The 472,026-nt window shown below is 46.2% G+C and overlaps 8 protein-coding genes and 1 pseudogene across 26 annotated transcripts; 2 read left to right on the plus strand and 7 right to left on the minus strand.

Annotated features, from left to right (window-relative positions):
• Positions 1 to 32,666: 32,666 nt before the first annotated feature.
• On the minus strand, positions 32,667 to 43,752 carry LOC149124863 (uncharacterized). Its single transcript, XM_089301997.1, has 4 exons — positions 43,480 to 43,752; positions 41,835 to 41,933; positions 34,675 to 34,712; positions 32,667 to 32,924 (listed from the first exon to the last, which is right to left on the minus strand). Exons 1-4 carry the CDS (start codon positions 43,721 to 43,723, stop codon positions 32,880 to 32,882), a joined length of 426 nt encoding a protein of 141 aa, XP_089158123.1. The 5' UTR covers positions 43,724 to 43,752; the 3' UTR covers positions 32,667 to 32,879.
• A 2,745-nt stretch (positions 43,753 to 46,497) lies between these two features.
• LOC149124864 (uncharacterized) lies at positions 46,498 to 59,024 on the minus strand. 4 transcript variants are annotated; one of them, XM_089301992.1, is made up of 5 exons: positions 58,714 to 58,906; positions 57,016 to 57,168; positions 51,916 to 52,062; positions 48,538 to 48,660; positions 46,499 to 46,992 (listed from the first exon to the last, which is right to left on the minus strand). In XM_089301992.1, exons 1-5 carry the CDS (start codon positions 58,784 to 58,786, stop codon positions 46,775 to 46,777), a joined length of 714 nt encoding a protein of 237 aa, XP_089158118.1. In that variant the 5' UTR covers positions 58,787 to 58,906; the 3' UTR covers positions 46,499 to 46,774. The 4 variants fall into 4 exon arrangements, with proteins under 4 accessions (XP_089158120.1, XP_089158118.1, XP_089158119.1 ...); XM_089301994.1 differs by lacking the exon at positions 51,916 to 52,062 and having other exon boundaries at positions 46,498 to 46,992; positions 58,714 to 58,909; XM_089301993.1 differs by lacking the exons at positions 46,499 to 46,992; positions 48,538 to 48,660 and adding an exon at positions 49,864 to 50,370 and having other exon boundaries at positions 58,714 to 58,913.
• Positions 59,025 to 60,030: 1,006 nt separating this feature from the next.
• On the minus strand, positions 60,031 to 62,449 carry LOC149124865 (uncharacterized). The gene is made up of 2 exons (XM_089301996.1): positions 62,086 to 62,449; positions 60,031 to 60,540 (listed from the first exon to the last, which is right to left on the minus strand). Exons 1-2 carry the CDS (start codon positions 62,333 to 62,335, stop codon positions 60,317 to 60,319), a joined length of 474 nt encoding a protein of 157 aa, XP_089158122.1. The 5' UTR covers positions 62,336 to 62,449; the 3' UTR covers positions 60,031 to 60,316.
• Positions 62,450 to 63,401: 952 nt separating this feature from the next.
• LOC149124866 (uncharacterized) lies at positions 63,402 to 88,937 on the minus strand. 4 transcript variants are annotated; one of them, XM_089301989.1, is made up of 13 exons: positions 88,820 to 88,937; positions 87,168 to 87,278; positions 82,151 to 82,267; positions 78,830 to 78,952; positions 77,178 to 77,288; positions 75,481 to 75,633; positions 73,795 to 73,935; positions 72,132 to 72,248; positions 70,444 to 70,590; positions 68,781 to 68,897; positions 67,093 to 67,239; positions 65,430 to 65,546; positions 63,402 to 63,888 (listed from the first exon to the last, which is right to left on the minus strand). In XM_089301989.1, exons 1-13 carry the CDS (start codon positions 88,890 to 88,892, stop codon positions 63,689 to 63,691), a joined length of 1,674 nt encoding a protein of 557 aa, XP_089158115.1. In that variant the 5' UTR covers positions 88,893 to 88,937; the 3' UTR covers positions 63,402 to 63,688. The 4 variants fall into 4 exon arrangements, with proteins under 4 accessions (XP_089158115.1, XP_089158116.1, XP_089158114.1 ...); XM_089301988.1 differs by lacking the exons at positions 87,168 to 87,278; positions 88,820 to 88,937 and adding an exon at positions 83,813 to 84,095 and having other exon boundaries at positions 63,403 to 63,888; XM_089301990.1 differs by lacking the exons at positions 73,795 to 73,935; positions 87,168 to 87,278; positions 88,820 to 88,937 and adding an exon at positions 83,813 to 84,097.
• Positions 88,938 to 95,199: 6,262 nt separating this feature from the next.
• LOC149124867 (uncharacterized) lies at positions 95,200 to 97,450 on the minus strand. Its single transcript, XM_089303233.1, has 2 exons — positions 97,194 to 97,450; positions 95,200 to 95,648 (listed from the first exon to the last, which is right to left on the minus strand). Exons 1-2 carry the CDS (start codon positions 97,423 to 97,425, stop codon positions 95,431 to 95,433), a joined length of 450 nt encoding a protein of 149 aa, XP_089159359.1. The 5' UTR covers positions 97,426 to 97,450; the 3' UTR covers positions 95,200 to 95,430.
• Positions 97,451 to 101,875: 4,425 nt separating this feature from the next.
• Positions 101,876 to 191,951, minus strand: LOC149124868 (rho GTPase-activating protein 20-like). 12 transcript variants are annotated; one of them, XM_089302074.1, is made up of 22 exons: positions 191,653 to 191,951; positions 189,829 to 190,119; positions 184,294 to 184,464; positions 154,831 to 155,019; positions 153,491 to 153,643; positions 151,556 to 151,750; positions 149,462 to 149,554; positions 147,199 to 147,247; positions 141,311 to 141,475; positions 137,491 to 137,634; positions 134,990 to 135,031; positions 133,714 to 133,798; positions 131,359 to 131,499; positions 127,237 to 127,314; positions 125,029 to 125,095; positions 119,632 to 119,811; positions 115,703 to 115,839; positions 114,315 to 114,476; positions 110,458 to 110,564; positions 109,472 to 109,667; positions 108,981 to 109,131; positions 101,876 to 102,250 (listed from the first exon to the last, which is right to left on the minus strand). In XM_089302074.1, the coding sequence occupies exons 10-22, from the start codon at positions 137,514 to 137,516 to the stop codon at positions 102,102 to 102,104; spliced, it is 1,521 nt and encodes a 506-aa protein (XP_089158200.1). In that variant the 5' UTR covers positions 137,517 to 137,634; positions 141,311 to 141,475; positions 147,199 to 147,247; positions 149,462 to 149,554; positions 151,556 to 151,750; positions 153,491 to 153,643; positions 154,831 to 155,019; positions 184,294 to 184,464; positions 189,829 to 190,119; positions 191,653 to 191,951; the 3' UTR covers positions 101,876 to 102,101. The 12 variants fall into 12 exon arrangements, with proteins under 12 accessions (XP_089158200.1, XP_089158199.1, XP_089158202.1 ...); XM_089302069.1 differs by lacking the exon at positions 189,829 to 190,119 and adding an exon at positions 148,011 to 148,130 and having other exon boundaries at positions 101,877 to 102,250; positions 191,653 to 191,950; XM_089302070.1 differs by lacking the exon at positions 189,829 to 190,119 and adding an exon at positions 148,011 to 148,130 and having other exon boundaries at positions 101,877 to 102,250; positions 154,831 to 154,942; positions 184,396 to 184,464; positions 191,653 to 191,949.
• Positions 191,952 to 192,964: 1,013 nt separating this feature from the next.
• LOC138843599 (protein phosphatase 1 regulatory subunit 14B pseudogene) lies at positions 192,965 to 193,830 on the plus strand (annotated as a pseudogene). The gene has a single exon (XR_016211652.1). The product of XR_016211652.1 is annotated as a protein phosphatase 1 regulatory subunit 14B pseudogene (transcript).
• Positions 193,831 to 201,274: 7,444 nt separating this feature from the next.
• On the plus strand, positions 201,275 to 241,785 carry LOC149124869 (annexin A10-like). The gene is made up of 10 exons (XM_089302081.1): positions 201,275 to 201,522; positions 220,737 to 220,850; positions 222,665 to 222,755; positions 224,079 to 224,158; positions 229,875 to 229,928; positions 230,022 to 230,115; positions 233,318 to 233,413; positions 236,541 to 236,599; positions 239,212 to 239,334; positions 241,463 to 241,785. Exons 1-10 carry the CDS (start codon positions 201,487 to 201,489, stop codon positions 241,529 to 241,531), a joined length of 816 nt encoding a protein of 271 aa, XP_089158207.1. The 5' UTR covers positions 201,275 to 201,486; the 3' UTR covers positions 241,532 to 241,785.
• Positions 241,786 to 243,913: 2,128 nt separating this feature from the next.
• On the minus strand, positions 243,914 to 345,226 carry LOC127486657 (putative ATP-dependent RNA helicase DDX60). The gene is given in 38 exon segments (XM_089303228.1): positions 243,914 to 245,784; positions 245,882 to 245,944; positions 248,618 to 248,769; positions 250,757 to 250,899; positions 254,705 to 254,852; positions 259,501 to 259,622; positions 262,282 to 262,426; positions 262,566 to 262,670; positions 263,241 to 263,441; positions 264,762 to 264,866; positions 267,919 to 268,071; positions 270,706 to 270,850; positions 272,762 to 272,914; positions 275,150 to 275,277; positions 276,542 to 276,667; positions 278,209 to 278,313; positions 278,409 to 278,518; positions 281,870 to 282,009; positions 283,437 to 283,552; positions 290,522 to 290,617; positions 291,499 to 291,618; positions 292,765 to 292,914; positions 294,012 to 294,167; positions 297,711 to 297,935; positions 298,997 to 299,137; positions 301,589 to 301,755; positions 304,584 to 304,699; positions 311,576 to 311,678; positions 313,124 to 313,279; positions 315,620 to 315,761; positions 317,971 to 318,129; positions 319,545 to 319,715; positions 321,603 to 321,719; positions 323,280 to 323,621; positions 323,954 to 324,143; positions 326,759 to 326,828; positions 327,952 to 328,213; positions 344,968 to 345,226. Coding segments are annotated over 38 exon segments (5,349 nt in total). The 5' UTR covers positions 344,971 to 345,226; the 3' UTR covers positions 243,914 to 245,681.
• Between the last annotated feature and the right edge of the window lie 126,800 nt (positions 345,227 to 472,026).

Here is a 472,026-nt window from a genome sequence, read left to right on the forward strand (position 1 = left end):
CCCTCTCTCTCACTCTTAACTCTGCCTGTTAAATAAATAATCTTTTTGAAAATATTAAAGCAGTCAAATAATTGCCACATATTTGTTATATACCAGGTAGTTCCATTTTCAAAAAATTATGAAATAAATGGGGATTAATGGAGAGAGTCAATGATTTGCTGTGCGAACATAAGACAGAGAATTCAGAAACCTAGCAAGGAGCAGAGGTGTGTTGGTGTCATCAACTGATTCTCTAGGGTTAACAAAAAGTTCTGACTTGTGGCATTTAGCAACTTACGTGGCATGAATATGAACAGATGGATGTGGTTTGAAGCTACCAACTGGACACATGGAATTGCCCACAACTATTGCTCTTGATGCTTGTGAGCCCCCTCTGGCATGTCATTGTTAAGTCCCTGCCAAACAATGACTTTCTAGGGCCACCCTAAAAGCCTTTTTATGATTCCACAGGAAGAAGCATGGGGGCTTGAATAGCTGTGCAGTGGCTTATAGTTCCCACAGATACCTTTATCTATTTCTCCAGTAACTGCATCTCACGTGTATGGATGGCAAGCATCCACCCCCACACCCTGTCTCACTTCAGCACCTGCCCTCTGCTACCAGAGAGAGAAAAACAGCTTCCACCGCAGGAAACTGACACTGAGCTGCTTCAGCAAAAGGTTTCACCGTTTCGTTACACACAGTGTTGAAAAGATGCAGACTCAGAGATGAAATTTAGTAAAGTTAATGACTATTTCTACTTTGTAGAGGATATACTTTTGTTTTTTAGCTCTTGTTTATACTCCTGTGGAACTGTGGTCTTTCTACTTTTTACTTGTTCTATATTATGGTTAGTGGTGCATTAAGCCTGTGATTATAAAATGTATTAAAATTATGTTTTTGCAAAAATTAGCAAAAAAGGAAGAAAGGAAGAGGATTGAGGGAGGGAGGAAGGGAGGGAAGCAAATCCCCAGAACCATGACTCCTGTGCCATCAGTGTACCTGTGAAAACAATGTAAAGGGCACCTAATGTCTTAGTATTATGAGGGAAGTAATTTTTACCTGTAGACCCTATTAAAGGATCTATACAACCATTAGGGCCCACAGGCAGCACTCTAAGAACTATTGCCCTAGTCCAAAGTCACAAGTGTTCTTTTTCTGGTTATTGCAAACTGTTCAAATCTTTACTGAGTATATACTAAGTTGATGTTCTGTATATAAAGATCATTGAAAATGAATATTAATGTTTAAAAAAGATGTATTTATGTATTTATTTATTAGACAGACAGAGTTACAGAGAGAGAGAGAGAGAGACATCTTCCATCTGCTGGTTCGCTCCCCCAGGGGCCACAATGGCCGGAGCTGGGCCAATCTGAAACCAGGAGCTTCTTCCAGGTTTCCCATGAAAGTGCAGAGGCCCAAACACTTGGGCCATCTTCTGCTGCTTTCCCAAGTCATAGCAGAGAGCTGGATTGGAAGTGGAGCAGCCAGGTCTCAAACCGGCATCCATATGGGATGCTGGTACTGTAGGAGGCAGCTTTACTGCTATGCCACAGTGCCAGCCCCCAGATGCTCCACTTCTGAACCAGCTCCCTGCTAATGGCCTGAAAAGCAGCGGAAGATGGCCCAAGTATTTGGGCCCATGCACCCACATAGGAAACTTGGAAGAAGTTCTTGGCTCCTGGCTTTGGCCTGGCCCAACACCAAGCATTGTAGCCATCTGGGGAGTTAATCAGTGGATGGAAGTGCGCTCTCTCTCTCTCTCTCTTTTTCTCTTTCTCTCTCTCCCTCCCTCACTCCTTCCCTCTCTCTGTAACTCTGACTCTCAAATAAATAAATATTTTTTAAAATTAAAAAAAGATAATTAAAGCCAGACCTGCATGGCTACCTTAAAATTAGAATTCAGGGCCAGAATTATGGGTCAATGGGTTAAGCTACTGCCTGTGACAACGATGCCCCATGCATGAGTGACCATTCAAATGCCAACTGCTCTCTTTGATCGAGCTCCTTGGTAGTGTGACTGCAAAAGCCACTGGAGGATGACCAAAGTGCTTGGGCCCCTGCCAACTACTTGGGAGACTGGATGGATCTCCTTGCTCCTGGCTTCAGCCTGGTCCAGCTCTTGCCCCTGCAGCCATTTGGGGATTGAAGGAGCAGATGTCTCCCTGTCTCTGTCTCCCTGTCTCTGTCACACTGACTTCCTAATAAGTAAGATAAATCTTTTGATACTTGATGATAATAATCAAGGCTTTCTTACAGTGATAATTTTGTTGTGCCCAAATCTCTCTTTTCTGTAAGAGGACAACAGTAGCAGGTGGTTCCTAAATTCTTCATTCAAAGAGATTTCAGACAATCTATAGTCATGTCCAACAAATAACTGAAATCAGGCACTAGGCAGAGTTAGTCTTAAGCACTGCCTTCCACTACCCTTTGCTCACTCCTTTTATTCTGTCATTTATTCCTGCATCCCAGTAAAAAACATGGAATTCTTACTCAAGCTTGAGTCAAGTCTGTAACTTATTGATTTTCTGGGAAAAAAATTATTATGCTCCCAAGTTCAATGACATAGTAAGTCTCTCATCTCCAGAAAATAATGTGACACTCTTTCTGTTCAAGAAAAATGAGCCAGAAATTAAGTAAAACCAGGAAAGCTTAGTGCTCTTCTTTAGATTATAGCCATTACAGCTTGCATGTGCCTACTGTCAAATGACAACCTGCTGGTGACTGGCACAGTAGCCTAAAATGGAATCGTTGGAAAGTATAACCCTTAGTATTAATTTCTTACTCAGTTCAATCAAAGACACAAATGTTCCAAGACTTCCTGAAATATGCTTATAGATATTCTCCGTTAGTTTTTTTCAGGATAAAACTGGTGCATCTTACATGATTATGTGTATGGACAATTCATAGAAAGTTACGGAGCTCAGGATCGGTTGGTACTGAAAACTGAAAGTTTTGGCTAAATTGCTAAATATTTGGTCTTCAATGCCTCACCTACATTTATAAACAAATATGAGACATTGTTTCCTGCAATATTTCTTTCTAAGCCAGAGTTTATTTAAAACAAAACAAAACAAACAAAAAAAAAAGGGTAACCACTGCAGTGAAGTATGTCTGCACTGATGTGCAAATACGTTTTTTCTTTGTACTCATCTTTGTGAATGTATGAAACCTAACATTTATTATATTGTGCTTGAAAAGAAGACAGATTGAAATGCAGCTTTAGAAAGAAAAGATGGTGCTGAGGCAAGCTCTAATTTCACTGATGTACCGCAACTGCATCAGCAAGAGCATGAGACTAAATGCATTCTCAGCGGAAGTGAGAAACGGCCTGGACACCGCCGGTACTGTGCCGTCGCATTCAGGTGGAAGCAGTCATTGATTCAGACTGCGATTGAGAAAGGAATCCCAGATGGAACCATCCGGAGCCGGAGGCTCCTATCTGAGAGTCGGCAGTCCTGTGTGTAAACCAAGAAATCAGGAGACGGCTGAATGCTGAAAGGAAGCAAGCACCGGAGTCCCAGCTCTCTCAACGTGAGACCATCACGGGAATCTCAGTCCTCTGCAGCAGCTAAGGGACATGGCTATGTAAGGGCTTGCTAGTTAGCTACATCCATCCATGTTTCCTGTTTCTAGGTTTCCTTTGTATGTGTATTACTTAATTTCTGGTTAACCACTCAACTGATGAGTCACATAGTTCACAGGGCCATCCTAGTGCCTTCAAGGAAACTTATATTCACCAAAGCTGTACAATGGAATCACTCGTCCATAGGGTGTCCTGGGCCACTTCCTTAGTCACCTGGATGTGGGCTGCATGATTTTTGGATGTCTTTGGTTTAGCTGTCCTTCCTTCCATTAGCCTTGACCTATCAATAATCAGTACCTTCTCTGGAACTAGGGGAAGGGGAAGGTAAGACCTCAGATTTATTGCAGTCATGGTAGTGATTACTGAAAGATTTTGCAAAGGATACAGAAAATAAGAAATTGCTGCCAAAAGTGAGTGTTGCACATTGCTAATTAATTTTTCATATTATAAGTTATCATTTTCTTTAGAACAATGCTGTAATGGAACTTTGTGTTTCTGAAAACATGCTGTAGGTGTACAATTGAGTAACTGAGTTTTCAATTCTCTATCATTTTAATCAATTTAAATTTAAACTCAACTGATCACCTGTAGCTAAACACCATCACACTGGTCAGCCCAGACCAGCAACATAGCTCCTCAGTTAGTATATCTTGCTGTACAATATAATTTCATTAACTCCAAATCCATGAATTCAGAAATTATGAGCACCTGACATAGATTGAATGACTCTGCCATTGACTTTTGCACTGTGATGAAAATATCAACTAATCTCATTCATAAGGTTAAAAGGATTATAGATCAACAGTTTGACTCTCCTAGTGGCACAAACTAGTTATGAGAACTAGTTTAGAATTATTTAGCCACTAATATATTGAAAATAAATGTGTTAGATGATGAATTATTTTTTAATTGTTTCTTATTTTTAAATTAGTTATGACAAGCAAGTCTAAAGAAAACTTTACTAGGAAACAAGTGCTCACAAGGTGTACCAGACACTGGACTGGTCCTGGAGACTATTTTAAAATGAGTTTTGGACCTGCACCCCACATCAGAGTCCCTGGGTACACTGTCTACTCTGGCTCCAGACTCCAGTTCTGCCCACATAAATAGATTCAGCTTGTGATACAGAGAGGGAGATGAATGTAGCCAGGTTTTGCTCTCTTTGTCCCATCTGATAACCTTCCTTGAAGGGTACACCTGGGTTCGGGGTTGGCACATACTTTTTTTTTTTTTTTTTTGACAGGCAGAGTGGACAGTGAGAGAGAGAGACAGAGAGAAAGGTCTTCCTTTGCCGTTGGTTCACCCTCCAATGGCCACCGCGGCCGGCATGCTGCCGCCGGCGCACCGCGCTGATCCGATGGCAGGAGCCAGGTGCTTCTCCTGGTCTCCCATGGGGTGCAGGGCCCAAGCACTTGAGCCATCCTCCACTGCACTCCCTGGCCACAGCAGAGAGCTGGCCTGGAAGAGGGGCAACCAGGACAGAATCCGACGCCCCGACCAGGACTAGAAAAACATGAGTGTTTTTGAACGGAGGGTCCAATCTTCCTACTGAGGTGTGTGAATGCTGATCTTGCTTCTTAAAAAAAAAAAAAAGTTGTCTGTTGTCTTCCTTTGCTTTGTCCTCAGCCTCATGACCCTGTCATGCAGGAAGTTGTAATTTTCATATGGCATTTTTGCAATGTCCTTATTTTGAGAGCAGAAGTACATCTGCAGTTGTATGTTGCACAACGTGTACATTGACAACATATCAAAAGTGATTCGAGTGCCACACTTTAAGCAAATTCCCACTTGGCAAAATGTAAGGCATTCCTCACTGCATAGAAGCACAGAAGTCCTAGGTCCACGTTGTCACACAGCTGGTTAAGCCACCACCTGTGGTGCAGACATCCCATATGGGCACCTGTTCGAGTCCCTGCTGCTCCACTTCCTATCCAGATCCAAGCTAATGTGCCTCCAACAGTGGAAGATGGTCCAGTTGTTTGGGCCCCTGCATCCACATCTCCTGGGGATTGAACCAGCTAAGGGAGGATCTCTCCCTTTCTCTCTCTAACTCTACCTTTTAAATAACTAAATAAATCTTTTTTTTTTTTTTTTGGACAGGCAGAGTGGACAGTGAGAGAGAGAGAGAGAGAGAAAGGTCCTCCTTTTCCATTGGTTCACCCTCCAATGGCTGCTGTGGCCTGCACGCTGCAGCCGGTGCACTGTGCTGATCTGAAGGCAGGAGCCAGGTGCTTCTCCTGGTCTCCCATGGGGTGCAGGGCCCAAGTACTTGGGCCATCCTCCACTGCACTCCTGGGCCATAGCAGAGAGCTGGACTGGAAGAGGGGCAACCGGGACAGAATCCGGTGCCCCGACCAGGACTAGAACCCAGGGTGCTGGTGCTGCAGGTGGAGGATTAGCCTAGTGAGCCGCGGCGCTGGCCAATAAATCTTTTTAAAAAGGAAAAAAATTGGGGCAGCACTGTTGTTTGGCAGGTGAAGCTGCTGCCTGTAGCACTGGCTTCTCACGTGGGTGTTGGTTCCAGTCCCGGCTGCTCCCTGCTAATGTACCTGGAAAAGCAGCAGAAGATGGTCCCTGTCCATGGGTCTCTGCACCAATGTGGGAGACCTGGAAGAAGCTCCTTGCTCCTAGCTTTGAATCTGCCCAGCTCCAGCTGTTGTGGCTATTTGGGAAGTGGACCAGCAGACGGAAGATCTCTCTTTCTGTCTGTCTCTTTTTCTCTCTCTGTCTTTCAAAATATAAAAAATTTAAAAAAAGTTTTCCTATCCCCTACTGTAAGAGTTTATCTTGCCTGCACTGAACAATTGCCCTACTGTAGGAACTTCAGTTTCTCCAGAATGTTACATTTGTATGCAAATAACTACAACCAATAAAAAGCAACCAATAAAAGAGAATGTGAAACAACTTATTAAATTCTATCAGATTTCTTTAAATGATTTATTTTATTTATTTGAAAGGCAGAGTGACAGAGAAAGAGGAAGAGAGAGATCTTGGTTCACTTGGCACATGATCACATTGGTCAGAGTTGGGTCAGGCTGAAGCCAGGTGCCTGGGACTCTATCCAGGTCTCCCATGGGGGTGCAGGGTCCCTAGTACTTGAACCATTTTCTGCTGTTTTCCTAGACTCATTAGCGGGGAGCTGGATCAGAGGCAGAGCAGACAGGACACAAACAGATGCTGTGCTATTGGGTGCTGCCTGACAGATGGTGGCCTAACTCGCTGCACCACAACACCCACCTGGTATCAGGTTTTGTTTTGTTTTGTTTTTTGTTTTTTGACAGGCAGAGTGGACAGTGAGAGAGAGAGACAGAGAGAAAGGTCTTCCTTTGCCATTGGTTCACCCTCCAATGGCCGCCGCGGCCGGCACGCTGCAGCCGGCACACCATGCTGATCTGATGGCGGGAGCCAGGTGCTTCCTCCTGGTCTCCCATGGGGTGCAGGGCCCAAGCACTTGGGCCATCCCTCACTGCACTCCCGGGCCACAGCAGAGAGCTGGCCTGGAAGAGGGGCAACTAGGATAGAATCCGGCGCCCTGACCGGGACTAGAACCCGGTGTGCCCATGCCACTAGGCGGAGGATTAACCTAGTGAGCTGCGACTCCGGTCTGGTATCAGGTTTTAAAATGACCATTTTGTTTCCTGATTTGCTACCGGTATGGTGATTACTAGTCTCCTGAAACACAGACTTTTTTTTTCGGGTGCTAATTAAAGAAAAAAAAAGATGTATTTATTTGAAAGGCAGAGTTAGAGAAAGAGAGGTAGCCTGATATAAATTATTTCCATTTTTAATGAAGAATGGGATGGGAGAGGGAGTAGGAGGTGGGGTGGGAGTGCGGGTGGGAGCGCAGGTGTGAGGGGAAGAACCACTATGTTCCTAAAGTTGTACCTATGAAATCTGCATTCATTAAATAAAAGCTTTTTAAAAAATGATTGTTAACTCCCAAGCAATAGATTAAAGTAATGTGCATAAATCTCATAACTTCCTCATCTTAAGGTCTCCAAAGAAAGGGGTAATTGGTGTTGATGTTTTATTTCAACATAATATATTTCCTGCCCTCCATAAATTACAAGACCATATAAACTCTTCTGAGAACTAAGGTATGCAAAATACACAAGAATGACTCTATTCAAATGATAAAATCCACCTGGATGGAAACTCTGCCAGTGTTTTCCCACAGTCTTTTTTCTAATCTTTTCTTTGCTATGCAAATACTGTTGCTAGTTTTTTATTTTATTTTATTTTATTTATTTATTTATTTATTCATTTTGACAGGCAGAGTGGACAGTGAGAGACAGAGAGAAAGGTCCTCCTTTTTGCCATTGATTCACCCACCAATGGCCGCCACGCCACAGCCAGCGCACCACGCTGATCTGAAGCCAGGAGCCAGGTGCTTCTCCTGGTCTCCCATGCAGGTGCAGGGCCCAAGTACTTGGGCCATCCTCCACTGCACTCCCGGGCCACAGCAGAGAGCTGGCCTGGAAGAGGGGAACCGGGACAGAATCTGGTGCCCTGACCGGGACTAGAACCCGGGGTGCCGGCACCACAGGTGGAGGATTAGCCTAGTGAGCCGCAGTGCCGGCCCTGTTGCTAGTGTTTAAATCATTACTTATCTATGCTCCAAAATTTAAATCTGTTGGTTACCCTGTTATCTTCTTCTTGGTTATTTTTACTTGTGCAAAGATAATTTTCTTACCTGTACAAAATTAATTTGATTTCTATAACTGACAATCAGACAAATGAATATCAAGGACATTAATGAGAGGGAAAACAAAAAGGCAAATTTCAGAAAATATTTCAGTTTCATAAGATTCTAAATTCTAGATAGTTTGAACTTTGCTGAAAACTCTACTGAAAGCAACCCATCAGAAAATGTGATAGGAAAACAAATTAATGATAAGTTCAAGGCTGGTGCCGCGGCTCACTAGGCTAATCCTCTGCTTTGCAGCGCCAGCACACCAGGTTCTAGTCCCGGTCGGGGCGCCAAATTCTGTCCCAGTTGCCCCTCTTCCAGGCCAGCTTTCTGTTGTGGCCAGGGAGTGCAGTGGAGGATGGCCCAAGTGCTTGGGCCCTGCACCCCATGGGAGACCAGGAGAAGCACCTGGCTCCTGCCATCGGATCAGCGCACGGTGTGCCAGCCGCAGCGCACTGGCCGCGGCGGCCATTGGAGGGTGAACCAACGGCAAAGGAAGATCTTTCTCTCTGTGTCTCTCTCTCACTGTCCACTCTGCCTGTAAAAAAAAATAAAAAATAAAAAAAAATCCAACTGAGCCTTATAATGGCATAAAGATGATAATAATAAAACACTATTTCCTGGGGCCAGCACTGTGGCATAACAGGTAAAGCCACCGCCTGCAGTGCCAGTATCCCATATGGGCACCAGTTCAAGTCCTGGCTGCTTCACTTCCAGTCCAGCTCTCTGCTGTGGCCTGGGAAAGCAGTAGAAGATGGCCCAAGTCCTTGGGCCTCTGCACCCACATGGGAAACCTGGAAGAAACTCCTGGCTCCTGGCTTCAGATTGGCACACCTCCAGCCGTTGCGGCCAATGGGAAGTACAGCAGAAGATGGAAGACACCTATCTCTCTCTCTTTCTCTCTCTCTCTGCCTCTCCTTCTCTTGGTGTGTAACTCTGACATTCAAATAAATAAATAAATCTTTTTTGTTTGGTGTTTGTTTTTTAATGACAGATAGAGTTAGACAGTGAGAGAGAGAGAGAGAGAGAGAGAGAGAGGTCTTCCTGGTTTCCCATGCAGGTGCAGGGCCCAAGCACTTGGGCCATCCTCCTATGCCTTCCCCGACCACAGCAGAGAGCTGGACTGGAAGAGGAGCAACCAGGACAGAATCCGGCGCCCCGACCAGGACTAGAACCTGGGGTGCCGGAGCCGCAGGTGGATGATTAGTCTAATGAGCCACGGAGCTGGCCAACAGTATTTTTTTTTAAGATTTATTTATTTATGGGCCTGCGCCATGGCTCACTTGGTTAATCCTCTGCCTGTGGTGCCAGCATCCCATATGGGCGCTCTTTCTAGTCCCAGGTGCTCCTCTTCCAGTCCAGCTCTCTGCATGGGAGACTAGGAAGAAGCACCTGGCTCCTGGCTTCGGGTCGGCTGAGTTCTGAGTGTAGCAGCCATTTGTGGAGTGAACCTGTAGGACCCCAAAAGCGGTGTCCTCTTGTGACGACCCCAGAAACACAGATTCCGGACCAGACGATGCAATAGAACAGGAGGTAATTTATTTCATTTGTACAAATGGGCCCTCTACTGCTGCAAGCAGCAAGCAAGCGAGAGGAGCCCCGAGCAGCTATCTCACACAGCTTTTAAAGGGCAAAACCACAAAATTAACATATTATAGGCTGGCGTAAGTTCATTGGATAATTTTCAGTAGCGGGCCTTGTATGGCAGTCTAAAAGTGGTAATGTCGGTGGAAAAGTACTAGGTCAAAGGGATACATTAGGGGAGGGGGTCTCTAGGAGAGAGGAATAGGTTGCTACGTGCCTTGCAGCTTTCTTTGTTAACCTTGAGCAAGCGTAGGGAAGGGGCTTATCTACAAGGCAGGTGTTCTGTGTATCTCTGGTTAGTAGCTGACTGCTTTCTCTGTGAACCGGTTTACTCCCCATTTTCCAAGGCCGTCTCTGGAACAGTTTGTCTCAGGAGTCTTATTATTTTATTTTTAAGAGGCTATTTGTATGGTGGCTCACAGCCGCCTCTTTCATTCCCCCATTTTCTCTTTGAACTAATTTTAATCCTAAAATTGTGTGCCGTTAATGAGGGGTTTCAATACGGTCACTGGTGGCCAGGGCTTGATACTGTTGCATGAGGACTAATGCCAATGATCAGCAAGCCAGGCCTTAGCATGTGGGCCCATGGCCAGCCATGGGTTTTTATATATATTTTTTTTTTATTAAATTGAGAATGGCCTCTGTCTTAGGTTGCCCTCAGTCATCTCTGTCCTTACCCGTCATCGGTAACTCTGGCAGCTTGGCCTAGAGCCCTGTCTTAGGTTGGTACAGGATGCTGAGCGTCTTACCCATCTTTGAGTACCATTCCAGCCCAACATTAGGTGAGAGATGAAACATACAGCCAAATATCAATTATTTTGATTACAAAGGAGGCTTGGTACGAAGTTTTAAATGATGAATCTCAGTCCATTCATACTGTAGCGAAGTCAGCATAAAATGCAGAACACACAGAATACATCCCATACAAAGCAGGAAAAGCAGTAGCAGTCCAGCCAACATTAATAACCAATGAATCCATTGAAACCCTTCAAATGAATAGTGGGTTAGTAATAAACATATGTTGCATTTTACTCTTAAGTTTATCAATAACAGACTCTATATATGGCACTGTTAGTAATGTTAAAGCAATATCCCCCAGGTACAGGTTTACAACTTAAATGATCTTTTTAACAGCAAGTAATTGTTAGCTGCATGGCTTAAAAGCACTCCTGAGTGAACTTGATCCAATTCTTTGGCTATATTGGATAGCACAGTAGCAGTAAGATTGATTGCTTTGGTCACCAAACATGTAAGCCTTCATAGTCCACGATTATTTCCAAAAGCCAGTCCAGGAACACTTACTACTGATGCAGCCATGGCAAGGGCAGTGTCCTCTCCTATTAGGATGACGTTGTTATTGTAGTCTTCAGGTAAAGCACGCCACTGACGTACTCTATCTGCTGCTGTAAATACAGATGTTAGCATCAGGGCCACACGGCCCAGGGAGCAATTGCAGAAGTTATCAGAGGCTAATGATGTAAAGGCATGTTGGTTACATAGAAAAACCCATCCCTTAGGAGCCCTTGTCCCATACCAGTACTGGATCAGGTCCATTCCATTGATTGGTGATAGGATCCCTCCATTTCACCACTGCTCTTTTTACAGCTGTTTTTAAGCAGTTAGAATTTAACAGAGACATCAAGAGAACATAATAGATTACTTTAACTCATTGCTTTAACAGAGAATCAGATTTTGATTTTATGTCAAAGAAAATAACCAAAGATTTTTTTTTATAATATTTTGTGACTTTTTTACACCTTCTGTAACTTGCTCAAACCTTTCTCTTTTCTCCCCCCCCCTTTTTTTCATTCCAGTATAAACCAGCCATTAAGATAAACAATTTTTACAAATCATATTTTTTTAAAAGTATCTCTTTTTTTAATTTTTCTTATCAAGAACACGCTTTTATGTTTGTGACCTTTTACATTAAAATGATGGTATCTGGGACTGTAGCAGTCAATGGGAGAGTAACTTTGTTTAATTCCCTGTAATCCACAGTCATTTTTCAGTTTTTATCTGATTTCTTAACATGCCAAATTAGATAATTCTTTTTAGTAATTATGGGAATCATCACTCCAGCACTAAGATAATTTTTTACTGTTTTAGATTTTTTTTTTATATCCATCTGGAATTCTGTATTGTTTACACTGAATAACCTTAGTTGGCCCTGGCAGCAGTACAGGAGCTTGATATAATTTTTTTACCACTACCTAGCAGTTTGACTCCAAAGGGCAGCATTTTTTTTTCCAATTTACATTTATCTTATACTGTTTTTTCCAATTGCTTACACATGCATCAGTATGCAGATAACAAAATCCATTCTCACCTCCCCAAAGCCTATAGTTTATCCCCCTTTTCTACCGGCACTGATAGCAAAACCTCAATAACTTGTGGAGGCTGTGCACTCCGTAACTTGCCATCCCAATTCTCACTCGATTCTGAGCAGAGAGCCCATTCCTTCACCAAAGAGGCGAACTGAAGGTCTTTTCAGCCAGGAACATCACAGGTTACACATGCAACTTCAGTTTTTCTTTTAAAGAAAGGCATTGCTTTGCATACTTGCAGATCCCGCCAACTACGCCAATTTGTGACAGTAAATTACTTTTTAGCTGTCTGCTGTGCAGACTTAGTTACTTTTAATCTGCAAGAAATACGCTGCAAGCCTTGTAGTGCACACTAAAATTATTTACAGGAAAGATGGTAAAGGAGCATAGATTAACAGAATGTTGCAATAAACATGGCTCCATTGCTTTAATGATACTATGGCAAGATGGTCCACTGATCCCTGTAGGGAGGGCCTGAGGCTAGCCCCGCTTCCAGTTTCCTGAACTCTTTTTTAATGAATTACCTTCCTTATCAGTTTTGGAGTGACATTTATTGGCCCAATGCCTTCCCCTTTAGCACTGGAAGCAAATCCCAGGAAGAGCCTTATTTTGATTTTTGACTTCTGGACAATTTTTGTACATGTCCCTGTTGCCCACATTTATAGCACCCTCATTTATCAGGCATAGCCCTCCTTGATGATTTTTGTAATGACATACCAAGCAGAGCGTCAGGTCCTGAATGTCCTGTTATTAATCCATTTTGTTAATTTTTCATTAAAGGGACTGTCACAGAACACCTCAATCACAGTAGCCAATTGATCATGTCCACGTTGTACTTATGTTTTGTAGAATTTACAGTACTGTGGGCATCACTAGGCAATCTTCACACAGCTCCGGAGAAGGATCCATACTGAGGATTAAACATTATTAGTAATCATCACGGGCACATTTAACATTCAGCTTGACTGCGTGTTCCCCCCGAAACGAAACAGCAGCAACAGAGGCTTGCTCCGTCTCCCCCTAAAAGCCCCCAAGGACAAGGGTGGCTCATTGCCAAGATGTTAGGCAAGCAGTGCGTCCCATCTCGGGTCTTGGCCAGAGAGCCGAGACATGAAGCATGCCCACCTGTTTATCAGAAAACATTCCTTTATCCTCCTCCCTGGGAGCTGGCCAGGCTCCCAAGGAGCAGGAGAAGGTCATTCGGCAGCAAAGTTTCTTGGTTACCAGAGCCAAATCTAGGTACAAGCCTCTCCAGCCCAAAAATTTGTCCTTACATTTGGCCCTAGAGTTGCATTGAGAGGTAGACATAATTAACATATTATAAGAATACAATACACATTTTTCATACAAGTATACATCTAGCAATCAAACACAACAATAAAAACAGATGGGGGAGACAGTAAGAGATAAAGGACAACAAAAACAGTGACACACAGAACACAAATCACAAGCCGCGCGGCAACAGACCGAGACAAAACCGAAACTATCAGAAGGGAGCGGCAGTCTAGCCAGGCTCTCCCCTGGAAGAAAGGAAATTCCCTCTTTCCCAGGGGTCTCAGGACACGTCTGAAATCACAAGCCGCGCAGCAACAGACCGAGACAAAACCAAAACCAGAATTTCAGAAGGGAGCGGCCGTTTGGCCAGGCTCTCCCTTTGAAGAAGGGAAACACTCTCTTTCCCTCCTTCCCAGACCACCACTGGAGCGTCCTCCAGGGTTGGACCAGGGGCCTCACGACACGTCTGTCTCCCCTTTGGTCCAGTCAGTACTGAGCCTGTACAGGTGCCCCAGGACGGATTCCACGTCGTCCTGGCAGACAAGGACAAACAGTACAAACCACAGTTACAATAATACACAAGTAAGCAAACTTACCTCCGTCTGGCCGATGGAGTGTGGGAGTCTGGGGTCCCCCAAATCCCGGACGAGCCCCCATATGTAGGACCCCAAAAGCGGTGTCCTCTTGTGACGACCCCAGAAACACAGACTCCGGACCAGACGATGCAATAGAACAGGAGGTAATTTATTTCATTTGTACAAATGGGCCCTCTACTGCTGCAAGCAGCAAGCAAGCGAGAGGAGCCCCGAGCAGCTATCTCACACAGCTTTTAAAGGGCAAAACCACAAAATTAACATATTATAGGCTGGCGTAAGTTCATTGGATAATTTTCAGTAGCGGGCCTTGTATGGCAGTCTAAAAGTGGTAATGTCGGTGGAAAAGTACTAGGTCAAAGGGATACATTAGGGGAGGGGGTCTCTAGGAGAGAGGAATAGGTTGCTACGTGCCTTGCAGCTTTCTTTGTTAACCTTGAGCAAGCGTAGGGAAGGGGCTTATCTACAAGGCAGGTGTTCTGTGTATCTCTGGTTAGTAGCTGACTGCTTTCTCTGTGAACCGGTTTACTCCCCATTTTCCAAGGCCGTCTCTGGAACAGTTTGTCTCAGGAGTCTTATTATTTTATTTTTAAGAGGCTATTTTTATGGTGGCTCACAGCCGCCTCTTTCAAACCAACGGAAAGGAAGACCTCTCTCTCTCTCTCTCTCTCTCTCTCTCTAACTCTGCCTATCAAAAAAAAAATACTGTTTCCTGTTAAAGGCTTTGGTGTCTCATCTCTGTTCATGAATTCTGCTACAGTAAGACACTGAGGGACATTCTCTGTCTCTTTGAGTTTTAGATGTCTCATCTACAGAATTATTTGCCAGTTTTATACATGGAAATAATAAAAAAAATATAGCATGGAGTACATGCTAAGTGCTCCAGAAATAGGAACAATTATTATTTTTACCACAGGATTTCTCCTTATTTTGAAAGGAAACATGTGCTACTAATTATGGTGGTTTGTGTAGTTTTTTCTTTTGTGCCTAATGCTCACATAGCAGAACTATAGCTATGCCTGTTGTGTCTATATTATATGTGCGTGTTGTTTGCAGACACGAGGAGTCCATCTCCAGCTTCAAGCTGGATTTTCTCAAAGGAAAACTTAATTCGATTCACTTCACTTCAATTACCACTTTACCTGGTAAAGGCCAGGTAAAGGGGACAGCTAAGGGACAGTGCCCTAAAGAAACTTTACCCCTGAGAAGCAGTTTGCCAGGGTTTTTACAGCAAAGGTTAGGAAAGAGTCCAGGAGGTAGAAAAAGGCACCAGGAGGGCCCTTCCTGCTGAAGCAATTTCCATCTCCATGGATGCTATCATTACAACTCAGACTCAGCCTGGTTTCTTGCAGCTTTCCTTCTTTGTGGTGGTCTGGCCCACTGTGAGTACAATGTTGCAAAATCGGCTTGCCTGCACACCAGTGAAAAACAACCTCTGCTGACTAAATGTTTCAGGAATTCTGGCTCCTCTATTTGTGCCTCCCTCTTGCCTAAGACAAATTCTTCCTTGGAATATCAACTCTCAGAATGTCTGCATTGGGAAGGCCAGTGTTGTGGTGCAGTGGGTTAAACCACTGCCTGTGATGCCAGCATCCCATTTTGGAACACCTGTTGGAGTCCCAGCTGCTCTGTTTCTGATACAGCTTCTTGCTAATGTGCCTGGGAAAGAAGCAGAGGATGGCCCAAGTACTTTCACTCCTACCACCCATATGGCAGACTCAGATGGAGTTCCTGGCTCCTGGCTCCAGCCTGGCCCAGCACCAGCCATTGTGGCCATCTGAGTGAACCAGCAGATGGAAGATCTCTCTCTCTCTCTAACTGCCTTTCAAATAAATACATCTTTTTTTAAAGTCTGTATTTTGTGCTTAGAAAGAACTCATATACTTTCAGCCACTATAATTTTTTGTTGTTTTATCCTGATTGACCAATTACAACAGCACCACAATGCGGAGCATACATGTGAACATGCACACACATGTGCACACCCTCAGGCATGCACACACAGAAGAAATGGTACCTAAGGTTAGTGCAAATTTTTTTTTCTTTTCACAGGCAGAGTTAGCGAGAGAGAGAGAGAGAGAGAGAGAAAGGTCTTCCTTCCATTGGTTCACCCCCCAAATGGCTGCTATGGCCAGTGCTGCACTGATCCGAAGCCAGGAGCCAGGTGCTTCCTCCTGCTCTCCCATGCTGGTGCAGGGCCCAAGCACTCAGGCCATCCTCCACTGCACTCCCGGCACACAGCAGAGAGCTGGCCTGGAAGAGGAGCAACCGAGACAGAATCCGGCGCCCCAACTGGGACTAGAACCCGGTGTGCCGGCACCACAGGTGGAGGATTAGCCTATTGAGCCACCACGCCAGCCCCTAGCTTTTTTATTAGCTTAGAACAATGGAAGTGTTTACGTGGTACCACCCCCACATCCCAGGTGAGAGGAGGTACTTCCTGGGGAGGGGTCTCCTGATTGACAAGTAGGTGAACATGGCAGCACATAGCAAAGGAGGTGCAGATTCCAGCTCATGAACTTAAAATGATCTCTCTAAGTTGTTCTACATCATAACAGTTTAAGGGAGTCAAAGAGACTAAAACCATATACAAAGAAGTACCTCTCTTTTTGGGGCTCAGGATTCTGGCTAAGAAATTCCACATGGGCCTTATGCCAGTATAAAAGACTATTTCCTGGCCAGCGCCGTAGCTCACTAGGCTAATCCTCCGCTTTGCAGCGCCGGCACACCGGGTCCTAATCCCGGTCGGGGCGCCGGATTCTGGCCTGGTTGCCCCTCTTCCAGGCCAGCTCTCTGCTGTGGCTAGGGAAGGGAGTGCAGTGGAGGATGGCCCAAGTGCTTGGGCCCTGCACCCCATGGGAGACCAGGAGAACTGCCTGGCTCCTGGCGGCGGCCATTGGAGGGTGATCCAACGGCAAAAAGGAAGACCTTTCTCTCTGTCTCTCTCTCTCACTGTCCACTCTGCCTGTCAAAAAAAAAAAAAAAGACTATTTCCTGTTAAAAGTACCTTGTCTTGATACACAAATCTTGCTACAACCTAGGTTCAGGAATATGAGCAGTTAGGAATAGAGATGGCATTTGGATTAAATTTGCACAGTATAGAACTGGGATTCCGCATGATACAGTTTCTGAAAGGAATCGCAAAGATAATGAGACTGATTTTGATAAATAATACGTTGCTATTATGAGCTTCCTATAATTCCTCTCCATATATCTTCTGTCTCCAAAGTTACCTACTCATAATAGCTGCTGAAATCCTCCTTCTCTTCTTTGAATCCCATAGCTCTCTGCATTGTTCTTTCCTGGTTTGGCTTCTGCCCGTTCTCTCCCTTCCCCTCACACGGTATGTAAGTGAGATCTTCTTTTACCCCTGCCCCAAAACCACACATAACATTATAGAACTTGAGCTCCATGAAACTTGAGGTGGGAAAGCGTTATTTTTTTTTTTAAGAAGCTCCCAGTTCCATCCCTCTTCTTGTGACCCATTAGAATGTTTATTTCTTACTTCCTGAATGTTTTTCTCATGATACATTTTATCACAGAGAATTCCTGGGGAATAACATTCTCTACTTTGTTATATTTAAAATTAAAGGAGAAAAAAAATTACATGAGTTTATGTCCCTCTCTACTTCTGATTGCAGCTTCCTGTTATTGCACATCCTTCAGGAGGCATGTAACAGCCCAAGTACTTGGGTCCCTGCTACCCCCATAGAAGACCCAGAGTTGAGTTCTGGTCTTCTGGCATTGGCTTGGACCAGCCCCGGCTGCTGTGGGCATTTGGGAAGTAAACCAGATTTGCTAAATGGGGGTGGGATCTCATAGGAAAAAGTTCTCTCTAAAATAATGTTTTCTGGGAGCCAGATTTGTGGCAGAGAGTGTGAGCTGCTGCTTGTAATACCAGCATCACTATTGGAGTGCTGGTTTGAGTCGCTGGTGCTCACGCTAATGCTCCTGGGAAAGCAGTGGAAGATGGCCTAAGTACTTGGGCCCCTGCCACCCATGTGGGAGACTCAGATGGAGTTCCAGGCTCCTGCTTCTATCTGGCCCAGCCCTGGTCATTGGGGCAGTTTGGGGACTGAACCAGCAAATAGCAGATCTCTCTATCTGTCCCTCCCTCTCTCCCTTTCTAACTCTGTCTTTCAAATATATATATAAAATCCTTTTTTGAAAAAGAAAAAGTGTTTTTCAAAGACATGGTGAATCAACCAGCAAAATAGAGAAAATCAAATTCCATATTTGAGTTTAACACAGAGAAAATGAAAGACCACACAGGAAAGATATTTAAAATTATAATGCCAGAAAAGTTGGATATTCCTTTAAAAACTTTGAGGCCATTGATAAAAATGTTTATAATTACTCAACATATCAAACTAAATGAAATCCAAATATCAAGTAGAATCACTGATTATAGAAAATGTAACTGAAGGAAACTCTGAGAGCATGCTGTGGAACTTCCCTCTCACTGTGGGATGCCTTTTCCAGTAATCCCAGCATAAGTAAATCCATCTTATGCTTCAACATATCTCATGTGTCAAAAAACAATAGACTTGGCCGGCGCCGTGGCTCACTAGGCTAATCCTCCACCTGTGGTCCTGGCATCCCGGGTTCTAGTCCCGGTTGGGGTGCCAGTTCTGTCCCGGTTGCCCCTCTTCCAGTCCAGCTCTCTGCTGTGGCCCGGGAAGGCAGTGGAGGATGGCCCAAGTGCTTGGGCCCTGCACCCACATGGGAGACCAGGAGGAAGCACCTGGCTCCTGGCTTCGGATCAGCGCAGCGCCAGCCATAGCGGCCATTGGAGGGTGAACCAACAGTAAAGGAAGACCTTTCTCTCTGTCTCTCTCTCACACTGTTCACTCTGCCTGTCCAAAAAACAAAAATAGACTTCACCACCACTCCTCAGTAGATAAGATTCCAAAATTTAAAGACATTTATCATTTTCCAGTGGTTTTCTCTTTAATACAAATTCCCCAATTTCTTAACACTTCTCAGATCACAAGCTTATTCTTAAAATATGTTTAAACTTTAAAAAACATGTATTTCAGAGACAGACTAAGAGAGGTGGAGATGGGGGGCAGAAAGAGAAATCTCCCATCTGCTGGTTAACTCCCCAATTGCCCACAGCATCCAGAACTGGGCCAAGCCAGAGCTAGGAGCCCAGAACTCAATCTAGGTTTCCTGTGTAGGTGGCAAGGACCCGACCACCTGAGCCATTCTCTGGCTATATCTTAGAGTATGCTTTAGCACAAGGCTATAATCAGAAGCAGAACCAAAACTTGAACTCAGGCAGTCTGATATGGTACGTACATGTCCTAAGAGGTATCTTAAGTGCTACACCAAATGCCTGCCCCTATTCTATTTTTAACTGATGAATAATACTTGTATGCATTTATGGGGACAATGTGATGTTTTCATATATGTTTACATGTAATCTTACTAAGGCAAGCTAATTAACAAATCTTTCACCTCACAGGCTTGTCATTTTTTGTAGTAAAATTATGTGGACAAAGGTGTATTAATTTTGCTCAAGGTTCTTTTTTTTAAAAAAAAGATTTATTTTATTTATTTGACAGGTAGAGCTACAGAAAGAGGTAGAGACAGAGAGAGAGGTCTTCCATCTGCTGGTTTACTCCCCAGATGGCTGCAATGGCCAGAGCTGCACCGATCCAAAGCCAGGAGCCAAGAGCTTCCTCCGGGTCTCCCACATGGGTGGAGGGGCCCACAGACTTGTGCCATCTTCTACTGCTATCCCAGGCCATAACAGAGAGCTGGATCAGAAGAGGAGCAGCCGGGACTAGAACTGGCACCCATACGGGATGCCAGTGCTTCAGGCCAGGGTGATAACCCCCTGCACCACAGCGCCAGCCCCTGCTCAAGGTTCTTGTCTCACACACAGACAAGCATTCTAAGTGCAGACACATATAAAGTGCACAAAGTGGTAACAAAATGTATTCAAAAGTTGAGAAAATGAATACACATACACACGAGTGTGGATTGCCCCATTTGGAAAAATACTCATCATGAGTGACCAGGGGATTTCCGGAAGGGAAGAGGGGTGGGAAAGGGGAGAGAGAAAAAGCAACTGTGTAGCACCTCTAGATGTGGTCATGGCCAAAGAAGACAGAGAGGGAGATCCTCATATTGGCCCCTTGTATGGCAGCGGGTAAGGAGCGGCACCTCTACAGACATGAAGTCACTTGGGAATGTTGTGATACCTACACAAGTTCCTCATGGAGCTTGATCTTCATAGTGGCCCCCCTTAGGTCCCAGATGAAGCCAGGGCATCCTAAGAAAGGGGCTTTCGGATTGACAAGTAGAAGGATAGAATTACATTTGGAGCCTTACAGCAACTTCCAGCTCTTGTGGGCCTATCTAGCTGCCTCTCTATTCACCCCACCTCAAAACAATTACACTTTACTGTTTTGGCCGGTGCCGTGGCTCAATAGGCTAATCCTCCACCTGTGGCACTGGCACCCCAGGTTCTAGTCCCGGTCGGGGCGCCAGATTCTGGCCCGGTCACTCCTCTTCCAGGCCAGCTCTCTGCTGTGGCCCGGGAGTGCAGTGGAGGATGGCCCAAGTCCTTGGGCCCTGCACCCCATGGGAGACCAGGGGAAGCACCTGGCTCCTGCCTTCGGATCAGCTCAGCGTGCTGGCCGCAGCGGCCACTGGGGGGTGAACCAACAGTAAAGGAAGACCTTCCTCTCTGTCTCTCTCTCACTGTCCACTCTGCCTATCAAAAAAAAAAAATCTACTGTTTTATCAACTTGGATATATACAATACATTGTTCCTTATTAGTCCCTAAGCTTACTCCTCCTAACTGAAACTTTGCACCCCTGACCAACACTTCCTCTCTCCTCCATTCACCTCCTTCCCCCAGCCTTCTGTTCTCTACTCCTATGAGTTTGACACATGTGAGATCATACAATACTTGTCTTCCTGTGTGGCTTACCTCTTTTAACATAATGTCCTGCTGTCCTATTCACATTGCTGCAAATCACAGAAATGCGCTTCCTTTTTAAGGTTGAATCACATTCCATTATCACATGTGATAATGGGCTCTTAGGTTGGTTTCCTGCCTTAACTATTGTGAACAAGGCTGTAATAAACTTGAGAACGCAGGTCTCTCTTTGACAGACTGATTTTAGTTTTTGGATATATACCAGTAGTGGAATTGCTGGGTCATGTGCTAATTTTATTTTTAATTTCTGTGGATTCTCCACACTGTTTTCCATAATGGCTGTGTGAATTTACATTCTCAACCACAGGCATAAGAATTCCCTTTTCTCTGCACTCTTACCAACAGTTGCTATCTTTCATCTTTTTGCTAACTGCCACTAGAACAGGTGTGTGATGCTATCTCATTGTGGTTTTAATTTGCATTTCTCTGGTGATTAGTGGTGGTGCGAATTTTTTCATACATCGGTTGGCCATTTGGATGTCTTGTTTTGATAAATGCCTATTTAGTTCCTTTGCCCATTTCAAGATTGGATTATTTGTTTTCAGGCTATAGAGTTGATTGAGTTCCTTACGTACTTTGGATAGTAACCCTCTATCAGATGTGTAGTTCGCATGTATCTTCTGCAAGCCTGTGGCTTGTCTCTTCACTCTATTAATTGCTTCCTTTGTAGCACAGATGCCCTTTAGTTTAATGCAATCCCATTTGCTTATTGTTGCTTTTGTTGCCATATCCCAAAAAAACCTTTCCCAAATTATTATGGAGCTTTCTCCTTGTGTTCCAGCTGTAGGTCTTACTTCTGTCTTTAACCCCCTTTGTCTGACTTGTGTACATGAAGCACCACAAGGTTTTTTTTTTTGTTTTGTTTTGTTTTGTTTTGTTTTGTTTTTGACAGGCAGAGTGGACAGTGAGAGAGAGAGAGAGAGAGAGAGAAAGCTCTTCCTTTACCGTTGGTTCACCCTCCAATGGCCACCGCGGCTGGTGCACCGCACTGACCCGATGGCAGGAGCCAGGTACTTCTCCTGGTCTCCCATGGGGTGGGTGCAGGGCCCAAGCACTTAGGCCATCCTCCACTGCACTCCCGGGCCACAGCAGAGAGCTGGCCTGGAAGAGGGGCAACTGGGACAGAATCCGGCGCCCTGACCAGGACTAGAATCTGGTGTGCCAGCGCCGCAAGGCAGAGGATTAGCCTAGTGAGCTGCGGCGCCGGCCACCACAAGGTTTTTAAACAGCTTACTTCCTAGCAGGGCTCCAGCTTCTCAGTATCAGTTCAAACTTGTCCTAACTGAAGCAGTATGCTAATTTATTTTTTAGTTTGGGTTTTTTTTTTTTTTTGAGGATCTGTGCTTCACAATTCACAATTTTTAATTTTGAAGTTTCTCAGGTAGTAAAATAAAAAATTAACCAAGTCCTGCTATACAGGACTTTTAGCATACATAGCTTTGTCAGTAAAAATGGTGACTTTCTGGAGCAACTTCTCCTGCTTCCAGCAGATGGCACTGGAGATCACGCACAGTAATTTAATCTACGCGGCCGCTTTCCATCTCCTCAATGTCATAGCATAGCCAGAAAATAGGGGCATTTTTAAGGGGCCAAAAGATAAGAATGCTTATCTGAGGATGGCGTAAGGACCCCTTCCTTCAGCTGTCCTGAGGCCCAAAGGAGCTTGCCAGTTTGCCACGTCTTCCAGAGAATTATCTACACCGTGCCCTGGGAGGGTGCTGCCCCAATCTCGGGCACTTCTGATTCACTTGGAGCCTATTGTAAATGTACATTTTGAAAATATATTTCACAAACATTGGTCCCAACATCTGTGTCAGTGAAAGAGCATCGAGAACGTTTGTGGCAACAAGAACAGTGATTTGAAGAAGATGAAAAAAGCAGAGATTTCAACACAGAAATTTATACTAAATATGCAGTAAAATGAGATACACCACCCAGGGTGAGGTAGCAACAATTCTGAAGGCATAGAGGGAATCATGCTCTTTGTGAAAATGTTTTGGACTGAACTGCTCCCCCTCCCCCTGAAATTCAAATGGAAAAGTCCTAAGTCCCCAAGTAACTCTATTGGAGGAGATAAGGCCTTTGAGGAGCTGATTAAGGACAAACGGAGACAGAAGAGTGAAGACCTGATCCAACAGCATGGACTCCCTTACACAAACGACACCAGAAACCTTGCTGTCTCTTTTGCCCTGCCATATGAGGACTGTCTGCAAGCTCTCACGAGAACCCCAACCATCCTGAAACTCTAACCTTGGGCTTCCAGCCTCTCGAATTGTGGGAAAATCCATTTCTACGGTTTATGCCACCCAGTCTATAGCAGTCCTAGCAGATGAATTTACCATTTTCCTATAGCACATCATAATAGGCAGAAAAGTAACTGACAAAGTGGAAGCACTGTAAAATATGTGACTAGAAGATCAATGTTAATACCAGGCACCCATTAACCCTTAGGACAAGTTCAAGTATATTAAAGGCATATGAAAATACTGTTGCATAAAAAGCCAGGGAAATGGTAGGTACATTTTTTTTTCTTTTTGACAGGCAGAGTTGGACAGTGAGAGAGAGACAGAGAGAAAGGACAGGTCTTCCTTCTGTTGGTTCACCACCCCCCCCCAAATGGCCTCCAGAGCCAGCGCGCTGCGCGGATCCGAAGCCAGGAGCCAGGCACTTCACCCTGGTCTGCCATGCGGGTGCAGGGCTCAAGCACCTGGGCCATCCTCCACTGCCTTCCCAGGCCACAGCAGAGAGCTGGACTGGAAGAGGAGCAACCGGGACAGAATCCGGCGCCCCGACCAGGACTAGAACCCAGGGTGCCGGTGCTGCAGGCGGAGGATTAGCCCAGCGAGCTGCGGCACCAGCTGGGAAGTACATTTTATTTATTTGAGAGGCAGTGTGACAGAGAAAAGGGGGAGGTGACATCTCCCGTCCTCTGGTTCACTCTCCAAATGCCTGTGACAACTGGGGTGGGGCAGGCTGAAATTAGCAGCAAGGAACTCATCTAGGTCTCCTAAAGGTGTCAGGAATCCAAGTACTTACGCTATCACCTGCTGCCTCCCACGGTGCAGATCAACAGGAAATGGAATAAGGAACAGAACCAGGGCTTGAATTTAGGTGTGTGTGTGTGTGTGTGTGTGTTGCTTACTCTCTGTACATAACTGTGCCTTTCAAATAGAAAAATCAATCTTTTTTAAAAAGAGATAATCTAAATTCACTTCTCCCAAATAACCTCAGAAGCCAGAGAAAACACACAAAACCTGAAGAATACAGGAAACATATTTGCTCTTTATGATGTCACTGGTGCTCAGGTGCACAAATATGTATCTGCGTGCTTAAACAACACTGCTGATCACCACTCCTACTCGCCAGTGTATGGAGCTTAGAAGAAGCTCTTATTCATGCTAACAATCCGCTTTTCCGGAATGTGTGGTCCAACACTGTTACCATGATTATATTCATTTTACAAAGTGAAAATATGTTGCTGTGGGTGCTTTATTTTACATTTGGTTTCAAGATGATTTTCCATCTTGATTCCCTCATTTTTTATTATTAAGTATTTTATTATTAAGCATTGAGTATTAAGTATTAAGTATTATATTATTAAGTATTAAGTAGTTTATTATTACGTATTTTACTATTAAGTATTAGGTATTTATTATTAAGTAATCACATACTTGTATTTCACATACAGTATATCAAACAACGTATAATTCACTTTACCAAATGTAAGATTTATTTCTATAAGCAATTCATGCAACATGTTAAAATGAGACACTGTTTAAAAATCAAACCAAATTCACTTTGTTAGATGTATTCATACTGAAGTTTTGACAATAGAAAAATTTCAGCTTATGTCTGTATTTAAATTAAGGAAATTATCTAAGTAAGACATATTTATAATCTGAAATCATGTTTAAAGCACAATGAAAATAAAACAAGAAAAAACAGTCTCACCATGGGAAAAACTGCATGTGACAGCAGCTGCTATCTGTGAGGACACGACCCACCCTGTCAGACGTCTTTCTCACAAAACAGTGTATGTTCTTCATCTCCACAGCAATGGAAAGTGCTCCAATGAATGGGAATGGGGCACAGCCCAGAAACTGTCATGTTTTGTTATTCCTTTTGCTCAGAATTTTGGTGATATAGATTATATTTATTAGGCAAAGTTTCACATCAAAACAATTGCACCTTGAAAGATGAAATAATAAAGACGAATGTGAAAAAGCAGCACAGAGGACCACCTGAGTTTCAAGAAAATCAAACATCGGTTCAGAACTCGAGTTCACTTGTGGCAATCATTTTTATCCCTCACATACCTTTAAAAGTTGTCGCTGATTTGAAGAAAATGGACATGTACCACAGACATAAAAGTGCGTCTGTGTGGACTTGAGCAACAAAATGTTATGAGGCCCAGCGAACCTGAGATTCTGATTTGGACTCAGCTAGAAGTCTCTCTGAGCTACAAGTCTCTGAAAGTTTCTGCCTTCTAATGTGGGAACCAAGAAGTTTAGATACTTAAAGATTCTTCCAATGCCAATTTTCTGGACTAGCATATTCAATATTATTGTTTTTCCAATTTGTGTGCAATGTCAAAAGAGCCAGCTCATTTAAAATTCTTAAATCTAGCATTTGCTAACAAGATCCGGAAACCAATTAGTAAAATCACCTGCAGATGGGCTCTGCTTTTAGCTCATCTAAGGTCATAATTTTAGAGATAAGCTTTGATGTATACAAACTGGTAGTGAATTTTAAAAAGATTCAGCACTCATCTGATTAGCATGGTAATCTCTACAGTTGTCTCCACGGCTACAGCTACCATCAAGCAAATCGTGAACAGCTGGAATGTATCTAAAATATCAAGTCCTTACACAATAAAGCTGCGTGGCTCTGCTTTACTGTGTAATATTTTAATGGACTATTGAGAGATGATATAAGCAGTATCACTGACTTACCTGATTTTCATCTACAGAATAGTAGTGCACATTCCCTCATCAATCAAGATTAGCAAACACACTGTAGTTCACAGGTCTACTTGAGTATGCTTGCTCTCTTTATGTATCATAGCAAGTGTTATTTTTCATTTTTTAAACTTTTATTTAATAACTAAATTTTGAAAGTACAACTTCTGGATTACAGCGGACCCTCCCCTCACAACCTCCCTCCCACCCACAACCACCCCATCTCCCACTCCCTCTCCCATCCCATTCTTCATCAAGATTCATTTTCCATTATCTTTATATACAGGAGATCAACTTGGTATATACTAAGTACAGGTAGGTATGGATGTAAAGGGAGACACTTTCCCCACATCCAAAGATTTTACACTTCCTATTCCTCAAAGGAAAATCATCAAATCAGCATTCTTTATGATCTGCCCACCTGCTAATGCCTAAAAGTCAATTCAACATTGATGGGGCCAGCGCTGTGGTGCAGCGGCTAAAGCCTCCACCTGCAGTGCTGGCATCCCATATGGGTGCTGGTTCACTTCTGATCTGGCTCCGCTTTGGCCTAGGAAAGCAGTAGAAGATGGCCCAAGTCCTTGGTCCCCTGCACCAGCATGGGAGACCCAGAAGAAGCTCCTGGCTTCAGATCGGTGAGGCTCTGGCCATTGCGGCCATCTGGGGAGTGAACCAGAGGATAGAAGATCTCTCTATACCTCTGTCAGTCTCTCTCTCTCTCTCTCTCTGCCTCTGCCTCTCTGTAACTCTGCCTTTCAAATAAATAATAAATCTTTTAAAAAACATACATTGATAATATCAGTAATTAGGACTGGCATTGTGACACATGGATAAAGCTGCCACCTGTGATGCTGGCATCCCATATGGGCACCAGCTTGAGTCCCAGCTGTTCCACTTCCAACCCTGCTCCCTGCTGATGGGCCTATGGAAACCTATGGCACAAGGCATAAAGATGCTCAAAATGGTGGGAGTCAGTAGACACTAAATCATTGTTCTTTTTTTTTTTTTAATTTATTTGACAGGTGGTGTTATAGACAGAGAGAGACAGAGAGAAAGGTCTTCCTTCCATTGGTTCACTCCCCAAATGGCCACTACGGCCGGTGCTATGCCGATCCGAAGCCAGGAGCCAGGTGCTTCCTCCTGGTCTCCCATGCGGGTGCAGGAGCCCAAGCACTTGGGCCACCCTCCACTGCATACACTCCATACACTCTTAGTGACCAGAGAAAAACCATATCCTGGAATCCAGAGCCCAGCACCTTGCATAGAAACTGTCACCTGACAACTCCACAATCAAGCAGCTGTGCTAACTGAAATCACAGTACCCATACAGTTTACTCATAACTCTTTGGCAGCCCCATCACACCCCTCAGGGCAAATCCAAGCCCCTCATCTGTCCCTCTCCAAGACACCCCTACGCCCACCCATGACAGGCTGGCCTCCCGGCAGCCCCAACCTGCCGCCACCGCTGACCGGAGGCCCTCACCTTGTCGGCAGTCTCAGCAGCCTTGGTCAACGTTGCAGGGGCATCCCCATGGAGAAAACAGGGGCTGCTCCCACAGTCCAGGCTCCATTAAAAATTGTGGCAGTATCCTCCCAGTCCTGGGGGTGTGACCACTCTAGGCAAGGTGTTCTCTCTGTTCAGCACACACATGGGGTGCAGATGCCCATCAAGTTGAACCCTGGGGATGACAGGGCAGACCCTGGGATGCGGCCAAGATGTGTGGCCAGCCGGGGTGGGGGGGAGACATGTAGGTACAGGACAGGAGGGAGCGGCCACCATCATGAGGGAAGGGTCAACCAGGGGTGGCAGAGGCGCCCTCTGTTGCTGCTGCAGGTCAAGAAGACAATATTGATCCTGTGGCTCCAGAGAGGGCTGATGGCAGTGGCAGCAGTGGAGGGGTTACCTGAGGACCAAAGCTGGTCACTGCCGGGAAGAGCACTAAAACCTATCGTCCAGGCTATCGTCCAGGTGCCAGCGCTGCAAGGTTTCAGCCATGCTCCACAGACCCTTGGGCTCGGGAGAAGGGGGTGGTGGATTCTGGACTGCAGCCTCAACTGGCATGCACAGCTCTCCCTGCCTCACTGCGCCTCCGCCCTGCTTGCCCAGGTGGCCAGGTCATTGCAATCCTGTTTGGCCAAGATCCAGGTCGCAGAGTGGACCCAAAAGTGTGCTGCCCAGGCCAGAGTGTTGGCCCAACCTGGGGCATGGCACTGCAACTCTGCCCTCTGGTGGTGGGTGCCAGGCATGCAGTGCCCTAATGGGACCTGGGCTCTGTCCCTGCAAGGCTCCTGGCTCCCAACCTCCCCCTGTAAGGCACAGGACTGCCCTGGCTCCGGATGCAAGAGGCAATCCCTATGGTGCCAGTGCAGGGGCCTGGCTTGGCAGCCTCTTGCCCACAGGCAGCACCACTACTGCCCGAGGTCTGGCTACTCCCACGTCTTCACAGGTCCCGCGTCATCCCTCCTGCATCACCAACCCATGCCTTTTTTTCTGTGTTGCACCCTTCAAGATTCAAGAAAGGATTACCAATTTCAGTCTTTGCTAATTTCTTCTTACCATCACTCGGGCTGCAGACAAGTAAAACACAAAACAAAAATTAGAAAAGAGGGTCACTATCTACTACAGATCTTCAGAATACTGGCTCATTTGCCTAGCATGGAAGGAGCTGAAGAAAAATATCCAAGACATTGTCCACTGCTCTGTAAAGACGTTGTTTTTTCACTAACATATCATCCATTCCCCAAATTCTAACACGGTGCTTGTGTGGAGCAGGAAGTGAATGAATGTGCTTGTGTAAATACAAGGGTACTTCAAAAAGCTCATGGAAATGAATTCCTTGGGGCAAATAATTTTGAAATCCATGCACAGTTTTTTTTTTTTTTAAAGCTATATGTTCATGAGTAAACCTTGTATACATGGATTCAGAATTTCGGTGCTGGTAGCATGGGTGTGTTTTCTTTCCGGAATAGCATAATTCATCCCAAGGGCCTTTATTTTGTTGATGGAAATGTTTAATCTTATCACATCACTAAGCATAGACTGCTGATTATACTATCTTTCTCACAGCTACCATAAAGATGATAAACTGAAAAACTCATTGCCTTCTAGTCACTGTAAGTCAGTACAAGAGTTGTGCCCTTTTACAGTTGTTCAGGCCCTAGGATCTTTCTCCAAAATGAAGATGTAAGTTACTTTCCTCAAGTCTCTACTGTGTGAGTGCTGAGAGAAAACTATTAACTGTTTCCCTATAGCAAGAATCGTGCCCATGAGTTGCATTTGACAAATTCCTTGAATCTCAGATTTTCTTTACCTCCTTTTCTGTCCCTTCTTTTGCAACTGGAAGGATTGACTTTAGGGTATTTCTTTCCTGATTCAAAACCTAGATGCATTGTGAAGGCATATATTTTTGTCCCTTTTATCCTGCAATTGTTGATGTCTCAGATTTTTCACACAACCATGCAGTCATCTCTAATGAGAAGAGATCCCATTAGTATCCTTCACTTTAGCATCATGAATGGAAATGCTTCATGTATTTCAGAATTTCAAAATAATGCTGCAATTAATCTAAAACATCATGCATCAAATGGATGTCTTACTGCTACCCTCTGAAATCCCATATGTGCTCTCTTATCTCTCCAACTTTCAAATGTAAAGATATTACCAACACATATGAAATCCTTTTATTCCAAGAACTATGCACATCTTCATTCCCCCATAGATAGCTGTCCCTCAGCATCTGTGGGGAATTGATTCCATGATCCCAAAAGATAACAAAATCCACAGATGCTCCTACCCCAATATCAAGTAGAACTGTATTTGCATATAATTTATGCCACCCTCACATATCCTTTTAAGTGACCTCTACATCTCCTACACTATCTCCTACAAATTAACTGTTCTGTAAGGAATGGAACTTATACTTCAGAGAATAATGATAACGAGAAACTTTGCATCTTATATTCTCTTTCTGGATTTGGCTGAAACCACAGGATATGAAGAGCTGCCTGTACATTTTAGTGGGCATTAAGCAGAATAGAACTACCACAAAACATGATCATTTACCACAGAATTTAAAATTTTCCAGAGAATACTGAAAGCACCAGTGTAATTCCAGGTAGTGGAAAAAATATAGGAGCCAAGGTCTAGTGAGCCCAAGTGTTTATCTGTAATAGGGAATAATCAGATGGAGCTGCAATATAGGAAAACTTTATGAAATTTGTGTGAGAAAAGATCTCCAATCTCCCCCCTGGTATATGGCTATGTAGCAATCAAAGGAAGCTGAGAAATACACAGTTGTCTTCTGGCCCCCGAGTGACCCAGTGAGACCAGAAGAATGACCCAACTGAGCTGGGCCTCCCTCAAAGCCTTAATCATGTACAAATGACTATCGAAGCCAAGAAGTCACAGCGTAATTCTTTAGGTGAACAAAGATAGAAGTGCACAGATCACTGGGTATGTCTTCTATAAACTAAGCAAAGTAATGTGCTCTGCGTGTGAGAACAAGATTTTACATCATTCACTGGATTTACAGATTCACTAATATGGGCCGTCAGTAAAATATGTTTAAAACAATAGAGATTTCCAATGAGAGACCTGAGCCTGGATCAAGGTGCAGCTAGTTTAGAGTAGGCCTCCATCTCGTAACTCGGGCCTGAACCCTAAGCCAAAAGCTCCTGAAAAGAGAATAAACTTCCCCTGCGATAAACTCCCCTAGCAACAGCCAATCAGCAGATAGCAGGGAAATGCCTAAAGTTCCAGGTGTCTTTTCAGGCAGTTAAGGTGCTTGATGACATCCCGAAACCCTGCGGTTTGCCACCTACACCCAAGCGGCTCAGACCCTATACTTTAGCCAATCATTTTAAAAAGCATCAACCCCAAAGCCATCTTACCACCTTTACTAGGTCCATTCCCACCCTTGGATGCACTAATCAATCAGAGAATTTATGGTGACTTAAGAATATTTCAGATGATTTTGCTTACAAAATTGTTGATGGAGCTCAGATGTTCTGAAAATTCCCATTGAGTTCTGGAATGTGATTTGCATATTGAAGGTTTATGGGCATCATTCGAAGGACTGTAGTACCGAATTTTTCCTAAATGACTTCGCATTGATGAAAATAAGATAGGAATTAAAATCGAGAAGACATATATGGAAAGATGCTATGATTCACGTTTTGCTCTGGACACAGTATAATGCCAAATTTTCCTACATAACAAATTAGTGGAGTGTGATCATGGCACTCTACAGTCAGGTAACTGAGCTTACTCTCTTTTAAAAGTGGGTGGGAACTGAGAATCACTTATGTTCTTTATGTCTTCAAGTTATAATATTTCATTATTAATGTATGATTTTCTGAAGATTCTTATAAAAGTAATATATGGTATAATGAACATCATCTTCAGGATATCCAGAATATTTTTTTTTTATTTTTTTTTATTTTTGACAGGCAGAGTGGACAGTGAGAGAGAGAGACAGAGAGAGAAAGGTCTTCCTTTGCCGTTGGTTCACCCTCCAATGGCCGCCGCTGCAGCCGGCGCACCGCACTGATCCGATGGCAGGAGCCAGGAGCCAGGTGCTTTTCCTGGTCTCCCATGGGGTGCAGGGCCCAAGCACCTGGGCCATCCTCCACTGCACTCCCTGGCCATAGCAGAGAGCTGGCCTGGAAGAGGGGCAACCGGGACAGAATCCGGTGCCCTGACCGGGACTAGAACCCGGTGTGCCGGCGCCGCAAGGGGGAGGATTAGCCTATTGAGCCACGGCGCCGGCTCAGGATATCCAGAATATTGAAAATAGTTATTTGTCCAGGAGACATCAACCATTTCATAAATGGTATAAAAACATAAATGTCAAAATAGGAAAAAAATGAATAATTACAAAACAAAAAATAAAAAGATATAAAAAGAACAAAAGCCCCTCAAAATGAAAAATGAGAACATAAAACTCAAAAAACATAGGGACTGGCACTGTGATCCAATGGGTTAACGCCCTGGCCTGAAGTGCCAGCATCCCAAATGGGCACCAGTTCAAGACCTGGCTGCTCCACTTTTGATCCAGCTCTCCACTATGGCCTGGGAAAGCAGTAGAAGATGGCCCAAGTGCTTGGGCCCCTGCACCTGTGTGGGAGACACAGGAAAAGCTCCTGGCTTCAGATCAGCACAGCTCCGGCCATTGCAGCCAATTGGGGAGCGAACCACCAGATGGAAGACCTCTCTCTGCCTCTCCTCTCTCTGTGTAACTCTGACTTTCAAGTAAATAAGTAAATCTTTAAAAAACTCAAAAAAATAGATGGAATTAAAATGTGATTTGGTATGAACACGATTTTAAATCCATTCAAAGGATTTTATGGTATGCATCTTTATCAAATTTTGATGAGATTTCAGAATATGCGCTTTCATGAACTTTCTGTGACTTCATGATGGAAAAAAAAATGTATGAAAATGCTACCATGAAAAAAACTATGTGTGGGTTTAAATTTTTTGTGTCAATATCAGCTCATATTTTCATTCTGTTTTTATATATTTCACTGTATTCTTAAATACTGATTTTATAGTAACTGTTGCATGTCCCCTTGAACAATGGAATTGGAAATTCAAGACTGAAATGGGTTGAGCTGAAATTTTGGAATCAGATCATTCCATATTCCTTTTTGAATAATTTTGTGAAGTGTGAAGTGTACAACATGATTTCCCCCAGTCAGAAAACATGACATGACTCCTTTGAAGTCAGTTGCAAGCCAATTTGTTTATTTCTGGACAGAAAGAAAAATCTGTCAATTTTTTTTCTAAAAACACTCTTAGCTTCATGGTAGAGTGTAGGGAAATTAGTGATGTCCAGCTGTGAATATGCTACCACTAAATGAAATAAAATGATTCATTTTGGAGAGTTGGGCGGCCCCCTACTAGATGTGAGTTTTGCAGCTTGCTTTATATGGTCGATTACTGTTGTTCCAAAGCACCAGATATGATGAGATGGTTCCATTTCTGTTGAAAAAAAAAAGTGAAATAATATTCTCAGATTCTGGAGATATCCCAATTCCTGATTAAAGAACTGCCCTCAAGATTTCCCCTAAGAAATGAGGTAAACATCATTAAACCAAAAGACACACATGGGAAGGAACTGATAATACATGTCTCCAGGTTATGAACCAAACTTCACCCTGTAAAAAAATTGCCTTTTGCCAATAATAACCTAGGTTTGCAGAGTGCTTGCTGGCACTACTGAGGAGAAGTTAAGAGGAAGCCCTGAGAAACCATGCCAATGGAGCTCTTGAGTAACAGCGGACAGAGGACACAGCTGTGCCCTGGAATCCTCTTCCAATGCAGGATTCCGGTCAATCGCCCTACTTGACATGGGGTCAGATTCCAGGAGTGGCATTATTTATTTCACTGAAGATAAAACCTAAGTTTTCTTAGGACATATTCATAAAGTAAACTCAGTATGAGAGAGAGAGTGGCAAAAAAAGTACTTTAAAGCCAAGTGTCACACACTCATAAAGGAGTGTTTTCATGAGGTTTCTGAGACTTCATGCAGACAATTTAAGGAAAATATGTGTTATGAAAAAACCATAGATATTATACTTTCTGAACCCAACAAATCCCCACTCTTCATTTTTAGAAGATTTACCTTTATCTTTGAATACTCTTTGTGTACAAAGCATTGCAATTAACCCCTGATGAAGCAAAAGAATAAGGGCAGGTAAACTGAAAGGACCTGGTAGCTTGGAAAGTGTCCATTCAGTGTGCAACTGCGAACACACATGGAACCACTTGATGCACAATGGTTGTCTTGGTGTAGGTGCCTCTTGGGCAATTTTCTACTCAGGAATTCCATCCATTCTTGGACAGAAATTGAATGTGTCAAGCAAAAACAGAAAACTTGTGCAAGCAGTCCTTCCTGTGAGGTTAAATGAAGTGCATGGGGAAAAAAATCCTAAGCAGTCATGGTAACTGTGCTCTTCTGTAACTCAGAAGTCAGAGGACAGTGCACTGGGTGGGCCCATACCAAGCGCAGGCTTGGCATCATCTCCGGCTGGAGAATTCACTTGGTCATTATAGTGGACACTGGTCTGGTCTGCAGTAGCAGGGTAATTTGTTCTGCTGAAGAAACACCAGGGAGCAGGAAAAATAATGTTAGGTGAGAGCATGATACACTCATGGTGTGGATTTCAGGAGGTTTGAGACAGCTTAGAGATAAGCTTATGAAAAGATACAACTGATGAGCAAATTGATACCTAGAGTAATTGCTTTGTTGGACCAAAACAACTTCCTATTGTACCTTGATTCTTATATTTTAGTTTTTGTCTTTGAATACCAAATTGTCTTGCAGCATTAGAACTACTTTTAATGAAGGCAAAGAAAAAAATGAAACAAACTTGTAGCTTGGAAAATGTGAATTCAGTGTTGTACTGCCAACAAGTGTGAAGAAAACATGAAGACTATGTGGTCTTAGTTTATGGGCCTCATGGGCAATTCTCTACCAAGGAACTTCACCCACCAGGGGAAGAAACTGAAGATATTTCAAGCAAAGTTTAAAAACAAACATTTTGAAACAGTAGTCCTTAGTCTTATGTTAAGTAAAATACAGAGAAAAGAAAAGAAAATCTTAAGGAAAAGAGATCCTAACTCAGCTTTCCAGCCACTTGGAATGCAGAGGACAGAAGACATAGGTGGGCCCATCTAGGCTCAGGCGTGGCATCCTGTGCCATTTCGAGATTTTGGCCATTCACCCTACCTGGTATTGTGTCAACAGCAGCGGTAGCATCAAAGCACCTGTAGAATGACAAACAAAAGTTGTCAAGATATTTCAGACAACAGACCCATCTCAACATCTGATGGCAGCAAAAAAATTTGAAATCCAAGCAAATTGGCTCCTATTGTGGACTTGAATGAGTTTTCTGATACATCATTAAAATCAGTTTCTTAAAGTATGGATAATGAAAAAAAGCTCATAGTTTAATAATTTTAGAACAAAATTCTTGTTTAAATTCATTTTTAGTTTTTTTCCCCTTTTATCCTTGACTATTATTTGTATCTTAACAATCGCAACTACTCTTTCAGAAGACAAAAAGATTATGATAAAAATCAAAGGTCTGGTAACTTGGAAAGTGCCCATTTGGTGTTTCTCTAGGAGTCGAGGATAGAATAGGAGGAATACAAAATGGAGTAGATGAGGTTAAGTGCCCCACGGGAAATTCCCTGGCAAGGAACTCCATGCTTCCTGCACAGGATCTGAAGAGTCCAAGCCAAGTTAGAAAACTTCTACAAACATTTCTGCACAATAGTTCTTAGTGTAAAGTTTAAAGATTTGTACAGAAAGATAAAATCCTGGTGCTTTGGCACAGTAGGTTAACCCTCCACCTGCGGCACCAGCATCTCATATAGGTACCGGTCCTAGTCCCAGTTGCTTCTCTTCTGGTCCAGCCCTCCACCATGGCCTGGGAAAGCAGTAGAAGTTGGCCCAAGTGCTCTAGCCCCTGCACCCATGTGGAAGGCCTGGAAGAAGCTCTTGTCTGCTGGCTTTGGACCGGTGCAGCTCTGGCTAGTGTGGTCATTTGGGGAGTGAACCAACAGATGGAAGACCTTTCTCTGTCTGTCACTGTCTGTAATTCTACCTCTCAAATAAATTTAAAAAATCTTTAAAATAAAGAGAGAAAACCCCAAGGAATCAGGCCAGCTGTCCTCATAAGAAAAAGAGGAGAGAAAACATCAGTAGGCCCACTGCAAGGTTAGGCCTGATATCCTCTCCCAGTGGAAGATTTTTGTCAGTCACCATATTTGACACTGGGTGGGCTTCCCCTGGAGTGTCATTCATTCCGTTGCAGAAAAAAATAAAGCTCTCTTAAAACATTTTCATAAGACAGACTCATCTCAGTACCAGATAGTAATAACAAATTACTTTAAATACCAGCATCCTACACTTACAATGGGGATTTTCATGAGGTTTCTGAGACTTCATGTAGAAAAGCTAAGGAAAATATATGTTCTGGATTCATTTTTAGGTGTCTAATTTTACCTTTGAACACTATTTGTGTAGAAAGCACTGAAATTACCCTGCATTATGGCAAAGGCATAAGGAGATACTGATACTATCTGGTAACACGAAAAGTGTCCATGCAGCGTGCAACTGTGAGGCAACGATAGAATAACAATGCAAAACACTTTTCTTATTTTAGGTGCCTCTTGGGCAGTTCTCTACCCAGGAATTCCATCCATTCTTCATGCACAGAAACTGAGGATGTCAAACAACATTAGAAAACATGCGCAAGCATTCTAGAAAATGTAGTTCATACTGTGAGGTGAAATGAAGTTTATCGGGAAAAAATATCCTAAGGGATCATGTCAACTGTGCTCTCCAGTAACTCAGAAGACAGAGTACAGTAGACACGGGTGGTCCCATAGAAGGTCAGACTTCTCACCTTCTACCACTGGAGGATTTTGGTCAGTGAATATACGTGACACTGTTCTGGTTTGGAGTGGTGGGGGAAATTTCTTATGTTGAAGAAAAACCAGGAGTTATCTTAGTATATTTGAAGACAACATATTCATTTCAACATGGAGCAACAGTAAAAGAAAAAATATACTGAAACATAATACACCCATGATGTGGACTTCATGAGGCTTCTAAGAGGTAAGTTTATGTAAATACAATGAATGAAAACTTGATGCACAGGTTTAACAATCTGGGGGAGCAAAACAAGTCCTCATGCTAACTTCCTTCTTACATTGTTTAATTTTTGCCTTTGAATGCATTGTGTACTGACCGTTACACTACCCCTTGGTAAAGCCAAAGGAAAAGGATGGAAAAAAATGAAAGCAACTGGCAAGTTGGAACATTCCCACTCAGTGTACTCCAGCAAACAAATGATAGAAAAACAAGAAGCAAAACACTAGTCTTAGTTTAGATACCTCAATGACAATTCTCTACTAAAGTACTCCTTCCTGTGAGGAAACTAAGGTTTTCAAGCAAAGTGAGAAAACTCAAAGATATTTTTGAAAAGTAGTCCCTAGTGTTAGGTTAAAGGAAGTGCATAGAAATGAAGAAAAATACTAAGGAATGATGCTAACTCAACTCTCAGTAACTCAGAATGCAGAGGACAGAAGGCTTCAGCTGCCATTGAAAATTTTTTTTACTCTGTCATCATACCTTACACTGATTCGTACTCCAGGGTAGCATTAAATCACCTGTGGAAGGTAAATCAAAAGTTTTCTTAGGATATTTTCAGAACACAATCATTTTATCAACTGACAACAGGAAAACATTATTTGAACCCATAGAAATACATGCTCAAAATGTGGATTTTCATGAGTTTTCTGACACAAGATAAACATAGGTTTATTTTTGTTTATTTATTTATATATTTTTGACAGGCAGAGTGGACAGTGAGAGAGAGGCAGAGAAAGGTCTTCCCTTGCCGTTGGTTCACCCTCCAACGGCTGCTGCGGCCGGCGCACCTCAGTGATCCTATGGCAGGAGCCAGGTACTTCTCCTGGTCTCCCAAGGAGTGCAGGGCCCAAGCACTTGGGCCATCCTCCACTGCACTCCCTTCCCTAGCCGCAGCAGAGAGCTGGCCTGGAAGAGGGGCAACCGGGACAGAATCCGGCACCCTGACCAGGACTAGGACCCGGTGTGCCGGCACTGCAAGGGGGAGGATTAGCCTAGGGAGCCGCGGCGCCGGCCAGACATAGGTTTATAAAGATAGGTACAATGAGAAAGCGGCTCATAGATTTAATAATTCAGCGACAAAAATGCCAATTTCAAATATATCCTTAGATTCCTTATTTTTATCCTTAAATATCGTTTGTGACTTACCAATTGCAAACACCCCTCAATAAAGAAAAAGCCAGGTATAGACAAAAGGAAAGGATACGGTAACTTGGAAAGTGCCCATTCCGTGTTCTGCTGGGAGCCACACAGAGAACAACATGAAACAAAAGCTTTGCCTTAGATTAGAGCCCTCAAGGACAATCTCTGCTGAGCAATTCCATCCTTCCTGGAGAACAACCGAAGAGACCGAGTCAAGTTAGTGGTCACATGAACATTCTGAAAATGGATTCTTTGTGTAAACTTAAAGAAACTGTATGGAAGTAAGAAGAAATCCTAAGGAAATACACCAAAGTGCTTTTCAGTAACTAAGAAGATAAAGTGCAAAAGGAAAGTGTGGTCCCACTCTAGATTCGGACTGAATATTCACACAGTGAAGATCATGGTCAGTCACACACCTTGACACTGATTGGATTTCCATTGTGGTGTTACTTATTCTGTTGATGGAAAGAACTAAGGCTGTCTAATGATGTTTTCAGAAAACAGACCCATATCAATACGCACATGGTGTAAAATAAATTATTTTACATCCCACCATGTTTAATTCATAATGATGATTCTCATGAACTTTATGGTACCCCAAAACAGAAGTAAAGGAAAATGCATGAGAACAAAACAGATAGATAGGAGAGTTGTTAAACAATTCCTATTTTAAATTTCTTCAAGATGTTTTATTTGTATTTGAACAGCAGCTGAGAACAAAGCATCAGATGACCTTAGGCTATAGCAAAGGGGTAAAGATAGACAATCGCCAAGTTTCTGGTAACTTGCAAAGTGCCCATAGAATGTGCAGCTGTTGGCCAGTGAGAGATGATGCGCTTCCACATGACGGTCTTGTACAGGTGTCACATGGGCAAATCTCTATCGAGGAAATACGTCCTTCCGTGGCAGAAACTAAAGGTTTCAGGAACATTAAGAAAACATAGCCAAACATTCTGGGAAAAGCAGCTCTCAGCATTATCTTGAAAGCATGGCAGACATACTGAAGAGGAGTTCTCAGAACTTATGCCACGTGAAATCTTCAGCATCTCATAGATCAGAGGACATAAAACATATGGACCCCTACTGAGCTGAGGCATGGTATCATTTGCCACTGGAAGGCTCTGCTCAGTCACCATGCCTGATTCTGGGTTTGACTCCAGTGAGACTATCATACTTCCTGTGGAAGAAAAAACAAAAGTTGCCTAAGCAGATTTTCAGATGCAGATCCAACTCCATGTCAGAAAGCAGGAACAGAAGTGATCTCCAACCCAAACAACACATTCTCATAATGTGGATGTGCACAAGTTTTCTGAGACATAATAAGGGTAAGTCTACAAAAATCCAAATTAGGAGAAAATGGGGAGATGTTGTCATGTTTTGAGAGAAAAACAACTGGCAAGGTGAAAATCATTCTTAGAGGTTTATGTCCTTGGCAATCATTTGAGTTTAAAGAATTTCCCTTCCACTTGGAGAAAATGAGACAACAGTCATAGATGAAAAGAAAGGATCCAGTAATTCAGAAAGTGCTCTCTCCATGTCCCAGTGGGAGCCACGAAAGAACAATATGATGCACAACCCACTGTCCTAGTACAGGAGCCACATGGATAACTCCATCAGGGATCGGGTCCCTCCTGGACAGCAACTGAAGACTTAAATTCAACATGACAAAGTCATGCAAATATTTAGGCAAGTTTATCCTTCATGGAGGGCTCCAGAAATGTAGATAGGATGCGACAAGCTACTAAGCAACCATGCCGACTCTTCAGTAAAGCAATAGACAGAATACAAATGACACGGTTGACACATGCCAAGCTCAGGCATGCCCTTCTCTTCGCATGGAGGATTTGGACCAGGTATATGTGTGGCAATGGTTAGGATTTCCAAGTTGGTTAGATTGACTCCGCTGCAGATGTACCTAAAAGTGTCTTCGGATAGGTTGAGAAAACACACTCAACCTGCTATTACAAGCAAATCAATGATTTGACATCCCAGCAAATGGCACTCAAAATCAACACTTTCTGGAGGTTTCTGAGACATCATAAACTAAGAATCAACTACATATCAGAAGTACCAAATGCAAAGCTAGAATACTACAAGGAAAAAAGTGTGTGGCACGTGGTGGTATAGAACTTGTGTACCAAGCATTGCAGTGACCATAAACAGCTGCAAAAGCATAAGGAGAGAGAAACTGAACATCTTTGTGATCTTGGGAAGCGCATACTGAGTGTAGAGCCACAGGAAGCAAACTGGCTGTCTCAGTAAATGTGCCCCAGGGGCAGTGTTGTACCTAGGAACTCTATCCTTCCAGGCCAGAACATCAAAGGTTTCCAGCAACCTAAGAAACACAAAGGAAAAATTGAAAAAGCAACCCCTAGTGTTCAGAGAAAGGATCAGCAGAGAATATCAAAGAAACTTGTAAGGCATTCTGGTATTTGAGCACATCAAGTGCTCAAGAGAACAGAGGTTAGAACAGAAGTGTACCCAAAGGGAGACTGGTGCTAGCATCATTGGACACATTTGGAGTTTGATCAGTTATCAGACCATCCTAAATGTCAGATTCCCATGTAATCATCAGGTCTTTCGGTAAGGGAAAGAAAATAAGTCCTCGGTGATTTTTCACATCAGAGAGGAATAAAATCAGTATTTCTGAAACACAGAGATGAACACACTCACAATGGATGTTCCTGACAATTCTGACTCATGTTCCTGTACATGCAAACATACATTATGGGAAATGGCTCATGGATTTCAAACAGCTAGAGTAAAATCATTTCCTGCGCTCCACTCATTCTTAAAGGTTTTCTTTCTGTCCAGGGACATATCTTGATACTCCTAATTGCAAAGACAATTCCAGACAGCCAAAGAATAGAGAAAGATGTAATGAGAGATCTGGTAACATACAAATGGCACAAATGGTGTCTACCTGGGAGACAAGTAAAGTCACAGGTAGTCCAAGAGTGTTTTTTAGTTTGGTACCATCTCAGACAATATCTGAAAAATTTTCTACTATATTTACAAATGTTCGAATGGGGAACACAGGAATGGAACAACATGCAAATATAGGTGCAGGTTGGCTCCACTGCACACTGGAGCATTAGGTTCAGCGAGAAGACTTGACACTTGATTAGAGTTCTGCTATTATTTCATCCATGGAAGGATCCAGGCATACTGAACTGAGTGACTGAGAAGACAGATTTCATTCAGCATTAGTATAGAGTAACAAAAAATAACTTCCTAACTAAAGAGTAAGGAAGAAAAACTAAAAGGCTCTGCGAACATTCAAAAATGCCGAGTCGTTATGCAGCAGTGTTCAGCCAATGATAGGACTCACGAGGACAAAAGGCAGTCATGGAGGACACGACTTGCACACGAGCACTTCTACACTGAAGAAACGCATCCATGTTAAGCAGAAGGATGAAGATTCCAAAACAGGTAGAAAACACAGACATATTTTCAGAAAAGGAGACACTTAGCAATAACATTCCACCACAAAAATGTCACGTCAAAAAGGAACAACAGCAGTAACTCGAAAGCACAAACCACACATGAGCCAAACAGATTGTTCCTAAGTTCAAATGGGGGCGCTACAAGTTTGGGGACAACGATCTGTAAAAAGATTACAGAGACCACAGAACCTACAAAAAACCAGAATGAAACAGAAAATCTTGGATTCACAGAAAGAGGTCACTGAGAAAAATGTCCTGAATCATGGCAAATTACAGGAAACAAAGTACATATTACAGTGCAAAGGCAAAATGGGCACAGAGAGACAGAGAAAACAGTACCATTCAGAGACAAAAAAAAAAAAAAAAAAGGGAAACCTTTAAGGAAGGTGAAGAAAATCGAAGCAAAACAGACTGAAAAAGCAGCGTTAAAGGCAGTTCAAACACTGGAGGAAAAAATGAAAGATCTATGTAAGCAAAAGACAGAGAAATCCTAGGTCACAGGACACCTTCTGGTAACAAGGAAGCACTTTGCAGAAGCTTCCCAGTCCCGGAGGCAATAGGAAAGCCCGTTCTCGCTCAAGGAGCCCCGGCAACCCAGCGGGCTCCCAGGGGCAGAGGACACAAGGCACACGGGGCCCCTACCGTGGTCATGGTCGGGGTCGTGGTCAGCCTCCTCGGTGCTGGGAGTCATGGTTGGGAGCGGCACGTCCGGAACAGGTTCCCGGGTGCCGGGCTCGGCGTCTGCGGAAGAAGAAGAGACATCACGCACTTGGCCTGAGTGAGGGTCTCTGCCGACAACACACCTGCCTCCGCCTAGGAAACCAGGCAGAGCAATGTTCTCCCGGCCCCACACCTCCCGACGCCTCATGTGGGTGGGTGCCTAGGTCAGTGCGGAGACAGCACGGGCGCCTGCCTGCCTAGGCCACAAAGAATCCCGGCCAAGGGAAACTGGTGGCACCGGGGCCAGGGCGAGGGCCCGCAGCAGGGCGCGCCGTCCCCCCCTTGTGCGTTGGGCCGCGCAAGGCCTTGGTGCCACCCCACCCTCCGAGTGGGTTCCCCTCCTTGGCCAGGGCTGGCGGGCTAAGAGCGGCCCTTCCCTTCCACACGGCAAGGCGACGAGGAAGGGGAAGTGAAAGGATCCAGGAACCAGGCAAGGGCCACCTCCGGGTTCCAGGGGCAGCCAAGAAAGAACCTGACGGCACCCAGCCCCCTGTCTCAGGGGAGGGGCCTGGTGGGCACACCTCGAGCAATCCTCTGGGCCCTCCAGGACGGCAACGGAGCACCGTGTCCGGCACGGGCTCAGTCCAGCCAGGCCTCGCTGGACGGCTCCCCGCATGGGGGCGAGAGGGGAGAAAAGCGGACGGAGCAACCGCGCCCTCTCTCATCTGCGCCCACTCAGGGCACGCAGGACAGACGGGCCCGCGTGGCTGGCTCCACACACCAGCCCGGGTCTGGTCTGGGCCACGAGCGCACGACTGGGAACTGGCCCATCCAGGACACTGGGTCAGATTCTCCTGGTGGCCCGCCGCACTACAAGGCAGACAACTCCCCAGCTGCCTGGGGGCACGGCACGGGTCCAGAACACGCTCGTGCCAGCGTCAGAGGGCAGGCACATCGAGGACTTGTCCTCAGGCAGCGGCCACGCCTCCTGGACGCTGTCCCGGGAGCTCGGAGACCAGCCAACGCCAAGAGGAAGGCAAGGACGTCTCAGGAGAGGCAGAGGCACAGAGCACCACCCTCGCGGAGCCCAGCGTGCCCGCGCCTAAGTCCGCTGCGCACACTGGGCCACCAGGGGCAGTGGGGCACTCCACGCCGGGTCCCATGAGGCTTCTGCACTCGCAGCCTCCGTGGCCACGCCAGGCATGCGGGCTGGGAGTGCTGCACCAGACCCCCGGGGTGGGTCATGGCGGGAGCAGACGTGGGGGGCGGGGAAGCCTACGCCCCTCCCGCACGGGTCAGCAGACCACCACGCAGAGAAACGGACAACCTGCGGACAGGCCCAGGCAGCGTGCAGCCAACCAGAGCACCCGGGAGGACACACGGCCCCGTCTCGGAGCGCCTGACTCGCACCGCGGCCCCTCTCTCCCCAGGGAGCACATCCTTCCCGGGCAGAGCCCCGAGGACGTCCCCGCAGCTCCAGAGCACAGGCCAGCGTTTCGGGACAAGGAATCGCATGGCGACACCTTCCCGGTCCCGGAGGCAATAGGAAAGCCCGTTCTCGCTCAAGGAGCCCCGGCAACCCAGCGGGCTCCCAGGGGCAGAGGACACAAGGCACACGGGCCCCTACCGTGGTCGTGCTCGGGGTCGTGGTCGTGGTCGTGGTCGTGGTCAGCCTCCTCGGTGCTGGGAGTCATGGTTGGGAGCGGCACGTCCGGAACAGGTTCCCGGGTGCCGGGCTCGGCGTCTGCGGAAGAAGAAGAGACATCACGCACTTGGCCTGAGTGAGGGTCTCTGCCGACAACACACCTGCCTCCGCCTAGGAAACCAGGCAGAGCAATGTTCTCCCGGCCCCACACCTCCCGACGCCTCATGTGGGTGGGTGCCTAGGTCAGTGCGGAGACAGCACGGGCGCCTGCCTGCCTAGGCCACAAAGAATCCCGGCCAAGGGAAACTGGTGGCACCGGGGCCAGGGCGAGGGCCCGCAGCAGGGCGCGCCGTCCCCCCTTGTGCGTTGGGCCGCGCAAGGCCTTGGTGCCACCCCACCCTCCGAGTGGGTTCCCCTCCTTGGCCAGGGCTGGCGGGCTAAGAGCGGCCCTTCCCTTCCACACGGCAAGGCGACGAGGAAGGGGAAGTGAAAGGATCCAGGAACCAGGCAAGGGCCACCTCCGGGTTCCAGGGGCAGCCAAGAAAGAACCTGACGGCACCCAGCCCCCTGTCTCAGGGGAGGGGCCTGGTGGGCACACCTCGAGCAATCCTCTGGGCCCTCCAGGACGGCAACGGAGCACCGTGTCCGGCACGGGCTCAGTCCAGCCAGGCCTCGCTGGACGGCTCCCCGCATGGGGGCGAGAGGGGAGAAAAGCGGACGGAGCAACCGCGCCCTCTCTCATCTGCGCCCACTCAGGGCACGCAGGACAGACGGGCCCGCGTGGCTGGCTCCACACACCAGCCCGGGTCTGGTCTGGGCCACGAGCGCACGACTGGGAACTGGCCCATCCAGGACACTGGGTCAGATTCTCCTGGTGGCCCGCCGCACTACAAGGCAGACAACTCCCCAGCTGCCTGGGGGCACGGCACGGGTCCAGAACACGCTCGTGCCAGCGTCAGAGGGCAGGCACATCGAGGACTTGTCCTCAGGCAGCGGCCACGCCTCCTGGACGCTGTCCCGGGAGCTCGGAGACCAGCCAACGCCAAGAGGAAGGCAAGGACGTCTCAGGAGAGGCAGAGGCACAGAGCACCACCCTCGCGGAGCCCAGCGTGCCCGCGCCTAAGTCCGCTGCGCACACTGGGCCACCAGGGGCAGTGGGGCACTCCACGCCGGGTCCCATGAGGCTTCTGCACTCGCAGCCTCCGTGGCCACGCCAGGCATGCGGGCTGGGAGTGCTGCACCAGACCCCCGGGGTGGGTCATGGCGGGAGCAGACGTGGGGGGCGGGGAAGCCTACGCCCCTCCCGCACGGGTCAGCAGACCACCACGCAGAGAAACGGACAACCTGCGGACAGGCCCAGGCAGCGTGCAGCCAACCAGAGCACCCGGGAGGACACACGGCCCCGTCTCGGAGCGCCTGACTCGCACCGCGGCCCCTCTCTCCCCAGGGAGCACATCCTTCCCGGGCAGAGCCCCGAGGACGTCCCCGCAGCTCCAGAGCACAGGCCAGCGTTTCGGGACAAGGAATCGCATGGCGACACCTTCCCGGTCCCGGAGGCAATAGGAAAGCCCGTTCTCGCTCAAGGAGCCCCGGCAACCCAGCGGGCTCCCAGGGGCAGAGGACACAAGGCACACGGGCCCCTACCGTGGTCGTGCTCGGGGTCGTGGTCGTGGTCGTGGTCGTGCTCGGGGTCGGGGTCGTGGTCGTGGTCGTGGTCGTGGTCAGCCTCCTCGGTGCTGGGAGTCATGGTTGGGAGCGGCACGTCCGGAACAGGTTCCCGGGTGCCGGGCTCGGCGTCTGCGGAAGAAGAAGAGACATCACGCACTTGGCCTGAGTGAGGGTCTCTGCCGACAACACACCTGCCTCCGCCTAGGAAACCAGGCAGAGCAATGTTCTCCCGGCCCCACACCTCCCGACGCCTCATGTGGGTGGGTGCCTAGGTCAGTGCGGAGACAGCACGGGCGCCTGCCTGCCTAGGCCACAAAGAATCCCGGCCAAGGGAAACTGGTGGCACCGGGGCCAGGGCGAGGGCCCGCAGCAGGGCGCGCCGTCCCCCCTTGTGCGTTGGGCCGCGCAAGGCCTTGGTGCCACCCCACCCTCCGAGTGGGTTCCCCTCCTTGGCCAGGGCTGGCGGGCTAAGAGCGGCCCTTCCCTTCCACACGGCAAGGCGACGAGGAAGGGGAAGTGAAAGGATCCAGGAACCAGGCAAGGGCCACCTCCGGGTTCCAGGGGCAGCCAAGAAAGAACCTGACGGCACCCAGCCCCCTGTCTCAGGGGAGGGGCCTGGTGGGCACACCTCGAGCAATCCTCTGGGCCCTCCAGGACGGCAACGGAGCACCGTGTCCGGCACGGGCTCAGTCCAGCCAGGCCTCGCTGGACGGCTCCCCGCATGGGGGCGAGAGGGGAGAAAAGCGGACGGAGCAACCGCGCCCTCTCTCATCTGCGCCCACTCAGGGCACGCAGGACAGACGGGCCCGCGTGGCTGGCTCCACACACCAGCCCGGGTCTGGTCTGGGCCACGAGCGCACGACTGGGAACTGGCCCATCCAGGACACTGGGTCAGATTCTCCTGGTGGCCCGCCGCACTACAAGGCAGACAACTCCCCAGCTGCCTGGGGGCACGGCACGGGTCCAGAACACGCTCGTGCCAGCGTCAGAGGGCAGGCACATCGAGGACTTGTCCTCAGGCAGCGGCCACGCCTCCTGGACGCTGTCCCGGGAGCTCGGAGACCAGCCAACGCCAAGAGGAAGGCAAGGACGTCTCAGGAGAGGCAGAGGCACAGAGCACCACCCTCGCGGAGCCCAGCGTGCCCGCGCCTAAGTCCGCTGCACACACTGGGCCACCAGGGGCAGTGGGGCACTCCACGCCGGGTCCCATGAGGCTTCTGCACTCGCAGCCTCCGTGGCCACGCCAGGCATGCGGGCTGGGAGTGCTGCACCAGACCCCCGGGGTGGGTCATGGCGGGAGCAGACGTGGGGGGCGGGGAAGCCTACGCCCCTCCCGCACGGGTCAGCAGACCACCACGCAGAGAAACGGACAACCTGCGGACAGGCCCAGGCAGCGTGCAGCCAACCAGAGCACCCGGGAGGACACACGGCCCCGTCTCGGAGCGCCTGACTCGCACCGCGGCCCCTCTCTCCCCAGGGAGCACATCCTTCCCGGGCAGAGCCCCGAGGACGTCCCCGCAGCTCCAGAGCACAGGCCAGCGTTTCGGGACAAGGAATCCCATGGCGACACCTTCCCGGTCCCGGAGGCAATAGGAAAGCCCGTTCTCGCTCAAGGAGCCCCGGCAACCCAGCGGGCTCCCAGGGGCAGAGGACACAAGGCACACGGGCCCCTACCGTGGTCGTGCTCGGGGTCGTGGTCGTGGTCGTGGTCGTGCTCGGGGTCGGGGTCGTGGTCGTGGTCGTGGTCGTGGTCAGCCTCCTCGGTGCTGGGAGTCATGGTTGGGAGCGGCACGTCCGGAACAGGTTCCCGGGTGCCGGGCTCGGCGTCTGCGGAAGAAGAAGAGACATCACGCACTTGGCCTGAGTGAGGGTCTCTGCCGACAACACACCTGCCTCCGCCTAGGAAACCAGGCAGAGCAATGTTCTCCCGGCCCCACACCTCCCGACGCCTCATGTGGGTGGGTGCCTAGGTCAGTGCGGAGACAGCACGGGCGCCTGCCTGCCTAGGCCACAAAGAATCCCGGCCAAGGGAAACTGGTGGCACCGGGGCCAGGGCGAGGGCCCGCAGCAGGGCGCGCCGTCCCCCCTTGTGCGTTGGGCCGCGCAAGGCCTTGGTGCCACCCCACCCTCCGAGTGGGTTCCCCTCCTTGGCCAGGGCTGGCGGGCTAAGAGCGGCCCTTCCCTTCCACACGGCAAGGCGACGAGGAAGGGGAAGTGAAAGGATCCAGGAACCAGGCAAGGGCCACCTCCGGGTTCCAGGGGCAGCCAAGAAAGAACCTGACGGCACCCAGCCCCCTGTCTCAGGGGAGGGGCCTGGTGGGCACACCTCGAGCAATCCTCTGGGCCCTCCAGGACGGCAACGGAGCACCGTGTCCGGCACGGGCTCAGTCCAGCCAGGCCTCGCTGGACGGCTCCCCGCATGGGGGCGAGAGGGGAGAAAAGCGGACGGAGCAACCGCGCCCTCTCTCATCTGCGCCCACTCAGGGCACGCAGGACAGACGGGCCCGCGTGGCTGGCTCCACACACCAGCCCGGGTCTGGTCTGGGCCACGAGCGCACGACTGGGAACTGGCCCATCCAGGACACTGGGTCAGATTCTCCTGGTGGCCCGCCGCACTACAAGGCAGACAACTCCCCAGCTGCCTGGGGGCACGGCACGGGTCCAGAACACGCTCGTGCCAGCGTCAGAGGGCAGGCACATCGAGGACTTGTCCTCAGGCAGCGGCCACGCCTCCTGGACGCTGTCCCGGGAGCTCGGAGACCAGCCAACGCCAAGAGGAAGGCAAGGACGTCTCAGGAGAGGCAGAGGCACAGAGCACCACCCTCGCGGAGCCCAGCGTGCCCGCGCCTAAGTCCGCTGCACACACTGGGCCACCAGGGGCAGTGGGGCACTCCACGCCGGGTCCCATGAGGCTTCTGCACTCGCAGCCTCCGTGGCCACGCCAGGCATGCGGGCTGGGAGTGCTGCACCAGACCCCCGGGGTGGGTCATGGCGGGAGCAGACGTGGGGGGCGGGGAAGCCTACGCCCCTCCCGCACGGGTCAGCAGACCACCACGCAGAGAAACGGACAACCTGCGGACAGGCCCAGGCAGCGTGCAGCCAACCAGAGCACCCGGGAGGACACACGGCCCCGTCTCGGAGCGCCTGACTCGCACCGCGGCCCCTCTCTCCCCAGGGAGCACATCCTTCCCGGGCAGAGCCCCGAGGACGTCCCCGCAGCTCCAGAGCACAGGCCAGCGTTTCGGGACAAGGAATCGCATGGCGACACCTTCCCGGTCCCGGAGGCAATAGGAAAGCCCGTTCTCGCTCAAGGAGCCCCGGCAACCCAGCGGGCTCCCAGGGGCAGAGGACACAAGGCACACGGGCCCCTACCGTGGTCGTGGTCGTGGTCGTGGTCGGGGTCGTGGTCGTGGTCGTGGTCAGCCTCCTCGGTGCTGGGAGTCATGGTTGGGAGCGGCACGTCCGGAACAGGTTCCCGGGTGCCGGGCTCGGCGTCTGCGGAAGAAGAAGAGACATCACGCACTTGGCCTGAGTGAGGGTCTCTGCCGGCAACACACCTGCTTCCACCTAGGAAACCAGGCAGAGCAATGTTCTCCCGGCCCCACACCTCCCGACGCCTCATGTGGATGGGTGCCTAGGTCAGTGCGGAGACAGCACGGGCGCCTGCCTGCCTAGGCCACAAAGAATCCCGGCCAAGGGAAACTGGTGGCACCGGGGCCAGGGCGAGGGCCCGCAGCAGGGCGCGCCGTCCCCCCTTGTGCGTTGGGCCGCGCAAGGCCTTGGTGCCACCCCACCCTCCGAGTGGGTTCCCCTCCTTGGCCAGGGCTGGCGGGCTAAGAGCGGCCCTTCCCTTCCACACGGCAAGGCGACGAGGAAGGGGAAGTGAAAGGATCCAGGAACCAGGCAAGGGCCACCTCCGGGTTCCAGGGGCAGCCAAGAAAGAACCTGACGGCACCCAGCCCCCTGTCTCAGGGGAGGGGCCTGGTGGGCACACCTCGAGCAATCCTCTGGGCCCTCCAGGACGGCAACGGAGCACCGTGTCCGGCACGGGCTCAGTCCAGCCAGGCCTCGCTGGACGGCTCCCCGCATGGGGGCGAGAGGGGAGAAAAGCGGACGGAGCAACCGCGCCCTCTCTCATCTGCGCCCACTCAGGGCACGCAGGACAGACGGGCCCGCGTGGCTGGCTCCACACACCAGCCCGGGTCTGGTCTGGGCCACGAGCGCACGACTGGGAACTGGCCCATCCAGGACACTGGGTCAGATTCTCCTGGTGGCCCGCCGCACTACAAGGCAGACAACTCCCCAGCTGCCTGGGGGCACGGCACGGGTCCAGAACACGCTCGTGCCAGCGTCAGAGGGCAGGCACATCGAGGACTTGTCCTCAGGCAGCGGCCACGCCTCCTGGACGCTGTCCCGGGAGCTCGGAGACCAGCCAACGCCAAGAGGAAGGCAAGGACGTCTCAGGAGAGGCAGAGGCACAGAGCACCACCCTCGCGGAGCCCAGCGTGCCCGCGCCTAAGTCCGCTGCGCACACTGGGCCACCAGGGGCAGTGGGGCACTCCACGCCGGGTCCCATGAGGCTTCTGCACTCGCAGCCTCCGTGGCCACGCCAGGCATGCGGGCTGGGAGTGCTGCACCAGACCCCCGGGGTGGGTCATGGCGGGAGCAGACGTGGGGGGCGGGGAAGCCTACGCCCCTCCCGCACGGGTCAGCAGACCACCACGCAGAGAAACGGACAACCTGCGGACAGGCCCAGGCAGCGTGCAGCCAACCAGAGCACCCGGGAGGACACACGGCCCCGTCTCGGAGCGCCTGACTCGCACCGCGGCCCCTCTCTCCCCAGGGAGCACATCCTTCCCGGGCAGAGCCCCGAGGACGTCCCCGCAGCTCCAGAGCACAGGCCAGCGTTTCGGGACAAGGAATCCCATGGCGACACCTTCCCGGTCCCGGAGGCAATAGGAAAGCCCGTTCTCGCTCAAGGAGCCCCGGCAACCCAGCGGGTTCCCAGGGGCAGAGGACACAAGGCACACGGGCCCCTACCGTGGTCGTGGTCGTGGTCGTGGTCGTGGTCGTGGTCGTGGTCGTGCTCGGGGTCGGGGTCGGGGTCGTGGTCGTGGTCGTGGTCGTGGTCAGCCTCCTCGGTGCTGGGAGTCATGGTTGGGAGCGGCACGTCCGGAACAGGTTCCCGGGTGCCGGGCTCGGCGTCTGCGGAAGAAGAAGAGACATCACGCACTTGGCCTGAGTGAGGGTCTCTGCCGACAACACACCTGCCTCCGCCTAGGAAACCAGGCAGAGCAATGTTCTCCCGGCCCCACACCTCCCGACGCCTCATGTGGGTGGGTGCCTAGGTCAGTGCGGAGACAGCACGGGCGCCTGCCTGCCTAGGCCACAAAGAATCCCGGCCAAGGGAAACTGGTGGCACCGGGGCCAGGGCGAGGGCCCGCAGCAGGGCGCGCCGTCCCCCCTTGTGCGTTGGGCCGCGCAAGGCCTTGGTGCCACCCCACCCTCCGAGTGGGTTCCCCTCCTTGGCCAGGGCTGGCGGGCTAAGAGCGGCCCTTCCCTTCCACACGGCAAGGCGACGAGGAAGGGGAAGTGAAAGGATCCAGGAACCAGGCAAGGGCCACCTCCGGGTTCCAGGGGCAGCCAAGAAAGAACCTGACGGCACCCAGCCCCCTGTCTCAGGGGAGGGGCCTGGTGGGCACACCTCGAGCAATCCTCTGGGCCCTCCAGGACGGCAACGGAGCACCGTGTCCGGCACGGGCTCAGTCCAGCCAGGCCTCGCTGGACGGCTCCCCGCATGGGGGCGAGAGGGGAGAAAAGCGGACGGAGCAACCGCGCCCTCTCTCATCTGCGCCCACTCAGGGCACGCAGGACAGACGGGCCCGCGTGGCTGGCTCCACACACCAGCCCGGGTCTGGTCTGGGCCACGAGCGCACGACTGGGAACTGGCCCATCCAGGACACTGGGTCAGATTCTCCTGGTGGCCCGCCGCACTACAAGGCAGACAACTCCCCAGCTGCCTGGGGGCACGGCACGGGTCCAGAACACGCTCGTGCCAGCGTCAGAGGGCAGGCACATCGAGGACTTGTCCTCAGGCAGCGGCCACGCCTCCTGGACGCTGTCCCGGGAGCTCGGAGACCAGCCAACGCCAAGAGGAAGGCAAGGACGTCTCAGGAGAGGCAGAGGCACAGAGCACCACCCTCGCGGAGCCCAGCGTGCCCGCGCCTAAGTCCGCTGCGCACACTGGGCCACCAGGGGCAGTGGGGCACTCCACGCCGGGTCCCATGAGGCTTCTGCACTCGCAGCCTCCGTGGCCACGCCAGGCATGCGGGCTGGGAGTGCTGCACCAGACCCCCGGGGTGGGTCATGGCGGGAGCAGACGTGGGGGGCGGGGAAGCCTACGCCCCTCCCGCACGGGTCAGCAGACCACCACGCAGAGAAACGGACAACCTGCGGACAGGCCCAGGCAGCGTGCAGCCAACCAGAGCACCCGGGAGGACACACGGCCCCGTCTCGGAGCGCCTGACTCGCACCGCGGCCCCTCTCTCCCCAGGGAGCACATCCTTCCCGGGCAGAGCCCCGAGGACGTCCCCGCAGCTCCAGAGCACAGGCCAGCGTTTCGGGACAAGGAATCGCATGGCGACACCTTCCCGGTCCCGGAGGCAATAGGAAAGCCCGTTCTCGCTCAAGGAGCCCCGGCAACCCAGCGGGCTCCCAGGGGCAGAGGACACAAGGCACACGGGCCCCTACCGTGGTCGTGGTCGTGGTCGTGGTCGGGGTCGTGGTCGTGGTCGGGGTCGGGGTCGTGGTCGTGGTCGTGGTCAGCCTCCTCGGTGCTGGGAGTCATGGTTGGGAGCGGCACGTCCGGAACAGGTTCCCGGGTTTCGGGCTCGGCGTCTGCGGAAGAAGAAGAGACATCACGCACTTGGCCTGAGTGAGGGTCTCTGCCGACAACACACCTGCCTCCGCCTAGGAAACCAGGCAGAGCAATGTTCTCCCGGCCCCACACCTCCCGACGCCTCATGTGGGTGGGTGCCTAGGTCAGTGCGGAGACAGCACGGGCGCCTGCCTGCCTAGGCCACAAAGAATCCCGGCCAAGGGAAACTGGTGGCACCGGGGCCAGGGCGAGGGCCCGCAGCAGGGCGCGCCGTCCCCCCTTGTGCGTTGGGCCGCGCAAGGCCTTGGTGCCACCCCACCCTCCGAGTGGGTTCCCCTCCTTGGCCAGGGCTGGCGGGCTAAGAGCGGCCCTTCCCTTCCACACGGCAAGGCGACGAGGAAGGGGAAGTGAAAGGATCCAGGAACCAGGCAAGGGCCACCTCCGGGTTCCAGGGGCAGCCAAGAAAGAACCTGACGGCACCCAGCCCCCTGTCTCAGGGGAGGGGCCTGGTGGGCACACCTCGAGCAATCCTCTGGGCCCTCCAGGACGGCAACGGAGCACCGTGTCCGGCACGGGCTCAGTCCAGCCAGGCCTCGCTGGACGGCTCCCCGCATGGGGGCGAGAGGGGAGAAAAGCGGACGGAGCAACCGCGCCCTCTCTCATCTGCGCCCACTCAGGGCACGCAGGACAGACGGGCCCGCGTGGCTGGCTCCACACACCAGCCCGGGTCTGGTCTGGGCCACGAGCGCACGACTGGGAACTGGCCCATCCAGGACACTGGGTCAGATTCTCCTGGTGGCCCGCCGCACTACAAGGCAGACAACTCCCCAGCTGCCTGGGGGCACGGCACGGGTCCAGAACACGCTCGTGCCAGCGTCAGAGGGCAGGCACATCGAGGACTTGTCCTCAGGCAGCGGCCACGCCTCCTGGACGCTGTCCCGGGAGCTCGGAGACCAGCCAACGCCAAGAGGAAGGCAAGGACGTCTCAGGAGAGGCAGAGGCACAGAGCACCACCCTCGCGGAGCCCAGCGTGCCCGCGCCTAAGTCCGCTGCGCACACTGGGCCACCAGGGGCAGTGGGGCACTCCACGCCGGGTCCCATGAGGCTTCTGCACTCGCAGCCTCCGTGGCCACGCCAGGCATGCGGGCTGGGAGTGCTGCACCAGACCCCCGGGGTGGGTCATGGCGGGAGCAGACGTGGGGGGCGGGGAAGCCTACGCCCCTCCCGCACGGGTCAGCAGACCACCACGCAGAGAAACGGACAACCTGCGGACAGGCCCAGGCAGCGTGCAGCCAACCAGAGCACCCGGGAGGACACACGGCCCCGTCTCGGAGCGCCTGACTCGCACCGCGGCCCCTCTCTCCCCAGGGAGCACATCCTTCCCGGGCAGAGCCCCGAGGACGTCCCCGCAGCTCCAGAGCACAGGCCAGCGTTTCGGGACAAGGAATCCCATGGCGACACCTTCCCGGTCCCGGAGGCAATAGGAAAGCCCGTTCTCGCTCAAGGAGCCCCGGCAACCCAGCGGGTTCCCAGGGGCAGAGGACACAAGGCACACGGGCCCCTACCGTGGTCGTGGTCGTGGTCGTGGTCGTGGTCGTGGTCGTGGTCGTGCTCGGGGTCGGGGTCGGGGTCGTGGTCGTGGTCGTGGTCGTGGTCAGCCTCCTCGGTGCTGGGAGTCATGGTTGGGAGCGGCACGTCCGGAACAGGTTCCCGGGTGCCGGGCTCGGCGTCTGCGGAAGAAGAAGAGACATCACGCACTTGGCCTGAGTGAGGGTCTCTGCCGACAACACACCTGCCTCCGCCTAGGAAACCAGGCAGAGCAATGTTCTCCCGGCCCCACACCTCCCGACGCCTCATGTGGGTGGGTGCCTAGGTCAGTGCGGAGACAGCACGGGTGCCTGCCTGCCTAGGCCACAAAGAATCCCGGCCAAGGGAAACTGGTGGCACCGGGGCCAGGGCGAGGGCCCGCAGCAGGGCGCGCCGTCCCCCCTTGTGCGTTGGGCCGCGCAAGGCCTTGGTGCCACCCCACCCTCCGAGTGGGTTCCCCTCCTTGGCCAGGGCTGGCGGGCTAAGAGCGGCCCTTCCCTTCCACACGGCAAGGCGACGAGGAAGGGGAAGTGAAAGGATCCAGGAACCAGGCAAGGGCCACCTCCGGGTTCCAGGGGCAGCCAAGAAAGAACCTGACGGCACCCAGCCCCCTGTCTCAGGGGAGGGGCCTGGTGGGCACACCTCGAGCAATCCTCTGGGCCCTCCAGGACGGCAACGGAGCACCGTGTCCGGCACGGGCTCAGTCCAGCCAGGCCTCGCTGGACGGCTCCCCGCATGGGGGCGAGAGGGGAGAAAAGCGGACGGAGCAACCGCGCCCTCTCTCATCTGCGCCCACTCAGGGCACGCAGGACAGACGGGCCCGCGTGGCTGGCTCCACACACCAGCCCGGGTCTGGTCTGGGCCACGAGCGCACGACTGGGAACTGGCCCATCCAGGACACTGGGTCAGATTCTCCTGGTGGCCCGCCGCACTACAAGGCAGACAACTCCCCAGCTGCCTGGGGGCACGGCACGGGTCCAGAACACGCTCGTGCCAGCGTCAGAGGGCAGGCACATCGAGGACTTGTCCTCAGGCAGCGGCCATGCCTCCTGGACGCTGTCCCGGGAGCTCGGAGACCAGCCAACGCCAAGAGGAAGGCAAGGACGTCTCAGGAGAGGCAGAGGCACAGAGCACCACCCTCACGGAGCCCAGCGTGCCCGCGCCTAAGTCCGCTGCGCACACTGGGCCACCAGGGGCAGTGGGGCACTCCACGCCGGGTCCCATGAGGCTTCTGCACTCGCAGCCTCCGTGGCCACGCCAGGCATGCGGGCTGGGAGTGCTGCACCAGACCCCCGGGGTGGGTCATGGCGGGAGCAGACGTGGGGGGCGGGGAAGCCTACGCCCCTCCCGCACGGGTCAGCAGACCACCACGCAGAGAAACGGACAACCTGCGGACAGGCCCAGGCAGCGTGCAGCCAACCAGAGCACCCGGGAGGACACACGGCCCCGTCTCGGAGCGCCTGACTCGCACCGCGGCCCCTCTCTCCCCAGGGAGCACATCCTTCCCGGGCAGAGCCCCGAGGACGTCCCCGCAGCTCCAGAGCACAGGCCAGCGTTTCGGGACAAGGAATCGCATGGCGACACCTTCCCGGTCCCGGAGGCAATAGGAAAGCCCGTTCTCGCTCAAGGAGCCCCGGCAACCCAGCGGGCTCCCAGGGGCAGAGGACACAAGGCACACGGGCCCCTACCGTGGTCGTGCTCGGGGTCGTGGTCGTGGTCGTGCTCGGGGTCGGGGTCGGGGTCGTGGTCGTGGTCGTGGTCGTGGTCAGCCTCCTCGGTGCTGGGAGTCATGGTTGGGAGCGGCACGTCCGGAACAGGTTCCCGGGTGCCGGGCTCGGCGTCTGCGGAAGAAGAAGAGACATCACGCACTTGGCCTGAGTGAGGGTCTCTGCCGACAACACACCTGCCTCCGCCTAGGAAACCAGGCAGAGCAATGTTCTCCCGGCCCCACACCTCCCGACGCCTCATGTGGGTGGGTGCCTAGGTCAGTGCGGAGACAGCACGGGCGCCTGCCTGCCTAGGCCACAAAGAATCCCGGCCAAGGGAAACTGGTGGCACCGGGGCCAGGGCGAGGGCCCGCAGCAGGGCGCGCCGTCCCCCCTTGTGCGTTGGGCCGCGCAAGGCCTTGGTGCCACCCCACCCTCCGAGTGGGTTCCCCTCCTTGGCCAGGGCTGGCGGGCTAAGAGCGGCCCTTCCCTTCCACACGGCAAGGCGACGAGGAAGGGGAAGTGAAAGGATCCAGGAACCAGGCAAGGGCCACCTCCGGGTTCCAGGGGCAGCCAAGAAAGAACCTGACGGCACCCAGCCCCCTGTCTCAGGGGAGGGGCCTGGTGGGCACACCTCGAGCAATCCTCTGGGCCCTCCAGGACGGCAACGGAGCACCGTGTCCGGCACGGGCTCAGTCCAGCCAGGCCTCGCTGGACGGCTCCCCGCATGGGGGCGAGAGGGGAGAAAAGCGGACGGAGCAACCGCGCCCTCTCTCATCTGCGCCCACTCAGGGCACGCAGGACAGACGGGCCCGCGTGGCTGGCTCCACACACCAGCCCGGGTCTGGTCTGGGCCACGAGCGCACGACTGGGAACTGGCCCATCCAGGACACTGGGTCAGATTCTCCTGGTGGCCCGCCGCACTACAAGGCAGACAACTCCCCAGCTGCCTGGGGGCACGGCACGGGTCCAGAACACGCTCGTGCCAGCGTCAGAGGGCAGGCACATCGAGGACTTGTCCTCAGGCAGCGGCCATGCCTCCTGGACGCTGTCCCGGGAGCTCGGAGACCAGCCAACGCCAAGAGGAAGGCAAGGACGTCTCAGGAGAGGCAGAGGCACAGAGCACCACCCTCGCGGAGCCCAGCGTGCCCGCGCCTAAGTCCGCTGCGCACACTGGGCCACCAGGGGCAGTGGGGCACTCCACGCCGGGTCCCATGAGGCTTCTGCACTCGCAGCCTCCGTGGCCACGCCAGGCATGCGGGCTGGGAGTGCTGCACCAGACCCCCGGGGTGGGTCATGGCGGGAGCAGACGTGGGGGGCGGGGAAGCCTACGCCCCTCCCGCACGGGTCAGCAGACCACCACGCAGAGAAACGGACAACCTGCGGACAGGCCCAGGCAGCGTGCAGCCAACCAGAGCACCCGGGAGGACACACGGCCCCGTCTCGGAGCGCCTGACTCGCACCGCGGCCCCTCTCTCCCCAGGGAGCACATCCTTCCCGGGCAGAGCCCCGAGGACGTCCCCGCAGCTCCAGAGCACAGGCCAGCGTTTCGGGACAAGGAATCGCATGGCGACACCTTCCCGGTCCCGGAGGCAATAGGAAAGCCCGTTCTCGCTCAAGGAGCCCCGGCAACCCAGCGGGCTCCCAGGGGCAGAGGACACAAGGCACACGGGCCCCTACCGTGGTCGTGGTCGTGGTCGTGGTCGTGGTCGTGGTCGTGCTCGGGGTCGGGGTCGTGGTCGTGGTCGTGGTCGTGGTCAGCCTCCTCGGTGCTGGGAGTCATGGTTGGGAGCGGCACGTCCGGAACAGGTTCCCGGGTGCCGGGCTCGGCGTCTGCGGAAGAAGAAGAGACATCACGCACTTGGCCTGAGTGAGGGTCTCTGCCGACAACACACCTGCCTCCGCCTAGGAAACCAGGCAGAGCAATGTTCTCCCGGCCCCACACCTCCCGACGCCTCATGTGGGTGGGTGCCTAGGTCAGTGCGGAGACAGCACGGGCGCCTGCCTGCCTAGGCCACAAAGAATCCCGGCCAAGGGAAACTGGTGGCACCGGGGCCAGGGCGAGGGCCCGCAGCAGGGCGCGCCGTCCCCCCTTGTGCGTTGGGCCGCGCAAGGCCTTGGTGCCACCCCACCCTCCGAGTGGGTTCCCCTCCTTGGCCAGGGCTGGCGGGCTAAGAGCGGCCCTTCCCTTCCACACGGCAAGGCGACGAGGAAGGGGAAGTGAAAGGATCCAGGAACCAGGCAAGGGCCACCTCCGGGTTCCAGGGGCAGCCAAGAAAGAACCTGACGGCACCCAGCCCCCTGTCTCAGGGGAGGGGCCTGGTGGGCACACCTCGAGCAATCCTCTGGGCCCTCCAGGACGGCAACGGAGCACCGTGTCCGGCACGGGCTCAGTCCAGCCAGGCCTCGCTGGACGGCTCCCCGCATGGGGGCGAGAGGGGAGAAAAGCGGACGGAGCAACCGCGCCCTCTCTCATCTGCGCCCACTCAGGGCACGCAGGACAGACGGGCCCGCGTGGCTGGCTCCACACACCAGCCCGGGTCTGGTCTGGGCCACGAGCGCACGACTGGGAACTGGCCCATCCAGGACACTGGGTCAGATTCTCCTGGTGGCCCGCCGCACTACAAGGCAGACAACTCCCCAGCTGCCTGGGGGCACGGCACGGGTCCAGAACACGCTCGTGCCAGCGTCAGAGGGCAGGCACATCGAGGACTTGTCCTCAGGCAGCGGCCACGCCTCCTGGACGCTGTCCCGGGAGCTCGGAGACCAGCCAACGCCAAGAGGAAGGCAAGGACGTCTCAGGAGAGGCAGAGGCACAGAGCACCACCCTCGCGGAGCCCAGCGTGCCCGCGCCTAAGTCCGCTGCGCACACTGGGCCACCAGGGGCAGTGGGGCACTCCACGCCGGGTCCCATGAGGCTTCTGCACTCGCAGCCTCCGTGGCCACGCCAGGCATGCGGGCTGGGAGTGCTGCACCAGACCCCCGGGGTGGGTCATGGCGGGAGCAGACGTGGGGGGCGGGGAAGCCTACGCCCCTCCCGCACGGGTCAGCAGACCACCACGCAGAGAAACGGACAACCTGCGGACAGGCCCAGGCAGCGTGCAGCCAACCAGAGCACCCGGGAGGACACACGGCCCCGTCTCGGAGCGCCTGACTCGCACCGCGGCCCCTCTCTCCCCAGGGAGCACATCCTTCCCGGGCAGAGCCCCGAGGACGTCCCCGCAGCTCCAGAGCACAGGCCAGCGTTTCGGGACAAGGAATCCCATGGCGACACCTTCCCGGTCCCGGAGGCAATAGGAAAGCCCGTTCTCGCTCAAGGAGCCCCGGCAACCCAGCGGGCTCCCAGGGGCAGAGGACACAAGGCACACGGGCCCCTACCGTGGTCGTGGTCGTGGTCGTGGTCGGGATCGTGGTCGTGGTCGTGGTCAGCCTCCTCGGTGCTGGGAGTCATGGTTGGGAGCGGCACGTCCGGAACAGGTTCCCGGGTGCCGGGCTCGGCGTCTGCGGAAGAAGAAGAGACATCACGCACTTGGCCCGAGTGAGGGTCTCTGCCGGCAACACACCTGCTTCCGCCTAGGAAACCAGGCAGAGCAATGTTCTCCCGGCCCCACACCTCCCGACGCCTCATGTGGATGGGTGCCTAGGTCAGTGCGGAGACAGCACGGGCGCCTGCCTGCCTAGGCCACAAAGAATCCCGGCCAAGGGAAACTGGTGGCACCGGGGCCAGGGCGAGGGCCCGCAGCAGGGCGCGCCGTCCCCCCTTGTGCGTTGGGCCGCGCAAGGCCTTGGTGCCACCCCACCCTCCGAGTGGGTTCCCCTCCTTGGCCAGGGCTGGCGGGCTAAGAGCGGCCCTTCCCTTCCACACGGCAAGGCGACGAGGAAGGGGAAGTGAAAGGATCCGGGAACCAGGCAAGGGCCACCTCCGGGTTCCAGGGGCAGCCAAGAAAGAACCTGACGGCACCCAGCCCCCTGTCTCAGGGGAGGGGCCTGGTGGGCACACCTCGAGCAATCCTCTGGGCCCTCCAGGACGGCAACGGAGCACCGTGTCCGGCACGGGCTCAGTCCAGCCAGGCCTCGCTGGACGGCTCCCCGCATGGGGGCGAGAGGGGAGAAAAGCGGACGGAGCAACCGCGCCCTCTCTCATCTGCGCCCACTCAGGGCACGCAGGACAGACGGGCCCGCGTGGCTGGCTCCACACACCAGCCCGGGTCTGGTCTGGGCCACGAGCGCACGACTGGGAACTGGCCCATCCAGGACACTGGGTCAGATTCTCCTGGTGGCCCGCCGCACTACAAGGCAGACAACTCCCCAGCTGCCTGGGGGCACGGCACGGGTCCAGAACACGCTCGTGCCAGCGTCAGAGGGCAGGCACATCGAGGACTTGTCCTCAGGCAGCGGCCACGCCTCCTGGACGCTGTCCCGGGAGCTCGGAGACCAGCCAACGCCAAGAGGAAGGCAAGGACGTCTCAGGAGAGGCAGAGGCACAGAGCACCACCCTCGCGGAGCCCAGCGTGCCCGCGCCTAAGTCCGCTGCGCACACTGGGCCACCAGGGGCAGTGGGGCACTCCACGCCGGGTCCCATGAGGCTTCTGCACTCGCAGCCTCCGTGGCCACGCCAGGCATGCGGGCTGGGAGTGCTGCACCAGACCCCCGGGGTGGGTCATGGCGGGAGCAGACGTGGGGGGCGGGGAAGCCTACGCCCCTCCCGCACGGGTCAGCAGACCACCACGCAGAGAAACGGACAACCTGCGGACAGGCCCAGGCAGCGTGCAGCCAACCAGAGCACCCGGGAGGACACACGGCCCCGTCTCGGAGCGCCTGACTCGCACCGCGGCCCCTCTCTCCCCAGGGAGCACATCCTTCCCGGGCAGAGCCCCGAGGACGTCCCCGCAGCTCCAGAGCACAGGCCAGCGTTTCGGGACAAGGAATCGCATGGCGACACCTTCCCGGTCCCGGAGGCAATAGGAAAGCCCGTTCTCGCTCAAGGAGCCCCGGCAACCCAGCGGGCTCCCAGGGGCAGAGGACACAAGGCACACGGGCCCCTACCGTGGTCGTGGTCGTGGTCGTGGTCGTGGTCGTGGTCGTGGTCGTGCTCGGGGTCGGGGTCGTGGTCGTGGTCGTGGTCGTGGTCAGCCTCCTCGGTGCTGGGAGTCATGGTTGGGAGCGGCACGTCCGGAACAGGTTCCCGGGTGCCGGGCTCGGCGTCTGCGGAAGAAGAAGAGACATCACGCACTTGGCCTGAGTGAGGGTCTCTGCCGACAACACACCTGCTTCCACCTAGGAAACCAGGCAGAGCAATGTTCTCCCGGCCCCACACCTCCCGACGCCTCATGTGGATGGGTGCCTAGGTCAGTGCGGAGACAGCACGGGCGCCTGCCTGCCTAGGCCACAAAGAATCCCGGCCAAGGGAAACTGGTGGCACCGGGGCCAGGGCGAGGGCCCGCAGCAGGGCGCGCCGTCCCCCCTTGTGCGTTGGGCCGCGCAAGGCCTTGGTGCCACCCCACCCTCCGAGTGGGTTCCCCTCCTTGGCCAGGGCTGGCGGGCTAAGAGCGGCCCTTCCCTTCCACACGGCAAGGCGACGAGGAAGGGGAAGTGAAAGGATCCAGGAACCAGGCAAGGGCCACCTCCGGGTTCCAGGGGCAGCCAAGAAAGAACCTGACGGCACCCAGCCCCCTGTCTCAGGGGAGGGGCCTGGTGGGCACACCTCGAGCAATCCTCTGGGCCCTCCAGGACGGCAACGGAGCACCGTGTCCGGCACGGGCTCAGTCCAGCCAGGCCTCGCTGGACGGCTCCCCGCATGGGGGCGAGAGGGGAGAAAAGCGGACGGAGCAACCGCGCCCTCTCTCATCTGCGCCCACTCAGGGCACGCAGGACAGACGGGCCCGCGTGGCTGGCTCCACACACCAGCCCGGGTCTGGTCTGGGCCACGAGCGCACGACTGGGAACTGGCCCATCCAGGACACTGGGTCAGATTCTCCTGGTGGCCCGCCGCACTACAAGGCAGACAACTCCCCAGCTGCCTGGGGGCACGGCACGGGTCCAGAACACGCTCGTGCCAGCGTCAGAGGGCAGGCACATCGAGGACTTGTCCTCAGGCAGCGGCCACGCCTCCTGGACGCTGTCCCGGGAGCTCGGAGACCAGCCAACGCCAAGAGGAAGGCAAGGACGTCTCAAGAGAGGCAGAGGCACAGAGCACCACCCTCGCGGAGCCCAGCGTGCCCGCGCCTAAGTCCGCTGCGCACACTGGGCCACCAGGGGCAGTGGGGCACTCCACGCCGGGTCCCATGAGGCTTCTGCACTCGCAGCCTCCGTGGCCACGCCAGGCATGCGGGCTGGGAGTGCTGCACCAGACCCCCGGGGTGGGTCATGGCGGGAGCAGACGTGGGGGGCGGGGAAGCCTACGCCCCTCCCGCACGGGTCAGCAGACCACCACGCAGAGAAACGGACAACCTGCGGACAGGCCCAGGCAGCGTGCAGCCAACCAGAGCACCCGGGAGGACACACGGCCCCGTCTCGGAGCGCCTGACTCGCACCGCGGCCCCTCTCTCCCCAGGGAGCACATCCTTCCCGGGCAGAGCCCCGAGGACGTCCCCGCAGCTCCAGAGCACAGGCCAGCGTTTCGGGACAAGGAATCGCATGGCGACACCTTCCCGGTCCCGGAGGCAATAGGAAAGCCCGTTCTCGCTCAAGGAGCCCCGGCAACCCAGCGGGCTCCCAGGGGCAGAGGACACAAGGCACACGGGCCCCTACCGTGGTCGTGGTCGTGGTCGTGGTCGGGGTCGTGGTCGTGGTCGTGGTCAGCCTCCTCGGTGCTGGGAGTCATGGTTGGGAGCGGCACGTCCGGAACAGGTTCCCGGGTGCCGGGCTCGGCGTCTGCGGAAGAAGAAGAGACATCACGCACTTGGCCTGAGTGAGGGTCTCTGCCGGCAACACACCTGCTTCCACCTAGGAAACCAGGCAGAGCAATGTTCTCCCGGCCCCACACCTCCCGACGCCTCATGTGGATGGGTGCCTAGGTCAGTGCGGAGACAGCACGGGCGCCTGCCTGCCTAGGCCACAAAGAATCCCGGCCAAGGGAAACTGGTGGCACCGGGGCCAGGGCGAGGGCCCGCAGCAGGGCGCGCCGTCCCCCCTTGTGCGTTGGGCCGCGCAAGGCCTTGGTGCCACCCCACCCTCCGAGTGGGTTCCCCTCCTTGGCCAGGGCTGGCGGGCTAAGAGCGGCCCTTCCCTTCCACACGGCAAGGCGACGAGGAAGGGGAAGTGAAAGGATCCAGGAACCAGGCAAGGGCCACCTCCGGGTTCCAGGGGCAGCCAAGAAAGAACCTGACGGCACCCAGCCCCCTGTCTCAGGGGAGGGGCCTGGTGGGCACACCTCGAGCAATCCTCTGGGCCCTCCAGGACGGCAACGGAGCACCGTGTCCGGCACGGGCTCAGTCCAGCCAGGCCTCGCTGGACGGCTCCCCGCATGGGGGCGAGAGGGGAGAAAAGCGGACGGAGCAACCGCGCCCTCTCTCATCTGCGCCCACTCAGGGCACGGAGGACAGACGGGCCCGCGTGGCTGGCTCCACACACCAGCCCGGGTCTGGTCTGGGCCACGAGCGCACGACTGGGAACTGGCCCATCCAGGACACTGGGTCAGATTCTCCTGGTGGCCCGCCGCACTACAAGGCAGACAACTCCCCAGCTGCCTGGGGGCACGGCACGGGTCCAGAACACGCTCGTGCCAGCGTCAGAGGGCAGGCACATCGAGGACTTGTCCTCAGGCAGCGGCCACGCCTCCTGGACGCTGTCCCGGGAGCTCGGAGACCAGCCAACGCCAAGAGGAAGGCAAGGACGTCTCAGGAGAGGCAGAGGCACAGAGCACCACCCTCGCGGAGCCCAGCGTGCCCGCGCCTAAGTCCGCTGCGCACACTGGGCCACCAGGGGCAGTGGGGCACTCCACGCCGGGTCCCATGAGGCTTCTGCACTCGCAGCCTCCGTGGCCACGCCAGGCATGCGGGCTGGGAGTGCTGCACCAGACCCCCGGGGTGGGTCATGGCGGGAGCAGACGTGGGGGGCGGGGAAGCCTACGCCCCTCCCGCACGGGTCAGCAGACCACCACGCAGAGAAACGGACAACCTGCGGACAGGCCCAGGCAGCGTGCAGCCAACCAGAGCACCCGGGAGGACACACGGCCCCGTCTCGGAGCGCCTGACTCGCACCGCGGCCCCTCTCTCCCCAGGGAGCACATCCTTCCCGGGCAGAGCCCCGAGGACGTCCCCGCAGCTCCAGAGCACAGGCCAGCGTTTCGGGACAAGGAATCGCATGGCGACACCTTCCCGGTCCCGGAGGCAATAGGAAAGCCCGTTCTCGCTCAAGGAGCCCCGGCAACCCAGCGGGCTCCCAGGGGCAGAGGACACAAGGCACACGGGCCCCTACCGTGGTCGTGGTCGTGGTCGTGGTCGTGCTCGGGGTCGGGGTCGTGGTCGTGGTCGTGGTCAGCCTCCTCGGTGCTGGGAGTCATGGTTGGGAGCGGCACGTCTGGAACAGGTACCCGGGTGCCGGGCTCGGCGTCTGTGGAAGAAGAGGAGACATCACGCACTTGGCCTGAGTGAGGGTCTCTGCCGACAACACACCTGCCTCCGCCTAGGAAACCAGGTAGAGCAATGTTCTCCCGGCCCCACACCTCCCGACGCCTCATGTGGGTGGGTGCCTAGGTCAGTGCGGAGACAGCACGGGCGCCTGCCTGCCTAGGCCACAAAGAATCCCGGCCAAGGGAAACTGGTGGCACCGGGGCCAGGGCGAGGGCCCGCAGCAGGGCGCGCCGTCCCCCCTTGTGCGTTGGGCCGCGCAAGGCCTTGGTGCCACCCCACCCTCCGAGTGGGTTCCCCTCCTTGGCCAGGGCTGGCGGGCTAAGAGCGGCCCTTCCCTTCCACACGGCAAGGCGACGAGGAAGGGGAAGTGAAAGGATCCAGGAACCAGGCAAGGGCCACCTCCGGGTTCCAGGGGCAGCCAAGAAAGAACCTGACGGCACCCAGCCCCCTGTCTCAGGGGAGGGGCCTGGTGGGCACACCTCGAGCAATCCTCTGGGCCCTCCAGGACGGCAACGGAGCACCGTGTCCGGCACGGGCTCAGTCCAGCCAGGCCTCGCTGGACGGCTCCCCGCATGGGGGCGAGAGGGGAGAAAAGCGGACGGAGCAACCGCGCCCTCTCTCATCTGCGCCCACTCAGGGCACGCAGGACAGACGGGCCCGCGTGGCTGGCTCCACACACCAGCCCGGGTCTGGTCTGGGCCACGAGCGCACGACTGGGAACTGGCCCATCCAGGACACTGGGTCAGATTCTCCTGGTGGCCCGCCGCACTACAAGGCAGACAACTCCCCAGCTGCCTGGGGGCACGGCACGGGTCCAGAACGCGCTCGTGCCAGCGTCAGAGGGCACATCGAGGACTTGTCCTCAGGCAGCGGCCACGCCTCCTGGACGCTGTCCCGGGAGCTCGGAGACCAGCCAACGCCAAGAGGAAGGCAAGGACGTCTCAGGAGAGGCAGAGGCACAGAGCACCACCCTCGCGGAGCCCAGCGTGCCCGCGCCTAAGTCCGCTGCGCACACTGGGCCACCAGGGGCAGTGGGGCACTCCACGCCGGGTCCCATGAGGCTTCTGCACTCGCAGCCTCCGTGGCCACGCCAGGCATGCGGGCTGGGAGTGCTGCACCAGACCCCCGGGGTGGGTCATGGCGGGAGCAGACGTGGGGGGCGGGGAAGCCTACGCCCCTCCCGCACGGGTCAGCAGACCACCACGCAGAGAAACGCACAACCTGCGGACAGGCCCAGGCAGCGTGCAGCCAACCAGAGCACCCGGGAGGACACACGGCCCCGTCTCGGAGCGCCTGACTCGCACCGCGGCCCCTCTCTCCCCAGGGAGCACATCCTTCCCGGGCAGAGCCCCGAGGACGTCCCCGCAGCTCCAGAGCACAGGCCAGCGTTTCGGGACAAGGAATCGCATGGCGACACCTTCCCGGTCCCGGAGGCAATAGGAAAGCCCGTTCTCGCTCAAGGAGCCCCGGCAACCCAGCGGGCTCCCAGGGGCAGAGGACACAAGGCACACGGGCCCCTACCGTGGTCGTGGTCGTGGTCGGGGTCGTGGTCGTGGTCGTGGTCAGCCTCCTCGGTGCTGGGAGTCATGGTTGGGAGCGGCACGTCCGGAACAGGTTCCCGGGTGCCGGGCTCGGCGTCTGCGGAAGAAGAAGAGACATCACGCACTTGGCCTGAGTGAGGGTCTCTGCCGGCAACACACCTGCTTCCACCTAGGAAACCAGGCAGAGCAATGTTCTCCCGGCCCCACACCTCCCGACGCCTCATGTGGATGGGTGCCTAGGTCAGTGCGGAGACAGCACGGGCGCCTGCCTGCCTAGGCCACAAAGAATCCCGGCCAAGGGAAACTGGTGGCACCGGGGCCAGGGCGAGGGCCCGCAGCAGGGCGCGCCGTCCCCCCCTAGTGCGTTGGGCCGCGCAAGGCCTTGGTGCCACCCCACCCTCCGAGTGGGTTCCCCTCCTTGGCCAGGGCTGGCGGGCTAAGAGCGGCCCTTCCCTTCCACACGGCAAGGCGACGAGGAAGGGGAAGTGAAAGGATCCAGGAACCAGGCAAGGGCCACCTCCGGGTTCCAGGGGCAGCCAAGAAAGAACCTGACGGCACCCAGCCCCCTGTCTCAGGGGAGGGGCCTGGTGGGCACACCTCGAGCAATCCTCTGGGCCCTCCAGGACGGCAACGGAGCACCGTGTCCGGCACGGGCTCAGTCCAGCCAGGCCTCGCTGGACGGCTCCCCGCATGGGGGCGAGAGGGGAGAAAAGCGGACGGAGCAACCGCGCCCTCTCTCATCTGCGCCCACTCAGGGCACGCAGGACAGACGGGCCCGCGTGGCTGGCTCCACACACCAGCCCGGGTCTGGTCTGGGCCACGAGCGCACGACTGGGAACTGGCCCATCCAGGACACTGGGTCAGATTCTCCTGGTGGCCCGCCGCACTACAAGGCAGACAACTCCCCAGCTGCCTGGGGGCACGGCACGGGTCCAGAACACGCTCGTGCCAGCGTCAGAGGGCAGGCACATCGAGGACTTGTCCTCAGGCAGCGGCCACGCCTCCTGGACGCTGTCCCGGGAGCTCGGAGACCAGCCAACGCCAAGAGGAAGGCAAGGACGTCTCAGGAGAGGCAGAGGCACAGAGCACCACCCTCGCGGAGCCCAGCGTGCCCGCGCCTAAGTCCGCTGCGCACACTGGGCCACCAGGGGCAGTGGGGCACTCCACGCCGGGTCCCATGAGGCTTCTGCACTCGCAGCCTCCGTGGCCACGCCAGGCATGCGGGCTGGGAGTGCTGCACCAGACCCCCGGGGTGGGTCATGGCGGGAGCAGACGTGGGGGGCGGGGAAGCCTACGCCCCTCCCGCACGGGTCAGCAGACCACCACGCAGAGAAACGGACAACCTGCGGACAGGCCCAGGCAGCGTGCAGCCAACCAGAGCACCCGGGAGGACACACGGCCCCGTCTCGGAGCGCCTGACTCGCACCGCGGCCCCTCTCTCCCCAGGGAGCACATCCTTCCCGGGCAGAGCCCCGAGGACGTCCCCGCAGCTCCAGAGCACAGGCCAGCGTTTCGGGACAAGGAATCGCATGGCGACACCTTCCCGGTCCCGGAGGCAATAGGAAAGCCCGTTCTCGCTCAAGGAGCCCCGGCAACCCAGCGGGCTCCCAGGGGCAGAGGACACAAGGCACACGGGCCCCTACCGTGGTCGAGGTCGTGGTCGTGGTCGTGGTCGTGCTCGGGGTCGTGGTCGTGGTCTTGGTCGTGGTCGTGGTCAGCCTCCTCGGTGCTGGGAGTCATGGTTGGGAGCGGCACGTCCGGAACAGGTACCCGGGTGCCGGGCTCGGCGTCTGTGGAAGAAGAGGAGACATCACGCACTTGGCCTGAGTGAGGGTCTCTGCCGACAACACACCTGCCTCCGCCTAGGAAACCAGGTAGAGCAATGTTCTCCCGGCCCCACACCTCCCGACGCCTCATGTGGGTGGGTGCCTAGGTCAGTGCGGAGACAGCACGGGCGCCTGCCTGCCTAGGCCACAAAGAATCCCGGCCAAGGGAAACTGGTGGCACCGGGGCCAGGGCGAGGGCCCGCAGCAGGGCGCGCCGTCCCCCCTTGTGCGTTGGGCCGCGCAAGGCCTTGGTGCCACCCCACCCTCCGAGTGGGTTCCCCTCCTTGGCCAGGGCTGGCGGGCTAAGAGCGGCCCTTCCCTTCCACACGGCAAGGCGACGAGGAAGGGGAAGTGAAAGGATCCAGGAACCAGGCAAGGGCCACCTCCGGGTTCCAGGGGCAGCCAAGAAAGAACCTGACGGCACCCAGCCCCCTGTCTCAGGGGAGGGGCCTGGTGGGCACACCTCGAGCAATCCTCTGGGCCCTCCAGGACGGCAACGGAGCACCGTGTCCGGCACGGGCTCAGTCCAGCCAGGCCTCGCTGGACGGCTCCCCGCATGGGGGCGAGAGGGGAGAAAAGCGGACGGAGCAACCGCGCCCTCTCTCATCTGCGCCCACTCAGGGCACGCAGGACAGACGGGCCCGCGTGGCTGGCTCCACACACCAGCCCGGGTCTGGTCTGGGCCACGAGCGCACGACTGGGAACTGGCCCATCCAGGACACTGGGTCAGATTCTCCTGGTGGCCCGCCGCACTACAAGGCAGACAACTCCCCAGCTGCCTGGGGGCACGGCACGGGTCCAGAACGCGCTCGTGCCAGCGTCAGAGGGCACATCGAGGACTTGTCCTCAGGCAGCGGCCACGCCTCCTGGACGCTGTCCCGGGAGCTCGGAGACCAGCCAACGCCAAGAGGAAGGCAAGGACGTCTCAGGAGAGGCAGAGGCACAGAGCACCACCCTCGCGGAGCCCAGCGTGCCCGCGCCTAAGTCCGCTGCGCACACTGGGCCACCAGGGGCAGTGGGGCACTCCACGCCGGGTCCCATGAGGCTTCTGCACTCGCAGCCTCCGTGGCCACGCCAGGCATGCGGGCTGGGAGTGCTGCACCAGACCCCCGGGGTGGGTCATGGCGGGAGCAGACGTGGGGGGCGGGGAAGCCTACGCCCCTCCCGCACGGGTCAGCAGACCACCACGCAGAGAAACGCACAACCTGCGGACAGGCCCAGGCAGCGTGCAGCCAACCAGAGCACCCGGGAGGACACACGGCCCCGTCTCGGAGCGCCTGACTCGCACCGCGGCCCCTCTCTCCCCAGGGAGCACATCCTTCCCGGGCAGAGCCCCGAGGACGTCCCCGCAGCTCCAGAGCACAGGCCAGCGTTTCGGGACAAGGAATCGCATGGCGACACCTTCCCGGTCCCGGAGGCAATAGGAAAGCCCGTTCTCGCTCAAGGAGCCCCGGCAACCCAGCGGGCTCCCAGGGGCAGAGGACACAAGGCACACGGGCCCCTACCGTGGTCGTGGTCGTGGTCGGGGTCGTGGTCGTGGTCGTGGTCAGCCTCCTCGGTGCTGGGAGTCATGGTTGGGAGCGGCACGTCCGGAACAGGTTCCCGGGTGCCGGGCTCGGCGTCTGCGGAAGAAGAAGAGACATCACGCACTTGGCCTGAGTGAGGGTCTCTGCCGGCAACACACCTGCTTCCACCTAGGAAACCAGGCAGAGCAATGTTCTCCCGGCCCCACACCTCCCGACGCCTCATGTGGATGGGTGCCTAGGTCAGTGCGGAGACAGCACGGGCGCCTGCCTGCCTAGGCCACAAAGAATCCCGGCCAAGGGAAACTGGTGGCACCGGGGCCAGGGCGAGGGCCCGCAGCAGGGCGCGCCGTCCCCCCCTAGTGCGTTGGGCCGCGCAAGGCCTTGGTGCCACCCCACCCTCCGAGTGGGTTCCCCTCCTTGGCCAGGGCTGGCGGGCTAAGAGCGGCCCTTCCCTTCCACACGGCAAGGCGACGAGGAAGGGGAAGTGAAAGGATCCAGGAACCAGGCAAGGGCCACCTCCGGGTTCCAGGGGCAGCCAAGAAAGAACCTGACGGCACCCAGCCCCCTGTCTCAGGGGAGGGGCCTGGTGGGCACACCTCGAGCAATCCTCTGGGCCCTCCAGGACGGCAACGGAGCACCGTGTCCGGCACGGGCTCAGTCCAGCCAGGCCTCGCTGGACGGCTCCCCGCATGGGGGCGAGAGGGGAGAAAAGCGGACGGAGCAACCGCGCCCTCTCTCATCTGCGCCCACTCAGGGCACGCAGGACAGACGGGCCCGCGTGGCTGGCTCCACACACCAGCCCGGGTCTGGTCTGGGCCACGAGCGCACGACTGGGAACTGGCCCATCCAGGACACTGGGTCAGATTCTCCTGGTGGCCCGCCGCACTACAAGGCAGACAACTCCCCAGCTGCCTGGGGGCACGGCACGGGTCCAGAACACGCTCGTGCCAGCGTCAGAGGGCAGGCACATCGAGGACTTGTCCTCAGGCAGCGGCCACGCCTCCTGGACGCTGTCCCGGGAGCTCGGAGACCAGCCAACGCCAAGAGGAAGGCAAGGACGTCTCAGGAGAGGCAGAGGCACAGAGCACCACCCTCGCGGAGCCCAGCGTGCCCGCGCCTAAGTCCGCTGCGCACACTGGGCCACCAGGGGCAGTGGGGCACTCCACGCCGGGTCCCATGAGGCTTCTGCACTCGCAGCCTCCGTGGCCACGCCAGGCATGCGGGCTGGGAGTGCTGCACCAGACCCCCGGGGTGGGTCATGGCGGGAGCAGACGTGGGGGGCGGGGAAGCCTACGCCCCTCCCGCACGGGTCAGCAGACCACCACGCAGAGAAACGGACAACCTGCGGACAGGCCCAGGCAGCGTGCAGCCAACCAGAGCACCCGGGAGGACACACGGCCCCGTCTCGGAGCGCCTGACTCGCACCGCGGCCCCTCTCTCCCCAGGGAGCACATCCTTCCCGGGCAGAGCCCCGAGGACGTCCCCGCAGCTCCAGAGCACAGGCCAGCGTTTCGGGACAAGGAATCGCATGGCGACACCTTCCCGGTCCCGGAGGCAATAGGAAAGCCCGTTCTCGCTCAAGGAGCCCCGGCAACCCAGCGGGCTCCCAGGGGCAGAGGACACAAGGCACACGGGCCCCTACCGTGGTCGAGGTCGTGGTCGTGGTCGTGGTCGTGCTCGGGGTCGTGGTCGTGGTCGTGGTCGTGGTCGTGGTCAGCCTCCTCGGTGCTGGGAGTCATGGTTGGGAGCGGCACGTCCGGAACAGGTACCCGGGTGCCGGGCTCGGCGTCTGTGGAAGAAGAGGAGACATCACGCACTTGGCCTGAGTGAGGGTCTCTGCCGACAACACACCTGCCTCCGCCTAGGAAACCAGGTAGAGCAATGTTCTCCCGGCCCCACACCTCCCGACGCCTCATGTGGGTGGGTGCCTAGGTCAGTGCGGAGACAGCACGGGCGCCTGCCTGCCTAGGCCACAAAGAATCCCGGCCAAGGGAAACTGGTGGCACCGGGGCCAGGGCGAGGGCCCGCAGCAGGGCGCGCCGTCCCCCCTTGTGCGTTGGGCCGCGCAAGGCCTTGGTGCCACCCCACCCTCCGAGTGGGTTCCCCTCCTTGGCCAGGGCTGGCGGGCTAAGAGCGGCCCTTCCCTTCCACACGGCAAGGCGACGAGGAAGGGGAAGTGAAAGGATCCAGGAACCAGGCAAGGGCCACCTCCGGGTTCCAGGGGCAGCCAAGAAAGAACCTGACGGCACCCAGCCCCCTGTCTCAGGGGAGGGGCCTGGTGGGCACACCTCGAGCAATCCTCTGGGCCCTCCAGGACGGCAACGGAGCACCGTGTCCGGCACGGGCTCAGTCCAGCCAGGCCTCGCTGGACGGCTCCCCGCATGGGGGCGAGAGGGGAGAAAAGCGGACGGAGCAACCGCGCCCTCTCTCATCTGCGCCCACTCAGGGCACGCAGGACAGACGGGCCCGCGTGGCTGGCTCCACACACCAGCCCGGGTCTGGTCTGGGCCACGAGCGCACGACTGGGAACTGGCCCATCCAGGACACTGGGTCAGATTCTCCTGGTGGCCCGCCGCACTACAAGGCAGACAACTCCCCAGCTGCCTGGGGGCACGGCACGGGTCCAGAACGCGCTCGTGCCAGCGTCAGAGGGCACATCGAGGACTTGTCCTCAGGCAGCGGCCACGCCTCCTGGACGCTGTCCCGGGAGCTCGGAGACCAGCCAACGCCAAGAGGAAGGCAAGGACGTCTCAGGAGAGGCAGAGGCACAGAGCACCACCCTCGCGGAGCCCAGCGTGCCCGCGCCTAAGTCCGCTGCGCACACTGGGCCACCAGGGGCAGTGGGGCACTCCACGCCGGGTCCCATGAGGCTTCTGCACTCGCAGCCTCCGTGGCCACGCCAGGCATGCGGGCTGGGAGTGCTGCACCAGACCCCCGGGGTGGGTCATGGCGGGAGCAGACGTGGGGGGCGGGGAAGCCTACGCCCCTCCCGCACGGGTCAGCAGACCACCACGCAGAGAAACGCACAACCTGCGGACAGGCCCAGGCAGCGTGCAGCCAACCAGAGCACCCGGGAGGACACACGGCCCCGTCTCGGAGCGCCTGACTCGCACCGCGGCCCCTCTCTCCCCAGGGAGCACATCCTTCCCGGGCAGAGCCCCGAGGACGTCCCCGCAGCTCCAGAGCACAGGCCAGCGTTTCGGGACAAGGAATCGCATGGCGACACCTTCCCGGTCCCGGAGGCAATAGGAAAGCCCGTTCTCGCTCAAGGAGCCCCGGCAACCCAGCGGGCTCCCAGGGGCAGAGGACACAAGGCACACGGGCCCCTACCGTGGTCGTGGTCGTGGTCGGGGTCGTGGTCGTGGTCGTGGTCAGCCTCCTCGGTGCTGGGAGTCATGGTTGGGAGCGGCACGTCCGGAACAGGTTCCCGGGTGCCGGGCTCGGCGTCTGCGGAAGAAGAAGAGACATCACGCACTTGGCCTGAGTGAGGGTCTCTGCCGGCAACACACCTGCTTCCACCTAGGAAACCAGGCAGAGCAATGTTCTCCCGGCCCCACACCTCCCGACGCCTCATGTGGATGGGTGCCTAGGTCAGTGCGGAGACAGCACGGGCGCCTGCCTGCCTAGGCCACAAAGAATCCCGGCCAAGGGAAACTGGTGGCACCGGGGCCAGGGCGAGGGCCCGCAGCAGGGCGCGCCGTCCCCCCCTAGTGCGTTGGGCCGCGCAAGGCCTTGGTGCCACCCCACCCTCCGAGTGGGTTCCCCTCCTTGGCCAGGGCTGGCGGGCTAAGAGCGGCCCTTCCCTTCCACACGGCAAGGCGACGAGGAAGGGGAAGTGAAAGGATCCAGGAACCAGGCAAGGGCCACCTCCGGGTTCCAGGGGCAGCCAAGAAAGAACCTGACGGCACCCAGCCCCCTGTCTCAGGGGAGGGGCCTGGTGGGCACACCTCGAGCAATCCTCTGGGCCCTCCAGGACGGCAACGGAGCACCGTGTCCGGCACGGGCTCAGTCCAGCCAGGCCTCGCTGGACGGCTCCCCGCATGGGGGCGAGAGGGGAGAAAAGCGGACGGAGCAACCGCGCCCTCTCTCATCTGCGCCCACTCAGGGCACGCAGGACAGACGGGCCCGCGTGGCTGGCTCCACACACCAGCCCGGGTCTGGTCTGGGCCACGAGCGCACGACTGGGAACTGGCCCATCCAGGACACTGGGTCAGATTCTCCTGGTGGCCCGCCGCACTACAAGGCAGACAACTCCCCAGCTGCCTGGGGGCACGGCACGGGTCCAGAACACGCTCGTGCCAGCGTCAGAGGGCAGGCACATCGAGGACTTGTCCTCAGGCAGCGGCCACGCCTCCTGGACGCTGTCCCGGGAGCTCGGAGACCAGCCAACGCCAAGAGGAAGGCAAGGACGTCTCAGGAGAGGCAGAGGCACAGAGCACCACCCTCGCGGAGCCCAGCGTGCCCGCGCCTAAGTCCGCTGCGCACACTGGGCCACCAGGGGCAGTGGGGCACTCCACGCCGGGTCCCATGAGGCTTCTGCACTCGCAGCCTCCGTGGCCACGCCAGGCATGCGGGCTGGGAGTGCTGCACCAGACCCCCGGGGTGGGTCATGGCGGGAGCAGACGTGGGGGGCGGGGAAGCCTACGCCCCTCCCGCACGGGTTAGCAGACCACCACGCAGAGAAACGGACAACCTGCGGACAGGCCCAGGCAGCGTGCAGCCAACCAGAGCACCCGGGAGGACACACGGCCCCGTCTCGGAGCGCCTGACTCGCACCGCGGCCCCTCTCTCCCCAGGGAGCACATCCTTCCCGGGCAGAGCCCCGAGGACGTCCCCGCAGCTCCAGAGCACAGGCCAGCGTTTCGGGACAAGGAATCGCATGGCGACACCTTCCCGGTCCCGGAGGCAATAGGAAAGCCCGTTCTCGCTCAAGGAGCCCCGGCAACCCAGCGGGCTCCCAGGGGCAGAGGACACAAGGCACACGGGCCCCTACCGTGGTCGAGGTCGTGGTCGTGGTCGTGGTCGTGCTCGGGGTCGTGGTCGTGGTCGTGGTCGTGGTCAGCCTCCTCGGTGCTGGGAGTCATGGTTGGGAGCGGCACGTCCGGAACAGGTACCCGGGTGCCGGGCTCGGCGTCTGTGGAAGAAGAGGAGACATCACGCACTTGGCCTGAGTGAGGGTCTCTGCCGACAACACACCTGCCTCCGCCTAGGAAACCAGGTAGAGCAATGTTCTCCCGGCCCCACACCTCCCGACGCCTCATGTGGGTGGGTGCCTAGGTCAGTGCGGAGACAGCACGGGCGCCTGCCTGCCTAGGCCACAAAGAATCCCGGCCAAGGGAAACTGGTGGCACCGGGGCCAGGGCGAGGGCCCGCAGCAGGGCGCGCCGTCCCCCCTTGTGCGTTGGGCCGCGCAAGGCCTTGGTGCCACCCCACCCTCCGAGTGGGTTCCCCTCCTTGGCCAGGGCTGGCGGGCTAAGAGCGGCCCTTCCCTTCCACACGGCAAGGCGACGAGGAAGGGGAAGTGAAAGGATCCAGGAACCAGGCAAGGGCCACCTCCGGGTTCCAGGGGCAGCCAAGAAAGAACCTGACGGCACCCAGCCCCCTGTCTCAGGGGAGGGGCCTGGTGGGCACACCTCGAGCAATCCTCTGGGCCCTCCAGGACGGCAACGGAGCACCGTGTCCGGCACGGGCTCAGTCCAGCCAGGCCTCGCTGGACGGCTCCCCGCATGGGGGCGAGAGGGGAGAAAAGCGGACGGAGCAACCGCGCCCTCTCTCATCTGCGCCCACTCAGGGCACGCAGGACAGACGGGCCCGCGTGGCTGGCTCCACACACCAGCCCGGGTCTGGTCTGGGCCACGAGCGCACGACTGGGAACTGGCCCATCCAGGACACTGGGTCAGATTCTCCTGGTGGCCCGCCGCACTACAAGGCAGACAACTCCCCAGCTGCCTGGGGGCACGGCACGGGTCCAGAACACGCTCGTGCCAGCGTCAGAGGGCAGGCACATCGAGGACTTGTCCTCAGGCAGCGGCCACGCCTCCTGGACGCTGTCCCGGGAGCTCGGAGACCAGCCAACGCCAAGAGGAAGGCAAGGACGTCTCAGGAGAGGCAGAGGCACAGAGCACCACCCTCGCGGAGCCCAGCGTGCCCGCGCCTAAGTCCGCTGCGCACACTGGGCCACCAGGGGCAGTGGGGCACTCCACGCCGGGTCCCATGAGGCTTCTGCACTCGCAGCCTCCGTGGCCACGCCAGGCATGCGGGCTGGGAGTGCTGCACCAGACCCCCGGGGTGGGTCATGGCGGGAGCAGACGTGGGGGGCGGGGAAGCCTACGCCCCTCCCGCACGGGTCAGCAGACCACCACGCAGAGAAACGCACAACCTGCGGACAGGCCCAGGCAGCGTGCAGCCAACCAGAGCACCCGGGAGGACACACGGCCCCGTCTCGGAGCGCCTGACTCGCACCGCGGCCCCTCTCTCCCCAGGGAGCACATCCTTCCCGGGCAGAGCCCCGAGGACGTCCCCGCAGCTCCAGAGCACAGGCCAGCGTTTCGGGACAAGGAATCCCATGGCGACACCTTCCCGGTCCCGGAGGCAATAGGAAAGCCCGTTCTCGCTCAAGGAGCCCCGGCAACCCAGCGGGCTCCCAGGGGCAGAGGACACAAGGCACACGGGCCCCTACCGTGGTCGTGGTCGTGGTCGTGGTCGTGGTCGTAGTCGTGCTCGGGGTCGTGGTCGTGGTCGTGGTCGTGGTCGTGGTCAGCCTCCTCGGTGCTGGGAGTCATGGTTGGGAGCGGCACGTCCGGAACAGGTACCCGGGTGCCGGGCTCGGCGTCTGTGGAAGAAGAGGAGACATCACGCACTTGGCCTGAGTGAGGGTCTCTGCCGACAACACACCTGCCTCCGCCTAGGAAACCAGGTAGAGCAATGTTCTCCCGGCCCCACACCTCCCGACGCCTCATGTGGGTGGGTGCCTAGGTCAGTGCGGAGACAGCACGGGCGCCTGCCTGCCTAGGCCACAAAGAATCCCGGCCAAGGGAAACTGGTGGCACCGGGGCCAGGGCGAGGGCCCGCAGCAGGGCGCGCCGTCCCCCCTTGTGCGTTGGGCCGCGCAAGGCCTTGGTGCCACCCCACCCTCCGAGTGGGTTCCCCTCCTTGGCCAGGGCTGGCGGGCTAAGAGCGGCCCTTCCCTTCCACACGGCAAGGCGACGAGGAAGGGGAAGTGAAAGGATCCAGGAACCAGGCAAGGGCCACCTCCGGGTTCCAGGGGCAGCCAAGAAAGAACCTGACGGCACCCAGCCCCCGTCTCAGGGGAGGGGCCTGGTGGGCACACCTCGAGCAATCCTCTGGGCCCTCCAGGACGGCAACGGAGCACCGTGTCCGGCACGGGCTCAGTCCAGCCAGGCCTCGCTGGACGGCTCCCCGCATGGGGGCGAGAGGGGAGAAAAGCGGACGGAGCAACCGCGCCCTCTCTCATCTGCGCCCACTCAGGGCACGCAGGACAGACGGGCCCGCGTGGCTGGCTCCACACACCAGCCCGGGTCTGGTCTGGGCCACGAGCGCACGACTGGGAACTGGCCCATCCAGGACACTGGGTCAGATTCTCCTGGTGGCCCGCCGCACTACAAGGCAGACAACTCCCCAGCTGCCTGGGGGCACGGCACGGGTCCAGAACACGCTCGTGCCAGCGTCAGAGGGCAGGCACATCGAGGACTTGTCCTCAGGCAGCGGCCACGCCTCCTGGACGCTGTCCCGGGAGCTCGGAGACCAGCCAACGCCAAGAGGAAGGCAAGGACGTCTCAGGAGAGGCAGAGGCACAGAGCACCACCCTCGCGGAGCCCAGCGTGCCCGCGCCTAAGTCCGCTGCGCACACTGGGCCACCAGGGGCAGTGGGGCACTCCACGCCGGGTCCCATGAGGCTTCTGCACTCGCAGCCTCCGTGGCCACGCCAGGCATGCGGGCTGGGAGTGCTGCACCAGACCCCCGGGGTGGGTCATGGCGGGAGCAGACGTGGGGGGCGGGGAAGCCTACGCCCCTCCCGCACGGGTTAGCAGACCACCACGCAGAGAAACGGACAACCTGCGGACAGGCCCAGGCAGCGTGCAGCCAACCAGAGCACCCGGGAGGACACACGGCCCCGTCTCGGAGCGCCTGACTCGCACCGCGGCCCCTCTCTCCCCAGGGAGCACATCCTTCCCGGGCAGAGCCCCGAGGACGTCCCCGCAGCTCCAGAGCACAGGCCAGCGTTTCGGGACAAGGAATCGCATGGCGACACCTTCCCGGTCCCGGAGGCAATAGGAAAGCCCGTTCTCGCTCAAGGAGCCCCGGCAACCCAGCGGGCTCCCAGGGGCAGAGGACACAAGGCACACGGGCCCCTACCGTGGTCATGGTCGTGGTCGGGGTCGTGGTCGTGGTCAGCCTCCTCGGTGCTGGGAGTCATGGTTGGGAGCGGCACGTCCGGAACAGGTTCCCGGGTGCCGGGCTCGGCGTCTGCGGAAGAAGAAGAGACATCACGCACTTGGCCTGAGTGAGGGTCTCTGCCGACAACACACCTGCCTCCGCCTAGGAAACCAGGTAGAGCAATGTTCTCCCGGCCCCACACCTCCCGACGCCTCATGTGGGTGGGTGCCTAGGTCAGTGCGGAGACAGCACGGGCGCCTGCCTGCCTAGGCCACAAAGAATCCCGGCCAAGGGAAACTGTTGGCACCGGGGCCAGGGCGAGGGCCCGCAGCAGGGCGCGCCGTCCCCCCTTGTGCGTTGGGCCGCGCAAGGCCTTGGTGCCACCCCACCCTCCGAGTGGGTTCCCCTCCTTGGCCAGGGCTGGCGGGCTAAGAGCGGCCCTTCCCTTCCACACGGCAAGGCGACGAGGAAGGGGAAGTGAAAGGATCCAGGAACCAGGCAAGGGCCACCTCCGGGTTCCAGGGGCAGCCAAGAAAGAACCTGACGGCACCCAGCCCCCTGTCTCAGGGGAGGGGCCTGGTGGGCACACCTCGAGCAATCCTCTGGGCCCTCCAGGACGGCAACGGAGCACCGTGTCCGGCACGGGCTCAGTCCAGCCAGGCCTCGCTGGACGGCTCCCCGCATGGGGGCGAGAGGGGAGAAAAGCGGACGGAGCAACCGCGCCCTCTCTCATCTGCGCCCACTCAGGGCACGGAGGACAGACGGGCCCGCGTGGCTGGCTCCACACACCAGCCCGGGTCTGGTCTGGGCCACGAGCGCACGACTGGGAACTGGCCCATCCAGGACACTGGGTCAGATTCTCCTGGTGGCCCGCCGCACTACAAGGCAGACAACTCCCCAGCTGCCTGGGGGCACGGCACGGGTCCAGAACACGCTCGTGCCAGCGTCAGAGGGCACATCGAGGACTTGTCCTCAGGCAGCGGCCACGCCTCCTGGACGCTGTCCCGGGAGCTCGGAGACCAGCCAACGCCAAGAGGAAGGCAAGGACGTCTCAGGAGAGGCAGAGGCACAGAGCACCACCCTCGCGGAGCCCAGCGTGCCCGCGCCTAAGTCCGCTGCGCACACTGGGCCACCAGGGGCAGTGGGGCACTCCACGCCGGGTCCCATGAGGCTTCTGCACTCGCAGCCTCCGTGGCCACGCCAGGCATGCGGGCTGGGAGTGCTGCACCAGACCCCCGGGGTGGGTCATGGCGGGAGCAGACGTGGGGGGCGGGGAAGCCTACGCCCCTCCCGCACGGGTCAGCAGACCACCACGCAGAGAAACGCACAACCTGCGGACAGGCCCAGGCAGCGTGCAGCCAACCAGAGCACCCGGGAGGACACACGGCCCCGTCTCGGAGCGCCTGACTCGCACCGCGGCCCCTCTCTCCCCAGGGAGCACATCCTTCCCGGGCAGAGCCCCGAGGACGTCCCCGCAGCTCCAGAGCACAGGCCAGCGTTTCGGGACAAGGAATCGCATGGCGACACCTTCCCGGTCCCGGAGGCAATAGGAAAGCCCGTTCTCGCTCAAGGAGCCCCGGCAACCCAGCGGGCTCCCAGGGGCAGAGGACACAAGGCACACGGGCCCCTACCGTGGTCGTGCTCGGGGTCGGGGTCGTGGTCGTGGTCGTGGTCGTGGTCAGCCTCCTCGGTGCTGGGAGTCATGGTTGGGAGCGGCACGTCCGGAACAGGTTCCCGGGTGCCGGGCTCGGCGTCTGCGGAAGAAGAAGAGACATCACGCACTTGGCCTGAGTGAGGGTCTCTGCCGACAACACACCTGCCTCCGCCTAGGAAACCAGGCAGAGCAATGTTCTCCCGGCCCCACACCTCCCGACGCCTCATGTGGGTGGGTGCCTAGGTCAGTGCGGAGACAGCACGGGCGCCTGCCTGCCTAGGCCACAAAGAATCCCGGCCAAGGGAAACTGGTGGCACCGGGGCCAGGGCGAGGGCCCGCAGCAGGGCGCGCCGTCCCCCCCTTGTGCGTTGGGCCGCGCAAGGCCTTGGTGCCACCCCACCCTCCGAGTGGGTTCCCCTCCTTGGCCAGGGCTGGCGGGCTAAGAGCGGCCCTTCCCTTCCACACGGCAAGGCGACGAGGAAGGGGAAGTGAAAGGATCCAGGAACCAGGCAAGGGCCACCTCCGGGTTCCAGGGGCAGCCAAGAAAGAACCTGACGGCACCCAGCCCCCTGTCTCAGGGGAGGGGCCTGGTGGGCACACCTCGAGCAATCCTCTGGGCCCTCCAGGACGGCAACGGAGCACCGTGTCCGGCACGGGCTCAGTCCAGCCAGGCCTCGCTGGACGGTTCCCCGCATGGGGGCGAGAGGGGTGAAAAGCGGACGGAGCAACCGCGCCCTCTCTCATCTGCGCCCACTCAGGGCACGCAGGACAGGCGGGCCCGCGTGGCTGGCTCCACACACCAGCCCGGGTCTGGTCTGGGCCACGAGCGCACGACTGGGAACTGGCCCATCCAGGACACTGGGTCAGATTCTCCTGGTGGCCCGCCGCACTACAAGGCAGACAACTCCCCAGCTGCCTGGGGGCACGGCACGGGTCCAGAACACGCTCGTGCCAGCGTCAGAGGGCAGGCACATCGAGGACTTGTCCTCAGGCAGCGGCCACGCCTCCTGGACGCTGTCCCGGGAGCTCGGAGACCAGCCAACGCCAAGAGGAAGGCAAGGACGTCTCAGGAGAGGCAGAGGCACAGAGCACCACCCTCGCGGAGCCCAGCGTGCCCGCGCCTAAGTCCGCTGCGCACACTGGGCCACCAGGGGCAGTGGGGCACTCCACGCCGGGTCCCATGAGGCTTCTGCACTCGCAGCCTCCGTGGCCACGCCAGGCATGCGGGCTGGGAGTGCTGCACCAGACCCCCGGGGTGGGTCATGGCGGGAGCAGACGTGGGGGGCGGGGAAGCCTACGCCCCTCCCGCACGGGTTAGCAGACCACCACGCAGAGAAACGGACAACCTGCGGACAGGCCCAGGCAGCGTGCAGCCAACCAGAGCACCCGGGAGGACACACGGCCCCGTCTCGGAGCGCCTGACTCGCACCGCGGCCCCTCTCTCCCCAGGGAGCACATCCTTCCCGGGCAGAGCCCCGAGGACGTCCCCGCAGCTCCAGAGCACAGGCCAGCGTTTCGGGACAAGGAATCCCATGGCGACACCTTCCCGGTCCCGGAGGCAATAGGAAAGCCCGTTCTCGCTCAAGGAGCCCCGGCAACCCAGCGGGCTCCCAGGGGCAGAGGACACAAGGCACACGGGCCCCTACCGTGGTCATGGTCGTGGTCGGGGTCGTGGTCGTGGTCAGCCTCCTCGGTGCTGGGAGTCATGGTTGGGAGCGGCACGTCCGGAACAGGTTCCCGGGTGCCGGGCTCGGCGTCTGCGGAAGAAGAAGAGACATCACGCACTTGGCCTGAGTGAGGGTCTCTGCCGACAACACACCTGCCTCCGCCTAGGAAACCAGGTAGAGCAATGTTCTCCCGGCCCCACACCTCCCGACGCCTCATGTGGGTGGGTGCCTAGGTCAGTGCGGAGACAGCACGGGCGCCTGCCTGCCTAGGCCACAAAGAATCCCGGCCAAGGGAAACTGGTGGCACCGGGGCCAGGGCGAGGGCCCGCAGCAGGGCGCGCCGTCCCCCCTTGTGCGTTGGGCCGCGCAAGGCCTTGGTGCCACCCCACCCTCCGAGTGGGTTCCCCTCCTTGGCCAGGGCTGGCGGGCTAAGAGCGGCCCTTCCCTTCCACACGGCAAGGCGACGAGGAAGGGGAAGTGAAAGGATCCAGGAACCAGGCAAGGGCCACCTCCGGGTTCCAGGGGCAGCCAAGAAAGAACCTGACGGCACCCAGCCCCCTGTCTCAGGGGAGGGGCCTGGTGGGCACACCTCGAGCAATCCTCTGGGCCCTCCAGGACGGCAACGGAGCACCGTGTCCGGCACGGGCTCAGTCCAGCCAGGCCTCGCTGGACGGCTCCCCGCATGGGGGCGAGAGGGGAGAAAAGCGGACGGAGCAACCGCGCCCTCTCTCATCTGCGCCCACTCAGGGCACGGAGGACAGACGGGCCCGCGTGGCTGGCTCCACACACCAGCCCGGGTCTGGTCTGGGCCACGAGCGCACGACTGGGAACTGGCCCATCCAGGACACTGGGTCAGATTCTCCTGGTGGCCCGCCGCACTACAAGGCAGACAACTCCCCAGCTGCCTGGGGGCACGGCACGGGTCCAGAACACGCTCGTGCCAGCGTCAGAGGGCACATCGAGGACTTGTCCTCAGGCAGCGGCCACGCCTCCTGGACGCTGTCCCGGGAGCTCGGAGACCAGCCAACGCCAAGAGGAAGGCAAGGACGTCTCAGGAGAGGCAGAGGCACAGAGCACCACCCTCGCGGAGCCCAGCGTGCCCGCGCCTAAGTCCGCTGCGCACACTGGGCCACCAGGGGCAGTGGGGCACTCCACGCCGGGTCCCATGAGGCTTCTGCACTCGCAGCCTCCGTGGCCACGCCAGGCATGCGGGCTGGGAGTGCTGCACCAGACCCCCGGGGTGGGTCATGGCGGGAGCAGACGTGGGGGGCGGGGAAGCCTACGCCCCTCCCGCACGGGTCAGCAGACCACCACGCAGAGAAACGCACAACCTGCGGACAGGCCCAGGCAGCGTGCAGCCAACCAGAGCACCCGGGAGGACACACGGCCCCGTCTCGGAGCGCCTGACTCGCACCGCGGCCCCTCTCTCCCCAGGGAGCACATCCTTCCCGGGCAGAGCCCCGAGGACGTCCCCGCAGCTCCAGAGCACAGGCCAGCGTTTCGGGACAAGGAATCGCATGGCGACACCTTCCCGGTCCCGGAGGCAATAGGAAAGCCCGTTCTCGCTCAAGGAGCCCCGGCAACCCAGCGGGCTCCCAGGGGCAGAGGACACAAGGCACACGGGCCCCTACCGTGGTCGTGGTCGGGGTCGGGGTCGTGGTCGTGGTCGTGGTCAGCCTCCTCGGTGCTGGGAGTCATGGTTGGGAGCGGCACGTCCGGAACAGGTACCCGGGTGCCGGGCTCGGCGTCTGCGGAAGAAGAAGAGACATCACGCACTTGGCCTGAGTGAGGGTCTCTGCCGACAACACACCTGCCTCCGCCTAGGAAACCAGGCAGAGCAATGTTCTCCCGGCCCCACACCTCCCGACGCCTCATGTGGGTGGGTGCCTAGGTCAGTGCGGAGACAGCACGGGCGCCTGCCTGCCTAGGCCACAAAGAATCCCGGCCAAGGGAAACTGGTGGCACCGGGGCCAGGGCGAGGGCCCGCAGCAGGGCGCGCCGTCCCCCCTTGTGCGTTGGGCCGCGCAAGGCCTTGGTGCCACCCCACCCTCCGAGTGGGTTCCCCTCCTTGGCCAGGGCTGGCGGGCTAAGAGCGGCCCTTCCCTTCCACACGGCAAGGCGACGAGGAAGGGGAAGTGAAAGGATCCAGGAACCAGGCAAGGGCCACCTCCGGGTTCCAGGGGCAGCCAAGAAAGAACCTGACGGCACCCAGCCCCCTGTCTCAGGGGAGGGGCCTGGTGGGCACACCTCGAGCAATCCTCTGGGCCCTCCAGGACGGCAACGGAGCACCGTGTCCGGCACGGGCTCAGTCCAGCCAGGCCTCGCTGGACGGCTCCCCGCATGGGGGCGAGAGGGGAGAAAAGCGGACGGAGCAACCGCGCCCTCTCTCATCTGCGCCCACTCAGGGCACGGAGGACAGACGGGCCCGCGTGGCTGGCTCCACACACCAGCCCGGGTCTGGTCTGGGCCACGAGCGCACGACTGGGAACTGGCCCATCCAGGACACTGGGTCAGATTCTCCTGGTGGCCCGCCGCACTACAAGGCAGACAACTCCCCAGCTGCCTGGGGGCACGGCACGGGTCCAGAACACGCTCGTGCCAGCGTCAGAGGGCAGGCACATCGAGGACTTGTCCTCAGGCAGCGGCCACGCCTCCTGGACGCTGTCCCGGGAGCTCGGAGACCAGCCAACGCCAAGAGGAAGGCAAGGACGTCTCAGGAGAGGCAGAGGCACAGAGCACCACCCTCGCGGAGCCCAGCGTGCCCGCGCCTAAGTCCGCTGCGCACACTGGGCCACCAGGGGCAGTGGGGCACTCCACGCCGGGTCCCATGAGGCTTCTGCACTCGCAGCCTCCGTGGCCACGCCAGGCATGCGGGCTGGGAGTGCTGCACCAGACCCCCGGGGTGGGTCATGGCGGGAGCAGACGTGGGGGGCGGGGAAGCCTACGCCCCTCCCGCACGGGTCAGCAGACCACCACGCAGAGAAACGGACAACCTGCGGACAGGCCCAGGCAGCGTGCAGCCAACCAGAGCACCCGGGAGGACACACGGCCCCGTCTCGGAGCGCCTGACTCGCACCGCGGCCCCTCTCTCCCCAGGGAGCACATCCTTCCCGGGCAGAGCCCCGAGGACGTCCCCGCAGCTCCAGAGCACAGGCCAGCGTTTCGGGACAAGGAATCGCATGGCGACACCTTCCCGGTCCCGGAGGCAATAGGAAAGCCCGTTCTCGCTCAAGGAGCCCCGGCAACCCAGCGGGCTCCCAGGGGCAGAGGACACAAGGCACACGGGCCCCTACCGTGGTCGTGGTCGTGGTCGTGGTCGTGGTCGTGGTCGTGGTCGTGCTCGGGGTCGTGGTCGTGGTCAGCCTCCTCGGTGCTGGGAGTCATGGTTGGGAGCGGCACGTCCGGAACAGGTTCCCGGGTGCCGGGCTCGGCGTCTGCGGAAGAAGAAGAGACATCACGCACTTGGCCTGAGTGAGGGTCTCTGCCGACAACACACCTGCCTCCGCCTAGGAAACCAGGCAGAGCAATGTTCTCCCGGCCCCACACCTCCCGACGCCTCATGTGGGTGGGTGCCTAGGTCAGTGCGGAGACAGCACGGGCGCCTGCCTGCCTAGGCCACAAAGAATCCCGGCCAAGGGAAACTGGTGGCACCGGGGCCAGGGCGAGGGCCCGCAGCAGGGCGCGCCGTCCCCCCTTGTGCGTTGGGCCGCGCAAGGCCTTGGTGCCACCCCACCCTCCGAGTGGGTTCCCCTCCTTGGCCAGGGCTGGCGGGCTAAGAGCGGCCCTTCCCTTCCACACGGCAAGGCGACGAGGAAGGGGAAGTGAAAGGATCCAGGAACCAGGCAAGGGCCACCTCCGGGTTCCAGGGGCAGCCAAGAAAGAACCTGACGGCACCCAGCCCCCTGTCTCAGGGGAGGGGCCTGGTGGGCACACCTCGAGCAATCCTCTGGGCCCTCCAGGACGGCAACGGAGCACCGTGTCCGGCACGGGCTCAGTCCAGCCAGGCCTCGCTGGACGGCTCCCCGCATGGGGGCGAGAGGGGAGAAAAGCGGACGGAGCAACCGCGCCCTCTCTCATCTGCGCCCACTCAGGGCACGCAGGACAGACGGGCCCGCGTGGCTGGCTCCACACACCAGCCCGGGTCTGGTCTGGGCCACGAGCGCACGACTGGGAACTGGCCCATCCAGGACACTGGGTCAGATTCTCCTGGTGGCCCGCCGCACTACAAGGCAGACAACTCCCCAGCTGCCTGGGGGCACGGCACGGGTCCAGAACACGCTCGTGCCAGCGTCAGAGGGCAGGCACATCGAGGACTTGTCCTCAGGCAGCGGCCACGCCTCCTGGACGCTGTCCCGGGAGCTCGGAGACCAGCCAACGCCAAGAGGAAGGCAAGGACGTCTCAGGAGAGGCAGAGGCACAGAGCACCACCCTCGCGGAGCCCAGCGTGCCCGCGCCTAAGTCCGCTGCGCACACTGGGCCACCAGGGGCAGTGGGGCACTCCACGCCGGGTCCCATGAGGCTTCTGCACTCGCAGCCTCCGTGGCCACGCCAGGCATGCGGGCTGGGAGTGCTGCACCAGACCCCCGGGGTGGGTCATGGCGGGAGCAGACGTGGGGGGCGGGGAAGCCTACGCCCCTCCCGCACGGGTCAGCAGACCACCACGCAGAGAAACGGACAACCTGCGGACAGGCCCAGGCAGCGTGCAGCCAACCAGAGCACCCGGGAGGACACACGGCCCCGTCTCGGAGCGCCTGACTCGCACCGCGGCCCCTCTCTCCCCAGGGAGCACATCCTTCCCGGGCAGAGCCCCGAGGACGTCCCCGCAGCTCCAGAGCACAGGCCAGCGTTTCGGGACAAGGAATCGCATGGCGACACCTTCCCGGTCCCGGAGGCAATAGGAAAGCCCGTTCTCGCTCAAGGAGCCCCGGCAACCCAGCGGGCTCCCAGGGGCAGAGGACACAAGGCACACGGGCCCCTACCGTGGTCGTGCTCGGGGTCGGGGTCGTGGTCGTGGTCGTGGTCGTGGTCAGCCTCCTCGGTGCTGGGAGTCATGGTTGGGAGCGGCACGTCCGGAACAGGTTCCCGGGTGCCGGGCTCGGCGTCTGCGGAAGAAGAAGAGACATCACGCACTTGGCCTGAGTGAGGGTCTCTGCCGACAACACACCTGCCTCCGCCTAGGAAACCAGGCAGAGCAATGTTCTCCCGGCCCCACACCTCCCGACGCCTCATGTGGGTGGGTGCCTAGGTCAGTGCGGAGACAGCACGGGCGCCTGCCTGCCTAGGCCACAAAGAATCCCGGCCAAGGGAAACTGGTGGCACCGGGGCCAGGGCGAGGGCCCGCAGCAGGGCGCGCCGTCCCCCCCTTGTGCGTTGGGCCGCGCAAGGCCTTGGTGCCACCCCACCCTCCGAGTGGGTTCCCCTCCTTGGCCAGGGCTGGCGGGCTAAGAGCGGCCCTTCCCTTCCACACGGCAAGGCGACGAGGAAGGGGAAGTGAAAGGATCCAGGAACCAGGCAAGGGCCACCTCCGGGTTCCAGGGGCAGCCAAGAAAGAACCTGACGGCACCCAGCCCCCTGTCTCAGGGGAGGGGCCTGGTGGGCACACCTCGAGCAATCCTCTGGGCCCTCCAGGACGGCAACGGAGCACCGTGTCCGGCACGGGCTCAGTCCAGCCAGGCCTCGCTGGACGGTTCCCCGCATGGGGGCGAGAGGGGTGAAAAGCGGACGGAGCAACCGCGCCCTCTCTCATCTGCGCCCACTCAGGGCACGCAGGACAGGCGGGCCCGCGTGGCTGGCTCCACACACCAGCCCGGGTCTGGTCTGGGCCACGAGCGCACGACTGGGAACTGGCCCATCCAGGACACTGGGTCAGATTCTCCTGGTGGCCCGCCGCACTACAAGGCAGACAACTCCCCAGCTGCCTGGGGGCACGGCACGGGTCCAGAACACGCTCGTGCCAGCGTCAGAGGGCAGGCACATCGAGGACTTGTCCTCAGGCAGCGGCCACGCCTCCTGGACGCTGTCCCGGGAGCTCGGAGACCAGCCAACGCCAAGAGGAAGGCAAGGACGTCTCAGGAGAGGCAGAGGCACAGAGCACCACCCTCGCGGAGCCCAGCGTGCCCGCGCCTAAGTCCGCTGCGCACACTGGGCCACCAGGGGCAGTGGGGCACTCCACGCCGGGTCCCATGAGGCTTCTGCACTCGCAGCCTCCGTGGCCACGCCAGGCATGCGGGCTGGGAGTGCTGCACCAGACCCCCGGGGTGGGTCATGGCGGGAGCAGACGTGGGGGGCGGGGAAGCCTACGCCCCTCCCGCACGGGTTAGCAGACCACCACGCAGAGAAACGGACAACCTGCGGACAGGCCCAGGCAGCGTGCAGCCAACCAGAGCACCCGGGAGGACACACGGCCCCGTCTCGGAGCGCCTGACTCGCACCGCGGCCCCTCTCTCCCCAGGGAGCACATCCTTCCCGGGCAGAGCCCCGAGGACGTCCCCGCAGCTCCAGAGCACAGGCCAGCGTTTCGGGACAAGGAATCCCATGGCGACACCTTCCCGGTCCCGGAGGCAATAGGAAAGCCCGTTCTCGCTCAAGGAGCCCCGGCAACCCAGCGGGCTCCCAGGGGCAGAGGACACAAGGCACACGGGCCCCTACCGTGGTCATGGTCGTGGTCGGGGTCGTGGTCGTGGTCAGCCTCCTCGGTGCTGGGAGTCATGGTTGGGAGCGGCACGTCCGGAACAGGTTCCCGGGTGCCGGGCTCGGCGTCTGCGGAAGAAGAAGAGACATCACGCACTTGGCCTGAGTGAGGGTCTCTGCCGACAACACACCTGCCTCCGCCTAGGAAACCAGGTAGAGCAATGTTCTCCCGGCCCCACACCTCCCGACGCCTCATGTGGGTGGGTGCCTAGGTCAGTGCGGAGACAGCACGGGCGCCTGCCTGCCTAGGCCACAAAGAATCCCGGCCAAGGGAAACTGGTGGCACCGGGGCCAGGGCGAGGGCCCGCAGCAGGGCGCGCCGTCCCCCCTTGTGCGTTGGGCCGCGCAAGGCCTTGGTGCCACCCCACCCTCCGAGTGGGTTCCCCTCCTTGGCCAGGGCTGGCGGGCTAAGAGCGGCCCTTCCCTTCCACACGGCAAGGCGACGAGGAAGGGGAAGTGAAAGGATCCAGGAACCAGGCAAGGGCCACCTCCGGGTTCCAGGGGCAGCCAAGAAAGAACCTGACGGCACCCAGCCCCCTGTCTCAGGGGAGGGGCCTGGTGGGCACACCTCGAGCAATCCTCTGGGCCCTCCAGGACGGCAACGGAGCACCGTGTCCGGCACGGGCTCAGTCCAGCCAGGCCTCGCTGGACGGCTCCCCGCATGGGGGCGAGAGGGGAGAAAAGCGGACGGAGCAACCGCGCCCTCTCTCATCTGCGCCCACTCAGGGCACGGAGGACAGACGGGCCCGCGTGGCTGGCTCCACACACCAGCCCGGGTCTGGTCTGGGCCACGAGCGCACGACTGGGAACTGGCCCATCCAGGACACTGGGTCAGATTCTCCTGGTGGCCCGCCGCACTACAAGGCAGACAACTCCCCAGCTGCCTGGGGGCACGGCACGGGTCCAGAACACGCTCGTGCCAGCGTCAGAGGGCACATCGAGGACTTGTCCTCAGGCAGCGGCCACGCCTCCTGGACGCTGTCCCGGGAGCTCGGAGACCAGCCAACGCCAAGAGGAAGGCAAGGACGTCTCAGGAGAGGCAGAGGCACAGAGCACCACCCTCGCGGAGCCCAGCGTGCCCGCGCCTAAGTCCGCTGCGCACACTGGGCCACCAGGGGCAGTGGGGCACTCCACGCCGGGTCCCATGAGGCTTCTGCACTCGCAGCCTCCGTGGCCACGCCAGGCATGCGGGCTGGGAGTGCTGCACCAGACCCCCGGGGTGGGTCATGGCGGGAGCAGACGTGGGGGGCGGGGAAGCCTACGCCCCTCCCGCACGGGTCAGCAGACCACCACGCAGAGAAACGCACAACCTGCGGACAGGCCCAGGCAGCGTGCAGCCAACCAGAGCACCCGGGAGGACACACGGCCCCGTCTCGGAGCGCCTGACTCGCACCGCGGCCCCTCTCTCCCCAGGGAGCACATCCTTCCCGGGCAGAGCCCCGAGGACGTCCCCGCAGCTCCAGAGCACAGGCCAGCGTTTCGGGACAAGGAATCGCATGGCGACACCTTCCCGGTCCCGGAGGCAATAGGAAAGCCCGTTCTCGCTCAAGGAGCCCCGGCAACCCAGCGGGCTCCCAGGGGCAGAGGACACAAGGCACACGGGCCCCTACCGTGGTCGTGCTCGGGGTCGGGGTCGTGGTCGTGGTCGTGGTCGTGGTCAGCCTCCTCGGTGCTGGGAGTCATGGTTGGGAGCGGCACGTCCGGAACAGGTTCCCGGGTGCCGGGCTCGGCGTCTGCGGAAGAAGAAGAGACATCACGCACTTGGCCTGAGTGAGGGTCTTTGCCGACAACACACCTGCCTCCGCCTAGGAAACCAGGCAGAGCAATGTTCTCCCGGCCCCACACCTCCCGACGCCTCATGTGGGTGGGTGCCTAGGTCAGTGCGGAGACAGCACGGGCGCCTGCCTGCCTAGGCCACAAAGAATCCCGGCCAAGGGAAACTGGTGGCACCGGGGCCAGGGCGAGGGCCCGCAGCAGGGCGCGCCGTCCCCCCCTTGTGCGTTGGGCCGCGCAAGGCCTTGGTGCCACCCCACCCTCCGAGTGGGTTCCCCTCCTTGGCCAGGGCTGGCGGGCTAAGAGCGGCCCTTCCCTTCCACACGGCAAGGCGACGAGGAAGGGGAAGTGAAAGGATCCAGGAACCAGGCAAGGGCCACCTCCGGGTTCCAGGGGCAGCCAAGAAAGAACCTGACGGCACCCAGCCCCCTGTCTCAGGGGAGGGGCCTGGTGGGCACACCTCGAGCAATCCTCTGGGCCCTCCAGGACGGCAACGGAGCACCGTGTCCGGCACGGGCTCAGTCCAGCCAGGCCTCGCTGGACGGTTCCCCGCATGGGGGCGAGAGGGGTGAAAAGCGGACGGAGCAACCGCGCCCTCTCTCATCTGCGCCCACTCAGGGCACGCAGGACAGGCGGGCCCGCGTGGCTGGCTCCACACACCAGCCCGGGTCTGGTCTGGGCCACGAGCGCACGACTGGGAACTGGCCCATCCAGGACACTGGGTCAGATTCTCCTGGTGGCCCGCCGCACTACAAGGCAGACAACTCCCCAGCTGCCTGGGGGCACGGCACGGGTCCAGAACACGCTCGTGCCAGCGTCAGAGGGCAGGCACATCGAGGACTTGTCCTCAGGCAGCGGCCACGCCTCCTGGACGCTGTCCCGGGAGCTCGGAGACCAGCCAACGCCAAGAGGAAGGCAAGGACGTCTCAGGAGAGGCAGAGGCACAGAGCACCACCCTCGCGGAGCCCAGCGTGCCCGCGCCTAAGTCCGCTGCGCACACTGGGCCACCAGGGGCAGTGGGGCACTCCACGCCGGGTCCCATGAGGCTTCTGCACTCGCAGCCTCCGTGGCCACGCCAGGCATGCGGGCTGGGAGTGCTGCACCAGACCCCCGGGGTGGGTCATGGCGGGAGCAGACGTGGGGGGCGGGGAAGCCTACGCCCCTCCCGCACGGGTCAGCAGACCACCACGCAGAGAAACGGACAACCTGCGGACAGGCCCAGGCAGCGTGCAGCCAACCAGAGCACCCGGGAGGACACACGGCCCCGTCTCGGAGCGCCTGACTCGCACCGCGGCCCCTCTCTCCCCAGGGAGCACATCCTTCCCGGGCAGAGCCCCGAGGACGTCCCCGCAGCTCCAGAGCACAGGCCAGCGTTTCGGGACAAGGAATCGCATGGCGACACCTTCCCGGTCCCGGAGGCAATAGGAAAGCCCGTTCTCGCTCAAGGAGCCCCGGCAACCCAGCGGGCTCCCAGGGGCAGAGGACACAAGGCACACGGGCCCCTACCGTGGTCGTGCTCGGGGTCGGGGTCGTGGTCGTGGTCGTGGTCGTGGTCGTGGTCAGCCTCCTCGGTGCTGGGAGTCATGGTTGGGAGCGGCACGTCCGGAACAGGTTCCCGGGTGCCGGGCTCGGCGTCTGCGGAAGAAGAAGAGACATCACGCACTTGGCCTGAGTGAGGGTCTCTGCCGACAACACACCTGCCTCCGCCTAGGAAACCAGGCAGAGCAATGTTCTCCCGGCCCCACACCTCCCGACGCCTCATGTGGGTGGGTGCCTAGGTCAGTGCGGAGACAGCACGGGCGCCTGCCTGCCTAGGCCACAAAGAATCCCGGCCAAGGGAAACTGGTGGCACCGGGGCCAGGGCGAGGGCCCGCAGCAGGGCGCGCCGTCCCCCCTTGTGCGTTGGGCCGCGCAAGGCCTTGGTGCCACCCCACCCTCCGAGTGGGTTCCCCTCCTTGGCCAGGGCTGGCGGGCTAAGAGCGGCCCTTCCCTTCCACACGGCAAGGCGACGAGGAAGGGGAAGTGAAAGGATCCAGGAACCAGGCAAGGGCCACCTCCGGGTTCCAGGGGCAGCCAAGAAAGAACCTGACGGCACCCAGCCCCCTGTCTCAGGGGAGGGGCCTGGTGGGCACACCTCGAGCAATCCTCTGGGCCCTCCAGGACGGCAACGGAGCACCGTGTCCGGCACGGGCTCAGTCCAGCCAGGCCCCGCTGGACGGCTCCCTGCATGGGGGCGAGAGGGGAGAAAAGCGGACGGAGCAACCGCGCCCTCTCTCATCTGCGCCCACTCAGGGCACGGAGGACAGACGGGCCCGCATGGCTGGCTCCACACACCAGCCCGGGTCTGGTCTGGGCCACGAGCGCACGACTGGGAACTGGCCCATCCAGGACACTGGGTCAGATTCTCCTGGTGGCCCGCCGCACTACAAGGCAGACAACTCCCCAGCTGCCTGGGGGCACGGCACGGGTCCAGAACACGCTCGTGCCAGCGTCAGAGGGCACATCGAGGACTTGTCCTCAGGCAGCGGCCACGCCTCCTGGACGCTGTCCCGGGAGCTCGGAGACCAGCCAACGCCAAGAGGAAGGCAAGGACGTCTCAGGAGAGGCAGAGGCACAGAGCACCACCCTCGCGGAGCCCAGCGTGCCCGCGCCTAAGTCCGCTGCGCACACTGGGCCACCAGGGGCAGTGGGGCACTCCACGCCGGGTCCCATGAGGCTTCTGCACTCGCAGCCTCCGTGGCCACGCCAGGCATGCGGGCTGGGAGTGCTGCACCAGACCCCCGGGGTGGGTCATGGCGGGAGCAGACGTGGGGGGCGGGGAAGCCTACGCCCCTCCCGCACGGGTCAGCAGACCACCACGCAGAGAAACGCACAACCTGCGGACAGGCCCAGGCAGCGTGCAGCCAACCAGAGCACCCGGGAGGACACACGGCCCCGTCTCGGAGCGCCTGACTCGCACCGCGGCCCCTCTCTCCCCAGGGAGCACATCCTTCCCGGGCAGAGCCCCGAGGACGTCCCCGCAGCTCCAGAGCACAGGCCAGCGTTTCGGGACAAGGAATCGCATGGCGACACCTTCCCGGTCCCGGAGGCAATAGGAAAGCCCGTTCTCGCTCAAGGAGCCCCGGCAACCCAGCGGGCTCCCAGGGGCAGAGGACACAAGGCACACGGGCCCCTACCGTGGTCGTGCTCGGGGTCGGGGTCGTGGTCGTGGTCGTGGTCGTGGTCAGCCTCCTCGGTGCTGGGAGTCATGGTTGGGAGCGGCACGTCCGGAACAGGTTCCCGGGTGCCGGGCTCGGCGTCTGCGGAAGAAGAAGAGACATCACGCACTTGGCCTGAGTGAGGGTCTCTGCCGACAACACACCTGCCTCCGCCTAGGAAACCAGGCAGAGCAATGTTCTCCCGGCCCCACACCTCCCGACGCCTCATGTGGGTGGGTGCCTAGGTCAGTGCGGAGACAGCACGGGCGCCTGCCTGCCTAGGCCACAAAGAATCCCGGCCAAGGGAAACTGGTGGCACCGGGGCCAGGGCGAGGGCCCGCAGCAGGGCGCGCCGTCCCCCCCTTGTGCGTTGGGCCGCGCAAGGCCTTGGTGCCACCCCACCCTCCGAGTGGGTTCCCCTCCTTGGCCAGGGCTGGCGGGCTAAGAGCGGCCCTTCCCTTCCACACGGCAAGGCGACGAGGAAGGGGAAGTGAAAGGATCCAGGAACCAGGCAAGGGCCACCTCCGGGTTCCAGGGGCAGCCAAGAAAGAACCTGACGGCACCCAGCCCCCTGTCTCAGGGGAGGGGCCTGGTGGGCACACCTCGAGCAATCCTCTGGGCCCTCCAGGACGGCAACGGAGCACCGTGTCCGGCACGGGCTCAGTCCAGCCAGGCCTCGCTGGACGGTTCCCCGCATGGGGGCGAGAGGGGTGAAAAGCGGACGGAGCAACCGCGCCCTCTCTCATCTGCGCCCACTCAGGGCACGCAGGACAGGCGGGCCCGCGTGGCTGGCTCCACACACCAGCCCGGGTCTGGTCTGGGCCACGAGCGCACGACTGGGAACTGGCCCATCCAGGACACTGGGTCAGATTCTCCTGGTGGCCCGCCGCACTACAAGGCAGACAACTCCCCAGCTGCCTGGGGGCACGGCACGGGTCCAGAACACGCTCGTGCCAGCGTCAGAGGGCAGGCACATCGAGGACTTGTCCTCAGGCAGCGGCCACGCCTCCTGGACGCTGTCCCGGGAGCTCGGAGACCAGCCAACGCCAAGAGGAAGGCAAGGACGTCTCAGGAGAGGCAGAGGCACAGAGCACCACCCTCGCGGAGCCCAGCGTGCCCGCGCCTAAGTCCGCTGCGCACACTGGGCCACCAGGGGCAGTGGGGCACTCCACGCCGGGTCCCATGAGGCTTCTGCACTCGCAGCCTCCGTGGCCACGCCAGGCATGCGGGCTGGGAGTGCTGCACCAGACCCCCGGGGTGGGTCATGGCGGGAGCAGACGTGGGGGGCGGGGAAGCCTACGCCCCTCCCGCACGGGTCAGCAGACCACCACGCAGAGAAACGGACAACCTGCGGACAGGCCCAGGCAGCGTGCAGCCAACCAGAGCACCCGGGAGGACACACGGCCCCGTCTCGGAGCGCCTGACTCGCACCGCGGCCCCTCTCTCCCCAGGGAGCACATCCTTCCCGGGCAGAGCCCCGAGGACGTCCCCGCAGCTCCAGAGCACAGGCCAGCGTTTCGGGACAAGGAATCGCATGGCGACACCTTCCCGGTCCCGGAGGCAATAGGAAAGCCCGTTCTCGCTCAAGGAGCCCCGGCAACCCAGCGGGCTCCCAGGGGCAGAGGACACAAGGCACACGGGCCCCTACCGTGGTCGTGGTCGTGGTCGTGGTCGTGGTCGTGGTCGTGGTCGTGGTCAGCCTCCTCGGTGCTGGGAGTCATGGTTGGGAGCGGCACGTCCGGAACAGGTTCCCGGGTGCCGGGCTCGGCGTCTGCGGAAGAAGAAGAGACATCACGCACTTGGCCTGAGTGAGGGTCTCTGCCGACAACACACCTGCCTCCGCCTAGGAAACCAGGCAGAGCAATGTTCTCCCGGCCCCACACCTCCCGACGCCTCATGTGGGTGGGTGCCTAGGTCAGTGCGGAGACAGCACGGGCGCCTGCCTGCCTAGGCCACAAAGAATCCCGGCCAAGGGAAACTGGTGGCACCGGGGCCAGGGCGAGGGCCCGCAGCAGGGCGCGCCGTCCCCCCTTGTGCGTTGGGCCGCGCAAGGCCTTGGTGCCACCCCACCCTCCGAGTGGGTTCCCCTCCTTGGCCAGGGCTGGCGGGCTAAGAGCGGCCCTTCCCTTCCACACGGCAAGGCGACGAGGAAGGGGAAGTGAAAGGATCCAGGAACCAGGCAAGGGCCACCTCCGGGTTCCAGGGGCAGCCAAGAAAGAACCTGACGGCACCCAGCCCCCTGTCTCAGGGGAGGGGCCTGGTGGGCACACCTCGAGCAATCCTCTGGGCCCTCCAGGACGGCAACGGAGCACCGTGTCCGGCACGGGCTCAGTCCAGCCAGGCCCCGCTGGACGGCTCCCCGCATGGGGGCGAGAGGGGAGAAAAGCGGACGGAGCAACCGCGCCCTCTCTCATCTGCGCCCACTCAGGGCACGCAGGACAGACGGGCCCGCGTGGCTGGCTCCACACACCAGCCCGGGTCTGGTCTGGGCCACGAGCGCACGACTGGGAACTGGCCCATCCAGGACACTGGGTCAGATTCTCCTGGTGGCCCGCCGCACTACAAGGCAGACAACTCCCCAGCTGCCTGGGGGCACGGCACGGGTCCAGAACACGCTCGTGCCAGCGTCAGAGGGCAGGCACATCGAGGACTTGTCCTCAGGCAGCGGCCACGCCTCCTGGACGCTGTCCCGGGAGCTCGGAGACCAGCCAACGCCAAGAGGAAGGCAAGGACGTCTCAGGAGAGGCAGAGGCACAGAGCACCACCCTCGCGGAGCCCAGCGTGCCCGCGCCTAAGTCCGCTGCGCACACTGGGCCACCAGGGGCAGTGGGGCACTCCACGCCGGGTCCCATGAGGCTTCTGCACTCGCAGCCTCCGTGGCCACGCCAGGCATGCGGGCTGGGAGTGCTGCACCAGACCCCCGGGGTGGGTCATGGCGGGAGCAGACGTGGGGGGCGGGGAAGCCTACGCCCCTCCCGCACGGGTCAGCAGACCACCACGCAGAGAAACGCACAACCTGCGGACAGGCCCAGGCAGCGTGCAGCCAACCAGAGCACCCGGGAGGACACACGGCCCCGTCTCGGAGCGCCTGACTCGCACCGCGGCCCCTCTCTCCCCAGGGAGCACATCCTTCCCGGGCAGAGCCCCGAGGACGTCCCCGCAGCTCCAGAGCACAGGCCAGCGTTTCGGGACAAGGAATCCCATGGCGACACCTTCCCGGTCCCGGAGGCAATAGGAAAGCCCGTTCTCGCTCAAGGAGCCCCGGCAACCCAGCGGGCTCCCAGGGGCAGAGGACACAAGGCACACGGGCCCCTACCGTGGTCGTGGTCATGGTCGTGGTCGTGGTCGTAGTCGTGCTCGGGGTCGTGGTCGTGGTCGTGGTCGTGGTCGTGGTCAGCCTCCTCGGTGCTGGGAGTCATGGTTGGGAGCGGCACGTCCGGAACAGGTACCCGGGTGCCGGGCTCGGCGTCTGTGGAAGAAGAGGAGACATCACGCACTTGGCCTGAGTGAGGGTCTCTGCCGACAACACACCTGCCTCCGCCTAGGAAACCAGGCAGAGCAATGTTCTCCCGGCCCCACACCTCCCGACGCCTCATGTGGGTGGGTGCCTAGGTCAGTGCGGAGACAGCACGGGCGCCTGCCTGCCTAGGCCACAAAGAATCCCGGCCAAGGGAAACTGGTGGCACCGGGGCCAGGGCGAGGGCCCGCAGCAGGGCGCGCCGTCCCCCCTTGTGCGTTGGGCCGCGCAAGGCCTTGGTGCCACCCCACCCTCCGAGTGGGTTCCCCTCCTTGGCCAGGGCTGGCGGGCTAAGAGCGGCCCTTCCCTTCCACACGGCAAGGCGACGAGGAAGGGGAAGTGAAAGGATCCAGGAACCAGGCAAGGGCCACCTCCGGGTTCCAGGGGCAGCCAAGAAAGAACCTGACGGCACCCAGCCCCCTGTCTCAGGGGAGGGGCCTGGTGGGCACACCTCGAGCAATCCTCTGGGCCCTCCAGGACGGCAACGGAGCACCGTGTCCGGCACGGGCTCAGTCCAGCCAGGCCTCGCTGGACGGCTCCCCGCATGGGGGCGAGAGGGGAGAAAAGCGGACGGAGCAACCGCGCCCTCTCTCATCTGCGCCCACTCAGGGCACGCAGGACAGACGGGCCCGCGTGGCTGGCTCCACACACCAGCCCGGGTCTGGTCTGGGCCACGAGCGCACGACTGGGAACTGGCCCATCCAGGACACTGGGTCAGATTCTCCTGGTGGCCCGCCGCACTACAAGGCAGACAACTCCCCAGCTGCCTGGGGGCACGGCACGGGTCCAGAACACGCTCGTGCCAGCGTCAGAGGGCAGGCACATCGAGGACTTGTCCTCAGGCAGCGGCCACGCCTCCTGGACGCTGTCCCGGGAGCTCGGAGACCAGCCAACGCCAAGAGGAAGGCAAGGACGTCTCAGGAGAGGCAGAGGCACAGAGCACCACCCTCGCGGAGCCCAGCGTGCCCGCGCCTAAGTCCGCTGCGCACACTGGGCCACCAGGGGCAGTGGGGCACTCCACGCCGGGTCCCATGAGGCTTCTGCACTCGCAGCCTCCGTGGCCACGCCAGGCATGCGGGCTGGGAGTGCTGCACCAGACCCCCGGGGTGGGTCATGGCGGGAGCAGACGTGGGGGGCGGGGAAGCCTACGCCCCTCCCGCACGGGTTAGCAGACCACCACGCAGAGAAACGGACAACCTGCGGACAGGCCCAGGCAGCGTGCAGCCAACCAGAGCACCCGGGAGGACACACGGCCCCGTCTCGGAGCGCCTGACTCGCACCGCGGCCCCTCTCTCCCCAGGGAGCACATCCTTCCCGGGCAGAGCCCCGAGGACGTCCCCGCAGCTCCAGAGCACAGGCCAGCGTTTCGGGACAAGGAATCGCATGGCGACACCTTCCCGGTCCCGGAGGCAATAGGAAAGCCCGTTCTCGCTCAAGGAGCCCCGGCAACCCAGCGGGCTCCCAGGGGCAGAGGACACAAGGCACACGGGCCCCTACCGTGGTCGTGGTCGGGGTCGTGGTCGTGGTCAGCCTCCTCGGTGCTGGGAGTCATGGTTGGGAGCGGCACGTCCGGAACAGGTTCCCGGGTGCCGGGCTCGGCGTCTGCGGAAGAAGAAGAGACATCACGCACTTGGCCTGAGTGAGGGTCTCTGCCGACAACACACCTGCCTCCGCCTAGGAAACCAGGCAGAGCAATGTTCTCCCGGCCCCACACCTCCCGACGCCTCATGTGGGTGGGTGCCTAGGTCAGTGCGGAGACAGCACGGGCGCCTGCCTGCCTAGGCCACAAAGAATCCCGGCCAAGGGAAACTGGTGGCACCGGGGCCAGGGCGAGGGCCCGCAGCAGGGCGCGCCGTCCCCCCTTGTGCGTTGGGCCGCGCAAGGCCTTGGTGCCACCCCACCCTCCGAGTGGGTTCCCCTCCTTGGCCAGGGCTGGCGGGCTAAGAGCGGCCCTTCCCTTCCACACGGCAAGGCGACGAGGAAGGGGAAGTGAAAGGATCCAGGAACCAGGCAAGGGCCACCTCCGGGTTCCAGGGGCAGCCAAGAAAGAACCTGACGGCACCCAGCCCCCTGTCTCAGGGGAGGGGCCTGGTGGGCACACCTCGAGCAATCCTCTGGGCCCTCCAGGACGGCAACGGAGCACCGTGTCCGGCACGGGCTCAGTCCAGCCAGGCCTCGCTGGACGGCTCCCCGCATGGGGGCGAGAGGGGAGAAAAGCGGACGGAGCAACCGCGCCCTCTCTCATCTGCGCCCACTCAGGGCACGCAGGACAGACGGGCCCGCGTGGCTGGCTCCACACACCAGCCCGGGTCTGGTCTGGGCCACGAGCGCACGACTGGGAACTGGCCCATCCAGGACACTGGGTCAGATTCTCCTGGTGGCCCGCCGCACTACAAGGCAGACAACTCCCCAGCTGCCTGGGGGCACGGCACGGGTCCAGAACACGCTCGTGCCAGCGTCAGAGGGCACATCGAGGACTTGTCCTCAGGCAGCGGCCACGCCTCCTGGACGCTGTCCCGGGAGCTCGGAGACCAGCCAACGCCAAGAGGAAGGCAAGGACGTCTCAGGAGAGGCAGAGGCACAGAGCACCACCCTCGCGGAGCCCAGCGTGCCCGCGCCTAAGTCCGCTGCGCACACTGGGCCACCAGGGGCAGTGGGGCACTCCACGCCGGGTCCCATGAGGCTTCTGCACTCGCAGCCTCCGTGGCCACGCCAGGCATGCGGGCTGGGAGTGCTGCACCAGACCCCCGGGGTGGGTCATGGCGGGAGCAGACGTGGGGGGCGGGGAAGCCTACGCCCCTCCCGCACGGGTCAGCAGACCACCACGCAGAGAAACGCACAACCTGCGGACAGGCCCAGGCAGCGTGCAGCCAACCAGAGCACCCGGGAGGACACACGGCCCCGTCTCGGAGCGCCTGACTCGCACCGCGGCCCCTCTCTCCCCAGGGAGCACATCCTTCCCGGGCAGAGCCCCGAGGACGTCCCCGCAGCTCCAGAGCACAGGCCAGCGTTTCGGGACAAGGAATCGCATGGCGACACCTTCCCGGTCCCGGAGGCAATAGGAAAGCCCGTTCTCGCTCAAGGAGCCCCGGCAACCCAGCGGGCTCCCAGGGGCAGAGGACACAAGGCACACGGGCCCCTACCGTGGTCGTGCTCGGGGTCGGGGTCGTGGTCGTGGTCGTGGTCGTGGTCAGCCTCCTCGGTGCTGGGAGTCATGGTTGGGAGCGGCACGTCCGGAACAGGTTCCCGGGTGCCGGGCTCGGCGTCTGCGGAAGAAGAAGAGACATCACGCACTTGGCCTGAGTGAGGGTCTCTGCCGACAACACACCTGCCTCCGCCTAGGAAACCAGGCAGAGCAATGTTCTCCCGGCCCCACACCTCCCGACGCCTCATGTGGGTGGGTGCCTAGGTCAGTGCGGAGACAGCACGGGCGCCTGCCTGCCTAGGCCACAAAGAATCCCGGCCAAGGGAAACTGGTGGCACCGGGGCCAGGGCGAGGGCCCGCAGCAGGGCGCACCGTCCCCCCCTTGTGCGTTGGGCCGCGCAAGGCCTTGGTGCCACCCCACCCTCCGAGTGGGTTCCCCTCCTTGGCCAGGGCTGGCGGGCTAAGAGCGGCCCTTCCCTTCCACACGGCAAGGCGACGAGGAAGGGGAAGTGAAAGGATCCAGGAACCAGGCAAGGGCCACCTCCGGGTTCCAGGGGCAGCCAAGAAAGAACCTGACGGCACCCAGCCCCCTGTCTCAGGGGAGGGGCCTGGTGGGCACACCTCGAGCAATCCTCTGGGCCCTCCAGGACGGCAACGGAGCACCGTGTCCGGCACGGGCTCAGTCCAGCCAGGCCTCGCTGGACGGTTCCCCGCATGGGGGCGAGAGGGGTGAAAAGCGGACGGAGCAACCGCGCCCTCTCTCATCTGCGCCCACTCAGGGCACGCAGGACAGGCGGGCCCGCGTGGCTGGCTCCACACACCAGCCCGGGTCTGGTCTGGGCCACGAGCGCACGACTGGGAACTGGCCCATCCAGGACACTGGGTCAGATTCTCCTGGTGGCCCGCCGCACTACAAGGCAGACAACTCCCCAGCTGCCTGGGGGCACGGCACGGGTCCAGAACACGCTCGTGCCAGCGTCAGAGGGCAGGCACATCGAGGACTTGTCCTCAGGCAGCGGCCACGCCTCCTGGACGCTGTCCCGGGAGCTCGGAGACCAGCCAACGCCAAGAGGAAGGCAAGGACGTCTCAGGAGAGGCAGAGGCACAGAGCACCACCCTCGCGGAGCCCAGCGTGCCCGCGCCTAAGTCCGCTGCGCACACTGGGCCACCAGGGGCAGTGGGGCACTCCACGCCGGGTCCCATGAGGCTTCTGCACTCGCAGCCTCCGTGGCCACGCCAGGCATGCGGGCTGGGAGTGCTGCACCAGACCCCCGGGGTGGGTCATGGCGGGAGCAGACGTGGGGGGCGGGGAAGCCTACGCCCCTCCCGCACGGGTCAGCAGACCACCACGCAGAGAAACGGACAACCTGCGGACAGGCCCAGGCAGCGTGCAGCCAACCAGAGCACCCGGGAGGACACACGGCCCCGTCTCGGAGCGCCTGACTCGCACCGCGGCCCCTCTCTCCCCAGGGAGCACATCCTTCCCGGGCAGAGCCCCGAGGACGTCCCCGCAGCTCCAGAGCACAGGCCAGCGTTTCGGGACAAGGAATCCCATGGCGACACCTTCCCGGTCCCGGAGGCAATAGGAAAGCCCGTTCTCGCTCAAGGAGCCCCGGCAACCCAGCGGGCTCCCAGGGGCAGAGGACACAAGGCACACGGGCCCCTACCGTGGTCGTGGTCGTGGTCGTGGTCGTGGTCGTGGTCGTGGTCAGCCTCCTCGGTGCTGGGAGTCATGGTTGGGAGCGGCACGTCCGGAACAGGTTCCCGGGTGCCGGGCTCGGCGTCTGCGGAAGAAGAAGAGACATCACGCACTTGGCCTGAGTGAGGGTCTCTGCCGACAACACACCTGCCTCCGCCTAGGAAACCAGGCAGAGCAATGTTCTCCCGGCCCCACACCTCCCGACGCCTCATGTGGGTGGGTGCCTAGGTCAGTGCGGAGACAGCACGGGCGCCTGCCTGCCTAGGCCACAAAGAATCTCGGCCAAGGGAAACTGGTGGCACCGGGGCCAGGGCGAGGGCCCGCAGCAGGGCGCGCCGTCCCCCCTTGTGCGTTGGGCCGCGCAAGGCCTTGGTGCCACCCCACCCTCCGAGTGGGTTCCCCTCCTTGGCCAGGGCTGGCGGGCTAAGAGCGGCCCTTCCCTTCCACACGGCAAGGCGACGAGGAAGGGGAAGTGAAAGGATCCAGGAACCAGGCAAGGGCCACCTCCGGGTTCCAGGGGCAGCCAAGAAAGAACCTGACGGCACCCAGCCCCCTGTCTCAGGGGAGGGGCCTGGTGGGCACACCTCGAGCAATCCTCTGGGCCCTCCAGGACGGCAACGGAGCACCGTGTCCGGCACGGGCTCAGTCCAGCCAGGCCCCGCTGGACGGCTCCCCGCATGGGGGCGAGAGGGGAGAAAAGCGGACGGAGCAACCGCGCCCTCTCTCATCTGCGCCCACTCAGGGCACGGAGGACAGACGGGCCCGCATGGCTGGCTCCACACACCAGCCCGGGTCTGGTCTGGGCCACGAGCGCACGACTGGGAACTGGCCCATCCAGGACACTGGGTCAGATTCTCCTGGTGGCCCGCCGCACTACAAGGCAGACAACTCCCCAGCTGCCTGGGGGCACGGCACGGGTCCAGAACACGCTCGTGCCAGCGTCAGAGGGCACATCGAGGACTTGTCCTCAGGCAGCGGCCACGCCTCCTGGACGCTGTCCCGGGAGCTCGGAGACCAGCCAACGCCAAGAGGAAGGCAAGGACGTCTCAGGAGAGGCAGAGGCACAGAGCACCACCCTCGCGGAGCCCAGCGTGCCCGCGCCTAAGTCCGCTGCGCACACTGGGCCACCAGGGGCAGTGGGGCACTCCACGCCGGGTCCCATGAGGCTTCTGCACTTGCAGCCTCTGTGGCGACGCCAGGCATGCGGGCTGGGAGTGCTGCACCAGACCCCCGGGGTGGGTCATGGCGGGAGCAGACGTGGGGGGCGGGGAAGCCTACGCCCCTCCCGCACGGGTTAGCAGACCACCACGCAGAGAAACGGACAACCTGCGGACAGGCCCAGGCAGCGTGCAGCCAACCAGAGCACCCGGGAGGACACACGGCCCCGTCTCGGAGCGCCTGACTCGCACCGCGGCCCCTCTCTCCCCAGGGAGCACATCCTTCCCGGGCAGAGCCCCGAGGACGTCCCCGCAGCTCCAGAGCACAGGCCAGCGTTTCGGGACAAGGAATCCCATGGCGACACCTTCCCGGTCCCGGAGGCAATAGGAAAGCCCGTTCTCGCTCAAGGAGCCCCGGCAACCCAGCGGGCTCCCAGGGGCAGAGGACACAAGGCACACGGGCCCCTACCGTGGTCGTGGTCAGCTTCGGTGCTGGGAGTCATGGTTGGGAGCGGCACGTCCGGAACAGGTTCCCGGGTGCCGGGCTCGGCGTCTGCGGAAGAAGAAGAGACATCACGCACTTGGCCTGAGTGAGGGTCTTTGCCGGCAACACACCTGCCTCCGCCTAGGAAACCAGGCTGAGCAATCCTCTGGGCCCTCCAGGATGGCAACTGAGCACCATGTCCGGCACGGGCTCAGTCCAGCCATGGCCCGCTGGACGGTTCTCTTCCCAGGGAAACTAGCGGGATTGGGGGTGGGTTTGGGCCTGTGTCAGGGTCGAGTAGTTGGGTCGCTCATGGTTTGATTTCACCCCTCTCTCCATTTTGTTTGGCCACCTGTACAGTGTCTAAAGGGCTCAAGCCATGTGGAGACCCTCATGCACCAGTGGTGTATGTACGCTCTGGGTGTAATGGGAAGTACAATTTGTAATCTCAGTTAACCTGACTAGCATTCTGGCACTCTTTTCCCAGGAGACACGTCCTTCCTGGGCACATATCCAAGGTTCCTTCACAGCTTGAGAGCAGAGCCACTTATTTCTTGAGAAGGAATCACTTTGCAACAAATCGGAACGTTAAAGAGCATGTGAAGTGAAAGGATGCAGGAACTTGCAAGTGCCACCTTGGTGTTCCAGTGGGAGCAAAGAACCTTATTTCACCCAGACCACAGTCCCCTCTAAGGGGCTACGTGAGTATACCTCTAGGAATTCTCTGGTCCCTGCAGGACACTACTGCCAACCCCAGTTCTCATGAACCATGTTCAGCACATGCTTAGTCATGTCACTCCCTCGTTGACGCTCCCGCCATGTGGGAGAAATTCTTATGCAGCTGCACAATCTCCTCTGTGCTCACTCACAGGGCAGAAGGCAAGCGTGGCCGCACCGCTGTTTGGTCCGGTCTTTTTCCCTAGTGGAGGATTGGGGCCTGTCCCATTCAGGGCACTCTTTGAGGCTCATGTTGGGTTCATGTACTCCATGTCAGACAAATCTCAAAGTGTTCAGGCATGCTTTAAGAACACACTCATTCCAGCAGCAGAGATCAAATCCATGACTTCACGTCAGGCAACAGCCATGCTTCGTGGACACGTTTCCCGGGGTTCTGAGACCAGCCGAAGCAAAAAAAAAAAATGATTGTCATGTTGGGTTTCAAACTCCATAGAAAACAAATATAAATGTCTTAGGCAGGATTGGGGAACCCACTCGTTCCATGTTTCAATTAGTGCATCTCTTTTCAGGCGGTAACACTGTAAGTCACAGATGTAATGAAATTTCTTTTAACTATCATTTGTCTATTTGTTGTGCTAGGGAGCCAACAAAGTACAATATGATGCCCAGTTCACTTTCTTAGTAGGGATCCTGGTGACAGTCTCTGTGAATTAATCTTTTCCCTCCTTCACTGCAACTGAAAACCTCAAGTGCCATTAGCCTTGCCCTCATATAATTGGTAAATTCAGTATTTGGTGGATGGCTCCAAGCATTTAGGGATGAAAGGTGAAAATGCAAAACCACCATGCCATCTCTCTAATTCAGTATCTGTTGTCAGAGAAAAGCAGCATGTCTGGGCATAGAAATGTTTCTTCATTTCTCCTCTTTATGAATTAGTTTTTATTGAAAAGAGTTCATGGTTTAGCCAAATGCAGGGTTAGCACTTGGATTTTTGCTTTGTGTTGGAGTGAAGCTGCTCTAGGAGTCTAGGCTCTCAGCGTTCATCAACGTTCATCAATGGTAACTGTGTCTATGAGTGTTGCAGTGGTATAGTCTGCTGCAGTTCATAAGGATAGAAGTTGGGCTTGAGCTGAATATGGGTTTCTTTATCTGTATATCTTTGGTGCACCGAGAGTTCAATTTCAGTCTTGCCAGAGAGTGTGACAGCCAGGACCTTGTTCTTGGTGCTGAGAGAGACAAAGTTGACCTCCCCCTTGTCCTACTGGCAAGCCTTGATGATTCCAGTGATTATGGAACCAATTCCTGTGACTCTATACAGATGGGCCCTTCCTCAGCTCATTTCTGTGCTAAGAATTGCCCTTCCCCTTTCAGAAAAATAAGAGGATAGGCATAGATGAAATGAAAAGATCCAGTAATTAGGGAAATGGCCAGTATCCCGGTGAGAGCCAAGGAAAATGTGCCACTTTGCTAACCCACTGTCTTGGCATAGAGACAACAAGGGTGACTCACTCTCTAGGCATTTTATCCCTCCTGCACAGCAAAAGACGACTTCAATCCAAGTTAGGAAAGCTGCTCAACCATTTCGGCAAGTTAGTTCTTGAGGAGGTTTCAAGGAATTTTAGGAAAGATGGGATAAAATCCTCAAAAACCCTGACAACTGTTATTTTCAGTAACTCAGAAGACAGAGGACAAATGACATAGGTGGGCTCATTCCATGCTTAGTCTTGGTCTCCTTGCCCAGTGAAGGAAGTGTTTATGCCAGTCACACTCCCAGACACTGGGTCCAATTCTCAGGTAGATTTTATTTAATCCATTGAAGAAAAATCTACAGTTGTCTTGGGATAACTTTGGAAAACAGACCCTATGAGAGGTCAAGGCAACGATTTAACACCCCAGCATCAGGCAATCATCATGGAGATTTCCTTGAGGTTTCTGAGACCTCGTGAAGGAAAGGAGAGGGAAATACATATCATGAGTACAAGATGCAAAGACGGAATTCTTTTGGAGCTAAACAAAAGATTTTCTAAATTCATTGCAGATATATTATTTTTATTTGAGTAGCACTAGTCTACCAAACTTTGGAGTTACGATTTGAGGTAGCAAACGTGTGAGGATACAGAAAATGAAAGTCTCGGCAAATTGAGTGCTGATTTGGTGTACGATTGTGAAGCAGTCATGATTCCAGCAGAAGCAAATGGTTGTCTCAGTGTTTGTGCCTCATCAGCAATTTTCTTTCAAGGGAATCTGCCCTTCCAAGGCAGAAACTGAAGATGTCAAGCTAGTTAGGAAACACACATTCAAACATTTGTGAAAAAGAAGCTCTTAATGTCACATTAAAAGATGGGCAGAGAACATAAAATGAAATCCTAAGTAATTCTGCTAACTGAACACATCCAGTGTTCAGAATGCAGAGGTCAAAAGACAGATGTGGGCCCTGGCCAGCTCGGGCTTGGCATTATTTGCCAGTAGACGATTTTGTTCAGTCACCACATCTTACACTGTGCCACACTCCAAGTGAAGTGTGAACTTTCATGTTGAAGGAAAAACAAAACCTATCATAGTACATTTTCCAACAGCAGACCCTTCTCAACATCAGATAACTGGTAATGAAGTTATTCTGAATCCAAATACGATACAAGCACATGAAAGGAGATACATGCAAACATGCATTATGGGAAAATGCTGTGTGAACTTCCTTTTGCTCAAGAAAAAAAGATTCCTATTCTAAATTCTCTTACATGTTTCCTGTTTGTCCTTGGATATCATTTTGAACTGTAATTTTCCTTCCAGAAAATATAAGCACAAGAAAAATAAAGGCAAACGGCATAGTCAGTGTTCCCGTGGAAGCCAAGTCAAGAAAAATATGAAGTCAAAACCATTGCCTTAGTTTGGTAGTCACACTGGTCATTCTCTAGCAAGAGAGTTATTAATGGAGGAGTTCAATTCCAGTTAGGAAAATTATACATTTTGGCAAGTTGGTTTGTAGCAGGCGTTCAAGGCAGTGCAAGGAAGATTCAAGTACATGCTTAGGAACCACACCAATTGTTCTCTTCAGTAACTCAGAAGACAAGGTTCAGAAGGCACGCACAGGCCAATCTGAAACTCGGGCCTAGCCTTTTTGCCAAGTGGAGGGTTTGGGTCAGTCACATTCTTTGACATTGGATCCGATTCTCATGTTGGTTTTATTGATTCCACTGTGGAAAAATCTAAAGCTGTCTTAGAATATGTTCAGAAAACAGACTCATCTCAGTGTAAGGTACAAGTAAAATCAACTCTGAAATCTCAACTTCATGTACTCATAAAGGGGATTTTCCTGAGGTTTCAGAGACCTCATGAAGAAAAGAAAAAGAAAACGTACTGGGGGCAGCCAAAATAGCTCAGTTGGGAGAGTGTTAGACTGAAGAAAAGGAAAATAGATACGATGAGAACCCACTGCACAAATTGAATCATTTTTTAGAATTGTTACTAATATAAAGAGAACAGATTTCGTGTATTTCACAGCTACAGTTCTAAGAAGAGAATCATAATTCCCCCCTCCCCCTCTCACTCTCTCAACCCCCTCTTTTCTTCCCTACTTTTCCTTTAAGTTTTACAAAGAAAAGCTTTCAGTCCACTCTATAGTCACAGGCTTAATTTATCACTAACCATATATTCAACAAGTAACAAAGTCGGAAGACTACAGTTCCACACAAGTATACACAAGGCCTAAGAAGAGCAATCATATCACAAAGTATCCATTTTATTCCTAAGTATTTTTTGTATTCTACATCACCTGCCACATAGCAGAGAAAATAAATATATTTGTCTTTTAGGGACTGGCTTGTATCATTAGGCTTAATGGTCCCCACTTGTATCCATTTCTATACAAAAGACAGGATTTCATTCTTTTCTTTTTATGGCTGAGGAGTATTCCACAGTGTGTATATACCACATTTTCTTAATTCCATTATCAGTTGATGGATATCTGGGTTGACTCCACATCTTAGTTGTTGTGAATTCAGCTGCAATAAACATGGGGGTACAGATGACACTTCACATGCTGATTTCATTTTCTTTGGGTTCATTCCCAGGAGTGGAATGGATCAGTCATATGGTAGATCTATTTTCAGATTTCTGAGGAATCTCCATACTGTCTTCCATAATGGTTCTACTAGTTTACATTCCCACAAGCAGTGGGTTAGGGTACCTTTTCCCCACATCATCACCAGCATTGATTGCTTTTTGATTTTTGGATGATAGCCATCTAACTGGGCTGAAGTGAAAAATCATTGTGGCTTTGATTTGCATCTCCCTGCAGACTAGTGATCCTGAGCATCTGTTCACCTGTCTATTGGCCATTTCAATATTTTGAGCAGGAAAATTCCTTTCTAAATTCATTTCAGGTGTTTTATTTTTATTTAAATTCCACTTATATACAAAACATGAGAATTACTTTAAGAGGCGCAAAAAGGATAAGGACAGAAATACTGAAAATCTATCTTGAAAATCAATGATTGAATTTTGCAACTGTGAGACAGTTACAGAATAACTGGATTCAAAACGTTTGTCTTAGGGTAGGTGCCTCGTGGGCAATTTTCTACCAAGGAATTCTATCCTTCCAGGAAAGAAACTGAAGATTTCAAGCACATCGATAACAAGGCGCAAACCTTTTATAAACTATCCTTTGGCGTTAGGTGAAAGGAATTTTAGGGACATTTAAAGGAAGCACGCTCTTGGTACTCTTCAGTAACTCAGATTGCGAGGACAGAAGACGCAGGTGGTCCCTTTACAAGCTCAAGCTTGACTTCTTTTTCCTTTGGAAAGTTCTGGCCAGACACCATACCTTTAATGGGTTCAGACTCCGGTGACAGTGTCATCTTTTCCATTGACGAGAAAACAAAAGTAGTGTTAGTCTATTTTCAGTCACTTTTCAGTATCTGATTGCAGGAGAAGAATTTGTTTGGAATGTAAATATCATTTGCTCCCAATGTGGGTTTCTTTAAGTTCTGAGACATCATCAAACTAAGTATATCAAAGTATGTCTCTGAGAAAATGATGCCCAAGTTGAATACTCATTGTGAATCAAGCCAATTCTTGTTTTGAATTGAAAGTTTGAGGTTTAATCCTTGAAATCATTTAAATGAAGAATCTTGTACTTTGGAAAAGTACCCATTAGTTTTCCACAGGGAGCCAAGGATAGAATAACATCATTGACTCATATTGGAGATTGTCTTGCAGTTTCTGAGACATCATGAAGACAAGTTTATGAAAGAACAATTAATGAAAAAATGATTTATAGATGTACTACTTTCTTGAGCAAAACAAATCCCTATCTTTCATTTATTCTAAGGTTTTTATTTTTAACTTTGAGTACTATTTATGTACACAACATACAAAGGTGACACGTTGGTACATGAAGGCACCAAATTTGGAACACTGGCAAGAAGCCTCTATGACATGAGGTCTTTTCTGTTCATCCCTAACACTATTCCCTTTCAAAGGGTTTCAAAGAGCACTGGGACTTGGGATGTGTCAGCTACCACAGAGTACCAAGCCTCGCCGATGCTTCAACAGGAACACACTGATTATATGGGAGAGAGTAATTCAGAAGTGTATGTGGAAATGCATTTCAAAGAATGAACTTGTCTATGCACACACTGTTTCTAGTTGTATCATAAATACCTATAATGAAAAAGTGTGCATTCATCTGAATATGTTTAGCAGCGAAGTCACATACTACTTTAAGTCCACGTTTCCTCAGCACATGAGGCACTCTCATTTGTAAGGGCTACACTTACATTTGGTTAGAAAATGGTTCCATAGACTAGATCAACACACGATCTCTCTGATGCGCACATCATTTGCAAGAGTGGCGTGGTAAGTCAAGTACATCATCTTATCTGTGCTTTGGTCTCAGGACACCATAAAACCTCCTGATCTGTGCTACCCTTGTGAAGACAGAGCAGGTGGAGTCATGGGAGGGGTGGCATTACTCTTGGGGTTAGCCCTGAGCTACAGGACATCACTCAAGCTTCTCCTGTGACACCTGGCAGGCTTGCGGTCTGGTTCTTAGCAAAGGAGTGAAATTCTCCCAGAGAACCTGGCACGCTGGCCCTAAGATCCCACCTCAGGGAACTCTCACCTGGGCTGGCAGCACTCTGCCCCGCAGTGGCGATGACTTGCCGGGTACTCTCTCCAATGTTTCTTTTGGATTTCATACAGCTCTTCTTAGACTTCTGGTCAACTGCAAATATTCTGGGATAACTTGCAATCAGAAACTCCACGAGGGAAAGCTGTGACACAAAAGGATGAACATGGGGTGCTCTTTTCCACTTGGCCTATTTAGGAGTCACAAGTCCTATGTGAACCGTGAACATCACAAAAATGTGAAATTCTGGATTCTAACAAAAATTTGCACTTGACAGTAACACATACGAACCAGTTTTATCTCATAAATGACAGTTACACTTCCAAGAATACTATGTAACTTGTCCAAAAACATTTCTCATTAGAAGACCAACATATTTTGTGGCCTAGTTGAATAGCTAATATTTTGATATCACTCGCTTCGTTGGCAAGAATGCAAATCCTGACTTTCACTTTTCCAACACAAACAAACAGGGTACTCATTACCTTTCTCCTTATTTCATCTTCGAGGGCTGGGCTTCTTGAAGTAGATCGCCAGACACACAGAAGGCTCGGGGTGATGCACAAAGCTAACTTTGATGTAGTCATCTGATTGTATGATGCATTACATGAGATTGCATATAATGATGAAAACAAGTGTCTTATGAGAGCTGTGTTAGTTCTGGGCAGATGGGCTAAAAGCCTAAACACAAAAAAATGCAGTCTTATAACAAGTCATTTTCCTCAGGAATTTGTAGATAAAAAAAAGGAAATACAGTAGTTTTAATGCCATTGACATAATCCAATGAAAATACAGACAAAAGGAGCTGTAAGTCTTAAAAAAAATTCCTATGCTTTTTTTGCTGAAATCACAATGTGTTTTCATTTGGGATAACTTTGTAAATATCTAATTGAACACAGGTATATTAAAAACAGATGTTGTGTTACAGAATGTTCTCAGGTGAGAGCTTACTGAGGAAATTCAACAGCAATTAATTGAAAGCATTGCCCTTCTTTGAAAGGTAATAGTACAAGAATGCTGCCTCAAGACAAGAGTCTAAAGCAGTGATGGAACAAACACATCCCGGGCATGAATACATACAAAAGCGCTTGACTGACTTCAATTCTATAAGCACACACAGAGATCTGCACTTAGTTGCTTCTGACAATATGACGGTCAGACCAGTGGTCAACTGTTCTTGTAGCATGTCTCTGACACCAGCGGACTTCCTCCCCACCGATGTCATACATTCAGAATGTGTACAATATCAACAACTCCATAATAACATTTGGGGAGAAATAAGAACTCAATGACAATGGTAGAGTCTACATGTCTTCTGATTCTGGCTGTGGTGTGTGGGACTACAAGAACCCTCTTCACAATGTGCACTCTTCTAGTGGTTCATGCTCGAGAGCAGAAAATCTTTTTCTCAGACTATGTCGGTTGCCTTCTGAGGCATGTCTGGAATGCAGTACCAATTATATAGAATCACCTCTGGATGTCTCTGGCCTCCTCGTCATTCCCTTTATCAAGAACATCCAGCCACTGATCATAGAGGTCGGTTGAAAAGAGAGTGCCAGGAAAGGCTCGAAGACACTCCTTATAGAGATTAAAAAAGAAGTTATATCAATTTGTTGGCAAATATAGACTTGAGAAATTACAAAGAAAACATTTAATTGCAATATTTCATTTAATCTCCGCTTTTTCTCTAGACGTTCAAACTGCGACCTCCATAGAGTTTGGCCTCTAATTCCCACCATTGTGTACATGCAGAAACGGGTGCTTCCATTTCTTCTGACTTACTCTAGAGGTGTACACAGTCTGAGAAGTTTTGGAAGGGAAGAAAAACCTCATCTTATTGTCTCAATCATCTTTTGGAGGGTAGTTATTATGGCATAGTGGATTAATCTGCTGCCAGGGATGCCATCAACTCTTATCAGAGGGTCACTTCAATTCCTGGCTGCTCTACTTCTGATCCAGCACATTGCTAAAGTGCCCGAGAAAGCAGTGGGTAACTGCCCAAGTACTTGGGGCTCTGCCCTACTTCAGAGACCTGAAACAAGTTTTCGGTTCTGGCTTCAGGTTGGCCCAGCCCAACCTGGGCCACTCAGAAAACATGTGGAAGATTGACATCTCTGTATGAGCATGTGTGTGTGTTTGTGTCATTGTAAGCTTATTTATTTATGTAAAAGATGGAGTTGAAACACACACACACAGAGGGAGAGAGGGAGAGAGGGAGAGAGGAGAGAGAGAAAGAAACAGAGAGACAGTGAGGGAAACAGAGACAGAGAGGAATCTTCCATACACGAATTTACTCTGCAAATGTCCACATTGAATCCGGAAGCCAGGAACTCCACCCAGCTCTGCTATGTGAGTGGCAGGGACCACAGTATTTGGGCCATCTTTGGCTGCCTTCCCATGTCCATTCGTGGTAAGTTCATCCAGAACCAAGCAGCTGGGACTCAAATCAGTGCACATACAGGTTGTCTGTGTTGCAGGTAGTAGGTAAATGCACTGCGCTACATTTCCAGACCCATACGTGTCTCTCTCTTTCACTCTGCCATTCAAATATATAAAACAAATCTATATAGTCTTCTTTGCCTATATTTTAGCAAAATAGTACAAACTGACAAATCTGCTTATGGGTCATCCTAAATCATATTATGCACTGTGGACATGTAAACATACATACTTCACATTTTGATTTCAGACTAATCCTTTTAAGTCTTAGCAGCAAAGGTTCCGAACCAAATGAACTAAATATACACACATGTACTCACAGAAAATAGGAAGTAAGGACTGGACATTTTGACTATGTCTGTTCCCTGGGGCAAAATACTCTCCTAATAGCCTCATTCTACTTTCCTTTTCACTAGCTCATTGATCAACTCTTTACAAATATAACCAGAAGATGGTGGGATTTATATTTCCAGTTCATATCCCCTTGCTAGCTTTCTTTCCACTGGTCTCACTATATGGCCCATGACACTTTTCAATAGCAGTGAGTGTAGGAAATGCCTCTCAGTAAGTGTTGTGTTCATAATCCAGACATTGCTCACTCATTCTAGTAGTTCTTGAGTAGTCATTTATGTCATATCCAGTTTGGACTACTGGGGATAGAACAGTGAAGAAAACGGACAAAATCCAAGCCCTCTTATACCCTGACTATGTCACTGGCGTCCAATACTCTCCCACTGTAGTTACAGCCTTTGACTGTTTCCCAAGGAGTATGTCCAGTATGTGTGGAGCTCTGAATGATGGGGAAGTCTGGGATGGCTCAGGAGCAGCTTTGTCTGCTGGGTACTTACTTCCATGCACGTGGGGTATGTGTCCTCTCTTGGCTTTCCCTGTGCTGCAGGATGACTAGACGGGGCATGTTGTGGAAGTCACACTGTGAGCCAAGGAGATCATGTGAAGACGATTTGCTGTTGCACCTCTGCTTCTAGGGAGCTCAATGGCAAATCCAACTCCATGACTGTATTTATGTTTAGCCTGGACCAACTCTCCAGGTGATTCCCATGGTATTTATCAAAAATCAGACTCCAAAGTCCTCAGAGGGGTAACCACTATATCTTGTTGAAAAATGACATCAACTTCATATACAACAGAAACAACACAAACATGTGACTGTCTAACCTAGTGTATATTTTTATGATCTGAGTGATGCACGTGTGGGCCCGGAAGTCATTACAGAAGTGTAACCATTTAACATGTGGCCAAGCATTGATGGAGGGTAAGGAAAGAGCAAGTGTACTGAGCGTTTCAAAGAATGTAAGGATATTTTTTGTAGTGATTACGGCATTGCCAGATTTTTGTTTCACAGCTGCTGAAATGACCAACAATTCAATTTTCCCTTACAGAAATGTACCTGGATACTTGTGATTTTACCATACAATTTTGAAATACATGTGTATTTTGCATCACCTTGGATTTTAGAATTCTTTGCTCAGGGATGGCACTGTTTCGCAGCAGGTTAACGCCTTGGCCTGAAGTGCCAGAATCCCATATGGTATGGGTGCCGGTTCAAGGCCCGGCTGCTCCTCTTCCGGCCAGGTTCTCTGCTATGGCCTGGGAAAGCAGTGGAAGATGGCCCAAGTCCTTGGGCCCCTGCACCCACGTGGGAGACCCAGAGGAGGCTCCTGGCTCCTGGCTTCAGATCGCTGCAGCTCTGGCCATTGCGGCCAATTGGGGAGTGAACCATCGCATGGAGGACTTCTCTCTCTCTCTCTCTCTGCCTCTCCTCTCTCTGTAATTCTGACTTTCAAATAAATAAAAAAAGAGAATTCTGTGCTCAATGGGCAGAGGCACAGAGAGCGAGACACACATGCACATACACGCACACTGTTCATGAATGAGGAAGAGAGACAGAGAGAGATCCTACATAAATGAATGGCTGCAATATCCAGTTCAGACCCTGGTTGAAGCCAAGAGCATCATCCTTGCCTCTCACATGGGAGGCAAGAACCTCAGTACCTTGGCCATCTTCCACTGCCTTCCCAGATGCATTAACAGGATGCTGGATCAGCAGCACAGCAGCCAGGACTTGAATTGGGGCTCTGATATACGACGCCAGCATTCCAACCCCCAGCATACCCTGCTATGCCAAACACAGGCCCAACATTTTAAAACTTCTAACCTAGCTTTGCCTGCTGCAACACTTTCAAAGTCAGATTCACAAGCTGAGCTTTGTGCTGGGGCTCGTTACTATGTAACTATAACTAGGAGTATTGGCTTAAGTACAATGGAAATGAACATAAGATGCCAACAGTAGTCAAAATGAAGGCAGCTCCAAATAGCAGAGTCCTGACACCACGTGTGAAGCAAAGGCATAAGAGACAGGGGAAAGAATGGCAATGAAAAGAATGGAATTTTCTTGGCATTTGTATGTATTTTTAATTCATTTTAAGAGCAATGTTTGCTTATTGTGGAAAACACCTAGAATGGTTTTCAAAATTTCAAATAAAGTTTCTTTGGGAAACTCTGATGTCATTAGGAAGACACTGTCAAATCTGGCAAATGCAGGAGATTTGTACTGGCCAAAATTCTATATGAATAACCAGGGTTTATTTGGAAGATGCTTGGGCAATTATAACTATGCTAGCATAATTCTACATGGAGCATTCAGATGAGGACAGCAAGCATGGAGTCTGAAGACTGGGAAAGCTATCTAACAAGCAGAGTCTGTCCAATGAAGGGAGTAGCTGCCTACAACCTGGAGTTTCTGATGTGTTTTTCAGTTTCTCAGACGCTTAACTGATTAGGCCTACTGCTCTTCTTGAGATGTCACGAGGAATGAAACCCATCACACAGCTTCCATATTGTGCATAGATGATGCCAGAATCCCCCTACCTTTAACAGTGTTGCTAACACAAGTGGCGATTCATTGCCCCAGTCGCCTCTATCTCCTGTGTTAAATCTTTCCTTTAGGGCTATAAATGACTTTATGTCACCAACTTTTTGAAAAATATTCTCTGTCTTTGGCCCTTTCTGCTTGATAATACGAATCACTTCCTGTGGAAAAGAAAAAGGAAAACTAATTAAAGGACATTTCATATCCACAAGCCCAGAACAAAAGCTAGCCCCCTGTAGAGAAGAGTATGGGAACTGACACAGCAGCAGCTGAAGTGAGGGAAGAAAATTTTGTTCAGTGTCTCTAAATATATGTTCAACCCATCCATCTGATCTGTGTCCACCCACTAAATTGTTTTGAATGCTGGCTTTAACCTAGTTTCCTTTTCAAGGAATGAAACTTGTACACCAAACTTCTCTGCTTCAAGCTTTTAGTGAATCACTCTCTCCTGTTTTACCATGCTGTTCTCATTATTTCCTAGTACTGATGGCCTTTCCCAACTAGGAAAATCTCGTTGCCACACTTGTTGCCAAACTTGTTGACTTTCATGTCCTTCTGCCTCATCTTCATGCCAAGAGGGGAACAGGAGTGTCACAGTCAGGTATCTCCAGGAATCTGTCATCTATTAGGTCCCTTACTTTTCATGAGACCTTGGGCATAGGACATCACCTTACTCATGCTTTCCTTTTATCCATGAATGATGTCACAGTGATGAGGATCCTAGCAACTCCTTCAACTTGTGAATGCTGCAAGGGCTGGGGCACCATCTAGCATGGAACTAACTTGATACATTCCTCCCCACCTCGCAAAAAATGCCCTACATCTAGCATAGTGTATGTAGATGTGCTGGACAATCAATGTGCCAACTCTTAAATGCCCTCCTGGGAAATAACATAGGCCACGTTCTGTGGCTTTCCTCTGACACATTCTCTTATGATAGAAGGATACATAAATGGCAGGTGATCCATCTAATCATCTGAAATACAAACCACGCCCACAGTGAGGGACGTTGAGTTCTAAGTTTGAGTCATCTAGACAAAAAGGAAATGAAGGAACACTTCAAGGAAGAGGCTAAAAGGGGAACATGGGGGGATGTCGACTCCAAGAGATTCAGAAACATTCCTTTTGCTGTGTGTGAGCAGGTGACTGGGTAACATCGCTGAAACCAGCAGAATAAACGGAACGGTTCTTTCTCCTGTTGCCTTTGAAGTAAGACCACGATAACTGAGCTGACTGTTCTTCTTTGAGGTCACATTAAGAAGGCATGTCAGCCAAAGCCAGGGACTGACAAATGATGGCCTCATTTGAAACACTTTTGGATGATGACACCAAGCCCTCAGAACGCTCACTCCTGAGGAGGGCTTCAGAAGATCAAAATGATACCTACCCAGAGTGTGAGGGTCAGGTCCTCAACACCAGACACTCTCAGGAGTGTTGGCACCGAAATAGCAGGAGGGGAGTCCTGGGGCAGGTCATTATGGCTTCTGGTAATGCCCCAGCATGACAGACAGTTTGTGGGAAAGCCTGAGGAGAAAGTGAGACCATTAGCTGTAGAGGATCATTGACAGATTCTGTTTCCACCCTTTCCATTTGACAGGTGACTGTTTCCAGCCTTAGAAAAGACAGAAACTGATCCATTTGTGGTGTACAAGAGCTTACGATCTGAAATTGGCTAGTACCATCCACGTGACGTTCATGAACTTTTCTTCCCAATTTCCTATAAGCTGGCAGTTAGAATCAGGTGTTTAGCCTAATTGTTAAGATGCCCTAGGCTCATATCAGAGCATCTGGACCTGATGTCCATCTTTGGCTCCCAATTCCAGCTTCTTGCAAATGCAGGCCCTCTGAGGCAGTATGCATGGCTAACAAATTTGGGTTCCTACCTCTCACAAGCACAACATGGAATAAGTTCCCAAATTCCAGCTCTAGTCCTGCCTGTCACAAAGGAGACATGATGTAAATACCAGATTCCAGTTCTGTCCCTGGCCCATGGCCACGGCTGACATTTAGGGAGTGAATCAGAGGATAGGAAACTCAACTCAACTCTTCTCTTCTTTTCTCTCTCTCTCTCTCCTTCTCTTGTGCATGTGTGTGATGGTCTCTCAAATCAAACAATCAATTCATCAACCAGAAATGAAATATAAAGACTTGAGGAAGCTGCTCAGGTTCAATTCTGGCAGTGCTACCTACAGTTTTTGCTTTTTATTTTTTTGCATAATGAGACACCTCACATTGAGTTATACACATCCTCTTAAGTTTACCCAGTGGAGTCAGGTGTCAGAACTCATTTGAAAAGCAAAAAAATACAGTTGACATTCAAACTAAGTGGAGTCTCATAATCTACTTCATGCTAAGTCACCTTTCCCTATGAGATTTCCTGTTTGGTAGTCTGAATGCCCAACCACCAGCAACTCACTCCCATCAAAGAGATCTGCACTTCATGACACAAGCTCCCTGATATCACTCAACCAGCCTCTACCTCCCTCACTCTTCAGGGTTACAAAGCTTAACCTGTTCCCCAGGTGATTTGATTTCACCTTCTTCACTTGGTTCCCAAATGAGTGGCAGGATCCCGTGGGGCCTTGTTCCTTGTGCCACCCTGCCAAGCTATACAGCCTATATTTTAGCTACCCATCAAGCTCTGCCAACTGAACGCTGAAGAGGAATTTTCCACAGAAAAGAGGATCACCAAGGAAAACATGAGTTTGGAGTATCTACTGCTCAGCTGTGCACGTTTTCTTAAGAAGGCACCTAAACTTTTCTTCTTAAATGACCGATCTATGCTGAATATCATAAAAGGCACCAGAGGAGTCAAGGTGCAGTGTGATAGACAGATGGGTGAAGTTGCCAAAAACAATCTGTTTTTTTTTTTTTTTTTTTTTTTTTTAAGATTAATTTTGACAGAATTACAGAGAGAGGTAGAGACAGAGAAAGGACTTCCATCCACTGGTTCACTCCCCAGATGGCCACAACGGCTAGAGCTATGCTGACCCGAAGCCAGGAGCCAGGAGCTTTTTCTGGGTCTCCCACATGGGTGCAGGGGCCCAAGGACTTGGGTCATCTTCTTCTGCTTTCCCAGGCCATAGCACAGAGCTGGATCGGAAGAGGAGCAGCCGGGACAAGAACTGGTGCCCATATGGGACAGCTGCGCTTCAGGCCAGGGCTTTAACCCGCTGTGCCACAGCACCGGCCCCCTCCCCAAATATCATTCATCAGCCATCTTCTTGGCATTTCTGGGCCCCTGAATGCATCACCATCAGACAAACAAGGGAGGGCAATCCTCATGGTGCTATATCACTGAGGAAGCCAGGATAGGCTCCAAGATGTGCCACTTCATCAGCCAGTCCAGTTACTCAATTCTTTGGACTTTCCTTTGACTCAACTTGTTTAAGAATGATGCTATCTACACCTCATTGCACTAATATAATGTATTACTCAGCATGGCACACAACTCATCACAACCGTGAAGAGAATTACTTTCTTCTGTAATCATTTACAATCAAATGGTGTAAGGGATCCCACACATCAGTTTCCTCACCCTAAAGTAAACTTTATCTCCATTCTCTTTCTGGTTAGTTAGTACTCTCCAGATAGCATGCAGTCACAAAGTAATCCAACACCAAGCATTCAAAATTCCACCTTTTAAAAGGAGACAAGAAAAAAGCAAATGCCATCTCAAATGCAGGAGGCTGCTCATACATACTACCATATCCAACTCTTTCTTTAAAACAGGCAAGAATACATGGTTTAACTCGTGCGCAACCTGGTACACCTAGGACTCACCTGATTTCATTATTTAAAAATCTATTGGGACATAATCCACTACTTAGTTGTCACACAGCTAAGCAATGAAGCATCATGCTCCATACCTTGATATGAATCTATACATCCAGAACATATGGGAACAGAGAGAGATGAGTGCCATTACAATCTTTCTCAAACAAAAATACTTTCGGTGCTTAGCTGAGGCTTTCATAAGGTACATTATTTACTGAGAGCGCATGCTGCTTCTGTGACCAATGGAAACAGCAGCCATTTTCCATGAGACACGTTGCATAATTCAACAAGCTCACTTCAAAAACACTGAGCCTTTCTGACACTCCTGGCGATACTTCTGGTGGTGGCATTCTCTTGCCCAAATGGGGGTTGTGGATGTTTACAAAGTTCAGATTCACAATCTTGCATAGGAGCAACATTTATAGAATATTGCTATATGCTCAAAATTACAACCAAAAACACATTTATAAGCTATATAAATCACAGAATATCCTCACAAGAAAAGTACGAACACCATTCACAGTGGAAATCATTATATTCTTGCCACAATATTTCCCACCTTACTAAAAACTGTTCTTCAGAGAAAGGTCTCTCAAAAGAATATTGACAAGTAGGGAGAGACTGGAAAGCAAAAAGCTGAAACATCCCTGATCGTAACTGTTCAGTCCATGTCTGGTCTAGATATGCATCTGAAGCCTGGAGGAAGTCAGCATGCCGTGGGCATAATGAAGAGATCAATTCAGGAAGCAACCCCCTAGCCACTTCAGCCCAAGCCAGAAGAGATCCAAATTCAATGCCACAGTTTCTCACCATCCTGGAGATCTTCCATATAAGGTAAGTCTAAGGCATGCAGTACATTGATTACTTCCTGCTCTCACTCCAGGTTCAGGGTTACCCTCTGGAATGCTTAGTCTTCATTTCCAGGCCTTCACACATGATGCTCTTCATTGTAAAGATTTATTTGTAATACAGAATAACACACAGAGAAAGACATCTTTCATCACTGTTTTTTTCTCAAATGGCCACAACAACCAGGGACAGGGCTGGAGATTAGAACTCCACCTGGGTCTCCCACATGCGAGACAAAGGACCCAGGTATTTGGGTCATTTTCTGCTTCCTTCCCAGGCACATTCTGATAAAGCCAGCGAGCTTCATCCGAACTGGGAGAGCCAGGACTCAAGCCAATGCTCTGATGTGGATTGCAGGATGCAGCTTAACCCACTGTACCATGATGCCAGGCCACAAGAAACTTCTCTCTACAGACACATAAGTTTGTGCATGCATTATTTTATGGAGCAAATGCTCAGGGTATCCAGAGGAGACAAAAGTTCTAATGTAGAAGAACCACCACAATCCTCCTGGAAGTGAGATGGGTTCTGACTTTGAACAGTTTCTCTAAGCCTGGTTCTTGGTGAGTACTGGGTCCCTGTACTTATGCACACCTCCTCCCTCATGGAGAACAGCTCTCTGTCATGAATTTTTTTCTCAGGAATGCATGGATGAGCAGAGAGCAGAACCCTGCTGGAAATTAGACTTACCGCACCGGCGCTGCCTTTTAGCCGTGTGCCTGGGCTTCAACACGAACTGGATCCCTCCATCAGACAAGATCTCCAGAACGGGATCCTCCATGCTCAGGGCGGAGGTGGACTTCCCCGGTTCCTGATTATGAAAGGCAGCTCGATGGTAGCTTGCTTGGATAGCATATGGACACTCATGCCCTAGGCAGAGAGAAATCTCAATACACATCAGGCTGATGGTGACAGGTATGATCAAACATGCCTTGTTGTCAGTGTGGGTACAGCACCGGGGACAGCTCAAGTTCTCCTGGGGCTTCTGCAAGGAAGAGAGCTGTGTCTTGGGAGTGAGCATCAGGTGTGCTCTCTCTGGGGAGGCACTGCATAAAGCAGGCACCCAGGCAGAGGACCTTTCCAACGCAAACAGAAGTAGTAGCCCATTGCCTAGCTTAGAAGACCAAGATCCCTCAGTGCACTGCACACTGATGACTTGTTATTTCCGTTGTAAAGTAGAAGGCCTGCTAAAATCTGCCTTGACTCCAACTAGATTTTTAACGTCCTCATATGAGTAAACATGAGTAAACATCAGTGGTCTGCATTTTTTAAATGATTGGGCCATATATGTCATGAGTTGCTGTAACCTAGAATCTCTCTCCCACGATGTTAGATCATGAAAAGAGACTTCATTTCTCTGTCAGTTTTATAGCCTGTGATTCTCAAGAGCTCTGGGGCCATGGTCTGCTGTTACACTTCCCTCCTACTTTGGCCCTCTCGGGAGCCCCTCACAGCTCACTAGCTGAGGGAGTGCTGCAGAGTGTTAGAGACCCAGAGCCATCCTACCAACTGATGTTCACGGAGTACATGTAATGTCATTGCTTTCCTCTCTCATTTTTAAATTGCTGGCAACCCAAGAAATTCTCAAGATCCTCTGCTCCTGGTGGGTATTAGCAATTGGGATGTCCATGAAGACACCTCTGTCCCACATTGGACCACCTGGTTTGGTCCTTGATCATGGATCCTGACTGAAGCTCTCTGCAAATGCAGATCAGACCCTAAGATGCAGAGCTGTTGTCTTGAACACTGATGTTCCTGCCACTCACGTGCAAGACTGGACTGATGACCTGCCTTCTGGCTCCTGGCCCTTGCCCTAGGACACCTCCAATCTTCGTGGACCTTTAAGGATAGAACTAGCAATTTAACATTCTGTGTCTATTTTTGCCTCTCAAAAACTAAACTTCGAACATGTTTTCACGATTCTGTGCTGTCAAAGGGATTTTCTTTTCAACAACAAAGTGAAAGCTCCCTTTATTCAATTTCTGACATATTAGTTAAATTTTCCATTTCATGGGACATTAATACCCTGTTCAGAGCAAGAATTATAGCAACTTGTCTCTTTCATGGTAAAAGAAGCTTCTACAACTGCAATATTAACAAAACCAAACCATCGGCATAACCAGGACAGAAAAAGATGATCAGGAACTGAGAGCATATTAAACACACATCCATAATGACCGCTAGGAGTCACCAACGACAGATACACTCTTAGGATTTCTTGGAGCCAGTCACAGTGCATGCCATTGTTCGGGTCCAAATCATCCTCCAGAAAAAACATTTTACATAAACAAATGCCATCTACTCAATAAATTCATTTACAGTATTTGATTTGCACACTAACTCTACTGCTATCTTTATTTTAATTTTTTTTTATTTTTTGACAGACGGAGTGGACAGTGAGAGAGAGAGAGAGACAGAGAGGAAGGTCTTCCTTTTTGCCATTGGTTCACCCTCCAATGGCCGCCGTGGCCAGCGCGCTGCGGCTGGCGCACCGCACTGATCCGATGGCAGGAGCCAGGTACTTATCCTGGTCTCCCATGGGGTGCGGGGCCCAAGAACTTGGGCCATCCTCCACTGCACTCCCTGGCCACAGCAGAGAGCTGGCCTGGAAGAGGGGCAACCGGGACAGAATCCGGCGCCCTGACCGGGACTAGAACCCGCTGTGCCGGCACCGCAAGGCGGAGGATTAGCCTAGTGAGCCATGGCGCCGGCCTCTATTGCTATCTTGTTACAAAGATGTCAAAATTAAGGAGAAACATCATAAAATCGGTGGTTGGCTTTTGTCCTCAGATGTATTTAGCAATTCCTGAATTTTGAGACTGACAAAGTACATTCAGAAAGAACAGAAACTTTATTTTCAAATTTTGTAAGTGACTTGAAAACATTATAAATTACACATTAGTTCCTTTACATGACTGTTGAAAGAAGAATAGGAAGATTGCCCAGGTAAGTAATACTGTTTGATTTTCATAGAAATCACCAGCATTATATTACAAAGTCTATGACAAATAGTATGCCTCCCTTCCTTTCCAGGGCTTGTTTCTATGAGAGACACTGAAACACATGATGATTCATGAATGGTTTCTTCTTTATATAGGTTAATTCAACAACTATTTTAGGAGAAGTATAATGTTTTTATCAACAACCTCAAGATCAAGTGCTAGAAAATTCAACAAAAAGAATGGCTGAACTGTACATGTTTGTTCATCAAAAAACCTTTTAGGAGTTTGAATGTGATTATCTTAATTTTTAATCATGCTCAAATAACTTCTTGACATAATTTCACAATAAATATATATGTGTTTGCAGATGACATGCATGCATGTATACACACACACACACACACACACACACATTCATAAACACAGGGGAACCAGAAACTCCACTAAAAGACTACTGGAACTCATAAGAGAGCTTGGTAAAGTTGCAGGATATAAAATCAATGCAAAAAAGTAATAGACTTTGTGTACCCAGACAATGCCAAGCCTGACAAAGAACTGGTAAGATCAGTCCCATTCACAATAGCTACAAAAATGTCAACACCTTGAAATAAACTGAACCAAGAAGGTGAAAGATCTCTACAATGAAAATTATTGAGCATTAAAGAAATAGAAAACAGACAAAAATGGAAAAATCTTCCATGTTCATGGATCAGAAGACTTATCATCATAATGTCCATATGAAAGAAAGAAATTTACAGATTCAATGTGATCCAATGAAAATACCAAAGGCATTCTCCTCAGATCTAGAGACTATGATGCTAAAATTCATACAGAAAAACAAGAGAGCCCAACAAGCTCAAACAATACTAAACAACAAAAGCAAAACTGGGAGCATTACAATACTAGATTTAAAAGCATACTACAGGGGCCAGCACTGTGGTGCAGTGGGTTAACACCCTGGCCTAAAGTGCCGGAATCCCATATGGATGCCGGTTCAAGACCCCGCTGCTGCACTTCCAATCCAGCTCTCTGCTATGGCCTGGAGAAGCAGCAGAAGATGGCCCAAGTCCTTGGGCTCCTGCACCCACGTAGGAGACCTGGAAGAAGCTACTGGCTCCTGGCTTTGGATCAGCACAGCGCCGGCCGTTGTGGCCAACTGGGGAGTGAACCATCGGATGGAAGATCTCTCTCTTTCTCTGCCCCTCCTCTCTCTGTGAAACTCTGACTTTCAAATAAGTAAATAAATAAATAAATCTTTTTTTAAAAAAGCATACTACTATAATCAAAACAGCTTGGATCTGACACTAAAATAAATACATAGATCAATGAAACAGAATAGAATCTTCATAAACCAATCCAACATGTACAACCAACTAATCTTTGGACAAATGAGCTAAAATCAATACCTACAGAATGGTCAGTATCTTCAACAAATGGTGCTGGAAAGTTGTATATACATGTGCAGAAGTATGAGGTAAGAACCCTACCTATATACCTATATACCCTATACAAAAGTCCACTCAAAATGGATCAAGAATCTCAATCTATGACATGATACCATCAAACTGCTAGAGAACATTGGAGAACCTCTGCAAGACACTGGCATAGGCAAACACCTCTTGAAAAAGACCCTGGAAGCAAGGAGATCAAAGCAAAAATACACAAATGGGATTACATCAAAGTAAGAAGCTTCTACAAAGGAAACACTCAACAAAGTGAAGAAGCAACCGACAGAATGGAATAAAACACTGGCAAACTATACAACAGATAAAGGATTAAGATCCAGAATCTATAAAGAGCTCAAGAAACTCAACAACAACAAAACAAGCAACCCAGCTACAAAATGCTCAAAGGACTTGAACAGGCATTTTTCAAAAGAGGACATTCACGTGGCCAAGAGACACAAGAAAAATCCTCAGGATCACTAGCTACCAGAGACATGCAAACAAAACCACCATGAGGTTTCACCTTACCTTAATTAAATTGGCTTTCATGCAGAAATCAACAAACAATAAATGTTGGTGAGGACGTAGGAAAAAGGTACCCTAATACACATCTGTGGAAATGTAGATTAATACAGCCATTATGGAACACAGTATGAAGATTCCTCAAAAACAGGAAAATAGACCTATCATGTGACCCAGCCATCCCACACCTGGGAATTTACCAAGGGAAAGGAAATCAGTGCACGAAAGAGTTATCTGTACCCCCATGTTTATTGTCGCTCAATTGCACAATAGCTAGGATATAAAATCAACCCAACTGTCCATCAACCAATGACTGGATAAAGAAAATGTGCTATATACATACTATTCAACCACAAAAAAGAACAACATTCTGTCTTTTGCAAGAAAATGGATGCATCGGAAAACCATTATATTTAGTTAAATAAGCCAGTCCCAAAAAGACAAATATCATATGCTTTCCTTGATCTGTGGTACCAAATAGAGTACAAAAATTTAATGTATATGAGTAAAATTCACATTTTGAGATGTGATTATTGTTTAAAGCCCTTGTCTGTAAATAATAACCTGTTCCTCTACTATTTAGAAGAGTGTTGTTGTTCTTTCTTACTACTGGTAAATTTTTTACTTAGTGGAGGGTTAAGCATATGATTTTAAAGTAAACTGAAAGTATGTTATTATAAAACTTAAAAGAAAGAATAAGAAAGGAAGGAGGAGGGAGAGTGGTATACTTGGACATAGACCTGACAGATTTTGCAAGACTTAAAAATAGAGATTACCTATGAGACTAGAAATGGAAAGGGGAATACAAACCAGTATATGGGCATCAATCAAATGTTTGGAGAGATGAACTTCGACCCCATTTTCATTTCATTACAAAAAAAGAAAAAAAAAAAAGGACTATTCCAAGACAGTTGTGCTATCCACATGGAAAAGCAGAGAATAAAACTTCAGTTTCTTTTCCAACTACAACTTAAATTGCTGTATGAAGATATGTTGTCAGGCACCCAGGGTAGAGTATACACTTGGCAATTCCTTTTATAAATGAGTACTGACTACATGAGGTTGTTTTCTCCCTTGTAAAGATATTTAAGCTTAAGAACAAACAATGCATAGTCTGGAAATTAATAGTTACCATTTTGAAGCAATACATTTCATTTTTTATTTTGCTGGACACTTACCGATGAGCGGGTAAGAGGTCTTTCTCTGGTTTGAATAGACCCACAATTGGTAGTCCATTTCTGAGCCCTTAGAGACAAAAAGAACTAAGTATCACAAGTCTTTGTCAGGGCATACTTCAAGGATGTATTTCTTTTGTTTTTTAGAAAACTTTAATAAATATAAATTTTGAAAGCATTTTCCCCCCATAACCACCCTCCCACTCGCAAACCATCCCATCTCCTACTCCCTCTCCCAACCAACTCTTCAGTAAGATTCATTTTTAATTCTCTTTATATACAGAAGATCAACTTAGTATATACTAAGTAAAGATTTCAACACTTTGTACCCACACAGACATACAAAGCATAAAGTACTGTTTGAAGATAAGTCTTACCATTCATTCACATAGTACAACACATTAAAAACACAGATCCTACATGGGCAGCAAGTGCACAGTGACTCCTATTATTGATTTAACAGTTGACACTCTTATTTATGACGTCAGTAATCACCCGAGGCTCTTGTCATGAGCTGCCAAGGCTATGGAAACCTCTTGGGTTCACAAACTCCGGCCTTATTAGACAAGGCCAGAGTCAAAGTGAAAGTTCTCTCCTCCCTTCAGAGAAAGGTGCCTCCTTCTTTGATGGCCTGTTCTTTCCACTGGGATCTCACTCACAGAGATCTTCCATTTAGGTCATTTTTTTGCCACAGTGTCTTGGCTTTCCATGCCTGAGAAACTCTCATGGGCTTTTTAGCCAGATCAAGGATGTATTTCTTTAGCATTTCTACATTTCCAAACAAGAAAATAATTGGGACCAGTGCCAATGCTATTCGAGTTAACAGGACTGACCGAAATAACTTCGGTCCCTTTCTGAGCCTCCAAGACTACACCCCAGATTCATGCCATATGACTTTTGACAAGGATCACAATGCTATTATCCCAAGTGACCTAAGGAATAAAGAATCATATTTATGCCACTTCACTAGTAAAGGTAAGTCTAATCCTGATCATTCCACTCTCAGCTATCTCCAGTCTCTTTGAAGAATGCTGTGTTTTACTGGATTTAGCTGGCTTTCTATCATCTACACAAGAGACCTGGATTAAGTTCTCAGCTCCAGGCATCAGCTCTACTGCTGCTGTAGGCACTTGTCGAGTGAAACCATAGACATAAACTCTTCTGTCTGTCTATGTCTCTCAAATAAAACAAGTTTTTAAAAAAGACATGTATGTGGTGTGCACACACATTCCCCGAAGAGCAAGCTTTCATTCAACTCTTATCTTGCTCTTTAATAATTTATTAGAGGCACCAGATATATCATTCCCTGAATCAGCATCTAAGGCATACAGCTTTTATGCAGGTGTTCTTCATGTCCAAATTTACAAGGAGTGAGATTTTAGCATGGTGGTTTGAAGATGCCTGAGACTCACGCCACAATAGCTGGGTTCCAATCCAAGTTCTAGGTCCTGATTCCAGCTCCCTGCTAATGTGCATTCTGGGAAGCAGCTATGAATTCTCAAGTAACTGGGTTCCTGCCACCCACGTGGGGTACCTGAATCGTACTCCTGCATCCAGACCTTAGCTTCAGACCACCCTTAGGTGCTGTGGGCATCCAGAGATTGAACCAACAGAGGCGAGCACCCTCTCTATGTATTTCTGTGTCTTCCTCTCTCTGTGTCTGTCTTCATCCCTCTTGCTATCTCTGTCCTCTCCGACCCTCAAAAATTAAAAAAAAAATTCAACTAGACATGTCTATTAGGTTTGTGTACACTGAGATGATAGGTGTGGGATTGGAGAAACCAGAATATACAGAAATAGCAATCCAACAGACAAGGTTATTAGGAAGCATGTAAGATATTTTTGTGTGTATATATATATACATTTATATATATACACACAAAAAAAATAAAATACATGACAATAGCAATCTGAAATTATACTCCAATTTCATTAAATTATGGCTTTCAGTTCACATGAAATTTAAAATCGGAACAGAAGAGCAATACCCATACAAAGACAAATACATCTCCAACGTTTTCCATTCCCACATGTGCACATGGTTCTGGGGACAAAATATATTGCTGCCTACAATTGGTCTCTTTGCCCGGAACTGTATTTTACAAATATACACTGTAAGCATGTGTGCATGTATCTGGATCAAAGGGAAAATATATTCATCTCAAAAACCAAAGTTGTTATTTAACTCAAAGTATCTTTCAGATTACTTACACTTAATCCTAGCACTGGTAGTGCCATATGGATAACGTCACTCACTGTGTCTAAATTGGTAACTGTTATAATTCCAGACTGTAAAAGGGAAAAGAAGAAAAAACTGCTGATACAGGAGAATGTTAAAGTATATGGTTACATAATTATGAAACTCTTGGTTTCAGGGTAAAGTCTGAGTAATGACAAAGCAAAATACATATGAAGCACCAAACCTTAATGATAACTGATTTTTATTACTTTACGTAACACAAAGCCAGAAGAAAGAATTTCAATTAATTAACATGTTTCTAATAGAGGAGTTATGATACTAAAAATATAACTGCTTAGGCCCAAACAGAAAGAACCTCAATTCAGAAAGAGCCTAACACCCAAAGACTATTTCCATCATGCAGGGAATAGTTCAACAAGGAGTCAGTCTCTCTCCTTCTCTTGATGAGTTGTGTTTTTATGTTTAGATTGATTTCTTTGCATACCATATATTCAGTCCTCGTCAAATGAGAGTAAGAACTGGCTCTCACAGGCATTCTTGCTCCATAAACCACTATGTAGGGAATACCTTCTCCTAGTCAGATCACCCTTTTTAGATTTTCATTGTCAAAATGTATTGAGACCATGAACCCAGAATTCAAGGCTGAAAATTCTAGACATCTGAGTTCTTTTTTGAGATACCCATAGAATTTTAAAACTGTACATGAACACTTTCACAGAATTTTTTAAGGAAAAAAACTCTTTTGAAGGATTACTCATCTTTTTCCAATTTATCTGGTTTGTAACATAATGGATTTTCATGGTATATGGAAATCATTAAATTCAAAATAAGCAGTACAAGGGTATGGGCCTTCTTTTCTGGTCCTGTTCTCTCTATGAACACATAGATGGAGCTGCTTATAAGCATGTAACTTAAGCTATTCAATAATTAGAAAATATGGAAATGAGTTTCATTTCTTTTCCATATGAGATGTTACTCCATATATAACGGCCAGGGAAATGTGACCAGATCTCTAAGAGTTTCATATGAAAATTATGCAACAAAAGCAGCTATGTGCTCCAAGACATTAAAACAAATGTGCTGAAAATGAAAAAAAAAAATTAAAAAAAGTAGAGGCTGTCCCAGCACAAAAACAGAAGATATTTCAAAATGGGAACTTTAGCTGTGAAAAATATCTGAAAGAACAATGCAGTGGGTGGACTAAAAAGCACAAGTGAGATGGCAAATTGAAGACAATGAATTTGAAAATACATCAATTGGAAACAGTCAGTCTGAAAAAGGAAGAAAGGTATGATTGAAAAAATTAGAGCTTACTGCCCTAGTCCAGGAGAAGATAGTTTTTAAAAAGTGGAAAGAGTGTAGTCTCAGGGAAGAGTTGGGGAGAAAATGCCAGAGGAAACTCTACCAAAATTAGAGGGACATGGTGGACCTCCTGTGGATGGCACGGATGCCCACAACTTGGGACTCCAATAGCCGAGAGCCTGCCCAGCAACCGAGAGCCTACGCACTGGCATTGGAAAGTGAGGTGAGACCAGACAGTACTAGCAGTAGTCCAAGGCACTGGTGATTAAGCTGCAAAGAGAGCCTAGAGAAAACTTGGCTTGCAGCCCCAACGAGGAAAGTGTACTTTCCAAACTAGAAGAGAAAAAAAGTATGGACACAATTTCTCTTTCCCCAATCACTTTACAATGCCATTCTGTAACAAGCCAATAGAGCAGGTGCCATTTTGGACATATGTAACAGCTGTGCCAGCTCGTGTCCATGCCCAGCAACTAGTTGAGTGGAGACCCCTGACTAGTGGGAAGAACTAACAGGGGGATAGGAGCCTGTGACTTTGTGAGGCTTCTCTACTGGGACTGTGAAAAAAACTGAGGGTGTGAGGCAGGATCCACGGTGAGGCTGGGACTTTGGGCACTCACACTGGGAGACTCCACATGCTCAGGGCTTCCTGGTTACCTGGTGAGAGACATCGCTGGAGAATCTAAACTTACACTGAGGACTGCACAGATCCTTTGTGTGCTCCCTGCGACAGAGTGGATGAATATTATAGCCACTGGGGCTAGCGCTAAGGCACTGGTCTCCATTAAGGAGAGGAGCTCAGCTGAGCAGAAAAAATTTCCCTTCTGATAAAAAACAGAGAGAGAGATTTACTGTGCCAAACCTGGGTGTATCACCTCAGACATGCCCTTAACCCTGGAGAACTGAACAGAGCTCCCTGATCACACCCACTACAAGCTAGATATTCACTTAAAGTAGACATTCCACTTATCTACAGAGCCACAGTACACAGATAAAATCCACTAGACCAAAAAAAAAAAAAAAAAAGAAGAAGAAGAAGAAGAAGAAGAAGGAAGAAACCAACAAGTATCTCCACACATGCCAAACAACAAACCCACCAATTCAAGAAACAAGAATAAGGAACACGACATGACACCCTGAAAAGAGTAAAACCCTTCAACAGTAGATTGTGAATACATTGAGGCAGAAGAAATGTAGGAAATGGAAGTTTAAAAATTGATCGTAAGATTACACAGAAGTTATCGGACATAAATGCACAAACTACTGAAATCTGTACAGGACATGAAATAAAATTTCCTCCATGAAATTGAGACCTTAAAGAGAAATCAAAATGAAATGAAGAATATAATAAAATGAATTAAAAATGCAGTGGGGAGCCTTAACAACATAATCAGTGAAGAAGAAAGAATATGGGCCGGCACCACGGCTCAATAGGATAATCCTCCACCTAGCGGCGCCAGCACACCAGGTTCTAGTCCTGGTCGGGGCACCGGATTCTGTCCCGGTTGCCCCTCTTCCAGGCCAGCTCTCTGCTGTGGCCTGGGAGTGCAGTAGAGGATGGCCCAAGTTCTTGGGCCCTGCACCCCAAGGGAGACCAGGAGAAGCACCTGGCTCCAGCCTTCGGATCGGCGCGGTGCGCTGGCTGCAGCGTGCCGGCCGCAACGGCCATTGGAGGGTGAACCAATGGCAAAGGAAGACCTTTCTCTCTGTCTGTCTCACTGCCCACTCTGCCTGTAGAAAAAAAAAAAAAAAAAAAGAAGAAAGAATATAAGACTTAGGAGACAAAGCACAGGAAAGAATACAGTCAAACCAAACACAAGAAGAGGAAATTAGAAACCTAAAAAACACTGTTGGAAATCTACAAGATACTATAAAGTGACCCAACATACAGGTTCTAGAAGTTCCTGAAGGCATGGAAAGAGAGAAAAGATTAGAAGGCCTTTTGAATGAAATAGTAACGGAAAACTTTCCTAATTTGGAGAAAGAAAGGGACATCCAAGTAAGGAAGCACATGAAACTCCTAATAGACATAACCAGAAAATATCCTCATCATGCCACATTGTAATCAAACTCACCACAGTAAAACAGAAGGAGAAGATTCTAAAATGTGCATGTGAGAAATGTCATGGTACTTTTAGAGGATCTCCAGTTAGACTCACAGCAGACATCTCATCAGAAACCCTACAAGCTAGGAGAGAATGGCCAGATATACTCCAAGGCTTAAAAGAAAAAAAATGTCATCCAACAATATCATACCTGCAAAGATCTCATTTATGAACGAAGGTGAAATAAAGACCTTCCATAACAAACAGAAATTCAAAGAATTTATCACCACCCGTCCAGCCCCACAAAAGATGCTTAAGGATTTGTTGCACACAGAAACATGGTCATCACTACAAAAGAAGGTAAAGGAAGAAAATCCCTCAGTAAAAGTTCAAAGGAAATTCAACGTAAAAAACAGGAATATTTTTGGGAAAATGGCAGGGAAAAGTAGTTACTTATTAATAGTCATCTTCAATCTAAATGCCTTCAAATCCCCCGTTAAAAGACACAGACTGGCTGAATGGATTAACAAACAAAACCCATCTATTTGCTGCCTACAGGAAGGAAAAAATGTTTGCAGTCACTGTGAAATTTCCCCAAATTTGACAAAAATAAAAAGTTACAAATTAGCGGCTGGTGCTGTGGCATAGCGGGTAAGGTCGCTGCCTGTATGCCGGCATCCCATATGGGTGCCAGTTCAAGTCCTGGCTGCTCCACTTCCCATCCAGCTCTCTGCTGTGGCCTGGGAAAGCAGTAGAAGATGGCCCAAGTCCTTGGGCCCCTGTACCCACGTGGGAGACCCGGAGGAAGCTCCTGGCTCCTGGCTTCGGATTGCAGTGCCTCCAGGCGTTGCGGCCATCTGGGGAGTGAACCAGTGGATGGAAGACCTCTCTCTCTCTCCGCGCCTCTCCTTCTCCCTCTGTGTAATTTGACTTTCAAGTAAATAAATAAATCTTTTTTAAAAAGTTACAAATTAAAGGAACTCAGAAAATATCAAACAAAATAGATTCAAAGAAAGCCATGTTTTGGCACATTGTGGTCATATTACTGTAAGTCAGAGAAGGAGCACAGATCCTGAAAGCAGGGACACAAAAATAGGCAAATAAGACAGTCACCATGGATCACTCAAGCTATCAGAAAGCATCGTGACCAGAACACAGTGGAATATCTGCAAGGCGTAGAGAGAGAAATATTAGCTAGGATATTCTTTCCAGGTTCAGCAAAAGTGCCTTTCAAGAGTGAAGCTGAGGGGCTGGCGCTGTGGTGCAGTGGGTGAATGCCCTGGCCTGAAGTACTGGCATCCCATATGGACGCTGGTTCAAGACTTGGCTGCTCCAAGTCCAGTCCAGCTCTCCTCTGTGGCCTGGGAAAGCAGTGGGATGGCCCAAGTCCCTAGGCCCCTGCACCTGTGTGGGAGACCTGGAAAAAGTTCCTGGCTCCTGGCTTCGGATCCGTGCAGCTCTGGCCATTGCAGCCAATTGGGGGGTGAACCATCGGATGTAAGACCTCTCTCTCTCTCTCTCTCTCTGCATTTCCTCTCTCTGTGTAAGTCTGATTTTCAAATAAATAAAATAAATAAATCTTTTTTTTTTTAAAGTGAAGCTGAAATCTACACATTTTTGGATGAAAGCAAATTAGAAAATTGGTTGGCACCAGAACTTTACTACAGGAAATGGCAAGTTTCCGTAAGATAAAATCAAGAGAAAATTAGAGAAAACTCAGATTTTCAAGTGTGAATGAATAGCATTAGGTATGATTATTTTATGAAAACCATACATAAATGAAATTGATTTTGAAAAATTCCAGGATGAGCAACCATTTGCCATAACTAAAACCAAAGCAGCTTGAGACAAGGGTGCTCCTCCCTACAGGAGAACTCCACTTCAACTTCTTCAAGCAATTCCTCTGGTTATGGAAAACAGCTCATAAAAGATGCCTGGCTCTGATTAGCTGCTGGGAAATGGCTGTGCTGGACTAGGCTTTTTCCACTGCGAATACCATGTTTTGTGATCTGAAGCTGCTGTAAAGAAAAAAGTCAAATAGCGTATCAGTGTTATCATGGTCACCGTTATGAAGATCTGCGCTAGTGTGTCATGATTTTAGAAATCAAATGTGATCCAACTGAAGATATTCTTCCCTACAACATACAAAAATGAGGAAGACACACACCGATCTCTCCAAAGGTTCACCCCTCCAAGTTTAATTCAATCCTGACAGACTTTGGTGTGGGACGTAACCAGCTCAATGCAACACCTAACTCAGAGAGTGGATTCTGTTCCACAAAGGGAGCATTACTAGAGCAAACAATCAATTGGAACATGAAATGAACAACAGGTGGCAATAGTATTTATACCAATGTTCCATTTCCAGGTGAGGACTGTATGGTGTTTATCTAAACTATATCTTGATCTTGGGAATACACAGGTATTCGAAGATAAAGGCATGCAGCATATGTAACTGCCTTCAGAAAGAAGCATATCCAGACACACATCAAGAGACAGACAGAGAAAATAAATTATGGAACAAAAATAGGACAAGATGTCATCAAATCAGCACATTTGGATGTGATAGTCCTATCACTCTTTCACACATTTCAGGGTTTTAAAATTCCTTCCAAATAAATAAAAATATTTTAACATGAAATAAATATTGAAAAACTGGGAACAAACAAAAACACTGTTTGAAAGTAGTGACAAATGAACAGAAATATTTAATTCCCAGAATACTGGCTTGGGAAAAACACTTTATGAAAATGTGAAACTCTGTGGATATTTAACACGAAATAGTCTTTCTAAGCATAAGCACTGAGTTATCGTGGATTCCCAATGCTTCATATAACCTAACATTTACTTTTTTATGTACACAAAAAAATTGCATGTGTAGGTGAAGATATATTTCTCCATGTTCCCTTCGGAATACTCTCACTCTCCCATCTCTCTCTGTCACTCCAATCTCACTCTCTCCTCCCTCTTCTTCTCATCCCCTCCTCTCTCCTCTCCTCTGTTCCATTATATTGTTCCTCTTCCCATACTTCTTGATCTCTATCTGTTTCTCTACCTAAAACCTCTATCCCCATTGTCTCTACCTCTCTTTCAGTCAAAGTCAGGAAATTGGAATTTAAAATGTTGAGTCCAAAACACACTTACATAAGGAACGTTGCTAACGGTATCTGACTCTATCTGTAGAACTGTCGTCTGCTTTTGATCTTTCTCTTTCGACTCAGTTATACACCTAATCAAAATCATTAAGAAACAAAAATTAATGAATTAGCTAATGTTTCTCTTCAAATCAATTCATGTGGCAAAATGTTCTATATATTTCTCATCATTGATATGTACCTATATATACACATATACACACACACACACACACACACGAAACTCTTGTTTGAGGTAGCTAATACATATACTGATACAGAGACATACATATGCATTTCTGTGCACAGATATCTATAGCATACTTACAGGATATAAATATTTATATTCATCTATAAATAACTTTTATATTATTTAGATTTAGATTTGTAGAACTTCTCAGCAAGGTCAAAAGATGAGGAGTGGCATCGCTGTGGCATACGAGGTAACATCACCGCCTGTGGCACCGGCAGCCCATATGGGCACCGGTTCCAGGCCCGGCTGCTCCTCTTCCAATCCAGCTCCTGGCTATGGCCTGCGAAAGCAGTAGAAGATGGCCCAAGGCCTGGGCCCCTGTAGCTCCACAGCAGACCAGGAAAAAGCTCCTGGCTCCTAGCTTCAGATCAGCCCAGCTCTAGCCATTGCGGCCACTTGGGGAGTGAACCAGTGGATGGAAGAGCTTACCCTCCACCTTTCCTTCTTTCTGTAACTCTACCTCTCAAACAGATAAATAAATAAATCTTTAAAAAGCCAAAACAAGAACAACAACAAAACCAGATGAGTAGGAAAATAATTCTGGGAAAGACGGCATGGCCTGGAAAATAACAGGGAGTGTCTTGATGTGTGGTTTGGGCAGCAGATCCACCCCTCAACGTTTTCCTATCTGGACCGCCTTCATGGCTTCAAGTGTAGGAAGCAACAGGTGCTTTCAGACTCACTCAGTAGAGCACTGAGTAGATCCACTCAGCTACTGAGTAGCTCAGTACTAGCTACATTTATAGACATTTAATACATATTGGGAATATTGTTAGCTCTGATCCATAGGCTGTATGGAGGGAAAGATGAAAGATACATCTTGAACTTCTTCAACAGTGAATAGAACATTCATGTGAATGAGGGAACATGACTTACAGCACATGTAGAGAAACCAAGGATTGCAAGATCATCTAAGAGTATTTTCAAGTGGGAAGAGCATTTTTAAGTGGGAATCATGTAGGGGCACTGCTTGCAGAGATTTATGCCTCCTATCACAAACGAAAGATTCAAAATCTGTATGCTAGAGAAATACCTGTCCAGCAGACGTTCCCATTTTTCCATAAATGTCTTCGAACTGCAAGCAGAGAAGTCAGAGAAAATAGTAAGCTACATAAAAGACTAATTCCATCTGATTAAGACTACCATTGCAGACAAACACACCAGCAGGCAAGTGTGGGTGACGGGGACTCAGGCGTAAGTAGTGCCCTCTCACACAAGGGCTCTGGGTGGAGTCTGCTCTTGTACAGCAACATTACAGCGATGGGAAAGAGTTCTTCAAGGGAAGGAGAAGCTGACTTGAAATGAAACCCTGGATTGCAACTATGGGATGCTAGCTCAGTGATCACAGGAGTCACTGAACTGACAGGAGTCTCAGTATCCACCATCGAAAGTGGAGGTCATTAAACCTCAGAGTGCTCCTGTAGCTTGAAGTGCTATTCAAATGGAAAAAGCATTATGATCAGATTATGTCACACTGAAGAGACTGGGCATGTGAATGGAATGCTCTGGGCTCACTTTAGGGGGGAAATCCATACCACTGTACTTCACAGAGGCTGCAGAATTGTCAGATGTCAAATAAATACCTAGAAAATTATTTTAGTGCTATGATGTGCTGAAGGATGTCAAAGCACCTAGTGTTTGGTGACTAATGTTTTATATCCTTCCTGCTACATCATTAATGTATTTGAAATCCAAAGTGAAAAAGATCTGCAGTCGCAAACATACATGGGCTTATAATTTACTAGCATTCAAAACAGCTGGGGAGTGATTGACTACATGGAAAATAAAACTGACCATTTATATGACTGGGTCCTGTGCCGGCAGCACCTGTAATACCTTGCTCATGAATATTTTCATTATCCCGAGAGTAAACCCTAATCTCTAGTAAGCAGCCACACGCTATTCTCCACCACCCCCAGATCCTACACCATGTCATAACTATCCATTCATCAGGTCATGAACATGTAATTTGTTGCTAACTTCTGGCTCTAATGAACAACACTGCTAGGAACATTTGTGCCCAAAAGTCAGAGTTAGGAACAAACAGAGTGTATGTATGTTTACACTTTTCTTGGACCTATATTCCACAGTGGAACTGCTCAGTCCTGCTCAGTCGTCCTACATTGAACTCACGGAAGCAACAGGTTTTTCTGCAGGGGCTGCCACATTTCCTATTTCTACCAGCGAGAGCTCACCCACGCGGCATTTCTATGCCTTCTCAGGACATGCTTCCACAGCAAAGTGGACATTTCCTTGGCTTTCCACCTTCATATGGACTTGAACACCACGGGTTACTTATGCCAATTTGCATAAGAGTGATAACAGCCAACAGCAAATGTACTCGGTGCTGGGCATTGTTGTAAATGTGTTGTATGTGTTTACATAGCTTCACAGCCAATATAGCCTATGTCCACCTCGTGCCCACGCTTCTCCCTCATTCAAAAAACTGTCTAGTGGAACTCCTCATCAAAGGCACCACAAATAGGCAGCTTCCTATCACCTGCAAGATTAAGAAGACATTAAGCAATAGAATCTGAGAACCTAGGGAGAAAATTTGTCATGGCAAAGAAGACATGCAGACAGTGGTACAAGCATGGCTTTGTTCTCAGTAATATTTGCAAGCAGTTCCATCACAGAACTGAGTTGATTAACAGTTTGGATATATCTCCATTGTATCAACTTCAATATGACCTGACAGACCTGGAGGGAGTGAGGAGAGGAGGAGAGCAAAAAAGAGCACCAAGCACCTGGGATGAACTGTCTATGTGAAAAACACACAGGACATTGGGTTTGTGCCTGTTCAGAGCAGCAGGCAGAGGTTGCAAGGTACCTGCGTACACAAAAACAGACACACAAGATGTCTAGGAAATGGAGCCCCGTTTCCTTTCCTCATACCAGCCTCAAAGTGGGCCTTGGAAAACTCACCCACATCGCATGAATCAAATCTTTGTTTCAGGTGGCCGTATCACTGAAGACACCAAATAGCAATTCTAGCAACCCAGGATATAATTTAATTTGTATATCAAGTATTATTTCTTTAGGTCATTACTTTGGGAGAATAAAAGGACTTTTTCAAGCTGAATTGATCTACTCTACTAGTTGAAACACACAAAAGCCTAGACCTAGAGGCTGGAGGATATTGGAGAGGGGCCCCAGAGCCTTGCTCTCTCAAATCTATTTTTATTAATCCAAAATACCCACTCCCCAAGTAGCTCATGGAGCCCTTGGAAAACCATTGCTTCAGACCAAAGCAAATCATTCCAACAGTTCCCATTTCATTCTCTCCACACATATTGGCACATAAAAACCTCTTGGGGAAAATATGTGTCATACAAGTGCCATGGCTGGAAGTCAAAGCATGAGGCAGCAGATTATTATAGGGTCAAATTAAAATGCTTACCAATCCCCCCCCCCAAAAAAAAACAAGTTTGGAAGAAAATTTAGGTGCATTTCTCTATCTTTGCTAGAAAAGGCAATAAGGGTTATATCCTTCTATATCAAAGTAAAATTACAAGACTCAGCAGTGATACTTACAAGAACTTGGCCCTATAATTCGCCATGGGCCAGCCAATATTCAGGCACCTGGAGGCACTGGTATCACCTTCCTCAACAATGCATTTGGAAATCCATATTTCATTGACAGGGATGACATATTTGTAGTAAATATTTTTGCTGTACCTAAAAAGATCATCAAGCAAGATGTTTTTTTCTTAAATGTACTGAGAGCACATCCTCTCCTGAGCAAACCCCAATCCTCCATGTTCCATAACCAAGAAAAGCTCACATCCATCTATTCCCTCTCAGTGCACAGCACAGGCAAGAGTCAGGTGGACCTGGACAAAATCATGTGCTCAGTGAAGGCTGGCCCACAAGGGGCCCACACACACAAGATTAACGGCAGCCAGTGGCAACAGGTGGACTGGTCTGTTTCTGAATGCTGACTATGGACTTGAGGCCATACTCTGTATTTTAAAGGTGTTACATCTTAAGAGAATCACTCACTCTCTGGTCATGCACATCTGATTGACTTCAACAGAGTGGCTGAGGGGTTGAACAAAGATTAAATCATGGATGAATTATTTATAAAATTTTCTTCTTCACAGAGATAGACTATACATACATAATCTTGGAATAACCTTAGTTTCAGATATTACAAATACCTTTGAATCTTAATTCTTATACAAATTTTGCATCTTGAAAGCTGGGATGGTGAATGTCTGGTCCCTGGGCTGTACAAAGCCTGTGAAGTCACTGAGGCTGGCACTGCCAAGGCAACTAACTGCAAGCTGGATTCAAAATTCAATAAATCCATAACAGGCTAAATTTTTAAGTTGATGATTTTCTCCAGCCCGTGAAAGGTGCTATAAATATTCAAAATGATCCTGGCGGGGTGGGGGGACCCTCTCGACTCCTTCTCTAAAGACAGCTTCTTTCAAATTTCTTTTTTTTTTTTTTTAAAGGCAGAGTTAGACAGTGAGAGAGAGAAAAAGGTCTTCCTTCCGTTGGTTCATCCCCAAAATGGCTGCTATGGCCGGTGCTCTGCCAATCCGAAGCCAGGAGCAGGTGCTTCTTCCTGGTCTCCCATGCGGGTGCAGGGCCCAAGCACCCGGGCCGTCCTCCACTGCCTTCCCGGGCCACAGCAGAGAGCTGGACTGGAAGAGGAGCAACCAGGACAGAATTGGGTGCCCCAACCGGGACTAGAACCCGGGGTGCCAGCGCCGCCGGCGGAGGATTAGCCAGATGAGCCATGACACCAGCTCAAATTTCCTTCTTAAGATTTGGTTCAGATCATCTGCCCCACAGATTCTGGCTTAAAAAAATACTGTGTCCTACAGACTGCAGCCAAAATAAAAGCACAAAACAAAATGTACCTTAGTCCGAGTGCTCAACGTCTTATCCATAAGGGAAGAAAACACCTCCCATTTTTTTCTGCAGAGAGCACAGGGTGACAATATCGCAGCTTCAGCAGTGATATTGCTCAGTACTGGTTTGGTCCACCCCACTTTCGCCCTCTGGCATGCTGCCTTGTTCATTTACAAATCTAACTCTCAGGTGAGTGGTAGACGTGAAGAGCTCTAAGCCTTAAGGAGGATGTTCAAGGATTTGGCCACAGGGCTCCCTATGATTTAAAGCGATTGAAATGAAATTGTCATAAAATCTGCCATGGGATCCAAAAGAATACAAAGTGTTGAGGCAGCTGGGTGAGAGCCGGTACTATAATAAAGAGATCTAGTTTTAAACATGGGCTCACAGGACCAGCGCTGTGGCACAGTGGGTAAAGCCCTGGCCTGCTGAAGCACCGGAATCCCATATGGACGCCAGTTCTACTTCCGGCTGCTACTCTTCCAATCCAGCTCTCTGCTATGGCCTGAGATAGCAGTAGAAGATGGCCCAAGTCCTTGGGCCCCTGCACCCATGTGGGAGACCTGGAAGAAGCTCCTGGCTCCTGGCTTCAGATCGGCACAACTCTGGCTGTTGCGGCCATCTACGGAGTGAACCAATGGAGGGAAGACCTCTCTCTCTGTCTCTACATCTCTCTCTAACTGACTTTCAAATAAATAAAATAAATCTTAAAAAAAAAAAAATCATGGACCCACGACTACTGTGGTGACCTTGAGGCAGCCACTGGGGCTCTCTTAGCATCAGAGCCTGTTGGAAAACAAGAATACAGACCCATCTCAGATAGTGAAAGCAAGGATTAGGCAAGAGGAGGTACAAGATATCCTGAACACACAGATTGCGCTTAACACACCCCTGATCCAACATACCTCATATGATTGTCACTAAGATGAGACTGCATTTTATAAAACTGGGCCTGAGTCTTGCTTCTCTGCTCTAGGACAGGGCAGAACTGGAAGCCAAGGGGAGGGCAGCACTGGCAACTTTTATTTTTCTTTACTCACTTCCTGGTGAGATTTTGTTTGTGGAACTAGTCTTTGTCTTATATAATATTTCATAAATTATGAAAACACAGGTGGAGCAGATAAGCAGATGTCCAGATCAGTCTATTCCTGCCTACTCCTTCCCTGCACACGTGTATTAAGCAGTTGCCTTATTCCAGGCTGTGTACTGGTTGCATTTGTGTTCAAGGCTGACAGTGGGAGTGACCACTTGTGTCTATCTCCAACCGGCACACCAAATCTGCCTCCTGTACCTTTTGCTTTCACTGTCCCTCCCAAGTTGGGGCCCTTGGTATCAGTGATCTGGGTTATCATCTCCAGGACATAGTCTCCCTCCTATATTGCTGCCAGCTCTCCAATCCATTATCTCCCAGCAGCCACAATGATATACTACAATATTTACCTGATATGGCCATTTCCATAAGGAAACCCCTTCAAAGGAATTTCTCAACCCCTTACTGGGATCTGTCAAGATCCTCTGTGACCAGAACCCTGAGCACTTATTCAGTCTCACCTCTGACCTGGTCAATTACAATGAGCTCCAGAAACATCAGCCTTGCTGAAGCCCTGCTCCCAAAGGGTCAAGCTGCATACACGATGGCCTGCAGTCCCCTCAGCCAGGCAAATCGGGACACCCAGTCTATAGAACAGGTGGCTGCTTCTCACACCAGAGGAATGGTTTCAATGTTGCATCTCACAGAGGCACCCTAGTGGGACTCTTCTCTGACACTCTCCACATGGCACTGTTTATTTCCTACTATCAGATGCACATTATTACAATCTTCAATTGTCTCTTTCTTAGTTTGATCATCTCTAGGCAAGACTCAAGAAAGAAGAATCCTGGGACCAGCACTGTGGCGTAGCAGGTAGAGCCACTGCCTGCAGTGCCAGCATGCCACCAGTTCCAGTCCCGGCTGCTCAACATCCAATACAGCTCTCTGCTATGGCCTGGGAAAGCATTAGAAGATGGCCCAAGTCCTTGGGCGCCTGTACCCATGTGGAAGATCTGGAAGAAGCTCCTGGATCCTGCATCCTGGATCCTGGATCCTGGCTTCCAACTGGTGCAGCTTCGGCATTTGCTGCCATCTGGAGAGTGAACCAGCGGATGGAAGACTGTCTCTGTCTCTCTCTGTGTCTCTTTCTCCCCCGCCCTTCTCTTTCTCTCACTGCCTCTACCTCTCTCTAACTCTTCCTTTAAAATAAATAAATGTTCAAAGAGAGAGAGAGAGAGAGAGAGAGGAACCCTGTCTCTCCCATTCTTGATTCCACTGTCTACAGGGGCACAATACAGAATAAAACTTCCATGACTACTTGTTTAATAAGTGAAGAATGAAATCACTGGCAAAAACAAAGTAAAAACATGCTACTTGCTGAGAAAGAGTGCATGAAAATGAATTTTGTTAGAGACAATATATTTCACGATGATCAGGACAGCATGCAGCATATGCACCTACCGAATGTTCGAGATTTTCAGTACGTCCTTGTACAAAAAAGCCTGATGCTTTGTTTTCTTATTACCCGTTCTTAACTTTATCGGACCGTGCACCAGTAGTCTTCGTTCACGTCCCTTTGAAGCACTTGCATCCTCTGAAGTCCCAGCCTCTTGAAAATCATCGTCCCTGCTCAACAGCAAACACCAAAGAGTAGCTAGTCAATGGTCACAGACTAGTTTGATGCCAGTCATTAGGAGTGACACATGATAAAACTGTCATCTCAATTCCTCAGACAAGGCTCTCCAACTACAGATGCCAATGGGGTTTCAGGTTTTACAGGTCTCAAAGAGCAGGTGGCACTGAGAGAGTTGGACAGGGAACACATCCAAGGGAGAACCTAGGGCAAGTATCGTCTTACAGGCGTGCCAAAGAAGACAGCCGCTCAGACCAAGAGGTGTCAGGTAAGTGGAGAACTGAGAGGATAACAAGAAGGGAGCCATCGCTCCCATCAAACGCTATGGAAGGTAAGGCAGGTGGTTACTGAGGACTCATCATTGGACTTACTAACACGGAGGTCTTGGTAACCATGGACAACTGCTGGTGGAATGATGGAAGGGATGTTTTCCACAAAGTCTGTGGTACACAGAGGGTTCTAAAACAACCCATCCAAAAGCCGCACACCCCAATGATTGCAGCCTATGACTGTGCTATCTGCAAAAAGAGACTGTGAAGACAGAATGAATGTGATGAACCTTCAAATAGGGAGAGTACATTCCCTAGTTTAGGAGGCCTAAACTAACCCCCAAGAGGTCCCCAAATCAGAGATTATCATCTACACTGACTCAGGACATGGCACAGAAGGGGAAGCCAGAAAGAGTTGAAGGGCAAGGGAGAATGAATCTGTCATATGGGCAGGAGCTACACAGAAACATGAGACTAGATGTAGTCAGCCCCCAGGTGACAGCTGGAGGAGGAAGGTACCTCAACTACAAGTAAGGGGATTCAAACAATGTTCTGAATTAGCTCAGAAGCAGATCCTAGCCCAGAGCAATCTCCCAACATGTGGACCAAGCTTAGAGGACCCTATGAAGTGGACCCAGAGAATCCCAAATAAACCTGTGCCCTACAGGTCCGTAACAAGGAATTCCTGTGGTTTTCAATCTCTCCGTTTCTGGTCATTGTTGTACCTCTATTATTTTAACAAAAAGAATGTTGCTTCCTGAGACTAGGTGCCATTGCCATAAGCATCTAAAAATTGGAATGCGGATTTGCAATCAGCAATAAGCGAAGGCTGCAACACGTCTGAGGAGCATGAGAAAGAAAAAGCTGAAATTCTGTGGAATACACAGTTAGCAGAAATGTGCATACGAAAGATTCTGCTGGTGTGCACTTGGCAGTATTGAGGATCAAAAGTCTGTGAGAGCATTTCAGGCATGGAAAGCCAAGACACTGTGGCAAAAACATAGTCTACACGAACGATCTCTGTAGACCCCAGTGGAAAAAAGTGGCAATCAAAGAAGAGTGCACTTATCTCTAAAGGGAAGAGAGAACTTCCACTTTGCTTATGGCCTTGTCCATAGGGGAAAAAACCGCTATAATCCAAAAGTTTTCCTTTTGAAATCTGTATTTATGAAATAAACGTTTTCTATTAAAAAAGGCTTCCATAGCCTAGACAGCTCATTTCAAGAGCCTCGGGTGGTCACTGACGTCATCCATGAGAGTGTTCATTGTTAAATTAACAGCAGAATTGGAATCCCCTGGTACGAGTACTCAAACAATATATTTCACTTTGTGTTTTTATGGGGGTGCAAACTGTTGAAATCTTTACTTAATGTATACTAAACTGATCCTCTGTAAAAAAAAAAAAAAAAAAAAAAAAATTATCAACTCCCAACTTGACTCTCACTGGGATTAAACATGACAATAGGTCTGATCTGATTTCATCATCATTTAAAAAATATCATCTATTATTTTTCACTTTATGTTTCTGTGTGAGAGCAAACTGTTGAAATCCTTACTTAATGTATACTAAGCTGATCTTCTGTATATTAAGATAATCGAAAATGAATCTTGATGTGAATGGAAGGGGAGAGGGAGTGGGAAAGGGGAGGGTAGTGGGTGGGAGGGACGGTATGTGGGGGAAGCCATTGTAATCCATAAATCGTACTTTGGAAATTTATATTCATTAAATAAAAGTTAAAAAAAAAAATTAACAGCAGAAGTCACTGTGCACTGACTCCCCATGCAGGACCTCTGTCCTCAATGAGTTGTATTGAGAGTTAACTGTAAAACCAGTTTTCAAACAGTTTGTGTATGTGCATATGTGTGCGTGTGTGTATGTGTGAAAATTGTTGACATCTTTCCTTAATATAGAGTTGGTCTTCTATGTACAAAGTTAATTGAAAATGAATCTTAATGGAGAATAGAACTGGGAAGGGGAGAGTGAGGGGGATGAGGCATGGGAGTGTGGGTGGGAGGACTGATATAGTGAGAAGAATAACTATACTCCTAAAGTTGCACTTATGAAAATTTGTATCCCTTAATAGATAGATTTTAAGAATAAAAAAAGAAAGTACTGAAGATTATTGAAAATTTCAGAGTCTGACAGTTTCTAACTGGCTGTGTATGAAAGGGAGCATGTATCATAAAAGAGAACATGTAATCTGGAACAATAGTATCAATCTGCCTGGTTTTAGTGCAAGTTAAAGTAAAATATCGAAAGCAATCTTCAACTGTGAAGTTCTCCATACATATCTGCTGCTAATTCATTCTAAGTAAAAGCAACAGGCATGTCTTCTGCCTTTTCAAAGGAAAATTAAATCACATACCCCTGATATTCTAAAGCAGTTTACATCTCTAAAGAGTATTTCCATTCAACTACCACACTGCCCTCTGTAAAGAACACTAAGATGGACACCACAGCTGTCACTCACCAAGCTCTTAAAACATGGTTTCAGAAGAGGGAACACAAGGCAATTTTCAGCCTATCACATGTAAAACAAAATGACACAGCGATTGGTAAAGAAGTCATTGTAACGTGGTCCCCTGTTAGCATGACAATTTACATAATAGGGATACATTGATTCCCACTTAGTAAAATGCTTCCTATCTTATCTAAATTAGTGTTCAAATTGGGAGGCGAGGGGAGAGAAGTGCTAGACAACATGAAATAATGCTGGACACATCCACAAACATTTCTTAACATCACCCAGGCTTAGATATAACTGGTTGAGTTGGGACCATGTACCAATGGGGCTCTGTGGCCATAATAGGTAAAACCAGTTAGACTGAGCAGAACACAAAACTCTTTCATAAACAGGACAGCCTCTTTCGAGATCTTTTCAGAGAAAACTCTTTGCCATGAAGCCAAGGAAGTGTCTCCCCTGACAGTACAAAGCCTGCTCTTTTGAGCTCAGTAGCACTAAACCAAAGAACAAAAGTAGCTTCTCATGAAACCAGCACCAAAGTCAGGAATTACTTCCTCTGTTTTAAGGAAAACAGGACAGAACTCCTCCTGGGGTGACCAGTCTGCTTAAATGATCACAAGTAGTACAGGAAAAGGCTACCTTGCGCTGGGGACTGGCGGATGACTTCCAGAAGCTCTGACAACATTACTTTCCATGTGTTACAACTCTAGACTCTGTCGACACTATTCAACAGAGACCATGAACAAGTCCCTGAAGACTGTGGGTTCCGCAGTAGTCAAGATCACCCATCATTGTGATGTCAAGGTTCTAAGGCTCATGCCATAACTGACAAACTCTCAAACTGATATAGTGGTTTTCTAGATTTTGGCACCATCATTCAATTCTTCAAAATTTAACTGAGATGATGGTTCATTTGCATGCAGTTGTAAGAAACACAGAGAGATTTCAGCAACCTTCCCTCCAGTTTGCCCAAGCGGCAATATATTTCAAAGCTATAGTGCAATATTATTTCTTTGCATATTTTAGTATAATTATATAATTTTTTATACAAAAATAATATGTACAACATTAAAATGAATACATGATTCACCCATTTTCTGTTCTTGTAGCAAAACCCCTTAGGCTAGGTAATGTGTCAAAGAAAGAAGTTTACTTGTCTGACGGTTTTGGAGGTTGAAAAGTCCAAGAGCATGGGGCCCCACTGACTCAGCCTCTTTTCCTGGCTTATAGACAACCATCTTCACACTGTGTCCTTGCATGGCACACAAAGAGAAGGAGGTAAGGGCTTCAACAGGAGAACTGGGTGGGTGGGGGAAGAACTCTGACCATAGCAGTCTATTTTCACTTCTGTCATTGAACACTGACCTTTCGGCCCTACATACCAAATGGAGAGATAGTATCAATGTGATGCTGTGTCAATTATAAGGTTATTTTAACATATCACAAACACAAAATTCTTTTATTCAATTTCCCCCCTTAAGTGTTTAAATGGGTGATCTCTCACATCACACATAAGGGTGTTAATTGTGAAATTAACAACAGGAGTCACTGTGCATTAACTTCCCATGCAGGACCTCTGTCCTCAAATTGTTGGATTATGAGAGTTAATAGTAAAACTTGTTTGCAAAGATTTACTTCATTTTAATGTATTAAGTGGAGGATGTTATCTATGTCTCATAAGCTATAGTAATGTCTAAGTGCTCACAAAGGATGCACTATGCTTGGGTTCTTCAAAGTTGATTTTCTCAAATATATATACATACATACATACATATATAAATTAAACCTCTAAAAAAGTAAATGGTGATGAACTATCTACACAGGAAAGAAGGTTTTGTAGCAACACTGGCAGGAGGGCTGCAACCAAACTAAGTAGTTTTTGAACCCCCCCTCCTTCAGCATTCGCCATGTAGAGGGTGCTGGTAAAAGGAGTTATTCTAGAAGAGTCTCAGTGTCTCCACCTGCACAACAGAGATGATAGTGCACCTCAAAGGATTGCTGCAACTATAAAATGGGATAACAGTATAGAAAATTTAGCAAGCTAACTCACAGAATAATTCTTGCTTAATACCAAGGCTGCTTAGAAAAGACAGGGAGACATTATTTTCCAAAATAGTGAACACTATCATGGATGTTTGTCCATGGCCAAAGAGAAAGGAGGGAGAATATGTCACGCAATCAAATCCACTGAGCAACGACAAAACGTCAAGCTTCTTGCAAGGTAGTTTATATATAGCCTCCCCTTGCCTCAACATCAGCTTCTGGGGTAAAAATTAGTAATTCCATTTGACAGGTGGAGAAACTGAAGCTCAGTGAAGTTGTGTGACTGGGGGCCAGATACCTAACAGTTGGTAAAGTGAGAACTCTCTAAGTCCTAAATCACACAGTGTTTCCATAGCTAAGCAGTGCCCCCCACCCCCAAGACAAGGGGAAAATATCCTTGGTATTATATACATATGCATGTATATATATTTTGCAGAATCATCTTCCTGGCATGTACCCGGGGCCTCAGTATCTTCTGCAGCTGGATTTGGTGAGCCCTCACACCCATTCATCCTTCACCCTCACAGGGCTGCTTCTGGACCCCTCGGCCTCTGTGGGCAGCTTGTTGATAACTCACAGGCAGCCAGTCTGTATTAGTGCCCAGATATGCTTTTAGTTGCCTGTTACCTTAGGCAGCCAGCCACACCTTGGCATCAGACAGGCTGGGAATAGCAGTCAATACCAAGAAAAGGTTATAATCAATGACTCTCCAGATGTCTACTTGTGCTGGCAGTTATGAGCCCTTGGGAGAACCCTTACACTCCCCATATGTTCTGGTCTCCCTCCTGAATCCCTGTAATTATCCTTTCTCATGTTGGTCCTCTGAACACCCTCATCTTTGCCTCCACCAAGGGAAACATCCTCAGTAGCTGATATCAAGCACCTGCTCCAGTGTTCCTTGCTGCCCTCTGCTGGCAAGAATAGGAAGTCATATTTTACCTCTCAGGACCATGGCACAGGGCAGGTACTTCATTGAGATGAGTCAATTCTGGAACACCAAATTGGAAGTGCTGTCACAAAACTAAGTCCATAAAATGAATACTATTTGAGAACATTTTTGAACAAATCAAAACCATTGTAAAATATCTAAGTGCACCCTGAAATGCTGCTTCTAGCTGCATCTGTCCTCTATCTTTTCATTCAAGGCAGAGTTCCAACATCACAGTGGAAAATCAGGCTCCCAATATTAATCATCATTCCCATAGTTTATAGAAATGAGCAAAAGAAATCACAAAATGGAGGATAAAGCGATAAAGCATATCCTACTCAGCCTTCCTAAAGAAACGATTAATGGTGATGATAATATACACATTAAATCAGATCTCCTAGTTCCCATGTCTGTTTCTCAAGTTGATTGAAACAGAGTAGAGGGGGATAGGATAATACGGTAAACACAAATTAAACACACAATTTGGCTACAAAAATGCATAAAGGAATGAGAGAAGAAAATCATGATGGAAGAAATGTAGTGATGCTATGACTATAATACCCTGGGCTCATAAACTACTCAAGGCAACGTCTCACGAAAAAGATTTTCTCACAATACTGCCTATTGAAACAGTGCTGAGGGAGCAGGGTGTTAGTTACTCCATTCCTTATGTCTTCATAGAGTAGACTGGCAATTGGATACACAAATATTGTAACTGCCTGGTCTTCACTTCTCCAACTTGGAATGAGATGTACATAGCATTCTATTCTTCTTGCAGCTAAGCTTGTGTGCTGATGCAGGGGACCCTCTCCTGTCACCTCACCTCTGGGAGGCAAGGGCAGATGGTAAAATAGTAGGGTCTTTGGAATTGGGACTGGAGATAGATTATGGATGTTTGAGTTTTGGCAAACTACTTCATATTTCCGCATCTCAGTTCTTATATCTGTAAAAAGAAGATAATGACTTTCAAAGTGTTGTGATGAAGTGTGAGATAAAGCATGGAATAAGATAATTCAATCCCTGATGCCTGCCTGACCCACAAACAGCACTCCAGAAACCCTGGAAGTATTCTCTCAGTGTCTAGATAGGGTTTCTCTGCCGCTCTGCTGGATGGTTCCCGCTCTGGGGCTCGCTGGGTATCAGAAGAGCTGCTTTATCACAAAGAAATACACACCTACCTCTTGGCTTCCAGCAAGTATATCCATATGCAGACAGTTTTCAAGGGTGTTTGAGATAGTATTCTTGCATGGACTTAGATTAGGGGTTGTCCAGTTTATACTTGCAGGGTTTTGGGTACACAGATAATATTCTAAGACAACACAGATTCAGAACGGGTGTTTGGCTCAGCAGTTAAGATGCCAGCATCTTCTACCACAGTGCCAGTATCAAGTCCCAGATCAACTGCCCATTCCACCTTACTACATATACTCCTTCTAGGAGGCAGGACTGCTGGCTCAAGTGCCTGGATCCCTGCCACCAATGTGGGACACCTGAGCTGAGTTCTTTAAACCTGGCATCAGCCTGATCTACCCCCTCACTACTCCAGGAACTTGAGCAAAGAACCAGCAAATGGAAGAACTCTACTTGTTACCCTCTCTGTCTTTCAAACACAGAACATGAATGACAACTGAAAAAAAAGATTTTGATCTGGTTAAGTCCCTTTGTGGAGACAAGTTGCATAGCAAAGGGCACAAATAAACATAGATGAAAATGTATTTCATACAAATAACTGAAAATACACCATGTTTCTCTTATTTAAAAATAGATCCAATGATAGAGGACAAAAATAGGTAACATGGTAACAAAAGTTGACTTGGGTTATCAGAAGGTCAACTCATTTTCCTACCTAGATGGTTTATTATGATCTTATTGCTGGGTCACAAGGTTTTGGCCAGACTGGAACACAATTGTCAACACTCATAGACACAAGGTAGCTTTTCTATGTACACTTTAAAAACAGGCACCAGCAAATACTGCTGGCTTTCAATGATGCAGAATGGAAGGATCCCTACTGTTCCAATTTTACAAAATATAAATAAAAAATCTGAAAGAGAGAGGAGAGTATCCATTCTACAGTTATTCCAACATAAATGCTTATTATGGTGATAGTGAACAAAATTACTTGAAATACAATTTCAGATATTTCACAGATTATTTACAAGTAATCAAAACAGAATTCCTCAAATTCCTCAAGGACTCTCTGGATCTGATGCTCATTTGAATACTTTTCTGAGTAGATAGAAAATTGAGTTTCACACCAGTCACAGATCTTACCTGATGGATTCTTTAAGCAAAGAAAGATTAAGATAAAGGCTTCTGTCTTCTGTTTCCTTCCATTCTTTAGTCAATCATCTAATAGTGGAACACCTGAGGAAAGTGTAAATAGAAATCACACAATCAGACATGGGTAAATTTTGAAAGCATGTGAAGGGAATCTCCTGTGTCCTGGACACTCAATTGCTCAAAGGATGCAAAAGGTGAAAAGAAAATGGTTCAGAAACACTTTATTGGATGTGCTGTTGGGAAGCCACAGGATGAACTTCCTTGGCTGGGGAATGAAGGGAGGGACCATGGAAATGTCAAACTACAGCACAACTGGGATACCCATCGAGCCCACAGTTCAGCTTCCTCAGTAATGCATGACATTAAATGAAATTACTCAAATAAAGAACCTAGAAACAACAAAGCAGTGTGTTACTCAGTGTGTTAATATTCCTGAATTGAGAAATCCCCCATGTGAACTTCCTACTCGAAAAGCTGAATATCACAGTCTTAGTGAGCTTGAAGAAATTCATCTTAATTTAAACCTGACAGCATTAGTCACACCTGGTTGGGAATTTAGGCGTTACAGCGTAGCATTCTACCACCATTCTGTTCTTTCACATACAAGACATGGGGAAAATATTAAACACTACAATTGAAATGAAATTGCAAATGGAAGCAGAAGGGAAAAATGTCTCTGTGGGAATATGTACCCTATGATGCTAATGGTCTCTGAGCCTATATTTTAAAACAGGGTCGTGATAATGATCAGAAGAAGCTTCACTGCATTCTAATTATAAAGGCAGCTTCCGTTCAGCACGTATGTTTATATAGTGAGAAAATGATTAACAAGACAGGTGTGGAACCCTTGTTCTACTATGAGCCTTTTTATACACTCTAAGCAAAATACTACATTTTTAAAAACCTTCCTGCCCAAGTTTTCAGATCAAAATTCTCCCAGATAATACCTCAAAGAAATGGCAAGCTGTGGTTTAGAAAAATATGGAATTGACATAAATTTGGAGAAATCTCCAACGTGAGATGGTATGGATGAAAACAAATCATGATATTTTTCAAGAGAGCTTAAACTTGAAAGAAATCAACAACTCTCTGAGCTAGGGGAGTCTTCAATAGTGGTGCCCAAGAGTAAATTGTGATCTGTTACAAGGCTGGCAAATGACAACTACTGGGTCAAAAACAGGTCAAATACTTAACGTTACCCATGGTCATTCACTCACACAATATTGTCTCTGACAGTTTCAGGCTACAAGGTAAAGTTTCGGCCTACCCAAGTAAAGTGAAAGATAACAACATGTAAAGATTCTTTTTCTTGTCAGTCCTCCCCCCAAAATAGTTAACGATTTACACTGTACTAGATATTATAATGTCATCCAGAGTTGGTCTAGAGTATGCAGGAATATATGACCAGATGAAATGGAAGTAATATACCATTATACATAAGGAATGTGAGTATCTTTGGAATTTATTATCCACAGGTGAGTGCAACCGATCCTCAAGGACCAGAGAGACAACTGTACTCTCTGGCTTGGCCATGAGACATGGCAAATATGGAAACGTTGGCGAAAGGTAGTGTGAATGATTCTGAGTTAATCTTAAGAGTCCAGGGTAGCCACTAGCCCTCCAATGGCAGAATGAGAACTGTGAAAGAGACCCACTCTAGCTATCTACAAATTTGCATGAGAAACAAAACACTCATTGAGTCAGCCTGGTGTCACAGTGGGTTAAGCCACCATTTGTGATGCCCAAGTCAAAATGGTGGTACAAGTCCCAGCTGCTCTGCTTCCAATCCAGCTCCCTGCAAACGTACCTGTGAGACTGATGGATCATGCCCCAAGCTCTTGGGCTCATTGCTACCCATGTGGGAGACCCGGGGGTAGATCCATGATCCTTTTTTTCAGCCTGGCCCAGACCTAGCTGTTGCAGGCATTTGGAGGAGGGAACAGATTTTTGATATCTCTATCTATCTACCTATCTACCTACCTCTCTTTCTCTATCCCCTCCGTGTGTGCATATATGTGTATATGTATGCATATGTGCATCACTCGGACTTTCAAAAAGTAAACAGACAGAACAAAAAATACTTACTGTTGATATTCTCTGTTTGAATGTAGCAAAATCCAAATTTCATGGGTGAGTATACTCTGCTTAAGCTTTCCCATAGAGGCTGGCTTCTCAGATTGACAACACTAGGAAAAGCATCTCACTCAAAGTTCAGGTGTGGTTTAAGTCTCAACTTCTGATGTTGATGGGCTCAACTGCAACAGGTGTTCATTCCTCTACCTATGATAAGAAAAACTGAGTGATAGCTAATCCAGACCAGCGGCCCACCACACTCTTAGAATGCTGCATTTTCTGTGTAGAGCAATGTGTGGATGTCAGCCGTGACTCCTCAGCTTTTGGTTTAAATGTCTTCTACATAAGGGAAGCCTCCCAGCACAGGAGGTTGAGACAAGTTTGCTTGATGTTGCAGTGGATTAGTCCACCACCACTTGTGATGCCACACTCCATATTGGAATGCTGATTTGAGATCCAGCTGCCCTTCTATCTAGCCCCTTACTAGAGAACCTAGAAAAGCAATGGACTATGGTCCAAGGACTTGGGCCCCTAGCTACTTACGTGGGAAGCCCTGCCGTAGTTCTAGGATCTTGATCTGACTTGGTCCAGTGCTGTCTATTGTAGATATTTGGGTAGTGAACCACTGGTTTTGAGGTATACATATCTCTCTCTCTCTCTCTCTCTCTCTCTCTCCATCCCTCTCTCTCCCTCTGTCCTTAGTCATTCTAAATTTCAACTAAATAAATAAAATAGGACATTGAAAACCCCACAAGAGTGTACAGCAACACATAGATGATATAAAGCTCTAAGAATTTGTGCTAAAGATGCTAGCTGACAGGGAATGAACAAAATGCATGTCAACCTTTAAAAATGTCATTTCACAGAATGCCTAGTGAAACACCTCATGATGTGAAAAGGCATACAGAGCTTTCATTGCCACTTTTCCTGAAATGATCAAGCTCACTAACGTCAATAGCTCCCTTACTTCATAATGATTTTCAGGGTCCACACATTTGCAATGAGAACCCAGAAGCTGCCCTTGCTCTCAGGTTTTCAGCCTTTCCTGTCATTCCTTTTGCTACCTTTCTGAACCCAGTTTCGGCTGTTTTAAAGGTGAATGGCTCAGCTAAAGCAAAACCGGTGCTACAGAAGGAGCTGGAAACAACAGACTGGTTGCCATCTCCGACTACTGAGACCAACATTTCATTCTAGGGCATTACTTTCTGGACTTCACTTCTAGATGCACTACTATAATTAATCATATATGTAGTAATAATAAGATCATTGCTTTGCCAAATATAGACAGGAAAGACTGACATTTAAAGTGTCATGGAGTGTTTTGGGGAAGATCTCATTATTGCCATTGTTTACCAAATTGACATATAATGTTTCAGGCAGTCTCTGCTTTCTAGAAGAATTTTTTAACATATTTCATAAAAAGACTACCAGAATTTTTATCTCCATGTTTTACTAAAACACCATGCCTGCTTTCCTTCTGAATCCACGTTTCAAGTGTTAGAGGTACTGAACAGCCCTAGAGTTCAACTGAATGTTTCAGTCTTAACAGAGCTCACTGAGGCTATTTGGAAACCTAGATGTCTGACTGCTCCTAATCAACGCTACTTCCATTTGTGTATGAGTAATTCCCTTATCAGCAAACTCCATTTGTTGGGTGATCTGTTCTAGCCCCCTGAAATCCCACTAGGTAATTCCAACAACTCTCAGGTTATGGTGTTTCATAAAAGCATTCCTGTAACCATCATTACATATTGATATCTATTTGTTTAGCACTATGAGATGAAGGAATGCAAGAGATTCCCCTCTATTCTTAAAAAGCACACAATTGGATTAGAACCGTAATCTTGGTTAATACCATAATTATTTGGCTATAATTACGGTTAAACCACAATCTTGCATAATTACAAACAGAAAAAGATGCATAATTAAATGAACCAGTTTGCTTACTGCATGATCCTCAGTCACGTATTTTCCTCTTTTCAGATCTCAAGTTCCAGAGAGGCCAGGACCTTGCTGAATTCGTCCTGGCACTTGGCACACAGTATTCTGCACACTCACAGATGCTCAATAAGTCATTTTTGATGAATGGATGTGCATTTGCTTAATAAAGGTGAAGATTAAATGAGTTACATACATGAAGACCTTAGGACAACATCTATTATTAAGACATTAATATAGTAAAATATTGGCCGGCGCTGTGGCTCAAAAGGCTAATCCTCCGCCTGCGGCGCTGGCACACCAGGTTCTAGTCCCAGTCTGGGCGCTGGATTCTGTCCCGGTTGCTCCTCTTCCAGGCCAGCTCTCTGCTGTGGCCCAGGAAGGCAGTGGAGGATGGCCCGGGTGCTTGGGCCCTGCACCCGCATGGGAGACCAGGAGAAGCACCTGGCTCCTGGCTTCGGATCAGCGCAGTGCAGCGGCCGCAGCAGCCACTGGAGGGTGAACCAACAGTAAAGGAAACCCCTTCTCTCTCTCTCTCTCTCTCCCTCTCACTGTCCACTCTGCCTGTTAAAAAAAAAATTGAAAAAATAAAATATAAAAAAAATTATAGTAAAATATTATCAAATGGATAAGATTTAGAATAGAGATTAGAATAGACATTCTAAAATTTATTTTAAAGTGACCTTGGAAAAAATAGGTGATAACAGAAAGAATACACCTTATGACACTATTGATGAAGGCAATGTATTAAGCATGGTGTTTAAATACATAAAGACTAAAGGTGTATAATAGCACTGCAATCCAACATTTGTTAAGCAAAACCCAAATAACATTTTTTATTTCAAAATAATGCATACTTTAAAACTGTTGTTAGGAGAGGAAGGGGGATGTAAATTAACACTTATCTAATCAACTGAAAGTATCTTCGGAGTTATTCAAAGACTCCCGAAGTAACTAAGAGGAATGCTCTGATTTCATAGCAAAGTATGTCTAGAATGATGCTCAACAGTATAATGTTCATAGAAGCATGAGCATTCTCCACCCAGGGTGACTGAGACCTTCAGAAGTTTACACAATATATTGGGAATTGCATACATTTAAATGAAGTATGAGTATCATAACGATACATGTCAATCTAGGAAAGCATCTGCAATCATCCTTTATAGGTAAAAATGTGTCTGAACAATTGATTAAATGGGCCATCTAGTATACCACGCGTATATGAATAGTTAAGTTCAAAATCCAATGCTATAGACTAAAAGCAATTATGTTAAAAGTATCCTACCTAGATAAATAAATGACAGACTCACTAGCCTTTCTAGCCATGATGACTCTCCAGGTGAACTCACCTCAAGCAAAGGAGCTCCTCCATCTCTCTACAGAAATGAACAGGAAATGCAAGAAGCAGCACCTGCTGCAGAGACCCAATTCCCACTTCACGGATGTCAAGTGCCCAGGATGCTGTAAGATAACCACGGACTTTAGCCATGTGCAAATTGTAGTTTTGTGTGTTGGCTGCTCCACTGTCCTCTGCCAGTCTAAAGGAGACAAAGCAATGTTTACAGAAGAAAATTCATATCTCATAAAACATACCTGAGAAACAAATGGTACTTCATATGAATCTAATTCCAAATAATTAGGACTCATGTGGTAATAAAAGGAAATTTAGGAGGAAATTACCAAAGTAGGATAGTCTTATTCCTGCCAAACCGTTCATCATCATAGTCTGATCACACTCAATATCAAAGTGCCATCTTTCAAGGACCCCAACCACTTTTTTTTTTGGACAGGCAGAGTTAAACAGTCAAAGAGACACAGAGAAAGGTCTTCCTTTACTATTGGTTCACCCCCCAAATGGCTGCTACTGCTGGTGCGCTGTGTCGATCCGAAGCCAGGATCAGGTGCTTCCTCCTGGTCTCCCACGTGGGTGCAGGGCCCAAGCACTTGGGCCATCCTCCACTGCCTTCCCGGGCCACAGCAGAGAGCTGGACTGGACTGGCGCCCCAACCAGGACTAGAACCCGGGTGCTGGTGCTGCAGGCAGAGGATTAGATAGTGAGCCATGGCACCAGCCTGACCCCAACCACTTTTAATATATGAGGTGACTCCCACCAGTTCCTGAGCCAAATACTTTGATAACCAATCCATAAAACACAGCAAGATATTCCTTTACATTGTTCAATTATCTCTAATTTTTGAAATCTATAGGGAAAGAAAGTGGTTTGCCATCTGCAGGATCACTCTCCAAATGCCCACAGCAGCTGTGGCTACACTTGGCCAAGTTCAGAAGCCTGGATCTCCAGCCAAGTCTCCTGGGAGGGTGGCAGAGTCCAAGTATTTGAATCAACAATGGATGCCTCTCAGAATGCGCATTAGCAGCAAACTGCATTAGAAGCAGAGGCAGAGGCAGGACTGAACACAGGTACTCTGTGTTCACTCTTCTCATGCCCCACATTCCACCATCAGCACATTTCCACCACTGTTATTTTGTATCTCCTTTCAAAAGCAAGAAAACTTGCCCCATACATGGTCAAGCTCTGGTTTTCACATTCACAGTACTTGGTCTTGGGTTCCAAGATGGCGGAGTAGGGAGGGAGCCTACTGCTCTAGCCCAGGAGAAGATAGCTTTAAAACAAGTGGACAGAGTATAGTCTCAGAGAAGAGTTAGGGAGAAAACAGCAAAGGAAACACTACCAAAATTAAAGGGACATGGTGGACATACATAGATGGTGTGGGTGCCCAGGCTCAGGTCTCCAGCAGCAGAGCCTACACACCAGCATTGGAAAGGGGGGTGGGGGTGAGACCAGACTGCAGCAGCCCAAGCCAGTGGCAAAAATAGCTGCAAGAAGAACCTAGAGGGAACCCAGCTTGGAACCCCATGGGGGATAGTGTACCGGCTAAACTAGAGGAGGGAAATGAAAAAGGACAATCACTTTACAATGGCATCCTGTAACAAGCCGATAGAGCAGGTGTCATTTTGGACATATGTAACAGCTGTGCCAGCTCGTGTCCATGCCCAGCAACTAGTTGAGTGCAGACCCTGACTGGTGGGGAGAACTAACAGGGGGATAGGAGCCTGTGACTATGTGAGGCTTCTCTACTGGGACTGTGAAAAAAACTGAGGGAGTGTGGGAGGGAGCATGGCTGGGACTCTGGGCACTCACACTGGGAGACTCCACACGCTCAGGGCTTCCTGGTTACCTGGAGAGAGACATCGCTGGAGAATCTGAACTTACACTGAGGACTGCACAGATCCTTTGTGTGCTCCTTGGGACAGAGTGGATGAATATTATAGCCACTGGGGCTAGCGCTGAGGTACTGGACTCCATTAAGGAGAGGAGCTCAGCTGAGCAGAAAAACTTTCCCTTCTGATAAAAAAGAGAGAGCGAGATTTATCATGCCCAACCTGGGTGTGTCAACATAGGCATGCCCTTAACCCTGGAGAACTGAACAGAGCTCTCCAGCCACATCCACTACAAGCCTCTATAGAGATTCAAAAGCAGACATTCCACTTATCTACACAGTCACAGTACAAATATAAAACACACCAGAGCAAAAAAGGAAAAAAAAAAAAAAGAACAATGAGTATCTCCACAAATGCCAAACAACAAATGCAGCAATTCAAGAAACAAGAAGGAGGAAGACAACATGAAGTCCCCAAAACAACACAATGCTTCCATGCTAGATTGCGAAGATGATGAGATGGAAGAAATGCAAGAAACGGAGCTCAAAAAATTGATCATAAGATTACACAGAAATAATCAGAAGCAAACGCACAAACTACTGAAATCCATACAGCATATGAAAGGAAATTTCTCCCATGAAATTGAGATCAGAAGGAGAAATCCAAACGAAATGAAGAATTCAACAGAACAAATACAAAAATGCAACTGAGAGTCTTAACAATAGAATTGGTGAAGCAGAAGAAAGACTATAAGACTTAGAAGACAAAGCACAGGAAAGAATACAGTCAAACCAAAGACAAGAAGAGGAAATTAGAAACCTAAAAAACACGGTTGGGAATATACAGGATACTATAAACACACACACACACACAATTTGGGTTCTAGGAGTTCCTGAAGGCATGGAGAGAGAGAAAGGATTAGAAAGCCTTTTTAGGGAAATATTAACAGAAACCTCCCTAGTCTGGAGAGATAAAAAGACATCCAAGTACAGGGAACATACAGGAAATCTAATAGACATGGCCAAAAAATACCCTCACCACAACACACTGTAATCAAACTCACCACAGTAAAACCTAAAGAGAAGATTCTAAAACATGCATGAGAGAAACGCCAGATTACTTTCAGAGAATCTCCAGTTAGACTCACAGCAGACATCTCATCAGAAACCCTACAAGCTAGGAGAGAATGGTGAAACTTAGTCAAAGTCTTAAGAGAAAAAAACTGTCATCCCAGAATATTATACCCTGCAAAAAGATCTCATTTATGAATGAAAATGAAATAAAGACCTTCCCTAACAAAGAGAAATTAAAACAATCTGTTGCCACCTGTCCAGCCCAACAAAAAATGCTTAAGGATGAGTCGCACACAGAAACACTGTCATCACTATGAAAGAAGGTGAAGGAAGGAAATCAATCAGTGAAAGCTCAAAGAAAATTCAAACTAAAAAATGGGAATGTTTTTGGAAAAACGGCAGGAAAAAGTGATTACATATCAATAGTCACCTTGAATATAAATGGCCTCAACTCCCCCATTAAAAGGCACAGACTGGCTGAATGGATTTAAAAAAACATCTATTTGCTGCCTACAAGATTCACATCTCATCAAGAAAGATGCATGCAGACTGAAAGTGTAAGGGTGGAAAAAGATATGCGATGCCAACAGAATCCAAAAGGAGGTAGTGTAGCCATCCTAATATTAGACAAATTAGACTTTAACACAAAAACTGTTGAAAGAGACAAAGGATAGGCTTGGTGCTGTGGCACAGTGGGTTAACACCCTGGTCTGAAGCACCAGCATCCCATATGGACACCGGTTTGAAACCTCGCTGCTCCACTTCCAATCCAGCTCTCTGCTATGGCCTGGGAAAGCAGGAGAAAGGCGGCCCAAGTCCATCAGCGCAGCTCCAGTCATTGTAGCCAATTGGGGAGTGAACCAGCAGATGGAAGACTGACTGACCACTCTCTCCCGATCTCTCTCTCTCTGCCTCTGCCTCTCTCTATGTAACTCTTTCAAATAAATCAATCTTTTTTTTTTCTTTTTTAAAAACTTTTATTTTTAAATATAAATATAAATTCTGAAAGTACAACTTTTGGATTATAGCGGCTTTCCCCCCCATAACCTTCCTCCCATCTCCCACTCCCTCTCCTATCCCATTCTTCATCAAGATTCATTTTCAATTATTTTTATGTACAGAAGGTCAACTTGGTATATACTAAGATTTCAACAGTTTGCACCTACACAGATACACAATGTATAAAGTACTGTTTGAAGATTAGTTTTACCATTAATTTGCATAGTACAACATATTAGGGACAGAGATCCTACATGGGGAGCAAGTGTACAGTGACTCCTGTTGTTGATATAACAATTGACACTCTTATTTATGACACTAGTCTTGTTTATGTGGTCCCTTTGACATTTAATCCTATCTTTTTGATCAATTATGAACTGCAACTGATCACTTTGGCTAGTAAGATGGCATTGGTACATGCCACCTTGATGGGACTGATTTGGAATCCCATGGAACATTTCTAGCTCTACCATTGGGGTAAGTCCGAGAGAACATGTGCCAAACTATACATCTCTTCCCTCTCTTATTCCCACTCTTATATTTAACAGGGATCACTTTTCAGTTAAATTTAAACACCTAAGAATATTTGTGTGTAAATCAAAGAGTTCAACCAATAGTATTAAGTAGAAAAAAAATACTAAAGGGAATAAAACAGTAAGTTTTTCCTTGACAGTCAGGACAAGCACTGATCAAGTCATTGTTTCTCATAGTGTCCATTTCACTTCTACAGATTTCCTTTTAGATGCTAAGTTAGTTGTCACTGATCAGGGAGAACATATGATATTTGTCTCTTTGGGATTGGCTTATTTCACTAAGTATGCTGTTTTCCAGATTCCTCCATTCGGTTTCAAATGACCAAATTTCATTTTTTACTGCTGTATAGTATTCTATAGAGTACATATTCCATATTTCTTTAGCCAGTCTACTGTTGATGGGCATTTAGGATGATTCCATGTTTTAGCTATTGTGAATTGAGCTGCAATAAACACTGAAGTGCAGACAGATCTTTTATCAAATAAATAAATCTTTAAGAGGGGGGGCACTATGTAATGATTAGGGGATCAATTCAACAGGAACATGTAACTACTATAAATATATATGCACCTAATCACAGGGCAACTGGCTATTTAAAAGAAATGTTAAAGGATTTAAAGGGAGACTTAGACTCCAGTGCAATAGTATTGGGGAACTTCACTACTCCACTTTAAGCAATGGACAGATCAACGAGAAAGAACATCAACAGGAGAAGAGCAGATTTAATCGATGCTATACACCAAATGGACCTAACAGAGATCTAGAAAACTTTTCGCCCTACAGTCGCAGAATACACATTCTTATCAGCAGTGCATGAAACTTTCTCTAGGACTGACCACATATGAGGCCATAAAGGAAGTTTTAGCAAATTCCAAAAAAATCAAAATCATACCATGCGTCTTCTAAGACCACAATGGAATGAAGCTGGAAATCAGCAACTCAGGAATCTCTAGAGCATATACAAACATGGAGACTGAACAACATGCTCCTGAATGAACAGTGGGTCAAACAACAAGTCAACAGAGAAATCAAAAAATTTCTGGAAACAAAGGAAGACAACAACATAACATATCAAAACTTATGGGATATAGCAAAGCAGTGTTAAAAACAAAGTTTATAGCAATAGCTGCCGAAATCACAAAACTGGAAAAGCACCAAATAAATGAGCTACGTGCATCTCAAGGATCTGGAAAAAACAACAGTAAACCAAACCCAAAACTAGTAGGAAACAAGAAAAAAATTAGAGGAGAAATCAACAAAATTGAATTAAAAAATATAAAAGATCAGCAAAATGAAGAGCTAATTTCTTAAAAAAAAAAATAAACAAAACTGACACACCATTGCCCAACTAACCAAAAAAAAAAGACCCAATTCAATAAAATTAGAGATGAAAAAGGAAATGGACAACACACACCACAGAAATAAACAAAATCCTCAGAAATGACTACAAAGAGCTGTATACCAACAAACTGGGAAATGTAGAAGAAATTCCTAGACACATATAAGCTACCTAAATTGAGGCATGAAGACATAGGAAACTTAAACAGACTCGTAACCAAGACAGAAGTTGAATCATTAATAAAGGCCCTCCCCACAAAGAAAAGCCCAGGACTGGATGGCTGCACTGCTGAATTCTACCAGACATTTAAAGAAGAATTCACTGCAATTCTTCTGAAGCTATTCAAAACAGTTGAGAGGGAATCCTCCCAAATTCATTCTACAAAACCAGCACCACCTTAATTCCTAAACCTGAAAAAGATGCAACAGAGAAAGAGAATTACAGGCCAATTTCCCTGAAAAACATACATGCAAAAATCCTCAACAACTTCTAGCCAATTGAATCCAACATCAGAAAGATCACTCACCCAGACCAACTGGGATTTATCCCTGGTATGCAGGGATGGCTTAACATTCACAAATCAATCCATGTGATACATCACATTAGAAAAATGCTGACAAAAACCGTATGACTATCTCAATAGATGCAGAGAAAGCATCTGATAAAATACAACAGCCATTCATGACGAAAACTCTAAGCAAATTGGGCAAAACTTGGAAGCATTCCCACTGAGATACAGTACCAGACAGGGATGGCCACTCTCACCACTGCTACTCAATATAGTCCTGGAAGTTTCAGCCAGAGCCTTAAGGCAAGAAAAAGAAATCAAACGGATACCAATTAGAAAAGAGGAAATCAAAATTTCCTAGCTACAGATGACATCATTCTATACGTAGGGGATTCAAAAAAATGCCACCAAGACTCTACTGGAACTTATAGGAGAGTTTGGTAAAGTAGCAGGATATAAATTCAACACACAAAAATCAACAGCCTTTGTATACACAAACAATGCCAGCTGAGAAAGAACTTCTAAGATCGAACCCATTCATAATAGCTACAAAAAGTCAAATACTTTGGAATAAATATAAGCAAGGATGTCACAGATCTCTCCAATGAGAATAACAAAACATTACAGAAAGAAATAGAAGAAGATACCAAAAAATGGAAAAACCATCCATGTTCATGGTTTGGTGGAGGCAATATCATCAAAATGTCCATTCTTCTGAAATCAATTTAAAAATTCAGTGCAATTCTGATCAAAACACCAAAGACAATCTTCTCAGATCTAGAAAAATGATGCTGAAATGCATATGAAGACACAGGAGACCTCGAATAGCTCAAGTCAGCTTATACAACAAAAATAAAGCCAGAGGCAGCACGATACCAGTTTTCCAGACATACTCCAAGGCAGTTATAATCAAAATAGTCTGGTACTGGTACAAAAACAGATGGATAGAACAATGAAACACACAGACTAGACACACCAGAAATCAATCTGCACATCTACAACCAGTTTATATTTGATTAAGGAGCCAAAAAACTGATCCCAGGAGCAAGGACAGTCTCTTCCTGAAATGGTGCTGGAAAAACTCGACTTCCATACACAGAAGTTTGAAGCAAGGCCCCTACCTTATCCCCTTACACAAAAATCCACTCAACATGGATTGGAGACGTAAATCTATGACCCAACACCATCAAATTATTAGAGAACAGTGGAAAAACCCTGCAAGACATTGGCACAAGCAAAGAGTACTTGGAAAATACCCCAGAGGTGCATGCAGTCAAAGCCAAAATTAAACATAAGATTACTTCAAATTGAGAACTTTCTGTATGGCGAAAGAAACAGTCAGGAAAGTGTAGAGGCAACCAAAGGAATGGGAGAAATTATTTGCAAACTATATAACTTAAGAAGGATTAATAACCAGAATCTACAAAGAGGTCAAGAAACTCCATAACAACAAAAAACAACCCAGTTAAGAGATGGGCCAAGGACTTAAACATTTTGCAAAAGAGGAAATCCAAATGGCTAACAGACACATGAAAAAATGTTTAGGATCACTAACCATCAGGGAACTGCAAATCAAAACCACAATGAGGTTTCGCCTCACCCCGGTTAGAATGGCTCACATAAAGAAATCAGCAAACAACAAATGCTGGTGAGGATGTGGGGGAAAAGGTACCCTAATCCACTGTTGGTGGGAATGCAAACTGGTGAAAACCACTATAGAAGACACTTTGGAGAAACCTCAGAAGTCTGAATATATTCCTACCATATGACCCAGCCATCCCACTCCTTGTAAGTTACCAAAGAGAAATGAAATCATCACACAAAAGAGCTATCTGTATCTCCATGTTTATTGCAGCTCAATTCACAATAGCTAAGACATGGAATTAACCTAAATGCCAATCAATGGAAAACTGCATAGAGAAATTAAGGGATATGTACTCTATGGAATACTACATTGCAGTAAAAAAAAAAAATCCCATCATTTGAAACAAAATGGAGGAATCTTGAAAACACCATACTTAGTGAAATAAGCCAGTCCCAAAGGGACAAATATCACTTTCTCCCTGATCTGTGACAACTAACAGGACACCTAAAAGGAAACCTCTAGAAGTGAAATTGACACTAAGAGAAGCAATGACTTGAACAGCCCTTGTCTTGACTGTCGAGAAACAGTTTATGCTTTTATTGTTTTCACTATGCTCTTTTTCTACTTAATGCCACTGGTTGAGCTCTTTACTTAACATAGAATTAATCATAGATGTTTAAATCCATTTGAAAATAGATCCCAGTTTAAAAAAATAAGAAATGGAATAAGAAAGAGAAGAGATGTACAGTTCAGCAAAAAGTTCCCATGGACTTACCCCTGAGGGTAAAGCTAAAAACTTGCCATGGGACACCAAATCACATGAAGCTGGGTGGTACTAATGCCACCTTACTAATCAAAGTGATCATATTAGGTGTGTAACTGATCATATAGATAGGATGAAGTGTCAAAGGAATCACATAAACAAGACCAAGTGTCTGCTAATGACAATAGAGAGAATTAAAAAGGAGAGAATGATCCAACATGGAAAGTAGTCCACACAGCAGACTCACATAATGACAAATGCCCTAAACAGCACTCTGACCTCAGAATCAGCCCTTAAGGCATTTGGATCTGACTGAAAGGCCCATGAGAGCATTTCAGGCATGGAAAACCAAGATACTGTGGCAAAAAAAAAAAAAAAAATGATCACCATGAAGGATGTCTGTGAATGAGGTTCCAGGGTAAAGAAGAGGCCATCAAAGAAGGATGAGCTTTTCTTTGAAGGGAGGAGAGAACTTCCACTTTGCTTATGGCCTTGTCTAAATACTGCCAGAGTTTGTGGACTCAAAATGCCTCCATAGCCTTGGCAGCTCATGTCAAGAGCCTCGGGTGATTACTGATGTCATCAATACGAGTGTCAACTGTTAAATCAACATTACAGGAGTCACTGTGCACTTACTCCCCATGTAGGACCTCTGTCCTTAATGAGTTGTACTATGAGAATTAACTGTAAAACTTGTCTTCAAACAGTACTTTATACTTCGTGTGTGTGCATTAGGGTAAACTGTTGAAATCTTTACTTAATATAGAGTTGGGCTTCTGTATATAAAGATAAGTAAAAGTTAGCATTAATGAAGAATGGCACGGGCAAAGGAGCAGGAGGTGGGATGAGACTGGGGGGTGGGAGGGTGGGTATGGGGGCAAGAACTGCTATATTCCTAAAGATGTACCTATGAAATTTGTATTCATTAAACAAAATCTTTCTTAAAAAACTCACAGTGTTCATACCACACAAAATACTGGATGACGGGTGCATTATGAACACCCTGATGCTAGAGAAGAGCACCGGAGATGGTTATTCATGCAATCACCCCACTAAAAATGTAAAATTCTAACTGTGACAGCTGCTATGAAAGGGGAACTGGGCCTGGCTTTGTGGTGTAGGGAGTTAAGCTGCCACTTGCAGCACTGGCACCCCATATGAGTGCTGGTTCGAGTAGCAGTTGTTCCACTTCTGATCCAGCTCCTTCCTAATGTGCCTTGGAAAGCAGAAAAGAATGGCCCAGGTTTTTTGGCCCCTATGCCCACCATGTGGGAGACCAGGAAGAAACATTACTATGCTCCTAAGTCTGCATATATATTAAATACATGACATTTGTTCACTTAACATTTTCATTAGATTTCATTTAAGGTAAACAAAATTCATGTATTTCACACATACAAATTTAGGAACATAGTGATACCTCCCACCCTACCCTTCTTCCCATCCACTCTCCCACCCATTCTCCTCCTTCCTCTATTATTCCCAAGAACTGTATCTATGAACTATATTGAATCTGTTAAGACTAACTGAAAATAAAATAAAACCCTTAAAATAAAAAAAGGAAAGGTCAGCTGAATCACAAGAAGGATTTCAAAAACAAAAAGGGGACCCAGCTTATAAACAAAAAAACTACAATGGCTGTTCTGTTGTTCAGTGATGATTTGTTTTCCTTCTTTGACGTTCAGTTTCCTAGTTAAACCTAATTTTATTTTCCTGAGGTAAACATACTTTTTTTAATTTCTGGAGCACCTAGTGTGTACATCATGGTACTATACTTTAAATTACTTCCACCTTAAAAAAAAAAACTTAAAAATAATTCTACAGATGAGACATCTGAAATTCAGAGAGATAGAGAATCTCCCCTGAGTCCTATGCTATTTATCATCTCAATGATCTGGGGAGTGTAAATAGAAAGAGAAGTCAGAGAAGAGAAGGACGGGTGCCCGCCCGAAGGATTCCAGAATCCAGGTGCAGAGGGGCAGTCTCCAGCATCCAAGGAAGTCCATTGACAGGCTGAAATTTATATGAGACTGTATTCATTTGACTTAAATTCCCAATTTATGAATTTTTAATGGTTCAGTTTGAAATATATGAACAAACATTTATTGAATGAATACAAAACTAGACCATGCAACTTATTCTTATCCATACAGAAGGAATTTCACATTGTTCTATCTATACAGAAAAGTTTACTGTCATTGGAAGCAGTTTTTTTTTTTTTTTTTGGTGGGGGGGAGATTTATGTAGTTAATTGAGAGAGTTATAGACAAAGAGTGGGAAAGACAGAGAGAAAGGTTTTAAATCCACTGCTTCCCTCCCCAAATGGCCACAACTGCCAAAGGTGGGCCGAATTGAATCCAGGATCCAGGAGCTTCCTCCGGGTCTCCCACATGGGTGCAGGGGCTCAAGCACTTGGGCCATCTTCTACTGCTTTCCCAGGCCATAGCAGAGAGCTCGATTGGAATAGGAGTAGGAAGGACATGCACTGGTACCCATATGGGATGTCAGTGCTGCACGTGGAGGTTTAGCCTACTACACCACGGTGCCAGTCCCTGGAATTAGGTTTTGAATATTTTCTTTAGTATAGTCTGTCACTCTGTGGCCTAGGGAAAATGTTTTGGATTTTCTGGGATTGAAAAAGCATGGGTAGTGATTTCAAGCTTTCTTATTTCAACCACTTTCTAGGCTGTGAGTCTTTGCAAACGTGATGAATGCAACAATGCATCAAAAAGATACCATATACACACACACACACACACGTATGATATATATATACACATATGTATGATATATACATATATACACATATGTATGATATATGCATATATACAAACACACACACAACATGTAATGTGACGAAGTATGTTTTATCACAGGAATGCAAGTGTGGTTCAGCATCTATAAAAAAAAATCAATGAAATCACATCAGCAGAACGAACAACAAAAAATAAATGAACATCTCAACAGATTAAGGGAATGCTCCCGTCAAAATCCCTTAATGATAAAAAAAAATTCTACTAACAAGGTACAGGAGAAATATAGCTCAAAATTATCAAAGCTAAATGATAAACAATAGCCAATATCATACTGAATGGGAAAAAGCTGAAAATATTTCACCAGAGTTTTGGAGCAAGATAAGAACTCCACATAGACCATTCTTAGTCAATACAGTATCTCAAGTACTCACCAGAGTACTCAGGTAAAGTAAAGAAATAAAGGATGAAAATTGGGAAGGAGGAAATCAAAATACCTGTTTTTTCAGAAGACCTGATTTTAGACGGAAAAACTTAAAACACCGCAGTCAAAATATGTTGGAAGTGATAAACCAGTAAGTCACAGGATACCAAATCAATGTTAAAAAAAAAAAAAGTTGCATTCTTACACACCAATAATGATCCTCTGAAAAGGTTAGTTTAAGATCTTTGTAAAAAGTAAGCATGGGAAGAGGAGAGGGAAAAGGAAGGAGGGTGGAGGTGGGATGGAGAGTTGAATGGAAAGTATCACCATCTTCCTGAACCTCTATATATGAAGTATATGAAATTTGTATATTTTAAATAAAAAATAGGAAACAGGAAAAAAGAAACCTAAATTTATAATAGCTACAAAAATTAAATATTTAGTAATAAATACAACCAAATAAGTGAAAGATCACAATAAAATTATAAAGCACTGCTGAAATAAATCGTCAGACACATGAAAATGTGAAGACATCCCCTGTTCATGAATTAGAAGAATTAACATTTAAATCTTCATATTCCCTAGGAAATCTACAGATTCAATGCAAGTCCTATCCAAATACCAATGACATTCTTTAAACCGTCAGAAAAAAAGCTTCTAACATTCATATGGAACCAGAGAAGGCCCAGAGAAGTCAAAGTGATCCTATACACACCTGGGGGCGTAACAATACTTGATTTCACAAAGTTATAGTAACTAAAATAGGATGAAACTGGCATGAAAATAGATACAAAGATCAATGAAAAGAGAAAAAAATATATAAATACAAACATACATACATAACAGCTACCTGATTTTTTGATGAAAATCCCGAAGTCTTTTCAATAAGTGGTGCTGACAATACTAGATAGACATATATAGAAGAATGAAATTAAATGCCTGTCTTTCACAACATATAAAAATCAACTCAGATGGATCAAAGACCCGAAAATACGAAATTGCTGGAATACAACATAGGGAGACACCTCTTAAAAGAGGCAGAGGCAATGACTTTTTGTTTAAAACCCCAGAAGTTCAGGTAGCAAAAGTAAAACTAGATCAAACTCTGAAGCTTCTGTACAGCAAAGAAAACAGTAACAGAGTGAATAAACCACCAATGGAAAGGGATAAAATACTTGCAAACTACTTACTTATCCAACAAAGGATTAATAGCCAGAATATCAGGAACTCAACAAATTCAAAATCAAGCATCCAATACAGTTAAGAAATGGGCACAAGGGGCCTAAAAAGACAATTCTCAAAAGAAAAAAAAAAAGGAAATGACCAACAAATATATGAAAAAAACTATTACGAGCCATCAGAGAAATGAAAATAGGGGCCCACACTGCAGCATTCTAGGCTAAGCCTACGCCCACAGGGCTGGCGTTCCATGTGGGCACTGGTTCATGTCCTGGCTGTTCTTCTGATCCAGCTCTCTGCATATGGCCTTGGAAAGCAGTGGAAGATGGCCAAAGTGCTTGCGTCCCTGCAACCACCTGGGAAGAAGCTCCTGGCTCCTGGTTTTGGATGGGCTCAGCTCTCACCAATGTGGCCATCTGGGGACTGAACCAGTGTATGGAAGACCTTTGTGTGCCTACCTCTCTGTCTGTAACTCTGCCTCTCAAGTAAATCTTTTTTTTTTTTTAAAAAGAAGAAATGCAAATCAAAACCCCAAAAAGATATCACCTCATAACGCTAGAATGCCTATCAAAAAGAAAAAGTAAAAAATTCTAGCAAGGATATGGAGAAAGGAGAACTCTCCTATACTGAGTGTGGGAATCCAAATGAGTACAAGCACTGAGGAAAACACCGTGGAGATCTCTTAAAAACTAAGAATAGCACTGCCATATGACTCGACAATCTCAATACTCTGTATACATCCAAAAGACATGAAATCACTGGATCTAAGAGACACCTGCTCCACCATGATTACTGCAGCACTGTTAACAACGGCCAAATTATGGAATCAACCAACGAATCCATCATCTGATAAAGAGATCAAGAATTTGTTGAGTATCTACCAAATGGAATACTATTCAGCCATTTAAAAATGAAATCCTGTCCTTTGCAGCAAAATGTATGCAACTGGAGGATATCATGTTAAGTGAAAAAGGCCAGACACAGAAAGACAAATAACACGTGCACGGCTTCACATATGCAAGCTAAGAACCTGACTGCATAATGATGAATAAAGGATGGCAGGCACTGCGGCGGATGAAGGGAGTTTCGACGAGGGGCACAATATCAGAGTCGGATCAATGGAATAAGTTCCTATCGTTACACAGCACAGTGAGGAGACTAGCTCACAATAACCTAGTATATGTTACATGAACACACAGAAGAAATTCCAGGCCTTCTGTCATAAAATAGTGACAAAGAAAGGGAAATGCTGATCATCCCATTTTTCAACAGGACACAGTACAGGCATGCACCGAGACATCATCCTGTAGACCCTAGGTATGTGAAATTATTGCTAATGTCAAAATTTTCAGAAAACAGAACCATACCGTGCACCAGCAACACCACCACTGGGTACATGTCCCACAGAAAGGAACTAAGTGTAAGTAGTTCTGTGTATCTATAGCTCCGTGTCTGAAGCACCAGGGAGCAGTTCATACATCTACAGTCCCATGTTTGAAGCACATTTTCAGCCATGAAGGAAAAAGCAAGGAGCATCTGGTGTGCCCATCAACAACGATAATCACTTGCCTCTTGAAACAGCAGACCAATAAAACCCACCTGCCAAACGGCATGTGAGAGTAACCACTTCTCCAAATGCCACCGTGGGAGAAAAAGGAATGATTTAAGTTTTGTCTGCAAAGCAGACATTCCTGGGGGACTTTTCCAACTGGGTTGGATGGAATAGGAAAACCACAATCAGAACTCCAAATTGACAGGCATAAGATGTCCCCAAATCAGATATGCTCGGGAGCAGAAACTCATTCTCATACCACAGTCCCCACTAGGAGGGCAAGGATGCAGATAAAGTAGACTGCATTTCTGTCTCACTAAAAGGGAATAGTATCTTGGCAAACAAAATGAGCAGAGAGTTCATCAGACGAAGTGGTCAGGAGTTTGTTGTATATATGCAAAATGGAATACTATCCAGCCATTTGAAAAGAATGAAGTCCTGTCACTTGAAGCAAGAAGTATGGAACTGGAAGTAAGTGAAAACAATCCAGACACAGAAAGACAAATACTGTACCCACTCCCTCACAAACACAAGCTAAAAACAATCGGGGGCCAGTGCTGTGGCACGGTAGGTTAAGGCTCTGCCTGTGGTGCCAGAATCCCATGTGGGCACCGGTTCTTACCCCTGCTGCTCCTCTTCTGAACCAGCTCTCTGGTTATGGGTTGAGAAAGCAATGGAAGGTGGCCCTAGTGCTTGGGCCCCTACATCCACTTTGGGAGACCCACAAAAAGCTCCTGGCTCCTGGCTTTGAATTTGCTCTGCTGCAGCTGTTGCAGCCATTTGGGTAGTGAAGGAGCAGAAGGAAAACATCTCTCTGTCTCTCCCTCTCTCTGCAGCTCTGCCTTTCAAATAAAAATAAATAAATCTTTAAAATACACCAATCTGAATATATACTAATTAATAAAGGATGTAAGAGGTTGGAGGGAAAATGCAAGGAGTTTGGATGATGGGTACCAAGTCAGAGTAAGATCAAAGAAATAACTTCCTAATGTTACACAGAATAATGGAGAGGATAGCTCACAATAATGGAGTATGTGTTGTATGAACATACAGAAGAAATCCCAAGACTTCAATCATAAGTACTGACAAACAAAGGGAAATACTGATCACCCCATTTTTAATCAGGACACATTACAGACATGTACCAAAATATCATACAGCAGCCCTTAAGTAGGTACAATTATTGTTAACTTCAAAATTAAAAAAAAAATAACCTTCACATGAACTAGAAACTCCATTGCTGTGTATACACCAAATGGACAGGAACTAAGTATTTCAGATACTTTTGGTCCCATGTGTAATGCACCAGGGATGACGTACTTAGACTCTGATGACATTTTCAGCCACGAAGAAAGAAGCAAGGAGAAGTCTGGTGTTGGCTTACATAACAGGAAGCACGTGCCATTTGCTACAGCAGGTCAATAAAATCCACTTGCCAGGTAGCATGTGAATAATCACCACTCCAAGTGCAACCGTGCAACAAAGAGGAATGACAGTTTTGTCTACACAGCAGGTATTCCTTGGGAACTTCCACAACTGACGTGGATACAATAGGAAAGCTACAAGCTGAAATCCAAGTCGACAGGCCTATGATGTCCCAAATAACATAAGCCAGGGAGACTCCACTATGAAAGCAAGGATGCAGATAATACATAGTGCGGTTTTGCTACATTAAAAGGCAGTAGAATTTTGGCAATCAAAATAGCTGAGAGTTGGTCAGTGAGGTTAGGCCCGTAGCACAGATATCAACAGTGTCCCACCAAAGGGGGTACTCCAATGTAAGGGTATGGACTATCCAGTTTGAGGCCACACAAAGGCCACTAGCAATTGGTGATGTCCCAAGAATTGGTGGACATGTGAATTTCAAGATGGCCTTGAGTGAGGGTGGGCTGCTCAAGGACCAGTAGGATGATCACACGTTCTGCCCACTTCCATCTAACTTGAGATTCCCAGTGGCTGGAGGCCAGGACACAGCTCATGATGCTGAGTGAGGTAGTCCAAACTCTCTGTGAGTCAAACAGTAGTGTCACTAAAAGCTCACAGCTAAGTTCAAGTCCTTTACCCATGTGAGCCTCAGAACCACAAACTATCCGCCAAGGTGCAGCCTTGTGGGTGACTGGTGAGATAGGTGGGTCTTAGGGTTCACTAGAGGTGAGGATGTTGGTGTTATCACAAAGTGAAAATGTGCTGGGCTTCCTTGGTTGAAACCGAGTCACTGAGGAGAAGGAGTTATATGGGGATTTGCTGAGGAATTTTTCTGAATTCCTTTTTCAAAACGTACACCAAAAATTTGAGGTTGCAAGCTCTCACCTCCTATGGGACTAGGGTCCACACTGACTGGGACAAGGCGTCAGATGCTGATGTTTGAGGCCCATTTTTCCTCCTCCTCTTGATTATCAGTTGAAACAACGTCCTCAACATAGTGTCACAGGTGGATGCTAGATGACAACTGAAGGCCAGCCAGAGCCTGTTAACACAGACCACGAGCCCTGGGGGACCAGAGGCAGCCCACAGAAGTCTCAGAAAGGTGCAGTGTTGGCCTTCAAGTTAAAAAGTAAATGGCCCCAAATCTCCACCGGACACAATAAAATGCTTGCCACACCAATAATGGCAAAATTCTCAGGGGCAGCCTGGTAATGTCAAGTAAGGCGAATTCAAAGCGAGGCATGACCTTCTTGAGGTCGTGGTAATCTGCAGGATGCCTCCAATCCTATCCTCCAGCTTTGAGAAGGTGCTTGATGAGTGGGTTAATAGATGACTCAGCGTATTTCAGACAATACTTCTACTACGTCAGGGACAGCTATGCCAATTCCCCACTTGTCTTGCCTGAGTGGCTATTTTAGGGTGCTGACAATATAGGGAGGTGTGTGGTAAATGTCCAGGCTCTAGGCAAGCATGCCACATCAGTACAAAAGACTTGGGCTTGATCTAGGTGAAGAACAGAAGTGTTAGGCTGTCCATACCAAGGAACAGAAATGACAGCTGAGCAGTGGGCAGAAGCAACACAAGGACTCATGGGAAGAGGTTGGGTCCTGTCTTAATGATGGCCATGGCAGTCGACCCAAGGGCATGTCCTCTCCATAGTCTGTCAATGAATATTGCTGGGCAGATGCACTCTACTGGGAAAGATCACAATGCCGTAGGAGTTAGTGCCCAATGATCCACAAGGCTCTATAATGTGACCCTGCTACACGGTGGTTGCCATCCATAAAGTTGCCTGGTGATGACAGCTTACCTTCGTGTGCAGAAGAAGCCTACCATTGTTGAATCTCTGGTGGTCTTCTGTCTAGAAGGCATCCGTGGTGTCCAGAGGGTCTGGAGAAACTCATGAGACTTGCCTGAAGTGAGCCAGTAGGCAGCAGTGCAGCCTGCAAAGCCATTGGCTTTGTTGTTGATGCTCAGAATAGGTCCCATCATGTACACAATGGATCAGAGCAAGTCAGAGAGCACCACATTCGATTACATAGCACTGGACTGCAGGGAGATGTTGAAGGAAACTCTGGCTGTGAACACTCTACGTGTCCACCTTGCTATTTCCCAGGATGCGCAGCGTTTGCATAGCTTGATGAACTTCTGAAGTGGACGCCAACAGGGCCAGAAATTTTGCTTGGTCCTGTGGTGGGACCGCTCTTACAAATAACGACGGGAATGCTGACGTTGTGGAACTGCAGGTAAGGCGTCAGCTAACAAAGCTTCCATTTCATATTGTAGTGCTGGGTCATGCCCCAGCTGCTATGCTTCGACTCCAGCTTCCTCCTAAGGTGCAAGGAAAGACAGTGGATCCTGTCTGAAGATCTCAGGCCTCTGCAACCCATGTAGGAGAAGAAGATGGAGTTCCTGCTCCTGGCTTCACCTTGGCTAATCTGTAGCTGACGCAGCCATTTGGAGAGCGAGGTAGTGGATTGGACAATATCCCGATATCTCTCCCTCCATAATGTTTTTTTTTTTTTTCCAAATAAAAAATCATTACAATATAACAATAGCCAAGGAACTGAGACAGAGTTGTTAAGATGCCATTTGGGTTATCAACGCCCCATATCAGAGTGCCTGGATTTCCGTACAATCTTCTTGCAGTCCAGTTTCCTGCTAATGTACACTCTGATGGGTAGCAGGCATTGGGTCAGATACTTAGGTCTCCTCCACCCCCGTGAGAGAAGTGGATGGAGCTCTTGGCTTCCGACTTTGGCCTAGCCCTTCCATAATGTTTGCAGGCTCCGGGGTTGAGGCCAACAGATGGAAACATTTTTCTCTATCTCACACTGCCATTCTAATAAATTAGAATATAAACGCATCAATACATTGTATTTGGCATGGCAATTAAAGACATCATCTTTGGTGCCAGCATCCCATTACAGAGTAATTACAGAGGATCAACACCTGGTCGTGCATTCAAATCCAGGTTCCTGCTTATGTATACCCTGGGAAACAACAGAGGATGGCTCAGATATTTGGGCCCTTGCCACTCAAGTGGAGTGATCCAGCCAATGGGAAATTTGTCTTCTTGTCTTTCAATGAAACAATGAATAACGCTTAAGCAAATGAATAAATAATTCCACTGGGTCCAAGGTACCTTGTATGGGACTGTCCTACGGGCAGCTTTGCCATTCAGGAGTGGGGGCTGCACATAGTCGCTGAAGAATGCCTAACAGCCTCAGTAGCTCTCTTTTTTTCTTAATTGTACGCCATACACGGAAATATAGAGGCTCCTTCTGTAGTGTGGTGTTTAACATGCTCTGGACACCCACTGCAGTAGAAAAAGGGACAGTTTATGGTCACCCTCTGTGCAAACATGACGCCATCTGTTTGTGCTTTCCAGACAAGTCGGACAGGATCTTGATGTAGTTCCGTGAGAGCTGCCAGCTGCCAACTCTGTTGCCCGGTGATTTATAGACTACTTCCTGTCAGGAACACGGCAAGGTTGCCCTTCTCAATGCGTCCCTGTCCAGTCTTTGAGCAGGCTTTGTGTCTCCATCCACAGCAAGGTGTGTACCTCTATGTGGACTTCCTTGGTGTCTGAGATACGGCACTTCACCATCTGAGACAGCTGCAGAGGAGGCAACTACTTTCTTACATGTCCTGGGTGGTGCCTGGCAGCATGTGAGGGGCAGCCGGCAGTCATCTGGTGCATCCAGACTCACCATCTCACAGCACACAAGACTCTGCATCACCCAGGTGCAGGTACAAATGTCTGAAATGATCCCATGAGATCATGTTACTTATATGCTGCGGACAGCAACACTCAGCACACAACCTTGTAAGAAGCCTCACTGTCTCACTGGGAGTCGGGGGGGGCACAGAAAGCAGTGATAAACCAATGGGTGAACCCATGCACTTCATCAGCAATGTCAGTCCACAAGTCTGCCAGGTACTACTCTAATTCCCCCATGGCAAACAACAGAGAAATTTTCCACAGGTAAACTTTTAAGCCTCTATGACATGCTCTTATATTCATAACATGAAATATTCCTCAACACAACTATTAACAATAACTGAATTCAACAACATTGTAGAATACATGATGTTGTGCATGGAAAAATCTAAACACTCCACCAAAAAATGCTTCAAGATGAAAAACCAATTCAGTAAAGTCACAGGTTACATAATCAACATACAAAATACAGTAGCTTCTTTATATTCTAATAACCAACTTGCCAAAAATGAAATTTAAACATTAATCCCATACATAATAGGGACAAAAATAAAACATTTAGGAATAAATGTACCCAAATAAGTAAAAAGATATCTACAATGAAAATTCTAAAACATTGAAGAAATAAATCATCAAGGACTCCCAAAATGGAAAAAAATAGAACTTGCTCATGGATTGCAAGAATTAGTATAATTAAAATACCTATAAAGCAACCTACAAGTTAAATGAAATTCCTATCAAACACCAATGACATTTTTTTTACAGAATGAGAAAATAATCCTAAATTCCATAAGAAATCACAAAATATCAATAACAGCCAAAATGATCCTTAGCAAAATAAAAAAATCAACTTGGACATGTCAGAATACCAGACTTCAAAGCTTACTACAAAGCTATAGCAATCAAAGCAGCATGATCATGGAAAATTAATTAATTAATTAATTAATCCACACAGGGAGAGCCAACTGATTTTTCATGAAAGTGCCCAGACTATACATTGGAAAAAAGTACAATCTATTCAGTAAATGGTGCTGGCAAAACTGGATGCATATATGTAGAACTGAATATTACAGAACCATAAAAAAATTAAAACGCTGTTATTTCTATCAAAATCGTTGCAACTGAAGGACTTCACGCTCAGTGAAATTATCCAGACACAGTAAGACAAATATTAGATGTTCTCCTTTATATATGGGAGCTAAAATTTTCTTTTAAAAAATGAGAAAACAACAAAAAATACAAAAAAGAAAATAATGCCTCTGTGTATCAGTATTGCTGCAAATACAGTTTTGTCACACTTTCTTTTATATCTTTGTCAAACAAATTCTTAAGAATGATATGCTGGCCGGTGCCGTGGCTCAATAGGCTAATCCTCCACCTGAGGCGCCAGCACACCGTGGGTTCTAGTCCCGGTCCGGGCGCCGGATTCTGTCCCGGTTGCCCCTCTTCCAGGCCAGCTCTCTGCTATGGCCCAGGAGTGCAGTGGAGGATGGCCCGGGTGCTTGGGCCCTGCACCCGCATGGGAGACCAGGAGAAGCACCTGGCTCCTGGCTTCGGATCAGGATCAGCGTGATGCACCGGCCACAGCGCGACGGCCGTGGCAGCCACTGGAGGGTGAACCAACAGCAAAAAGAAAGACCTTTCTCTCTCCTCTCTCTCTATCCACTCTGCCTGTCCAAAAAAAAAAAAAAAAAAAAAAGAGAGAGAGAGAAAAGAATGATATGCTACTATTATAATTTTAATAATTCATGATCGTTTTAAAATTTACTGTGTATGAGCGCAGCTGACATTTTTATACAAACCTCTGATTTAATAAATATAAATCTCGTAAGCACACCTTTTGGATTATAGTCATTCTTCCCCCCATACCCTCCCTCCCACCCACAAACCATCCCAACTCCTACTCCCTCTTCCATCCCATTCTTCATTGAGATTCATTTTTAATTATCTTTACATACAGAAGATCAACTCTATACAAAGTAAAGATTTCAACAGACTGCACCCACACAGACACACAAAGTTGAAAGTACTGTTTGAGGACTAGTTTTACCGTTAATTCTCATAGTACAACACCTTAAGGACATAGGTCCTACATGGGGAGCACGTGCACAGCGACACCTGTTGTTGATGTAACAACTGACACTCTTATATTTGACATCAGTGAGCACCCTAGGCTCTTGGTCATGAGCTGCCAAGGCTATGGAAGCCTCTTGAGTCCACAAACTCCAACATGATTTAGACAAGGCCATAATCAAAGTGGAAGTTCTCTCCTTCCTTCAGAGATAGGTACTGACCGCTCTGACAGCCCTTCCTTTCTCCTGGGATCTTACTCCCAGAGATCTTTCATGTGGGTGACTTTTTGCCACAGTGTCTCAGCTTTCCATGCCTGGAATGCTCTCATGGGCTTTTTAGCCAGATCCGAATGCCTTAACGGCTGACTCTGAGCTAGAGTGCTGTTCAGGGTATTTGTCATTCTATGAGTCTGCTGTGTGGCCTGCTTCCCATGTTGGATCATTCTCTCCTTTTTAATTCTATTACTATTAGCAGACACTTGGTCTTATTTATGTGATCCCTTTGACACTTAATGCCATCTTACTAGTTAAAGTGATCAATTCGAGTATACAACTGATCCTAAAGATGGGACTTCGTTTGTTTGATAATTTTTATGGCCCTTGCCTATATTCTTCCTTACTAGCTGAACTCTTTATGAGTGAAATATAAAGCTCTTAGGAGGCAAGTTAAAAAAAATACACTATTTCAAAAATAATAAAAGATTTAAAGAGAATGACAAGCCCTTACTTTCTAAATTTTTGGTTTGTTAAGAATAGTATACAAACTGCAATGTCTCTGTAGGGATTCTCAAAATCCAATAAAATCTCAATTATGAAAAAAAGCTTATCTCGTATTCATTGTATTGCTCTGATGCTATTCAATTTCACATACACGTGAAAACATACTACCATTTTCTTAATTAAAGGAAACAATCTAAAATAAATATTCATCACCAACTTAAAATGCAGCATAATAGCCTTTTGACTGAGCACGTCAAGAAAGAACCATTCAGTCATTTACAGGTTATGTTTTTGTATTGATTAACCTTTTTCAAATACCATAATATTAGTTGTGACATTAATCATTTAAAACCCCTTAACCTTATACACCAAGTAACATGTTGGTATTTTTACTTACATTTTATCCACAAGAGTTGTACATATGTATGGGCTAGTGTGACATTTCAATACTTATATAAAATTTGTACTGATCAAATCTACATTTCTCTTTGGACATTATTTTACGCTTAGAGCCTTGAGCTCGTGTACTTGGTTTGCTAATAAAAGATCTAACAGAGATTACTGTGAGCTACACACAGCCCACTGTGTGACTTTAGGAAATGACTCAATGATCTACTGCCACTAGGATACAGCATCATCCGTAAACCCTTTTTTCCACCTCGTTTTAATATCGCAACTGGTTTCAAAAGCAAAACACAGAGAAACAATAAAGGGGAGAGGGGGAGAGACAAAGAGAGAAAGATACCCACCCGTCTAGCAGTTCATTACCCAAATGCCCACAAGGGCTGATCTGACCCAGGCTGAGCTGGGAGATGGTCTCCAAGGTGGTAGCAAGAATCCCACTACTTAAACCATCACTGCTGCCACTGGTATCCTGAGCATTGTCTTTCCCACTAGGCCAAACATCCATCCTTCAAAAAACTCTGACATAGCCTCATATAGCCCTGGCTTCCAGAGGAGGAGGCCACAGTCCCCTGTCTTGACCCCATCACTGCATGGTCTCCTACTCCCCAATCACCACACATGCCCCCATGTGTGCCTCCCACAACCTCCCTAACTTCAACCAGCCCACTGTCTTCTCTGGCATAAGGGCCACATCATAATACAGCTTCAGATATCTGTATGTGGATACTCAGTTTGGTTCTGCCTGAGATATGGGTACCCGGGTCTGCTGAGTGTACACTTAACAACCCCAGTGTGCAATGAGGCCCATTGTCACCTGGGGACCTAGTACCACAGATAGAACAGAACATCAGAGCACTGAAGCTAGGACGGCGGCACGGGACTCAGACCACGAGCCAGCAGTAAGGGCCAACCTGGCTTCTGCCAGCTTCTGCCAAGCTCCTGCTCAACTCCAGCCACAGCATCTGGTTAAACGGATCCAACGGAAGACACTGGGAACCCTGGCCCACCAGGGCTGCCAAACATGCAGTCACTGGACGTAAGGGCCCACATCTGAGGCAGAAGCAACCTAGCTATCCACATGTACAAAACTGAAACTGTGGCACGGCACTGTCACACCACATATTAAAATCAACTCAAAATGAACTGAGAGTCCACACAGAAGATCTGAACCCTTACAACTTATAAAATAGAAAAATCCTTGACATTAGCCTCAAGAGTGGTTGCTCATGTGTTAACAATTAAGCACATGAGCAAATAAAAGGAAATGAAACTACAACAAACTAGTAAAGCAAGGATCAATGAAATGAAAAGGCAAACCAATGAATAGGAGAGAATGTTAGCAAACCAGATGTGCGATCAAGGGAGTAATACAAGGAATGTGCACCACTAAGAAGCAAAGAATACAATTAAAAAGGGACAAAGGACTGAATCAATGTTTTCCAGCAAAGACATACAATGTACCCAGTGGGTATGTGAAAAAGTTCTGAACATTGCTAACATCAGCAAAATGCAAATCAAGATGACAATGGTTATTATCTCCTATCTGTTAAATGGCTACTGTTAAAAAGCTAAAAGATAACAAGTATTGGGCACAACATAGAGAAAACGAACACACATTATTGGAGGGAAGGTACACTGTACCGTCCATTATGAAAAACAATATGGAAGTTCCTCAAATACAATTTAAAAAGGAACAACCTTTATTGACCATGAATCCAAAAGAAAATCACCATCTCAATGAACTGTCTGCACCCCCACATCACTTCAGCATCATTCACAATTGCACGATATGGAAATAATCCAAATGTTTGCTGATGGACCCATAAGGAAAAATGGGATACACACACAGTGGCATCCTCGCCAAACCTTAAAAAGAAAGGAAATATTACTACTTGTCACAGATGGATCCAAAAGTATGGAACTATAGGACATGACCATGAGGGAAACAAGACACACAGAAATGAGCACTACTACACGATCACACTTCCGTGTGGAATATACAAAGTCCAACTAACACAGTCAGAGAGCAGGATGGTGTCTGTGATGAACTGGGAGCATGAAACTGAAGAGAGGGCAGTCAAACGATACAAACATATGGTGATGGGGCTGGAGCTGGGGTGTAAAAAAAAAGCCTGAGCCTCCACCGGCACTGCCAGCATCGCGTGTAAGCACCAGACCAGGTCCCAAGTGCTCCACTTACCATTCCCCTCCCCGCTAACGTGCCTGGGAAAGCACTAGAAGATGACCCAAGGACGTGGGCCCCAGTGCCAAAGTGGGAGACCTGGGGCAGAGCCCTGCCACTGAGGACATCTGAGGAGGGAAATAATGCATGAGATGAGATATCCCTCATCCTCTCGCTCACCCTGTCTGTCTCTGCCTTACTCTCTTTATCCCTCTCTCCCCTTTTCTCTGTTTCCTGCCTTTCAAAAGAAATGTACAGGGGTCGGCACCGTGGCTCACTAGGTTAATCCTCCACCTGCGACGCCCGGCATCCCATATGGGCACCGGTTCTAGTCCCGGTTGCCCCTCTTCCAGTCCAGCTCTCTGCTGTGGCCAGGGAGTGCAGTGGAGGATGGCCCAAGTGCTTGGGCCCTGTACCCCACGGGAGACCAGGAGAAGTACCTGGCTCCTGCCATTGGATCAGCGCAGCACGCCAGCCGCGGCGGCCATTGGAGGGTGAACCAACGGCAAAAGGAAGACCTTTCTCTCTCTCTCTCTCTCTCTCTCTCTGTCACTGTCACTGTCACTGTCCACTCTGCCTGTCAAAAAAAAAAAAAAAAGCATAGGAGTGTCAATGAGAGGGCAGGTACGGTAGAAGAATTACTGCTACCAATAAATACAGCTGCTAAAGCTGCAATTATTGAATGCATAAAGTATGTATACCTTAAATAAAAGTTGTCTGGGAAAATACATAAAGAAATAAAATTTGAAAAAGTTACAAAACACGGTAAAAGTGATAAATTTGTTAAGTGGCCTCATTGTACTAATCCTTTCATAGTGTACTGTAAGTACCAGGAGAGTCGAACGGTCTGTGTGAAAATGCAATATGCAGATCAGACTCACATCGAAACACAGAGAACGTGCCTTGAATAGATAGAATTTTTGTTTCTCAGTTACACTGTGAAAAGGCTGGAAAAAATAAAGCATTCAAAAATAGGTTCCTATACTTAAAATGCATCATAAAAGTTAAGGAACTTAGGTTAATATTGTGGGGTTTTGGTAGGCTTCATGGGACAGAAATGATGCTAAAACATTCATGATTGGGGCTGGCACTGTGGCATAGCGGGTGAGGCCACCAAATGCAGTGCTGGCATCCTACACGGGCACCAGTTCAAGTCCCAGCTGCTCCACTTCCAATCCAGCTCTCTGCTATGGCCTGGGAAAGCAGTGAAAGACGGCCCAAGTCCTTGGGCCCCTGAACCCACGTGGGAGACCCAGAAGAGGTTCCTGGCTCCTGGCTTCACATTGGCACAGTTCCGGCCCTTGCAGCCAACTGGGGAGTGAACCAGCAGGTGGAAGACCTCTCTCTCTCTCTGCCTCTCCTTCTATCTCTGTGGAAGTCTGACTTTCAAATACATAAATCCTTAAAAAGAACATTCACAACTTGACTAAACTAAATTTCAGGAGATTTATATCTTGAAAATAAAGATTCGGGAATTCCATCAAGAGAATATTTAAGACAATATCCAAGTAACATAATGCATTGTCGCCCCACCCCACCTCCCTCAAACTGAAAACTCAGAAATACAACATGAAAGGAAATGTATCTGAAGGAAACCAGGAAAGTGAAAAGTGAAACGAGAATCCTAAATTACTATGTGCTATTCTCCCACCAATGTGTGCACATTCCTATGTGCATTTAACATAGCTACTATTATAGGCAGGTTGTGAATTAGCCCAATTAAACTATGGAATGGAAAATGCAGGGCCTGCTTCATCAGTAGGCGACCAGTGACACTGCAAGAAAATGTTAACATAATTTAAATGTCTTTAAAGTAGCACTCTGAAAACCACAGATATACCAATTCATTGAAGGATTTCCTGGACTCCATGCCTGTTCTCTCACTACAGAACTCCCAAATATTTGCAACATTGAACTGCAAGTCAGTTTTAGTTTTCCCATTCATAATTACTGAGGTGTACATAACTCACAAACAAAACAAAGGCATTGTGTGAGGTGAAGACTCCATCTAGTCTCCCCCCCCCCCATAGATACGATTCTAGTCAAACACAGGGAAAGCATCTTAAGACGTTTGGCGTAAACCACTTTAATTTTGGAATTTCCCCAGAAAGTTTCTAAATTTTAACTTCCTGTTAGTAGTACACTAGTAGTTGCTAGCCTAGGGAGAGGCTAGGCTTATGGGAGATGATAAAGTTTTATGGTGGTCACAGGAGCAGAGGTTGTGGAAAAGGAATTGAGACACAAAAGCGAAAAGCCAAAGAATCACGTATTCATGTGGCTTCCAGAAGGGTGTGGGGACCAGCCAGCCTTTGAGATGCCTGGTGAACGTTATCAGAGAACATGTGTGGACTGGGAGCATGACAAAACAAGAGAACAGATTTTTCCGGGTTTGTTGTGTGTGAGGGAAAAGAATTATGGAATCAAGGAATCAAGTTTGAAAATAGCCAAAATGAGAAAACCGTGGGCAACATAAACAGGTCTAGCTAATGATGGGAGAAAAAGCCAAGACCCTCCTGAAACACGGTACAGAGATGAGGCTGTCTAGGATGAGAAGACCAGTGAGAACAAACACTTAGACTGAACATGGGGTCATTTCAACATCTGGATTTGAATAATCAGGACTAAGAGGAACACCAAGAGTGGATAATGAGGAAACTGGAACATCCATGATGACTCGCCTCAAGGGGTTGTTACCGATTAGTCCCTGCTCAGCATCTCCTAAAATGAAAACCAAGGAATGATCCTTGGATGTCAACACTAGTGAATGCTAACCAGCAGGAAGGAAGACTCGATTCTCCACATACTATAAGAACCAAACCACAAAACACAATACCTAGGGATTCTGAAATTCTGTGTTGTTTAAACACACGGACTAACAGGGATTTCGTTTCGTCAACCAAAGTTTCACAACCAATGGCATGGCATCCATTGTGGATACTGTGCAGAAACAATACCCCTCTCCTCTCTGACCTAAAAATATCATAATCCAAGTGATTTCTGTCGCTCCCCCTCTTCGTGGAGGAGAAACACAGGACCCTGCACTGTTCTTTCTGTCTGCTCGGCCCTCCCCGGGTTTGCTGCTGGTTCTTCCCGGGTTGGCTACTGTCCCTTCCACCTCCGTGGAAGGGCAGTTCCCCCTGGCCGCATTCCCCACTTCCGCAGGGGAGCAGCACACCGCCGGCCGGTTCTCTCGGGGGCTGCACGGGTTCCCTTAGATGTTCCCCATAGATGTTCCCGGTGCATGCCGTTTCTCTCCTCCTTTATAGTCCTCCTCTGCCAATCCCAACTCGGCTGCCCACACGCCGAGTACGCTGCTCTCCAATCAGGAGCAAGTCCTACAGTTAATTGGCTGAACTGGAGGCAGCTGTGCGGAAGCTGTTTACTTCTCTCCCAGCGCCATATTGTGGGAGAGCAGATGCATAGAATAAGTCTTAATTCCAGTAACTCAGTCCAGTCCGGGCTGCTCCCCACAATTTCAATATTTCAAAATCTAACTTAGAAATAAAAAGAACCAGTATTGAGTTATTCAGAACCTTATAGTTTTATACCTGCAACAAATATACTTAGGGAATAATGCTTCCTTCTCAAACTTTCGGTGCCATCCTCTGATCTACTTGCCTCTGATGATAAACAGAGTCCCCACAGTCCTAGCTAATGTAATAATATGACTGGGATATGTGAAGTTTACATCGTATGTCTCCCCATATAGCCGCATTCGTTAAGACGATCTAACAATATCTTGCTAAAGAACTTTTTCATAAAATTAGGGCAACACTGGATATCACAGAGGCAGAATTAGAATTCAGTGGGGCAATGACATCAATATACAACCATTTTGGGGGGTTTCCCAGTCAATGCTATCACTGCTGTGTTGCAGAACCTTCCATGTAAACTGAGATAAACTAGCTTAGCAAATTAGGAAAAACAGGAGTCAAAGCCTGTGAGCAGGAACTTCCTTTCTGGATGACTAGATCCGTTTTCTCAGCTCCTATCCACCAAGCAGAACTATAAATCCAGAAAATAACACAAGAAACCTGGAAATTAACGCAGTCGCTGGGCATCGTAAGTGCCCACCCGACAGAAGATGACTCACCTGCTGGTTCACCCATCCTGGCATGACAATTCAGCCAGGTAGGCCCATTCCTTCTGGAACCGTATGTGATACCTCCGAGCACATACACATTTTACGATATACAATGTAAAGCCTATTTAGAACATGTGACATGAAATTTATAATATATAATACAAATTGAATATACAGCATTCAATTTATAACATACAATATAATACACAATTTATCCTTCCTTTCCCCTGGCTCCTGAAGGCCCGAGTGTCCCCTGCCTGTGGCCAGGGCCGGCATATGATACGCACAAACATTTCAAGAAGACTCACCAGGCGAGGAGGGACAAACCTGAGGGTCCTGTTGAACCTACTGCCACTCCTCCGACACCAGCAGCCCGGCCCTTCGTGCAGGTGTTGCTCTTGGCTGCTCACCTCCTTGTTCGAAGGCTTGGCGCCAGTGCTCAGCACATGTTCCAACAAAGAACTCCACGACGCTGAATGCTAAGAAGAGAAAAGGGAAACAGCAACACTGAGCACCCTTTTTATAAACTCGGTATTCGACAGCATGCGTCAATTCTGATTGGATTCCCTTCAGGCACCAACCAATCAGAAAACAAAGACCAAGCCCACACAGGCTTGCACACGGGATGTGGCTCCAGGCTTCTCCGGAGCTCCTGCTGTCTGTACCAAGTAGACAGCGAGGCCAGGCTCCAGTGCGGTGGGGCTGCGGGTCAGCTGTTTGCTTCACTTTTGCCATGGAATTTATTCCACCATTCGATTTAAAATTTGACAGTTTTTCTCTTTAGGTACAGTACATACTCCTCTGATTGTCTCCCTAGAGTGTTCAAATAAAGTGAAACTGCTTTTATAGGACTCATGCATTGGGAGTGGTTTTGTTTTTCAACGACTGGATTACAGAAAGAAAACAAGTATGGGATGCTGGCATTACGGGTGGTGGCTTGACCCACTGCACAACACTAGCCCCTACCCACAGGAATTTAGAAGCCCAATGATTTAGAAAAAGACTGTCTCACATGTGGAAGGAATGCAAATGTATAGTTTCGGTAAGTCTGAATGACTTTTATTGCAGAAAACAAGAAAACACAAAGATATTTCAACTAGGTGATGAGGAGTCTGATATACAACAAATGATTCATTTAGCAGTACCGTTACCACTGCGGGATCTTTTCCTCTAACTACTGGTTTAGACACTTGATTTAAATTTGCGGCCAGCCTTGGAAAGCTGGAAATCTTGATGCCAAGCAGAAGCGAGATGAAATTTGAAACAGAGGCATACCAGCTAGAACCACAGCCTAGACCTAATTCTAGTGTTTACCCTTGGCGAGAGTTGGAAATCACAAACTCTGTAAGTAAGAAAACACCATCTCCACCTCCAGATTCCACGTTAAGCACCATGTGCGCTGACCAACAATGCTTTCCTCCCTCCTACTTAATAAAAATATAATAAAAATAAGTCTACGATTGCTGCACTAATTGTAAGATACCTCTGCTTAAAGATACACCATGAAATAAAACATTTCAAGGATTTATAATAACTCTAAGAGGTTTCTAACTCAGAGAAAGTTCCAGGAGGCAAGGGTAGGTCTGTTCTAGTCTCTAGAACAGTGGGCAATCAATCCCCCAGGGCCCCAACTGTTCCCCTCCGAGGTGACTCAAAAACGCGTGCTTGAGCAATTTTGAAAAGTCACAAGTTGAGGGGCTGTGTACTAACAGAACCCTACCAGCCATCCAAATGAAGGGAGAACCATCATGCAGACATTGTGCAGACACCACACCACCTGTGGGTAAGGCCTCCCCAGTGTGCACAGCACTAGCCCTGGAAATGCCAGTCACAGGGCGTAACGATGCCCACGGGGGCTGTGCAGTGTGACGACTCTGCCAGTAATAACATCTCTACCCAACAGCTCTCGAGTAGCTCAGGAGCGTAGCAGTTACATCTTGTAAAAACTAGCAGACGTGACTTTTACACAGGCCAAGAATATCTACTAGCTCACTTCACACAAGTCAGTATGTGTCATTTCTGATGATCACTTTATCAGCAAACTTCAACAAGAATTTCAGGCAAGATTTTAGGTCAGTGAGTACTGTGGGTCTGCAAGATTCTTCTTCTTTCTACTTGAGGCTTTCTTTGAATGGTTAAAGGTTCTTTTTAAAAAAAAAAAAAACATTTTATTTATTTTAAAGGCACAGTTACAGAAAGAGAGGGAGAGAAAGAGAAAGAGAAAGAGAAAGAGAAAGAGAAAGAGAAAGAGAAAGAGAAAGAGAAAGAGAAAGAGAGAGGTCTTCCATACACTAGTTCACTCCCCAGATGGCCACAATGGCCAGGAGCCTCTTCTGGCTTTCCCACGTGGGTGCAGGAGCCCAAGCACTGGGGCTATCTTGTGCTGCTCTCCCAAGTGCATTAGCAGAGAGCTGGATTGGAAGTGGATCTGGGAATCTGAATCAGCGTCCATATGGGACGCTGGTATCATGGGGGGCGGCTTTACCAGCTAAGCCAAAACACTGGCAGCAAAAGTTCTTATCTTCTACTTTAAAGTTTACAAAACCCCTCAGAAATCTAGAAATTTTATGACACAGCTAACAACTCGGAAAGGACAAGAGTTATTAATGGGTGGAGTAGGGCATCTGGTACAGTGCTTAAGGAGAAACAACCGGGGCCTGGTGAGTGGACAGTGCTGTCTGTGACTGTCCACCAACCTACTTTATTTTCAGCTGTGAGTCCTAGAGGTTTGAGAGCACATTTAATAATGTACAAAGCAAAGAGGCAGAAAGAAGGGCAGTCAGGCACAAGAGGGCACTGCTCTAGTCTTTTCCACACTGCAGGTGCGGAGATCTGTTCAACACCTGTGTAAATTTCAACGCGGTCAGCCTTGTGCTAGGGAGAGAGCTGGCCTGCAATGCCATTGCCTACTGCAGAATGCTAGCAAAGACCTAGTGATTCTGAACTAACACAAGTCATCAAAACAGTTCCAGGAATGCTCTGGTATGGATAATCCACGTTGCTCCCTGCAGCATTGCTTTAATGGTGAAATATCAGAATTATCATACAAAATAGCAACCGCTTATGTTGGAATACAATGTAATCTTATACAGTCACAGCCAATGGGTTATACTCAGCAGCCAAGGCCAACCTCACGGGCGCAGCCTACATGGTCACAAAGGAGCCATCACACAGCGCTGGTACTCAGAAGGGCCTTCACTGGGTGTAAACCTCTGCTGGTGGTGACTCAAAATCCTCGGTTTGTAAGCGAGTCCAAAGAACATGAGGCTGAGCCAAGGAGGTATGCGGGAGAAAGGAAAGAGCTTTATGACTTAGTACCTTTAGTGGCACTTTATCCCTGCCTTAGGAACAAGGCGCTCACAAAATTATGCAGCAGGCCCTGTTAGCAGTGGTGATGCAAACCCCTCCCAAGCAGCCAGCCACCCTGTGAAGGAGGGAACGGAAGACTAATCAAGGAATGGCTTCTGGTATAGTGGCTAAGCCACTGCTGGAATCCCCACAGCCCATGTTAGAGTGCCCAGGATCAAGTCCTGGCTGAAGTCCTGATTCCAGCTTCCTGCTAATCCACCCTGGGAGGCAGCAGGTGAAGGCTCAAGTACTTCCATCCCTGCCACTCACATAGGAGACTTGGATTGAGTTCCCAGGCCCTGGCTTCAGATACAGTTCCAGCTGTTGTGGGCACTAGGGAAGGAAACTAAGGGATGAAATATTTCTCTCTTCCTTTGAAATAAAGAAATAAGAAACAAAGACTAATCGCCAGGGACCTTGTGGACCCCTCAAACCCTCTGGTCTTAACCCTACCAGCAAATCTCCTTTCATACCTAAGGGTCCCTCTCAAAAGTCAGTTCCAGTCCCCGGGTGGCAAGATGCCCACCTCAGACTCCTCCGATAGCTCAAAGAAAGATGACCACTGGTGGGAACCAGGACACAGGACCTATATTAACAAATCACAGCATGAGGCCACAGAGTTATTAAGAAGGGTCCTTAGTAACATAGGACAAGTGCCTGTGGTTCTGCTCCATACAAAGACAAGCCCAAAAGAAAAGTACCACTGGTTTTTATGAGCTACACCTCTCTGATACGCCACCTCTAGAACTACTGGAACCTGGGGTTCCAACCCCAGGAGGGACACAGCAGAGCAGGTTTTAAACTGGGGCTTTACTGTTTTTGATATATGGCCTAGGGCAGGTCCCCACCTCCTTTAGCCTCCTATTTCAAAGGGGATCAGCAGTGCCTTCCTCACAGAGCTTTGAAGAGGATTAAACAGTACAATGTGGTATAATTAAGTAAAACTCTTGCTTTCCCTCCTTGTGCTGTTATTTAGAAATGAGACGATGGTACACTAAGAACCCTGACAAGTGAAAGTGCTTCAAGAATGCTGATTCTGTTGCTGTCTCCTTCCTTGGCCCTCGTGCCCTTGTTCTTGAGACCAGACCCTTCATAAACCATCAGTTCCTGTCCCAAGACCCACCAGTGAGTGTATTGTTAGTTCTGCATAGGCTGAATACCAACTGTGTACCAGGGACTACAGGAATGAAAGCAGAGAGAAAAGGCCTGCCCTGGACAAGCTCACAGTCTTCTATGAGATACAGGTATTTAGCAAATACATGCTGATAAAATGGGTTAAGCGCTTTATGAAGATAAGCAGTGTGTTATGCAAGTTCTGGAAACATATCCCTGCCTGGGAGGATGAGAGAAAAGTATCACAGAGAAGGAAGACCCTTGAGTTGGATATTTTGAAACATGGCTACGACTTTCTCAAGCTGAAAACACTGAGGAACATCAAGTAGTGGCTGCCTATCTGCAGAGCAGTGGCAAGTCTGGCATGACAGAAGCAGGGGCTGTGCAGCTTGGAAAAGGAAGCTGTGAACAGACCTGAGAACAAGGCCTTGGAATGCCCCCCTAAGGGATTAGGGCTTTTGAAAGTATGCAAGAGGAGATGAGAAAAGATCAGACAGTCCCCTGTGCTTTCTAGGGAAATGCAGGTGGTATGCAGGCCTGAAGCAGAAAAGCCTGGAAGAAAGAATCCGGAGAGCAATGAGACTTGGCAGCAGGCAGCCTCGGCCTGAGGGCTTGTGTAGGACCTGAGCCACCACTGACATAGATTCGGTGACTACTAGGAGACAGATGCTGGTAAAGAGGGTGCTGCCAAGCTTGCCAACTTGGAAGGCAAGTCAGATGGAGCCGCCAATACAGAGATCAGTGCAATGTGTGGAGCAGGTTTGAATGGAACAGGAAGTCTGCGGTACCTGCAGGACACTCAAGTGTGTGTCTAAGAGGCAATGCAAACGGAGATGTAGATCCCATGGTAGAGGCTGAGGATGGAGACACTGCTTTGGCAGGTAGTCTCATAGAGACGTCGGTTCAAGCCACAGCAGTACGATCACCTCGAGTTGATTCGAGTGCCCCAGGCCAGTGTTCCCGCACACACATTACGGTTCAGAACCACCCAGAGAAGAGAGGCCGGGAGTCAAGGCCGCTTCTCACGGACGCGGCCAAGACTGATTCCGGCCAGGGCCAGGAAACCCCCAAAACGGAACCCGGGCCGTGGGAAAAGTTCTTCCTCTCCCAACCCCCGCCTCCACCCACCCACCGGCACTCCTGTCACACTCGCCCTCCCTCGACGCTGCCCCACACGCCTTCCTTCCCCTTCCTTCCACGCCACCCCACCTTCACGCCACCTTTTCCTTCTCCCCCCTTCCTCTCTCCTCCCGAATCTCCCTTGGCCGCCTCTCTCCTCCTCCTCTCCCCTCCACCCCTCACATGCACACCCCTTGCCCGCTACCTGCACCCCAGGCCCCACCTAGCCCGCGACGACGGGAAGGCCATCGCACCCAACTCACCAAACAAAGAGCGTTTCTGCTCCTCTGGAACAGGAGCCGAGGTCCGAGGGGTAGACTTCCAGACTGCCCAAGAAGAGGACCGCGCCTACACATTTCCAGAAGGGCAAGGTAACTGATGCGGCTGTCCCGGGCTGCAGTGTCTCTGATTCAGGCCTGACCCCGGAGGCACTGGGTCTCACTCAGGCTCCGCCAGCAGCATCGAGGACGGCTCCTCAAGACTTGAACAGGCTTTTGGGCAGGAACAGATGAGGTGCAGACTTCCATCTGAGGATGGCTGAGCAGGAGATGTACCTACGGGTACAATTCCTGGTCACAGCGCAGGGCGCAAATTCACTCCCCACAGGCAGCTGCCATGGCGCCATGGGACACATCTGCATGCTGCTACGTCCAGTGTGGGGCGCCCAAGAGCCGATTCCAGTCCCGCTACTCCAGGTTGGGAACCAGGGAGGCAGCCGCTGATGGCCCAGGTACTTGGATCCTGCCTCCTTCCCTCCTGGGAGTCCTGAATGGAGTCCTTGCCTCCTGGCTTCTGCCTGGCCCAGCGCTGGCCTTTGAAGCCGCCTGGGGAGAGAAGCAGTGCATGGGGCATCGCAAGCACTCTTGCTCTCTCTCAGTGATTGCCCATCTGGTGGTTCGCCCCCCTCCCAGGTGGCTACAAAGGCCAGGGCTGGGCCAGGCTGAAACAGAAGCCAGGGACTTTATCTGGTGCCCCATCCTGAGAACCTGCCACCGGGCCCCTGGCTCCTGAATACTGGCTCCGGATCTGCTCAGCTCCCATCATTGCGCCAATTTGGAGAGGACCTGCAGATGAAAGACTTACTTTCTCTTTCTCTCTCTCTCTCTCTCTCTCTCTCTCTCTGCATATAACTCTGAATTTCAAATAAACAAATAAGAACTTTATATATAAAAAAAAGGGGGGGGGAAGACATAGCTATAAATAAAATACTACATCACGGCCAACTACTAGAGTTTATATCGAACTTGATACTATATGCATCACCTGGCCTATTAACACAGAACTCCTGTGGGAAGGATAGTTAAAACCCGTGATTTGCAAACCCTTCCAAAAAGGAGACAAAGGGGAAAAATCTTCCATCTCATCCCTTCGGACCAACATTTTCCCAACATGCAAAACAAATGCATCATAAAGAAAACGGCACATACGTATCTGTCATGACTGCGCTGTCACATTCCTCAACAAAATATTACCAAACGCGCTCCTGAAGCACAACCAAAGCTTAGCACGCTGGGTGCAACTGAGAGGTACTCCAGGAATGCAAGGATGGCTACCATACACAATCAATATCTCACAGAACAGAATAAACATGGGGAAAGCCCACAAAGTATCCCTATAGACACAGAAAACCTAGTTCACAAAAACTCCCACCACTTTGGCCATATCAAAATAAAAAGGAATCATCAAATCAGGAACAGAAGCTAAACCTCGGCTTGACAATGGCCTCTCACTGAAAACCCACAGAGCGCTAACATCACACCAAATGCCAGTTAACCGGAAACTGTCCTCCTAGACCAGGAAACAGACGAGCGTTTTCGCTCTTATTCCTCCCCATCAGCAGTCTCGGGGGTCTCGAGCAGGGCGGCTGGGCCATCAAAACGCAAACAGACGGGAACGCGGGGCCGCTCCGGGAGGAGACGGAGCCCCCTCTGCTCTGGCACAGCTGCTCGCACACTGGGGAAAGTTCCAGACCGACCGTCCACACAGCAAGACCGCGACTCCACCCGCGCCTTCGGGACCCGAGAGCAACAGGCACGCCAGCCGCGAAGACTCGCAGCGGGAAACCCCAACAGCCCCGCGTCACTCACCGCCAAGGGGGCCCGGTCTGCTGGCGGCACAGAGGCCCGCGAAGGCCGCTGCTTCCACGAGGGGCCGAAGAAGAGAACCGCGCCCGGGAAACGGCGCGGCAGCCTCGGGCCGCAGCCTCTCTGAGCCCGGCCTGACCCCGGGGGCGCTGGGTCTCCCGCAGGCTCCGCCGGCAGCGTCCAGGACGGCTCCCGACGGCTCGCGCGGGCTCTCCGGCAGCAGCGGACGGGACCCGCGAGGACTCCTACCTGAGCGCCGCGGGCCACGAGGGGCCACTTCCGGGGCACAAGGGGCCACTTCCGGGGCACAGCGCCGGGCGCAGGCGCACTCCCCACGGGCGGCCGCCGTGGCGCCACGGGACGCACCTGCGCGCTGCCTGCCGCGTCCAGCGTCCGACGCCCCAGGGCCGCTGGCAGTGCGGCCTCTGCAGCCTGTGACCCAGGGACCACGCCTCCCGGCCTCCTGGGCGCCCTGAATGGAGGTCAAGCCTCCTGGCTTCTGCCTGGCCCGGCGCTGGCCGTTGGAGCCGCTTGGGGAGAGAAGCAGAGCACCGGGCATGGCGAGCCCTCTTGCCTCTTGCTCTCTCTCACGGATCGTCCCTCTGGGGGTTCAACCCCCAGGTGGCTACTAAGGCCGGGGCCAGGCCGGGCTGAAGCAGAAGCCGGGGACTGTATCCGGTGCTCCACTCTGGGTTCAGGGGCCTGAGTCCTTGGGCCGTCTCCCTCTGCTTTCCCAGGCATGGCAGCAGACAGCTGGATCCCACGGGGAAAGGTTCCCAGGAGGGGCCGGCGCTGTGGGGGAGCGGGAAAAGCCACCACCCGCAGCGCCCGCATCCACATGGGCGCCGGTTCGAGTCCCGGCTGCTCCACTTCCAGTGCCGCTCTCTGCCGTGGTCTGGGAAGGCAGCAGAAGAGGGCCCAAATCCCTGGGCCCCCGTACCCATGCAGGACACCCCAGGGAGGCTTTTTTAGACAATTGTATTAGAGTTTTCATTATTGTGTTCAGTTTCGTAATAAAGATTATTTGCTTTTATATCATATATGATTGTTTTCAGTTTGATGGTGTGGTGATGTTTCACTCCACTTTTTAAGACTGTGTTGGTCATATAAACAGCAAGGGTTGACTATGTGTGTACAACTTAATTAAGTTGGATTCAGTGGTGAAGTATGACACTTTTTTTATTACATGAATATGTTACATTTTGAGAAGTTATGATGAAATTCTGTGTGTAGCGGCGGCCGCGGGGGACAAAGGGCGGGCGGATCGGCGGGGAGGGGGCGGGGCGTGCGGCCAGGCCAGGCCCGGGGGCTCCGCATGCTGCAGCTGCCCCCGGGCGCCCCCGCCGCCGCCCGAGCCGCGGAGCCGCGCGGAGCCGAGCCCGCGAGCTAACCCGAGCCAGTGGCCCGGAGCCAGCCGGCGGGCGTCCCAGAGGCGGCGGCGCAGGGAGGGGCCCGGCGCGCGCGCGCACGTGGCCCCGGCCGCCGCCATGGCGGACAGCGGCCCCGCGGGGGGCGCGGCGGTGGCGGCTCCGGCCCCCGGACCGGGCAGCGGCGGCCCAGGGCCCCGCGTCTACTTCCAGAGCCCCCCTGGGGCCGCCGGCGAGGGCCCGGGCGGCGCCAAGGAAAGGTCACCGTGAAGTACGACCGCAAGGAGCTCCGCAAGCGCCTCAACCTGGAGGAGTGGATCCTGGAGCAGCTCACGCGGCTCTACGACTGCCAGGAGGAGGAGATCCCAGAGCTGGAGATCGACGTGGACGAGCTCCTGGACATGGAGAGTGACGAGACCCGGTCGGCCAGGGTCAAGGAGCTGCTGGTCGACTGTTACAAACCCACCGAGGCCTTCATCTCTGGCCTGCTGGACAAGATCCGGGGCATGCAGAAGCTGAGCACACCCCAGAAGAAGTGACGCTCCCCGACCCGGGCGAACGGTGGCTCCCGCGACAATCGCTGCCCCCGACCTCGTAGCAACAGCAATACCGGGACCCTGTGGCCAGGCCTGGCGCCATGAGCAGGGCTCCCCGTGCCCCTGGCTCAGGGGCCTCCTCCCAACCCCTGGGTTTTCCATTTTGGGGGTTTTTTATTGTTATTATGCTGACGGGACTTTTTGTGTTTTTATATCGACGCTGCGGCGCGGGCCCTTTAATAAAGCTAGGGTAAGCCTTAAAAAAAAAAAAAAAGAAATTCTGTGTGTAGTGATTTTTTTTATTTTTTAAAAAATGTAATGGAATGAATTAGCATCATTTTCCGATGATAAATTCAGAAAATATTGTTTATAGTTAAATTATTTTTAAAAAGAGAAGCGGGAGAGAGAACATGTGTACCTGCACATATTCCAAAACTTTAGATGGGTTGCTAAAACCAACTTTTAGCTATGAATTTCAAGGTAAAATAAATCATTACATATTAAAGCAATCCTGAATCTATTTTTTCAGTTACTAGCAATCATCTCATATTGTGCCTTCAGGTGAAATGATCAAATAATAACTTTATCTTTCAGATTTTATTCCCTCGCATTTCTGGTATTCACTAGATGATACACACTGTTTTACAGATATGATAATTAAGTCTATTCTTTTTTTTTTTTTTTTTTTTTTTTTTTTTTTTTGACAGGCAGAGTGGACAGTGAGAGAGAGAGACAGAGAGAGAGAAAGGTCTTCCTTTGCCGCTGGTTCACCCTCCAATGGCCGCCGCTGCAGCCGGCGCACCGCGCTGATCCTGGCAGGAGCCAGGAGCCAGGTGCTTTTCCTGGTCTCCCATGGGGTGCAGGGCCCAAGCACTTGGGCCATCCTCCACTGCACTCCCTGGCCATAGCAGAGAGCTGGCCTGGAAGAGGGGCAACCGGGACAGAATCCGGCGCCCCAACCGGGACTAGAACCCGGTGTGCCGGCGCCGCAAGGTGGAGGATTAGCCTATTGAGCCACGGCGCCGGCAATTAAGTCTATTCTTAGTTTTATAATCTGGGTATCATATTTCCTGTTACGCTTTTATTGTTTATGTAATTAATCCGATAAAATTCTTAAATTTTTGTTTAATATGTCTGCATTTCTTTTTTGTTACTCTTGCATCTGATTTACCCAAACGTGGAATATGCACCTGTGTTTTAATGGAAATGAGAGAAAATGTTCAATGTTGATGTTTGTTACAGTCTCAGAAACTAACAGGTTCACTGACAGACTATCAGAGGACAAATAGATGACATCTGAAATAATATATTGGAAATCTATTTGGTATTTTATCCATGATCTCATGAAGTTTTAGAAGCTAAATTAAATGCACACATACCCTCTCCCCTCACACACAAACATATCTGTTAGGGTTTTCCTAAAAGAAATGATCCATAGAGGGAGCTTGTATGAACACTGGAATCTTTTTTTTTTTTTAATTATCTATTTGTTTATTTCACAAGCAAGGAGGGAGGGAGAAGAGAAAGAGAGAGAGAGAGAGAGAGAGAGAGAGAGAGAGAGAGAAGCTATTTTCCATCTACTGGTTCACTCCCCAAATGGCCACACTGGCCAGGGAAGGTGCAAGGACAAGCCAGGAGCCCAGAACTCCATCCAGGTCTCTCACTTGGGTGGCAGGAACCCATTACTTAGAGCATTATCCTCAGTCTTCCTAGGCGCATTAGTAGGAATCTGAACTGATAGCAGGGCAGCCAGGACTTTGCATTTCCCAATATTATTTTTAAAATATATCAAATAGCCAATAAGTCTTTGATCATACATTTTGTCCTATCAATAGTGTGTCTTACTTGAGCAGCCAGTAAAGTAAAGGGAAATACATTAGATGAAGTGAACACTCCAAGCATTTTACTACATTGACAACTGCCATCCCCACATTAAATCACTTGTGTTAGAATCACAAGATGTAGAATATCTGGTGTTTGGGGTCAGCATTGTGGCACAATGGGTTAAGCCACCACTTGGGACACTGGCATTCTGCATCAGAATGCCGGTTCCACTCCTGGCTGCTGGTGCAAAGTCCTGGCTTTCCTCCCACCCGCAACCCTCCCAACTCCTGCTCCCTCTCCCATTCCATTCACATCAAGATTCATTTTCAATTATCTTTATATACAGAAGATCAATTTAGTATATATTAAGTAAAGATTTCAACAGTTTGCACCCACACAGAACATAAAGTGTAAACTACTATTTGAGTGCTAGTTATTGCAGTCCTAGGTTCATTCTTAATATTTTTTTGGTGTTGCATGGAAGTGGGGTTTATCACTGGGCTGTGATAAACACACTACAGGGTCAAGGTCAAACCCTTTCATTCACAATGGGAAATAGAGTGAGCAGGATCCAGGAAACTTCTCTAAATCAGATAACTACCCACTACACAGAGTGGGACAAAATGCCAGGTCTTCACCATGGAATCCACAGTCATCTCATTATTTTATTCTCTCACCCTAGAACCACGGATGGCAGGGCCCATTTTAAAGGCACATGATTTGACAGAGACTAGAAACAAGTATAGCAGGATCTATCACGGTACAGCAGGAGTTAAAAATGATGCCTCAAGTGAAGCACGGACAAGATTTCATCAGAAAAGCGGCTACTAGGGGTGAGTGAGTCCTCATGGATCAAAGGAGGCTCTGCCCAGGGATGAGGCCATGAGGGATGATCCCACCGCATGGAGACCACACCTACAAACCTCACTCAGTGTTTCTCCTTCCAGATTCAGTCTGCCTTTTTCTGCACATTATGCTAAGAAAGCACAGAGAATTCCAATGAAATGCTATGTGTTTCACTCATAGCAATGACCTGACCAAATCTCACTTAAAATTGAGATGCAGTGACAACAAGCTAATAAAAATAAATCAAATTAGGGACTCATTTAAAATCTAATTTCTAGGATCATGCGTTTGCTGCAGGAGTTAAGATACCCGCATGCCATACTAGAGTGCCTGGATGTCAGCCCCAGCTCTGCTTCTGATTCCAGATTCCTGCTAATTTGACCCTGGGAGGCAGCAGGTGATGGCTCCAGAGGCTGAGTCTCCCATGTGAGAGACACTGGATACAGTTCTAGGTACCTGGCATTTGGAGACTGAACCAGTTGATGGAAGAAAGATCTCTCTCTCTCTCTCTCTCTCTTTCTCTCTTTCTCTGTGTGTGTGTGCACGCGTGCATGTCCCTCTCTTCTTTTTTCAAATAAAATGTTTTTTTTTATTTTTCGCTTTTGCAAAGTTTATTTTTTATTTATTTGAAGGGTAGTGTAATAGAGAAGCAGGGGGAGACACACACAGAGGGAAAGACAGAGTTTCTCCCCAAAATCCACTCCCTCAACTCCCCCCCACCACACTCCCATTAGTAATCAGCTCTTTCCAGATTTAACTGGAAAATTGAGTGTTCACCTCTGATCCATCTTTTTGTCTGTATCCCACATTCAATTTCCCTATAAATTGAGTTACCTCTGCCTTCAGAATCTAAACATCTCTTGCCACCCTCACTACTGTTTCCTTGGCTCTGATTGTGGCGTAGTTCAGTCTCCTAACTTCTCTACTTGCCTTCTCCCTGGCTGTCCTGTGTACTACCATTCACCCGATAACGAGATCCATTCAAATAAAACCCAAGTCCTATCACATCACTCCGGCTATGAGCTTCTGACCCCTCCTGGAGGGAGAGCAGACGGCTTCACTGTCACCTACGGATCTCGTGATGGGCCTGCACTTGCCACCCTCTGATCTTCCTGTCTACCACTTTCTTCTGTCTACTCAACTACATAGACACTAGGCTCCTGCTAATATCTTGAACGCACCAGGAACACTTTAAGTTTGGAAACATTGGTCTGGCTCTTTCCAAAGCACTAAACGTATTTCTCCAAAATAGCTTTATGGGATGTTCTGCCACCTCCTGTAAGTCATTACCCAAAAGTCATTTTCTCATTGAATCTCCCCTTCCACCAGGTGTTCACTAGGCTACCATTTCCAGGTGGAGAGTTTCCCCTGTGCTGTGATATAAAAAAACTCCAAATGTGTGGCTCCCTTCTTTAAAAAAAAATAATAATTCTTTATTTGAAAGCAGAATGACAGAGAAGGAGGGGGAGAGACAGAGAGCTCTTCCATCAGCTGGTTCATTCTCCAGATGGCCACTAGGATGTATAATCCTAATAGAGATCATAGAATTTCACAAAACGCCTTCTTCTTTTAGTACTCAAACATTAAATATATGTTCTTTTTGTTGTCTATTATAAGTGCCATTGTTTTTGCAATTTTGATGGTGTTTGTTGGGGATTTTACTATTTAAAATGCCCCCAAGCAAAAAAAAAGGGGGGCGGGGGAGAAAATGCTGTAGCCATTTGGAATGAACCAGCAAATGGAAGATTCTCTCTCTCTCTCTTTCTCTCTCTGTCTCTCCCTCTCCCCTGGCTCCATAACTCTGCCTTTCAAATAAATAAAGTGTTTTTAAAAACCAGAAGCCTCAGACTTCTAAAAAAGTAAAAATGGCCCCAAGAATAATGGTAAAATACTGATTGGTTTCCTATGCACACACACACAAAAAGTACACAAATGCAAAATGTAGTTTTTGGAGAAAATATGTGTGCTAGATAAGCACGGGCTGCAGTGTTGCTGGCCAGCAGTTTTATGTTAATAAATTAATAATACAGCACATCAGAAAGAGCAGAGCATCCATTGATGTGTGCAGGGGGCTGCCTGGAAAATGTTCAAGCCACATCCACTCTATGGGGTGAAGCGATGCCAAGGATGAAAACAGCAGCTGTGCGGTTCATCAGGTGATAGCTGATAACAACAGAAAGTTGAGAGAGCAGCAGAGTGGCCAGCTCTCTCCTGAGAGTAGTGCTGGCTGACAGAGGAGACAACTGCAGATCACGGGGAGCAGAGCAATGTTTAAAACCCTCCTCGGCGCTACAGGAAAAGAATATATAGAAGAATAGGTTTTCAATGCTGAAACCCTAACCCCAACCTAAATAGGTTTAGGGTTAGCGTTAGAGTTAGGGTTACTTCCCAAGGACATTGGCAAACAAATCTATAATACGAATTATACTCGGGTTTTTCTTAAATATTTATCAAACTGAAAGGGAGAATGACAGGGATGGGGAAGAGAGCACGAGAGTGAGAGAGAGAGAAAGAATGATTCCATCCACTGATTCACTTCTCAAGTGGACACAACAGTCAGGCCTGATGCAGACCAAAGCCAGGAGCCTGGAATCTATCTGGGTCACCAGGGTGGGAAGGAAGGGGCCCAGGGACTTGGGCCACCTTCTAGAGCTGCTTTCCCAGGTGCATTAGCAGGGAGCTGGACCTGAAGCAGAGCAGCCAGGACTGGAAGCAGCACTCAGGTAAGAGATGCGGGTGTCTGTCACAGGCAGTGGCTTAACCTGCTGCATCACAATGCCAATCCAGCACTTCAGTTTTGACCAAAAAAAAAAAAAAAACAAAAAAAAACCAAAAAAAAAACCCAACCAGAGAACTGCAGCTTTCAGTAATTCAATATTCATGGCAACTTTGTAGAGAATAAATACCAGGAGTAACAAGAGTTGACTACACAACTTGAAAGCCTACCAAACTGCTATGATTCATTATGCCCCAAGTTTCCATTAAAACCAGAAAATAAGAATTATCTAGGTATCCCTGTCCTAATACAATGGGAAAAGAAAGAGGGAAATATACAAAAATTCTAAAGAAAAAATCAAAGCTGGTATTATTTGAAGAAAATATTCTGGAAGGATACTTCAAAAAGTTCATTAAAAATGAAATCAGATGTTTGCTTTTTTTGCAAAAAATAATGAAATCCATGCAAAGTTTTTTCATAAGTCCCATTCTCCATGAACTTTTTAAAGAATGCTTATTTAACTAGAAATCCAAGGTAACCAAATAATTAGTTATTAAAAATTATAAAGAATTCAATAGTTGTTCTGGATATAAAGTGAATATAAATTCAATATCACTTCTTCAGTTAACCAATTATGTGTTGAGAAATAAAATAAAAATACTACAACTTCAAATACCTGCAGAAATATAAGCAAGAATAATTTTAGTCAAGTAATACTTATTGCCCTTTGTAAAATCTACAAATTTTTACTAAGTTTTTTAGAAAATAATTTCAATCAGTTGGCAAATATACCATTGATGACACAAAGACAACTCTCAAAATTGACTCTTAAAGTTTACAGTTACTTTAAATTTTAATAAAAGTTTAGATAAACATAAAATTATTCTGAGATGCTCTGGAAGGAAAAATGAAGAAGAATTGCTATGAAACCTTTCAAAAGTGAAAAATAACTCAGAGAGATAGACTGTAGAGGATCTCAATAGGCCAAGAACAAAAAAAGAGAATTCTATAGTAATTGCATCACTGTGATGGTAGCAAAATCACAAGGCAATGGAAGTCATCGAAAAATATTCTAATGTGAGAAATACCTTCATTTTGGAGTTCCCCTCATGCTGATAAAAGACTCCTCCACAGCCACTTGTTTTCTTGTGAGTCCAGAGTCATAACTGGGCTAGCCCCACACCGCGTGGCTCGACGCCTCTTCTCTCAGAAGCCACTAATTTCAGTCTTTGGGGCTAATTCTAGATCTTCCTGCTTCCCTATTACAACTCTCAGATCATTTCTCCCGCCTGCATGAAACACCCAGCTCTGCCTCCTGCTTCTCCTTGGCACCTCCACGTGACGCCTTCCTACCTGACTTTTCCTTGGCACCCTGCACCTCTGTAAACCCGAGTCACCTGCCCTCATTCGTTCTATAGTCCAGTACCTGACCCATAGTCTTCCTAAGACCCTAACACCATCCAGGATGGCTTCAATTTTGAAATGATGGTTTGCTTCACATACAGCCTCATGGTTCATGGTTAACATCTCTTCTTGCAAACAGAAGGAGTTAAATAAGCATAAGAGATAAGAGGAGTTATATCCAACTGACAGGTTGGGGCTAAACCAACAAAGACAAGACAAAAAGAGGATTTGCCTGTATGTGGAAGATTAACCATCAGGCGACAGCACCACCTGCGTGCAGAACTGACCAAGCTGGAAGCAGCCAGCATTTTTCTTTATGCGTGCTCCTAGCTCAGGCCTCGGCCCACTGTGCATTGTCCCATCCCCTTGGCTCTAGCTACTGCTGGTTCCCAGCAAGTGTTTCATGTTTTCTCCTTCCAAAATTTGTTTTCTAAAATACCCTGACACTTTAGTCAGTGTACGTGGTAGCCACCATGCTGGTGGTGGCTTGGGTAGCTTTTCCCAAGACCAATCCTTTTATTTTGGATAGCATCTGTCATAGCTCAGACAAACCTTTTACATTTCAGGGATCTTTGGTCTCTACAGAATTTAATGCAAGGGTGATGGGTTCACACGACCCCTCAGAGACATACAGTTGCCTTGAAACGGAACAATCTCTTTCTCCACGACATCTGCCTCCTCTGGAGGTTCTGCACATGAGCAGAAAGCTTTGTCTTGATGCATGTCAGCTGCAAGTCGTGTCTCAATGCGCTGGCCACTGAAACCCACATCAGCATGAGGGCTGGAGAGCCAGGTGGCAGAGGCATGAGAGGTGGTGGGAGAAAGCCAGTATTTCCTTTACTCCCAGTGTTTGTTGTGAGGTCTTTTTCAGGGGTGGGAGCTGCCGCTGTAGTAACAGCACTAAAATGAGAGCTAGGAAGAATCTGGGTTTCATGTGGGGTTGCTGTGCAATTTCTCGTCTGCGAGAAAATTCTTCATGGCTTGAATGCGCCTTCAGGGCTAGTAATGCTGGCATATTGGTTTGGATCCTGAGATAATGGGTTCTTCCCAAACCTGACTAATCTGCAAATACTGTTCCTCCCCAGAGTGTGACAAAGACCTGCTGATTGACATCCTGACTCAGCGCTGCAATGCCCAGAGGCTGATGATTGCAGAGGCCTACCAGAGCATGTACGGCAGGGTGAGGCCTCTTCCTTGACCTTTGCTGGGGGCGGGCTCCTGAGACGTGGCCACGTCTGTCACGTCTGTCATTCTCACAGATCACAAAGATTTCAGACCTCACTGTGTGTCAGAAATAGTTTGTATTCCTAAGCTGTATCGTGAAATGTACACGGGCGCACTTGCAATACTGCATGGAAAAAAAAATGAGAAGCTAAGTTTGGGTTGGTATGGGAAATTTTGAAAGCCAGGCATTTTTTTTTTTCATAATTCACATTTCCCATGACTTTCTGCAGTGCCCTCGTGTGTGTGTGTGTGTGTGTGTGTGTGTGCTCACACTCATGGTGATCACAGCTCTTTCCCAAAACTCACGCAAGCACACCCAGAGTGAGTTTTGGTGACCTTATGCTGCTGGTTTGTCCATTAAGGCTAAAAGTGTGCTGGGAATGCCCCAGTGTGGCACTTTCAGAAGGGACAAAAAGAACTAATGACCACCAGGTCAAAAAATAACAACTCGCCCTGCAATTCTGCTCAGGCCCCTGCCTCCCTCTCCACCAAAGCAAATTCTCCAAGGCTTTTCTTCTCCACAGCATGGGGTTAGAGAGACCATTACAAAAGAATGGCAGTTTAAAAATAGTTTTAAGGCCAGGAAACCATCCGTGGTGTTTGTGAAGTAATCACATTCTAATTTCAAAGCAAGAGCCATTAAAGAGCCCTTGCTTTTGTTATGCATTTAAACCACAGATTGAGAACAAAAACTCTTCTGGCCCACAGGGCCTGGAATAGCAATTACTTTGTCAACTGAGCACTCTGGATGAAACACTATCATAAAACTTTCTCTTTAGAGCCAGTCCACGGAAACTCCATCTCCAACCCTCAGTCTTTGAACAACTATAACACGAGGATGTTCAAAAAAGTTCACAGAAATGCATGTTAGGAAACAACCATGCATGTATTTCAAAATCTTTTGCAGCAAAACCAGCTTATCTTTGAACTCCATTTTTCCATGAATTTTATTAAGTTCATGAAATAAAAGGTAGCCCTCCATTTTAGAATGAATAAATAATCCAAAAAGCCACTACGAACAGTGACATTAGTTGCATTTTTTCAAAGGAGAACAGGTACTTATTTTTTTTTTTTTTAACATAAGACTCTTCCCTGACCTTCTGCTCCCATGACACCACAGCTAGATTTTTGGAAAGAGAATGTCAAAGTTGCATCATGGGCAATCTAAATCGGTTTCTATACAAAGTGCTATAAGGGTTGCCATTTTTCAGTAACTCCCTAAAGGTTTATATTCCTCTTTGCTTTTGATATAACAAGTTAATCTAGGCTAAAGCATTACTTTATCAAATGCTGCAAAACTGTAATGACACAAATTAAAATAATGAAGAAATGAGTTGCATTTAAAATGTTATGCTATAATTAAGCACTTTCCACTATGCATGCAAGGCTACTTCAAAATGTTTGTGGAAAATGGAATTGAAAGATGTCTAGGGGCAGGTATTTGCTGCAATGGTTATAATAGCTGTTGGGACACTGGCATCTCATATCATAGTACTGGATTCCAGTGCTGGCTCCCCTTCTGACTTCTGGCAGCCAGTGATGGCTCAAGTAGTCAGGACCCTTGCCACCCAAGTGGGAGGTGCTCCTCCCACATGACCCTCCCCCTTTCTGTTTCTGTCTCTCTGCCCTTCAGATGGATGGATGGACAGATGTTAGATAGGTAGAGATTTAAAAGACACTTTTTTTGGCACAAAAATGTTTTGAAACCCAAGCATGGCTTCTTTTCTTTAAAGATTTATTTATTTATTTAATTCAAAGTCAGAATTATGGTGAGGTTGGGGGGACTCTTCCATCCACTGGTTCACTCCCCAAATGGCCACAACAGCCAGGGCTGGGTCAGGCGGAAGCTAAGGAGTTCATCCAGATCTCCCAAGCAAGTGTAGAGGCCCAAGCACTTGGGGCCACCTTCTGCTGCCTTCCCAGGCAAACTAGCAGGGAGCCAGATCGGAAGTGGGGCAGCCAGGGCTGGAAACAGCGCCCATATGGGATGCCACAATCGCAGGCGGCATCTTACCCACTGTGCCCCAATGCTGGCCCCCAAGCATGGTGGTTTCCCATGACTGTAGAGACTCCTTGTAGGAGGTCTCAGGGTGAAGACTTCACTTTGCTGAATAGCCCCACCCCTACTTCTGCACATCTTGGCTGACTGACTAAACTGCCCACACTGAAAGACACGGAACCACACTGCCCCTTTCCTCTGAAACACCAGTGTCACACAGCCAATCACCACGTCCTGCAAATTCTTTAGCACTTCACATTTCTCTCTTCCTCACTTACACAGTCCTCAGTTGGACCTTTGTTCTGCGCCCCCACTAAGCCAAATTTCCCTGCTGCCCTCATGCCCTTCCCACTCATGTCCACCATCCAAAGAAGCCAGAATGACTCAAAGTCTAAACTTTTCACAGAACGCGTTGCCCACTTTAATCCCTGAGTGTTTATCCCAGTAATCCCCCCAGGTATACCCAGATGTTCATGGAATGAACCCAAATACCTTCCCAGGGCACACAGAACCTTGCTGGCTTTGTTTCTGGTCTCCATCTTTTTTTTATTAAAGATGATTTATTTATTTGAAAGGCAGAGTGACAGAGAGAAAGAGAGAGAGAGACAGCCAGAGAGATCTTCCATCCACTGGTTAACTCACCAAATGGCCCCAACAACCAAGGCTGGGCCAGGTCAGTGCCAGAACCCTGGAGCTCCATCTAGGTCTCCCACATGGGTGGCAGGGGCCCAGGCATTTGGACCATCTTCTGCTGATTTTCTAGGTGCATTAGCAGGGAGCAGAATCTGAAATAGGGCAGCCAGGACTCAAACAAGCATCCAGTACTGGATGCTGGCAAAGCAACTGTGCCACAACACCAGCCCCTCTGGGCTCCATCTTAACACTCCTCCCCTCCTCTCACACTCAGCTGTGGCCAAATGGAACTGCTTGTAGGTCTCCAGACCAACCTGCCTGCCCCTCACCTTTATTCAAGGCACTCCATCTGTCTGCGGTGGCCTCTCATTGTCACAAACTACCCACCTGTCTTCATCCTAAACGCCATGCCTCACACCCTCCCCGCAAACAGAGTGGTGAGTCTTGAGCTGCTAAGGCGTCCTCTTCACCACTTCCTCACATCACATCTTCAGTGTGGTTAAGTCCGTTTCACTCTAGCAGGAAGTCTTGAAAGTTGAAATGGCTCCTGCTCATCCTAGAGTTCAGCACCAATGTCTAACATCAGATGGCTTAATGAACATTTGTTGAATGATGCTATGAAGGCACAGAGCTACAGTGCCTCCAATAAGAGGCAATTGGGCTCTGGAAGCTCGCAGAAACCTTCCCAGCCTGTTGCCCTCACCTTCTGCTCTGGGCTGGATGCCCTGTTGGTCTGTGTTACTTTACTTCCACACCTTGCTGCCCCCAGCCTCCTGGGACAGCAGGGATTGGATCATTTGCTGCTATCCCTCCAAGAGCTCAACGAAGGTCTGACATAGAAGAGGTGCTTCATTCATATAAAAAGGGATTCTAAGAAATTATATTCTGCCTTTTTATGTTTTTTTTTTTTTTATTTAAAAACCCAATAAAAGGAAGGCCTCCTCTTATATCCACTCTGCAGTTAAGGTAACTGCTCATGGGCGATCTGGATTTCTCTTCTCCTCATGCCTTTACGTAGCCACTACCGCTGAATCTGCCTGACCTTCCACTAGGCTTCCTTGTTCTCCCCCACTACTCACATGCACAATCACTGCTCCCATTTTCCATTTGCTGCTTTCCCCTTCCTGGGGTGAGAGTGTACAGATTATCTTCCATGTTAATCATGGATATTTTTATTTCCTGTTAACATGGGTAGTCAAGAGTTGACAGAATGATGCTCTTGGCTGCTGAGTAAAGCACACAGGCGTGCTCCATAAATGCTTGTGACTTGATATTCCACAGGAGTGCAGAGCTGCCGAGTTGCACCAACAGCTCTGCCTCACCCACAGCAGAAACCAATCCCCAGACTCAGCTGCAAAGCCATTTGAAAGGCTGCTGATTGGCATATTTTGCAACACAATTAATATGGTTGCTATGGATCTTCCACACCATACAAGGGCTGGTCCACTGACAGTGTAAGGAGACCAAAAGAACAAGAAAATACCTTTGAGACAGGGAGAAGGATGAGCCAAACTCAAGGTTTATAATCAGACAGTGATCCCCAAAGGAGTTCAAATGCAGCACTGAAGCAATTTATTTTCTCATTTTCATCTGGAATGGGGATGCATCATGCTGATTTCTATCATTCATTTAACCCACGTTGTTGGTTAGGTAATTTACTGCAGAGGCTAATTTGCACAAAGAAAATTTGAGCCAAGGTTATCCGACTCTAAGTCATGTCTTCCATAGCTTCTCGGTCATGCCCATGGTTCTCAGTTGAATAAACAGTAGACTTCATAGGGCAGACATCTGTATTTCTAATTCTCTAATATCCTGCAAGGTCTTACTTTAAATGTCAACTACTCAAGAGGGCAAGATCTATCTAAAATTAGCACCCACTGCAAGGCCTGGGCTGGCCCCCACAGCCCCTTACCTGTTCTTATTTTTGTCCACAACGCTCATCACCTCCTAACCTATGTAGTATATTTACCTGTTTGAATTATTATTTGTCACTTCCTTCTAAAATACAAGCCCCGTGAAGGGTGTAGTCTGTTTTGTTCCCAAATGTGTCCCCAACAACAGTGGCAGCCACAGAGTTGGCTTTATGAACTGAACTGTGTTCCCCTAAAAGCCCATGTGTTGAAGCTGCAATCCCCAACATAACTGTATTTGGAGACAGGGACTTAAGGGAGTGATTAAGGTTAAGTGAGGTCACAGGGGTGGCTCCTAATCCAGTAGGGCTCCTGTCCCTTAGAAGAAGAGACTGTAGGCTGTGTAAACACAGGGAAAGGGCACCCAAGGACACAGAAGAGGTAGCCCCCTGCCACCTGCCAGCCAGGACAAAGCCCCCACCACCAACCCTACCAAGACCAAGGCCTTGAACTTCCAGCCTCCAGGACTGTGAGAAAATAGATTTCTGTTGCTTAATCCTGCCGATAGGTGCTATCCTCTTATGGCGATTTGACCTAATTAAAACAATTGATGTGAATTAACAAATAGATGGGAATGTATGAAGTGTTCCCTCTTCAAACCCATTGTGCTCTCCTACTACAGAGTTTCCCTATCACCTCTCAGCTCTACGATTAAAAATACTGACAGTGAGGTATTAAAATAACTTGGAAATGGCTACTGTGAGAGGACCTCATCTACCTCGTAGGTGCAACTGCCGCATCATCAGCCCTGGTGGCAGGTCTTGCATCCTACTCTCTACTTTCCACTTGTAGTGTGGGGACAGCGCAGTGGATGCAGTTAGAGCCTGGGAAGCTGAAATCCACTGCACAGCTTATCACAAATCAATTGTGTAAGAATAAATTAAATATAATTTAAAATGGCACAATTACTTTATCACTCATATACATATTTGATTAGATATACTCATTTTGGTGAAACTGGGAACTTAACAACTAGGAACTAACAACTTAACAACTACAGAATCAATAGCCTCAATATACCATGCTTTTCTAAAAAGAAGACCAACGTAGTATGATTGTTATCAAACAAAAATGAATTAGCAAATTTCCATTGAAAATCAAACAATTAATCCAGCTCTGAAAATATGGGTATGGAATTGTTTGAAAGAATAGTCTCTTACCACTGTGAAGTAACAAAACAACTCACACAAACGCCTTTATAATATAATATAAAATTGTGCAAGGATTTACACAGTGACTGCCAGGGTGGGTGGAATTAAGACAAATTCTTAGTTCCACTTTCTGTAGGTTTGCATTACTGAGTGTTTAAATAGCAAGTGTCATTTTTTTATCAAAATGGAAAAAAACATACAAGTGAAAAGCATATGAAGTGGTCGCCCTGCGCATATTCAGACTAGCAAGATGTTCCTAGTACTTCCAGCCCTGGATAAAGTAAGAGGAATAAGAGATAGGAGCTGCTGTTTCAATTCAGATGGAATGGGCAGGATAGCTGCAAGGTGGGTAATGTGCAGGTTTTTCAGCAATCTGAAATGGCTCAATTTATAAAAGCAAGTGCTCGTTAGCTTAATGGAAAACCAGGCAGTGACACTCTCCCTATAGGGTAAGCCTGTGGAAGACAGCAAAGTCAGGCACTCACACTCCAAGGATTACATCTGAGCAGTTTTATACAGCTCCAAGTGGGAATTCTTCTAATTGGAGAACCTATTTGAAGGTTCCTCTTTGAACTTCAAAGTTTAGCTACCTAAACATATTATTCAATGTTTAGGTTCTCAACTGAGAGCCGTGGTCTCCCTTCTCAGCCTCCTGATGTTATGCCTCCCACCCTAAGTATTTGCCACTTCCTCACTGGAAGGTCATTATGATGCCCCTATTTCTGCCCCTTGCACCAGTGGAAACTGTTTGAAGATAGGGACCTTTGCTTCTGGATCGTCGAATTACTGGGAATGGCTCTAAATGAGTAACTGTTGACTTGCAAGTCGTACTATTCATTTGTTTACTTAGCGCCTATGTTTTAAGGGCTCAAATACTTAGCAGGTGCATCTCCATGGGTTGGTGAAATGGTCAAGAGTAAACAGACCACAGCTCTGCTGTGCTGGAGCTCCCTGGTTGAGACAGATAATGCTTTACTAAAATGTGGCATGTTAGGAATCAACAAGTGCTATGGTTAAAAAGGGAAACCAGGTAAGAAAGTGTCAAAGAGGAGTCAGCATTTGACACGGTAGCTAAGATGCCTCCTGTGACACCCGCATTCCATATCTAAGTGCCTGGGTCCAACTCTTGGCTCTGCTTTTTTTAAAGATTTATTTATTTATTTGAAGGGCAGAGATAGAAAAGGAGAGAGAATGAGTGAGAGAGAGAATCTTCCATCCACTGTTTCACTCCCCAAATGGTTGCAACAGCCGGGGTTGGGCCAGACCAAAGCCAGGAACAAGGAGCTTCTTTGAGGTCTCCCACATGGGTGACAGGAGCCCAAGGACTTGGGCCATCTTCTGCTGCCTTCCCAGGCACATTAGAAGAGAGCTGGATCAGAAATGGAGCAGCCAAGACACAACCCGGCAACCATATGAGATGCGAGCACTATAGGCAACAGGTTAACCTGCTACACCACAGCGCCAGCCCCTTGGCTCTGCTTTTGATTCCAGGACACCCTGGGAGGCAGCAAGTGATGGCTGAAGTGATTGGTTGCTGGCCACCCACATGGGAAACCCATTGCCTGGCTTCAGCCTGGTCCTGCCCTGACTGCAGATAGCATTTTGGGGAGAGGATCAGCAGAAGGGAGCTCTCTCTTTACTGTCTCTATCTCTCTGCCTTTCGAATAAAATAAATAAATAACCTACTATGAGTTGGAGGGCTGGATCTAATTTAAACAGGGTGACCAGGAGGCGCAGGCTACGTGAATCGCAGTGGGGAGAATATGAGAGAGAAGGGCAAAAGCAAAGACCACATTGCTGGAGCAGATCGAAGCTAGGAACAAGGAGAAATGCAGGAGATGAGGGCAGAGAAGTGGCAGAACATGCATCATGTGTCTTGTGGACCACTGTAAGGACTGGCATTTACATGGAATAAAAAACTTGGAGTGTTTGCATTGTCCTGAGATGAACTCTAAGAATATTAGAGTCATGCATCGCTGGATGAGGGGTTGGGTTCTGAGCAATGCATTGCTTGGTGATGTCATTGTTGTGAGGACATCCTGGAGTGGCTCACACAAACCCAGATGCTGTGGGTCAGTCACTCAGTGTAGCCTCTTGATACGCTCAAGAGACAAACAACACACAGAGTCTGACCATCGATTATCTTCTATAAATAAAGGAGTCCACTCTAAAATGATGAAAGAAGGTATAATAAACCACAAGCCAGCAGCATAGTTGCCTCTGATCAAGTATTACGTGTGCTAATCTTTCACAGAAGGGGCCATGCACCAGGTTTGTTTATGCCAAAGGCACATACCACGCATGTATGGGGTGTGCCTTGTGGCATATTAGGACAGCATGATGTCACCAGGGGGTAGAAATGTCCCACCCCAGCATGGTCCTGTGGACCACTGTCATCCACGCAGCCCATCAGTGCCTGGAATAATGTCATGTGGCACATGGCTGTATATACGTGTCTCAACACGGGCTGGATTCGTTTGTTAACAGGGTCACACCTTGAGGTGTGCTGAGAAAGGATGAGGGAGCAAGAACAGGTGGAAACCTCACTTGAAGGTTGCTACTGTCATACAGGCGAGGGAAGATGGTGACCTGACAAGGGTTGTAGCAGCAAACGTGGTACAGGTTCACCGGTTTCTAGATATATTGGTTAAGTTAGAGGCGAAAGAATTTCCTGACAATTGAATATAGTAAAAAATTGCAAGAAATACACCTAAATACACAAAACCACAATGGAAGGATAGCAAGAAAGACACTGTGGGGATGGAAGTCAGAGGGAGACAACTGAGTACTGGCATCGCCCATAATGAATCATGAATGATTTGCAACAAATTGATTACTATTTGGGGGGAAGAAAAGATGTTTTTGAGTGGCTCTTTTGTGCCAGAAAATAAGGGTTTCACCTGAGTTATATCTTAACATTTATACCAACCCTGTGAGGTGGGTGCTGTTATTTTTCCTTTGCGGATAAGGAAGCAGACAGAAAAAGGCTAAGTTACACACTGGTCTCCTCGCTGTGCTTTCCCCAGCCAGGATTCAAGCCTGACACTCTCCCTCCAGAAACTGTACATTCTAAGGACGTTAGAGGCCCCCTGATGCTGTTCTCTTCACTGAAACTCTATTACTGCAATGAAATTTTTACAAAATCAGTTTACTCTATCTGCACACACACACACATACACCGAGTGACAAAACAAGATAAACAGCAACACCTAGTGGTGGTTTACAGTGGAATACATAGGCTAGGACTTTAAAAATTCATGGGAAAATGAAATTGAAAATTTTAGCCCAGAAAATTGTTGAAACCCATGCATATGTTTTTCATAATATTAATTCTCCAAGAACTTTTTAATGTCCCTAATATAGCTCTTGTAAAAAATAATATAATAGACAAAATGTTAGTGATCAAAAAAATGTGACTAAACATTAATTTAAAAACTGATGCAGGCCCAAATCATTTGAATCCTGAACATGGCCTTTGTCCTTTATACAAAATCAGTAAACTAAGTTTTTTCCCTTTCCACATTCTTTCATTTGCCTATATTTACATTATTTTCACATTCATTTACATATTATATATGCATTATACATTTTTAAAAAGATTTGTTTATTTGAAAGGTAGCGTTACAGAGAGAGAGGGAGAGAGAGACATAGAGAGATCTTCCATCCACTGGTTCACACCCTGAATGGCTACAACAGCCGGAGCTGTGCCAGTCCAAAGTCAGGTGCCAAGAGCTTCACCTTGGTCACCAAGTGGGTGGCAGGGGCCCAGGCACTTGGGCCATCCTCTGCTGCTCTCCAGGCACATTAGCAGGGAGCTGAATTGGAAATGGAACAGCCGGGACTTGAACCAGTGCCCATATGGGATGCTGGCTCCACAGGCACTGCCTTTACCTACTACACCACAGCACAAGCTCCCCCTACATATTTTGGATGCTCAGCAATGCACTAGGGCTAGACGCTGAATTTCAGAGACATTACAAGAAATTACAGTCCGTATTCTGATAGACTTTGGGGAAAAATACTCAGATATAACATGTTCATCATACTCCTGGAACATGATCATTAGAACACAGTTCAGTAAATTCAAAGACAGAGCAGTGCTGGGGAAGGAACGATCTGCCTCACTTGGGGCTTAGGGGAAGGTTCAGAAAAGACAAGGTAACTGCTCTCACCCTTCCATACACTGCCAACTACTGCTCTGCTCTCATAACAAAAGTGCATGGAACTGGTCCATTTCCATTCAGACCTTCCGTGCACTCTTGCCAGACTTAAGTGTCCCAAAGTGCTGCACTCACCGCCTATCCGCCTCATTGATCACCTTGTTCAGACCTCACAGTGGCTTCTGTAGCCTCCACACTATGAAGAGGCCCCACAAAGCTCAAGGAAAACATGTTTGTTTGGGTGTGAAAAATTTTGAAACCCATGCCCAGCTTCTTTCAAATACAAAAATCCCATGAACGTTTTGAATGCCGCTGGTTTGCATGGATTCCAAGAATTTTTATGCCACGGTAAATTTACCTTTTCATTCCCTATTCTAGAAACTTTTTGGAGTAGCCTTGTAAAACAAAAGGGACCACTTACTTGTTGAACTGGGTGGCGTGAACTATGTAATTGTGCGTGCAGTTTGCTCATCTGTGTGCTGGGATGACTGCAGCTCTTAGCGCACACAGCTGCTGGGATGAATCTGGCAGAGAGGAGGTGCTCAGTACTAGTGAATCATGGTAATAACCAGCACACTGTTCTGCCTGATCTCACATTGCCACAGGTGTTTCCTCTGCATTTGAAGGGAGGCTGGAATAACTGACCCCCAGAGTCTCTTGCAGACACTTGGATTTCCAGTCCACTCGACACCCATTTAAAGCTGGCTTATGCACTTGATGTGCACACCCTCCTGTCCCCATACTGTGCCTCCTCTGCCTCTGCACACCATCTAGTGCCACTGTCTCTTCACCTTTTGCCTGGCCAAATCCCACCTGTTCAAGGTGTGAATCCAAAGTACACTTCCCACGGACTTTAGTTTTATTGATATTCTCTCTCATTTCTGAATTCTTACAGTTCTGTAAGTAGAAATGCAAACTCCTTTTCCCCTTAGTATTATAACAGATTACAGAATTGCTATTGATGCATCTGTCCTGGTCTTTCCATTTCAGTGGCATTCTGCTACAGTAAGGGAACAAACATCCCAACTCCAGACGGGATATTATAATTTTTTCTTTATTTAGTTTGAGAATCAGAAAGCAAGACAAGAGACAGAGAGACAGAGATCTCCTATACACTGATTCATTCCCCAGATGCCCTTAAAGGAGGGAGAATAAAAGACAGAGCCAAGTGCCTGATGACCTCTGGCCAAGTAATAAGGTCAGAGTCACAGTGGCCACTTCCAGCCTGCAGTCATAAACCCAACCCTCTGGTCATGCTGCTTGGGCCAGGCCAGATGACTTGGCCATTGCCAATACTTCCTGCTCTCTCCTTGCGCATACGCAAGTCTTCCCCTGCCAGTATGCAGAACTTTATTTGTCTATTACTTGTCTATTAAGGTAAACATTATTTGTCTATTAAGCATTACTTGTCTACTAAGGTAAACGCAGGTCTGATTAGTGGCAGAGGGTAGCGGTTAGCTTTTGTTCAGCAAAACAGAGTCTTGTGAGCTACTGTTAGAATGACAGGTCCAGATGCCTCACATCGTCTCCAGCGCTCTACCAACTCCAGAGAATGTGCAGCGGTATCTTACGATGGCTTTACCTTTGTACATTTCTGTTTATTCCATTTATTTGAGAAGCAGAGCAAGCAGACAGGCAGAGCCCCAGTCTGCTGGTTCACACTCCAAATGCCTATAAGACCCAGGGCTGGGGCAGGTTGAACTGGGAGCTTGGGAACTCAATCCAGGTATCCCACTTGGGTAGGAAGGACCACTGCTGCTTCCCATTAGGGAATGTGCAGTCGGAGCAGGGCTCAGATCCAGATGCTCCAACATGGAATGTGGGCATCCCACCTGGCATCCTAACTGCTGCCTGCCCCTGGTGATGGTTTTAGTTCCCGAAAGTCTAAATGTTCAGAGTCATTTCAGGGCTGATTTCTGACTGGCATGTTTGCTTTGGTAAAATATCAGCTCAAATCTCTGGTCCATGTTTTCACCAGACTGTTCTTATTGAGGGTTTTATTTTTTAATTTGATTTAATTTAATTTTTTAAATTTGACAGAGTTACAGACAGTGAGAGAGAGAGACAGAGAGAAAGGTCTTCCTTCCGTTGGTTCACCTCCCAAATGGCCGCCATGGCCAGAGCTAACCTATCCGAAGCCAGGAGCCAGGTACTTCTTCCTGGTCTCTGATGCGGGTGCAGGCGCCCAAGCACATGGGCCATCCTCCACTGCCCTCCCAGGTCACAGCAGAGAGTTGGACTGGAAGAGGAGCAACTGGGACTAGAAGCCGGTGCCCATATGAGAAGCTGGCGCTGCAGGCGGAAGATTAACCAAGCGAGCAATGGCACTGGCCCCTGTACTTATTGAGTTTTAAGAGCTTATCGGCCGGCGCCGCGGCTCACTAGGCTAATCCTCCACCTTGTGGCGCTGGCACACCGGGTTCTAGTCCCGGTCGGGGCGCCGGATTCTGTCCCGGTTGCCCCTCTTCCAGGCCAGCTCTCTGCAGGGAGTGCAGTGGAGGATGGCCCAAGTGCTTGGGCCCTGCACCCCATGGGAGACCAGGAAAAGCACCTGGCTCCTGGCTCCTGCCATCGGATCAGCGCGGTGCGCCGGCCACAGCGGCCATTGGAGGGTGAACCAACGGCAAAGGAAGACCTTTCTCTCTGTCTCTCTCTCTCACTGTCCACTCTGCCTGTCAAAAAAAAAAAAAAAAAAAAAAAAAAAGAGCTTCTTACACCTCAAGAGGTGTAAGACAAGTCTTTTGTCCACATGTAAAGTGACAATCTGTAGTTTCTCTTTTATTTCCTTAAAAGTTCCTTTCAACAAGTTAAGGTTTTCCTTTCCATAAAGTCAAATTCATTATTTTTTCATTTTTAAAAAAGATTTATTTATTTATTTATTTAAAAGTCACAGCTCTACACACACACACACACACACACACACAGAGGTCTTCCATCCACTGGTTCACTCCCGAGTTAGCCACAATGACCTTGGGCCATATTCTACTGCCTTCCCAAGCCATAGCAGAGAGCTGGATCAGAAGTAGAGCAGCAGGGACTAGAACTGGCACTCATATGGGATGCTAGCACTGCAGGCAGCGGCTTTACCCACTAGGTCATAGCACTGGCCCCAATTTTTTTTTTTTTTTTAAGATTTACTTATTTACTTGGAAAGTCAGAGTTACACAGAAAGAGAAGGAGAGGCAGAGAGAGAGAGAGAAAGAGAGAGAGAGAGACAGTCTTCCATCCGTTGGTTCACTCCCAACTGGCCACAATGGTGGAGTTGTACCAATCTGAAACCAAGAGCCAGGAGCTTCCTCTGAGTCTCCCAAGCAGATGCAGGGGCCCAAGGACTTGGGCCATCTTCTACTGCTTTCCCAGGCCACAGCAGAGAGCTGGATCGGGAGTGGAGCAGCTGGGTCTTGAATCGGTGCCCATATGGGATGCCGGTGCTTCAGGCCAGGGTGTTAACCCACTGCACCACAGCACCACCCCATGGCCCCTATTTTTTTTTATTTTGATTTGCATTTTCAAGTATTATCTAAGAATTTTTTTTACCTATATCAAGTTGCAAAGACTTGTCCTGTTCTTTCTTCTACAAGATTGAGAGATTTAGCTTATTGTTTTGGGGATATACCTGTAGAACAATTTTAAGCAGAATTGGTAATTCCTTCCCTGTTCTCATTAAAGGGAAAACATTTGATTTTTCATTGTTATCATATTAGCTGTTTTTGTGGTACATAAATTATACCTCAATAAATTGAAACATGTTTAACTTAATAAAATATATACAACTAGAAGACATAGGGATGCCTACTAGATGACAAAGAATTTTAATGCTATCTGTATTCTCTTTGTTGACAAGTTACATAGACCATGAGGGAATGCAAGCATGTTTTCAGAATAAGAAGTTGATGGCTGATAAAAAGATAAAAGGCATAAATAAAAGTATAGCTGCAAGAATTGTGGCGCACTGGCAAGACAACAGGCTTCAGGTTCATCGGTCTTGGTCCTAACCCTGACATCACTCTTTATTTTCTGTGGAGCCTTTGGCAATGGACTTAACCAGGAATTCCAATTTCTCACCTTCATGTTTGAGATCTTAAGATCTCCATAATGAACTCTTTTTTAAAGATTTATTTATTTATTTGAAAGTCAGAGCTACACAGAGAGAGGAGAAGCAGAGAGAGAGAGAGAGAGAGAGGTCTTCCGGTCTTCCGTCCAGTGGTTCACATGGCCCACTCCCAAACTGGCCCCAACAGCCGGAGCTGTGCTGATCTGAAGCCAGAAATCAGGAGCCTCCTTCAGGTCTCCCACCCAGGTGTAGGGACCCAAGGACTTGGGCCATCTTCTGCTGCTTTCCCAGGCCATAGCAGAGAGCTGGATTGGAAGTGGAGCAGCTGGGTCTCGAACCGGCACCCATATGGGATGCCAAGGCTTCAGGCCAGGGTGTTAACCCATTGCACCACAGCACTGGCCCCTATAATGAACAACTTTTTTTTTTTTTAACTTTTATTTAATGAATATAAGTTTCCAAAGTACGAATAATGGATTACTATGGCTTCCCCCCCATACCGTCCCTCCCACCCACAACCCTCCCCTTTCCCCCTCCCTCTCCCCTTCCATTCACATCAAGATTCATTTTCGATTATCTTAGTATACAGAAGATCAGCTTAGTATACCTTAAGTAAGGATTTCAACAGTTTGCTCCCACACAGAAACATAAAGTGAAAAATAATAGATGATTTTTTTTAAATGATGATGAAATCAGATCAGACCTATTGTCATGTTTAATCCCAGTGAGAGTCAAGTTGGGAGTTGATAGTTTCTTTTCTTTTCCTTTTTTTTTTTTTTTTTTTTTTTTTACAGAGGATCAGTTTAGTATGCATTAAGTAAAGATTTCAACAGTTTGCACCCCCATAGAAACACAAAGTGAAATATATTGTTTGAGTACTCGTTATAGCATTAAATCTCAATGCACAGCACATTAAGGACAGAGATCCTACATGAGGAGTAAGTGCACAGTGACTCCTGTTGTTGACTTTACCAATTGACACTCCTGTCTATGGCATCAGCAATCCCCCTATGCTCCAGTCATGAGTTTCCAAGGCTATGGAAGCCCCTTGAGTTCTCCGACTCTTATCTTGTTTAGACAAGGTCATAGTCAAAGTGGAGGTTCTCTCCTCCCTTCAGAGAAAGGTACCTCCTTCTTTGAAGACCTGTTTTTTCCACTGAGATCTCACTCACAGAGATCTTTTGCCAGAGTGTCTTGGCTTTCCATGCCTGAAATACTCTCATGGGCTTTTCAGCCAGATCCGAATGCCTTTAGGGCTGATTCTGAGGCCAGAGTGCTATTTAGGACATCTGCCATTCTATGAGTCTGCTGAGTATCTCACTTCCCATGTTGGATCACTCTCCCCTTTATTTATTCTATCGGTTAGTGTTAGCAGGTACTAGACTTGCTTATGTGCTCCCTTTGACTCTTAGTCCTTTCTATAATGAACTTCTTATAAGACTTAAATGGACAATCATGCAAATCATCTAGCAGAATATATCAACAAATAAAACTTCAATAGCCACCAGTTCCCTTGCAAGTTAAACCTTGAAACAACTCTAAACTGTCTTTGCATGAACACCAATTTGAGAATATGAGAGATGAAATAGATAAATATTCAAACAACTCCATTTGTTTCTTTTTACAAAATTGTGACATGAGCTATATCCAGAATTTCTTCTTGAATTTATTTCATAGAAAATCATGTGAACCAAATATTCCTAATTCATGTTATTAAACCATTTGCACAGGCATGTTGTCAGTCCTAAAACATGTTCATGAATCAATTTACTGTCCTGGTATGACTTTGTAGCTGTTAAATGGATCTAAACAGAATTCTGTGACTATTATGCGTGGTTTCTTCAGGAATTCAAGTTGGCTTTCTATTTTAAGCTATTTTCTCAATGTTTTTATGAATCTTTGTTTAATGAGTAAATATTTTTCAGAAATGTTTGATGTTTTCCTTTCAGAAAAATCTTAGAACAGGGGGATTTATAGGCTGTCATTATTTTGTTTTAATTCTCCATAACTTGGAGATATAAATTATCTTTCTGCACTTCACAGAGATACACTGCAGGCCATATCGAAGGAAATGCCTCAATCAGGTGCGTCTCCAACTGTGCGGCAGCCACATTCAGGGAGCAGCTGTAGGCGATCATGGAAGAGCGAATTAGCAAGACTGAGAAACCAGAGACTGCAGTCCGGACAGTTAGGGGCCACGCCCTAGGGATCCATGTGGCCAGGGTCTGGGGGTGACTTGTTCCCTCAAAATCCCACATGCACGCTTGATTCCCGGCCCAGCAGCGTTGGGAGATGCAGCTTCGTGGGAAGTGGGGTTCCAGGCTCCTGGCTTCAGCCCGGCTCAACCCCCACCATTGTGGCCATCTAGGTAGTGACCCAGCAGATGGAAGATCTCACCCTCTCTTTGTCTTTCTCTCTCTCTCTCTCAGCAACTTTGCCTTTCAAATAAACAAATACAACTGAAAAAAAAGTCAATTAGCCTGAGGCCAGCAGGGGCTTCATCGAATCTACCAACCAAAGGTTATGTCCAGATGTAGTAGAAGTCAAGATCAATTCCACGGTCTTGGAGTCACACTGACCTGAATCTGCATCTCACCCCATCCCTGCAACCTGCTTACAGTGTGAACACAGGCAAATTTCAACCACTAAAATTGTTAACTCCCTCATCTATAAACCAGTTTGATCCTGCCTGGGTATTTTAAGGATTAAATCAAGTAAAAGGTGTAAGGAAAAGTCTCTTGTATAGGAGGTAGTATTGTATTTTAAAATTAATCAGGAGGCTAGTACTGTGGCGTAGCAGGTAAAGCTGCCACCTGCAGTGCCGGCGTCCCATATGGGTGCTGGTTCGAGTCCCAGATGCTCAACTTCCAATCCAGCTCTCTGCTACGACCTGGAAAAGCAATAGAAAATGGCCCAAATCCTTGGGCCCCTGCACCTGCATGGGAAACCTGAAAGAAGTTCCTGGCTCCTGGCTTTGGATCAGCATAGCTCCAGTTGTTGCGGCCAACTGGGGCATAAACCAATGGATAGAGGACCTCTCTCTCTCTCTCTTTCTCTCCCTTCCTCCCTTCCTCCCCACCTCTCTCTGTCTCTCTCCCTCCCTCCCTCCTTCCCTCCCTCTGCCTCTGCCTCTGCCTCTCTGTAACTCTGCCTTTCAAATAAATAAAGAAGATATTTTTAAAAATCAATCAGGAATATTTATAAATCTCTCAATAATGCACATAACAAAAATCATTATAATTATCTGGTGAATTAGCAGAACACAGAAAAAAATGACTAAAAATTAAAAATGAGAACTTTTCTTAGTAGAAGGTAGAGTCAAAAGATTTAGGGGCAGGCATTTGGTTGACCTCCTGGTTAAGACACAGGTTGGCATATCCGCACCCCATATCAGAATGCTTAGGTCCAATAAGAGCTCTGCTCGTGATTCTAGCTTCCGGCTAATGTTCTCCCAGGAACGGCTCAAGTAGCTGGGTTCCCATGTAGGGACTCAGACTGAGTTTCTAGCTCCCAGCTTCAGTCCCAGCCCAACCCTGGTCATTGTAGGCAGTTGGATGGGATCCAATGGATAGAATCTCTATTTATTTCTCTCTCACTCTCCCCACCCCCACCTTGTTTATCTCTCTCAAATATTTTATAAAAGACATTGAGTTAAACACTGGATTTGCAAATGAAAGATACTGCGATTTAAGCGATGTGCTTTAGGAAGAGATTTGAGAAGTCTCCAAACCAAGTGTTCAATCCATCTCTAGAAGTCTAAGAACCAGCCTGTGCACAATGGAGAAGAACAGAGTGGGAGAAACGCCTGGCTGTGCACTGCCTCTGTGAAGGGGCATGGCCAAGGCCCTCTGACTGCTCCTGGAGAAGGTTTACAGCCTCAGGCTCACGGACTCCACTGCCTTTAATTTATACTACTAGTGGTCAGAGCAGGTAAACAGAGCCCGGAGTTCTTCACTGGGAAACAGTCAGAGCCAAGTGTTGGCACTGCCACTTCAGAGATACAAGCTTGGGCAATTGAACTTTGCTCACCTCCAGTTCCCTTATTAGAACAGGAACGATGGAGCCAGCCTCAGGGGATTATCCAGGATCACTGTAGTTACTGTTGGTTAGAGCACTTAGCATTTGTTGAATGTGCTGGCCCAGGTAGGCAGCTGGTACTTCCCAGGTATCTATCATTAAAGGCATCATGCGAGTAACCATCTGCCTGTGCCGCTCCCGCCACCTTGGTTAGTTTAACTCTTGGTTTGTAGGCCCCTGCAGAGGACAAATTCATGACCTTCCAGGGTCAGGTGAACATAAAAGATGTGCCACCTTCTCTAACAGGGATCTCTTTTGTCCTGTCTTGATGGCTTTCTCAAGGGTCACTGAACCATAGAAAGTTGTACAAAACTCCATTCCACAAATCCCAATACCTTCTATCTGGAAACACAGATCAAAACAGAAAATATTTTATAAGAACAATGAAGCTTTCATTTCCTTAATTCTTATAGTCAATTGTTAATGAAATAGGTTGCAATGATTTCCACTTAATATAGATGGATAAAAGCACCAGAGACCATTAAAATTAACCTGTTATAAAGTCATTAGTCCTCACTGAATCTAAGCTCACTGCCTTTTTGTGATATAAGCTTAATAACAGTAGGGGGCACATTTAACAAAAGTCAACACTGGACTCCCAGTTCCTGGACTAGCCTGGCACACAAAGTATCTGCACAGTGCACCAATGAGTTACTGAATCGGCCAATCAGTAAACAACCTGCATACTTTAGCTCTAAAGTTATTTGTCTGATGTGATTTGCTTTTCTATCAAATCACATATAAGAAAAGGGGGAAGGTTAGGGACTTTTGTCAGATAGAGGATTTTAGCTTCAGGCTCAGTCAATACACCACAATGTGCCTTCCTTATACATGTACTGTTTTTCTCCCATCCTTTCTGCTTCACCTACCTTAATCCAAGCTCTCATGACCTCAGCTAGCCCTCACCAGGCAGTCTCCCTGCCTTCTGCCATCATAATCTCTCTCTCTCACCCCTCCCTCCTTCCCTTTCAAATAAATCTTTAAAAAAAATCAGTCATCTTTAAACCTTCAGGTCCATCACTGTGTGTGACCCACAGATATGCTTGTACATGTAATCAAAACTAGCCTGGTTGTGACGTGGAATTGCCTGGAAAAGGAAGTCCTACTAGAAACCTTCCTACATTGAGCCCATTCCTCCCATTGCTTTGCTGACTGATGGTGAAAACCTTTATTTTTGCCTCCACAGGACCTGATTGGCATGCTGAAGGAGCAGCTTTCTGATCACTTCAAGGACGTCATGGTTGGCCTCATGTACCCGCCACCATCCTATGATGCACACGAACTCTGGCACGCCATGAAGGTAGCAATCTAGCCCAGAAACATACCTGTGGCAGCTGCAGGCTGGCATTTCCGGCATTTCTGTTGACGGGTGGACTGCCCCAGGATGCTCCGACATACTTGTATGACCCTGCAGGGAGGGAGGAGGGACTACATGAGCAGTGATGTGACCGTGGAAATGCTGCAGCCAAGGGAAGGAACTGGGCAGGAAGATGGGGCCTCCAGAGCCCATGGCTGGGGTCAGCCTGCTCTGTGGTTAGACAAACCCAGACTAACAAGTCAGCTGCAAGATGAGCTACCAAAAGGCACGCCAGAGATGAGCCCAGGGCCATTCATGTTTGCCTCTCCTCAATGTGTATTTGTATATTGAAGGGGATGCATTAAAACTCATGTGAACCTTTTAAAATTATCTCTAAAGACCTGGTTCATTAAGCCAGAATGGGATGGAGAGCTAGAGTCAAAATACACTTGATCTTAGCCAAAAGGCCAAGAAGCGATAGAGTCAAAATACAGAAGTGATCTAGCTTTATTTTTGTGACCTTAGGTTGGTCCTTTATAAAAACAATTGCTCAAATATATCAGAAGTTTACTTTGCAAGGATTGGAATAATAATTCTTTCTTCCAAAAAGTCATTTCAGTAAACCAAATCAACTACAAGCTTGTTACAGATTTTGTTGCCCAGAGACAGAGACAAGAGTGAATTTAACTTCTTTCCAGAGACTGACATTAAGTACCTGTTCCAGGAGGATGCTTGCCAGTGGCCAGATTACCACAATCTGTGAACCACGTGTGACAGAAATGTGGATTTGGGTCATCATATGTACAGATCAGAATAGACAGTGTATAAAATTCACTATTTATTTAGACTACTCAACTTTTCTTAAATGTTGCATACAGTTCCTAGCTTCTTGCAAAGTTCTGTGATTAAAAATGTAAGAATAAAGTCATATGTTGCTGTATAAATGGATATTTTTATCAAAATTTCACAGAACAATAAGGCTTTCTGTGGCTTCCCTGAAAAAGTCACACTGCCCCTGAAAATCACTATCATAGACAAATACAAGTGCACCTGTCTAAATAGGGAGCACAGGAAGTGCTCAGTCCAAATGTTTAGGCAAATTGTACAAAATTCCACATTTAGGGAGATGAAGAGCCCTAATTTCCTTTGGGAAATTAAAAGATCTGTGCTTTTTTTTTTTAACTTGAAGCTTTATTTATTTGAAGGGCAGATTACAGAGAAAGAAAGAGAGGAGAGAGTGAGAGAGACAAAGAGAGATATTCCATCTGCTAGTTCATTTTTCAAATGGCTCCAACAGCCAGGGTTGGGCCAAGCCAAAGTCAGTAGCCTGGAACTCCATCTGGGCCTCTGGGGCCCAAGCCCTTAAGCCATATTCTGCTGCCTTCCCAGATGCATGAGTAGTTACTGGATTGGAATAGCCAGGACTTGAATGGTGCCCATAGTGGATGCTGGTGTCACAGGCAGCGGTTTAACCTGCTGCATGGCGACACTGGCTCCAGAAAATCTATGTTTGTACTTCAGCTTGCTATGGAATGGATGTTCCAGTAGCAAATGGAAATGCTAGAGGCATGCCCATGCTTTTTATTATAAATGAATAAACTGGGTTTCCTTTGGATAATAGCATCTTCTCAGGGTGAAGCGGCTACCCAGTGTCAGAGCCGGAACTGAAGCTGGGTCTGTCTTTATCCCAAACACATGTCCTTGCCTCCTGCCACTCCTCACACCACCAGGAATGCTGTGTCCCCCTGTACAGTACATAAGGCACACTGCTATTCCCAACAAAAGTGCCTATGGATCTCTCTCCTTTCTCATTCTAGGGAGCAGGCACCGATGAGAACTGCCTCATTGACATATTAGCTTCGAGAACCAATGGAGAAATTTTCCAGATGCGGGAAGCCTACAGTTTGCGTAAGGAAATGCGTCTGTGTCCATGTGTTGTACACATACGTGAACTTCATATTTCTCAGTAGATGAAACACTTCAGCCTATGAATTCTACAGAACTCTCTAAGATACTTTTACATGTGAAATATCACTCACTCAAGATTCTAACTCATCAAGTGCAATGGATGACTGCTGTGCTAAAAATAAAACCATTCCCTAGACAATCCAGCTCAGCACATCCTCCCTGAAGAGCTACCAGCTGCTGTGAGATGAATGTTTTCATCCCGACAGAAAAGTCCCAGCAGGTCAGAGGGCAGTTGTCTCTGACAGCAGAGACCTGCTCAACAGGCAAAACACAGCGAAGTGCAGTGGTTGTCGAACTGTCCAGAATTCCACATCTGGGGAGACATTTTTGAGTTCTGCAAATATATTTGCTATGCTTTATGCACATTTCTTAATTCCTGTAATCTATCCCAAAATCAGATTTTTGTACCTTTCAAAAGTAGAAGGAGTAGCTAGTTTTGTTTTCGAAAGGGTTTAATTTCTTAAGCTCCCACGTATTATGTAGTATGTAACATTGAATGTCAAGAAAATGTCCCAGTCACCTCCAATGCATTTGAATGACAAGACTTTCCTCAGGGCAATGATATAAAAATCTTTACTGGAAATAGTAAAATGAGTCATGGCAGCACTTAGGAAAAGTACTAGAGTGGGCAGCAGTCTATAGAAATGGAATGTGTAATTCTACATTTTGAGAATAAGAGAATGAAGTGACTCTCAATGCTGTTTCTCACTTTAGGAATAAAGATTTTTTTTTTTTTAAGATTTATTTTATTTATTTGAAAGACAGAGTTAGAGTGAGAGAGAGAGGTCTTCCATCCACTGGTTCACTTCCTAAATGGCCTCAATTGCCAGGGCTGGGCCAGGCCGAAGCCAGGAGCCAGGAGCTTCTTCCAGGTCTCCCACATGGGTGCAGGGGCCCGAGTACTTGGGCCATCTTCTGCTGCTTTGCCAGGCACATTAGCAGGGAGCTGGATTGGAACTGAAGCAGCCAGGACTCGAACCAGAACCCATACGGGATGCCGGCACTGCAGGCAGAAGCTTAACCTACTACAGCAAAGCACCGCCCCCATAAAGATAATTTTTTAAGACAAGAAGCCTATAGCTTTGTAGTCATTGGGTGACTGATTTTAGTGGTGGGCAGTTTATTGACAGAGAAATGTTGGCAGGTTGATTGTCTTTCTAGGACTTTCAATCACAGCTTGGGCAGTAGCAGGAAGTAGCTCAGAGCAGACTGATGTGTGGTGCTATAGACAGGTGTACTGTAATGTGGCTCTTTTCTTGTCAGAATACAACAACAACCTCCAAGAGGACATTCAGTCAGAGACCTCGGGACACTTCAGAGACACCCTCATGAACCTGGTCCAGGTATGGCATTGCACAATTCACACCACTCTGCCCTGTGACAGACATGTGCTATTTCCAAAAACCAGGTCAGAGAGCCGTGGTACACTAGAAGTCAACAGTTAATACTATGCAATAGCCCTTCCTGAGTATCAGCTGTGTTCAGGGCACTCAGAAACTTGACTTGGTAGAGAGACAAGCACAAATAATTAAAATTCATCATACTTACAAGGAATACACACACACACACATCTGATACATTCTAAGAAAATAGAAAAGATTAGAAATATTACAGTGAAAATTCATAATTCTATTAGAAATTAATTTCATTTTTAAGACTGCTAACTGAATGGAGGGCTTATAAACTTTTCCGAGCCTCAGACACATAGTAAATGAGAAACCTATTTGATTCATCACATCAAAGCATTACAACATGGATATTCCCATAAGCACATTAGAAATGATGAAACAGAATCAAAAAGTATAAGCTTCTATCCATTGATGGTCTACGGAGTTAATAGATGGACATCTATTGTTTAATTGAATCCAACAGACCCCATGTGACTGTGTAGCACGCCCAGAGCTACCTACAAAAAAATCCTATCATGAAAGCAAGATGACTTCAACTTTAAGTTAGATTTTGTCATTTACTTTATTTTTCTATATCAACTAAATTGTATGTAATTGCTTCCATTCAGATATTTCTTTTTTTTTCTTTCTTTCTTTTTTTGACAGGCAGAGTTAGACAGACAGAGAGAGAGAGGGAGAGAGAGAAAGGTCTTCCTTTTTCCGTTGGTTCACCCCACAAGTGGCCACTACGGCTGGCATGCTGCGGCTGGCACACTGTGCCAATCCAAAGCCAGGAGCCAGGTGCTTCCTCCTGGTCTCCCATGCGGGTGCAGGGCCCAAGGACCTTGGCCATCCTCCACTGCACTCCCAGGCCATAGCAGAGAGATGGACTGGAAGAGGAGCAACTGGGACAGAATCTGGCACCCCAACCGAGACTAGAACCTGGGGTGCCGGCACTGCAGGTGGAGGATTAGCCTAGTGAGCCGCGGCGCTGGCCCTCATATAATATTTCTTAAGACGTTCATCTTACTAGCTTTATAGTCAGAATACTATTTTAAAGATACAATTATCATTTGTTTTATGTAGTTTCTCGAATGTGCTTGTCGCCTGATTTAGCAAACACATGAAGCCCACAGTTGGGAAAAAAAAAAATGTCTTTCAAGCCAGGATTTAGGTTTTTTGTTTTGTGTGTAAGGGTGTGTGTATGTATGCACATGTGTATACTTGAAATGACACAAAGGTATATAAATATCCAAACCTTTCCTTTCTATATCAAAAACATTACTGAGTAGTTAGCCAAGAACTGCACTAAAAGCCACAGAGAGACAGAATTTTTGTACATGAGAATGGGAAATTAAGAAAAGATTCCATTGCTTTCATGGAGGAACAGGGGCAGGCATTTGTGAGGGACCACGTGGGTTGTTCACATCCCACATCAGAGTGCCCGGCTGAGCTGTGATGCACCTGCTTCTAGGGAGTTCTGCATACCACTTAGCCAAAGCTCTTCCCATGATCTAGTTCTCAAATATGGCTTACTTGTTGGTATCTTTGCAGCCGGCAACTCCACTACCACGCCTCTTTTTTATTTTTTCACAATCTGAAGACAATTCCTTGAGGGCTCTGTCAGACAGGAAAATTGGCTGGCATTGCTTTGGGGCCGCCTAAACAGGCACTTTGCCTTTCAAAGCCTCTTTGAGTTTCAGCTGGAACAGCTTGAAATCAGTGTTTCATAGTCTCTTAGAGGCACCAAATGTCTAAACTTTCTCTTCACTTTTATTTCTGCTTGCAAGCCAGTCCCTTATTCCATGAGCTCATCTCTTTCTTGCAATACACAGTTAAAATCATAAAGTAAATGTCATTTGCAAAGCTCACATGAGGACCAGACCAGGTTGCTATGATCATGGAGGAGCTCTCCCCCACAAAGCAACCTCCAGTCTCAGTCTCCACCCACTGCAGCACCTGCTTTGCAAGCGTCCCAAGCGTGTCATCAACACGCAGAGTAGAAAGGCCAACACGCAGAGTAGAAAGGCAATGGCAGCTTTTACGAGCTTCACTGTGATGCATGTAGTCTTGCCTAAGTTTCACTGGCCAAGCCTCAAGTAAGCCCTGTGTTCTATCAAGGGGGCAAAACACAGTGCAGCTGTTGGTCTTGAAGGAAAGTGAAACACGTTTGGCGATCAGCCTCCAGCGTGCATGAAAGCTGTAAAGAGAAATGAACTCTACAACCAGGAAAGGCAAACGGGCCCCAGAAGACGGTAAAGTGGAGAAGAATATGCCAATCAGAGAAAACTCATACAGGTGACTACCTTAGGCACAAGAAGTTCTAAAAGGGTAGTGTGTATAACCAAACAAAAATGCTGAGCATTCTCTCCTAAAAGTACTTTTAAAAGGAAAATATCTTTGCATTTTTATCCATGCTTTATGTTTTTTTGCACATGCTTTCAAATTACCTTTTAGGAGACCCAGCATATAAGTTTCTTGGTCCTGCTTTCCATCTTTCATGTAGATTAATGATATTTATCATATCATCAAAGAGGAAATATCATATAAAGGGCATAAGTATCTCATTTTAATCTGAATATATCAGATATATTTTTCCATGTAATTGATCCTACCAGGAATAGTTTCTTTGAGATGAATAAAAAGCCAAAGATGAAGCTAACTTGTAGTCTTTTATTCCTTCTATTTTATTTTTGCCATACAGTATGCGCAAACACAATTTAGTCCCATGTGTGTTTGTATTATTTTTGTTTATTTTGATGAGTTTCAATAAGGAACAAAACAAGCAAATTTCAAAGAGGCTAGGAGGGAGGGAGGTAATCATTTCCCTTAAGACATGTCAAGGAACCTACTCTTCAATATTACTTTCTTTTCTTCCATCATCCTTCCATTTTCCTCATTTGGGGCGGACGAACACGTCCAACACAGAGGCTGTGGTCTCCTTTAATGTGTATCTAATCATGGCTACAACTTCATATTGCAGTTCACATATGTTTATAGGATTCAGTTGAAGAATTAATAAATATGCATGTCAGACTAGAATACGAAGTCATAGTGCCAAGCCACATGGATTTAATTCTTTATTCTGTGTGCGTGTGTCTGTGTGCACATGTGTGCTGTTAATTTTGAATTGGGAATACCGAAATAAAAAATAAAAAGGAAAGCCAATGCTGAGAAAAGAACATGAGGAGAGAAAGTAATGGAAGCTCTCAAGTTGCATGCTTACTCCCCTCTGGCTCCCAGGACTGTGCATGTTATCACCTCTCAAACTTGGCAGTGAGGCCTCCAGAGATGCTATTGCCAGGAGCTTTCATCTATGAATTATTAGCCCCAAATATTCTCAGCCAAATGTTACTCCCCTCAGTTTCTCCCCTCCACATTTTTATCTTGACCCTTCTTTAAGTCCTGTACTCTTTTTTTGCCATTTCTCTGGCACCTATTAAATATATCAAGTGACTATCTTGGGATCTTTACACGACCAAGTCACCCTTGTCTGACTTTATGGAAAGAGTAAAATCACAAACTTAGTTATTCACATTTCTCAGTCCATCATATCTAAGTGTCTTTGGCAATTGACTGCACAGGAAAGTAAGCAGATGGGCACCATTTCAAGTTAAATGTCCAAAAATACCATCTTTGCAAACGATGTGTCAGAGATGTAGAACTTCAGGGAATTCTTGTTTTTCTCACCAATTTTGCCAGGGTCGGAATGTACTAAGCTGTCTAGGGACACTGGAGGTCACCGAGGAAATGTCAATGATCCAGAAAAATCTCCCCACGTCTATCAACCGATCTTTGAAGTTTCTGACCTTTCCAACGACAGTTTCTGGAAGGCCCGCAGTGTGTGCCGAGCATAATTTGAGACACTCGGGGAATTATCAGTGAACAACAGAAACAGAGTTCCCAGCCCCTTAAGTTGTTTATGTTCTAGCAAGGGGGAATGCACAACTCAACGTAAGTCTACAAAACAGGCAGCTTACATAGAATTTTAGAAGTTGACGAAAGACACAGCAGAGCAGGGTGAGAGAGACAGGTGTTGTAGGCAGGTTGCAATATGATATAGGTTGATCAGAGTAGGTCCCACTGAGAAGGTGAAATGTGAGGAAAGAGGTGCATGAAAGAGTCAATCAACAAATGAACAGACATGGCAGGCTGTCGCAGCAAAGTGTACAACTCTAGAAAACGTCTAAGAAAATAGTCGATGGGTTTGAGGTGTAGCAAGGAGGCCAGTTGGTGCCATATAGGACAGCCAGCGAAATGCATGGGAGTGGTGGGTGAATAGAGGGAGTCAGAGACGTCGCAAGTGGTGAGATGATCCCTGATCCTGCAGCCACTGGAAGGACCGCACCTCTTATTTGAGTGAAATGGGGGAGAAGTCCCTCCACGCTGGAGTTTGAGGAAAGGAACGATGTGATCTTTAGCTTTACAAATGCTCACAGTAGATGCCGCCTTGTGAGAATACTAGAGGGAGACAGGAGTCAAACAGCAGCCTGCAGAGGGCTGTATCTTTAGTAAAGCCATGATAGAGCATCTACGCGACCCCTTATGGGAGCAGCGGCAGGAGTGAAAGGTGCCCAGATTCTGGATGGACTGTGGAGGTAAAGTCTGTTGGTGTTTCCTGAGAAACTGGACGTGGGATACGAGGGAAAGAAGCACCCAAATGTGACTCTCAGTTTTTCAGTCTGAGCAGGGGGTGCGGAGTGGCAAGCAACAGAGATGTGGAAGACGGGAGTTTAAGGAGTGCCTGTGGTGACGCGAGGCCAAGAGTTGGATTTTGAAGGAGGAATTTGGTATATATAAAGGAGAATCAAGTGGAGAAGTTGAGTTGGCAACTGGAATAGACACATCAGAGGTTCAGATGACAGATGTAAATCTGGGTACCAGCACACTATTCGGGTGAGACTACACAGATGGGATCCAGAGCCACAGGTATAGATAAGAGTACCAAGAGAAGCAGTGTAAATACAGAGAAGACGGTCAGTGACTAAGTACAGGGACTTACCGGAAAGTAAGAGGAACCAATTCACGGGAGGAGGCGTAACCAGTGAGAAAGAAGGAAAGACAGAGAGAGAGCCCAATCCTGTGAGCTGAGCAAGGGGCACGCAGCAAGGAGAGCACAGAGCACAGCGTGGTTGCCCCAGATCCTGCTACCGTGGATCACACAGGATGAAGACGAAGTAGTCAAGAAATAGAGACTTACTCCAAACAGTGATAGAATTTGCTCAGGACCGGCACCGCGGCTCACTAGGCTAATCCTCCACCTAGCAGTGCCAGCACACCGGGTTCTAGTCCCGGTTGGGGTGCTGGATTCTGTCCCAGTTGCCCCTCTTCCAGGCCAGCTCTCTGCTGTGGCCAGGGAGTGCAGTGGAGGATGGCCCAAGTCCTTGGGCTTGCACCCCATGGGAGACCAGGAGAAGCTCCTGCCTTCGGATCAGCGCGGTGCGCTGGCCGCAGCACGCCAGCTGTGGCGGCCATTGGAGGGTGAACCAACGGCAAAGGAAGACTTTTCTCTCTCTCTCTCTCTCTCTCACTGTCCACTCTGCCTGTCAAAAAAAAAAAAAAAAAGAAAGAAAAGAATTTGCTCAGGAATGACCTGAGCATGTGATGGTTCCAGGATTTTTGTCAACGTCTACTGAGTCACTTACAAGGAAAACCTGTGCTTATTCTACAGGCAACCAGACAGGAGGGCTACACGGACCCCGCCATGGCCGCCCAGGACGCAATGGTAACTAGAGCCCACGCTGGCCCTGACTGTGTACAGCCTGTGTGGGAGCGGCTGGGTGGGTCTGACACACCTGCGGGCTGTGTACTGTTCCAGGTGCTGTGGGAGGCCTGCCAGCAGAAGACCGGGGCGCACAAAACCATGCTCCAGATGATCCTGTGCAACAAGAGCTACCAGCAGCTGTGGCTGGGTGAGGATGAGCGGGGGCTCTTTCCAGCTCCTCCACTGATTATGACACAGAAAAGAGAACATTCATGGGGCTGGGGCTGGGGCTGGGACACGGGTTAAGCCACCACCTGTGACTCCCACATCCCATATCACATGCCATATCAAGCACCAGCTGGAGTCCCGTGTCCTCTGCTTGTGTTCCAGCTCCCTGCTAATGCACCTGGGGAGCAGGTGATGGCCCATAGCTGAGTCCCTGCCACCCAGGCGGGAGGCCCTGATGGAGCTCCTGACTCCTGGCTTCGAGCTGGCCCATTGGGAAGTAACCAGAGAACTGAAGATCAATCCCTCTCTCACTCCCCCCACCACCACAACTCTTCCTTTCAAACAAATATAACTTTTTAAAAAAGCAAGTAGCTAAGTAGTAAAAAAGGTGCAACAAAGGAAAGTCCATTTACTTCAAAGCTACTTTTTGAATCCTGTTGGTACGGATTTGCTTCATCTCAGGGCATTACCAAGGAATACAGTTTTCTCTATACTTTTATTATTTGCGTTTACTAAATTGCGTAAACTTCCAAATACTGAACCTTTTAAAATTGATATCTATTTTTTGATGAAGAACTTACTCCAAAAATTAGCTATTTCCTGTCAATTACACTGTATGTTTCCTTGAAAACTGGCTGAGGAGCATGGTTCCATGAGTCCGTAACAGCCAGGGTCACTGCTCCTGACACAATCTGTGTGACAGCAGGAGTGTCTCAGTGGTCTCAGAAGGACGCTGACATTAGTCTGACTTTCCCCAAATGTCAGTGCCTTGTTCCCTTACTTAGAAACGAAAGCATCGACTTTGTAAGTTGACCTCATAGAAGTTGAGAGTCGAATCCAGAGGCTGGGGAGAGAAGGGGTGGGGGGAGGCTGGGAAAAGGCTGGCTAACAGGTGCTTAAGTTACACTGGATAGGAGCAGGCAGCTCTGAAGTTCTCCTGCACAATAGGGAGAACACAGATAACGACCTTTGTATTTTTCTCAAAATAAGCTGGAAGAAAGGATTTTGAATGTTTTCATCATGATAAGTGTTTGAGGAGATAGAGATGTTTACCCTGATTTGAACACCATGAACCACCACATGGTACCACTTAATCCTGTACAGTACTTAGTTTTTAAAATGTTGAAAGTTGAAAAAAAAAACTGTTTTTTTTCTATATAAAGCACCAAAGTCTATAAGAATTTTTTGAGAGACCTACTCCCCACTACTCTATATGTTAATTAGAAATCATAGTAAAAAGATACCTCCTCACTTCCAATTTGCTGTAAGAATGAATGAAAACTTAGTTTCCTGTGTTAAAGCCAGATAAGTAAGTTCTTGAAATAGGAAGCTTAATTTAGCAAAATTGGCTGAGTAAACGCCACCCTATGCCCCTAATAGAGATTTCATAGTCCTCATAAAACTCCTCATAGATTAAGATTTACTTATTTATTTGAAAGGCATAATTACAGAGAGAGAGGTAGAGATACAAAAAGAGAGAGCTTCGTTCACTGGTTCACTCCTTAAATGGCCACAATGGTCAGGACAGGACCAGGCCAAACCTAGGGTCCAGGAGCTTCTTCCAGGTCTCTGAAGTGGGTGGCAATGGCCTACACTTGGGCCATCTTTCACTGTTTTCCCAGATGCATTAGCAGTGGGACAGTGGAAGTGGAGCAGCCAGGTCTCAGACTGATGCCCACAGGGGCTGCCAGCATCACAGGCAGTAGCTTTACCTGCTACACTACAATGCCAGCCCCCATAGCTGCTGCTGCTGCTGCTGCTGCTTCTTGTTTTTGTGTGTGTGTGTTTTGTTTTGTTTTGTTTGTTTGTTTGTTTTTTTGTTTGTTTGTTTGTTTGTTTGTTTGACAGGCAGAGTTAGACAGTGAGAGAGAGACACAGAGAAAAAGGTCTTCCTTCCGTTGGTTCACCCCCCAAATGGCCGCTATGGCTGGCACTGCGCCAATCCGAAGCCAGGAGCCAGGCGCTTCCTCCTGGTCTCCCATGCGGGTGCAGGGCCCAAGCACTTGGACCATCCTCCACTGCCCTCCCGGGCCACAGCAGAGAGCTGGACTGGAAGAGGAGCAACCGGGACAGAACCGGCACCCCAACCGGGACTAGAACCCGGGGTGCCAGCACCACAGGTGGAGGATTAGCCTAGTGAGCCGTGGCGCCGGCCCATAGCTTCTTTTTAACATATTACCTTTTACTTGATAGGGAGAGAGACAGAGAACTCCCATCCATTGGTTCACTCCCCAAATATCCTCAACGACTAGGCCAAGGTCAGAGTGGGGGAGCCGGTAACTCAATCCAGGTCTCCCAACTTGAGTGGCAGGAACCCAATTACATGAGCCATCACCTGCTGCCTCCCAAAGTTTTTATTATCAGGAAGCTGGTATTGGGAGCAGAGCTGTGAATCAACCCCAGGCACTCTGATTTGGGATGAAACATGGCATCTTAACTGCTAGGCTGAACACCTGCACCTCTTCCTAGATTGTATGATCACAATTTAATCATCACTAAAAGAACTTTTTTAAAGATTTATTTATTTATTTGAAAGGCAGAGTTACATAGAGAGAGAAGAGGCAGAGAGAGAGGTCTTCCATCTGATGGTTCACTCCCCAATTGGCCGCAATGGCTGGAGCTGCAGCTATCCAAAGCCAGGAGCCAGGAGCTTCTTCCAGGTCTCCCACACGGGTGCAGGGGCCCAAGGACTTGGGCCATCTTCTACTGCTTTCCCAGGCCACAGCAGAGAGCTGGATCAGAAGCGGAGCGGCCGGGACTAGAACCGGTGCCCTTGTGGGATGCCGGTGCTTCAGGCCAGGGCCTTAATTCACTGCGCCACAGCGCCAGCCCTGACTCAAAGAATTTTAACACTTATTTATTCTAATATCTAAGCTCTAGAAGAAGTTTGCTATTGATCTAAGTACAGCTGAGTGTATGTCCTAAACAAAAGGCCCATAAATAACAGCTAGACATGTGCCTCCTGTCAATTTAAATCAGCAGTGATCCCCAGGAAGTAGTGATCATTCTCCAGAAGAGAATAGTAGATCCTTGAAGTCCAAGATCTATGCTGACTCCACTTACACAACCAATAGCAGTATTGTCCATTGCTTTACATAAAATGTTCACCTTCATTATGTACGGCAATCAGCAATTGTTATGATACAAAAAAATCTCCTTTGAATTCTACCAATTTGTTGAAGTTTTCCAGGAATTTCAAAATATCTCTGGGCAAGACATAGTAGATGCCATCAATGATTGTTACGACGGATACTTCCAGCAGCTGCTGGTTGCCATTGGTGAGTGATCATAAATATGAGGTTCAGCGGACCTGTGTGTGCCAGAGTGAATTAGTGAATTACAGGTGCATGAGTGAGCTCTTGGCTGGCCTGGCTGTTCTCCACTGAATAATTATTTAAAGGGGATATAAACCCTACATAGAGAAAGGACATCAGGAGACAGAACGTACAATACGGCCAGGCTGATGACTTTACTGAAGAACTGAGCGCTCTTCTAACATCTGCGTCAACTTTCTGACTAACAAACAGCATTCTCGGATGCTGTCTCTCAGGAACGGTTCTCACTCTGTTAAATCCATGTCACATTTTCTGATTCCTGATCCCCTGTTCAAGAGCAGATCAAGGCCAGCCATGTGGCTTCTTTTCCTCCAAGAAGAAAAGGGGTTTTAGTTTTTTGTTTGGGTTGGTAGGGAGGTGGAGAAGAGTTGGTCACCTTCTCCAAAAAGTTTAAGAGTAAAAAAAAAAAAAAAAAAAAAAAAAAAAAGAGTAAATCCTACCTAAAAGAGATTCACTGAGTTGTTATTTAGTCGTGATTTCTGCAGACAATTGTGAGACACACACTTCCCCCTGCTTCCTAGGTAGAAAAACACTACCTTCCATGCAGAGAAACAGTGATAGTTATCTACAAAATCAACCATAAGTCACCCTTGCTTTTCTTGTCCTGGGTTGTGACAGTTCAATGACTATAAAAGACAGGTCATTGTGAAATATCCCCATAGTAGGTACGCAGGAATTACTTGGATATGAGCAAAATCAATGAGCATTTTGATTTTCCATGCATAGAATAGCATATACCTGCATGAACATGGAGCTGAGAACAGTATTCTCATAGTTTATCTAGTAAAGGAGTTGTTTTTTTTTTTTTTTTTTTTTTTTGGACAGGCAGAGTGGACAGTGAGAGAGAGAGAGAGAGAAAGGTCTTCCTTTTTGCCGTTGGTTCACCCTCCAATGGCTGCCACAGCCGGCGCGCTGCGACCGGTGCACCACGCTGATCCAAAGGCGGGAGCCAGGTGCTGCTCCTGGTCTCCCATGGGGTGCAGTTTCTATGAAAATGGTCTGGTGGAGTTTACAAAACCCTGAAAGAGTATATGACTGCTTACATCTTTGTATTTTTCTGACAATAAGGTACATATGTTCTAGAAAATTCTCAACAAAATCTAGTAACCATACATCACATCAAAACCCTGCCATTTACAAACAAGGCCAAAGGAGGTTAAGTGACTTCCAAAGTCTATGAGCTAATGAGCAACAAAGTTACGAGTGGAGCTCATGTCATCTGAACCTTGCCAGCTCTCTTTCCAATGTAGATCATTGGCACAAAGCGTGGACATAAGACAGGCCACAGTGGGTATCAGAAACACCATAAAACATCTTACCTTGAGTCATTAACTCACTCAGTGAGCACTACTGACCTTTGATGTAGGCACTGCAGACGGAAGAGGAAAGCATCAACAGACACAGCGAAAGTCCTCCTCCTTCAAGGAGCTCACATCCCAGAAGGGACTCAAGGGCGATCACTGAGTTCACTGTTCAGGAGAGGGAGGAAGATGTGGGCTCACAACCTAAAGCAATTACTTGAACGACAGAGAAAATGCTGTTGCGATGCACTTATTCTACGGTTATTCTATGTCATAACCTCTCACACATTAATCACTCAGTCACGCATTCATCCACTTACTCTGTTGAGTGCTACAGTCATCAACTGAATTCCATCCAGGATAGTTGTTGACCAAGGCTCTATGCTGTTCTAATGCTATGGCAGTTTTGATTGGATGACTCCTAAAACTGGCCTAGACTAGTTATGGCCCTTACATGTTCTGCTTAAGTGACTTCAGATCTACCCACAAGTCTATAAGGGACTAAAAGTAGCATTTGGGAAGATGAAGGAACTGCATGGGGGCTATGTCTTGGTGAATCCCACATTAGCAAAGCTTCAGTAACAATGCTGATAAACTGGGCCTTTTGGAAGCCCTACTTAGTTCCTTTTCAAAGATGACAAACTTTGCTTTTCCAGGAACCAACAGAGTTCCAAGAGAAAGAGAGAGATTAAATGAAATTCTGAATGAATCATTACAACACTGCTGCTTCATGTGTTTTCTAAGAGTTGTGGTGTATCAGTCTAAATAACAATCAGAGAAGAGAGTCTCTAAAGAATGAAGACATGGATTTGACAACGACAGAGCATTGTGAAGGGGATATGAGTGTTTTAGTAAACTATGGGAGGGTTCAAGGAGGTTTATTTAGGCAAAGGGAAGAAATTTATGCAAGGACTTGGATACGAAGTTCTTTGTTCTTGGAAAACCAAGGCAGCAGTTGACATCAGTTCATGGGTGTTGGTCCATTGCTGGACAAGCGTTCTCTCTAGAGCATTTTGTCTGAATAAGCTGCAATCATAAACAGTGTTCAAGATCAACCTTGTTCCCGAAATCTGTGGATACCTGCAGGTGTGAGTAGTACAAAGCATGGAGTGCTTGTAGAAGAGAAAGAATCGCTTTGGGATCTCAAGAAAGTTGTTATCCCGGACAGACAGACATGAGCCGTTCCTGCAATACTTCCCAGCCCGAATTCTTTTTTTTTTTTTTTTTTTTTTTTTTTTTGACAGGCAGAGTGGACAGTGAGAGAGAGAGACAGAGAGAAAGGTCTTCCTTTGCCGTTGGTTCACCCTCCAATGGCCGCTGTGGCCGGCGCGCTGCGGCCGGCACACCGCGCTGATCCGATGGCAGGAGCCAGGAGCCAGGTGCTTTTCCTGGTCTCCCATGGGGTGCAGGGCCCAAGCACCTGGGCCATCCTCCACTGCACTCCCTGGCCACAGCAGAGCGCTGGCCTGGAAGAGGGGCAACCGGGACAGAATCCGGCGCCCCAACCAGGACTAGAACCTGGTGTGCCGGCGCCGCTAGGCGGAGGATTAGCCTAGTGAGCCGCGGCGCCGGCCCCAGCCCGAATTCTGTCTAGAGATGACAGGAATGATCTCACCTTGGTGTCATAAACTGTCACAAGTGTGATCATTGCTCTACATGTTGAAATCACCATTCAACATGAGGATTGTAACAGCAGGAAAAAAGCATCTCGTTGTTTCTCAAACATTATCACACCCAGCGCTCCTCCTTTTCATTCTGATTTCTCCTAGTGCTCTGTGTTCGAGATAAACCAGCCTACTTTGCTTATCGACTGCACAGTGCCATCCATGTAAGTAAGACCCACACGTTTTCAAACTTTCTTCAGAAATGGAATCTGTTTTCTCCAATAGCTATTTTTATTTCGATTATTTAAATATTGATTTCCATTCTTGAACATGTATGTAAACAGGTACAAAAAATATATGTCCAAGTGGGGAAAAAAATCATGTTATGCAACGGAAATAAGACTCATCAAAGAAAAGTAGTGCTCTGCTCTCTGTACAGATGTAGGTACCTAAGAAGTGTGGTTCTTTGTTTTCCTGTCCCCCATGTCCTTTGGAGTCTCAGCAGCCACAGAAATGGCAAATTCAAATGCTTTTTATTTCCAAAGAGCGCACATCATCTTATGCAAACACAAAATATGTGGCACCAAGAAGAACATGTCAAAAAATTATACTCTTGGCAAGGAATTGCTACTTTCCTAAAGTTTAAAAACACAAAATAATGCTAATGGTTATTTTTAAACATGAGGTGTTGTTTTCCAAACATACTTAAAGTAATGGCTAGACAGTGCTAAATTCTAAGCTATTTTATAATTGACATTTTTTTTCACATTTTATTATGATAATCACATTCTTTGGAGCATTTGTGTTTAGGGAAACAAACAGGTACACCAGATAATATGAGGGGACTTCAAAAAGTTCATGGAAATGGATTTAAAAGATAAATTTGTTTTGATGCCCAAATTTTGAAATCCATGCATTTATACAGTCTTTAAGAAAATAAAATTCAGCCGGCGTCGCAGCTCACTAGGCTAATCCTCCGCCTTGCGGCACCGGCACACAGAGTTCTAGTCCTGGTCGGGGCGCCAGATTCTGTCCCGGTTGCCCCTCTTCCAGGCCAGCTCTCTGCTGTGGCCAGGGAGTGCAGTGGAGGATGGCCCAAGTGCTTGGGCCCTGCACCCCATGGGAGACCAGGAGAAGCACCTGGCTCCTGCCATCGGATCAGCGTGGTGCGCCGGTCGCAGCACACTGGCCGCAGCGGCCATTGGAGGGTGAACCAATGGCAAAAGCAAGACCTTTCTCTCTGTCTCTCTCTCACTGTCCACTCTGCCTGTCAAAAAAAAAAAAAAAAAAGAATATAAAATTCATATTATAAAAACAAAACTAGACATAGATTTTAAACTTTTTTGCACCAAAATACTTATTTTTTAATTCTATTTTTCCACAAACTTTCTGAAGTCCTCTCATGTACACTTTATCCATAATGTGCATGAAATATATTTGAAGATTGTATATACATCTGTGTGTGTGTGTGTGTGTGTGTGTAGAGAGAGAACCTTGAAAACTTAAAAAAATCTAATGACACAGTAATTTTAGTAGCTTTATCTTCAAAGTAATTTTTATACACCAACTTCTTAAATGCAGCCAGCATGCCAAGAAAATACTTATAGTCAAGGGTACTTTATTGTGCATCTTCTGAGTTGAGTATTTATTTACGCACAAGAACCGAAGTAAGTTCCAGTTATAGAAAGGAAGTAACCCTTCCAAGGAGAAAAGATTGATTTGATTGAAGTTGTATTTGAAGTAGAGCAGTGTGTTGGGCAAAGCTATGGGGTGATTCAAGTCTTTGCTCCAAAGAGCCAACAACAGAGAAAGCTTCACTAGTCCATGACCATGGAAAATCACCTCAGCTACCCTGATCCCACTGATGCCTAAATTCAGAGCTACTTAGTCTAAGTATCGCATATGTCCATAGGTTGTATGGGAGCAGGAAGGCGTGTGCACTCACAAGTGGTTGGGAGGCGAGGGGGAGGGCTGCATAGTCAGGTAATCAAATGTCTGATATATGAGGACCTCAGATGCCAAATATTTGTCAAAAAGGCCATTTCCCCATTCACACACTAAAGCATCTTCCTGTGTTCTCCCCAGGGCACTCTAAGTTAATGACCTACAATCTACATTTGGGAACTTGGTTGGATCATTCATTTTAATCACCTCAAATTGTGAGATCTATTATCCCAATTATCAAAAATTGCATTATGCTTGCTGGCCACTAGAGATCACCATTCCCCAATCTGGAAAGAGTTGGAACCATTTGTCAAGCAGTATATCTGCGAGAAGTACATGGCCATTGATCTTGTATTCTGGGGTATTTAAATCAGAAAGTACTTCAAGCACCTGGGGCTCTTATTTTTACAACTTTTCAACAATCACCAGATTACAGAATGACAATGTAATGACAATGTAATGTCTTATATCCATGATCTACTAATAAAGGTTGGAATCTCTCCTCCCCAGGATATTTATCTAGAAAGAACACATAATGAGATTTGCCATTTACAGCATGAAATGTGACAGAGACAATATGAAGGTTGGCCAGGATGGAAAAGGGAGAAACTATTACAGAGTCAGGAAGAAAGGACAGGGGTCAGAGTCAAGGCCATGACCCAGGGCAGGCGAGACGTCAGGTGGAACAGAATAACTCACCCTAAGTGCGCTTGAAGTGAGCAGAAGTCACAGAGGCAGCTCTCAGGGTCAGGCTGAGCACCATGGGATGGGACAGCAGTGCCTGCATTTGAGGACTAGGAGAACAGCAGTCGCTCCAGCCAAGGGCTCAATCTCTCTTGATGCTCAAGTACTATTTCCTCAACCCACCTCCCTCCCCTTCTGTATCTTTTAGGACTTTGGTTTCCATAATAAAACCGTGATCCGGATCCTCATTGCTAGAAGTGAAATAGACTTGATGACCATAAGAACACGGTACAAAGAGAGATATGGGAAATCCCTGTTTCATGATATCAGAGTAAGTCTACTGCGTGTGAGCAACGTGACCCCCTTCTCATCGTTTCTGAAACTGTGACTGTGCTAAACGCTTTGATTTGAATGCTTTCTTGGTAGAGTCCTAATAGGGGCAGTCTGGGTTACTACTCGAGCAACTACTACTGTTGCCTTTGAGTACAACAGTTTGCAGCCACAGACAACCCCTTCACCTGAATTGACAGAGCTGACTCCTCTTAGTCTAAGGTAAATCACAGATGTAACCAAATAAAACATCCATGCCCTAGAATTGCACCTTATGAGCTAAATTCTGAAGTGTGATCAGGATGAGGAAAAACACGTTTTTGCAGCAAGATCATATTAATGGTGAAGAGATTCTAAAACCAGTCCAGCTGGGCTCTCACAAGCCATGGAAAGCAAGCAGCCAGCCAGACGCTGTCAACCGGCCACTGTGAAGTTTGGCACTACTGGTTGTAGAACACTCTACACATCAGAAGGAAACAAGTCAGCTCTTCATCCTGATACCTCTAACCTCTACTGTGGGTTTTGATAAAAGCTATCAGAATACATAAGATCAGCTATGTAATTTTTAGGACCCAGTGAAAAATAAACACTCCTTGGCCTCTTGTTCAAACTAATTCTAAAGATGCTGGCAATGGGGCACTGAGAACATGTCATAGTTTGCATCTGCACAGAGCTAAGGGCTGTATCCTTGTTCATGTGTTTTCAATGGAAATTTTCAACTTCTGGAAACAGCTCTTTAATTTATTGGAAGAGTGATCCAGAAGCAATTCAACAACCCAAAGACCCAGAGATCATAAATCCAGAAGACTTTGCAGGCCCTTTGCAGCCCAGGTGGAGCAGTTAAGGGAATCCAATTCCTTTATCTTTGCTAAAGCTCTCCTTACATCCACCTCTAAAACCTCCGAAACCTTCAACTCGTTTGGGACACTAAATATTTCCCATGGAGCAATGCAGGTCATAACTCCTTCTCCACATGAATGGCTAGGTCTTAGCTGCTTAGCATAATGAATCTCAGCCACCTCAAAGTCTGCTAAGAGTTCACATAATTAGAGCAACTTCAGGATGCATTCAAAGCCGTGAATGAGAATTACATGACAACATTGTGCAAGAGAACATTAATACGATAGCTGATTTTTTAACAAAGATAAATTTTTATCATATTTTATTTATTACTATCATTGTTTGGGGAAATTTAGAAACTACAGAAGAGCAAAAAAGTAAAAATAAAAACTTCCCTAATTCTCCACCGCAGAATAAAATTTTGTTGTAGGTGCTGCTATGGTCTGAATGTTGGAGGACCCCACAAAATTCAGATGGGGAAATCCTAGTCTCCTAATCCTCTGTATGGGATTAATGTCTTCATAGAATGGGGTTCACCACATGAGGTTAGAGTGAGAAGGCGGCTGTCCATATGAGCACGGACCCTGGGTAGACACCGGATCTGCCAGCAACTTGATCTTGGCCATTCCAGCACCCAGATCCAAGAGAAATAAGTTCTTGTCATTTATAACATTCCAGCTTGATGGTATTTTGTTATAGCAACCCAAATAGATGGCTGCTTTGGGTTGTCTTTTAAAAATAAATAACTACTGATATGTCTCATTAATAAAAGGAATCCTTCTACTGAATCATGGTATCCCACTCTATAAACTGTAACATACTTAAGCTACCTCACATGATTTTACACCGCTTTTCAGTTTTTCACTATTATACACAGCATAACTAATAATTTCAAATCTATTTCCTGAGATAGGATTACTGCATTCATGAATATGAGCATTTTTAAATCTTTGGAGATGCAGCAACAATTTTTCCCCAGGCTCCGCCCTGATTTATACCAATAATAATGTAAGACAGCTCTTTCTACAGCTGAGGAGATTGAATTCTACTGCAAGTCACTGTTGTGCTAAGCAGACGTCAATCAACGCGCTTTCACCCACACACTGCTGACTATCCCCACAGCATTATGTTTCAGTGGTTTCACTGGGAACCATTCTCAGAAACATTAAATCTTTAGATTAAAAAAAAGTGAATAATTTTGGGAAGGCTAATTTTGCACTTCAGAAACACTGTGTTTCTCCGACAATTTTATTTCATATACGTTGTATTTTTTTTTCTTTCCTTTTCAGCACTTTGCTTCAGGGCACTATAAGAAGGCACTGCTGGCCATCTGTGCTGGTGACATGGAGGACTGCTGACACAGAGGGGAGGATGGGGAGCGCCGGGCACTCTTCACAGACACATCAGAGCACAGAGTGTGACACATGCGTTGTCACTCACACCACCACCAAACTACAAGATCAAATTTTCTCTTCTGTCTGTAAAATTATTCCAAAATCTATGAATGAAAATCTATGATCAAGGATTTGCACCTGTTATTTGATCATCAAAGAATTAATTTGTATATGATGGAATAATAACAATATTGCCATGGAATATGGTGTTTTGGTTTTTCTTCAAGACTTAATCATTTGAAAGGCAGAGTTAACACAGAGGGAGAGATAGAGAATGAAAGAGAGAGATCCTCCATCTGTGGTTCACTACCCAAATGGCCACAAGCAGCCAGGAACCTAGAACTCCATCCAAGTCCTCCATGTGGGTACAAGGACCCAAGCACTTGAACCATCTTTGTCTGCTTTCCCAGGTACACTGGCAGGGAACTGGATCAGAGGTAGAGCAGCTGGGTGTTCTTATGGGATACTAATGTCACAGGTGGCAGCTTAATCCACTGTGCCGGCCCCAGAATAGGTTTTATTTAAATGAGAATTATCTGTACCCGACAGGGAATCTACTCAAGACTTTCCTTAGTGTATTTTGGGACAGCAAGGAAAATGCATTGTGTGATCATCCTATTTAGAGGAATTTTCAAACTTCTGTAAAAATACAATAAAGTTCAAGTGAACTCCTATGGCAGTCTTTAAAATAAAATGCTCAGTTAGTTGTCGCCAATCAGGGAGAACATATGATATTTGTCCCTTTGGGACTGGCTTAATTCACTCAGCATAATGTTTTCCAGATTCCTCTATCTTGTTGCAAATGACCGGGTTTCATTGTTTTTGACTGCTGTATAGTATTCTATAGAGTACATGTCCCATAACCATTTTAGTATTTTTTTGTTCTAGTACTATTGTTTGAACTCTGTAATTAACACACAATTATTCTTAGGTATTTAAATTTAACTGAAAAGTGATCCCTGTTAAATATAAGAGTGGCAATAAGAGAGGGAGGATACGTACAATTTGGGACATGCTCAATCGGACTTGCCCCAAATGGTGGAGTTAGAAATGTGCCAGGGGATTCCAATACAATCCCATCAAGGTGGCATGTACCAATGCCATCTCACTAGTCCAAGTGATCAATTTCAGTTCACAATTGATCACACTGATAGGACTTAGAGTCAAAGGGATCACACAAACAAGACTAGTGTCTGCTAATACTAGCTGATAGAATCAAAAAGGGAGAGAACGATCCAACATGGGAAGCGGGATACACAGCAGACTCATAGAATGGCAGATGTCCTAAATAGCACTCTGGCCTCAGAATCATCCCTTAAGACATTCAGATCTGGCTGAAGAGCCCATGAGAGTATTTTAGGCATGGAAAGCCAAGACACTCTGGCAAAAAAAAAAAAAAAAAAAAAAAAACACTAAATGAAAGATCTCTTGCAAGTGAGATCTGCGAGTGAGATCCCAGTGGAAAGAACAGGGCCATCAAAGAAGGAGGTACCTTTCTCTGAAGGGAGGAGAGAACTTCCACTTTGACTATGACCCTGTCAGAATAAGATCAAAGTCGGCGAACCCAAAAGGCTTCCATAGCCTTGACAACTCATGACTAGGGCCTAGGGAGATTACTGATGCCATAAACAAGAGTGTCAAATTTTTAAGTCAACAACAGGAGTCACTGTGTACTTAATTCTCATGTGGGATCTGTCCTTAATGTGTTGTCCAATGTGAAGTAATGCTATAACTAGTACTGAAATAGTATTTTTACACTTTGTGTTTCTGTGTGGGTGCAAACTGATGAAATCTTTACTTAATATATACTGAATTGATCTTCTGTATATAAAGATAATTGAAAATGAATCTTGATGGGAATGGAATGGGAGAGGGAGCAGAAGATGGGAGGGGTGCGAGTGGGAGGGAAATTATGGGGGGGAGCCAATGCAATCCATAAACTGTACTTTGGAAATTTATATTTACTAAATAAAAAAATACATAAATAAAATAAAATGCATATAAAGCAGCAAAATGCAGCCAGACATATGCATATCAAGTTCACAAGAGACTTGGATGTCCTAATAAGATATGCATATTTGACAACACTCTGTTAAAGGCAACTTATCTCCTGCTAATTTTTATTTTGAGAAGCAGAGAAACTGACAGGCTGAGACCTCCCATCTGTGACAAAAACCAAGAGACAGGAACCAAAGTTGGTTCTCCATGTGAATGGCAGAGATCTAACTACCTAAGCAATCACCAACCACCCACACCCCCACCACCAGGGGTCCACATTAGCAGGAAGCTGGAATCAGGAGCCAGAGCCAGGCACTGAACAAAAGCACTACTAGGTGGGACAAAGGCTTTTTTTTAAAGATGTATTTATTTATTTGGAAGTCAGAGTTACACAGAGAGAGGAGAGGCAAAGAGAGAGAGAGAGGTCTTCCATCTGCTGGTTCACTCCCCAATTGGCCACAATGGCCAGAGCTGTGCTGATCCGAAGCCAGGAGCCAGGATTTTCTTCCAGGTTTCCCACGCAGGTACAGGCATCCAAGGACCTGAGCTATCTTCTACGGCTTTCCCAGGCCATAGCAGAGAGCTGGATTGGAAGTGGAACAGCCAGGACTTGAACCAGCATCCATATGGGGTGCTGGCACTGCAGGCAGCAGCTTTACCTGCTATGCCACAACGCCAGGCATCTTAACAACCAAGCGTAATGCCAATCAGTTGCCCAAGCAATGTGAGGAAATCCATCGCTCCACGTTTTTGTCTTCACTTCTTCAGATCGGCATCAAAGACTCTCAAATGCTTTGTGCCATCAGTAAAGCCCGATTCCCTCTGTCTCCCACAATTCAGCAGGTCAGCAACACACTCAGCTCAGATTTGGGAGAGAACACAAACTGATGCCACAATCCAGCCACGAAGGAAAGCAGAGGCAGGGACAGGTGAGTTTAGCTCAGAAGACTCCCGGGCTCAGCCAGAGCAGACAACACACCAGGGTGGTCGGGAGCGGTGGTGGGTGAGGCTGAGCAAGGCGATCCAGCCGGATGGCCTGGTGAGGGTTCTACTGTGCTTATCCCACATGGGACTTTTTCAACAGCATATGGTCTAGTCCCTGTGTGCTTGCTCCTGCTGGTCTCGGGGGGGATGGGGGAACGTACCCAGAGCCTAAGTGTCTGATAGGAGGAATGAAATGGAGCACTCACATTACAGGACTTGGGTACAACATGAACTCTCAGCAATAATTAGACTTCTGAAGTCAATGTCAAGATTCCAACTCCCTTCTAAGGGCTGTTATCACATAATTTTAAATCGAGCTTGACTTCTAGTTTTAAATTCTCATGATCTGAACATTTCAAGGCCAAAATAGTCATTGCATACATCTATCAAATTATCACACTGCAGCCCACAAGTAAGTACAATTAAAATAATTTGAAAATAGCAACTGTTTGAGCTATTTAGCATATATTACTTTTGCATGCTAAAATGCTCATAGAAGGAAAATGTTAGATTCTGTTGAGAATTCAGGTATTTAAAAAAAGGGTTTCTTTGCTATGATGTCTTTCAATAATTACGCAACCTATACTTTAGCTAGGCAACGTATTTTACTTCTAGAATCAGCTGTGGGAGAGTGAGGTGAACAGTGGCTCGGGGAACATCCTGGGCTGACACTGCCAGTCACAGCTGATGTGTGCAAGCACAGCCGCTCGGGGACAATCATCTGAGATGTCACTGGGGAGCTGTTTAAGGAGAGGCCACTCAGCGGGGCTTAGTCTGAGGGTGGGCCACGGTTCAGGACCCCTGTGAGGAGGGAAGAATCCTGAGTAAAGTTGGAGCAGGTCAAGGTCAAGCAGGAGCAGGTCAAGGTAACTGCTATTATGTCCAGATTGCTTAGGGAAGAAAACACATCAGCTGGCTTTTTTGGGAGACATGAATGGGAATTTGGAGGGAGAATCAAGCATTGGCACAGGGAAGCGAGGGAATGCTGGGTGTCTTATCAGAGTCTTATGGGAAAGGGTGGTTCCTGCACAGCCATTTGCAAGCCTCTTTCCTGAAGCGCTAAGGTGCAGGGAGCTCTTAGCCGTCTTCATCTTCCAGGAAGTTCCTAGGACCTGGTTTAACACAGACAGCGTCATCTTCGTTTCCAAAGTTTCTTACTGAAGGCATCACTCAGTTGTTGAAATGCTAACACAACATTGTCATCCTCATCACCGCACAGCTCACTTAGTGAAATTCTGTATAAAAACATACAGTGTTTATTAGCACTGTGATGTGTGCCTAGAGATGTTTAACTGGTTCTATGGGCTTCCAACACTGAGAAGTGTACGGTACCTGATGGACTGAATGGTCAGTGTGAAGTCTCTGATTAAGTGAAAAGCATCGCCCATGTTCAACCTACAGATAAACAAGAGTAAAATGACACGTGAGGGAATGAAGTGGGTTCTGGTGTGCCCCCCGAAGCAGGGGGAGTAATCCATGGATGCTGCACTGTCGGCCTGTCCAGAGACACTGTCAACGCAGCTCTGGGAGCGCGCAGTCTCTGGCTTGCCCTCGGCAGGGCCAATGCTTTGCTTCTGCGTTCAGCTCCAGGTAGCCTGGTAAACAGGCTCATCATTTGGCTAAAAAAAAGACACAACTTTCCATGCTCTTGTATATTAGGGCATTGATATTACCAGAATTAATATTACAGTGTCCAGTACGGGAGAGTCAGTGAGAGACAGAGTGGGCTGCTGTAAGGACACATCCCCTAGTAAAAGCATAAAATAGAGAGCAGGCAAAAACTATCAGTCAGCTTTATCAGACTCTGGGAAACAAAGGCTTAACTCTGAATCAAGAAAAAGGCGGGAAAACTGTGACATCTTTACTCCCCCTCCTCCATCCTCCCCTTGAGCTCAGGGGCACTGTTGAAGACAGCAGCCCATGCTCGCTGTGGGGGCCCTTGTTCCCTGGTTGCAGGGGGAGCGGAGCCGCCCTGTCAGTTCTGAGCTGTCCAGGGGCCGCCTGAAGGAGGGGTGAGGCACTTGCCCTTGCGGAGCCTGCGTCGGCACTCAGAGAGAGAGAAGCAGCAGGCACTCCTTGAGAACACGGCAAGGCAATCTAACAACCTGCTGCCGTCTGTCTGGTTCCGTTTTTGATCTTTGTCTTAAATTCACTCCCTTCTTGCACTGTTCCTAGAGACCTGCGAGAGGTGAAAGCGTAGGCTCATCTCACGCTTTCCCTGAGCGAACCTTCTGCCTTAGGCATGTACATGTTGTTGACCTTGTCACCATGGTCGTCGTAGTTTTTTAATTCCCCCAACACACACTGCTTTAGTATACTCTTTATTCTCAAATAAACTTTCTTCCAGCAATTCCTCATCAGTTTTCAATACTCCATGACAACGTCTCAACAGACAAAAGGCAGAGGAAGGCAGAATGCGTTCTCTCTCGGCCTGACTGCCCGAGATGCTGATCCACTCTTGAACTCGAACCTGAACTATCAGGAGTTCATGGTTCTCAGGCTTTGGGACTCAAGCTAGAATTTACAGCACTGACTTCCCTGGGTCTCTGGCTGGGTCTTCGTAGTCTCCATAATCATTTGAGCCAACTCCTTAAATAAAAAATTAAATGATAGATGGATGATAGATACAAAGGGACTTGCTAGACAGATACTCTTTCTCTGGAGAAGGTTAACACAGGGGATAATTTTAACACCATGGTGCAAATGACATGCAAGTGTATGAACACATGCTCAGCATTGTTAGTATTTAGAAAAATTTAGATCAGAACCATGAGATACCCCTTGATACCTACCACCATGGTTATAATAAAGGAGAAAAATGAAATAACAAGCATGGTAGATGGTGGAGAAATTTAAATCCTTGTACATTGCTGGGGCAATGTTTACTTTCATGGAACCTGGTTTACTTTTGTGGAAAACAATTTTCAGTCTCTCAAAATGGTACACATTGAGTTAACATGACTCAGCAATTCTATCCCTACATACAGATCCAAAAGAATTGAGAACAGGAATGCAAAGCAACGCGTGTGCATGCATGTTCATAGCACCAGTGCTCACAACTGCCAAAGGTGGAAACAACCCAAATGTTCAACTACATAAAAGAACTGTGTATGTACACACGAGGACACTTCAAGAAGTCTGCAAAAATAAAACACAGTGATACGCATTTGGCGCAGCAGTGAAAATGCTGCTTGGGATGGTCTTATCCCATCTCAGAGTGCCTGGGTTTGAGTTCTGGCTGATTCCTGATTCCTGTTGCCTGCTAACGTGTACCCTGGGAGGCACCAGTAATGGCTCAAGTTATTGGGTCCCTGTCACCCACATGAGAGACCTGGACTAAGATCCCAGCCACGGCCATATTTGGCATTTGAGGAGTAAATCAGTGAATGAAAGATCCCTCTCTGTCTCTTCTCTCTGCCTCTCAAATAAAAGACAAATATAAAGTGTTTGGGGAAAAAATGAAATAAAACAAAACGTTTACTTTCATTCAAAAAAATATTTTGAAATCCAGGCAGGCATTCTTTTCATAATATGCATCTGCCAAGAACATTTGGAAGACCCCTCCTACAACGGACCAAAGTACTGAAACCTGCACCAGCATGGACACTGGAGTATTACAGTGAAAGAAGCCAGACACGCAAGGTTACACAGCCACGTGATTCCCTTCATAGTAAACACCCAGACCAAGGCAAACCCACGGAGCCAGAGGGCAGACTGGCAGTGTCAGAGAGAGGACAGGAACTATTCCTTGAAGGTCAGGGACTTTCCCTGGGGGTATGAGCATGTTTTGTCACTAGATAGCAGCAGTGCATGCACAATGCTGCAAATATACCTAAAGCCACTGTACTACTCACTTAAAAATGGTTAATTTTATGTCATGTAGACTTCATCTCTAGGAAAAAAAAACCTTGTAATTGTTCAAAACAAACTGCCTCTTAATTATCCTTCTTAAACACTGCATCTTAAAATTAATGCCACAGAAACCATAGCAATGCATCAGCCCCCTTAACCTCCATTACACAAACACACAGATGTATCTGGAGCATGTTAAAGTAGGAGCAGTCATACCAGTTGTCTGAAGCCAGTGAGAACAGGGAACCATGCTTGTAGAAGTCCAGTGCATAGGCGTTCAAGAAATACTTCCAGCCACTTTGATCCCGTTTGTTCAAGCAAAGGAGAGGAACATTGCTGACATCCACACTGAGTGTTCGTAAGATAGCCTGGGGGTACACAGAGGCCTCAGGTTACTCACATTTTTCTCTTAAAGTGACCTTTATTATAAAATCTGGTCACCATGGTTCATTGTCGGTAGCTAGTTAAAGCAGTAACCCAGGAGGCAGCGTTGTACAGCAGGTTAAGTCTCACCTGCAATAAAGGCTCACCACATCGAAGTGCTTTTTCTAGACCACCTGCTCTGCTTCCCATCCAGATCCCTGCTGATGTGCCTGGGAAAGCAGTGGAGGATGGCCCAGGAGCTTGGGCCCCTGCACCCACATAGGAGACCCAGAAGAAGCTCCTGGCTCCTGGCTATTGACTGGCCCATCCCCAGCTTCTATGGCCTTTTGGAGAATGAGCCAGCATCTCTCACCCCACCCCACTGTCACTCTGCCTCACAAATAAATAAATCATTTAAAATAAAACAATAACTCAATACATGTTTAGTACTAGTATCAGACAGTAAACAGTGTACCAAATTTCCCAAAACTATAATATAACTGACCAGATAAAATATCAAAACTGTTTTTAAAAGCATGGAAATGATGGCTCCAATTTATTTAGAATTAATTTTACATGGTCAGGCCTTTGTTGTGGTGTACCAGGTTGGGCCACTGCCTTCAGTGCCTGCATCCAATATGGGCACCTGTTCGCGGTCCAGCTGCTCTGCTTCCAAACCAGCTCCCTGCTAGAGCGCCTGGGAAGGTGGTGGAGGATGGCCCAAGTACTTGAGCCCCTGCACACATGTGGGAGACCTGGGGAAGGTTCTGGGCTCCTGGCTTTGGCCTGGCCCAGCCCCAGCCATTGCGGCCACTTGGGGAGTAATCAGCAGATGGGAGATTTTCTCTCTATATATTTCTCTATTTCTCTCTTTCTGTAACTTTGCCTTTCAATAAGTAAAAGAATTTACACGGCCACTTTTACAACTTCAGAAACATATTACAAATATTTCTTAGATTAATTCTCCCTGAAGAAAATATTTCTGAATGTCCAAGCTTTATCTTGGCAACAACACACAGTGAGAGTGTTGTTCTTCCCCACACTCCACAATATCTGTTCTTATACTGCTTTCCAGGACACAATGACCAGATCGTGGCAAGTGACACAGTCCCAGTCATCAGGGCTCATTTTCTGTCAACTTGCTACCTGAATAAACTGTCCGGGGACAGTCAGGACTGGAAGTCTGACCATGCCACAGTGACCGCTTTGGCTCATACTGAATCATTCACATCTCCATGCTGCACCACACACCACTCTATGCGTTCAGACATAAAAAATAAAAATAAAAACAGAAACAAAACACATTGCCCTCGAATGACTGACAGCAGGATCTAACTCCAGTGTGCACTCTGGACGTAAAACCCAGAGACGCTCCCGAGACTGCACTGCTGGCAGGTGACGTGGACGGCCAGGTCTCCTTGGCTCACACCTGGAGTAGCAGGGGCTTATGAGAGGCAGTGCATACAGCTGCTGTGGTCCGGATATGGCTTTGGATGTCGCATGTCCCCAAAAGGCCCCCATGGTAGAAGCCTGTTCCCTAAGGTGGTGGCATTAGGAGGAGGGGAAACCTTTAGGAGGTGGGGCTGAGTGGAAGGCCTTCAGGTGATGCGGGTTGTTCCAAACACCTGAGCTCGGGCCCAGGCTCTCTGCTTCCTAGCTCACCACATGATCTTTCCTGCACACACAATACAGAGCCTCACCAGGGTCTGCACCAGGTCCCCAGACTTGAACCTCCAAACCTGTGAGCTAAACAAACTTTTTTCCTTGCCTCTGGTATTTCACTGTAGTATCGAAAAGCTGACTAATGCCACGGTGACTGAGAAACCTCCCTGTTTTCCTGGTATTTTTTATTTTAAAAGTATTTTCCCACGCCACTGGGAAGCATCACTATTCAGACATGAGACACTGACCTAGTGTTCTAATCAGATAAAGGCTATTTCTCATCGATGAATAAACAGAATGAAAGAAATTGTCACAACAAAACGGACTTACGTCATTTGTCATGTGAACACCAAACAAATCCTGATCCGTGATATTGGACAGGCAAGCAAATGGGGAGACAGCAGATCTGCTCTCAGTCCCGGGCATCAGATGAGACACCAGCTCAGAGTCTTCACGCTCTTTACCTGAAAAGTCTAGGAAGAAGCAAATGGAAAACCATTCTCCTATGAAACATAAACCATTTGAAACTAATCAAATTCATTTATACCATTATTACCAGAAAATTTATTGGAGGTTTGTTTTAAGCAAACACTCTGGGGATTGTATTGCTGGATCACCACTGTGAAGACTTTCTTCTCCCTAAACCAAACTCATTCTAGCATCTGCTAGTGGCTCTACCACTCGGTGGTCCCATGTGGCGGCTCCGTGCGTCCACCTACTGCGAACTTATGTGGACACTGTTTACTAAGGGGGATGCAGATGCTTCATTGAGCCCTATTGGATCCAAGGACCTGAGCTCAAAAACCGGGGTCACCTACCTGCCCTCTACAACGGCTTCATATTCAGATTCCTCTCAAGACGCAGGGGAGTGTTACAGCTGCCAAGTTTCGCGTAATGGAGTTAAAGCTGGCTTCACCGCCTACTCTCCTGTGTTAACTCTACTGTGCATACACCCGCGGATGGCAAGGAAGTCCCACTTCCCTCACCAGGAGGCAAAAGTGGGGAGGGACACTTCCGGTCCCTGTGCAGCTCACCCATCTCACTGCAGGCCTGAACAGTGGGTCTGGTAGAGGGAGATACTCAACGTCCAATCAAATCATTCTCTCTCTCTCTCCACTGTCCCCATGTCTTCCTTCCGTGCTTCTAGTGTGCTGATTTCTTGGATCCCATGTGTCCTGCTCTCCCTCTGTGAATGATTCGCTCTCTTCTGTTTCCTCTCTGTCTTTCTGCTCCTCCTTGCCCCATTTCTTCCTCTTTTTAAAAGCTTTCTTTTTATTTTATTTGAAAGGTGGAGAGACAGACATGAATCTTCCATCTACTGAGTCACACCCCAAAGGCCTGTAACAGTTGGCACGGGGCCAAAGCCAGGAGCCTGGAGCTGCATCAGGTCTCCCTCGTGGGTGGTGGGGACCCAAGTGCTTGAGCCATCATCTGTTGCCTCCCAGCTTGTGCATTAGCAGGAAGCTGGATGGGAAGTGGAGTAGCTGGGACTTGAACCAGGCACTCAGATGTGGGATCAGGTGTCCCAACAGTGACTTTACGGCTGCACCGAAAGCCCACCCCATCCTCTGTTCCTCTTTCCCTCACAGCTTTCTCTGTACTTTGTGTTCCTGTCTCTCTCCTTCTGTCGTTCTATCCATGCATTTATCTATTTACATCTCCATTTCCATCTGTCTGACAATCTTCCTGTGTTTGTTTCTCATCTCTCTCTCTCCGATTGTCTCTACATCGCTTTTGTCTCTTTTTTCTTTACTTTTTTAACACACACTTCTCTGTGTCGTCCCCCATCAGTCTGTGCCTTTCTTTGATCTTTCTGTATTTCAGGTCCATGTGACCACTAGGGAGATAGATTCTACTGTCTTCTCTGTTCATCTAAAAGAGACAGGCACTGTAGTTCTACCTGGGGGACGGGCAAGTGTTCTACTCAGGGCTTTGCTTTATTTCACTGAACGTGAAAACCATGTTCTCTTACTCAGTCTCATCCCTAGGACTCCCACATTAATTGCTCATTTGATTCCAACTTTAGGAGGGGACTATGAACACCAAGGTTTAATGCCTGACCCTTAAGCCTCCACAATTAAATGTATAACTTGGATTTATTTTTCCTATAAAGAATAATCCTTTGACATTTAACCTTTATGATCATCTTGACGGAGGCAGGGAGATAGCAAGAGCAGAGAGGAACTGCCGGCTCCAGCCCTTGTGACGATCTGGCCCACACTTACCAAACTGCCTGCCCCCACACCACTCAAATCCCCTTTCCATGCACAGCCCCCCACCCCTTCTGTGTAGCGGAGGACTGCAGGTTCTGCAGTGCTGCAACTTAGAACCAGTGCCAGCTAGAAATACTCAATATGGCTGCAGGCTGTGCCCCCATGATGATCTTCAGCTCAACACAGGGTCACTAATGTTACCATGGGTGACACTCCTGTTCCCATCACACACCTGACAGCATGACACTTCTGATTGCAAAGGGCAAGGAAGCAGGTGGCACTCCAAACTCCAAACTCCACGAATTTGAATGTCTGATTAAGGCCCACAGCCCCTATGCCTCCAAATGGTATAAAAAGACAGCCCCCAAGCCATGTTGATTGCAACTCTCTCTCCTGGCTTTGCCTGCACTCCTTCCTGTATACTTTCACTTCTCACGTAAATAAATCTTGCTTGTCTGTTAGCCTCTACCTACGTCTCTTCCTTGAATTCCTTCCTGTGATGGGGCAAGAAGCTGGACCAAGCCAATCCCGTAGCCACACACAGCAACCTGAGGGAGGGGTTGCACAATCTGACTGTATCAAATGCCTCTGGCTTATACATCTTAAAGAAGTTAATGTATGCCACATGAATTTCACCTCAACAACAGCAAAAACATGCTGCCTGTTACTTGTCATCTCTTGTTCACATGGCTCTTCTTGGAAGTTCTATTAGTTTCCTAATGCTGATGTAAGAAACGGACACCACCTTTGTGGCGTAACGTAAGCCAAATCTGTCAGAAGGTGGAAATTGGTGTCATTGGGCTAAAACAAGTCATAAGCAGGGCTCTCTGCTTGTTCTTTTTGGGCGTCCTGGGAGGGCTCCTAGAAGCTGCCTCTCTGGTTCCTCCCACCTTCAGAGCCAGCTGGTCGGTTAACTCTTCCCATGCCATGTCCTCTCACTCTGATGCTCCTGCCTCCCTCTTCAACTTGATCAGGTCCACCCAGACAGTCTGCGTGTCTCCCCAAGCCAAGAGCAGCAGATCAGAAGATGTGATTCGATCTGCAGGCTTCATCCTCCCTTTGCCACAAAACATTCAGGCTCCTCAGATGAGGATCCGGACATCCATGGAGGCGGGGAAGGGTCTCACCCTACCAACCCCAGAAGTCACCCCAGAGGAAAAGGAGATCACCGCCCCACTGCACCACACCCCTCCAATTCTGGATGACAGCCATGGCTCGGAGACACTGGGTTCTTTCCCACGAAACTGACCCATGACTGGTGAACTTCTCACTCCCTGGCTGAAAAGGCCAACATTTTGCCTTGTCCCTCACACGCCTTCCATATTCCAATATAATCATGGATCCTGAAATAGGAAGAAGTCAAAGCAGCCCACCAGAACCACGGTTTTCTCCTTGTTTCTACAGGAAGTGGATGAAAACAGAATCCTGCCACATTCCCACATCTTCTTAGCTCTCTCTGTCTCCCTGCTAAGGACACTGAGTGCATGACCTGCTTCCAGAACCTTTATTTGTCATAGATTCATTATTTTTCTTTATATTTTTGTCATTTTCTTTCTCGTGCAGTTTTCTCCCTTCCTGAATCAGATGGGCGATGCCTTATCTCCCTCACCGCCCACTTTGTACTGAGGGAGTCACAACGCACTGATGGTCCTAAAGAAATATGCCAACATGCCTCTTCTCATAGTTTCAAAGCTATTCACATTGAAAAGTTGAACTAAGTGGAGAGTGTCAATATCCACTAAAGGACAAATAATATCAATAGGTAAAGAAATATTCTATAATAAATTCAGACTAGGCAAGGGGGTGCTTCTTCATGATTGTGCCAGAAGAAAATAGAACTATTTTAAGCATTTAGTGTTAAATGAAATCTACAGTGACTTACCTAATTCCAGACAATAAAAGATTTTTATCAGGGTAAAATTTCCACAGCATAAACTGAAGGACTTTTAGGGTTTTTTTTTTTTGTATATTCTCTTGCAATAGTTATGTCTTTATCTTCCAAACTTCCGTTTTATCTCAGCATAGTTAGATATGTTTTACTTTATGGGCCTTCTGTTCCTCTTACCTATTTCTGAAAGAGGGAGTCGGTATTCCTGGCTCCCATCAGCCAGCTTAGAAACGGTCAGGAGGAAGGAACCAAAGCTCTTCCGAATCCTGGCATTGTACTCCTTCACTGCAGCAGCGAAGTCCTCTGGAAGATGGCGGAGGAACACCTGTGAACAAGGAGTCAGATGGGCCTGACCGCTCAAACCAGGAGCAGAGCATGGCCAAGGTCTGGGAGACACGGGGCCAAAATCTTCTTAGGGACAGCGATTAAGCTGCTGCCTGGGATATCCTCATCCCATATCAGCTGCCTGCCAGTGCATCCTGGGAGGCAGCCGATGATGGCACAAGTACTTGGACCTCTGCCAGCTATGTGAGAGACTGGGATTGAGGCTCCTGGTCCAGCCCCTATTGCTATGGGCATTTGGAGAATGAACCAGCAAATGGAAGAATTTTCATTCGTGTGTGCGTGCTCTCTTTCCCCCCCTCCACTTGCTCTCTGCTTTGCAAGTAGATGAAATAAATGCATATTTAAAATGTATATTTTAAAAATATAGATGGAAATGTACTTCTAAATATAAACTCTTTTACTCATGGACACACAAATACATAAACTGAAGTAAAAACTAATGTGTAATCCTACCATTCAGGGATATAGGTTATAAAGATTTTGGTGATTAGAATCACCTTCTAACTAGGGTGCAGTATGCAGCTTCACAACAGAATGTTCATACTCAGCATTGTATTTGGTGCATTTTCCCATGTCATGGACTTCATTTAAAAAGAAGAATTTTAGCAGTCAGCATTGCAAGCAGATAAAGCCACCACCTGCAATGCTGGCATCCCATATGGGCACCAGCTCATGTCCCAGCTGCTCCACTTCCAATCCAGGCCCCTGTTAATGTGCCAGGGAAGGCAGTGGAAGATGTCCCTTGGACCCCTGTACCCACCTGCAAGATCTGGATAGAGTTCCAGGCTCCTGGCTTTTGCCTGGGGCAGCCCTAGCTGCTGCAGCTATTTGGGAAGCCAAGCAGCAAATGTTGGTTGGTTTGTGTGTGTGTGTGTATGTGTGTGTGTAACTCTGCCTTTCAAATAAGTAAATAATTTTTTTTAAAGGAGGGGGTGAGCCAGCGCCGTGGCTCACTAGGCTAATCCTCCATCTGCGGCGCCAGCACACGGGGTTCTAGAACCGGTTGGGGCACCAGATTCTGTCCCGGTTGCTCCTCTTCCAGTCCAGCTCTCTGCTGTGGCCCGGGAGGGCAGTGGAAGATGGCCCAAGTGCTTGGGCCCTGCACCCGCGTGGGAGACCAGGAGGAAGCACCTGGCTCCTGGCTTCAGATCATTCAGATCAGCGCAGCACGCCGGCCGTAGCAGCCATTTGGGGAGTGAACAAACGGAAAAAGGAAGACCTTTCTCTCTCTCTCTCTGTCTAGCTCTGCCTGTCCAAAAAAAAAAAAAAAAAAAAAAAAAATGAGGGGGTGAGTCCAGTGCTGTGGCGTAGCAGGTGAAGCTGCCACCTGCAGCGCTGACAGCCCACATGAGTGCTGGTTCCAGTCCCAGCTCCTGGCTTCAGAATGGCCAAGCTCCAGCTGTTGCGGCCATTTGGGGAGGGAACCAATGGATGAAGATCTCTCTGCTTTTCAAATAAATAAATCTTTAAAGGGGGGGGCAGAAGTCTGCACACAGGTACACACACACCATGTGTACACAAAGGCAGAGACCCGAAGGCTGCTTCTACAAGTCAAGGAGCACCAAAAATCAACAGCAACACCAGAAGCTAGAAGAGAGGTCTGGACCAGAGTCTCCCTCGAGGCCCTCAGCAAGGAAACCTCTGCCATGCTTCTGCATCTACAGGGCTGCGAGACAATGCATTTCTTTTTCTTTTTTTTTTTTTCTTTTTTTTTTTTTTGTGACAGGCAGAGTTCGACAGTGAAAGAGAGACAGAGAGAAACCAAATGGCTGCTATGACCAGCACACTGCGCCTATCCGAAGGCAGGAGCCAGGTGCTTCTCCTGGTCTCCCATGCGGGTGCAGGGCTCAAGCACCTGGGCCATCCTCCACTGCACTCCCAGGCCACAGCAGAGAGCTGGACTGGAAGAGGAGCAACCGGGACAGAATCTGGCGCCCCAACCGGGACTAGAACCTGGGGTGCCAGTACCGCAGACGGAGGATTAGCCTAGTGAGCTACGGTGCCAGCTGAGACAATTCATTTCTGCCATGTAAGCTACCTGGTTTGTACCACTTCATTAGAGCAGCTTTAAGAAACTAATCCTTGGTCATCACGCATTTCTACTGAGAACTTCAAATACTAAAGAAAAAAAAATTTAGAAGAACATATAAGACTTGTTCGTTTCTCTGGGGTACAGTATACTGTTTCATCACATGTAAGCAGATCAATGAGGTAATTAGCCTTTCCATTTCCTTACCTTTAAAAAAAAAAGATTTCTTTATTTGGAAGTCAGAATACAGAGGGAGAGAGAGATTCTCTCCATCCACTGGTTCACTCCCTAAATGGCTGCAATGGCCAAGGCTGAGCCAGGTGAAAGCCAGGAGCCAGGAGCTTCATCAGGTCTTCCATGTGGGTTGCAGGGCCTAAAGCACTTGGGCAATCTTCCACTGTTTTCCCAACACCTTTAGCAGGGAGCTAGACTGGTAGTGGAGCAGCTGGGACACAAACTAGTGCACACATGGGACGCCAGCATTGCCGGCGAAGCGTTTACCCACTATGCCACAGCAGTGACCCCTCCTTACCTTTTCTTTATATTTGCAGCCTGCCAGCTCCTCTCTCCCAATGCTGCAGAACTCTGGGCACAGGACAGCTCCATCCGAATCCCACACTAAGAGACATGACCAGACTCTAACAAGGCTTCCAGCAGCCTGAGGCTGGATTTCTAGATGATTCTAGCCCTGCAACCCTTAAAGTGATAGTGGCCAGCAGAAATTTCCTATTTGTTCTAGCCAATGCACAGCTGGTAAGAGGTACCCAACCTCCCTTTTTTGGAACATTTACTAGAAAGTGCATACAATTTTAACTATGAGAAACTTCAAAGAATTCAGGGAAAATGCAATTAAAAGATAAGCTTATTGTGGTGCAAAACAGTCTTGAAATGTATGTAAAGTTTTCCTTTTTAATAATCACTTTCTCTTGCAATTGTTATGTTTTAAATTTTTATTTATTTATTTGAGAGACAGAGAAATGGAGAGACAGAGAGCTCCCATTTGCTGGTTTGTGTCCCAAATGCCAATAACCATCAGGGCTGGGAAGCAGGAAGGTGATCCAGGCCTCCCACATAGGTGGCAGGGACCAAAGTACTCGAGTATCACCTACCGTCTCCCAAAGTGCATATTAACAGAGAGCTGGAGCTGTCACCAGGCACTGATCCAGATATTCCAACATGAAACATGGGCGTCTTAACTGGCAGCCTGAACCACTCAGTCAAATGCCCGCCTTAAAGCATGTTGTTAAAGGATCTATGAGATCAGTGTAACTGTTCATTGAGATCTTTGCCACATTTTCAGATGAGCCAAGCATTTTATTACTTTCTACCTTTAATTACAGCTGAGATTTTACATTTTGTTTTCTTTGTAACTTTAGTATAGGGAAAGTTATACATTTCAATAGATTATTTTGGCAAATTATAAACATTTTTCTGTTGATTTTCTTGGCTTTTTACATAGCCAGAGATTTTATCTGTAAATAACAATTACAAAAATAAGAGCCAACATTACTGAGTGTTTTTATATGCCAAACATTGTTTTAAGCATTTTGCGTGTATTTTTAAAGATTGATTGATTGATTTGAAAGGCAGAGCAACAGAGAAAGGGGAAGAGACAGAGAGAGAGACAGAGACAGACAGACAGAGATCTTCCATCTGCTGGTTCACTCCCCAAATGGCCACAACAGCCAGGTCTAGGCCAGGGCAAAACCAGGAGCCAGGACCTCCATCGTGGTCTCTCCCATGTAGGTTGCAGGGACCCAAGTATTTATGTCACCTTCCACTGCCTTCCTAGGCACATTAGCAAGAAGCTGGGTCAGAAGCAGAGGAGCTGAGACTCAAGCCAGCATTTGATAGGGGATTCCTGCATTGCAAGTGGTGGCTTAACCCGCTGAGCCACAATGCTGGCCCCACTTTGCAGGTATTCACTCATCTAATCCTCATGGCAACTCTTCGAAGTGGGTGCTATTCCAATTGCCAGTTTTCAGATAAGAAAACAGGTCTGGTACAGAAATGTGCCATCAGTTCAGTGGCAGGGCTGGGCGGGTAACCCAGCACATTACTCCATCATACGCTGTAGTATTTTGCTGTTCACCTCGCCCACCTTTGCATCGGATGAAAACCATCCGATTTTCCTTTCTTTCCATTTGGCAAGGATTAGAATTCCCAGAACACTATTTCTAGATAGGTGTTAGATTGATCTTCTTATCTTCTTCTTTATTAATATTAATATTAAATGACTAGCTGGCTATTCATCTCTGTTAGGAATAAGTTCCATTCATCTGCAATTACTACACTATGACACTTCAGAAAGTTCATGGAAACTGTAATTAAAAGGTAAGTTTGACTGCAAAACAAACTGACATCTATTCATACAAGGGATCTTCAAAAAGTTCATGGAGAACGCATATTAGTAAAAAACAAAGCATTCATATACAAATCTGCACTCATGCATCCCAAAGACTAACTGGAGCATGAAGAAGTAACTCTAGTGAATGATGGCAAAATCTTGTTACTGGGAAAATGCTGTTGCACTTCATTATTATTAAAGCAGAAAGAGGTTACATCAAAGTACGAGTATTGCAGTATTTTATTTTCTTACCATTGAATGAGAAAACACCTTCTTAAACTTTTTCGCACAGGGAGGAAGGTATCTCTTTCCAAAAAGATGTGCTAAAACCACCACCAAGGTTTCCATCACATCTTCAGAAAATGTCTTTTTGCCTGTATTTTGTTATTTTAAAAAAAAAGTTTAATTTTTCAAAACCTTAGAGAACAAATGTAATGTGTAAGACACAGCTGAAAACTTACTTCCTATGAATTTGGTGACTTTTTTTTAACAAACTACACCAGCATTTCACAATTATGGCAGGCTAACTGATGGCATCTTGCTACAAAACGCTTTGCATCCTCCTACCCACTCTTACCTGCAGAAGCCTGGTGGTCAATGAGCGATGGTTGCCCCTACTCTGTAACTGCCCTGGGATTCCCTCACTGGCTCCAAGTCTTCCCTTTGCTCCTCTGTCTCCATTCTACTCATTTTTTTCTACCTTGGTGCAACCCCTGCCAAGGAACAAAGGCCCGAAGCTGCTTGCTAAACTCCTCGTCTGCCCTTCCAGGCCCTGTGTGACGTGAATCTGCGCCCACTCTCTCTTTGGTGCACGTTACAGAAAGAACTCGCACCTGCTCCTCTTGACAGGCCTTTGCTGCCAATATTGCTTTTTCCGTGGAATATTTATTCCCCATATTTTCTTATGCCCAAACCCTCGCAATACACTAGGGACTAAATCTCCTAGAGGGAAAGCCTATGTGAAATTCCCGATATTTGATCTGCTCCAGCATTTTGCAAAGGGCCAGGGTCCAGACCACTGGGAGCATGATGGATGAAGGAGCTGAATGACAGGCACTCATGAGAGACTAGGAAACAGGCTACAGGCTATCAGAGAAATGCCATGCAGAGTGAGGCTTTCAAACTTGATTTCTTTTTTTTTTGTTTGTTTGTTTGTTTGTTTTTTGACAGACAGAGTGGACAGTGAGAGAGAGAGAGACAGAGAGAAAGGTCTTCCTTTGCCGTTGGTTCACCCTCCAATGGCCGCCGCGGCCGGCGCGCTGCGGCCGGCGCACCGTGCCGATCCAATGGCAGGAGCCAGGAGCCAGGTGCTTTTCCTGGTCTCCCATGGGGTGCAGGGCCCAAGCACTTGGGCCATCCTCCACTGCACTCCCTGGCCACAGCAGAGAGCTGGCCTGGAAGAGGGGCAACAGGGACAGAATCCGGCGCCCCGACCGGGACTAGAACCCGGTGTGCCGGCGCCGCTAGGTGGAGGATTAGCCTAGTGAGCTGTGGCGCCGGCTCGAACTTGATTTCTATACATTGTTAGCATCATGTGAAAATTGTGCCCAGCTTTCAAATTGCTTTAGCATTCTGAGACCCTCTACGCAATATTTATATCATAAGTAAAATTCATGACTCTTTCTTGGAAAAAAAAAAAAAACAGGTTCACATGGATCAAAGGCTTTATGATTTGATTTATTATTAGTGTTAAGATATCATGGGTCAGCACTGTGGCATAGTGGGTTAACACCTGGCCTGCAGTGCCGGCATCCCATATGGGCACCGGTTCAAGTCCTGGCTGCTCCACTTCTGATCCAGCTCTCTGTTATGGCCTGGGAAAGCAGTAGAAGATGACCCAGGTCCTTCGGCCCCTGCACCCATGTGGGAGAACTGGAAGAAGCTCCTGGCTCCTGGCTTCAGATCGTCCCAGCTCTGGCCATTGCAGCCAATTGGGGAGTGAACCAGCAGATGGAAGACCTCTCTCTCTCTCTTTGCCTCTCCTCTCTCTGTGTAACTCTGACTTTCAAATAAATAAATAAATATTTTTTAAAAAGATATATACTACCATATCATCTTAATTATTTCTGTACTATTTTGATAAAAGTTGATGTTTCCAAAAATAAAATAGAACAATGGGTCACTAACTGTATATTCTAGCCTTAGCTGCCTGCATTTGTGTTTGGATCACACCGTTCTATTTCCCTCTTTACCTTACAGCATTGTGTTTCAGTTATAGAAAAGGGAAAAACTAATTTAAAATTATAGTAAAGGAAATCATTACAGATGACAATGTTTTATGTAAATAACTTCCAAAAATTTTTCAGTAGAATAATGCTTATTGTCTTTAACAAAGCTAAAGGTTATAATTTCTTAAAATTTAAAAGTATATTAAATAATCATTAAGAATCATATTTATATTATGATTATACATACAAAATTCAGATGCTAATAATATTTTATAAACATATTTAATTTTGTAAAATGACAAGAAAAACCTTCAAGATACATTAGGAGAATGGGCAATCAGAAAATGGCCTACCAAGATGCATGCTTAGCCTAGCAGTTAAGATGCCTACATCTCATATGGGGTACCCAGGTTTAAAATTCAGATCCAGCTCTTACTTCCTGCTAATGCAGATGATGGCGCAAGTGATTGACTGGGTTCTTCCCACCCACATGAGAGACATGGATTGAGTTTCCAGCTCCCAACTTTGACCTGGCCCAGGACCAGCTACTGTGGACATCGGAAAGCAAATCAGTGGAAGATTTCTCTTGGTCTACTCGCTCATTCATTCATTCATTCATCCTCTCTCTCTCTTTTCCCTCCTCCCCCCCTCTCTCCCCATCTTTCCCTTCTTCCCTCCTTCCCTGTCTCTCCCCCTTCTTCCCCCTGTCCCTCCCTCCCTCTCAATCTTTTAAAGATGACACACCATCAAAAGCAAATGTAGTTCTGGGGAATGTGCAGGTATATGTGAAGCAGTCGTACGGGATGTCAGTGTGTGTACATGTACAGTGTAAGGGGTAGGAGTTGGGAAAAGGATATCTGCTCACCATCTACGATGACTGGAACACACAGCTTGTGAAACAGACCTTTCACCAGCATGCTTACTAAAGCAAAGTTTGAAGGTTCGTGGTAGTGCAGGTGGGACACAAGGCCAGCATATCCAACGGGAACACATTCTTGATTCAGGTATCCCTGTGAATCAATTTAACAATTTAGCCTCAGTCCCTAGATCTCAGAAATACCCAACAGGTAAGTCATCAAGTAAGGAGATTTCAGTAGTAAAGTTAAATACATGTACGAACACTTTAGTGAAAACAGGTTTAAATCTTACCTCTCTGATCAAGAATTGCAAAGAATATATGAAGTAAAATTTTAACATGCACTTGACCTTTGGTCACTTGAAGGACATCAAGGAATACTGGAGCAGCGACAATGCCTATGCACACATGTCAAAACACCAAAGTTAGACAGGCTAGCTATAAAGTTTGAGATATCACTAATGACTTTGTTATATTATATACTCTAAATAATTATTACAGATATGCCATAAGTTTTACATTCTCTATGTATGAATAAAACATAATAGGATGAAAAATTTACTGGGAGAGATGAACAATGACAACTTCACTCATAACCACTGAGAAATAAATGTAAGCTTATGAATATATAAAAGTAAGAGTTAGGAACATTCCAGTATTTAGTACATTTTCAACCATTAATTCTTTGAAAATTTACTTTTAAAATGTTCTAGGCTAGATATATTTATTGAAAAAATTTCTCATATATGCAGAGTGTATTTATAATCATGGACTTAATTTGTCACGTGTACAGAAGTTACCACCATGTTCTTGTGTGAAGGAAAGGCACTAAGACAAGAATCAAATGTTGCTAAGAGTTTGCGAACTGCACATTGTGATTTTATTCCCTCCAAGATACCTAACAGGCGAGGCTTACTTTAGACTTGAGCTAAGATGATTATGTCTGTTAGAGAGGGTAGAGACTGTACCTTTGCTTTGGCATCCTCTTTGTCATCTGCTTTGGCAACCAACAGCATGAGTCTGAGAACCACGGTGATGTTTAGGGGAAACTGACCCTTCAGCTTGGGCACATCAGACTTCAAGAGCCGGTCTATCTTGGGTAATGGAATATCATAGAAGATCACACTTCCTATAAGATCTTCTCCACGCCTTCCTGCACGCCCAGACATCTAAAGAGATGACCACAAAACTTATGCAAGTTCAAATCCTGGCACTGTAAATAATGTCTCACTTACCTATACCATGTGGAACATTAAACATTTGAAAATAAATCTTCAATGAGTTTTTTGTTTCTTGGTATATTGATGTTGTCAAATCTTGCAGAATTATTTTATTTTATAGATATATTTTTATAGATACATTTTAAAGTCCAGTGTTAAGACAGTATTGCCTCTTTTTAAAAAAATAAATGGAGTACCAGCTCCTGTGTTTAGAGATCATGATCTGGGGTCGGTGCTGTGGTTTAACTAGGTTGGGCCGCCTACAGTGCCAGCATCCCATATGGGCACCACTTGGAGTCCCGGCTGCTTCCCTTCAGATCCAGCTCCCTGCTCATGGCCTGAGAAGGCACTGGAAGATGGCTCAAGTGCTGGGGTCCCTGCACCCATGTTGGAAATGTGGAAGAAGCTCCTAGCGCCTGGCTTCAGATTGGCCTAGCTCCAGCCTTTGGGTCCATTTGGGGAGTGAACCAAATGATGAAAGACCCCCCCCCACCTCTCTCTGTCTATAACTCTGTCTTTCAAATAAGTAAATAAATCTTTAAATAAACAAATAAAGATCATGACCTTAGGGAAGGCATTTGGTGTAGGATGCTTGGGATGCCTGACACCTAGATTGGAATGCCTGGGTTCAAACACCAGCTCTGGTCCCCTTCCCAGCTTCCTGGAAGGCAGCAGGTGGCAGCTCAAGTAGTCAGGTTCCTATCATTCACACTGGAAATCCGGACTGAGTTACTGACTCCTGACTTCAGCCTGGCCTAACCCTAGCCACTGTAGGTGTCTGAGGCTTGAACCAGTGGGTAGGAAACCTCTTTGTCTCTTTTTTCCTTCCTCTCTCGTTTCTCTCTCTCTGCCTATAAAATTAAATTAAAATCATGGCCTTTAAAGCAGGCACAATTTCTGATTTACCAACGTAGTTCCAGAAATGAGCCTAAAATCAAAACCTTATAGACACTTAACATATAATTATTGGTGGTTGGCATGAATTGGGTGCTCAAAGATGTAGTTACTTCCCTCCAATATTATTTTTGTTTATGTTCAAGAATATTTATCAAATTGAGAATATCTTCAGGAAAACTAAGCTACTGACAATATATTTTACAAGTTTTTTAAGTGTAATCATATTCATTAATATATATATATAAAAACTCAGTTTCAAATATTTTTATGGCCACCAAATATTTCAGAACAAATGGCTTTTCCTGGCCTACTGAATGAACATTTCAGATACCTGTATATAGAACCGTAACAGAAGGCATGTATTATAAATACCTGTCGAAAGTTCAGAGCATCCAAATAAACAGAGTCTTCTGTAAAAACAACGGTTTTACAGGGCATATTAATTCCCAAAGCAAGGGATGATGTAGCTGTCACTACCTATGATGGAAAGCAAAAAAATAAAAAATTGGGAAAACATATTTAATGTAGCATACACAGATGCATACGTAGTAAGTATTGACCAAATTAAATCCCCTTACATTATTTTTCTTGAGTAAAAGTGCAGTGTTAAGACAGTATTGCAAAACATCAAACTCTATGCTTGCTTTTGGAATAGACAGCTCTACATCCCACTTGGATGTTCATTCATTCTCATATTCTTGCTGAACATTACAATTATACAGCATTTTCCAGGTAACAAAATGATACAAAATCAAAGCCATTCAGTAAGCCTTCAGTGTTACTGTCTGTGTGTGTTTGGCATGAATAAGAGCAATATGTTATACAAGGAGTTTATTTTCACGTTAAAAGATTTCCAAGAACAGAAAATAGTAAATGATACAAAGTCAGACTAAGCAGGAAGCAAGTCATAATAAGCATGACAAAACCATTCTAAGACGTAGATTGTAAAAAGAAAGAAAGGTAATATGATATAATTAATATTTACAAGATCGATTTGGCAGCTCTGGGAGGAAATAATTGTAGGAGGTGATTACCAAAAGTAGAAGTCTGACAGAATGCTTTTAGATTATTCTAGACAACATATTATGACATAATTGAACAGGAAATATTCCTAGTGGAGAGATGTGGGCTGTACATGCATGTGTGTGCACGTGTGTGTGTGCGTGCATGTGTGTGTGTGTGAGAGAGAGAGAGAGTTGATAAGCACTTGCTGACGTATTCTGGCTGTTTTAATGTGGAAGGAAAAAGCACTGGGTTCCATGTCCCTGAGTTCTGTATCTGTGAATTCAACCAACCAAAGACTGGAAATATTTGGACAAAAAAGTGTACTGAACACTTACAGTCTTTTTTTTTCCTGTCATTATTTTCTAAATAATATACTGTAGCAACTACTTACATACAATACACTGCACTAAGTAATGTAAGTAACCTAGAGACACAGAGGATATGCATTGGTTCTATGCCAAAGCTATGCTGTCTTATATAAAAGACTAGAGCACTGATGGATTTTGGTATCTGTGCAAGTCCTAGAATCAGTCCCCTGCAGATACCGAGGGGTTCACATTTCTTAGAGAAAGGTCAATCTACTGCTGGAAACTGTCTTATCTCAAACCTACCTAAGGTTGCTCAGATACATTTTTGTTTCTCATGTAGCCTTTTCTTCTCTTGAAAATAAACATAGTTAGGTTATACATTTTCCTCCAACTACTAGCTTAGCTGCATCACAGAACTTTGTCTATACAGCATTTTATTTACCTAGCAAATAAATAAATTTTCTGGGGCTGGCGCTGTGGCATAGCGGATAAAGCTGCCGCCTGCAGTGCTGGCACCCCATATGGGCGCCGGTTCGAGTCCCGGCTGCTCCTCTTCCAATCCAGCTCTCTGCTATGGCCTGGGAAAGCAGTACAAGATGGCCCAAGCACTTGGGCCCCTGCACCCACGTGAGAGACCAGGAAGAAGCTCCTGGCTCCTGGCTTCAATAAGCGAAGCTCCAGCCAGTGCGGCCAACTGGGGAGTGAACCAGCAGATGGAAGACCTCTCTCTCTCTGCCTCTCCTTCTCTCTCTGTGTAACCCCGACTTTCAAATGAATAAATAATTCTTTAAAAATAAATAAATAAATAAACTTTCTTATTTCCATTATTAGTTCTCCTTTACCCCGTTAATTTACTCTTAATTTTCACACTGCAGTTTATACAGTTATCTTTCTGGATCACTGGGGAATGATTGGGCTATCTGAACAAAGAATGGACTTTCGGGGCTGGGACTGTAGCTCAGCAGGTTAAGCTGCCACCTGAGGTGCCTGCATCCCATAGGAGAGCAAGTTTGAGCTCTGGCTGTTTCATTGCCTACCCAGCCCCCTGCTAAAGTGCCTGGGAAAACAGTGGAAAATGGCCAAGTACTTGGGCCCTTGACACCCATGTGGGAGACCAGATGGAGTTCCTGGTTCCGGGCTTCATTCTGGCCCACTGTGGCCATTGTGGTCATTTGGGGAGCGAATCAATAGAGGGAAGATTCCACCCCCCCCCCGTGTGTGTGTGTGTGTGTGTGTGTGTAACTGTCTTTAAAATAAGTAAATACATCTTCAAAAAAAGAATGGATTTTATTTAATAAAAATGTAACAATATGGATTCATCTGTGGCAATAATATGTTGTAATAGTGTAAGATGTTAATAAAAGGAGAAATTGGGTGGCATGAGATATTCTCTGTACCATCATAACAACTTCAGTTTTTAACCCTAATACTCAAAATCTAAATGAAGTTAAAAAGAGTCATCCTGGAAAGAAATTTGGCTATGTATTTCCAGAGCCTGCTACCTTTTCCTTCTGAGACATTTCTTTCACTTAGCAGAATCAATCAATTCTAAATAAATAATTAAAATGATGATTGATGGGGCCAATACTGTGGTGCAGTAGGTAAAGCCACTGCCTGCAGTGCTAGCATCCCATATGGGCGCCAGTTCAAGTCCTGGCTGCTCCACTTCCAATCCAACTCTGCTATGGCCTCGGAAAGCAGCAGAAAATGGCCCAAGCACTTGGGCTCCTGCACCCACCACAGTGGGAGACCTGGAAGAAGCTCCGGGCTCCTGGCTTCAGATCGTCCCAACTCCAGCCATTACAGCCACTTGGGGAGTGAACCAGCAGATGGAAGATCTCTCTCTCTCTCTCTCTCTCTCTGTAACTCTTTCAAATACATAAATAAACCTTTTAAAAAATGATTGTCTATGTTGAAAGAAAATTAACAGTATAATGCTTAAGTAAATTAAATATGTGTATTTTCTGTTGCACACATGTTTATTACCTCATGCTAATTATTAAAATAATATTAGGCAAGGCAGACAAGATCCCAAATTGGGTACACATTATCATATTAACTATGTAAAATGTATGGAAGGAAATATGATAAATGTAGGTGGCGCATCTCCCCAGGTGCAGGGATTGAGAGAGAGCTAGATAGAGCATCTTCCGTCCCGTAGCCACTGCAGCTACCCAATTAAAGTGAAAGCTGTGCTTTGTAGTGAGTTCATCTACCTTGACGTGCTTCAGTCTGAAAAGGGTCTCAACAACTTGTCTCTGTTTGTACTCCATTAAACCATGATGGTAGCCAATGCCCCGCTGTAACAGCCTGATCAGACCAGAGCCTCCTCTTGTCCATCTCAGCCTGGATACAATCTTCCTGAAAGTCTGAAACACACACACAGTTTGCAAAATCAAATGAAGGCATATGTCCTTTGACTGAAGCCTGATTTTATGTGTTAGAAGGCTTTAGCAGGCAGAGTTAGATGCATTTCTAGGAAGAGCAGTTGTGTTTTAGGCTAGAACCTCAAGTTCATAAACAGAGCAGTTCTGTCCTAAGTGGCATTCATGCATAAGACCTGAGAAAGTAGAATGCAGCCCAACCTCAAATGCACTGATCCTTTCTTCACATGCCTTCCTCACAGCAGCCATGTGCCCAATTTTCCCTCATACACCTGCTGACATCATTCCCACAATGCTGGAGGCAGCTCCAGCTCATCCTGGGGTAATGAGGAAACACTGAAGCAACACAGTAAGAATTCCAAGAGGAAGATGCTCCATGCAGGCCCAGCGTCCCTCCAGGCAAGTAGCAAAATCCATCCCTGGCCCCGACACAGCTCTCAGCGGAGTCTGATGATCAACTGCCTTGTGCTCTATTTTTGCTGCTGACTTGAAACTAACTAACCGCTGTTCACTCCAATCACATCTGACCACTGTCTGCCCGTGTCTGTCTGTGTCTCCCTGTGCTTCCAGGCTGGCACCTTTGTGTTTCTCACTTCCTGTCTCTCTCTCCACACTCTCTCCCCATCTCTGTCCTGCAGCCCCTTCTCTGAAACTCCCTGTCTGCTCCTGAACAGTTTCTACCTCTGTCAGTCACTATTGCTCTTTTTCTTTCTTTCTTCTCTTTCCCACCCTCTTTTTTACTTTTATTCTGCTTCCCTCCCCCTTTCCAACCTGCACCATCACTAAAAGAAAAAAGCAAACATACACAAGTAATAACCATTGATCTGACTACATGGTCTAGTAGGTCAACCAACCAACAGATGCACACCCGTTATCTGGCATATCTCTCAGTGTTCTGGGCTTAGTTTCTGAGTGAGACACACAGCAGTGGAGGAGAAGGCAACCGTTTCTAGTTTGTAAAACTGGGCATGTGGTGGATGATTTGGTGACATGAAGCACAGAAAACGGGAGAAGTTTTCAAATGAAAGACAAATCTGATTTTGATTTCTTGGTAGCAAGTCACTGCATTAGCTCAGAAAAGAGATTTAACATTTACCTTTTCTTTTTCTTAAATTTTTTATTTGCTATAAGGAGAACAAATCTCATGTATTTTATATATACAGTTTTAAGAACATAATTATGGGGCCGCCACTGTGGTACAGCGGGTAAAGCTACTGCCTGTAGTGCCAGCATCCTATATGGACACCAGTTCGAGTCCCAGCTGCTCCACTTTCTATCCAGTCCTCTACTAATGTGCCTGGGAAAGCAGTGGAGGATGGCCAAAGTGCTTGGATCTCTGCAACCATGTGGGAAACCTAGGAGAAGCTCCTGGCTCCTGGTTCCTGGCTTCAGCCTGGCCCAGTCTTGGCCAATGTGGCAACTTGGGGAGTGAACCAGCAGATGGAAGATTTGTGTGTGTGTGTGTGTGTATATCCGTGTAATTCTGCCTTTCAAAATAATAAATATTTTTTTAAAATATCATGATGATACTTCCCACCCTCCTTTGTTCCCTCCCTTGCTCCCATCTACTTCCTCCTTCCTTTCTTATTTTCCTTTAATTTCTACAATGATATACTTTGAATTCACTTTATAGTCACAAGATTCGATTATTGCTCATGGCCCTTGTCTATACTCTTCAGGAACAGTGGGGTTTTTTGCTGACTGCTTGTTGAATTCTTTACTTACTGGAGGGTGACTCTTGGTGATTACTTTTACCTTTTCTATTTCTATTTCTATTACATAAAAGATTATCATTAACTTTAACAGATGCAGTCGACTGCACAAAGAAAAAGCCTGCACTTGCTATACCTCGTCATGAATCTTTGAACCACTTTTAATAGCTGTGTAAGCTTACATATATAATCTTAACTTCTTCAGCCTCCAACTCCAGTTTCCCATACATTAAGATCAATTTAGATGAAATAGGTTGTGTTTTATAAACTGCATAGTACAGTATAGACACACACACACACATATAAGGTTATGCGCCAGATTGTGCACCACCAAAACTGAACTTTGAAGTACTTGATACAATTAAGTTAAAAGTAAAATCATTACAGTGAGCTGCAATCCAATATGACTACTACCTTTGTAAGAGGAATTTCCGACAGACACATACAGAGGAAACACGATGTAGTGGTAACAGACAGCAGGGAGAAGGTACCCAATTATACAAGAGGACTGCAACAAGTTCATGGAAAAATCAAATCGAAAAACTAAGTTTATTCTAGTGCAAAAAACTTTAGAAATTCACGCAGAGCTTTCTCATAACATGTATTCTCCATGGCCTCTGGGAAGATGCCTCGTGTGGGCAGATTTCAAAATTCTTTTGCATAAAATAAACTTATTTTTTAATTCTGTTTTTCATGAGCCCTCTAAAGTAATGCATGTAAGCCCTGGAGAGAGACCTGGAGCAGACCCTGCCCTCTGAAGCCTCAGTAGGAAGTAATCCTACTGGGTGCCAGACTTCCAGCAGGCATAACTGTTAAGAAATAAATTCCTAACACGTGGTACCCTGGTGCAGAAGCCTTAGCAAATGAATCCATCCACCTAGGCATGCCCCCTGTTCTCGTCTCTTACCTTGCTATCCACACCTGCTCGATCAACATAAGTACAGTCCGGAGGAACTCCTTTACTCTTTTTAAGACTCTTCTTTATTTCCTTTATTTCAGCGTCCCATAAAATCAATCTCTGAATTCGAGCAGTTGAATTTGAATGTAAATAACTGAATATAAAAAATCAGGAACGTCGTGAATATTGATTATAACATGCCCTCTTCTTTTCAACATTTGAAATTGTGTCTGTAAGTGCCAGCATAAAAGAATGCCTGGTAATTTGAACCCAAAATATGATTGCCCTTATTAAAGGATATTCACCAGGCCTTAATTACTTCAATTCTCATTGCTTACCATCTGTTATTTTTAACATAAGCATTGACACCTACTTAACAGAAAATAGAAAAACCATTCTTGGTCCTGCTTGACTACAGATTCTGGTATGAGGCCTGCTCACCTGTGGATTCCAGCAACAGGTCTGTCGCCAGACTTGGCAAGCCAGTAAGCCCATAAGCTCCACTAACTGGCCCATCTAAAACCTCCATTCAAGCCAACTGGTAAAACTGCCAAAGCCAGTTTATAAAGATTGGAAGAAATGATTGCTTCTTCAAATGCACAGAGAGCAACATGCAGGTACCAGAATCAAAGAATCAGGGAAACATGACATCACCAAAGGAATAAAATAAGATTCCAATAACGAAGCTTAAAGAAATGGAGATCTAGGGGCTGGCACTGTGGCTCAGCGGGTTAACGCCCTGGCCTAAAGTGCCGGCATCCCATGTGGGAGCCGGTTCGAGGCCCGGCTGCTCTATTTCCAATCCTGCTATGCCTGAGAAAGCAGTGGAGGATGGCACAAGGCCTTGGGCCCCTACATGTGTGTGGAAGACCCTGAGGGGGCTCCTGGCTCTGGATCAGTGCAGCTCTGGCCATTGTGGCCGATTGAGGAGTGAACATCGGATGGAGGGCCCCTCTCCCTCTCTCTCTCTCTCTGCCTCTCTTCTGTGTAACTCTGACTTTCAAATAAATAAATAAATCTTTTAAAAAAAGAAAGAAATGGAGATCTAGGGCTGGCACTATGGCACAGTGGGTAAAGCCACTGCCTGTAGTACCAGCATCCCATATGGACACCGGTTTAAGTCCCGGCTGCTCCACTTCCACTCCAGCTCCCTAACACACCTGGGAAAGCAGTGGAAGATGGCCCAAGTTCTTGAGCCCCTGCACACCCATGGGAGACCCCGAAGAATCTTCCGGCTCCTGATTTCAGACTGGCCCAGCTACAACTGTTGCAGCTCTTTGTGGAATAAACCAGCAGATGAAAGATTCTCTCCCCCCCCCCCCAATTTTGTCTTTCAAATAAATAAATAGATCTTTTTAAAACAGAAGAAATGGAGATCTATGAACTGCCTAACAAAGAATTCAAGATAATCATCCTAAAGAAGTTTAGTGAGCAATATATAAGAGAACATAGAAAGAAAATATTTTAAAAATCAGCAAAATAATACATGAACAAAATGAGGGTTCAACAAAGATAGATAAACAAGAATTCTGAAGCTGAAGAACAAAATCATCGAAACAAAAAATTCAAGAGTTTCCATAGCAAACTTACAGTGAAAGAAAGAATCAACGAATTCAAAGACAGACCATTTCAATTATCTAGTTAAAGAAACACCAACAAAAAGAATGAAATAATAAGTGAGTAGGAAGCTTTTGGATCTGCTATCATTTGAATATATTTTGTCCCAGAACTCATAACGAAGCTTGATCCCTATAATGGTACTGAGTGTTGTGGGACTTTAAATATATGATTAGGTTGTTAATCACAAACTTAAACTTTGTGGACCTAAGAAAATGTTAGAAATCAGCTAATCAACTGAAGAAAGTTACTGTAAAACATTGTACAATTACTGAAATACTCAATAATCTTCTCCCACATAAGTCCCCCAAAATGATGTTCTAATTAAATTAAGTTGGTGTATCATAAAAACATAAAGCAGTGAAATATGATTTTAATTATATAAATAATTGCACACTTAAAGGTTTCAGTTCACAATGAATTCCACAATTCCAGTAGAAATACTCACGCAGCATACATTCTCCTTTGAGACTTAATTGCTTTCTCCAGTTTCCTGTTTAAATTCTTCTCTCCTTCAGAGTTGTGACTACGAGTATATTGTCTCATCAACATATTAGTAAGAAGGTGTGAAGCTGACCTTTCCACTGAGTGAATGCTGAATCTAAAGTAAAGTATGTGAGAACACTGGATAACTGCATGCTCATTCCAGTCCAGCCCTGCATTCATTAATAAAGACAATTTTTGGATGTAGGAACCTTTGTTTGGGTAACATCAATCTCTGTCATTCATTCATTTTTGCCCATTTAACTCCTAAATCAGAGTTCATGTGAATGGAAGGGAAGATCAGAGTTAGTTACAAAGGTGAATTTTGATACTATGGTAAGAGTAGTTAGGTAAAGGCTCTTTACTAGGGAAAAAAAAAAAAAAACTGCTCTTTTCTCATTTGACACAGTTCCCATATTAAGACTGCTGAATCTTTGTAAAGAACAGACCAGCACCTACTTGTCATTGTTACTAGTTAGTTCCTTTTCACCTGTGACATGAAGTTTGAGTTAGGAATTGGATTTCTAGGAGTACTTTTGTACTTCCTCATATTTGGCTTAACCTTTTTCTCTTCACTTTTCTCAAAAATTTTCAGACTTATTACAAGATCAATGCACATTCCTATACAGACATGTAAAGAATTGACAATTTGGCCTCATATTTTCCTTCCAATTTTGAAGTTTTATATATATAGTATATATGTATATATATACTCTATGTCGGTGAGTGCCCACATATACACAATATGCATAAATTAAACCTCCCACAAAGAGCTGATGAAAACATGATTGCTAATTAAATCATCTTGCTACCAGGCCCTATCTAATTTTTCTTTTAATTCTTTGAAGTGATTGTCATAAATATTCTTCAAGGTCTTTTCTTTCCACTTAAAGAGAGCTTATATATAATAAAACTTCACAAAAGAAAAATGGCAGACTAAACACTCAATATGCCATCATATGTGTATATAGGTGTATGTTAATGTATGTACTCTGTTTTGCCAAATACACATTACTCTTTTTACCATATCTGATTCTACAAATATGTTGAACTTTCTATTAACTTATGGCCCAGGAAATTCCACTCTACCAAGCCATACAATTAGATTTTCAAATAAAATTCAGTAGGAGAGTGTTTGTTTCTGTTGTATTATATCCAAGTTGCTATAGAAAATATCTCTTATATGTGCTAGTTGATATAGATACAAAAATAACATATCAGAATGAAACTGATACCTTATGATTTGATTATTGTTTATAACCCTTTTCTATATTCCTGTGGAACACTGGTCTTCCTACTTTTTACTTGTTGAACATCATGGTTAGTGGTGTGTTAATCCTGTGGTCATAAAATAGATTGAAAATATGTTATTGCAGGGGCTGATGCCGTGGCACAGCAGGTTAAAGCCCTGGCCTGAAGTGTTGGCATCCCATATGGGTGCCAGTTCGAGTCCCGGCTGCTCCTCTTCCATCCAGCTCTCTGCTGTGGCCTAGGAAAGCAGTACAAGATGGCCCAAGCTCTTGGGCCCCTGCGCCCACCTGGGAGACCTGGAGGAAACTCCTGGCTCCTGGCTTCGGATCAGTGCAGCTCTGGCCATTGTGGCCATCTGGGGAGTGAACCAGTGGATAGAAGACTTCTCTCTGTGTCTCTACCTCTCTCTGTAACTCTGTCTTTCAAATAAATAAAATAAATCTTTTTTAAAACAGAAAATATGTTATTGCAAAAATTAAAGGAAAATTAAGGAAAGGAGAAAGGTGGATTGAGGGAGGTAGAGAGGGAACTGTGCTTATCTTAGAAGTACATCTATAGCCGGTGCCGCGGCTCACTAGGCTAATCCTCCGCCTTGCGGCGCCGGCACACCGGGTTCTAGTCCCGGTCGGGGCGCTGGATTCTGTCCCGGTTGCCCTTCTTCCAGGCCAGCTCTCTGCTGTGGCCAGGGAGTGCAGTGGAGGATGGCCCAAGTGCTTGGGCCCTGCACCCCATGGGAGACCAGGATAAGTACCTGGCTCCTGCCATCGGATCAGCGCGGTGCGCCGGCCGCGGTGCGCCAGCCGCAGTGTGCCAGCCCCAGCGGCCATTGGAGGGTGAACCAATGGCAAAAGGAAGACCTTTCTCTCTGTCTCTCTCTCTCACTGCCCACTCTGCCTGTCAAAAAAAAAAAAAAAAGTACAACTATAAAATGCATGAAATCTGTTCCCTATATTCTAAAAATTTAAAAAGAAAATATAACTTCAATATGCTCACAAATTTCTCAAATTCTAAGATATGTCAGATTATAAGTTCTTCCTTTTCAATAGTCTGCAAATTCATATAAATCAATGTATAATGCTTTCCACAGAAAATAATTACTTACGAAAAAAATATTGCTGGTAGCCTATCCATTTCTTTAAGTTTTTCCACAAAACAAGGAAGCATTCGTTCCTTTTCAATTCTTGCACTGTCAAAAGTTTGAGGCTTAAGGTACTGCAGTAACTGGTTCACCTGAATAAAGTTACCACAAATAAAAGGCAGATAAGGTACTGACGACCGCAAAGGAAGGCAACAGAATGTGCAGATATTTGAGGGTGAAAAGCAAGTTGCTGTTGAACAGTATATTCAGAATGACAATGTAAGTACAAAGTTAGGATTTCAACCAGTCATATACTAAGCATTTAAATACAATGAAAACCTCAGAAAACTTGAATGACATGGTTCTACACTACTGTGATCAAGTTTATGTAATACTGTGGTGTTGTGCTTACTGAAAGGATTATCATGACTTAATGCTGATCATTATCAGTAAATATAGGCTACAGAAGGATGACTTCAACATTTAATGGCAAGAATATCTGAAATAGTTTTTCTTATCTATAGATATCACATATACACGTATGGTCTACAAATAGTATTTTAATAGGATATTTCATTATTTTTTAAGCTACAATTTTTACGTGGTATAAGTTACCAGAGAAAAGGTAATAGATTCAGTAGGGTGGGCGCTGGCACTGTGGCATAGAAGGTTAAGCCTCCTCCTATGGCACCAGCATCCAATACAGGTGCAGGTCCGTGTCCTGGCTGTTTTGTTTACGGCCTGGGAAAGCACTGGAAGATGGCCCAAGTGCATGGGCCCCTGTGCCCACATGGGAGACCCTGGCTCCTGGCTTCAGATCAGCCAGCTCCTGCCATTACGGCAGTTGCGGGGATTGAAACAGCAGATGGAAGATATTTCTCTCTCTCTCTCTCTCTCTCTCTCTTTCTCTCTCTCTCCTCTGTCTGCTTAACTCTTTCAAATAAATAAATAAATCTTTTTCTAAAAATTACATAGGAGGTTGTTTTAAAATTCCAGTGCCCCAGTCCACTGGAGGTCAATCAGCTCAGAATCTCTAGATGAGATTGGGCTTCCTAGATGATTCCTGATAAGCAGCCAGGGTCGAACCCCTCATGAATTTAATAATGATTTGGGACATTAGGTGGTTTTCACATTTGCAAATCAGTGTGGCCTGTCCCAGTGAGTTTTACTGACTGAGGTGCACATTCAAAGAGGATATAGTAGTAGCAGGTGTGGGCTGTCCAGGATGGAACTAAAGTAATGATTCTCTACATCTTTCTTTACCTAGCTGGCTAAATTTAAGGTAGAATGGCAAAGTACAGTAATAGGATTTCCATATTCAAATACTAAAGAGCCCTATGGGGATTTTCTTTACCATAACTGAATAAATCAGATTCATTTTATATTAAATAAAAAATCCTAAATGTCTGTCACAACCTTGCCTGGGTCCAGCTGCATCCAACTAAGCAGTTCCTTTTTCAGTTCCTCTTCATATTTCTTGGCATCTGTCCTCATGATGACTACTTTATTTTTGAAGCAGCTGAATTCTTCAGGTTCTAACTCCTTGAAAATGAAGAAGCACAAATACCAAAGAAAATACAGTTATCACCTGGTCTAAAGTTTGCCACATGCACAGTTATGAGGCAAGTCTCTCAGTTCACTGCATCCATGTTTATGAACAGCGTTAACTACATGAGGAGTTGAACACATAATGTTTTTAAGTATTTAAAAAGCAAGATTTAAGGCCGGCGCCGCGGCTCACTAGGCTATCCTCCGCCTTGGGGCGCCGGCACACCGGGTTCTAGTCCCGGTTGGGGTGCTAGATTCTGTCCCGGTTGCTCCTCTTCCAGGCCAGCTCTCTGCTGTGGCCAGGGAGTGCAGCGGAGGATGGCCCAAGTGCTTGGGCCCTGCACCCCATGGGAGACCAGGATAAGTACCTGGCTCCTGCCATCGGATCAGCGCAGTGCGCCAGCCGCAGTGCGCCAGCCACGGAGGCCATTGGAGGGTGAACCAACGGCAAAGGAAGACCTTTCTCTCTGTCTCTCTCTCTCACTGTCCACTCTGCCTGTCAAAAAAAAAAAAAAAAGCAAGATTTATTAGAGCCAGAGTGGCATGGAGGGGGCCCCAAGAGAGGCAAACCAGAAGGGGCCCGTGGCACTGGAGTTTTTAAGCACAGTTTTGGGGGAGGAAAAATACTTCTCAGCTTGACATTCAGTTACAGGCAGGGACAAAACCCATCAAAAAAAAAAAAAAAGACATATCATTCTTACTGTAGCAAAGCATTATTCTAAGAACTTTTAATTATTTGGCTTATGTTAATAACAATGCTACAAAATAGGCATTATTAGCTCTTTTAACTAATTTTTCTAAATCTAGAGAAATGAGTCTCTGAAGTTTCTGCTTTGAACTATGGAATACTACGCCTTCATCTACATCAGAGTAACACCATTATCTAGTTTGTTCATTCTTAACGGACTATCATGCCACAGGACTAGAAATATCAGCTAAGGAATACCCACAAACACACACACACACACTCCACATGCACAGACACACACACACACACATACCATTCACAGACACATATGCACACATATACAACATACACACATACACCACAAGCACAACACACATGCAAACACGCATATCACCATACACATACATACACCACATGCACATACACGCATACACCACACACAACATACAGATACACACATACCATGAACACACACACCACGTACACACACACATGCACATGCACCACATTCACACATACACATACATCACGTTCACACACATACATATACCACATTCACACACACACATACACACATCACATGCAAATATGCATGCACACAAACACCACATACACAGACATACACGAAATGCACACACACACACACACGAGAAATCTCCAAAAAGTTCATGGAAATGTGTATTGTGAAACAAACTGCATGAATTTCAAAATTACTTTGCACCAAAACAAACTTACAACTCCATTTCCTCTAATTTTTGAAATATATATACATATGTAAGTGTATTATACGTATTTACGCACACACAGAGAGAGAAACAGTTCCTAGTGTTTACTTTCATACACACACCTGCATCCTTGACCGTTCTGGCCAAATGTGTACCATAGCATCATACAGAAGTATGCTTTCCCGAGGAGAAAACTGAAGGTCTGCAGGGACTCCATACTTCTCTATCTGAAAAGCAGAAAATGCAAAACCATTGATCTCCGTCCCATATGCAGATTTTAACCACCTAGACGCCTCCTTTTCCAAAGTGCTTTTGTACTTACATGGTTGACTGTGAGTGCAGCGCACGGGTGGTAGTGTGCAATGACAAAATCGTTATCCTTTAGAGAACACACATACTTTTCTAGATCGTTGTATCGTTCTTTGTAACACACTGTGAAAGTGGAATTAAAATGCGGATTAAGATGGGTTTGTGTCTCTCAGCAATGATGTAATTCCGATTTTCTAAAGACAGCTAGGCCTAGGGAGAGCTGTGCTGGAAGCCTCTGTCGACAAAACGACAACAGGGCCATGCAGTGGAGGAGGAACTTATGTGCCTATACCGCACACAGATGTTTTACCTGCCCTCCTGGCCTGGATCTTCAGTCACAGTCCATCCTTGCTTCTTGTAATTCCTAGTGTATATTTTTCTAAATATTCTTGGAAAGCATGCTTTTGCATAAGGAGCATGGTTTGAATAAAAAGGCCTGCAACCCATTCAACTATTTCAATAGGAAACACGGGTGTTACTGGATCATCTCCCTGTCTTGGAGAACAGTATCACCATCTCCCAGAGAAAACGAGCCTTCTTCTGTCATTTACTCATTTTTTAAATCCAGGAATCCAGTATGCCACAGGGCTTTGTTAATATGTCACTTAAAATTAGGACAATTTAGCATTTACCTACCTAACATGTTATCTATTTTACTTACGCATTGTTTAACCCTGCATCTCCATAAAAATTAAGCTCTAGGAAAGCAAGGAGTTGTTTTCTGCTCTATCTCTAGGGACTTGAGTGGGATCTGGCACAGATGAGGTACTTTGACATTGTCAAGTGAAAACATGTATATGGGGCCTGTGTGGCACACCTGGTTGAGCTTCTGTTTGCAACCTTGCCATCCCATAGAGTGACAGGTCAGGTCCCGGCTGCTCCACTTCCATCCACCAACACCCTGATATTGTACTGAGAAAGCAGATGATGGCCCAAGTACTTCAGCCCCTGCCAACCACGTACGAGAGTCAGATGGAGCTCCTGGCTCCTGGCTTCAGCCTGGCCCATTCTCAGCTATTATGGTCATTGAGAGAATGTACCAGCAAATGGACAATCTCTCCCTTTCTGTGTCACTCTGCTTTCAAATAAATTAACCTTTTTTTTTTAAGGTTCTCTAATCTACTGTTGGTGGGAATGCAAACTAATACAGCCATTGTGGAAGACAGTATGGCGATTCCTCAGACAGCTGAAAAAAGATATGTCATATGACCCAGTTATCCCACCCCAGGAGTTTACCCAAACAAAATAAAATCAGCATATGAAAGAGTTATCTGTACATCCATGTTTATTACAGCTCAATTTCCAACAGCTCAGATATGGAATCAACCCAGGTGTCCATCAAGTGGTGACTGGACAAAGAAAATGTGGAATACATACACTTTGGAATATTACTCAGCTGTAAAAAATGGAATTCTGTCTTTCACAATAAATTGGATGTACCTGGAAACCATTATACTTAGTGAAATAAGCCAATTCCAAAAAACAAATACCATATGTTTTCCCTGATCTGTGGTAATGAAAAGAGTACCAAAAAGTAATGTATAATTATTTGCATTGCAATCTGCACAAAATTATTCTTCTGTGTAAAATGGCTTAAAGTCTAAATGAACTTAATCATTATCCTGTAACCACACAGGAAATATTTAAATGTTACATTGTCATTGCTTCTATTTCATTTAAAAAAATGTATGGGTGAAATGGTCACTTTTTCTCTTCAATTATTGATAGCCGCTGTGTATATTCCCACTAAACTAGGGTCGTCTTGCTTTTTACATGTTAAACTTCTTATTAGGTAAGGTATTAACCTTTTTTTAGTATTCAGCCTTTTTACAGTACTGGAAATTTAAAATATGCTATCTCAAAACTTAAAAAAAAGAAAGGTAGCAGGAAGGAGACTGGGAGGGAGGAAGGGAATACCATTATGTTCTTAGACTTGTATCTATAAGCATATTGATTCTTAAAATTAAAACAAAAATGAAATAAAACAGCATGAATGTCACATATAGGAATCTGAAATTCACAGTAGCTAAGAGATGGAATTAACCTAGATGTCCATCAACTGATTACTAGATAAAGAAAATGTGGTATACATACATGATGGAATTTATTCAGCCAAAAAAAAAAAAAACAAAACAAAACAAAAAAAAAAACCAAAACAGAGAGAGAATGAAATCCTGTCTTTTACAATAAAATGGATGCAACTGGAAACCAATTTACTTAGTGAAATAAGCAAGAACCAAAAAGACAATAGTAGGTTTTCTGATTTGTGGTAAGTAAGATATAGAGTACACAAAAAGTCATGTATATGAGTGACACTGACATCCTGAGATTTGATTATTGCTTATAGCCCTTGTCAACACCCCTGTAGAACAGTGGTCTTCCTATGGGTGGAATCCTTTATTTAGTGGAGGACTAGCCCTGTGATGAAAGAAGTTGAAAGTATGTTATTGCAAAAATTAAAAGGGAAAAAAAGAAAGGATGGAGGACGGTAGTAGGGAGAGTGGGAAGTATCATTATGTCCTGCAAATTGTATATCTGAAATCTGTTCTCGTTATACAAAGAAAAATAAAAAAGTAGTCAGATAAACATGATTCTATACTACTTCAGAGAATTCTCACGAAATAGTCCCAAATGCATGCGGTAAGGAATACTCAATTCAATAGTAAAACATTTAGAGTATGTGCATAATAAAACAATTATGATATGGATAAAAGCATATGATTTCAAATATCCAGTATTTTCCAAGGAAAAGAGGGGCACATACAAAAATAACTACCACAGGTGGTAGGAAATTGCATAACATAGGACACCCTATGGGCCCTGACCTAGAACAATCAAGGTGGTGTTCGGGATGTGCCGCAAGGCAGAATCTTTCCAATAAAGAGTAGACAGGACTTGGCCAAGTACAGAGGAAAGTGACCCAGGGAGAGCGTTCTAGAAGAAAACCTGAAACTCAAAGGCAGATTTCAGAGCACAATTAATAATCCAAACTATCAAGAAAGTCCTGAAAGGAGAAGATTTCTTAGATGAAACAGGGGATAGCACAGAAGCTGGGACCACAGGTGAATTGGAAATTTTGAAACACATTGTTCAGTGAGCCAGAACTGTCCTCTAGGTTTGTTTGAGTCTTTTCTCACAGAACAGGAGTGAAATGCTTATCTTGGCTATGACTCCATATCAATCACATTAAATCATGAAGGAATTCGCACAACACCAAAATAGACAATATTTGGAAAGAATTTGATCTCCAAGTTCAGTCAGTCAGCTCTGTGGACGTCAACATGGAATATCACCTCCTAGAGCTGTTTCCTATCTATTTCATTTCCTCTGTAAGTGAAAGTAAGATGCACTGCCTTTCACGGTTACAATAAGAACAAGTTGCTCTGCGTATGTAGAACACCCTCAAATGTGACGAGCACACGGGGTATGCTTGCTACCTCTGCACTCCCCTCTCCCGAGTGAAGAAATCCATACCCAGTCTAACTTTGTACGATGGCTTTCCCACTCTTGTTCGTTGTTGTCTCTTTGAGCTTTTTAAGGCATTTCTTGATGGATCAGCATTTTCCATTGTGCTTTCAACACGTTGCCAATATCCTTTAACTAACGCCAACCACCTAGTTACAAAAAGAGAACAATCATTGTTGCAGAAAAACGTGTTCCTAAGTCTGTATATATGAATCACATGAAATTTGTTTACCTTAAATAAAAAAATTTTAAAAAGATAAAATGAAAAATTGGAAATGATGGGTGTGGTTCATTAACTTTGACAAAGATATCAGCACAAAGCGTAATAGCAGAACTTGGGTGAAGGGGAATATGGTAACTCTTTGTATCTCATAATTTGTCTGCAAATTTAAAATTGTTCTTAAGATGTTAAAAAGCAGATATGACTGGAGGGAGGCACGATGGTGGAACAGTGACAGGGAAGTCTTCTATAGGCTCCACGAACTTAGCAGAAAAAAAAGTGAAGTCACACTCTCCGGGAAAACTGCAGTGGGAGATCTTGCAAAAGCAGTGGAAACGGCCTGGACCTAAGGGGATGGCACAGGCACACAGCAAGGAGCTCGGAGCGTGGAGCAGGAACACAACAAAGGAACCAGCAGCCCACCTGGATAGCCAGGTGGGGTCAGACTGCACCGGCCCTTGCCACACCACGGCTGGTGCAGCTGGAAGAAGAATCTAGTAGACTGTGCAGTGTCTGAGTCCAGCCCAGAACCCTCAGGGGAGCTGGGGCGACTGCTCACCCAGAGTGGGGGAAGAAAAGCCGAGCACCTCCCTCACCACGGCTCCCGCTACCACACCAGCACCCTGCAGCTAACAGGCCGGGAGACAGCTGCCGTCATTCCACAAGATCAGAGCAGCGGCTCCAGCTTCTCCGAGCGCACCCAGTAGCTAGTGGGAACTGTTGGCAGGGGCAACCAGAGCAGTTCGAATCAACTGGTGGGGTCTGTCCCCACCTGTCATCAGGCCAACAACACCAGCTCCTCTGTACCCTTATGGCAAAGGGCGGGGAGGGGGAGCCATCCCCACCAAAGGGAAGCGCCACCCTCAGGGCTCTTGTACCCACCCAGCACAGTTCTGAAAGCAGCAGGGCTGCAGATGGCAAGTACTGTGCTTGCTTGCAACCCAGGGATTCTACCAAGGCGAAAAATCCCTGTGGACTTTGAGTCTGCTCAGGGTGAAACACACAGCCTCCCTGTGGACAGGACAGCCTAGCGGGGCAGAGTGTACTCTCTTGCAGTCCTTGTCTGTGGGAGCCCAGGGTGCTGAGACTGTGAAAACACTGTGACTGTGAGAGGGGGCAGGGTGTAGCGGGTGCTGGGTAAGTTCTGGGTGCAGAGCCACACTTTCAGAACTCCTAGGTTGCCAGGGCAGACCACTGCAGCTGGACCCGTGCACACAGAGAGCTCTGCACACGTTCCCGAATCTGCATACAGGAAATGGATGAAATTTGTATACTTTAAATTAAATAAAATTTTTTAAACAAGAAAAGCTTTAATTTTCAAAAAAAAAAAAGAATGAATATAAATCTCAGACTCACTCAGTGAGATGCTCAGGGTTACTGATAGTAGCAGAAAGGGCCAAAAAGGGACAACGAATCATAACAAGGAGATGTTCCCACACTTCCGCTCCAACTTCTCCCCCAAGGCAGTGAACCTGTCAGTGTAAACAGACTCAATGTCAGAATGGGGACAGGGGTTTTATTTTTTAATGTTAATAAACTACCTTGTTACCAGACCTACTTTTCCCTTCTACTCTCCATTTCAGTAACATTCATTTACCCACTGACAAAGCTTGTGAAAGAAGCCAATATGTTTTGCAGAATCACAGTATGTTCCAGACTTTAACAATAATGTATTTAGGAATGACTTGCTCTGTAACACATTGTGATGACTGACCCATAAGCAAGTACTATTGCCTGCCGTGGTAGTGAAAGCGCATCAAGCACACCATGAACAAAAGGACACATGTTAAGTGTTATTTACAAAAGAAACACTGGTTGAATGACAGAGATTGTCCTAAACAGATACTAAGATAAATCTTGATACAAACCCACATTTGCTTATGCATCACTAATCTCAACACCTTTAAACAGTCTTGATAGATAACAGTATCTATCTTCAAAGGCATTTTATAAAGAGGAAATACAATTTCCTAGAAATTATTTAGAATATATGCCAATCACAGTAAACATTAAAATAATGATGCCAATTATATTTTGTATAGCAATGCATAAGTTACAATATACTTAATTATTAATTAACACAATGCTTGTATTCTTTTCCTAACCTTTATTTTGTTGTGAAACATAAGATTCAATAAATTACATAAAGCTTGATTTTTCAGATCACAAAGTATTATCCATGGAAATGAAGTAAACCAAATGTCATTGTCACTGCACCTGTAAATCAAGATAAATAATGCCTCTAGCATTTCAGAAGCCCAGATTATAACAGCTTCCTTCTTTGGAAGTTACTATATCAATTTTTGAAAAAATTATGATTCCATTGGTCATTCTACTTCTTCACATGTCCATGTGTATATATGTACTTGTATGTTTATATATAAAGCATAGAAATTTATTTTGCCCATTTAAAACATTGTATAACTGGAATTATTTAACTTGTGTTCTTTGTATCTAACTTCCTTTGCCCAACATGATTTTTAAATTAATCTGCATTTCAGCCGGCACGTGGCTCACTAGGCTAATCCTCCGCCTGCAGCACTGGCACCCTGGGTTCTAGTCCCAGTTGCTCCTCTTCCAGTCCAGCTCTCTGCTGTGGCCCAGGAGGGCAATGGAGGATGGCCCAAGTGCTTGGGTCCCTACACCCACATGGGAGACCCGGAGGAAGTACCCAGCTCCTGGCTTCGGGTTGGCACAGCACCAGCCGTAGCGGCCATTTGGGGGGTGAATCAATGGAAGGAAGACCTCTCTTTCTCTCTCTCTGTCTAACTCTGCCTGGCAAAAAATTTAAAAAAAAAAATTAATCTGCACTTCATTGACTTTCCTCACTCTATGTATTTTATCAAATGCCTGTGCCACCTTCTATTTTTTTCTACTCTGGAGGACATTTCAGTTGTTTATAGTTTGATAACACCACCAATGATGCGACTATGAACATTTTGTACAGGTATCCTAGCCTGATTCAGTCTTACTCTTGAAAACGTGACTCCTGTTTTTCTATTTCAGAATATATACAAGTGGAATTCCTTGTTCCTGAAGTACTGTCACCATCACTAGTTTTGCTGAGACAATTTCCAAAGCAGCACAATGTCCGTGCCTTCCCGTTGCTCCTCCTCCTCTGCAACACCTGACACTCTAATTGTCAACACTGTGATGGGTAAGACTCAATGTGAGGTTACTTTCAATTAATTTAGTTCTTTATTTGAGAAGAAAAACAGAGAGAAAGGCAGAAAGGGACAAAGACTGTACCTACTGACTCACTCCCCAAATATCCACAATGTCCTGGGCCAAGCCAAAGCCAGGAGCTGGGAACTCAACCTGGGTCTCCCACATGCATGATAGGAGCCCAATTACTTGAGGTATCACCTGCTGCCTCCCTGGGTGCACATTCACAAGCAGCTGGAGTCGAGAGTCTGAGTTGGGAATGGAACCCAGGCTCTTCAATATGGGATCTGGGCAAACGCCTGCCTCTCAGTGTGACATCAACTTGTATTTCACTTGACTTACTTTTCAGAAGTGTATCAAGGGTCTTCAAAAAGTTCACAGAAAATGTATGCTATGAAAAAGTTATTTGTGGAGGGGCTGGCATTGTGGCACAGCCGGTCCAGCATCCCAATGAGCCCCTGTTTGAGTCCCAGCTGCTTCATTTCTGGTCCAGTTCCCTGCTAATGCACCTGGGAAAGGTAGCAGACGATATCCCAAGTGTTTGGGCCCCTGCCACTCAAGTGGGAGACCCAGATGTAGTTCCTAGCTTCTGGCTTTGGCCTGACCCAGCCCTGGCTGTTGTGACCATTTGGGGAGTGAACCAGTACATGGAAGATATCGCGCTCTCGCTCGCTCGCTCTCTCTCTCTCTTCCCCCTTAAGGATGTGCTACACACAGAAACACAGAGAGATAGCCATCATTATGAAAGAATGTAAAGGCAGAAAATCCCCCAGTAAAAGTACAAAAGAAATTCAAAGTAAACAATGGGAATATTATGGGAAAATGGCAGAGCCAAGTTGTTACTTATCAATAGTCATGTTGAATGTAAATGGCTTCACCTCTCCAGTAAAAACCAGACTGGCTGAATGGATTAAAAAACAAGACTCATCTATTTGCTGCCTACAAGAAACACCTCTCATCAACAAAGATACAAACAGACTGAAAGTGAATGGATGGAAAAAGATACTCCATGCCAACAGAAACCAAAAAGAACTGGTATACGATCCTAATATCAGACAAAATAAACTTCAACTTGAAAACTGCTGAAAAAGACAAAGAAGGGCACCATGTAATGATTAAGGGATCAATTCAACAGGAAGAAGTGACTATTGTAAAAGTACATGCACCTAGTTACAGTCACCTGGTTATTTAAAGAAATGTTAATGGATCTAAAGGGAGATAGGACTCCAATACAATAGTAATGGGGTGGAGGGAGGTCAGACCAAGGCAACAGGACCAGTCTCACAGGGCAAAATAGCTAATAAGGAAGGGGTATATAAGCCAGCAGTGACAGAGCCATGAGAATTTCATGCAGAGAAGCCCAGGAGTCCAACAGAGACTGAGCAGGCCCACACTGAGGGAGCAAAAAGTGGTGGAAGAGCAGTGGAGAAACCGAACCTCGAGACTGACACCACCCCCACCCCCGGCAGACCAGGCGAGACACGAGGTCTCAAGTCCACGGAGCTGTGGGTAGAAGTGGGCGGGGGAGCCTGGTGAACTGTGTTTGAAGTTCCAAGCTGGAAGAACAGGGGAACAAATGGAGAGGTTGGGCACCTCCTACCATCCATGTCTCCCCCTCCCCACAATCAGACCTGCAGCCTGCTGGGAGAAGCCATATTATTTGTTTACATCTTCAAATGTAAGCAGGGGGCGACTGCTTTGCTGCTCATGCTCATGTCCGTCAATTGGGGGGGCCACTTCACAAGACCCCAGAAATAGGATCACAACATTCCAGAGTAATTTCCCCACCACCAGCAGCAAGCTGTACAACAAGGAGAAGTACTAAATATCGAAATCTCGAGCTGGTTCCATGCACAAGCGAGAAGCAAGCCCAACCCCAAAAGGCAGGGCTTAGTGCATCAGAGCTCTCGTACCTGCCCCATCAAGATCAAGAAGTGAACAGGACGACTCCTGGAGGCGGCCCTGCGTGCTTCCATTTGCAACACACAGACACATAGCAGCTCATAGCAGTGGGAAATCTCACTGTTAGGTAGGAAGTCAGATATGAGCTTATGTGTGTATGACATAAAGGCTTAAAGAGAAGACGTCTATGTCCAGCATATGCATCTGCATCTCAAAGTCATCCCAATAACGTTTCAGGGGCAGCCCAGTGTTCACATCCTGCACTGCCCCTTCCTACCCCATAATCTGCCAGGTGGGGTCCCTGCCCCTTCTGCCTGACAATCTTCCACAATCGCAGCCCAGTATCTGAATTTAAAATACCCTGCTCCAGATCCTGGGTTAGGATGGTGCCAGCTAGGCTTCCTCCTGTCTGATACCTTCAGAGGAAAACCCAGATAGGAGCTTCTTACTATTTGCATCCATAAAATCCTTTGTTTCAGGAGATGTGTGAAGACAAATACTCATCTCCTTAAAAACCCCCAGCCTCCACCGGACGGTGCGCTCTGCCTCTCTGCTGAGCTGCCTGCCTGCCTGGCCAGGTGTAATCTCTCCATTCAACCATGTAACCTCGTCCCCCCCCCCCGCCCGCCCCAGTCCAAGTGACTGCGCACTCTCTCTCAGGTCCTATCTGGAGAGGTGCCCATCCGTTCTTACGAATGTCCCTTCCCTAATAAACTTTGCTATTTTACTACTCTGTCTCACGCCTGAATTCTTTCTTGCAAAGACAAGAACTCTGCCATTCACAGTAACATCACCACAAGCACCAAGACACATATTTAAGAGAAAAGCAACCGGAAATGCCAAAAAAACAAAGGAAAAAACCTTAATAAGGATAAGAAAGACAGTATGAGTCCCTCCCAAAGGAATACTACAACTCTTCAATAATAGAAGCTGGAGAAGAGGCTGAGGTTATGCCAGAAATGGAATTCAGAAAATTAATCATCAGATTACTTAGAAGCAATCAGAAATAAACTCACAATCTAAATGAAACATGTTCCCAAGAAATTGAGATATTAAAGAGAAGTCAGTATGACCTTGTCTAAATAAGATTGGAGTTGGTGAACTCAAAAGGCTTCCATAGCCTTGGCAACCCATGATAAGAGCCTAGGGTGATTACTGATGCCATAAACAAGAGTGTCAATTGTTAAGTCAACAACAGGAGTCATTGTGCACTTACTCCCCATGTAGGATCTCTGTCCTTAATGTGTTATACTATGCAAATTAATGCTATAACTAGTACTCAAACAGTACTTTACACTTTGTGTTTCTGTGTGGGTGCAAACTGTTGAAATCTTTACTTAATATATACTAAATTGATCTTCTGTATATAATGATAATTGAAAATGAACCTTGATGTGAATGGAATGGGAGAGGGAGCTGGAAATGGGAGGGTTGCAGGTGGGAGGGAAGTTACGGGGGGGGGGCACTGTAATCCAAAAGCTGTACTTTGGAAATTTATGTTTATTAAATAAAAGTTAAAAAAAGAGAAGTCAGAATGAAATACTAGAAATGAAGAATTCCATAGTTCAAATAAAAAATGCAGTGGAAAGCCTTAACAATAGAATAAGTGAGACAGAAAAAAGAATATCAGACTAGAAGACAATTTTCTGGAAATAATAAGGTCAGACCAAACACAAGAAGAAGAAATTAGGAAACTGAAAAACATGGTAGGAGATCTACAAGATTCTATCAAACGACCCAACACACAGATCCTAGACTGCCAGAAGGCATGGAGAGAAAGAATTAGAAGGCCTTCTTAATGCAATAATAACAGAAAACTTCTGCAATCTGGAGAAAGAGACATCCAAGTACAGGAAGTACACAGAATTCCCAAAAGACAGGAAGAGAAAAGATCTGCACCTTGACACATTGTAGCATAGCTCTCCTCCATAACGCATAAAGAAAAGATCTTAAAACCTGCAGGAGAGAAAGACAAATCACACTCAGAAAACCCAATTAGATTCACTTCCAACTTCTCATCACAAACCCTAAAGACAAGGAGAGAATGGAAGACATACTCCAAGTCCTAAGGGAAAAAAATTGTCAACCCAGAATACTGTACCCTGCAAAGCTCTCATTTATGAATGAAGGAAAAATAAGGATCTTCCACAACAAACAGAAATTGAAAGAATTTCTAACTACCTGCACAGCCCTAAAAAGATGTTCAAGGATGTGCTACACACAAAAACACAGAAACAGGAACATCCCTACAAAAGTAGTTGAATGCAGAAAATGACCCAGCAAAAGTACAAACAAAATTCAAAAACAGAACTATTTACAGAAACATGGCAGGGCAAAGTCGGCACTTAACAATACGTATGGTGAATGTAAATGGCCTGAACTCACCAGTTAAAAGACACAGACTAGCTGAATGGATTAAAAAAGAAAATCCATCTATTTGCTGCCTACAAGAAACATATCTTTCCAACAAAGATGCATGCAGACTGAAAGTGAAAGGATGAAACAAGATATTCCACGCTAACAGAAACCAAAAAAGAGCTGGTGTGGCCATCCTAAATCAGACAAAATAAACTTTAACACAAAAACTATTAAAAGAGATAAAGAAGGGCACTATACAATGATTAAAGGATCAATTCAACAGGAAAATGTGACTATTATAAATGTATATGCACATAATAACAGGGCACCTGGTTATTTAAAAGAAATGTAAAGGGAGATATAGATTCAAATACAATAGTAATGGGGGACTTCAATACCCCACTTTCAGCAATGGACAGATCAATGAGGCAGAATATCAAAAAAGAAATAACAGAGTTAATCAATACCATAGACAAAATAGACCTATTAGCCTATTAGCTATCTATAGAGCCTTCCACCCTACAGCCACAGGGTACATCTTATTCTACTTGGTACATGGAACTTTCTATAGGATTGACCACATACTAGGCCATAAAGCAAGTCTAAGCAAATTCAAGCAAATCAAATCATGCCATGCATCTTCTCGGACCACAATGCAAGGAAACTGAAAATCAACAACTCAAGAATCTCTACATTATATGAAAACACATGGAGAATGAACAACATGTTCCTGAATGCACAGTGGGTCATAGAAGAAATCAAAAGAGAAATCAGAAAATTTCTGGAAACAAATGAAGACAACAATACAACATACCAAAATTTGTGGGATACAGCAAAAGCAGTGTTAACAGGAAACAACTCTCCCAGAACTTATTGGTAAACCCTTCTATAAACAACTTATATTTATTTTAGTAACTAACCATATGAATGCCATCTTTATTAAAGTACATATGGTACATGTGGTCTTGGTTGACATAAAATATTCTGTTGAGATAAAAGGAATAAAAAGCACATACCTCATCAAATATGACATAGCGCATTCTTTCTGTCCATTTCTGATAATGAGGTGATAGCAAGAGTATTTCCAAACACTGAGGCACTGTTACTAATATCTGTTTTTTTTTTAAAAAAAGCTGTTTTAATTTCCAAACATTAATAAGAAATTTTATGACACACTATATCCATCTTGACATTTCCATGTTCAAAAAAATATTTCATTAATGTGAAAGTAAAATGAATATGTACAACTGATCCCCACATATGCTGCCACTGATACACTCAAAAGCAGTTAAGTTTGTTTCATTAAGAAACATTCTCTTGGGGCTGGTGCTGTGATGTAGCAGGTAAAGCCGCTGCCTGCAGTGCCAGCATCCCATATGGGCACCAGTTCTAGTCTCGGCTGCTCCACTTCTGATTCAGCTCTCTGCTATGGCTTGGGGAAGCAGTAGAGGATGGCCCAAGTGCTTGGGCCCCTGTACCCATGTGGGAGACCAGGAAGAAGCTCCTGGCTCCTGGCTTCGGATCACCACAGCTCCAGCCATTATGGTCAGTTGGGGAGCGAACCAGCAGATGGAAGACCTCTCTCTCTCTCTGCCTCTCCTCTCTCTGTAGAACTCTTTCAAATAAATAAATAAATCTTTTTTAAAAAAAAGAAATATTCTCTGGCACAGTATTCTGGGAATACAAAAGTCACCATGTCCTGAAACCATCTCTACTAAAGAGGAAGTTGCTTCCTCAGGCTAAAATTTCAGAAAAGTAATGCATTCTCTTTACGTAACATTTATGTAATGTAAACATTTAATAATTAATATAGAATTAAAATATCATCAGTAATCAAATTCTTAGATAAGAAAAATTATACAAACCATCTAGCCCAATATAAATACATCTATCAGGGTAGCTGTGGGTTTCATGTTACCCCATTAAAACCCTACGTGTCTCCCAGAGTGCCACATTCACACTACGACTCATCACGCGGACAGCTGTGACGTACCTGACAGTTCAAGGTGTCGTGGCGGTAATCCCTTGTGAAAACTCCACACACCACTGAGCCTTTCGGCAGTGCTTTAGTAAACAAATTGTAGACAGTTCCCACCACCTGGTTAACCAGAGCCTGCAGTCACAAAAGACAGAGTGAGCGGCTACTCAGTAAACTATCAACAATGCTGCAAAAAAACTGGTTCAAGCAAACCCACGTCTGGAACCACTGATACGCAACAATGCAGTACCGAACTGGTAACAATTCTGCCCTAATAAGGCAATACCTCACAGCAAATCCTTCCACCAATTCCATTTAAGTTTTCTAAATGTTATATAATACAATGCAGTGCCTGTTGATGGGATGGCCAGCAACAAAAACACAAACAGTGGTTCCTCGTCCCGTCAGTGTAATATGTGCTGATACAGGTAATATTAGATGGCGCCTGTATTTTACAATGCTGAACAGTAATGGGCACAGCACTGAAGCTCACTAAGCTCCCGCGTCCTCATCAGTGAAGGATGTGGCTCGTGGGACGCAGGGCCCCTCCCCACACTGGCTCCTCGCAGTGCAGCTGTAAGCCTGGGAATTAAGTATTTTGCTAGGGAAAGTGAGAGGAAGGAGTGTATCCCAAAACCCCTTTTGAGAGAAAAAGAATATTTATTTCGCAAGTGCCCTTTAACTCTACTTCACCCAGGTTGCTGCAAAGGAAGAAACCCATGGCCCCTGTAAGAATCCAAGGCTCTTCCATCAGGCACCTGCCCAACCCCAGAGCTGGTAAAACTGAGGGGAGAAGCGCCTCTCTCTCTCTCTCTCTCTCTCTCTCCCTCTCTCCCTCTCTCTCTCTCTCTCTTGAACTTGTCTGTCCTCTCTTAAGTACACAAGCCTGGCACCAACACCAAATCATTCCCATTGGCAAGACTCTCAGAAGTGTCCAGCCCTGTCTTTTCACAAGTGCTGGCCCTAGGGAGATTTATGAGAGAACACTAATAAACAAATGCTTGTGAATGGCACATTTACCCATCATTATTCATGCCCAGACAGTACACTGGATGCCTGGTGTGCCTTGTCTCAGGTCACGCTCGGAACAACAGCATAAAGTAAGTGGTGCCGTGTCTCCTTGCAGGTGGAAAACATGCCAGGAAACTGGCCAAGGGCACACAGCACATGAGCACCAAGCCCACGACTGTGTGACACTGGAGGCTGGGCACTACCAGGTGGGACACACGGCTACGGTAGAGGAACACCCCTAGAACAGCGCAGGGTCACAGGGCACGATACCTTTGTGGGCGCGACGTACACGGCCACTCCGTCATCGCTCTCCCGCAGGACTTTCCCCATGCAGTAGTAGGAGGCGTAGGTTTTCCCTGATGAGGTTGGAACAACAATCACAGCCGACTCATTGTTATCTACGACATCCAGGAGTTCCCTCTGAGGGAAAAAAAATCACCTTTCATTGGAAAATGCATCTTCACTGTCCATTTTTAAGTTAGCTTCAACTAGCTCTTAGACTAGTGTTTACAGTTCTGAGACCTGCTAGTGCTCAAGATGGCAGGAATCACCACTTCCGGCTATGTGCAAATAACCCAAATCACTGGAGACAGGAAAGTCCTTACTTAAACTTAGATTTAAAAACCCTCTAATACAGCAGAGGACAGTGCCATGGGTCTGTAGCCTGGCTCTTGGAGTTCTTTTTAGTTCAGATTAGGGAAACCTCATGCTGAGACGGAATTACCAAAACCTGTTGCTCTTTTCATTTCCATGTTTCATTAATTATGGTCAGCGAATGATTAAGGTGTAGAAAAGAAGTTTTTCAAAAAATACATAATAGGATCCGTGACACATCATGATGTATTATGAGTGACTGTGGTTGAACAATTGGACAACCCAAAAGCAACACTACTTTAAAAAAAAAAAAAAACGGTATATTTTGCCAAATATACATCAGGCACCTATTTTGTTATGTGAATTAAGTGGCTGCACAGAATTGGAGTGTATAGTTGGGTTCTTGTTTGTTTTGTTTTTGCTTTTGTTTTTATTTGAGGGGCAAAGACACAGATAGACAAAGACAGGTCCCATCTGCTGGTTCACTCCCCAAATGGCTAGAAACTGGGAACTCAATCCAGGTCTCCCCTGTGAATGGCAGGATCCCAATCACTTGAGCTTTCACTGCTGCCTCCTAGCGTGCATTAGCAAGAGCTGGAGTCAGACGCTGCACGTGACACCCAAGCACTATGGTTTGGGACGCGGCGTCCTGACCAATGGCTTCACAACCAGGTCAAACTGCTGCTTCTCAATGCATTGCTTCCCATACTCCATTTAAGAGAACCAGTGTATCTGTCACTCAACTGACTCGTCACTGCATTGCTTTATCTCTTGGGCCAAGACATGATTTACTTTTCTTGTCATTAAGTCGCTTTCTAGAACAACAGGCATTTTCAAAATTTGTCGCACACAATGAGGTCTGAACACACAGTTTCACCGAAGCGTCTTTGCCTTTCCATACGACAGATCTTTTAGAGAAATACCTGCCACGTGTCCGGTATAAAATGATGCACCCGGCGATCTGGATCACTTCTTTCTTCTCGGAACAAGTAAGGGCCCATGTGCGTTAACTGAAACCGAGCGGCTCCCATGTGAACTGAGTATTTAGAAATATCCTTCCCAGCACCTGACTCCTTCCCCTAAAATAAGTATGGTGCATTAGACCTCTGTACGACTTTACAATTCCTAACCTGGGCATGCAGGAATTATTCCCAATCCTGTTGTAGTTTGCTTTGCCTCAGTGAGATTATTTTTTCATGTTCTTTCAATAAGCTGCAACTCTTAAAACTGGATAACCCAATTTTGGAGTTACCAGAGGGTAAAAGTGCCACTCAACTTAATATATCATTACAATAGCACAGGGAACATTGAGGCTATATTCAGTATAATTTTTTAAATATCATTTTTATGGCAAGATCATTTTCCATGGCATATAAGTAAAAGACAATATGAAATTGATCTTTTGTTACAAATTAGTAAAATCTTTGATAACTGTTCCACAATTATTACACACACACACACACACTCACACACACTAAAACTGTATTTCCTTTAAGGAATTTTTTCTGACCTTAAAAAGGCATCTTTGGTAAAAATAAATATCTCTGTAAAGATCTATATAACAAATACCTATCATCTTACAAGTCAAACTATTTTACTCAGAGAATTCCACCCAATGGGTCAACAGCTCTTACTACAGGGCCTCAACATCACAGGAAATTCACGTGCTTGGCTGAGCCTCCATTCTCAGAGTTCTGACAAAACTGGATTATGATCATATTAGCCATGCATGGAAAACATAAACTTCTGTGCCAAAGTGTTCTCACTGTCAATCAACACCAAGACATGTTTGGACACAATGATGGCTTGGAGCAGAGAAGACTTCATTTAAAAATTGCCAAAAACATTAATGGAAAATGTTTAAAAACAAGCTTTTTAAAATTTATTTACTTTCTCATTTAAGAAATTAAAAAGTAATAGCAGTTTTGGTCATGCAATGTTTAAGCAAATATCCTATTTCAAATCTACAGCTGTTGGAAATAGCTAGATTCCCGTTCTGATCATCACCATCAAGGTTTTCTTGTTTTATTTTTTTAGAGAGAGAGTTGCTTTCCTAGAGCTTATAGGTCTCCAAGTCTCTTAAAGGAGTGAGGAACAGCTCTCCTCCCTTCAGACAAACCCTATACCTGTGCAACATAAGGTAGGCATAGAATAACCAAAGGAAGGGATTTGTGTGACAGACTCATAATTTCCACTCTTGATGTTCACATCCTGCATTAAGATAATTCTTTCCAATGAAATTAGTTTCTCTATCCTCATGGCTTCAAAGGCCTTCTTAAATATGTCAGTCTTCCTGATAGAAGGCTTATTAGATGGGATAGTTAAATTTTGTCTGTGGCACTTGGGGAACAGAGATGTAGGGCTCCTTCCATGTTTGCATGATAGGAAACCTGACCTCAGACCCTTAGTGAATCTACAGAATCACCAAAGACTGGTTGAAAGTATTCCTGAGATGAGCAGAGCGAGATACACCAAGGAAGGGGCCACAGGCCCTGCTGAGATTCCTAGCAAGGCTAACCTAGCAAAGACGGGGGTCCCAGTGAAGCGTAAGGAAAGTCAGAAAGCCTAAAATGGGGAGATTTGGCATAGGAAGTGGAGAGCTACCTATATCTCCTCTTTTTGGCTTCTCACCCTGAGCTGGTATCTCTCCCCACATCCCTTATATTTCTCTACTTACAGAAATATCTCCACTCTAAGACCATGCAGTACCCCAAGCATGTCTTCATAATTTCTAAAAACACTATTTTAAAGGCATTACTTGAAGAGATTTTTTTAAAAAATTTATTTAGTTGAAAGGCAGACTTACAGAGAGAGAAAGGCAGAAGTAGAGAGAGAGAGAGAGAGGTGTTCCATCTGCTGGTTCACTCCCCAACTGAGCACCATGGCTAGAGCTGTGCTTATCCGAAGCCAGGACCCAGGAGCTTGGGCCATCTTCCATTGCTTTCCCAGGCCATAGCAGAGAGCTGGATTGGAAGTGGAGCAGCTGGGTCTTGAACCAGCACCCGTATGGGATGCTGGCACTGCAGGTGGTGGCTTAACCCTCTATACCACAGCACTGGCCCCTTGAAGAGATATTTTGACCTACAATTTTTCTCTGGGGCCAGCATTGTGGCTCAAGGGGTTAATCTTCCACCTGCAAGGTCAACATCCATATTCCAGTCCCATCTCTCTGCTAATGCACCTGGGAAAGCAGCATAAGATGATCTAAGTATTTAGGGATCTGTGATCCACATTGGAAACCAGAATAGAGTTCCTGGCTCCTGGCTTCACCTTAGCCCAGGCCTAGCTATTACAACCATTATGGGAGTGAATCAGTGTATGGAAGATTTATTCTCTTCTAAAAGTTAACTAAAGATAAGGCATGACAAGAACCATGACCAAAAAGTGTTCCACTTCTATGAAATTTGCACACAAATTTTTGAAACAATGAACATATGAATAAAATACAAACAAAAAAATTCAGACAATGACATATGTGTAAGAGTTATCTGTAACCCCAGTTCTTTGCAGCTCAATTCACAATAGCCAAGATACAGAATCAACCCAGATGTCCAACAACTGATGACTAGATAAAGAAATTATGGTTTATATACACTATGGAGTACCACTCAGTGATAAAAAAAAATGAAATCTTGACTTTTGCAACAAAATGGATGCAACTGGAAACCATTATACTTGGTGAAGTAAGCCAGTCCCAAAAAGACAGATACCATATGTTTTTCCTGATCTGTAGTAACTAACAGAGTACTTAAAATGTAATGTATTGGAATTAAATTGACATTTTGAGATTTGATGACTGTTTATAGCCCTTGTCTCTACTGTTAAGGGATGGTGGTTTTTTTTTTTTTTTTTCTTTCATACTATTTGTTGAACTATTTAGTGTAGCAGGGTTAATCTTAGGAGTTTCAAGTAAACTGAAAATATATCATTGTAAAAGTTGAGAGTGGGAACAGGAGAGGGAGGAGGAAGAACAGTTGGAGCATGGGTGGGAAGGAGGGTATAGTATCACCATGTTCCTAATCCGTATATATGAAATACACAAAATTTGTATACATTAAAATTAAAAAAAGGAGAGAAATAAGGACATGTCTTAGTGGCTTCCTGGGTAGGGAGAAGAGTGTAAGAAAGGCTACACAATACTAGATGGTCTCCAGTGAAGACTCACCACAGCGTTGCATTCATCTGGCACAGGCACAGGGAAAAGCAGCAGCCCGGCTATGAGCTGAGGGGATGAACTACCGAAAACAGCTGCCGCAAAACTCCACAGCAAACATAGTTCTCTGTACTCAACAGAATCTGTTGGAACTAGTAGCAGAGGTAACTAGGGACCCGATGTGTATAGCCCTGGCATCCTGGGTAAGATGGGAAGTCGGTTGTGTGGATAAATATGAATCCTAGAAAAATACACAGTCATAAACATTAGACCTGTGTCTATACAGTATAATGCATGGTTAACTGTGAACTATTAGCTTAATCTAATGTATACTGATTCTCAATATATTCAGAATATACAGTTCTGGTGACAGGTATTGATTCTCAATATATCCCATAAAATATTTCACAGACACACACATACACACACACTCACACGAATGTCAAGTAGTATCTTCCATGGCATTTACCTGAGGACATAACGTGTGTGCCAAGTTGTCAAACCCGATATATTTTAGATATTTGGCTAATTTTTGCCTGTGTGTATTCTGTAACAATTCTGAGTATTTCTCGTGCAGTATGTGAATCCTCTTCATCATCTGAATTACCACATTTATATCTTTGGATTCTGCTTCTGTTGAAGTAAAATAATTGCACGACCTAAGTGAAGCAAGAGAGTGATAACAACCCACACTCTACCCCAGCGCTGACTTAATTTTAAGATTTTAAAGAAAGCATATTCACATGAACCACTCACAATAATCAAAGAACTCACAACTCCCAGTTCTGCATGACAATTAAAAGTGTGGGCTCCTAGATTCTAAAAGTGCTGCTAGACTTAGCAAGCGAAAAACAGGAAGCCTGCTTTGACAAAAACTACAGGGCACATATTCACAAAATTCATCACACACCTGAAATGCAAACTTAACGTGCCTTTTCTGACATAGAAACATGGCAAATTACTTCTCTCAGCCTTGTTTTCTTTCTCTGTATAAGGGAGATATTAACCACAGGGCTCACCTCACATGGCTATTATCAAGATTAAACAAAATAATCTACATAAAATGATACAATAATTTCCTAAGAACATGACCATTCTATACTCTTTTATTACTCTTCTAATAATTACTTTTCTGTGACCACAATTAAGAGATAAATATTTTTTATCTTATCTCCAATCAAAATTGCTCATTCTTGGGCCTTCAGCCATGACACTGTGGTTATATCCCAATTTATTACTTATTCAATTTGTGCATATAGATTGAAGTAAACTTTTCATTAAAAATGTTGCTGTGTCACTGACATTCAGGCACATAATTGGTTCTCCTAGGGCTTTACGTATTATATCAAGATAGGAAGCCTATCCCAAAGAATTGTGAGAATTTAACAATTTTGTGTGTGTGTGTGTGTGTGTGTGTATGGTATTTGGCCAATAGCTGGCTATGAAGAACTGTCTGCTGCATTGACTTCTGAGTTGACTCTTTCCACCAATGCCTTTCACACACAAACAACTGTGGATCCAACAAGAGGAAATCCTTCTAAGACTTCACAAGAGTTCCATAATCACAGAAGAATCAATGCCAGCTCTTTTGCTGTCCTTATTAATCTCTGATTTCAAGAAACTTCTAGAATTGATGTCCTTATATACCTGGTTTTAGACAGCATTCTTTCAATAATTTGAAACAGGCATCCAATCCAACCATTTCTGCAATAAATTTTACAGATTTAACAGCACATATCTGGAGAAAATCTTCTAGTCTTTTGATTCCAGAGTGAAGATTCTCTTTAATTTCTTTTTCAATAGAGACAAATTATTCCATCTCTCTTCCTCCTTTTTCTCTAGTTTAGCTAGTTGTCTCTTTTGATTTTCTTCAATAAGTTTTTCTGCATTTTTCTTCTAAAAAATAGAAATAAAATTAAATAAACATAAAAGCAATTGTTTCCAGATTAATACTTTTTATATTTGGAAGGAAATATTTAATATCTTGGACTATTAGTTTAGCATTCAGAGCACTTAAGGACATCAAATTGGACCTTTGGTGTTGCAAAGAATTAAATGTAAATATCTTTTTTTATACACAAAGATGGTAATTGGCTATTCCTTTTCTCTATCTTCTCAGCTGCTAACCCCTTAGTCCATTATACTGAAAGCCAGTGTTTAGGCAGTCCAGATCTGTGCTGAGTCTAAGAAACACCCAACAAAGGTCCAATGAGGATAAGTATCTTTTATATGACCAGACCAACTGGTAAAATTACAAAAACTCCCTGGGGTGTGACACATTGCACTGTATAGAAATCAAATACAACTCTTGTGCAGTGGTAGCCAAGAGAACAGGATATGATGAAAGCAGTTATGAATAGATAAAAATCAGACCTAAAATTGCAATAGCTGGAATACTGCTTGCAATGGAAAATGCCACCATGGCCATTCTCTGGCTAACTCTCTTGTCCAGTTCCCAGGGCGCATCTTTACTTAGCCCAGCCTTCCACCCCCAGTATGGAAATACAGGCCATCTAAGAATATCTGAGCACTAGCAAATGACACCAGCTCCTCAGGGGAGTGCACACCCTACGCAAGAGGAGAAAGTATGCTTGCAGAGTACGGTCTACAGGATAACAGCCCCATGACTGCACTTCCTAAAGCACCAAAAATGAGCACTAAGAAAAAATTTTTAAGCAAATACAGAGGGGGCTTCAGAAATGCACCAAAATGTATATTATTTTTTAAAAAATGCTTGGATTTCAAAATTTTTGCACTGATATAAAGTTATCTAATTTTATTTGAACATAAACTTTTCAATATCTATTAATTCAAACTTTATTTGAAAGGCAGAAAGATAGAAAGATGAAAAGAGATCTCCCATCTGCTGGTCCACTCCCCAAATGCCCACAATAGTCAGGGCTGGGCTGGGCTGGGCTGAGGTCTTCTATTTGAGTGGCATGGACCCCAGTGTTTGAGTCATCCTCTGCTGCTTCCCAGGGTGTGCGCTATCAGGAAGCTGGATGAGGAGCAGAGCAGCCAGAACTTGAACCAAGCACTCCAACACGGGATGCAGGCATCCCAAGCAGCAACTTTAGTACTGTGCCAAAGGCCCACTCTCCCACGGACTTTCTGAAGTTCCCTCATCATAGGGTTTAGCAGTCAATAAGCAAAATAATAATAACAATGGCAAATAGTAAAGGAGATAAAATAGAAAGTCACAGGGGAAGAAACACAAATAGACTAATACTCATATCACTGGTATTTGAATTTGCAATCAAAATCTCTTGTTGAGATGATGTTAAACAAAAAAGCAGGCACACTCACAGAATGATACTGGGTATCTCTGTGGTTAAACAGAAAAGAGCACCAGGGTTATAACAGTAAAATAATGCACACATATTAAAGATTAAAAAGGAAACAAAGAAAAATAAACATGGAATATTATGCAAATATTAAAAGGGAAAGTTTATTGTTCACTCATTGCAATAAAAAGTTTTAGAAAGCACACTGTTTAATGGGAAAAAAAAAGTATAAAGCCATATGTAAACTGTAAAACTGTGCGTGTTAGTAAGTGTGTATAGACTGTAAGTATTTGGAAGGATGTTCACCAAAGTTAATAGGACCAGGTCTTTGAAGAAGGTAAAATGTTAGTTATTTTTCACACTTTAAGTACCTTTCTGAATAGCCTGAATTAGCTGTGTGTGTGTGTGTGTGTGTGCTGGATTTTTCTATTAAAGTTGCTTAAAATTTGGGAAATAACATACTATTGTGAATTTATTGTATATTTAATGATACAGAAAGAAGTCAGCTATACTATTAGTAGATGTGGAATACATATAGAAAAAACAACAGACAATATAGGACTGCACAGGTTTATGCCAAAATAGTCATACAGTTACTTGTGGGACGTGAGAATGTGGATTTTTCTTTTCTTTTCCTTACTTGTTTTTCTATATTCCAACAAAGAAATAACTAAACAAACCACGACATTGCCATATTATGGAGGAGTATCCATCCACAAAATTATGTTGCAAAAGATGTTTAATAACACTGGAGAGAAGTGTGACTGAGGGAATTCACCAAAGCATTCCCAGTGCTCAATTCTGTGCCGGTCCCATTAGGATTTTGTTTTCTTCGTTACACCTCCCTTCATTTTCCCAGTGTTCTAAAAGGAGAATAAGGTCCTTTATCTGTTATAATTCATGGTTAGTACTTGGGAGTATTTTTTTAAACAAAATATTTTTTTCTCCAATAACATGAGATTACCAGTGTTGCCATGCTGAGTAAAGCTAACACAGGTCTCACAGGGTGGGAGTAGAGTCTCAAGCCCCCACAGCAATGAGCTCCGCTAGCCCAAGAACGCACCTGATGTTGTCTTTTCTTCTGCCTGGAAGAATTTGCTGGAGATGGCAGCGAGCCCGCTTTTGTAATCCTTACTGATCTGTTACTTCCTACCAAAGACCTTCCAAACACATGATAAAAATGATACAGTTTCTGTGTATCTCTTCTTTCTTTGGCATCTTTGGATTTAGCTGAGGGAAATAAAGTTATTAAAATATCATGACTCTACTGTTGATATATAAAAGCTGCACTCCTAGAGCATTCATGAGAAAGGCTTTGACAAATCCCCTGAGAAACTCATAATATTCTAATTAGAGGCTATTACTATTACAGAGATTGAGATGTGGCAATGTAAAGTAAAATTATTGAACCATATTTAAATATCATGAGATGATCCAAATTAGCATCTGTTCTTGGGGCTGGCATTGTGACTCAGAGTTAGTTAATCCACTGCTTGCAACACCAGCATCCCATATGAGCACCAGTACAAGTCCTGGCAGTTCCACTTCTGATCCCGCTTCCTGCTAATACACCTGGGAAGGCAGCTGAAGACAGTCCAAGTACTTGGGCCCCTGCCACCCATGTGGCAGATCCTGGTGGAGTTGCAGGCTCCTGGCTTTGGCCTGCCCCAGCCCAGCCGTTGTGGCCATTCGCAGAAAAAACCAGCAGATGGAAGACCCCCCCCCCCCCAGTAACTCTGCTTTCAAATAAATAAAACACATCTTTTTAAAAATCAAATCAGTTATTTACTTATTCATTTTATTACAACTACTAAGCATTATGGGTGCATCCCATAGAGTAAGTCGAGGGTGAGATATGACCTGCTCATCCTACAGCGTATCAAAGCCACAAAAGAAAACACCTGCTCTTGGACATGGTTGCTGTCTCTGGACACAGGATCAAAAACGAAGCACATGAGCACTGCATGAACTCGGAAACAGAGTTTCTGAAAACTATACCCAAATTTGGCCAGAAACATTTGGCTACAACCACTCAGCCAGATTCTTGCTCTAGGAGAGAATGGACTCTGGAAACAAGATGTCACCAGTTCCCAGACCACTCTAAGCCTGCGGCAGCGCTGAACTCAAAGGCGTTTATCGCTGGCAACACCCATGGCCTCAGGGTGAGTGTCAGCAACTCACCCATCCACACCTACTACATATTCCACGTCCAGAAGAAATTCAGAGGCCTGAGCAGGTGTTTTTGCCAGCTTTTTATCATTAGAACAAAATACCTGAGAAAACTAACTTCAGGGGGCCTCTGCACCCACGTGGGAGCCCTGGAAGAAGCTCCTGGCTCCCGGCTTCGGATCGGTGCAGCTCCAGCCACTGCAGTCACCTGGGGAGTGAACCAGCGGATGGAAGACCCCTCTCTCTCTCTCTCTCTGCCTCTCCTCGCTCCAACTCTGCCTTTCAAATACATAAGTAAATCTTTAAAAAGAAAACTAACTTCAGGAAGAAAAAAGGATTACTCTGCATCACGCCCACATTGGGCAGCCCCATGGTTCAGGCCATGCTGAGGGTCGAGGCAGGGAACGGAGCTCAGGTGGAGGAGGGCTGCAGGGCAGCTGAGCCAGGAAGCTACAGAGCAACGGGGGTCCAACCGGGCTCCAGCAACCAACCCCGCTGAGAACCACCGTCGGAAGGCAGCCCCACGCCCTCAGCATCATCACTGCATTAAGCGGGCACGTCCAGTTCAAACCACAGCTCCGCTCTCCCTCTAACTCCCCGACTGCTCTGAGGCCGTTCCTGGGACCGCGCTACGAGAACTGAACGGAAGATGCCAGAAGCCAGGAACGCAGTTCCAGCTGCTCAAGGCCCCAGCGGGCCACCCAGCCACGGAGCGCACGACGAAGGTGGAAGCAAAAATCCTTCCCCTTAAACAAGTACCTGAGCGCCAGGCTCCCCCGGGCAGACGTTTAAGCAGCCTCCCCTTGCTCTTCGGTTCTGGGAAAGACGAAACCCCTAGCGCCTCACCGACTTGTCTGACGTCACTGGGGCTCTCGGGCTGCTTCGGTCACCAGCCCTTCCCACTTCCGGTCACAGCCCGCCTCACTTCCGGTCACAGCCTGTTCCACTTCCGGCAGGACTCTCCGCATGGTTCGGGTGTGGCTAGAGTCGCCCCCAGTCCTCCCGACGGACACCTGGACACCTCCCTCCCTGCCTTTTGCTCCCAGCTGTACCACTCCCTAGAATTTTCAGTAAGGACCTCTCTCATGGCTGCTCTCATCCCGCCTCTCCCTCTGCCCTAGGAGTGCTACAAGACCAAGTCCAGAGCCCAGCACAGAGCCAAGGACAGGGACAGGGCACGCCTGAATTCAGACACTGAATACATCCAGAGATTGGCAGCACCAGTCAGGCCGCTAGTGTCCACGCCCTGAGGAATCGTACTTATGCGTCATTGGTCTTTTTCTCTGTATGTATCTGTGTATACACACCTCTATCCATTTTCCTCACCAGTTTGAAATCCAAGAAGACAAGTTTACAAACTATATTGGTTCATGGTGTCTTACCACCCAAAATAATTCTTTGGTGATTTAAATATTTTTTATTAATGAATACAATTATGAACCAATGTTTTATAACAAGTAATAAATACAATTATTAATTTTGGCAATTACAACACTATGTGCCTGATTAATATAAACACCAGGTCCTGTGAAACAATACAGTGGGGACTTTTATGCAAACCAGCAAAGAACAAAAGGAATTTCAACAATAACATATAAAGTAACTGTTGTAACAATCTAAGAAAATTAGAAAGCTAGGCACAATGACTTGGCTGCACACAATGACTTTTTTCCCCTCAATGGATTTATGAGAATTGTTCATCCTACAGAAACTAGCTTTTGCCCATTTCTGTATCTCCAAGCCACTGGGAGTGCATACAGTGGTAGAGAGAGAGGAGACTGTAAGTGAGACGTCACTATCCCCAGATGAGTAATTTTTCCCTTCTACACATGATGCTTGTTTAAACAAGAAAACTGCTGGAAACATTCCCTAGTATGAATTATACTCACCACTATCGCTGTTTCTTGTCCTTTCAAAATCATCACTTAGAGGTTGAGAGGAATGCCAATGTATGAGCTCATCAAACTCTCTCTTCTTAGAAAGACAGGTGATAGCTGGGTCATCACTGCGGTGGGAGGGAGGGAGTATAATTTAGAAAACACATGTGTAGGTCAGTGTTCAACTAAGACCCCACTTGAGATGCTTGTATCCCATACCCAGGCACCTCGGTTTGTGTCCCAGCTCCCATTCTGATTGCAATTTCCTGCTAACCCACAATGGAAGGCAGCTGATGATGGGTCAAGTATACTTGTGGGAGACCTGGATTGGATTCCAAACGCCTTGCTTCCACCTGGCCAACCCCTGGTGTTGCAGGCATTTGGGGGGTGAATTAGCAGAAGGAAGACCTCTCTCTCTCTCTTTCTCTCTCTCTTTCTCTCTGTGTGTGTGTGTGTGTCTCCCTCTCTAACTTTCAAATAAATAAATAAATCTTTTTTAAAAAAGCAGCGTTTTTATTTGTGTGTATGTATGTGTATTTGTGTAATATTTCAAACATAGAGAAAATATTAGAGAATAAATGATAACCATGAATCTACCATGCATTCATTCATAAGACATCCATTAAGTCCTAATTATATGCCAGAAACTCTTATGGATGCTAAGAACATATCAGCGTACAAAATAGAATAAAAATCTCTTCAATGAGTGTTTATTTATTTATTTTATTTGAAAGGCAGAGAGACAGACAGACAATGTGCCCACCACTGGTTACTCCCTACTGGCTGGGGCCGGCCTGGGCTAAAACTGGGAGCCAGAAATTTAATCCAGCCTCCCACATGGGTATCAGGAATTCAACTACCTGAACCATCACTGCTGTCTTTCAGGGTGCACGGAAACATGGCACCAGAATCGGGAACAGAGCCAGGAAGTGAATCTAGGTGCTCCTAGAAGCACAGGATCATGTTAAACACTAGGCCAGACATGAGCCCTTTACAGAGTTCATGTGTTCACAGAGACTGACAGACAATAAAGAGATACAAAGGTAAAATACACACTGTGGTAGATGGTGCGTGATACAGATTAAAAATCACACAGAGAGACAGAGGAGGAGGAGGAGAAGGTGCCACTTAAAGCAGAGTGGTGAAGAATGCCTGGCTGAGAAGCTATGGGAGCAGAGGGTACAAAGTCGTCTGGCTCAGAACATTGCCAACCAACAGAAACACAGGCAGAAAGGCTGTGAGGGGGCCAACGCAGTGGCGCAGTGCCAGCATCCCATATGGGGGCCGGTTCAAGTCCTGGCTGCTCCACTTCCGATCCAGCTCTCTGCTGTGGCCTGGGAGAGCAGTGGAGGATGGCCCGGGTGCTTGGGCCCCTGTGCCTGCATGGGAGACCCGTGGGAGGCTCCTGGCTCCTGCCTCCACATCAGCTCAGCTCTGGCTGTTGCAGTCCTTTGGAGGTGAACCATCAGATGGAGGGCCTCTCTCTCTCTCCCTCCCTCCCTCTCTCCCTCCCTCTCTTTCTCTCTGGCTCTACCTCTCTGTGACTCTGTCTTTCATATAAATAAAATAAATCTTAAAAAAAAAAAAAATAGAAAGGCTGTGAGCTGGGAGAGCAATTGTGTACAAGAAACAGCGGGAGGCCAGCCTGGAGGAGTACTCAGAGGGGGACAGATTAGGCTCAAATGAGGTTAAGGGGGCAGGGAGAGTAAGACAGAGGACAGAGCAGCAGATCCTGGAGTCCTTTCCATCTGAGGGAGTCAGGCTCCTTAGCAGGTTTGAGCAGGGAGAAACAAACTGATCTCTCCCCGCAGCGGATGTTTGGACACCACTGTGAAGGAGATCACTTGGGGTGATGGGGGGCCGATCGCACAGCTACAGGGTGAGCAAGGAAGGCCAGGCTCTGGAAGCATCTTGCAGGAACAAGAACAGATTTCGCTGCCAGATTAGATGAGAAACAGAAAGGGAAGTCAAGGACATCGCCAAGGATGATGAGAAAAACATGGAGAGAGAAGAGAGAATGATAGAGATGCACGGTGGGACCTCTAGGTGCCTGTGAGGTCAGTGGGCGCTGGCATTGCACACAGTGAGTTTACGGGGCCCAGGAGACAGCAACTGAGAGCAGATTCAAGATACGAGTCACGGGGTCAGTGCCGTGGGGCAGCGGGTAAAGCCGCCGCCTGCAGGGCCAGCATCCCATAATGGCGCCGGTTCAAGACCCAGCTGCTCCACTTCCGACCCATCTCTCTGCTGTGGCCCGGGAAAGCAGTGGAAGATGGCCCAAGTGTTTGGGCCCCTGCACCTGCATGGGAGACCTGGAAGAAGCTTCTGGCTCCTGGCGTCAGATCAGCCCAGCTCTGGCCATTTGCAGCCATCTAGGGAGTGAACCAGTGGACGGAAGACCTCTCTCTCTCTCTCTCTCTCTCTCTCTCTGCCTCTGCCTCTGCCTCTCTGTAATTCTGCCATTCAAATAAATAAATAAATCTTAAAAAAAAAATACATGAGTCACAGAATTTTCAGCCAATTCTTATCTGGTAGCTGGAGTTAAGAATTTGATACTTGCGACAGTTCATCCTCAAGTCATGAGATTGGTTGACCAAGGAGATGGCAACTCATTTTGATAACTGATAATTTTTTTCCAGGTTTGTTTCAGATTTCATTGATTTTAAAAAAAATAAGAGTTGGCGCTGTGGCTCACTTGGTTAATCCTCCGCCTGTGGCACCGGCATCCAATATGGGCGCCAGGTTCTAGTCTCAGTTGCTCCTCTTCCAGTCCAGCTCTCTGCTATGGCGCAGGAAGGCAGTGGAGGATGGCCCAAGTGTTTGGGCCCCTGCACCCGCGTGGGAGACCAGGAGGAAGCACCTGGCTCCTGGCTTCGGATCGGGCACAGCTCTGGCCATAGCGGCCATTTGGGGAGAGAAACAACGGAAGGAAGACCTTTCTCTCTGTCTCTCTCTCTCATTGTCTAACCCTATCTGTCAAATGAAGAAAGAAAAAATAAACCACTGTAGATATATTTGAAGCCCCCTATATATTTCTCAGAAATTCCATTCTTCTCTTTTTTTATGTTTATGTCTTTTTTTTTTTTTTTTTTGCCTTGAAAGAATCAGAGAGCGAGAGACAGAGACAAGAGACAGAGATAGAAAACAATCTTCTATCCACTGGTTTGCTCCTCAAATGCCCACACAGCCAGGGTTGGGCCAGGCCAAAGCAAGGAGCCAGAACTCCATCCAGGTCTCCCAAGTGGGTGGCAGGGACTCATGGACCTTAACCATCATCTGCGGTCTCCCAGGATGCACAGTAGCAGGAAGCAGGATTGGAAGTGCAGTGGCTGACCCTTGAACCAGGCACTCTGATTGCAGGCATCCCAAGTGGTGAGTTAAGCTGCTGCATCAAAGACTACCCCTCATTCTCTCTTCTAAGAAGCAGCTTCTTCCTTATATGTATATCATGCCCATGCACAATATAAATGTGCATACATTACAAGTAGTGTGCCCCTGGCCAGCGCCGCGGCTCAATAGGCTAATCCTCCACCTAGCGGCACCAGCACACCAGGTTCCAGTCTGGTCAGGGTGCCGGGTTCTTTCCCGGTTGCCCCTCTTCCAGGCCAGCTCTCTGCTGTGGCCCGGGAAGGCAGTGGAGGATGGCCCAAGTGCTTGGGCTCTGCACCCCATGGGAGACCAGGAGAAGCACCTGGCTCCTGCCTTCGGATCAGCGTGGTGCGCCGGCCGCAGCGCGCCAGCCATGGTGGCCATTGGAGGGTGAACCAATGGCAAAAGGAAGAAAAGACCTTTCTCTCTGTCTCTCTCTCTCACTATCCACTCTGCCTGTCAAAAAAAAAAAAAAAAAAAAAAAAAAAACAAGTAGCGTGCCCATAAATGATATGAGAGTCACAACACTCTCTAACTTACTTAGCTACATAAGCAGTGTGGTTTGGAAATTCACCCGTGTGGATGCGTGCATGGCTGTGTGTGTATGTATATGCAGTTATTTATTTTTACTGTGGAGTACTGCATTGTAAGAATATCCCACTACTGGGGCAGGCATTTAGCCCAGCGGTTAAAACACCCACATTGGAAATACCCAGATTCGATTCCTGGCTCCAGCTCCTGACTCTGGCTTCCTGTAAATGCAGACACTGGATGGGCAGCAGCCCAGTCCAAACCCAGTTATTGCAGGCATCTGGGGAGTGACTCAATAGAGGAGAGCTGTGTGTGTGTGTGTGTGTGTGTGTGTGAGTCTCTGTTTCTTTCTCTGTGTGTCTGTGTCCGCCTCTCAACAAATATTTTTTAGTTTATATTCTGTTCCACAATATTCTTTTCCTTGTCCTACAGATGGCTTGCATCTATATAAACAATCCTGCAGTGACACTGATGCAAACTCACCTCACTCAGAGAATCAGAGTTTCTCCAGGGAAGCTGCAGGTTGCGGACACAGCACATCTTGAACCTGTGTAGCTTTTACTGGTTCTGTTTCTGCCACCAGCGTGCCCACTGCCTCACACCTTTGGCCTTACTTAGTCATAAATTTTATCAAAAGGAAGAGTGTTGAATAGGGCCTCGCTGTAGCTTTAATTTTCATTTCTTAGATGCACAAGGACCTTTAGATATCTTTTTACAGTTTTACGGGCCATTCCCCACTAGCTTCTCTATTAATGACCTATTTCTCCCTATTCCTCTTTCTCTACTGTCTCATTCCTGTCTTTCTCATGAGTTCTAGGACATCTTTATCCTAAATCTTTTATGCTAACCCTGTGATGCTTATATACCTTCTAAATGACTTCCAAAATCTGTTTTGTTATTATTGATTTTTATAATGTCAAATGTATCCTTATTTTCCTAATGACTTGGAGTTTTATACTGTCTTTGAAGGCCATGACGTCTCTACTCTGGCACCATAAAGGTATTTTCCTGTATTGTCTTCTGAAAATGTGACTGTTGTCTTTCACATTTAGATTTCTGACCACCAAGATTTGACTTATGGCATGGTGTTATGTACAGAGAGACTTTGATTTTTTATAAATATAGATATTTTAAAACATACCATTTGCAAAGTAATTTGCTACTTTCACAAGGATTTGCTTTATTCTGTCTGCCATATACACATTTACATTTGGAATTTTTTCTGCTTCCTTTGTTATCTCTTCAGTTTGGCTAATTTTTTTTTTTTTTTTTTTGACAGGTAGAGTGGACAGTGAGAGAGAGACAGAGAGAAAGGTCTTCCTTTTGCCGTTGGTTCACCCTCCAATGGCCGCCGCGGCCGGCGCACTGCACTGATCCGATGGTAGGAGCCAGGAGCCAGGTGCTTTTCCTGGTCTCCCATGGGGTGCAGGGCCCAAGCACTTGGGCCATCCTCCACTGCACTCCCGGGCCACAGCAGAGAGCTGGACTGGAAGAGGGGCAACCGGGACAGAATCCGGCGCCCCGACCGGGACTAGAACCCGGTGTGCCGGCGCCGCTAGGCAGAGGATTAGCCTAGTGAGCCGCAGCGCCGGCCTAGTTTGGCTAATTTTTCAACCAATTATCCTCTTACTCTTGAGCCTTTAGTACACTTAACTGCTGTCTCAAGAACACCGTCCCCACTTCTACAACACGGAAACCTATGCCTCCAATGTGACACTGACAATTCTAGCAAATAAAGGTGTGGAGCAACCTTACTTCATGTTAATCCAATAATCCTGGCCAGCGCTGTGGCATAGCAGGTAAAGCTGCCATCTGCAGCACCGGCATCCCATAAGGGCACTGGTTCCATTCCCAGCTCCACTTCTGATCCAGCTCTCTGCTGTGGCCTGGGAAAGCAGTGGAGGATGGCTCAAGTGCTTGGGTCCCTGTACCCGCGTGGGAGACCTGGAAGAAACTCCTGGCTTCTGGCTTCAGATTGGTGAAATTCCACCCATTGCAGCCATCTGGGGAGGGAACCAGCAGATGGAAGACCTCTCTCTCTCTCTCTCTCTCTCTCTCTCTCTCTTCCCCTCTGCCTCTGCCTCTCTGTAACTCTGCCTTTCAAATAAATAAATTAATTTAAAAAAACTCCAACAACCTTCTCTGCTGAATCACCTTGTCACAGGCGCCACCAGCCCCTCCCCCAGGACCTCACCTACTCCCCAAATCCCTCCCTTTTTGTGCTGCGGCTAACGTAACCAAAATCACAATCACCACAGAACTGCCTGGAACCTATGACTGCTGACCATACCCACAACCAGTTACAATGACATCACTGCTGACACTTCACTCCCTCCACGTGCCTGACACCAGACTCTTCCAAGACTTCCTAAAAAGGCAAGTAAATGGGAGGTGCCCAAATATCGACTCTCCCCCTACCCCTAGAAAACCCTGCCCCACATAACACCTCCTAAGAATATTCTATCCTTCCCATCTCTCAATTTCATCTAAAAGAGGTAACTCAAACCTGGCTGGGTGCAGCTCACTCTCAGGTACACCTGCGCTTCCTGTTGAGTGTGTACTTTCACTTTATGGATAATCAATCTTATTCCTCTGCCAACCTTTACTCACATCTAAAGATCAAATTCTTTCTTGCATTACAGATAAGAACCTGAACCCAGCCACCCAACAATTCTCTTTGTCACCTCCTTGTTCTCACTGATCATTTTTGCTGACTTTAAGATCCACATAGATGATGTATCCAACATCAGGCCTTGAATTTTTATGGTCTTGCTACAGCCACACCTCAACAACCCACTGCTTTCATTATACTATTAATTATGATGACATTATTATGGAGAAAAAGGTAAAGATATGTAAGCAGTGTAGAGTCATTTAAAGCAAACACATAAATGTTTTTAAAATCATACCAATCAATCAAGTTGAAAAAAAAGTATCTCTCAATGTGAATTTTCACCACATACAATAGATGCAGTCCACCATACTCAAAGATATTTGGCATTGTAATCCATAAGCTGTACTTTGTAAATTTATATTCATTAAATAAAAGTTTAAAAAAAGATATTTGGTTACAGCCACAGAGCTATTACAAGCAAGATAAATACCTGCTTACAAAAGGTAGTTCGGACCAAATATCTCCAGCGTAATCTTCTATAACCTCGGATTTCAGAGGAATTAGTCCAAGCTTGGGAATTTCTTGATTTGATCCTGGCAATATTCAGAAATACAATTGATATTTGAACACTAAACTCTAATTAAAATTCACCATTCTGATGCAGGCATTTCTGCAATAGCAAAACTAAGCCTAAGTAATCTAAGTAATCTCTCATTACCAAATAAATAGAAACTGAATAGAATTTCTACAAAGTAGGCGTTCAAATCACATTTCTGCTCCACATATTAAGTCACAAATGTAAATACTCATAGGTGTAGATTTCAAAATCTGGCAAAATGTAAGTTTGTTTTAAAATTCCATTTTCCATGAACTATTTAAAGTGTGAGGATACTAAAAGATAAGTTCATTTTGGTGCAAAGTTGTTTGAAATCCCACATAGTTTTTCCCTAATACTCATTTTCCATTAATTTTTTTGAAAGCTCCTCATATCTGAATGGAGTTAGGTAGAATTTATTTTAAGAGTCAAAGAATCACTATGTAACCTAGAAAAGACAAATATTTATTCTAGACCACAGAAAGATCTCTGCTTATTTTTCCATAGGCCAAACCAAGAGAAATAAATTTGTTTAATAAAAATGTTTTAAATTTAAACATCGGTACCAAAAAGTGCATTAATTTATTTCCACATCTCGGGCTAGCGAAAATTCAAAAGAACTTTTGTATATTTCATTCAAATCCCAAACCTTTTTCTGCATGAATGGACTCATCTGATGTGTCAATCACAACACCTTAAGACCTATTTAAATTTAAGCTACTTCTTCATAGAGCTTTAGGGAAAAAGTTGCCTTTGGTAAAAAAAAAGTAGTAAAGCTATGACAACGTTTTCTGTACCTGACTACGGAGACAGACAGACACGGATTCAAATCCTCTCTCTTCCATGAATTTGCTGTGTGATCTACAACAACCTTCCCAAGATCTTACCTCTAAAATGAGATTGATAATACCACCAGCAAGGTTGATTGGGAAACCAACTAGAAAAATAAATAAAAACAATCGCAAGGCAAAGGAGTTGCTAGAGGAGTAGAAGCTATTCAGTATGACTATCCCAGCCAAAAGGCAAAACTTATAAAGACCAGACCTATTTTCTAAACAAGGATTGCACTGCTAATCTCTTTCCATCTGGAATGAGATCCACTTTTAAAAAACTATTGGGGCTGGCACTGTGGTGCAGCAAGTTAAAGCTGTTTGCAACATCAGCATCTCATGAGTGCTGTTCCAGCTGCTCCACTTCTGATCCAGCTCCCTGCTAATGCTCTTGGAAAAGTAACAGAAGATGTCCCAAGTGCTTGGTCCCTGTCACCTCAGTTGGAGACCTGGATGGAGTTTCTGACTCCTCGCTTCAGCCTGGACCAGCCCAGTGGTTGCAGCCATTTGGAAAGTGAAAAAGCAGATGGAAGATCTCTCTCCTCTCCCTCTCTCTCTGTGCCATTTTGTCTTTCAAATAACAAGCAAATCTTTTCTAGCAAACTGTCAGCACCTTTAGGCAATGTTTCCTTCTGTGTAAGGAACAGTCTGGAAGTTGTCCTCACGGGCATGGAGTCTCCAAAGTCACCACCCTCTGACAAGGCTAACGTTGTGTTCCACAGCTTGTGATATGCGTGCATCAGAGCGTCACCCAATTCCAAGTCCAGTCCTAGGGAGGAGAAGGTAACAGATTCCAATTCATAATCAAAGTCTGAATTTATGTGTTACAGGTGTCTGAGTTATTCAAGTTTATAGTTACTAGCTTCTAATGTTAGATGCTTAATGCAGGACAGAATATGATGTTTTCATTACGTACTCAATATTTGAAGACTGCTAGAGCAAAAATAAAATTGATACTGCTATTGTTATATTTTTCTGCCACAAAAAAAAGCAGGGAGCAGCATTGTGGCACAGTGGGTCAAGCTGCCACTTGTGATACTGGCATCCCATCCTGGACACCTGTGATACTGGCATCCCATATTGGAGCACTAGTAGGAGTTCCGGCTGCTCTGCTTCCCATCCAACCTCCTGCTAACACTCCTGAGAAAGGAGCAGATGATGGTCCAAGTGCTTGGGCCCCTGCCACCTGCATGGGAGATCCAGGTGGAGCTCCAAGCTCCTGACTTTGGCTGGGCCCAGCCCTAACCATTGTGGCTATTTGGAGAGTGATCCAGCATATGGAAGACACTCTCTCTCTCTCTCTCTCTCTCTCTCTCTTGCTCTCGCTCTCACATGCACACATGAGTGAGCATCCTTCAGAAAATGCTCCAAGCTGGTACGCCACTTCAGTTTCCATGGGAACAACATCTTATCTGAAGCAGCCAGCAGCAAAGCTACATTGTCATTTTCCAACACATACACAATATCTGGTGTAGGAGGGTTCTTCAAAAACTGCATGGAAAAATGGAACTAAAAGTTGATTCTGGTGCAAAAAAGAATTGAAATCTATGCATAAGGTGTTCTTCATACTCATTTTCCACAAAGTTTTTGGAGATTCCAGAAATTTTTATACCAAAATCAACTTATTTTATTATACTTTACTTCTTGCATTTTTAATTAACATGCAATACTTGCACAGCATTATGGTGCATGGTGCAATATTTCAACAGTGAAAGCTGATCAAATCGGGAAATCAGCATGCCCACCTCCAGCTCCTCTCCACACTGTGCAATGCGTTATTATGGGCTACGGTCTCTCCCTGTGCTGTGCAACACTAGGACCAGTTACTTCTGTCTAGTGGGGTTTTAGACCCTATAGCCAACCTCCCTCTAATTCCCTCCCTCCATCCCCTCCAAGCACTACTGGTCACTATTCTAAGTTCAGATAGTCTCTTTTTTCTTTTCCTTCCACATAAGAAAGAAGATGTGGCATTTAATTCCATTATCCATGAACACTTTGAAGCACCTCATATGGAAGACACAGAATAAATTACAACTCCGTAGTTCCTTTCCATTTATCTTCCTTTTTTTCCCCAAGTAACTAATCAATTACCCCATAATTATTCAAAAAAAAAAAAAAAAAACTCTTATAAAGACCTCTCAACTGAACCTTGTGAAAATACAGACTTTCCAGGCCGGCGCCCGCGGCTCACTAGGCTAATCCTCCACCTAGTGGCGCCGGCACACCGGGTTCTAGTCCTGGTCGGGGCGCCGGATTCTTTCCCGGTTGCCCCTCTTCCAGGCCAGCTCTCTGCCTGTGGCCAGGGAAGGCAGTGGAGGATGGACCAAGTGCTTGGGCTCTGCACCCCATGGGAGACCAGGAGAAGCACCTGGATCCTGCCTTCGGATTAGTGCGGTGTGCCGGCCACAGCGCCAGCCGTGGCAGCCATTGGAGGGTGAACCAATGGCAAAGGAAGACCTGTCTCTCTCTCTCACTATCCACTCTGCCTGTCAAAAAAAAAAAAAAAAAGAAAAAAAAAAAGAAAGAAAGAAAGAAAGAAAGAAAGAAAGAAAGAAAGAAAGAAAGAAAGAAAGAAAGAAAGAAAGAAAATACAGACTTTCCACAGAAAATATCTTCAGGGTGGTTGGCCAGCATCCCACAGAAAATATCTTCAGGGTGGTTGGCCAGCATCCCATATGGGCGCCAGTTCAAGCCCCAGCTGCTCCACTGCCAATCCAGCTCCCTGATACTGGCCTGGGAGAAGCAATATAAGATGACCCAAGTCCTTGGGCCCCTTCCACCCACACGGGAGATCCAGAAGAAGCTCCTTGCTCTGGGCTTCAGCCTGGCCCAGACCTGGCCATTGCAGGCATCTGGGGAGGGAACCAGGGAACCAGTGGATAGAAAATGTTCTCTTTCTCTCTCTCCCTCTTTCTCTCCCTCTATAACTCTGACTTTCAAATAAATACATCTTTTTAAAAAAAAACATATCTTCAGAGAAACTTTTTATGTAATTCAACCTAATTGATGCATGACTAACCCTCTGTCATTATTTATTAGATACAATTCTCATTCAGGCATGGACAATGAATTTAAAAAACTATTTAATGAACAGCTATTTAAAACATACCTCTGTGATACTCAATTTCATAATAATAAGCAATATTTTTCCATAAAATATTATCAGTTAAGTCAGGGAGGCCGGTGAAATCCACACTCCAATTATTTGTAACTTTTAATTGTTTTAGGATGAGAAATTCACATTGTTTTAGCTGGAAAAAATACAAAAGGACAAAAGAGAGAGAGGAACAGGTGTTAATGATATAAAATCTTCCAAAAATGTGACTGTGTCAATTAAGTTTCCCTGAGCATCATCTACTCCTTGTACAAAGACAAAGGACATACAGTGAAGACCAAGAGCTTAGAGCCAGTTACCTTCTTCTGGTCCATCCCATTGCAAAATAACAAGGGCAATATCCAAGGGGTCTTCAAAAAGTTTGTGGAAATTCACGATACCTTGTAGTTCCATGAAATTTTTAAAAAATATTTATTTATTGTGCTCGCTTCAGCAGCACATATACTAAAATATTTATTTATTTATTTGAAAGGCAGAGTTACAGAGAGGCAGAAGCAGAGAGAGAGAGAGAGAGAGAGAGGTCTTCCATCCACTGGGTCACTCCCCAGATGGTCACAATGGCTGGAGCTGCACCAATCCAGGAGCCAGGAACTTCTTTCAGGTCTCCCACGTGGGTGCAGGGGCCCAAGGACTTGGGCCATCTTCTACTGCTTTCCCAGGCCATAGAAGAGAGCTGGATTGGAAGTGGAGCAGCCAGGACTTGAACCGGCATCCATATGGGATGCTGGCACTGCAGGTGGCAGCTTTACCTGCTACACCACAGTGCCAGCCCCTTTCCATGAACTTTTTGAAATAACCGTGTATAACCTTTGAGGTATTTTTCAGTGCTAACATTAATTTTTTCTTCTGAACTCATCCCAATCATAATTTCAATAAATACTTCCTCATTGATTCGAACTAATAAATATATAAAAGTAGTGGGCATTTAACTGCTTTACTACAGATTTACAATTAAAAGCTATTTATGGTATCATTTCAAGAGTTAGGTCTATGGGGCCTTTACTAGGCATCCCATATGGGTGCTGGTTGAAGTCTCAGACACTCTTTCTCCAATCCAGTTCCCTGCTGATGCACCTGGGAAAGCAGTGGAAGATGGCTCAAGGGCCGACACACTGTGGCGCAGTGGGTTAAAGCCCTGGCTTGAAGCACCGGCATCCCATATGGGCACCTGTTCGAGTCCCGGTTGCTGCTCTTCCGATCCAGCTCTTTGTTATGGCCTGGGAAAGCAGTAGAAGATGGCCCAAGTCTTTGGCCCTTGAACCCACATGGGAGACCCAGAAGAAGCTCCTGGCTTCAGTCTGGGCCAGCCCCCACCATTGTAACCATTTGGGGAGTGAGCCTGTGGAAGAAAGATCTCTCTCTCTCTCTCTCTCTCTCTCTCTCTGCGGCCATTTGGGGAGTGAACCAGTGGATAGAAGACCTCTCTCTGTGTCTCTACGTCTCTCTGTAATTCTGTCTTTCAAAGAAATAAAATAAATCTTAAAAAAGAAGTGAGATCGGCCAGTGCCGCGGCTCACTAGGCTAATCCTCTGCCTAGCGGCGCTGGCACACCGGGTTCTAGTCCCGGTCGGGGTGCCGGATTCTGTCCCGGTTGCCCCTCTTCCAGGCCAGCTCTCTGCTGTGGCCAGGGAGTACAGTGGAGGATGGCCCAGGTGCTTGGGCCCTGCACCCCATGGGAGACCAGGAGAAGCACCTGGCTCCTGCCTTTGGATCAGCGCGGTGCGCCGGCCGCAGCGTGCCAGCCACGGCGGCCATTGGAGGGTGAACCAACGGCAAAGGAAGACCTTTCCCTCTGTCTCTCTCTCTCACTGTCCACTCTGCCTGTCAAAAAATAAAAATAAAAAATAAAAAATAAAAATAAAAAAAAGAAGTGAGATCACAACTAACTACATAAAAGCATCAAACTGTGCTAAGTACAAAAAACCAAGGTTTTCAAATTTTCCTAAATTTCCTAAGAACTTACAAAGGACTTTTGTATTCCTGTCGTCTCTGTTTCAACTGGCTACGAAGTGTGAAACGCAATGAATGTAAGTTCTTTATTCATTACTTCACTATTTATATATACTCATTAGAGTTGTTTTCTCAATGAACTCTTCAGTGTGGGGGTTGTTTTATACTAGGGAGGACTACATTTTTGTATGGAGTGCTTTTATCTAGGACTCAGTTTTTCAAGGAAACATGCATTGTTTGTTGGTAGCCATGTTGAAGATGGATACAGGAAACAAAGAACCTTTTAAGATGACTATAGAAAGCAAAACAGCATCAGTAGAGACACAGGATTGCACCGTCCAAGTTTTGCCTTATTGAATTTTGAGCGCTTATGAATCTCCAGGTGGTTCACTTACCATTCTTAGAAATGGAGAAAGTGTTGCATCCCATTTATGAGTAATGATTCTACTCTTAGCTCTTTGGATCAGAGGTAAATGCTGAAGGAAAATCACACTGAGACAGTACATTCGGCACAGGTCTGCTGCTTCACTGAGTGTGGGTGCCTCCTTCAAATCCTGGAAAAACATGAATTTTTAAAATGTCCACTTGCACAGGCAACATAAAAATTCAGATACAAAGGTGGGCCTTTGGTGCACGGGTTGAGTCTGCTTGGACACCTACATCCCGTAACAGGTGTCTAGGATGGAGTCCCAGCTTTGCTTCCAAGACCAACTTCCTGCTAACACCCAACCTCCTAACGTTAAGACCCCAGGTGATGACTGCCATTCAGCTGGGAGAACCACACTGAGATCAGAGCCCTGGCTTCAGCCTGGCCCAGTCCTGCTGTTGTGGGCATTTGAGAAATTAATTGGCAGATGGGCTCGCTTGCACTTGCTCATGTTCTCTCTCTGCTCTCCCTTTCAAATAAATAAAAACAAAGAAAGAAAAAATTTTAAAGAGAAAAATACAAACAAGAAGTCAAATTTTCTTGAAAAAATTCAGACATGCAGTAACAATATTTTAAGGCACCTTACCCAAAATTCTCCCATGTGACGATTTAATTCTTTTGGGGGTAATTTTATCTCTAGAAAAATTCTACTAAGCATGTGATGGATGAAAAACAACACAACTAGCTGTGTTGCCTAGGAGTGAAAGCTTTGCCTAATACATGGAGTTCCGAAATTCACTGTATCTAAACCTTGCATTTGATAAAATGGTAGGGGATGGCCTCTGTTTAAGGACATGTCCAGCAGCCAGTTATTCATGTCCTCAAGAGCAGAAGTACCAGGGGTTGCAGAAAAGCTGCTTCCTGTCACACCTGTTCCTATGTAGAACCAGGGCTGAGCATGGCTGTGATCTATACGGTAAAGCAACGTAGCAGAACAGAAAAGGAAAAAATGGGTTGCATCCCAGCTCTGCCCCCGAGTAGCTGCTTGACTTTTACTTACCATGTAGTAGACCACCAAGAACAGTAAAAAGTTGGTGACTGCATGCCCACTACAGCAAGGATTGACAAGTAATTCAGACTCTACTAGCTCACTACTGTTACAAATAGGAGCAACCTTATCATTACAGAAAACGTGATGCTGAGCCACAAAGTGGACAGTGGGCTCATCGTCAGGTCCCACTGCCTATCGGCTTTGACAAATGCTAACTTCTGTGCAATGTCACCACGTATGCATTGAAACTGGCCCAGGAGATTGCAAGCAGCAATGATGACCAGCTCTGAGCCAGGGGACAAAAGATATTTGTCCTGTGATCAGAGATGAAAGAGGTGACAGATTCATCTCAACTATCTTATAAAGAATCTTGCCAGCTTTCATAAGAATGAGATCATAATGATATCTCCATGCTTAGCCAGCAAACATGTGATCCACACGTCGTATTTTCTGTTTGACCTTGAGCTTATGCATAGGGCCACCACCCACAAGCACTGTCACATCATCAAAAGTGGCATGAGACGGGCTCATTGGTTTTGAAGGAGTCTCACCTGTGTATCACAGTTTTCTGTGTATGTGTTTGGGTTTTCACGGTCTTCTAAATCTAGTAACATTTTTTTGTAGAGCTTTAGTGCCACCGAACATGAAACGGAGCAGACAACACCTCGGATTTCAGCTCCTTGTGGCCACAGGTCCTGAAGCAAGGACAGGGTTTGATGCACCTGAAATAGAACACTTTGTCAAAAAAAAACAAAAAAAACAGTGATTCCAAGAAACAAGATTCAAAGCTGACATAGTAATTAATTCTAGAAAAATACTGAAATTTTATCTTTCAAAAACTTAAAGAAAAACATATAAGATAGGCCTGCGGAACTTGGAAAATGATGCTGAGCCGGTATTTAATAAGGCCCTAAGTGACATTTTAATATGAACAACTTTCTCCTGCTGATCTACAGGCCATGGCAAATCCACAGGTCTCTGTGTGATTAACCTGTGGATTCTTCAGTGTTGTCAGCCCAGACACTTCCCAGGGGCCAGTGAAGACACTGAGATGCATGGCATACACACTGCTAACGATCAACAGCTCTACTCCCATAAACTGATACGAACGACTGCTACCAAAGGCGTGATCACGAGAACCCTTGTATTTTGGGGAAAGTTGCAAAGGCGCGATAAATCACAGCGCTCAGCAAGAGATGCAGACAGGAGCAGACGGGGGCGATGGAGACAAGATGTTTATCTGAGTCCGTGGTGAGGCATCAGGATTTGAACCAGGAGACGCAACACCTCCTAAAAGCTTGAAACAGTCATTGAACAAGTCACCTGGTCTCAATTCTTTCACTTAAAGACGTCAGTTCAGTGTCTACATGCTATGTCGGGTCTCACAGGGGCTTTACACTAAGACTGAAAAGAGCACCCCCAGGGAGTTCCGAGCAGGAGAGCATCAGCACACATAGGCTGCCCTTTGAAATCAGAGGAACTCAGAGGATGAAATCGGCAGCCCTATTTCTACTCTGTGTGCTCCTGGGGGCCTAAGGAGCAGGGGAGGGCCACTGAGCCCCAGGAAGGGCTACAAGTTTGGGAAGGAGAGAAGGACAGGGTAACGCTTGAGCACAGGCTGTTAAAAAACCCCACCTATGTAAAACAGGAATGAGAGTGAGGACACGAATGAAAACCATAGCTAGAGCCACAGTGAATGCTCCGCTGCAGCTCTAAGAGTCCCTCCCCTTCTCACAGCTGCTCAAGGAATCACCTGCATCTTTCTCCGTGCAACGTTACAGTTGGTTACTTGGCTCACATAGGTTAAAATTCCTATGAAAACAAGACCCCTTTTGGTCTTGTCCACCACTGTAAGTCCAGCACCTAGCACGACATGTGGAACGATGCATCCGTGTCACAAATATTGCTGTATGGTTAAGTGAGAGAGCGAATGCAGGGAGAATGGACAGAAGAATCCAATGAGGTGGGGACTTTTAGTTCACCTTAGAATAGGGGACACTAAATATCTGGATGCTCATACGTGTACTGACTCCACAGTCAGGTGAACCCCGTCTCATCACCACGTCATGCCTAGTCTTCCAAAAACACTGTTCTATGGATTGTGGAACCACATGAGATGGCATGATTCAGGAAATCAGAAGTACAGAGTAACCACTGGCTTAGGTTAACTTCCGGAGACGTTCCCAAAGGCCAATGGCTTCCTTGCATTTGCTAACCTCAAAGATCCCTTTCCTTTCAAGATCTGAACAATTCCCATCTTCCAGGAAGCCAGCACCCACAAGAGCCACCTCACCCATCACAAGAGTAAGCCTTGGGATCGTTAACGTTATCACAGCACTGGCCTCTGGCCAGTATCACCACACATTGCATACAAAGTATTTTGTAGAAAATATTTTTAACCAACTTCAGGATGTTTTGATAACAATTTAGCAAGACCCTTTCTGCCTCAGAGGAATGCGGCTTGCAAGAGAACACTTCCCAGAGATGGAAGGCTAGGGAGTCAGGGGGCGTGAAGGTGAGCGTAGGACAGGCCTGTTTGCTAGAAGCAATAGCCATCAAAGGTATATTTCCTACATGCTGAACTTTAGTTTTAGGAGCATAGTCATTACCTCTTTCTGCAGGTCTTCCACATTTAATTTCAAATGACCACACACAGATATTCTTGCTTCCTGTGACTTTTGGAAAACCACATGGGCATGTAAGGCATGTCGCAGCTGTTTCTCATGCTACACACACAGATACAAAAAAAAAAAAAAAACACGTATGTGTACACATCACAAACCTCTACTTAAACTAAATACAAGGTGGAAAGTCATGTTTATTTGGCTACAGGAAAACAAAAAGAAAGCCATCAATTCAAATCAAATAAACTTCCATTATGTCTTCTTGAACTAATGCTGAGGACATTGCAATCTAACAACAACAACAAAAAACACTTCTACCTAGTTCCATAAAAGCAACTATTTAAAAAGTACCAAATGGTATGAGCACTGAGCCTTGAGACTGACACCCACATCCCACACGGGAATGCTTGGATCTGATTCCCAGCTCCAGTTCCTAACTCCAGCTTCCTGCTAATGCACACCCTGGGAAACCAGTGACAGCTCAGGGAACTGGGCTCCCGCCTCCCATGTGGGAGATCTGGATTGCATTCTAGCTTCAGATCAGCTCAGCTCCAGCCGCTGCAGCCAATTGGAGAGAGAACTGGTGGATGGAAGATCTTTCCCTCTGTTTCTCCCTCTCTGTCTGCTCTTTGTGACTCTGTCAAATAAATAAATAAAAATCTTTAAAAGAAAAAAAATAACAAAGGAAGGGGGGGTGTGGGAGCATGGGCACGAGGGAGGGGAGGGTGGGAAGTATCACTGTACTCTAAAACTGTACAGATAAAATTTGTCCATATTACAAAAACAAAAAAATTATTAAAAAAACTATGCATGTTCGATTTTTTGCACCAAACTTAGCATCTTTAATTCCATTTTCCACGAACATTTTGAAGAACTCTCCTAGGTAATACATATTCAAACAAGTACACGTCTGAGTGTGTGTCCCTATGAGCTGTCACGTGCACACATATTTGTATAATTTATGCAGAAGAAACAGAATTTCCCACCTTGGTGCTCTCATGTCTGGTTTCTCTGGGTTCCTCCCCTCCATTTCCTCTTTCTTTTTTTTTTTCTCTCTCTCTCTCACTGTCCACTGTCAGTGAGAGAGAGAGAGACAGAGAGAAAGGTCTTCCTTTTCCATTGGTTCACCCCACAATGGCCACTGCGGCCGGCGCACCGCACTGATCCAAAGCCAGGAGCCAGGTGCTTCTCCTGGTCTCCCGTGCCGGTGCAGGGCCCAAGCACTTGAGCCATCCTCCACTGCACTCCAGGCCACAGCAGAGAGCTGGCCCAGAAGAGGGGCAATCGGGACAGAATGCGGGGCCCTGACCGGACTAGAACCTGGGGTGCCGGCGCCACAGGCGGAGGATTAGCCTAGTGAGCTGTGGCGCTGGCCTCCATTGCCTCTTGCCCTTGAACTTGGCCCACACCCTTCTTCCTCATCTCACCGAATCACCCAAAGGCTTCATCCCCAACAAGAATTTCTCTCTTTGCCAAAACTCAGAACTCACTTCTACTAACCTGACTTGTAAAGCCAGAGCAAAACCTTCCTGCTTTCCACGTTAAAAGATTCCTTCAGAGCCTTCCTAGGCCCAACCTCTTGAACAAGGACTCACATTATCAGGGTTGTTTCTTCCACATTTACACGGCTCACTTCTTCTTAGGCAGTTCAACCTGACTTACCATTTCAAAGAATTGTCTGTGCTCAAAGCGACTTGAGGTATGGTATCCATAAATTCTAAGGACATCCGACTCTAGCCCCAAGGGCTGTACTATATTGATTTTCTTCTGAAGAGCATGAATGATAAAAATGTTTAAAAAATCTGTTTGTCGAGCGGTTATTCCTTCATCTGAGATGACCAAGAAATGCGGGTAGCATTCCTCAAGAAGTGTGTTCCATTCTGGAGACAAACAATTGGAAAACTCAGTATGAACAGTGACATCAGTATTGTATTCTAAATGTTGAATCAGGGCAGTACGAAGGGCCAGAAAATGAGGGCAGTTAAAATATATATTTTCTGCATCCTGTAAAAAAAAAGGAAACAAGTGTTAGTATTAGAGATAAAAAATGAGTGTCTAGTTATTTTTGTGAAGCTTATGGGAGTTACTGTGCTAACATGATAGAAAGAGCTAAGATGATTAAACATGTTCTACACAGCCTCTACAAGTGTAAGTAGATAAGAACACACTCGGTGGCCATTCTCCTCTGTACAACATTTACTATTAGCCCTTTCAGCAGAGCCTCTAGTTACAGACTGAAGAAGCAATATAGCTAATAGTTAAGTAATGATGGGCCACGTTTCGAAATGATTGACTCTGTTTTCCAAGATGAGAACGGAGAACGAAATATCTGTTACCTTAAAAAAGACGATTACAAATCTGGCTTCCTTTTGAATGAAGTCGTGCAGAAACCGCTCCATAATGTAGAAGAAGTGGAGGGTTTGCCCCATCTTGAGGTTCACATGGAGAGCACAAGTGAGGAGTAAGGAATCTCCATCAATCAAAAAAAATTCAGATTCAACGAAGTCTTTCAGCAAGCTGACCCTCCTGAATAAAATACAGAACAGGCGGAGACTGTGGACAGAGCAGCAGCCGCCTCAGAGAAAACGTACAGTTTGATTGGGTGGGCAACTCTTCTTCCAGTCTAAGAAATTTAAAGAAAAAACTAAGCACAAATTTCTGTTATCTTTAACAGTTTTCCAGGGCATTGCCATGATTTTGATAATAGAATAAGCCCCTGGTTGGAGCCTGACATCCTAAGAGTGGAACTGCAACTCACTTCAGTGTACGCGTATGCTTAAATTTATGCAAAAAATTCATCTCCACATACATTTTAGATTGACAGGCTTACTGTTATGTACTTCAAATGTGAAACACTAAATCAGTCATTATCCTTGTTCAGTTATATGCTGTTTATTTATTCAGTTCAGTTATTTGCTTTTTAAGCTAATGTACAATCAACATCTGTGACGTCTTCACTCAACCCAGCAACAAAAAAAATTTTCTTTTTTTTTTTTTAATTTTTTTTGACAGGTAGAGTTAGTGAGAGAGAGAGAGACAAAGAGAAAGGTCCTCCTTCCATTGGTTCACTCCCCAAATGGCCACTACGGCCGGTGCTGCGCTGATCCGAAGCCAGGAGCCAGGTGCTTCTTCCTGGTCTCCCATGGGGTGCAGGGCCCAAGCACTTGGGCCATCCTCCACTGCACTCCCGGGCTACAGCAGAGAGCTGGACTGGAAGAGGGGCAATCGAGACTAGAACCCGGTGCCCAAGATTTTTCATAACTTATATCTTCCCAGTGAGTCGTTTCCAAAGCTCATTACCCAGCCTCTCCCCTCAGAGGCAGCCACTGCCTTGAATTCAATTTTACTCAGTCTCACTTCACTTTTTAAGTTCTTATGATGTATATTATGCTTAATTTGTAATTTTTATCAGAAAGGCATCCCACGCCTTTTCTGAAATTTCTTTGTTTAACTCAAGTACTAATTACGATTAAAATCCCGCATGTGGTTATAGGATGCTATGCTTGAACTACTGCACTGTGATGTGTACATCATAACTGATTCTGTGTCCTCCTTCCCATGGGCATCTGACTTGTTTCTATGCATTTTTTGATACTGCCAACTGTGCTGCAAGGACTATTCTCTTAGCTTCCTGAAACACAGGTTTCCTCAATGCCCACTTGACTGAACTCAGGCAGATGGAATTACTGAGTTGCAAGTTATAGGGTAGCACCAAGCGGTTTCCAAAGTCATCATAGAGCTACACAGGCCTTAGCAGGTATCAGAAGTTATTCCAGCTACATCTGGTGGTGTATAAAAACAAGAACTGCTAGGACGTGGGTTGTTACTAGATATAATTCCTTTTAATTAAAGGAAAGCATTTGGCCTGTTAGGATGCCTATAACCTACATGCGAGTGCCTGGATTTGAGTCCTGGTTTCAGCTACCAATTCCAGCTTCCTGCTAAAGCACACCCTGGGAGGCAGTGGTGATGGCTCAAGTAGCTGGCTCCCTGCCACCCACACGGGAGACCCACACTAAGTTCCCAGCTCCCAGCATTGACCAAGCCCAGCCCGGCAGTCCCAGGCATTTGAAGACTGAACCAGCAGGTGGAAACTAACTCTCTCTCTCTCCCCTTCCCCCTCCCTCTCTCCTTCTCTCCCTCTCTCCCTCTCTTTTCCATCCTGCTCCTCTCAAACTAAAAACTCAAACACAGTAGGAAAATGTTAACTCTATGTATTCTTTCAGAATTCACTTTCCGCAAATTTCAACACATAATGTTTTGGCTAAGACCAAATGCTCTGGATTCTAAGCCTGCTCCTACGTGACTTTAGACAAATTGCTTGTCTATCCTGTGCTACAGTTTCTTGACTTGCAAAAAAAAAAAAAAGAATTCAGAACAGCTAATCCTTCAAACAATTGCTGTGAGGATTAATGAGATAAACATGAGTGGTTAGAACCAAAATATGCTTAGGCCATAATCTATACTTAAAATATGCTTGTTATAAAGAATGTTTTGAGTTTTTATTTTACTTTGTAGTTGAATACAATTGGTATTGTAGTATTATAAATTCCATTTTGATTCTAAACTTATTCTATTGTAAATTAATTGAGAAAATTGGAATGAGGTACCAAATGCCAAGATTAGACTCAATAAACCACCAGTGGCAGGAACATTTTTACTCTCTTCACTGTGGTGTGCAAAGTCCCTAGCACATTAGCAAGCACACACAAATGGTTGTCAGGAAAACAACACAACACACTGGCGTGGTGCAGTCATCGTTGCTGATATTATAGAATGTTTCACCGTTGGTCAACTTGTGCCAAAGTCAGTTTCATGAAACTCACGCAATGTTTTAAATGGTATACAATGTTAGTTAAACAGCTACTTTATTATTGTGCAGTATTAAAAGAAAATTGAGTCTTTTCTCCGCTTATACCCCTCTTCAAATTCTTCAATAACTTACTCCTGGCTACCGAATGACTTAGACCATAACATTTCCCAAGGAAAGATTTCTCTATTTTTAATAACATTAACTTTTTACCCCATTGGAAGGTTATACAAAACAACTTAGCAGGAAGAAAATTTAAAAAAAAATATGCCATGCAGAGGGAAATAACATGTCGTGATGTGTGACTTTGAACTATTTGTGTTATACTTACTCGGATTTTGACAGGTGGGCCCAAAGGTACCTGGAGAGTTTCTTTAGAATTTCCCCACATTCAGTTAATCCTTTCAAAATAAATAACAGAGGTTTAATATTCATTTTTTTAAAGATTTATTTGTAAGGCAGAGCAACAGAAAGGGAGGGAGAGATCGACCCAGGAGCCCAGAACTCTGCTTAGGTCTCCCACATGATAGCAGGGGCCCAAACATCTGGGCCATCTTCCATTGCTTTCCCGGGCACGTTTGCAGGGAGCTGGATTGGAAGTGGAGCAGCCAGGACTCGAACTGGTGCTCACAGGGGATGCTGGCATTGCAGGCAGCAGCTTAACCTGCTGTGACACAACACCACCCTCTCATATTCAGTTTTAAAAGACAACTTCTGCTGATAACTTTGACTATATTTGTATTTTATGCAAAGCTGCAAACACATCAATGGAACGTTCCTAAGAATGTGAAAGACACATCGCTGTCTCCATAATGACAGCCTGCCTACCCCACTCATTAAACAGAATGATTGTGGGCCAGGGCAGCCAAATCGTACAATTTTGAAATTAGCTTTTTCATAAATTCTCAGTCACAAATGAATTTTATGATATACATAAATCTTTAAGAAATCTGCAAAATACAAATGTAAACAAAACTTGAGCAATGTGCCACTTCCAAAGTTAATTCATGTGAATATTTTATATGGAGAGACACACACACAGAGAGAGAGATGTTAAATAAACAGTTATATAAATTTCTAAATATCTACATCTACCTTCAAAAGTTCTGCCACGGTGCGGCGCTGTGTCGCAGTGGGCTAAAGTCCCAGCCTGCAGCACTAGCATGCCATCTAGGCATCAGTTCGAGTCCCGGCTGCTCCACTTCCCATCCAGCTCCCTGACAATGCTCCTGGGAAAGCAGCAGAGGGTGGTCCAAGTGCTTAGGCCCCCTGCACCCATGTGGGAGACCCAGAGGGAGTTCCTGACTCCTGGCTTAGTCTTGCCTATTGAGGCCATTTGGGGAGTGAACTAGCGAAAGAAAGATTGATCAATCTCTCTCTCTCCCCTCTCCTTTTCCCCATCTTCCACCCTCTGTATCTCTTCTTCTCTGTTGTGTCATTCTACCTTGGAAATAAATAAATAATAAATCTTTTCCCAAAGAGGAGAAGCATGAAAGAAACTCACATGCATGGGTAATCCCTCACCTGATTCTCCCAACTGACAGCTGTTCTCAACTGTAGCTTCAGCTCCTGGAGGTGTCTCTTCATTGATTTCAAACTGCAGTTGCCTGGAAGTTGGCTCTTCTACGATGCCTTCTGAGCTCAGGTCATCTTCTTCTTCAAATTGATCAAAAGAGGACACGCTCTCCGTGGTCTCACTGGCTTCAGAGCTATCATTTTCAGTGTCACTGTCACTGTCACTGGAGCTTGACTTTTCACCTGCCACAGCAGGTGCAGTAGCCATGATCTATAAAAGCAAACCTATTAAGCATTACCCATTTTTTAAAAATAAGATATCACGATAGTTCACTCATTCAACAGTAACATCTGCTTTATTACTTCTCTCTCTAAATCTTCCCAGTTCGTATTTACCCAAGAGGATATTTTTCACAATCCTTCCCCCAAATATGTTTGCTGCAAGTCATTCAAAAGAAAATGGTGTGGGGAAGGCACTGTGGCATAGCGAGTTAAGCTGCCGCCTGCAGTGCCAGCATCCCATATGGGCGCTGGTTCAAGCCCCGGCTGCTCCACTTCTGATCCAGCTCTCTGCTATGGCCTGGGAAAGCAGTGGAAGATGGCCCAAGTGCTTGGGCCCCTGCACCCACGTGGGAGACCCAGAAAAAGCTCCTGGCTCTGGATCGGCACAGCTCTGGCCATTGTGGCCAACTGGGGAGTGAACCAGTAGATGGAAGACCGCTCTCTCTCTCTCTCTCTGCCTCTCCTTCTCTCTGTGTGTAACTCTGACTTTCAAATAAACAAATAAATCTTAAAAAAAGAAGAAGAAGATGGTGTGGCACCACTGCATGGCACAAAACACTTCTGAAAATACCTGAAGCTGCTTCAAAAAGCCTGTGAAAAATTGAACTAAAAGGACTTTTTTTTTTTTTTGTAAAAACAATGAAATCCATGCATGGTTTTTTCATAATAAACATTTCCCACAAACTTTTTAAAGTCCTCTCATGCATGAAAGTCACATTTACAGAGAAAAAAAATAGTGTCTGCAGAAGGATGTGAAGCAAGAAATCTAGAAAATGGTAGAAAGTTATGTTCGCACCTTCCTTTTGGAAGAGTCTCCAAAGACAAATTTGCAGCATTTGAAGTGTTACTAAGTCATATTCTCTCTCACAGTTGAGCGCATAGTCAGCCAGCTTACACTGAATTAGCATCCAACTAACATGAGGGAGTTGTTGGTTTCTGCACGCTCAATGATTTTCGGGGCGTCCTCAGCTGAGGTTCTGAAACGCACACTCTCTTACTCGAATCAGCGTATGTACCCTCGCTTTATGTGTCCTTTCACCAGGAAATACTGCAGGAGCGGCCCCAGCAGAGGTGCCAACAGTGAGACAGTGTCTTCTGGCTGGAAGAGCTCATCACGTCATTGTATACCGAAGCACTCCTGCTCTCAGGAATTGAAGGTCATTCTTAAGTCCAGGCACTCTACTGCGGGATGTGGTCATCCTAATTGGAGTCTTCATTGCTGGGTCAAATGCCCACCCCACTTTAAATGGCCTCTTGCAAGATGACCCCAAGGGAATGAATTATTAGCCGTGTAGATACTAAGCCGTGGACACCTCTGTGGTGCACCTCTGTGTTGGCTCTTCCTCTTGCTCCACCTCATTCTTCTTGACCTTGGATTTCCTGAAACTGCACGTCTTAATAAATTATTAGCACTTTTTTTTTTTTTAAATCTCAGTCTCTGCTTTCTTGGGAACCTTGACCAAGAGCATTGAGATCAGGAGTGGTCACTGAGAGTCTGTCTTCAGGATTGAATCGTGCAGCTGGATCCCTCCCTGGTGGAAGGTGCATGGTGATCCCGTTGCTGGGGCTAAGACAGGCGCCCATAACCTTGGCACACAGCAGGATCACAGTCACTAATGCTTTACTCTGTGCTTAATTCTAATGAAGCACAGGTGGAGGGTAAGGCACTGAAAAAAATGCTTTGGCTGCAGCGCTTGAAAGTATGGGAGCAGGGGCCGGCACTGTGGCGTAGCAGGTAAAGCTGCCACCTACAATGCCAGCATCCCATATGGGCGCTGGTTCGAGCCCCGGCTGCTCCACTTCTGATCCAGCTCTCTGCTGTGGCCTGGGAAAGCAGTGGAAGATGGCCCAGGTCCTTGGGCCCCTGCATCTGCGTGGAGACCAGGAAGAAGCTCCTGGCTCCTGACTTCAGATTGGCTTAGCTCTGGCCGTTGCTGCCAATTGGGGAGGGAACCAGCAGATGGAAACTCGCTCTCTCTCTCTCTCTCTCTCTCTCTCTCTCTCTGCCTCTCCTTCTCTCTGTAACTCTGACTTTCAAATAAATAAATTTCTAAAAACAATTTATGGGAGCAGTGATGATTTTCTTCCATCCATAACACCAGAAAATTTTTACAAAGAAACATAGATTGAGGGCATCCACCAGCCAACTTAAGGCGGTCCTGAAATTCAGAACACCTCAAGACAGATTTTTGAAGGCAGGCTCTCCTCTCCCTACTGCTCAGGGCAGAGTGTGATGAAAATCATGCTTAGAATCTCATACACAGCCTTGGCAGGTGTCCATTTTTTTTTTCTTGACAGGAAAAAAAAATGTAGGATGGGTATTTAGGTCATTTAGCAGTACCATTACCACTGCGGGATCTTTTCCTCTAACTACTGGTTTAGACACTTGATTTGAATTTGCGGCCAGCCTTGGAAAGCTGGAAATCTTGATGCCAAGCAGAAGCGAGATGAAATTTGAAACAGAGGCATACCAGCTAGAACCACAGCCTAGACCTAATTCTAGTGTTTACCCTTGGCAAGAGTTGGAAATCACAAACTCTGAAGTAAGAAAACACCATCTCCACCTCCAGATTCCACGTTAAGCACCATGTGCGCTGACCAACAATGCTTTCCTCCCTCCTACTTAATAAAAATATAATAAAAATAAGTCTATGATTGCTGCACTAATTTAAGATACCTCTGCTTAAAGATACACCATGAAATAAAACATTTCAAGGATTTATAATAACTCTAAGAGGTTTCTAACTCAGAGAAAGTTCCAGGAGGCAAGGGTAGGTCTGTTCTAGTCTCTAGAACAGTGGGCAATCAATCCCCCAGGGCCCCAACTGTTCCCCTCCGAGGTGACTCAAAAACGCGTGCTTGAGCAATTTTGAAAAGTCACAAGTTGAGGGGCTGTGTACTAACAGAACCCTACCAGCCATCCAAATGAGGGAGAACCATCATGCAGACATTGTGCAGACACCACACCACCTGTGGGTAAGGCCTCCCCAGTGTGCACAGCACTAGCCCTGGAAATGCCAGTCACAGGGCGTAACGATGCCCATGGGGGCTGTGCAGTGTGACGACTCTGCCAGTAATAACATCTCTACCCAACAGCTCTCGAGTAGCTCAGGAGCGTAGCAGTTACATCTTGTAAAACTAGCAGACGTGACTTTTACACAGGCCAAGAATATCTACTAGCTCACTTCACACAAGTCAGTATGTGTCATTTCTGATGATCATCAGAAATTATAATCATCAGAAATTATAAATATCAGCAAACTTCAACAAGAATTTCAGGCAAGATTTTAGGTCAGTGAGTACTGTGGGTCTGCAAGATTCTTCTTCTTTCTACTTGAGGCTTTCTTTGAATGGTTAAAGGTTCTTTTTAAAAAAAAAAAAAACATTTTATTTATTTTAAAGGCACAGTTACAGAAAGAGAGGGAGAGAAAGAGAAAGAGAAAGAGAAAAGAGAAAGAGAGAGGTCTTCCATACACTAGTTCACTCCCCAGATGGCCACAATGGCCAGGAGCCTCTTCTGGCTTTCCCACGTGGGTGCAGGAGCCCAAGCACTGGGGCTATCTTGTGCTGCCCTCCCAAGTGCATTAGCAGAGAGCTGGATTGGAAGTGGATCTGGGAATCTGAATCAGCGTCCATATGGGATGTTGGTATCATGGGGGGCGGCTTTACCAGCTAAGCCAAAACACTGGCAGCAAAAGTTCTTATCTTCTACTTTAAGATTTACAAAACCCCTCAGAAATCTAGAAATTTTATGACACAGCTAACAACTCGGAAAGGACAAGAGTTATTAATGGGTGGAGTAGGGCATCTGGTACAGTGCTTAAGGAGAAACAACCGGGGCCTGGTGAGTGGACAGTGCTGTCTGTGACTGTCCACCAACCTACTTTATTTTCAGCTGTGAGTCCTAGTGGTTTGAGAGCACATTTAATAATGTACAAAGCAAAGAGGCAGAAAGAAGGGCAGTCAGGCACAAGAGGGCACTGCTCTAGTCTTTTCCACACTGCAGGTGCGGAGATCTGTTCAACACCTGTGTAAATTTCAACGCGGTCAGCCTTGTGCTAGGGAGAGAGCTGGCCTGCAATGCCATTGCCTACTGCAGAATGCTAGCAAAGACCTAGTGATTCTGAACTAACACAAGTCATCAAAACAGTTCCAGGAATGCTCTGGTATGGATAATCCACGTTGCTCCCTGCAGCATTGCTTTAATGGTGAAATATCAGAATTATCATACAAAATAGCAACCGCTTATGTTGGAATACAATGTAATCTTATACAGTCACAGCCAATGGATTATACTCAGCAGCCAAGGCCAACCTCACGGGCGCAGCCTACATGGTCACAAAGGAGCCATCACACAGCGCTGGTACTCAGAAGGGCCTTCACTGGGTGTAAACCTCTGCTGGTGGTGACTCAAAATCCTCGGTTTGTAAGCGAGTCCAAAGAACATGAGGCTGAGCCAAGGAGGTATGCGGGAGAAAGGAAAGAGCTTTATGACTTAGTACCTTTAGTGGCACTTTATCCCTGCCTTAGGAACAAGGCGCTCACAAAATTATGCAGCAGGCCCTGTTAGCAGTGGTGATGCAAACCCCTCCCAAGCAGCCAGCCACCCTGTGAAGGAGGGAACGGAAGACTAATCAAGGAATGGCTTCTGGTATAGTGGCTAAGCCACTGCTGGAATCCCCACAGCCCATGTTAGAGTGCCCAGGATCAAGTCCTGGCTGAAGTCCTGATTCCAGCTTCCTGCTAATCCACCCTGGGAGGCAGCAGGTGAAGGCTCAAGTACTTACATCCCTGCCACTCACATAGGAGACTTGGATTGAGTTCCCAGGCCCTGGCTTCAGATACAGTTCCAGCTGTTGTGGGCACTAGGGAAGGAAACTAAGGGATGAAATATTTCTCTCTTCCTTTGAAATAAAGAAATAAGAAACAAAGACTAATCGCCAGGGACCTTGTGGACCCCTCAAACCCTCTGGTCTTAACCCTACCAGCAAATCTCCTTTCATACCTAAGGGTCCCTCTCAAAAGTAAAGAAATAAGAAACAAAGACTAATCGCCAGGGACCTTGTGGACCCCTCAAACCCTCTGGTCTTAACCCTACCAGCAAATCTCCTTTCATACCTAAGGGTCCCTCTCAAAAGTCAGTTCCAGTCCCCGGGTGGCAAGATGTCCACCTCAGACTCCTCCGATAGCTCAAAGAAAGATGACCACTGGTGGGAACCAGGACACAGGACCTATATTAACAAATCACAGCATGAGGCCACAGAGTTATTAAGAAGGGTCCTTAGTAACATAGGACAAGTCCCTGTGGTTCTGCTCCATACAAAGACAAGCCCAAAAGAAAAGTACCACTGGTTTTTATGAGCTACACCTCTCTGATACGCCACCTCTAGAACTACTGGAACCTGGGGTTCCAACCCCAGGAGGGACACAGCAGAGCAGGTTTTAAACTGGGGCTTTACTGTTTTTGATATATGGCCTAGGACAGGTGCCCACCTCCTTTAGCCTCCTATTTCAAAGGGGATCAGCAGTGCCTTCCTCACAGAGCTTTGAAGAGGATTAAACAGTACAATGTGGTATAATTAAATAAAACTCTTGCTTTCCCTCCTTGTGCTGCTATTTAGAAATGAGACGATGATACACTAAGAACCCTGACAAGTGAAAGTGCTTCAAGAATGCTGATTCTGTTGCTGTCTCCTTCCTTGGCCCTCGTGCCCTTGTTCTTGAGACCAGACCCTTCATAAACCATCAGTTCCTGTCCCAAGACCCACCAATGAGTGTATTGTTAGTTCTGCATAGGCTGAATACCAACTGTGTACCAGGGACTACAGGAATGAAAGCAGAGAGAAAAGGCCTGCCCTGGACAAGCTCACAGTCTTCTATGAGATACAGGTATTTAGCAAATACATGCTGATAAAATGGGTTAAGCGCTTTACGAAGATAAGCAGTGTGTTATGCAAGTTCTGGAAACGTATCCCTGCCTGGGAGGATGAGAGAAAAGTATCACAGAGAAGGAAGACCCTTGAGTTGGATATTTTGAAACATGGCTACGACTTTCTCAAGCTGAAAACACTGAGGAACATCAAGTAGTGGCTGCCTATCTGCAGAGCAGTGGCAAGTCTGGCATGACAGAAGCAGGGGCTGTGCAGCTTGGAAAAGGAAGCTGTGAACAGACCTGAGAACAAGGCCTTGGAATGCCCCCCTAAGGGATTAGGGCTTTTGAAAGTATGCAAGAGGAGATGAGAAAAGATCAGACAGTCCCCTGTGCTTTCTAGGGAAATGCAGGTGGTATGCAGGCCTGAAGCAGAAAAGCCTGGAAGAAAGAATCCGGAGAGCAATGAGACTTGGCAGCAGGCAGCCTCGGCCTGAGGGCTTGTGTAGGACCTGAGCCACCACTGACATAGATTCGGTGACTACTAGGAGACAGATGCTGGTAAAGAGGGTGCTGCCAAGCTTCCCAACTTGGAAGGCAAGTCAGATGGAGCCGCCAATACAGAGATCAGTGCAATGTGTGGAGCAGGTTTGAATGGAACAGGAAGTCTGCGGTACCTGCAGGACACTCAAGTGTGTGTCTAAGAGGCAATGCAAACGGAGAGGTAGATCCCATGGTAGAGGCTGAGGATGGAGACACTGCTTTGGCAGGTAGTCTCATAGAGACGTCGGTTCAAGCCACAGCAGTACGATCACCTCGAGTTGATTCGAGTGCCCCAGGCCAGTGTTCCCGCACACACATTACGGTTCAGAACCACCCAGAGAAGAGAGGCCGGGAGTCAAGGCCGCTTCTCACGGACGCGGCCAAGACTGATTCCGGCCAGGGCCAGGAAACCCCCAAAACGGAACCCGGGCCGTGGGAAAAGTTCTTCCTCTCCCAACCCCCGCCTCCACCCGCCCACCGGCACTCCTGTCACACTCGCCCTCCCTCGACGCTGCCCCACACGCCTTCCTTCCCCTTCCTTCCACGCCACCCCACCTTCACGCCACCTTTTCCTTCTCCCCCCTTCTTCTCTCCTCCCGAATCTCCCTTGGCCGCCTCTCTCCTCCTCCTCTCCCCTCCACCCCTCACATGCACACCCCTTGCCTGCTATCTGCACCCCAGGCCCCACCTACCCCGTGACGACAGCAAGGCCATCGCGCCCAACTCACCAAAGAGCGTTTCTGCTCCTCTGGAACAGGAGCCGAGGCCCGAGGGGTAGACTTCCAGACTGCCCAAGAAGAGGCCCGCGCCTACACATTTCCAGAAGGGCAAGGTAACTGATGCGGCTGTCCCGGGCTGCAGTGTCTCTGATTCAGGCCTGACCCCGGAGGCACTGGGTCTCACTCAGGCTCCGCAAGCAGCATCGAGGACGGCTCCTCAAGACTTGAACAGGCTTTTGGGCAGGAACAGATGAGGAGCAGACTTCCATCTGAGGATGGCTGAGCAGGAGATGTACCTACGGGTACAATTCCTGGTCACAGCGCAGGGCGCAAATTCACTCCCCACAGGCAGCTGCCATGGCACCATGGGACACATCTGCATGCTGCTACGTCCAGTGTGGGGCGCCCAAGAGCCGATTCCAGTCCCGCTACTCCAGGTTGGGAACCAGGGAGGCAGCCGCTGATGGCCCAGGTACTTGGATCCTGCCTCCTTCCCTCCTGGGAGTCCTGAATGGAGTTCTTGCCTCCTGGCTTCTGCCTGGCCCGGCGCTGGCCTTTGAAGCCACTTGGGGAGAGAAGCAGTGCATGGGGCATCGCAAGCACTCTTGCTCTCTCTGTGATCGCCCATCTGGTGGTTCACCCCCCTCCCAGGTGGCTACAAAGGCCAGGGCTGGGCCAGGCTGAAACAGAAGCCAGGGACTTTATCTGGTGCCCCATTCTGAGAACCTGCCACCGGGCCCCTGGCTCCTGAATACTGGCTCCGGATCTGCTCAGCTCCCATCATTGCGCCAATTTGCAGAGGACCAGCAGATGAAAGACTTACTTTCTCTTTCTCTCTCTCTGCATGTAACTCCGAATTTCAAATAAACAAATAAGAACTTCATAAAAAAAAAAGGGGGGGGGGGGAGACATAGCTATAAATAAAATACTACATCACGGCCAACTACTAGAGTTTATATCGAACTTGATACTATATGCATCACCTGGCCTATTAACACAGAACTCCTGTGGGAAGGATAGTTAAAACCCGTGATTTGCAAACCCTTCCAAAAAGGAGACGAAGGGGAAAAATCTTCCATCTCATCCCTTCGGACCAACATTTTCCCAACATCCAAAACAAATGCATCATAAAGAACACGGCACATACGTATCTGTCATGACTGCGCTGTCACATTCCTTAACAAAATATTACCAAACGCGCTCCTGAAGCACAACCAAAGCTTAGCACGCTGGGTGCAACTCCAGGAATGCAAGGATGGCTACCATACACAATCAATATATCACAGAACAGAATAAACATGGGGAAAGCCCACAAAGTATCCCTATAGACACAGAAAACCTATTTCACAAAAACTCCCACCGCTTTGGCGATATTAAAAAAAAAAAAAAAAAAAAGGAATCATCAAATCAGGAACAGAAGGTAAACCTCGGCTTGACAATGGCCTCTCACTGAAAACCCACAGAGCGCTAACATCACACCAAATGCCAGTTAACCGGAAACTGTCCTCCTAGACCAGGAAACAGACGAGCGTTTTCGCTCTTATTCCTCCCCGTCAGCAGTCTCGGGGGTCTCGAGCAGGGCGGCTGGGCCATCAAAACGCAAACAGACGGGAACGCGGGGCCGCTCCAGGAGGAGACGGAGCCCCTCTGCTCTGGCACAGCTGCTCGCACACTGGGGAAAGTTCCAGACCGACCGTCCGCACAGCAAGACCACGACTCCACCCGCGCCTTCGGGACCCGAGAGCAACAGGCACGCGCCGGCAGCGAAGACTCGCAGCGGGAAACCCCAACAGCCCCCGCATCACTCACCGCCAAGGGGGCCCGGTCTGCTGGCGGCACAGGGGCCCGCGAAGGCCGCTGCTTCCACGAAGGGCCGAAGAAGAGAACCGCGCCCGGGAAACGGCACGGCAGCCTCGGGCCGCAGCCTCTCTGAGCCCGGCCTGACCCCGGGGGCGCTGGGTCTCCCGCAGGCTCCGCCGGCAGCGTCCAGGACGGCTCCCGACGGCTCGCGCGGGCTCTCCGGCAGCAGCGGACGGGACCCGCGAGGACTCCTACCTGAGCGCCGCGGGCCACGAGGGGCCACTTCCGGGGCACAAGGGGCCACTTCCGGGTCACAGCGCCGGGCGCAGGCGCACTCCCCATGGGCGGCCACCGTGGCGCCGCGGGACGCACCTCCGCGCTGCCTGCCGCGTCCAGCGTCCGAAGCCCCAGGGCTGCAGGCGGGGCGGCCTCTCCAGCCTGTGACCCAGGGACCACGCCTCCCGGCCTCCTGGGCGCCCTGAATGGAGGTCAAGCCTCCTGGCTTCTGCCTGGCCCGGCGCTGGCCGTTGGAGCCGCTTGGGGAGAGAAGCAGAGCACCGGGCATCGCGAGCCCTCTTGCCTCTTGCTCTCTCTCACGGATCGTCCCTCTGGGGGTTCAACCCCCAGGTGGCTACTAAGGCCGGGACCGGGCCAGGCCGAAGCAGAAGCCCGGGACTGTATCCGGTGCTCCACTCTGGGTTCAGGGGCCTGAGTCCTTGGGCCGTCTCCCTCTGCTTTCCCAGGCATGGCAGCAGACAGCTGGATCCCACGGGGAAAGGCTCCCAGGAGGGGCCGGCGCTGTGGGGGAGCGGGTAAAGCCACCGCCCGCAGCGCCTGCATCCACATGGGCGCAGGTTCGAGTCCCGGCTGCTCCACTTCCGGTGCAGCTCTCTGCAGAAGAGGGCCCAAATCCTTGGGCCCCTGCACCCATGCGCTACACCCCGGGGAGGCTCCTGGCTCCTGGCTTCAGATCCGCTCAGGCCTGCCCATTGCAGCCAATTGGGTAGCAGACCAGCAGATGGAAGACCTCTCCATAGCGATTCTCTCTCTCTCTCTCTCTCTCTCTCTCTCTCTCCCCCTCTCTCTCCCTCCCTCCAGCCCTCCCTGAATTTCATATAAATAAGATCTTCAAAAAAAATAAAAAAATTAAGAAAAGGAAGACATAGCTTTAAATAAAATACTACATCAAGGCCAACTATTACAGTTCATTACAATTTGATATTATATACATTACCTACCCTATTAACATAGAATTTGAAAAGGAATTTAACTCACTCTTAGAAAAGGTGTTGGTGGCAGGCAACGCAGCTCACTAGGCTAATCCTCCACCTAGTGGCGCCAGCACACCAGGTTCTAGTCCCGGTCGGGGTGCCGGATTCTGTCCCGGTTGCTCCCTCTTCCAGGCCAGCTCTCTGCTATGGCCCAGGAGTGCAGTAGAGGATGGCCCGAGTCCTTGGGCCCTGTACCCGCATGGGAGACCAGGATAAGTACCTGGCTCCTGCCTTTGGATCAGCGGCGGCCACTGGAGGGTGAACCAATGGCAAAGGAAGACCTTTCTCTCTGTCTCTCTCTCTCACTGTCCACTCTGCCTGTCAAAAAAAAAAAAAAAAAAAAAAAAAAAAAAAAAAAAAAAGGTGTTGGTACCCATTCTTTCTCTTCTACCTTAGAAACGTTCCGTGTGGTATTATCTATGACTTACGCATGAGGAAATCAATGTAGTTTATTTATTCAGACACTTGGGTACCCACTCGCACAGGGACTTGAGACACCTGTGATCTACAGAGTTCTCCACTGAACACAGGTCTGCTCCCCAACCTCCGCCCTCCACAGTCTAGGCCTGCATTTAATGGATGGAGCATGCTTGAACTAGGACAAACCGTGTCTTCCACAAAGCACCATAGAATACGTAAATGTAGCGTCTGAGGTCCCTCTTGGCATTTTCTACGTGCACGTTATCACGTTGGTACTTTTTCTCTCCTTTCTCAACGTTAGATACAAGTTGGGAGGGAGGAAGTCAAACTATCACTATTGGCAGAGGACATGATTCCATACAGAGGAGATCCACACGACTCCACTGAGAGACTATCGAAACTCAGAGTAGAGTTTGGTAAAGTGGCAGGATAGAAAATCAACAGCCTTTGTATACGCAGACAGTGCCGTGGCTCAGAAAGAACGTCTAGGACCAATCCCGTCCACATAGCTACAAAGAAAATACAGGCTCTGGGGACCATTTCAACCAAGGATGTCCACTAGCTGAGAATCACAACAGATTAAAGAAAGGAATAGAAGAGGACAAAAAGCAAAAAACCAAATTGAGAAGCTTCTGCACTGCAAGCAAAACACTCGGCAAAGCGCAGAGGCAACTAACAGAATGGGAGAAATTATCTGCAAAGTATGCAGCTGGTAAAGGATTCACTACCAGAGGTTTTCAAGAAACTCAACAGCAGCAAAACAAACCACCCACTCAAGAAACGGGCCAAGGACTTCCGCAGGCATGGTTCAAGAAAGGAAATCCAAATGGCCAACAAACACATGCAAAAATGCTCAGGGTCACTAGCCATCAGGGAAATGCACAGCAATACTACAACAGCCTTGAGGATGTCAGGGGGGGAAAGGCGGCCTGCTCCGCTGTTGGTGGGAATGTAAACTGGTATAGCCACTGTGGGAGACAGTATGAGAAACCTCAGAAACCTGAATATAGACAAACCAGCCGTTCCACCCCGGGGAATATAGGCAAGGGAAAGGAAATCAGCATATGGAAGAGTCATATTTACTGCAGCTCATTTCACAACAGCAAAGATAGGCAATCAACCAAAATGCCGCTCTCCTGAAGACTGAAGAAAGAAATTACGGGCCATGTACACCACACATACATATACAGACCGCAGGGGAGAGGAAAGGCCATCATTTTGAAATAGCCCTGCCTATATGTTCTCCACTTGAGAACAAGGAGACCACTCTACCTTAGAGCCTAATCGACCTTGGGGAAGGGCAATTAACCAACTCCTGCCCCTGGAAGACTTGCTGTCTTACACAGGGGATAAAAGAGCAAAGAAAAAGGCTAGAAAAGTATTGTGAAAGCTACAGGCTAGGGGTGTAGGCCAATGAAACCAAATATTCAATCCTAAGATTATACATGCTTTCTTCCTTCAATACTTTAGCACATCACCCGGGCTCCAGATCTATACCAGACACAGGTTCTATTTAAGAAGGAATTTCTAGGGAAACCCCAAAAAAGAGTGTGAGACACCAAAATAAAGGCCCCAAAGGAAAATGAAACCTCTGATACCTACAGCAAAGCAAACATTAAATAGCCTAACTCCCACCCAGAGGAACATAAACCTCACACTAAGTGACCTGCTTACTTTGCTTTCTATTACCTGATACATTGTGTCCAGCTTTCAGAAAAAAAAAAAAAAAAAAAGTTAAAGCAAGAAAAATGCAGTCTGAAGAGACAAAGCAAGCATCAAAACCAGGCCCTACCATGGCAAAGATTCTGGAGCTGTCTGACTGGGTTATTAAAACAACTGTAATAGAAAAATTGGACGATATACAGAACCACATGAATAATGCAAACAGATAGATGGAAACTCTCAAAGAATCAAAAGGGGCCGCCAGATCAAAACAACCACTGAGACAGAAACGAAGAATGTCTTGGAGGGGCTCATTATCAGACTAGACACTAGAGAGAAGACAATCCGTGAGCGGGTGTGTATCAATAAAAACTTCCTCAACTAAAAGCCAAAGAAAGAAATGGGGAAAACGCTAATGGAATGCCTGAGATTATGGGACAATTACAAAGGTATGACACACACAAAGCAGGAATACTAGAAGAAAGGAAGGAACAGGGGCAATATTGGAAGTAATGACGGCCGAAAACGTTCCAAAAGCTGAAGGTAAAAACGATAGAGGTTGAGGGGCTGGCGCTGTGGCGTAGCAGATACAGCTGCCACCTGCAGCATCGGCATCCCATATGGGTGCCGGTTCGAATCCCATATGCCCCACTTCCGATCCAGCTCTCTACTGTGGCCTGGGAAAGCAGCAAAAGATGGCTCAAGTCCTTGGTCCCCTGCACCCACATGGGAGACCCAGAAGGTCCTGGCTCCCGCCTTTGAATCGGCATAGCTCTGACCATTGTGGCCATCTGGGGAGTGAACCAGCAGATGGAAGACCTCTCTGTATGCCTCTGCCTCTCTGTAATTCTGCCTTTCACATGAATAAATAAATACATCTTAAAAAAAAAAAAAGGTTGAATATCACTGGTAGAAAATGTTTGGTGATAGAAATATCTCAGATGAGAAACAATGACTTGATCAGCCCTTGTCCTGACTGTCCAGGAACACCTTACTACTTTATTCCTTTTAGTATTTGTTTGTTCTACTTATTACCATCGGCTGAACTCTTTAATTTACACACAATTATTCTTAGGTGTTTAAATTCAACTGAAAAGTGATCCCTGTTAAATATAAGAGTGGGAATAAGAGAGGGAGGAGATGTACAGTTCGGCACATGCTCACTCAGACTTACCCTTAATGGTAGAGCTAGAAACGTGCCAGGGGATTCCAATTCAATCCCATCAATGTGGCATGTACCAATGCCATCTTACTAGTCTAAAGTGATCAGTTTCAGTTCATAATTGATCATAATGAGAGGATTAAATGTCAAAGGGATCACATAAACAAGTCTACTGTCTGCTTCTACTAACTGATAGAATTAAAAAGGAGAAAACAATCCAACATGGGAAGCAGGATACACAGCAGACTCATAGAATGGCCAAAGCCCTAAACAGCACTCTGGCCTCCGAATCGGCCCCTAAGGCATTCGGATCTGGCTAAAAAGCCCATGAGAGTATTTCAGGCATGGGAAGTCAAGACACTCTGGCAAAAGAAAAAAAATGACCTAAATTTAAGAACGCTGTGAGTGAGATCCCAGAGGAAAGAACAGGCCAGCAAAGAAGGAGGTACTTTTCTCTGAAGGGAGGAGAGAACTTCCACTTTGACTCTGGCCTTGTCTAAATAAGATCAGAGTTGGTGAACTCCAGAGGAACTTCCATAGCCTTGGCAGCTCATGACAAGAACCTCTGGTGATTACTGACGTCATCAATAAGAGTGTCCATTGTTAAATCAACAACAGGAGTCACTGTGCACTTACTCCCCATGTAACATCTCTGTCCTTAATGTGTTGTACTCTGTGAATGAATGCTAAAACTACTACTCAAACAGTACTCTATACTTTGTGTGTCTGTGTGGGTGCAGTCTGTTGGAATCTTTACTTGGTATATACTAATTTGATCTTCTATACATGAAGAGAATTGCAAATGAATTTTGATGAAGAATGGGATGGGAGAAGGAGTGGGGGATGGGATGGTTGCGGGTGGGATGGATGTTACTGGGGGAAAAGCCGCTATAATCCAAACATTGTGCTTTGGAAATTTATAGTTATTAAATAGAAGTTGAAAAACTAAAGTATGTGTGTATGTTGGTACAGTAGAGCATATGTGTAGTTTCTCAAATGGTAGCATCAACAGGAATAGAACAAAATTTTTCAAGTTAAAAGAGAGGTCAAAAAATCTATTAAAAAAGAAAAAGGAAAATAAATGTATTTAAAACTATTTTGGAAAATAAGAAAACAAGTATTCAAAATCAATCCCACGAAAACCCCTTTTGATGCCAGCTTGCCAACAGAAGACGTATATGCTCATATAATCACAGGCTCAACTAAGAGGTGATCCTTAACACTTTATAAGCATTTACCCACCTACTTAAAAACTTTTCATAACAAAAGAAATAGCTTTCGGGGGCTGCCGTTGTGGGTGGGTGGGTTAATCCTCTGCCTGCAGCGCCTGCATCCCATGTGGGCGCCGGTTCTAGTCCCAGCTGCTCCTCTTCCAATCCAGCTCTCTGCTATGGCCTGGGAAAGCAGGGGAAGATGGCTCAAGTCCTTGGGCCCCTGCAGTCATGCCGGAGACAGGAAGAAGCTCCTGGCTCCTGGCTTCGGATCGGCACAGCTCCAGCCGTTGTGGCCATTTGGGGAGTGAACCACCAGACGGAAGGCCTTTCTCTCTGTCTCTCCCTCTCACTGTCTGTAACTCTGCCTCTCAAATACATACATACCTACTTACATCCATACAATCTTAAAAAACTAAATAGCTTTCTAACATTTTACTCTATGGATGCAGCAGAATTTGCTACTTACTTATATATTATTCTTTTCCATGTATATATTATTCCTAACTTCATTTTTCCTCCCTCATCAGAAAGGAAGACATGCTCAGTTTTGAAAAACTGTAAATCACAATCATTCAAAAAGGAGAGGATAAAAGCCACCATAACCCCTTCACTAGAATGAGCATGCTAACATGGAGGATTACCTTCTGTGCATTTATCCCATTCTTCATTACAACTAAGGTGACTTTAAACATCTTTGCACGTGAATGTTTGTTTGCATTTTTATTTCTTTAGAGTAGAAGATTGCAGAACAAGTGGATCATAAAGCACTAACTGTGTTGTGATCCTAGAATGCAATATCTAATTTCCTTTGGGAGCATTTCTTTCAATGCTGTTTTTCTCAATGCAGCCCCAGATTACTAAGTCTGAAGCTAAAGCAGCAACTCTTAAGGTTCCAAAGCAATCATACACACATCTGACATCCTAGGAGCAGTGAGTCTCCCTTTCCATGCTCACAGCCCAGGCAGGCTGCCAGGTGTCTTCCCTGCGAGAGCCCACAGGCGGAAAACTCCACACCTCCTGGGCTGAGCTCACTCACTCCCTTCTTCCTTCTCCTGACAGGCCGGCACCACTAATCACCAAGCATTAGAACTAAGAGTTATCCTGAACCACCAATGTTACCTAAGTTCAATTGGTTAAGTTGTACCAGTAGCTACAACTGAACTGTCACTAAGGCCAACTGGTCCTATTTCACACAGACCTTGCACATCCTCCCCCTGCACAGCCACTGTCCCAGTTCAGAGTCTCATCGTGTCACCTACATAACTGCAATAGCTGCTCCCAGAAATTCACTCTGGATTTAAATCTATCCCAATTGTCTAAAATAAAAAGTCATACCATTCCATCAACATCTGTCCTTACACAACCACAACCACACACACAGGAAACTCAATGTATCAAAACCAAACTGCTGATTTCCCCATGAAACCTCTTGCTCTGGCCCCCTATCTTCCCCTGCAATAACTGACCCACCATTTCACCAGCAGCTCAAGTCAAACCCTAGCATCATTCTCACTCCTTCATTTCCATCAAGCCATCAGTGCCACCTGTAAACTTTCTCCACTTCTCTCCATTTTCAGCCTGAGCAGATTTGAAGCAGGAGCCTGCAGCTTCCTCCAGGATTCCCAAACAGTTGCAGGAGACCAAGGACTTGGGTACTCTTCTACTGCTGGGCCGGGCCACAGCAGAGCTGGAATGGAAGCGGAGGTGCTGGGACGGAAGTGGAGGTGCTGGGACTTGAACCACCACCCATATGGGATGCTGCTACTTCAGGCAGCAGCTTCATCCACTCTGCCACGGCTCGGCCCGCCCCCACCCCCAAATGCCCAGGTGGTTGCACTCGTGATCCAGCTGGCTGCTAACAAGCCCAGGAAAGCAGAGCAAGAGGCCCAAGGACTTGGGCACCCGAACCCACACTGGAGTCCTGGATAAAGTACCTGGCTTCTGCTTCAGCCTGGCGCAGCCCCAGGACATCGTAGCCACCTGGGGTGTGAACCCATACACTGACTCTCTCTCCACCACTGCCTCATCAGTAACTCTGCCTTTCACACCAGTCTTTAAAAAGAAAAAACAATCCAGTACTTACCATGAGGTGTCAGAACCTTGGACAGGCTGGAACAGAGCACAAAGGGATTCCTGGGGTTTCTCTAAGCTTCTGCTGTCTAGTCCTTGTGTGCAGTCTGTGAAAATTCACCGGATTACGTGCAAGTTAATTCGAGTGCCCCAGGCCAGTTTTCCCGCACACACATTACAGTTCAGAACCACCCAGAGAAGAGAGGCCGGGAGTCAAGGCCGCTTCTCACGGACGTGGCCAAGACTGATTCCAGCCAGGGCCAGGAAACCTCCAAAATGGAACCCGGGCCGTGGGAAAAGTTCTTCCTCTCCCAACCCCCGCCTCCACCCACCCACCGGCACTCCTGTCACACTCGCCCTCCCTCGACGCTGCCCCACACGCCTTCCTTCCCCTTCCTTCCACGCCACCCCACCTTCACGCCACCTTTTCCTTCTCCCCCCTTCCTCTCTCCTCCCGAATCTCCCTTGGCCGCCTCTCTCCTCCTCCTCTCCCCTCCACCCCTCACATGCACACCCCTTGCCTGCTATCTGCACCCCAGGCCCCACCTACCCCGTGACGACAGCAAGGCCATCGCGCCCAACTCACCAAAGAGCGTTTCTGCTCCTCTGGAACAGGAGCCGAGGCCCGAGGGGTAGACTTCCAGACTGCCCAAGAAGAGGACCGCGCCTACACATTTCCAGAAGGGCAAGGTAACTGATGCGGCTGTCCCGGGCTGCAGTGTCTCTGATTCAGGCCTGACCCCGGAGGCACTGGGTCTCACTCAGGCTCCGCCAGCAGCATCGAGGACGGCTCCTCAAGACTTGAACAGGCTTTTGGGCAGGAACAGATGAGGAGCAGACTTCCATCTGAGGATGGCTGAGCAGGAGATGTACCTACGGGTACAATTCCTGGTCACAGCGCAGGGCGCAAATTCACTCCCCACAGGCAGCTGCCATGGCGCCATGGGACACATCTGCATGCTGCTACGTCCAGTGTGGGGTGCCCAAGAGCCGATTCCAATCCCGCTACTCCAGGTTGGGAACCAGGGAGGCAGCCGCTGATGGCCCAGGTACTTGGATCCTGCCTCCTTCCCTCCTGGGAGTCCTGAATGGAGTTCTTGCCTCCTGGCTTCTGCCTGGCCCGGCGCTGGCCTTTGAAGCCACTTGGGGAGAGAAGCAGTGCATGGGGCATCGCAAGCACTCTTGCTCTCTCTCAGTGATTGCCCATCTGGTGGTTCGCCCCCCTCCCAGGTGGCTACAAAGGCCAGGGCTGGGCCAGGCTGAAACAGAAGCCAGGGACTTTATCTGGTGCCCCATTCTGAGAACCTGCCACCGGGCCCCTGGCTCCTGAATACTGGCTCCGGATCTGCTCAGCTCCCATCATTGCGCCAATTTGCAGAGGACCAGCAGATGAAAGACTTACTTTCTCTTTCTCTCTCTCTGCATGTAACTCCGAATTTCAAATAAACAAATAAGAACTTCATAAAAAAAAAAAGGGGGGGGGGGGAGACATAGCTATAAATAAAATACTACATCACGGCCAACTACTAGAGTTTATATCGAACTTGATACTATATGCATCACCTGGCCTATTAACACAGAACTCCTGTGGGAAGGATAGTTAAAACCCGTGATTTGCAAACCCTTCCAAAAAGGAGACGAAGGGGAAAAATCTTCCATCTCATCCCTTCGGACCAACATTTTCCCAACATCCAAAACAAATGCATCATAAAGAACACGGCACATACTATCTGTCATGACTGCGCTGTCACATTCCTTAACAAAATATTACCAAACGCGCTCCTGAAGCACAACCAAAGCTTAGCACGCTGGGTGCAACTCCAGGAATGCAAGGATGGCTACCATACACAATCAATATATCACAGAACAGAATAAACATGGGGAAAGCCCACAAAGTATCCCTATAGACACAGAAAACCTATTTCACAAAAACTCCCACCGCTTTGGCGATATTAAAAAAAAAAAAAAAAAAAAAGGAATCATCAAATCAGGAACAGAAGGTAAACCTCGGCTTGACAATGGCCTCTCACTGAAAACCCACAGAGCGCTAACATCACACCAAATGCCAGTTAACCGGAAACTGTCCTCCTAGACCAGGAAACAGACGAGCGTTTTCGCTCTTATTCCTCCCCGTCAGCAGTCTCGGGGGTCTCGAGCAGGGCGGCTGGGCCATCAAAACGCAAACAGACGGGAACGCGGGGCCGCTCCAGGAGGAGACGGAGCCCCTCTGCTCTGGCACAGCTGCTCGCACACTGGGGAAAGTTCCAGACCGACCGTCCGCACAGCAAGACCACGACTCCACCCGCGCCTTCGGGACCCGAGAGCAACAGGCACGCGCCGGCAGCGAAGACTCGCAGCGGGAAACCCCAACAGCCCCCGCATCACTCACCGCCAAGGGGGCCCGGTCTGCTGGCGGCACAGGGGCCCGCGAAGGCCGCTGCTTCCACGAAGGGCCGAAGAAGAGAACCGCGCCCGGGAAACGGCGCGGCAGCCTCGGGCCGCAGCCTCTCTGAGCCCGGCCTGACCCCGGGGGCGCTGGGTCTCCCGCAGGCTCCGCCGGCAGCGTCCAGGACGGCTCCCGACGGCTCGCGCGGGCTCTCCGGCAGCAGCGGACGGGACCCGCGAGGACTCCTACCTGAGCGCCGCGGGCCACGAGGGGCCACTTCCGGGGCACAAGGGGCCACTTCCGGGTCACAGCGCCGGGCGCAGGCGCACTCCCCATGGGCGGCCACCGTGGCGCCGCGGGACGCACCTCCGCGCTGCCTGCCGCGTCCAGCGTCCGAAGCCCCAGGGCTGCAGGCGGGGCGGCCTCTCCAGCCTGTGACCCAGGGACCACGCCTCCCGGCCTCCTGGGCGCCCTGAATGGAGGTCAAGCCTCCTGGCTTCTGCCTGGCCCGGCGCTGGCCGTTGGAGCCGCTTGGGGAGAGAAGCAGAGCACCGGGCATCGCGAGCCCTCTTGCCTCTTGCTCTCTCTCACGGATCGTCCCTCTGGGGGTTCAACCCCCAGGTGGCTACTAAGGCCGGGACCGGGCCAGGCCGAAGCAGAAGCCCGGGACTGTATCCGGTGCTCCACTCTGGGTTCAGGGGCCTGAGTCCTTGGGCCGTCTCCCTCTGCTTTCCCAGGCATGGCAGCAGACAGCTGGATCCCACGGGGAAAGGCTCCCAGGAGGGGCCGGCGCTGTGGGGGAGCGGGTAAAGCCACCGCCCGCAGCGCCTGCATCCACATGGGCGCAGGTTCGAGTCCCGGCTGCTCCACTTCCGGTGCAGCTCTCTGCAGAAGAGGGCCCAAATCCTTGGGCCCCTGCACCCATGCGCTACACCCCGGGGAGGCTCCTGGCTCCTGGCTTCAGATCCGCTCAGGCCTGCCCATTGCAGCCAATTGGGTAGCAGACCAGCAGATGGAAGACCTCTCCATAGCGATTCTCTCTCTCTCTCTCTCTCTCTCTCTCTCCCCCTCTCTCTCCCTCCCTCCAGCCCTCCCTGAATTTCATATAAATAAGATCTTCAAAAAAAATAAAAAAATTAAGAAAAGGAAGACATAGCTTTAAATAAAATACTACATCAAGGCCAACTATTACAGTTCATTACAATTTGATATTATATACATTACCTACCCTATTAACATAGAATTTGAAAAGGAATTTAACTCACTCTTAGAAAAGGTGTTGGTGGCAGGCAACGCAGCTCACTAGGCTAATCCTCCACCTAGTGGCGCCAGCACACCAGGTTCTAGTCCCGGTCGGGGTGCCGGATTCTGTCCCGGTTGCTCCCTCTTCCAGGCCAGCTCTCTGCTATGGCCCAGGAGTGCAGTAGAGGATGGCCCGAGTCCTTGGGCCCTGTACCCGCATGGGAGACCAGGATAAGTACCTGGCTCCTGCCTTTGGATCAGCGGCGGCCACTGGAGGGTGAACCAATGGCAAAGGAAGACCTTTCTCTCTGTCTCTCTCTCTCACTGTCCACTCTGCCTGTCAAAAAAAAAAAAAAAAAAAAAAAAAAAAAAAAAAGGTGTTGGTACCCATTCTTTCTCTTCTACCTTAGAAACGTTCCGTGTGGTATTATCTATGACTTACGCATGAGGAAATCAATGTAGTTTATTTATTCAGACACTTGGGTACCCACTCGCACAGGGACTTGAGACACCTGTGATCTACAGAGTTCTCCACTGAACACAGGTCTGCTCCCCAACCTCCGCCCTCCACAGTCTAGGCCTGCATTTAATGGATGGAGCATGCTTGAACTAGGACAAACCGTGTCTTCCACAAAGCACCATAGAATACGTAAATGTAGCGTCTGAGGTCCCTCTTGGCATTTTCTACGTGCACGTTATCACGTTGGTACTTTTTCTCTCCTTTCTCAACGTTAGATACAAGTTGGGAGGGAGGAAGTCAAACTATCACTATTGGCAGAGGACATGATTCCATACAGAGGAGATCCACACGACTCCACTGAGAGACTATCGAAACTCAGAGTAGAGTTTGGTAAAGTGGCAGGATAGAAAATCAACAGCCTTTGTATACGCAGACAGTGCCGTGGCTCAGAAAGAACGTCTAGGACCAATCCCGTCCACATAGCTACAAAGAAAATACAGGCTCTGGGGACCATTTCAACCAAGGATGTCCACTAGCTGAGAATCACAACAGATTAAAGAAAGGAATAGAAGAGGACAAAAAGCAAAAAACCAAATTGAGAAGCTTCTGCACTGCAAGCAAAACACTCGGCAAAGCGCAGAGGCAACTAACAGAATGGGAGAAATTATCTGCAAAGTATGCAGCTGGTAAAGGATTCACTACCAGAGGTTTTCAAGAAACTCAACAGCAGCAAAACAAACCACCCACTCAAGAAACGGGCCAAGGACTTCCGCAGGCATGGTTCAAGAAAGGAAATCCAAATGGCCAACAAACACATGCAAAAATGCTCAGGGTCACTAGCCATCAGGGAAATGCACAGCAATACTACAACAGCCTTGAGGATGTCAGGGGGGGAAAGGCGGCCTGCTCCGCTGTTGGTGGGAATGTAAACTGGTATAGCCACTGTGGGAGACAGTATGAGAAACCTCAGAAACCTGAATATAGACAAACCAGCCGTTCCACCCCGGGGAATATAGGCAAGGGAAAGGAAATCAGCATATGGAAGAGTCATATTTACTGCAGCTCATTTCACAACAGCAAAGATAGGCAATCAACCAAAATGCCGCTCTCCTGAAGACTGAAGAAAGAAATTACGGGCCATGTACACCACACATACATATACAGACCGCAGGGGAGAGGAAAGGCCATCATTTTGAAATAGCCCTGCCTATATGTTCTCCACTTGAGAACAAGGAGACCACTCTACCTTAGAGCCTAATCGACCTTGGGGAAGGGCAATTAACCAACTCCTGCCCCTGGAAGACTTGCTGTCTTACACAGGGGATAAAAGAGCAAAGAAAAAGGCTAGAAAAGTATTGTGAAAGCTACAGGCTAGGGGTGTAGGCCAATGAAACCAAATATTCAATCCTAAGATTATACATGCTTTCTTCCTTCAATACTTTAGCACATCACCCGGGCTCCAGATCTATACCAGACACAGGTTCTATTTAAGAAGGAATTTCTAGGGAAACCCCAAAAAAGAGTGTGAGACACCAAAATAAAGGCCCCAAAGGAAAATGAAACCTCTGATACCTACAGCAAAGCAAACATTAAATAGCCTAACTCCCACCCAGAGGAACATAAACCTCACACTAAGTGACCTGCTTACTTTGCTTTCTATTACCTGATACATTGTGTCCAGCTTTCAGAAAAAAAAAAAAAAAAGTTAAAGCAAGAAAAATGCAGTCTGAAGAGACAAAGCAAGCATCAAAACCAGGCCCTACCATGGCAAAGATTCTGGAGCTGTCTGACTGGGTTATTAAAACAACTGTAATAGAAAAATTGGACGATATACAGAACCACATGAATAATGCAAACAGATAGATGGAAACTCTCAAAGAATCAAAAGGGGCCGCCAGATCAAAACAACCACTGAGACAGAAACGAAGAATGTCTTGGAGGGGCTCATTATCAGACTAGACACTAGAGAGAAGACAATCCGTGAGCGGGTGTGTATCAATAAAAACTTCCTCAACTAAAAGCCAAAGAAAGAAATGGGGAAAACGCTAATGGAATGCCTGAGATTATGGGACAATTACAAAGGTATGACACACACAAAGCAGGAATACTAGAAGAAAGGAAGGAACAGGGGCAATATTGGAAGTAATGACGGCCGAAAACGTTCCAAAAGCTGAAGGTAAAAACGATAGAGGTTGAGGGGCTGGCGCTGTGGCGTAGCAGATACAGCTGCCACCTGCAGCATCGGCATCCCATATGGGTGCCGGTTCGAATCCCATATGCCCCACTTCCGATCCAGCTCTCTACTGTGGCCTGGGAAAGCAGCAAAAGATGGCTCAAGTCCTTGGTCCCCTGCACCCACATGGGAGACCCAGAAGGTCCTGGCTCCCGCCTTTGAATCGGCATAGCTCTGACCATTGTGGCCATCTGGGGAGTGAACCAGCAGATGGAAGACCTCTCTGTCTGCCTCTGCCTCTCTGTAATTCTGCCTTTCACATGAATAAATAAATACATCTTAAAAAAAAAAAAAGGTTGAATATCACTGGTAGAAAATGTTTGGTGATAGAAATATCTCAGATGAGAAACAATGACTTGATCAGCCCTTGTCCTGACTGTCCAGGAACACCTTACTACTTTATTCCTTTTAGTATTTGTTTGTTCTACTTATTACCATCGGCTGAACTCTTTAATTTACACACAATTATTCTTAGGTGTTTAAATTCAACTGAAAAGTGATCCCTGTTAAATATAAGAGTGGGAATAAGAGAGGGAGGAGATGTACAGTTCGGCACATGCTCACTCAGACTTACCCTTAATGGTAGAGCTAGAAACGTGCCAGGGGATTCCAATTCAATCCCATCAATGTGGCATGTACCAATGCCATCTTACTAGTCTAAAGTGATCAGTTTCAGTTCATAATTGATCATAATGAGAGGATTAAATGTCAAAGGGATCACATAAACAAGTCTACTGTCTGCTTCTACTAACTGATAGAATTAAAAAGGAGAAAACAATCCAACATGGGAAGCAGGATACACAGCAGACTCATAGAATGGCCAAAGCCCTAAACAGCACTCTGGCCTCCGAATCGGCCCCTAAGGCATTCGGATCTGGCTAAAAAGCCCATGAGAGTATTTCAGGCATGGGAAGTCAAGACACTCTGGCAAAAGAAAAAAAATGACCTAAATTTAAGAACGCTGTGAGTGAGATCCCAGAGGAAAGAACAGGCCAGCAAAGAAGGAGGTACTTTTCTCTGAAGGGAGGAGAGAACTTCCACTTTGACTCTGGCCTTGTCTAAATAAGATCAGAGTTGGTGAACTCCAGAGGAACTTCCATAGCCTTGGCAGCTCATGACAAGAACCTCTGGTGATTACTGACGTCATCAATAAGAGTGTCCATTGTTAAATCAACAACAGGAGTCACTGTGCACTTACTCCCCATGTAACATCTCTGTCCTTAATGTGTTGTACTCTGTGAATGAATGCTAAAACTACTACTCAAACAGTACTCTATACTTTGTGTGTCTGTGTGGGTGCAGTCTGTTGGAATCTTTACTTGGTATATACTAATTTGATCTTCTATACATGAAGAGAATTGCAAATGAATTTTGATGAAGAATGGGATGGGAGAAGGAGTGGGGGATGGGATGGTTGCGGGTGGGATGGATGTTACTGGGGGAAAAGCCGCTATAATCCAAACATTGTGCTTTGGAAATTTATAGTTATTAAATAGAAGTTGAAAAACTAAAGTATGTGTGTATGTTGGTACAGTAGAGCATATGTGTAGTTTCTCAAATGGTAGCATCAACAGGAATAGAACAAAATTTTTCAAGTTAAAAGAGAGGTCAAAAAATCTATTAAAAAAGAAAAAGGAAAATAAATGTATTTAAAACTATTTTGGAAAATAAGAAAACAAGTATTCAAAATCAATCCCACGAAAACCCCTTTTGATGCCAGCTTGCCAACAGAAGACGTATATGCTCATATAATCACAGGCTCAACTAAGAGGTGATCCTTAACACTTTATAAGCATTTACCCACCTACTTAAAAACTTTTCATAACAAAAGAAATAGCTTTCGGGGGCTGCCGTTGTGGGTGGGTGGGTTAATCCTCTGCCTGCAGCGCCTGCATCCCATGTGGGCGCCGGTTCTAGTCCCAGCTGCTCCTCTTCCAATCCAGCTCTCTGCTATGGCCTGGGAAAGCAGGGGAAGATGGCTCAAGTCCTTGGGCCCCTGCAGTCATGCCGGAGACAGGAAGAAGCTCCTGGCTCCTGGCTTCGGATCGGCACAGCTCCAGCCGTTGTGGCCATTTGGGGAGTGAACCACCAGACGGAAGGCCTTTCTCTCTGTCTCTCCCTCTCACTGTCTGTAACTCTGCCTCTCAAATACATACATACCTACTTACATCCATACAATCTTAAAAAACTAAATAGCTTTCTAACATTTTACTCTATGGATGCAGCAGAATTTGCTACTTACTTATATATTATTCTTTTCCATGTATATATTATTCCTAACTTCATTTTTCCTCCCTCATCAGAAAGGAAGACATGCTCAGTTTTGAAAAACTGTAAATCACAATCATTCAAAAAGGAGAGGATAAAAGCCACCATAACCCCTTCACTAGAATGAGCATGCTAACATGGAGGATTACCTTCTGTGCATTTATCCCATTCTTCATTACAACTAAGGTGACTTTAAACATCTTTGCACGTGAATGTTTGTTTGCATTTTTATTTCTTTAGAGTAGAAGATTGCAGAACAAGTGGATCATAAAGCACTAACTGTGTTGTGATCCTAGAATGCAATATCTAATTTCCTTTGGGAGCATTTCTTTCAATGCTGTTTTTCTCAATGCAGCCCCAGATTACTAAGTCTGAAGCTAAAGCAGCAACTCTTAAGGTTCCAAAGCAATCATACACACATCTGACATCCTAGGAGCAGTGAGTCTCCCTTTCCATGCTCACAGCCCAGGCAGGCTGCCAGGTGTCTTCCCTGCGAGAGCCCACAGGCGGAAAACTCCACACCTCCTGGGCTGAGCTCACTCACTCCCTTCTTCCTTCTCCTGACAGGCCGGCACCACTAATCACCAAGCATTAGAACTAAGAGTTATCCTGAACCACCAATGTTACCTAAGTTCAATTGGTTAAGTTGTACCAGTAGCTACAACTGAACTGTCACTAAGGCCAACTGGTCCTATTTCACACAGACCTTGCACATCCTCCCCCTGCACAGCCACTGTCCCAGTTCAGAGTCTCATCGTGTCACCTACATAACTGCAATAGCTGCTCCCAGAAATTCACTCTGGATTTAAATCTATCCCAATTGTCTAAAATAAAAAGTCATACCATTCCATCAACATCTGTCCTTACACAACCACAACCACACACACAGGAAACTCAATGTATCAAAACCAAACTGCTGATTTCCCCATGAAACCTCTTGCTCTGGCCCCCTATCTTCCCCTGCAATAACTGACCCACCATTTCACCAGCAGCTCAAGTCAAACCCTAGCATCATTCTCACTCCTTCATTTCCATCAAGCCATCAGTGCCACCTGTAAACTTTCTCCACTTCTCTCCATTTTCAGCCTGAGCAGATTTGAAGCAGGAGCCTGCAGCTTCCTCCAGGATTCCCAAACAGTTGCAGGAGACCAAGGACTTGGGTACTCTTCTACTGCTGGGCCGGGCCACAGCAGAGCTGGAATGGAAGCGGAGGTGCTGGGACGGAAGTGGAGGTGCTGGGACTTGAACCACCACCCATATGGGATGCTGCTACTTCAGGCAGCAGCTTCATCCACTCTGCCACGGCTCGGCCCGCCCCCACCCCCAAATGCCCAGGTGGTTGCACTCGTGATCCAGCTGGCTGCTAACAAGCCCAGGAAAGCAGAGCAAGAGGCCCAAGGACTTGGGCACCCGAACCCACACTGGAGTCCTGGATAAAGTACCTGGCTTCTGCTTCAGCCTGGCGCAGCCCCAGGACATCGTAGCCACCTGGGGTGTGAACCCATACACTGACTCTCTCTCCACCACTGCCTCATCAGTAACTCTGCCTTTCACACCAGTCTTTAAAAAGAAAAAACAATCCAGTACTTACCATGAGGTGTCAGAACCTTGGACAGGCTGGAACAGAGCACAAAGGGATTCCTGGGGTTTCTCTAAGCTTCTGCTGTCTAGTCCTTGTGTGCAGTCTGTGAAAATTCACCGGATTACGTGCAAGTTAATTCGAGTGCCCCAGGCCAGTTTTCCCGCACACACATTACAGTTCAGAACCACCCAGAGAAGAGAGGCCGGGAGTCAAGGCCGCTTCTCACGGACGTGGCCAAGACTGATTCCAGCCAGGGCCAGGAAACCTCCAAAATGGAACCCGGGCCGTGGGAAAAGTTCTTCCTCTCCCAACCCCCGCCTCCACCCGCCCACCGGCACTCCTGTCACACTCGCCCTCCCTCGACGCTGCCCCACACGCCTTCCTTCCCCTTCCTTCCACGCCACCCCACCTTCACGCCACCTTTTCCTTCTCCCCCCTTCCTCTCTCCTCCCGAATCTCCCTTGGCCGCCTCTCTCCTCCTCCTCTCCCCTCCACCCCTCACATGCACACCCCTTGCCTGCTATCTGCACCCCAGGCCCCACCTACCCCGTGACGACAGCAAGGCCATCGCGCCCAACTCACCAAAGAGCGTTTCTGCTCCTCTGGAACAGGAGCCGAGGCCCGAGGGGTAGACTTCCAGACTGCCCAAGAAGAGGACCGCGCCTACACATTTCCAGAAGGGCAAGGTAACTGATGCGGCTGTCCCGGGCTGCAGTGTCTCTGATTCAGGCCTGACCCCGGAGGCACTGGGTCTCACTCAGGCTCCGCCAGCAGCATCGAGGACGGCTCCTCAAGACTTGAACAGGCTTTTGGGCAGGAACAGATGAGGAGCAGACTTCCATCTGAGGATGGCTGAGCAGGAGATGTACCTACGGGTACAATTCCTGGTCACAGCGCAGGGCGCAAATTCACTCCCCACAGGCAGCTGCCATGGCGCCATGGGACACATCTGCATGCTGCTACGTCCAGTGTGGGGTGCCCAAGAGCCGATTCCAATCCCGCTACTCCAGGTTGGGAACCAGGGAGGCAGCCGCTGATGGCCCAGGTACTTGGATCCTGCCTCCTTCCCTCCTGGGAGTCCTGAATGGAGTTCTTGCCTCCTGGCTTCTGCCTGGCCCGGCGCTGGCCTTTGAAGCCACTTGGGGAGAGAAGCAGTGCATGGGGCATCGCAAGCACTCTTGCTCTCTCTCAGTGATTGCCCATCTGGTGGTTCGCCCCCCTCCCAGGTGGCTACAAAGGCCAGGGCTGGGCCAGGCTGAAACAGAAGCCAGGGACTTTATCTGGTGCCCCATTCTGAGAACCTGCCACCGGGCCCCTGGCTCCTGAATACTGGCTCCGGATCTGCTCAGCTCCCATCATTGCGCCAATTTGCAGAGGACCAGCAGATGAAAGACTTACTTTCTCTTTCTCTCTCTCTGCATGTAACTCCGAATTTCAAATAAACAAATAAGAACTTCATAAAAAAAAAAAAAGGGGGGGGGGAGACATAGCTATAAATAAAATACTACATCACGGCCAACTACTAGAGTTTATATCGAACTTGATACTATATGCATCACCTGGCCTATTAACACAGAACTCCTGTGGGAAGGATAGTTAAAACCCGTGATTTGCAAACCCTTCCAAAAAGGAGACGAAGGGGAAAAATCTTCCATCTCATCCCTTCGGACCAACATTTTCCCAACATCCAAAACAAATGCATCATAAAGAACACGGCACATACGTATCTGTCATGACTGCGCTGTCACATTCCTTAACAAAATATTACCAAACGCGCTCCTGAAGCACAACCAAAGCTTAGCACGCTGGGTGCAACTCCAGGAATGCAAGGATGGCTACCATACACAATCAATATATCACAGAACAGAATAAACATGGGGAAAGCCCACAAAGTATCCCTATAGACACAGAAAACCTATTTCACAAAAACTCCCACCGCTTTGGCGATATTAAAAAAAAAAAAAAAAAAAAAGGAATCATCAAATCAGGAACAGAAGGTAAACCTCGGCTTGACAATGGCCTCTCACTGAAAACCCACAGAGCGCTAACATCACACCAAATGCCAGTTAACCGGAAACTGTCCTCCTAGACCAGGAAACAGACGAGCGTTTTCGCTCTTATTCCTCCCCGTCAGCAGTCTCGGGGGTCTCGAGCAGGGCGGCTGGGCCATCAAAACGCAAACAGACGGGAACGCGGGGCCGCTCCAGGAGGAGACGGAGCCCCTCTGCTCTGGCACAGCTGCTCGCACACTGGGGAAAGTTCCAGACCGACCGTCCGCACAGCAAGACCACGACTCCACCCGCGCCTTCGGGACCCGAGAGCAACAGGCACGCGCCGGCAGCGAAGACTCGCAGCGGGAAACCCCAACAGCCCCCGCATCACTCACCGCCAAGGGGGCCCGGTCTGCTGGCGGCACAGGGGCCCGCGAAGGCCGCTGCTTCCACGAAGGGCCGAAGAAGAGAACCGCGCCCGGGAAACGGCGCGGCAGCCTCGGGCCGCAGCCTCTCTGAGCCCGGCCTGACCCCGGGGGCGCTGGGTCTCCCGCAGGCTCCGCCGGCAGCGTCCAGGACGGCTCCCGACGGCTCGCGCGGGCTCTCCGGCAGCAGCGGACGGGACCCGCGAGGACTCCTACCTGAGCGCCGCGGGCCACGAGGGGCCACTTCCGGGGCACAAGGGGCCACTTCCGGGTCACAGCGCCGGGCGCAGGCGCACTCCCCATGGGCGGCCACCGTGGCGCCGCGGGACGCACCTCCGCGCTGCCTGCCGCGTCCAGCGTCCGAAGCCCCAGGGCTGCAGGCGGGGCGGCCTCTCCAGCCTGTGACCCAGGGACCACGCCTCCCGGCCTCCTGGGCGCCCTGAATGGAGGTCAAGCCTCCTGGCTTCTGCCTGGCCCGGCGCTGGCCGTTGGAGCCGCTTGGGGAGAGAAGCAGAGCACCGGGCATCGCGAGCCCTCTTGCCTCTTGCTCTCTCTCACGGATCGTCCCTCTGGGGGTTCAACCCCCAGGTGGCTACTAAGGCCGGGACCGGGCCAGGCCGAAGCAGAAGCCCGGGACTGTATCCGGTGCTCCACTCTGGGTTCAGGGGCCTGAGTCCTTGGGCCGTCTCCCTCTGCTTTCCCAGGCATGGCAGCAGACAGCTGGATCCCACGGGGAAAGGCTCCCAGGAGGGGCCGGCGCTGTGGGGGAGCGGGTAAAGCCACCGCCCGCAGCGCCTGCATCCACATGGGCGCAGGTTCGAGTCCCGGCTGCTCCACTTCCGGTGCAGCTCTCTGCAGAAGAGGGCCCAAATCCTTGGGCCCCTGCACCCATGCGCTACACCCCGGGGAGGCTCCTGGCTCCTGGCTTCAGATCCGCTCAGGCCTGCCCATTGCAGCCAATTGGGTAGCAGACCAGCAGATGGAAGACCTCTCCATAGCGATTCTCTCTCTCTCTCTCTCTCTCTCTCTCTCCCCCTCTCTCTCCCTCCCTCCAGCCCTCCCTGAATTTCATATAAATAAGATCTTCAAAAAAAATAAAAAAATTAAGAAAAGGAAGACATAGCTTTAAATAAAATACTACATCAAGGCCAACTATTACAGTTCATTACAATTTGATATTATATACATTACCTACCCTATTAACATAGAATTTGAAAAGGAATTTAACTCACTCTTAGAAAAGGTGTTGGTGGCAGGCAACGCAGCTCACTAGGCTAATCCTCCACCTAGTGGCGCCAGCACACCAGGTTCTAGTCCCGGTCGGGGTGCCGGATTCTGTCCCGGTTGCTCCCTCTTCCAGGCCAGCTCTCTGCTATGGCCCAGGAGTGCAGTAGAGGATGGCCCGAGTCCTTGGGCCCTGTACCCGCATGGGAGACCAGGATAAGTACCTGGCTCCTGCCTTTGGATCAGCGGCGGCCACTGGAGGGTGAACCAATGGCAAAGGAAGACCTTTCTCTCTGTCTCTCTCTCTCACTGTCCACTCTGCCTGTCAAAAAAAAAAAAAAAAAAAAAAAAAAAAAAGGTGTTGGTACCCATTCTTTCTCTTCTACCTTAGAAACGTTCCGTGTGGTATTATCTATGACTTACGCATGAGGAAATCAATGTAGTTTATTTATTCAGACACTTGGGTACCCACTCGCACAGGGACTTGAGACACCTGTGATCTACAGAGTTCTCCACTGAACACAGGTCTGCTCCCCAACCTCCGCCCTCCACAGTCTAGGCCTGCATTTAATGGATGGAGCATGCTTGAACTAGGACAAACCGTGTCTTCCACAAAGCACCATAGAATACGTAAATGTAGCGTCTGAGGTCCCTCTTGGCATTTTCTACGTGCACGTTATCACGTTGGTACTTTTTCTCTCCTTTCTCAACGTTAGATACAAGTTGGGAGGGAGGAAGTCAAACTATCACTATTGGCAGAGGACATGATTCCATACAGAGGAGATCCACACGACTCCACTGAGAGACTATCGAAACTCAGAGTAGAGTTTGGTAAAGTGGCAGGATAGAAAATCAACAGCCTTTGTATACGCAGACAGTGCCGTGGCTCAGAAAGAACGTCTAGGACCAATCCCGTCCACATAGCTACAAAGAAAATACAGGCTCTGGGGACCATTTCAACCAAGGATGTCCACTAGCTGAGAATCACAACAGATTAAAGAAAGGAATAGAAGAGGACAAAAAGCAAAAAACCAAATTGAGAAGCTTCTGCACTGCAAGCAAAACACTCGGCAAAGCGCAGAGGCAACTAACAGAATGGGAGAAATTATCTGCAAAGTATGCAGCTGGTAAAGGATTCACTACCAGAGGTTTTCAAGAAACTCAACAGCAGCAAAACAAACCACCCACTCAAGAAACGGGCCAAGGACTTCCGCAGGCATGGTTCAAGAAAGGAAATCCAAATGGCCAACAAACACATGCAAAAATGCTCAGGGTCACTAGCCATCAGGGAAATGCACAGCAATACTACAACAGCCTTGAGGATGTCAGGGGGGGAAAGGCGGCCTGCTCCGCTGTTGGTGGGAATGTAAACTGGTATAGCCACTGTGGGAGACAGTATGAGAAACCTCAGAAACCTGAATATAGACAAACCAGCCGTTCCACCCCGGGGAATATAGGCAAGGGAAAGGAAATCAGCATATGGAAGAGTCATATTTACTGCAGCTCATTTCACAACAGCAAAGATAGGCAATCAACCAAAATGCCGCTCTCCTGAAGACTGAAGAAAGAAATTACGGGCCATGTACACCACACATACATATACAGACCGCAGGGGAGAGGAAAGGCCATCATTTTGAAATAGCCCTGCCTATATGTTCTCCACTTGAGAACAAGGAGACCACTCTACCTTAGAGCCTAATCGACCTTGGGGAAGGGCAATTAACCAACTCCTGCCCCTGGAAGACTTGCTGTCTTACACAGGGGATAAAAGAGCAAAGAAAAAGGCTAGAAAAGTATTGTGAAAGCTACAGGCTAGGGGTGTAGGCCAATGAAACCAAATATTCAATCCTAAGATTATACATGCTTTCTTCCTTCAATACTTTAGCACATCACCCGGGCTCCAGATCTATACCAGACACAGGTTCTATTTAAGAAGGAATTTCTAGGGAAACCCCAAAAAAGAGTGTGAGACACCAAAATAAAGGCCCCAAAGGAAAATGAAACCTCTGATACCTACAGCAAAGCAAACATTAAATAGCCTAACTCCCACCCAGAGGAACATAAACCTCACACTAAGTGACCTGCTTACTTTGCTTTCTATTACCTGATACATTGTGTCCAGCTTTCAGAAAAAAAAAAAAAAAAGTTAAAGCAAGAAAAATGCAGTCTGAAGAGACAAAGCAAGCATCAAAACCAGGCCCTACCATGGCAAAGATTCTGGAGCTGTCTGACTGGGTTATTAAAACAACTGTAATAGAAAAATTGGACGATATACAGAACCACATGAATAATGCAAACAGATAGATGGAAACTCTCAAAGAATCAAAAGGGGCCGCCAGATCAAAACAACCACTGAGACAGAAACGAAGAATGTCTTGGAGGGGCTCATTATCAGACTAGACACTAGAGAGAAGACAATCCGTGAGCGGGTGTGTATCAATAAAAACTTCCTCAACTAAAAGCCAAAGAAAGAAATGGGGAAAACGCTAATGGAATGCCTGAGATTATGGGACAATTACAAAGGTATGACACACACAAAGCAGGAATACTAGAAGAAAGGAAGGAACAGGGGCAATATTGGAAGTAATGACGGCCGAAAACGTTCCAAAAGCTGAAGGTAAAAACGATAGAGGTTGAGGGGCTGGCGCTGTGGCGTAGCAGATACAGCTGCCACCTGCAGCATCGGCATCCCATATGGGTGCCGGTTCGAATCCCATATGCCCCACTTCCGATCCAGCTCTCTACTGTGGCCTGGGAAAGCAGCAAAAGATGGCTCAAGTCCTTGGTCCCCTGCACCCACATGGGAGACCCAGAAGGTCCTGGCTCCCGCCTTTGAATCGGCATAGCTCTGACCATTGTGGCCATCTGGGGAGTGAACCAGCAGATGGAAGACCTCTCTGTCTGCCTCTGCCTCTCTGTAATTCTGCCTTTCACATGAATAAATAAATACATCTTAAAAAAAAAAAAGGTTGAATATCACTGGTAGAAAATGTTTGGTGATAGAAATATCTCAGATGAGAAACAATGACTTGATCAGCCCTTGTCCTGACTGTCCAGGAACACCTTACTACTTTATTCCTTTTAGTATTTGTTTGTTCTACTTATTACCATCGGCTGAACTCTTTAATTTACACACAATTATTCTTAGGTGTTTAAATTCAACTGAAAAGTGATCCCTGTTAAATATAAGAGTGGGAATAAGAGAGGGAGGAGATGTACAGTTCGGCACATGCTCACTCAGACTTACCCTTAATGGTAGAGCTAGAAACGTGCCAGGGGATTCCAATTCAATCCCATCAATGTGGCATGTACCAATGCCATCTTACTAGTCTAAAGTGATCAGTTTCAGTTCATAATTGATCATAATGAGAGGATTAAATGTCAAAGGGATCACATAAACAAGTCTACTGTCTGCTTCTACTAACTGATAGAATTAAAAAGGAGAAAACAATCCAACATGGGAAGCAGGATACACAGCAGACTCATAGAATGGCCAAAGCCCTAAACAGCACTCTGGCCTCCGAATCGGCCCCTAAGGCATTCGGATCTGGCTAAAAAGCCCATGAGAGTATTTCAGGCATGGGAAGTCAAGACACTCTGGCAAAAGAAAAAAAATGACCTAAATTTAAGAACGCTGTGAGTGAGATCCCAGAGGAAAGAACAGGCCAGCAAAGAAGGAGGTACTTTTCTCTGAAGGGAGGAGAGAACTTCCACTTTGACTCTGGCCTTGTCTAAATAAGATCAGAGTTGGTGAACTCCAGAGGAACTTCCATAGCCTTGGCAGCTCATGACAAGAACCTCTGGTGATTACTGACGTCATCAATAAGAGTGTCCATTGTTAAATCAACAACAGGAGTCACTGTGCACTTACTCCCCATGTAACATCTCTGTCCTTAATGTGTTGTACTCTGTGAATGAATGCTAAAACTACTACTCAAACAGTACTCTATACTTTGTGTGTCTGTGTGGGTGCAGTCTGTTGGAATCTTTACTTGGTATATACTAATTTGATCTTCTATACATGAAGAGAATTGCAAATGAATTTTGATGAAGAATGGGATGGGAGAAGGAGTGGGGGATGGGATGGTTGCGGGTGGGATGGATGTTACTGGGGGAAAAGCCGCTATAATCCAAACATTGTGCTTTGGAAATTTATAGTTATTAAATAGAAGTTGAAAAACTAAAGTATGTGTGTATGTTGGTACAGTAGAGCATATGTGTAGTTTCTCAAATGGTAGCATCAACAGGAATAGAACAAAATTTTTCAAGTTAAAAGAGAGGTCAAAAAATCTATTAAAAAAGAAAAAGGAAAATAAATGTATTTAAAACTATTTTGGAAAATAAGAAAACAAGTATTCAAAATCAATCCCACGAAAACCCCTTTTGATGCCAGCTTGCCAACAGAAGACGTATATGCTCATATAATCACAGGCTCAACTAAGAGGTGATCCTTAACACTTTATAAGCATTTACCCACCTACTTAAAAACTTTTCATAACAAAAGAAATAGCTTTCGGGGGCTGCCGTTGTGGGTGGGTGGGTTAATCCTCTGCCTGCAGCGCCTGCATCCCATGTGGGCGCCGGTTCTAGTCCCAGCTGCTCCTCTTCCAATCCAGCTCTCTGCTATGGCCTGGGAAAGCAGGGGAAGATGGCTCAAGTCCTTGGGCCCCTGCAGTCATGCCGGAGACAGGAAGAAGCTCCTGGCTCCTGGCTTCGGATCGGCACAGCTCCAGCCGTTGTGGCCATTTGGGGAGTGAACCACCAGACGGAAGGCCTTTCTCTCTGTCTCTCCCTCTCACTGTCTGTAACTCTGCCTCTCAAATACATACATACCTACTTACATCCATACAATCTTAAAAAACTAAATAGCTTTCTAACATTTTACTCTATGGATGCAGCAGAATTTGCTACTTACTTATATATTATTCTTTTCCATGTATATATTATTCCTAACTTCATTTTTCCTCCCTCATCAGAAAGGAAGACATGCTCAGTTTTGAAAAACTGTAAATCACAATCATTCAAAAAGGAGAGGATAAAAGCCACCATAACCCCTTCACTAGAATGAGCATGCTAACATGGAGGATTACCTTCTGTGCATTTATCCCATTCTTCATTACAACTAAGGTGACTTTAAACATCTTTGCACGTGAATGTTTGTTTGCATTTTTATTTCTTTAGAGTAGAAGATTGCAGAACAAGTGGATCATAAAGCACTAACTGTGTTGTGATCCTAGAATGCAATATCTAATTTCCTTTGGGAGCATTTCTTTCAATGCTGTTTTTCTCAATGCAGCCCCAGATTACTAAGTCTGAAGCTAAAGCAGCAACTCTTAAGGTTCCAAAGCAATCATACACACATCTGACATCCTAGGAGCAGTGAGTCTCCCTTTCCATGCTCACAGCCCAGGCAGGCTGCCAGGTGTCTTCCCTGCGAGAGCCCACAGGCGGAAAACTCCACACCTCCTGGGCTGAGCTCACTCACTCCCTTCTTCCTTCTCCTGACAGGCCGGCACCACTAATCACCAAGCATTAGAACTAAGAGTTATCCTGAACCACCAATGTTACCTAAGTTCAATTGGTTAAGTTGTACCAGTAGCTACAACTGAACTGTCACTAAGGCCAACTGGTCCTATTTCACACAGACCTTGCACATCCTCCCCCTGCACAGCCACTGTCCCAGTTCAGAGTCTCATCGTGTCACCTACATAACTGCAATAGCTGCTCCCAGAAATTCACTCTGGATTTAAATCTATCCCAATTGTCTAAAATAAAAAGTCATACCATTCCATCAACATCTGTCCTTACACAACCACAACCACACACACAGGAAACTCAATGTATCAAAACCAAACTGCTGATTTCCCCATGAAACCTCTTGCTCTGGCCCCCTATCTTCCCCTGCAATAACTGACCCACCATTTCACCAGCAGCTCAAGTCAAACCCTAGCATCATTCTCACTCCTTCATTTCCATCAAGCCATCAGTGCCACCTGTAAACTTTCTCCACTTCTCTCCATTTTCAGCCTGAGCAGATTTGAAGCAGGAGCCTGCAGCTTCCTCCAGGATTCCCAAACAGTTGCAGGAGACCAAGGACTTGGGTACTCTTCTACTGCTGGGCCGGGCCACAGCAGAGCTGGAATGGAAGCGGAGGTGCTGGGACGGAAGTGGAGGTGCTGGGACTTGAACCACCACCCATATGGGATGCTGCTACTTCAGGCAGCAGCTTCATCCACTCTGCCACGGCTCGGCCCGCCCCCACCCCCAAATGCCCAGGTGGTTGCACTCGTGATCCAGCTGGCTGCTAACAAGCCCAGGAAAGCAGAGCAAGAGGCCCAAGGACTTGGGCACCCGAACCCACACTGGAGTCCTGGATAAAGTACCTGGCTTCTGCTTCAGCCTGGCGCAGCCCCAGGACATCGTAGCCACCTGGGGTGTGAACCCATACACTGACTCTCTCTCCACCACTGCCTCATCAGTAACTCTGCCTTTCACACCAGTCTTTAAAAAGAAAAAACAATCCAGTACTTACCATGAGGTGTCAGAACCTTGGACAGGCTGGAACAGAGCACAAAGGGATTCCTGGGGTTTCTCTAAGCTTCTGCTGTCTAGTCCTTGTGTGCAGTCTGTGAAAATTCACCGGATTACGTGCAAGTTAATTCGAGTGCCCCAGGCCAGTTTTCCCGCACACACATTACAGTTCAGAACCACCCAGAGAAGAGAGGCCGGGAGTCAAGGCCGCTTCTCACGGACGTGGCCAAGACTGATTCCAGCCAGGGCCAGGAAACCTCCAAAATGGAACCCGGGCCGTGGGAAAAGTTCTTCCTCTCCCAACCCCCGCCTCCACCCGCCCACCAGCACTCCTGTCACACTCGCCCTCCCTCGACGCTGCCCCACACGCCTTCCTTCCCCTTCCTTCCACGCCACCCCACCTTCACGCCACCTTTTCCTTCTCCCCCCTTCCTCTCTCCTCCCGAATCTCCCTTGGCCGCCTCTCTCCTCCTCCTCTCCCCTCCACCCCTCACATGCACACCCCTTGCCTGCTATCTGCACCCCAGGCCCCACCTACCCCGTGACGACAGCAAGGCCATCGCGCCCAACTCACCAAAGAGCGTTTCTGCTCCTCTGGAACAGGAGCCGAGGCCCGAGGGGTAGACTTCCAGACTGCCCAAGAAGAGGACCGCGCCTACACATTTCCAGAAGGGCAAGGTAACTGATGCGGCTGTCCCGGGCTGCAGTGTCTCTGATTCAGGCCTGACCCCGGAGGCACTGGGTCTCACTCAGGCTCCGCCAGCAGCATCGAGGACGGCTCCTCAAGACTTGAACAGGCTTTTGGGCAGGAACAGATGAGGAGCAGACTTCCATCTGAGGATGGCTGAGCAGGAGATGTACCTACGGGTACAATTCCTGGTCACAGCGCAGGGCGCAAATTCACTCCCCACAGGCAGCTGCCATGGCGCCATGGGACACATCTGCATGCTGCTACGTCCAGTGTGGGGTGCCCAAGAGCCGATTCCAATCCCGCTACTCCAGGTTGGGAACCAGGGAGGCAGCCGCTGATGGCCCAGGTACTTGGATCCTGCCTCCTTCCCTCCTGGGAGTCCTGAATGGAGTTCTTGCCTCCTGGCTTCTGCCTGGCCCGGCGCTGGCCTTTGAAGCCACTTGGGGAGAGAAGCAGTGCATGGGGCATCGCAAGCACTCTTGCTCTCTCTCAGTGATTGCCCATCTGGTGGTTCGCCCCCCTCCCAGGTGGCTACAAAGGCCAGGGCTGGGCCAGGCTGAAACAGAAGCCAGGGACTTTATCTGGTGCCCCATTCTGAGAACCTGCCACCGGGCCCCTGGCTCCTGAATACTGGCTCCGGATCTGCTCAGCTCCCATCATTGCGCCAATTTGCAGAGGACCAGCAGATGAAAGACTTACTTTCTCTTTCTCTCTCTCTGCATGTAACTCCGAATTTCAAATAAACAAATAAGAACTTCATAAAAAAAAAAAGGGGGGGGGGGAGACATAGCTATAAATAAAATACTACATCACGGCCAACTACTAGAGTTTATATCGAACTTGATACTATATGCATCACCTGGCCTATTAACACAGAACTCCTGTGGGAAGGATAGTTAAAACCCGTGATTTGCAAACCCTTCCAAAAAGGAGACGAAGGGGAAAAATCTTCCATCTCATCCCTTCGGACCAACATTTTCCCAACATCCAAAACAAATGCATCATAAAGAACACGGCACATACGTATCTGTCATGACTGCGCTGTCACATTCCTTAACAAAATATTACCAAACGCGCTCCTGAAGCACAACCAAAGCTTAGCACGCTGGGTGCAACTCCAGGAATGCAAGGATGGCTACCATACACAATCAATATATCACAGAACAGAATAAACATGGGGAAAGCCCACAAAGTATCCCTATAGACACAGAAAACCTATTTCACAAAAACTCCCACCGCTTTGGCGATATTAAAAAAAAAAAAAAAAAAAAGGAATCATCAAATCAGGAACAGAAGGTAAACCTCGGCTTGACAATGGCCTCTCACTGAAAACCCACAGAGCGCTAACATCACACCAAATGCCAGTTAACCGGAAACTGTCCTCCTAGACCAGGAAACAGACGAGCGTTTTCGCTCTTATTCCTCCCCGTCAGCAGTCTCGGGGGTCTCGAGCAGGGCGGCTGGGCCATCAAAACGCAAACAGACGGGAACGCGGGGCCGCTCCAGGAGGAGACGGAGCCCCTCTGCTCTGGCACAGCTGCTCGCACACTGGGGAAAGTTCCAGACCGACCGTCCGCACAGCAAGACCACGACTCCACCCGCGCCTTCGGGACCCGAGAGCAACAGGCACGCGCCGGCAGCGAAGACTCGCAGCGGGAAACCCCAACAGCCCCCGCATCACTCACCGCCAAGGGGGCCCGGTCTGCTGGCGGCACAGGGGCCCGCGAAGGCCGCTGCTTCCACGAAGGGCCGAAGAAGAGAACCGCGCCCGGGAAACGGCGCGGCAGCCTCGGGCCGCAGCCTCTCTGAGCCCGGCCTGACCCCGGGGGCGCTGGGTCTCCCGCAGGCTCCGCCGGCAGCGTCCAGGACGGCTCCCGACGGCTCGCGCGGGCTCTCCGGCAGCAGCGGACGGGACCCGCGAGGACTCCTACCTGAGCGCCGCGGGCCACGAGGGGCCACTTCCGGGGCACAAGGGGCCACTTCCGGGTCACAGCGCCGGGCGCAGGCGCACTCCCCATGGGCGGCCACCGTGGCGCCGCGGGACGCACCTCCGCGCTGCCTGCCGCGTCCAGCGTCCGAAGCCCCAGGGCTGCAGGCGGGGCGGCCTCTCCAGCCTGTGACCCAGGGACCACGCCTCCCGGCCTCCTGGGCGCCCTGAATGGAGGTCAAGCCTCCTGGCTTCTGCCTGGCCCGGCGCTGGCCGTTGGAGCCGCTTGGGGAGAGAAGCAGAGCACCGGGCATCGCGAGCCCTCTTGCCTCTTGCTCTCTCTCACGGATCGTCCCTCTGGGGGTTCAACCCCCAGGTGGCTACTAAGGCCGGGACCGGGCCAGGCCGAAGCAGAAGCCCGGGACTGTATCCGGTGCTCCACTCTGGGTTCAGGGGCCTGAGTCCTTGGGCCGTCTCCCTCTGCTTTCCCAGGCATGGCAGCAGACAGCTGGATCCCACGGGGAAAGGCTCCCAGGAGGGGCCGGCGCTGTGGGGGAGCGGGTAAAGCCACCGCCCGCAGCGCCTGCATCCACATGGGCGCAGGTTCGAGTCCCGGCTGCTCCACTTCCGGTGCAGCTCTCTGCAGAAGAGGGCCCAAATCCTTGGGCCCCTGCACCCATGCGCTACACCCCGGGGAGGCTCCTGGCTCCTGGCTTCAGATCCGCTCAGGCCTGCCCATTGCAGCCAATTGGGTAGCAGACCAGCAGATGGAAGACCTCTCCATAGCGATTCTCTCTCTCTCTCTCTCTCTCTCTCCCCCTCTCTCTCCCTCCCTCCAGCCCTCCCTGAATTTCATATAAATAAGATCTTCAAAAAAAATAAAAAAATTAAGAAAAGGAAGACATAGCCGGGCCGAAGCAGAAGCCGGGGACTGTATCCGGTGCTCCACTCTGGGTTTAGGGGCCTGAGTCCAACAAACACACAAATATGCTCAGGATCACTAGCCATCAGGGAAACGCAAATCAAAACCACAATGAGGTTTCACCTCACCCCAGCTGGAATGACTATCATACAAAAACAAAAAATAACAAATACTGGTGAGGATATATGAAAAAGGTACCCTAATACACTGTTGGAGGGAATCAAAGGAGATGAAATCAGCATATGAAAGAGTTGTCTATACCCCTATGTTTATAGCAGCAGCTGATTACTGAATAACAAAAATGTGGTATATATACATGATGGAATTCTACTCAATCATAAAAAAGAATGAAATCCTGCCTTTTGTAACAAAATGGTTGCAACTGGAAGCCTGTCCCCAAAAGACAAATATATATTTTCCCTGACTTATGGTTACTAATACACAGAATACAAAAGAAGTGATGTATATAGCAAAAGTGACATTTTGAGATTTGATTATTGTTTATAGTGCCTGTCTATACTATTTGAATAACAGTGGTTTCTCTATTTACTCTTTGTTGAATTTTTTATTTAATGTAGTAGTAAACTTCTAATTATGAAGTAAATTGAAAGTAAGTCATTGTCAGTATGGAGATACCTTAGAAATCTGAATACAGACCTACCATATGACCCAGACATCCCTCTCCTGGGAATATGCCCAAAGGAAATGAAACCAGCATATGAAGGAGATCTCTGTACATCCATGTTTACTGCAGCTCAATTCACAATAGCTAAGGTACAGAATCAACCCAGATACCTGTCAACTTAAGACTGGATAAAGAAATTATGGTATATGTAAGCCATGGAATTATACACAGTGCTTAAAAAAATGAAATCCTGTCATTTACAACAACATGGATCCAACTGAAAACATTATACTTAGTGAAATAAGCCAGTCCCCAAAATGCAATGTTCTCCCTGATTTGTGGTAATTAATAAATATATGTTTATTATGTTCTCCCTGATTTGTGGTAATTAATAAACAACCTAAAAGGCAATTTAGAGAAGTGAAATTGACACGTTGAGATGCAATGACTTTGAACAGCCCTAGTCTCAACTGTTGAGGAACAGTTTTTTTTTTTTTTTCATACTATTCATTGAACTCTTTACTTAGTATAGGGTTTATCTTAGTGGATAAAGTTAATCGAAAGTGAATTGTAGCAGATAGTAAGAATGGGAATAGGAGAGGGAGGAGGAAGAAGGGTGGCAGTGGGGTGGGAGAGAGGGTAGGGTGGGAAGAATCACTATGTTCCTAAATTTGTATATCTGAAATGCATGAAGTTTATATACTTTAAATAAAAGGTTTCTAGGTAAAAAAAAAAAAAAGCTATATAGATTCCAAAAGTTTTTCTGCACCAAAATAAGATTCATTATTTTATTCAAAAAAAAGGAAAGAAAGTAGGTCATTGTAAAACTTAAATGAAAAACAAGAAAGGAAAGAGTGAGAGAGGGAGTTTAGGGTGGGAATAGTCATTACACTCTTAAAAATGAAAATTAAAACTGAAAATTTTAAAATTTTATGAAAAACATGAAATTTGTTCCCTATAGAAATAAAGATAAAAATGTTTTTGAAAAAATGAATTCAATGTTAAAGCAGCAAATTGGGGGCCATTTACTGCAGCTCAATTCACAATAGCTAAGGTACAGAATCAACCCAGATACCTGTCAACTTAAGACTGGATAAAGAAATTATGGTATATGTAAGCCATGGAATTATACACAGTGCTTAAAAAAATGAAATCCTGTCATTTACAACAACATGGATCCAACTGAAAACATTATACTTAGTGAAATAAGCCAGTCCCCAAAACGCAATGTTCTCCCTGATTTGTGGTAATTAATAAATATATGTTTGACTCTCACAGCGAGTTAAGACATTAACCTGCAGTATCAAAATCTCATCTAGGTGCCAGTTCAATTGTTGGTTGCTCTATTTTCAATATAGCTCTCTGCCAATGGTCTGGAAAAAGCAACAGAAGATGGCCCAGCTGTTTGGACCCTTGCATCCACCTGGGAAAGCGGGGTGAAGCTCCTGGCTCCTAACTCCTGGCTTCAGCTTGGCCCAGCCTTGCCTGTTGTGACCATTTAGGGAGTGAATCAGTACGTGGAAGATCTCTCTCTCTCTCTCTCTCTGTAATTCTGCCTTTCAAATAAACAAATCTTTAAAAAAAAGAAATAAAATATTTCTCTTTTTAATAATAGCTTCCACATTAGAACTGTTTTTGAAATGTAAGTAAACATCAAATGCATTTCTATATATATATATGCTTATGAATTACATAACCTAATTGTGGTTGAGATTTTTAATGTTATTCAAGCATAATTTCCTAAATATTTTCTTTTCTAGAATATATTAACACTTTCTGCAACCAAGACAAAAAATGTGTGACTCATAGTTTTTCATTCAGTCCTATAAGGAATCTGGGAGACAACAGAAACAATTTTTTCTATCTGATTTTAAAATAAGGGAGCAAAGAAAGGTAAATAAATAAAGAATGGGCTTCCTACATTTGGGCATGGCTTTCTGAAAAGGTGTTGCCTGGAGCTACAGTAGCCATTTGTAACCATGAAGACAAAATTGTAAGTGACAATCTTGCTGAGGATGTCAAGTGGAGATCAAGGAAAACTGTATATCCTTGATAAAATTCCTGAGTCAAAGTAGCCAATCTTGGGGGTTGACATAGTGGTGCAGTGGGTTAAGCCACCACTTTCAATTCCATCATCCCACACTGGAGAGCCAATTTGCTCCACTTCCCACCCAACTTCTTACTGCGCCTCGGAAGGCAGCAGATGGTGGCCCAAGTGCTTGAGACCCTCCACCCACATGGGGGACCTGGTTGAAGTTCTGGCTGCTGGCTTTGGCCTTGACAAACCCTGGCTGTTGTGACTATTTGGGGAGTGAACCAACAGATAGAAGATAGAGAAGATGGATCTCTCCCTACCGCCTGCCTCTCTCTTCTCTCTCCCTCTTTCTCCTACCATCTTCCTTTCTGTCATTTTGCCTATCAAATAAACAAATAAATATTTTTAATAACTGATCATGTCATAGCTCTCCTTGTTTCAGCTAAAAAAATGTTCTTATAGTATACACCACTTTCAATTACATCACTTGGTGTTTTCAGTATAAAAAATTCTAAATTGGGGCTGGCACTGTGGCATAGCGGGTAAAGCCGCCATCTGCACTGTGGGCATCCCACATGGTTTGGAGTTCCAGCTGCTCTGCTTCCTACTTCCCATCCAGCTACCTGCAAATGCACCTGGGAAAGCAGCCACAGATGGTTCAAGTGCTTTGGCACCTGAACCTATAGGGGAGACCTGGACGGAGTTTTTGCTCCTGGCCTCAGCCTGGCCCAGCTCCAGCTGTTGTAGCCATCTGGAGAGCAAACCACTGGATGGAGGATCTCTGTATCTCCTTTTCTCCTTTCTCTCTCTGTAACTCTGACTTTCAAATAAATAAATCTTTTTTTTTTTTCAAAGAAACTATTCTAAATGATGCACTAACATTTTAGGCAAACATCTTTGTCTAAGACTTCTAAACTACATTCTGACATTCCTATAGCAGAAACTACTTGTTTTCAACTAATATCCATTTTTCATTTGTGTTAGCAACAGAACTTCTGATTTTAGCTGTAGAGACACATACATCTCCCTGCCCCTCTGAGTGAATGCATGCCAAGAAATCCTTGCCAAACAGGTACCAGTGAGATTGGTGTGTAGGATTTCCCCAACGGAACCAGGCCTAGAGAGAAATCCTGCCCTCCACTGTCCCTCCCTCCCCTTCCCAGGAGCTGGAATCCAGATGTGCTGGCAGAGTTACAACAACCATCTGGAGCCACGAAGTAGAACAGAGCAAGAAAGAAAGGCATGACTCCTGCGTTCTGTGCTGCAACGTCCTTGGTTGACTATGCTTGAACTGTTATATGATAGAGAATTCATCTTTGAAAAATTTTGTCACTGTTATTTTTGAGAGTTTTTTTATTTTAATATTAGCTTAGCCTTTACCCTAATGAAAAAATTTACCCATGATCTCTCTATCTCTTTCTGTGTCTCTTTTTCTCCCTCTCTGTGAATCTGCTATTCAAATAAACAAATCTTGAAAGAAAAATGTTCCCCAATAGGGAAAATGATTTATTTCAGTTTAGATGAGTTTAAATGCTGTAGAAGAACTTCTTGATTTTTCAATTTGTTCAAGGTAATTACCCATCAAAAATTTACATTAATTACATATGATTCTAGAAAGCTTTTTATGAAATTTATATTTTTGATTGACACCCTGTAATTGTACATACCATGAAGTAGAAGGTGATGTTTTGATTCATGTATGTATATCTGGATTAGACTAAGCCAGAGTAATTAGCACACTTATTATGGAAAGACTTTTTAGAAGTATGTTTACATGTGTCACATATGCAGATTGAATGTATAAATCATTAATAGATAAAAGTATCTGCAAACAATTTAATGTATTATTTTTATCACAATACATAATAACATAAAATAATAAATTACTATGTTGTTTAAAGCGTTCATCAATGAGAAGGAGATGTAGCTATTCTTCAACAAATAGACATGCATGGAGTGCTGGCAGTGACACAATGGATGAGTGTTGCATTGAGTCCTAGCTGCTCTACTTACAATCCACCTCCCTGCTACGCACCTGGGAAGCAACAGAAGGTGGCCTCCAAGTACTAGGGCCCTTGCCACCTGTGTGGGACACCAGGATGGAGTTATGGCTTTCTACCTTCAGCCAGGCCCTGGCTGCTGTGGCCATTTGGGGAATAAGCCAGAGGATAGAAGATCTCTATCTCATATTCATTCATATTCTGTCTCTCCTTCTCTCACTCTCTTTCTCTTCCTTTCAAGTAAATAAGCATATACATACATAAAATATTATATAAACTGAACATAGTAAGAAGCTTAAAATTCAAACATTTTTATGAACAAATACCAACTTTCTCTTTTGAGTCACAATTTCTTTTGTTTTGTCCTTGTGTTTGATTTCTTGGTGGGTTTTTTAGTCTAACAAGCAAGCTGTATGACTAAAAATTATCAAATTTAAATAACTGGGAGGCCAGCTGTCATTGTGCAAATATTTCATGGATTTCGTGTTCAAGCTGTTTTATTTGTCTGATATAAAACTACACAAGAATGCATGGGTAATAAGGCTCAGCAGATTTGTTGATTTACTATTTATACTTGTATAGTAATTTATTTACAACTTCAAACAATCAACTTCTACTCTCTCAAAAGAAGTTAAGAACTGTAAACATTTAAATACTGATATCATCAAATTCATAGCATTGTGAAAGGGTTGTAGAAATGTATGTTAACAGAACACTGACCTTCTAATAAAGACTATAAAATTAATGTAGGAAATACCTTTAAAATAATATTTTCTAACTACTATACCATATAGTATGTAAAATCACTGCAGCTATACATAATTTTTAAATGTCAAAGTTAAGTATTTTAATCAATGATGAGCATAATGTAAAACCTTATTGAGTACTCTATTATTCTATACAAACCCACTGGAGTGCTGTCTAAAATATTTATTTTAACATGTTATTTTAAATGTTGTGAAGCATACTACACATGTTCTGAGTAATGGTTAACATAAAAGTAAATGTATTCCTACAGTTAATTGTAAATTTTAGATTATTCATATTTTAATTATCCAACAAAAATTAAATTCCAAATTGCCTCTAGCAAAATTGGGTCATGCTGCTTTCATTCTGTGTGTGCCCAAGAATTGAAAACCCATTCAGGGAGGAAGCCTGATTTGTGAATGGCCTCCCAAGCTTTCCTACTTCCAAGCTCTTATTCAGGGCTCCCTAGGACTCAACACTTCTCTACTCCCCAGTTGCTAAGCTTTGGCAAATACTTATTCCTCAATACTCGCTTCAAGGAATCCTCTTCTATGAGAAATTTCCTGACCCAGGGTAAAAAAAAAAAAGGTAGGATTCTTGAGGTATTTGTCTTTGAATAACCACTGCCTGGCACAGTGAGGGAGAACAATGAAGGGGCAGTTTCAAAGAGATCGGTTGATTCATAAGTGGAATGAAAATGTCCAACCAACCAAAACTAAGGAAACATTTTTTTTTCAATTCTTGCAGTTTGTTATTTATAGTTCTTTGTCTCTATGAGGTACAACAAGAAATGTAGGTGTTGTCTTTTAGAGCTATCATTTCACTCCAAATGGTACTAGACTCTGGTCATTTACTTTTAGGATCTGTAGACTTGAAAATCCATCCTGATTTGAGTTATCAGTGAAGAACATGAGTAAGAAGTTGGGCTTCAGAGTGAAACAGGACATCTCTCAGAACTACTGGTTAAGTCATCTTGGGCAAATAAATTCTCATACTTACTGGTATTTATATATTTTTTCTTTTTTTTAAATCTTATACATTTTTTAATCAAGTACATTTTTGGCAATGCAAGCATGTATTTACACGTAGCAGTAGCAACTGAGTGAGATTCAATATTTTCTTAGTTTTTTAAAATTTATTTTCATTTTATTTGAAAGGCAAAGAAACAGATGGAGAAAGATCGTCCATCCACTGTTTCATTCTCCAAATGCACACAATAGCCAGAGCTTGGCCAGGCCGGAACAAGGAGCCTGGAACTCAGTTAAGGTCTCCCATGCGGATGGCAAGGATCCAATTACTTGAATCATCACCCACTGCCTCCTAGCATGTGCATTGGCAGGAAGCTGGGTTGGAAGCAGAGCAGCCAGGACTGTAGCCAGGCACCCCAATAAGGGATGTGGACAGCAAAATCGGCAACTTAACAACGGCTGTGCCAAATGCCTGCCTGCCTCCAATTTAACATTCTGTTTATACAAGTAGGTCTTTCTGAAAATACAAGAAAAATTTCTTCTAAATTTAACACACTTCTATCTATTAAAATTAAGTGATTATTTTTTATTTATATATTGACAGAAAATTCTCCTTTCCCAGAGAGGCTATAACTAAAAAGATTCAAAGTATTCTAGCAAGGAAAACATCACAATCTTATTGTCAAACACAATAGTCTGCACATTATATTAGTTTGCAATAATTCCTTTCAAAAATTAAATATGCTAGTTAACTATTTATTTGTATTCTGCATATAGACTACTAGAAGTTAACTTTCTCCTTTGACATTTTAATATACAGATGAAACTGGATGAGTGAAAGCGCTATACAGGTGTCCTAATCACTGTCTCACTTCCCATAAAACAGCACAGTCACAGCTGAAGCCAGAAGAAGGTCAGCACTTTAGTTTCAATAACCGAAGAGGAAGGTGAAGCAGCTAGTGTTGACAGCATGCCTCTCAGACTGGGGAACACACATCAGATGACAAGCCATGGAAAGTTCATGTCCCCGGAAAAGTAGCAGTATCTTCTAAACTTCCAACTCATCAGTTCTCCATGTACTGTTTGAAAATATAACTTTTACATAGAAGCAGACAGTTTTATTATGCTTAATCTGGGTCTGATGGATGAGTAGACTTTGCATTTGTACAAAAGGCTTATGAATTTTAAAGAAAAATGATATTTCCAAGATACTGCACAGTGCACACACTGAAAAGTTTTGCAATCTTAAGTATAGAAATTAATCTTGTTTTCTCTTTTTGGATGCTAGCAGGAACACTCTCACGTCTTTACAAGTCCTTATGTTCAAAATACCCCAGTGTTCTTGCAGATTTCCTGTTAATGCTATCTGGATTAAGACATCATTCCAGTCCTCATTCTCTCCCTTAAGTAGACAGAGTACAAAATGTGAATGTGTTCCCAAGTCATTACTTGGGAAACCAATCATTTAGAAACAAATGGCCTGAGATGGCACATTAACTGAGAAGTCTAGCAAACTAAAAACCCCCAAACAGTTTTTAAAAAAGAAAACAGGGAGGTGGTGTTGTGGCACACTGGATAAAGCCACCACCTATGATGCCAATATCCCACAGAGGCACCAGTTCATGTCCCAGCTGTTCCTCTTCTGATCCAGCTGCCTGCTAATGGCCTGGGAGAGCAGTGGAAGATGGCCCAAGTGCTTGGGCCCCTGCCGCCCATGTGGGAGACTTGGATGAAGCTGCTGACTTTGGTCTGATCTGCCAACTAGGAAGTGAAGCAGTGGATGGAAGATAGCTTTCTCTGCTTCTCCCTTTGTAAGTGGATCTTTTTTTAAAAGAAGAAAACAAAAATTATAGAGATTTTTAGACTTTCTATACTTTGGAAGAATCAAAGCAAAGCAGACATCATGGTGGAGGGAGACAGAACTTTGCTGAAATCCCTCATAGGAGTTTCACACTCTTATTTTTATTTCATATTGCATATGGAGCAGTGGAGCAGGAATCACAAGCTGTTCTGAACGGGAGAGCCTCCTCTGATTTCATGGACATCCATCAAAATTATTCGGGCAGCTGTCATGAGTGGTAATCGTAAGAACCTTTCACTGTTTACAAAGGACAATCTGCTTAGCAGGTTGTAGCCTTCAAATGAGAGCATCAGGATGCCCTCCCATTCCAGACCTTATACTTTACAGTCCCATCTCCCATGAGTCCCTATCATCTAATCTTCATTTATGCCACACTTAATTTCTGTACAGCTATTCAACACGCCATGTCCTTGCACACTTCTCTTACCTTCACACATGCAAATCCCTCTCAGGTTTGCTTTCTTCCAGTTGTCCAAACAGCACACTCTACTCATCCATCAAAACTCAGATTAAGTGTCATGGACTCTGCCAGGCCTTCCCTGAATCACCTCCCCCTGCAGATGTAATTTGCATGTACTTATCTGCTTCCCTTGTCACATTGCAGTCTCATCATTCGTCATCATGTCAACCTTTACAACTATTCCAAGGATTCTTCAGAGAGAAGATGGTATGTCTTGGGCAAAGGTAATAAATAGTGCATGTGATTAAGATAAAACATCATTTATCCTTCATTTTGATATGTATTTTAGTGAAAATGATTACTATAGATTTTATAAATAGAAATGTTTGTATTTAGCAAAGAGATCAGATTTATAAACAAATGAACATCTGTTTTTGAAAAGATACAATATTTTAACAATTTATCTTCCAGTTTTCAGGTACATCTAATCATCTGAAGTTTATAATAATTCTCTCATTTTTATTTTATTTTATTTTTGACAAGCAGAGTTAGACAGTGAGAGAGAGTCAGAGAGAAAGGTCTTCCTTCCATTGGTTCACCCCCCAAATGGCCTCTCATTTTTAGAAAGAACAAGTATTGTTCTCTTTTAATGGCTAAATAACTGAGTATTATAGTTATGTAATTATCTCCCAAGCAAATAGGTTAGTAAAGAATGCTTCTTTTAGTCGGCGGCGCAGCTCACTAGGCTAATCCTCCGCCTAGCGGCGCCAGCACACCGGGTTCCAGGCACCTCCATGGGAGACCAGGAGGAAGCCCCTGGCTCCTGGCTTCGGATCAGTGCAGGGCACTGGCTGCAGCGCGCCGGCCATGCCGGCCATTGGAGGGTGAACCAACAGCAAAGGAAGACCTTTCTCTCTGTCTCTCTCTCTCACTGTCCACTCTGCCTGTCAAAAAAAATAAAAATAAAAAAGAATGTTTTTTTTAGATATATTTACTTTAACTTAACATTTGATCATACTTCTCAGTCATTGAATATATACTTCTAATGTATTAAAAAAAATTCCAGATCTTCAAATTTCAGACAACATGCTTAATCTAAGTTTGGTTTAGTTGTCAAAAAAACAATTATTTTTGTAAAAGGTCAACAGATTATAAATCAAAATAATAAGTTATGGGTAATGATCTGAACAAAATATTATTAACATATATTATACACTTAATATATGACAACATGAACTAGGAACGTCATATGTACTAAGACATCACACTCCTGCATACTAGGACGGGGGTGTTAACATCATCTCCCTTTTACAAAGTCAGACAATTAGGACAGACTATAACTCACCCAGGTTCATTCAGCAGTATCTCTTCAGTGTTCAAACTCAGGAGGTCTTACACCAAGATAATATAACACCATAAAAGCCATTCTTTATAGTATCCAGATCGAAGCTCCCAATATTCAACAGAAGATTACAGTGTATTGAACCAAATAAATGACATCTCACTATGTTTATGAACTGTAATAGGGTTCCTTGCTGTTACTGTGTGTTGAAGCGTTTTCTGGTTTTACTTGGGCTGACGGAATCCAGTGCAGCAGTCAATCAGATCAATAACTTCAGGCTTTGACTTTCTTAAGATGCTAATGATGCAGAACTTAAAAAAGAACTTTCAAAACCAGGCACCTATCTCTTCAGGAATAACGGATTCTAAGAATCTCCAAAAAAAACCAGATTCATTCATGTTTGATCAGTATCTCAGAAAATAGTACAAACTGTAAAACTGCTGCTTCTTAGAAATTATTATGTTTCTCTTTCTAAAACTATATGAAAAGAAGGTTTTTCTTACGTAAGCATTATTTGTAGCTCAGGAGCTAAAGAGCCATGCCAGGCCTCACATATAACCCCTCCAATAATGAAGACACCATACTTTGATGCTTAGCATCTCTTCGTCTGATGTGGATAATGATCTTAGGAAATGAGACCAATTCTATCTTTAATTTTTAATTAAATTAATTTTAAATCATGTTTCTCTAAATAAATGTAAATATTTGTTCATCTAATCTAATGAGCCAACCACTAATATTGTCTTAGATTTTTGTCAAAGACCAAGTATACGCTCTGCATTTTGAGACTGCTTTGAATGGATTTTTAATGGACCACTAATGAATAGAGGTTTAACACTAAGTCTTAACAAGCAACTTAGTACAGTCAATCAAATCAGCTTTTCATACAGTTAAGATAGATTAAATGCTCTGTCTTCTGTAAAGCGTATTAGGATTGTTCTTATCTTTATAATTATTTATTGACAGTTTGCAGAAAACAAAACAAACAAAAAACCATATTGTCTATCTAACATTTAAAAAACCTATTTCATTTTAAAAATGACCTTTATAAAATTATGAAATACGCACATTAAAATGTAATAAATATAATCCTTTTCATTTTGACAACAGGCAATAGCATACTTGGACTCAGTGGTTTAATTAAACAACTTTCTCATGCTAGGCTATGCAGATCATTCTGTAACACAGAGACTTCAACATATAGTTTCATTACTATTTACAGGTTCTTAAAGCTGCCACACAATAGCCAATATAAACACACTTACTCTAGTATCAGACTAATCTACAACCACCATTTTCTGTTACTCTGCCTTCTTTGTTAAGCAATGACAATGATACTACATTACAGCATTTTTAAAAACTGGTGATGCACAACAAAAGCAAGTTCAAAGTGTTTTCTGCTCCTTTTCTAGGCACTATAATCTGAGTAATCCTTATTTCCAGTTTTTACTAAAGCTGTTATTTTGTTTATCTAACTTAAAATAAAGCTAGACAGTCTACTACCTCTTAACTATGGATATATAACTGTATTAAAGCAGCTTTAACCATCTCAACTTAAACTAATCATTCTTCTCTCCCAATTGCTTCCACAAAGAGCAACCATTGCCTAGAAAACTATTTGATGTAAATCAGTCAACAACCAAAGGACTCCTTTCTTCACTCAACAGATCACAGTATAAAATAGCAAACTCTCTCAAGTCAAAATCCATCTAGAGTCATTTCAAAACTGATAAAACACCTTTTTCCCATTTGTTTACATAAACTCATTAGAAATCTTTAGAGTAATAGAAATCTTGAGAAATTCAAGATATTTAATGACACGAGTAACTTTTTTTTAAGACATGTGACAACATGCAGCACAAATTAAAACACAGAGCATTAGCCCAGATAAATCCAAGAACCATCTTAAAATGCTTGGTTTGGCTATCACCACTGCCTACAAGCAATGATGCCGCAGCCTAATCTATACCTGAGCATTTTCAGCTGTTCTAGAACAACCACTTCAGTGCTCTCAGCGGCACGCACTTCAGTCACTCAGGTGTTTGCATAGATGGCCTGGCGTCAGTCTGTGCTCACTGATGGCAAAGTAAGTAGTGATGCTGCTCCCACAGGTCTCAGCTCCTTGCTCGGGAAATAGTGCTGTCCTCCTATAGTGGTTTAAAATATACTCAGCCACTAAAACATGACAATACTTTAGTTTACCCTTGACATAAAATTCACTGTTTGGGGGCAAATGTTGTGGCATAGTAGTAGGTAAAGATGCCACCTGGGACTCTGGCATCCCATGGGGACACTGGTTCACGTCCAGATGCTCCACTTCCGATCTAGCTCCCTGCTAATGTGCCTGAAAAAGCAGCAGAAGATGGGCCAGTGTTTGGGTCTTCCGCCCACATGGAATACCTGGAAGAAACCCGAGGCCCCTGGCTTTTCCCTGGCTCAACCCTGGCCATTGTGGGCATCTGGGGAGTGAACCAGTGGATGGATGGTTTCTCTGTCTGTCTCTCCATTTCTCTCTATAATTCTGACTTTCAAATAAATAATAAATCTTTTTTAAAAAAATCAGTTTACAACTTAGATTTATTACTGCATTTGTGAAATTAATTAAATGCAGTTCTGTGTTATACGGAGTCATTGTCATAAAGACCTACCATAATTTATTCAAGCATTGTAATTATGTTAATAAAATTTCTGTCATTTATATGAGGATATAAAATATTTATTCTGTTTCATTCATGTTCATTAAAGGTAGGCTGTGAAAAAAAATTCTAAGTTACACTATTAAATAACTCTCTCAAAAACATAGAAACATTAAATATTAAGCAGAACATCTCTATTTTATTGTGACTTTTTTATAGTATCAGTTGATACTAAGTGTTGAACAAAAAAACGGAGCTGTAGTTTGAAATGCAAACACTATTGCCAGAAATATTTATTTAATCATAATGAAAGAACAGAAATCTCGTTTTCCTCATGATCAATTTCAGTAACAATCAAAACATAACTGCTTTCATATAACTAAATTCAGCTACCTTACATTATTAAGGTCAGATTCGTAAATCATAAGAAATGATGCATTTAATTCTTGAATCTTTGAAGTACTACAAAAGAGTAGTAAGTATAAAATGTCATATGACAATGTTCATAAGCAGTCACTGTAAAAATTGGTAAACTTCAAGGTAGCATTCCATGGTAGATTTGGTCATCTTCTGCATTGTAACAAGATGGTATGATTTAAATATCTTAATTTTTCACTATGATGAAAATTGAAACACTCTAATCTTACACTTGTAAAATGCTATGGTAAAATTCAAGCAATTGGAGTATATGATTTGATCTCAAATTATGTTCTCAAAGGCCTCATTTCTGCTTTTGATTTTATGAGTATAGATGTACCGTCCATTAAATTGGCTAAGGCTCCCTTCCAAGAAGTAACTTTAGAAAATGTCTTAAGAAATAGAAAGTATAACAGGATGAAATCATCCAATATATAGCAGATTTCTGGTATTGTATTTGTTGTTCCTACTGCATTATACAGTTGAATAAAATGTCAACAAATAGTAGTTGTCATTACCCTTTAAAAATAAGTTCAGTCCATATCATGGATTATAAGTCCATCTGTCTGACTCTAGTACTCCAAGTTCTCCAAACTGAGTGTATAACAATATAAGATTACAAGGAAAAAAGAAGAAAAAGGTTTTGTGGCGAATTATGAATTCAATGGCATTTGTAGTAATCAAAACCTGTATTTTGCTTAATTCATATGGTAAAACTTCAAGCTATGTAATATATCTCGGATAAACTGTGTCTTTATTGAAAGATTTTATTTATTTTATTTGAGAGGTAGAGTTACAGTGAGAGGGAAGGACAGAGAGAAAGGTCTTCCTTCCTTTGGTTCACTCCCCAAATGGCTGCAATGGCTGGAGCTGTGCCAACCCGAAGCCAGGAGCCAGGTGCTTCTTTCCAGTCTCCCACATGGGCGCAGGGACCCAAGGACTTGGACCATATTCTGCTGCTTTCCCAGGCCACAACAGGGAGCTGGATTTGAAGTGGAGCAGCTGGGATTAGAACCGGCACCCATATGGGATGCCTGCACTCCAGACGGAGGATTAACCTACTGCGCCACTACGCTGGCCCCAAACTGTGTCTTTTTAATAGGTGTTTCCCAAATGATTATTCTTGACATTAAATATGTTTTATTATGAAATCAAGTTAAAGAGTTACCTTTCAGCAGATCATCTTTCAGAAAGTCTATAAATTTCATTTTTCTCTAATATTATCAGAGAATAAATAAATCATTTTTGAGTTTTAACAGTAGGTCATCAATGGTGCTTCTTACTTAAGACTCTCATTTTTAGAAAGTTTGAAGGTAGAAGAAGACAGGCAGTGACAACCCTTTCTCTGCCTGTGAAAGATTGCCTGGGGGTGGCTAATGTCTGTGATGACTGTGGCAGAAATCCAGCAGCCTACCGTTGACATTTTTATAGTAATTATAGATCAGGAGTTGGCTGCTTGGAAGAGCAAAAATGTGTCACATATGACATGGCAAATTTTTGTTAATATTTTTTCTTTTATATTAACCCCACAGTACAGTTCAAACTTGGTGGCAAAAGAAACAATGTTCTTGTATATTAGCTGAGCATTTAATTGCAAAATCAGGTATCTCAGAAAGATGGTCTGAAATTGGAAATGAACATATGTTCCTTAACTGACAGGCTCAATGAAAACCCTAAGGGAAAATAAGATTAAATGTTGTGCAATCAGCTAATAGTGTTAACCAGAGTTTTGATATCTCTGTCAACACCAGGGATAGACATTTGGCTTGGTGGTTTAGATGCTGCTTGCGTAGCCTTCATCCCACACTGGAGGGCCTCTGTTTCCCAATTCCAGTTCCCTGCTCATGTGCACTTTGGGAGACAACAGGTGATGGCTCAAGTACTGGGATCCCTGTACCCACCTGAAAAACTCAGACTGAGTTCTAGGCTCCTGCCTTCCACCTGACACAACCCTAGCTGATGTGGGCATTTGGGGAGTCAAGCAGTGTGTGTGTGTGTGTGTGAGTCTGTCTCTTCCTCCCTCCTCCAGCATTCAAATAAAATGAAAATAAGCAACAGGAAAATTATGCCACATGTAATCAGAAAAGAACCAGTCACATCCCTGTTCACTCATCTGTACATGAACTTGCTTGGTAGGTGTTCCTGCTGCACTCAGACGCTAGAAACAACTCAGTAACCCCAGAACATACGCAAACACATGGAGACTGAACTACATGCTCCTGAATGAACAGTGCATTATAGAAGAAATCAAAAGAGAAAACAAAAAATTACTGGAAACAAATGAAGATGACAATATAACATATCAAAACTTACAGGATACAGCAAAAGCAGTAATAAGAGGGAAGTTTATAGAAACTGGTGCCTACATCAAGAAATCGGAAAGGTACCCAAATAAATAAGCTATCAATGCATCTCAAGGACCTAGAAAAACAACAGAAAACCAAACCTATAACTAGTAGGAGAAAATAAATAATTAAATTAGAGAAGAAATAAACAAAATTGAAACAAAAAAATACAAAACATCAGCCAAATGAATAGCTATTTTTTTGAAAAAATAAACAAATTGACACACCATTGTCCCAACTAACCAAAAAAAGAGGGTAAAGACCCAAATCAATAAAATTAAAGATGAAAAAGGAAATGTAACAACGGACACCACAGAAATAAAAAGAATCATTAGAAATTACTACAAAGAGCTGCATGCTACAAATCAGGAAACCTAGAAGAAATAGATAGATTCCCAGACACATACAACGCACCTAAATTGAGTCATGAAGACAAAGAAAACCAAAACAGATCAATAACAAAGACAGAAATTGAATCAGTAATAAAGACCCTCCTAGCAAAGAAAAGTCCAGGACCAGATGGCCTCACCATCCCAATTCTTCTCAAGTTATTCAAAACAATTGAAAGGGAGGGAATACTTAGATGCAATACATAGATGCAAAAGCCCTTAACAAAATACTAGCCAATCGAATCCAGCAACATATCAGAAAGATCATTTACCTGGACCAAGTTGGATTTATCTCTGGTATGCAAGAGATGGTTCAGCATTCAAAACTCAATCAATATGATACATCACATGAACTAACTAAGGAACAAAAAAATGTATTATCATCCCAATAGATGCAGAGAAAGCATTTGACAAAATACAATACCCTTTCATGATGAAAACTCTAAGCAAATTGGGTATAGAAGGAACAATCCTAAATAGAATCAAGGCAATTTATGATAAACCCACAGCCAGAGTCCTATTGAATGGGGAAAAGTTGGAGCATCCCCACTGACTTCTGGAATCAGACAAAGATGCCCACTCTTACCACTGCTACTCAATATAGTCCTGGAAATTTTAGCCAGAGCCGTTAGGCAAGAAAAGAAATCAAAGGGATACAAATTGGAAAGGAGGAAGCCAAACTATCCCTATTTGCTGGTAACATGATTCTATATATAGGGGATCCAAAAGACATCACAAATACCATATGCTCCCCCTCATCTGTGATAACTAATAATGCACCTTAAAGATAATCTATAGAAGTGAAATTAACACTTCAAGATGCAAATGTCTTGACAATTGAGAAATAGCTTTTTTTCCATAAAATTTGTTGAACTCTTTACTTAGTATAGAGTTAATCATATGTGTATAAAGTTAATTGAAAATAGGTTTTATTAAAAAATAAGAATGGGAATAGCAGAGGGAAGAGGAAGAGGGCTGGGAGTATGGGTGGAAGGGCAGGTATGGTGGTAACATCCATTCAATTCCTAATGTTACATTATGAAAAGCATGAAGTGTATTCTGTAGATAAAAGATTTCTTGGGGAAAAGAAAGAAGATGAAGAAAAAAAGGAGCATAATCCTCTGAGCAAACACAAATGTTTCAAAAAAGCTTCAGGGGTTCAAGGAAAAGAAATGTTGCATTTGACCATGGAAATCATGGCAGGAGTCTTGGGAAAAAAAGAATATGAAATGGGCCATCAAAAATGAGAAATATTAGGGAAGTTATAAATAGTAGGGCCTTGGTCTCTTCCCTTCTGGATGAAGGGCTCATAGTGAGTAAGCCACACACAGAAAGCAGAAAATGTAGCAAAAATACAGGTAAGAATTCAATTTGATTGGCAAAGAATGCAGGACAGAGGGAAGTAAATATGGTTTGGAGGAGGTAGATAAGGGGTTTTGGATTTGAGGACAGGAAAACCGAATGCTATTTGGTGCTGACATTTGAACAGAAATCTCCTGGAGATCTCTGTCTGCACCAGAAAGATCCTGGCTACCAACCAAGGAGCTCACACCGTGGCGTTACCTTGATAAATTTACCACCACCTAGGACCTGGCCTCCGGCCCCGAAGCCTCAGGAAAAAACCTGGTTCTGACAGCAGAAACAGCATGTCAGAAAGCCCGGTGCATGATCTCCCCGAGTCTGAGCTACATGGAAATCAGATGTTTGCTGCATGAACACAGACTCGGAGACAGGGATTTTTTTTCTTCTACATGTTACAGAGCACTAGACCAAACTTGGAAGGAATTATTCTCCTTCCGGGGCACCGTCAGAGTTTTCTGAGAACTATTTTCTCTGACTCATTTCAGACTGCTCTGACAGCCCTCCTCCCAGTAGGTGTTACAATATCCTTGGGGCTTACATTAACTCTAACATATTTAGGAGCATATAATCTCCCTCCAATATGCCTATACAAAATATAAGAACAGTCCCACTATGTGCAGGTTACAATTTATCCCACTCAAGGCAATTCTACTCTGGAATTTTTGGATGGCAGCTTACAGTAGCAATGGGATCAGTACTACTCCGTAATAAATTAAATGCTGAATGGGAAGCCTTGAACAGAGGAGCAACACAGGAGAGCTACACTGTAGGAGAACGTACTTGATCAATAAGCACTATAGATCTCACTGGCAGGTAAAAGTCTGAAAGCACGACGCTCACAGAAAAACGGGAAGATCGTCTAGAAACATGAAGGTCACCAGGAGCATGAGGGTAACTTCTCACAGTCTAAGTGAGCGGCTCGGAAGAGCAAAGGGTCTTGCTTTGAAACATACTGCAGAGGAGATCCTGACAAGACTGGCAAGGGCCTGGACTGGGAACAATGGAGGCACGCACGGCTCTAAGACAACTTCCATTAGAAATTTCCTAAAATCCCAAGAGCATCAAAAAATCCCCACAGCTCCAAGCTACAGCCTCTGTTCCACAGTGATCGCTGCCTTGCAGAGGCACCTATATCCATGTTTCAGATTATCACAGCGAAGCAATGAGTCATCTGAATGTGTTTTTTTTTTTTTAAGATTTATTTATTTTATTTGAAAGGCAGAGTTACAGAGGCAGAGAGAGAGAGAGAGGTCTTCCTTCCACTAGTTCACTCCCCCAAATGGCTGCCAGTAGCCTAGAGTGTCCTCCAGGTCTCCCACAGGGGAGCAGGGACCCAAGAAGCTGGACCATCTTCCACTGCTTTCCCACGCCATAGCAGAAAGCTGGATGGGAAGTGAAGATGCAGGCATTGCAGGTGACGGCTTTTCCCGCTTTGCCACAGCGCCGGCCTTGAGTCACCTGAATTTTAAAACATGTTTTGTGTATCTAAACATTTTCTGGATAAAGTGATCGTAGCTGTCCTTGAGTTCTGAGTTTCTGTACCCCACAATGTTAAAGACTTTTGGCTCAGAAGATTAGCTTTGGAAAAGAGTCAGTTTTATAAATATAGAAACTTTTTTATTAATTATATTGCAGAAGTTAATACTCCTGATTGAATGACAACATTAGGGGTAACTTAAAAGTAAATTTAAATAGGATCAGAGAGTAGAAATAAACATTTTGTCAAACTAAACATACACATACAAATTGCCTTACTCCAGTGTCGGTATTTTTAAAACTTGACTAAACAATGTAAGATGAAATTAATGTTGGTTTTTATTTGCACTGTATTAATGCATTTGAATTCCAAAAAGAAAATAAAATTTTTTAAAGAGACTATTTGAGGCCGGCGCCGCGGCTCACTAGGCTAATCCTCCACCTGCGGCGCTGGCACACCGGGTCCTAGTCCCAGTCGGGCACCGGATTCTGTCCCAGTTGCCCCTATTCCAGGCCAGCTCTCTGCTATGGCCTGGGAGTGCAGTGGAGGATGGCCCAAGTGCTTGGGCTCTGCACCCCATGGAAGACCAGGAAAAGCACCTGGCTCCTGGCTTTGGATCAGCACGATGCGCCAGCCGTGGCAGCCATTGGAGGGTGAACCAACGGTAAAGGAAGACCTTTCTCTCTGTCTCTTTCTCTCTCTGTCCACTCTGCCTGTCAAAAAAAAAAAAAAAAAAAAAAAAGAGAGAGACTATTTGAAACTTCTAAACTAGCCATTCCTTTAATTTACAAAGCTATTTCAGAAAAATTGTAATATATTAAAATATTACAAAATTTGGAAAACATGCTATTTCAAATTTGCATAATACACATTCTATTAGCATATGTTCTTTACACAGTTTATTTTGACTTCTAAGTTGTGGGGAGCAATCCGGACTAGACTGAGTTGCTCGAATTAGGACTTATTCTATGCATCTGCTCTCCCACAATATGGCGCTGGGAGAGAAGTAAACAGCTTCCGCACAGCTGCCTCCAGTTCAACCAATTAACTGTAGGACTTGCTCCTGATTGGAGAGCAGCGTACTCAGCCGAGTTGGGATTGGCGGAGAAGGACTATAAAGGAGGAGAGAGACGGCATGCACCAGGAACATCTATGGGGAACATCTAAGGGAACCCGTGCAGCCCCCGAGAGAGCCGGCCGGCGGTGTGCCGCTCCCCTGCGGAAGTGGGGAATGCGGCCAGGGGGAACTGCCCTTCCACGGAGGTGGAAGGGATAGTAGCCAACCCGGGAAGAACCAGCAGCAAACCCGGGGAGGGCCGAGCAGATGAAAGAACAGCGCAGGGTCCTGTGTCGTTCCTCCACGAAGAGGGGGAGCGACATAATGGTGCCGTGACTCGGATATGAAGCCTAGGCAGGGCTTAGTGTTGCTCCCCCACGAAGAGGGGGAGCGACATAATGGTGCCGTGACTCGGATAGGAAACCTAGCTCGGATAGAAAACCTAGCTTGGATAGGAAACTTAGGACGGATAGCAAACTTAGGAGGGAAGAAACGGGAAGAACTAGGGAAAATATCGGAGAGAGAGACTAGCAAACAGCCTAGGGAAAAGCCGGACGAAAAGGGTGCCGGAAGAAACTATTGAAAGCCTAGGCATAGACTCGGATACGGACTACGGGGGGAAGCTGGGAGGAATCTCTAAGGTCGAAAGCGAAAGTGAAAGCTAGAACAAACAGACTCGGACGCGGACTGTGGGGAGAGGCCAGGAGAAATGAGGGAGGAATATCGTTGGAGGAAAGCTTGGGGAAACATACCGGGTAGAGAAAAATGTTAGGGAAATTGAAGCCGCGGGGGGCAGGCCAAGGCGGAAACGAAAGCCACTTTGGGATTCTCAAATTAGCCCGGGAATAGGGGGCGAAAAGTTAAAACCAGAAGCTGAGACGCAAGCCAGATTGGGATCCGTCTGATTAGCCCGGGGAGCAAAGGACGGGAAGCCAAACCGTGGGGCGGAGACGTACGCTGGGTTGAATTCGCCAGGCTAGCCCGGGGAACTTAGATTGAATCCTAGTGGCGGAGACGCAAGCTACGCTGTGTTACTCGCGGAAGCCGCCGCGTGCAGAGAGAGCACGGGGCGTGAATAGATAGGGAACGCTGGCGTAGGCCGTGGTTCAGACGCGAAAGGGTTAAGCGTGGAGACCGCGGAGCGCGCGAACCCGAGCCGCGCAAAGCCAAGCCGGGAAGCTGCGCAGATGAGAGAGGCGCGCGGGCTGAAGCGGCGCAGAGCCGGGAACCCGCCGGCGGGGCGAGGTGCCGGGAAGCCGCAGGGATAAGAGAAACAGAAGTTTGGAAGTGAAGTAAAAGAGAAATGGGAATGCTGGAAGATAGAAGTGAAATGGGAAAGGTAGGAATGCCCGGAGATAGAGAAATAGAGAAAAATAAGGCCTCCCCTCAACATGCCAATTAGAAGGCTTGGATTCGGTCTGCCTAATCAAGTGAGGCGATAAGCCCCTGCAGGCTCGACCAGAGCATGCGCTGCAGGGCACCGAAGACAGGCACGAATTAACATCAGTAAGGCTTCCCCACAATACAACAATATTAAGCTTGGATTCGGTCTGCCTGATTTAAGGCGGTAAGCGCCAGCAAAGCTCGACCAGAGTATGAGCTGCAGGTCACCGAAGATAGGCACGAACCAACACTAATAAGTCTCCCCCACAATAAGGCAATGAGAAGGCTTGGATTCGGTTTGCCTGATAGGTTTTGTAAACACCTGCAGGCAGTTCTAGCAGAGCAGAGTATGCGCTGCAGGGCACCGAACACAGGCACGCATCAGCGCCTAAAAACCTCCTCACAACATGGCGAAGAGAGGACCCGGATTCGGTTTTCCTGATTGATAGGACTTGTAAGAGCCTGTGGCAGCTCTAGCAAGTAGAGCAGAGTGTGTGCCGCGGGACACCGAAGACAGGCGCGTATCAACGCCAAAAAATAAAAAGAAAGGGGGATCTGTGGGGAGCAATCCGGACTAGACTGAGTTGCTCGAATTAGGACTTATTCTATGCATCTGCTCTCCCACAATATGGCGCTGGGAGAGAAGTAAACAGCTTCCGCACAGCTGCCTCCAGTTCAACCAATTAACTGTAGGACTTGCTCCTGATTGGAGAGCAGCGTACTCAGCCGAGTTGGGATTGGCGGAGAAGGACTATAAAGGAGGAGAGAGACGGCATGCACCAGGAACATCTATGGGGAACATCTAAGGGAACCCGTGCAGCCCCCGAGAGAGCCGGCCGGCGGTGTGCCGCTCCCCTGCGGAAGTGGGGAATGCGGCCAGGGGGAACTGCCCTTCCACGGAGGTGGAAGGGATAGTAGCCAACCCGGGAAGAACCAGCAGCAAACCCGGGGAGGGCCGAGCAGATGAAAGAACAGCGCAGGGTCCTGTGTCGTTCCTCCACGAAGAGGGGGAGCGACACTAAGTGCTTAGCCAATGTTTATTTAAGAAAGGATGTGGGAATGAAGATAATTTAAGCCCAGTTCAGAAGCCTGTCCTAAATAGGTATTTTCACATACTCCAGACCTATAATGTGATACAAATATTGCTGTATTTCTGGAAAAGTGAGATGCTGAGATTTTTATTGCACTATCTAGGAGAAAGGTATTTATACAACTTTGTTTAAGTAAAATAAAAAGTTACACTCACAAACTTCAATACACCAGGGTTTTATTCAAGCACAAATACAAATAAGAAACATCACAGTCTACCTCAGCAGCACAGAAGTTAAAATGAAATGATTTCATCCAAGACCAATAATTAAAAGCAATTTTAAGTACATTTAGAAATCATAAACTACTTACCACGTATTAAGAGCACTGTACACAAAAAACCTATTGTGAGAATTCAAGACTAGAGTTCAAAGGACACTCGAAAGTCATTCAGGAGCCCAGAGCAGAGGAAGCTGAGATCAAGGGACCGCTGTTAGCTCAAAAATGATCCTGTGTTCAAGGCCAAATACACGCAACCTTCAGTGCAGTTCTGACACTTTATGCTACTTTCCTTGCAGGACCAGAGCAGTAGCCACACAAGACACCTGGGCCATGGGTGCTTTTGTCACCACTGAGGCTGATGCAAATCTTTTTCCTGAGCCAAACATCAGTGCACACAGTGCATGTAAATAAACGGGCCTCCTTCCAAGAACAAATGCAAGACTTCCGGCAGCAAAAGCCAGGCGGCTTCCAGATACTCAGAGCAAACAAAACAGTTCTCAATTAGATTTCCAGATCTCATTCATTGCCCTATAAACTACTTGTGGTTGTCAGTCACTTTAAAGATTTGAAGCACTGTATGCATCCAATAACTTCTTTTTCTCAAATACATTTTAATCTCCAAAGACTAGGTGGGATGTCTTCTCCTACAATATTGATATGCTGTGTAAGTTAAATATGTCATTCTCTATTGGCATTTTTCACATGTTTTCAAAACTTTTACATAGGAAATGCGTAGATTAAAAAGAGAACTCTTTTGATTCTGATTATAAATAGCAATAACACTAACAAGTAGGATTAGCATTTTTGCTTATTCATTTTCATCTTATTTGAAATGCAGAGGGCCTGGCACTGTGGCATAGAAGGTAAAGACACCACCTGTAGTGCCTGCATCCCATATCGGCACCAGTTCAAGACCCAGCTGCTCCACTTCCGACCCAGCTCTCTACTGTGGCCTGGAAAGGCAGTGGAAAATGGCCCAAGTCCTTGGGCCCCTGCACCTGTGTGGGAGACCTGGAGGAAGCTCCTGGCTCCTGGCCTCGGATCGGTGCAGCTCAGGCCATTGTGGCCAATTGTGAAGTGAACAGTGGATGGAAGACCTCTCTTTATCTGCCTTTCCTCTCTCTGTGTAACTCTGACTTTCAAATAAATCAATCTTTAAAAAAAATGCAAAGAAACAGATTTCCCTGGTTCAGTCCCCAAATGTCTGCAGTCTGGGCTCAGCCAGGGCTGAGCCAGGAACCAGGACCTACATCTGGGGCTAACATATGGATGACAGAGATCCAAATACTTTGAGACATCATCTGCTGCCTCCCAGGGCACACATTAGCTGGAAACTGGATGGGAAGCAGAGTAGCTGGGACACAAACCCGACACTCCACAATGGGATGTAGGTGTCCCAAGAGGTGACTTCACTGCTACACCAAACTCCAGTCCTGGGTTAGCATTTTCATCAACATGGAGTTCTGGGGACAAAATGCCCAATGTATTGATCTACAAACAAATGTGTACCTTTGCCTAGGACTGCTTTCAAATTTTACATCTTCCAAATGAACCTTCCCAAGTTATCAGCATGGAGTGGGCTTTTAATTCACTCAATTTCAGTAAATACAATAGTTCTTCAAAAACAATAAAGAGTATAAGATCTCAGCCCTATATTTTTATGTCCAAGAAAGGTTTCTCAGGTAACACTAGGTGAATGCTGTTGAAACAATGTTCTAGAAAGCTTTGCCTCAGGGAATGTTCACTTTAGATGACTCTGGCTGCCTGAGGGACATTTGAGGAGAATATCAGATGTTGCCAAGGGCACCTCAGACAGCCTTGCTAAAGACTAGAAGGTTTCCTATAATTCCCTACTCTATGCCATGAAAGGACTATAAATATTCTCCTGATATTCCAAAACGGATCCTTCAGCAGATGCTAATACCATGTGCCAAGGCAATTAGCGAGCTCATATTTCAGAATACCCTGCCTAGAGCACCCTGTGTAAATATTTTGAAAGTCACAAAGTAGCTTGGTGATCGGAAAATAAAAGTGAGCTATGATTAAGGCGCCATCAAATTACTATTTTTAGGAGTTCTCTATAGTAAGTATATCACCATATTCAGGAAGACATGCCCAGTAACGTTTTATGTATTTGCAGAAAATGAGATTAAGTTGTTACATTTTTGCTCCCTCTTCTTTCAGTCCAGCTAAATAAGTTTGTCCTTATGCTGAGAATCAACTCACAAAATTCATCTGGAACGCTCAATATAAATGCTGGTTTTCATTTTTGTCAGAGAATATTTCATATACCCACTTATTTCATATCGCACTTAGTTTAAAATTTAGCATTAAAAAGTTCAAAATGATTTAGCTTCACTAAGAATAAAATATAGAAATCATTGAATTTTAATTTATTCTGTGTTTTCCTTAGTCTGGCAGCTAATTAGTTTTGCTCTTTTGCTACAAAACTCCAAAGCAGTGAATCCATGTTCAATGATTATGCTATTTAATCTCTTAAATGAAATTCTGAATAGAAAGGCCTTCCAAATATAAAACATTAGCTATATTCCAACCTACTTTATATATGACAGGGCTTCATTTTTCTAAGTCAATAGCATTATATCATGCTTTGATATTCAACATGAAAGAGTAAGTGATCTGCTAGATACAGACTGGAAGACTCTCAGAACCCATTCCACATGGATTTCACTTACATTACAGGTGCATGTGATTCTATACAATAATAATTTATGAATTCCTAATGTTTATTTGAAGCAAATAATTTCTTTTCCATTTCCAGGTTTTACATGCTTTGAAAATATGTGTGCACATGTGAGTTGGGGCGGGGGTGGAAGGGGCTTAATCTATCAAGAAAAAAAAAAAAGAAAAGAAATCAACCACAACTGTAGATGGGCACACTGACACCTGACCAAACAATAGCTAGTGTAAGGATATTTTAACATTCCTTCTAACAGCCATTCCTGCCCAACTAAGATATTTAGCACTGTGCTGAGATGTCACAGAAAGCTCACTAGTATAAATAGCAGTAACATGCTATTACCAGTAGTGGTGTCCCTACAACAACAAACATTACCCTTTGAGCAGAGTGTGCCTCGTGACTACTGGCCAGTAAGGCAGTCAACCAGGACAGTCAACTGGAGGCCTTTTATTCTGACTTCAAGATAAACTCATCAAATTACTGGGATTCTGTATTAAAGACAATAAATCCTAATAAACATCCCAAAGCATTATCCACCTCTTGGTCTCAAAAATAACAAAGACAGTCAAAGTGATGATTTTGAAAGACCAAATGTCACATTTCAAAAGATAGAAAACCGTTCTGAGTGGCCAGTAATGACTAACCTAACAGCTGTTAATGACTAACCTAACAGCTGTTAATGAGTAAGAAAACACAAATGGGCCGGCACCTCGGCTCATTAGTAAAGTTTTGACACGTATGAAGGAGGAAGGAATCAAGGATCTCTCCAAAACAACAAGAGTCAACCAGTGTCATCCCCCAGCGCTGCCTGGGATCCAGGCCAGAGACTCGGCATTCAAGCTGCCATCCGTCTCTGATGTCAAGAAACAAACATTGAATTGGAATCCCCTGGTATGTTTCCAACTCTACCAATTGGGGCAAGTCAGCCCGAGCATGTCCCAAATTATACATCTCTTCCCTCTCTTATTCCCACTCTTATGTTTAACAGGGATCACATTTCGGTTAATTTTCAACACTTAAGAATAACTGTGTGATAATTACAGAATTAAACCAGTCATATTAAGTAGAACAGACGGCATGTGCCAATGCCATCTCACTACTCCAAGTGATCAATTTCAGTTCACAATTGATCATAATGAAAGGACTAAGAGTCAAAGGGAGCACATAAACAAGTCTAGTATCTGCTAACACCAACCGATAGAATAAATAAAGGGGAGAGTGATCCAACATGGGAAGTGAGATACTCAGCAGACTCATAGAATGGCGGATGTCCTAAATAGCACTCTGGCCTCAGAATCAGCCCTAAAGGCACTCGGATCTGGCTGAAAAGCCCATGAGAGTATTTCAGGCATGGAAAGCCAAGACACTCTGGCAAAAAGATCTCTGTGAGTGAGATCCCAGTGGAAAGAACAGGTCTTCAAAGAGGGAGGTGCCTTTCTCTGAAGGGAGGAGAGAACCTCCACTTTGACTATGACCTTGTCTAAACAAGATAAGAGTCGGAGAACTCAAGGGGCTTCCATAGCCTTGGAAACTCATAACTGGTGCATAGGGAGATTACTGATGCCATAAACAGGAGTGTCAATTGGTAAAGTCAACAACAGGAGTCACTGTGCACTTACTCCTCATGTAGGATCTCAGTCCTTAACGTGCTGTACACTGAGGCTTAATGCTATAACGAGTACTCAAACAGTATATTTCACTTTGTGTTTCTATGGGGGTGCAAACGACTGAAATCTTTACTTAATGTACACTAAACTGATCTTCTGTAAAAAAAAAAAAAAAAAAAAAAAAAAAAAAGAAAGAAATTTTCAATTCCCAACTTGACTCTCACTGGGATTAAACATGACAATAGGTCTGATCTGATTTCATCATCATTTTAAAAAAATCATCTATTATTTTTCACTTTATGTTTCTGTGTGGGAGCAAACTGTTGAAATACTTACTTAAGGTATACTAAGCTGATCTTCTGTATATTAAGATAATCGAAAATGAATCTTGATGTGAATGGAAGGGGAGAGGGAGTGGGAAAGGGGAGGGTTGTTGGTGGGAGGGACGGTATGGGGGGGGAAGCCATTGTAACCCATGAGTCGTACTTTGGAAATTTATATTCATTAAATAAAAGATAAAAAAAAAAAAAAAAAAAAAAAAAAAGAAACAAACAGAAAGCACAAGGGCCACTCAGCAAGTCTAACTGCCCCAGAGATGGGACTGCTAAACAGACTGTTTGCTTTGCTTCCATACCAGGAGCTGCATGAACCTGGCAATGGCATGATCTCTAGCAATATTTCAGTGAATGGGAATTGGCACATTTGTCCCTTTTCCTTTTCTCAGAGGAAGTACAACCTGGGCTGCAAGACAGCATCCTGTCCCTTCACCTCAGGGAAGTAAAAAGTAAATTCTACTTCCCCCCGACGCATCACTACTGACACACAAGGGCATTCGGAAACTCTGACCCCCACATTGAAAGCTGAAAAAACTTTCACAGAAGATACGCTAAATGCTTTCCCTGGAGGAAAACAGGGCTGGTCAGCAGAGGCAGGCTCTCTCCTGTGATAACCTGTTGGATACCTCTGGGTTCTGACCAACACTTCCTCTTAGAAACCAGCACACCACCACTTGCACCCATACTGAACCCCTAGACTCACCCCCTTAGGTACCAGGCACTCCAATTTTATGCAGGCTGCCTGCCTGTTCAGCCTCTCTCATGGGCTGAGGACAGAGGGCTCACATGAAATTAAGAGGAAAAAACTGAAGGCAAGGCAATTTGCTGACTACAAAAAATTTTATCAGTAGGCACAGGATGGAGGTTGAGAACATCTTCAAGAGATATTTAGATGACTGATGGAGCACGATCAAATATGACAGAACTTTAAAATGTGTGTAGAAAACTGAATTAAAGGATAAATTCATTTTGATACAAAATTTTGAAATCTATATGCACAAGGCGGTCTTCAGAAAGTCTTTGGGAAATATGTATTATCAAAAAAAATTTTCATGGATGTCAAAAACAATTTGCACAAAAATTTTCTTTTAATTCCATTTTTCTGCAAATGTTTTAAAGTTCCCCTGTAAAGTAGTAGTTGTCTACTACATTATAGTTCTCTATATTCTCTCTCTATATATATAATATACAATATAATATATTCTTTATATTTCTTTCCCAGTACCAGGTATTGACTTCTTTCTTTAGAAATTAATCCTTCTCCACCAGGGATTAAATTTTGTTATTTCCCCTTGTGGTTAAGTGTAGACATGGAACTAAATTGAGGACTGGGGGATACAAGTAGAAGTCCTGTGTGACCAGTTCAAGGGCACTTGTAGGGTGAGCTGCCTGCTCCGGACTTTCTCTTAAATGTTTCTTGTTCATAGAAAGGCCATATAGGCACAACCCTGCTGAGGGAGTCATTCAAAGCCCAGGCCTGGACAGCCATCTCTTGTCGGTTGCATGGTTGGGAAATGACCTCTATCTTAACGAAGGCACTCTGGTTCAAGGCCTCCCTTTTGCAGGATCTTCCTCTATCTCTAATATATTGACAACAGGAGAGGCAGCACTGAATATCACGTTCCTTCATTTAATACATATATTTTCATTTTTTAAAATGATTTATTTTATTTATTTGAAAGAGTTACAGAGAGAGATAGAGACAGAGAGGTCTTCCATCCACTGGATCACTCCCCAAATGGCCACAACAGCCGGAGTTGCATCGATCCGAAGCCAGGAGCCAGAAGCTTCTTCCAGGTCTCCCATGCGGGTGCAGGGGCCCAAGGACTTCTACTGCTTTCCCATGCCATAGCAGAGAGCTGGGTCAGAAGAGGAGCAGCCAGGTCTCGAACCGGCACTCATATGGGATGGATGACAGCACTTCAGGTCAGTGCTTTAATCTGCTGCGCCACAGCACCGGCCCCTATTTTCTAATACAAGTTCCCAGCTAGTTATTGTGCTAATGCTAGCTAAACTGTCGTATGGAGCAAAGGGAGACCACAACCTATAGCCAACCTATAGCCAACCTATAGCTGTAGCGAGCTCACAGTTGCATGGGGGTCTCCAACTCTAAAAACCGGCAGACAGAAAGATGAAAGGAATTTCATAAACAGGAAAAGACATGTAAATACTATAGGAACTCAGAAGGGTCAGATGGTATGTGTTGAAGATTCAATGATGAGCCTATAAAAATAAGTACACACAATACAGTTCTGACCCAGAGTATGCAATCATGAAAAAATAAGAGGTAAAATGTCACTCCGAGTCAGAACCATGAGATCTAAAAGCTTCCAACCCAGTAGTCTTACCCAGCAGTCAGAGTAGGAACATAAATGCTTTACCACAGTACACAGTGTTCCTTTTGAACATCCAACTGCAAAGTTTAAGGATATAATCCAATCCCAGACAAGCTGATTTCCTGTAAGAAGCAGGAAAGCACACAGGCCACACTCACAGAAAGTAGGATGCAGAAAACCCAACGAGGGATGCGGGAGGGAACCCTAACACATCATAACGTTCTAGGTGATGGTGCGGCACTTGCTTTCTACTTAGTATATTAAGTCTAATAACTATAATACACATAGGAGCATATTACAAGGGCGGTACTTTCGAAAGTTGATGCAAAATCTTTATCATTTTTGGTCAGATTTTTCACACCCCTTTTGAAGCCCCTGGTATATAGTATCTTTAGTATAACATATGCATGTCTTGATATTCAGATTATTTCACCTGTTAGCTATTGGAAGACACACACATGTATACAAGCATACTTCAGAATGTTCATGGAAAATGAATTGAAAAGTTTATTTTGGTGCAAAAACTTCTAAAACACAGGCATCTATGGGATCTTCAAGAAGTTCATGGAAATTGCCTACTATGAAAAACCTATATGTTGATCTCAATTTCTTTCTACCAAAATAAACTTATCTTTCCTGAATTTCAAAATATCCCCATGCAAATACATTTATGCATACACCTACAAATACAGAAATGTACATATATATGACATAAACATGCAGAGAATAATTTATTTCTCAATATACTTTGTTAGGAAACTGGCGCAGTTGTAGCCAGGTGCCGCATGGCCCAGCTACCTGAGCCAGGCTCCACCCCCATCCTAATGGGATTTGCTGCTCCTGCTTCCCTGCCCGCCCTCAGGCAAAGTTTAAAAGGGTCTGTTCCTGCACACGGGATCTCTTGACTCTTCTCTCTGGGTTCCTCTCTCTAGCCTCCTCCTCTGGTCTCTAGGCTCTTGGTTCTTCTCTCTTGGCTCTGCTCTCCTCTCTCCTCTTCTCTGCTCTATCTTCTCTCCTTGCTAGCTCCTCTCCTCTCTGTTTCTCTCTTATATTCTCTTTCTTTTTCCTTTGCTGCCCCTTCACTCTGGTCTGTAGGGTATTCCCCAATAAACCCTTTCCCTTACTCCGGTGTCTGGTGTGTTTTGCGACGGCTAACATTAATATATAACATACTTCACTGCACTTTTCTACTAATTCACTAGAAGTTATGAGAGCTGGGGAGTTAAAAAGATTGTCTACTTCCCTATCATTTCAGTGATACTGAGCCCACAGCAAATTTCCTACACTTTGTATTCAGTTCAAACACCCTAGTGGAGTCTCATAATGTGATACCACCACTTTCAAGGTTCCCTCTCCAGAAACGATCAAATAAGGGTACATCCTCTGACCTGGCTTCCTTTGTGATGTGATACCTGACGTGACAAAGCCAATCTTCACTCTGACAAGTGAGCATGGCAGTGGTGACAATGGCAGCGTAAAGAAATAGGAATGCAGAAGTTATATGGCAATCAGAGCTAAAGTAGGACCCAGACAACAAGGTATGCTTCAGGTTGCTGCAAATGGCTAGCCCTTGGCACTGTGGGTACTCACTGGTCCCACAACTGTCAGACTATTACTTGAGTTCAGAAGTCAACTGTCTCTCACTTGATTAAATGTCCTGATTTAAACAATATGAATAGCAGTCCCATATAAATGCTATTTCATTCTATATTCTCACTTGCTGTGACCTGCAAATACAAACAGTATCAAGGACTTTCAATTATTCAGGTAAAATGAATATTAAGAAAATGGTATGCATGGATTTAAATTTTTGCACAAAAATCAATGTATCTTCTAATTCTTTTTTCCATGAATTTTTTGAAGCACCTTGGGATAGTCAACAGCTTGTTAAGTACTAGGCACATGGTATATTATCATCAACGAAGCAAAAGAGGAATAGGCATTTGCCCTAGCACCTAGACACAGGCAGCCCACATCAGAGTGTCTGGGTTTAATTCCAGGCTCTGGCTCCCAACTCCAGCTTCCTGTCATTTCGGATCCTGGCAGGCAGATGACAGCTCAAATAACTGGCTTCCTATCAACCACAGAGGAGACCTGGATTCAGTTGGTGGCTACTACCTTCAACCTCAGCTCAGCCCCAGCCCTTGTGGGTATCTGAAAACTGAACCAGCAGATGGGAGCTCCCTGTTTCACAAATAAATAAAGCAACAGAAAGAAAGAAAAACACTGATGTTAAGGCAGTGAATTAAATATTAAGAATTTACAAGAAAAGCCTATGATCTCAACTATGATAAAACATAATTACGACGGTTAGCAAAGTTCCATGACAAGAAACGCTGATAGTGTGCATTTTCTTAAGAATCGAGTATCCATTATTAGGATTAGAAAATAGAAACTGCTATAGAAAATAGCAGTTACTTTGTTAAACTTATCCAAATTATTAATAATCCTCTAATTTTATATTTGGCACATATTCTTTGCAAAGTAGAAGAGTGAACTGTGCTGCCACCTGTTGAGGTAGCGTAAGGGAGAATTCTACAGTGCTCAGGGTATGCCTACTACTCAAGAAACATGATCAGGCTGCATCATCAACCTTAAACAATACTGAGGACATTCTTTGAAGATTCTCCTGGTTTGAATTTTAATGTCTTAGGAAGCAGTAGAGTGCTGTCCTTGCAGTAGGCATGGAAACCAATTGTTTTATTTACTTTCCAACAACAGTAAAAGTTAATAGACTCTCAGCAGCCTTCAGCCCTCTGTGGAGTGACGGGTAATGTCCCTCTCTATCAGCCATTATTATCCCTTAAATGACCTGTACCCTCAGGAACCTGAATTCAGATGAAAACAGCACAGAGAACGAAAAAAGGAAGTTAAGAAAGGTTTACTTCTATTCAATTCAGTTTAAAAAAGGTTTACTCACTACTGCTCAAATCAAGGATTTTTGAAAAGGCCTCTAGTAACTTGACTTTCTCTGAGACACGCCAACCAGTATTTTTTCAGTTTTACAATGTTATACACATTCTTTAGCTTACATTAAGGTTAAATTTTGCAAGTTAAATTGTAGGGCTTTATTAGTGCTTTCAATATATCTAAAGAGCACTAAAAATCACTTAGGGAATAAATGTAAATTGAAGCTGATTGCGGGTTTTGCAACAATAATGGCAACCATTTTTTAAAACCAAGTTCAAATGAGCGCCAGGTACTTTAATTGAAAAAAAAAAATCTAATGCAGAACTACTTGAATTTCAACTTACTGCCACAATCCTGATTTTATTACATGATTTATTAAAAATAAGCCTGACCATCATCGCTCCTTTTGCTAGCATTTTATGTGACAGTATTGCTTCCAACACACAGTGTTTAAGGGTGTCTCCTGTTCTACTTATTCTGCTACTCTTAATTACTACTTGTACCTCAGGAAAGTAAAAAATATATAAGAATAAGACTGATGACAGCATTACATCAGACAGTGCCAATTAATTCACTGACTTCCAAATTTTCTACTCATTTATTACATGATAAAGGACATGGTTTAATAGATTTTATAAAATATAAATGTTGGAAATATGTAATATATGAGCCGTCTGAGGTAATGATCAGGTTCCTCAAAATGATGATGGTTTCCAATTCTAAGACGTATGCAGGAATGTGACGAGACAGTCCTTCACTCCTATCCTTGGAGAAGGCGGTAGTACTCTCATACTTCTCCCACTGAGGAATCACAAATTCTTGGTTTTAAGACAACTTAACAAGAGCTAGAATCATTGAAAGTAGCACACAACGAGTGTTATCTGCTCAACAGATCCCAATTGTTGACAAGGCTTTTTTGGATTTATCTTAAAAATCATATCTTTATAGCTTGAAAATACCATGCTGGTTCTACCTCCTGCACTTCTTTTTCAATGTGCTGATTTCTCTATATTTTTAGATTAAGTCAAATTCTATTAAAACATGGAGATTAAAATCTCAACTAGAATTTGGGAGATGAAAAGCTTTACTACAATCTTTACACAAATAACCAAGAATGTTAGTAATTTTCCTAAGGATAAAAACTATGTCTATGTAATATATATAGTTATACACTGTGCATTTTGAAGAAAAACTAAAGTTAACTTTTTATTCAAGGAACGGTTCTAGTATGGAGTGGTGAAAATTGTTTGAAGTTTCTTCTATGTCAACACTTATTGTAGACTTGTGTTTGATTTTACTATTTCTCTGTGATTTGTTCTGAGGAAACTGAAGAAATAAGACATTAGCAGCAGTAATTTCTAAATCCACCATGTCTCACCTAACACTTTCTATCTTTGTTCCTAAAGATTTCTTATAAATAAACAGATTTATATATCTATATCACATATAAATTATACCATATTTTTAAAAATCATTCTATCAAAATAAGAATGAGTTGCATTAACAAGTAACATTCAAGAGACTTTTCAAATAGAATTCAGAAGAAGGGACAACTCAAACTTGCATGTAATCAAAAAACAAAAGGTAAGTACTAATTTCAGAATTAATTATGCTGAAGCATCTTCCGAAGCTTTTATTGCTAAATGAAAGTAGCTATTCTTTTTTAATGGAACAAGACCAAGCAAAAGTACTTCAGCTAAACTGTTTCTCAGAGAGGTTCAGATTTCCTTGTTTCTTTGCCTTCATACAGACGGAGTACATAAATCCATTATTTTAGGTAAATGCTCAGGTTTAACATTTCAAGGTAGTTTCACAGGCAATGCAGTCTATTTTCAATCATTTGGTTTGATCTAAAAAGGAACTAAAAGATAAACAACATCCTGGAAGGTACACAAAAAATTATGAAGCTAATGACTCTGGGATAGATTCTGTATCAATTACTCGGTGTTGGTATTTGAGAAGCCAGGCTCTCAGCATGCCTTCTATCATATTAATAATAAGCAACAGGTGGCTCAAGGGGGAAAATGATAGCACTTCATTTCTCCACCACCTCCAAAGTCATCTTCATAAAAATGAAATTGTCTTACTGAAACGGCAACGCTGAGAACCGAGATAAGCGTTTCAGATAAATCATTTTTATAGTCACATATATTGCAGATATTTCAAAACGTATTTGCTTCAAGTATCTCCTAAGTCCTTTATTTACATTTGCATACCATTTTCCCCAGAGATCACTTAAGAAGATCTGAAAATATGAGTGCTGTAACAACCCACTAGTCTGTCTCTATACAGTTTGGCTGCACAAACTGTAGAGTACTAAGTTCTGCAGTAAACAACTCAACTTTTCTCAATACTTTAAACCAAACAAATTCACAAACTGCCCAAGTGTGGACCGGTCACTCTTAATAATTCAACAAAGTAACTGAAGCAACGTAAGAGAACACTAACACATTAAAATCTTAAAGTATGTTTTCAAGATGAAAGCCCAAAGTTCCCTTTTAAAAAACATTTCAACAGCCAAGAAATAAAAAAAAAACTTGAAATTTGAAATATTGTTCTAATACTGACAAAATTTTCAATGTTCCCCCCACTGAGAGCATGCTGAACACATTCTCTCCAGGTTTATACATATCTCACTCTCTAGCTTTTTTGTAAATATATACATATATCTAATATATATATTAATATACATTCAAAACAAACGCCTAAGAGTTTTTTTTTTCTTTATAAGAGCATCCAGTTAGCAATAAAACTAGGCTCTGCTTTGTTTCTAAGACAGAGCCCTCATTCAGTATTTCATCATTGTTCCTCCTGGGTGCCCACGCACCAACCAGCTGCACCTACACTTAAAGTCAAAATGACCATTTTCTGCGGATTCCCTCTCCCAGGCTGGGCTCGTCGGCTACTTCCTGGCCCAGTGCAGGGCTGGGGGGCCGGGGGACCCCAAGTCGCGGGGGAGCCGGGGCGGAGGAGAGAAGTTAAGGCGCGCGGGGCTCCGCAGCGGGACCCCGCGGGAGACCCCCGCCAGTGCCCAGTGCCGCGGCGCGGGCCGACTCCGGGTCGGGCCTGCGGGTGTCCCTCGGAGGGGCTGGGACCTCGGAGCCGGGCGCGTCCAGGGGACCCGCGCCGCCCGCCCCGGCCGCCAGGCTCCAAGCTGAGGGGCAGGCTGTGGCGGGACCGAGGGGCTGCGACGTCGCGGTCTCGGGTTCGCACCGCGGGCCTCCCGGAGGGGTCCGCACAACCTCGGACGGACGGAGCGCCCCGGTGCTGGGGCTGGGGGGGGGGAGCCCACCGTTTAACCCTTTCCTGGCCGACCCCCGCCCCACCTGCCAGCTTCCCCTTCGGAATGAGCCCGGGTTCCAGAGCCTGGCGAACGGGTTCTGGATGACACTCGGACCGGATCGGCGATTTTTACGGCGTGAGGGGGCAGTTCAACTTCTGCCGACCGACCGGTGCGGACTGACCACCTTCCCACCCCCGGGGAGCCGGGCGTCCGTCAACCCGTACATCTGTCCCTCTCCCAGCGGATTCCTCACTGGACCACTCTGCGCACGGCGGGGATGGACCCCGGTGACTTTCGGCGCATCCGCTGCATTTGCCGGGCCCCGGAATCGCACTCAAAAGTTGGGAAGGTGCAGCCCGCACTTTGCAAGCCTCGGGGGGCTGCGGGGGCGCTGGGCGCCCACCCACCCTCCCAGCCGGCCCGGCCCGGCCAGGCGCCGCCAAGTTCTCCCCGGCGGGGCGGCGGAGAGCGGCCCCGCTCCGCCCGAGCCCACTCCCCCACCCCAGCCGTGCCCGGGGACTGGGGGTCGTGGCGGTGGGGTGAGGGGGGCGCGCAGCACTCACGTCCCGGAATTTGTTCCACTGTCCGACTTCCGAGAGATGGTGGTGAGCCATTGTTTATCATCCAGAAAATTACCGCCGTCCGAACGCCCCCCGGCCGCAGCCTGACTGCACCAAGCCGCTGCACACACGCACAGTACGGCGGACACCTTGAGCATCTGGGAGAGGAGACACAACCGGGGGCGGGGGCCGGGGTCAGCGGAGGGGTGCGGGCGCCGCGGGGGAGGAGACGAGCGGGGTCTGGGGGTGAGCGGGGGGCATGGGGGGCTCCCTCCCCGCAGACCGCACGCCCACGCGCGAGCACGCAGGGGTCGGGGGGCAGCAGCCCCGCGCCGGCAGGCGGCCGCCTCCCCGCACCTCACCTTGCGGCGAGCCGGGACTGCGCTCGCAGCCTCCCGCTGGAAATGCAGGCGGGCGCTGCTGCCGGAGCCGCCTCACGCGCCGCCGTCTCCTGCCGGCCACTCCGCGCCCTGCGCCCCGCGCGCTCCGCAGCCGCCTCCCCCCGCGCGCCGCGCTCGCGCGCGCCGACTCCCCGCGCTTCCCCCGCGCCCTCCCCCGCCTCCCCGCCCGCCCGCAGCAGCCCCGGCCTCCGGGCGGGCGGCGCCGGGCGCGCGCGGGTGCGGGAGCTCCCGCTCCGGAGTCCTCGGCGGCGCCCCGAGCGCGCCCCGTCGCCCCGTGGTTGCCCCTACCGTGCAGGTGCGAGCGAGGAAAGGCAGGGAGTGGGAAAGCGGAGGCGAACTTGGCATCGCCGAGCCAGGATCCCCGCGACTCGCTCTCCTGTCAGCCTGGGCCGACTCTGCCCCTGAAAGCTAGGCCACATGTAGGCGCTTGGAAGCCCTGCTTCATTTCAGGAAATTCAAAGTTGGCCGTGAACTTCTAGCTGGCTGAGCACGAGCCTAGACGGTTGGAGGGATTTTAGGGTTTGGCTGTTTTTTCTTGTTCCTTGGCGAGTGCATTGGACGTTCTAGAACCTGACTCAAGGCTGGACAAGCCTCCCGTGTCTCCCCTGGGAGAGGTAAGCAGACCATTTGCAGCCCTTGAACGCGCATTTGACACGACACGACCCCCCCCCCCATCTTTGACAACATATTTAGTTTTCCCTGCCTTCTCTACATCTCCCAGTAAGCCAGAAGGAAACCAGTCATCAGTTCCCTGTAAGGGGAGCGCGACCAAGACTCTCCCGGTACTTAGAGTTTTAGGGCAAAGTGAATAGCCCATGTAAATCCAGAGGTTTCTGGAAGCTGAAACACTGCAATAATGTTATGAATCTCGAGTGGACTTAATAGGTTTTTCAGGCAGAACTACATCTCCCAAAGCCAAGAACCGCACAGGTTTCCTGTAGCTTCCCAACTTCAGGAGCTACTTGGATGGCACCAATACCATCTACTCCCATGTTCTGTGAGGTGACATTTGTCAAAATATGTTAAAATAGCAAACACAATGAGTAATGTTCATTTCAAGTTTCGCATCCAGGATGTTTAAAAATGTAGCATACATGATAGGAAAGAAATGGCTATTCAACTCAGAAAAGAAGTGTTTTCCTCAACTTTCCTATTTCTCTTCTGATGAATTAAAGAAAACACACACACACAGAATCTATAGCAGAAACCCACAGAATCCCTGGTTGACAGAAACACACACAAGATAACTGTCAGGACACTAATGTGTAAATTCTCCAAGGACATTTATATTAGCTTGGTCACAGAGCTGTGCTGTGTATGTTAGCATCTTTGAGATCTTGCTTTGTGCCTCATTAAGATAATAATAGGTTCATCCTCCACCATCACTGCTACTGCTGCCCTGGCCCTACCTGTTTAGCCCACTCTTGCCTCTCCACCCCAATATTTGACAAAGTCCTTTGTTCTCAATTCAATAAGAATAGTTCGTCGTATTTTAAAATCTTATTATTTTATCATTTGAAGCCAACATGGAAAACGTAGACATTGTTCCTTAGGTGAAGCCCTGCTGCATGGCGGAAGTCAGTACTTCTTCAATTAAACTAAGCCTCTACCTTGTATAAGCTACCTTGCAAGGAGAGGTATGCTATTTGCCATGAAGTATTTGATGAGGAACGATGCTTTCACACACACCCTCTTCAGCATCCGTTATGTATTTTAGCATAAATATATGATGCCATCTAAGACTAACATTCACTTTGAGAATTATGGAAGCACATATATTTATGTTTATATTCTCTTCCACCAAATCGTTGATGTGCTTACTTCCAAAATTTATGGAAAATGCAAATTATTTGGAGGCAGAATTTTTTGGAAGGATGCATAGTTTTTTCCATTATGCACTTTCCATAAGCTTTTAGAAGACCCTTCTTATTTCATTGCTTTCTCTACTTGCTTATAGAATCTTTTCACATCTGACTTTCGCTAACAACTTCCAACAAGGCAGCTCCATGAGGACTGCTGATAAGTGTAAAAAATTGTTTTTGAAGAACAAATAATTATTTTCTGAATCTTGTGGGGGTGGGGAAGCATCTCATAGAGCATTAAACTCCAGATCTGGTAGTAGATAAGATGTACAAGCAAATCACAAATATGAAATTCTGAAGCAAAAAGAGGTAGCCTGAGCCTATTTCCTTTGAGGTTTTGTGGCTCTGGGATGGTCCAGGTCATCCTCCACTGATCCTCAGGCCTCTCCTACCAAGGCCATTGCCGCTGTCTAGGCAAAGTGACTGGGAATGTGGGTAGAGAGTGAAAGTCTGAAGTGTAGTGTTGGGATGCTACTGATCATGGGGAAATCTTCTCTGCATGTTTCTCTGTGTGACCTAATGGGTCTTCAAAGACCCCGTCTTGAACATTTAAATGGTGCTCAGATAATGGACACTTGGGATAGTTAACACCTTGGTTATGAGTTAACACTTCTGTGGGAATCGATTGAAAGCTTACTAGCAGCAAAACACAGCAAGGCACAATAGGAGGAGAGGAATAACATGAGAGGTAAAACTTGGCAGGGTTAGAAATGTTATCTCTGTAGGTGCTTCCCAGTTGTACTTGCAGCCTATAGGAAACTGGAGATGTAAAAAATGTAAAAAGAAAAGAAATAGTAAGAAAAAAAGTCCCAGAAAGTAGAATGTGGTATGTCAGGGGAAGGGGGTAGAAAAAAAAATCCTGACACCATAAAAGTAAGTGGCGGGTCTAGACCTTGATCTTGTGTATCTGATCATGCTTAGCAAAATTAGAACTCACCGCAGGACACAAGTCTTCAGGTTTCCAGCCCCGTCTCTGTCACTTCTATCATCTTATGCAGAAATCATGGTTTGTATACATTTTAACTAGCGGATACTGGGGCCACTGTGAGCTTGAACTCTACCTCTGTATTTATTTCTTTATCCTTTTAACTCTTAATCTGGTAAACATTTAGGCAGTCCATAACTCTCTATTATTGAATATGTGCAAGTCACTTTTGGTAGGAACTTTTTAATTAAGTCCATTTCTTCTCTAGATTTTTTGCTCTTCATCTCTTCATTTTCAGATTTGCCATAATTCTTTTTTTTTTATTTGACAGGTAGAATTATAGACAGTGAGAGAGACAGAGAGAAAGGTCTTCCTTCCGTTGGTTCACTCCCCAAATGGCCGCCATGGCTGGCGTTGCACTGATCTGAATTCAGGAGCCAGGAGCCTCTTCCTGGTCTCTCATATGGGTACAGAGGCCCAAGGACTTGGGCCATCCTCCGCTGCCTTCCCGGGCCACAGCAGAGCTGGACTGGAAGAGGAGCAACTGGGACTAGAACCTGCACCCAAATGGGATGCCAGCGCCGCAGGCGGAGGATCAACCAAGTGAGCCTCGGCGCCGGGCCCAGACTTGCCACAATTCTAAAAAGAGAAATACTAAGCATATAATGGCCTGGGGTCCATTTATAACTCCTTGAGATTGGATCTATGAAGATTTTAATAGAATTTCATTTCTTTAAATTCATATGTGCACATGCACACACACATACACACACTCAGCTGTTTTTCCCAGATTACCTTCTCCACCAGTGTAAAAGCATGCTAGTCTTGTGTTTCCCGGCTCCCAGGACGATATGTAGGAAAAACCCATGTGGTCCTGCAGCTCCTGTGGACCAGCACAGAGCTGGGATCTTTGCACACAGGGCATATTTTAGTCTCCACCATGATCCCATGGCTGGTAAGAGTACAGGGGTGGCTTTGAGTCTCTGTAGGGTTCTTGAGAATGACCATACCACACTGCTTCTTGATTTTCCCTCTTTCTCACCCTGTAAGCTGTGGATCAATCCCTGCTTATATTCTTCAGTTCTGCTGTTCTTGTATCTTTCTTTCCTCACCTGTTGCACGTTTATTTGTCTTTATTTGAGTAAAGGCTAGAACCATTCTATGATTAAAACCAGGAAAAGAGCAAGTGGGCAATTCAGGGAGCTTCCTAAGCTATAGCAGAAGTCATTCCACTTCCACACTGAGCAGTTTAGTCCCTGTCTCAACTGATGACCCTGTCCCTTAGGCCCTTCCGGGTCAGCAGAAGCAAGCCAGGAGCCCTGTGAGAAGGGAATTGACTAAAGCTGCCTCATTCTCATGCAAAAATGTTTGCTAGTTAAGCAAATGTCCATCTTCCCATTTCATCCAGCTCCTGGAAGGTAAAGGGAGGTGGACAGTAAGGGGCTTCCAGAGAGTCTGACATCACCACAAGCTGTGGTTTAATGCTAAATAAGGGGTCCTAACATCACTACTTGATAAATAAGCTTTATTAATAACACTACTTGAAACATTTTGTTATAAGGCTAGACTTACATTATCTGATCTGTAAAAGTCAATTATCCAGAGTGTTGTCTTACACAGACTCCATCTATGAGCTTAAATTAAGCATATGAAACAAAGGGAAAAATAAAGCAAAAAGCAAGTATTAAAAATCCAGGATCAAATTAAAGATTTGCTAATCCCATCATAAAAACCTATCAAGAAGGAACAATTTGTGTCCTCATTTGGAAATTTAATTTGCTGAAATCATTTAAGTTTTTTTTTTTTTAAGATTTATTTATTTAAGGGCTGGTACTGTGGTGTAGCGGGTAAAGCTGCCATCTGCAGTGCCAGCATCTCATATGGGCACCCGCTCAAGTCCTGGCTGCTCTACTTTAATCCACCTCTCTGCTATGGCCTGGGAAAGCAGTAGAAAATGACCCAAGTTCTTGGGCTCCTACACCCACAGCTATGCAGCTCTGGCCTTTGCAACCAACTGGGGAGTGAACCAGCAGATGAAAGCCCTCTCTCTCGCTCTCCCTCTTTCTCTCTCTCTCTGCCTCTCCTCTCTCTCTGTGTAACCCTGCCTTTCAAATAAAATATTTATTTATTTACTTATTTGAAAGGCAAGGTTACACAGAGAGAGCATAACGGATGCTGGCACTGCAGGTGGCGGCTTTGCCGCTATGTAACAATGCTGTCCCCCATTTAAGTTTTACAGGTCATCTGTTCTTAACTTAGTAGAAAGCAGCAGTAATCACTAAGACTTATGTTGGGAGAATTTAAAAACATACAAACGAAAAACCGTACAGGAATCACTGGAATAGGATGTTAACATGCTTTTGTTTGTGGTGTTAATGTATCTTTGATTTTTACAAATGACCCCACTTAAACTCAAAAGATGTTAAATACCTAATTTGATTTAGCCTTCCTGTGATTTAGCTTCATCAAAAGCATCCAGTTGGTAAACAGACTCTAAAAGCTGTAGGAAATATGAGAATTTCATCAATGAGTTCAATTACTGTAATTCTTAACATTTAAACTAGAGGGCTAATTAATTGTTACTAAGATATACTGGACAGTGGCCAATAAGCAAACTAATTTCTTTAAATTGAGATATTTTTAAAGAAAATCTTTTTAATATAATGAGCATCAATTATAACTATGCAGATTTTCTTGAGGAGTGAAAAGTACTGATTAGAAAAAGGCAAAAAAAATTGAAGAATATTTTTAAAAATAATTTCATTCAGAGATATACAAACTTTTATTAAGGTTATTTAATGTAAAAATGTTAAAAGAGACAAAGAAGGGCACTATGTAATTATTAAGGGAACAATTAAACAGGAAAATGTGACTGTAGTAAATATATATGCACCTACTGTGAGGGTGCCTGGCTATTTAAAAGAAATGTTAATGGATTTAAAACAAGATATAGATTCCAATATAGTAATGGGGGACTTCATCAACCACTTTTATCAATGGACAGATCAACCAGAAAGAAAATCAACAAAGAAACAACAGAGCTAGTCAACACTATGGGCCAAATGGACCCAACTGATATCTACAGAACTTTTCACCTCACAGTTGCAGAATACACATTATTTCCATCAGTGCATGGAACTTTCTCTAAGACAGACCATATGCTAGGCCATAAAGCAAATCTCATCAAATTAAAAAAAATCAAAATCACACTACACGTCTTTTATGATATAATCAACAAGTCAAGAATCTCTAGAACACGTGCAAACACATAGAGACTGAATAACAAGCTCCTGAATGAACAGTGGGTCATTGAAGAAACCAAAAGAGAAATGCAAAAATTTCTGGAAGTGAATGAGGATGACAATACAACATATCAAAATTTATGGGACACAGCAAAGGCAGTATTAAGAAGGAAGTTTATGGCAACTGTTGCCTACATTAAGAAATTGGAAAGGTACCAATTAATGAGCTATCAGTTCATCTCAAGGACCTAGAAAAACAACAACAAACCAAACACAAAATTAGTAGGAGGAAAGAAATAATTAAAATTAAAGAAGAAATAAACAAAATTTAAAAAATACAAAAGATGAGTGAAATGAAGAGCTAACTTTTTGAAAAAAAAAATAAAAAAAAAGATACACCATTGGCCCAACTAACCAAAGTAAAGAGGGAGAAGACCCAAATCAATAAAATCAGAGAAGAAAAAGGAAATGTAACAAAATATATCATAGGAAAAAGAATCATCAGGAATGATTACAAACAGTTGTATGCCAACAAATTGGAACATCTAGAGGAAATATATAGATTCTTGGACACGTAAAATCTATCAAAATTGAGTCATGAAGATATAGAAAACCAAAACAGACCAATAACCAAATGGAGACTGAATCAAGAATAAAGACTTTGCCAACAAAGAAAAGCCCAGTACCAGATGGCTTCACTGCTGAATTCTACCAGACATTTAAAGAACTAACTCCAGTTCATTTCGCAGTTAGGGTCAGGGTTAGGGTTAGGGTTAGGGTTAGGGTTACAGTTAGTTCTCAAGCTATTGAAGACAATTAAAAGGGCAGGAATCCTCACAAACTCTTTCTATGAGGCCAGTATTACCTTAATTCCTAAACCAGAAAAAGATACAACAGAGAAAGACAACTATAGATCAATATCCTTGATGAACATAGATGCAAAAACCCTCAATGAAATACTAGCTAATCCAATCAAACAACACATCAGAAAGATAATTTACTTGCAACAAAGTAGAGATTATCCCTGGTATATATGTATGTTTCAACATTCGCCAGTCAGTCCATGTGATACATCACATTAACAAACTAAAGAATAAAAATCATATGATTATCTCAATAGATGCATAGAAAGCATTTGATAAAATGCATCCTTCCATGATGAAAACTTTAAACAAATCGAGTATAGAAGGAACATTCCTCAACACAATCAAAGCAATTTATGACAAATCTACAACCAACATTTTATTGAGTGGGGAAAAGTTGGAAGCATTCTCACTAGTATCTGGAACTAGACAAGGATGCCCTTTTTCACCATTGCTATTTAATATAGACCTGGAAGTTTTAGCCAGAGCATTAGGCAAGAAAAAGAAATCAAAGGGGTACAGATTAGAAAGGAAAAAGTCAAAATATTCCTATATGCATGTGACAAGATTCTATAAATTGGGAAACCAAAACACTCCACTAAGAGACTACTGAAACTCATAAAAGAGTTTGATAAAGTGGCAGGATATAAAATTAACACACAAAAATCACTAGCCTTTGTATAGACAGACAATACCATGGTGGAGAAAGAACTTCTAAGATCAATACCATTCACAATAACTACAAAATTGAAATTCCCTGGAATAAATTTAATGAAGGAGGTGAATGATCAATACAATGAAATTTATAAAACATTAAAGAAAGAGAAGACACAAAAAATGAAAACACCTTCCATGTTCATGGATTGGAAGAGTTGATATCAAAAAACTATTGAAAAAATCTGCATATTAAAATGGTTTTTTAAATACCAGAGGGGTTTTCCATAATCTCATAAAGTTTACTCCTCACTCCTCCTTCTGTTAAGAATGTGTGTGGAATGAGTTTATTCTTCTACTCAGAATGCTGGTTGGCATGGTTATGTTCTAAAATGGCAATAGAGTTTCCAAATCAAGATCTACAGAGAAATTTTTGTTTATCTCTGAAAATTGTTATTTGCTTATTTTTGTCTGAGTCCCCGGACTTCATGTGAGGTTCTCTATGAAATTATGAAATGTTGTTTTTCAGTGGGCAAAAGCTATCCCAAGTGACACTGAAATTTTTTCTCTGACTTCTATACTCCTGGGTAATGTGGAGCTTCTTACACATGAGGCAGTTGCAGTCAGAAAGAAGCATTCTTGCATTTCTTATTATTTTAAACATTTAAACTATTTTACTTATCTGTCCTTTAATTGATTATATTATGGGGCACTGTGTGACATTTCAATACAAATGTATATAACGTGCACTGATCAAATCAGAGTAACTGACATTTGTTTCTGTCAATTCTATAAATTAATAATTAAAATACAATGAATGAAGGTGAAATCATATGGAGCAAGCTTCTTCATGAACCAATGCAAGAACATTAAAATGTAAGTTGACATATGTAAACTAAAAGTTGACCTCAGACAAAAACCTCAAACAAAGCTGAGGGATGTCTCCATCATGAGCCCATTTAGTCAGTTTTTTATTTCATTAAAATAAATGTATTTTTAATCCATTTTTACCACAATTTTAAAAAAATTTAAGATACAAAGAGAGAACCCTTGTGCCAACCCACTCCCCAAATACCCATGAATCCTGTCCTAAGGCAGGAGCCAGGAACTGAATTCTGGTCTCCCATGTTGGGGTGGCAACCCAACTAGTTGAATCATCAGTATTGCCTTCCAGGGTCTGCTCCAAGGGGAAGCTGGAATTGGGAATAAGAGGTGGGCTTTGAACCCAGGAGCTCTTATATGGGACACAGCTGTCTCCATCTGTGTCCTAACCACTGGGCCAAACACTTGGCCTACTCAAAGAGTTTTACAACATGAAGCTCCACCCCAGGAAGTCCATGAGCTGTTGTGCCTGAAACAATGCCCCGGCACTCACAGATCTCACATCCAGGAACAGACAGGGATTCTTTTCTTATCACACACCCCCCAAGAAAAAGGGGATTTCCTCTGCCCTAGAAGCTCCAGCTGTTCTGTTGCTGAAGCGCACTGGTTTTAATGTGGTTGTAGCCCCAGTCTTTCATAAATAAGCAGACAGTGATAACCCAACACTGCAGCTCTGATGGCAGCAGCCCCGATCAAATCTTTGGATTTGATATGGGGGAGGAACTTGCTTCCCAAAGGACAGAAGATCAGAGCCCTGTTTTACCCTTGGCAAATGAAAGAGATTTCCAGCAAACACAGGCAGCAGAATCTGTATGAACAAAGGAACAGGTCATTAAAGAGACATGGCCTGTGGCCCTTGAAGAATTATTAACCAGAGAAGTATAAAGAATGTGGTAGGGGTAGCATGTCTTGTAGAGGGAAGAGCATAGATGTGATGTGAAAGCTGTGAAATAAAGTGTTGTTCAAATATTTTTAAATGGCTTTATTATATTAATTTGTTAAAGGCAGAGCAACAGATAGACCTTTCATCTGTTGTTTTACTCCCCAGATGCTTGCAGTAGCAAGGGTTGGGTCAGACTGAAGCCAGGAGCCCAGCATTCTATCTGGGTCTCCCACACAGTTGGCAGGGATCCAAGTTGTTGAGCTATCACTTGCTGTCTCCCAGAGTATGCATTAGCAGGCAGCAGGAATTGGGAGCTGATCTGGGATGCAGAGATCCCAAAAGATATTTTCACCACTACACCACATTGCCCTTCCTACACATAATGTAGCTATTTTCTGTCATCCAGACTTCACCAATATGGAGACACAAATAAAGTGAACAATGGTATCAGGGGGAAAAATAAGACACATTTCTCTTAAAACATACTCTTCTTTTTAAAAAGATTTATTTTAATTATTTGAAAGGTAGAGTTACAGAGAGAAAGGGGAGAGAGAGAGACAGAGAGATCTTCCATCCACTGGTTCACTCCCCAGATGGTCATAATGGCAGGAGTTGGGCCCATCCAAAGGGAGGAGCCAGGAGCTTCTTCAGGGTCTCCCACATTAGGCCAACTTCTACTGCTTTCCCAGGTGTTTGAGCAAGGAGCTGGATTGGAAGTGGAGCAGTTGGGATTCCAACCGGCACCCATATGTGTTGCCAACATCATAGGCACAGGCTTAACCTGTTATGCCAAAACACTGGCCCCTTAAAATCTATTTTTAGCATAGTTCAACCTAACATGCCTCACTCTTCTCCGTAAAATGTTTTCCAGGCTCGCTTTCTCCTGTAAATCAAGCAGACTCTTTCTCAACTTTTAGAACATAAAGACATAAAGGGTAACACAGATTAATAATGAAAACTTTTTTTTTTGGTATAGAGACTGCTTTTGCTCTTTTTAAATGAGCCACAGTAATTTAAAAGATTTACTGTACTAATCAAGTGCTGGTTGCAATCAACATTGAAAGCTCAATTTAACTCAGATTCTACTCTGAATTCAGATTCTTTTTAAACATTTTTTTGAGAGGGTTGAGGTTTGTAAGAACAAATTTAATTTCTTTACTTGATATAGGACTACTCAGGAAGTATATTTCATCTTGGTTGAGTATTGGCAGTTGGTGGTTTTCAAGGAATTGATTCATGTATTCTAAGTTTTTACTCCTGAGTGTGGAGTTAATTGTTATACTCCCTTATTATCCTCTGAGTGGCTGCAGGATCCACAGTAACAGCTTCTGTTTTATTCCTGATGCTGCTGATTTGTATCTTCTCTGCATGTTTGTCAGTGCAAATGTTTGGACATTTTCCTACATTTTTCTGTTACTAATTTTGATCTTATTCCATATGGCCAGGGCATATACTCTTGATGATTTCAGATCCTTTTAGTTTTTTGAGCTTTATCTTATGACTTTATCTTTTGTTGCTTTAGATACCAAAATAAACACACTTAGTCTATTAATGTTGAAGCTCTTTGAGCAACATGTGGTTATGTTACTTCCACTTAGGTTCATTATAAAAATAATGTCTTAAATATTTCCTCTGTCTAATGTGGCACCAAGTTAAATGATGTTATAATTGTTGTTTCAATTGTTGAATGTGATTTAAGAAATTCATGAGAATATTTTATTTTTTATATCCTTCTCCTTTCACATTCTGATGTTCTTATTTCATTTCTGAAGTTCCAAGATTTCTTTTTCTATCATTTGCTTTATCTTTAGAAAACCTTCCCTTAGTCAGATTTCAAAGGCAAGTTGGCCAGTGATCTTTGCTTTTTTAGCTTCCCTTAGAATGCCTTTATTTCTTTTTCATTCTAAAGGACCATTTAGCAGATGTATAATTTGTTGTTGACAGCCAATTTAGTAGCTGAAAACTGATGTACTCTTTCTTTGTGTCCTGCATGGCTTCAGATATGAAATCCATTGCCATGGATGTGGCTTCTACCTGGTTAAGTTGAAGATTTTTTTTTGTTGTTGTTCTTTGTACTTTTCCGAAGTTTAGAATGTGTATAGGGTGGATTTCTTTGGATACAGTCTGTCTGATGTCAGTTCAGTCTCTGACTTCTGGGGGAGTGTTTTTTTTTTTTTTTTCACCTTATTTGGAAAGTTTTCATCCCTTATTCTCTTCAGCTGTCAGCATGTTCTTTTTAGTTCTTCTTTTGATTCCAATAATATGAACATAAACTCTTCAATTTATCTTCTCTCTGTAATTCTTAGTTTCACTGAACCTACCCTCTGCCATCTTCACTTTACTCCTGGACCCATCCAGTGAATTTTAAATAATTATTATTTAAGTTCTTATGTTTTTTTGGATTTATAATATTCACATTTTCATCTAATTCTTTTGACAACCCCTATTTCTTTGCTAAGATGTTATATTTTTCCATTTATTTCAAGAGAATTTGTAACTACTTGTTGAAATATTTTAATGCTTTTAATTATTTCTGTCAGCTCATTAAAACAACCACTTTATCTTGGTATTGATGTGGATTGCATTTCTCATTCTGTATTTGACTGGTTCCTATTTAGTCTTCTTTTTCTTCTTTTTTTAAGTAGGCCCCCTCATTGAATTATCTATATTGCCAAGTCTATGAGTTCAACTTCCCAAGTTGGTATTGCCAACCCCTTGCTGGCAAAAGTGGAGCATTTATTTATGCATATACTTATGCTCCTTCGTTTATGATGGTATTACTTCTAGGTATATCATAATAAACTGAGAATATTGTAATTCAAAAATTCACCTAATAATACACTTAACCAACCAAACATTTATTAGTTATTTATCTGTGTGCTTACCTGGCTGACTGGAGCCATAGTTCACTGCTGCTGCCCAGTACTAAAGGAGAGTATTATATGGCAAATCACTAGCCTGAGAAAAGAGTAAAATTTAAAGTATGGCTTTTACTGAATGCCTCTGACTTTTATGTCATCCTAAACCTGTCACAGTAAATCATGCCATCATAATTTGAAAATTATCTGCACTACCCTAATGAAGACTGTAGAGATCTAAGTTCAGCTACTGCTAACAACTATCTTGCAAACACAGCAGCTAAGCTTTTCTGTGGTATCTAGGGAAAGGGAGAAATGGAAGGCTGATTACAGTCCTTTGTTGCTGAATCCTATGGAGAAAGTTTAGATACCCTAAAGATCTCTGAAACAAGGGAGGAGGTGGAGACAGCAGTGGTACCTAGCTTCTCCCCGCAGTATCCCAGTCATCTTTGTTAATGCCCAGTCACGGGACTCCACTGTTACCAGGGATGGAGAGAAACTGGAGTGCTGATTCATCCAGGCTCACACACCTTGTTCAATCTCCTGATGTCTGGTGGAGCGGAGGCTCAGATTTACATTGGAAGAGACAATTGGTTGCACATTATCCACTGTTGGACTGGAGTATGGTGTTTTTGGCCAAAACATGTTCCGTTGTTAAGGCATGTGTTTGTTTGTTTTTTTGTTTGTTTGTTTGTTTTTTTCCTAGACCGTTTTTCTAGACCTTCTGGATGGAAAGAACAAGATGCAGTTTAGGGACTTGTACCTGTTCCTGATGACACTGCTGGTTGGACTCTTCTTCTGCAATGCCCTTTCTGAGATATATGAGCAATGCTTGGGAGCCCAGGAAACTCACCTTCATGTTGATTTTCAAGGGTTAAGGGTCCAAGAGTGTTTAGCTCCTTCTCTCTGTGTTTCTGAGTCTTCATATGCTTATTTTTAAAATTAAATTTAGTTTTTTCAGTCTTGAGAGGGAGAAATAAGAAGGAATGGGCCTACTCCAAGTTTACCAAAACCAAAAGAACCTTGACTGATTTTAAGAATTAACTAATTATGTCTTGGGAAGAGGATGCTGAGTGCCTAACCTAAAATCCTCTTTTGCCATCCCCATCTGAAATAGAACTACCAAGTTTAAGCTGGGTATATTTTCACAAGTAATACAAGACATTATTTCTCAGCCTCCTGTGTAGCTAAGGGGACAACATGGGTCTAACCAGTGAAGTTTAAATAGAAGCATTCACTGAGACTTCCTTGAAATTTGTCTAAAAGCCAAGGGGCATACAATCCCGCCAAGTGTCTTCCTCCCTGCTGCTGGGATAAAGGCCTCCAAGGCTCGAGCCCCACCAGCCCCTGTGATCTGCACAGCGAGACAGCAACCTGAGTCCCTGATGACATTGTACACTTGTTTCCCTTAGAAAGAAATAAACTTATATAAGAGGGATGGTTTTAAAATATACCTGCAAATGCTTTGGATTGAGTGACTCATGTCTTATAAATAGAATATGGCGGGAATAAAGCTACGTGACTTCCGAGGCTGAAGAATAAAAAGCAATGCTCCCACCTGGCGCTCTGGCTCCTGTCGACTTTCCCTTTCCTTCTTGTCAGATGTCTTGCTTGTCATGGTGTTGTAAGAACACTTGGGAAACATACATAGAAAAGAACAGCAGTCCCGCATTTGTCCTTTACAGAGGCTCTTTTCCCAGTACGTTGTTTTTTTTGTTTGTTTGTTTGTTGTTGTGTTTTTTTTTTTTTTTTTTTTTTTGACAGGCAGAGTAGACAGTGAGAGAGAGAGACAGAGAGAAAGGTCTTCCTTTGCCATTGGTTCAGCCTTCAACGGCCGCCGCAGCCGGCGCACCGCGCTGATCCGATGGCAGGAGCCAGGTACTTCTCCTGGTCTCCCATGGGGTGCAGGGCCCAAGTACTTGGGCCATCCTCCACTGCACTCCCGGGCCACAGCAGAGAGCTGGCCTGGAAGAGGAGCAGGCAGAGGATTAGCCTAGTGAGCCGCGGCGCCGGCCTTTTTTTTTTTTTTTTTTAAGACTTATTTATTTGAAAGGAAGAGAAATGGGGTAGAGTAGAGGGGGTGCAGAGGGAGAGGGAGAGATTGATTTTCCAAATACTGGTTCACTCCCTAAATGTCCACAACAGCCATGGCTGGGCCTTGCTGGAGCCAAAAGCCTGGAACTCCATCTGGGTCTCCGGCAGGGGGCGCAGCGGTGCCAGTACTTGAGCTGCCTTCTGTGCCTTCCCAGGGACACAGCAGGAAGGTGAGTGGGAAGCAAAGTAGTTGGGACTCACACCAGTACTCCTGCACAGTGTGCTAGCACCATAAGCAGCGCCTTCACACCAGCTTCAGCTTTTAGCTTTTCTGAAGACATGACTTCTTACTTCATTCTTGTCCATGAACTGCATCTTCGCATAAGAAAGTGTATTTTTTTCTAAATCTAGGATAAGAATTTGGTAATTTTTACGTAAGAGAAAGAAAAAGATGAGTTAATTATAGGAAGCCTATCTTGAGTCACCTAGACCTTGACTGCACACCCTCTGGCCTCTCTGTAACTCTGTGTGACTCTATTTCCTGGTACTTACTAAGCAGTGACCTAAGGATACGTTTTGTTGTTGTTGTTATTGTTGTTGTTGAGTTCCCACTATGTTGCACATCCCAGGGTGAGGGGAGCTTGTCTGTATGCCTTGAACACTTAGTAATCACTTAAATACAGAGTAAGAAAGTGTGTGATGAGATAGGTAAGAGGTAGAATTACAATTTGAAAACCTTGTTTTATTGTTTACACCTCATATATATAATTTTCCTTTGTAAGAATTTCAAACTCTACCCTAGTTCTTTACCTGGTATTAATATACATGAAAACAAAACCTTTCCCCCATTTTCTCAGTAGCAAACAACAGGTTCCGACAAAAGTGAGATTGAAAAGGACAGAACTTTATTTAAACATTTTAGAGAATGAGCAAGTATCCAGAAGAGCCAGAAAATCTACCTTAAACGCTCAGCTTCCCAAAACATAGATCCACCCAGGACTGCCCCTGTGAAGTCTGATCACTCTTGTCACATTTATTTTTCTTATCCGAAAAACACACTCGGAGTCTTTCATGGTGCGTGACCTTGTGGAAGTAGACCTGTCTGACAGGGAACGTCAAGTTCAAGGAGGCTAGACAAGCGTGCCTCTGGCTTCTGTTTTGGATAGACAGGGCTCCCAAGAAAGTCCCTCCAACAGAAGTTTGTTCAAAAGATGCCACAGGGGGCCAGTGCTGTGGCTCGGCAGGTAAAGCTGCCGCCTGCAATGCCAGTATCCCATGTGGGTGCCAGTTCAAGTCCCGGCTGCTCCAGTTCTAATCCAGCTCCCTGCTAATGCACCTGTTTTTCATTTTGTCTCTTTCTGCCTTTTTAAAATTTTGCTTCTCACTTCCATGTCTCTACATTATATGTCTGTCACTACTTTTTATCTCCCAGCAGTGGGTATTTCTTATAGATTCACTTTGCTTTCTGCTCTTTTTTGTGTGTCCTGCCTCCACTCTCCGTCTTCTCTTACCACACTCCCATTATGCCAGCTTAAGTATCTTAAGTATGCAGCTTAAGTTGCAAACCTCATGGCTTCCTTTTTCTTACCGTGTTTGGGGGAATACACCATCCTGCAGCTTTCCTGATGTGTGTGCAAAGGAAGTAAACAATCTTCAGTATTTCCTGAGCAACTTCTCGCTCTTCTTTCATTCTTTCTAGAACTGCTCATTTGTGTCTGTAACATCCTGAGCCTTTTTAAAGTCTTTGGACAGTTTGTATTGGTCTCTGCATCTTTACGCTATTCCCAGAGGAAGCCATTCCTTTTCTTCCTGAGAAGTTGATGTTCAAGCATTATGTTGACATTTTCCTTTTGGCTATACTCACATAGTTTTCAAAAACTCTGTTTCTTCTTACAGTCCCAAACTGTATTATACCCTGTTCTGGATTGATGCTTGCAATATTTTCCCCTATATATCCAAGGATGCTAATTATAGTTTTGGAATTTTTTGTGTATTTGCACAGACTTTGTTAGCCCCTGTTAACTTTCTTCTGTCTATTTTTCTTACTCTCGACCTTTCACATTGGATGCTTTGCCATGTGTCAGGTGACACTTTTTGTTCACATGCTAGCTGAGCATTCAGAGTGTGTATCCTGGGCTTACCTATCCCCTCCTCTGTCCAGAGGGATCGCATTTGACTTGGACATTTGCTGTGTGATCGTCTTTGGGACTTCCCCTGCAAATGCTCAGACTCTGATGAGGATGTTTGCCCAGGAAGCACGGAAAGTGAAAGCCTTATTTGCCGCACTGGGAGAGGGACTGTGGTGGCAGGCAAGGTGTTAGCTCCGTAGGCACACATTTCTGTGGGACCGTGGATGTGCAAGGCAACCTTGTCCTCATCTATGATGGGTGACGTCTCCTCCAGAGAGCACCTGTTTTATCCTCTCCAGAAAACAGAACACTGCCTCTTGCAGGAGTGAGAGGTGAGTAATTGTAATAGAGGAAAGACTGTATCCAGTTTGCTGATTCTTAGTAGATTTTCAGCCAGTTCTGTTTTAATTTTCTTCTCTTGACCTACACATGAAGTCATAACTGGCACCAATCATTTTAGAGTCTTCTGGGGACTTTTAAAAATGTGATTATGGTTAATTTCTCTTTCCTATTTACCTTCTTTGGTTTCATATTCTTGAGAGTCATATTCCTTTCCCTAACAGTCTTTCATCATTAGCATTTGTAGCTGAGGTCACCCATCCTGGTCTTCCCGTGCCGGTTGATGTATCATTAAAAATCCCTTTATCTTTATCGTGGTTTCAAGATAAGGTGAAAGTTCCTTTGTGTATCCCATGTATAATCTTTTCTGAAATTTTCTCTTAATATAAAATTTGCTCTTTATCTAATAAGATAAATCAGTAGGAGAGTTTTGGGTTTGGACCTCATCTCTATTTTTAGGTTAGTTTCCAAACATGCGTTTGCTTATGAGAAGAAGATGTATCAATTCTTTACAAATACTTCTCATATGATTGGCATTTCAAATTGTCAACACTGAAAATGTAATCTCAAGTTTGTGTTTAAAAATTAGGGTCTGGCCTATGCCACGGCTCAATAGGCTTAATCCTCTGCCTGCGGTGCTGGCACACCTGGTTCTAGTCCCGGTCAGGGCGCTGGATTCTGTCCCGGTTGCTCCTCTTCCAGTCCAGCTCTCTGCTGTGGCCCAAGAGTGCAGTGGAGGATGGCCCAGGTCCTTGGGCCCTGCACCCACATGGGAGACCAGGAGGAAGCACCTGACTCCTGCCTTCGGATCAGCATGGTGCACCAGCTGCAGCGGCCATTGGAGGGTGAACCAACGGTAAAGGAAGATCTTTCTCCCTGTCTCTCTCTCTCTCTCACTGTCCACTCTGCCTGTCAAAAAAAAAAAAAAAAATTAGGGTCAATGCACTTCCACCACAATGTGAGGCAGGCAAGACCACCATAGCCCATCAGGACCAACTGAGCAAAACAAACTCTTTTTATTACTATTTTAGTGGTAAAACAAGTCTTCCCAAAACATGTAATGGAAAAATCTGTTGCTATTAAGGAGAATCATCTCCCTTGAAATTCATTGTACAACTCCTTATACCTTACTATGACATGTTGAAAAGATGAATGATCAATTAACATTGAATAGCATTATAACCATAAGGTAAGGAAATAGAAAAGTTCTCCTTTGTGAGACCTCGGGGCAGATATTGTTTCCTACTGATACTGTCTGGTGAGCTCTGTAATATTTTTGTCATTCTCACAAATAACTCTTCTGCTCTTTGTCATTGTGGCATTGTGATTCTTTCCTACAGTGGTCTAGAAAGAAATTAAATCCAAGGAGTCCTTTGAGTTCACACATGTTGGTCAAGAAAACAAAAAGTTCATTAAATTAAAACAAGGAGTTGGCATTTGGGGGCAGTGATTAAAACACCTCTTGAATGCTCACATCTCACATCCAAGTGCTACGGTTTGGGTCTTGTCTCAAACAGGGTACACCAACTTCCTGCTAACAAGCACCCTGGGAGGCAACAACTTATGGGTCAGTTAGTTGAATCGCTGTCACCAACATGGGAGACCTGAATTGACTTTTTGGCTTCTGGCTTCTGTCTTGCACAGCCCTGGCTGTTATGGTCTTTTGAAGAGTGAACCAGAAAATGGAAGATCCATTTCTGTCTGCTCTGTCTCTCTCACTCTGTGTCTCTCTTCCCTAAATATCAAAACAAAACAAAAGAAAATCTCAGTATCCACAGGGGTTGGTTCTAGGACCTCCCATGGATACCAGACTTATTCCTGAGGTTGCTTACATAAAAGAGTATAGTATTTTCATATAACTCATGCATATACTCCTGTATTTTTTGACTCATCTCCAGATTGCTTACAAAATCTAATACAATATGAATTCTATGTGGACAGTTGTTGTATGGTATTGTTCAAGGATAATGTGAAGAAAAAAAAACCAAACTCTGTGCCTTCTGTACCTGCTCAGTACAGACCAAGTCATCCTCAGTATAACCAGAATACACAAATGAGATGCAAAGCAGACAGTGCTGAAGTGGCAAGTGCTGGAGACAGAATAAGGGCCTGCACAGGGGCATGATTGCACTCTGGTGTGCCTACCCAGCACTTCATTGATGTAGATTCTGTGTACCACTCAGCGGGAGACACATTCAATTGCTGCTTTTCAGAAATTTCTGGAATTTGGAGAAGAATATTTTTTATGTGCAGTTGGCTGCATCAGCATATGCTGGACCCATGGAAGAAGAGGGCAAATTACATTTGTTGCTTGGAATAAAAGGAGTAGAAGAACAATCAGCAGTGACTTTGGCAGCTGTATATACACAATTATATTTCCAAAGCCAGAACAACACATACAAGTTACATAAGAATTTATAATAAGTGAAGAAAATGTAAAATATTTTACATATTCAAATGGTGAAGTGAATATTACTTAACCAATTAGTAGATTCAGATGGAAGGCCTTTATGATGGTAGGGGTTTGGGATTTTGTGCTTCTGATACAGAGAGAACATGTGACTTTCATGGACATTTTATTAGTGATCACAGTTACAGTGACTATGCTGACATAATCTCAATATTTATGAGTGGAGGAAGCTTTGGAACATATTCAACATCTCTCCAAATATTTCATCATAATTGTATTTTTCTGTGGTGGTTTTTAAAATTTAGACTTGACCCTAATTGTGGGGTCAGAGGCAGATGAACCCACATATCACATATGTAAACATTTCAGAATTTTATTTATTTAATTTCTTTCAAAAGCAGCAAGTGAATGCTCAAGTACTTGGCCCCTGCCACCCATGTGGAAGACATGAATTGAATTCCAGGCTCCTGGATTTGGGTTGGCTCAGCTCTGGCTTTTGTGGGCATTTAGGGGAGCAAACCAGTATTTGGGAGACCTCTCTCTCTCTTTCTCTCTCTCTCCCCTTCCCTTACTTCCTTACTCCCGGTCATTCCCTGCATAACATCAAGACTGAGAGAGTCACGCATAGTTTTAAGCCCCTATCCCTCATTCCTACCTCAGTAGTGACGTTGCATCAGGGTGTGTCTGGATCCTGACACACGTATCCTGACTGTGACTGTCTCATCTGAACAGTAGGAGGACAACTGAACCTGCTGACTGCAAAATTCAAAATGGGATTTTCTTTATATCATTACTTAGAAACAGAATGAAGAATCCAGTAAGTTTTGAAAATAAAACAATATATTACTGAAATTACAAGTTTTTTGGATACAAAATACTTGTAAATTGAATCAGCTCATTTTTGAACATATCTTCAGATTTGAGCAATAAATTAGACCAAATTATCAACTCTTTCAAAAAGAAAGATTCAAAAAGGTTGAAATTAAAATGTGGACTGAGACTAGGTAAACCCAAAGAGAAGAAAGCATGAAATACGAATGTCAAATAAGATTAAATTCAATGGGGTGTTTGCTTTTAAAATTTACATAAAGCTAAAAGTGTTCACATATCAAGATGATGGCAATATTTAATATTATCAAAATTATTTCCATAAATATATGCATGATCTTATCAAATCATATAATATTGAAATAGTATGTAAACTAAATAGTAAAGTTGGTATATAGGAAATTAGTACTATTTTAATAATATTCAAGTATTAGCTCATATTTCTTGGCTGATGGTGAATCAAGGAGGTCAAATACAAGAATCTGAAACAGTTCAAAAACAAAAGTTAAAACAATTGACTAAGCATACATCAATGTTAGCATATATCAATATACATCAATGTAACAGCATCTTTTTCTAACTGGTTTAATAGTACATAATAGATACCAGATATACTCATGTCTGTTAAGGAGGTCCTTATAAATCAGAAACTTGAATTTCCTTCTGCTCTCTCAGTCATTCCAAGGAAGTGGTTCTTGTGATATCTAAGATGACTGTTGGAGTTGCAGACACCATAGACAAACAATAGAAATGAGGGAAGAACAAAGACAGGCGTTCCCTCTCACTCTGAAACAACAAACACAAAACCCCGCCTTCCTAGGAGTTGCACTTCAAATTTCTCGTTAGCTGTCACTGGGCAACATTTAGACATGTGCTCACATTCAGCTGTATGGAGAACTCAGGATTGTGTTCCTTTAATTTTAACCATGTCCTTAATAATTTTTGACGAAGGAAGATAGTGAGAATGGATATTGACCAGTATGTATGATTGATGACCCATTATTCCCTGGGTATCCACTTGGCTGTGTGTTTTTCCATGCTTAGAAAATACACAACCCTTCAAAAATGAGCCCACCTTTTGCTCCATCAACTTTAAGTTGCATTTTATGGGTGATGCACTATCATTTCCATCAAGCTTATTTACAGTTGCTCATAGCCTATCAACTAGCAAACGTTGTGCCCACCTTCAATACATCCAGTCTACAGTCATGAATGAGGAACAGAATATATACAAATTCCCAGTTGCAAAAGGGAAATACAGTGGTTACTGCTTAACAGCATGCATCCATCAGGAATTCCAGCACTCCAGTTCTTCCCCAGAGGACTGAAGGGTTGCATTAGTCAGGATGACTAGTACTGTCTTCTCCCTGGGAGAAAATGGCTTGTTTATTATCCTCCAAGTTGCTTTCCTCTGCCAAGCAGTTTATTGTCCATCCCCCTCCTCTGAAACCTAAAAATTCTGATTACTTATTGCTTTTTTTTTTGCATCCTATTACCTATTATTCCAAGTATTGGTCAGCACCTTGAGACCATCTGCCACAACAACTTCCAAGAAGAGCTTGATCCTACAATTGACAGAGAGGACCGGCGCTGTGGCTCACTTGGTTAATCCTCCGTCTGTGTCACGGCATCCCATATGAGTGCTGGGTTCTAGTCCCGGTTGCTCCTCTTCCAGTACAGCTCTCTGCTGTGGCCCAGGATGGCAGTGGAGTATGGCCCAAGTCCTTGGGCCCCTGCACTCACATGGGAGACCAGAAAAAAGCTCCTGGCTCCTGGCTCCTGGCTTCGGATTGGCTCAGCGCCAGCCGTAGCAGCTATTTGGGGAGTGAACTAATGGAAGGAAGACCTTTCTCTCTGTCTCTCTCTCTCTCTTTCACTGTCTGTAACTCTACCTGTCATATAAATAAATAAATCTTTAAAAAAATTGACAGAGAACTGTTACCAGAGAGTTTATAAACATATGGAGTTATGGTTCATAGTTTTGCTAAGGCTGAAGCTGCATTGTAGTTTGTAATTACTTCATTTTGTGGACTAGAGGTTTCCAGCTTTTTAAATCTGTGAGGTTCCCGTATTACTAGAATCTCAGTAAAATTAGATTGTCAAACAAAGTCCACAAAGCTGTTAAACTATCTGCAAAATGTTTAGAGCTAAGTAAAAAGGTATGTCAAAGGAAGAGATCTATCACAGTGCTAAAGCTTTTTAGTTTGAGGTAGTCCCACTTGTCAATTTTCGCTTTTATCACCTGTGCTTTTAATGTCATATCCAAGAAATCATTTCCAAGACCAATGTCAAGAAATTTTCCCCAATGTTTTCCTTTAAGAGTTTTATAGTTTCAGGCTTTTAAATTCTTAGTTAAGTCCTTGATCCATCTTGAGTTGATTTCTGTGCCTGGTGTGATGCTGGGGCCCCAATTTACTTTTTTAAAAACATGTTTAACAGTTTTCCCAAACCATTATTGAAGAAACTGTCCTTTCTCTGTTGCATATTCTTGGAACTCTTGTCAAAGATCAGCTGGTTGTACATGCATAGGCTTATTTCTGGGCTATCTATGTTTTCCCATATTCAAAATTGTACAACAAATGAAACAATCAGCAAAATGAAAAGGTAACTTGGAATGTTCACAAATCATATATTTGATAAAGAGTTAATTTCTAAAATATTAAGTTTCTCCCAAAACTCAATAGCCAGACAACTAACCTTTTTAACAATGGACGAAAGATTGGAACACACATTTCTCCAAACAAAACACATAAATGGCCAACAGTTATATGAAAAAGTGCTCAACACTATTAATTACCAGAGAAATCCAAATCAAAAAAAAGTGGGATAGTACCTCACATCTATTAACATCTATGAATTAATAGTTCACTATCTATTATGGCTACTATAAAAGAAAAAGAATAGTAAGTATTAACAAGGATGTGGAGAATTGGAATCCTTACCATTATACATTGTTGGTGTGGATGTACAATGGGTGGGGGGTGGAGGGGCAGCCAGTCTTGTGGCTTGGTGGATTAAGCTGCAGCTTGCAGTGCCGGCATCCCATATCAGTGCACTGATTCTTTTCTTGGCTACTCTCTTTCCAATGCAGTTTCCTGCTAAGTTACCTGTGACTAAAGTACTTGAGGCCCTTCCACCGATAGGGAAGGTCCGGATGGTGTCCCTGGGTCTTGCCTTTGGCCAAACCCAGCTGTGGACATTGTTGATCTTTGGGGTATGAACCAGTGGATGGAAAATTTCTGTCTCTCCCTTTCTCTCTGTAACTCTGCCTTTTAAATACATAAATGCATAGATAGATAGATGATAGATAGATAGATAGAAAAGTAAATCTTAAAAGAGATGCAAAATGATTCATCAGGTATGGAACATACCTCAAAAAAATTCAAAGTTGAAATATATTTTTCACTGGACACACATCCAAAAGAATTGAAATCAGGATCTCAAAGAGAGATCTGGACTCCTCTGCTCCTGATAGCATTATTCATGAGAGCCAAGATATGGAAAAAAGCAAATGTCCATTGACAATAAGTGAATTTTGAAAAATGCATATGGTGTGTATACAGTAGAATGGTATTCAGCTTTTAAACAGAAAAGTTATCTGACCATTCATGACATGGTGCATGAACCTGGAGGATATTAGGAAAAACAAAATAAGCCAATAACAGAATGAATTACTTTGACTCCACTACACGTGAGTTATCTATCATGTCACATTCGTGGAAGTGGAGACTTTCTTAATGGTTTCTAGAGGGCTGGGGAGGAGAGAATGGGCAGTTGTTCAATACATATTTAAAAAGGAGAAAGAGAGAGAGGCACTTGATCTTAATAGATATCTTTGTGAAACATATGGTTTATAATCATTGAAGATTTATCTCAAAAAAATTATTTAAAAAATAAAATGAAACAAAAACTCACCGAAACAATTCAAAAAAATCCAAAAATATTAATTTTCAGAGAAAGGAACTGATAAGTAGCTTTAACATACGCTTAGATAAAATGAAGAACTACAAGGCAAACTAATTAAGAAAAACAAAAAAAGAAGAATGTCCCGAATTTGACCATGATCAGACAAATAACTGCATATTTTGAAAGAACCATGTTAATAATACAAATATGTTTATCTCAACTATAGGGAATGAAAGTAAGTATTTGACCAAAAAGGATAAAATGTTTATATGATCTAAATTGAAAAATTACTGTATGATTTCACTTACACATAGAGTCTAGAAAAGCTAAAAACATAGAAGCGGAGAGTGGAAAGGAGGCTGATGGTTTCCTGGTGCTGGGAATGTGAGTGAGAAAAGGGAAGATACTGACCAAAGGGTAGCCTAGAGGAGGAAGTTTTAGTGACCTATTGCACTGTCTGGTGACCACAGCTAATAATAACCTGATGCAGATTCCAAAATTCTTAAAATAGGTTTTTAACCTTCTTACCACAAAATGCAATGAATGGATATGCTAATTAGTCTGAATGACTCTTTTCTTAATTCATACATATATAAAAATCACAATGTGCTCCATAAATATACACATATTTTATTTAGTTATTCTTATTCATTTAAAATATAGGAAGTGGGAGAGAGAAAGTAAAAGAGAGAGCGAAGAGTGAGAGACATAGAGAGATGCCAAAGCCCAGCGAAGAACTCACACAGCTCTCTCATGTAGCAGGGACCCACGTACTGGAGCCCTGTCCCCCTGCTTCCCTGAGTGTGCATTCAGGAAGCTGGAACTGGAGGTGAAGCTGGAACTTAAACCCAGGCCCTCAGATACGGGATGCTGGTGTCCCACAGAGCGTCTTCACCACTGCCCCAATTACCTGTCCCTCAGTCATGTTAAGTTCTGTATTAGTTCTCTATTAACTTAATGAGTTATTTGAATATTTGCTTTTTAACATGCAAATGGAGAATTTATTTTTATATTTAGTTTCCCTTTTTAAAAAGTTTTGGTTCATATTACATAGATTATGACTGGGGGTGATTTTTTATGGCCTACTATAAGATCAAATTTTGTGGGTGCTCAATATGTATTTGAATATAATACATATTTCCTTAATATTAATTACTAGATATGTAAATGTATGTAGTTGTATTCTATATGTCCATGTTTGAATATTTGTTAACCCAAACATTGTGTGCTTTCTTGTATCCAACTGTGACTGAAAAACCAAGGCTTAGACAAGGGGAAGATTTTTTGAGACTATAGTACAATGTGGTGAATAGAACTAATAACAGTATTATAAATTCAAAATTGCTTCAAGAGTAAATTTCAAATGTTCTCACCGCAGGAAAATCTAAGTATATGAGGGGATGGGTATGTTAACTAGCTCGATTTAATTAATCCACAGTGTATTCAAAAATCACAACCCCATTTTTTCTATCAATTTACACAATTATAAGTTATTAATTTGTCATACAACAGAAACTGTGACTTTGTCAATTTCTCACTGATGTTCTTTTGGTTTTAGCTGTACTTCAACTTTACACATTATTCATGTTTTGAATTCTGTCCCCAAATGTGTCATTAACTGTGCAATACAAAATGAGGCAGCAGTTTAGTTCCTCAGTGTTTCTCACTGCTAAACTAATGGGCGAAACTAGTCCATTTCTAAGGGTACTTGTAGATCCAACATTCTGTGACTTTTATTTGCAGTGACTATTACTGTAAAGCACCTTTGACCTTTGAAGACCAATTATTCACAATCATTTCTTTCTGTATAATTGTGCAGACTGAGGAGAGATATGAAACAGCCAAGGATCAAAAAGCAGATCCCATTGGTGGAGAATTCTTCTCCATCAGAGTTGAAATTAAATGTAGGCATAAAAGGAGAGACTACAGGATGCCTGCCTCTATCTGGAAGGCTGTCATAGGGTCTCAGGAAACTGCATGAGGGACATCATCTGTCATTAGAATAGAGACGAATATTTCCTCCAAAAGGCTCTGGAACTAGGTATTTCACCCTACCAATCTACTATTAATCTATTTTATATCATTGTAGGCTTTAACTCATCATTTAAAATGACTGCACAGTATTACACTGCGGTCAATTTAACCGAGTATCAATTGTTATAAATTTAAATTAACCTAACTACATTTATTTCTTTCATGATTGTTTATCTCAGATGAAGTTGAAAAAGCTCAGAATTCTCTACCATTACGAGTAATCATCCTATCGCAATCCATTGTTATGCCAACCACAGCTTCTGTTTAATTGCATTGACCAGAGCAATCTGATAAATGCTTCATTGCTAGAGAATATTTGCTAAATCCCAAGGTTTTCTTATGGGACTGCTTTAATTGTTTCAAGTAGAAAATTCACGCAGTGTCATAACCTGAATTTACATTTACCTGCTAGAGATGTGATGGAGTTTGTTTAATCTTTAACTAATACCTGCAAAACACAAAGAATTAATACAAATGGGCAAAAACTTCTTGTAATCCTTTGACATAGTACACTATTTATAGTCACAACTAAAAGGAATGAATACTGGAGGACTTATATTTGTTATGATACCTCATATGTTTCAACATTTAAATATTTTTAGATAAGAAAGTGAATAAAATAACCACTTTGATGAACATAATTACCACTTTTAAAAATAAATAATAAAAATTGTTTGGGAATGTAAGCCCAGTGTCAAAAACTACCTTATAATCACCAAAATCATATCAGAAAATAAATACTTCAAAATTCTACTTGTTCTAAATGTTTCTAAGAGATTCTGTCTCATTCATTCATTAAATCATCCCTGTAATGATATGATTGTTCCTTATTTTTATAAAACTTTTTGAGAGTGACATAAATACACCAGTCAAAAACCGATATGATTCACCATTCAAATTATCTAAGTGTTGATAGGAATTATTCTCAAGCTCAATATCTTAGGAAATCAACTCTTAAGAAGAGACATACCTTTGTGGTAACCAATCCATCATCTCAATCCAAAATCTGTAGTCTTCAGAATTCAATTTATGATGTAATAATAACAAAGCATAGATTAGAAGTCAACAGGGGGGCCGGCACCATGGCACAGTAGGTTAATCCTCCGCCTGCAGCACCGGCATCCCAAATGGACTCCGGTTCAAGTCCCGGCCGCTCCTCTTCCAGTCCAGCTCTCTGCTGTGTCCTGGGAAAGCAGTAAAAGACTGCCCAAGTCCTTGGGCCCCTGCACCTGCATGGGATACCAGGAAGAAGCACCTGGCTCTGGCTTCGGATGGGCGCAGCTCTGGCCATTGTGGCCATTTGGGGAGTGAACCAAAGAAAGAAAGACCTTTCTCTCTGTCTCTCTCTCTCTCATGGTCTGTAATTCTACCCTGTCAAATACATAAATAAAATCTTAAAAAAAAAAAAGCAATCAACAGGAATTCTGTGAGAATATGATTAGTTTCCTAGAGCATTCTGCTTTAACATTGTAAGCAGGTCATCTTACCTCTTAAAGGGCATATCCTTTGTCGCTGTTTGCTTTCTGATAAATCCCCACTGCAAGGGGAGTATTATATTGGCCATCTCAACATTCCCCAGAATATCATCAGCTAGATATATGATATGTCAACAAAAGCAACAAAAACAACAAAGCTCATCTCAAAATCTGAATCCCCTCTTTTAGGTCCTGCAAAGCAAAAGTTGCTTTGCAATTTTCAGAATGAGTCAACAGAAGAGTGATTGGCCTTCCTCTGCCTCTTAATCATAATTTCCAATTATGATCCCGCACTTGCAATTTTATTTCTCAAACCACTTTGCTTTATTCAACTAATTAAAAATTGGCTTACATCCTTTCTGCTTTCCTAAAAATAGCCTGCGTTTCACATTGTTTCCCAATAGTCACAAACTAATTTATATTTATGCAGCATTTGAACAGAACAGAATTGAAAGTTGCTTTATAAAGCAACCTGTTCTGTTTCTTCTTGACTTCCACTAAACTTCATCCCCACCCCTTGCTTCTTTGCTGGCTCCTCCACCTGTTCCTAACTGAGGATGCTTCTTAGATTCCTGACAAAGACTGCTATTTTTCTTCTTCTACAGGTACATCCATTTCTTGTGTTTCTTAGACATATCTACCAATCCTATATTTCCTCCGAGCAAAACACATGTACCTACACAACTTATGTCACACTAAGATCATTATGTTATACTTGAAACTTTTTCTCTGAAATTAATGACTTTATTTTTTAGGAGTTTTACATTTACAGAAAAGTTGAGCAGAAAGTTATATATTCCCTCTCAACTTTCCCTGATTTCCCCTACAACTAACATCTTGCCTTCATGTACTACATTTGTTAAAACTGATGAAACAATATTGATAGCCTACTGACTGGGGTCCTTGGTTTACATTAGAATTCTTTATGTTGTACCTTTTATGGACTGGACAAGTATACAGCAGCACACATACACCATTACAGAATTATGAGAGAATTTCACACCCCCAAAATGTTCTGTGCTCTTTCTATTAATCCCTAGCAATCACTGATCTTTTTGCCGTCTTCATAGTTTTGCCTTTTCAGAATGTCATATAGTTGGAATCATACAGTCTGTAGACTTTTTACGTCATTTCTTTCATTTGGAGGGAGAGAAAATTTTACGATATATATATACACACACACACATATATAAATATCGCATCCATGTCTTTTTTGTAGATAGCTCATTTCTCTTTTCTGCACAGTAAGACTCCATCATTTGCATGTTCCATAGTTTGTTTTTCTATTCACCTATTCAATGCCTTTTTTGGCTGGTTTCAGGTTTTTGTAATTATGTATAACACGTCTACAAACATGTGTGTGCAGGTTTTTGGGTGCCCACTTTGGTAATACCATGGCAGTGATTGCTGGATAGTATACTATATTTATTTTGTAAGAAATCATCATACTGTAACCATTTGACATTCCCACCAACAATGAATGAGAGTCACTATTGCTCCACATCCTTAATAGCACTGGGTGATGTCTTTGTTTTCTAGTTTTGTAATTCTAACAGGTGTGTGGTGGTATTTTGTTTTTTAATTTGTAATTCCTTAATGAAATAGCACATTAAACATCTTTTCACATGCTTATGTGCAATATATATATATATATATATATATATATCTTGGGAGTTGTCTGTTCATATCTTCATATTTTTAAAATTATATTTTTTGCTTTTTTATTATTAGGTGTTAAGAACTCTTTGTGTATTTTGTATAGTAGTTTTTTTTATCAGATATATATTTTGTAAATATTTTCTTCCAGTAGCTAGTTTGTCTTTTCTTTCTCTCAACTGTGTCTTTATGCAGAGCAAAACTAATGAATTTCAACTTACGGATTCTTTTCTCATGGGCCATGCATTTGGTATTGTATCTACATAGTCATTGCCAAACCCAAGATTGCATAAATTTTTCCCATATTATCCTGAAGAAATTAATGGGTTTTGCATTTCATGTTTTAATCTATGATCCATTTTTGTGGTAGCTATAAGGTCTGTATCTAGACTCACTTTTTCACATGTAGATTTCCAGTTGTTGCAGCAAATTTATCGAAAATATTATGCTTCCTGCACTCTATTCCTTTGCCCTTTGGCTGAAAATGAGTTGATTGTTTTCATGTGTGTATTTCTGAGTTGTCCATTCTTTTCCACTCATTTATTTTTTATTTGTTCATTCACACCGTGCTATAATTACAACTGTATCCTTACAATAAACCTTAAAGTCAGTCCTCTGACTTTGTTCTTCTCCTTCAATATCATTGGCTGTTTTTGGACTTCTCTCTTTCAATGTGATTTTTATTAATGACATCAAAATACTGCCATCATTCCCTTTCTTCTTTTACCTCCATCTTTGTCATCACCTTATTATGAACACCATCATCTCTTCTGAAATTTTAATGACATTCACTCTCTTACACATTATCACTGCCGCCGTCTTCATTTAAACTCTTACATTTGCCTGTAATAAAGCCTCCTTCTCTTTAGTAGGATTATTATTGACAGTTTCTTCTTTTCTTAGTTCACCTCCAGATTTAAGTTGTAATTTTTGAAAATACGAAGTAATATTTACTTCAAGTAACAGCATTTAATGAAATTCACAGAATCATTAAATACCAATGAATTTTATGATAAATACGTACTCCATGTAGGCACGACTAAGAATGAGAGTTTCTAACTTTTCAAAAAATTCTCCGAACCTCATTTCCAGTCCATCCTCATTCCTCATGCCGATCCATTTCTATGGTTTACATAATTATAGGTTAGCTTTCTTTTCTTGACCTTCACCTGGATGAATTTGTACAGTGGCTACTCTTCCCTACCTGCCTTTATTGGGTCAGCACAATGTTTTTCAGATTCATGCATGTTGTTATATTTAATAATAGGCTACTAATTTTATTACCAAATAATATTCCACTGTGTGCAAATATCTCAATTTACGTATCCACTCTGCCATTCGTGAACATTCCAATTATATCTAGTTTCTCTTATTATGAGTTATGTTGCTGTGAACACCGTGTAATTCTTTTTAAAAAAATATGTATTTACACCTCTCTTGAGTAAATATCTAGGAATATAATTAATGGGTCATAGGTAGGTTTATTTATTTAACATTTTAAGGAGCTGCTGAGCACTCTTCTAAAGCAATTGAACATTTCAGGCTCCCACAAGCTGCATCTGTACCGGTTGCTCTCCTATCCTTGCCACCTTTTCTCGTCATTAGCCCTTTCTGTTTTTGACATCTAGTGGGTGTTTAATGGTATCTCATTGTGGTTGTCAGAATGATAAATTAAAAATGAAATCAGTTCACACCAGCTCCTGTTTCAACACCTCCAGCGACTTGGTAGCGCCTGCTGCTTTGCAGAAGATTCCTACTGCTCAGTGTCCCACGGCCTCTCCGAGCTCCAGGAAGACTGTGCCACGTCCACACGCCTAGTGTCCTCCTTCTTGTCCTCACTCCCACTGTGGGTCTGTCCCCATCCATGGGTGAATGTTTTCCCGAATGCTCACTGCCCTCTCCTTTCTCTGGGCTTTGTGCTAATTCTTTCCCGTTAAAGACCCTTCCTTTTTTTCCTTCTGGGAGAACAACAGCTATCTGATCGGCTCAATTACCCCCTTTCTCTGGAACCTTCCTCCACCCTCCCCGCCATGTAATGCTAGACAGCATACCTCTGTGCCCCTGGGATGCGTTGTACCCTGTGCCTATGATTCTATTTTAGCCTTTACAGTTTAATTACTTTTATATTAATATCTTTACCAAATGACTGCTATGTCCCCAAGACCAAAGGTTATGAATGATTTATCACTGCAGCTTAAGCCCTAGAATAGCAACTGTCAGCCAAAAACGATTTATTAGGGGCAGGCATCAGGCATAGGAGTCAAGAGGCCTGCATTTCATATCAGGGTCTCTGTGTTTGATTCCAGACTCTGCTCCTGACATCAGCTTCCTGCCAATGTGGGAGGCAGAAGTGATGGCTCAAGTAGTGGTCTCTGCCACATGTGTGGGAAACTTGGGTTGAGTTCCTGGCTCTCAGCTCCTATCCCAGGCAGGGGCCATTGTAGGCATCTGAGAGTAAACCAGTGGATGGGAACACACACTCTGGCTCTCTCTCTCTCTCTCTCTCTCTCTCTCTCTGTGTGTCCACCTCTCAAATAAACAAATAAATATTTAAAAACCCGTGTATTTCATAGTTGAGTAACACACTTAACTTCTTTAATCTTCATTATGGGAAGTGTGTTCTGTGCTTCACCAAGAATAGAAAGCAAACATTTCTCCTTATGTGAATGATTTCTGAGTTTTTGCTCTATTTTCAATGTGAAAAGAAAGTCCATTCTCTAACATTTTCTAAATTTTCACGAGTGTATGTGTTTGCCATAAATTTAGTTCAAAACAGACATTGGCTCACTTAAAGTGGACATTATAAATGGAAACATGATGAGATACTTTAATTGGGCCACCCTGAGTAAGAGGAAGGAAATAATGTGTTATATTTTGTCTTTAAGATCTTAGGCTGTGGGACTGGCATTGTGGCATAGCTGGTAAAACTTCGCCCATATGGGATGCCAGGTTGAGCTGGGGCTGCTCTGTTTTCTATCCAGCTCCCTGCTAACCTGGGAATCTATTCCCTGCTAATGGCCTGGGAAAGCAGGGGAAATGACCAAACTGCTTAGGCCTCTGCACCCATGTGGGAGATCAGGATAAAGCTCCAGGCTCCTGGTTTGGGCATGGCCCAGTTTTGGCCCTTGAGGTCATCTGCGGAGTGAATCACAGGTAGAGAATCTCTCTCTCTCTCTCTTTCTCTCTCTCTCTTTCTTTCTGTCTCTCCCTCTCTCTCTGTAACTCTGACTTTCAATTAAATAAATACATATATTTTTAAAAGATCTTAGGTTTTTTATATATTATATATATTCAATAGGATATTCATACAAACATTGATTTCATGATATTTATAATAGTTAACAATTTTCCCGATGTTTCTTGGTAATATAAACCAAGCTTATTTTCCTAATAAAAAGTGTCAGAAATTCAATTTTTATCCTTGTGTTAATGGATAAAGAACAAAATACAACTAAGCTAATGAAAGTATTGATAGTGCCAAGAAACTTGGTAGCTTATACAGGAGGGGGTTCCTTGGATCCTGTCATCCTCTATGCACAGCTTATTTTTTTTTTAAAGAGTTATTTATGGCTAGCGCGGCGGCTCACGTGGCTAATCCTCTGCCTGCGGCTTCGGCACCCCAGGTTCTAGTACCGGTTGGGTTGCCAGATTCTGTCCCGGTTGCTTCTCTTCCAGTCCAGCTCTCTGCTGTGATGCAGGAAGGCAGTGGAGGATGGCCCAAGTGCTTGGGCCCTGCACCCGCATGGGAGACCAGGAGGAAGCACCTGGCTCCTGGCTTCGCTCCTGGTAGCACGCCAGCTGTAGCAGCCATTTTGGGGGGGTGAACCAACGGGAAGGAAGACCTTTCTCTCTAACTCTGTCTGCCCCCCACCCCAAAAAAGAGTTATTTGTTTGAAAGACAGGGGTTACAGAGAGGCAGGGGTATAGAGAGAGTGGTCTTCCATCCTCTGGCTCACTCCCCAAATGGCCACACAAGCCAGAGCTGGGCTGATCTGAAGCCAGGAGCCAGGAGCTTCTTCTGGGTCTCCCATTCAGGCACAGGGGCCCAAGGACTTGGGCCATCCTCTACTGCTTTCCCAGAGAGTTGGATCTGAAGTGGAGCAGCTGGGACTCAAACTGGAGCCCACATGGGATGCTGACACTTCAGGTGGTGGCTTCACCTGCTATGCCACAGCGCCGGCCTCTGCACATCTTCCTTACCGGAGTGATCTTCTTCTTGAACAATGGGTGCCATTGTGTGCCACTAACATGCGCTAGTCATGCTTGATGATTCTGGGAAACTGAAGAAAAATACCTGGAGAAGGCTTTGCTCTGCGAAAGAAAGCGCTCTGTGTGTGTAAAACTCTCTCTTCAGAGTGGCCCACCTGCCCCAAACCCATGCCACGGCAGGGGTCTGGCAGGGGCTGTCCCCGTTGTGAGCAAGACTACACATTCCAGTGCACGGTCTCTGTCTCAGCCTCAAACCGTGTCAGAACTTTCCTTTACGTGGGGGTGGGACCTCTACCTGAAGGTTTCTCAGGCAGCTTTGGGCTGCAGTCCCAAGTTTACCAGGAGCTGGAGCTCTCGGAGTCTGTCCTCCAGGAATTAGGGTAGAACACTGAGATATTCCTGCCATTCTCGGATGAGCACCCACAGGAGACTATAAATGCAGCGTTTGATGTTCAGGATGCCAATTCTGTAAAAGTGGGTCATCAGAGAGAAAAGAACCAGTGAAGCAGCTGTACAAATCCTTCCTGTTCTCTTTCCGCCATAGCATTGATTTTTCTCTAAAATAATATATTATGAGACATTATGGCTATTGAACATTGCTTGTGCCCTACAATTAGAAGCTTAAATATATACTTTTCAAGATTTTTTCCTCATTGACACCTTCCAAGTGCTAAGAAGAGTGCCTAACACTAAGCAATTCAGTAAGTAATTTCTACATAAAAATAAATGTTTCAAATCAGTTTATTTCAAAACAAGATACTTACTCCCTGCAATATATATAGTCTATCTGTAGATTTAGCCTTAAATTTTTGTGCGCATTCTAAAAAATATTCATAGCTATTTGAATCTAGAGTTTCAACAACAATTCTGATCAGAAATGAAATGGAACAATCTGTTAAGTTTAGAACTGATTTCACGTGTACAGTTGAAGAAGTCAACTAAATTCCAAGCTGGGATATTCAAATTTATTCATATTGCCAAGACAAATAGAAGATGCTAAGTGAATAAAACATCATAATGTCTTTTAAATGATAAATTGTTCTTTGTACCCATGAGTAAGTAGAAAGGAGACTGTACTTAGAAGACATCAAAAATGAAATGGAGATCAACCAATTGTGGCTCTGTAACTTAGAGCATTATGTGAATTAAAAGTAAAGTTTGTTAGAGGCCGCATTGACACCACATTCCTGGGAACATTCAGAAGCCTTCATTTTCCCTCAAATCTGTCTGCAATTTGAGCCTTAGTTACTCTGGAACTAATCAAGGTAACTGCTACCCCAAAAAGTTAAATAAATAAATAAATAACCTGCACTATTTCTTGACTTTATTGAGCAAAAAGCATCAGCGCTTAATCTTCTCCTTTTAAATTCTTCTGGCTAATATTTGATCCTTGAATATTGAAAGAAGGGCATGTATTTGTCAGATCTGCTACCAAATAGCTGTGGGGATTTGGATAAGTCACTAAATAATAAAACCAATCCCATTCAGTCATATTTCCCTGAAATGTGGTGAACTTTGCAGTGCGCACTGTTACATGTTGGCTTTTTTTTTTTTTTTTTTTTTTTTTTTTTTTTTGCAGGCAGAGTGGACAGTGAGAGAGAGAGACAGAGAGAAATGTCCTCCTTTGCCATTGGTTCACCCCACAATGGCCGCTGCAGCCAGCGCACTGCACTGATCTGAAGCCAGGAGCCAGGTGCCAGGTGCTTCTCCTGGTCTCCCATGGGGTGCAGGGCCCAAGGACTTGGGCCATCCTCCACTGCACTCCCTGGCCACTGCAGAGAGCTGGCCTGGAAGAGGGGCAACAGGGACAGAATCCGGTGCCCTGACCAGGACTAGAACCCGGTGTGCCGGCGCTGCTAGGCGGAGGATTAGCCTAGTGAGCCACGGCGCCAGCCAACATGTTGGCTCTGTCCTAATCTCTTCACAGTCAGAATGCATCCTGAAGAAGCAGATGTTCTTACCAGAGACAGTTCACCAGAACGGACCACGAGAGGATGATTCAAATGCCTTACAGCCTATTCAAATTGCCACAGAGATGACACAAGTGAGTCAGCCATAAACTGGGGGGAGGAAGGTGGTTGTTTTTATCAATCCATTTTATAGCTTAGGAAACTGAGGCCTATGAAACTTAGTTTACACAAATTCACAACATTTAGTAACAGAGATCTTTAAAATTTCATAGAAAATGCATATTATGGAAAAACTATGCATGGCTTTAAACATTTTTGTACCAAAATAAACATTTTAATTTCATTTTCCACGAATTTTTGGAGTTCCTTCATGTACTAAAGAAAATAAAAGTAAAAAAAGAAAAGCAAATTTTTTTCCACATGCAGCGACATTAGAAAGTAGCAGGTTTAATACCTACTGGTTCCCTTTATTGCCACGTTCTCCTCCCTCCTTAAACAGCTCCGAGTGGGCACAGCGATTCTCTTAAGGACGGGTTAGGCTGCTTCCTTACTTGACACTCTTAACGTTGCAACGAGCATGCCAATTGGATATTGGATTCCTCATTGCTTCCTTCATGGCCCTCTGTGGTGTGCCTGGCAAATTCCCTCCCCTCTGTGGTCTCCTATCTCTGCTTCATTTACTACATATTAGCCTGATTTCTGGCTCTTCAACGTGTGAGCTCCTAACAGTCTCTAGGCCTTTGTAGCTACTTGTCTTTCTTAGGACCCTCTTGCATCAGAATTTTTCCTGGCTGCCTTCCTTCCAACATTTAATTCTCAATTGAAATATCGCTTCAGCCCCTCTGCCCAGTAGTTGGGTGTCATTAGAACATGGCTTAGCTTCTTCATTGAATTTATTCATTTCAATGAATATTTCATTTATGTTGTAAATGGCAATATTGCACATACTCCCCCCTCCTGTATAAAGCCAGTAACTTCAAGGCATGGATTCTCTCCTGTTCTCTGCTCTATTTCCACAATTTGGAGTATAATTGGGTGGCAAATAATGTGAATTATCAATGGCAAAAACTCTGTCCTTTAACATTTGCCCACCTGCTAGATCTATAGATGAATGTGTGGCCTCCATTTCACGCCATTGTCCCGTCTCTGCCACTCTTCATGCAATGCTCCATGCAGTGAAACATGGCTTTTATGTTGGCGCTGTCAGTTGGAGGTCAAAAAGAACGTTAGGTCTTCATCCCTGACATCTCACAGTTCAGTGACCTTCATTTCCACCTCCAGTCTCCCTAGGGCTTTCACAGTATAAATGAAAGTTTTGCATACTGCAGTGGAAGTATTCCCTCTCCCTTGACATTGCCATAACATTTCTTTACTTCCAAATCTCCACTCGACTGGGAAGTCCCCAGGTTCCTCCCGGCATTCTTATTATGCCTTCTTTGTGCTCCAGTTGCTCATTATGTAGGAAATGATCCTGATGCTTATTAATCGCGTGTCTGTGTCTTCACTTCCTGGAATCTAAACTGCTGGGGGGTAGGGAGATTCTTCACTCACTGTGTGTAATTGGTGCTACTGTTGTTTGGCTCTTATTGGCAGAACTGAATATACATATTTTCAATAAGTTTTTAAAACCATGATGATGCATGATGAAAGAGATGGAAACCACCAATTAGTCTTTTTTTTTAAAGATTTATTTATTTGAAGAATAAAGTTATACAGAGAAGGAGAGGCAGAGAGAGAGAGAGAGAGAGAGAGAGAGAGAGAGAGGTGTCTTCCATCTGCTGGTTCACTCTCCAATTGGCCACAACGGCCAGAGCTGCACCGATCCGAAGCCAGGAGTTTCTTCTGGGTCTCCCATGTGGGTGCAGGGCCATCTTCTACTGCTTTCCCAGGCCATAGCAGAGAGTTGGATGGGAAATGGAGCAGCCGGGTCTCAAACCGGCACCCATATGGGATGCCGGCACTGCAGGTGGCAGCTTAATTTGCTACACCACAGTGCCGGCCCCTATCAATTAGCCTTTTAATGGCATTTTATATATGTCTCATTTGAGACATCAGTGATTTTGGAACTCCAGTTAGTGTGCAATACAGTCAACCCGAATAGGACACTATGGAAGCCCAAAGTGTCTGGAGGATGGTGCGTAGCATATTTGGAGAATCTTAATGTAGAGAGCTCACCAACTTAGCCCTTTCTAATTTGTATATGTAGATGGAACATTAAGGAGAAAACGGTGATTGTAATCATCCTATGATGACATTAAATACGTGACATATTAATGTGATCAAAAGAAAATCTTGCCAAGTACATATAATTTATGAGGATGGTCAGAAAGTAGCTGTACAAGTATGGGTAGGAGCCTGTGTAGTGGCCTAGTGGGTAAAGCTGCCTCCTGTGGTGCCAGCATCCCCTGTGGACCCCAGCTGCTCCACTTCTGATCCAGCTCCCTGCTAACGCACCTGGGAGAACAGTGGAAGATGGCCCAGGATGGTCCAAGTGGTTGGCCCCTGCAACCCCATAGGAGACCTGGAAAAAGCTCCTGGCTCCTGGCTTCAGTGTGGCCCAGCCAGTCATCACAGCCATTTGGGGAGTGAACCAGCAGATGGAGAATTAATATCACCCCCACCCCTGGTAACTCTGCCTTTCAAAAAAAATCTATTAAAAAAGTATATATAAAATTAGACTCCTTTGTTCATCAGCAAGAGCTTCTTGGTTAACTAGAATAGGGATTTTTTTCTATAGTCAAATTTAATTTTAAAAAGGATGGCTCCCTTGGTGCCATTTGACATTGTGTGGGAAACACTGCCAAATGAAGCCTTGAGAACATTTTGGAATTTATGTTCTGATATGGATTGAATAGGATTTGTTTTCCCCAAACCCATGAAGCTATTTAAACTCTGAATCTCAATGCTGTGGTTGATGGATTAAGGGTGGAGACTTGTTCCAATGATGGATTCTGAGAGGTGGGGCCAATGGGAGGTTTTGGTTCTTTGGGCATGTGACCGGAGACGGTGGTTTGATTGTGTGTTCAAGTTTGGCCTAGGTTTTCTCTCTCCTCCCTCCTCACCATGTGATTTGTCCTCTGTACCCACTGTGACCAGTCTCCTCAGAAAATAGACTATGGAGCTGCCCAGTCCTGAACTGTGATTTCCAAACTGTAAGCAGAAAGAAACTTAGTTTCCAGAGGAGCTCCTCTTAGGTATTTTAGTTAAAGTAATGAAAAGCAGACTGATACATGTTCCTTGTGATAAATTAGCATAGGATTGGGCTTGACAGCTTTACAGAGGAGCAGGTAAAGTGGGTTATTTCACTTATAACCAGCAGGAAAAGGAAGCAGCACAACCATGGGAAAAGTACTGGCATTTACTACCAGGAAACTTAAATTTTTACTCCTGTTTGTGATAGTAATTTCATTTGTAGGAATCTATCATAAAAGAAAATGAAAAAGAGCAATTATAAAATGCTTAATTAAAAGATTATGGCATCACCTAGAACTGAAACTAGGTGGAATAAATGTAAACAATTGACAATGTGAGTGGTAACCTATGCTTCAGATGAAACGGCGAGATATTTTGTTACTGCACAATGATAACCAACAAAGCGGAATTATTACAATACCAGATAACTAGTCAATGGAATAGATTGAACAGATAATGGGACTTTATATGTAGAAAGATAAAAAGAAATCACATGTAAACAATAGCAACAGCAAGATCATATATATATCATGTGATTTCAAATTTATCAAAATTAGCATAAGAACCACCAAAACCATAAAGATAATATTAAATACAAGGATGATGGCACAGTGATAGCTTTTCTCATTCAGAGTTTGTGCAATTGCTATTTTTTATGAGTATATCGCTCAATGAAAGAGAAGAAGCAATAACAAAGCTCTTTGATTTTAAGAAAGGCGATGAGTTGCCTAGTTGCACAAGTGTCAGAAAAGCAAGCGTTCAGCTGGCTGATGAAGTCACTGGCATAAAAATCTATTGTAACTCCTTCCATCACTGATTTATTAGTGAAACATTAGGAAAAAACAAGCCGAAGAAATAGAAACATAGGAATTTTCCCACCAGAATGTCTAAAATATACTCTCCTAGATAATGGTATTGTGAAATGATTATGAGACAATCATCCTCTAACAAAAACAAGAGAGCAGGAAGAGCAAGGATGGCTTGGAAGAGAAGAGACCTATATGAAGGAGGAATTAAAGGAGGCAGGAAGAATGGAAAAGGGGAGAAAGGAAGGGGGAAGCAAAGAAAGAAGGTGCGTTGGGCTCAGATTTTGATAGTCACATCCAGTGTCCCTTCTCAACGTCCTTTGTCATTCCTGGCAGATATTGACTACTCAGAATGGCAGATACAACTCAATAGATTATATTGAAAACCAATACTTTATCTCTTCCTAATGCCTTTAGCATGTAGATAGTTCTCCAGTCACATCTATTTCATTTTTTCCATTGTTTAGTGTTATTATCATTCTCTTCAAAACCCCCCAATTTTATTGAATTTTAATAGCAAAATGCTTCTTTTAAATATACTTTTGGGGCCAGCACTGTGGCATAGCAGGTAAAGTTGCTGCCTGCAGTGCCGGCTTCCCATATGGGCGCCAGTTTGAGTCCCGGCTGCTCCACTTCCGATCCAGCTCTCTGCTGTGACCCGGTGAAAGCAGTAGACGATGGCCCAAGCCCTTGGGCCCCTGCACTCACGTGGGAGACTCGGAAGAAGCTCCTGGCTCCTGGCTTCGGATCGGTGTGGCTCTGGCCGTTATGGCCAATTGGGGAATGAACCAGCAGACGGAAGACCTTTCTTTTTCTCTCTCTCTCTTTCTCTCTCTCTCTCTGCCTCTGCCTCTCCTTCTCTGTGTAACTCTGACTTTCAAATAAATAAATAAATCTTTAAAAAATAAAATAAATATACTTTTTATGAGGTACAGTGCGATAATTCAACCAATGTGTACTGTTGGAATCAGGATATTTGGGATATTTCCGTTTCCTTACACGAGTGATCGTTTCTCTGAGATGGGAATTTTGAACCCTTCTCTTCTATTTTTTTTAAAACTCATGAGTAAATTGTTGTGAACTGTAGCCACCATTCTATGAGCTCTAGGACTTACTCTTCCTATCCAGTTATATTTCAACTATGACAAAGATGTATCCCATAGATTGTTTGAGTCAAATGTGTTTACAGACAACTTGCAATTTCTTTTCTGCGGAAACAGTTTTCTTTAAAAAAAAAATCTATGCAGTTGAAGTCAATCTTTATTTTACTAGAAGTAAATAATGACAAATATAGCTTTTTGAAGTACTTCCTATTTTAAATTTTAAGATCATGTTAAAGCTTGAGAGCCATGATTACCTACATATACATATATGATTACCTACATAGAAAATATATGTTCTCGTGGCTATGACATATTGGGAGAAAAAAAATCATTGGGAATTGAGTGAGAGAGCCTAAGTTCCAAATCAAAGCATGTGAATAAAACTGATCGTGGGCCTCTGTGACTCAGAACTCACCAAATATTGTTGAAATTTGATGATTAAGCCTAATGTCAAAATAAGTATTTGATATAATAGTTAACAGTAAAATCTTTAAAACTGTATAGATCATTTAAAAATCTATATAATATGAAATTTATACCTAGAACTACATCCAATATATATTATAGGTAGCATCAATTTTAAAAGGTAAAAATTTACAATAATGAGAAGAAACCCTGAAAAACCTGTGTGAGAACTCATATTGGGGGCTGTTGTGTCTGGTGCTGGTTTAACGTGTTTGTTTACAAAACTTAGGGAACTCTATAGTGATATTTGTCTAGATTCAGCAAATTTTCTAAATATGTCTTAATATAAACCACGCTTATATTTTATTTTTAAATTTAAACATCAAGTCATTGCAACGTTAGAATCATATGTCACCTACTAACTTGACATTTTATAACTGCATACATTGGTATTTTATGTTCTATCAACTATTTCAATGGTTAGTTACTTGAATGACATGCAACTGAAAGCCACCCCTCATTGGTATGACTTGAATTTTGTACTCGTGTGGGTCATTTATCCTATCTTCACTCCTTAGACCTGTTTATACTTCTAGCTTGATCATAAAAGTGAATAATGTACCTGGTTCATCCTCAAAAATCATCAGCATCCCTGAAACACTCAAAAGAGGATTAGCATACAGCAGGGCTAAGAGTAAATTTTAATTCTAATGTGATATATTTTGGATTTCCACTCAACTGCCTAAATTATATAAAATCCATGGAAAGAGAAAATGTTTGCTGACAAAAGAAGTGTTTACAAATGGTAGCCTCACCCTTGTATTTCTTAGTGTAAGCAGAAAAAGTTATTTCAAAACATATCTATGTCTAAAAGCCCAGTGAAATGAAACATTCTACAATTTTTGCTCTCAGACAAAATATTTACTTATTCTCAAAAAAAATAATTTTTGTACTGTAAATTTAAAATGCATTCAATCCCCAAACTTTTTCTGCTATAATTAAGTTAGTGATTTTTTATGGATAGAATGTGCTTAGCATAGTCTAAATTTAGTATTAAAAACAATATCATATGTATATCAGTAGGACTACTATAGCATGAACAAACTAATTAAAAATTGTGTGCTGAAATCATTGCCCTTTTTCCTGGTCTATTTAGTAAAAGAGTGCCCCCTTGTGATTTCTGACATCCTGTACAACAAACAGCAAGGTCTGACGTATCCCAGGGAAATTTTTGTAATAAAAAAAAAATCTCCTCTCATCCTTAAAATACAATCAAATGCTTTATTTTTGCACATGAAACTACTTTAATTTGAAATTTAAATGTATTTTACTGGAAGTAGAACAAAGTGCTTCATGGGGATTTATGAGAAAGTAGTTTTAAGAAAACCACTGAACATTCCAGGGCTCCAGCTAATGGAATGCACACACTGCTGCTGTTTTCCATTTTTATGCCCATGTAGGTGGCTCTCTACTGACAGAATCCTTCCTAGAGAACAAAGCTGCCAAGCCCACACTCATTAGAATTTCCCTGACAGTGTGGCGCACGCATGGTGGCTTGTTTTGTGCTTTCTCTTAGGACCCTAAAGATGCAGTGGAGGAGGCCGGATGTTCCTCCTTGCTCCCAGTGGAAGGTCCAGTGATACAGACACTGAATACTTTGCTTAGATCCAAAGCCCAGCCAAGTTCATACTGAGACTGAGAATGGCACAGCCTGGGGAACTTCTGCCCATGCAGTTCCGAAACAAAAGAGGAAATCCTGTTGTGATACTAGACTGAATGCCATGCCACTGAGAAACTCTGAAATTAGGTTACTGGAAGACTGGGTTTTTATGCAAAACTACCAGACTAACTAATCTCATGACTGTTGATTCTCGGTCAATAATTTACGAGCATGTCGGTCGTTGGAGCTGTGGAGCATCATTCTCCTATTAAGAACAGAAAAATAGTCATATGCAATCATATTGCTCAGAAATCAGTCTTCAGTTTCTGCATACTGAGATCTGCTGCTAACAACAAAAAAATTACCATCTCCAACTTGACTCGGTCAAAAGATAATTATATGAGGAAAATAAAAGGGTGATTAATAAACCAGGGAGATGACAAAGAACATTGACTTTACTGTAAAAGTTGATTGGTCATTGGTTGGGCTGATGGTGACAAAAATTGGAAATAGGAACTAGTCTCTCAGTGATATTTTTAAGCTATTCAGGTTTCACTGTCATTAAAGAATAGAATATTAATAGGTGAACATACTGTTCCCTGTCAATGTTTCTCTGGTTGTCAGTTTCTCAACAAAGAGGGGCACAGTTGTGCTCTGTGTTGTCTTCAGACATTTTTGGCCAGCCGTGGCGGCCATTTTGGGGGTGAACCAATGGCAGGAAGACCTTTCTCTCTGTCTCTCTCTCTCTCTCACTGTCTAACTCTGCCTGTCAAAAAAAAAAAAAAGCCATTTCTGGGTGACACGAGTAGGATGGAGGGGGCACTGGGATCCACTGGGCCATGCATGCTGCTGAGCATGCTCTACAGCACAGAGGGTCCCCACGACAAAGAAACTCCCAGTCCAGTGGGACCCCATTCTCCTCATCTGTGAAATGTTCTGGGATAATAACTTTTTTTTTTTTTTTTTTTGGACAGGCAGAGTGGACAGTGAGAGAGAGACAGACAGAGAGAAAGGTCTTCCTTTGCCGTTGGTTCACCCTCCAATGGCCGCCACGGCCGACGCACTTCGCTGATCCGAAGGCAGGAGCCAGATGCTTCTCCTGGTCTCCCAAGCGGGTGCAGGGCCCAAGCACTTGGGCCATCCTCCACTGCACTCCCTGGCCACAGCAGAGAGCTGGCCTGGAAGAGGCGCAACCGGGACAGAATCCAGCGCCCTGACCAGGACTAGAACCTGGGGTGCTGGCGCCGCAAGGCGGAGGATTAGCCTAGTGAGCCGCGGCGCCGGCCTGGTAATAACTTTTAAAAGAGCATGTGTAGAGAGGGCATTTAGCATAATGATTTAGAAACCCATGTCCCAGATCAGAGAACCTGGATTTGATTTCTGGCTTCTTCAGCTTCCTGTAAAGGCAGGCTCTGGGAGTTCCTGGTGACGAATCAAGTGACTGGGCGCCTGTCAACCACATAGGAGATCTGGATTGAGACCTGGCCCCTAGCTTTGGTCCCAGCTGAATTCTGGCTATTGTGGGTATTTAGAGGAGTGAGCCAATGGATGGGAGCTCTGTTTGACAATGTCTCCCTACCTCTCTTAAATAAGATAATTTTAAAAATGTGTTGAAAAATGTGTAATGAAAATTATTAATTAATATGTAGGATTTAGGCTATATCACTCTTTTTTGTACTCCATTGTGATCTCCCACATTCAGGCTCAGATATTTGGGATAAGGTCCAGAAATCTACATGTAAGTAAGTCAACCAGGTGTATATCACATGGGGGTTTGGAGACTACATTTTTAAAAATTAATTACTTAATTTTTTTAAGGAATACAATTTTCATAAGTACAACTTTAGGAATATAATTATTCTTCCCCCATAGCCACCCTCCTACACATACTCCCACCCCTCCAGCAATCTATCCATTTCTTCCAGGTTTCCCAGTTTGTGGGCAGACAGCTCTTTGTAGTAATTTCTGATGACTCTTTGTATCTCTGTGGTATCTGTTCTTCATCTCTATTTTTATTGACTTTCTTTCTCCTTTTTTTTTTTTTTTTTTTGGTTACTTGGGCCAATGGTGTGCCAATTTTGTTTATTTTTTAAAAAACCCAGGTCTTCGTTCTGCTAGTTTTTGTATTTTTTTGGATTAAATTTTCTTGATTTTTCTCTAATTTTAATTATTTCTTTTCTCCTACTAGTTTTGGCTTTGATTTGCTGCTGTTTTTCCAGATCCTCAAGATGCATTGATAGCTCATTTATTTGGTGCCTTTCCAATTTCTTGATTATAGGCACCAGTTGCTATGAACTTTCCTCTTAACATTGTTTTGCTGTATTCCATAAATTTTGATATGTTGTGTTGTCATCTTCATTTCTTTCCAGAAATTTTTTATTTCTCTTTTGATTTCTTCTATGACCCATTGTTCATTCAGGAGTAGATTGTTCAGTCTCCATGTATTTCCATATGTTCTAGAGATTCCTGAATTGCTAAGTTCCAGCTTCATTCCATTGTGGTCTGAAAAGATGCATGATATGATTTTGATTTTTTAGAATTTGCTGAGACTTTCTTTATGGCCTATTATGTGTTCAATACTAGAGAAAATTCCATGCACTGCTGAAAAGAATGTGTATTCTTTAAGTGTAGGATGAAAAGTTCTGTAGATATCTGTTAGGTCAACTTGGTCTATATGTTGATTAACTCTGTTGTTTCTTTGTTGATTTTCCATCTGTGTGATCTGTCCATTGTTGAAAGTAGAACATTGAAGTCTCCCATTACCATTGTATCGGAGTCTACGTCTTTTTTTAGATCCATTAATGTTTCTTTTAAATAGCCAGGTGACCTTTATTTAGGTGTGTGTACATTTACAATACTCATGTCTTCGTGCTGAATTGATCCCTTAATCATTACATAGTGCCCTTCTTTGTCTCTTTTAACAGTTTTTGCATTAAAGTGTATTTTTTCTGGTATTAGTGTGGCTACACCAGGTTTCTTTTGGTTTCTGTTAGCATAGAATATCATTTTCCATCCTTTCACTTTCAGTCTGCATGCGTCCTTGTTGGTGAGATGTGTTTTGTAGGCAGCAAATAGATGGGTTTTGTTTTTTATGCATTCAGCCAGACTGTGTCTTTTAACTGTTAAGTAGAGGCCATTTACATTCAAGGTGATTATTAATAAGTAACAACTTTGCCATTCCATTTTTCCAAATATTCCTAATTTTTTCTTTGGATTTCCTTTATACATTCAATGGGATATTTCCTTTCTTTACCTTCTTTCACAATGATGACCATGTTTCTGTGTTTCTATTTGCAGCCCATCATTAAGATCTTTTGTAGGGCTGGATGGATGTTGACAAAATCTTCCAATTTCTTTTTGTTATGGAAAAACAATTTTATTTCACCTTCATTCATAACTTATTTCACCTTCATTTATTCATTATTCAACAATTTAGTTCACCTTCATTCATAAATGAGTGTTTTGCAGGGTATAGTATTCTGGATTGACAGTTTTTTTTATCTTTAGAGTTGGAATATATCTCACCATTCTCTCTTAGCTTGTAGGGTTTCTGATGAGAAATAAGCTGTGAGTCCAATTGGAGATCCTCTGAAAATAATCTGGCATTTCTCCCATGCACGTTTTAGAATCTTCTCTTTATGTTTTACTGTGTTAAATGGTTACAATCTGTCGTGATGAAGATCTTTTCTGGTCATGTCTATTAGGAGTTCTATGTGCTTCCTGTACTTGGATGTCCCTTTCTTTCTCCAAGTTAGGGGAGTTTTCTGTTGTTTCACTAAAAGGCCTTAAAATATTTTTTCCCACACCTTTAGGAAGTCCTATAACCTGTATGTTGGGTTGTTTGTCAGTATCCTGTAGATTCCCAACAGTGTTTTTAGTTTTCTAATTTCCTCTTCTTGTTTTTGGTTTGACTGTACAATTTTCTGTGCTTTGTATTCTATGTCAGATATTATTTCTTCTGTTTCACTGATTCTGTTTTTAAGGCTTTCCACTGCATTTTTTGTTCGTTCTATTGAATTCTTCATTTCATTTGGATTTCTCATTAAGTTCTCAATTTCATGGGAGAAATTTTCTTCTGTATCGTGTATGGATTTCAGTAGTTCATGCATTTGCTTCTGATTACTTCTGTGTATCTTATGATCAACTTTTTTGAATTCCATTTCTGGCATTTCTTCAATCTTCACAATCTAGTATTGAAGTGTTATGTTCTTTTGGGGGCATTATGTTGTCTTCCTTATTCTTGTTTTTTGAATTGGTGCAGTTGTTATTCACATGCGGAGATACTCCTTGATTTCTTTATTTTTTCTCTCTGGTGGCGTTTATCTTTGCACTATGCTTCTGTGGATAAGTGGAGTGTCTGCCTTCAGGGAATAACTAGAGGCATGTGGTAGGTGTGGCCAGGGAGCTCTGTTCAGTTCTCCAAGGTGAAGGGCGTGTCTAAGGTGACACACCCAGGTTTAGTGTGGTAAATCTCCTCTTTTTTTTTTTTTTTTCCATAGGGAGTATTTTTTTTCTGCTCAGCTGAGCACCTTGCCTCAAAAAAGACCAGTGCCTGGGCTCTAGCCCCAGTGGGTATGTTATTTGTCCGCTCTGCCACAAGGACCATACAAAGGATCTGTGTAGTCCTCAGTGTAAGCTCAGATTCCCCAGCAATGTCCGTCACCTGGGGTCCCTGTGCATGTTGAGCCTCCCACAGTGACTGCCCAAAGTCCCAGCCATGCCATGAGTCCTCCCACACAGCCTCAGTTTTTTTCACAGTCCTGGCACACAAACCTCTCACAATCTCAGGCACCCAGACCCCTGTTAGTTCTCTGCACCAGAGTCAGGAGTCTCCACTCAGCTGGTTGCTGGATGGGGGCAGGAGCTGGCACAGCTGTTACATATGTCCAAATGGCACCCACTCTATTGGCTTGTTACAGGATACCATTGTAAGGTGACTGGGGAAAGAGAAACGTGTCCCTCCTTTTTTTTTTTTTTTTCCTCCTCTAGTTTGGTAGGTACACTATCTCCGACAGGGCTCCAAGCCGGGTTCCCTGTAGGCTCTTCCTGCAGCTTTATCACTAGTGGCTTGGGCTGCTGTGGTCTGGTCTCAACTCACTCTCCAATGCTGGTACATAAACTCTCGACTGCTGGGGTCCTGAGTTGTGGGCATCCACGCCCTCCATGAAGGTCTACTGTGTCCCTCTAATTTTCCCAGAGTTTCCTCTGCCCTTTTCTCCCTAGCTCTTCCCTGAGACTGCACTCTGCACTTTTTTTAAACTATTGTCTCCTAGACCAGAGCAGTAAGCTCCCTCCCTACTCTGCCATCTTAGAAGCTTGCCAAGACCCTTTATGGTGTCTATGTTTTGAAAACTTCTATTCTGGCTTTCTCTAAAGAAGTCTATCAGTTAGGCACATACTATTTCTTTATCTTTATGCCATTTTATGATTTTATTTTACAAATTCAAGTGCTAACTATGGGGTCTGCATAAATTTATTTTCCATTTTATTTCCCTGGCAGAAATAAGTCTAAGAATCAGCCTCACCTCAAGTAAAGGAACAAATGCAGAAGGGGAGGAAGACATACATAGAATTTTAGAAATAAAAGTAGTATTTCCTTGCTTGTTATCAAATGGAATAATTCAATTTTGTTGTGTATTTTTCATGGCCATGTTTATAAGAATTTGTGGCTAACTACAACAAATCTTTGGAGGTTATGAACCAAGGAGTAAATTTGATTGCCTTTTAAGTGTCTTAGGGAATTCTGAGATATTTTAACTGGTCATTAATTTTTCACATTCTAAGTTTACTAGCATAAACAAAATAAGACAAACACATTTAATCCCTGGACTGAACTAGTAACTAATGAAATTATAAAGTTTGCTTTCAAAGCTCTGAGGAATCAGTCATCTTTGTGTCAGTCAAGTCTGCATATTAGAAAGGCCGTTAATATACTCCTATGATAGATCAATTTTCTTCATTCAAGCTAGAAGCACACGATTTAGAATTCTTCAAAAGATATTTTCTAAAACAAACGAAAATCACTAATGGAGACATGTTCCACATTTGAGGGGAAGGTCACTACCTCACTGATGAGAACGAGTGACCGAGAGGGTTTCTTCAGTTGAATAAAGATTTACAGATAAACAATAAGGAACCATTTAGAGATTTGAATTAATCAGTGTAATAAATCTTGAAACAATGCCATTACAAGGGAATTTAGCCTTCACAGCTTACTATATAATTTAAGATCCAATCTAACAAATGTGTTAAAGTGAACCGATGACAAATCTCTGGAATTCTAATCAAGTTGCAGGGAAACTACTATTAATCCTACCCATTTTTCTAGCAAAGTAGTGAAAAAGGCCTTCTATATTAGGTATGCTTAGAGAGTCTAGTCATCAGCAAACAAATGCTGCATTCTTTGCAGGCAGGAATATGGACAATCTGACTTTCACATTTTCTGGCATGTACTCACCAAATCATTGTTCAATTATCCTACATTGGGATAAATATAAATTTTTCTAGCTATAAATGGAAATTTTTCAGATCCAAATTCAATTGTTGACATGATCTTAAACACTATGGCTGTTAAACCTGCCTCCCCAGATCTTCCTTCACTCACTTCATAGCTCTCTGCGAGACGACTAAATCCTACCATTTATTTCTCTTGAAGAAAGAAGAAGGAAAAGGGTGATAGGGACCTGGGATGTGAGAATAAAGTGGGAACTTTTATGTATTTTTTTTTCACCTTCTGGCTTGTGGCTTGCATTCATGAATATGTACTTGTTGATGAACTGTATTCTGCTTACTATTTGAAGAATTTTATGTGAATATACTTCTAAAAAGCAGGGTAATGATTAATTTTATGTGCTAATTTGAATGGGCCACAAAGCCAAGATACATGGCCAAAGAGTATTCTGGATACATCCGTGAGGGGGTTTTGGATGAGATTGACATTTAAGTTGACAGACACTGGGTAAAGCGGACTGCCCTCTGTAACTCTAAGGAGACTTATCCAGTCAGCTGGAGGCCTAAATAGGACACAAGACTAACCTTCCCCCAGAACCCCACCCCTGGCAAGAGAGAATGCTGCCAGCATATGGCTTTGGGACTGGAGCTGTAGCATCAGTCTTTCTCCGGATGCCCAGTCTGCAGGCCCACCTGCAGATGTGGGATTCGCCAGCCTTCAAAGTAATGTCGGCCAATTCCTTTAAACTATGTTTTTCTTTTTATGGCCTGCTGATTCTGCTTCTTTTGAAAACCCTGGCTAATACAAAGAGATTCTAAAACCTTAAAAATTATATCATCATAGATTTCTCGTTTCTAGCGTATGGAGATTCCTTCCTATTCTCACCCAACAACTACTGCCTCTTTCATGAAATGTTTCTGATTTTATCACTAGAATTAACACTAGAGTTTAGTTTCACTAAAAACTACCTATATTTGTATACATATGAAAGATACATACAAGTATATGTGTTTGCCTGTCTGGTTTCATACATTGAACCACATGTTTGTGAAAGTCACTCAGGGTGTTGAAGTTAGGCAATATTGTTCATTTTTATTACTCTAAGTAATAAATATATATATTGCATATAGGCTACAAAGTTCCTTCAACACAGGCTTTAACTCCATTCGGGAACTATGTGTGTGTGTTTGTGTGTGCGCGCATGGTTGTTTTTATACACACAGACATACAAAATACAATTACATACACACTTACATGTATATAATAATTTAGTTCAAATATTTTCTAATTTCCCCTGTGAATTTTTTTTAAAGATTCATTTATTTACTTGAATGAGTTACACAGAGAGAGGAGAGGCAGAGAGAGAGAGAGAGAGAGAGAGAGAGAGAGGTCTTCTGTCCGATGGTTCACTCCCCAGATGGCCGCAACAGCCGGAGCTGTGCTGATCCGAAGCCAAGAGCCAGGAGCTTCTTCCAGGTCTCCCATGTGGCTGCAGGTGCTCAAGGACTTGGGCCATCTTCTACTGCTTTCCCAGGCCATACCAGAGAGCTGTATTGGAAGAGGAGCAGCCGAGACTTCAACCGGCACCCATATGTGATTCCAGTGCTTCAGGCCAGGGCGATAACCCACTACACCACAACGCCGGCCCTCCCTGTGAATTTTTTAAAAGGAATTTATTAATACATTAGATTCTCAAGGTTCAGCCAATGCATGGCAATTATAACACTAGTCTCAATAGTTCCCATGGTAATGTGATACTAATACAAAGAGAATAGATGCTATATAGTTCATAGATAGAATTCTAAGACTATAAAGCTGACTTTTGACCTGTTCTCTCTCTTTTTTTTTTTTTTTTTTTACTTATTTGACAGGTAGAATTAGCCAGTGAGAGAGAGAGACAGAGAGAAAGGTCTTCCTTCCATTGGTTCACCGCACAAAGGCCGCTACGGCTGGCGCACTAAGCTGATCCGAAGCTAGGAGCCAGGTGCTTCCTCCTGCTCTCCCACGTGGGTGCAGGTGCCCAAGGACCTGGGCCATCCTCCACTGCCTTCCTGGGCCACAGCAGAGAGCTGTGGAGAGCAGCTGGGACTAGAACCCGGTGCCGATATGGGATGCCGGTGCTGCAGGCGGAGGATTAGCCAAGTGAGCCATGGCGGAGGATTAGCCAAGTGAGCCACGGTGCCAGCATGACCTGTTCTTTCTTAAGAACTGATTTCTACATTTTTAAACATTCAGAATTTAAAATTATTTTTGATTTTGTATTTCTAGCATAAACTCCTTAGTGTCTGAAATACATACATACATACATACATACACACACACACACATATAGTCCATTTAAAATATGGTCCATCTAAAAATATGTATGTGTTACATAGAAATAACTTATGCAAAGTGAACAGAAATCATGTACTTAATTCCTTTATATCACAACTATTATATCAAGATATATAGAGAAATGCTTAGAAAGAAAAAATAGATGATACATAGATAGTCAGATAGGTAATCAATAAATTAACCCATATGATGTCTAGGCAAGCAAGTACATCATCCTTATGGACCAAAACGGTTGAGTGTATAAACACTTGTCGTGAGAGAAACGTCTACCTAGGATGGTATCAAATTCTATTCCCATGTATATTAGTACTACATTTATGTTTAACATTTGTTACATCTAAATGTGTGCTTGTCTTTCATTACGAAAAAGTAGAGAAGCTCTGACATTCAATTCAGCAGCTCTGACATTTCATTCAAACATAGTCTGTAAGCAAATTGTTTCTAACAGGCAGATCCACATGTTATTATTTGGATTAAAGAATTTCAGCTAGGCTGTTATGCCAAAGTAAATTTAGTATTTTTGTGTGTGAACAAACCTGGAATTTCCAGGGCTTCCCGAATGACCATCTTGTTAAAACTGTGCAATGACTTGTGCAGTGCCCTCAGTGTTATAAATAGTGTTGAAATGGCACCTCTAGTATATAAGACTTCTGTGGTTGATCTTGTAGCACCATCACTCACATCTCAGATTTTCTGATGTTTAGCTTATAGAAGAGAAAAGATTCGTGTTTCTTTTAAACTTAGACCTAGCCTCCTTCTGTGGCCCATGCAATATTTTATTTTTGAACTCAATTTTGAGTAAAAGACATAGACCAGCATGTAGCATTTCATGTTTTCAAGGGCATGACATTTTGTAAGTCTTGTTTATAGTGCACTCCAGGAGTTTTGTGAAGTGCAGTCTTTCATTTCTGGGTCACTGGTTAAAATTGGGATCATTAGTGAAGTTACTGTTAAGGCCTACCTGATAAAAATCCCCCAATCAAGCACGTTTTTATTGAGTGGAAGAAAACGGGATATTGACACAGGTCAGTGTCACCCCAGTGAAGGCCTGTTGGTGAAACTGTCACTGGGCTCATTTCTCTTACTATAGCCAGCAAAACTTTTGCCAATCTCACTGTGACATACATATTACCATCCAGCCTTGTTATAGAGATTTTTTAAATCTTATTTTTAAATGATTTTCCATCCAGTTTTACAAGCACTTTTTGCTGAAGAAGACGATCTTTGCTCCAGGGATTGGTTTTAGCTCCTTGGTCAGATATAAGTCGCTTGTAGATGCTTGGATTGATTTCTGGTGTTTCTATTCTGTTCCATTGGTCTCTCTTTCTGTTTTTGTACCATTACCAGGCTGTTTGGGTTATAACTGCCCTGTAGTATATCTTGAAATCTGGTATATTGATGCCTCTCTCTTTGTTTTTGTTATATAAGATTGCTTTAGCTACTCAAGGACTCCTGTGTTTCCGTATGAAATTCAGCATCATTTTTTTCTAGATCCGAGAATAATGTCTTTGATATTTTGATAGGTATCACAATGAATCTGTAATTTGTTTTTGGAAGAATGGACATTTTGATGACAGTGATTCTTCCAATCTATGAGCATTGAAGATTTTCCATTTTTTAGTATCTTCTTCTATTTCTTTTTTTTAATGTTTTGTAATTCTCATTGTAGATATCTTTGACATCCTTGGTTAAATTTATTACAAAGTATTTTATTTTTTTTGTAGCTATTGTGAATGAGATTGATTTTAGAATTTCATTCTAAGCCTTGGTATTGTCCCTGTATACAAAGGCTGTAGATTTTTGTGTATTGATTTTATATCCTGCTACTTTACCAAACTCGTCTATGAATTCCAATAGTCTCTTGGTGGAGTCTTGGTTTCCCTAAATATAGAATCATGTCATGTGCAAGCATAGATTGTTTGACTTCATCCTTTCAATTTGTATCACTTTGATTTCTTTTTTTGCCTAATGACTCTGGCTAAAACTTCCAGGACTATATTGAGTAGCGGTGGTAAGAGTGGGCATCCTTGTCTGGTACTGGATCTCAGTGGGAATGCTCCCAACTTTTTCCCATTCCATAGGATGCTGGCCGTGGGTTTTTCATAAATTGCCTTGATTGAGTTGAAGAATGTTCCTTCTATACCCAAATTGCTAGAGTTTACATCATGTAAGTGTGTTTTATTTTATCAAATGCTCTCTCTGCACCAATTGAGATACTCATATGGTTTGTTCTTCAGTTTGTTAATGTGGTGTATCACATTGATTGCTTTGTGAATGTTGAGCCATCCCTGCATACCAGGGATAAGTCCCACTTGGTCTGGGTGGATACTCTTTCTGACATGGTGTTGCATTCTGTTGGCTAGAATTTTGTTGAGGATTTTTTGTGTATATGTTCATCAGGCAAGTTGGTCTGTAGCTTTCTCTCTTGCATCTTTTTCAGGTTTAGGAATTAAGGTGATGCTGGCTTCATAGAATTTGGGAGGATTCCCTACCTTTCAATTGTTTTGAATAACTTGAGAACTATTGTAGTTAGTTCTTCTTTAAATGTCTGATAGAATTCAGCTGGGAAGCCATCCAGTCCTGGGCTTTTCTTTGTTGCATTGGGGGTGGGGGTGGTCTTTATTACTGATTCAATTTCTGTCTTAGTTATGGGTCTGTTTTGGTTTTCTTTGTCTTCATGGCTCAATTTAGGTAGGTTGTATGTGTCCAGGAATCTATACATTTCTTCTAGGTCTCCCAGTTTGTTGGCATACAGCTCTTTGTAGTAATTTCTGATGACTCTTTTTATTTCTGTGGTGCCTGTTGTTAATTTCCTTTTTCATCTAATTTTATTGATTTGACTCTTCTCTCTCTTTTTGTGGTTAGTTTGGCCAACGGTGTGTCAATTTTGTTTATTTTTTCAAGAAACCAGCTCTTCATTTTCCTGATCATTTGTATTTGTTGATTCAATTTTGTTGATTATTCTCTAATGTTAATTATTTCTTTTCTCTTACTAGTTTTGGCTTTGGTTTGCTATTGTTTCTCTAGTTCCTTGAGATATATGATAGCTCATTTATTTGGTTCCTTTCTGATTTCTTGATGTAGGCACCAATTGTTATAAACTTTCCTCTTAACACTGTTTTGCTCTATCCCATAAGTTTTGATATGTTGTATTAATGTTTTCATTTGTTCCCAGACTTTTTTCTTATTTCTCCTATGACCTACTATTCATTCAGGAGCATGTTTTTCAGTCTCAGTGAGTTTGCATATGTTCTAGAGATTCCTCAGTTGCTGATTTCCAGCTTCATTCCATGGAATCAAAAGGATATTTCTGGGGTAAAAATACTTTGAATCCAAGTGTAATTATTTCACAATATGTGTTTTCCATGGACATTTTGAAGACCTGGTTTATTCTTCAAGAGCATATGAAGAAATCACTATGAATAAGTTATCCTTGGACAATTATTTTATTTATAGGAGACCATCAATATTGAAAACAAAAACAAACAAAAGTTATGCTGGCCTGCCTGCCTGAGAGTAATTGAATGTGTTTGCCTGACTCATCAATATGTTCATTAAGACTTATGTCCACAAGGGACTGAAGTGAGGGAGAGTCTGTGTTTGAGATTCTTTTATTGATTTTTCCCTCTTGCACTGTCCTATGTTATCTTCCTCTGAATTTATACTTCTGTTATTAGGATGGATGATTCAGGAGGAGATGGGTCCCTCACATACAGCACTCACTGCTCTGCAACACTTTGCATTCCTCATAGCATTCATTAGCATTTATTTATATGTTATTAAGTTATTACTTTCTGGCATCAGTACTTAAAAGAGATTTGCTAGCACATGCTAGTCACTGTAATCTAAGTAAACAGCTGCCATGGCCTGATTGGAAGAAAAAATACAATTCTGTTACGACCTTGCCACAGCATATACAGGTGGTTTTGCTTTACCACTGTCACTCCTGCAGGGGACTGTGGTGACAGACAATGCTTACCTAATGGATTTTTTTAAAAAAGTACATGTTTTAGAGAACTCTGCTTCCTAACTGCATAATGAGAATACGACAGTTCATCACCTTTTGCCATCCCAAAAAGAATATCAAGGCATCAAAGATAGCCACAAAGAAAAAGACCATGTAAAAATAAGAATTGGAAAGGAAGCAAATTTACAGCAACAGTTCACAGAGCATCATTTTTAGTGAATTCAATCTACAAAAATCTAAAGTTATAAAATAATTGAATTATAATTCTTTTTTCAGATTATCAAAAAAAAGGGCAGAGGAATGTCCAGGAAAAAATGTTACAACATGTATATCAGATATCTCTACAGATAAAATATACTTTATTTGAAGAAATTAAAAAATATCATTTCTCAGGCAGGTAATGTGGCTCAATGAGGTAAGCCCCTGTTTGGGCTGCCTATAGCCTGTGTCCCTGTGCCGATTCAAGTTCCAGCTCCTCTGCTCCTGATCCAGCTACCTGGGAATGCATCCTGAGAGGCAGAAGAGGATGGCTCCAGCCCTTGGGCTACTGCCACCCACATGGGGCTCCTGTGTAGAGTTACAGGCTCCTGGCTTCTGCGTGGCCCAGCCCTGGTATTGCAGGCATTTGGGGAGCACACCGTTTTTTTGAAAATCAAACCCTCTCTCTCTCCCTCTCTCTCTCTCTCTCTCTCCTGTCACTTTGTCTTTCAAGTAGATGAAGATAAATAAAATACTTAAAAGTTTATTAAAGAAGAAGAATATTATTTATTGAATGATATGTTTATAGATAGAAAGACTCAGTGATATAAAATTATAAATTCTGAGGATTCAAAGTAATTTCATCTAAAATCCCAACTGGGGTAGGTATGTGTGTGAACTGATCAGCTGATTCCAACATTTGTATTAAAATACAGATGTTCAAAAATATTCAAGAAACATAAAGATATTCATAGAAATTAAAGGTGAAGTATTATATTATCATTTATCAACAACTATATAAACTGATAATAATTAAAATGACACAATGATAAAAAATAGATGAATGGAACAAAATAAGTTTGAAAAATAGTTCCTGCATACTGTCAGGATTTCATTCCAATTTTTCTTTATCCTATCATCAGTTCATGCACATCTAGATTGATTTCATATATTTGTTCTGAATTTAGCTGCTATAAACATGGGAGTGCAGGTACAAATCATACAAAAAAAGAAAAACCTGTAGAAAAACACAATTTACACAGATAATTTATAAAATGGAATATATGACTGACAATACATGAAAATACTTAAGTTCACTTGTTGTAAGAGATACACAAAACTACCATGTTCACCATACTATCTCAGACAGCAATCTGTGAGAATTTCAAGTGCTGATGAGAGCTTAGAGTGACCAGAACTCTCCAACTCTCTACTGGAATTATAACTGGAACAACCACTTTGAAAAACTGGTAATCAGTTAAAGCTTAAAATATGCATAATTTTGACTTAGTAATTCCTCTCCAAGATATATGATAAACACCCAAAAGGAATGCACAAAATATTCGTTCTCCAAATACCAGCTATAGTATTTTATAGCCACATAGTTAGCAATATCCAAAATCTATAAAATTCATATATGCCTCTCAAATTTCCATTAAGAGTAGACTAGATAAACGAATTATGGTATAGTCGCATAGTAAATTACACAATGATAATACTGAAAGCACTTCTACCATACACGACACTATGGAAGAATCTTACGAACATGATTTTGAGCAAAAGATGGATGAAGTGTAGATACAGTGTTGGTTCATTTATATTAACATAAAATCGGGTTTTAGAAATCTTCAGGAGAGCAGCTTCTTACAGTGATTCAACAGAGACTTCTGTGGTGACGGCAAGGTTTCATTTCCTGATCTTCCTGCTGTTACACAGGTGAGTGCATTTATCATAAACTCATCATGACATTGAGCACGATTTTATGCTGCTTTCATATATGCATGCTACACGTCAATTAAACATGATCAGGAGAATTTACCTAAAGTGCATTTAGAATATGTCAACATGCAAATTTAAACAAATGTGGACATACTGATTTAGGATAATATAAATTGTAGCGAATGAACTGTAGTTACATGAGATAAGTTAAACAGAGAAACAAATCTGAATGGAAGTATCCCTCTGGGCAGCCAGATGCTTCCCTGACGTGTGAAAGTAATCTCAGACTTGGCTTTGTGGAACTGTCGTTTTCTATTACTTTTACCTGCGTGGTCTTCTCTGCACCCTGTCCATTAAGGACACCATTTTCCCGTCAGGCAGCATCATCAACTCTCTCTTCCCTTTTTGACATTTGATGGTACGTTATTGGATTCTCTTTCTTTTTAGTTAGTCGCCAAGTTCTCTCAACTTTGCCCTGCAGTGCTGACTCTTCTTAATTCCTACCACTACTGGTTTTGTCACACACTTGTTGTAATAGTGTTATCTCCTTGTCTCAATCAACACTGTTTTCTGAAGCATAGGTTATATTTCCCCTCTAACAAGGAATAAAACTTTTTAAATTATTTCCCTTTATAGGAAAAATTCCAATCCATTTGACCATTGGCTGTTTTCTAAGCAAACTTCTTACTTTCCTATCTCAATCCTATCTATGCTTAATTTTTTGGTCACAACTTAGTCTTCATAACTATTCAGTCATAACTACTTGATGGACTTTATGTTACTTAATGCTTTGTATATTTCATCCACATCACTATTACAACTCCTTGATTTCACATTAATTTTACACCAATTTTATTTCTCAGAACTCATCCTAAATATGTCTGCCACTTATGCAATATCTGCACTACTCCGTTAGACTGGGATTAATTAAAAGATATGGAAGGACTCTTAATGTGCAATTGGAGTAACTCTGAGAGTAATTTGATGTTTCTCTCATTCATATTTTAGAATCTTTTAGTTATGTTTTACTGAAGAGAGTTTTATTGCAATGTGTCACGGTGAAGATCTTTTCTGGTCATGTCTATTGGGAGTTCCATGTGCTTCTTGGATGTGCTTTTCTTTTTCCAAATTATGGAAGTTTTCTGTTATTGTTTCACTGAAAAGGCCTTATAACCCTTTCTCTCTTTCCTTGCCTTCAGGGACTCCTAAGAGCCATATGTTGGGTCATTTGATGCTATCCTGTAAATCTCCAACACTGTTTTTTAGTTTTCTGATTTCTTCTTGTTTTGGTCTGGCTATAAAATTCTCAGAGATTTGTCTTCTAGCTCAGATATTCTCTCTTCTGCCTCACCAACTCTGTTAAAACTTTCCATTGCATTTTTTATTTGATCTATTGAATTCGTCATTTCAAGTATTTCATTTTGATTTATCTTTAAGATCTCAATTTCATGGGAAAAATTTTCATTCGTGAATTTGCTTCTGACTGCTTCTGAGTAACCCGATGATTAGTTTTCTGAATTCCATTTCTGGCATTTCCCCAATCTCTTCATCTTCAACTTCTAGTATTGAAATGTTGTAGTGTTCCTTTGCGGGGCTCATAGTGACTTCCTTATTCTTATTTCTTGAATATTTTCCTTTATTCTTTGGCATTTTTTTGATGGCTTCTGCCTTTGGTCTGCGTCTCTTTGACTTAGTGGGGCAGCTACACTTTGAGTGAATACTGAGAGGTGTGTGCTGGGTGTGGCCAGGGTGCTCCGTTCAGTATTCCAGGGTGGGGCAAGTATCCAGGAAAGACCCCCACTGGGCATGGTAGCTCTCCTCTGAGCTGATGGACTCCCCGGTGTTAGTCCCCAGTGTGCTCACACTCACCACTCTGCTTCAGGAACTGCACGTTTGATCTATGGAGTCTTTCCTGTGAGCAAGGCTCCCTCTGGTATGAGCTGTTATAGGAACCGAGGAGCTGTGGGAGTATGGAGAGGTGCTGTATTGTTGTGGCCCTGGTTTATTGGCTGGGATGTGACCTCTGTTATTTATTGTTGGGCGTGCACAGGTGGTGGCCCAATGCCTGAGTCCAAAGAGAAAAAAAATGGTTGCAGGTTTCGGCTGTGGCAGGGAGGGGATGGTGCAGAGCGACGTGGGAGAGGGATGCACAGTCTCTTATTTTTTTCTTTCTTCCCACTTCTGCTGTCTTAGGGGGTTTGCATGGAACTTTAAAAGCAGTTCACCAAGCTCTCCCTGCAGCTGTATCAGCAGCGCCACGGGCCTATGTTGTCCCCTCTCACCTGGTTTGCCAGGGCTGGTGTCTTCCTCCAAGCTTCTGTTGTTTTCTGCTGTTTGCTCCCTCGGTGCAGGGTGCAGGTGTGGAGTGTTTCTATTGCTCGTGCTGGGTCTCTTTCTAGGGTTACCCTAGAGCTCTTTCCCCAAAGTGTATTTTCTCCTGGGTTTTTTTTTAATTTTATTTTATTTATTTATGTGAGAGATATAGACAGTGGGAGGGAGAGACAGAGAGAGAAACTTTCCATTGGTTCACTCCCCAGATGGCTGCAATGGCCGGAGCTTCGCCAATTCGAAGCCAGGAGGCAGGAGCTTCCTCCCGGACTCCCACGTGGGTGCAGGGGCCCAAGCACTTGGGCCATCTTCTACTGCTTTCCCAGGCCATAGCAGAGAGCTGGATTGGAAGAGGAGCAGCTGGATAGAACCAGGGCCCAGATGGGATGCCGGTGACGCAGACAGAGGATTAACCTACTGCGCGATGGTGCCAGCCTTTCTCCTGTTTTTAAGCATTAATTTTGCCCCGCTTAAGTCAGACCATCCTGTCGCTATTCTGCATCTTGGAACCCCCAGAAGCTATTATTCTAAATTTAACATTGTGATAGATTTACATTTTATATATTTATCTAAATAATGGAATAAAATATAATGATATAAGATAAGGTCAAAGACAAAATTTTTCACTTCTGCCCAATTTTATTGTCATTTGATCTGTAATAAATTATAAAGCATTCCACACTCATAATAACTATTTGTTTATGCAAAAAGCTGCCAGCAAGTTTAGCATAATATAACCCACCCTTGAAAAGGAAAAGTAACAATTGTCACTACTGTATTAATAAATGTTACTTAGAATCTCATTGTGTTCCCTAAGTTACCCCACAATCCATCTAGGTAATTTAGTATAAGTTAAAAGAAAACATGAGTATGTGACAAATATATACCTTAGAAATTTGATATCTGATCACTACAAATCTTCCCTTTGGAAAATTATGATGTTAACCTCTGTTAAATCTGCCAACTTCCTCATTCCCATGAACCTTCATAAACAATTAGTGTCGGCACGTGAGCTCTCTTTTGAAACCCTTTGGCCCCGTGCCTAATATCTCAGCCAGGAGACCTAAATTCCTTTAAAAAGATGCGGTGAACTACCACCAGTTCCTCTTTAACCATAAATTTTATTTCTGATACTACATTTAATTTTTAATATTTATTTATTTGAAAGGCAGTTACAGAGAGAGAAATTGAGAGAGAGAGAGAGAGAGAGAGAGAGAGAGAGACATAGAAAGAGAAAGGGATCTTCCATTCACTGGTTCACTCCTAAAATGGCCTTAAGAGATGGGACTGGGCCAGGCTGAAGCCAGAAGCCTGGAACTCCATCCAGGTCTCCCATGTTGGGGGAGGGGGCCCAAATACTTGGGCCATCTTTCACTGATTTCCCGGGAACATAGGTAGAGAACTAGACAGGAAGTGGGTCAGCTGGGACTGGAACAGGTGCTCTTACGGGATGCTGGCATCACGGGTGGCTGCTTAACACATTGTGTCACAACACCATCCCACTCCACCCCCTCAAGAAACAACAAAAAAACCAACAAAATAAACTACTTCTACATTATTCAGTTCTCCCATGTTGAAGATCACCTTCTCAACTGGAAAATACATCTTCTAGGGGCTGGTGTTTTGGTGCCGTGTGTTAAGCCTCTGCCTGTGATGCCGGCATTGATATGCATGCTGGTCCAGTTCAGTCTGCGCTGCTTCAGACCCAGCTCCCTGCTAAAGCACCTGGGAAGCAGCAGCAGATGGCCCACGTGCTTGGGCCATGCTTCAGCGCCTGGCTCCTGGCTTCAGCCTGGCCCAGTCCTAGCCATTCTGTAACCCTGCCTTCCAAACAAATAAGTCAATCTTTAAAAGAAAGAAAAAAAATATGATAAATATCGTGCATTTTTTTTTACCTTCTCTGACATCTGTTAAAATATTGACTATGATCTGGGAGATATCCATTTCTTATTTTCCTTTTATATTTCCATCACAACTCTGAAAAGTGATGTGCTTAGTTCTTTTTTTTTCTTTTCTTTTCTTTTCTTTTTTTTTTTTTTTTGACTGGCAGAATTAGACTGTGAGGAGACAGGCAGAGAGAAAGGTCTTCCTTTGCCGTTGGTTCACCCTCCAATGGCCTCTGCGGCCGGCGCGCTGAGGCCGGCACACCGTGTTGATCCGATGGCGGGAGCCAGGTGCTTCTCCTGGTCTCCCATGGGGTGCAGGGCCCAAGCACTTGGGCCATCCTCCACCGCACTCACGGGCCACAGCAGAGAACTGGCCTGGAAGAGGGGCAACCGGGACAGAATCCGGCGCCCCGACCGGGACTAGAACCCGGTGTGCTGGTGCCGCAAGGCGGAGGATTAGCCTAGTGAGTCACGGTGCCAGCCTCGTGCTTAGTTCTTAATATGATCTTTTATATTCTGCACTTAACAATTATCACAGAATTACTACAGGTTTGTCTTACTATTTTGTATTTTCTCTTATGTCCAGCTGCCCTATCACACTCTGTTCATTCAAAGTCTTTGCCACTGTAAAGCAAACAGGCAGCTTTATAAAAATGACTCCATTCAAATATACACATACTTTATTAAGAATTGGGTTATTCAAAATTTAGACTGTATAAGTTTTTAACTGGCCAAATTACTTTTAATGGATAAATATTCCTTATGTTGTAGCATTTTGTTTCATGAAATTTAGTTCAGTGATCAAAGTCATTGCTATGGAATAAAGAGACAAGGCCAGAATAGGTGTTGTGAACTTTTGGGACACCGGGAATTGGAAAGGAGAAGTATGGCCTGAAAACTGAATGTCTTCTGAGGATGTTAAGTGAATTCCCTCCAGGTACTTTTCCTAGGGATTAGAATACACACAAGCTTAGTTTATCATGGTGCAAAACATTTTCAAACCCAAGCTTTTATGCACATCTTCAAAAAGGGTATGAAAAGTGGGTATTATGGAAAATACTATGTGTAGATTTCCAAATGTTTTTTTAAATACAATAAACTTGATTTATACCCCATTTTCTATGAGGTTTTTGAATTTCCCTTGAATTACATAGAGTATATAAAATATAATGTATGTGTTCTGGATAAATATAAAGATTGAGTAGATATGGAAATAATATAATCAAAATAAATTAAATTTTTGGAACCATTACTTCATATTTAGGCCCAGAGGCATAGAGTCACCACAACGCTAGAATCACACATCAGAAAGAAAAATTTGCCCAGAATCGTTTCCAATGAGTTTGGTTCTCTGAGATTCCCCAAAAGATAATTTAAATATTATATATGAATTCAAAAGGATAGGCAAGACAAACATAATGAAGAGGGAAATTTTTCACCGCTAATAGTTTCTGATCAACTGTGAGAACATTAGAACAGAACATGAATAAATATTTGTATAACTCAATGCCTTGAAGCATAAATCATTTATCATCCCTGTTGATTTATCTGACATAAGTGATAGATATTGATACGGTAGTCACTAATAGTTTTTAATCCACTTGCCCTTCTTGGGAAATCGGGTGCTGTGGAAACTGAGATATAGTAATTAAGTATGAATGGGCAGAATGAGCTATTCTCAAGTGATTGAGTACAGGCTTTGCTTTCTCAGGCACTTCTGAAACACATAAAGCTCTCAAAATCAGGAAATTATGCAAGCATGCATATGTCATGCATCCTTTAACATAAATATAATCAGAGTGATTTGATTTTTATTTAAATGTTATTAAAATTTGATTAAAATTATCTAAAGCAATTTATTGCTCTGATGGTTCCAATATCCTATTTGTTAAAATATACTTCTTCTGAGGAAGTAATTTAATTTTCTACCTGATAGTTCAGTTCATTAATTATCGTATCTTCCAACCCACAGTCCTTTTGTAAACATGCCAATGTGTTGTGTCTGGAAGCTGGGGGTGAACAGCTTTTGCACAATAATTCTTCCCAGAGTCTCCTGACTTTGTTGTTTCCCAATTTATATTCACAATATTAAGTCCCACACTTGATTACAAATTCCCATGGAAGGGAGTGAAAATAGTGTATATTGGGCCTATGTTGAATACTTTCCTATTTTAACTTTTTGCATTTGTTGAATCCTTATAAAATACTTCAAGCTTATATTGATTTTTCAAATTCACAGAGCTTTCCTATCTATCAGATTAGTCTATAAGCTTCCACAACCCTGCTAAAAATATTTTAATAAATGATGCTGGGAAAATTGGATTTCCATGTGCAGAAATATGAAACAAGACCCTACCTTACACCTTATACAAAAATCAACTCAAAATGTATCATGGATTTAAATCTGCAATCTGACACCATCAAATTACTAGAGGAGAACATTGGGGAAACTCTGTAAGACATCAGCATAGGCAAAGAGTTCTTGGAAAAGACCTCAGAAGCCTAGGTAATCAAAGCAAAAATAGACAAATGGGATTACATCAAGCCAAGAAACTGCAGCACTGCGAAGAAATCATTAATATCCAAAACTTATGAAGAGCTCAAAAGAAGCAATCCATTTAAGAAATGGGCATAGGACATGAACAGGAATTTTTCAAAGGAAGAAATTCAAATGGCCAACAAACACATGAAAAAAATGCTCTGGATCACTAGCCATTAAGGAAATCCAAATCAAAACCAAAATGAAGTTTCACCCTCATTAGAGGTGAAAAATGGTTCTTATATAGAAATAAAAAAAATGCTGGTGGGGATGTGTGGGAAAAAGTACCCTAATACATGTTGTTGGAAATGTAAACTAGTACAGCCATTGTGGAAGACAGTATGGAGATTCCTCAGAGATCTGAATATAGACCCACTATATGAACCAGCATCCCACTCCTGGGAATTTACCCAAGGAAAATGAAACCAGCATGTGAATGAGTTATCTGCACTCTCACGTTTATTGCAGTTCAATTCACAATAGCTAAGATATGGAATCAACCCAGAGGACTATCATCTAATGACTGGCTAAGGAAAATGTGGTATATACCATGGGATATTATGGAATATTATTCCGCCGTAAAAAGGAATGAAATCCTGTCTTTTTCAACAAAATGGATGTAACTGGAAACCATTATACTTAGTGAAATAAACCGGTCCTCAAAAGACAAATACCATATGTTTTCCCTGATCTGTGGAAACTAATAGGAGTACACAAAAATGTAACACATATGAGAAAAATTGAGATTTTGATATTTGATTATTGTTTACAGCACTTATGTCTACTGTTGAGGAACAGTGTTGTTTTCCTATTACTCATGAATTATTTACTTAGTGGAGAGTTATTTTCACAGTTATAAAATAAAGTGAAAATAGATCATTGTAAACATTAAAAGAAAGTATAAGAAAGGAACAAGAAGGGAGGGGAGGGGTGTTGGCAGGAGGAAGGGTATGGTGGAAAGTATCACTATGCTCCTAAATCTGTATATATGAAATTTGTTCACCTTATATAAATATGTTTATAAGTGTAAAGTTACTAAATTTTCAACATATATTATTTGATAAAAATCACATTTAAAGCTATATTCATGTTGATTTGTTGTTTTGTTTTTCCTATGGATTGATTTACAAGCATGATGATTTCTAATTGTTCTTGGTTACTATTACGATACACTATAAATAGACTAAAGTATAAATAAAAAATTTAAATGTGCCGGCGCCGCGGCTCACTAGGCTAATCCTCCGCCTAGCGGCGCCGGCACACCGGGTTCTAGTCCCGGTCGGGGCGCCGGATTCTGTCCCGGTTGCCCCTCTTCCAGGCCAGCCCTCTGCTGTGGCCAGGGAGTGCAGTGGAGGATGGCCCAGGTGCTTGGGCCCTGCACCCCATGGGAGACCAGGATAAGCACCTGGCTCCTGGCTCCTGCCATCGGATCAGCGCGGTGCGCCGGCCGCAGCGCGCCGGCCGCGGCGGCCATTGGAGGGTGAACCAACGGCAAAAGGAAGACCTTTCTCTCTGTCTCTCTCTCTCACTGTCCACTCTGCCTGTCAAAAAAATAAAAAAAAAAAAAATTTAAAAAAAAAATTTAAATGTGAGTAAAAATTAGAATAGCCAATTCTCAAAAAGCATAATTATCTACGTATAAGAAAATTTGTACTTTACCTGGGGAGTAAAAGTAATTGATCCTTGTGCTTTATGTGGTTATGTGCATGGCTTGTTTAAATCAAATATTATAAATGCTATGTTTAATAACTTTAACTTTTTGAAATATGTATTTGGTGTATGAAAGTATTTTTATTGATAATTTAGATGGTCAGTTGCTTTCAGGTTTGGCCAGTTATATATTTTTTATAAATTTAGATGTAATTGGGCAAACGCATATAGTTTTTTTAAATTTCTATTACATTTAAGATAAAACTCCTAATATTAAGTGGTTTCCCTTAATTCATGCAGTGCTTCACACAAAGTACTTTAATTCATTCTGCAAGAGTCTCATGAATATCTTATTATTCTAAGCCATACAAGGGCAATCTTTTCATAGCTCATGACAAATGATTGCACAGTTATGTTTTTCTCATGTCCCAGTATTCCCACTCAATCACTGGCTTATTCTGTATCACACTCTTTCTCCATACATATAGATAAATACATTAATGAACAATCACAGTTATGTAATAAATTGGAGGGTGTTGTGGAAAACCTAAGTAAAGCTTAGGTACTGGAGGAGGGACATTTGGCACAGTGATTAAGATGTCATTGAGAAGACTGTATCCTGTACTGGAGAGACTGGGATCAGTTGCCAATTCCAGCCTCCGGCTAATGCCTACCCTGGGAAAGCAGCAGGTGATAGATCAAGTAGTTGCGGCCGTGCCATCCATGTGGGATATCCAGATTGATCTGACTTTTGGCATCAGCCTGATCTAATCTCAACTGTTTCAGGCATTTAGGAGGCAAACCAGCAGATAGAAGATTCTGTCTCCGTCTCTGCCTGCCTGTCTCTGTTTCTCTACCTTTCAAATAAAATGAATAAATAAATAAATAAGTTTAAGTAATCTATTTACTGAATTCAGGTCTATGCTTTCTAGAATGAGTGCAATATGATATATTACATTTTTCTTACCGAATAAGGAACAATTGTTAAATATCATGAAACATTCCTCATGTTAATACATTTTTTATGTTAAAACACGAAACAATTTCTCATTTTTAGGCATTTCATGTAAATATAATGAATATGCTATATTAAAGTTTTTGATGAAAAATTTAAGAAATGTAAAAATATATGCCACAAAACTGATTTTCATAAAATTTACATTCTATTGCTTCTACAAGAGACCCCAAACCAATCAGAGACGGAAGCTCTGAGGGAACTCAACAGGCCATCCTTTTCCAGTGGATCCTCTTGCTGCTGCTTGTGCAGTTGATGAAGAACAGAGACTGCACGTGGGACAGTGGTGTGGTCCCACCCCTTCAGAAGAGCAGTCAGACAGCTTGGCAATAAGATGAGCACATCTG

This window comes from Oryctolagus cuniculus, chromosome 8 (genome assembly GCF_051225735.1).
Source record: "Oryctolagus cuniculus isolate XC-2025 breed Fujian yellow rabbit chromosome 8, ASM5122573v1, whole genome shotgun sequence".
In the NCBI taxonomy this organism is placed as follows: domain Eukaryota; kingdom Metazoa; phylum Chordata; class Mammalia; order Lagomorpha; family Leporidae; genus Oryctolagus; species Oryctolagus cuniculus.

Bases quoted from the DNA above. Each gene is read 5' to 3' on its own strand.
- LOC149124869 (XM_089302081.1), top strand. From the start codon at position 201,487: ATGATTGCAGAGGCCTACCAGAGCATGTACGGCAGG. The intron at 201,523-220,736 runs GTGAGGCCTCTT...TTGCCTCCACAG, and splicing joins ACCAGAGCATGTACGGCAGG to GACCTGATTGGCATGCTGAA. The intron at 230,116-233,317 runs GTGAGGATGAGC...AATTTGTTGAAG, and splicing joins CTACCAGCAGCTGTGGCTGG to TTTTCCAGGAATTTCAAAAT.
- LOC149124867 (XM_089303233.1), bottom strand. From the start codon at position 97,425: ATGAGGCGTCGGGAGGTGTGGGGCCGGGAGAACATTGCTCTGCCTGGT. The intron at 95,649-97,193 runs GTAGGGGCCCGT...CTTCTTCCACAG, and splicing joins CGACCCCGACCACGACCACG to ACGCCGAGCCCGGCACCCGG.
- LOC149124864 (XM_089301992.1), bottom strand. From the start codon at position 58,786: ATGACTCCCAGCACCGAGGAGGCTGACCACGACCACGACCACGATCCC. The intron at 52,063-57,015 runs GTAGGGGCCCGT...CTTCTTCCGCAG, and splicing joins CGACCACGACCACGACCACG to ACGCCGAGCCCGAAACCCGG. The intron at 48,661-51,915 runs GTAGGGGCCCGT...CTTCTTCCGCAG, and splicing joins CGACCACGACCACGACCACG to ACGCCGAGCCCGGCACCCGG.
- LOC149124865 (XM_089301996.1), bottom strand. From the start codon at position 62,335: ATGAGGCGTCGGGAGGTGTGGGGCCGGGAGAACATTGCTCTGCCTGGT. The intron at 60,541-62,085 runs GTAGGGGCCCGT...CTTCTTCCGCAG, and splicing joins CGACCACGACCACGACCACG to ACGCCGAGCCCGGCACCCGG.
- LOC149124866 (XM_089301988.1), bottom strand. From the start codon at position 84,080: ATGAGGCGTCGGGAGGTGTGGGGCCGGGAGAACATTGCTCTGCCTGGT. The intron at 70,591-72,131 runs GTAGGGGCCCGT...CTTCTTCCACAG, and splicing joins CGACCACGACCACGACCACG to ACGCCGAGCCCGGCACCCGG. The intron at 67,240-68,780 runs GTAGGGGCCCGT...CTTCTTCCACAG, and splicing joins CGACCACGACCACGACCACG to ACGCCGAGCCCGGCACCCGG.
- LOC149124863 (XM_089301997.1), bottom strand. From the start codon at position 43,723: ATGAGGCGTCGGGAGGTGTGGGGCCGGGAGAACATTGCTCTGCCTGGT. The intron at 41,934-43,479 runs GTAGGGGCCCGT...CTTCTTCCGCAG, and splicing joins CGACCCCGAGCACGACCACG to ACGCCGAGCCCGGCACCCGG. The intron at 34,713-41,834 runs GTAGGGGCCCCG...GTCATTCTACAG, and splicing joins CGACCCCGACCATGACCACG to GTGCTTTGATGCTACCGCTG.
- LOC149124868 (XM_089302069.1), bottom strand. From the start codon at position 148,116: ATGCGGAAATATGAAGTAGTTTGCCAAAACTCAAACATCCATAATCTA. The intron at 133,799-134,989 runs GTATTTCTCTAG...GATTTTGATTAG, and splicing joins TGGGAACGTCTGCTGGACAG to GTGTATAACTGAGTCGAAAG. The intron at 131,500-133,713 runs GTAAGTGTGTTT...TTTACTTGAAAG, and splicing joins CCGTTAGCAACGTTCCTTAT to TCAAATTACACAGAGGGAGA.